Source organism: Chlorocebus sabaeus, chromosome X (genome assembly GCF_047675955.1).
Source record: "Chlorocebus sabaeus isolate Y175 chromosome X, mChlSab1.0.hap1, whole genome shotgun sequence".
NCBI lineage: Eukaryota > Metazoa > Chordata > Mammalia > Primates > Cercopithecidae > Chlorocebus > Chlorocebus sabaeus.
Genome location: NC_132933.1, coordinates 132,586,150 through 133,162,865, shown reverse-complemented (window position 1 = coordinate 133,162,865; position 576,716 = coordinate 132,586,150). Strand labels below are relative to the sequence as shown.

At 41.5% G+C, this 576,716-nt stretch overlaps 5 protein-coding genes and 2 non-coding genes across 28 annotated transcripts in view; all 7 read right to left on the bottom strand.

Annotated features, from left to right (window-relative positions):
* SH3KBP1 (SH3 domain containing kinase binding protein 1) overlaps window positions 1–156,171 on the bottom strand; it is a 355,677-nt gene extending 199,506 nt beyond the window's left edge. For 2 of the 4 annotated variants that reach the window (XM_007991227.3, XM_007991229.3), the window contains exons 1-3: window positions 155,860–156,171; window positions 103,616–103,773; window positions 17,325–17,448 (exon numbers count right to left, since the gene is read on the bottom strand). In XM_007991227.3, the coding sequence (XP_007989418.1) occupies window positions 17,325–17,448; window positions 103,616–103,773; window positions 155,860–155,863 (286 nt within the window). In that variant the 5' untranslated portion in view covers window positions 155,864–156,171. Of the gene's footprint in view, window positions 1–17,324; window positions 17,449–69,032; window positions 69,174–103,615; window positions 103,774–155,859 lie in introns of those variants that run through there. The other 2 variants (XM_037986385.2, XM_007991228.3) reach the window with 2 other exon arrangements.
* Window positions 156,172–182,418: 26,247 nt separating this feature from the next.
* On the bottom strand, window positions 182,419–257,475 carry BCLAF3 (BCLAF1 and THRAP3 family member 3). 9 transcript variants are annotated; one of them, XR_012092064.1, is made up of 15 exons: window positions 257,353–257,475; window positions 254,381–254,564; window positions 236,287–236,361; window positions 231,864–232,433; window positions 230,828–231,490; window positions 221,134–221,309; window positions 219,528–219,642; window positions 218,738–218,801; window positions 216,212–216,327; window positions 208,547–208,661; window positions 206,914–207,003; window positions 200,918–201,073; window positions 184,500–186,887; window positions 183,907–183,985; window positions 182,419–183,824 (listed from the first exon to the last, which is right to left on the bottom strand). XR_012092064.1 is itself a non-coding variant. In XM_037986387.2 (13 exons), the coding sequence occupies exons 3-13, from the start codon at window positions 236,325–236,327 to the stop codon at window positions 186,858–186,860; spliced, it is 2,136 nt and encodes a 711-aa protein (XP_037842315.1). In that variant the 5' UTR covers window positions 236,328–236,361; window positions 254,381–254,564; window positions 257,353–257,475; the 3' UTR covers window positions 182,419–186,857. The 9 variants fall into 9 exon arrangements, 6 of the variants coding, with proteins under 6 accessions (XP_037842315.1, XP_007989428.1, XP_007989424.1 ...); XR_012092063.1 differs by having other exon boundaries at window positions 183,907–186,887; XR_012092062.1 differs by having other exon boundaries at window positions 182,419–183,985.
* Window positions 257,476–271,798: 14,323 nt separating this feature from the next.
* MAP7D2 (MAP7 domain containing 2) lies at window positions 271,799–382,789 on the bottom strand. 7 transcript variants are annotated; one of them, XM_007991247.3, is made up of 18 exons: window positions 382,569–382,789; window positions 329,816–329,893; window positions 328,498–328,661; window positions 322,118–322,229; window positions 321,176–321,274; window positions 318,278–318,388; window positions 316,260–316,382; window positions 309,782–309,942; window positions 307,927–308,054; window positions 290,653–290,924; window positions 289,913–290,045; window positions 281,049–281,295; window positions 280,197–280,301; window positions 278,513–278,569; window positions 277,996–278,074; window positions 277,291–277,477; window positions 275,722–275,995; window positions 271,799–273,335 (listed from the first exon to the last, which is right to left on the bottom strand). In XM_007991247.3, the coding sequence occupies exons 1-17, from the start codon at window positions 382,693–382,695 to the stop codon at window positions 275,746–275,748; spliced, it is 2,433 nt and encodes an 810-aa protein (XP_007989438.1). In that variant the 5' UTR covers window positions 382,696–382,789; the 3' UTR covers window positions 271,799–273,335; window positions 275,722–275,745. The 7 variants fall into 7 exon arrangements, with proteins under 7 accessions (XP_007989438.1, XP_037842321.1, XP_007989445.1 ...); XM_037986393.2 differs by lacking the exon at window positions 316,260–316,382; XM_007991254.3 differs by lacking the exon at window positions 316,260–316,382 and having other exon boundaries at window positions 309,782–309,918.
* A 7,498-nt stretch (window positions 382,790–390,287) lies between these two features.
* Window positions 390,288–407,055, bottom strand: EIF1AX (eukaryotic translation initiation factor 1A X-linked). Its single transcript, XM_007991256.3, has 7 exons — window positions 406,806–407,055; window positions 402,686–402,769; window positions 399,566–399,669; window positions 397,184–397,234; window positions 395,413–395,494; window positions 393,830–393,921; window positions 390,288–391,357 (listed from the first exon to the last, which is right to left on the bottom strand). Exons 1-7 carry the CDS (start codon window positions 406,819–406,821, stop codon window positions 391,352–391,354), a joined length of 435 nt encoding a protein of 144 aa, XP_007989447.1. The 5' UTR covers window positions 406,822–407,055; the 3' UTR covers window positions 390,288–391,351.
* On the bottom strand, window positions 399,893–399,962 carry LOC119620040 (small nucleolar RNA U2-30). The gene has a single exon (XR_005236436.1). It is a non-coding gene; the product is annotated as a small nucleolar RNA U2-30 (small nucleolar RNA).
* LOC119620041 (small nucleolar RNA U2-19) lies at window positions 400,116–400,195 on the bottom strand. The gene has a single exon (XR_005236437.1). It is a non-coding gene; the product is annotated as a small nucleolar RNA U2-19 (small nucleolar RNA).
* Window positions 407,056–415,017: 7,962 nt separating the features above from the next.
* Window positions 415,018–531,274, bottom strand: RPS6KA3 (ribosomal protein S6 kinase A3). 5 transcript variants are annotated; one of them, XM_037986398.2, is made up of 24 exons: window positions 530,756–530,827; window positions 506,077–506,170; window positions 505,045–505,145; window positions 499,254–499,310; window positions 474,111–474,227; window positions 468,846–468,927; window positions 459,865–459,945; window positions 458,980–459,059; window positions 458,274–458,380; window positions 453,308–453,345; window positions 452,640–452,782; window positions 450,957–451,027; window positions 441,665–441,753; window positions 441,111–441,175; window positions 440,931–441,033; window positions 439,842–439,966; window positions 437,477–437,602; window positions 434,124–434,213; window positions 432,332–432,490; window positions 429,658–429,819; window positions 427,751–427,827; window positions 426,534–426,651; window positions 421,213–421,353; window positions 415,018–420,635 (listed from the first exon to the last, which is right to left on the bottom strand). In XM_037986398.2, the coding sequence occupies exons 4-24, from the start codon at window positions 499,293–499,295 to the stop codon at window positions 420,513–420,515; spliced, it is 2,139 nt and encodes a 712-aa protein (XP_037842326.1). In that variant the 5' UTR covers window positions 499,296–499,310; window positions 505,045–505,145; window positions 506,077–506,170; window positions 530,756–530,827; the 3' UTR covers window positions 415,018–420,512. The 5 variants fall into 5 exon arrangements, with proteins under 5 accessions (XP_037842326.1, XP_037842325.1, XP_037842327.1 ...); XM_037986397.2 differs by having other exon boundaries at window positions 505,045–505,081; XM_037986399.2 differs by lacking the exons at window positions 505,045–505,145; window positions 506,077–506,170; window positions 530,756–530,827 and adding an exon at window positions 531,252–531,274.
* Window positions 531,275–576,716: the final 45,442 nt, after the last annotated feature.

The window sequence follows — 576,716 nt, the reverse complement described above, 5'->3', positions numbered from 1 at the left end:
TTCCAAAGGCTTAATAGCCAAATGAGTGCTCACAGGTTAAAATACTTTGAGGACTCTATATAAACAGTACCATGACCCTGAACCGGAGAACCAGTTATGTTCTGATGAAGATAGGAACAAAAGCTTTTAGAAACTAGGCCCAGCTTCAGAGATACTAGAAACTTCTCAACCTTTCAACTTGCAGATGAGGAAATCGATGCTTAAAAAGGTGAAATAACCTTCCCTACATCGATAATGGCTGATAGAGCTGAGAATTATCCAGATGAAGATAATTCAAATGAGGGTGTCTGAATCATCCTGGGCAGAAGTAGTGGGGAGATAAAGGCATAGAAATGGTTTTCCAGCCTCAAGGAGCTAACAGTCTGATTCTAAGCCACCGAAAACAGACAGGATATTTGTAAACTGTTACTAAGTCTTGCTGGTTATCCCCAGGCCCACTTGCCTCTGGCCACAGAATCTTAGGGTTGAAGGGGAGGCCATCCAGGCCTGTGTGGTTTTGTTTTCTTTGTTTCAGTATAAAGCTGACACTCATTAGCTCTAATAAATGATCGCTTTCCATTTTCCACTTCAACTTGGGCTTTTGGCAGAATGAGTTCGATACGGTTCATAATTTATGAACATGTGGAAGGAGAGAGACTGATACTATAAACCCCCCCAGCTGATGCTTGCCTCTCTTCCTTCTTGCTGCCTAGGTTTGGTCATTTTTAAATTTATGATCACCTCCACCTGAGAGGATCAGCAGGGAGTGAGAAAAGTGAAATCACATCCTATATAAGCCTTTCTAATAAAAAGGTTTAGAGTTAAACTGCAAAAGCATTTCTGTGGGTCATCCCTGGATTTCAATGGTCCATTTTACTCCCATCAACTCTGTACAAAGGTAACTAAGAGCTAATGACACACACTTAAATATACCCACACCCTAAGGGCCCACTCCAAAATGGGATGGAGCTTAGAAAGCATGCAAGAGAAGGATGGAGAGAGAGCCAGAGGAAGAAGGAACAGAGGAAAGAAGGAAGAAGGGAGAGAGGGAGGGAGGGAGGAAAGGAGTCTCTTCAACATTAATGTGAATTGCACACGAGTTCTGTGCAAGGCCAAGAGCTACAGGGCCAAAGCTTAGGAGAGAGCATGTGAAGTTTTTAAAGTATATGTATATGTATGAAATAGAAACAGGATTTTCATTTCTAGCTTATGCTGGTTTTCCCATCCCTAACCACACAGTGTCAGACACATCAGTAACTGATAGATTTTTTTTTTTCCTTTTTCTACATAGCTTCAAGTGCCTTACCTTTTATCTCAATGATTTAGTCAAAAGTAAATTACATAGAAAGTTAATTTCTTCAAAAAGAAATAAACTACTTCTAGTGATATTATCAAAGAGCTGCTTTAAAACTTTTTAAAGGTCAAATATAAAACAACCGGTATCATTTTTTCCCTAAACAATATTTTTAAAAAATAACTATTAAGCACTTTGAGCAGCCAAGTTGGGAGGATCACTAGAGGACAGGAGTTTAAGACCAGCCTGGGCAACATAGCAGAACTCCATCTCCATAAGAGAAATAATAATAACTATTAAGCAGCATGCTGTGTTCATTTGTTTGCTTTAATCTCTCAAATAATGTGGCCTAGCAAAGGGGTAAAATAATTAAAGGGAAAACTCAGTGGCAAACTATCCAGGAATTTTGATTTTCCTTTGTAAGGAATGATAATACCAAAGAATCCCTCCAAGTGGGCCCTAGGGGGAAAAGAAGGGGACAGAGAGGAAAAAGAAGCAAGAAAAGACTAAGGGTGGGAAGGTAGAAAAGAGCTTTTCAGGCCACCCCACAGGCGTTGTCACCTCCCTGCTCTAGTGTTACAGAATCTTCAACAAGACAGCTGCAGGTGGTTAGAGAGAGATATTTTACCTAAATTGAAATCTTAGAACAATACTAATCATTAATCATTCATAATACTAGGTTCCTGACAGGCAAAACTGACACATAATCACATAGTCCAAAATTAACTTTCCCTCCCTGGTCCTGATGAAGGTGATGAAGAATCAAATATCAGAGAAGGAAAAGCCCAGAAATGAAGGAAAAGCTAAGTCTGGTCCATGTACTCCAACAAAAAGGGAAAGTACACATTTACACAGAAAATAAACTGAACTCTATATACTTTCATTTATAAAACCTTGGGCAAAAGTATAAAATCAAATACAGATTAAAATGTTCACATGAGGCCGGGCGCGGTGGCTCAACCCTGTAATCCCAGCACTTTGGGAGGCCGAGACGGGCGGATCACAAGGTCAGGAGATCGAGACCATCTTGGCTAACACGGTGAAACCCCGTCTCTACTAAAAAATACAAAAAACTAGCCGGGCGAGGTGGTGGGCGCCTGTAGTCCCAGCTACTCGGGAGGCTGAGGCAGGAGAATGGCGTAAACCCGAGAGGCGGAGCTTGCAGTGAGCTGAGATCCGGCCACTGCACTCCAGCATGGGGGACAGAGCGAGACTCCGTCTCAAAAAAAAAAAAAAAAAATGTTCACATGAAATTGAAACCTTCCCTTGTCTTGTATACATTCTCGCACTTGCATCGCATGTTACACAAGTGAATGTGAAAATTTTAGGACCCTGGAAGCAGCACAGCATTCCCCTTCTAATTTAGCTCCACCTTCAATCTCATTACTCAAGATCTAGTTGAAATTTCCTCCTCTGAAACTATTTCACCTCACTCTCTACTAAACCGCCTGTGTTCAGGCCAAGAGCTAGGTTTAGTACTTATTCTATGATCCACTCTCAAAACAGATGTTTAATAAGTCTCCTCTCTCCCTCGGCACTCAGAAACCAAAGACAATTTCTCTGAATCACAGAATTTCAACGGCTTCTCCTTAAACATGTAACTTAATAAGTTTGTTCTCCCTCTGGTAGTTTGCCTTGCAGTAACTTGTTTTTCAAAAGGATTAGGGTATATGAGTACAAGCATATACTTCATTCAACAATTAAAGTGAGCTCCAAGATGGATAAGATGTGGTTTCTTCCTTCAAGGGCCTTATAATCTAGTAAAGAAAATAAAAACCTAAACATGCACAAAACTTGCATTAGAACAAAAATGCATTAATAGAATGAAATGCAGCCCCAAGTATACAAAAAATTCATTTAAGAACAGATCACTAAGATCAGATTACAAACCATTAAGATTAGATGACTAAGGTTTTCCTTTTTTCATTTAATATACTGTTATATTTGAAAAACAAAACAAAAACAGTTTTTTTCATAATATGAACTAGTGAGAGTGAGCTTTTGATTTTTTTTGAGGTTTGTACATGTCCACTTTTTAAAGTTTTTTTAATTGATGCATAATAATGTACATATTTATGGGGTAGAGTGTGATGTTACGATCCATGCATACACTGTATAATGATCATGTAAGGGTACTGAGCTTATCCATCGCCTCAAATATTTTTCATTTCTTTGTGGTGAAAACTTCAAAATCTTCTGTTTATTTTGAAATATACAATATAACATTGTTAACTGCTGTATATATATACATATATAATCGTCCCTCAGTATTCCCGGCAGATTGGTTCCAGGACCCTTAGTGCATCCCAAAATCCACACATCCTTAAGTTTCGTGATTGGCTGTGTGGAACTCAAGTACAGGAAAAATCGGCACTCTGTATACACAGGTTTGTCATCCCACAGATGCTGTATTTTCTATCTGCATTTGGCTGAAAAAAATCTACATATAACTGGACCTGTGCAATTCAAAGCTGTGTTGTTCAAGGGTCAACTGTATATATAAAATTCCTCAACTTGGAATATAATATATAAAATTAATATATAAAATTCCCACATACACACACACACACACACATACACACACACACACACACACACTCACAGTTCTATTCAAGTCAAGGAATTTTTGTTTCTAAAATATCATTTGTTCAAATACAGCATTTTATAATTTCCACTTATCCACCTTCTGAAAACTAGTGACTGATAAGTACTAACAATTTTCTAAATATAAAAGGGGAACATTTTTAAATTAACAAGAGTGTTCCACAAGGGCTATTGTAAAGAAATCTTCTAAAGTTAAACTCTTCTATGTATCAGCAATAGAAAAAATATGAGGGGGAAAAGATCCTATTTACAAAAGCCAACAATAACCACTATCTATCTGGGAATAACGTCATCAATAAGCAAGACTGCACAAATAAAACTATAGCACTTGACTCAACAGAGTGACATCCCATGTTACTGGCTGACTAGAATTAGCTGCTTAGAATTCAGAAGTGGATAGATGTTTTAATTTACAAGAATTAGCTTACTGTGATGTTTGGGGAGGAGAGGTGAGGAAGAAAAGGTTTTCACTTATATGCTTGTATATAAAGTTGGTTTATGAAGTAATACAAAGCTTTAAACAAAAATGTTAGAAAAATGTTAATTCTTCTAAAAGTGACTTATAATTTTAATGAAATTAAAATTTTAACTTGATGACATGATTTTAAAATAAATGAGAGTAACTAAATCATTTTTGAAAATGAAGGGTGATAGGAAGCCTAAAAGCTTGCCATACAATATATTAAAATATATTATAAAGTCATAATAGTTAACTATATTAAGAATGGTAAGACAAATTAATGGTATAGAAAGCTCAAAGATTTTCATATATATTAATATTACATGATAAATAAGGTATCATTAAATCACTGGGAAGGGCTATTCAATAAATGGTCCTGGAAAAGTGGCTATTTCAAAATAAAAATCAATTTGTATACTAACCTCATACTACACATCAAAATTCAATACAGATTAAAATTTTGAAGTAAAAAATGAAGCCAGTATAAAAAAAGGAGATAAGCTAGGTGATAATTTATTCAGAGAAATCACAAAAGAAAGCATCAATATACTAATCTACGTAAAAATTTACTGCTTCTGTGCATCAAAATCAATCGTAAACAAAACTTAAAGCAAACAAATTGGGAAGCAAAATTTGCCATGAATGACAAAGGAATAGTAAGTACACTAACCAGTAAAAAAAAAAAAGGATCTCAATATAAAGGGCAAAGATTATTAACAAATGATGGAAGAAAAAATGTTCAAGCACTCGATTAATCTGAGCAATTCAAGCTTAGAACACTAAGCAGCACTCTCCCCACTTCAGTAGTGAGACAGATCAGTGCAAGCTTTCAGGAAATCAATTTGATAATGAATCCAAGTCCCACAAAATATACACATGCTTTTGTCTAGTAATTCCACATCTAAGAAATTTTTCCTAAAGAAATCATCAGAGCTGTGGATAAAGATTTATGAGCAAAAATAGCCAATGCAGAGTTACTGACAACGGCAAGACAAATTGGAAACATAAATGGATTCTTTCCTTTCTAGCAGAGGCTCTTTCTACAAAGCACAGAATTTAGAATATAAGAGGTTTGGCTTTTGATTTACAGAGAATCTCTCTCTCTTTTTTTTTTTTTTTCAAGAAATGAACAATAGGATGCCACAGCCAGTTCTCTACCCTTCTCAAATCGATTATCTAATATTTAGGTCACCCTTAGCAAAACAGTGTCTTTTTGATCCCTCAGACCCACTATCTCCTAGGCAACTGATTGAATAAAGAAAAATATAAAGCTTCGCTGAGAAATATATAATTTTAAGCACTTGAATAAATGGAATGACACATCTTGTTCCTCAGCTGTGGGAAGGGGGTTAGTAGTAGGGGACATAAAAGAGAAAGAGGCAGACAGACAAACATAGCATTTTAACCCCCATTTGTGTTATATTTTTTAATAGCTTTATTTAGATATAATTTACATACCACAAAATTCACCCATTTCAAGTGTACAATTAAATGGTTTTATGTATCTGCAAGATTGTACAGCCATGACAGCAGTGTAATTTTAGAACATTTCTATCACCCCAAAAAGAAACTTCATGCCCATCAAAAATCACTTTCCATTCCCACCTTCAGCTTTAGGCAAACACGAATCTGCTTTCTATCTCTAGGGATTTGCTTATTCTGCACGGTCATATCAATGGAATCATCCAATATGTGGTCTTTTGTGACTGGCTTCTTTCACTTAGCATAATGTTTTCAAGGTTCATCCATGAATGAGGACTTCATTCCTTCTTAATGATATTCCATTTTGTGAATAGACCACATTTTGTTCAGCCATTCATCCACTGGTGGACATATGGGTTGTTGCCACTGTTTGATTATTATAAATAATGCTGCTATGAACATTCATGTACAGTTATGTGTAGACATATATGTTTTCATTTTTCTAGGGTCTGGAATACTGGGTCATAATGGGTGACTGTTTTCCAAAATGACTGTACCATTTCACATTTCCATCAGCAGTGGGTGAGTTGTTCATACTATTCCCTTACAATCCTTTTAATTTCTCTTAAGATTGGTAGTGATGTTTGCTCTTTAATTCCTCATATAGTAACTTAAATCTTTTCTCCTTTTTTCTTGATCAGTGTAGATAAGGTTTATCAATTTTGTTGATCATTTCTAAGGATCAACTATTTGTTACATTGATTTTCTATAGTTTTTCGATTCTCTATTTCATTTATTTCCACTGTAACCTTTATCGTTTCCTTCTTTGTGCTTGCTTTTAGTTTGCTCTTCTTTTCTAGTTTCTTAAAGTAGAAAGGCTATTAATTTGAGATCTGTTTTCTTTTTGTATATAGGCATTTGCAGCTGTCAGTTTCACTGAAACACTGCTTTAGCCACATGCAGTACATTTTTGTATGTCATGTTTTCATTTTCGTTAATTTCAAAGTATTTTAAAATTTCCCTTGTGAATTCTTCTTTGGCCCATTGGTTATTTAGGCGCATACTGCTTAATTTCTATGTATTTGTGAATTTCCCCAATTTCCTTCTATTGTTGATTTCTAATTTAATTCCATTGTGATTAGAGAACATACTTTGTATGATTTTAATCCTTTTAAATTTACCGAGACTTCTTTTACAGCCTAGCATATGGTCCATCCTGGAGAAGGTTCCAAACGCATGTGATCACAGGTTGCTTCATGAAAACACTTTTTATTATTTTCCATAAATCTCTAATTTCTTCCCAATGCTCTGGGGTCTTACTAGTAGTTTACTACTTTTAATAGCAATTACTACTGTATTCAGTGAGTGACACCCTACCCCACTTCACTCTATTGCCTCCCTATCCCAAAACCTATTTTCTTTACTCATTTTTAATCTTCACAATTGCCCTGAGGGAACTGACAAGAGCATTTCCTTGTTTTACAGATGGGAAACTTGGAAACACAGCGGGAATCTGCACTTGTCTAAAGTGCTGCAGAAGCTGTGGAGGTGCAGCAGCAGTGGTCTGGGGCCTCCCAACAGCCATCCTCCCTGCGACAAGGTCCTGCTGCCACTGAGCCTATTCATGTCTCCAGAGAAACACAAATGCGACAAGCAGGCAAGTCCTCCTCCTCAAATGCTCTTTTTCATGCACAGGCACATGCAGGGGAAGCTTCTGGCTGGTCTCTCTTTCCCTTCCTGGTTGCAACAATGAAGGCAGCCCACCTGGCACTGCAGCTGGGGCCGCTGTTGGCCTAACCATGGGTTAGGGAGGTGGGCCATGAAATGTCCTCATTGTTTGGGTACAACAGTCTTAAGACTTCAGAAGCACAAAAACTCAAGAGTCCAAAGATTAAGCTGAGGCTGCACACGGCATCAGAGAGAGCAGGCTGTGATGACAGATCAACAGATATAATTAGAAGAAAATGCCCCTTTTCCAGAGCTTACTGCAAGTGAATATAGCTGCTGTCCCCATATAATGCAACAAATGCAACCAGCACCTAAATATCATCTACCTCTAATTCATTTCTTTCTTTTTTTTTTTTTTTTTTTTTTTTTTTTTGAGACAGGGTCTCACTCTGTCACCCAGGCTGGAGTGCAGTGGTGCGATTTCAGGTCACTGCAACCTTCACTTTCAAGGCTCAGACAATCCTCCCACCTCAGCCTCCCAAGTGGCCGGGACTACATGCACACACTGCCACGCCCAGCTAATTTTTGAATTTTTTATAGAGACTATATCTCACTGGTCTTGAACTCCCGGGCTTAAGAGATCCTCCAGCTTTGCCCTCCCAAAGTGTTGGGATTACAGGCGTGAGTCATCACACCTGGTCTAATTACCTTTCATTAATCTAGCAGCTCCCTACCCAGAAAAACTTCCCTTTGGAAAGGTGGCTCCCATGTGGGGCTTAGCCAAGGCCAGAGCCGAGGAGTGTCCTTTCCAATTCCCTGGACAGAGGCTCCATGTCCGTTCGCCTGGGATGTCAATAAGTGGGGCCCTGTGTAACCTCTGTAACTCTGTGATTCCAGAATTCTAAAAAGGCAGGCTATGTGGTTTTTCCTCACAACCCCACATGTGGATTTATTACTTGAACTCAAATGCCAGCCTGTTTCACTAATAGGGAGAAAAGAACAAGGCTCTTCTTTATAAATGTTCAGTGTTTTAATGGCATCAAGAAAACCTAAGACTTCTGTCTTTCAATCAAAGCAAGTAGAGAAGGCAATGAGACTATGCTGACTATGTAGAGACTGTTGTCATAATAAAAACCACCTCTGGAATCGCAGGTTCCATCGTGATCCAAGTCCCAGGTAGACCTGAACATCCTGGCCTCACCAGTTGCTAGGTTGGGTGTCCTCAGCCTGCTTTTCATGCCAAAGCCCAGACTAGGACTTCCTCTCATGTGTCTAAGCCTCCTTCTTAGATACAAGGACCCAAGAAATGAGGATGCTTACAGAGCTCCTTGTCCTGTATCTTAAAGCCCGACATATCCCAAAGTGGAGTCTTAACTAGTATTCAGTAACATGCAGTTCCATGATCAAAGATTAGCAGGTCTCCTTACCATAGGCCATCTGAGAGCCTGTACTATGCTAATGTGCTTGTCAGTCTCTAAGATAGTGTTAGTGCTGCAGCTGTAGCTGAAATTTGACCAGAGAGGCAATTTTCTCTCCCCGCACCCCTCCTTTGTAGAATACTCAGAAGGGCTATAATTCCATACAACACACACTGGGAAATGCTGGGCTGGTTTCTATCTGAGCATGTCACGCTTGGTGCAAGGTCTCCTCACTAGTAGATGGAAATATACAATAGGACCCACTTTCACGACATGCCTCAAACTTGGGCACACTAAGATCCAACTCAGGCCTTGTGAAAATAAGCACCATATACAATGGTGCAAAGTGATTGAACCCAAAGTTATCCTCAGAGCCCAGTGTACTGTGTGGAGCTTGCACAATTCCAGCATTCTATACTGTGTGAATTATAAACTCCTCTGCAACATGAGCAAACTTCAGTGGGCACCGATTATATGAACTCTGACTTTTACAAAGGTACTTAAGGATTCATGTCAGCAATGCAAAAAAAAAAAAAAAAAAAAAAAAAGAAGTCAGACTTGGCCAAGCGCAGTGACTCACGCCTGTAATCCCAGCACTTTGGGAGGCCAAGGGCGGGCAGATGAATTGAGGCCAAGAGTTCGAGACCAGCCTGACTAACATGGCAAAACCCCGTCTCTACTAAAAATACAAAAATTAGCTGGGTATGGTGGCAGGTGCCTGTAATCCCAGCTACTCAGGAGGCTGAGGCAGAAGAATGGCTTGAACCCGGGAGGCGAAGGTTGCAGTGAGCCAAGACACGCCACTGCACTCCAGCCTAGGGGATAGAGCAAGACTCTGCCTCCAAAAAAAAAAAAAAAAAATACTTCTATGTGCCTTATGCAGAGAGTTTGGAACTCTGAATGCATTATTCCCATAGAAGCAAAGTTATAAATGGTGATTAAGTTCCTAGACTGACCCATAATGCAGCTAAAATAAGTCACATCTGCAATATTATCAACTAAAAACTGAAAAATAATGAGATTAAATAAAAGACATTTTTATTTATCAAAAATACTTATGCTCAGTGACATACCAAGCAGGGGCAGTCTGTGCCCAGGCAAGAAGGGGCTGCCTGTAGAGAATTCACAAACAATAATGAAACAATAACGAAGCCAACAAAGTAAGTTGGCTTTTTACTTTCACCACCTGCTGACAATTGAAACCAACATTGGTAATAAAATATTGCTCCTTTGAGGAAATATGGGTTCAACAAGAAGTGAAGAAGTAGTTAAGGGTACTTGGAGCTATTAAGGAGGAGACTTTGGCATAGATATCTACAGGGATTTCAGTGTGATTCTTTTTTTTTTTTTTTTTTTTTTTTTTTTTGAGGCGGAGTGTAGCTCTTTCGCCCAGGCTGGAGTGCAGTGGCCGGATCTCAGCTCACTGCAAGCTCCGCCTCCCGGGTTCACGCCATTCTCCGGCCTCAGCCTCCCGAGTAGCTGGGACTACAGGCGCCCGCCACCTCGCCCGGCTAGTTTTTTGTATTTTTTTAGTAGAGACGGGGTTTCACCGTGTTAACCAGGATGGTCTCGATCTCTTGACCTCGTGATCCGCCCATCTCGGCCTCCCAAAGTGCTGGGATTACAGGCTTGAGCCACCGCGCCCGGCCTGTGATTCTTTATTTTGTCCAAATTAATATCTATACCTAGAGTCATGCCTATGGGAGTCCTTTTTTTTTTTTTTTTTTTTTTACATCCTCATTAACAATAATCCAGGTCCGTAGGGGTATCACAGATAGAACAAGGATCAGGAAACAGAAGATTCTATGAGTTCAATGAGAAATTCTTAGATGAAAAAGCAAAGGGGCTAAAAAAAAAAAAAAATCCATAAGTACTGTGAGAAGCCATGGGTCTGGGATGGAATTGCACAAATAATGAACACTGAGTCAGAGGAATCAAAGGCATCCTCCATCAAGATTCTCCCAAGGAGAAAGAAAAGGTGGGCAGAAAGAGGAGCTTCCTAGGAGAGCCACCAGGTGGAGCCACCACCACAAACCCACTTCATGGCTTGTCCTCTAGGTGGATTTGGGTGGACACCAGCAGGAGTATGGTGGGAGTCTTAAACCCACGACTAATCCATGGGAGACTCATTAGTGTTAATGTCTTGAAATCAGAAGACACAGAGATAGAAAGGAGATTAAATATAACAGAAAAAAATATCTAAAAACCAATTTTATCAGTGACCCATACATAATCGCAACATGATCGCTATACCCTTCTATGTAGTTCTTACCATGCATTTAACCACCCCTCACTCTAGGCTCAATAGGCTCAGAAAATAACATGAACAAGGACAACACACGCTCTAACATTAATTGCTGGTGCTAACAACGCAGTGTCCCAATAAAACTTGCCAGAAACGCAGCCAGGGATCAGTTACTTTAAAAGACTTCTTTAAAGGCTCTTGACTCTCGAGCTTTTGAGAATGAAGGCCCACTGGAAAATAAGACTACAGATGCATATACAGATACATTCACACAGAGTTATATATTACTGAATGACTATATACCATACCCATCCCCGTTTACTGCCAGGTCGCCAGATTTTCATTTCCCCTGGGAAAGACCAGCTCGGGTGACAGCCAAGAGCTTCTATACAACAGTAATGTCTTCTGTTAACTTTTATTCTATCTGTCCATAAACACCAGCTTCTTAAGTAAAATCAACAGGCAACCTTGAAACTCAAAGAAAAGTCTGACCCCAAATGCCACATTTTCAGATTCCCAGTTAACTGGCGAGAATTCACATTTCTTTCTCCAATAGAAAATTGGAAAGAAACAAAGTCTCATCTCTACAAACCAACCCCCAGATCTCACATTTACCTTAACAAACCACTGGCAAACCAAAGAGGTTGACATTTTCTTTATTAAGGACATACTTTTTCCCATCCTTTGTTTACGGTTTCATTTCTGCCAAAGAGCTCACAGCCTATCAAGATCCATGCCACCCGCCTTGGCACCATGAGGAGCATTCCAGGCCCACACACTAAAAGCTAGAAAAAACATTTCCCCTTCAGGGGAAGGGGGAAAAGGATGGCCGGTCACTTAGATCTGTTTAGGGATTGGAATGACCAGCGCTGAAACTATGAGGAGAAGAAAGGTAAACATTAAGCAAAATTCTTCTGACAGCTACAGGCAGCAGACCAAAATGAAGAGCCCTTCCATGTGGCAAACACGAGGCCCATGTTAATGTGGAAGAACTTCTGTACTAACTTTTAAAGCAACAGTGTGTCACCAGAGGAAGAGCAGCCGTTGATCCCTCTGTTAAGGAGAACTTTTGAATGGAACCTGTCTGAAGGATTAAACACACCAGAAATGAACCCACAGAGCAATGTTCTACAATCAGTCATACCCACATATCAATTCAGAGAGCAACCCTCCCCCATCTTAACTTGAATCTCATGAGACAGACGATCTCACCTCGTAGCATCAGAGCTAGACCTGTTACAAATAACATCTTTTAAACCGTCAGATCTTTCTGCATTAATCTCTGGAAGGGGCAGTAAAATGCAAATGCATAACAAACCTTAAATAAAGATGGTAAAAGCAGTTTATCTTTGGGAAGGCAGATGCCAAAGTAGCAGAGCGACTTAAAAAGATGACTATAAAATACATTTTATATCAGGAGAGCATAATAATAATAGCAAAAAATAATAAATGTGCAAAATACAATAGAGACTTACCAAACACTGAATTCATGATAAACTGGAAATAGAAACAAGGACATATAAAGCCAACCAGAAACCCACGGAGTGGCTTCACATTCAGAATGACAGAAGTAAATATAAGACACATTCCCACCTTGCCATCACAATGATATAAGAAACGTGCAGCACTTTCTCAGCATTTCCCAAGGGATACAACAGACTGAGGTTACTTGCAGGCAGGACTGGCTGATGTTTTTCCAGTCTTTATCTGCCCCAGTACCAAGCACAAGGCCAGGTGCATAGTAGGCATACACTAAAACATGTGCTACTGAATGTTCATGAATGTCTACCAAAAAGTGAGGAAGGAACAACGTCCAAAATTCTAGGCAACAGGAGATGTTCAGAGGGAGGAGGCTGAGATACATCTCCTCCACATGCACTGTTGACAATGTAAACGAGAACCCTGAGATGGAACCTGGTACTCACACAGGCCAGCAGGGTATTGATGGCAGCCTGGATACTTAACTGATCACATGAATAAAGTTAGCCAGGAAATCCTTCTAAGGATCAAATAATTTTTTCTTTATTTTTTTTTTTTTCGTTTTTGTGTTTTTTGTTTTGAGACAGGGTCTCACTCTGGCACCCAGGCTGGAGTGCAGGGGCGCTATCACAGCTCACTGCAGCCTTGACCTTCCCTTCCAGGCTTAAGAGATTCTCCCACCTCGGCCTCTTGAGTAGCTAGGACTACAAGTGCATGCCACCACACCCAGCTAATTGTTTTATTTTTTGAGAGATGGGGTCTTGCTATGTTGCCCAGGCTGGTCTTGAGCTCTTGGGCTCAAGCAATCCTCCCACCTCAGCCTCCCAGAGTGCTGGGATTACAGGCATGACCACTGTGTCCAGCTTGATTTTTTATTTCATTTTTAATTCAAGTAGATAAAAATCTATATTCAAATGGACAAAAATCCACTGTTCATTTTCAAGAACCTATTTAGGATATTTGCTATTAACTGTTCAAACTTCCATTTTATTCCATTTTTCTTCTAAATTCAACATTTGAATGTTGCTGATTTTGTTTTTGTTTTTGTGTTTGTTTTTGAGACAGAGTTTCACTCTTGTTGTCCAGGCTGGAGTACAATGGCTCAATCGCGGCATTTGAATGCTTTTTTAAAAAAGTCTCTATATATCAGTGCTCCAATTTAGGAGGGCCCATCATTCTCTTTTATGGGTTTAATGATAGAAGAAACAAAAGAATAAATCATTCTTAGAAGAAAACAGACAACTCTCTTCTGTCTGGTTCATCAAGAGAATGACATTTGTCTCCAAGTAAAGTTTTCACATTTTCTGGCTGTAACTCATTAATATACTGGAGTCTGGGATAAGTTCAGAACATACAACATCCATGCTGCAAGTTTAAATGAAAAATGACTTCTTATTCCTCAGGAAAGGCTTGTTTTAAACAGGAAGCTCTTTCACTGTGACTCAGGTAAGGACCACAGAAATGGCCAGAGGTGGGCACAGACACAAGTACCCCTAAGGTTCTAATGCGAGAATGTATAGTCAGTGGCTGCCAAGTCAGCTGGGAGGACCTACTTTCTCTCTCTCAATTCCAGTCACATCATCTTCTCAAATGAAAAGCCAGCCAGTCACGGTGGCTTATACTTGTAATCCCAGCGCTCTGGGAGACTGAGGTAGGAGGCTTGCTTGAGCCCAGGCGTTCAAGACTAGCCAGGCAACATGGCAAAACCCCAGCTCTACAAAAAATCAGTAAATTAGCCAGGTGTGGTAGCTCGTGCCTTGTAGTCCCAGCTACTCCAGAGGCTGAGGTGGGAGGATCACCTGAGCCTGGGGAGGTCGAGGCTGCAGTGAGCCATGATCACGCCACTGCACTCCAGCCTGGGTGTCAGAGTGAGACCCTGTTTCAAAAAAAAAAAAAAGAAAGAAAAGCCCATGGAGTCATTCCAGTACCTCCCTAAATCAATTCTGCAGACGTTTACAAATGTTAAAGCTGAAAACTGAAACTCATCAGTCCCCAAACTAAGGTTTCCATAGCCCCGGCTTTTTCTCAAGGTTATGAGTCGCTTCCTTCAAACCCAAGATGTCTTCTGACCTTATGCAGGTGTCTGGGGAGGGTGAGCTCATCCCACAATGTGAGGGACTACTACCTGTTTGCAGTTGCTGCAAAGTGAGGCATGTCACAAGATGCAAAAACAGCTGGACACAATTGGGCAAACTTCTTCAGCTAGGAGTATCTCAAGTTCAGGACCCAATGAAGTGGTTCAGTTTCAGACTCATGATAGAAACAGACATCAATCTTCCATTATTAAACCAACTTCAAGCATGTATCAAATGATAAGGTCCATATAAAGAAAACAGTCATCTCATCTTTGATCAAGTTGAAGGAAGAGAACTTGTGTTCATTCTGTTAAATTCTTACAAGGGTCCAAGGCTGAATCACAAGGTGGGCTCAACTCATATCCTCTAAGATCCCACTTTAGCTAATCAAAGCAGGCTGTTAATAAATCCTGAAAGCAACATCCTTCCCTAATAGCCACAACAACAGTAATAGACCAAAACATCTGAAAGGCTGCTGCAGACAAAGCTTGATGATGGAAGTAAAGGGGGAGGAGGCCCCTTCAGTCATTTACGATAACTCATAAAACTTTAAAAATTAGTTGGACAGAAGTGTTTACAAGTAACTAGAATCATCCCACAGATTTAGCCTCTGATCCTTGTTTTAAGGGGGGGGAAAGTGTTTTTTTCATTGATTTTGGGTGGGAAAAAAATGTAGCTTTTGAGCTCAGTACAATGAACTATTTATCTGGCCTGACAAGGCCAATCAATCTACCCCCACTGTTTATTATAAGGGGTAGCAGAATACTGGTAGTCTTGATGGGTGGGGGAGGGCCAGAGGCAGCCCTGGGCCTGGTACACAATGCTTCCCTTCAGCTGGAAATTTATGTTAGGCCCAGGTGACCCAGGAGGTCAGGGTGAAGCCTCGGACAGAATGAAGATGATTTGTTATGGACTTCATATTTAGAGAATGCCTCCGTGTACTCGGGTCCCACAATCACCGGCAGATTCCATATATAAAATGCCTCAGAGTGAAAGGTTGGCCATAACCAGGCTGCAGGTCCAAGGCAGAAGGCTTTCAAAATGGAATGTAAGGCAGTTAAGCCTCCCTCTGCATTCGAATTTCTCGTGAATGAAAAATTCCATAGGGGAACTGAGAGGCCAGATTTTCAGTGGTGAAGAGATAATCATCTGAAAAATTCTATTCCTTCGTTGATTTAAAGTTCTCAGGTAATTCTACTAAACTCATCCAAATAACTACCTCAATTCCTTACCTTAATTAATTCCTTCTCTTGTTAAATTAATTAATTACTTTAAATCTCTTATTGACTTGACAAACACCAGAGCTGGCCAAAGAGGCCTTGCCGCTGGTCAACGTGTGTACAATTGCCGTGCCCGCAGACCCAAGAGGCAGGCAGAGGAATGGGAGGGCTCCTTCTCATTGGTTTGGAAGTACAGAAAGAAGACACACTGAACTCTAGCTCACCAAATCCAATGAATGCAGGTCTCAGGAGTTTGAGAGCTTATTTGCAAGAATGCAGGAGGCACTTTTGGGCAAGACTGTAGTTTTATAGCAAAGGGCACTTAATTCTTAAAATGGGAAATCCCCTGCTTTGGTAGGATGAATTTAACAAAATAAGAAAAGAAAGAAAATCCTATAGCTGCTAACCAACGTGGGCCTCCAGCCAATATCTGATCTGAATAATTCAAAAAGGGAAATGTAACCCAGGGCAGCTGGAGGCAGTAGAGGAAGAGACAGGAAGGAAGAGAGGCACAAAGCTATGATCAATGGGCAGTTTACTAGACAAATTCTTATCCTGTCTAAATTTTATGAAAGATTAGCTGTTCTTTTTCCCCATGGTTATGTAAACCTGCCTTCTTTTTTTCTGGTTAATGGAACCCTTTGCTAATCTAGTTCCTGTGCCTCCTTTTGAACAGCTCTCTATTTCTCTTTAAGGAAGTAATAAGCCCACTAAAAGCTGGCAGCCGAGCACTAACCTACAGGCATGCTCAGCATGTGCCCTGGCTGGTACGAGGTCGGGGAAAACTGAGGGACCCTAGGGTGCCCACAGTATAAAATTGAGTGAGGTTGTCTTTGCAGTCTTCTATTCTCTCTCACATTATTTCAAACCATTATCACCAAGAGGGGATGGGAGAAAAAACAAAACTCCAACAAGCTGATAGCTGAAAATCTGCCTTGAGATCTCAAAAGAGAGAAAACAAGATTGTTAAAGGTCTTCTGGTCAGACAGATGTGTTAGCTATATCTTTGCATATTCTGCCTCATAAAATCAGACAGGCAGGGTCTGCACTATGGAGCCTAGCAGTTGGAGAAAGAACTTGATAAGGTTTGCCTTAAATTAAAAGGAGAGTATGGTCAGACACACTGCTCAGGCCTGCACCACAGCATTCTCTAAATTCACCTTTCATCCATAAGAATAGATATGAAAGTGAAATCTAAAGCCCCAGAAAAGTCATCATTTACAAATGTAGTCCACTTTCCCACTGTCAAAAAATATTTTTATTAGTTCCCTTTATTACAGTTACTATACATACAGTCACTTGCCAAGTGTGTGTGTGTATGTGTGTCTCTCCAAAATATATACCAAAAACCAAAAGGACAAACTCTATTCAATTTTTCAGCAATATCAAGTTTGACACAGTTCACCAGAAGTTTCCAGTTTTTGTGTGCAGGGAGGGGACCTCTTTTTCCTTTTCCATACCTCTCTTATTGGTTCTTAAAATCGTTTCAGAAGACAGCAAAGAGTTTCCACTGGGCACTTCGTGCAGGGGCTTTTCTGGAGCTTTGTTGGCGAGAGGGTCTTTCTTCATCTCTTTCTTTATTTCCTGTGAGGACAGATAAAAGGAAAACAAGATTATAGTTTGAAACTTTAGAATGCCTCTTGGACTATCTTAAGCTTCACCTTTCTGGAAATGAACTATAGCAATGCCAACTTAGCATAACATGATGTTTTAAAAACACCATTTTCTGTATTTTTGTAGTTTTCTTACATTTATTAGAGAAGCACCTGGTCCTATAAAATGGAATAAGCCCCAGTATGGTGAGGCAACCTTATGTAACCATGGCCATTCCATGTGATTATAAAGAGAATGAGTGAAACATAAAAGCCACCATACAGCTCTAAGTGACAGCCTGTTCTTGTTAAACAATGACAAGCTTTGGCCAAGCAGACTCACCCCCTTAAAAAGGCTTCTGATTTCTCTTCTTCTCAACAGAGATTTAAAGAAGCATATTCCCAAATTACCATTGTGCTCACAAGGATACTAAACCCAAAAGAAGATGATTCTAATGCATTTATAGTCATCAAGTTCCTCTGGCTTTTCAACTCTCAACAAAGAAAAAAAATAAGGATGGCTTATCACTCTAGATCAGGGGTCAGCAAATGAAAGCTCACCACTCACTTTTGTAAATAAAGTTTCATTAGAACACAACTATATTCAGGCATTTAAGTATTTTGTACGGCTGCTTTCATGCTACACCAGCAGAATTGAGTAGTTGTAACAGAGATCAAAGTCTAAAATATCTGGCCCTTTACAGAAAAAGTTCGCTGACCCCTGCTCTAGGTGGACTCTTAATCAAAGCTCCATTAAGATCTAGATGTCTAAAATCTGATGGCTAATATAATTATTTCAAATTGCTTTAATAATTTACATAATTGTTTTCAAAAGCATTAATAGACCAAGATAATAGTGACTCACAAAGTGTAAGTCTGTATACAGGAATTCCCCCCAAAGGAGCAAGGAGTTTCTAGGCTTGTCTGAATCCATAATCACAGTAACTTGGGGAAAAGTGAAAACTTAGGGGCTGATCCAAAGCATGGCTGAATGTCAGGAAGAGCTCAAAGATGAGGAATGTGTTCCTTAAAAAGAGCCCATGAGGTAAGAAATGGGGATTGGCTCCCCTCTGGAAGGAACCGAGATGCTAAATAAGGTAGAAGGCCATGATTAGGCCAGAGCAGAGGGCAGAGGCAGAAAGAAAGCAACAAAAGTTTGTCAAAACAATGCCACTCCCCGCAGCTTCCTGCACACGCAAGAGTGTGTTAGTTACCATATCCAATTCCCCAGTTGCTGGCTCGGTTCACAGCAGCCTCACCCCTCTCTTCCTCCCTTACCAGGGCCCCACCGGAAACCAACAACTGGGGCTGGCGCTTTGCTAGGTTGAGCGTTTCAACTGGCGTCCCAGAGGCCTAACTAGGCGAAGCTCAGCCCTAGGCCAACACCGGTACCTCTGCACACCACACAAAGCTGTGTGTGCTCGCATGTATGTACAGGGACACCTACCTCAGCAGCCCCAGCACCTGCTAGAGCAGCAGTTGCTGGGGGTTCCTGTAGCCTCACAGGCAGATGGCATCAGGGGACAATCTGCAAACATTGTCTGCCTGAGCCACATGACAGGATGCTAACTTGGTGATGGCTGCCAGCCTGCTATGGCACTGAAAGTAAAGACAACAAGTCACCAAGTGGGCTCATTTCCTCACCGGTTGCTTCTTTGGGGGAAGAACAGTTGCTCAAACCTCACTTTCCATCGCAGTGTGGGTATGACTGTGCACGCGCAAATTCCCCACCTAGACACAACGTGATGCAGTAACACAACAGAGCACAGCACCCAACTTTGCCAAGGAGTAATTCAGAGAGTCAGTGGGTTGAAGACGACATAGCAAGTGTCTACTTAGCACTAACTGCTAATGGCATGCAGCCGGGGAAGGGTAAGAGAAGCAGCGCCAGCATTGTGAGGCTGGGGTGGTCCCTGGAGAAAGCCTCAGAAGCCGTGGTTCTCAAGAAGGGTCACCCTTACTCCCCAATGCTTCAGAGCAGCACATGGGGAGCAGCTGGCTGGGAAGGACTGGTCTGATCAAGAGCAGGTGCTGAAGGGCTGAGAAACTGGCACCAAGAGAGAGGCTGGCCCATAAATTCCAGACTCCATTGTTCCCCCAGTGATTGTTTACATTTGCCAAATAGAGAAGCTGAATGATAACTGAAATGCTTAAGTTGCTTCTTTAGGTAGAAGCAGGAAGGAGACAAAACCTAAAATATGTCTTGCATTTTTTTCACAGAAACCAATCGGACACATGGCCGTGGCAGTTAATTCTATAGGCTCCCCACCTGGATAACACCCAGGCTCAGTGCAGCCCCACCCAAAGCCAATACCTTCTCTCCAACCTGCCCCTTCTCCCAGGAAAAGGCAGCCTGTCTTGTTTGGTACCCCACCATCCACCCACTTACCCAGAGTAGAAAACTCAGTATTATCCCCCTATCTAAGCAGTCACCCAGTCTGGCTGCATCTACTTTCTCAGTCTCTCTGTTTCTTTCTTATCCTCCTGTAATATCTTAAAAACATAAAGGGGAAAAAACATAAATGCCAAGCAAAGGACTTGAATAGACATTTCTCCAAAGAAAACATACAAGTGGCTAATGAGCACGTGACAAGACGTTCAACATCATTAGTCATTAGGGAAATGCAAATGAAAACCACAATGAAATACCCTTTCGTACCTACTAGGATGGCTAGAATTTTAAAAGAAAACAAGTGTTGATGATGTGGAGAAACTGGAATCTTTGCATATTGCTAATGGCAATGTAAAATAGTGCAGCTCCTGTGGAAAACAGTATGGCAGCTCCTTAGAAAGTTAAATATAGAATTACCACGTGATCCAGCAATTCCACTTCTAGGTATATACTCAAAAGAATTGAAAGCAGGAACTCCAACAGAATTTAAAGCTTTGCCCCCAAGGCAAACTTGTATGCCAGTGTTTACTGCAGCTTTATACATAATAGCCAAAAGAAGGAAATAACCCAAGTGTCCATTAAGAGATGAATGGATAAACACGATGTGGTTATAGCCACAAAATGGAATATTATACAGCCTCGAAAAGAAATAAAGTTCTGATACATGCTACAACATGGATGAACCTAGAAAACATTATGCTAAGTGAAATAAACCAGACACAAAGGGACAAACATTGTATGATTCCACTTACGTGAAATATCTAGAATAGGCAAATTCATAGAGATAGAAAGCAGATTAGAGGTTACCTGAAAGGTTGGGAGAGGCAGAATGAGGAGTTATTGTTTGATAGTTAAAGGGTTCACTTTGGAGTAGTGAAAATGTTTTGGACATAGATAGTACGGATGGTTGCACAATATTCTAATGTAATTAATGCTACTGACTGTACACTTAAAATAACTAAAATGGTAAATTTTATGTTACATATATTACCACAATAAAAGGAACAGAAAACCCCCACATGAATAGCAGCTAACATTTGAGTGCTTACCATGTGCCAAACCCTGTTCTAAGAGCTTCACCTGGACTGCAACATTTAATCTACACTATAGCCCTACTCAGACACACACACACACACACACCAAGACCCAGGGGGCTAAGCAAACTTGCTCAAGGTCAAACAAGTAGGAGCCAGAATTGGAACTCAAGCTGTCTAGCTTCAGAGCTCATCTCTCTCATTTTTTTTTTTTTTTTCTTTTGAGACAGTCTCACTCTGTTGCCCAGGCTGGAGTACAGCAATGTGATCAAAGTTCACTACAACCTCCACTTCCCGGGTTCAGGCAATTGTCATGTCTCAGCTTCCCAAACAGCTAGGATTACAGGCACGTGCCACCTTGCCCAGCTAATTTTCGTATTTTTTAGTAGACACAGAGTTTCGCCACGTTGGCCAGACTGGTCTCAAGCTCCTGACCTCAAGTGATCTACTCAACCTTGGCCTCCCAAAATGCTGGGATTACAGGCGAGAGCTCATCTCTTAACCACTCTTTCCCAGAGTCCTGCCTGGATTATAATCATGTCTTCTTGCCTCCAATCTCTCCCCTCCCAGTTCAGCCTCTACATAATGGACACTCAAATGTCTGTTGTTTTTGTCAGTCCCTACAGAAATCTCCAGTTACTTCCAAAAGACCGCAGGACAAGCTTTCATTCAAACACTTTTCAAATTGAACAGCAAACCACAAGTCCCTGTGTACTTGCTTCTGGCTAAAAATATCTGACATGCATGCTGACCCCACAGAATCAATTACCATGCAAATATAAGTTGGGGGGTGGTGCACAGCTTGGACAACACCTTATGTTCACAGAATCCTGGCGTCATGGACTCCTATCCACAGGCTCTAAAAATAGGTGATGATGCTAGCAATAATACAACTGTACACTGGCAAAGGCTTATAAATTAAAGTGCTTTAGCAGCTATTTTTTCACTTGTTCCTAACAACAACACTGTTGGGGGAAAAAAAAAAAACAACCTGATTTTGCCAAACATATATTTTTATACAAGAATAGTGAGACCCAGTCAGAGAAGGTGCAAGACCAGATGAAGGCCACAAAGCTAGCAAGGGGCAGAGCTGGCCACGAGACCAAACTCTGAGCCTTCCAGGCAGAGCTCTCCTGCTACATCTCACTTCCTAAGAAGAATCAGTGGCATGACTATAGGAGGGAGACTCAAAACCACTCAGCCTACGGCTCCAGTGGAAACCTTAGCTTCCCTCCACAATTAAATGATGTAACAGATCACCTTACCTATAAAGCCCAATACTATTAGGCCCAAATCTTTGAAGTCCCTTATTATCCATCTACATAGAAGAGCTCCTCCCTGCAGGGGAGGGTTGGCTTGGAACTAGAGCAACTCCTGCCTCTGCATAGCTGCCAACAGCCATGTACCTGGAGCTCTCCGAGGTTCTGATCCAGGTCATGGGACTCTGGATTTCCTGGGACTGGGGGTTCCTAGACCCTCAGTCTTTAATCGCAACTTTCCGACCATCAGGCCCGTGTTTTTTACCATTTGTTAAGAACCTGGGTCCTATAATCTCAGTAGTAGAGGCCACACCCTGAACCAGAATTACAGACCAGGAGGGTTTATGGAAATGCATACATAACTGCCCACATATATAAATCAGCAATGATTTTGCTTGCTTGAAGACAACATAGAATAGGGTATCAGCAAACCTCTTCAGAAGGCAAAGGAAACCCAGCTTCTCTTTATCTCAAATCTGATCTCTTAACAATGGAAACTCAGCATGTACAATAAAACCGAGGTCATTAATAAGATATCAATGCTGCAAGGACACTTCAGCTATGTCACAAGGACCACTTAAGAAAAGGAAGAGAACTCACACCATTCCCTTCCCAAAAGCATTGTACCAAACAGAGCCTGGGATGGCTCACCCACATTCAGAGACCAAACAGCTCCAATAATGCCACTCTGGCAAAAATTTTCCACGACGCATTCAGCGGCCTGCAAACAGCAGCCTCACCAGGCAAACACATGATGTGCATGCAACTGCAAGCTATGCTAGGATGGTCTGCTTTCTGATAAGCTGCATTGCCTGGATCTGGCTGGCTGCTGAGCCAAGTTGGCTACCTTTTTTTCTCTTCTCCCTCCCCCATCCATTTCATACTTTACAGGTACTGGCGAGTTGGCTGGGTTCAGTGTTAACTCCTTTAAATTAACTGGTCAGTCTGTAACCAAAATACTACACAGTAAAATACCAAAATATGATCAGTTTGGGGGCCCCTCCCTCCTCTCATCCTTTACTTCTTTCACCATTCATAACACAGGTTAAGGCACAGGCTTTACGATGAATGGAGAATGATGCTGTGCATCAGAAAACCAGAACTAGTACTACGTCATCATTTATCAGAGGTGTGACCTTGCGGGCAATACTTAAAGTCTCCATGCAGCCCTTTGGACATCTGTAAAAGAGGTCTAACAATAAACACACGATCCAAGAGGTGTCTTCAGGATCAAAGAGTGAATTAGAGAGTAATAAACAAATTGATCATCTACTCTCATTATTAAATAGCAAATACTATTTTAAAAAGAACTATACATAACAACACAGATGAAATTCGGTCATAATGTTGAATGACAGAAGCCAGACACAAAAGATTATATACTGTATGATTCCAATTATGTGAAACCCAACAATAGGCAAAATTAATCATTGGTGAGAGATCTCAGAACAGCAGTTACCCTTGGGGAGGCGCGCAAGGGAGCCTCCTGGGAGGATGAAAATGTCCTACAACGAAGGCTGGGTGATGGTTACACAGGTGTACACAGACCAAAATATTCATTGAACTGTACTTCTAAGACCTCTGCACTTCACTGTATGCAATTTCAACTTAAAAGAACACCACAGATGCTTAAACTGAAAGAAGATAGATTCTTTTAAATTGAAATGTACTGATATTTCATCCTAGGAGGTCAGAAATACACAAAGCTAGTGCTTGGGTATTTTACAAATTGATTATCTACTCTAGGATTCTGTGTCTATTCAAAGCTCTCTTGATCAGTAGATTTGGTATAAGTGTTTGTTTTTAGTGATTTTTAAAAATCGCCTGCCAGTGGTAATTTTGCAAAATGGTTTTCTATGAACTAGTGCAGGGGGCACAGCTGTGATCCCACAGCTACGTCTGGGTCTAAAGGAAGCCTTTCCTCCAGAAAGAAATAGAGCAGGATTGAGGGCAGGCTGATGAATGAGGTCTGTTTTCCCTGCCCTGCTTCCACCCTAAGCCAAGGGGGCTCTGCCTAACTTCACTCAGCTCTTCAAATGCAGAGAGAAGTACCGGGACCAGCATTCTGGGCAGGTCAGGGTGGTGCCCAGCCTTCCCTGGTGTCCGTGGCCCCAGCCAGCTCTGTGTGCCAATACTGTTGGTGATAGGAGAGAGGGAAATCTGGCAAGATAGGGGGAAAACAGCTGAGGTGGAGAACAAGGATGCTCTCTTGGGAACAGATCCATTCATCTGATTGGATAGGTGAGATGAGACATGCGTGGCTTACCCACTCCATAGAGTGCATCTGGCACATTCCAACCAACTGCCCCATTGATGTTGATCCCAGAAAACATCTCACCACCTGAGGTGAACATTGCTCCCCCACACGCAAGTCTCTCCCCTGACCCCACCCCGCCCCAAGCAAAAGGCAAGTTTGAGGAACAGCTGCCCCGTGAGTATGTTCCCTTTGTGCAGAGACTGTGCCTTCCCAGTATTTAGCTGTCTTCACAAAAGGCTGGTCTGTCTCAGAACACCTGGGAAGACACAGCAAGTATTCTGAGAGTATGGCAGACTACCAAGGGGAGCTTCAGCTGTAGCTATAAGATTCTGTTTCTTTAAAAAATATATCTGATTACCACGATAAAAGAAAATACCCATGCTGTCAAACCACCAAGTGCACCAACTTCATTAGAGAGAACTGTAAAGAAAAAATATATATATAAAGTAAATATAGCAAAATATGAGGATTTAATAAAGCAAGGGTGGTGGGCACATAGGTATTTGTTATATGCTTTAAATATTTCATAATTTGCCCTAAAATTACATAGCGAAACCATGTTGATGTTATCACACAATGGCTTTCTCATACTTATAAAATATGCTGATGCTCAGAAAAGTGCTTTGATATATACTGATAAATATTCCGATGGTATTTTCAGCTCAAAGCTAACAAGGAAATTTCAAGAAATGTAACAGGTCTATTGCTGTGTTCTATGTCAATCTTTAACTGCACATTTGCAATATCATATACTTGCAGTATTATCTCCCAAGAATCACTGATAACACGAATAGGAAAATAACAAGAACATGAGAACAAGGGCAAGAAGCTCTTGACCTGCAGAAAAGGGATGAACACTATAAAGACCACAACAAGTGATAGACACTGGACAAAAATGAACGGCTACCTTTGTGTCCCAAAGAGATAATGTTGCTTCCTGATGTACAGTGTAATTACTTGCATGATTGTTGGTGCCTTTATGTTTGCCCATACCCCACTAAACATCTAGATTATTACCACTGGATCAAAGGGTGTCAATATCAACCAGTTGTTTGGACACTTAAAAATATCTATCAGATGAATGACCAATTTAGTAGACTGTTATGGGCAAGACGGCTATCTATAGATGAAATAGAGTATTTTCTTTTTTTTGGTGGGGGGGAGGGAGGAGTCTTGCTCTATCATAACCTCTGCCTCTTGGGTTCAAGTGATTCTCCTGTCTCAGTCAGCCTAGTAGCTGGGATTACAGGCACCCACCATCACATCCAGCCAATTTTTGTATTTTTAGTAAAGACCAAGTTTCACCATGTTGGCCAGGCTGGTCTCGAACTCCCGACCTCAAGTGATCAGAGGCAGAATATTCTCAATTGAGCCCAAAGCTGCAACAACATGGAGATCTGTATCATCCCTATAAAGATATGACTGGATCGCCATCAACTTCTCACCTTACAAGATGCAGATCAGGCTTAGGAGCAGAGGGAAGAAGATAATACAGTAAGAAAATTCATATAGTCCCTAACTTTTTTAAAAAAAAACAAGCAATACTTATTTCTTTAACTGGGAATCTTAGACATTCAAAATGAATTTACTCATTTAAAAATTAAACCTTTAAAGCATTAGAAGAAAATAAAGAATGTTTCTACAATCTCAGAAAGGCAAAAAAAAATTAACACTTTGACACAGAATTTAGAAGCCAGAAAAGAAAGGGTCAATAAATTACAGAATGGCAGGCGCGGTGGCTCACGTCTGTAATCCCAGCACTTTGGGAGGACAAGGCAGGCGGATCACAAGGTCAGGAGTTCGAGACCAGCCTGGCCAACATGGTGAAACCTTGTCTCTACTAAAGATACAGAAACTTATCAGGGTGTGGTGGCGCGTGCCTCTAATCCCAGTTGCTTGGGAGGCAGAGGCAGGAGAATCGCTTGAACCCAGGATGCGGAGGTTGCAGTGAGCCAAGATTGCGCCATCGGACTCCAGTCTGGGTGACAGGTCGAGACTCTGTCTCAAAATAAGTAAACCCAGGAGGCGGAGCTTGCAGTGAGCTGAGATCCCGCCACTGCACTCCAGCCTGAGCGACAGAGCAAGACTCCGTCTCAAAAAAATAAATAAATAAATAAATAAATAAATAAATAAATAAAAATAAATTACAGAAAACTAAGAATATAACATAGCAAACAGCAACAATAACAAAATTCATCAACGAAGACAAAAGACAAACTAGGGGAATGTTGCCTCTTCTATAGAGAGAGCTCCTTCTACAAAGTATGAGCAAAAAGATCAATAACCCAACAAAAAAATAGCAAAGGACAGGTCACACAAGAAAGAAAAACGTGACTCAAACATACAAAAAGATGCTTAACTACATTCACAATGAGAGAAGAGAGACAGACCCCCTCATATTGTTTTACACTCAGAAAAAGAAAGAGAAGCAAAACTAAAGGCAGGTAGCCTTGCGCCTAGGAACCAGACCTGAAACCAGGCCTGGGCCTGCCTGACCTAAGCCTGGTAGTTAAAGATCGACCCCTGACCTAACCGGTTATGTTATCTACAGATTCCAGACATTGTATGAAAAGGCACTGTAAAAATCCCTGTCCTGTTCTGTTTCATTCTGATCACCGGTGCATGCAGCCCTCAGTCACATATCCCCTGCTTGCTCAATCGATCACAACCCTCTCACGCGCACCCCCTTAGAGTTGTGAACCCTTAAAAGGGACAGGAATTGCTCAGTCAGGGAGCTTGGCTCTTGAGACAGCAGTCTTGCCAATGCTCCCGGCCGAATAAACCACTTCCTTCTTTAACTCCGTGTCTGAGGAGTTTTGTATGCGGCTCGTCCTGCTACAACAAGAGAAATGAAAATTACAGTGGTATTCCTGTACAACGATGCCTGACAGTGCTCAGTACACAGAAGGACCCTGTATCATTCTGGCTATTTTCTCATACCTAGAATTGTAGCATTTACATACTGTATTATAATAATGTTTACATGTGTCCTTGCACTAGAATCTGGCTCTCTCAGAATACTGTCTGTTTTCACAGCACGTGGCATAGTGCCTGGCACACAGCTGGTCCTCTCAAAGAATGGGGGCTATGAGGACCCCAAGAACAAACCTCTCCAGAATTTGACAGTTTAGGGAGGGACGTACCTAATTTTTAAATTACAATGAGATATTTTTATTTGTCAGATTGTAAACAGTAAAAAAAATTGATAACGTCAGCAAGGGTGTAGGGAAAGAAAGTCTCATACTTTCTAAGGAGAGTATAAATTGATAAATAAATTTGTACAACCTCTGTGGGAGGCAACTTGACAACTGACTATCAAAAATTTAAATGTCTGTGCCTTTTGACTCAGTATTTCTACTCCTAGGAATTTAAACTACATATATACTTGTACACGTGCAAAACAGCATATGTACAAGATTAATTGTTACAGTATTGCTTAAATTATCAAAAGACTGAAAGAACATAAATGTGTATCAGTAGAGAGCAGCTGATGAATGGCCATAAATCAATCCCATGCAACACTCTCCAAGACTGAAGCCAGTCTGTATGTACCAAGAAAGACAATCACCAAGACATGTTGCTAGGTTTAAAAAAAAAAAAAAAAAGCCTAACGTATGCTAGCATTTGTATACATTTGTATGTAAAGAAGCCACACACAATAAACTAATAACTGAGGCTGCCTCCAGGGAGGGGAACCAGGTGGCTGAGGGACAGGGAAAGCATATATTTTGTCCCTTTTAGCTGGCACCATATGCCTGTGTTAGCTATTCAAAATTTTAATTAACTTAAACATTGAGTAATTGAAATATGTTTACTAATTTCTGATCATTAAACTATTGACTGCTACCTTTTTTTTTTTTTTTTTTTTTTTTTTTTGCAAACAAGTGTGAACGGAAAATAAATCCTGGGGTCTCAAAATCACTAAGCTAAAGGAAAAAGTCAAACTGGGAACTGAGTCACGCAAACCTGCCTCCCCTTTTGGTTCCTAAATACAATGGCTACAAGATGAAAAGCTACATGCCTACCCCACATTTTACCCACAAAGAAATTCCTAGTGAGCTCCAAGGTCTTTACCCTAAGGTGTTTCTGTTAAGATTTCACCATGGCAATGTAAATTGATAGCTTATCTTTATGGGTCGCCCGGCTCACCAGACACAAATGCATATCTGATTGCTCTCCTGCCCCATTTTGTCTATGTTATCTTATGTAAAAACGCAGATTCCCTGCATTTTTCCTCTGCCCCATTTGTCTATATTATGTTATGTTAAAAAAAAAAATGCAGATTTACCAAGCCAAAGGCATGAATAACTATTTTTCCCTACCCTCATCTAACATGAAAATTGTGTACTTCTGAATATCCCACACTTTCCCCTTTAAGTTCGGGAGCCCTCAAAATCATCTTCAGAGAAAGGCATAGGACCTGTCTCTCAGGTGCGTGTCCTTAACTTTGGCAAATAAACTTCCCAAAATGATTGAGACTTGTCTCGTCATTTTTCTCGACTGACACAAGGAAGAAGTTGACACTGCCCCAATAAGAGTTTAGCTATATAATTTCCACTACCAGTTTTAAAGATCCAACAGTGTATGCTAACATATACAAAAGATTTATACAAAGCTCTCCAGTCTATATGTTTCATTAAGCAGAGGAGATAGGAAAGTTAAGATGTGGGGAAAATCAGGCAAAACCCAATAATCAATGTTTCTTTTCAATTATATGATATAAAGTTCAAGATTCAAGGCCAGGGGCAATTGCTCACACCTGTAATCCCAGCACTCTGAGAGGCCAAGGTGGGCAGATTACCTGAGGGCAGGAGTTCCAGACCAGCCTGGCCAACATGGTGAAACTCCGTCTCTACTAAAAACACAAAAAAAGTAGCCAGGTGTGGTGGCACGTGTCTGTAAACCCAGCTATTCGGGAGGCTGAGGCAGGAGAATTGCTTGAACCCTGGAAGTGGAGGTTGCAGTGAACTGAGATCGCGCCACTGCACTCCGGCCTGGGTCACAGAGTGAGACTTCGTTTCAAGAAAAAAAAAAAAGATTCTCGAAATGCAAGAATAACTAAGGGCATGACAATCAAGAAAAATAAAATGCATATAAAGAGGCAACATTAAATCTTATTGATGATAGGTTTATCATGGGTAGGATCCAACTTTCTTTGGGGTCCAGAGTACAAGTAAAAAGAGCTAAACAGTTTGGTTAATTATGTTCTAAACGGTTAATTACACGATCTCAAATTGAGTCCCCTAAGGGATGGGCATTTTTCCCATCAAAGTCTCCTCTGGAAAAATTTTTAAATGTTTCTTGCTACATCATACCTAGTCCGTGAAACAGTACCCCCAACACAGGAACTGTTAAATCACGTGCTAGATAAAAAGTTTGCTCTTTGAGGAGAAAAAAGAGGAAGCAATATCCAAGGTCCAACGGCCATTTCTGCTGTCTTTTTAACAGCTTTGATGATGAGTAAGAGCCTGTCACAGTGCCCTCACCCACTGGGCTGTAAGCATGGGTCCTTACGTCTAGCCCCAAGAGTCAGGAATAGGCCTCATTCAGTGTTTCACTCCCAGGCATTCAATGAATGTTAGCCATTATCATTAGTTCTATCATTCTTTTAACAGTGTGCCACTATAAATGAAAGCATTTATAGTCACAATTGCCTGCAAGACTAATAGTCTAACAGAAAAAAATTTAAGTGCACTAGGATCTTTTAAATACAAAAAGAAACGGAATTGCATCTTCATTTCCCTATGTCTTATGATATTAGCTCGCCATTATGAAGAGTATTCCATGAACAAGGTACTTTTCTAAGGCTTTACTTGGCATAACACATTTAATGCTCACAACCACATTAAGGGATGGGGCCATTATTATTTGTATTTGACAGATAGGGGAAAGTAGGTCCCAAGAGGGGGTGAGAACACAGGCAAGAAGGGGCTGGGTGAGGAATGACCCCGGGTGGTCCTATGGCCATGTCCCCATTCCTTCACTCCCTAAGACCGTTCTTGCTCTGAAAGGCCAGCCTCCAGAAACTGCCATTTAAAAGAGGAGAGACAAGGAAAATGACTTTAGTATAAACTTTTGGCAGCAACCAGCATGAGGGCCAACGATTTGAAAGCCAAGCCCAAGTCAAGAAAATCTTGAATTTTTAACAAACAAAAAAGCACCTGTTTGCTGGTTGTTGAAAGAATGTTTATACACATTTATATCCAGGATAACTCGATTGTCAAGAATAAATTATTCCAAGCCCGTGACAAAACAATGCCATTTCATGCTCATTTCCTGATTAAAGCTTTTAGACAGCTGGGCATTTTCATTTCTTAGAGCTGTAGGGAGCTATGCAAATTTCCACGCAGCAACTCCAAGATCATTAATCTACGGAAGGCATGTGCTATATAGAATATTGGATTTTACATTGTTTCAGTGGAGAAGAGGAGGGGTGGGTTAATCTAATTACCCTATGTATGGTCACCTGACTGTGGCTAACAAAAAGATCAAATGCTAAACTGTACAATCAGCAGCAAATTCCTAAGTAATGAAGCATTTCACATCACAAAAGGAATGGGAGGAGGGGGATGACATTCTTACAGTGCTTGAAACCAAATACTGTAGCAATAAAAATAATCACAGCAAGTTTACACAAATGATAGGCAGGGCATTTTAATCACCATAAGGAGCTATAAATCAGTGTTGGTCTCTCTCTCTCTCTCTCTCTCTCGACACATACACACACACATACACATACACACACACACACAAATAAAATTTGGCTGGGGGCTGAGGCTCACACCAGTAATCCCAGCACTTTGGGAGGCCAAGGTGGGTGGATCACAAGGTCAGGAGATTGAGACCATCCTGGCTAACACGGTGAAACCCTGTCTCTACTAAAAATATAAAAAATAAGCTGAGCATGGTGGTAGGCGCCTGTAGTTCCAGCTACTCAGGAGGCTGAGGCAGGAGAATGGCATGAACCCAGGAGACAGAGCTTGCAATGAGCTGAGATTACACCACTGCACTCCAGCCTGGGCAACAGAGTGAGACTCTGTCTCTAAATAAATAAATAAATAAATAAATAAATAAATAAATAAATAATAAAACTGTAAGGTATTTCTAGAGAGAACGATGGCTACCTAGAGCTCAAGTTGTCAGGAACCAGACACAAATGGGAATCGAGAGTTGGACTCACCCTATAACCATGAGTATGCATCTGGCATGTGTCACTCATGGCATGGTACTGTTATTCCTTCTTCCAGTAAGGAGCAGCTAGATTAGAAAAGGCGGCAGCCTGGCCCAAGCAGCTGACACTTCAATTCCTGGTTCTGATACCGCTGAGGGCGTAACCTCGGTGCCTCAGTTTTGTTAGTTTGTCAAACCATTCTGAAGATTGAATAAGGTCTTGTGAATAATGGCACAGCCTCTGGGTCCCAGGATTCTCTGGCTCCATCAGTAGGAGGGAGAACCCCACCTGCCAACAGACACAAGCCAGGGGCTACGAAGGGATAGTTGAATGCTAAAAGGAAAAACTTTTTAGTATGCAACTCCTAATGTGGTTGGTTTTGAAGAAATTTCAAAAAATTTACTTCCGTGCACTGGCTCCCTCAGAAGGCTACTGGAGGGTGCATTCCACCAAGTCAAGTGAGTAAAACAAGAAAGAGAAGGATGCAGGATCCAGGACAGTCAATGAGAGAGAGGAGGCGGGGGAGGTGTGATGGGAATTTCCTGGCTGACAGCTGGGCAGCAGAGTGGAACAGGAGGTTGGAAGGCTCTGGTGTTTTTCCAGGAGAGGGAGGAGAGAGGTAGAGAGGGGGAAGGGGACGGGGGAGAAGAAAAGGGGGAGGAGGGAGAGGGGAAGAGAGAGAGGGAGAGAGAGGGAGAGGGAGGTGGGGGTGAGAGAGGGAGGGAGAGAGAGAGAGAGAAGAGAGGAAGTAGGGGAGAGAGGGAGGGACGAAGAAGAAGGAAGAAGGAAGGACGGGGGTGGGGAGGGAGGGGGGAGAGAGAGAGGGAGGAAAGGAGGGAGAGAGAGGAAGACAGAGAGAAAACAAAAAGCTATATATGGAAATTAGTTATAGTATATTCTTGCTTCAATATTCAATATCAACATTGCTACATTAATGAAAACATTAAGTACAGATTAAAGCAAAACCTGAGATATGTGCATATAGAAAAAAGTTGAAGTCCTCAACTACCATGAGAGTTAAGAGATCATATCTAGAATTGACAAACCAAGAGAGCAGCAATGAATATTATTCAGAAGCACAGCAGCAAATAGTAGAAGCAACAGCTACAATTGAAGAACGACTGCCTCCTAGAAGATAAGGACACAAACAGAAGGCACAAGAAGCTGCGGGGTACTCACACATCTTTTAGCACCATATGACTTTCAAAATTGTGTGTGGGTAACCACTCAAAAATTAATAATTAAAGGTATACATGTTCATTCCAAAAAATAAATAACAAAAGGGGTAGGGAGCAAAGGATAAAGGTGGCCCATCCCCCAGTGAAATCCCATTCCTCCTCCTCTGGGAACCATTAATGAGGGGGGGGGGTGTGTCCATCCCTACTTGTTTTTAAACACAAATGGACTCTTTGTGTTATACAGTAACTTGATTTCTTCAACTTAACAATGCATCTTAGACATCTTCTCTATCAGTTAGAGCTTTGTCCCTCTTCCTCATAGCTGCACAGAATCCAACTGTAGGACAGACCAGTATCAAAAGGGACAGTCTGGTTGTGTCTGGAAGTAGATTTTGGAACATGGACGTGAAACTGCCTTTGCGAAAATTATAACTGAGGAAATTATGACAATGAAAGAGATCAGACTTAACCGACTCCATCTTTCTTCTAACCTTTAAGCTGTCCTTATTCGTTCCTGGGCGTAGGCCAAACTAACCTTGGAAAGGAATTTAGTTTATGGTTTGACTCTAAAACAAAATTGATAATAGCCCTTTCCAGAAAAGACCCTCTTCTTGCCTGGGGACCAGTATGCCTTTGGAGGGCTAGGAAATTAGCTGCAAGATTAGAAATTACAGTTTAGGGGTCATGCAGCTCCTGGCAAGAGTCTGACCCTCCCCAAATTGCTCCTGGGGATAACATCACTACTGTAAAACCTAAGATCAACGCTTGAGATATTTTGCAGACCCTGTACTAGATCAGCTGACACCATCCAGACTGGTAAACTGCCTCAACCAGTTCTGTGATCCCACCCAGGAACATAAGATAGCAAGAAAACCTAACTTTGACCCCCCACTATAATTCCATCTCCAACCTGATCTGAATCAGCACTACTCACTTCCCAAGCCCTACCTGCCAAATTATCTTTTAAAATTCCAATTCCTTGAGTAATAATAAAACTCTGGTCTCCCACACAGCCAGCTCTGCAGGAATTACGCTTTCTCCACTGCAATTCCCCTGTCTTGATAAATCAGCTCTGTCTAGGCAGCAGGCAAGGTGAACCAAGTGAGCTGCGTGTTTGTCACCATACCATAGATGAAGGGACAACAGTTGTCCTCACTGGCTCTTCTGAAATGCTGATGGAAAAAAGATTTGTGGCACAGCAAACTATGGCTGTTTCTGAGATCTGGCAAAATCTCCCTTGCCATTTAGACCACTGGAAACCTGGGAGTGGAGATTGCTGTCTGGGATATACCTTTTATATATACCTCATCTGCTCCTGCCTGAGGCAATCTCCTTTCTAAATTTCTGTATCCTTGGCTGATTAAATGGGTAACTTATTTGAATTTTGCTGGGTGGGAGACAGTTCTCTTCTCACAGAACTATAACCCACATGAAACCATCCAGTTGTCTCAAGTCCTGTGCAAGTACAAACAACACTACATTGAGCATCACTGTGCCTGTAACTCTGCACATACACCACAAAGGTAACTGAGGGACACATTCCCTAGAGTGAAATTCCGGGTCAACAACTTGGTGCATCCTTACTTTTAGCAGATAAAAAAAAATAGGCAAAATATTTATCAATTACATTCCCACCAATAGCATGGAAGAGAGCTGATTTCCTCATACTACTTTTAAATGTCTTCATTTTTGCCAGTCTGATAACAGAAGATGATATTTAATTTGCATTTCTTTAATTAGTAGAAAATAAGGTTGAACAGCTTTCCATATGCTTACCATTATCCATTTGTCTTTTTCTGTGATGAGCTTACTCATGTCTTTTGTCAATTCTCCTACACAGCATCCTGCCTTTTTTTCCTCTCATTTCTAATAGCTCTCCGTATATAAAAGAAGTACCCCTGGGGCTGTCATACATGTTGCAGAATTTACCTGTTTGTCATTTGTCTATTTATTCTATTAATTCTATCTCTGTCCATACAGAAGTCTCTAATTTCTATGTAGTAAAATCAATCAATCTTTTCCCTTAGGTCTTTCAGATTTGTGACATGATTGCGAAGGCCTTCCCACTCAAAGATTATTTTAAAAGTACAAAATAGGCGGGGCGCGGTGGCTCATGCCTGTAATCCCAGCACTTTGGGAGGCCAAGGTGGGCAGATCTCTTGATGTAAGAAGTTCGAGACCAGCCTGGGTAACATGGTGAAACCACAGCTCCACAAAAAATACAAAAATTAGCTGGGCACGGTGGCATGCACCTGTAGTCCCAGCTACTCAGGAGGCAGGAGGACCACCTGAGCCCAGGAGGTGGAGGGTGCAGTGAGCTGAGATTGCACCGCTGCATTCCAGCCTGGGTGACAGAGCAAGACTCTGTCTCAAAAAAAAAAAAAAAAAGACGTACAAAATACCCATTTTTTCTAATAATTTTAATGCACATTATTAGAAGACCTCTCATTCCCCATCTGCTCCTGCTTCAAAAAAAGAAACACCCAGAAGCCCAATTTAGAATAACTCATATGGGGAATTACAAGGCCCTGATTTTAGGAGCCTGGTTTCCAAAGCTTAGGTTTGAGGGTGAAGAAGCATTTCAGAGTGGGAAATGCCCACTGATCACAGCTAACACAGGAATTTCTTCATTTGTGCTTAGAAATATCTGCCTTTATTTGGCTTAAAGAGAAATAATGTTAACGAACAGGTTAACAGGTCATGACTAAATTTGGTCATTTCTTCTCAAAACAGACTGCCCATCTACCAACAACAGGATCCACATTTCCCCTGGCTCTGACCCCTGTCTGGGTTCTATAAGCACTCCTGACTCTACTCCATCATGGGACCTGGCAACAAATACCCAGAGGCCCCCAGAAGTGACACTAAAACCTTGAGGACACTAAAACCTTGAGGACACTATTCCTTAGCAGCCCCACAATGACAGGGAAGGGAAATGTTTTCTAAAAACCTTTTCCTAGGTTTAATCCTTATGACTTCTAGGACACAGCATCAGGGGAACAGAAGAAAAGGTGATGGTGCATTATCATTAAATCTTTTAGCCAAAATTACTAAGTGTCTTAATTATATATCAGGTTCTATGTCAGTGGTAGTGTTAAAGATGGCCACTGCTACCTAGGGTCTCACCATCTAGCAATGCTGGAACTCTGAGTGGAGTGGACATGAGCTCCAACTCTTTTTTTTTTTCTAGACTGAGTCTCGCTCCGTTGCCAGGCTGGAGTGCAGTGGTGTGATCTTGGCTCACTACAACCTCCGCCTCCCAGATTCAAGCGATTCTTCTGCCTCAGCCTCCCCAGTAACTGGAATTACAGGCTGCGCCACCATGCCCAGCTAAATTTTGCATTTCTTTTTTTTTTTTTTTTTTTTTTTAAGTAGAGACAGGGTTAAGTAGAGAAACCAGGCTGATCTCAAACTCCTGACCTCAAGTGATCCGCCCAGCTTGGCCTCCCAAAGTGCTGGGATTACAGGTGTGAGCCACCCTGCCTGGCCAGCTCCAGCTCTTAATCAGAGTTCCAGTCACTTCGTGACCATGCACAAGGTCATAACCTCTCTGAACTGAATAGTCCTTAGTAATAGTTTCTTACCACTGCTCTAACAAATTACCAAAAACTTGGTGACTTAACCCAAAGTTAGTATCTCACAGTTCTGGAGGTTAGAAATCCAGAAACTGTCTTACTGGGCTAAAATGGAGGTGTTGGCAGGGCTGCATTCATTCGGGGGCTGTAGGAGAGGAGAGGAGGTTCTCTTGCCCTTTCCAGCTTCTAGGGGTTACCTGCATTCCTTAGCTTGTGTTCCCTTCCTCCATCTTCGAGGCCAGCAGTATGGCATCTTTAATGCTCACTCTCTCTCTGACCTCTGCTTCTATCATCACTAACTCTGATCTTACTGTCTCCCTTTCAAAAAAAAAAATTTTTTTTTAATTGTGGTAAATACATGTTACATAAAATTTAACATCTTAACCAGTTTAAAGTATACAGTTCAGGAGTGTTAAGTACAGTCACATTGTGCAAAAGATCATCAGATTTCTTTTCCTCTTGCAAAACTGAAAAAAAAAAAACTCTGTACCCATTAAACAACTCCCTTCACCCCTCCCAGGAGCTCCTGGCAACCACCACTCCATTTTCTGTCTCTGTAAAGTTGACTTTAGATACCTCATATAGGTTAAGTCATATAGTATTTGTCCTTTTGTGACTGACTGGCTTCTGTCACTTAGCATCATGTATCAAGGTTCATCCACATTGTAGCATGTGTCAGAATTTCCTTCTTTTGAGGCAGAATGATATTCTGTTGCATAGACACCTGGGTTGCTTCCATCTTTTGCCTTCTGTGAATACTGCTATGCACATGGGTATACAATATCTCTGAGACCCCGCTTTCAATTCTTTTGGATATATACCCAGAAGTAAAATTGCTAGATCATATGGTAATTCTATTTTTAATTTTTCAAGGAACTGCCACACTGTTTTTTATGGTAGCTACACCATTTTACATCCCCACTGACAGTATATCAAGGTTTCAATAGTTCCACATCCTCACCAACACTTGTTATTTTTTCTTTTTTTATAGCAGCCATCCTAATGGGTGTGAGGTGCAATTTCACTGTGATTTTGATTTGCATTTACCTGACAGTCAGTGATGTTGAGCATCTTTTCATCTGCTTGTTGGTCTTCTTTGGAAAACTGTCTATTCAAGTCCCTTGCCCATTTTGAATCGGGTTGTTTTGTTGTTCAGTTGTAGGAGTTCTTTATAGATTCTGGATATTAACCCCTTATCAGATATATGATTTGAAAATATTTTCTCCATTGTTCAGGTTGCACTTTCAGTCTGTTGATTGTATAGTTTGATGTATAGAAGTTTTACATTTTGATGTTGTCTAATTTATGTATTTTTGCTTTTGTTGCCCATGTGCTTCCTTCTTATAAGGACCCTTGTGATTCTAATCCAAAATTCTTAACCATATCTGCATCATAAGGTAAACATTCACAGGTTCTGAAGATTAGAATGTGGACACCTTTGAGGGGCCATTATTCTGCCTACCATAGTCCTTATCCTTAAAATGAGAATAGTAGTATCTAATTCAAAGAGTTATGACAACAAAATAAAATAGCACATGAACTGAGCTTAGAACAGTGCCTGGCATACAGTAAATATTAGCAATTGTCATTAACATAAAGTGTTACAGGAAAGAGACAAGTGTTGCTAAGGGTACTGGTAAGAACAGAAACTAAGGCCATTCATTCTGCCTGGGAAAACTCTTTCCAAAAGGGACAACATACCAACTTGATCATAAGAAATGAGAAGAATTTAGAAGGTCTGAAAAGAGCAAGCCAGAAGGGAAAATTCTGAATTTTCTCTCACATTCTGACATTGGCATTAACATCCCAGAAATCTTGTTTCTTTCCTAAGAAGCCACATCTGCTTTCTGACAGTAGCTGTGAGGTGATTTTTTTGTTTATTTATAAGGAAACATGCTCAGCTGAATTTCTGAGTCTTAAACAATTCACAAACTTTTTCCCAGCAAACTATTTTTAGAGTAGAAAGGGAATTTTTTTAAAAGAAGCAGCTCATATTTATAAAATTTGTCCTCAAAGCTTAAAAACAGATCTAAAAGTTTAGCACCAGCCCTGTCCCACCCTCATCACTCAGTACCAGAAAGGCAGACACAGCATGCCTTTGTGAGTCCTCTGGGACTCTGATTTTTTAAAGTTAACCCCTGCTAATCTCTCTTCCCCTGGAACGTGCACGGTAAATGGCAGGTGAACAGAATAACGAAGGAAAATAATCACTTATTGATGTTCTTCTCATTTCTCCTTGCAGACATGCTGGGAAGCTGCGATAATTAACTGACTGAAATATAGAACAATTTCTCAACTTGCCCTTGTCCTCTAATGATCAACCTCCTCCCTTTCCCTACACCAGTAGAGTAGCTTAGCTTTAGTTCAAGCAGAGCTTCGGTGGTTTCTTTGACTTGGAAGTTAATTTGCTCTGAACCTGGAGCACACAGGGAAACCTGACAAATGGAAATGCAGAATGGTTTTAGGTCACACACAGGAGACCTGCCGATACCAATGCACCACCTGGGTATCAGTTTTCTGATTGACTGCAAACACAATGCAGAGACACAAAAAACACACACACTGGCTGCAACTTACGAGAATTTTACCCAGATACAAACAAAATGAACAGAGTGGCAGGATCTATTACCCTCCTCAGCTATCTTGTTGCTGTCTGTCCATTTAAGCCAATCGGCTATAACCACCCTGGCTCAGCAATAAAACAGCACCTCCAAAAGGTTAAATATGGAAAGGACATGTAGGTGACTGTTTTAAGTCTCCATGACATGTTGAAGGGGGAAAAAAGTACACAGTAATATCTGGGGTTCAGCCCAAGTTAATAGCATCATTCTACAATTCACACCTCACCTTATAAATGAGAGATTTGAATTCAATACATTCCATCCACAACCCTAATAACCACTCAGGGGGAGGCTAAAGTCCACCTAATGCCATTGACTCAGCCACACAACCAAACGGCACATACCATGGGCATCCCAGATACACCAAACAATTTCAGCTGGCATTTCATTTATCTTGCAGCTAGATAATATGGGCAAAAAACTATGTTCTCCTTGAAGGAAAAGAAATAGATACAAACTATTTATTGTGGTATCTATGTTTAGGAGAAATAGGAAATGCTGAGTTTTCAACATGAAATAGATGTTCACAATAGGAAGATTAAAATTCAGTCAAAAATTTCTAAGACTGACCCCCAAGTTTGCATCCTTTCATCAGTAATCCCATGGTCTGATTTATGAGTGAACATATGAGTACACATTAATTATCTCAGAAATTTCTAAAATGTAGCTGTTGGAGGTATTCAGGTTGAAAAGACAGAACTGACATCTTAATCTTGTTTTCCTGTCTGGTCAAATTCAGTGTGTGTGTACACACACACACACACACACACACACACACACACACACATATATATATATATAATTTGGGGTTTTTTTTAATTAGTAAGATCTTTGTTCTTATTCCATGTAAATTTTCCTGTCCTGAAATAAAGACACCTCTCTGTTAAGCAGAAGGAGGTTTTCACTTCACAAGAGGATATTGAATAATATTATTATACGGCTGCATTTTTTTTTTTTTTTTTTGGAGACAGGGTCTAGCTCTGTCACTCAGGCTAGAGTGCAGAGCAGTGGCTCGATCTCAGCCCACTGCAACCTCCACCTCCTGGGCTCAAGCAATCCTCCCATCTCAGCCTCCTGAGCAGCTGGGACTACAGGTATGCACCACCACACCCGGTTAATTTTTGTCTTTTTTTTTCTCTTTTTCTTTTTTTCCATAGAGACAGGGTCTTGCCATGTTGCCCAGGCTGATCTTGAACTCCTGGACTCAAGTGATCCACCCAGTTCGGCTCCCAAAGTGCTGGGATTACAGGTGTGAGTCACCACACCAGGCCTTATAATTTATTTTCATTGCAAATAGTCATGGCATAATTTTGCTCCTTTTCAAAGCAATATTATTGTTGATTTAGCATCACTTGGCAAACAAACAAAAAGAAATTCTGTCTTAACTACCTTCCAGCCACGACTTTACTCATGATATAACGTACTTAAAATGCACATGGGGCACTTCATGTTTTTCTCAAGTAGAAGATGTTTAATACAATGTGTGGTTGAATAAGCCACAAGATTGAACTCTCACATTGCAATTTGGGTACTGGAGCAGTAAAGATTAATCAAACCGCTAGAAAAAATCTCCTAACTTAATGCAGCCATTGGTTTTAACTCCGGATTTTCTCTCTAGTCAATATGACAGAGCATTCCTAAATGGCAGATAAGTTATCTAGTATCACAGAATCATAAAATCAGAGATCAAAGTCCAGAAGTTTATTCTTTCCAAGTTCTCATGCTAAACTCTGTAAGACTTTTGGCACACATTCCCCCACTCCTTTTGTGTCACAGCTGATTCTTGAAAATATCATTTAAAATGTCTACACGCAGTATAACCAAGGGTTCTCACGCTCAGATTCATGGGCAAACATCTGAATCTAAAAATGGACAAAGGTTATGAATAAATAGTTCAAAGAAGAATCATATGTGGCCAAGAGACATACGAAAATAATGTCACTAAGTGCAGGTTTGTTAGATAAACTAGTGTCATAGGGGTTTGTTGTACAGATTATTTCGTCACCCAGGTACCAAGCCTAGAACTCAATAGTTATTTTTTCTGCTCCTCTCCCTCCTCCTACCCTCTACCCTCAAGTAGGCCCCCATGTCTGTTCCTTTGTGTCCATGTGTTCTCATCCTTTAGCTCCCACTTATAAGTGAGAACATGTGGTATTTGGTTTTCTGTTCCTGTGTTAGTCTGCTAAGGATGATGGCCTCCAGCTCCATCCATGTTCCCACAAAAGACATGATCTCATTCTTTTTTATGGCTGCATAGTATTCCATGGTGTATATGTACCATATTTTCTTTATCCAATCTATCTATGATGGACATTTAGGCTGATTTCATGTCTTTGCTATTGTGAATAGTGTGGCAATGAATATACTTGTGCGTGTGTCTTTATGGTAGAATGACTTATATTCCTTTGGGTATATACCCGGTAATGGGATTGCTGGGTCGAATGGTAGTTCTGTTTTTAGCTCTTTGAGGAATCACCACACTGCTTTCCACAGTGGTTGAACTAATTTACATTCCCACCAACAGTGTATAAGGGTTCCCTTTTCTCTGTAATCTTGCCAGCATGTTATTTTTTGACTTTTTAGTAGCCATTCTGACTGGTGTGAGATGGTACCTCACTGTGGTTTTGAGATGCATTTCCCTAATGATCAATGATATTGAGCTTTTTTTCATATGCTTGTTGGTCACATGTATGTCTTCTTTTAAAAAGTGTCTGTTCATGTCCTTTGCCCACTTTTTAATGTTTTTTTTTTTCTTGTAAATTTAAGTTCCTTATAGATGCTGAATATTAGAATTTTGTCAGGTGAACAGTTTGCAAATATTTTCTCTCATTCTCTAGGTTGTCTGCTTACCCTGTTGATAGTTTCTTTTGCTAACAGACTGAATTTTTAAGGTCTATTTTGCCCAGGGAATGGGAGGTTGAGCCTTCTCCTACATTACTGTGAGAGTCTGAGTTGGCACACTTTGGCGAAGACCAGTTGGCAATATGGATTATAGGCCAAAAAGAAAAAAACAACACCACTCATATTCTAAACCCAGTAACTCTACTTATAAGGACTTACCTAGGGAAGTAATCACAGATGTGCTTCAAAGAGGATTTAAAGTGTGTCCAAAATTTTTTCTTTATAAGAAAATTAGAGCAATCTAAGATATTAACAATTGGGGCACTAGAAGGTAGGTCTGTGTGCTTTCAAAGTCGGCTACTGAGTGTGACTGGGATCCCTAGGAGGCCTCAAAGCTATGGGGAGGGTAACTGTAAACTGCAACATTGACAAGATGTAGCCTGGGCTCCCCACTCCTGCCTCAATGGTGGTGCAACTCTGCTTGAAGCTCTCTGGTCTTTGAGGAAAGGGTTCTGCAACTTTAAAAAACTTGAAAAACATTACTGATGCTGTAGAAAATTAAGTAACATAATATTACACTTAAAAATTGGTTACAGCTGGGCACAGTGGCTCATGTCTGTAATCCCAGCACTTTGGGAGGCTGAGGCAGGCAGATCACCTGAGGTCAGGAGTTCAAGATCAGCCTGGCCAACAAGGTGAACTCCCATCTCTACTAAAAATACAAAAATTAGCCGGGCGTGGCAGTGGGCACCAGTAATCCCAGTTACTCAGGAGGCTGAGGCAGGAAAATTGCTTGAACCTAGGAGGCGAAGGTTGCAGTGAGCTGAGATTGTGCCATGGCACTCCTGCCTGGGTGACAAAAGCGAAACTCCGTCTCAAAAAAAAAATTGGTTACAATTTTCTGTGTATTTCGCCACAATTAAAACAAACAAAAAAATCGCTTATAAAACACCATCCATAATATGATTCCATTTTTGTAGAAAAATAACAAACACATATCATCATCATGCTTATAACAAATGACTGGCTAGAAAGTGAATTATCTTTCTGGTTCCTGCCTGCATTTTACAAATTTTAAGTATACACTTTATTTAAGAAAAAAATACTTGGCTGGGGGCAGTGGCTCACGCCTGTAATCTCAGCACTCTGGGAGGCCGAGGTGGGCAGATCACGAGGTCAGGACATCGAGACCATTCTGGCTAACACGGTGAAACCCCGTCTCTACTAAAAAATACGAAAAAATTAGCCGGGCGTGGTGGCGGGCACCTGTAGTCCCAGCTACTTGGGAGGCTGAGGCAGGAGAATGGCGTGAACCCAGGAGGCGGAGCTTGTAGTGAGCCGAGATTGCACCACTGCACTCCAGCCTGGGCGACAGAGCAAGACTCCGTCTCAAAAAAACAAAAAAGAAAAAAGAAAAAAATACTTGTGTTGGTGGTTTTAAAAAAAGGAAATTCATGACATTTGCTAAAGTGGAAGAGGAAAAAGAGAAAAACAGTTGGGAAAATACCTTAGAAAAGTCATTTAAATTATTGCCAATGACAGTGTCCTCTTTAAAAACTCAAAGTTATTACCGACAATAAGAGAGTCCGTTTATCTTCTGGGAGCGCTGTTAGGGGAAATCCACTGGTACAGCTGAAGAGTAATCTTTCAATAAAGCGAGTTAGCACCACCTCTAACAGCTTTGGGAAGCTTTGTGACCTTCAAAGCAGAACCAAGGAGAGAAAGAAATGGAAGGAGGGAGGTCAAAGGAAAGCTAGCAATCAGAAAAAATAAGGCCCAAAGAGCCTGGGGCCAGTTTTTTTTTTTTTTTAAAGAAGAAAATTTGAGGCCTAATAAGGGCGATTTCCTCAGCTTCCTGAGTCACCACCCATGCTCCCCCCATTTCCTCTCCTTTCCAACACTGAACATGAACATGAAAATTAACGGGAGCTGTAATAATCATTCCCAGGGAGAATAGTCTCTGCAGTAGAGAAAGTCAAAGGAAGCATTCAGAATTCTGGGAATATCCCATGGAGATGGGCGAGGACAAATGTAATGCAAAGTGAAAAGTGTGTGGGTGGTTTGTCAGGGAAAAGGGTCGGGAGGAGGATGTAAACCACAAATTAAACACAATTGTAAAACTTCCAGCTGGCTCTTCCTCCTCATCTTCCCCCACTCTTGTGACAGGTGTGACAAGATCATGAGAAAACCCGTTCACTGTGTGGGGCTTTGGGGCACACCCATTTTTGCCAAGCATAACCTTTCTGCAACTTGTAAGAAACCATATGTGGCACTGACCCAGGCCAGTGTGCTCCACCTGGCAAGTGTTTCTGGGGTAGCCCGTTTACAGAGAGTGGGAGAGGCAGACCCATAGACACAGAAAAAACAGAACCCCCATACACAGAGACACTGATGCACAAGCATAGGGACTCACATAGAGAATACAGATAGGCACACAGACACACAAATAGGAGAAAAACCCGTAAGAGGAGATCTCCCAGCCTCCAGGGTGGCCCATGACACAGGTTTCGTTCTTCCTTCCACTTCTGGCTCTCCGAGCTGTCACTCATTCCAGAGGTTCCTCTGTCCTAGATCACAACTTGCTCTTTGGAATTGTACCTCACTTCAAATTATTCAAATTCAGCACAAAGTATATTTGTATTTTCTATAACTGTAAAGCCACAGGTTTGTGCACATATCTGAGTCATCTGCATTCACTAGTCTTTTACCTACTGCTTTCACAGATGTGGGCTCATACTTCTGAACTCAAATGCAAATTTTCTCAAGCAATTCAGTCTCTGTCTCTCTCACACACACAAGCACGTGCACACACACACCCCCACACACACCCATAAGAATCGTCATTTTCGGCCGGGCACGGTGGCTCACGCCTGTAATCCCAGCACTTTGGGAGGCCAAGGCAGGCAGATCACGAGGTCAGGAGATCGAGACCATCCTGGCTAACACGGTGAAACCCCGTCTCTACTAAAAATACAAAGAATTAGCCAGGCGTGGTGGCCGGCGCCCGTAGTCCCAGCTACTCGGGAGGCTGAGGCAGGAGAATGGCGTGAACCTGGGAGGCGGAGCTTGCAGTGAGCCGAGATTACACCACTGCACTCTACCCTGGGCGACAGAGCGAGACTCCGGCTCAAAAAGAAAAGAAAAAAAAAATCATCATCATTATCTGGACTGGTGTCTCCTCCCCAGGTCCCCGCTGATGGTGCCACTGTGTGAAAGGCATGTGGATCTGGGGAGGAGCAGCTCGTGTCCTGAGAACACCCTGTCACCCTTTCATAGAAAACAGAATTAGCAGCTGTTTGTCAGCATTTGCAAATGTTACATGACTTGAAAAGGCAGAATTCTGGGAACTTAGTAGCTGCACTGTCACCAAGGTCAAATGGTCCTCATGGCTAAAAAACTCTCCCAACCCTTCTACCTGCAGGGTCTTTTTTGACTATCTTTTTTTTTTTTAGGGGTTCACCCTGATTTTATCCTTTTCCTCCTATTTCTGGTATAAAATAAAAGTACTTGATTTCCTACTCTGTAACGTGTGCTTTGGTTTTTCATCTTACCTTTTATAAACAACCGCCTGAGCAAAGTAAAAATAAATCTTTGCGTAGATCCTTTTGTTAATCTTCAGTGATGCTCACTTGGTGAACTTTTAAGAAACCTAAGGAAATTCTAGTTTATACTGCCTTCCCCAGTAAATATGGGGTGTGCATTATCTTTATTAACACACAGAAAAATGAATCTTCAGCCTTACATTTTAAAAACTATATTCTTTAAATTGCAGAGAAATCCAAAAAGTTTTAACTAGACAAAAAAAGTAACTATCAAAGGGGTCTTCCTATTTTACAAAGCTAGACCCCCACACCTGGTCAGACCTTCTATGAGAGCATCAAGGCTTCTGAGGGGAGCACGTTGGTCCCCTCATTCTCCTCCCCAAAGCCGTCTCTGTTTAGTAGTGTCACACAGACTTTTCACAAAGGATTTGTCACCAGTCCACAGAGCACAGTCTCTGGAAATTCCATCTGTGGTTTGACATCAGGGGATTTTATCAGACTGGAGGGCAGAAGCCATCCAAACTGACTTGAGGCAAAATCTCTCCACAGGTCTTCATGAGTACACGACAAGAATTCTGAAACTGAGGCCCTGCAACATCCGCTCTGTTCCATCAGCCTCACTGAGGTAAAGTACCACACCAATGTCAACAGCTCCAAACACACCAGGAAAGCCGATGACATCACGGAACTACAGAAATGTTTCTCTTCTCAAATGTTCACTTGGCTTCTAAACAAATCTAAACATTGGGTGGGCTTGGTTTGCTTTCAATTAACTGCTCTTATTTAGCCTCTAAGCCTTTTCTGGAAAGTTTTCCCTCACACTTTCAACTATTGATTTAAACATCAAGCCTTGTTCGATGTTTCTCACAAAATATTAGCACTGTATCTTAAACTCACGTGCCTGCTTACTCTAACTCATTCATTACCGGGGAAAATTGAGTGCCAACATTAACTCTAAACGGAAGAATTAGTTGTATTAGTCCAGGACTGACTCCAGTCCATTAATAAACCACGCAACAAATTAGTCCTTGGTCTATTTGGAGTACCCGGGCCCTGGACACCATCATCCTGCATCATGGACACCATCGCTCCTCTGCTCTGTGTCTAATTCATCTTTTTCAGAGACTTACCCCTATTCATGCTTCTTAATGAGCCAAAGGCACTAAAGATCTGCTTTAAATGGCCTTTCAGGAAAATTACCTTCTCGATTACAGCTAGGAAAGTATCTTAGCAGCTGTGTTTTCACTGAAACAGACATAATATCAGAAGATTTACAAGCTACTTCACATTTATTATCCCCCATTGATATTTAATAATTCTACTTTTAAGCACCACAGCCTAATTTGCCCCTTGCAAATTGCCAAGAATAAGATGTTGTCCTCTTCCCATGGTGTCTGCAGGGAGCTCGTCTGATATTTAGCACAAATGTGACTAGCCCAAAGGACAATAGAGTGTGCCAAGAATTCATTCCCCCACCCCCTAAAAGGAATTGACTGCTACAGCTAACTTACAGGAAAGAAAGACCTCAGAAGATACTTTCCTCAAAATGCTCTAAAGTCAGAACTCTCAGAATAACATGTCAATGTCCACGCTTCCACATGTGAGCCATAAGTGCTCTGTGCTGTTGGAGGAAATCTGATGTGGAAATGTTTTATGACCTGAGATTCTTGCTCAAGTGGCCTAGCAGGGCCTAAGAGAAGATGCTAGGGGAGGAATGAAAGCAGGAGGGAAAGACTGCCTCACAGATGCAACTCCCTGGAGAAAACCCTCAAAAAGAGTGGGAGTGGATGAGGTATTCACTGGGCAGTGATGTCCCTGGGCCAACAGACAACAGAATTAAGTCCATATCAAGCAGAGTCCCATGGAAAAAATAAAAGAATTTTTTAAAAAAGAATTAATTCTAAATCTAGCTTGACAACCTGGTTCTTTTTTTTTTAGATAGAGACAGGATCTTGCTCTGTCACCCAAGCTGGAATTCAGTGGCATAATCATAACTCATTGTAATCTCAAACTCCTGGGCTCAAGTGATCCTCCCACCTCAGCCTACTGAGTAACTGGGACCACAAGCACACACCACCATGTCTGGCAAATTTTTTCTTTTTAATTTTTTGTAGAGACAAGGCCTTGCTACATTGCCCAGGATGGTCTCAAACTCCTGGCCTCAAGCGATCCTCCTGCCTCAGTCTCCCAAAGGGCAAGGATGACAGGTGGGAGCCATTGTGCCCGGCTGACAGCCTAGCTCTTTAAGCCACTTCCTCTCTTAGTTTCACAGACACCCTCACCATCCTGAATATTTTAACATACCTCTGATTTAAACCAAACCACCAACCACCTGCCACCTGAATCTGTACTGAAAGAGCACACAACCACCCCAAGGCTGGAAAGACTCATTAAAAGATCACTGAGCAAGACAAACTTGAATGAAGATTCCCTCCATCTCTCTTAACCCTCCCCAGCTACCATCAGTTGTCTTTAAGCCTCTGAGGATAAAAAAGATAGGCCCTTGAGCCTCCAGATGACAATGCAATTTGAGGAACCACAGTCCACTCCCCATTTCACTAAGGACTGCAGCTTCCACCAGCAACTGGCCAGGGCTTTGTGCTACAGAGTCAGGTAGGAGGGTCAGACACAGAGCCTGGAGCCACAGGGATCCTTCCAGAAGAAACTGCCCTGCCCTAAATACAGGGGAAAACCCCACCAAGAGGAGAGGAGAGGAAGTCAACAGAAAGGGCCAGGGCTGAAAGGTTATAATATTCAGTACAGCCTTGGGCCAGCTGAAACACAAGGGCATGTGGCAGGCTGAGGCCCTAGTCTTCCCATACCTGCTGGCTTACTGGATGAGTTCCCATGAAGCCCTAAGGACCTAAGGCTCTGTTTTTAACCCCCTAATTCTCACCCCCACTGCCTGAAGGAATTTGAATTAGGCACTGCTTCTTATACTCTGAAGGGCCTGTCTAAAGCTGCATTCATTGGTGGAACAGGCACACACCACTGCTAGGCGCTGCCCCCCTAGAGGTCTGGATGGGCTCCCTGGATGCAAGGGCCTCAAACACACCAGTCCTCCAGCGCCTTACTTTGCCTACTTGGAAGCAATTGCAGGGGAACAGGGGCAATGAGGGGTGAACCAGAGCAGTAGTTCTCAAAGTGGGGTTCCACACGAGCAGCATCACCAGAGAACCTGTTAGAAATGCAGATTCTCTGGCCCCAGCCCAGACTACTGAACTAGAAGGCATGGGCTGGGGTCCAGCAGTCTGTGTTTGAGCAAGTCCTCCAGGAGGTTCTGACATGTGCTCTGGTGTGAGAGTCACCATCCAGAGAGAAACAAAAAAGGTTGAGGCTACAGGAGGGGCCGAGATCCTCTGGAGCAGCTGGTTGGATCCCACCCTGTGGGGATGAGCACTTAAGTGGGGGGCAGGGATTCCTTCATATCCTACTCCTCCAGGATGAAAGAAAAGCTGGTCTTATCAGGAAACACTAAAGCAGTGGAAAGCTCAGAGAACATGGCAGTGCAGAAAATGAAAGGGGAAAATTGGGCCGGGCGCAGTGGCTCACGCCTGTAATCTCAGCACTTTGGGAGACCGAGGCGGGTGGATCACAAGGTCAGGAGTTGGAGACCAGCCTGGCCAAGATGGTGAAACCCCGTCTCTACTAAAAATACAAAAATTAGCTGGACACAATGGCAGGCGCCTGTAATCCCAGCTACATGGGAGGCTGAGGCAGGAGAATTGCTTGAACCCGGGAGGAGGAGGTTACAGTGAGCCGAGATTGCACAACTGCACTCTAGCCTGGGAGACAGAGCAAGACTCTGTCTCGGAAAAAAAAAAAAAAAGAAAGAAAGAAAGAAAGAAAGGGGAAAATTCAGACTCACCCTCTCCTTGGAACTCACTCAATTCCTCCTTGACCTAACGAGCCTGGCAATCGGGCAGACACGAAGTGAAAACACAAGTCCTGACCTTTTCACATACTTCCCAAGGATCTGAGAACTAGGGAGGCCAGTAAATATTCTAGAGACTACAATCCTTGTGCAAAGTGGGAAAACGAAATCAAAAGCCCAGTCGGTGTGATCTGAGGGAGGTACCGTCACTCCCATGACTGACTTTTCCACCTACGAGTAGTGAGCTACAGACAGTTGAAGCAGCAGGGGCTTCCAGGAGTGACACGCTGGGCTGCTTACAAGGGCAGAACCGACTAGTGGAGGTTGGAAATTGAGTAAGGATAAAATTACAATAAGATAAAATTAAAAGGATAAAATTACAAAAGGATAAAATTATAATTACGATAAGGAAGTGATTACATGTGGGTCCAGCATTTTGTTCCTTTCTATTTCACTGCTGCTCAGTACCAACCTATACCTCACTTTTTGATGCCATTGTCATTCACTCATTCATTCATTATTTGCTCATTCATTTTGTTCAACAATGAAACCAATGCTCAAGCAGATGGAGGTGGCTGGGTACAATGGCTCACACCAGTAATCCCAACCTTTTAGGAGGGCGAGGTGGGCAGATCACTTGAGCCCAGGAGTTTGAGACCAGCCTGGACAATATGATGAAACCCTGTCTCTATAAAGAAAAGAAATTAAGTTAGCCAGGTGTGGTAGTGCTCACCTGTAGTCCCAGCTACTTGGGAGGCTGAGGTGGGAGGACTGCTTGACCCAAGGAGGTCAAGGCTGCAGTGAGCCATGATTATACCTCTGCACTCCAGCCTGGGTGAGAGAGCAAGACCCTGTCTCAATAAACAAAAGGAGGAGGAGGAGAAGGAGGTGAGAGTTAGCAAGATGTGCTAACATCATGTATTGGGGGTTCATATTTCCTATTATCTGCTTGGTTTTAGGTCTAGTTTCCAGGAAAACAGCATTTTAAATGACTGACTCCACTGATCAGTATTTACATATGCACTTCCTAATTTTTAGCAGTCTGTCTATAATTATTGTCTTATAATCAATTCCTAGAAAATGAATTACTGATATAGCAGATATAAAATGATACACAAATATTTCTATACAAAGATAATTATTGCAGCTTTATTTTCAAGGGCAAAAAAGATGGGAAACAATGCCTGCCATGAAGCGGCTCGTTAAATAGATTATGGTATATTCTTACAATGAGATTTAAAATGTTCTCAGAAGAGATATAATACTTTTGGGGAAGTGCTTATAATATATTAAGTGGACAAAGGATCAATATAGCAGATACAACGTACCAGTGTGTCTAAGTCTAATATATAGAATGCCTTGGGGATCTTGCTAAAATGCAGATTCTGCATTTCTCACAGGCTCCAGGTGATGGGATTGTCCTTCTCCATATTTTACAATCAGAAATGTTTTCTTAAGTTTTAAATAAAATTTTAGGCCAAGCATGGTGGCTCATGCCTGTACTCTCAGCACTTTGGGAGGCCAAGGTGGGAGGACTGCTTGAGTACAAGAGTTCTAGACCAGCCTAGGCAACAGAGTGAAACCCTGTCTAAATAACAACAACAAAAAATTAGCTAAGCATAGCGGCATGCACCTGTGGTCCCAGCTATCAGAAGGCTGAGATTCTGTATCCCCTAAGGATACAGAGGATCACTTGAGCCTGGGAGGTCGAGACTGCAGTGAGCCATGATTGTACCACTGTACTCTAGCCTGGTGAGACTCTGTCACCAAAAAAAAAAAAACCCTTTATATGAAACATCCAGAAAAGGCAGATCTAGAGAGAGAGCAGACAGAAGACAGTGAAGCTGGGAGTGGGAATGGGAATTAACAATAAATGGGCATGAAGGATGTGGATATTATTGGGGTGATGAACATGTTCTAAAGCATTTTATGATGATGGTTGCATAACTGAGTATGTTTACTAAAAACCATTGAGCTATATTCTTGAAATGAGTGAATTACATGATATTTAAAATGTGCCTCAATAAAGTTACTTTCTGAAGGCTTTTTTTAAATGACCAGGCAGATTTTTTAAACTATCACATTATGAAGGCTTTTGTTTCTTCTGCTTCCTTTTCAAGGCCCCATCCTGAATTGGTACTCCTACTGTGGTAAGTTGAATGGCAACCCTCTGAAAAGATATGTCAACATTCTAATTCCCAGAATCAGGACCTTATTTGGGGAAAGGGTCTTTGCTGATGTAGTTAAGGATCCTGAGATGAAGAGATCATTCTGGATTATCCTGGGGGTCCCTAAATCCAATGACAAGTGTTGTCCTCATATGAAACACACAGAGGAGAAGATGGACAGAGGAGAAGGCAATGTGAAGAGGAAGGCAGAGATAGGTGTGATGTGGCTGGAAGCAAAGGAAAGCCAGGAGCCACCAGAAACTGGGAGAGGCAAGAAATGGCTACTCCCCTACAATACCATTGGAGGGCACATTGATTCTGGACTTCTGGCCTCCAGAAATCAGAGATAATAAATTTCTGCTGTTTTAAGCCACCCTGTTTGTGGTCATTTGTTGTGGCAGCCAAGGAAAACTAATCTGTCCATCAATGAGGCCTCTGGGGCTGGTCCCACCAGGAGCTCCACTCAGATCCCAAGACAGCCAAAGACTGGCTAGCCATGGTGGCGTGAGCAGAGGAGAGGAAAGGAAGGCTTTGTACATACACAACAAAACAGAGCCCAGGACAGACATGTTTTGCAAGATGGGATTCTGCTGGAAACACCTAGTGACATTCTGAGAATATGAACTACTTAAAAGAGCACTTGAAAGGAGTACCTCTCCATAGCACAGCCGCTCTGTCACCACTCTGACAGTTCATGAGGCTCTTTCAGACAGATCTCAGCTTCCTCTTTAACTGTTTCCAGCAACACAACCTGCGGCTCACTAGCACCCCCAAAACAGTTGCTGATGCCTTTCTCTAGTTCAAATAACAGGTCAGGCACGGTGACTCATGCCTGTAATCCCAGCACTTCGAGAGGACAAGGTGGGAGGATCTCTTGAGCCCAGAGTGCATGAGACCAGCCTGGGCAACATGGCGAAACCCTGTCTACCAAGAGAAAAAAAAAAAAAAGCTACAAAAATCAGCCAGCGTGGTGGCATGTGCCCGTAGTCCCAGCTACTCGGGTGGTTGGCGTGGGAGAATTTGAGAACTTGAGCCCAAGAGGTCGAGGTTGCAGTAAGCTGTGATCGTGCCACTGCACTCTCCAGCCTAGGTGACAGAGAGAGGCCCTGTCTCAAAAACAACAACAAAATGACCACTGAGGCTCACTGACTCTGGAGGCAACTCACAACCCTTTTTCTCGTTGCAAACCACACTTTAAGGAGTTTCTTTTTCTTTGAAAAGCATTTAGTAAGACTGTAGAGTAGCAAACCCCAGTGTTTTGGTTAATTGACACATAATAATTGTACATATTTATGGGGTACATGGGCTATTTCAATACATATATACAATGCATAATAATCAAATCAGAATAATTAGCATATCCATCACCTCAAACATTGAGCATTTGTTTGTGCTGGAAACATTTGAAATCCTCTCCTCTAGCTGTTTGAAAATATACAATAAATTGTTGTTTATAGTCAGCCTACAATGCCACAGAATACTAGAACTTATTCTTCCCATCTAGCTGTAATTCTGTATCCCTTAATCAACCTCTCCCTATCCTCCTCTCTCCCTACCCTTCCCAACCTCTAATAACCATAATTCTACTGTTTCTATGATCTCAGACTTTTTAGCTCCCAGATATAAGTAAAAACATGCACAGACCCTAGAGTTTTGAACAGCTGTCTGAAAATGGGAAATATCAGTGTATTTGAAATGTCTATTCATATTCATTAACCCAAGCCTCAGAAAACAAACAACACACACACAAATCCTCACCTAATTTTACAAATTTAACCACTTCTAAGGGTGGATGTTTTAGCCAAAATAAACCATATCCATATCCTTAACTTTTTATTCCAAGTACATCATGCAATCAATTCACTGGTTCTTATTTTCCAAGAGTTACTTCCAAGACATTAGGGAACTCAATTTCCAAAAAATCCTGTTGGCATTCAAAGACCAGCAGAATTACTAAACCCTTCTACTGGAAAATTCAGGCCATTATGTTCCCCAAATGGGCTTAAAATGAACCCGTATCAATTATTTAACGACCATCTGGTTGCTAACAAGAGACTTGGAAACCAGGCTTAAAATAAAAATGTACAAACTAGCATAAAGTTCAGAAAATCAACAAAATTCAATACTCAGACCACATCTGTCCTTTCTTATCAGCATTTTTTTCTCTAATTCCAGAATTTTCATTTTCCTCAGTTGCTCATTGCTTTGACTTCTTCTCATGGTAAGATTACCATTAAGACTTCCTATGAGATTCATTATAAAGATGATTATGTCAAGAGGAGGTTTGTTTTCTATCCGTGTATATTTAGGAAATGTGGTACACAATTAAGCTTAACTTAAAATCACTTTTTAGATGGTAGCTTGTTATTCAAAGAATGGTACCCACTGCACAAAGAGGAAGTCCCAAATCCAGAATGTTATTTTAAGAAACACTATATCCTGAGATGGTTTTACTTGTAGGTGACCACCTCAGAGTATCATTTGAGGGGCAGTGAAAATATGTCTATCCAAAAATCTCACTACCTCCCCCCACTCTCCAGTATTCCAGAGAGTCTGAAATTTTCATCATCAGATTTATTATTTTATTTTAAGTTTTTAGACACAGTCTCACTCTGTCGCCCAGGCTGGAGTGCAGTGGCGCAATCTCAGCTCACTGCAACCTCCACCTCCTGGGTTCAAGCAATTCTCCTGCCTGAGCCTCCCAAGTAACTGGGATTACAGGCCTGCACCACCACACCCAACTGATTTTTATCTTTTTAGTAGAGATGGATGGGGTTTCACCATGTGGGCCAGGCTCGTCTCAAACTCCTGACCTCAAGCGATCTGCCCACCTTGACCTCCCAAAGTGCTGTGATTACAGGCGTAAGCCACTGCGCCCAGCCCGGAATTTTCAGGTTTAATGATAGACCCAAACAATGTTAGAACCAAAAGGGGTCTTAGAATTCATCTGGTTCAACTTCCTAATTATACAGGTGTAGGTACGTGCCTTGCCCAAAGTAACACTCCTCCTCCAACAAATACATACTCAGTACCCACCCAGCACCAAGCACAGTGCCAGGTACTGGGCAAATGAAGATACCACCCCACCCCCTGCCCCAGTCTCTCTAAATTCATAATCTAGTCCAATAAGAGACAAAATTCAATTTAAGAACTTTGAGGGAAAAAGCTGTCCTTGGTCACAAAAGCAGAAAGGAAAATGTGCTGGTTTTTCAAGTCGAAGTATTTGGTATAAGAATTCTCGGCCGGGCGCGGTGGCTCAAGCCTGTAATCCCAGCACTTTGGGAGACCGAGACGGGTGGATCACGAGGTCAGGAGATCGAGACCATCCTGGCTAACACGGTGAAACCCCGTCTCTACTAAAAAGTACAAAAAAACTAGCCGGGCGAGGTGGCAGGCGCCTGTAGTCCCAGCTACTCCGGAGACTGAGGCAGGAGAATGGCGTAAACCTGGGAGGCGGAGCTTGCGGTGAGCAGAGATCCGCCCACTGCACTCCAGCCTGGGTGACAGAGCCAGACTCCGTCTCAAAAAAAAAAAAAAAAAAAAAAAAAGAATTCTCAAGCACCTTCGGAGGATGAGATGGGCAAACTGCTTGAGCCCAGGAGTTGGAGACCAACCTGGTCTGGGCGACATGGTGAAACCCGGTCTCTACAAATAATACCAAAAAAAAAAAAATTAGCTAGGCATGGTGGTACATACCTGTGGTCCCAGCTACTTGGGAGGCTGAGGTGGGAGCATCACTTGAGCCAGAGAGGCAGAGATTGCAGTGAGCCAAGACTGCGCCACTGCACTCCAACCTGGGCGACAGAGTGAGACCCTGTCTCAAAAATATATATATATATATATTCTCAAACTGCTCAGAATTATTCTCTTAACTGGAGGGTTATAGTGTACTGAGGCATTCTGATGAGCTACAGCATGAAATTATTATGAGCCATAAAACCTTATATTCCAAGCGGGGGCAAAAAGTAAAGTTAGCCCAAGTATCTATCAATGAATGAACGGATAAACAAAATGTAGTATATCCATACAAGAGGATATGATTCAGCCTTAGAAAGGAAGGAAATCCTGTCACATACTACCACATGGATGAACCTTGAGGACATTATGCTAAGTAGAATAAGAAAGTCACAAAAAGACAAATCATATATGATTCCACTTACATGAAGTACTTGGAGCAGTCAAATTCAGACACAGAACACAGAATGGTGGTTGCCAGGGGCTGGGGGGAGGGAGAAATGGAGAGCTAGTGTTTCTTGGGTGCAGAGTTTCAGTTTTGCAAGATAAAAAAGTTCTGAAGATTAGTGGCATAACAATGTGAATGTACTTAATGCTATTTGAACCATACACTTCAAATGATTAAGATGATAAATTTTATGTTATGTGTATTGCGCAATAATTTTTAAAAAATTTTTTTAAGTAAAATCAAATGAGTTTAACGAGATGAGCCAAATTCCATTAAAGACAGCTTTTCCCACCTAAGCTCTAATTTACTCTGCATGTCTGGGGCCATGGTAGGACTCAGGACGTCAGAGTAATATTTCTAAATTATTCCATCAGAATGGCATTGCCTTCAAAATAATCGAGGACAGGGAAGAAGGGGAAGAATGAGGAGGAGAGAGAACCAACAAAACAGCACTGGCCAGCAGATGATAACTGCTGAAGATAGACGATGGGTAAAAAGGGGTTCCTTAGACCAGCCCCTCTACTGAGTGTTATGTTTGAAACCTTTCTAGTGGCAGCCAACAAAAGTGAAAAGCTGGTGAAAGAATTTCATTCTCTGGGCAAATGCAAAAGTTTATCTCTAGGATATCTGGTGTAGCTGGTTATCTTCGTTTATTATGTCCCAGCAAGGCAAAACACTAAGTCAATTTAAGAGTAGCAACAGTGTGACCAAATACTATTGTCGTCATACCTGTCTAACTTTTTGAATAGGATATATTTACATCATTCAAATCACACACATACACACAAACATCCCCATACACAATCGAGCTCCCATTCTCCCAGTTTGCCATGACCACACATAGGTTATTAGTTTCCTAAGCAACTTCTAGTTTCTTTAAGAAAATATCATACATTAGCATATCACACTCACTGTCCTGCACCGTGCTTTTCTCACTGAACAATAATATATTTGGAAGGTCCACAGCGGTAAAAAGCATCCTCATTCTTTTTTCTGACTGTAGAGTATTCTACTGTATGGATGTACTATAACTTATATATCCCAAGTGGATGGACATTTAGGATGTATACAATATTTTTCTGTTACAAATCGTCTCACATCTATCTTATGAAGAAAATTTTTATTAAAACCTGGTAGTACAAAATATACTGTGACTATTATACAGCTTAATGATATTATGTTAATATTGTCTTGAGCTGGTATTCTCTCTCCTCTCCTGGGATCTCCAACTCTTTAAGGCACAGCCCAAGCCTAGCTAAGTTCCTCAACAAAGCCTGCCTTGATCATTCTGGTCCACAACAAGCACTTCTTCTTAATTTCTGTACTACACATTCTCACACAACTTTGCATGTATTATATATTTTTTTGGCTGTTTGATGTGAATTGTGTGTTCCTGGAGGCCACAGCTATTGCCTATTCTATTTCTGTATTCTGCACAGCCCCTAGCAGTTTCAGCAAGGAGAACATATTTAACAAACACTGATAATTAACTAGCATTAGTAAATGTTTCCCTTATTCATGATTCACAGGTTCTCTGGACCTGAGATGTCCTTCAGAGAAGGGGTCTAGCCAGCTTGATTCTGTGAATTGTTGTAAAATCATAATCAAATAGTGATTCATTGCAAAAAAAAAAAACTAAATCCAACAAATTGAATCCTCTTGGCACGCTCTGCACACAGAATAGGAAACATCATGACATTTAGAAGGTGCCCGACATCTCAATTCAAAAGCACAAAATGATATTTAAATAGCATCTGTGGTGGGGACACAGCCAACATATACAAAAAAGTTACAAGTAACATTGATGTGGGGTGGAGAGTTCTCTCACACTTTTAAGGGTAAATTATGCTCAGCATAATTCTCAATCACATTTTAATTTTACTCTGCAATCTTTTTCATTCATTCAATCACTCTATATTGAGGGTGGCCAGGGAAGGCCTCTCTAGCAGGTGACTTCTTAGCTGAAATCTGCATGGCAAACAGGAACAGCAGATCAGGCAGGGGGACTTCTCCTGGGAAGCTGCCGGCCACAGGCAGAGGTGTACAGATGGTAAATAGGGTTCCAATATAATTTGTGTTATGAGTTGAATTGTATCTCCCCAAAAGATATGGAAGTCCTTATCCCCAGTATCCACGAATATGACATTATTTAGAAATAGGGTCTTTGCAGATGATCAAGTTAAAATTAGGTCATTGGGTGGCCGCTAATCCAATATGACTGGTATCCTTATAAAAGGAGAACTTTGGGTGGGCGACGTAGCTCATGCCTGTAATCCCAGCACTTTGGGAGGCCAAGGTGGGAGGATCACTTGAGCCCAGAAGATGGAGGCTGCAGTGAGCCATGATCATGCCAGGGTACTCCAGCCTGAGCAACAAAGCAAGATCCTATCTCCAAAAAAAAAAAAAAAAAATGAAGAACTTTGAATCAGAGATTTGCACACAGGGAGAACAGAATGCCATGTGAAGATGAAGACAGAGACTGGGGTGATGTGTCTACAACCCAAAGATTGTCAGCAAACCACCAGAAGCAAGGGGAGAGGCACGGAGCAGATTCTCCGTCATGACCCTCAGAAGGAGCCAATCCTGCCCACACTTTGATCTCTGAATTCCAGCCTCCAGAACTGCCAGACAATAAATTTCCATTGATTAAGCCACTCACAGCATGTGTTACTTTGTCACAGCAGCACAAGCAAACTAATACAATGGGTGTCAGGTACAGTAAATATGCACACCACACCAAAAGTCACTTTGAATCTGTTTTAGCAGCAGAATCCTTGTTCTAAATACAATTTTACCTGGACCTCCAATATGTTAACAGATGAAAAGGATGAAAAGAGTTACTCAAAAGAAAATACTTCACTCAACCTATAAAGTACCCATCTCCGATCATATGAGTTCTTTGCAAGCCTCTTTGAAAAGGACTTAAAAGGAAAGTTAAAAAACTAAAGAGGCCAGGCACGGTGGCTCACACCTGTAATCCCAGCACTTTGGGAGGCCGAGGTGGGTGGATTACAAGGTCAGGAGTTCGAGATCATCCTGGACAACATGGCGAAACCAGGTCTCTACTAAAAATACAAAAATTAGCCGGGCATGGTGGCGCATGCCTGTAATCCCAGCTACTTGGGAGGCTGAGGCAGAAGAATTGCTTGAACCCAGGAGGTAGAGGTTGCAGTGAGCCGAGACTGTGCCACTGCACTTTAGCCTGGGTGATAGAGCAAGGCTCCATCTCAAAAAATATATACAAATAAAGAAAGAAAGAAAAAGAAAAACCTCAAACCAGACGGGGTCAGAAAACTTGGGTGAGAGAAGGGGGTGGTGATTTCTATTATCATATTATTAAATGATTATGGTCACCACCACCACTGCCATTTGAGAGTACCTCCTAGAAGCCAGGCACTGTGTCCACTCTTCATGTCAACTCAGGGTGTTGTGGTCCCTCTTTAGGAAAGCAAAATCAGGGGACTTGACTTGCTAAAAGCCCCCACCTTAGTCAGCTTGGGTTGCCATAACAAATTACCACAGACTAGGGGGGCTTAAGAAATAGAAATTCATTACCTCACAGCTCTGGAGGCTGGAATCAAGGTACACTGTTTCTCCTGGGGCCCCTCTCCTTGGCTTGCAGATGGCCACCTGCTCACTGTGTCCTCACATGGTCTTTCCTCTGTGCGTCCGCGCCCCTGGTATCTTTCTGTGTGCCCTAATCTCTTCTTATGAGGACGCCAGTCAGACTGGATTAAGGCCCACCCTAATGGCCTCATTTTAACTTAATCACCTCTTTAAGGGACCTATCTCCAAACACAGTCACATTATGAGGTACAGGGGGGTTAGGGACAAAATTTGGCCCATAACAGCCCTTTAGGGAAAAGGCCACAGAGCCCACATTCCAACCCAGAACTATTTGATCCCAGAGGTCCTTTTCCTCAGATCACACTGCCTGCCCCCCAAAAGCCCTCTTCATTTGCTATAAAAGAAAATATATTATCTGAACCATAAGAAAAATAAATAACAGCATTTTGGCTTGTTTTTTTTTTAAGACTTTTTAAGACTCTCTCCAGGTCATCCCCTGGGAAATGCCAGGGAGAGTCCCCAAGGCACAGTGTCAGCCCTCGGGGCGCAAGGAGAAGGGAGAGGAAAGCTGCCCCACCTCCTCTAAGGGGCCCAGCCTGAGGCCAAACCTACATGGACTTTAGCTTCCACCTTTCAGGACACTTCAGGCTGACTCAAAAAAAAATTGTGGCCAAGAATACCCTAAAAAGTGCCCATCAGAAAGCCCTGACATTTCAGAAAACATGAGCCCTTCACATGGTTACCTGGGCTCTGGCAGCTGCTGTACCCACCAGGGTTCACAGAAGCATCTTCAAATATCTGCCATCCTCTGCTGCTTCAGATACCAAATCATATAAAAGTTGACACCCTGCTGTGCCCTTCCCTAGGCAGGAAAGCAGCACTCTGAAGACTGAGATGACAGAGTCCTTTATGAGTACCATTCTGTGGACCTACAAGGGGGAGATGTCCAGGAGAGAGCCCTCCTTTACTAAGCACAGGGACCCCACAAAATCAGAAGAATTCTAGAGTGGGCAACCAATCAAAATATTTATGTTCCAAACACCCAGCCAGAGTGAAGAGGATTAGAAACCAAGTGTTGGTTAAAATTTGATTAGGGATACATATCTGATCCAAGATAACAAAACAATTAAAAGCCCAAAATGCAGAACCAGCTATATTTTTTAAAGGACAGTGTGAAAAAATGTCATCATGGAGTGGGAGAAGATGGGGAATGAAGAAATATCAGAAAAGACTTCATCGAAGAGATAAGAGTGGTAGTAACGATTGTAACATGATTATAACATGTTACATTTACGTTTATTATATTATGTTCCATTTGATACACTGTACCAAATGCCAAATGACCTATGCTTCTATTTCAGAGACCCACTGATATTTACATGTCACAACCTCTTTAGTAATGAGGGTCCATTTCTAACTACCTCAATTCTAATTGAGGCATGTCATCGAATATTCCCAGATATTCGATGGGTATTGTCTCCCAACTTTACATGCATATTCGATGGGTATTGTCTCCCAACTTTATATGCATATTCTTACTCCATGGTTGAAAAAAGTAAAAGCCAGTTTCAGGCCAAGCCCAGGAGAAAACCAGTAAATACACTTCCCTCTGAGTATTCTCAAGGCTGAAAACCAATCCTCATATTGGTCATTAGGGAAGACGTGGTCTCCTAACCAACTATGCCCCTTCCTATAGATGAGGTTCTACCTTTGTGTTCCCAGTTTATTATTCAATAATTTATGCCAGGCATGAAAAAAATGCCTGAGAGAAACAAGTCAAGCTATATACTGCTGGTAGAAGGGCAATTTAGCAATATCTATCAAAACCATAAGGGCATAAACTCTTAACCCAACAACTCCACTGCTAAGCATGTATCCCATGGATAGACTCATAATAAAAGGTGACTTGTTGCAGGAGAAGCTGAAAACAACTCCAAATAGGGCACCAATTAAACACAATAAGGTGCTGATACAGAAAGATGCATTAAGTGGAAAAAAGCTGCTTGGCTCATACATTGCATTCTGTTGCCCAATTTGTGGCTTTTAATTTTTTTTGTATTTCAATATTTGTATAAGCATACAAAAATCCTAGAGAATGAAGAAAAAAACAAAAACCCAAGGGGGAGGGGAGTGAAATAGGAAACTTTACGCTCGTCTCTACCATCCGAATGTCTTTTCCGTGAGTTTATAATTTAAAACACATAGAAGAAAAATCCATGAGCAATGAGAATTCATGAGCATATAGCCTTGAATTTCTTTCAGCAGTGAACAGAATCTTAAGGGAGGGTTAAGCAACCTTCACTGGGCTGATTCCTACTCAGGAAGTAGCCTGACACAGTTAAGAGTGGGCTTCATGAACAAGGCACAAAACCTAAATGGTTTCTTATTAGTCATCGTTCAATCAGAAAACCAAAGAACTTTCCACACCCCATTCTGCAAGCCTAGCATGTAAACACATTTTTAATCAATACATTTCCATAATTTTGAGGGGTAAAGGTATGTAACATAATTAAAATACAATCCAGAACATTATGAATTCAGTATCTTGCTCAATGGATACTAAAAATTACAGTGATGGTAACTTCCGAAAGGAAAAAAAAAAAAACAAGCTGGGAAGGGCGTAAGTATGCACATGGATACTCACCATGGTTTTGCATGTTAATAGCAAAAACCAAATTAGAAACAAACCAAATGTACACAACAGGAGACTAAGTGAATAAATTATACGCTAGCCATACAACAAAATACTACAAAACTTAGTAACTCTGTATCATAGATATGGAAAGATACTTGTGGCACATTTAAATTAAAAAGCTGTTTATAACAGCTTTTGGCATGGCTCTATTTGGAAAATTTTTTTTTAATATATACTTGTATACGCATGCTGGAAAAGGTTAGAAGGAAATAGACCAAAATATGAACCACAGTTTTCTCGGCAGTAAGATTACAGGAGATTCTGTATGTGTATATTTTGGCTGATCTCTATTCTAACTTTTCTATCAAAACATTTTTAACTGTGTGATTTTTAACTTAAAAAATGTTGGCTATCTTATCCTTTGGCAGACACAATGCTCTTCCATGGAAGAGAACTCAACATGAAACATGTTGCTTGTTCTCTCTCTCTTTTGCCCCTTTGCAGGTCTGTCAACTGTTTTTCTGATGCTTTAGAAACTAGAGAAAGGGGAAGAAGACAGGTCTAACATTTTCAAGGTCGTCCTTCCCTCTTTTAAATGTGACTATTATGTTAGGCCAGTGGTTCCTAACCAAAGGCAATCGTGCCCCCACAAGGGACATTTGGTAATGTCTGGAGACACTTTTCTTTGTTGTCTTGGAGGGATCTGGTGGGTGGGTGGGGCAACTGTGCTATTGGCATCTAGTGAGTAGACCCCAGAGATGCTCCTAAACATCCTACAACACACAGGACAGCCCCCACAACAGGCTTAACTGGCTCAAAATGTCAACAGTGCCAAAGCTGAGAAACTCTGGGTAAATGAGTCTTCATGTGACTCCCTAACCCTTCATAAACAGCACCCTCAAATGGCTGTATAAGAACGTCTGGGCCAGGCATAGGTGGCTCACGCCTGTAATCCCAGCACTTTGGGAGGCCGAGGCAGGAGGATTACTTTAGCCCAGGAATTCTAGACCAGCCTGAGCAATATAGTGGGACCCCATCTCTTAAAAAAAAAAAATAGCCAGGCATAATGGTTGCACACCTGTAATCCCAGCTATTTGGGAGGCTGAGGTGGGAGGACTGTTTGAGCCTGGGAGGTCGAGGCTACAGTGAGTTGTGATCACGCCACTGCATTCCGGCCTAGGTGACAGAGCAAGACATTGTCTTGAGAGAAAAAAAAAAAAAAAAAAAAAATATATATATATATATATATATATATATATATATATATATATATATGACTAAAAGGCACCTGTGGTAGAGTGGAATGCACTGATCACCAAGGCAGAATACCTGGGTTGAATCCTGGATCTCCCTCTTTTCTAGCCGTGAAGCCTCAGGCAGGCAACTGTACCAACCTGCTGATTACCCCATCCTCCTCTGTAAACTGAGAATCCCACCACTGGCCATCCATCTCCCACCTCTGAGTGCACAAGAAGCTTCAACACAATAATATGGGAGAAGAGGTTTTGTAAATGATAAAGCACCATGCACATGTGAATGCTATTATCATTCTAGGGTACTAGTTGTCCAGGTTTACTAATGAACACACACTTAGGGTTTCAATGAGTCTTTACCTAGCACATTCCCACTGTCCTGAGTCACATTAACCTACTTCAGATGCTAACTTGGCAGTGATTTTTACTAAATACTGAAGCTGAAAAACATAAAGAGTGGTTTTTCTATATTATATCTCCCTTGGCTTAAATTGTGAAGCACCAGAACTTAGTGATCAGACAACATGACCTGGAATCAGACTCTCAGGAAAGAATTCCACCTTTACATCTTACTAGATTGGTGAGCATGGAAAGTGATGTGGCTTCTCTGTGTCTCAGTTTCCTCATCTGTCTATCCAAACCAGAACATTTCAGACTGAAATGGTTTATCATCCGACCAGGACATCTGAGAATGAAAGCAGGTGATGTCAATGTTAATGTGAGGACAACAGGCATACACCAGAACCGTCCCCAGGCAAGCAGAGGATATAAGGTGGCTCTAAAAGAAGGGATAATGCTGGGCATGGTGGCTCACACCTATAATCCCAACACTCTGGGAGGCCCAGGCAGGCAGATCACTGAGTCCAGGAGTTCAAGACCAGCCTGGGCAACACGGTGAAACCCTGTCTCCACAAAAAAAAAAAAAAAAAAAAAAAAAAAAAAATCAGCCAGGAATTTTGGTGTGCACCTATAGTCCCAGCTACTCAGGAGGCTGAGAGGTGGGAAAATCACTTGAGCCCAGGAGGTCAAGGCTGCAGTGAGCTGTGATTGTACCACTGCACTCCAGCGTGGGTGACAGAGTGAGATCCTGTCTCAATAAATAGAAAAATAAATAAAGAGGAAAATGATAACAGCGCCTGCCTCACAGGCTTGAAGTGATGACTTAATCAGATAAAAGAGGCAAAGCACACAGTATACACTCATTAAACGCTAGCTATGATTTTTTTTTTGGTCCTTACTCCTTCTAATCATTCAGCAAGTTCTCAGTGCTCAGGCATGACTCTGGGTGCCAAGAAAGTAATAGGAAGTCAGTGAATAAGAGCTTATCTGATCAACAAAGACAAAAGGATTTATTATTATCCCAAAGTCCCTGATTCAGGAAAGCTATTTCAGTTTGACTAAAAGTGAGCTATAAATGAATCCCATAAAGTTGTATTAATTAATGCCCTTTGTAACCTAGCACTCAATGCTTCAAGGCATGTTATGATATTCGCTCCCTTTCATTTTTATGCACACTCCATTATGATGAATTACACTGTAAAGTGTCCACCAAGACAGCTTTACAGAACCCATACATTATGAAAGCAAAGTTGCTTTAGCTTGCTTTTGCAAGGAGATGCATCTATATCTTTTGCCAAGAATTAAGCATTTTAGTTCAGTATACTAAAACAATTTTCTCTAATAAGTCAACACTCGCCGTGAGAGGTAGATATTCCTTATTTTATAGAGACATTCATTAACCTCTAGGGGCTTGCTGCTGTAATCACAAATTCCTTTTCCTTCCTCCTTTTGCCGCCCTCCATTTCAGCAAAATTGGTCTCAATTACTATGACCACAAATTCTCACACCCTAACGTTTCTGTACTCAACTACGGGGCCTTGCCCTTTCTTCTTCCTCTAAGTTCACATTTTACCAGGCACATTCTCAGTCAGCCCTCCTTTTGTGCTAATTTCTGAGGCCAGTACAGAAGCCACATTCGACTCCTTCGGTGATTGTTAGATCCTCAAACAAACGCCAGCCAGGCCCCATCACTGGAAAGGCAAGCTATGGACCTCCAAAAAGAGTCTGCCTATGGAGTAAGCTGTATGTGCGTAATTCACAACAAACTCAGGGGCTATCAGTTTCTGTTGTACTCCATGCCTCTGTCTTGATTCAAAGAAGCTTAAATCAATGGCGTGTGTTTTGGTCTGGTGCTAGTTATGCAGACATGCTTAGTTTGTGAAAATTCAACAGCTGTACCCTCACGTGCAGTTTATATATGTATATTATATTGCCATAAAAATTCTTTTTAATAGCTTACACCATGTAAACCTCTATATAAACTAAGCATAGTTTACACCTCACCTACACTATGTCCCTCAAACTGTTTTCAAATGGATTGCCACCAATCGGTGGGCCACGTAATCAGTTTAGAAGGTCCTGACAAGCATTTGTTGAATGAAATGGAGAATACAAGAGGGCATCACACACGGTGAAGGCAGCTACTGTTTCAGGAAACTTACTGCAGTTACATGGATGTGTACCGTGGACCAGGTTGCCAGATTTTTTTTTTAACTGCAGAACTTGGTCGATAAAGTCCTGGGAGACCCTGAGTACATCAACAAATAAAAGATGAATTTGGGAGTCAGACAAGCCTGGTTTCTGATCTTGGCTGGTTGCAACCTATGTGCTTAAGAACAAGTCACCTAACCTCAGTGAGCCTCCATTTTGCTATCTCTAAAATGGGGGTAAAAAACTGTCAGCTCCCTGGAATTGGTGTAAGGTGTCAGCGAGCTGGCAAACAGTCTGCCACAGAGTGCTACTTAGACAAGGGCCCTACCCTCACTGCCATTTAGGTGGTACCTTGGGCTAGCTTCTTTACCTGTAGGAAGGAAGTTTCAAGGAAATATACAAAGAAGGGAAGTGCCAAGGCCAAGACCTCACTAACAACTGAGAGCAGCAGGGCAGGGGAAAGCTATTACCCCAGCACATTTGGTGGTAAGTCATCTGGCTTTGGATTCTAACCAGAGGGAAAACCACTTTCCAAGATAATGGGGTTTTTCACGTTATTCTTGGCAGGAGGTGGAGAAAGGCAGAAAGGGAAGAAGGTCTCGGTAAATAAATAAAGCATTTATTTTAAGCAAATCACTTTGAAGACAGGTGGTTTTCATTTTGAGAACAAAAATGATGCTTAAAACAGAGGGTTATCCCAGACACCAGCCAGGGGCTGGCCAAGAGAGGGAAACAGTGCCCTGGGGTCTGAAATGCTCCCAAAGTGCCAGAGCAGTGATGGATGCAGATGGAGAGGGGTCCAGCCACATAAAAGATGGGACTGGCTCTATCAGCTTGCAGTCACAAACTACTTAAAAGTCATTCACCGTGTTAATTATCCAAAGCAACTATTCATTCAACAAATATCTGTTGAGCATTTTCTATGCATCTAGAATCAAGTTAAGAGCTGGGGATATGGTAGGGATAAGACAGACAAGGCCCCTGCCCTCATGGAGCTAAAATTCTGGTGGGAGAGACATCAAATACCAAGTACATCAACGAGTTAACAAAATATTTACAGGCCATGATATAAGGACTGTAAAGGAAATAAATGTGGTGATGTGATGGGAATGGAGAAAGGAAACTCAAGATGGAGGCTGGCCCTTGAGACAAGATGGCCCTGGAGGGCTACGTAGAGTGGTACCTGAAAGAAGAGAAAGGGCCAGCCAAGCAAGGAGCCAAAAAAGAAGAAAAGGGGCATTCCCAGCAGTGAGAATTGCAAGTGCCCGGACCCAGAGACAGTGCTCAGACAGGCAAGAACTCGATACGGTAGAAGGCAGTGGCTGAGTGGGAAGATGACCCCGATGAGGCTGAAAAGGTAGGCAAAGCCAGATCATACAAGGCCCAGTAGACCACAGAAAAGAAAGTGGATTTCAACGAAAAGCAACAGAAAAGTACTGAAGGTTGGCACTCTGATACATTACTTTGATGTTGATTAAGAGATGCTCTTAAATCATCATACGCAAAACAAACTGTCCTGATGATTTATACAATGTCTCTCTGTAATCAGTGATAAAAGTTAGCACTGTGTCAGAGATCACTGATACACAATTATTGAGGAGTCTTGCCAGTCAAAGACAAACAACTTGAGCCTATGGATGAGATGAAATACAAGGAATTAAATGGGGGAAAGGGGTGGGAGAACTTGTGACTGGCAAGGGAACACTATCATCAGCAATTAACTCACAGCAAATATAAAGCACATAGTACAGTTCATTAACAGAGCAGGCTCTAGAAAGTGCCCTAAACACACACACACACACACACACACACACACTCACACGAAAGGCAACTGGGGCTTGACCGACGTGCATGGTGGCTGCCTAAATTCATAAACACATTAAATGAAATAACACAATGGAAAAGTACCATGACGGTCTCCTACACGTACTTCTGAATCAGAATTCAGATGATTGCTCAGCAGTTTTCAGTCAAGGTTAATTTTTATTTTCATTTTTTTTTGACACAGGGTCTCACTCCTGTCACCCAGGCTGGAGTGCAGTAGCCTGATCATGGTTCACTGCTGCCTCGACCTCCCAGGCTCAGTCAATCCTTCAGCCTCAGCCTTCTGAGTAGCGGGGACTACAGGCGTGTGTCACCATTCCTGGCTAATTTTTTTTTTTTTTTTTAAGTAGAGACAGGGTCTCACCATGTTGCCCAGGCTGGTCTCGAACTCCTAGGCTCAAGCAATCCTCCTGCCTCGGCCTCCCAAAGTGCCAGAATTACAGGCATAAATCATTGTGCCTGGCCAAGGTTTACCTTTTGTTTTCCTTCTCCCTTGCTCTGGCTGAATATAGGTTTTAATAAGTTGGAAACTCAAAGCTGGATGGGAAAGGGGTCTTTTGAATTACCACTCTCCCCAAGGACCTGTAACACAGCCTCCTAACTTGGGTCCCCAGTTCCCATCATCTTTAAACTTAAACGTTATCTATGAGACATAACCATGACTCACTCATACCCTTTCCTCAGGACCTTGTTTTGGGAGGCGGGTACTTGGCCATGACTAAAAGGGCAACCTGGGGCTATGTACTTAAGTAAGGCCAATTGGTCGACCCCAAGATCAAACCTATGACACTGACCATGAGAACTTGGTGGCCACAAAAGCTGCCCTGAAACAAGCCAGGACAGCAACACTGGTGGCATCTCATAGAGCCCAGCACACTGTTTGCATTTATGGCATAGAGTGCCACGGAAAAGGAGAAGGATGGCAACCAAGCACCGGGTGCCTTTACATTCATTACTTCAAACAATCCAGTAATCCTGTGAGGTGGTAGGATGGAGATTCTCAGATGAGAAAAGTAAGACTCGGAGAGATCTTGGTTAGCAGCCCATGGCTGCACAGTTAGCTGAGCGGGGAACTGAACCTGTCCCGACACCTCCATTGGCATCTGGCAACAGGACAGTGCTCTTGACTGACCCCAAGCTGACTTTCCCTCCTGTCTCCCATCTCATTCTTACCCCCACTCCCTTTATTTCTTCACACTACGGGAAAGCTAAATTCCACACCTGGCTTCCTCCCAGATTCTCAAAACTGCCAGCTGCATTGGAAATGTTACCTGCTCCCAACCCCTGAGAGGGGTACTTCACTGCATAAATGGATGCCTGCAGGGGGTTTGGCTGCATGCAGCTGCCTGTGTGCAGCATCCCCTGGAGAAAACTCACCTGGCTGTCTATAGTGATCAGAGAAGGAAAGAGCCACCAAACCAGATGACAGAGCTGTTCAAAATCTTTATAAATGCCACTACAAAAGGAACTCAGCCAAAAGAATCCACTTCTCTCACAGACAAGGGCTTAGTGAAAGAAATACCCTTCGGCTACAAACCAGAAAACTGAGACCTGGGGCCAAGTAGAAAACAATGTTGGTCACCATCTTGGAAGGACTGACCTGAGACCAAATTCCCCATCATGCCTCCCTCCTGGCCTACAAAGTAGTCGGGCAACAGGCTACAAAAGATGCAGACATCGTAACAATCAAAACAGATGTATGGCCTACTTACAATCTCAGACAAGTCTGCGGCACTTGGGGCTTTGGCTGCTGAAACCTCCATTCTGTGAAGTATGAAATGGTAATTTCTGGCTGTGTCTGAACTCTGGGCAGGAGTAAGTTCTGTGCTCTCCGAGAACTGCAAGTCTCTCTGATTCACTTGGCAGCAAAATTATTCTAAGCATCCTGTCCCGTACCCAACTCGCCTGCCCCTCCCACTATACACTCACACTGGTGGGGTTTTTTTGTAATTCTTTGCACTTATTTCTGTCACAAATCAAGTGAAAAGTAATCCAACCTCTGGCACTTGAGAGTGTGGAACCTGTATGACTGAGGAGGAGGAAGAGCCACCTAATTAGGAAGAAGTTATAATTAACATCAGAGAGGAGAGAGCTGGAGAACCGCAGAGTCTGCAGTAACAGCAAAATGGAGATTATTTGAGACAGCTGAAACACTCCACCCAGGCCTCCAGAAGAGGACATGCACGGGAAACAAAGGGCATATGGTGTTTGCTTTCCTCAACATCCGTTCTCACCATTAAGAGCTGCACCAGCAAACGCTCATTACTTACATGTGGACAAACTTCGCCCTGAAAATGCACTCTAAAATACAGCTCCTAATCAAATAAATGACTTTGCAAAGCAGAGGCTTACCTTGATTTTTTATTACATATAAGTACTAAAGTAAAATTTAATAAAGTCCAAATAACTGGCAGAATGTCTATTTGGCTCAGTGACGCATGAACTGTACTAGAAAAAAAGTTCATTTTTGTTAATTTCAAGTTCATACAGTAATTCAAATACTGACATATTCAGAGCAGGATTTTATTTTTTCCCCAAGGAGAGATTCCAAGGGACTAACTTAACAACTAGATAGAAATGATTTCTACTATTTACTACTAGTCGTATATTTAGATATTTCTATCCTAAAGCAAACAGGTTTTCCAATGTTACTCAAGTCATTTGCTTCTCACATATGTTAGTATTACCACCATCACCAATATTACCCTCACTATAAAACTGTTCAAAGGTAAACTTCAGTGAACTCCTTGACCAAATTATGAGAACCTCCTGAATTGGTGAGATCTGAACTGATACTTTTCAGAGATGTAAAGCTAGGGTCAGCTTCAAAAATACTCACGTGCTATTACTCTCAAGCCTGTAGAGATCAACGATCAAATCTGCTGTCACTCAGCAGATTGGTCTACCTTCCCCCAGATAACAAGTTCAAAATCAGAGGATCACCTTGCTTGTGTTTAACATAAAAAAGGCCCCCAAGTGAAAGGAAACAAACAATCCAATGTGGTTGGTCAGTAACCCTCAGCGAGCACTGCTGGTTGCCTACCCAGTAGAGTAGGCTCCCTTCCTTCTTCCCCAGCAGAGCCCACTCCTGGTCACAGGTGCCCATCCATTCCCCCATGGAGCCCATTTCCAGCTCTAGGAAGGACAACCTAATTAATTCTAAACCAAACATTGCTTCAGGGTGGGCAGTGGGAACAAAGCTCACCCAATCAGACTGCAAGAAATAACTCCTCCTACATACAGGCTGTGAGCAAGGAAGCAAAGGGCCCCCCACTGCAGATGGATGCCATTCTACAACCGTCTGACCACCACAGGGAAGCCAGCCCTTAGGTGAAGCTACTGCCAGAACACCACGGTGGGGGAAGAGACAGCAAGAACACGGGTTTCTGATGTCACACTGAGCAGCTGATCACACTGCCCCTGGGGTCCACCCTACCTCTAGCCTCCCAATTATGCGAAATAACAAATGTCTGTGTTTAAGGCAGTCCCAGACAGCTTTCTGTTCCATGCAATCTCAAGTGTGCTGGGAGGAACAGGCTGAGCAGTAACTGGGTAGCCAAGAGTAAGAATAAAAATAAAATCCTTGCCTGGGAGCAGGTGCTCACTCAGGAGAGGTCACAGATTGAAGGAACTTTCCACCATCCACATGTGACGGTGTGGCACACCCCTGCTTAGAATCCTGCCTCAGTGGTTCCCAATTACCCCAAAAGTCCAAGTTCCTTACAATGGTATGCAAGATCCCTCTCACCTTCTGGCCTCGCTTCCCATTTTACTCTGGCAAGGCTTATTTCTAGGTACTCATCAAGCTGTAGGCCTCTGTTCACACTCACACTACACCCTCTTTCTCACTCACTCTGGGCTCTGGTCCATCCTCTTCACCTGATCAAATTCCTTCCTCTCCTGTCCCAGGCTCTTAGGTCCCCCTCCCTTTGTGCTCCCTTAGCATACTGGGCACGCACCACAGTGGCTTGGAAAAGTGTGTTTCCAGGTCAGTCTCTCCCCTCACGCTCTCCCCCGGGGCCCAGAACAGCTCTCAAGACACAGCAGACACTCAACAGATGCCCACTAGACTGAGCTAATCTTTCTCTTTCGGGAAGGGCACCAATCTCTCTACAGGGCACTGTATCATTGAGGTTGGAGGCGTGAGAGCCAGAGGCAGGTTCCAGGAGTCCTTGCTCTCATCCACACCCACCTTCCTCCAGCGGCTTCAGGCTCAGCACAGGACACAGGAGGCAGCTTGCACTGGCAGCATCCACAACGGGCAGGAAATCCCTTATCCAGATCATGCTTAGCGCTCTGCTTCTCCACTCCAACCCTCCCTGACACAGAAGTTCATGGTGACAATGCACAACATCTCTCACTGTAGAAGCTTCAGAAAAGTAAGACAGGGAATGTCCAACTTTTTTTATTTTTCTGATTGTGAGGTTTCCCTTATTTATTTTAGAGACATTGTCTCACTATGTTGTCCAGGCTGGTCTCTAACTCCTGGGCTCAGGCAATCCTCCCCAACCTTAGCCTCCCAAGTAGCGGTGACTATAGGCACACACCACCATGCCTGGCTAATTTTTAAATTTATTGTAGAGACAAGGTCTCGTTATGTTGGCCAGGTTGTTCTCTAACCCCTGGCCTCAAGTGATCCTCCCACCTTGACCTCCCAAAGCACTGGAATTACAGGCATAGGCCACCGCACCCAGCCCCTTACATAAGGAGCTAAGAAAAGTCACACATGCAACATTAGGAAACGCTTGGTTTTGAAGAAAGACTCCAAGTTAAAAAGAGAGACACAATAGCTTGAGGAGAGCAGAAGCTAAGTCTCCACCTGGTGTCTTATCTTCCTGCTTGACCTCAGGGGAAAAGATTAATAGTAGGATTTACGAAATGTTAAGAAGACACTTGCTGAGGTGTCTCAGTTATTAAAATAAAATAAAATAAAATAAAATAAAATAAAATCATACTGTGAAAGCGGCAAAACTCCATGGTGGAATCTGCTTCATCACAACAAAGACATCCCCTGGCCCTTCTTTCTAGCTGGTCCTGGCTCCCCACACACTGCTAGAAATGAAACCCCAGGCTGGGCACGGTGGCTCACGCCTGTAATCCCAGCACTTTGGGAGGCTGAGGCGGGCGGATCACAAGGTCAGGAGATCGAGACCATCCTGGCTAACGTGGTGAAACCCCATCTCTACTAAAAATACAAAAAATTAGCCGGGCATGGTGGCAGGTGCCTGTAATCCCAGCTACTCGGGAGGCTGAGGCAGGAGAATCAGTTGAACCTGGGAGGCAGAGGTTGCAGTAAGCTGAGATCGCGCCACTGCACTCCAGCCTGGGTGACAGAGTAAGACTCCATCTCAAAAGAAAAGAAAAGAAATGAAACCCCAAACACGGGAGCGTAGGAAAGAGCTGAAATAACACTTCAAATATTCACGATGGTAATTGCAAGTCCTACCTCATAATCATGACTTCTCTTTTCCATATTTGGGCCCCGGCTTCCCTGGACGCACTCCAGGGGCCTTCACAGACATTATCTAATGCTAGGCAGGTCAGCAAGCTAACCATTAAGTACTCTTTTTTTTTTTTTTTTTCTCCACGCTCTCTGATTTAAGTCAGTTTGGACACATAAAGAACTAGTGAGTTCCCTTCCAAGATGGGGGGCTGCTAAGATAGCTCATGTAGTTTTGGTCAAAGTGGAAGCCCTTAGGATGTCAAAAAGCTTATCTTTAAACATCTCAATCTGATTCCAACAGTGAAGTTTTCAAAGCTGTCATTACTCCCCCATCCCCAATAAACAAAGCTGGCAGATTTATTATCAAACGATTTCTCTAGCTTTTTTCTTTCCCCCCCCATATACCTGCTGGTTTCACCCCTGCAGAGATCTAATTCAATAGGTCTGGTGTGGCCCTGAGAAACTGTTGTTTAAACTCCCCCAGGTGATCCACCCAGCCAGAAGACAGACATCTAGGTCTAAAGTGTCAGAAATGCTTGCTACTAAAAGGAGGATCAACTGGGAGCTTCTTAGAACTGCAGAATCTCAGCTTCCCCAAACCTACCCGCCCCCAGCCCAAACCCTGCCCCCCAGCCCCCCAGCCCCCCGCTGCCATCACAATCTGCCTTTTAACAAGATCCTAGGAAGAAGGGCACATCTGAGTTTAGGCAGCCTGAGGCTATACTGTCGTCTGGACTCAGAATCTTCTAGGGTTTTTGTTTTTTGTTTGTTTCCCCTTTACAAATGGGAGACGGAAAAGTGGGAGGGCACAATCAAAATTCACATTCCAGTTTTTTCCAGGATCTTTATTGACGAACGACAGGGTCAAATCCTGCTCTCACCCTCACCATCTTCCTAGAAAATATGACTAGTCAGATTAAATGTAAAGGGAGTAAAAAATGAGACACAGCCTGCTTTTTAAATTAAAGCAATACATTGTTCCATTTGTGCTGGCAGCATCCGCACTTGCATTACTGCGCATGTTTAAAGCTGCCAGTTGAAATCAACTCTAGTCAAAGCAGCAGAACCTGCAAAATCTTTTAGCGTTAAAGGGCTTTATGTGGAACCAAAGCATTCCAAGATAAATAATTCCTGGAGCTAATGAGAACTACTAATTGCATCCATTCTTAAAAATCAATATACTTGAAACTTTTTAAAGATTCATGTGCTTATTTCCCTTGTTCAAATAACATCATAAGGCATTCACAGGAAGTTGTGGTTTCAATCGAGACGTGGCTGCATATTTAAAAAAAAAAAAAAAAACTCGCAGTATCCTATCACAGAGCTCAGCCAAGACTCCCAGCAGGTTCTCCGAACCTGACAGATTTGGGTGCCCCTCATGCTAATTACCGTCTGGTTTGAGGTTTGTGAACATAGCCAAGGCCACCCAGACAATGCTGTACCGTAGTACAATTAGGGGTGAGAGAACACAGACTCCGGAGTTAAGCCACCCACCGGCCCAAGTCCAGACCTGCCATTTACAATCTGTGCTCCCTTGGGCAACTTACTTAACGTCTCTGGTCTGTGGGAAGTGCTATATAAAGATTTGCTGTTTTCCTCATCTAATATGCAGTCCCATGAATGGTACAGATAAAGGAACTATGCACACAGTGGGTGTTCAGTTATTGCTGGCTAATGGTTGAAGAACTCTCCATTCACCTGGTATTTCCCTCAATGAATATATCATTACCAAATACCAGCAACCTTTTGGTGTATCAAGAAAGGTACTCGGGAAAGTGTTTTTCTTCCCCTAATGGTGAAAAACAAAAACCAATGGATATAAGCACCTTCTTAATCCAACGTAACAGTCTCCCTCTTCAGTCATGTACTTAATGTGGTTCATTTATATTATGTCTCATATCTTCTCAAAAAATAATTACTATAGAAAAAGTATGAAAAGCATTTGAGCAAGTGAAAAATGCAGTCTACAAAACAGTAGACTGGGCCAGGCCCAGTGGTTCATGCCCGTAATCCCAGCACTTTGAGAGGCCGAGGCGGGTGGATCACTTGAGGTCAGGAGTTCGAGACCAGCCTGGTCAACATGGTGAAACCCTGTCTCTACTAAAATTTTTAACAAAAATTAGCTGGGCATGGTGGTGCGCACCTGTAATTCCAGCAACTTGGGAGGCTGAGGCAGGAGAATCACTTGAACCAGGGAAGCGGAGGTTGCATTGAGCCGAGTTCACACCACTGCACTCCAGCCTGGGCAACAGAGCAAGACTCCATCTCAAAATCAAAACAAAACAACCCAGTAGACTGGTACCAATTACTTAATAGTTATTGAGAGCATAAAAAGTGATTTCCAGAATATTCCAGGTAGGGAAGTGTCAGACAACATTGCCCTCACGGTATTAATACTATACAATAGCATTCATAGTGGTAAGACACAGCGAAAATTGGGATGTTTCAACTATTTACCCATTTTCATCTATCTTAAGCACTCCTGAAAAACGAACAAGTGATCGTTCAACATGCATTTACTAAATCCATTTTCTTAGGCACTTTCAGCAGCCAATGTTTTCACACAAACTGAGTTACTATGTGAATTTAACAACTATGTTTGGTTTTTGGTTTTCTTTTTCATCAGAGGCTCCACTTTTAAGAATACCCGTCCTTCTAATTAGTTCTTACAACACAATCCTGGGAAGTCAGGCTGCCAGAGTTCAAATAACTGGGTTGACCCTAATAGATCTGCAATCTTCATCAAGTCAGGCAACCTCTCTGAGCTTCAGTTTTCCCATCTGTAACATAGGAATAATCACTACTTGGGGCAAAAGGATGGAGGGTAAGGAGTAGCTGAGTTAGTACAAAGAAGAACAAAACAGTTGTACTGGATAAATGATGAAGTATCTACTCACAATTGCAAATTCACATTCCTTTTCACCCTGTACCAGGTCCTGAAGTGGTTACAAAGAAGGTCTAATAGATTCTCCTTGTCCCTCAAAATGGAGGAAGACAGGTAATTCTTACACATGTTTAAAGAAAACCCACCCACCCCTTTATCCCTAGAGGTTGGCCATGACAGCAACACAATTGTAAAGCTTGCTGTAATCAGCACCATGCCCATAGCACTTTTACCTTCCAAGGCAACAGTATAGACCGAGGGAGGATCCAACCTTGTTCACACTTCCGGGCAATTACACTTCTTGTTCTCTGCTTGGATGGCTCTTAGTAATGGCAGGGGCCGCTTCCTCATCATTCACATGTAGGCTCCAACTTCTCCTCACCTGAAACAGCCCACACACGCCACCAGCCACTCTAGCCTTTTCCTCTCCTGTTGTTTCTTATGGCATGTTTCACTATCTATAATTATCTCTTCACTTGTCTGTGGTTAAGCCCTCTGTCCTCTGTTGGAGTGTAAGCTCTCTAAAAGCTCAGACCTTGTTAAGCTCATTCTGAAATGGCTCCTAAAATGGCACCTGTCACAGAAAGGGCACTCAGTGGACAGAGCTAGGTAAGATACATGTGAGTTTTGATCGTTGCAGCAGCTATATCGTATTTGCATTTGGTTCTACCGAGTGCTTTGTCTCTTCAGACTGCTTTTACCTGCCTTTTGGCATGCCTTGTAATTTTTGGTTGAAAGCCAGACATTTCGTAGAGGGTAGCAGATACTGAGGTAAATGAGCCCTTAGTGTGGAATTGATATTAATCTAGTCAGGAGTTGAGCTGCCTTGAGGTTTGTTGTTCCTATGAACATGAGAAACTTCAAATTCCTCTAGTGACCTTTTTTGTCCCCTCTCTTGGCTTTGGGGCTTTCCTTTATGCTGTTCCCAGTGTAAGCCTGTCTCTTGCAGTTCTCCCCACTGTAACCCACTGTTGTTATTCCTGGGGGCTTGCTAGCCTGCGGATGGGGTGAGGGAAGAAGGGAAGTTCTCTGATATTCCAAGCCTCAGTCTCTAAAGTACACACGGTGGGCCTGTGTCTTGAAGGTGTAAGCTTCACAATGTATTTGCCCTAGAGATAGAGCTCCTCCCACCCCATACCCCCAGCTGTAGCAGGTATCACCAATGTTCTCAGTCTACCTCCTGCTTAAAGACCTTTTTTTTAGGTGAGATGGGATGGGGAAGGGGCTGGAGGGGCGCTCCATCCCCCAGCTGCAATGGTTAATTCACCAGGGCCCTCAGACCATAGCCTTCCTCTGCAGAATAAGCCTCTTGCTCCTTAAAGGAGAAGGGTCTAAGTAGATTGCTCAGTGGTTCCTGAGCCAGCACCATGAGTTTTCTCTGAATTTTCCCTCACCCTCCCAGTTAGAGCCAAATGGGGTTCCTAGAAGAAAAGCCTGCAAAGGCATAGGACCCCCTCCCCCACAACTGCTGCCCTCAAGACTTCACACTCTCAAGTTAGCCCACACTCAGCCTCCAGCAATTTGTCAAATTTTCTAGCTTAATCTTCCTACCTACTTCTATGGGGTATGGTGGCTTCTGCTCCTGTAAACAAATGCTCAGGTCCTGTCCTGTGTCTCAGAAGGCACCTCTTTCCAGATTTTGAAATGGTCGTTTGCTCTGCAAACTCAGTTCTCTGTTAATTTCCAATCTGTCCAGATTTTTTCTTGGAAGCGTGGGAGGGACATCTTTGCAGCTCTCTACATCTCTGAGTTGAAACCAGAAGTCTACTTATTTATTTTTTTTAAGGATCAGAAGTAAGTATGACAAAATGGCAACATTTGATAGAACTAGGTAGTGGGTACCTAGATGTTGGTTATATGCTCTTTTATATTTTCATAGTTTAGTAACATTTCAAATTCTAAAATTAAGTTGTAGGTGGTCATGGTAGAAAATAGTGCTATAATATAAATAGACTTACGTATGTGTATAGCACTTGGTTCTTGTTCAATAATTTACAGAAATCACCTGAATTTTAAAATACAACCAGCATTTTTGGCAACACTTCAGAAACTGTCCTGAAAAAATATAAATCACTCCAACACACCATTAAATGTCAGTATCAGCCAGGCACGGTGGCTCACGCCTGTAATCCCCACACTTTGGGAGGCCGAGGCAGGTGGATCACGAGGTCAGGAGATCGAGACCATCCTGGCCAACATGGTAAAACCCTGTCTCTACTAAAATACAAAAAAATAGCTGGGTGTGGTGGCGTGCGCCTGTAATCCCAGCTACTTGGGAGGCTGAGGCAGGAGAATCACTTGAACCCGGGAGGTGGAGGTTGCAGTGAGCCAAGATCACACCACTGCACTCCAGCCTGGCAACAGAGCAAGACTCTGTCTCAAAAAAAAAAAAAAAAAAAAAAGTCAGTATCAAAGAAGGAAAAGGAGAAACTGAAATGGAAAAATTAGTGTTCTCAAAGAGAACAAATGTATCTCAAAATGTGCATGTTTATAAATCAAAGTATATGAAAATTACATGTTAATTGATTCATTATTCTTTAAACTGATACCCAACCATCATTAATATTCATGGAAAATGAAAATTAATAAAGGATGTGCCAGCAGACCATAGGTCAACCAGCAAGTGCCAGATCCCAGATTGTGGTATATTATGCAACACCTAGTAATCAAACATCTTAAACCTTCAGACTGCCACGCTTCCTTTTACCCACATTCCTAATTTAATATAATTGGTAATTGCCTGTAAATGAAAGCAGCAGCAGCTTGGTAAGATCTACCTCATGGAAAGAACATTCCCTTTTTACTTAAATAATTCACTATCTTAGATAATAGCAAATAAATGATATGCTACTAAAAAGTGAGCCGTTTAATAACTCCAGAACTGCAGATTAATCTTAAGGATTGTGTATTAAATTCAATTAAACCAGATGAATATTTAACATGTCCTTCTATGTCCGTAAGACCATTCTAGCCACTCTGGGAAGAGATGGGCCAACATAAATCATCTGCCAATCCCTGCCATCAGGACAGACACAGGGATAGGTCACAGGGCTGAGTCCAGGAAAAGCACACATGCACCACATTTGCATGCATTCTCATTAGCAAAGCAAGTGACTTGCAAGTACTTTTATGCTTTAACATTAACTTGTAAGTTCCATTTAAAAGGGAAAAAGAATATAGTTTATAGTAAAGTGAATCTTCGTGTGACTTTCATTATAATGAATGAAGTCAGGACTAAATTTGTCTGTAATGAGACTAAAATGGGCTGAATCTACCAATGATGAATCTGTGGCTTTAATGATCATGTGTGGCTCTGTGAGATGCACCCCAGGTGGAACTGCAATCAGGGTGATCACTCAGACAGCTAGATAACACACTTCACCCTGCCTGAGGACCATCACTTGTCAACTGTGTTACGTTGTCACAAGGGCTGTTTACAAATCAGCTACATCTCTGCATTGCAACATGCCCGAAATTAGATCTCACATCCAGCTTGAGGGCTAGGGACTGTGTTCAGCTTCAAGCTGGCAGCGCCCTAGACTTGATTGTCACCTTAAAATATCTGTTAATGGAACTCATTCAAATTCAAGTTTTAAAATAAAAGGATGAGTTAAATTGAATAAAAAAAAAAATCAGAGGCTAAAAAAGGCGCGAGGTATATGGATTTTTAACCACCACCGACAGCAGAAGCTCACACTATAATTGCATGGATTATATGCACCGAAGAGATCAGCTGTCATGTGACATTTTAAACCAAATAACAGAGCAGTCCTTGGAAAAATGTCAATAAGCACAAAGAAGTGATTTCTCAACATATGAAACCACACGAACCTCCATATTCAAGTGTTTCAGCATTAGTATTACGTGCCACCAGAGCCTAATGTTGTAATCATTCATTTAACACAGAGTAGCTGAAACTACTTTCATAGGGCAGATGTATTTTTTTAATAGGCAGATTGGCAATTATTCCAGTTTCAAGACTGGGGGAGAAAAAAACTTGTGCACACACTCATGATTTTGCAGCTGAGAGAAATAAGGATTGAATTGTGGAAGCAAGAAGAAAAACAAAGATTGAATCATCAATATAAGCCAGGCTGTTAAACAGCAATTACAGAACGACAGCTACCATCCTGTTCCTTTCCTATCTGTGGCCATAAGGGTCCCAATATTACAGTATGACTACAGGCTTAGCAGTTAGAACCTGATAGCGTTTATAGTTTTAAACAGCTGCAACGTATCTTTTGCCAATAATCTGTCAGCCTATTGATTTTGGATGTTGTCTCCAAGACAAAATCTTATCTGGTCAGAAAGCAGATCCCACTGGACCAAAGCCTTCGGCAGCAGGCATCACACTCTTGACAAGGTACTCTCCAAACATGTCCAGCTTTGCTAAGAATATGTTCACATGTTAATACTTCATCAATTCCAATTATGTTGTAGTATAATCACAACTAAAATGTACATCTAATAAATATTTTAAATATGGTTTTAATGTTAATTTACTTTTTCTTCCATGATATGCAAAACAGTTCCTCTTTGGTTTTGACTTGGCCCCACTGCACCGATACTAGCTACCTGCACTAGCTATCTCAGATCTTGACCATGGCTTCATTTGACAGCCAGGAAAAGTACAACCCCAAGAACTTCAGCATGGCCACCAGTCGCACAGCTGGTTCACAGCACAGCCACAACTGGAACTGGAACCAACTTCACAACCTTTACTGGCAACCAGTGAGTTGTGGCCTCCCTAGAAGAAAACTTCAGTGTAAAGAGGACATAGTCACCAGGGCCTCCGCCACACCTCCTGGGAACCGAGCACGTCTCTTAGGAAAGCGTTGGCACGGTTCCTCCAGCTCTGGGTCTCCATCTGGGACCACCTTCCTCTAGAAACCCAGGGCAGGATGTGGTTTGACTCGAACAACTTCTCAGCTTACAAACTCAGGCAAACCCACTTTGCTTTTCACCCTGACTCCCAGACACATGATATCATCTTTGTTAGTCTTCATGAGAAAATCTTGGTGGTCCCAGAGGAAGTACGACAATAATGAAAAGCTTGTTCCTTCATGACGAGCAAAACAGGCAGCTAAGAGCAAAAATGGGCTGACTTCATACACCTCATCCCACAAATAACTGGGTGTTTGTGTGACTTTTGTGCTAGTACATGTTGTGACTACACATTAAAGAGACTTTCACATCTTCACCTTCACTCTCCCTGAACTCTCCTCAATAATTTATCTCATCTTCCTCAGTGTCATAAAGATGATGAAATTTACCCCTTAGCCTGGGAGTGGGGCAATATACTATTTCAAATCCCCTTGTGAGTTAAGAAGCTAAGGTGAAACAAAATGTCTTCTGGGTAGCCCTAGAGATGTACTGCCCATATGCTCCTTCAAGAAAGAACTTGGCCGACATAGTGGCTCACACCTGTAATCCCAGCACATTGGGAGGCCAAGGCAGGAGGATTGCTTGAGCCCAGGAGTTTGAGACCAGCCTGGGCAACATAGTGAGACCGTGTCTCTACAAAAAAAAAAAAAAAAAAAAAAAAAAAAAAAAAAAAAACAGCTGGCGCTGGGCACTGTGGCTCACACCTGTGATCCCAGCGCATTGGGAAGACAAGGTGGGCGGATCACCTGAGCTCAGGAATTCAAGACTAGCTTGGGCAACATGGTGAAACCTTGTCTCTACAAACAATACAAAAATTAGCCAGGTGTGTTAGTGCACACCTGTAGTCCCAGCTACTCAGGAGGCTGAGGCAGGAGAATCGCTTGAGCCCGAGAGGCAGAGGTTGCTGTGAGCCAAAATCACACCACTGCACTCCAGCCTGGGTGAAAGAGCAAGACCCTGTCTCAAAAAACAACAACAAAAAATTAGGTAGATGTGGTGGTACGCGCCTGTAGTCCCAACTACTTGGGAGGCTGAGGTGGGAGGATCACTTGAGCCTTGGAGGTTGAGGCTGCAGGGAGCCATGATTGTGCCACTGCGCTCCAGCCTGGGCAACAGAGTGAGACCCTGTCTCCAAAAACAGACAAAACAACAACAACAACAACAACAAGAAGGAAAGAACAAACCTCCACCTTCGGGATGTCCCTCAGCTTTCTTTCTAGCAGAGGCCATGCTCCCACTGAGGAGCCCACAGCTGGTCACTAATCTGGGGAGTGCAGTCCTAGAGCCTGGCCATTTCTGCCCATTTTTTTTTTTCAGCTTTACTGAGGTATGATTGACAAAGAAAAACTGTATTAATATAAGGTGTACAACGTGCTGATCTATGTATACACTGTGAAATGATGATCACAATCAAGCTAATTAAGAGATTCATCACCTCACAGAGTTCCCTGTTTGTAGTAAGAACACGCAAGAGTTACTCTCAAATTGCAAGTATGTAATGCATGATTATTAACTCCAGTTACCATGCCACACAGCAGGTCTCCAGAAGTTATCTTGTCATTGAAAGTTTGTGCCCTTTGGCTAACATCTCTCCTTTGCTTCCATGGCGCAATTTTTGTCCAGGAGCCCCCTGCTAGGCTGACTGGGACAGACTGGCATCACCACCTGAGGCTCTCCCTGCCCTGCTCCCGTGCCCTCTCATCATTCAAGGGTGTCATCCCCCGCAGCCCCCAAACAAACCTCCTGTACTGCTAACTCCATCTCAGCATCCGAATCCTACAGTACCAAACTGCTAAACACCATCTAAGTATTTCTCCAGTGTCTTGGAGTGGCTTAATACTGATATTAATAGCTAATATTTGTTGACAAATTAATATTTACCAAGTTGCTCTGCATGCATGATCTCACATCACAGGGTGACAGGTAAGAAAAGCAGTCATCCTTGCATCAAACAGGAATTGCAGTGCCAGAGGTGGTTCTGTGGTGGGGCTGGGCTGACGGCCAGGCAGCTGTGCAAATTCCTATCTATAGCCTGGACCTGGCCCCCACACTCCAGACCCACATCCCTACCATGCTTCCTAATGCACAGGACAAAAATCTTAGAGTCATCTCTCCCTCCTCCCTCTCCTGCCACACCCCCAGTCTTACCAGCAAATCCTGTTGGCTATACTTACAGAAATATCCAGAACCTGACCACTTCTCACCCTCCCACTGCCACTCCCTGGTCTCCCCTGTATTCCTGCAAAGGGCCTCCAAACTGCTCTCCCCGCTTCCACCCTTCCCCTTGCAGTCTGTTCTCAACACAGCAGACAGAGGGAACCTGTTAAAACGTCTCTGGTCACATCAGCCTCCTCAGTTACTTCCCATGTCACCCAGACTCACAAGTCACAAAGCCCTCTGTGATCTGGAGCCCTATGACCTCTAACCCTTTCTCCTGTTGCTCTCCCCTGTCCTCTTCCCTCAGGCAGTGGTGGTGCACTGGTCTCTCTGTTGTTCCTCCAACAAGCCAGGGACACTGCCCTCTGCAGGGCCTTTGCACATGCCGTTCCCACTGCCCCAAGGGCTCTTTCCCCTATATTCCCACAAAGCTCTTCCTCACATCCTCAAGTCTTGACTTAAATCACTTTTTTCATAAGGCCTTTCCTGACCTCCCTATCATAAATTGCAATCCCACACCCAACATTCATCTCCCCCTCCCCTGCTTTCTCCTCCTCAAACATGCTTGCCCCAAGAGACTAGGCCCAGTGTGAGGCTCAACAGGGTCTCTGAGACCCACATCTCCCCTCACACTCCACCCCTACTTTTCTCTTCCTCCATCCTTCTTTTCTCCTCCCAACTCTACTTCTGTCATTGGCCCTCCAGTTTCCAGGCCAACCACAGACAGGCCAAGTGGTAATGCCTCCTTGGACCTGCTCAAAGCTGGGGGTGGGGCTTCCCCAAATCCAAGCCTCAGCCATGACAACAGGATGACAGAGTCTGACCTCCTGAGAAAGAACTGAAACACCTGTCATCTATTACCCATCACCCACAAAGGGCTGGAGAACTGCAGTGTATGGGAAAATGGTATGGTTCTGGTGATGGTTATTATTTTTTTTAATTTAATGGAAAACAAAAAGGACAAGAGTTAGAAATCCTAAAAAATACTAATGCTGAGACTCACAACCAGAGATAAAGGTGAGACTAAGATGCAGCCTGGGCATCGGGATTTTTAAAGCTCCTTGGATGATACTCATGTGCTGCCAAGGTTGAGATCCATTGGAGATATTTTTAAAAATTTTTTTGAAGTAATTATCTACTCATAAGAACTTACAAAAATGGTGCAGAGTCCCATGAACCCTTCACTTAGCTTCCCTCAGTGATGATATATGATTATAGTACAATATCAAAAAAAAATTGACATTGGTACAATACCATTCACTACAGACCTTATTCTGTTTTCACCAGTCATTTCATACACTGATTTGTGTGTAACTCTTTGCAACTTGATCCAATGTGTAGATGTGCACAAATCTACACACTGGATCACAATCAAGATACAATCAAGATACAGAACTATTCCATCTTCAAAAGGAACTCCCTCATGCTACCCCTTTATTGTGGTACCAGTCTTCCCCACACCCTGTCATTGTCCCTTGGCATCCAGTAACCTGCCCTCCAAGTCTGTAACTTTGTCATTTTGAGAATGTAATATAAATGAAATCATACAGTGTGTAACATCTTAGGTTGGCTTTGTTCACAAAGCATGATGCCCCTGAGATCTATCTAAGTTGTTGTGTATATCCGCAGTTCATTCTGTTTTATTGCTGAGTAGTATTCCATGGTATGGATGGACCAGAGCTTGTTTAACCATTCATCCACTCAAAGGCATTCAAGATGTTTCCAATTTGCAATTATTACAAATAAAGCTGCTATGAACATCTGTGTACAGGTTTTTCTGTGAACTTAAGTTTTTATTTCTCTGGGATGAGTGTCCAAAAGTATAACTGCTGTTTCCTATGGCAAGCACATATTTATATAAGAAACTGCCAAACTATTTTCCAGACTGACTGAACTACTTTACATTCCCACCACCAATATATGAGAGAACCAGTTTCTCTGCAACCTCGCCAGCATTTGGTGTTATCACCATTTTTAATTTAGCCATCCTAATGGCCATTCTAATAGATATATAGTAATTTCTCGTTGTGGTTTTAATTTGCACTCCTCTAATGACTAACGATGTTGGACATCTTTTCATGTGCTTATTTTACATCTGCATATTCTCTTCAGTGAATGTCTGTTCGTGTATTTCACCCATTTTTATTTGATTGTTTTGGTTTCTTACTGTTGCATTTTGAGAGCTCTACACATTCTAGATACAAGTCCTTTGTCAGACATGTGGTTTGCAAATATTTACTCCCAGTTTGTAACCTACCTTTCCATCCTTTTCACATTTTGATGAAGTCTAATTGATCTTTTTTTATTTAATAGATTGTGTTGGCCAGGCATGGTGCCTCATACTTGTAATCCCAGCACTTTGGGAGGCCAAGGCAGTGGACTGCTTGAGTCTAGGAGTTTGAGACCAGCCTGGGCAACATAGGGAGATTCCATCTCTACAAAAAATACAAAAAATTAGCCAGGCATGGTGGCTCGCACCTGTAGTTCCAGCTACTTGGGAGGCTGAGGCACAAGGAGCACTTGAGCCTGGGAGGTCGAGGCTGCAGTGAGCTGAGAATGTGCCACTGCACTCTAGCCTGGGTGACAGAGCAAGACTCTTGCCCCCCGCCAAAAAAAAAAAAAAAAAAAAAAGATTGTGTTTTTGGTATGATATCTAAGAACTCTTCATCTAGGCCTAGGTCCCCAAAACTTTTGCCTATGTTTAATTCTAACACTTTTATAGTTTTATGTTTTACATTTAAATCCATGATCCATTTTGAGTTAATTTTTTAATAAGATGTTAGATTTAGGCCGAGGTCCACTTTTTTGTCTATGGATGTCCAAATACTGCAGGGTCATTTGTTGAAAAGGCTATCCTTCCCCCATTGAATTGCTTTTGCCCTTTTGTCAAAAAGTCACTTGGGCATATTTGTGTAGGTTTATTTCTGGGTTCTCTAGTTTGTTCCTTAGATTATCTATGTGTCTATTCCTGTGTCACTACTACACTGTCTTGATTACTATAGCTATTAAAGTAAGTCATAAAATTGGGTAGATTCCTTCTATTTTGTTCTTCTTTTTCAAAATTGTTTTCAAAATGTTTTGACTATTCTAGTTATAATTATAATTATAGTTATAAATTCCCTTTATAAATCTTAAAATAAACTAGTCTATAGCTACAAAAACAATCTTGTTGGAATTTTGATAGAAATTACATTAGATCTATAGGTTAATTTGGGGGAATCAACATCTTTACCACATTGACTCCAATCCATAAATATGGTATGTCTCTCCATTTATTTAGATCTTCTTTGAATACTGTCAACAACATTTTGCTGTTTTCAGCATACACATCCTGTACATGTTAAGTTTATACCTAAGTATGCTGCATAACATTGTTTTGTCATATGCTGCATAACATTGTTTTGGTCAATAATAGACAATATATACATCAATGGTCCCCATAAGATTATAATACCATACTTCTACTGTATTAAGTGCCTTTTTTATATTTATATATGGTTTTGTTTTTGTTTGTTTGAGACAGAGTATTGCTCTGTTGCCCAGGCTGGAGTACAGTGGTGAGATCTCAGCTCACTGCAACCTCCACCTCCCAGGTTCAAGCGATTCTCGTGCCTCAGCCTCCTGAGTTGCTGAGATTACAGGCACAGGCCACCATGCCCAGCTCATTTTTGTATTTTTAGTAGAGACGGGGTTTCATCATGTTGGCCAGGCTGGTCTCAAACTCCTCACCTCAAGTGATCCACCCACCTTGGCCTCCCAAAATGCTGGGATTACAGGTGTGAGCCACAGTGCCCAGCCAATATTTAGATATGTTTAGATATGCAAATACCATTGTGTCATAACTGCCTACAGTAACACACTGTGCCAGTTTGTAGCCTAGGTGTGATAGGCCATACAATATAGCTAGGTGTGTAGTAGGCTACACCACCTAGGTTTGTATAAGTACACTTCTCTATGATGTTCACACAACAACAAAATCACCTCATAATGCATTTCTGAGAACATATCCCTGTTGCTCAGCAATGCATAACTGTACTTCAACAGTTAGTTACAGGACTATTGACATTATTTCTCTTTGGGTAAGTTTTGGTAGTTTGTGATTTTCAGGGAAATGGTTCATTTCATCTAAGTTGTCAAATGTATGTACATATAATTGTTTTTAGTATTCTCTTATTGTCCCTTTTATAGCTGCAGAATCTGTAGTGATATCACCTGTTTTATTCCTAATATGCTAATTTGTGTCTTCTTTTTCATCTTTGCCTGTCTTTTTAGAGGTTTATCCATTTTATTGATATTTTTATTTATTTATTTTGAAATAGGATCATATTCTGTCACCGAGGCTGGAGTGCAATGGCACAATCACAGCTCACTGCAGCCTCAACCTCCCAGGCTTAAGTAATCCTCCCACCTCAGCCTTTCGAGTAGCTGGGACCACAGGCACGCACTACCACATCCAGCTAGTTTTTGATTATTATTATTATTTTCTTTTTTTTTTGAGAAATAGTGTCTTGCTACGCTGCCCAGGCTGGTCTCAAAGTCCTGGGCTCAAGTGATCCTCCCACTCCCGCTTCTCAAAATGCTGGGATTTCAAACATGAGCCACTGCACCCAGCCTATTGGTCTTTAAAGAACTGGCTTTTTCATTGATTTTCCCTGTTGTTTTTCTGTTTTCACCTTCAATGATTACTGCTCTTATCTTCATTATTTCCTTCTTCTGCTTGCTTTGGGCTTATTTCACTATTTCTAGTTTCTTGAGGTAGGGCCTTAGATTACTGATTTGAGAACATTCCTGCATTCTAATGTAAACTTTAATGCCATAAATTTTCCTCTCAGTACTGCTTTAGCTGTGTCCCACACACTTTAATATGCTGTATGTTCATTTTCATTCAGTTTTATGTAATTTTTAAATCTTTTTGAGACTTCTTATTTGACCTGTGAATTATTCAGAAGTGTGTGATTTGATTTCCAAGTGTTTGGAGATTTTCTGATCTTTCCGTTATTGATTTCTAGTTTGATTACTTATGGTCAAAGAACACATTTTATATTATTTCAATTCCTTTAAATATATTGAGGTTAGTTTTATGACCCAGGATATGGTTTAAATTGGCAGATATTTCATGGGTACTTGAAAAAAATGTGTTTTTATCTGATATTATATGTAGCCACTTCTGCTTTTCTAAAATTAATATTTGCATAGTATACATTTTCCACCTTTTACTTCCAACATGCCTATATCAATATATTTGAAGTGAGTTTCTTACAAACAGCATATAGTTGAGTCAAGTTTTTTTTTAATCTATTATCTCTATTTTTTAATTGGTATATTTAAAACTCATATTGACGACTGGGCGCAGTGGCTCACGCCTGTAATCCCAGCACTTTGGGAGGCTGAGGCGGGCAGATCACGAGGTCAAGAGATCGAGGCTCAGCCTGGCCAATATGGTGAAACCCCGTCTCTACTAAAAATACAAAAATTAGCTGAGCGTGGTGGCACACTCCTGTAGTCCCAGCTACTCGGGAGGCTGAGGCAGGAGAATCACTTGAACGTAGGAGGTAGAGGTTGCAGTGAGCTGAGATGGTGTCACTGCAGTCCAGTCTGGCAACAGAGAGAGACTCCATCTCAAAAAAAAAAAAAAAAAAAAAAAAAAAAAAACATATTGACATGTTAAGACTTACGCCTGCCATTGTATTATCTGTTTTCTGTTTGTTCACTCTGTTTATCATTGTTTCCTTTTTCTTGTCTTCCTGTGGGTTACTTGTACATTCTTTAGAATTTCCTTTTATTTATAGTCAGTTTTAGTATATCTCTTTGTGTAGTTATACTTTTAGTAATTTTTAGAGTTTTTTAGTTATTACAATATACATATGTAACTTATCACAGACTACTTGGATCAACATTTTCCTATTTCAGTGAAGTGTAAAAACCTTACTTCCAGTTAGGTTCTTTTACATCCTCCCCACCTCTTAAATATAATTTTCTTGCATATTACCTCTATATATATTGGACACCACACCAGATGATATACTTTTTGCTTTAACCATCAAACATGTTTTTAAAAATTAATGATACAGGCCGGGCACAGTGGCTCACATCTGTAATCCCAGCACTTTGGGAGGCCAAGGCGGGTGGATTACCTGATGCCAGGAGTTTGACACCAGCCTGGCCATCACGGTGAAACCCCGTCTTTACTAAAAATACAAAAATTAGCCAGGCATGGTGGTGCACACCTGTAATCCCAGCTACTCAGGAGATTGAGGCAGGATAATCACTTGAACCTGAGAGGCAGAGATTGCAGTGAGCCGAGAACGTAACACTACACTCCAGCCCGGGCAACAGAGCAAGATTCCGTCTCAACAAAAAGAAACAAAAATTAATGACACATACCGTATACTTGGCCTATTATACATACTCCCTATTTTTATCCATTTGCTGTTTTCTCCTTTATGAAATTCCAAGCTTTCTTCTGTTGCCATTTCTTTTATGTTTAAAAAACTTTCTTTAGGCAGTAAGGATAAGTCTGCTATTGATAAATTCTCTTAGACTTCCTTCATCTGAGAATGTTTTCATTTTCTCTTCATTCCCTAAGGATATTTTCACCAAAGAAATCAGAGTTCATCTTTCTTTTCTTTCAGCCCTTGAAAATGTTGTGCACTTCCTTCTGGACTCCATTATTTTACAGGAGAAATTCACTGTCATTCAAATCACTCTTCCCTGTAAGTATATGTCATGTCTCTCTTGCTGCATTTTCTTTGCCTTTCATTTTTAGAAGCTTGATTATTATGTATCTTGGCATAGATTTCTCTAGGTTTATCCTGTTTAGGTTTTGCTCAGCTTCTCGATTCTGAAGATTTATGCTTTTTGCCAAATGGGGTGAGTTTTCAGTCATCATTTCACTCAATATTGTTTATTATCATAACCTTCTCTTCTCCTTCTGGAATTCTGATGACACAAATGTTAGATCTGATGTTATTGTCCCATAGGCCTCTGAGGCACTGTTCATTTTTTACAGACTATTTTCTATCTATTGTTCAGGCTGAGTAAATTTCATTGATCCATTTTCAAGTTCACTGATTCTTTCCTCTGTCATCTATTATTGAGCTCATCTGGTGAGCTTTATAACTTGTTTATTTTTTGGTTCAATAACTTCCATTTTTAAAAAACCTATTTATTTGCTGAGATTGAGATTTTCTAATTTTTCATTTGTTTCAAGAGTGTTTGAAATTGCTTATTAAGGCATTTTTATGATAGATGCTTTAAAAGTTTTGTCAGGTAATTCCAACATTTGAGTCTTCTCCGTATTAGTATCTGTTGACTAGTTTTTCTCATTCAAGTTGTGATTTTCCTGGTTCTTGGTATGACAAGTGATTGTTTAAATTGTATCTTGGGCATTTGGGTTATTATCTTACAAGACTCTAGATACTATTTAAATTTTAGCAGGCATTAACCCTATTGAGGCTAAGTATGCACATCCTGGGCTATTTTTGTTGGCTACAGTTTTAATGGTAGTTTAATTTCAGAGCCCTTGCAGTACTATTCTGGTCTGCTTCATCTCTGTTACTTAGAGGTCATTCTGAAAACCTGGGTGATATTCCGTGTTAAAGTTTCTATTGCTAAACTTTTTGACATGTTTGTTCTAGTCAGATTCACATGTAGGTGGGTTAGGAGTTGTTTGCCCAGGACTTCTAATGCAGGCAAGGAATATTCCTTTAATTAATTCCTTTCTTCAGCTCCCTCCTCTCCAAGATTTTCCCCATTCTCTAGTGGGGAGGAGGAGCTGCCTACCACTGCTGAGTGGGAGGATAGGGATGGAAGTCCTGAATCCCCAGTCAGTCTCCACTGACGACATGCCAGCAAATGAGGGAATGCTGCCATGGGTTACCTAAAACAACACCCATTTTTTATCTCACAGTTCTGTAGGTCAAAAGTCCTGATAGGCTCAGCTGGGTTCTTTGTTCACTCAAGGTCTCACATATCAAGATGTGAATAGGCTAGACTTTTATCTGGCAGCTTGGAAGAATAACCCACTTCCAAATTCACTCAGGTTGTTGGCAGAATCCACTACCTTGCGGCTGTAGGTCTGAGGTCGCCATTTCTTTCCTGGCTGCCAGCCAAAGTCTACTCTCTGCTCCTATAGGCTGCCCATTTCCTTCTCACATGACCCCTCCCTCTTCAAAGCAGCAAGTCCTCCTCTGACTTTCTCTTCTGCCACTAGACAGGAGAAAGTTCTCTTCTCTTAAGGACTCAATGTTAGGCCCACCTGGATCACCTCCCTGCTTAAAGATCAATTGTGCCATATAACATAACAAAATCACTGGAGTGATAGCTCATCACATGTACAAGTTGTGGGGACTTAGGAGTAGAATCTTGAGGACCATTCCTAGAAATTGTGCCTACCTTGCCACCACCAGGTAGAGAGTGGGATGGAGTTAATTATTGAGTCCAGAAGTTCTGCAATTAGAATGTATTAATTCTCTTTTGTTTTGGTTTTTGTTTTCTGAGATAGTCTCACTCTGTTGCCCAGGCTGGAGTGCAGTACAACAATCTCGGCTCACTGCAACTTCTGCCTCCCAGGTTCAAGCGATTTTTTGTGTCTCAGCCTCTGAATAGCTGGGACTACAGGCATGGACCACCACACCTGGCTAATTTTTGTATTTTTAGTAGAAACAGGTTTCACCACATTGGCCAGTCTGGTCTTGAACTTCTGGCCTCAAGTGATTCGCCCACCTTGGCCTCCCAAAGTCCTGGGATTACAGGCGTTAGCCACCACACCCAGCCAGAATGTATTAATTCTAATGGACTTAAATCGAGCACTGTTTACGTATCACTATGTTCTTTGTGTATTTGTGGTAAACTTTTAAAATAATTTCCAGCATGATTGTGTTTACTTATATATTCACTAATATAGCTAGTAATACTTTATTCATAAAGCTACTTTAGAAATAAGATGAAAATATTTTCAAATTGAAGTCACCAGCTACCAATTCATGTTCTTGAGAAAAGAAACTAGAATTAAAAACATGGTACTGCCCTATCAGTACCATTGTGCAAAATGAATGCCCAAGCTTTATCAAGCAGCAGAATCACCTGAACTTTTTAAAAGCTTCTAAGACTTCTATCCCTACTCCTGCCCCCATCACAAAATTTTGATGCTGTAGTGCACCTGGAGCAGGACTAGGTTAGAAATACACTGACATGGAGTCGCTGTGGGAGCCCCAAGCTTAACAAGTTTAAATATCCAATAATGATCACGGCGATATCTCAGCTGGTTTAGATTTTGATCTGATAGAAAGCTAAGGGTTAAAACACATGATCTTAAAGTCCCTTTCCAAGCTAAGATTCAATAATCTTGCCATTAAGAAAATAAGATTCCATTATGCATAATCACCACGATCAACTCAGTCAGGGGATTAAAACTCACTGAGGTCACAGCCCTCCCTGAGTCACAAGACCGCCCCCCTCTACCACATTTTCTGCACTACAACAGTTACAAAGCCTGAAGAAACCGCCAAATGATGTGGGTTCTTATTGGTAACACACTTGTACTTAATTATTCCAGACCCTACTTGGAATAACATTTCTCACAACAGAATCTAACAGGTTCCAGTTGTTAGTTTTAGAAATTGTTTTTCTGAAAGAAAACTGTATGTTTAAAGTTTCAAGAATAATTTGAGCTGGAATCGATTGGTTTTGAGGGCCCCATGGATGGGGAACAACTGGATAGTCATACATCTTGATTATTTACCACTGATAGAAAAGACAGTCAAGCTCCTTCTAGAAAGCATAGCCTGCTGAACACTGCAAAACGACGTTTGCTTACAAATTAATAATATTTTCCCTAATTGACTTAATTTCAGAATTTGTAGGAAAAAACAGTGCAAGCCCATAAATCCAGGCAAAGGTTATTCTTTTGAGTTGAAATAGCCAACTTTTGAAGAGAATTCTTTAAAATGCAGACAGAAATAAGTTAAATACCATGATTCCACCTGATTGGACACTTGGGGAAGGCATAATACAGCAGACAATAATGGTGAGGAGCACAGTTCTATCAGGACAATTCAGACACCCAGATAATGCTGCCCGCTTGAGCTCAGGTTGCACAGCCAGTTGGCCCGGATTCCAATGCTCTCTTTGATCCTCACTAGCTTGTGTGACTGTGAGTATGGCTTTTAACACTGATATGCCTCAGTTACCTGTCATAGAGTGGTAGAAGAATTTAATTAGATTTTAAAAACATGGAAAGGGGCTGGGCATGGTGGCTCATGCCTGTAATCCTGGCACTTCGGGAGGCCAAGGCAGGTGGATTGTTTGAGATCAGGAATTTGAGACTAGCCTGGCCAACATGGCAAAACCCCGTCTCTACTAAAAATACAAATATCAGCCAGGCATGGTGGTGGACGCCTGTAATCCCAGCTACTCGGGAGGCTGAGGCACGAGAGCTGTTTGAACCTGAGAGTAAGAGGTTGCAGTGAGCCCAGATTGCACCACTGCACTCCAGCCTGGGTGACAGAGTGAGACTCAATCTCAAAAAACAAACAAACAAAAAAACATGGAAAGGGCTTGGCCTCATTCCTGCCTGGCATACAGTAAGTGCTTAACAAATTTTTGTCACTGTACACAGACAGACATGGGTAGATTATACATACAATGCCAGGCAGCCAGTAAGTCTTGAATAGAATGCAGCCACTATTACTCCATAAAGTAACACAGCCATCAGGGCCAAAAAGCTAACTGTAGGTTCATTTAGCACATTCTAACAGTTGCCGGATGAATTCAGCCAGAAATTTCTCAAGTGGCATTTTAATCTGGACCATCTTTACAGAGTATCTTTGTAGAACAATGTTTAAAGCACTGAATTCCCAAAGGCAGGTCATAGGAGCTAAAACTATCATCCTCTAGGAGAAGTTACATTTGTGACAATATTCCATTCAGTCTGTCTCATTTGAATTTATATCCTCTGGTGCCTAACACACAGCAGATGCCCACATGCCCAAGGACACCAGGACTAAATGTTGTGAGCAAGATGAGGCTCTGCACATTATAATACATACCTGGGCTGGGCACAGTGGCTCCCGCCTATAACCCTGGCATTTTGGGAGGCCAAGGTGAAAGGATCACTTGAGCCCAGGAGTTCAAGACCAGCCTGGGCAACGTAGTGATACCCTCATCTCTACGAAAAATTTTTTTAAAAAACCAAAAACAGGTGATGTGGTGCATGCCTATAGTCCCAGTTACTTGGGAGGCTGAGGTGGTAGAATCATCTGAGCCTGGGAGGTTGAGGCTGCAGTGAGCCATGATCATACCACTACACTCCAGCCTAGGTGATGGAATGACACACTGTCTCTAAATAAATTAATTAATTAATTAATTAACAAACCCAGAAAAATTACTGCTACCTTGTGAAGAGAGACAAACATCTTGAAAATATTCATCCATATAATTCACAAAATTAATGGCCCTTGAGTTTAAAGTTTAAAGAAAAGTGAAATGTGATTAAAGAGATCCATGTCAGGGTCTTTGAATGTAGAACAGTAACCCGAAAATCTACTTTATGACACTTGTTGAAGAAGTAGATTTGTGATCCCTTCCTAAATCAAGAAGAACAAAGTAACTGTGAGCTTTATCTCGGAGTGGTACAATTTTGCAAAATACTGGCCTTTCGCCTCATGGATCAAAAAAGAACAGCCACATTCACAAACCACTTTAAACAAATATCAAAATGGGCTCTAAATGTGCCAAAGAGAGATCTAAAACACCTAGCAAATGAAAGCTGAGGCCACGGCAAGCGAGCTGCAAATGGTCATGCTCAGCACACATAGGACACGCAAGTTGCAAGTTTACACACTTCACCCGTCAACAACTGGGCAGGCAGAGGGGAAAATGTACTTTTGCCGAACACATACAAAAACAGGCAGAGAAAACAGTTCACTTCCTCACAGAGTCAGATAAATTTAAAGATCAACAAGCATATTCTTTTAACCCCTATCATAGCTTCCTGCCTTCCACATGTCTATCTGTGAGCTACAAAATGTTGAGGGCCTGTGTCCTGTTGAACTTTATCAAATGTCCCCTAACAGACAAATGTCCCCTAAAAGAGGAGGCAGACACATGCACATCAGCCCGAGCTATAGTTTCAAGGCTTTTTTCTTTTAAAATTCATTTGAAAATGTATAGCTGTGAGTCCCTTCCAGGAGAACTCAGAAAAAGGCTGCTTACACATGCTTTGCTCGACTAAAGAACAATGTTGTCTGGATCTGAGGGTAAGGTTTTAAAAGGAAGATACTGGTAATTAAATCCAACATGGGACAATTAACCCCTGTGAAAGAGTCCACATCTACCTGAAATAGGTGCCTGGCTTTCTGTTTTAGGTAGCAGTCTGAGGTCCCAGAAGCACAGTCTCTTTTTTTTTTTTTTTTCTTCATTAAATGACTTTAAGAACTCATCCTAGTTTTTCCTATTATTGTACCCCATATTATGGTGTGTCATGGTCTGTTAAAAAAAAAAAAAAAAAAACCCAAAACTTAGAAACTAGGCAAAAAAGATGATCATGTGACCTTTTAATGTCCTGCTATTGCATTTTTAATACGCACTCCCCCAGTCCCCCACCAGGAGGGTCATCTGACTCTGAAAATGTAATTTGATTTAACTAACACTACTAGGATATTTTACAATCCTACAAAAGTCAGAAGAAAATGTAGAAAAATGATAAGGCATGCTGTTTTCTCTTTCTTCTTTTCTGGTAGAGATGATAACCTCAAAGGTAAAGATTTTATTGTTCTGTAAGACATGAACCAGTTTTGAACCTAACTTAGCAATCTTATTTGAACATTCCTTTTTCCACTGAGTTTTTTTTCCACTGAGTTCCTCCTATCCTCACTGAGTTGGTTTTGCTATTCTGCTAGTTCCCTCATTAAATAAGTTCAATGAAACTTTGACATATGCTCTTTGTATGTTTTTAACAATATAAGAATAGGCCTGACACAGTGGCTCATATTTGCAGTTCCAACACTTCGGCAGGCCAAGGCGGGAGGATCATTTGAGCCCAGGAGTTCAAGACCAGCCTGAACAACATAGCAAGACCCGCCCAGGCACGGTGGCCCATGCCTGTAATCCCAGCACTTTGGGAGCCGAGGCCGGAGGATCACTTGAGCACAGGAGTTGCAGACCAGCCTGGGCAACATGGCGAAACCCCGTCTATGCAAAAAAATACAAAAAAATTACCTGGGTGAGGTGGCATGTACCTGTGGTCCTAGCTACTTGGGAGGCTGTGGCATGAGGATCACTTGAGCCCAGGAGTTTGAAGCTACAGTGAGCTATGATCCCACCCCTGCACTCCAGCCAGGGTGACAGAGCAAGACTGTCTAAAAAGAAAAAAAAAAAATTAAGAATCAGTCTTTGTCAGTTCCTGGGGCCCAATAATCAAATCAGCACTGGGAGATTGGGTTCTGTGCATCAGAATGCCTCAGCAGTCATATTCATAGGTGGCTACATTATGAAAAGATTCAGGCTGATTAGCTAAATTGACTAGTGCGGTGCAAATGAGGCTCCACGCACAGGTATGGCACCTCCTCCCCTCACCCAATGGAAGCCACAGCTTTACACAGAGAAAAATCAACAGGTTGAAAGTCAGTGACAGCAGCAATTCCACTCTTACATGTGTGTATATGTAAGAGCAATTAGTGCTAATGTCCATAAGACAACATGCAAGAATGTTCAGAGCCTCTATCAATAAAATCCTCAAACTGGAAACAACCCAAATATCCATCAACAAAATATCGGATAAACAAATTATGGGATATTCATCATAATGGGATACTATACAGCAAGAACAAAGTACCGATGTACGCAAAAACATTTTGTTGTGTACTAGTCATATATAAAAGAACACATATTGTATGACTCCATTTATATAAAATTCTAGTACAGGCAAAACTGTAATGTATGATGATCAATTCCCTTGGGGGAGGGGAATCACTGGGAAAAGGCCTGATGGAACTTTCTTTTCTTTTCTTTATTTTCTTTAATGAAAGCAAGTTTATTAAGAAAGCAAAGTGGCTGGGCGCAGTGGCTCATGCCTGTAATCCCAGCAATTTGGGAGGCTGAGGCAGGCGGATCACAAGATCAAGAGATCGAGAACATCCTGACCAACATGGTGAAACCCTGTCTCCACTAAAAATACAAAATTAGCTGGGCATGGTGGCACACACCTGTAGTCCCAACTACTCAGGAGGCTGAAGCAAGAGAATCGCTTGAACCGGGGAGGCAGAGGTTGTAATGAGCTGAGATCTCCCTACTGCACTCCAGCCTGATGACAGAGCAAGATTCCCTCTCCAAAAAAAAAAAGAAGGAAGTAAAGGAATAAAAGAATGGCTACTCCATAGGCAGAGCAGCCCTGAGAGCTGCTGGTTGCCCATTTTTATGGTTATTTCTGGATTATATGCTAAACAAGGGGTGGATTATTCATGAGCTTTCCAAGAAAGGGGTGGGCAATTCCCGGAACTGCGAGTTCCCCACCTTTTTAGACCATATAGGGTAACTTCCTGTCATTGCCATGGCATTTGTAAACTGTCATGGCACCATTGGGAGTGTAGCAGTGAGGATGACCAGAGGTCACTCTCGTCGCCATCTTATTTTGCGTGTGTTTTAACCAGCTTCTTTACTGCAACCTGTTCTATCAGCAAGGTCTTTATGATCTGTATCTCATGCTGACCTCCTATCTCGTCCTGTGACTTAGAATGCCTAACCATCTAGGAATGCAGCCCGGTAGGTCTCAGCCTTATTTTACCTAACCCCTATTCAAGATGCAGTTGCTCTGGTTCCAACGCCTCTGACATTTCCCCCTTCCCTTTTATAGGCATGGTGGAACTTTCTAGAGGGATAGAAATAGTATCGATCTGGGTGGTGGTTATAGAGGTACGCACTGACGTAGAAACAAGAAAAAATCATCAAGCCATAGACATATGATGTGTGCATTTTACCCTACATAAATTTCACCTTAAAAATGAATACTTTTGTAAAGGGGAGGGAAAAAGAAAAACATATTCCAAAATAAGTGGGTGGGGGCCAGGCACATGCTCTTGCCTATAATCCCAACACTTTAAGAGGCCAAAGTGAGAGGACTGCTTGAGCCCAGGAGTTCAACACCAGCCTAGGTAACATAGTGAGACCCCGTCGCTACACACTTATTTTTTAATTAGCCAGGTGTGGTGGCTCACACCTGTGGTCTCAGCTACTCAGGAGGCTGAGGTGGGAGAATTGTTTGAGCCCAGGAGTTTGAGGCTGCAGTGAGCCGTGATCACGCCATTGCACTCCAGCTTGGGTGACAGAATGAGACCCTGTCTCAAAAAAAGATGTGGGTGGGGAGAGAGAGAGAGAAAAGAAAGATAAGGGAGATTTTAAAAGATTCTTCTTCCATATTTACAATAAATAAAATAAGAACAAATTAAATAAAAGAGAGATAAACCTAAAAAGGCATGTGGCCTAGCTGGGTACATTTCTGCATGATAAAAAATAGCCCGAGAGCTGACAAAGCACACGTATCTTCTTAACAATGGGATGGCCTGGTGCTCAGTATACCTGCAGAATGGCTAGTATTTTTCTCTTGAGAGACTGAGACTGCACTGAGATGAAGGTGGATAGGAATCCCAACACTCTGGAGAACCATGCTCAAATGGGACACTGAATAAGGATCTGCTAAATGAATCAAGAAAATGCTTGGCTGGGCATGGTGGCTCATGTCTGTAATCCCAGTATTCTGGGAGGCCGAGGAGGGAGGATCACTTGAGGCCAGAAGTTCAAGACCAGCCTGGGCAATATGGCAAAACCCCATCTCTACTAAAAACACAAAAATTAGCCAGGTGTGGTGGTGTGTGCCTATAGTCCCAGCTAGTGAGGAGGCTGCGGTGGGAATATCACTTGAGTCTAGATCGACACTGCACTAAGACGTGAACATGCCACTACACTCCAGCCTGGGCAACAGAGTACAACCCATCTCAAAAAAAAAAAAAAGAAAATGCTTAAGGTAGGCTCTCTGACAGTGGTAACATGGACAGAAAGGCATGTGGGTATAAAAACGGGATTCCTGACCGGGCGTGGTGGCTCACGCCTGTAATCCCAGCACTTTGGGAGGCTGAGGCGGGCGGATCACCTGAGGTAGGGAGTTTGAGACCAGCCTGACCAACATGGAGAAACCCTGTCTCTACTAAAAATACAAAATTAGTCAGGCATGGTGGTGCATGCCTGTAATCCCAGCTACTCGGGAGGCTGAGGCAGGAAAATCACTTGAACCTGGGAGGCGGAGGCTGCGGTGAGCTGAGATTGCACCATTGTACTCCAGCCTAGACAACGAGAGTGAAACTCCATCTCAAATAAATAAATAAACAAATGAGATTCCACAAGATTACCCAATTCAATCTGGGGACACATTATTCTTACATCAAATAGGACATGCATAAAGCTACTTTCAAAAGTGCACACCTATGCCAATATGATAATTATTACCTAAAGATGCTTTTTCAGCTTTTAGAATTCTCTACAGAGTCCTGGTTATTGTTAAACTCCACTGCATCCACCTACTGAATTTTCAATAATAGGCCTAAAACATTTCCAGTGGGTGAAGACTTGAAAATAGACTCAGCCATCTGAAAGAATAGAAGTTTCTTTTTCTGCCAAATGTGACAGCTACAAGTAGCGCAGCCCCAGCCACTCCTGCTACATCCTTTCTGCCCTAGGTAGAACAAGCATCTCTCAAGAGCATGACTTCCCCTCCCTTGAAGTGCTCCAGCTGAAACTAGAGGACACCTGAGCAGGTGAGTGCAGGGCAATTCAGGCCCAGAGGAGAGGACCCATTCCCTCACCCAGTGACCAGCACTGCGGCACACTCACTAGGGGGCTGGCCACTGTGGTAAACAATTTCCAGCATTCTCTGGTTTAATCCTCTGAACAGGCCGATGAGGTAGTCGGGTTCTCAAAAGGAAACAGATGGCCCACTCGAATTAGGGTAATCTCGGGTAGGATTAATAGACTTTCACAGGGTGGGTGAGGTATAAAGAAAGCCCAAGGTGGTAGCCCGGGACTTGAAACAAGGGAGCCCCCAGACCTGAAGGAAAGAGGAGAGATGGGTAAGGAGGAAGGTGAGCTTGATTGGAGCAGCCACCCATCCCGTGAGGGACAGGGCCAGCCCAAAATCCACATGAGCAGGGAGCTGGCGGGATAACCGCCTTCCCCCGCCTCCCAATCTCACTCGCCTCCCTCCCTCCCTGCCATCTCCCACCAGGGCTTCCCTTGAGCCAAAGCCCATGGGAAGCCACAGGACAGGAGCCTGCTGCCATGCCCACACTGGCCTAGCCCAAAGCAGAGCAGATGGGGCAATGGCGAGACCTTCTGGTCAAGACATCACCTCCATTTCACAGCAAGGAGTCCTCTCTGAGCAGGGGGAGGGTCAGGTTCCAGCTCTCACGTGGGCAGTTCCTGCACTGCATTTCCCTGCCCTGGTTCCCTCCACAGTCACTGACAGCGTGCCAGCCCTATGCTATGAGCAAATTCCATAGGCTTTCTCAGTGCCTTCCAACTCAGTTTTCTGAATCTGTAGATTCATGGTTTAAAATGAGGTGACACTAGGCCAATAAGACACATAAAGGTGTTCAAAATACTACCTACCCTCAAAACTGGAGCTGATGCTGCAGTCCCTTCTCCTTCCCAGGCTCCTCCTCTCTCTTTCCCATGGTCCTCCTCTCCTTCCCACGGTCCTCCTCTCCTTCCCACAGTCCTCCCTCCTTCCCAGGGCCCTCCTCCCTCTTTCCCACAGTCCTCCTTGCCTTCACACATTCTTCCTTCCTTCCCAGGGTCCTCCTATCTCTTTCCCATGGTCTTTCTCCCCTTCCCACAGTCCTCCTTCCTTCCCAGGGTCCTCCTCTGTCTTTCCCACAGTCTTCCACCCCTTCCCACAGTCCTCCTTCTTTCCCAGGGTCCTGCTCCCTCTTTCCCACAGTCCTCCTCACCTTCCCAAAGTACTCCTTCCTTCCCAGGGTCCTCCTCTCTCTTTCCCATGATCCTTCTCCCCTTCCCACAGTCCTCCTTCCTTCCTAGGGTCCTCCTCCCTCTTTCCCACCATCTGCCTCACCTTCCCACAGTCCTCCTTCCTTCCCAGGGCCCTCCTCTCTCTTCCCCACAGTCCTGCTCACTTTCTCACAATCTTGCTATCCTTCCCACAGTCTTCCCTCCTTCCCAGGGTCTTCTCTCTTTCCCAAAGTCCCCCTCTGTCATTCCTTCCTCCTTCATCTTCACTCTAACAACTGCCCCTTTTATCTGGAAAAACCCTCTTTCCACACTAGAATGCAGCTCAACTTCAGGGATGCTCCTTTCCTAAAACTGGGGTCTTTGTTTGGATATGCAAAAGAACTCCCATTCACACCTCCACAGAGTCGATCTGTGGTGGCCCAGATGCAGCACTTTCCCACTCTTAAAATGGGAGAGAAAGGCTGGATCCAAGTGTAGTCCAGTGCAGGGAAAGCCTATATTCCTACAACTCCAGAAAGCAATGTTTAGTGGCATGTTCCCTACAAAATTCTCCCCAGCCTTTTCACACCAAAGAGAAAAGAAAACAGAAATGCTAGTGGGATCACCCTGAGACAAGATCCTAAAGAAAGATTTAAACAGGTTTCTATTCATTTTAGACTCTGAAACGATAGTGATTGGAAGTCCAGTGTACATCACACATTTTTCATCAACAACCCCTTGTCATTAAAAAAACCCCTCCCACCCAGCCCTCAGGGCTCCTTTGGTGGGGATCACCTGCTTCTGTGGGCCCAAGGTTCCCCATACTACCTGCCTCCCTGTATCCAAGGCACAGTCCTCTTAAGTATTATCTGGTAACAGGGAGACTACAGCAGGGGACCTGGGGACTTCTGCATGCAGGTCTTCCTACTGAGGACAATCCATTCTTCTGAGAACAATCCATTCTTCTCCAGTATGAGATAGAAAGTTTATGGCATGGGGACTTTTAGACCTAGTTAATATTCCCCATGAGGAACAGCCTCCAGTTGATCCTTTTCTACCCAACAATTCAAAGTATTACTTACAACTGTGTGGTAATTTATTAATATGAATGAATTACATTTTTATAATTAACCTGTAAATGACTTCTCCAAAAGGCATAATTTTCAAAACATTACTGAAGAAGTAAGTTTTGTTCAATGCTTCATGGACATAAAAGGGTAAGGTAAAATGATATTGCTCCTATCAAAAAGGCAATATGAGCCGGGCATGGTGGCTCACACCTGTAATCCCAGCACTTTGATAGGCTGCAGTGGGCGGATCACTTGAGGTCAGGAGTTTGAGACTAGCCTGGCCAATATGGTGAAACCCCATCTCTACTAAAAAAAAAAAATACAAAAATTAGTCAGGCATGGTGGCACGTGCCTGTAATCCCAGCTACTCGGGAGGCTGAGGCACGAGAATCATTTGAACCTGGGAGGTGGAGGTTGCAGTGAGCTGAGATCAAGATCATGCCACTGCACTCCAACCTGGGCAACAGAGCAAGACTCTGTCTCAAAAAAAAAAAAAAGAAAAAGAAAAAAGGCAATATGAATACAAAGGTGGAAAACATTGCATAATTTGAATTCTATATTCATTCATTCATTTAAAGCATTTCATAGGCTGGGCACAGTGGCTCACGCCTGTAATCCCAGCACTTTGGGAGGCTGAGACTGGTGGATCACGAGGTCAGGAGATTGAGACCACCCTGTCTCTACTAAAAATACAAAAAATTAGCCAGGTGTGGTGGCGGGCGCCTGTAGTCCCAGCTACACGGGAGGCTGAGGCAGGAGAATGGTGTGAACTCGGGAGGCGGAGCTTGCAGTGAATGGAGATCGCGCCACTGCACTCCAGCCTGGGCGACAGAGCGAGACTCCATCTCAAAAAAAAAAAAAAAAAAGGCATTCCATAATTTAGATTCTACATTTATTTATTTGTTTATTTATTTAGAGACAGGGAGTGCTCTGGCATGATCATGGCTCACAGGAGTCTCAACCTCCCGGGCTCAAGTGATCCTCCCACCACAGCCTCCCAAGTAGCTGAGACTACAGGTGCAAACCACCATGCCTGACTAATTTTTTTATTTTATTTTTGTAGAGACAGGGGTCTCCCTATATTGCCCAGGTTGGTCTCAAACTCCTGGGCTCAAGTGACCCTCCTGTCTCAACCCCCCAAAGTACTGGGATTATAGGCATGAGCCACCATGTCTGGCTGAATTCTACATTTAATTGTTATTTCATTTAAGTGGTCAAAACTGAGTTTTACCTCCATTTTGCAAGGAATAGAAAAAAGTAAAATTATTTTAAACTCCCAAAGCAAATAAACAAGTACATACAACAATTTAACAAGCTTTACTTTTTTTTTTTTTTTTTTTTAGACAGTCTTGCTCTCTTGCCCAGGCCGGAGTGCAGTGGCACAATGTGGGCTCACTGAAACCTCCACCTCCCGAGATCAAACGATTCTTCTGCCTCAGTCTCCCAAGTAGCTGGCCTACAGGCACATGCCACCACACCTAGCTAATTTTTGTATTTTTTTTTAGTAGAGATGGGGTTTCACCATATTGGCCAGGCTGGTCTCAAACTCCTGATCTCAAGTGATCTGCCCACCTCAGCCTCCCTGAGTGCTGGGATTACAGGTGTGAGCCACTGTGCCCAACCTTAGCATATTCTAGGAAGTGATACACAGTGGAAAGAGATCATCCTGAGCCTTAAAAAAGCAATTTCAAAACAAGTATCCCAGATACCAAGGGCAAAACTATACATGCTTCTCTTGATATCACAAAGGAGTTCAAGCCATCCCCTAAGAGAGTTCATGCAATTCATCCTCAAGCGCCCCCATAGCCTTTGGTCAGCAGAGCCCACACAGGAGACAGGAAAAGGGTTTTGCTTTGTACTCACTCTTACAAAGTTGTCAGGGAACAAACCTCTCCTGCCGTTGATCTGTCCCTCCCACCAGCCTCCATCCTCCTTCCTGATGTTGGTGATGATTTCACCCACGCTGATCGTCAGCTCATCGTCGTGCTGGGCCTGGTAGTCAAACTCCACTATGGCCTCCACTGGAAGGAATAGGGAAAACAAAGTAATTTAGGTCAGATGTTGGAGAAGGCTGAGGCCCAGTATCCCTTGAAGGCCAGTAAAGTCACATTAAAGGGACTTCCCCTCTACAAATATTCAAAATAACAGGGCCACACACGGTAACCCAATGTTGGTTAACCTGAAGGCTATAGCACAGAAACCACAAAGTGCTGGTCCGTGGTCAGGCACAGGCAGGGTGGCCTACAGGTCTTGGGGCCAGCAGGCGCTTCAGAGGGGAAGCTGCATGATGACAGCCAGCTAACAACATTTGCCCTACCCAGAGGTTGTCCAGCATTGTCTCCCTGAGCTCACTGTACAGACAACAGATGTCAGTTTAACTTCTGGTTCTCCCATCCCCCGCCAATACTATGTGATGCTAACCTCTCTGGGTCTCAGTTGTACAAAATGTCAAAGCTAATAATCCCCATCTGATATGGTTTGGCTGTGTCCCCACCCAATTCTCACCTTGAATTGTAGTTCCCACAATGCCCAAGTGTTGTGGGAGGGACCCGGTGGGAGGTAATTGAACTATGAGGGCAGTTACCCTCATGCTGTTCTTGTGATAGTGAGTTCTCACAAGATCTGATGGTTTTATAAGGGGCTTTTTCCCCTTTTGTTTGGCGTTTCTCCTTCCTGCCACCATGTGAAGAAGGATGTGTTTGCTTTCCCTTCTGTCATGATTGTAAGTTTCCTGAGGCCTCCCCAGTCATACTGAACTGAGTCAATTAAACCTCTTTCCTTTATAAATTACCCAATCTTGGGTACGTCTTTATTAGCAGCATGAAAACAGACTAATAACACCATCCTACGGAGGTAACACTCATCTTGCAGTGACAACACGTGTAAAGACAGCTGGTATAGAGGGACCGGCTGGCCAAGCCAATGTCTCAGACTGCCTACATCAAAACCACAACTGCCCTCTCAACAGATGAGCTCTTACACATCAATTCCATGTTACATTGTTTTCCTGATCTACAGCAACCTCTCATACTTGGTAACGAGCAAAGGCAACAGGTAAGAAAGGTGGGTCTTCTCATTGACAAAGTGCCAATGCAAATTAGCAGCATAACCAATCCAAAAATTAGTTAACTTATCCATATATCAATTATGCAATTCATTTAAACTGGGCTTCTCCTCATGACCACCTCAATATGAACCAATTTCATAACCTTTTCCTTTTTTTTTCAGATGGAGTCTCACTCTATCACCCAGACTGGAGTGTAGTGGCGCAATCTCAGATCATCGCAACTCCCGCCTCCCACGTTCGAGCGATTCTCCTTGAATGCATGCCACCCCACCCAGCTAATTTTTGTATTTTTAGTAGGGACGGGGTTTCACCATGTTGGCTAGGCTGGTCTCGAACTCCTGACCTCAGATGATCCGCCCGCCTCGGCCTCCCAAAGTGCTGGGATTACAGGCGTGAGCCACCGTGCCCGGCCACCTTTTCCTTTTTTATTTGCAGATCCATATGAATGAATGAATGAATGAATGGCAAATGAATGAATACAAGGATAGCAAAAATTAGATAAAACCCCAAGTGGTGAATTAGCAATTCAGAAATTATGATAAAATAATGGAAGAGGGAAAGTTAAATGAGCTCTGTAAAGCATGCATATACTAAAATTAACTCAAAATAGATCACAGACCTAAGTGTAAGAGCTAAAATTGTAAAACTTTTTATAAGAATGGATAGGAGAAAATCTTAATGACCTTAGGTTTGGCAAAGATTTCTTAAATAGGAGACAAAAAGTATAAATGAGTTAAAAACAACAACAACAAACTTCAATAAACTGAGATAGGTTTTCAAGGAAAAACACTGGTAGGTGAGTGGGTGCCCATCACATGGGCTTTGCATATCCATTTGGGATACATTCCCAAAGCACTTCCGGTTCCAAACATCCTATCCACCCAAGTTGGTGTGCTCTGTCTGTCCACTCATAACATCTGCTAAACCAGACAGTTCATAAGCAACTCAAAGTGGAAATTCCTTTCCTATATAATTTTTGTATTCCAAAGTTAGCTGGCTGACTTTACTGCATAAATCTGCCCAGGATGAAGTTGCGTTGTGAACCATTCTTATCACTTATTAACAGAAAGGAGGAGTGGAAGAACACGAACAAGGCAACCTTTGCAGATTTCTCTGTGTTCCTGACAATATGCAGGCATGAACACTCTAACTTTATGGTATCATGCTACGCCCCTAACCCCAGCAGTTAAAATGAGCCATCATAACAATTGAAACAGGTCAATTAAAACACAGCTTTCCTCAGATCGCCTAGATAGTGATCTATTAAACCTCTGCCAGCTCACATCTGTAATCCCAACACTTTGGGAGGCCAAGGTGGGAGGATCACTTGAGGCCAGGAGTTCGAGCCCAGTCTGGGCAACATAGCAAGACCCCATCTCTACAAAAGAAATTTTAAAATTAGCCAGGCGTGGTGACACACACCTGTAGTCCCAGCAACTGGGGAGGGTAAGGCAGAAGGATGGCTTGAGCCCAGGAGTTTGAGGCTGCAGTGAGCCATGACTGCACCACTGCACTCCAGCCTGGGTGACAGAGTGAGACCCTGACTCAAAAACAAACAAAAAAGCTTTGCTATAGAAACTGAGATTACAGTAACCACTGTTCATATGCCAGATACTTTTTCCTACGCTCTCTCACTTAACCCTCCCAACATTCTGATGCCTATCTTCCCAGTTAAAGAGCCTAAAGCTCAGCAAAGAAGCTAAGCTTATTTTCTGACCTAGTGCTCTCCAGTGGGATGTGTTTGCTTCAAGCATCCATTGAGACGATGGGAGAAAAAAATTACAATTCTATTCATTTTGTTTTAACTTTTAAAAAGTAATAATTCAACTTATCTATTGTTCCATTGACAGAATGGCACAGGCTCCTTCACCTAGCCTCCAGGACACACAGTCAGGGATCCTTCAAGGGGCAGGAAGCAGCCAGAGGGACAGCGGAACCAAGGAGTACCACCAGAGCAAGCACCAGCATTCTATATGATGCTAACTTCTCTAGGTCTCAGTTGTATGTCAAAGCTAATAATTCTCATCTGATATGGTTTGACTGTGCCCCACCATGGGGTGCCCTGCAGTTCTCTGGTACCTCCTGGGAAAGCCTCCTTATGGCTATGACCCCTTCTTGCTGAAATCACCCTCACAAAGTGAGTCAGCTGCTTGAAAAGATTTGTGTAAAGAAAGTAGGAGCTGTAGACAACACGAGGCCAAGTGCCAAGAAAATGGTAGAGCTGGCCAGGCGCGATGGCTCATGCCTGTAATCCCAGCACTTTGGGAGGCCAACGCCAGCTGATCACAAGGTCAGGAGTTTGAGACCAGCCTAGCCAACATGGTGAAGCCCCATCTCTACTAAACATACAAAAATTAGCCGGACTTGGTGGCGGGTGCTTATAATCCTAGCTACCCTGGAAGCTGAGGCAGGAGAATCGCTTGAAACCAGAAGTGGAGGTTACGGTGAGCTAAGATTGTGCCACTGTACTCCAGCCTGGGTGAAAGAGCAAAACTCTATCAAAAAAAAAAAAAGGAAGGAAGGAAGGAAGGAAAGAAGGAAGGAAGAAAAAATGATAGAGGTGTCACTTCAGCTTCTGCTGGGAGCTCTTTGCCCGCCACATGGGGAAGACACATCAGATCTTATGGGGAGATGGCCCCCAAACTTTCAGTTATCAAGATCATTTGTAATATGGGTTTCCTTCCACCCTTGACATTGGTGTGGAACCATCAGGATTAGCAAGATATTTTAAAACTATATACCTGAATCATGAAAAAAATGTCTTCATTTTTCCACCAATGTCTAAAGGCATACAATACTCAATTGTATGTGTTTCAAAAGTTTGTTAAGCCTAATAATAACAGTGTAAGAGCTTCTCTGGGGTTTTCTTGATCTTCAATTAGTACAGTAATATATGTATATAATCTATACATAATTAAGAAGATACTAAAAAAAGATGTTTTGTTTTGAGACAGGGTCTGGCTCTGTTGCCCAGGCTAGAGTACAGTGGCACCATCTCAGCTCACTGCAACCTCCGTCTCCCAGGCTCAAGTGTTCCTCCCACCTTAACCTTCCAAGTAGCTGGGACTACAGGTGCATACCACCACACCCAGCTAATTTTTGTATTTTTTGTAGAGACAGGATTTCACTGTGTTGGTCAGGCTGACTTCAAATGTTCTGCCTGTCTTGGCCTCCCAAAGTGCTGGGATTATAGGCGTGAGCGACCACCCCGGCCATTGCCCTTTCTTTAAACTTAAGTAATCATGTACAGCCTCCTGGCCTTCTGACCACAGCTGGGCCCTGACTGCCTCCACATCACCTTCTAAGCTCTTCTAGACCCAAGACCTCCCTGGCCCCTGCCACTGAAGCAATCCCAAGCTGTCTCTTGTCTTCCCCGTGAGTCCCTGAATGCCTTCTGGGTATGGATCACCCTTAGTTCTGCTGGGGCCCCTATAAGGATCCATGACATGCAGTAGGTGCTCAATAAAGACTTGATCAACTGACCGCTCAGGTTGCATTTTATGATGATAGACCATTCCCAGCCCAACAAAGGCGCTACTAAAATGTCAAGTGTCAATCACATTTTGCAAATTGAGTCATATTCCATGCACTAAGGGAGCTTGCTATTTAAAAGATCCTGTGGTTAATTCTTTTGTAACATGAATAATTACTTCCTGCTTTACCTTTCCTGTCAAGATGAATTTTTTTTTTACATATCAGGTTTCTCTAAGAAGAGGAAACCTGTGGCTTTGTTAAGAGCTCATAAATCATGAGGATATGTCTCTCCTACCCACTCTAAGGGCTCTTTCCAGGGCCCTCTGCAAGCCTCTGAGAGGTTCAGAACTTTGCTGTCCAATACAGTGTCACTGCAAATGTGGCTAATGACTACTTGGAATGTGGCTAGTCTGAACTGACATGTGCTATAAGATACATCCCAAGTTCCAAAGACTTGTTTAGAAAAAAATAATGTGAAATAGCTCATTATTTTCATATCAACTGCATGTTGAAGTGATGTTTTAGATCTGCTGGGTTAAATAAATATATTATTCAAATTAATTTTACCTTTTAAAAATTTTATTAATGTGACTACTAGAACATTTAAAATGACATGTGGCTTGTATCATGTCCCTATAGAACAAAATGGTTTAGGATGATACTTGGCAAACAGGTGGTGAAGATCTTGGACGATACAAACACAACCAAAATTATATCACAAGAGCCCAGAAGAAAGTCTGTGCCCTCAAAATCCATTTCCTTGCCTTCAAGAGGCTGCAGGTAACTGCAGGAAGGATGAAACATTACCTAAGATTTTTTTTTAAGTGGTACCCTTTGAGAAATTACCTCTGGGCATGAGCAGAAAATTAAAGCATTAAGCTAAATAAAATACATCAGAGGTGTAATTAGGGTAACAGTAAACAAAACCCCATATTTAAAGACACCATAAATTACAAAACTTAAGAACATCTCCCCATCAGAAAAATACCACCCTCCAGCTGTCTGCTGTGCCAAAAGCCAGCCTCCACAAGTTTGCTATATCTACAGTTACTGCAAAAACCAATGCTACAGTTAACCCCATGTTACAAAAAGATAGAGCCAGGGGAGATAAGAGATCTGCTTAGAAACACAAAACACTTCACCCTCCCCTATCTCTACCTTCAAACTTGCTGGAATGTCTCTTCCCTCAAAGATGAAATGGGTGGTTTTTAACTGTGGGTTGGCTAAGCCAGCTGCCTAGCAGCTTCTCAGGGCCAGTTTCTCACAGTGGCGGAGGTGGTGGTGGTGGTATATCCGTGGCCCTGTTCTGTGACCCAGTCCCTCCCTACCTCCCTCTGCTCACTGTCCTTCCTCTCTCCTAGGACCAGTTCACCTTGCTATAATTTCACACTGACTTACCCCAACCAGACTGCAACCTTCATCCGGGAAAAGCCCTTATCTTTGCCAGGATTCTAAATCCCTCACCTGGCATCCTGTCTGCTTCAATAAATATTTGAATAAACCAGAAAGCATGAAGGAGAATGAAAGTTTCCAATTAATTTCCTCCGCTGTACACACATATACACAATGTCGCAGAGGTCTCGGTGCCGTAAGCTTTAATCATTTCAAAAGTAGAAATGTTACACACTTACTGCTTTTGCACTTATTCTGTTCTGTGAGTTCTGAAGAATAAATTTTTAATTTTAGTGTTTTGTTTTAGTCTTCTGAAGAGCATAGAAAATCAAGAAGTAATTTTTTGCCAAAAAAGACTTCACCAAAAGAGATCATGAGTGCTGAGCATTAGAGATGGAAAGAACATCAGATATCATCGTGTCTATTTTTTTTTTTCTGAATTTTACAGATGAGGAACTGAGTCCTAGAAGGTTCCATGACTTAGGCCTAGAGAGATTGAGAGGTAAATAATGGCAGCATCAAGCCCGGGGCTATGCTCTCCTAAATTACCGTCCACTGGAGAGAAGGAAGGATCTAAAAGAGAAAGCAGAGAAACCTAAGACCAGTGAGATACAGACTTTCACACCATTGATGCGGGCAGAGGGGGTCTCTTTTTTGCTTTCATGTATAATATAGTTTCCAAAATACCCAGAAAAAGTTACACCAGTCAGGAACATATTTAAAAATCTATGTTCAACTCTAAAAAGACAGAAAACCGATCAGTGGCTGCCTAGGGCTGGGGATGGGAATGGGGATGGACTGCAGATGGGTATGAAGAATCTTTTTGGGGTGACGGAAATATTCTCAAATTAAACTGTGGTGAGAGTTACAGGATGCTGTAAATTTACTTGAAAAGTATTAAACTGTACACTTAAAATGGGTGAAATTTTATACCTCAATACAGCTCTTACAAATAAAAATTGGCCAAGCTCAGTGGCTCACGACTGTAATCCCAACACTTCGGGAGGTCGAGGCGGGCAGATCACAAGGTCAGGAGTTCAAGACCAGTCTGACCAACATGGTGAAACCCTGTCTCTACTAAAAATACAAACATTAGCTGGGTGTGGTGGCACGTGCCTGTAATCCCAGCTATTCAGGAGGCTGAGGCAGGAGAATAGCTTGAACCCGGGAGGCAGAGGTTGCAGTGAGTTGAGATCATGCTACTGCACTCCAGCCTAGGCAACAGAGCAAGAATCTGTCTCAAATAATAATAATAATAATAATAATAATAATACAATTAAAATTAAAAGTCTACACAATATATATTTAAGAATTTATTATTGTAGATTTTCAGTCATTGGGGTGGTAGACTGTGTTTGTGCCCTAGCGGGAGAACACTCCCCATGTAGGGAGGGGAACTATTTGGGGGAACTTCCCCTTCACCATGAGATAGTTTGATGGGACTGTCCATCAACATGCCCTGCCCTCTGCCAGCCAATGTATGGCATAGGACCCAACTGTGATCAAAGCAATGTGACAAACACTGGAGATGGCTGGAGCAGATTCCCCCACCAGGGCTCTCAGAAGTGAGATCCCTGAAGCTGCCCAGTTGCCATCTTTCTGAGACCTGATCCTCTAGCTTCTCCTTCCACCCTATAAACCACCCCAATGCCTTCTGATAAATCCTTTTTGCTACCTTAGTTAAGGAAGAGTTGGTTTCTTTTACTTAAAACCAGAGAACCATGACAGATATTCATGCATCTACTTTTTTTTTTTTTTTTGAGACGGAGTCTTGCTCTTGTCCCCCAGGCTGAAGTGCAAGGGCGTGATCTCAGCTCACTGCAACCTCCGCCTGCTGGGTTCAAGCAATTATCTTGCCTCAGCCTCCCGAGTAGCTGGGATTACAGGCACCTGCCACCACGCCTGGATAATTTTTATATTTTTTAGTAGAGACGGGGTTTCACCATGTTGGTCAGGTTGGTCTCAAACTCCTGACCTCAGGTGATCTCCCTACTTTGGCCTCCCAAAGTGCTGGGAGGACAGGCGTGAGCCATCATGCCCAGCCATGCATCAACTTTACATACACACAGACTCTTCTCTACGCAAGTCTGCACAAGACCAAGTTCTCACCATTCAGTTCCTTCCCATTAGTGTCAGGGCTAAAGGGTTTGGGGGCCTGAATTTCCCAGGTGAAGGCCACAGGTACTGTGGGGATCTCTGTGTACAATAAAGCTGACCTAACATACCAGCCACGTTTTCCTTTTGGTGTCTTCACAAACACACCACTAAGGGACACCAACTCAACAAGCAGGAAATTTCCAAGACCTGCATCTTAAAAACTGAACATCAGCTTCCCCAACAAAGACAGGCTCAGAACACGGACCCCAGTAACAGACAGTCCCTGGACCCAAACTCTCTCCCTGGGCAGCAGCATACCTGTGGCTGGATGGCCTCTGGCAGGGTTCAACGATGTCTGTAGCAGGCACAGTAGCAGCTCAAAGAATTGGGCAGCAGCAGGGAAAGCGGAAAAGAGATGAATCAAGAAAGAAGAGAAAAAACAACCCGACTGTGTGAGAGGAAAGAAAGGCCCACCATTGCCTGCCTCAGACACTATTAAGGATACTCTTGTCACTTGCTGCTTTCCACGACGGCCCAAGGAACCTGAGTCTCCCAGCCCATCTCTCCTCTCTTGTCACCTCTAAGCATGAGGAGTAGGAGAAAGCCCCAGCAGGCTTGGGAGCAAATTCCAGCTTAGACATTCACTGGTTATGTGACATGGAGTGAGACTCCTAGCTCAAACTCACTTTCTTTGTGTTTAAAATCAGAAGATGATCTGTGGCAAGGGTGAGAGGTGATATCTGTAAACTGTATACAGAAGCTGCTCCATTAATGCCAGATGCTAGTCTTGCAGGCCATTATCACGGTATGCTGTGAGGGTTTCCCCCACATGTCCTCCCTACACACACCCTGGAACGGGAGCCCTTAAAGGGCAGATCTGAGCACCCTCTCCTCCTCAACTGGTGTCTGGCACATAGTAGGTGTTCAATAAATGTTGGTGACTGAGTGCGCCATACAACACCAGGAGTGTCCTGAGAAAGTACTGACCTCAAACTATACCTTACCATTCAACGCAAAGAAATGCAGTCACAAATGTGAGCCTTGTTATTTAACTTGAAGGCTAGAGAAAGCTGATGATTAACATGACCAGTTGGCCACAAAACAAGTATATGCCACTGGTCCAGGCCTCTCAAGTTACTGTGATCAGCCTTGATTTCACTCTTACCTCCACCACAACCAATGCCTCCGATAGCAAAGGGGCATTCAATCAAAGATCAGAATGAGATGCAGGGCCTGGATGGGAAAGCATTCACAAAACCTGAGGGCCTTGAGTCCTCCACCACTTGCCTTCTGAAGCCTCTGCCTCACCAGGAGCTGTCCCTGGAACAAAAGCTCAAGGAGCAAAAACAAAGAGTTATCAAACACTTCCTGACTGAAATTAACCTTTGCAAACCTAACACACAGCCCTTTTAAGAATATGCATTAGAGGCCGGGCGCAGTGGCTCACGCCTGTAATCCCAGCACTTTGGGATGCCGAGGCGGGCAAATCACAAGGTCAGGAGTTCAAGACCAGCCTGGCCAAGATGGTGAAGCCCTGTCTCTGTTATAAATACAAAAAAATTAGCCGGGCGTGGTGGCGGGAGCCTGTAATCCCAGCTACTCAGGAAGTTGAGGCAGAGAATTGCTTGAACCCAGGAGGCGGAGGTTGCAGTGAGTCAAGATGGCACCACTGCACTCCAGCCTGGGTGAAAGAGTAAGACTCCATCTCAAAAAAAACAAAAAAAAAAAAAGAGAGAAAGAATATGCATTACATAGACTGGACAAAAATAACTTGACCAGAAGAAGACTTTTTAAGTGAAAAAGAAAGAACAGAGAAAGTGGGCAGGTGACTTTGCAGGTTAAAAAACAGGCCGGGTGCGGTGGCTCAAGCCTGTAAATCCAGCACTTTGGGAGGCTGAGACGGGCGGATCACGAGGTCAGGAGATCGGGACCAACCTGGCTAACACGGTGAAACCCTGTCTGTACTAAAAATACAAAAAATTAGCTGGGCATGGTGGCGGGCGCCTGTAGTCCTAGCTACTAGGGAGGCTGAGGCAGGAGAATGGCGTGAACCTGGGAGGCAGAGCTTGCAGTGAGCCGAGATCTCGCCACTGCACTCCAGCCTGGATGACAGAGCAAGACTCCGTCTCAAAACAAACAAACAAACAACAACAGAAAAAAAAAGCTGGTAAAAAATAAAGACAACAGGTTAAAGCTGGATAAGCCTGTGTAGAGAATGGTTCTATACAACAATCATGGAGGGGAAAAAATCAGTGGAATCTTAGAAAACCATTTTTTTTTCTTGAGACAGAGTCTTGCTCTGTTGCCCAGGCTGAAGTGCAGTGGCGCCATCTCAGCTAACTGCAACCTCCACCTCCCAGGTTCAGGTGATGATCCTACCTTGGCCTCCTGAGTAGCTGGGATTACAGGCGTGTGCCACCATGCCCAGCTAATTTTTGTACTTTTAGTAGAGATGGGGTTTTGCCATGTTGGCCAGGCTGGTCTAGAACTCCTGGTATCAAGTAATCCCCCCACCTCAGCTTCCCAAAGTGCTGGGATTACAGGGGTGAGCCACTGTGCCCAGCCCGATATTCTTATTTAATTTCTAGAGCCTCCAATTAATTTCTATCATTCTACTTTTTTTTCAGGTAGTGTTACATGAAATCTCAGAAAACCACATTTTTTAAATGGACTTAATTGTAGTCTCCTGAGCTACTAGGCATAACGGTTTATGAAGTAATATTCTTTTCTTGTTTTGAGTTGGAGTCTCGCTCTGTCGCCAGGCTGGAGTGCAGTGGCATGATCTAGGCTCCCTGCAACCTCCGGGTTCAAGCAATTCTCCTGCCTCGGCCTCCCGAGTAGCTAGAATTACAGTCACGTACCACCACACCCAACTAAATTTTTTTTTTTTTAAGTAGAGATGGGGTTTTATCATGTTGGCCAGGCTGGTCTCAAACTCCTGACCTCAAGTGATCGGCCAGCCTCAGCTTCCCAAAGTGCTGAGATTACAGGCATGAGCCACCACATCTGGCCAGAAAAAATTTAATAAAAAGTCTGTTTAGTCAAAATAGTTTAGCCACTTAAGGAAGACATAACCTTTTTTTGTGCATGGAGAAGAAAGTATGCTGCTTTATATAAATATTTGACAGTGTTACATAATAAAATGGCTTGAGGATGAGTAGAGATTTTCCTGACTTTATAATGATAGCCTAGTTCTCAGATTCAAAAAACACCCAGACAAGTGTCTGATTAGAAAAGAGATCCCCTATTTTTCTCAGTGAGAAGATTCAAAAGGTTGTGGGCTAACCTGAATATGTAAACCTCAAAACAGAAGAAGAAACAGTCAAGTGTCTGCTTGTACTATGTATTAATGTAATTACAGATTATGTGAAATAAAATAATTAGAAAACATCGCTCCCCACCCCCTAACACTCTCTCGTTTCATGAAACAATTTTATTATGGATAAGGTATCTGAAGGATTTGCTTGAACTATTTTATTCAAAATAAATTCATAGAGTCCTTATGGTACAGGATACTTTGTAAGGACTGTAATGGAAAGCAACTCTTGCTTGTCTTGAGGATAGGATAGTAAGGCGGGGCAGGCCGGCTTTATATTTGGACATGTTGTATGAAAGAAGAAAAGCAAAAGCCTTCCTGTTGATTACAGTGTGGCTAAGCTGAATCAGCTGTAAGAGGCAGGGACCAAGTCAAAAGGAGGGAAGAATGGTTCCACAGAAAAATGTGGTTGGTCAGCATGGTTGGAAGTGGGCAAGGGCTGAGTCACTCACTGCATGGCCTTCTGTTAAGAAACATACTTTCTCATAAGAGAGATAGCAGACAGTGAGGTACGTGAGAGGAAACCACAGTGAATCTTCACCGCTTCCCCACTCCCCCACCCCCAGCAGATTTAATGTCCCATTTCAGGCTTCATTTATACTCCCAGGTGTAGTAATCCTGCCACCGCGAGCCCCTAGAAGGCAAAAGGGATGTGTAAAGTGGAAGCTGATGGGCCTCCTGAAAGAAAAGTCATATGCCCAATGCATCTTCCCTCAAGTGCTTGACTGAGTGCTTGGCCCATCCGGCACTCAAGAAATGCTTGTTGTCGAGTGGCGAGAAACTTGCAAGGATGATTTCGACAAGAAGCTGAGAATCTGAGAAGATGAGATCTGAGACAAACGCACAGGGATAAAAGCAGAAGATAACAGCAAAATAACAGTTCTTCAAAGCAGTCTAGAATTTCAAACTGTCGTAAGTATAACTACTTTAAGCTCCCAGACATCTAATCTGGAGATACCATCTAGCATATTTGCAACACCATAATGTGCAGGTTATTAGGGAGGGTGCATTTAATGGTTTCATCCTAAGTTTCACCAATGATGTCACATAGTAACTGTGAGTCTATCAAGACAGTAACTACCAACGTTTGTAAGTCATTTGGGTTGGCACTTTTTAATATTGAACAATAATTTGAACTAAAAGTTGCTAGTCAAGTATCTACTCCACAAATATGTTCTTAATCAACTACATTGTAAATACTTTGTTGCAGTATCAGGAAGCCACTTAGTAAGTAAGTGTCTATATAGAGTAACACAAAAAAGAAGTAAAGTTAAAACCCAACATTCGCTTTCCTTTGAAGGTTATAGCTTAAAGTTGGAAAAAGAGAATAAGACCTAAATAAACTGGATTGGGTTTAAAATTTTTGAAACCTTTCCCAAAACTGAAATATTAGTTAATGAAAATAAGTAAATAAAATTAAAAAGATAAACAGCCTCACACCAAAAGACTCCTAAGAATAATGATCTATGAAGAGCAATGTATACATTTTTTTCTGAAATAATCACATTCAGTCTCCAAATACCGTTTTTCACAAAAAGGAAGCCAGCTACCCTTAGAGAAACAGCTGATTCCATTTCTGGGGCAGGAAAGGTGATAAGCCTGGACCATCTTGTCACACCAAGAAAGCAAAGAGGCCAGCAAACACTACTAGGGTCATGTCAAAACAACTCAGAAGTGAACCTGAAGAGGCTTCCACTGGCCACAAATAGGGCAACATGAGCATGATTAACAATAACTGCCTTGAAACAGCATTGAAAGTGCACTGAAACAATAACTGCATTAGTAACAATACCTGGATTGAAAGACATCAAATTAATTTGATGTCTCATATGTTATGTGATATATCTTTCACAGTGATACTTTTAAAAAATCATTGGCCACCTTTGGAAGATGCTAAGGAGCCGACTCATTGTTTTGAAAACCGGTAAATTTTTAAAAAGAATCAAATATTTGTCCTACCTTTCCTATATGAATTCAAGATAACCAAATGGTTGATGAGAAATTTCTCTGTATAGGAATATTCTGGCTAACAAAATGAAGAAGGAATGAGAGAATTGGACAATCAACATTTTGCAACCTCTAATGCAATCAAGAACCTGAGCAATGGTCACCAGCAGCTGTGGATGTTTGTTTATTTATTTATTTATTTATTTATTTATTTATTGAGACAGGGTCTCACTCTGTCACGTGGGCTGGAAGTGCAGTGGCATGGTCATGGCTCACTAGAGCCTGGATCTCCTGGGCTCAGGTGATCCTCCTGCCTCATCCTCTCAAGTAGATGGGACTACAGGCATGAGCCTGTATCCAGCTTTTTTTTTTTAATTTCTTTTAAATTTCATGGCTAATTTTTAAAAGTTTTTGTTCAGAGATTAGAGTCTCACTATGTTGCTCAGGCTGGTCTCGAACTCCTGGGCTCAAATGATTTTTTTGGCATCAGTGTCCCAAAGTGGTGGGATTACAGGCATGAGCCACTGTGCCTGGCCAGCTGTGGACATTACAAAAAAAGAGACAACCAGGCATCTGGAGCCTCATGATGGAAGTGTGTGTCACCACTGGTAAAATATTCTTGCCAACAAACTGAACCTGAATCAGATCAAGCCTCTGGATTTACCACCAGTCTACAGGGGACAAAGAATATCCGAAAATATGTTAAATGGCACTCTAAGGAGGCAATCCGCAAAATCCAGGCTGTAGGACTGTAGGCAAATGACTTAGTTTCTTCAACAACACCAACAAAAGCAAGGAAAAAGAGATGGCAGAACCTAGATTAAAACAGACTCAGAGGCCAGGTGTGGTAGCTCATGCCTGTAATCCCAGCACTTCGGGAGGCTGAGGTGGGTGGATCACTTGAGATCAGGAGTTCGAGACCAGCCTGGCCAACATGGGAAAACCCTGTCTTCGCAAAAAATACAAAAATTAGCTAGGCGTGGTGTCACCTGCCTGTAATCCCAGCTACTTAGGAGGCTGAGGCAGGAGAATCACTTGAACCCAGGAAGTGGAGGTTGCAGATGCAGTGAGCTGAGACCGCCACTGCACTCCAGCCTGGGTGGCAGAGTGGAAAAAAAAAAAAAAAAAAAAGACTCAGAGACAGCCAACCAATTAGAAAGTATAGACCTTACAAATCCTGATTCAAACACCTTTTAAAATATTTTAACTACATGTAAAAATCGGATATTTGAACTAAATTTCTGATGATAAGGAAACATTGTTAGTTGTTGTATGTGTAAAAATGATTGTGATTATGGTTTTCAAAAGAGTCCTTATCTTTACAAAATATATGCTGAAACACTTCCTGATTGTTAAAATGCTCTACATGTGCAAGTAGAATAATGTCCCACACTGAACTGAAAACATGCAAATCTTTATGCTGGCGTAACTCTAGCTGGTGTAATCACTATTTCACAAATGATTCAGCTGACCATGCTGGGCACAGCAATGCACCTGGAAAGGAAGATGGGGGTTTTAAAGGCAACAAAATATTAAAAAGTATGTGTGTATTGTATATGTATGTATGTTTCAATATTTGAATTTTTTATAAAGGGTACTAGGCATCTATAATTTTTTTTTTTCTTTTAGAGACAGAGTCTTGCTCTGTCTCCCAGGCTGGAGTGCAGAGGTGCGATCTCAGCTCACTGCAACCTCCACCCCTGGGTTCAAGTGATTCTCATGTCTCAGCCTACTGCATAGCTGGGATTATAGGCATGCGCCACCATGCCTGGCTAATTTTTGTTATTTTTAGTAGAGAAGGGGTTTTACCATATTGGCCAGACTGGTCCCGAACTCCTGAACTCAAGTGATCTGCCTGCCTCGACCTCCCAAAGTACTGGGATATATAAGCTACTTTAAAATATATATATAGGTTACTTTTAAAATGAGCAAGTAGCACAATCAAAAGTGTGTTCTACACATCTATGAGTGTGGATCTTGGACAAGGCCACCTCTGCCAACATTCTGAATTTGAATTTCTTGAGATGTGTTTTACATAAGGAAGACTGTTGTTTGGGTTGTTTAGGTGTAAAAGTGATATCGTGAGTATGGTTTTTAGCAGAGTAATTATCTGTAAGAAATGCATGCTGAGGCCGGGTGCGGTGGCTCAAGCCTGTAATCCCAGCAGTTTGGGAGGCTGAGGCGGGTGGATCATGAGGTCAGAAGATCGAGACCATCCTGGCTAACATGGTGAAACCCCGTCTCTACTAAAAATATAAAAAATTAGCTGGGCGTGTTGGCGGGCACCTGTAGTCCCAGCTACTTGGGAGGCTGAGGCAGGAGAATGGCGTGAACCCAGGAGGCAGAGCTTGCAGTGAGATGAGATCGCACCACTGCACTCCAGCCTGGGTGACAGAGCGAGACTCTGTCTCAAAAAAAAAAAAAAAAAGAAAGAAATGCATGCCAAAACATGACAGAAATCTGGTAGCTCACCTGGCTAGCCCTCAGCACCCTACTCTCTGAGAACTGGCCCTTTAGTCAGGGTGCAGCAAACTTCCACAGGCATCTCTATCTGTACCTGCCTGGTACTCCATATACCCTCACTACTCAGAGGCATACCCCAGCCTCCCCGAGACCTACTGAACCTGAGATTGCATCATAAGATCCCCAGGGCACTCACATGCACAGTATGGTTTGGGAAGTGCTGGCCCATCTCACACTGGGTTCCTCACCCAGAGGTGTCAGAATCCCCTGTGAAACTTTCTCATTCCTGTCTCCTCCACGCCCTGGTTCCCATCAGAATGGGGCAGGGGGTAAGGCGGGTCATGTCTAGGCTGAAGATGATCTCCCAGGTGAGTCTATGTACCCCTACCACTCTTCTAAATCTCTTTTGCAGAAAGAGAAACATAAGTCTGAAGCTGAACAAAAGGGTCAGGGGGTCCTTGCAGACTTCAAGCCTGACAAGGCACCTTTCAGGGCTATGAGCCTCCATGCTTTGTCTGCAGAAGCATCAAAACAAAACAAACAGCAGCAAGAGGTTCCACATTAACAATGGGCAGATCCCCTTCCTCATCATTCATTGTGGGTGGGGGGAACACTTAAAATGCAATACACAAATCCAGATGTTTCACCAGTCCCTCTCCAGAAAAGGAGGAGGAATTTCCAGATCTAATTACATGTGATTACTGCCTGTGTCCACTACTAGACTGAAAGCCACAGGAGGACAGAGAGCATGTCTGCTTTGTTTGCCTCTGTAGACCCAGGACCAGCCTGATACCTAGCATATAGTAGGAACTTCATAAATATTTACCGAATGAAAATATACTCTTTTGAGACAGGGTCTCACTCTGTCACCCAGGATGGAGTGCGGTGGCACGATCATGGCTCACTACAGCCTCAACCTCCTGGCCTCAAGAGATCCTCCCACCTCAGCCTCCCGAGTAGCTGGGACTACTGGCACCTGCCACCATGCCCAGCTAATTATTTTATTTTTTGTAGAGAAGGGGTCTCACTATGTTGCCCAGGCTAGTCTAGATCTCCTGGCCTCAAGTGATCCTCCTGCCTCAGCACCCCGGGTAGTTGGGATTACAGGCATGAGTCACCATGCCCAGCAGAAAATATACTCTTAAAATCTTGTGTCAGTTGCCTTTATCCTCACTGTATCATTTAACTGTAACGATCACTCTGTAGCCGATTGTGTTTTCCAAGATGGCTACAGCAACATCTCCTGTCCCTTGAGCTCTTCTAGAATGTGATCCAGCTGTCAACAGGAGAAATCTAACCTTCCTCCCCAGGCTTTGGAACCCGGGCAGGCTGGTGACCACTTTGACCAACAGAGTGGAGGAAAGTGATGCTGTGTGACTTCTGGGCCGTATTATGCAGTTTCCAACTCACTTGCTGGAATACCCCAAGACAGCCATGCCGTGAGGAAGCCAATTTGCACTGAGACACACCAGCTGGCATGCCTAGTTACTGAGTCATCCCAGCCTGGCCTGACATGTGAGGGACCCAGCCTTCAGATGGTTCCAACCCCCAGCTGTCGCGTCCACTCCAACCTCAGGCCTTTCTAGCCGAGGCCCCAGACATTGTAGAGCTGAGACAAGCCCTCCCTACCGTGCCCTGTCCAAATGCTTGACCCACAAAACTGGTGAGCATAATAAAATAGCTTTTTGAAGGTGCTAAATTTTGGAGTAATCTGTCACACAGCAACAGGAACTGGAATATGCTCTACAAGGTGCCTATTATTGTTCCTGGTTTAGGAAAGAATCCAACTCCCAGAGAGATCAGATAATATTCCAGCCGCCAGCCAGTCTGGACTCAAAGCCCATCTTCTTGCCCCTGTTCCTGCTCATATTTTTTTCAATCAATAAAGATTTTCTGAGACATATGTTCCAGATACTGTGGCTGCATGGAAAAAAAAAAAAATCTACATACCACACATACACACACACACACATGAACATACCCAAGTGTACACACGAATATAGGCAGTAGGTTCAAATATGAAACCAGGCCAAATTAGGCCTGCTGCCCCTCTACATTCTTAACTGACATTTTCTCAGACAGAATGGCTCTTTGATCCAGTAAGTATTTACTGACGGTATGCGGGGACAGGGTCACAGTGCTGGACAACAGGCAGATGAGTCAGGAGTGCATGATCAGAGAGAAGTCAGAGAACAATAAAAAAAAGAAGGAAGGGTATCTTTCTCTGGTGTTGGATAAAAGTGGATCAACATTACAACAGTGATATAAAGACATGAAGATGAGAGTACACAAGCGAGTTGACACCTTCTCTTAAACAGGAATCAAGGTCATCTCTTGGTTAGGGTCAGGTGAGAAGAGAATTTGAAGAACTTGAGAAGAGAAAGTCTGGAATAAACTCAGTGCAAAATGCACTATAGAATTTTCTTTTATCTCTCTCGCTCTGTCTCTGTGTATGTGTGTGTATGTGCGTGCACACGTGTGTGAGCGTGTGTGTGTGTTTTAACTTACAAAAGAAAAAAGAGTGAGAGAGAAGTAAATGGAAGCATTAATGGGTGACAATGAGGACCACTGCAGGGCCACACAGACAAGCAGGGCCCAGGTGCCCCAGGACTGTGTCCAGGTAGGAGAGAAAGGATTTTGAAGTGAGCTCAGTGGCCTGTGGCAGGACTGATCTAGGGAAAGTGGGAAAGCTCAGTGCCTAACAGATGCCAAGACAGCAGGATACAGGCTTGGAGGGGGTGGTCAGGGAGTAGAGGAGATAGTGGCAGGCAGAAACATTATGATGTCTCATCAACTGCATAGGGCTGGGTACCTAAAGGGTGAAGGTACACCCTGTGAGGATATGTGCAGGGAGCGTTGCAGACCCAGGAAAAAAAAAAAAAAAAAAGGTAGACAGCACAGAAGCCCTAAAAGGAAAGAAGGACAATACAGTGTCTAAAGATGGGTGGGGGTTCTCCTCCTCCCTTCCCCCTGGCACATCTCTCATCTATACAACATTCCTTTTCAGAAGCCCCTTCTCGGCCAGGTACGGTGCCTCATGCCTATAATCCCAGCACTTTGGGAGGCCAAGGTGGGCGGATCACCTGAGGTCAAGAGTTCAAGACCAGCCTGGCCAACACAGTGAAACCCCATCTTTACTAAAAATACAAAATTAGCGGGGCGGGGTGGTAAAGCATCTCTAGTCCCAGCTACCTGGGAGGCTGAGGCAGGAGAATCACTTGAATCCGGGAGGCAGACGTTGCAGTGAGCCAAGATCGCACCACTGCACTCCAGCCTGGGCGAGAGAGAGCGAAACTCCGCCTAAAAAAAAAACAACAACCAGAAGTCCCTTCTCAAAGACTCTCTAGAACATTGTCCTCACAGAATAGGAGACTACCTGTCCATACAAGTCTCCTGGCATTAGCAGCCTTTGGAGGGTCTTGAAGTTAAACCTCTCTTGGAAACGACAGCTATTTCTTTTTCTTTCTTTCTTTCTTTCTTTCTTTCTTTGAGATGGAGCCTTGATCTAGTGCCCAGGCTGCAGTGCAGTGGTGTGATCTCGGCTCACTGCAACCTCTGCCTCCCAGGTTCAAGCAATTCTTCTGCCTCAGCCTCCTGAGTAGCTGGGACTACAGGCGCGTGCCACCATGCCCGGATAATTTTTGGTAATTTTAGTAGAAACGGGGTTTCACTGTGTTAGCCAATCTGGTCTCAAATTCCTGACCTCCAGCAATCTGCCCACCTCAGCCTCCCAAAGTGCTGGGATTACTGGCAGCCGACAGCTATTTCTTTCTTTTTCTTTTTTTTTTTTTTTTTTTGAGATGGAGTCTCGCTCTGTCGCCCAGGCTGGGGTGCAGTGGCACCATCTCAGCTCACTGCAAGCTCTGCCTCCCATGTTCACACCATTCTCCTGCCTCAGCCTCCTGAGTAGCTGGGAATACAGGCGCCTGCCACCATGCCCGGCTAATTTTTTGTATTTTTTAGTAGAGACAGGGTTTCACCATGTTAACCAGAATGGTCTCGATCTCCTGACCTCGTGATCCACCCGCCTCGGCCTCCCAAAGTGCTGGGATTACAGGCGCCGACAGCTATTTCTTTAAACACACCTAGAACTAGCACCAAATCAAACAAGCTGGACTCACCAGTCTACAAGAGCAATGTGTCTTCGTGTATGTTAACATCCCCTTGGGGCCAACCACATAATAGGTCTGGAATGAATATTGATTGGGTAAATGAGTGCTGCCTTTGAAAGATATTATGGGTTTGAGGAAGTTCCCAGTCTTGATCCTGGAACTCAAAGGCCACTTCAATCTGATACAGGTTTGACATTGACAACGCCACTTGCATTTATACCCGGCCCTAAGTCCAGCTGGATAGTCCCGGTCCCCATCTCCCCACACACTCTTCCCCCAAGAGCCCCATGTGTGCTGCCATCCATGAAATCTCCTTCCCAAGTCTTTACATCACAAAATGCCCTCCAATCTCTTGGTCTGAGGCCACCTTCAAAACCCTTTTTCAGGCCACCTGTCATTCCATCATTCTCAGACTTACTAACTATAGTGTTCACTAAATCACTTATACTCCTCATACACTGCTTTGTAACATCTTTTGAATTATTATCCCAGACAAGGAGTTGGTAAGCTTTTTCTTTTTCTTTTTCTCTTTTTCAGATGAAGTGTCACTCTGCTGCCCAGGCTGGAGTGCAGTGCTGCAATCTTGGCTCACTGCAACCTCTGCCTCCTGAGTTCAAGTCATTCTTCTGCCTCAGCCTCCTGAGTACCTGGAATTACAGGCGTGTACCACCATGCCCAGCTAATTTTTTGTATTTTTAGTAGACAGGGGGTTTCACCATGTTGGCCAGGCTGGTCTCTTAACTCCTGACCTCAGGTGATCCGCCCGCCTCAGCCTCCCAAAGTGCTGGGATTACAGGCATAAGCTACCATGCCCCACCGGTAAGCTTTTTCTTAAAGAGTCAGATAGTAAGTATTTTAGCTTTGGTGGGACCAATGTTCCATTCCAGCACCTCAAATCTACCTTTACAGCACTAAAGCAGCCACAGACAATAAACACAAATGAGTGAGGCTGTGTTCCATAAAGCTTTATTTACAAAAATAATCAGAAGGCCAGATTTTAGCTGTAGGTTATAGTTTGCTGATCCCTGTCTCAGACTGTTATTTTAACCCTTTCGTTATCTTTTACATTCTATGTCTTGCTACCTCCAAACAGATTTATGCTCCTTAAAAGAAAGGACCAGGTATTATATATTTTCATTTACTCTTTGCCTCTACCTGGCTCAGTGCTACACATACAAGAAATACAGATCTATACTTTTTAAATAAACATCTGAATATATGTTTAATGATGTGCCACATACTGCAATTGAGCTTCTTTTTTGTCGCATAAGTGTGCTCATTGACACTGCAAACATTAATTTCTAACAACTCATACTAATCTAACTGAACTGCGTGCCAGAAAAGATTTTTTCAAAAAACTTTCCTGGTCTGCTCCTTTGCCAGATTTTTTTCTTCTAATTGTTTCCACAGATGACCTAATACATTCATTCCACTGGCTACTTAACAGACTAACACATTCCACAAGCTATTTAACATCATTGGAAGGAACTGAGGCTTTCTGCAGATACAAATGCCCGTTTGAGTATTCAGTGTCTCCCCCATCGCATCATGGGAGCATGGGGAGACTGAGAGGTTTGCACAGGTAAGAGGAAAGCTTTTGAAAAAAAAGGAGAGGAAATCTATCACTGCTGTACCCCACAGAAGTAGACATGAAACTATTACCTGTAACCAAAACAAAATTAACTTCAGAGTGGGTTACTGACAGTTTCTGTCATATGCTCCCAGCTTGCTTCTAAATCAATAACTGCAACAGAGAGAAGAAACTAGGTATCTTCTGAAGAATTTCAAAAATGCAATAAACTACACCACCCTCCCCCAAAAAGCCCTGCTTTGGAATATGTTAAAGTAGATCTCATATAAGGAACTAAAAAGTAACTATTGGGTTCTTTTAGAATGAAACGATAAATGGGCCTCAGAAAGCCCAAGACTTCGCTTCTTGTCAGTAGTGACCTTTCAGGCTGATAACATCCTCACTTCCTTTTTTCACCTCGAATGAAGGCAAGAGCAGCTCAGTGCAGGCGGCACAGGCTATGCTGACCCAGGTCACCCAAGTCACCCTCACACTCAGTTAAAGATTCAAATAGCTGTAAAGGTCTCATGGAAAAAGCATTCTTCCACACTCCCCAACTTTCCCTCCCCAGAGGCAACTATGGCCTTCAAAAGGAACCTCATGGCCCTCAAAAGGAACCAACCCCACCAACACCTTAATCGCAGACTTCCAGCCTCCGGGACTGTGAGACAACACATTTCTGTTGTTGAAGCAGCCCAATCCATAGTACTTTGTTCTGGCAGCCTTACAAAACTAACACAAGTATTTACATCACTTATGACTACACAAACATTACTAAAAGCCTAGCCACATGGTACACCAAGATTATGTTTCTTTCCTAGTTTCTTTTCCCCTAGAGCTAATACTAGTCTTTTTTTATTCCTTTGCTTAGTGGAGAGTTCACTTAAAAATGGATTCAACTCCAAACTCATCCTCCCTGGTCTAAATCATCACTCAAGAGGTCCATGTGCATCAGATGGTCTGTCCATTTCAGCCTCTCTCAGAGCTTTCCAACCTAAGGACTGGAGGTGGGGAGGGCAAGGTGAAAGCTAGGGTGTTCTAATCAATGGGCAAAATGGGCTCTGTCCTTGATGCAAGCTCAAAAGACTGCATTATCCGCAAGTCTGGGGAGTAACTGGAGGTTTGGGAGCAGAGAGGAAGTATAACCATAAATGCGTGTTCTCTGATGACACCTGCGGCAGAAGGACTCATGGGCAGAGGCTGCAGGTGGCAGGGATACCAGTTAGACAGCAAACATGGTAGACCAAGCAGGGGAATGGGAACTTGAGATGAGGCAGGGGAACAGAGACAAGGAGCTTGATTAAGAGACATTCCGGTGGCTGGGCCCAGTGGCTCACACCTGTAATCTCAGCACTTGGAGGCCAAGATGGGTGGATCAGAGGTCAGGAGTTTGAGACCAGCATGGCCAAGATGGTGAAACCCCGTCTCTACTAAAAATATACAAATTAGCCAGGTATGGTGGCATGTGCCTGTAATCCCAGATACTCGGGAGGCTGAAGCAGGAGAATCGCTTGAACCTGGGAGGTGGAGGTTGCAGTGAGCCGAGACTGTGTCACTGCATTCCAACCTGGATGACAGAGCGAGATTCCGTCAAAAAACAAAACAAAACAAAACAAACAAACAAACAAAAACACCTGCATAAACACATGGAATTCTACCCAATGTGAGTACAAGTAAAAATGGCCTTAATTAAAGATGAAATGACACCTTCCCTCCACACTAACTCTAAACTTCCTTGAATTCTACCTTCACCACTATGTTAAATTCCTTTTTTAAAAAAGGAAAGGGGCTGGGCACAGAGGCTCACACCTGTAATCCCAGCACTTCAGGAGGCCGAGCCAGGTGGATCACTTGACGTCAGGAGTTCGAGACCAGCCTGGTCAACATGGCGAAACGCTGTCTCTGCTAAAAACACAAAAATTAGCTGGGTGTGGTGGTGCACGCCTGTAATCCCAGCTACTCGGGAAGCTGAGACAGAAGAATCACCTGAACCCAGGAGGCAGAGGTTGCAGTGAGCCAAGATTGTACCACTACACTCCAGGATGGGTGACAGAGCAAGACTCTGTCTTAAAAAATAAAATAAAAATAAAATAAATAAAATAAAACAAAAAAGGAAGAGGCTGCTTTCTAGGTAATCTGAAACAAAAGCCAGAAAAGTAAACCAGAGAATCATAGAGCTAAAAGACAATCATAGAACTGAAAGACAATCATATCGTCCAGACTATGCTTCAAAAAAAAAAAAAAAAATCTGACCAGGCACAGTGACTCACACCTGTAATACCAGCACTTTGGGAGGACAAGGCAGGAGGATCACTTGAGGTCAGGAGTTCAAGGCCAGCCTGGCCAACATAGTGAGATCCCATCTCTATAAAAAGAAAAATTCTTTTTAATTAGCTAGGTGTGGTGGTACATATCTGTAGTCCCAACTATTCCAAAGGCTGAGGCAGGAGGATCGCTTGAACCCAGGAGTTCGAGGCTGCAGTGAGCCATGATCATGCCACTATACTCCAGCCTGGGCAACACAGGAAAGCCCTGTCTCAAAAAAAAAAAAAAAAAAAAAAAAAAAAAAAAAAAAAATCTCTAAAGATGCAGACTTTACTCCACAATTTATCTCAGTCAAGATCAAAAGTTTTCAATGATTTGTTATATATTCCATCATCACACTCCACATAGATTTGTGGCAGCTCCCAAGAATTCAACAAAACAAAAATATATGAACAATTAGAATCAGGAAAAATACAGCTAGAAGGTCAAGAGCTAGGAAAAGTTAAGGCATCAGCATGTACAGTATATAACCGCCATATAGAAACCCATCGCTTGGTCAAGCCAAGGTTTGTGTTGCTTCACAGCCAAAACAAAAAAATAAACATGATCAATTACGTGGTTTACATTTTCCAACTGGAAGGGACAAAAACTTGACAGAGAAAGAAAAGTAACTGGCAGAAAGAACTTCGCATATGAGGCTTTGCATAGTACAGTGTTTTCAAGATGAAGGCAACCCAGGAACCCAGGTCACAAGAAGCATTTTTTTAAATGAAACAGAACTGAATAGAAAACATCAGAGCACATCAAATGTTTGCTGTGAAATTACTATTTCTTTCTTTCTTTTTTTTTGGGGGGGACAGAGTCTTGCTCTGTTGCCCAGTGCAATGGTACAATCTCAGCTCACTGCAACCTCCGCCTCCTGGGTTCAAGCTATTCTCCCTCCTCAGCCTCCCGAATAGCTGGGATTACAGGCACCCGCCATCATGCCCAGCTAATTTTTGTATTTTTGTAGAGATGGGGTTTCACCATGTTGGCCAGGCTGGTCTTGAACTCCTGACCTCAGGTGATCCACTCGCCTCGGCCTCCCAAAGTTCTGGGACTACAGGCATGAGCCACCATGCCCAGCCTGAAATTACTATTTCAATCATAACTAAAGACAGGTGTGTGTACAAGGTTGCAATGTAAGATACATTTCTTACTGGAAGATAGTGCCCCAAATTTGAAAAACATCAGGAAGAAATACTAAGTGGACTTAATTTTCAACCCAACCTGTGCCTATACCATCCTGCCTGGCTCTGGGTGGTGTGGAGCAAACTGTGCTTTCTGCAGCAAATCATGGTCTTAACCCATTCTCCTACTGGTTCCTAGGCCTTTGACCCTGTCCAGTGGGCTTGTTTGCACCTTCTAGGCATTCCCCTAGTGGCAGCACCTTTGGACAAGTATAATAGGTCCCTGTCCCCTCCTGGCCTCTCAACCATCCGGCACCTGTCTCTGAGTCCACTTGCCATCTCCCTGCCCCACTGCATCTCAATCTCCCTTACTTCTGTGAAAGCCTTAGTCAGGGATGGGAAACACAAAATAGTACCTTTTCCTGCGTGCTCCAAACTGTTCCTTCTCCAGTTTCTTCAAGTTCCTTTTAAAATGTGAACTACATATTCATACACCCATTTTCATAGCAGCATAATTGACACTAGCCAAAAGGTAGAAACAACCCAAGTGTCCAAGAGATGAATGGCTGAACAAAATGTACTCTATCCATACTATGGAATATTATTCCCAGACTTAAAAAGGAACAGGCCAGGCACGGTGGCACACACCTGTAGTCCCAGCAACTCAGGAAGCTGGGGCAGGAGGATCACTTGAGCCCAGGAGTTCAAGACTGTAATGGACTATGATCCCACCTGTGAATAGTGACTGCACTTCAGCCTAGGCAACACAGTGAGATCCCATCTCTTAAAAAAAAAAAAAAAAAAAAAAGGAATGAGGTACTGATACATGCTACAACATGGATGAGCCTCAAAAGCTAAGTCAAAGAAGCCAGACACAAAAGGATAAATATTGTATAATTCTACTTATATGAGGTACCCATAACAGGCAAAATCAGAGACAGAAAGTACAAGTGTGGTAACCAGGGACTGGGGGAAGGAAGAATGAAGAGTAACTGCTTCATGGCTACACAGTTTCTGTTTAAGATGATGAAAAAGCTCTGGAAACAGATAGTGGTTACACAACCTTATGAATGTACGTGATGCCACTGAATTGTACACTTAAAATGGTTAAAATAGTAAATTTTACATTATGTATATTTTACCATGATTTTTAAAAGGCATAACCCCAGTCCAACCCAATTTGAGGGATAATCAACAAAATAACTCTTCAAAAGCATCAAGGTCATGAAAAACAAGAAAGACTGGGGAACTGTTACAGACTGCAGGAGACTAGGAGAAATAACTAAATGCAACATGGATTCTGAAGAGGATCCTAGAAAAAAAAAAAAAAAGAAAGTACCTTAGCAGAAATCCTGATGAAATTAAACAAGATCTTTAGTACAGTATTAGATATAGTATAGCATAGTACAGTATTTAGCATATAGCATTTAGATATATAGTATGATAGCAATGTTGATTTCCTGTTTCCTGATTCTAATAATAGTACTATGATTATATAACAACATTATGGGAAGCTGGGAAAGGGATATATGGAAACTATACCATTTTTGCATCTTTTCCATAAGTCTAAAGTTTGTTCAAAATAAAAAGTTAAAAATAAAAATAGCAGGCTGGGCATGGTGGCTCACACCTGTAATCTCAGCACTTTGGGAGGCCAAGGCGGGCGGATCACGAGGTCAGGAGATGGAGACCATCCTGGCTAACATGGTGAAATCCCGTCTGTACTAAAAAATACAAAAAATTAGCCGGGCGTGGTGGCAGGCACCTGTAGTCCCAGCTACTTGGGAGGCTGAGGCAGGAGAATGGCGTGAACCCAGGAGGCAGAGCTTGCAGTGAGCCAAGATCATGCCACTGCACTCCAGCCTGGGCGACAGAGCGAAACTCCGTCTCAAAATAAAATAAAAATAAAAAATAAATAAATAAAAATAGCAATCCACACTAAAAAAGAAACAGTGTACTATATGAGGACTTCAAAAAGTTCATGGAAAATAGAATTAAGAGATAAAATTATAAATATAAATTTTATTTATCAACATAATCTCCATCAAGGTTAAGACACTCTTGTAAGTGATGACATCAGCCACTTAGTTCATTCCTAAAGAACTGAGGGTCTTAGGAATTTAACCATGTCAGTGCAGTCTTTTTCACATTATTAACTGAAGAAAATAGGTGATCTTTACAGATTTTTTTAAAGATTAGGACAAAAAAGGAGTCAGAGCCAAATAAGGACTGTGAAGTGGATGCCTAATGATTTCGCCTCAAAATTCTCACAAAATTGCCCTTGTTTGATAAGAGGAATGAGAATGAGCAGGAGCATTGTCATGGTGAAGAACTCTCGGGTAAACTGTTCCTGGATGTTTTTCTGCTCATGCTCTAACTTTCTCAAAACACTGTCATAATAAACAGATGTTACTGTTCTTTGGCCCTCCAAGAAGTCAACAAGCAACATGCCTGGAGCATCCCCAAAAACTGTTGCCCTGACCTTTGCTCTTGACTGCTTTTGCTTTGACTGGACCACTTCCGCCTCTTGGTAGCCATTGCTCTGATTGTGCTTTGTCTTCAGGATGGCACTGGGAAAGCCATGTTTCATCTCCCGTTACAGTTCTTGCAATAAATGCTTCATGATCTTGATGTCACCTGTTTAGAATTTCCACTGGAAGCTCCGCTCTTGTTTGTACCTGATCTGGGAGCAATGGCTTTGGCGCCCATTGAATTTGCTCAGTTTTAATTTTTCAGTCAGAATTGTGTGAGCTGAACCAATTGAGATGTCTGTGGTGTTGGCTATTGTTTCTGTTGTTAACTGTCAGTCCTCTTCTATTAGGGCATAAACAAGATAAATTTTTTCCTCGAAAATTGATGTGGATGGTCTGCCACTGCAGACCTTATCTTCAACATTGCTTTGTCCTTTCTTAAAATGAGTTATCTATTTGTAAACTGCTAATTTCTTTGGAATATTGTCCCCATAAATTTTGTGTAAAGCATCAGTGATTTCACCATTCTTCCACTCAAGCTTCACTATAAGTTTGATGTTTGTTCTTGCTTCAATTTTAGCAGAATTCATGTTGCTCTGATAGCGGCTCTTTCCAAACTGGTGTCTTATCTTTCTTAGTGCCTCAAACTAGATACTATTCAGACATGTTACAGCCAAGTTAGTGTGAGTTTATTTTGGTGCAAAAAAAATGTAAATCCATGCATAGTTTTTTCATAATACTCATTTTCCATGAACTTGTTGAAGTCTCCTCATATAGCTTTGTATTACTTGGCTTTGATCCTTACCCTAAAAGAGGTCAGCTCACAACTGAAGTAACCAAATGAAAAACAAGCACTCCAGGGATGGTGGATCAGTATTTAAAAGACTAATCAGAGTCCATTTGCACCAGAGTTGGTTAATTAGCATGATGAAAACAAGCAGTGGCTCTCTGTTCTAGGAATTGGGTGAAAATATTGTGCCACCATCTCCATCCTCAGAAGAACTGCACAGAAGAATCTAGAAATAACAGCAGTCTGCCCCCTTCAGAGAAGAGGCCCAGGACTGTCAGAGGCCATTGTCAACCACTAGAGGAGGACCCTGTCCCCTCCCTGGGGGTTAGCTGAATCCTGGCACTGGAATTCAGTGGCATCTGCCTTGAATATCTCTTTCCCAAAAGGGGCCTGGCCAGAGGGCTCAAGCTTTGCTGAGCTTACAAAACAGCCTGCAGGGCGCTCTCTCTTTTTTTTTTTTTTAAAGAGACAGGGTCTTGCTCTGTTGCCCAAGCTGGAGTACAGTGACAGGATCACAGCTCACTACAGCCTTGAACTCCTGGGCTCAAGTAATCCTCTTGCCTCAGCCTCCCAAGTAATGGGGACTATAGGCATGTGCCACCATGCCCAGCTAAAGCAGGGCTCTCTTCATGCCTGCGTACTAACAAGTGTCTGAATGAGTGGCCAAAACGTGTCTGAGACTTGCTTTCACTGTAACATACCTCTCAGTCATGGGACCGTGGGAAAGGATGCACAAAGCTCCCACGTACTATTTCTTAAAAGAACTTGTCAATTCTTCAAAGTCCAAACCAGTTTAAGTTCACAACAGATTATTTGTTAGAATTCTTGAGAACACATTTAAGCCTCTGTAAGTCTGTGCCAGACGGGTTTCCATTTCCCAGAGCAGAGCCCTCCTGGGATGAGGTCCCCAGCTGGGCTGCTGCTCTCTCCAGAGAGAGTTGTTTGGGCAGTGACACCCAACACCCCCCAACCCCCAAGTGGCTACATTGAACCCCCGAGGCTTTTAGTGTCAAGAGTGCACTGGATGTCCAAAAAGTGAGCAAATAAATTTGTTTAGCCCAGCGTCTAAGTTGACTCAACAGTAGAATCAATCACAAAGCCTACAAACAAAAAGGCCCATGCTTTTATTTTCTTTGGGGCCAGATGTAATCAACCCCATCTTCTATTTTCTTTCTCCCAAGGGGCAGACTTGTCTATCATTTCCTGTCCTCATCCCCCTGCTTCCTCATTCCTCGCTCGCTGGCCAGCCCAGCTGCTACCAGTCATCCTAACTCCCCGCTCCCCTTCACGGCCGTCCATCCCCAGGCTCTAGCAGCCCCAGTAAGAGTCTCAGCTGGGATCATCAAAACTCCAGGACAACCCTACAGAGAAACAACGTATCTGACAAACTTCACCATCCAGTGGTCTAAGAGAAACCCTCTCGACTTCCTGAAACTCTGCAAATATAGAAGCCATCTTCCACGTAGGCTGCCACCAAAATGATTGCCTCTTTGGCCCTACTTGACATGGAGATTTAGGAAAACAAAGTCCCTGTTGTGGGTTGGCAGAACAACACCCCCCACCCCCTGCAAAGATGCCCACATCCCAATCCCAAGCAAAAGGGAATGAAAGTTGCAGATGGAATTAAGGTTGCTCATCAGCTGGCCCTACAAAAGGAAGAGTCGCCTGGATTATCCAGATGGACCCAATGTACCCAAAAGGGTTCTTAAAAGCAGAGCAGGGCACAGGAGAGAAGATCAAGTGACACAACCTGAAAAAGACCTGGGTCACTGTTGGTGACTCTGAAGATGGAGGAAGGGGCCATGAGTCAAGGAATACGGGCTGCCTCTAGAAGATGGGAAATGGAAGGGAATGGGATTTTCCTTAGAGTTTCCAAAAAGGAATGCAGCCCAGTTGGCACTTTGATTTTAGTCCAGGGAGACCCACATCAAACTTCTGACCTACAGAACTGTAAGACAGTAAAATCTGTGTTGTTTTAAGCCACTCGTTTTATGGTAATTTGTTAGGGCAACAATAGGAAACGAATAAACCTGGTTACCAGTACCACCGTTGCGTCTTCTGGACCTGACGGAGAAGCGACTGTTAATGAAGTAAAACTCTCTATGCGGAGCCCACAGCACTTTCAACTCACTTCCCCCGGAAGGCCAGTGCCATGCCTCTAGCACTTACGTCCAAAGAAACCAGTGCCCAAGGACAGAAAACACACTGTGGTTTTGTGTCACAGGGCAACTTCTAAATAGAACACTTTGCCTGTGCCATTTTTGTGAGGTATCTGCTTGACACAGATCTTTAAAAAGCAAACCCACTCAGAGTTATTTCTGTAACTGAAGGTGGGCAAGAATGGGGATAGTAAAATGAGACTATTACTTATGAAATGAGCAATGGAAGTTAGGCCTATTCTTATTTATCATTTAATGCATTAATCTGCATCAAAGTATGGTGATGACAATTTCCATTTCAGACCACCCAAAATCCACAGCGCATGGGTCTCAGCCTTGGTGGTGTTCTTTAATGGCCTCAAAGCTGTTTTATGCCAATCTGTTCTTCTGGTTGTTTGGCTGGTGCCATAAACTCACAGCCAGAATTCATTCTTTGCAACGTATTTTTCTTGTGGTAAGTACCCTAAACCCACAGTGAAACAGAATCCTGCTTAATAGAGGGTGGAGGTGGAGGAGGGGAGCCATGTGGAGGTCAGCACTCCCTATTTCAATAGATTTGGATTCTCCTTCCAACTAGCTGGGAGTGGAGGTTCAAACCTTAACAGTGTTCAACTGACAAAGGTCTTGCTCAGTGACTCTTATTGCTCAGGCTTGAAAGTAGTTACGGATCACACAAGCTGGCCTAAAAATAAAAAGCAACGATTTCCAATGCCAGAACAGTGGGGCCATTTAAGCTCTATTTTTAGCAAGTCTCGGTTACCTGGGAAGCGGCATATGGCTCCTATAATTCTTCAAAGCGTGAGAGCATTAAAAGATTGAAGTGCCTGCGATAAATGGGCTGGTCCCCAAATGACTGTACACACACTGACCAAAGGAGACAGCCAACACCCCAGTTGACCCAACAGGCTTCCAAAGGGACCCACCATCATGCTGCAGTCTCTTAGCCATTAGCAATGGTTCAAATATTAAGCCAGATGATGGAGGAGTTTCCACTACCAATTTACGATATTGAAGACTTTATGTTTTTGACAGGAGGGCATTTTCTAAGCAATTACTCCCTAGGGAGGAAGAAAAGCATCCTGAAGCAAAACACCAGGGACTGGTTCAAGCTAACATACAGCAAGAGGAAAAAAGAAGAAAAACATCTTGCACTGCAGGGGGCCAGAGACACTTCCCTAAAATGCAGGATGAGAGCCCTGCTGCAGAAATGAGCACTCTGGCTCCCTTATCTCAAATCTACTGCGCCCAACCCAGGGCGCCCAGATGTGCCTCTTTACTCACCCAGGAGGAAGTGTGGCAAGCCTGAAAGCTGACCACAACTAAGGAAGATAAAGAAGATTTCTTCTATGGTAGAACCTTGGCAGGGAAACTTTGGAGGGGACAGTATAAGAAGCTAGCCCCTCAGCTACCCTGAAGACAGGGCACGTGCTTTACAAGGGGCTGATCATAAATGGGTCTTTTCTTGGCAAGTTCAATGCAAAAGAAACTTCTGAGGGCTGGGTGTGGTGACTCATTCCTGTAATTGCAGCACTTTGGGAGGCCAAGATGCCGGGAGTTAGAGACCAGCCTGGGCAACATAACGAGACCTCCATCCCTACAAAAAAACATAAAAATATTAGGCAGGTATGGTGGTGCGCACCTGTGGTCCCAGCTACTTGGGAGGCTGAGGCAGGAAGATCACTTGAGCCCAGGAGTTTGAGGGTACAATGAGCCATGATCGTACCACTGCACTCTAGCCTGGGCAACAGTGAGATCCCATTGAAAGAAAGAAAAGAAAGGAAAGAAAGAAAGAAAGGAAGAAAGGAAGAAACAAACAAACAAACAAACAAACAAAAAGAAATTTCTGTTAATGGCTAATCAAAGGCCACAGAAAGATTCTCATACATACAGCAGAAGTGGTCTAGGCACAAATGCTGTTGTGTTGCCAAAATTCTCCCATGGATGGCGTCACTGATGATTTTATCTATTTTTTAGGCCTCTTGAGAGAAATGCTATCTAAACGTAAACAAACCTTACAACACGATAAGGCCAAGAGTAGGGAAGACTGAGTAGTGCTGGCTTTCTCGGTCGCCCCAACCATAGGCAACATGCATTTGAGCAGAAATCAATATGCAAAATTAAATATCAATTTTTGAACTGGTTGGGGAAAATGAGGCTGGCATTAAAGTCATATGTTGTTTTCACTCTTTCAACAAATATTTTTCTTTTGCTGCCTGTTGGTGAGACACTGTGCCAGGCATAGTGATACCAGCATAGACAAGAAGACCTGAGAAGGCTGTGGTCTCGGCCTGGGCACCGGGGAAACTAGTGCTCACAGAGCATAATTTTTGGAGTCCTTGCAGTCCCTGCTGGGGCTTTCTGAACCAGCATGCACCTTCTCCTCAAGTGGTGACCTTTCTCCTGTGCTTCAGGAAGCAGCCAAGTTACGGGTGGGGAGGGAGGAAAGGGAAGAGGGAATTATGTCTGGCTACAACAAATCGGATTTCCTTGCATTTTCCAGCAGACCAAGTAAAACAAAGATAAATAAGATGTCTCACGATCCCCCCTCAAAAATAAATAACTCATCCCCAATTGGTGGCGTCTTCCTGTTTATAAACCCCAGGAAAGTGAAATTGCAACTGCAGTGTGTATGAATTATTTTAGTCAGACATGCGATTCTCTTCCACCTCCTAAGCAACAATTTGTCAGCTCCAGGCTGAGAGCCAAGATTTCTCAAGACAGGGCCTAGGACAACATGGAGGGAAGGAAGAGTCCAAGCACAGTCTTAGCAAAGCCCAGGGAGGCAATGAAAAGGGGCCGAGGATGGTGCTGCTGGATCCAGCAAAGGACAAATGAGTCTTGCTGGCCCCTGCAGACTCCTAAGTTATCACCACAGAAAGTCTGTCCTATCTTATATACAAAAATGAGTGCACATAAATTTGACAAATTAGTGACTTACCCTCCCCCATTATCAGAGGAAAGCGACTGATGAAAGAAAAAAGAATAAAGACTTCTAAATCGAGCTGCCTAAAGGAATAGGGACCTGTAATGACTTCCCAAAGACCTCATCTCCAAATAACACAACATGAGGGATTAGGGCTGCAACACAGGAATGAATAAGAGGGGGATACGAACGTCCAGTCCACAGCAAGCTGGAGGGCCAGAGGGTATTAGGAAAGGAGGGTTTGATTTGTCTACCTACTATGTGCATGTAACGTATGATGAGGTGATTATCACACACAAGAGGGCTCTGGGCACGATGTGCTAGTGTGGGCTTTTGTTATTGTTTATTTGTAACACATCTGGGCCCCTACTGTGCGCCGGGATCTTTGTCATTTAATCCTAGGGATGCTAGCTGCTCTGTCAGCTTCGCTGAGGAAGCTACAAGTACAACAGTGAATGGGAATGCCCTCTGCAAAAGGACTGTGGCAAACAGAAGACTGATGGATAAAATTGTCACTCATGAGAAAGACCCCAAAAATATGCTTTGTTTTTTAGGATTACTTCAACATTTGAATCCTGACAATCACAAAGTATCAGAAAACAAAGTCCTCCCTTCAGCAAATTCACCAGTTCTGACAACTTAACACTTAAAATACATCCACAGCCATGTGATTGGCAAAAATGTGATGGTATGGTATGACAGAAACTGATCATTCTCTCTAGTACCCATTATCCCCTTCCTCTTTTAAAAAATACAGATGCTTCTCAACTAACCACGGGGCTACACCTGCATAAACCCATCGTGAGTTGAAAATATCCTAAGTTGTAAATGCACTTTCAACTTAGGATATTTTCAACTCATGATGGGTTTATGAGGACATGATCAGGAATGCGCTGGATGCATGTCATTTTTCCACCATTGTAAAATCAGAAAACCATTCAATCAACCCATTATAAGTCAGGGACTGTCTGTAGAACCCATCCCTCCCCCCATGGTAGACAGAATAATGCTCCCCAATGCCTGCAAAGTATGTCCATGTCCTAATTCCCCAAACCTGTGAATATGTTACATAACGTGGCTAAAGGGACTTCACAGATTTGATTAAGGATCTTGAGATGAGGACAGTATCCTGAATTAACTGGCAGATCCCAGTGTAATCACACGGATCTTTAAAAGATGGAAGAGCTGGAAAAGGAAATGAGATGAAGGGAGGAGGGGTCAGGGTGATGTGAGGAAGAGGCCAGAAGCCAAGTCATGCAGATGACCTCTACAAGCTGCAAAAGGTAAGGAAAGGGATCCTCCCCTCCAGAAGGCACTCAGCCCTGCCCACCCATTCTGGACTTCTGATTTCACAAACTAGAATATAATAAATGTATGTTGTTTGCAGCCATTACATTTGTGGTAATTTATTACAGCAGAAATAGGAAACTAATACTCCTCTGCCTTCAGCTTTTGCTGGGCACATGGTTACACAGCTGGAGCCTGTTTCCTCAGACTCACCTGCAGCTGGGTGTGAGTCTGTAGCTAAGTTCTTTGCTAGGGGTGTGGGTGGAAGTGATGTGAGCAGTTTCCAGGTCATGTCCTTAACAAAGAGAAGCTACTCCCCATCTACTTCCCTCTGCCATGGGCTGGAAGGTGGACACAGTGCTGGTGAGCCAGCCCCAACCACGTCCACAAGAGAGAAGGAACCTGAGCAAAGCAATTCACTCACTCTGACCAGTCCAATAGTCATAGCCTGAGAGGGAAACAGCTATGCTGTTTTGGGGTCTCTGTGATGGCAGTTTAGCCTATGTCCCAGTATATCTGGGATACCAAATATTGGTGAGAATAGGGAGCAGCAGAGATGTTTACACTCTGGGAACACATATTTTGAAAATCAATTAGGCATTCTCGTCTAAAGCTGAATATTCATATACTCTCTCCTTCCATGAATATGTTATCTTCTTCATTCATTAGTTTGTTCATTCACTCAATTCTTGAGAACATATACTGGCACAACACTTTGGAAATCCAGCAACTTAAAATCCAGCAAAACTACTCCTTGTTATGAACCTTTAAAAAAATACACTTCACACATACATCAGAGACATTTATTCAAATGGTGATGGGAAGTCTGTACATAGCAGCAAAAACTGGAAGCAAAGCAAAAGTCCATCGGGGGAGAAAGGGTAAGTACACAGTGGCATGTTCAAACAATGGAATACCAGACAGGAAAAACACATGAACTGCAAAATCAGAGACAACAAGCAAGTCACAAGTCTCTGCAGTTTCGGTCCCAGTTTTATAAAACCAAAAACAAGCAAAACCAGACAGTATGTTTGTTTTTAAGAGATACATATGGAAACGATAAAATTATTTCTTAAAAAAGAAGAAAGATGATTCTAAAAAGACTTAGGGTGGTTGCTTCCTCTAGGGAAAGGGGAGGGAGGGGACAGAGCTGGAGCACAGTGTTTTAGTTCTTACATCAAAAGATGAGTCCACAACTACACATTTCTTTCTTTCTTTCTTTTTTTTTTTTTCTGAGCTGGGGGTCTCACTCTGTCGCCCAGGCTGGAGTGCAGCGGCACGATCATGGCTCACTGCAGCCTCGACCTGTCGGGCTCAGGTGATCCTCCCACCTCAGTCTCCTGGGTGGCTAGGACTGCAGGCACGCGCCACCATGCCTGGCTAATTTTCTGTATTTTTAAAATAGAGACAGGGTATCGCCATGTTGCCCAGGCTGGTCTCGAACTCCTGGGCTCAAATGATCCTCTGGCCTTGTCCTCCCAAAGTGCTGGGATTAGAAGCATGAGCCACCATGCCCAGCCCACTACTATACATTTTATAATGATGTTTGATGGCATAGACAGACATGACATCAACTATCATATCAGCTTCCAGAACTGATTTTAACGTGTAGCACCACATGAGAAGGCCTCAGAGAGAACTGTATGAAGGGATTCTCACAGTGGTTTGAAGAGAGAAAAGAGATGGGAGAAACAAGTGAACACAAAAGACTGCACCAGAGCAAGCAGTATGTGCCTGTCACATCACCAAGCAACAACCTCATGGCCGAAGCACACCACCGTGTCTCCTGTTAGTGCTGATCTTCGTGGTAGTGGGTTTAAGGCAAAGCAGGAATTCTTGGGAAATGTTTTCCTTGTAAGGGGAACTTCAGCACTCATTTGAGAAACCCCATTCTGTTTTGTTCCTCTCTAAACTACCAGTGAGGAGGGAGTTTCAGAGACTGACTAGACATTTTTCTATCTCAGAAATCTGTCTTCTAATTTGATGTGTGTTGCTAAAATTTATATCTTTCCTTCTTTCTGGATAAACAGAACTTTCTCAAACACCCTTTGGTTTAACTGCTTATTCCGTTGGGTAGTTCATAAAATGACCACATCACAATCTTCTCCCAATTAGGGAAATGAAAGTTAAGAAAAATGAATAATTGAGTGAAACTCGAGATGTCTTTGAGGAGTTCCCCCGGTTATCAGACCTTATACTTAACAGGCACTCAATAAACACTTAGAGAATTTAATTGAATTCCAACATACAGCAGTATTGAGTCAACTGTTTTGTTTGTCCTACAAATTCAAGTCAGGTTATGTTCACAATTTGAAAAGATACCAAAGGGAGAAAGTATATGGTACATATTAGCTACCAATGCTTTCTAACATTTATTATCATGAACTTTAGAACTTTCACCGAAACTTGCCCCGAGACAGCATCATAAATATTCAACTAATTTTTTCCCAGGTACATGAGCTGACATTTGATGTACACTTGGTGGCTGAGGAATGAATACTTTCCACAATCCTGTCCATTACTGAAAGTGATGAATTAAAAAGGCCAAGGCGTTGAGATGGTTCATCCAGCCTGGCTCCTGGGGGTTCTAGCCACCCTTACTTGGTGCCCTTTAAAGCTAAAAGCACAATTTTTTCAGAGGAGTGCATGATGACACAAAGCTAAGCTAGAAACCACAAGGGGATTATTATAGTCATGACCTTTCCCTTGCCAGCAAGGGAGTTGGACCCTATCTCAGCCAAACATGAAGTCACATGGATGGCTCACGGCCTTCAGGACACAGTTTTCCCTACAGTTCTGGGAAATAAAATTCCTTTAAATGCCAGTCAGGTAAAAGAATGGTGACCGGGCACGGTGGCTCACACCTGTAATCCCAGCACTTTGGGAGGCAGGGGCGGGCAGATCACGAGGTGAGGAGATCAAGACCATCCTGGCTAACATAGTGAAACCTCATCTCTACTTAAAAAAATACAAAAAATTAGCTGGGCATGTGGCAGGCGCCTGTAGTCCCAGCTACTTGGGAGGCTGAGGTAGTAGAATGGCGTGAACCTGGGAGACAGAGCTTGCAGTGAGCCGAGATTGCTCCACTGCACTCCAGCCTGGGCGACAGAGTGAGACTCTGTCTCAAAAAAAAAAAAAAAAAAAAAAAAAAGTATCAGTTGATCTGTCTCCATCTCTCCTCTCTCTCTCTCTCTCTCTCTCTCTCTCTCACACACACACACACACACACACACACACACACACACAGAGCGCACATATAAAAGGGATGATAAGCCATATGAGCAGAGTTTCTAGAACTAAAACTAAAAGCAAACACATGGAGGACAAGTACCCTGCCAATTCCCATGTGCCAATCCCCCTGGACTGAACTCCTCTTGCTTCTCATCATCAGGGGCCAGTCCAGTCATATGGGAATCTACGGAGATAAAGAATGGATATAAAATGCCACCCTGTCTACAACGTGATTTCCTTACAGGATAGAAAGGGGACATATGTCCATCACATCCTCATCTATATAATATCAAGATCATAGAAACTACCTAAATGCTCAAATGACAGGGAAATAGTTACATACATTAAGATGTATGAACTCAAACACTCAGCAACTAAAAACACTGGCTTCAAAGATGACTATGGAGTAAAAAACAAAGACATATATATACACATAAATATGCATATGTATATATAAAATACATGTACATATAGCAACAAGTATATATTAATAGTAAAAACCCTGGCTGGACATGGTGGCTCACACCTGTAATCCCAGCACTTTGGGAGGCCAAGGCAGATGGATCACCTGAGGTCAGGAGTTCGAGACCAGGCTGGCCAACATGGTGAGCCCCTGTCTCTACTAAAAATACAAAAAATTAGCTGGATGTGATGGTGGGCACCTGTAATCCCAACTACTCGAGAGATTAAGGCAGGAGAATTGTTTCAACCCAGGAGGTGGAGGTTGCAGTGAGCCGAGATCATGCCACTGCACTCCAGCCTAGGGGATAGAGCAAGACTCTATCAAAAAAAAAAAAAACCTAAAAAGAAATACACCAAAATATTTCGGAATGATAGTAAGATGATAATAAGAGGAGTTCATAAGAAAAAAGAAATAGTGCCAGGCACAGTGGCTCACACCTGTAATCCCAGCACTTTGGGAGGCTAAGGTGGGTGGATCACTTGAGGCCAGGAGTTCGAGACCAGCCTGGACAACACAATGAAACCCTGTCCCTGCTAAAAATACAAAAATTATCCAGGCATAGTGGTGCATGCCTATAATTCCAGCTTCTTGGGAGGCTGAGGCGGGAAAATCTATTGAGCTGGAGAGGTGGAGGTTGCAGTGAGCCAAAGTCATGCCATTGCACTTCAGCCAGGGCAACAGAGTGAGATTCCATCTCAAAAAGATATATATATATATATATAATATATATACACAACTCTAAAAGAAGTACATTAAAATAAAAATCGTGGTTGTTCTAGAGTAGGGACCCATGGCTGGCTGTGGGCTAGAGAAGGCCAGTAACCCTGTCCCTGGCTCTTCCTGCCCTCTGGGATTGAAAATCTGAGGCACGCAGCAATACTGGGTTTGAAGGAAGAAATGGGAGAATGTGGGAAGGAGGAGGAAGTGCAAGAGAGAAGAGGAGTTGAAGGAGAGTGGGCGCTGGGGCCAGAGTGAGGTTCCAGGGAGAGAGCTGGGGTTGGGGGAGAAAGAAGTGGGCAGAGAGACAGAAAAGGGGGGTTGGGGACAGATGAGAGGATGGGAGAGAGGGGAGGAAGAGTTAGAGGGAGAGAGAGTGGGGTGAAGTGGGGGGCTGGGGGTGTTGAGGGGTAAGAGAAGAGAGGGAGGAGGGGTAGGAAGAAAGGAAGAAGGGCTTAGTAAGAACAGGAGAGGAAGTGTGGAGAAGGGGGCAGTGGAGAAGGGATGTGGGCAATGAGAAGGGTAAGACACAGGGGCCAGGAGAGGAGGGGTGAGGAGGAGAGAAAATAAGAGAAACGGGCTGGGAGGAATGGGGCCAAACACAGAGGGGCTGAGAGGAAGGCAGAGAAGGAGTGGGGAAGGTCAGGAGGCTGGGGGTGGACAGTGAGGGTGAGGAGAGAGAGACTGGGAGGGAAAGAGAAGGTGTGGGGAGAAGCGGTGGGGAAAAGAGGGTGGAAGGGGAGAGGGGGTGCAGGGGAATGGGAGAGAGATGAGGGGACAAAGAGAGGGTAGGGGAGATGGATCTGGATGAGAGAAAGTGAGGGAGAGAGGGTGAAGGGGAGTGAGGGATGGGAGAAAGCGTGAGGGGACGAAGACAGAGCAGAGAGAGAAAAGGTAGGGGGAGAGAGAGGAGAAAAAGAGAGGGAGAAGGCAGAAGGGAGGAGATAGGCATTAGCGCAAGAGCCCCCGGCCGCTTTCTGGAGCGCATCTCTACCTCAGGGGTTAACTCATCAGGCGGTGGCTGTTTTTTACAATGTCTACATCTCTTCCTCCATTTAAAAACCCACAGGTTCCCTAAAAGAGCCAGACGATGTCACAACTGTACCCTTCCCCCACGGCATGCTATCACCAACCTATCCAAGGGCCCCCAGAGGCACAGACACACTTTTTAAGGGCCGCCAACTCAATAGGTGACAGGGAGCTTAGTCACACAGTTCAGGAGCTTAAAGGATGAAAATAGCCCCATTACTCTGAAGCACAACTGTTCTCAGCTCCGACAAGGGCCCTTCCTCAGGGAGCCTCATGGAAGGGACTCTGTAAGGATGGAATGAACATCCTGGATGGCTAGAGCACAGGAGAGGCCACGCAGCCTCACATCAGTCACCCCTTTGTCAAGAGGAGGACAGGGAAAATGAGCACCGACACTGGCAGGCGGTCTAGCATCCTCACTGAGAGTGCCTGGCCCGAGGCCGGCCCGTAGCACCCCCTCCTCCATGGGGCAGGGCTTCATTTGGGTCCTTCATGCGCCTTCCTTCAACATTTACGCCAAGACTGGAACTGAGCATCTCCCACCCACCATTGATGTGGGCACGGAGCAGCCACCTGTGTATATGGAGGGTGGGCTGGGGGGAGACATTGGCTCCAGTGGGCTCAGTCTCACTAGCAAAAATGTGGAACTGGGACCAAATCAAGTGACACTTAACAGGCATTTGGAACTGTGGCATGTGCCCCATGAACAAGTCACACAGAAGAAAGGGGACAGGAAGGAAGCGTGGCCAGAGGGCACGCTGGGCAGCCAGCCCACACCTAGCTCCAGCTGCTGTTTCTTGGGGTTCGGCTCCTCCAGCAGGCACCCTTGGGTTGCACGAGAGGTCCCTGTGGCCCCAGAATAAGCATCCTTTTTGCTCAGGTTAGTGGGCCCTGCTTGGCTTCTATCATTTGAAGAAAGTCCTTACTATACACACGACATGAGAGTGGGAAGACTGTTCCTGAGTTCAAAACCCAGCTGGGTTAAGGCCAGGTGTGGTAGCTCACACCTGTAACCCTAGCACTTTGTGGGGGCTGAGGCAGGTGGATCACCTGAGGCAGGAGTTCCAGACCAGTTTGGCCAACATGGTGAAACCCCATCTCTACTAAAAATACAAAATAATCAGCTGGGCATGGTGGCGGGTGCCTATAATCCCAGCTACTCGGAAGGCCAAGGCAGGAGAATCACTTGAACCTGGGAGACACAGGTTGCAGTGAGCAAAGATCACACCACTGCACTCCAGCCTGGGCAACAGAGTGAGACTCTGTCAAAAAACAAAACAAAACAAAACCAAAAAAAAACACCTAGATGGGTTAAGATCCAGGACAAAGTTTCTGTCAATTAATAACCCAGATCAGCTGAGCCTCAGGACAATAAAGCAGTCTCCTGGAGAACTTTTCCGAAGTCCACCCATCCCTCCATCAAAACCAGATGGAAGGACTAGGCATAGCGCTCCAATGCACATCTCCGGGGGGGAAACTCCCCAGCTAGATAGAAGTTCGCCCATCATCAATTAATCAGGACATTAAAGGAGGGAAAATTACAGAAATGCCTCTGTGTTGGTATATGTATGAAAGTTCCCTGGAAGAAAACTTGAGAAACAAAATAGCAGCAGCCTATGGGGAGGGTCACTGCACAGCTGAAGGACACAGTTGGGAGGGAGACTTTTTCCTGTAAACACTTTTTCACCTTTTGAATTTCGAATCCTGAGGATATATAACCTATTCCAAAAACTAACTTTAAAAATGTCTCAAGCAAGCAGCTGTAGTCATTATGCCCCCCAAAAAACAGATGAACACAGTGTGAACTGCTTCCCCCTTTCCAATTTTTTCTTCACTTGGTGAAATCTTCCACCTCACTTTTCCCCCCACAATCCACCCTCCGCAAGCCAATTACTTTCATTTGTTTTCTGACAGTCAAAAGCAGCAATTAAGCTTTAAAAAAAATCAGCATCAATTAACCAACGCTTGCTCTGCCCATCCTGCTTCATGGATCACAGATGAGCTCACTGACCTACTGTATTTGAGTTGACACCTCTCTTTGCCATCTAATAGTTTGTTGAGAACAAAGGGGCAATTAGAAATCACTGGCTAAGTGGTTTAAAACTGTCCCATTTCGGTCAAGTTGTGAAGAGATGTTTTTGCCTGTTTTGTTTTGATGATCAAAACAGGAGAAAGGTAAAGCTCATTTACGAAGTCATTCGTGTCAAATGAATTTCTTTGAGAAGCTAGCATGTAAAATGCTCATCAGAAGACAGCACCCAGAACACCCCGGTGAAGAAAATTGAGGTCCATGAAGATGCTGGCTAAGAGGAGGGGGGAGCAGAGCAAGAATGGTCTTTCCCAGTCTTCATCCAAAATGAGGGCCAAGCATCTCCAATGAGGGCCAAGCGTCTCCGTCTAGCTCCAGGCACAAACCTAAGAACTAGCTGGAATAATTAGACAGGACACTAAGCTAATTAAAGACTTTTCACACGGGGAGGTGGCATGTGATGGATAAAACTGGTGCAGCCCCAGAGGACCAGACCTAGAACATGGCCCCAAGTCTTCCAAGTCTAGAACAGTCCAGAAAAATCTGGCAAAAACACAAGGGCTGGTGTTTGCATACTGGCTGGTAAGAAGCTCAAGTGTAAGGAGCTGGTTGTTTAAACTGTCTATACATGCTGTACTTGGGTGCTCAAGGACTTAAATTTGTTATGCCAAATGAGTCATTAATAAGCATTGAAATGTTTATAGTATTTAATCCAAGATAGAAATAACAGTATGAACTGAACTGCACTTCATCTTGCCACTCTGTCACCCACACCTAGAGACAGACCAGCCTCCAGCAGTGCCCCCACCACTTCCGTGGCCAAAGAAAGGAAATAAGCAAAGGCCTTTTCTGGTCTTTTCTTGCCAACTGGATAGTGCTCCATTAGGACAAATATCACAGGATTTTTGTTATTAGTATTTTTTCTTTGTATGGCTAAATATAAGGACAGTTGATCACAGAGTTCAGACCCATGAGCCAACTTTTGCCTTAAGTGTCCCCTAATGAAAACTATAAAACTGCCTGCAAGATATTTATCCATAAGATAATGATCAAGTTGAAAACCAAGTGCTCATGATCAACCAGGTTGCTGGTGGACCTTTGCCAGTGAAGGAATTTAAGTGAAGAAACGTGGAACGATATCAACCGTGTCTGTGAATTCAAGGGATCTGTTTGGCACTGCAGTGTTTTCTCCCATGATGTAGACTTTTTTTTTCTTCTTGAGACAGGGTCTCACTCTGTTGCCCAGGCTGGAGTGCAGTGGTGCAATGTTGGCTCACTGTAGCCTCCTGCTCCCAGGTTCAAGTGATTCTCCTGCCCCAGCCTCCTGAGTAGCTGGGACTACAGGTATGTGCCACCACGCCTGGCTAATTTGTGTGTGTGTGTGTGTGTGTGTGTGTGTGTGTGTGTGTGAGAGAGAGAGAGAGAGAGAGAGAGAGAAAATAAAGGGCCTCCCAAAGGAAATATCAACCAAAAACATTAAAAAAAAAGCCACGCTTTTCCTTTTCCTATCTTCCTTTGGAATTTCAACTGGGATCCTTAGGCTTCCAAGTGTTCTCCAAATTGGCTGGCTGGTTCAGGAACCCCTAGGGGACATGGATTCTGACCTTCAAGTTAGAAACTTACTAGGGAGGGGTGATTTTAAAAAAAAGTTTTGGAACTAGATAGTGGTGATGGTTGCAAAGCATTGTGAATATACCCAGTATAACTGAACTGTACACTTAAAAGTGCTGAAAATTGCAAATTGTAACATGTTTTAGCATAAAATTAATAATGTACCAAAACCCATTGAATTGCACACCTTAAATGGATAAATTGTATGGTGTGTAAATTATATATCAATAAATCTGTTTAAAAAAACCTTACACCCTGGTGTGATGGCTCACGCCTAATCCCAATGCTTTGAGAGGCCAAGGCAGGTGGATCACTTGAGCCCAGGAGTTCGAGACCAGCCTGGGCAACATGGCGAAGCCCCATCTCTACAAAAAATACAAAAATTAGCAGGGCGTAGTGGCACGCACATGTAGTCCCAGCTACTTGGGTGGCTGAAGTGGGAGGATTGCTTGAGCCTAGGAGGTCGAGGCTGCAGTGAGCCTTGATTGCGCCACTGCACTCCAGCCTGAGCGACAGAGTGAGACCCTGTCTCAAAAAATAAAAAAACAAAAAACTTACAAGGGAAAGAGACTGTAGCAAGAGCCTCATGAGGGGAAGCAAGAGCCTGACATTTTCTGAGCCCCTACAGAAATTGAGCGGGGCTGGTTCTTCCATATTGGAAGGCAGCTGGGTTCTGCCACTAGGGGACCATTGTCACTCTGCCTCTCTGAGGCTCAGTCTTATCATCTGATGTCATGGGCCATGACTGCCAAGGCTCCTTCCAGCACTTCAATGCCAGGAACCAATATGTGAGCAGCAGAGGACCCATCGCCTGTCCCCCCACATAAAAGCACATCCCAATACAAAGATAAAACATTACAGGGCCCAAACACTATCAGAAGCAAGTTTAACAACTTTGTGCCCCAAAGCCCTTGCCTCTCCCCAGCTTAACGACCCCGGTATCAATAGAAGAGAGGCAACAGTTGTGTTAAGACACTCTCCATTCAAAGAACAAAATGGTGAAAGTCCCAAAGAGTCCTGTTCTCTAGTGACTTGTAGGTTCGTGCATAAAACGAAGACTGTGGTTACATACAAAACCTTATGTTCCAGAAGGACTGATAATGAAGTAAGGAAATGGTACTCCAGCCATCTGTGTTAATAAGCCCCTGGGGTTCCCCCAGCACAGGCTTCCTTAACCTCAGCATGACTGACATTTGGGGTCAGATAACTCTTTGTTGTGGTAGTGGGGGGTGCGGCTGGCCTGTGCATCGTAGGATGTTTAGCAGCACCCCTGACCTCCACCTAGTAGATGCCAGTAGAATGACTCTCCACTCCCCTGCCCCCCACCACCAGCTGTGACAACCAAAAGTGTCTCCAGATAGTGCTGTGTCCCCCTGGTGGGGAGAATTGCCCCAAGTTAAAAACCATTGCCAGAGAGAATTTTCTGTCTTAAAATGCGCAGTTCTTTGTTGAAGCCATGTAATACATGCAGCATCACCCTTCTCACCCATTACAGTGTGGGACACCAGGAACTGTCAGCAAACAGACCTTGTCAACATGCTCTGCCCAGGGGACTTAAGAATTGCACACGCACTCCTGGTGGTCCATAGTTGTGGAGAATTGCAAGTTGTAACTGTACTTGGGTGAAAGGGTTACATATTCATTCATTAACATATGGCACTTACTGTATGCCAGGCAACGTGCCAGGGCAATGGAGTTGAGCAGATCCAGTTGGAGATGGAGACTTAATACAAGAAGAAATGTTGTGTCACTTTGCATTGCATGCCTGTATCAAAACATCTCATGTACCCCACAAATATATACACCTGCTATGGACCCACAAAAATTAAAAATAAAAAAATTTTTAAACTAAGTATGGTACAGCACACCTTTGCAGCAGGCTCCCACAGATGCACAAGGGGTGTGGGAGACTGAACAATGACTTCCCAAAGATGGCCACATCCTAATCCCCAGAACCTGTGACTATGTCCCCTTCCATGGCAACAGGAACTTTGCAGGTGTGATTCACTAGGCATCTTGAGAAGGGGAGGGGGAGCCTGGATTATCCAGGTGGGCCCAGTGTCAAACAACGGTCCTCATAAAAGGCAGGCAGGTGGCTCGGTGAAAGACAGGAGATGCGAGGACAGCAGCAGAGGTTGGAGGGCTGGGGTCACGAGTGAAGGAAGTACAGGCACTGCAGGCAGCCTCTAGAAGCCGGGCAAGGCAGGGAAATGAATTCCTCCAAAAAGAACACAACCCTGCTGACACCTTGATATCGACCCGGTAAAATCCATTTTGAACTTCCGACCTCCAGACCTATAAGATAACACATTTGTGCTGTTTCAAGCCACTAGGTTCACAGTGATTTGTTACTGCAGCAATAGGAAACTGATACAGGGAGTCTACAAGGCAGAGAAGAGAGTGATATCTGTTCCCCACGAAGGGAACTACGTGGGCAAAGTCTCAGAGATCTGAATGAGCTTAGAACGAGCGAAAGCATCAGGTGCCTGCCGAGCTTTACGAAGGCTTCACTAAGGCATTCAGTATCTAAAGCATTTGCAGAAGGGTAGACACATGGGGTCAATTCCAGAGTCATTTGGGGCTTGACTGTAGATCAGAAGGGGCAGGGAAAGGGGAAGGAACAGCAGCAGCGTCCCTATGGAAGTGACAGGAAAAATGGTGATACCCTCAACGAAATGGGAAGTAAAAGAGGCAGGACAGGTATTAGCAAGGAGAAATGCTGAGTTTAGTTTGCAACATGCTCAGTCTGAGGCGTCTAAGACACACCTGGGTGAAGTTAGCTAGGAGAGGATACCAATGATAATCAGCTCAACCAATGTTAATCTTAGGCTTACCGTGTGCCATGCACAGGAACACGATGACCAAACTGACAAGGTTCCTGCCCTTGTGGTGCTTATAGTGGGTGGGTCCTGAGCTCAGAACAGAGGCCAAGACTTGGGACAGATGCGGGCATCATCAATAGGTGCCACCTGAATTGGCAAAGTGGCTGCAATCACTCAAGGACACACTAAACATAAGGGACCAGGGATGACAGCATTCCACAGGTGGACAGGGGTGGAAGAAAAGGAGGGAAGAGTGTAGGAGAAATCAGGAAAAAACAGGGTGTTCTAGAAAACAAAGAGTTCCAGTCTTCAGTCTCAAGCTTCAGTGAAGTCAAACATGGTGAGGCCTGAGACCATGTACTTCGTGATTGGAGAAGGATCATTCAGGATAACCTCAGTATGATCAGTTTCTAGAACACAATCAAGGCAGTGCCAGACTCCTGGTAGGTGTGGGGCAGGCTATGTGAGGAAAGCGGAAGAGCGGGACAAGCTATCTCAAAAAAACAGCAGTGAAGAGGAGAGAAAGGTGAGTGCAAGATGTAACTTTAAGACGGCTTTATTAATAAACTGTAGAAATCTAAATAGAACCAAAGATGGAATCTTCTCAAGGAGGGGCAGGGCAGTTGACTATGAACACACGGTTATCCAAGAGAAACCAGGAAAAGTCAGGTCCACCACAGGGCAGTGTAGTGGTCAGAATAACTTTCCCTCCCCGCCCCCAGATGCCCACATCCTAAAGCACAGGATGTGTGAATGTTGGGTTACAAGGCAAAGGTGAGTTAAATTTACTGATCAGCTGACCTGGAGATGAGGCGATGAGCCTGGAATATCCAGGTGGACCCAATGTCATCACAGGAGTCCACACACGTGGAAGAGAGGGGCAGAAGAGTTAGTAACAATGATGTGATGGGAGAGAGAGCTGCCCAGCCATTGCTGGCTTTGGAGACAGGAAGAGGCCACAAGCCAAGGAATGCCAATTCTGGAAGCTGGAAAAGGCGAGGAAAGGGATTCCCTCCTACAGCCTCCAGAAGGAATGCAGCTCTGCTGACTTCGTGATTGTCGCCCAGTGACGGATGATAAACTTGTGATGTCTCCAGGTACTAAGTTTGTGGTAGTTACAGCAGCAATCAGAAATGAATACAGGTACCAGGTATCGAAAATCATGAACAAATATTACACACTGGAATAATGCAAACTGTGTATCTTAAAGTCCCCTTTAAAGAGAATGGAGGGTAAAGGATTCTGGAAAGTGCCTGTGTGATACTCTGGTAAAAGTCCCAGAGACTAACACTGAGATCAGCTGGCTAGTGTCACTAATGCCTAGGTGTTGGAGGTCTGGGTTGGACTGGATTCATGGAAGAATCCACACTGTACTGTCTTAACACAAGAAGTTTGTTTTGAAGTAGGAGTATGTCATTCTCCTTCTCTAAGGTAATGTGTCACTTATAACAGTACTTCATCTTATGATCAATGTGCCATGTGTACCCTAATGAACCACAAGCTCTGGACGTCAGCTTTCTCAACTGTAAGGCAAGGAGGGGTTCTACACTGGACCATGATCAGAACCACCTGGAGGGCTCATGAAAATACAGATTGCTGGGCCACGCCCCCAGCATTCCTGATTCGGGAGGTCTGCTGGAATGAAGCCAGAGAATCTGTATCTCTATCGGGCTGCAGGGGAGGCTGTGCTACTGGCCTGGGGGCCACCCTCTGAGAAGCACTGCATTAGAGGCTCTCCTTCTCTAACACTAACGATTTGGGGTATTTTCCTGTTCTGCATCTTTCCCATTAGCACTGACTTCTTGGTTCTCAGCAGCTTGCTCTTGCTCTGTCACTCTCCATTCCCTTAGTTTAGCATTTCAGATGTCCATCGTGCTTAACACTGAACAACAGTCCAGGCTAGACCTGGTTGATATGAAGTAGCGACAGATATACCTAGAAAGCCATTTTCCTCCCCCACTGCCTCCTATTCCCTGCCCCTCCCCATCACATAGTTAACTCGGAGAAAGAGCAGTTCTTCTGGCTGGGAGCTGGCCGGGCACTCGCAGCTGGGCCAGGGTGTCCTGTTGAACAGAAACAATTCCCTAGAAAACCAACATCAGACAAGGCCACTCTGTGAGCAGGATGGAATAAGATGAAAACAAGACCACACATTAATCATGTCTGAACACGGACAAAACATGCACCTTGTCCAAACCACAGATATGACGAAACATCCCCCAATCCTGGCTAATGCAAATGACTGCTGCTGCTTTACGAACCATAGATGTGGCCTGCCTCCAATGTTCCCTGCTTCTAGAGAACATTTGTTAAAATACCCAATCACAAACTCCCCCGGTAGCGTCCAATCCAAAGTAATGCCCAGCTTCCTTAAACACTCCCACAAGCCACCTGACACAGGTGCAAGTCCTCTAAGTCATCCTTCTTTGTACCGTCTTACTGAGATGCCCCGCAGTTCCCACGGTGTTCGTTCTCAGTCTCTGCCACAACAACCAGGTGTGGCTGGAGGGCAGCGATGATTCATACTCAACCAGATTTCTGCTCAAACATGATCTCCTCTAAGACACTGTCCTTAGCATTCTCCAGGTTAAGTCAGATTGGCCTTCTTCACTCATCTTTCATGCGCTCTACTGTGGCTTTTGGCTACATATTGCCATGAGAATTGCATTTAAGTCAGCCTCCATTAGACTGGGAAGCCCAAAGTGTCACATCTCTGGTCTGCACCTGTTCTTAGCACAGTGCGTATGCAAAACAGATCAATAAACATTGGATGGATGGATGGATGAACAACTACTACTGTATGCAAAATACATTGAAAACAACTACAAACTCAAGAGTCAGTAACACCAAAAGAACTGAAGTAGTAAGAGAAGAAACCACCAAGGTCTGTGCAACCAGGGCCACAGCAAGCTTCTGCTCATGCCAAGATGGACAGAAGTGGGTAAAGGTTATGTACAATTAAGGTGGGAGCCTTTTCTTCCATTTCTAACTCAAGACATTTGTAGAGACCAACACATTATGTTCATTTTAGCTTTAGTTTAGCATACAGCAGTCTACCGCCAATGCAATAAATACATTGCCAAAGGCTATCCAAACTTTGTTGTTACTCTGGAATTAAACAGAAATTTGCTGGGCTTGCAAACCCTTCACTACTCACAGATTTGGGTCACCATAATATTTGTGTAATTGTAATTAGAAGAGGCTTTCTCTGTGTCTGGCACTGTAGGCATGCATCTCCTAGCAAGTTCAGAGGGCACATTCTCATGGGCTTTTATAAGAGGCCATGTTGCAACTAACCAGCTTCACTTCAGGGTTAGGGATTTGGTTCTTTTCTGTTATTTTTCAGAAAACAAACTATAAGATACAGTTTTACTATGTTATCCATTAACAGAAAACTCATTATCAGGCCAGGTAAGACTATAAGTATATCAGAATCAGGCACAGTGATGTGAGTCTCAGCTACTTGGGAAGATCTTGAGTCCAGGAGTTCGAATCCACTCTGGGCAACACAGCGAGACCCTCCCTCTTAAAAAAGAACAAAATTGCATCAAATTGATAAACTGAATAAATCTGAAAACCAGAGACTTGGGGGGAAGAGATGTGCCTCTGTGTGCACACACACAACCTCAGCCCATTAGATCACTCCATTGGAAGACATACAGAATGAACGGTTAAATAACTGCACTTCATTACAAATATACTGCTGGAGATGCTTTCAAAAGAGCAGGTGATCTTTAGCCACAAACCACTACAAGCACCTTAAATCCCATTATAAATATGAATTAAATTACATTTGTTTTGATATTATCACCTCTAAGTATTAACTCCTGAAATAAATGAAAATCGGTGCCCCCTCCCCCTGCAATAATGGTTACAGCAAAGATTAAAAGGACTAAAAGCTACAGGAGCACTCTATTTTTCATAGGAAGTTCTGAAGAATGAAAACAGTTCAAATCTGAAAAATAGGTCTGATTCTTCTTAAATGAGACTCAGTCCCCTTCTCATTGAGATACAGAAAGTACAGTCTGGCCATGGCAGAAGACATTTGGATCTAACTTCTTTTTGTGCATAACCCTGTCGGTGACCCACCCAAAATGAAAGGTGATCAAAACAGAATTGTTGGTTACCTCGGAAGAAATTAATCCATTACTAAAGTGGCCTGTAAGGTTTAAAGTATATACTTCTGCCAATGAACTAAATCATCTTATGGGCCAGAGCAAAACAAGAGTGAGTTAAGTGTTCTGTCCCCAGCAGAGTAGGAGGATTTCATGCCCCTCATTCATTCATTCAACAAATATTCAGGTCCGGCTCTGTGCCAGACACCAAAAGTGCTGAGCAAACTATGCAACATTGTGCTGTCCCTATGGTCACAAAGCTACAGTAGAGGAGATAGCTGTTACGCACAAATATGGAATATTTCTACGAAAAAAAGGTGCTGTATGAGAAAATGGAACAGGAACCAATTTAGACTGGAGGTGGGAGAGAAGGGCACTGTGAAAAAAGTGACATTTAAGCCAAGAGGACAATAGATCACCACTACTTTAGAAAAGGAAAACCTTTTTTGGCAAATGACCACAAATGGGATTTTAACTTTGCCTGTCACCAACGGACTGGTTTAAACCTTCTCTTTTCCAATCCTTCAGGCTTTCTGAACATCCTGACTAGTGTACTGGAATCCTATTACCTGAACACAGAAAGGTCTCACTTTATTATGATTTATTATTATCTGCAGCCTTCCTATGCCTGGCCTAGGAACATCCAAAAATAATCTGCCAGAGGCTGAAAAACAGAGGCTGGCTGTCAGCAAGAACATTACCTGGGTAGACCAAACATTTAATAGCCTAAGTAATCATAAGTCCCTTGCCAATAAAGTGGCAGCTTCTCTGGGCAACAAGGTGGTTCCAATGCCCCGGGGTCTATATCAAATGGGACCCAGGGGGTCAAGAGGTTAGTTGGCTACTTCGAACTGATGTTTACTCAGTAAATCGAAGACCAGATCACCATTTCCAGGTCCCAGACCCTGAAGACTTAAAGGATGGTATGGGAAGTGGCCTTTTAGCATCACAGAGCAGACAGCTCGCCAGGCTGGAGGAAGGCAGCAGCGAAAGGGTCGGGGCCCGGAGGAAGGGGGCGCAAAAAGAGGAGCGTCAGGTGCTCTGGACCCCGGGACTGCGAGTCAGGCACTGGGGCGTTTCCCGCCCCACCCCCCAACCTCTGTCAGCCCCCAGCAAAGGCAACCCAGCCCCATTCAAGACCCCGAGGTTCTAGCTTTCCCCAAGGCAGGACCAGAAAGGCACCAGCAGCCCCGCGCAGGGCCGGAGCCCACCAAGTCCGGGTGCCTGTGTCCGCAGCGCAGAGGAGGGCGCGCTCGGGTGCAAAAATGGCCAAGACAAAACTCTCCCCGCCCACCCGAAAAGCCAACCACACCCCCTGCATCCCTCAGCCCGAGCCGTCCGGGGCCAGACCCCGTTATCGTCTGCCCAGGCCCCCGCGGGTTCCCGTCGGCGCCGCGCGCTGGCTCGGCGGGCACACCGGCGCAAGTGGGAGTGAATGGGGGCGCGCGAAGCAGGCGAGGGCGCCCACTGCGGTGTCCCCCGTCCGGACCCTGCCCCCGGGGCGCCCTCCCGGGCTCCGCGGTTCTGGGACTGGCGCGCCGCCCTCAAGGCTGAAGTGGACGCCCGGACGCGGGCGGCCCTCACTCACCCATTGGCGTCGAGCCGGGCCGGGCCGCCGAGGCAGCGTGAAAGTTGGCGGAGGCGGGCGTGGGGCTCGGGGCGCCGGGATCGGGGCGCTAGGATCCAGGCGCGGGGGTCCGGACGCGGCGGCTGCTGGGCCGGCTTCTTCCTCAATGACTGCGGCGGCGGCTCAGCGCCGCCCGCTGCTGCCTCTGCTGCTGCTGCCCCGGGGCGACTCCTGCTGCTGCTGTTGCATCGCGGCCCAATGCGCCCGGCTGCGCCGGGTTTCCTGCTCCCCGCGAGTGGAAATTGCGAAAAAAAAAAAAAAAAAAAAAAAAAAGCGCCGCCCAGCCCAGCGCCCGGCAGCCGCGGCCGCGCCGCCCGCTCTCCCCTCCTCCTCAGCGCTGCCGCGAGGCTCCTGCAGCTCCGCCTGCCGGGGACGCGCGGCCGCCGGGCGGGGGCGGGGCCGGAGAGGGGCGGGGCCCGGGCCGCGTCGGGGCAGGCGCCGGGGGCGTCCCTGCGGCTGAGGCGCTTGGGCGCCCTCCTCACCGCCCTCGCCAGAGGGACCCCGCTCCGCGCGGCTGCCACCCACCCGCGGCGGCTGGGCTGACGCCCCGGGAAGTGCCGCGAGACTCCTCGAGACCGGAGGAGAGGGGCTCCGTGGGGGAGGGGCGTGGGAGTGCAGGGGCACGTGGAGAAGGAGGAGAAGGGGGCTGAGCGGGAGGGGGCGACAAGAGGTGGAAGACGGGCTGGGGATGGAGACCAGGGCAGGCCCGGGGCCAAACGCCTGCCCAGGGTGATGGCAGGTGACCCTGGGGCATCGAGGCAATCCGGAATGAGACTTCCCGGGGTGGGTGTTGTGGGGGGAAGGTAAAGGGTCCCTTGGAAGGGAGAGAAACGCGGCGTCCCTTCGGTGGGGCGTGGGAACGCAGGCAGGCCAGGTGCGAGTTCCGCACAGAGGAGGCGGTGGCACCGACGTGGGGAAAAACGAGCGAAGGACGCAGCGGGGCCGAGGGGACGCATCGCCTCGCAGGGACCCGCCTAAGCCCCGCCCCAGTGCCTGGGCCAGGTGGGGTTCGGGTGTTCAGGAATGTTCCCGAGGTCTGATGTTCCCAGGAATCCGCTGAGATGAGGTCTGGCTCCCTCCCCGGCAGGCATCATTGTGCCTTACTGACTCCCAGATCTGAACGGCGACCCTTGAGTGGGCGCTAAAATGGAAACAGGGAATCCGTGGGCATTCGTGGGCAATTCAGAAGCTCCGTTTTGGGTCCATTCACCACCACACCTTTCGCCATAGATACTCTGCCTGCCACCACATTCCTCTACCGGCCCGTTATTTCCTTTTCCCTTTCCACCATCTGGTGGTAGGAAACGATAGTGAACTACATGGGAGACATTTAGGCAAAGAGCAAGTAAGACAATAGAGAAATTTAGATCAGTGGCCCTGGAAATGGAGGGGGCTGAAGGCTAGTGGACTCAAAAGGGACAAATGAAAGCCGACCCCCTACCCAAGAGAGGGGCTATCTCCATACCTCACCTATGTTGGTGGGGCAACTCTTGTAAATTGGTTACCATCCTGGGATTTCTGTAGAAAATTGTTCTTATAACTGTTTCATGAGTTTTTCAAAAAACCTCAAAGTCAGGGTCTTACAAACAAGAAATCAGTAGCATCATCTTTCTAAACACCGTTCATGTGTGCCAAACCGATCGAAATAGGAGGCTAATCAAGGGACAAGAGGCCCATCCACACAGAGGCTGCAGTTGAAGTCCTAGTGTCGTCAACATCAGACTCCTAAAGAAGGGATCAGAGAACACGGAGATTAAGAATGTGAAGTCCGGGCGCGGTGGCTCACGCCTGTAATCCCAGCATTCTGAGAGGCTGAGGCGGGCGGATCACGAGGTCAGGAGATCGAGACTGTCCTGGCTAACATGGTGAAACCCCGTCTCTACTTAAAAATACAAAAAATTAGCCAGGTGTGGTGGCGGGCGCCTGTAGTCCCAGCTACTCGGGAGGCTGAGGCAGGAGAATGGCGTAAACCCGGGAGGTGGAGCTTGCAGTGAGCCGAGATTGCCCCACTGCATTCCAGCCTGGGCGACAGAGCGAGACTCCGTCTCAAGAAAAGAAAAGAATGTGAAGTGGGCCAGGCAAGGTGGCTCACGCCTGTAATCTCAGCTCTTTGAGAGGCCGAGGCGGGCGGATCACCTGAGGTCAGGAGTTCGAGACCAAGCTGACCAACATGGTGAGCCCCCCTCTCTCTATGAAAAATACAAAAATTAGCCAGGCGTGGTGGCACACACCTTAAGTCCCAACTCCTTGGGAGGCTGAGGCACAAGAATTCGTTTGAACCTGGGAGGTGGAGGTGGCAGTGAGCCTAGATGGCGCCACTACACTCCAACCTGGACACAGAGTGAAACTCCGTCTCCAAAAAAAAAAAAAAAAAAAAGAATGTGAAATCTTGAAGGCAGGGATGATGAATACTCAAATACTCCTGCTCCAGGCACCCTGGTGCCTCACTCATTACATGTCTTGTTATAATCAGGGCAATCAGGCCTTCTGATACCATCTTAGAGTTGACAAACACTGAAATTCACAGAGTCTGGATAAACCCTCTGCTACTGGGACTTTTTTTTTCCCCAACGGCAGAAGAACTAGTATGAGTGTCTGCTCAATTCCAGAGGTGGTTCTCTTTGCTAAGGCCAGTATCAGTGGGTCATCCTAGCCCTCTCTCAAAGAACCTCAGACCCCTGAAAGTGATGGGGTACATTTCGACATGGAAACAGTTGTGCCGGCCCTGTAGTGGTTCTTGGCTGGCTGCCCAGTGCATTCTCACAGTGATGAGTCAAAAGTCTTTGAACATTGTTAATGATACCTTCCCATAGCTAAACTTACTCAGGCATCACAGAGGCCTAAGCCAGCAGATGGGGTGCTGAACTCTGTCGGCTCAAAGAAAAAGAAAAAATCAGCAGTTTGTCTTATGTCCTGCTTGGTCTCTCTGTCCTATGTGGAGAAGACAGTCTTCTCATTGAATTTTATTTCCAACTTCACACAGGTGAAGACAGATCACTTGAAATTTGGGAGGTTTGGTTTTGTTTTGTTGTCCCTCTCTCTCTCTCTCTCTCTCTTTTTTTTTTTTTTCTGAGACAGGGTCTCACTGTCACCCAGGCTGGAGGGTAGTGGTGTGATCATGGCTCACTGCAGCCTCAACCTCCTGGGCTCAAGTGATCCTCCCACCTCAGCCTCCCAAATAGCTGGGACTACAGGCATGTGCCATCTCATCTAGCTAATTTTTGTAGCTTTTGTAGAGATGAGGTCTCACTATGTTGCCCAAGCTGGTCTCGAACTCCTGGGCTCAACTGATCCTCCCCCCGCCTCAGCCTCCCAAAGTGCTAGGATTACAGGCTGAGCCACTGCGCCTGACTCGCTTGAAGTTTTGAGTCTTGTTTATTCTCTGGTCTGTTTCAAGGCATACCTTTTCCTTCTTGGACAGGAATGCGGTGTCGCTCCTCCTTGATCTGCTTCCTGCGTGGTCAAATTTGCGTTACCACAAAAGAAAGACTGTTGGCAACACAACATTTTAGAAAATCCCTGAACTGTACCCTAATTTTATTTTTTTGTTTGTTTGTTTTTGAGATGGACTTTCACTCTTGTTGCCCAGGCTGGAGTGCAATGGTGGGATCTTGGCTCACTGCAACCTCTACCTCCTGCATTTAAGCGATTCTCCCGCCTCAGCCTCCCGAGTATCTGGGATTACAGGCATGCGCTATCACGCCTGGCTAATTTTGTATTTTTAGTAGAAATGGGGTTTCACCTTTGTTGGCCAGGCTGGTCTCGAACTCCTGACCTCAGGTGATCCACCCGCCTTGGCCTCCCAAAGTGCTGGGATTACAGACTTGAGCCATCGCACCGGGCCATGTGCCCTAATTTTAATGCCTTAACTAAACAAAGTTGTGGTGATTCTATACAAAACACTATAGTTTATTTTTCATTTTAAGTTTCTCTGACTTATGAAAATGAACATTCCATTTTTTCACTTATTGTTTAGTTCTTCTGAATTGTTCCTATTGTCCTTTCATTTTTCCTTGGAGAAACTTTTGCTGACCAGCACAAGGGAAGTTAATATCAAGATTCAGATCCAGCTGCTGACATGAATAGATGCATAATTTCTCATCCTGCCTCCCTCTTACAAGAATATCTTTTAACACAATGGTTAATGCAATATTTCAAATGATGTAAATTCATCTCATGAATATTTCTAGAGAAATAAGATTTTATTTAATACATCTTTGTCCCACTGAACTCCCATTTCCACCAGAGGAGATTATGCATTTTGGAAATAGAAAGTATCAGAGCTGTTACACTTAAAATGATATCATATGACTTAAAAGGCACTGCTATGTTGCTCAGTAGTAGTAACAAATTTTTGGATAAAAACTGAAGGTGTGGCCGGGCATGGTGGCTCATGCCTGTAATCTCAGCACTTTGGGAGGCCGAGGTGGGTAGATCGCTTGAGCCCAGGAGTTTCAGACCAGCCTGGACAACATAGTGAGATCCTGTCTCTACACAAAATACAAAAATTAGTCAGATGAGGTGGCGCACACCTGTAGTCCCAGCTACTCAGAAGGTTGAAATGGGAGGATCACTTGAGCCCAGGAGGTTGAGGCTGCAGTGAGCCGTGACTACACTACTGCATTCCAGCCTGGGTGACAGAGCAAGACCCTGTCTCAAAAAAAATAAAAATAAAAATAAAAAATTGAAGGTGGGTGAGCTTCTGCCTTTCATACTTCCTATCTCTGAGTACCGGGACTTAACATCTGTAATTTTCACATAATGAACAATACTTTGATAACCTTTAATATCATCTTTATATTAATATAAATTACGTGCTGAGTGCTATACAAAAGACAGTCATTGTATAGTGCTTCTAATGAGCTTTAAGGGGAAATGTAAAAATCTCACAGTGCCAGAAAGTAAAGATGTGCTGAACAAAGGTGACAGGGCACAGCAGAAGGGCACAGGAGCCAGCCCCAAAGGGTTCCCAAAGGCCAAAGCTTGAGCAATTCAAGCGACAAAATAATTAATAATTGTATTTGAAGAAAATGAGTATCTTTGAGTCTATAGAAATACAACTAAATAACTGACTAGGGGAAAATATCAAGGAGAAGGGACAAGTCTTCCTTACAGAAGAATTCCAATTAAAGTGTAAGAGAAATGAGAGAAAGGGAAAAGCATCATTAGAACATCACAGTGACTGCTAATATAGGCATGATCCAACTACCATTCACAAATGAGTGGGTGAAAATGTAAGGAGAAACAGGGTATTTGCATAGCCTCAAAGTATTTTCCCTGAAATAAATATGTCTTAATATTTTAAATGGGGGAAATAGTAACTTTACTTGGAGAACTCTGGCAAACAGCACTTTTTTTTTCTTTCTTTTTTATTATACTTTAAATTTTGGGATATATGTGCAGAATGTGCAGGTTTGTTACATAGGTATACATGTGCCATGGTGGTTTGCTGCACCCATCAACCCGTCATCTATATTAGGTATTTCTCCTAATGCTATCCTTCCCCTAGCCTCCCACCCCCCGACAGGCCCTGGTGTGTGATGTTCCCCTCCCTGTGTCCATGTGTTCTCATTGTTCAACTCCCACTTATGAGAACATGCGATGTTTGGTTTTCTGTTTCTGTGTTAGTTTGCTGAGAATGATGTTTTCCAGCTTCATCCATGTCCCTGCAAAGGACATGAACTCATCCTTTTTTATGGATGCATAGTATTCCATGGTATATATGTGCCGCATTTTCTTTATCCAGTCTATCTTTGATGGACACGTGGGTTGGTTCCAAGTCTTTGCTATTGTGAATAGTGCTTCTTTTGAGAAGTGTCTGTTCACTTTAAGCAGGCAGTCATGGCTCTATCCTGATGGCTTTGTTTTTTCTTTTTTTAGACAGAGTCTCACTCTGTCACCCAAGCTGGAATGAAATGATGCGATCTCCGCTCACTGTCACCTCTGCCTCCTGAGCTCAAGCTCAAAAGATTCATGTACCTCAGGTGTGCACCACCATGCCCAGCTAATTTTTGTATTTTTAATAGAGATGGGGTTTTGCCATGTTGACTAGGCTGGTCTCGAACCCCTAGCTGAAGTGATCTACTTGCCTCAGCCTCCCAAAGTGCTGGGATTACAGGTGTGAGCCACCTCGCTGGGCCTGATGGTTTTGAGGCAGATTTTTCCATTCCTTCTTTGCTTCGTGTACACCAGGTTAAAGGTAACTGATGTCTAGATCAAAAGTCACAAAAATATTAATAACAAATGTCTTGCTCTATTATGTTTACCTGACTTGATAGCCTCTCTTAGAATGACCCACTCCCTTCCCTCTTTTTCTTTTTCAGTAAATCTTTTTCAACAAATCTAACAGGACTGGGTTCGCCTGCTCTATAGAGATGAACAAACAAATCAAATCAGAGAAGTAGATCACTTATGAAACAGCTAAACCATGACCTTCTTTACAAGGTTTGTGGGAAAGCCTTGCTTTGTAAACAAAGGAAAACACAAAGGAAGCAACTAGTAGGTGAGACGTGCATGTCCACAATGCTACAAAAATAGGGTGTCCTCGTTTAAAAATCCAAAGAATGCCTGAGTAATCAACTCCCAAGCTGACCAGTCACACGAGCTTGTATGTAAAGTGCGCAAAAAGAGCCCTGGTGCACGGGCAAACTCGCCAAGAACATTTTTCCATCCTTTTCCACAGCACTGCTTTGTCTCAGAAAATAGCAAATTGGGAGAACGGTCCTAGGAGATTAACAGAAAAACATGGTTTCTGCTGTTTTCTACACATCCTGCAGGTTTCCTCCCCCACCAAAATCACAAGGGGTCATGTGTAAGGAATTGCATTTTCACAATTAAAAGACAAATCAAATGATAATCAAAAAAGTCCCCAAAGCGCCAGACATGAAGATCATATGTGTGAAATATGTATTGTAATAAATGTTAGCATTAAGCCAGGCATGGTGGCTCACGCCTAGAATCTCAGCACTTTGGGAGGCCTAGCTGGGCAGATCACTTGAGGTCAGTAGTTCATGGCCCACCTGGCCAACATGTGAAACCCTGTCTCTACTAAAAATACAAAAATTAGCAGGGTGTGGTGGTGCGCACATGTAATTCCAGCTGCTCAGGAGGCTGAGGCAGAAGAATCGTTTGAATCCAGGAGGTGGAGGTTGCAGTGAGCCGAGATTGTGCCACTGCACTCTAGCCTGGGCAACAGAGCAAGACTCCGTCTAAATAAATAAATAAATAAATGTTAACACTAAATAGAACAATGGTGTTTAACAAAGGAATAAACTGTAGCAACAGGCCAATTTTTAAAAATGAAAATTCATAAATTACCATGGGAGGCTTTTGATCTCATTGGTAATGAAAATTTAAAAGTAGGAATTGACTTGCAAACATAGTTTCTCTTTTTGTCCCTGAACCTTCAGGAGAAGCTAAGCTGAGGGGCTCCTTCACAGGCTGGGTTCCTTTGGAGCTCAGCCTCCAGGCTGCACAGACATTGGCCTGCGTTCCTGACAGAGGGAAGAACAAGTGAGGATGTGCAGAGTCTGCGGAACAGATGGCATTTTCAAGGGGTCTCCTGTGGAAGGGTCAGGAGTGTAGTGAAATGTCTGATCTAAATGGTTTCTATGCCAGGGCCAGATCAAACAAGACCCTGCCGGCAATGGGTAGGAGCACAGGTTTCCTTTTTCTTTTCTTTTCTTTTTTTTTCTTTTTTCTTTTTTTTGAGACAGTCTCACTCTGTTGCCCAGGCTGGAGTGAAGTGGCACAATCTCGGTTCACTGCAACCTCTGCCTCCTGGGTTGAAGCAATTATCCTCCCTCAACCTCCCGAGTAGCTGGGATTACAGGTGTGCACTACCACACGTGGCTAATTTTTGTATTTTTAGTAGAGACGGGGTTTCACCATGTTGGCCAGGTTGGTCTCAAACTCCTGGCCTCAAGTGATTCACACACCTCGGCCTCCCAAATGCTGGGATTACCAGTATGAGCCACCGTGCCTGGCCTGGAGCACAGATTTCTAAGCAGGCTGTTTTTAGGGAGGTAACTGGTGAGCTCTGCGGAAAAAGGACTAGAGGAAGAGCTTGCAGGTGGGAGGCCAGGAACAGGCCAGAGGTGGTAAAGGCAAGAAATATGATAGCATTGATACTGACAAAGAGGAGAGGTTACATTCCAGAGCCATTTTTGAAATACATTTGACAGGCTCTGATGAGGCAGTGAATTTGGGAAGAGTATAGGGAGCAAAGATGGAGGATTCAATGGAAATATTTTGTTAGTTGGCTTGGAAGCTGGATAATGGAGTTTCAACTAAGTGGAGAAATCAACTAAGTGGAGAAGGAAGTTTTTGTTGGGGAAGGGATGTGGAGGAGATAATGAATTCACATTTGAATGTTATTAAGAGCAAATACAGTCAGGCTCCGTAGCTCACGCCTATAATCTCAACACTTTGGGAGGGCAAGGTGGGTGGATCACTTGAGTCCAGGAGTTCAAGATCAGCCTGGCAACACAGCGAAACCCTGTCTCTACAAAAACAAAAACAAAAACAAAAAATGCAAAAATTAGCCAGGCGTGGTGGCATGTGCCTATAGTCCCAGCTTACATGGGAGGCTGAGGTGGGAGGATCACTTGAGCCTGGGAGGTTGAGGCTGCAGTGAGCCAAGATTGTGCCACTGCACTCCAGCCTGGGTGACCGAGCAAGACTCTGTCTCAAAAAAAAAAAAAAAAAAAAGTGAATACGAAAGGGAATGAAGTACTGATTTATGCCACAACATGGTTGACCCTTGAAAATATGATGCTAGGTGACAGAAGCCAGTTGTCGAAAGCCACCTATTATATGGTTCCATGTATATGAGATGTCCGGAACAGGCAAATCCAGAGAGACAAGGTAGGCTAGTGGTTGTCAGGGGCTGGGGGAATTGAGGAGTGACAGCTAATGGGTACAGGGTTTCATTTTGGGGTGACAAAACATTCTAAAATTGATTGTGTTGATGGTTGCACAACTCTGTGAATATACTAAAAACTGTTGAATTATACATTTTAAAATGGGTGAATTGCCAGGCACAGTGGCTCACGCCTATAATTCTAGCACTTTGGAAGGCCAAGACGGGTGGACTGCCTGAGGTCAGGAGTTTGAGACCAGTCTGGCCAACATGGTGAAACCCTGTCTCTACTAAAAATACAAAAATTAGCTGGGCATGGTGGTGTGTGCCTGTAGTCCCAGCTACTTGGGAGGCTGAACCAGAAGAATCGCTTGAATCCAGGAGGCAGAGGTTGCAGTGAGCCGAGATCGCACCACTGCACTCCAGCCTGGCCACAGAGCAAGACCGTCTCAAAAAAAAAAAAAAAAAAAAAGAAAAGTGAATTGTATGATATGCAAATTATATGTCAATAAAAGCTGTTACAGATTTTAAAAGAGTGATCGTGATTACAGCATTTCAATATGGGAAGATGCAGAGGTTCTGAGATGGATGGTGGTGATGGTCACACAACAATGTGAATGTATTTAATGCCACTGAACTGGACATTAATACATGGTTAAAATGGGAGATGTTGTTATGTATATTTTAGCACCAAAAGAGAATGAATACATATGTGATTGGTGGGTTATATGGGGCTGGGTGGGGACGATATTCCCTGTGTTTTAACTCCTCCAATAATACCCCCACACTGCTTCCCAAACAGGAAATCAGAATGACAATAACCACCACCCCATCACCTCGGGGTTCAGAGAAACCAGGACCAGTGGCCTGAGTTGACGGTGAAACGCCACAGCCATCCCCTAGACTCTGAAGACCTCAAAGCAGACAGCCAACCTCAGATGCATCCTCAAGCCCCAGAGGCCATGGGACTTAATTGAGAAGTCTCTGAACCAGGCAGTCACTTAATAAGAGATGGTACAACCCTTTTCTAGCACGACTTCTTATTAAATAGAGTCAGTCAAATCAAGTTCCTCTTCTCAAAAATAATTACAGACCAGCCAGAGGCAAAAGTGGGAAGTAAGTCAAGTTCATCTTCTTTGTTTTGCTTGCCAGCCCTGGGTTAAGGATTCTATTCCCCAGCTGAAGTTTTCTTTTCTGGACCACAGAAGTTCTCAAAGTGTGGTTCCCAGCCCAGTGGCAGCAGCATGTGGGAACTTGTTAGAGATGCACGCTGGGGACCCCACCCGGGGTCAGGATCTCTGGGGCTGGGACCCAGTAACCTGTGTTTTGATCAGCAGCTCAGGTGTGAGAATCCTCACTGTACCTCAGCTCCTCAGAGCCAAGGCGAAAGCTCTGCCATCTGATGAACTGCTTGGTCCTTGGCAATGAAAATGGGCTCAAGGGAGCTACCAGTGACGCACAGCCCTGAGCTAGTAAAACTGACTTGATGTTTTGCGAAATATATTCGTATCATTATCATTACAAAAGTAATCTCTTCTCAGTATTTTTAAAAATAAAACAGGCCAGGCACAGTGGCTCATGCCTGCAATCCCAGCACTTTGGTAGGCTGAGGCAGGAGGATTGCTTAAGCCTAGGAGTTTAAGACCAGCCAGGACAACATAGTGAGATCCTCTCTCTACAAAAATAAAATAATAAAAAATCAGCCAAGCATGGTGGCACACACCTGCAGTCCCAGCTACTCGGGAGGCTGAGGTGGGAGGATTGCTTGCGCCTAGGAGGTCGAGGCTGCAGTGAACCATGATCACGTCACTGTCCTCCAGCTTGAGTGACAGAACAAGACCCTGTCCCAAAAATAAAATAAAATAAAACATTAAAGATACAGTGTATAAGGTGAAAATCTTCCATCATCTCACAATTACCAATTGCTGCAGAGATAATTGATAATCACTGTTAACTCTTGAAGGAATATTCTTCCAGACATTTTTTAAAGTGTGTAGTGATACTAAGATATATGGTGATTTCCACCTATTATCACTGTAATTTTTTGGAGCTAGTAACTCCTCTTTAGTGCTCTAATGATGGAAATTGAGAACCTTGAAGACGGGGTACTACTTTCCCTGGAGGACTCTCAAATCACCTTTTTCTTTTTTCCTAAATTTGAATGCATTTCATAACCTTCTTCTGGGAAGAAATTAGAATTCCTGATAAAAATGCTAAAGCAATTCTCTGATACTCTTTAATGAGATTAAGCCCTTGTCAGGGAGACTGCTCCCTCTACCCCCCGCCCCACTCTCAGCTGACCTAAGGTCAGAAATCTAGTGATGTTTAGCCAGACATTCTTTCACCTTGTGTCCAGTCTGACAATGATCATCTGACCATTCATTTCCCAGAAAATGTCCCAACCAAGAGGGAATAAGAGGGAATCTTGGGGCTGGGTGCGGTGGCTCATGCCTGTAACCTCAGCACTTTGGGAGGCCAAGGTGGGTGGATCCCCTGAGGTCAGGGGTTCAAGACCAACCTGGCCAACACGGCGAATCCCTGTCTCTACTAAAAATACAAAAAAAAACTAGCCAGGCCTGGTGATGGGCACCTGTAATCCCAGCTATTTGGGAGGCTGAGGCAGGAGAATTGCTTGAACCCCGGAGGCAGAGGTTGCAGTGAGCTGAGACTGTGCCACTGCACTCCAGCCTGGGCGATAGAGACTCTGTCTCAAGAAAAGAAAAGAAAAAAAAAGAGGGAATCTTGAAACAAAACTTTGACTTTGACATGTGTTCATAATTAAATTTTCTGAAAAGTTTTATGTATGCCTCAGTCTTTCATAACTGTAAACAACACACACACAAACTATCAGATATGGACTAGACCTTTTCTCAGTGCCTGAATAAAGGAATAAAAAAGTTTGACCTGCCATAAAATAGTGTTATGGGTCTTTTGAAAGTCTCTCTGGGCAAAAACGATGATCTTAAGATAATAATCGCTACCATTTATGGAGGAGGGGGCTGCGATACTCTGATCTGCTTTTAAATTCTCACAACAGTGTCAGTTATATGTTAGTATTAACACTGTACAAGGGAGGGAACTCAAGTTCAGAGAGGCTAAATGTCATGCCCAATCAATGTCCTTTAGCAGGAAAGAGCAGTCCTGGGAATGTAAAGTCAGCTGTGTCTGATTCTATTAGAAATGATGACATCGTCTGAAATTGGGCAAAACAGCTCATTTGTTTTCATGGTTTAGAACTCCTATTCAATGGTTTTTTTTTTTTTTTTTTTTTTTTTTTTGAGACGGAGTCTCGCCCTGTCGCCCAGGCTGGAGTGCAGTGGTGCGATCTCGGCTCACTGCAAGCTCCACCTCCCGGGTTCACACCTCCTGAGTAGCTGGCACTACAGGCGCCCGCCACCACACCCGGCTAATTTTTTTTTTTGTACTTTTAGTAGAGACGGGGTTTCACGGTGTGAGCCAGGATGGTCTCGATCTCCTGACCTCGTGATCCGCCCGCCTCGGCCTCCCAAAGTGCTGGGATTATAGGCATGAGCCACCACGCCCGGCCAGTCAATGGTCTTAATAAAAAATGTCAATGGATCTTCGTGTTTTGCTTGGTATGAAATCTGGATACATATAAAACGCTCATGGTATAACACTAAGTGATAAAACGGACTACACACTTACACATCTCCAATTGCCTTTTTTTTTTTTTTTTTTTTTTTTTTTTTTTTTTTTTTTTGAGACGGTCTCACTCTGTTACCTGGACTGGAGTACAGTGGTTCGATCTCGGCTCACTGCAACCTCTGCCTCCCGGGTTCAAGCGATTCTCCCGCCTCAGCTTGCCGAGTAGCTGGGATTACAGGCACCCCCGCCACTACTGCCTGACTGATTTTTGTGTTTTTAGTGGAGACGGGGTTTCAGCATGTTGGCCAGGTTGTCTTGAACTCCTGACCTCAAATGATCCACCTGCCTTAGCCTCCCAAAGTGCTGGGATTACAGGCATGAGCCACTGTGCCTGCCTCCCAGTTGCCTTTTTTTTTTTTTTTTGAGACGAAGTCTCACTGTCTCCCAGGCTGGACTGCAGTGGCACAATCTCGGCTCACTGCAACCTCCTCCTCCCAGGTTCACACCATTCTCCTGCCTCAGCTCCCCCAGTAGCTGGGACTACAGGTGCCTGCCACCAGGCCTGGCTATTTTTTTTTTTTTTTCATATTTTTAGTAGAGATGGGGTTTTATAGTGTTACCCAGGATGGTCTCGATCTCCTGACCTCATAATCCACCCCCCTCGGCCTCCCAAAGTGCTGGGATTACAGGTGTGAGCCACCGCGCCTGGCTCCCAGTTGCCTTTTAACTTAAAAAATACATTAAAAGCTTTGCAAGCAAATACTCCAAAAGGTTAAAAGGTCATCCTAAAGCCATGCGACTATTGTTGATCCATTTTCCTTCTATTTTCTGAGCCAGCAGAGCATGGCTATGAGGTGTCTATGCCACCGGCCTGGGCATGATGAGTTTAGGCTTCACCTGGTACTAGCTGCTGTGTAACCTTGGGAGGTTTCTTTGTTATTGTCGTTGCTGTTATTGAGATAGGGCCTCACTCTGTCACCCAGGCTGGAGTGCAGTGGTGCAATCATGGCTCACTGCAGCCTCCACCTCCCGGGCTTAAGCAATCTTCCCCCTTCAGCCTCCCAAGTAGCTGGGACTACAGGCACCCGCCGCCATGCCTGGCTAATTTTCATATTTCTTTGTAGAGACGGAGATCTTACCATGTTGCCCAGGCTGGTCTTGAACTCCTAGGCTCAAGCTATCCTCCTACCTAGGCCTCCCAAAGTGTTGGGATTACAGGTGTGAGCCACTGCATCTGGCCAGGAGGTTTTTTAACCTGTGACTCAGTTTCCCCATCTGTAAAATGGGGAGAATAGTGCCTACTTCATAGGGTTGTCATGAGGCAATAATGTGCTAATACTTGCAAAGTGCCCAGGATAGTGACCGGCACTGTTCCAGGTTTTCTTCAAAGAGCATAATTTTAATAATGGAAAAGGTTGCTTTCAAAGATTATTATACCTTTACTAATTTATGACTTTCCTTTTTTGAATACCTTAGAATAAGTAATGAATATAGTTGAACAAATAAACACTTAAAAATTATCACAGGACTTTGAAGTGAGCATCTAATTTGACAATTCATAGCAAAGTCTTAAAAAATACACACTTCTGCTCAATACTAGCACATTGACCACTTGTGTTTATCATCTCTTCCTCTCAAATCCTGGTAAAGTGATAGTAAAGAAATAAAAGGGAGGCCAGGCATGGTGGTTCACGCTTGTAATCCCAGCACTTTTTGGAGGCTGAGGCGGGCAGATCACTTGAGGTCAGGAGTTTGAGACCAGCCTGGATAACATGGTGAAACCCCATCTCTACTAAAAAAAAAAAACTACAGAAGTTAGCCAGGCGTGGTGGTGGGCGCCTGTAATTCCAGCTACTGGGGAGGCTGAGGCGGTAGAATCTCTCGAACCTGGGAGGTGGAGGTTGCAGCAAGCCAAGATTGCACCACTGAACTCTAGCTTGGCGACAGAGCAAGACTCCGTCTCCAAAACTAATAATTAATTAGTTAATTAATTAAAGGGAAATCCTCCAACAAGGACAAGGAGAACAGGAGAGGAAGCATCAAAGGGCTCGGCATCTCAAGGTACTATTGGGGTTCAAACAGCAGCCGGGGAGGGTAACAGGCTTAGCAGGACACCACCAAAGTGGGCTCTTCAACCTAGAAGTCTATACTCAACCAAACCATCAATCAAATATAAACGTGGAATAATGACATTTTCAGACATGTAAGGACTCCAAATGTACACCTCCCATGTCCTCTTTTTACAGAATGTCAGAAGGATGTGCTCCAGCCAAAAAAAAAAAAGGAGTATGTTCAAGACAGCACAAACATGAGACTCACGAAACGAGGGATCCCATACACAAAAGCAGTGAGAGAGAAATCCCTGGATGGCACTGTCTGGCAGGTCAGTTCAGCTGGAACTGAATGGAGACTCTAGGAGGGAAGTCTGATTTAACTGAGTGTTTGGAACACACTATTGATAAGCCTCGGCAGATTTAATGGAGGATCTAGATGTGGGCGGAATAATGGGCCCCCCAAACATGTTCACACCCTAATCTGTGGAGCCTATGAATATGTTGTTATATGAAAAAAACTAAGGTTGCAATTGAAATTAAGGTTGCCAATTACCTGCTCTCGGGATGGGAAATTTATCATGCGTTGCACGGATAGACTCAATGTAATCACAAGGACCCTTCAATATGGAACAGGGAAGAAGAGAGTGTGGGAGTCATGACACAGCACGAGGAAGACTCGACTGGCCACGGCCAGCTTTGAAGATGGAAGGCGGCCACCAGCCAAGGAATGTGGAAGCCTCTCGAAGCTGGAAAAAGCAAGGAATGAATTCTCCTCTAGAACTTCCAGAAGGAATGCAGCCCTATCGGCACCTTGATTTTAGCTCAGTCAGACCCACTTTGAACTTCTGGCTTAGCTATAGTAGCCATAGGGAACTAACACAGAGGATTTGAATAAGTGTCCAAAACTAAGCAAGTAAGAAAATGCAAGGCAGTTATTGACATTGGGGAAAACTAAGTTGTAAAAACAATCCATGTATAATCTACCTGGGTCAACAAAAATAAAATTAAAAAAAAAAGAAAAAATAGCAAAAAAAAAAAAAAAAAAGACAGAAAAACTAATATTTATGTGGTTGTATAATGTCAAGCAATTAATATTGATTAACCAAAAAATATGATAATAATAAATTAGGAGACTTTGGGATTGGAAGGCAAGGGAGTAAGACAGCAAAATCCTTATCTATTACTGGAGAAACTCAATAGATAGTGCCTAAAATTCATAAATCAAGACAGCAGGCCAGGCGTGGTGGCTCATGCCTGTAATCCCAGCACTTTGGGAGGCAAAGGTGGGCAGATCACTTGAGGTCAGGAGTTTGAGACCAGCCTGGCCAACATGGCAAAACCCCATCTCTACTAAAAATACAAAAATTAGCCGGGCATGGTGGCGCACACCTGTAATTCCAGCTACTTGGGAGGCTGAGGGAGAAGAATCACTTGAACCTGGGAGGCAGAGGTTGCAGTAAGCTGAGATCGCACCACTGCACTCCAGCCTGGGTGACAGAATGAGACTCCATCTCAAAATAAATAAATAAAATAAAATAAAATAAATAAAATAAAATAAAATAAAAGACTACTATGTAACAAACGTTTGCTATAGAGTTTTTTTTTTGAGACAGGGTCCGGCTCTGTCTCCCAGGCTGAAGTACAGTGGTGTGATCTCGGCTCACTGCAGCCTCAGCCTCCCAGGTTCAAGCAATTCTCATGCTTCAGCCTCCCGAGTAGCTGGAATTACAGGTGTGTGCCACTACACCTGGATAGTTTTAAAATTTTTATTAGAGATGGGGTTTTGCCATGTTGGCCAGGTTGGTCTCCAACTCCTGGCCTCAAGTGATCCTCCCTACTTGGCCTCCCAAAGTGATGGGATTACAGGCATGAGCTACTGCGCCCAGGCATAGAGCTTTTTAATGAATGGAAAAAGTGACAACAGCAAATTACAAAATGGTATGTTAACAACCATTTAATTTTTTTTTCTTTTTTTTCAGACAGGGTCTGGCTCTGTCACCAGGCTGGATGGAGTGCAGTGGCACAATCTCGGCTCATTGCAACCTCCACCTCCCAGGCTCAAGCGATTCTCCCACCTCAGCCTCTCGCGTAGCTGGGACTACAGGCGCACACCACCACACCCAACTAATTTTTTTGTATTTTTGGTAGATATGGGGTTTTGCCATGTTGCCCAGGCTGGTCTCAAACTCCTGGGCTCAAGTGAGTCACCTGCCTCAGCCTCCCAAAAGTGCTGGGATTACAGGCATGGGCCACTGCACCTGGCCAACAACTCTTCAATTTTTGTTTACAAAGTGTGCATGTATAATGCGTAGGAAAATGAGCTTTTTTTTTTTTTTTTTTTTTTTTTTGAGACAGGGTCTTGCTCTGTCACCCAGGCTGGAGTGCAGTGGCATGATCATGGTTCACTGCAGCCTCAACCTTCTTACCAGTCTCAAGCAATCCTCCCATCTCAGCCTCCAGAGTAGGTAGGACTACAGGTGCGCCACCACACCCAAATGAAAAATGAGCATTTTTGTATATGTAGGTATGTACACCTATATATTATGTGTATATATGCATATGTAGAGACAGAGAGAAACAGAGTAGAAAAGTGTGTGTGTGAATGCAAAGTGGGTATATATGTGGCAAAAGTACACAATGATTTTTTTCCCCAGAGATAGGGTCTCACTGTGTCGCCCAAGCTGGAGTGCAGCGGTATGATCACGGTTCACTGCAGCCTTGACCTCCTGGGTTCAAGTGATCCTCCCACCTCAGCCTGCTGAGTAGCTGGGACCACAGGTGCACACCACCATGCCCAGCTAATTTTTTTTTCCTAATGTTTTGTAGAGACAGGGTCTCACTATGTTACCCAGGCTGGTCTCAAACTCCTGGACTCAAACGATTCTCCCCCTCCTCAGCCTCCCAAAGTGCTGGGATTATAGGCGTAAGCCACTGTGCCTGCACACAAGGACCAAGACCAAACTGTTAACTGCGCTTACCACTGAGTAGTAGGCATACAGGTCATTTTAATGTTCTTCTTTGTACTTCCCCATATTTTCTAGGATTTCCCGTATCAAACGTGCATTACTCATAACCAGAAAATAATTACTTCCATTTCATGTAAACAAGTAACTTTTTAAAATGAGCATCTGAGACCTTAGGGACTAACTGCAGCAAGCAGCTGTCACCAAAAATTACACATGTAGGAGTTAGAACAGCTAAGAAAAAATATGTCAACTATCTTTATTAACTAACGCTCTCCAGAATGTGGTTTAGCTCTACATGTTCTAGAAGTATGTTAGAGCCATTGCTATAACTCTACATATCTTGTTCTCTTTGGATTCTTGTTTTGAACTAAGGTCTGTGAGGCCAGAACATCTTGGCAGGCGCTGCATGTCATCTGGTTTCTAGGCAATATTTTAGAAAGGCAGCTCAATTCCCCTTCTTGCCCATTAGGTGGGGCAAGAAAGCTTTAGAAGAGTCCCTACCCGCTAAAACATGAACAGGAAGATACCAAATTGCAGAAAAAGCAGTTAGAGTGGTTCAGAAGTCATCCCCATCCAGTTGGATGGGATGTATGCTAAAATTTTCCTAGGGTGAAAACTGTTTCCAGAGAGTTTTCTAGAGAATACCAAGTTGAGAGTCTGTAAAATGTGTTTCAATACCTGACAATCACACCATAACCAGGACTTTTTTCTAGCATTTGAAATTAAAATAGCTCAATTTGAAATGCTGACATATCATTTTTCATGGGTCAGATTGGCAAAATTCAAAAGCTTGTCAATACACTCTGCTGGCCAGACTCTTGGGTAAGTGGCACTCTCATCCACTGCTGGGGGAAATGCACCCTGGTCCAACTGCCATGGAGAAGGGCTGGTGATATCTAACAACATCCCATATACATTTTACCCTTCAGCCCAGCAATCTCATTTTTTTGTTTTGAATTTACTCTGAAGATTCACCTCCAACAATGTGAAAATAAATATGCACAAGGTTATCGATTACAGCATGATTTGTCATTGCAAAATGTCTACCTAAATGTCCAAATATAAGAGTGTGGTTGAATAAGTTATGGTACAGCTACACAGTGGAGTACTATGCAGCTATAAAGAAGAATGAGGCCAGGTGCAGTGGCTCACGCTTATAATCCCAGCACTTTGGGAGGCCGAGGCAGGCAGATCACCTGAGGTCAAGAGTCTGAGACCAGCCTGGCTAACATGGTGAAACCCTGTCTTCACTAAAAATACAAAATTAGCTGGGTGTGGTGGTAGGTGCCTGTAATCCTAGCTACTTGGGAGGCTGAGGCAGGAGAATCGCTTGAACCCAGGAGGCGGAGGTTGCAGTGAGCCAAGATTGTGCCACTGCACTCCAGCCTGGGCGACAGAGCAAGACTCCGTCTCAAAAAAAAAAAAAAAAAAAAAAAAAAAAAAAGACACTCTCACAAACTGGTATGGAACAATTTCCAAGATTTCTTAAGTGAAAAAAGCAAAGTGCAAAAGAGAATATAGAAGATGCTACCTTCTGTATATGGAAAAAAGGTGGGGGGGAATAAGAAAACATACATATATCTGGCCAGGCCCAGTGGCTCACGCCTGTAATCCCAGCACTTTGGGAGGCCGAGGCGGGCGGATCACAAGGTCAGAAGATCGAGACCATCCTGGCTAACACGGTGAAACCCCTTCTCTACTAAAAATACAAAAAAAAAAAAAAAAAAAAAAAAAACACATTAGTCGGGCTTGGTGGCAGGTGCCTGTAGTCCCAGTTACTCAGGAGGCTGAGGCAGCAGAATGGTGGGAACCCGGGAGGCGGAGTTTGCAGTGAGCCGAGATCGTGCCACTGCACTCCAGCCTGGGTGACAGAGCGAGACTGTCTCAAAAAAGAAAAAAAAAGAAAAAAGAAAAAAGAAAATATACATATATTTGCTTGTCTATACCAAAAAATACACAGGAATGAGAAACCCGAAGTTGGTCACCTACAAGGAGTGGGAGGGAATAGTATTGAAGGAATGCAGAAGGAAGTGACACTTCCCTGAGTACACCTTTTGGTATAGTTTGATTTGTGGAAGTATGTTAATGTTCTACATATTGAAAAAAAAATCAAATCAAATAAACATGGATGGCGGGGAGAGCTAACCCTGAAAACAAGTTGAAAAATAAAAACTGTATTTCTAATGAAGAACATGACATATCACAGGGGTAGAAGCGGAGGAGACTAATGCAAGTCATTTATGTACACAGTATTTGTCCATATACCTTCTGTCTTTGGGGCACGGCACTGAAGAACCGCAAACAAATCGTGAACTATTTTTAGTAGGTTTGTTTCCTGCTGTGGTATAAGTGAAGCAATTCTGAAACTACTTTAGATATATTATGGGATTGAGCAAATTATTAAATCGTTTTATGTTGGGAGCCAGGGTTCTCACTGTGGAGGAAGGGACATACAAATATCAAATAGGAGAAGGAGGCAAGGAAGAATCCTATGGAGATGGATGGTAGGTGCCAGTGTGACCTCATCATTTCTAAAATGTGTATATATATGCATGTATGTGTGTATATTTCCTAGATATGACTGCTGAAAAGGCTTATAAGCAAGGACACTCCAGTAGCAATGGCACTAGGGCCCAAGTCTTGGACTCTAATACCATTCTCCACTTAAAGGAACCAGGACTCCTTAGAAAAATGACTGATTTCAAGCCTGGGGCAGGAATGTACAAGATAAAGACCAAAACATTTTGTTATGCCTCAGAATAAAGAAGTGCTAAAAAGAAATGATAGGTGCATACCACAATTTGCAATTGCAAAAATATGTTACCAGCTCAAATGCCCATCAGTCAATGAGCGGATGAAGAAAATGTGGTATACAGACACATACACACACACCATGGAATACTACTGAGTCATAAAAAGGAATGAAATAATGAAAAAGGAATGAAATAATGGCATTCATAGCAACCTGGATGTAATTGGAGACTTTTTTTTTTTTTTTTTTGAGACAGAGACTCACTCTGTCACCCAGGCTGGAATGCAGTGGTGTGATCTCGCCTCACTGCAACCTCCGCCTTCTGGGTTCAAGTGATTCTCCTGCCTTAGCTTCCCAAGTAGCTGGGATTACAGGCATGAGCCACAGCACCCAGCTAATTTTTTTTTTTTTTTTTTTTTTTTTTTTTTTAGTAGAGATGGTGTTTCTCCATGTTGGCCAGGTTGGTCTCAAACTCCTGACCTCAGGTGATCCACCCACCTCAGCATCCCAAAGTGCTGGGATCACAGGCATGAGCCACTGCATCTGGCTGGAGACTATTATTCTAAGTGAAGTAACTCAGGAATGGAAAACCAATATTGTATGTTATTACTCATGCGTGGGAGCTAAGCTATGAGGATGCAAAGGCGTAAGAGTGATACAATGGACTTTGGGGACTTGACAGAAAGGGTGGGGGGTGGCAAGGGATACTGTAGATTGGCTACAGTGTACACTGCTCGGGGATGGGTGCACCAAAACCTCAGAAATCACCACTCAAGAACTTATTCACATAACAAAACACCACCTGTTTCCCAAAAACCTATTGAAATAAAAAAGATAAAGTCAAAAAAGGAATGATAGATCTATATCAAGAGGACACAGCAACCAGCTTAAAGGGGCTCCCACTGGCCAAAGCTAGGATCATTTGAGCTCCCAAATAATCAAGGACAATAATGAATTATAAGCCATTGAAAAAGTAGAAATGAATCCATATCAATAATAAATAGACAAATAAACAAACAGGGAAGAAGGGAGGGTTCTCGTTTACAGCATGCCAATGCCAGCTGGTAAGTGTAGAGGGAGCACTGAAATTAGAAAATCATCATTTTGCCATCATAGCCATGAAGATCGGTTTGGACCAGAATCATCAATGTGCCTGGGCGTGGTGGCTCGCACCTGTAATCTCAGCACTTTGGGAGGCCAAGGTAGGAGGACTGCTTGAGGCCAGGAGTTCAAGACCAACCTGGACAACATAGGGAGACCCGCATCTCTAAAAAAACAATAGCCAGGTGCAGTGGCATGCACCTGTGGTCCCAACTACTCGGGAGGCTGATGTGGAAAGATCGTTTGAGCCCAGGAGGTTGAGACAGCAGTCAGCCAAGATTGTGCCGTTGCACTCCAGTCTGGGCAACAGAGGGAGACTCTGTCTCAACCAAAAAAAAAAAAAAAAGAGGCCCTCTTTAAAAACCAGAATGGTCTTCATTTTGGGTTGGTCTGATGATTCTTTATGATTATATTCAAGTGCTGCTTCCCAGCCAACATACCATATTAGTGATGCTGTGTTCTCTATTGTTAGCGGTGGAGAATCCATATCCATGTCACACGGCACCAAAATATCTTCTGGCAGCGAACCTGTATGGGTCTGCAGCAACCTCAATTATTGCCTCCTCAGAAGAAAGAATTGGACTGAGGGGCATAAGGCAGAAGGAGAGATGGAGGCAAGTTTTAGAGCAGGAGTGAAAGTTTATCAAAAAGCTTTAGAGCAGGAATGAAAGGAAGGAAAGTATACTTGGAAGAGAGCCAAGCAGACGACCTGAAAGGCAAGTGCACGGTTTGACCTTTTGACTTGGGGTTTTATAGGTTGGCATACTTCTGGGGTCTTGTGTTACTCCTCCCAACTCCCGAGATCTTATCGGGAAGCTGCTCATCACCAATATTTTAGAGAGACAGTTAACCACCGCCTGACTATCACCTGATGGTTGCCTGACACTCCTGGTATGTGGGTCGGGGGAGCCCTCTCCTGCTCTGCTCATACAGCTACCTACTGTAACAGTATCACACTGATGTCCATCTGCCCCTCCTCGGTGATGTTTTCATCCCCTGATCAAGTTGTCCATTCTCTCCACTGTATAATTGCTGTTTTTCTCTCCTGCCTCGCAATAAATAAGCAATCTGTGAGAAAACAGTTTTACACATTGAAATGTCCGGCTCATCAAAATTGCCTCATATATTTAGTATCTATTGATGATTCTACTTTTTTTTTTTTTTTTTTTTTTTTGCCTCAAGTGATCCTCCCGCCTCAGCTTTCCTAAGTACTGAGATTACAGGCATGAGACACCACACCTGGCCAAAAAATATATATATACACATATATATATTTAATTATCAGGGATACATAATAGTTGTACATATTTGTGGGGAACAACTGATATTTTGATATAAGCATACAATGTGTAATGATCACATCAGGGTAACCAGGATATGCATCACTTTAAGCATTTATTATTTCTTTGTGTTAGAAACATTCCAGTTCCAGCTGGGCACGGTGGCTCACGCCTATAATCCCAGCACCTTGGGAGGCTGAGGCGGGTGGATCACTTGAGGTCAGGAGTTCGAGACCAGTCTGGCTAATATGGTGAAACTCCATCTCTACTAAAAATACAAAAATTAGCTGGGCATGGTGGTACGTGCCTGTAATCCCAGCTACTTGGATGACAGGCAGAAGAATTGCTGGAACCTAGAAGGCAGAGGTTGCAGTGAGCCAAGATTGCCACTGCACTCCAGCCTGGGCGACAGGGTAAGACTCCGTCTCAAACAAAAACAAACAAACAAAAAAAGAAACATTCCAGTTCCACTCTTTCCTTTTGATTGGACAAAGGAAACGTGGTGCATATACACAATGGACTATTATTCAGCCATAAAAATAATGAAATCCTGTCATTTGCAACAACATGGACAGAAATGGAGGACTTTATGTGAAGTCAAATAAGCCATGCACAGAAAGACAAATATCACATGGTCTCACTTATATGTGAGAGCTTAAACAAAACACAAAACTTGAATTCATGGAGCTAGAGTAGCATGATGGTTACGAGGCTGGGAAGGGTGGTGGGGAGGGGCGGGTAAGGAGGAGATGATTAATGGGTACAAAAATAGTTTGATACATGGAGTAAGACCTAGTGTTCCATAGCATAATAGGGTGACTATAATTAACCTCCAAGTCTATTAGTGAAAAGGAAAATTACAAGACCTCTGTTCTAGAAATGTTAAGAATTTGAAGTGGAAAAAGGTGAATTACAATATTGGTAGAAATGCTCATATGGAAAAATAGGTAGAATGTGGATCAGTGGCAGGGAGGGAAGAGACTGGGGAGGCAAATGAATAAGCCAAGGCTTGGGTCAGAAGGAAGCCCACCGAGGGTGGCCAATGACACTTCTTCTCACATAGTACCTGGCCCAGAGCAGATGCACAGAGCCTGACGGTTCATCCCTGCATCTTCAGGAAACCATGAGACAAAGGTCCCCTGGGAGAGCTGTTGGGAGACAAGGTTGGGTAATAGCAAACCTGAAGGGCAGCCCACCTCCCCACCTTTCTCTTCAAGTAGTTCATAAGCCAGGTGCTAGAATTTAACGTTTTTTTCTTTTTTCTGTAGGTACCAGGAAGCCACTATAAGATTTTGCTTAAGAAGGTGGCTCTTGGTAGCTACGGTGGCTCAGGCTGGATGTCCCAGCACACAGGGAGACGAGGCTACACATTCGAGGTCAACCTGGTCAACATTGACAAAAAAAAAAAAAAAAAGCTGGTCTTTTAGTCATTCAGCAAGTATCTTTCTTTCTTAGTTCTGAGTCAGGCACTGATCTAGATAGAGGGGAGAGAGAAACAGGTCCTTATTTGACATGCTTGATCTTAAGCAGGGCTCTGTTTGGTACTCTGGGAACCCAGAGGAGGGCCAGCTAACTCAGCGAGGCTAGGTTGGGAAGGCCACCAATCTGAGTCTTGTTTATCCAGATGTTCACCTGAGTTGTTGACACCTTTTGGCTCTTGTGAATAGTGCTGCAATTAAAGTTGCCATACAAGTGTCTGAGTCCCTGTTTTCAATTCTTTGGGGGAGAGCACCCACGAGAGGAATTGCTGGGCCATATGGTAATCCTATGTTTAGGTTTTTGAACATTATTTTGGGAACATTTTTTCACCATAGTTGTTAAGAGACCATTAAGTTAGTAGCATTGTGCTCCCTGCAATCACTTGCAGAAATTGTCATCAGGAAGAACTCAATATTAAAGTCAATTTCTTGTTTACTAAATATTATAATGAGTATCATTAGAAGGGATTAGAATCTGGGATGAGAATTTACATTAGAAAAATATTTGTAAAGTTTAATCTACTTTTAACATCTTAAATGATGAGTACATCAAAACAAACAAAACCCCTAAATTTTATTTATTTATTTATTTATTTGAGACGGAGTCTCACTCTGTCATCTAGGCTAGAGAGCAGTGGTGTGATCTGGGCTCACTGCAACCTCCACCTCCCTGGTTGAAGCAATTCTCCTGCCTCAGCCTCCTGAGTAGCTGAGATTACAGGCACACACCACGACACTCAGCTAATTTTTGTATTTTTAGTAGAGATGGGGTTTCACCATGTTGGCCAGGCTGGTCTCGAACTCCTGAGCTCAGGTGATCCGTCTACCTCTGCCTCCCAAAGTGCTGGGATTACAGGCGTTAGCCACTGTGCCCAGCCAAAACCCCTCAATTTTAATATAAATCAGGGTTTTATAAAACATTTTTAAGGCCAGACAAGGTGGCTCATGCCTGTAATCCCAGCACTTTGGGAGGCCGAGGCGGGCGGATCACGAGGTCAAGAAATTAAGACCATCCTGGCCAACATGGTGAAACCCCGTCTCTACTAAAAATGCAAAAATTAGCTGGGTGTGGTGGTGCACGCCTGTAGTCCCAGCTACTCCAGCTGAGGCAGGAGAATTGCTTGAACCCAGGAGGTGGAGGGTGCAGTGAGCTGAGATCGCGCCACTACACTCCAGCCTGGTGACAGAGTGAGACTCTGTTTCAAAACAAACAAACAAACAAACATTTTTAGTTTCCTGGGAATGAGATTCTATTCCTTGTCCTTTACAATAGGTATGTTTGAATATCATATAAACTTTAAACATGATTTAAACATGTGACTACCCACAAAGACTGAATATATGTAATAAAGTATAACCTCAACTACCAAAACAATAAAGCCTAGAAAAAAGACTAATGAGAAAATACCAAAATGTTAGTCTATACTAAATATTTATGAGCAGTGGGATTATAGACAAATTTTTCTCTCTTTTACATACTATTCTATCTACTTTGTCAAGGACAAAAATCCAACAAACTGAGTTTCAAAGATCTGATTGGCTTTCATTAGTGATGCATGAACCAGGCAGCATCCAATCTACAAATTAGAAAGGAGCTCCAAAGAGTTAAACAGAGTGGGTGAGTTTTACGGGCCAAAAAAGTGGAGGAAAGCAGGAACAAGGAACAAACAGAGAAGTGGCCATTTCAAGGTTACTTTCCTTACAGGGATGTAAGTGAAATCTTGCTGGCTTCATGGAATTTGGCTACTGCCTCTTCTGATTTGTTGGAAGGTCACATCTTCCAAGCAAACAACTTAGGTTTCTGTTTGGTGATATGGAACCTCAGCATGAGTGACACCATTTTGGGCCTGTTGTCTTTTCTTTAACAACTTTTGATCAGGAAAAAAAAGTTGTTTTTCTTTTTAAAAAGAAAAGCAGTAAGATTATTTTTTTTTTTTGAGATAGGGTCTCACTCTGTCACCCAGGCTGTCACAGCTCACTGCAGCCTCGATCTCCCAGGCTCAAGTGATCCTCCCACCTCAGCCTCCCAAATAGGTGGAACTACAGGTGCACGCCCCCACACCCAGCTAATTTTTGTATTTTTTGTAGAGATGGAGTTTCACCATGTTGCCCAGGCTGGTCTCAAACTCCTAAGCTCAAACAATCCACCTGCCTCAGCCTCCTTAAGTGTTGGCATTACGTCGTGCCCAGCCAAATTTAATGTTTTATGTATTATTGTTAAATATTATAAATAATTTGTATTTAAAATTCAACACAATACATACTTAAAATAAGCCTACCTACTTTTTATGATGTGGGAGGAATGGCCAGCCGTAAAACCCCAATGGACTATGGTGAAGTAGCCAGCCTATAGAGGTAAAAGCTTGTTTATCTGGATTTTGGTAGCAGATATATAATGGATGGATGAAATGTTCTTACCACTGTTTTAAAAAAGAAAGACTTTATTTTATAAAAATGATACAACATTCATTATATTTGATAGATACAGAAGAGTACAGTCACTCATAATCCCACCATTTAAAAAAATCAACAGTGTTAACAGTGGGTGGGTATGTTTCCAGACCTCTCAATTCACTCATATGTACAGACAGGATTGATGGTGGGAATCTCTAAACTTTTTACACTAACAAGTTTTATTTCTTTTCTTTTTGGAGATGGAGTCTCGCTCTGCCGCCCAGGCTGGAGTGCAATGGCGTGGTCTTGGCTCACTGCAACCTTTGCCTCCCGGGTTTAAGCGATTCTCCTGCCTCAGCCTCCCAAGTAGCTGGGATTACAGGCGCATGCTACTGCGCCCGGCTAATTTTTGTATTTGTAGTAGAGACGGGGTTTCACCATGTTGGCCAGGCTGGTCTCCAACTCCTGACCTCAAGTGATCCACTCGCCTCGGCCTCCCAAAGTGCTGGGATTACAGGCATGAGCCACTGTGCCCGGCCATCTAACAAGTTTTAGATTTAACTTTATTTGAATGCAATAGAAAAAAAATTAGGAATGAAATTGAAGGGGCTGCTGAACTTCAGATAAATGTTTCTTCATTGGTTCCTAAAAGGAATAAGTAAGCCAGTGCTTCTCAAACTCAAGTATGTGCCAGAATCCCCTGGAGGACTTGTTAAATCACAGATTGCTTGGCCCCACCCCCAGGGTTTCTGATTCAGGAGGTCTGGGGTGGGGCCAAGAATCTGCATTTTTAACAAGTTCTCAGGTGATGCTGATGTTGCTGGTCTGGGACCACACTTTGAGAACCACTGTATTAAGGTCAAGAAAAAAAACAGATTGTGGAAAAACTTAAGGTTGGTCACTAGAGTTTTTCCCCATATTATAATCTTAAGACATGACTTGACATGACACCTGGCCATGAATGATGAGACGGTTAGTTCTTAGTCTTTATCCCACTTTACCTCCTCCATGTCTGAATTTGTCAATGTACATTAATTCTTCTTTGTCTAGATTTATAACATTTACATCCTATTCTACATCTATGATTCCTCAGTTCTTAAATATTCATTCTGTATTTTAATGGACTCAGAGCTCATAATCATCATATTTGATGGAACTTTGTTGGGGAACCTGGGTATCCCCTCTCTTCTAGGTTCCCATTAAATGTCCAGAACCAGAACTCACTAGACCCAGTCAAAGGTGTCTCTGACTTCTGCAGGATTTGGCTTTCCCAGGCTGCTCTGAGACCTGGGAAATGCCTAGTCCTGGTGAATCTTACCCCGTCTGCTGAGGTCCTGAGATGGTAGCAAAGACTTTGTTGTCCCAAGAGTTTTCCTTGACTCTCCTTCACGTGGCCTGGTCGCCTCGTCAGAGCCTTCGTCCATACTGGGGCCCACTGTTACCAAGATTTTTGTCATCTCCATTGTTTTACTCAGTGCTACTTATGGGGATGGGTGAGGGATGAAGTCATACCACACCTTGTTGCATCAGCTTCTTCTCCTTCCTTCCTTGCTTGGTTGCTCTTGGTGAATTTGTGCCTGGTGGTTATTGAATTTGCTGGGTAATAAAGATGATAAGAGTTTCTCATCCAGCTTTACTTTTCTTGCTTCTGCCTGGAAGTATCCCCATCTTTCTTTTTTTAAAAAAAAACTATTCAAAAATGTAGGATTTATTAGGTAAAGTGTGGTACATAGTATACATCTACATAAACTGTTATACGTAAATGTAGCAAGTTTTTTTCCAATAGAAAAAAATGAAAATGTATCATCCAAAATATTTATAATAGTGTTCTCTGTGATAAGACTATGGGCAATTCTTCAAATTGAAATTCATATTGAAATAACTCTAGATTCACATGCAGCTATAAAAGAAATTAATACAGAGAGATTCCGTGTACAATTTACCCAGTTTCCCCCAATGCGTCAATTTTTAAAACCAGCAAAACCACCAAAAGAATAGTGCCTTCTGAGGTTGGTGAAACCAATAGGAAAAAACATGATGAGGGGATGCTGAACCAGAAATGCCAACTTTTCTCTCAACTTTTTGTATATATGTCCACTAAAGTACTTACTCTACATTATGATTCTTTGTTTTTGTGATTCTCTTCTTCAGTAGTGCATGAGCTTCCTCACAGCAGGGACTGTGTCTTATTATCTTTGTCTTCCCAGTACCAGCGAAGGGCCTAGCACGTAGGGGAGGAAGGGGAGGAGGCAATGGTATGGGACTTATTTAAAAAAAAAAAAAAAAAAAAAAAAAACTTGTCTTCTCAAGTCTTATGCATTCAATAATTCAAATTCTTTCAAGTCAATAAAAAATGCTACGGATTACCTTTTGTTCAACCTCCATATGAAAATTACACATGTACTTCCTAATAAACATATTCTATTATTCCCTATTCGTTCATTATTCAACTAATATTTAATGAACTCTTACCACATGTCAAATAGGAAGCTGGGTGCTGGGGATACTATGGTGGACAAGACAGACATGGTCCCTGTCCTTATTTTATACTCTAAATTATCAAGTTGGTTTTTCCTTTTAGGCTTTAGATCTTATACACACAATGTTTTCTGCATAGGTATTTTGCAGATAACACGCTTTGCATTTTGAGACAGTGCCAAAAGAATATCCAAATAGGGAATCAGTTGTGGAATGAATAATAGTAAATCGGCCATCTTACCTTTATGTGTTACAATAAATAAAAATTGAGCTATAAAGGCCATTTACCAAGTTATATTTCTGTTTAATGTCCATTTTTCCTATTAGACTCTTCGTACCATAAAGGTAGGGTCCATGTGTCTTGTCTTCTTGTTCATTGCTGTAATTTTAGTACAGTATTTGTGCAATACATAGTTGTCAATCAAATGATTAAATATTCAAGGCTCATAACTGTCCCCTAGAATATGGGAGTAAATGAAATCAATTATTTTAAAATTTAAGACAGATTTTATAAGTACCTAACACAATATAAAGTTGCCATACTACCTGTGTGCATGCATTTCTTTCTTACCATAAATGGAATGCTAAATATGTTTGGAAAACCTGACCTACAGAGATTGTACACAGTACAAGACAGGCCATCTACCTAAATTTATTACCTGCTTAGCAATGAATCAAGTGCACCTGCCCCCCTTATCATGAACTCACTTAAGGAAAAGGCTGCCCTATCTTTTAAAGATATGGAAAAGAAAACTGAATGTACTAAGATTTTTCACATCCAGTCATGAAAAACCAAGTTCTTATCAACCTTCACATTTTAATTTTGAAAGCTCTGTCTTTGTAAGCACAGAACAGGGCTTTAAACATCAACAGGTGCTATCCAAGGCTATAAGTCTCATACAACATTAAAATAATGTTCTCACAAACTGGCAAGTAACTTCTTTAAGCAGAAAGAGCAACAACATTTTATTTTATTACAAATAAACATTTCACAAAAATGTAATTGGGAATGTATATGTACTGTTAAGCAGAACACAGAAAACATAAAGAAATAAGGTATTGGGACCTAAAAATTTAATTTAAAATCCCATCCATTTGCTCTTACACATAGTAGGTATGCACTACATATCAACTGAACTAAAAGTAAACACTCTATAAGATGTGCTTGCAAAATGTGTAATGCTGTAGTAGTAAAGTACAATTTTCAAATATGAGATTTTGTGTGTCAGATTTTTAAAAAGCCTTTAAAAATATGATATGCACAAGCTTGCCCTGAGGGAAAAATAAGATGGAGTATAGATTACAAAATCTTTACATATTTTCCACAATAGCATTTTGAAACTGGAAAAGAGCAAATAGTTGTGGGAAAAAACTGAATGAACATATTACTAAAAAGTCAGTGCACTCATAACTACCTGATGGAATATTTGAAGCACCTTGTCTCTTGCCTTCTTATAATATGAAATGTATGAATTATATAGGCCTTGATCTTCAGAAACTTAAGAAAACTTCGAGTTATAAGCCAAAATGTCATCAGAAAAAGAAAAATCTGGTATAAAATTTTCTACCATAAGGCCACTGTTTAAAGTTCTTTCATGTACAGACACTATACAATTCAGATGCTTGTTTTTGTTTTTATTACGTAAGCAAAACTTTCAACATATAAACGTCTGAATATAACTTGGTGAAGTTCTCTCTATGAAACCATGCTCAGAGAAAAATGCATCAACAAATAATGCCCGTCAAGTGATTCTTTTGAGACTTTTTGCAAAGGAAACTGTAGTTAATACAACTTTTAAATTGAATACCGTAATTTAAAAGCAATTGTTAGGTGTAAAAAAGTTGCAGCATTCCACTACTAAAAAATAAAGTTATTTTATCAAGAAGTTACAGTATTAGTGCCTTAGTGTCACTTCTAACTCCTGACAAAAAGAGAGAGATGCTCCCAAACATTCTCCTGTAGTGTCATTTCCATTTGTACGATTTCAGATTAGATTCCTGTGGCAACATCTGTATATTCCTATTGAGAGAAAACAAGAGAAACAAAGACTTCAAACAAAGTGTCAAACATCTGAGCTAGTTTACACTGCAATTTTCAAAGTATTTTCATTTATACAGTGTTACTTGCACCCTGAGATTCCCACAAAGGTATGTGGAACCCCAAAGGCGCAAAGTAACAACAGAACACATCAAAGCAATATCACATGATAAATCAATAGGACAAAGAAAACATATGGCACTAGATAACACCTGTATTAGTAAATTGATGAAAAGAGTATTCTGCTATTTGGGTGAGTTTCAGTGAAGGCATCCCTGGCATAAAATCAAGACTCTTAAACCTTTGGCTCTCAAGTATGGAGCCTGATACTGCACACGCACATCTCAAATTAGTATTTTATCTTTTCCATCCTATATCTCTAATTCTAAAACTACATGGGCTCTTCTAACTGACTGATAACTGCAGAGAAAGTTATTAGAGGGAGAAACACCTTCTTGCTTTTGGATGGTTAACTACAGTATAAAAAGGTGTAAGGCTTCAATAAATACAGGAAGAAGAATTTACATGAATAATAAGACTATGATTAGAGGATAATGAACGTGGATTCTATATTGTGATACTATACACAATATTCAATTACCAACCACAAACTGGACATAAGACCATGCAAGTAATAACGGAGCAAACATGGTAGAATGGCACATTTTTCAGGGACATTAAAAAATAAAAATTTATTAATATACATATCCTTACCTTTCACTAGGATCTTACACTATTAAAACTGAAAGAAATGTAAAAGTTGATTTATTTTTTGGCATTTATATTAGTATGGAAATGTTTAATTCCAAACAAAAAACAGTGCTGATAGAAAATTCTTATTCTTCTATTTTGGTTAATGAAATGTTCAAAATACATGCACATATATATTTGTCAACATCATTCCTTTAAATAGAGGTAGACTTCATTGCATCCTAGTTCTTTACTCTTTATACAATACAAAAATCATATAAATTTATCTTCAAATAAAATATGTTACCTACTTACAACTTTAAAAGGAAATTCTAACTACAATAATTCTAAAATAAAATTTAGTTGAAATATCTTGTTAAATGTGTGATTATTTTGAGTTACATTCACCCTTGACATAGCTTCTGTCATAACCTATCTCCACGTGATCCCTCCGCCCTTCCAATGATTTAGAAGCATCCCCCACCTCTGTTTTTTTTTTTTTTTTTGAGATGGAGTCTCCATCTGTTGCCCAGGCTGGAGTGCAGTGGTGCGATCTTGGCTCACTGCAACCTCCGCCTCCTGGGTTCAAGCGATTCTCCTGCCTCAGCCTCCCGAGTAGCTGGGATTACAGGCACATGCTACCACACCCAGCTAATTTTTGTATTTTTTGTAGAGACAGGGTTTTACCATGTTGCCCAGGCTGGTCTTGAATCCTGGCCTCAAGTGATCCACCCACCACAACCTCCCAAAATGCTGGGATTACAGGTGTGAGCCACTGCACCTGGCCATAAAAGCCCATTTTTAAGCAGAATGCTGAACCAGATATATGAGCACTTCTTATCTAGGTTTTCATCTGGGTCACTGCACATGTTCCCTTGTTGGTCTTCCTGCGCCTCATCTCTTCTCCCCAGAACCTCCCCACCCACTGCTAACTACGTAGCCATCCTAAAGTACCAGTTTCTCCCCAGTCTAGGAAGATGTCCTAGTGCCACTACATCAAACGGTAAATATCCTGCCCAGCTTTAGGGGTTCCCTGTAATTTGCACACCTCCATTTCTCCCCAACCTCACAACCTACTGCCAAACATGGGTCTTTGGCTTTAGCTCTTTCTATGTCTTGCTCTTCTCCAGGCCTCAGCTTATAATCCATCTCCTCTGAGAAGAGTGTATCAATGAAAGTACTTAGCATGTATCTCCTGACCATTCCTACCATACTGATTTTCTCTTCCCTTTAGGCATTAACCATCTGTGAAATTAAGTTCTTCAAAAATATGATTGTTTGCGACCAGCCTGGCCAACATGGTGAAACCCTGTCTCTACTAAAAATACAAAAAAATTAGCTGAGCATGGTAGTGGGTGTGTATAATCCCAGCTACTCGGGAGGCTGAGGCAGGAGAATCGCTTGAACCTGGGAGGTGGAGGTTGCAGTGAGCCGAGATCGTGCCATTGCACTCCAGCCTGGGCAATAAGAGTGAAACTCCATCTCAAAAACAAAACAAAAATATGGTTGTGTTGGCCAGGCATGGTGGCTCACACCTGTAATCTCCGCACTTTGGGAGGCTGAGGTGGGCGGATCACTTGAGGCCAGGAGTTTGAGACCAGCCTGGACAACATGATGAAACCATGTACTTCTACTAAAAATACAAAAATTAGCTGGCTGTAGTGGTGCACACCTGTAATTCCAGCTACTCAGGAGGCTGAGACAGGAGAAGAGAATCGCTTGAGCCTGGGAGGCGGAGGTTGCAGTGAGCTGAGATGGCACCACTGCACTGCAGCCTGGGTGACAGAGTGAGACTCCGACCCTCCCCACCAAAAAAAAAGTTGTGCAGAAAACGGTTAACAGAGCAGATCTGACTGCTATCTTTGGAAAGGCCTGCTTACAGAATGGCCCTTGGCCAGCATCTGGTAACTTAGATTTCAAAAGGGTTCCCACCATTAACTGATGGGTGCTGAAACTGTTTGTGTAAATAATATGGTTTATGCTGAGCACTTGCTCTCCTCCTGGCAGTCTGGAATTTGGGCATGTGCTTGGCAGGGGATGCCTACATAATCAGCCCCCAGAAGAAACTCTCGGTACTGAGTCTCTAGCAAACTTCCCAGGGTGGTAATGTATCACATGCATTGTCACAACTCGTTGATGAGGAAATTAAGTATGTTCTGTGTAACTCCACTGGGAGAGAATCCTTGGAAACTTGCGCCTAGTTTCCTCTGGACTTCGCCCTATATGCCTTTTTCTTTTGCTGACTTTGCTCTGTATTCTTTCATGAGAATGACTATATGCTAAGTTGTCTGAGTCCTAGCAAAACCTGGGGGTGGTCTTAGGGACCCCTGACACAATGACTTTTGTTCACTAACAGTTTAGAGCATATGGATGGATGTGTATGTGTGTGTATGAATAAATTCAACTCTATTCAATAAGCATTATCTGAAGATTGACTATATGAAAGGTAATAAGGTAAGATAAAAGACTAATGAGGCCAGGTGCAGTGGCTCACACCTGTAATCCCAGCACTTTGGGAGGCCGAGGCAGGTGGATCGCTTGCACCCAGGAGTTTGAGACCAGCCTGGCCAACATGGCAAGACCCCGTATCTACAAGAAAATACAAAAATTAGCCGGGTGTGGCGGCACACATCTGTAGTCACAGCTACTTGGGAGGCTGATGTGGGAGGATCACTTAAGCCCGGGAGGTGGAGGCTGCAGTGAGCTGTGATCACACTACTGCACTCCAGCCTGGGTGACAGAGTGAGACCCTGCCTAAAAATAAATACATAAATAAAATTTAAAAAATAAAAAGCTTAATGAGACACCCTCAAGAATTTGATAATCTATTTGGGGAAATAGGAAGGCAAATGACACTAATTAGAGACTAAATGAAACACAAGTTAAAGTGGGGGCTTTGATATGCTTTACAGTGGGTCTTAAAAGGAAAGTAGGGTTTAATAAGAAAAGAATGGGACTCAGGAGGCTATTTCTAGCTAAGAGAACAGTAGGAAAAAAGGTACAAATAGATGAAAATACAGTATGCTCCAAAAAGCAGAGAGTCCATGGGGAAATGCAGCTAGTAAGACAGCTTAGACTTAGACCTGGCTAACAAGTTTGGTCTCTTTTCTTGCAGGCAATAAAATACTTGGAAGGTGTTTGTGCAAGAGGGGTATGATACGATCTGTGTTTCAGGACAATGACTGTGATTGAAGAGACTAAATAAGAATATCACAAGCAGCAAGGAAACAAGCTAGAAGACTCCAAAGCTTCCAAAAACAGATCAGGGATACATAAGAATGCAGAATATAGTAAAAGCAGCATTTTCAATTAGCAGGGAAATGACAAATTTTCAATAAACCGTTTTAAAAAACTATTTATTGGGGAAAAAAGTTAGATCCTGATTTTACAGTATATCATAAAAATAAAATAAATTCCAGAGGCCCAGACAGGCAGATCACTTGACGTCAGGAGTTCAAGACCAGCCTGGTCAACATGGTAAAACCCTGTCTCCACCAAAAACACAAAAATTAGCCAGGAGGGTGGCACATACCTGTAGTCCCAGCTACTCGGGAGGCTGAAATAGGAGGATCGCATGAACCTGGGAGGCAGAGGCTGCAGTGAGCTAAGGTCATGCCACTGCACTCCAGCCTGGACGCCAGAGTGAGACGCCGTCTCAAAAAAATAAAAAATAGGCCAGGCATGGTAGCTCATGCCTAATAAATCCCAGCACTTTGGGAGGTCAAGACAGGCAGATCACCTGAGGTCAGGAGTTCGAGATCAGCCTGGCCAACATGGTGAAACCCCATCTCTACTAAATATTAAAAAATTAGCTGGGCATGGTAGTGGGTGTCTGTAATCCCAGTTACTCGGGAGGCTGAGGCAGGAGAATCACTTGAACCCAGGAGGTGGAGGTTGCAGTGAGCCAAGATCACGCCATTGCACTCCAGTCTGGGCAACAGAGCGAAACTCCGTCTTGAAATAAATAAATAAATAATAAAAATAATAAAATGAATAATAAATTCTAAATGGATTAAATATTAATTTGTTTAAAAGTTAACCATAGGCCAGGCACGGTGGCTAACGCCTGTAATCCTAGCACTTTGGGAGGCCAAGGCGGGCGGATCACCTGAGGTCAGGAGTTTGAGACCAGCCTGGCCAACACGGTGAAACCCCGTCTCTGCTAAAAATACAAAAATTAGCCGGGCATGGTGGCGCACACCTGTAATCCAGCTACTCTGGAGGCTGAGGCAGGAGAATCGCTTGAACCCGGGAGGTAGAGGTTGCAGTGAGCCAAGATCACACCATTGCACTCCAGCCTGGGGACAAAAGTGAGACTCAGTCTCCAAAAAAAGAAAAAAAAAAAAAAAGTTAACCATAAACCACTTAAAGGAAAGAATTTTTATAAATTTTATAAATCAGTAAAGAATTTTTATAAGCATAAGCATGAGATGAAATCTAGAAGCCATATGGGACAAACAGATTCATGAACATCTAAAAGTTCTGTAATATAAAATCCAGTATAAACAGCTGACAAACACCAGCAAAATGTATGACAGGTTAATACCCTCAGTAGATCAAGAGCTCTTACAAATCAATAAGAAAAAGTACCACCCCCAAAGTACTGACAAAGTATAGAAATCAGGAAACGGAGGAAAGAAATACAAGTGGCCAATGGTCACATAAAAAAGATGCTTGCGCCAGTAATAATCAAAGAAAGGCAAATGAGAACTACTTTCTGTTATTAGGCTGACAACTGAAAACAAAGACTGATCATGTATAGCGCCAACTAGGGTGTAGGTAAACAGGCCTTTCACGTACTGCTGGTGAAACCATAAATCAGTAAAAGGGGCAATATGGAAAGGTACCAAAATGTCCATGTGACCAGGTGGTATTACTGAAAATAACAGAAACTTGGAAGCTATCCCAAAGTCATCACTAGAGGCTTGGTTAAGTAAGTCGGCAAAGGTTGAACTGGGGTATGTGTACCCTTAGGAGTATATGAAGAGTTTTCAAGGAGTATGTGAGTACAGATAGTTTTAGAGAATTAATTTCTAGATCATTAAATTCCCAATGTTCACATTCTAAAATTATCCTGCCTGCGCAATTGGTTAAGGCTAGCTCCTCACCTCCCACCTTACATGAGAAAGATACACCTTCTTCTCACTTTGAATCTCAGTATTGTGCATCACCTGCAGACCTCCAGGAAAGTAATTTGAAACACTGGTTTGGTGTCAAGAAAGGGAACCAACATTACCAACTAGCAATAAATAGCATACTTCTGCAAGTCAGATGGTTCCCAATTCTTTGCCCTTTGTTTAATAAAATTGAAGGATGACAAAATCAAGCTATCAGTGATAGAACATTCAAAATACTTTTTGATGATAGATCAGCACGTGATTTGTTTGGCCTAAAATTCAGAGTGAGTCCAAAGAACTGAGTGGCATTCCTACAAATAGAAGTTCCTTAATTCCCATCTATATAATCATATAAATAGGGCTTCTCAGCACTTATATCTATAAAAACAATGGAATACTTGAATACTCTATTATTCTACTAGCAACAGTATCTATGAATACATAAACTAACTGAAAAAATGCATTTGCAATAAAATTTCTTTTGTTTCATCAATACTGAACAAAACATAATATATTTATGGCATTTTGATCAACTGTACTATTAATTCAATCCAGAGGAAATATTTAACACTTAATAGTCACAGAAATCTAATAACATTACGCACCAAATAGATTTGGTGATCAACAAAACACTTTTAAAGATAAAATTCTATGGAGGGGCCAGGCGCAGCAGCTCATGCCTGTAATCCCAGCACTTTGGGAGGCCGAGGCGGGCAGATCACTAGAGGTCAGGGGTTCGAGACCAGCCTGGCCAACATGGTGAAACCCCATCTCTACCAAAAGATATAAAAACTTAGCCAGGCATTGTGGCACGTGCCTGTAGTCCCAGCTACTTGGGAGGCTGAAGCAGGAGAATCACTTGAAACCAGGAGGTAGAGGTTGCAGTGAGCCGAGATTGTGCCACTGCATTCCAGCCTGGGTGACAGGGTGAGACCCTATCTCAAAAAAAAAAAAAAAATTATATGGAGGAAGTGGAATGAAGTCCAAATTCAAGGCAAAAAAGGAACAATGTAAGATTTCTCACTGTTAAAAGAATTTGTGTATTTAAAAAAAATTGATAGTATTAGTTATCGAATTCCTGTGGTATGTAGGTTCCTCCAAAGAGATTTAAAAATATAATGTAACAGTTTTAAGACTGTCAGTGTTTATAATATGCCATAAATTGTATCCTATACAATAATTTATGATCAAAATATTAGATAACCTACAAATGTGCAAGAAGGTAGATAACTTTTCAAAACTTTAGAATATGGAGCAAAAAGGTTGAAGAGCACTGAAATAAATAATTAATATATCCATAGAGTGGAATAATATGCAGCCATTAAAATGAATGAATCAAATGGAGTAATGAATGAGTGATGGAAATGAGAAGACTTGAAACCATTAAAGTTGGAAGGAGAACTGGGAGAATTAGTAGGACATGTTTCTAACTTGGCTTGGCTAGCTTCGAGCGCTAGGGGACCTGAGGGAAAATGAGTGGTTGGGGGAGGACAGCAAGTCTGATACAATTTTTAACAGCTTTACTGAGATGTAATCCATAGACTATACAGTTCACCCATTTCAAGTGTTTAATTCAGTAGCCTTTTAGTATATTCACAGAGTTGTGTAACCATCAATCACCACAATCAGCTTTAGAATATTTTTCTTACCCTAAAAAGAAATCCCATACCCATCAGCAATAACCCATACCTGCTCTCAATTTTCCCCTCACCCCCGAGTCGCTGGCAACCACTAATTTACTTTCTGTCCCTATAGATTTGCCCATTTTGGACATTTCATATAAATTGAATCATACAATATATGGTCTTTTGTGTCTGGCTTCTGTCACTTAGCATCATATTTTTAAGAGTCTTTCATGCTGCAGCATGTTTCAGTGCAAGTTTGATTTATTTATTTTTTTTTATTTTTTTTTTTTTGAGACAGAGTCTCGCTCTGTCACCCAGGCTGGAGTCCTGTGATGTGATCTTGTCTCACTGCTACCTTCACCTCCTGGGTTCAAGTAAATCTCGTGCCTCAGCCTCCTGAGAAGCTGGGATTACAAGTGTGCACCACCACGCCCAGCTAAGTTTTTGTATTTTTTTAGTAGAGATGGGGTTTCACCATGTTGGCCAGGCTGGTCTCGAACTCCTGAGCTCAGGTGATCCGCCTACCTCAGCCTCCCAAAGTGCTGGGATTACAGGTGTGAGCCACCACGCCCAGCTGCAAGTTTGATTTTAAACATGCTAAATTTGAGGTGCTTTTAGGACATCCATGTGAGGGTGTCTGGGAGGCAGCTGACAATCTGGAGGTCTGTATAGTAGTCAGGGTTGAAGACATCAATAGATGTCTGATGGCTGAAATCTTGGGAGGAGGTAAGGGCAATCAAGACAAGAAGGAGGATTAAGAAAAGAGAATAATATCACATCACACTAGGAAATGCTTACATTTTAAAGGAATGCACGGAGGAAGACAAAACCAAATAAGACAGAGAAGGCAGAGAGGTAGGTAGTGAAACTGAAGACTCCAGATCCTAAGCGCTTGAAAGCGATGATGCCCTTATACAACACTTCCTTTGCACCCTGGCACACTTCAGCTCAAGGACCTGGTAAGTGTATACTAGATTTCTGTTGATTCAGCTGATCTTGGTTCCTGTTCTATCTTCATACTCCGTGACTTTTAAGGTTTCTTTCAACCCCCAAAACCACGAATTCCAGTCTCTAACTTCCTTCCTGCACTGTCATTATGCCTTCTTCTCTCTTCCTTTCCTATCCATGGGCAGAGCTCTGGTAAGCACCGCAGCACCTGAGGGCTGCTGGAGAATGCTCCTTGGATCTCCACTGCCTTGGAACTCCTTGCCTTCCTGACCAAATGCACTATTACTTACAGTTTTTCAGAGGCAATGTTCCCAGAGGTGACTTCATTAATTCTTACTAGCTTCTTTGTTCCAATCTAGTATATAATCAGACTCTCAAGAGTTTCTGAAAACTTCCTATGATGAGCAGAGGATGCTTCCTGGGGGTACTTCTGAATGCTAGTGGATTAAAGACAAGCCTTATTCCAGGTAGTAATAGACATTCCTCCCACCCCTTCATCTTCCAGCCCAAGCACAGAATCCAAGAGAAAGTAAACACAGTAAAAGGGACTTAGGGTGCCACAATGGAATATGACAAGTACAGATGAATGAGGAAGAATTTCCATTCTGTACTTATCTACTACTGCTTGGGAATATGACTACTTTGTAGGCAGCTGGAGAGCAATGCAGTTTAGGGAAGCCACCATCATTCTGGTAAGTGGAAGCAGAAGATGTATTAGGAGCACATCTATGATCCCCACCACCACCACCACTCCCCAAAGCTGCTTTTTGTTGGAGATAGGAAGTGCATGGCATAGGATGGCACAATCACCAGACTGTACAGATGAGGAAATGCAAGACCTCCCAGCCATGAGTGATCACCCAAGCATTTCAATATGGCAGGGGAGTGAGGAGTCCAGGCAAGATGTCTAAATCTTCCTGGTGGACTTTAAGGTATATGGGAATAAGTAGGTTCACATCCAATTTCAGACTCAAGAAGGTTCCAGGGCACTTAGATTAATTAATGATGCATCCTTAATGAGTCTAGGTGGTGGTCTAATAACTGCCAAAAGAATGAACTTTCTAGCGGGGCAAAAAGCCAAAGCAGTGCAGAGATGCTGCTCAGACTAAGATTTCCCTCTAAGGAAGAACCTTCAAAGTTCCCTCTGATGCTAAAGCTTGGGATGAAGAGTCATATAAATGGTACCTCACACCCAGGAACCCTACTTGAGCAAAAATGTCCCTAATTTAAGGGAAAGGGAAAGCAACACTGGAAGAAACCAGAGTCTCCAGACCTTCATTCTTTTTTTGAGGGCACAAAGGCCTCAGATAAAATGGACTAATAGGTCTAAGCCATCAGTTTATACACATGGAATGGGATTTCAGAGTACACAATACTACTCGGACAGCTGAAAGGCCAAGTTAGTCTCATGTATCTTACTTCAGACCCTGGCACAAACAGAACAGCTTCAATGCCTCATTCCTTTCTCTAAAGGTTAGGAGATGGAGCCCAGCTGTTGAGTAGGGTGTTAATAGTAAGGTAACTGAGTTGATGCTGTACTCGTAGAGCTGGGCTTTATTCAAACACAAATCTATAAAAATTCTGGCTCTGGCTTGCTTGCAGGCACTGAGAGTAGTCAGATTGGAAAACTCCATGTCAAAGTGGCTGCAATAGAAAGATATATGAAGCAGCATCCAGAAGGGTGGGCTTAAGAAAAACAGGTAGTAGACACTGAAAGAATAGTAGATACTAATTAAAAAAAAAAATTCAGTGTGTTGAGACACTGCTAATGCAGCCAGACGGCAGTGAAGGGCAACAGGAAGGTTAGGCTGTGACCAGCACTGAACCCTAACTATAACTGCTACATTTTAGATGATACAAACAGCCTAGGCCTAAAGATTGGAAACCCGTAGCAGCCTGTAGCTTCTTCTAGGATATACTTCTTATGTCCTGTGATGAAGGCCTGATTTCTGATTTCTATTTGCTGTGAAGCGGGGCTGGTGAGCAATGTAGTCTGGAAGAATGGGGTGGTCAGCAGGAATTGGGCAAACTGAGGCAAAGAAAAGCATAACAAAATGGAGCAAGATTCATGATATATAGAAACGATAAGCTGAAGCCAGGAGTCAGGTAAGCACTCAGCAGCCCCAAGTCACTGAAAAAGATGGAGCAAAACTAGAGTCAAGCTAAAACTCCAAGTTTAGCACAGAGCTAAAAGAAAACAGTCACCATGTACCAGACACCCAACCTTGAAACTGAAGAGAAGGCCTGCCGCAGTCATTTTCCTTGAGTGAGAATCAATGACTAGCTCCCCTGAAAACAGTCAGGCTGCCATCTGTGACTGGGGACAAATACCTGAAACGTCTGCTGCAAAGAAACTTGCCACACCAGGCAGGAAGAGAAGCAGCATCTCTACCTAAGCCCTGGCACAGCCTGACGGTGGGGAGATACACAAGATAGGAAAATGATTCCATCGACACTTTAAAAAAAGAGATGGGGGCCGGGCGCGGTGGCTCAAGCCTGTAATCCCAGCACTTTGGGAGGCCGAGACGGGTGGATCACGAGGTCAGGAGATTGAGACCATCCTGGCTAACACGGTGAAACCCCATCTCTACTAAAAAATACAAAAAAACTAGCCAGGCGCGGTGGCGGGCACCTGTAGTCCCAGCTACTGGGGAGGCTGAGGCAGGAGAATGGCATAAACCCGGGAGGCGGAGCTTGCAGTGAGCTGAGATTCGGCCACTGCACTCCAGCCTGGGCGACAGAGCGAGACTCCATCTCAAAAAAAAAAAAAAAAAAAAAAAAGAGATGGGGCTGGGCGCAGTGGCTCATGTCTGTAATGCCAGCACTTTGGGAGGTCGAGGCAGGTGGATCACATGAGGTCAGGGGTTCGAGACCAGCCTGGCCAATATGGTGAAACCCCGTCTCTACTAAAAATACAAAAATTAGCTGGGCGTGGTGGCAGGCACCTGTAATCCCAGCTACTCAAGAGGCTGAGGCAGGAGAATCACTGGAACCCAGGAGGCAGAGGTTGCAGTGAACTGAGATGGTGCCATTGTACTCCAGCCTGGGCAACAAGAGTGAAACTCCATCTCAAAAATAAATAAATAAAGAGATGGCTTTCCTAAAACCATGAGTGACATACATGGTGAAATTAGAAATCTTCTAAGGTACTCAGTTAAAGCTGGAGGTGTATGTGTGTAACATAAGATATTCTATTTAACTCTAAAACATAAATAAGTTGCCAACTTCATTCTACTCATTCATCTTTTGAAAAGTGTTAAGATTTACTAAAATCATTAAGCAAGCTCAGTGTAAAGGCTTCATAAGTGTAAGTATTTAAGAACACATTTATGATAATAAGTTATAAAACCACAGTTGGGCTATTCAATAGCAATACCAGAGATACATACATTTCTCAGAAGAAAATATTAGCCTCAAATCATGAGCAAAAATGAGCCTATGAATTGACAAACATGCCTCATTTACTGATATAATGCTACTGTTCTCATCTCCTTTTTTCTCTTCCTGTTCTTTTTTTTAAAAAATTGGGGGTCTTGCTATGTTGCCCAGGCTAGCATTGAACTCCTGGGCTCGAGCTATCCTTCCGTCTCAGCCTCTCAAGTCGCTGGGACTACAGGCATGTACCAGTATACCCAGCAATTCTCATTTAAAATATAATTATTTTGTAGAAGTTAATTTTATGGCATATTTATGCTGCATTCTCTCTCTCACTCTCTCTCTCTCTCCCCCCCCGCCCCCCTGCTTTTTTTTTTTTTCTTTTACACCCAGGCTGGAGTACAGTGGTGTGATCACAGCTCACTGCAGCCCTGACCTCCTAGGCTCAAGTGGTCCTTCCACCTCGGCCTTCCAAGTAGCTGGGACTACAGGCACATACCACCATGCCCAGTTTATTTATCTTTTTTTTTTTTCTAGAGGTAGGGTCTTGCTATGTTGCCCAGGCTGGTCTCGAACTCCTGGGCTCAAGCGATCCTCTCTCCTCGGCCTCCCAAAGTGCTGGGACTACAGGTGTGAACCACCACTCCTGGCCTTATGCTGATTTTTCAAATACTAACATGGTTCATTCAAAGAAAATCAATCCACAACTAAAAGAGTATGCAATTCCAATTACCAAGTAAAGAAACTTTTTATTAACATTAAGAGTTATCGGCCTGGCATGTTGGCTCACGCCTGTAATCCCAGCACTTTGGGAGGCCGAGGAGGGTGGATCACCTGAGGTCAGCAGCTCGAGACCAGCCTGGCCAACATGGACAAACCCCGTCTCTAATAAAAATACAAAAATTAGCCAGGCATAGTGGCAGGTGCCTGTAATTGCAGCGACTTGGGAGGCTGAGGCAGGAGAATCACTTGAACCCAGGAGGCGGAGGTTGCACTGAGCTGAGATCGTGCCATTGCACTCCGGTCTGGGGAATAAGAGCAAAACTCTGTCCCAAAAAGTAAAAACTTAAAAAATTTAAAGAAGAGTTATTAACAAGTTTGGGGAGTTAGGAATAAACACATTAAGCATTAGCATAATGGAATCAACCTCAGTATCTATCAACGGCTGAATGGATAAAGAAAATGTATATATATACAATGGAATACCATTCAGCCTTAAAAAGAAGGAAATCCTGTCATTTATGACAACATGGATTAATCTGAAGGATACTATGTTAAGTGAAATAAGCCAGGTACACAAATACCACATAATCTCACCTATATGTGGAATCAAAAAAAAAAAAGTCAAACTCATAGAAACAGAGCAAAATTGTGGTTACCAGAGGCTGGAGGGATTGGGAAGAAGTTGGTCAAAGCATCAACACAAAATTTCAGTTACGCAGAAGGAATACATTCAAAAGATGTATTATACATCATGGTGACTACAGTTAATTACAATATATTGTACACTTGAAAATTGCTAAGAGAGTATATTTTAAGTGTTCTCAACACAAAAAAATAAGTATGTGAAGTAATAGGTATTTGCTTGATTTAGCCATTCCATAATGTATACATATATCAAAACATCATGTTGAACACCATAAATAGATGTAATTTTTACTTGTCGATTAAAAACATATTGAAAAAGAGCATATAATGGTGATGATTGCATAGCACTCTGAATGAAATTAGAGTCACTGAACTGTATGTACTTAATGCTACTTAAAAATGGTTAAAATGGCAAATTCTGTATTATACATATTTTACCACAACAAAAAAATACATGAATGGGGAAAAGAAAGAGTTAGTGTATTTTGCAATTACGCACCCTTTGTATATATTCAAATTTTTTTTGGCACTCAGATAATTCACTCAGATAATTGTGTAAGACTAAAATACATCAATTAAAAGCCTTTACCTGAGTTTCCATTTCAAAGATTAACCATACAACAGAAATTCTAAAGTCAAAAGTTCAAACAGCTAACATATGCAAAGTATTTGAGGCATGATGCCTAAAAGCATTTTAAGGTTACGCAGTCTCACAACTGTATTACCATTACCTCCCTGAGGTTCTTATTCAACTATCATGCGACAAGAACATTTAAAAACCCAGGTTGTTTCTTAAAATTAAATGAAAAACCAATTTATCTAATGAACATAGATAATTTAGGAGTTTAAATATCACTAAACATTTTTAAATCATTATAATTCAACTAACCTTCTTTTTTCTCATTAATCTTTCTCTGAATTTATGAGTGATAAATCCCCTTGGGCCAGTGAACCGTAAACGCTGATACTTAGCCTGAATGTACAAGCTCTTCTGTACCAGGCCTGATTTATAATTGGGCTGGCATCTGCCACCTCTAAAGTTGCTCTGTGAAGGAAAAAAAGGAATTAAATGTTAAAACTACACTTTCCAAGTCTACTTTATTAGTAAACAGATGAGTGGGTGGCTGGGTGCAGTAGCTCACGCCTGTAATGCCAGCACTTTGGGAGACCGAGGCAGAACTCCTCAAGCTGATTGCTTGAGGTCAGGAGTTCGAGACCAGCCTGGCATGGTGAAACCCTGTCTCTACTAAAAATACAAAAATTAGCCAGGTGTGGTGGCAGGCGCCTGTAATCCTAGCTACTCAGGAGGGTAAGGCAGGAGAATTGCTTGAACCTGGGAGGCGGAGGTTGTAGCGAGTCACTGCTCTCTATGCTTGAAAAGCACAAAAGAGCGCCACTGCACTCCAGCCTGGGTGGCAGAGTAAGACCCTGTCTTAAACAAAACAAAACAAAAAACAGATGAAAAACTGTCTGATACTTGGAGCTGTCTGGATTCTAGGCCTTATAGATATTAAAACAGAAAGAGTTCATGATGGTGACAAAGTATGTTTCTCTCAAGCTGGCTTCCTAGCTCATTTTATATATTAATATATATTTTTAATTTTTATTCTTAGCTGGGCATGGTGGCTCATGCCTGTAGTCCCAGCTACTCAGGAGGCTGAGGTGTGAGATAGCTTGAGTCTTGGAGGTAGAGGCTACAGTAAGCTGTGATTGTGCAACCACTCTCCAGCCTGGGTGACGGAGCAAGACCTTGTCTCAAAAAAACAAAACGACAACAACCAAACCTATATCAAACCAAATTTTGAAAACTGTTAAGTTAAAAGATTTTGAGGGCAGGCACAGTGGCTCACACCTACAATCCCAGCACTTTGGGAGACAGGTAGGAGGACTGCTTGAGGCCAGGAGTTCAAGACCAGCCTGGGCAACAGAGCGAGACCCTGTCTCTACAAAAAAATAAAAAAAGAAAAGAATTTGAAATTAATTCTTGAAATTTATCAAGCTAACAAAATAAAATGTTCAGAACCTCCAATGAACTAAAATTATTCTTCTGATTCATAGTGAAATATATCAAATCCCAATGAGAGGGAAAGATATTAAGTATCAGTATCTATTTAAGAATCAAAAAATATTTTAACTTTATTCCTGTTAATACCTTCAAACAAATCTTTCTTTACTACAAAAGACCGATTACTTAAAAAGAACATTTCCTAACGTGCATATATTGTGCAGCACTACATTAGACATAAGAGGACAACGGATGTTTGTGTGTTTCTCATGTGGTTGATAAGAGAAATGGTCCCTTGTTAATTTACTGCTGGGGGTGGAAGAGGAAAACAGTCCTCAGTTTTGTCAGTCGTGAACCAGTCCTCTCCAAACCTTCCCAAACACTTCTCCAAATCTCCCTCCCTCACTTTCCCATATCACACACTGCTCGTGTCTCCCCACATTTCCAAGCATCCTCCTAGAATAATCTAAAACAGATGGGAGCAGTGGCACAAAGGTTCATAGATGGAGTCTATCTCTGCCCTGCTAAATCTTAAAAACTTAGCTACTTGCCAACTTACTGGAAGAAGCTGCATTAAGTTCTTGACTATGAAAGCGATTTCTTCCCCAAAATCATTCAATTAAATTCTCCTATAGAAAATAAACTTGAAGCCATACGAAGAAAAACCCTGGGCTGAATGAAAGTTTTAACAAGATCAGTTCAGCATAACTTGAATATTGGAAGATCTAATTCCAAGAAGTAGACAGAAATATGGTAGAGAAAGAAAGACTTTGGTGATCCAGCGTCCTCTCTCAGGCATAGTAAACTATAAAACTGTTCTGAGCTTATTTAACAAAATTCATACCTAATATCATATGCAAGGTACAAAGACTAAACAGATCCACCTCTTTTCCTTCAGGGGCTGAAAATGAGTAGAGATGCTGGGTCTGAGCACTAGAGACGCAGCTACTCCTTCTGATTTTGCCAATAGGAGTCTACCAAGATCCAGGAAAAGGGCTCTCCATGCTTGAAAAGCACAAAAGAGCATTTAATTTGAATGGCACAAGCAGGAAGTCTTATTCTTCCATTTGCCTTACCACTCAAGAGCTAAGAACTCAACCAGTGCTCATTTATTAGGCAGGTACAAGTGTCAGAATAAAAGCTATACATTCTATATCTTTAAAATAGCAGCCGTTGCATACTAAATTTATTCCCAAATGTGTTTTTTAAAAATAAAATCAGAATTTTACTCAGAAGATTGATACATAAACTTTATTATCTGCTAATTTGTTCTTATCTTCTCAATTTTCTCAAGTAAAAAGGAAAAGACAACCTAGTTACATGTAAATGTTTCATCACAAAGTTGCATGGGAAGAGTTTTGTCTTTAAATCAAATTCTTTCTTTGTTTTTAATAAAAAACATCCCTGAGTCACATTCCAACTACTACATGACCAGGGTCCAATCAAATGGGATGAAACTAATAGTGGCCCCTTTTAGAATGTTTCAGGGAAAGAGTTTACTATTTGTAAATGATTAAGGCTGAAAACAGAAGCCAAAATTACAAAAGCAAACAAAAGCACATTTCGTTTATAGAAAGTTAGGGTCTGAATAAATATTTATACACCTTTACAGATATGAATCTAGATTTTTTTTTTTTTTTTTTTTTTTTTTTTTGAGATAGAGTTTCCCTCTGTCAACCAGGCTGAAGTACAGTAGTGCAATCTGGGCTCACTGCAACCTCTGCCTCCTGGGTTCAAGCGATTCTCCTGCCTCAGCCTCCAGAGTACTTGGGACTACAGGTACATGCCATTGCGCCCAGCTCATTTTTGTATTTTTAGTAGATACAGGGTTTTACTAAGTTGGCCAGGCTGATCTCGAACTCCTGACCTCAAGTGATTTGCCCGCCTCAGCCTCCCAAAGTGCTGGGATTACAGGCGTGAGCCACCATGCCCGGCCAGATATGAGTCAAGATTTCCTCAACATGAAGAGCTAAACAATAATAACTCCTAAATAAACTATTATAAGGTTGAATACACTATTAACCTCTAAAGAAGTCAATAAAATTGTTTACAAACACTACAATGGCTGCATTAAATAACAACCCTCTTTAAACACTATTTGTTTCCCTTTGATAATAAAGTTCAGATTAACCAGCAACTAAAGCAATGCCAGGAGGAAAAGAGATTAGGTCTTAGGTGAGTTGTTGTTACTCGAGCTGCTGTTGCTTCTTAACAAGAAGACAGTTACGAAGTTGTGAAAGGGGAGAACTGGCTGCAGCAAGACCCATAACATCAAAAATATTAAGCTACTAATTTAGTGAAAGCCAAAATGTATGCTAGACTGAACCATGGCTTTAAAATTATGGCCTAATATATAGGCATCTAAATAGAATAAGTACAATGGCTCTGTAATAATTTTCAAAGACTTGGCCAAAGAAATAGATTTTATTCTTTTTGAAATTTAGTGTTTGGTTGATTTTATCTAACTTCCATCCTCAGAGTACTTAATAAGAGGAAACAGATTATGAGCCATATTGGGAAAACAAATGCACAAATGATGTATTACAGTGGAATAGTTAACAAAACCAAGCAGATTCCTCTTTTCACAATTATTTCAGAAATGGGTATGTCAGACATAATGAAGCACATAATTTTACAAAAAAAAATTTATGCCAGGCCTATTTTTCAATTATTTTCTTCGGGCTACAGAAAATTTCAGGTAAAACAGAATTATAATGAGACACTAATGTTAAGACTATCTGCACAAACCTGACACATCAGAGCTAATCTTGAGACTGACGCAATCCATTTCTACATGTCCTCTAAGATGATTACTATGTCGCTTTGAACTAGTCCAATTCATGTAAAAAGTAAATTATAGCAAAATATTTCCTTTTTTTTTTTTTCCTTTTGGAACAGGGTCTCTTCGCTGTGTCGCCCAGGCCTGAGGGCAGTGGCACAATCTCGGCTCACTGCAACCTCTGCCTCCCAGGCTGAAGCGATCTTCCCACCCCAGCCTCCTGAGTAGCTGGGACTACAGGTGCACACCACTATGCCCAGCTAATTTTTGTGTTTTTTGTAGAGACGGGGTTTTGCCATGTTGCCCAGGCTCTTCTCGAACTCCTGAGCTCAAGTGATCCACCCAAAGTGTTGGGATTACAGGTGTGAGCTACAGTACCCAAGCAAAATATTTCCTTTTCTTAGGAAGGATTATTTCTTCCCACTATTTTACTACAAAGAATTGTACACTTCTAAGCATTCATGTAACATTATATAACTTTAAATGATTGCTCAAGAGGTAAAGTTATATATATCTTGAAAACATTTTTCTATGAATTTATTTTAAAGTATCTTCCCTTAAAGAAAAAAGGTAACAGAAAATAAATCTTATGATGCTTTTGGAAAAATACTATAATCAACTATATCTGACCAATCAGAACATGTAGGAAGCACTTAGATCTGAAAGCCCATCTATATTGTCTATAAGTTATGCAGACATCACATTTTCAGTTGATGTGATGCCCCATTACTCAAGAGATCAAAAGATGGCATAAAACACGTATATATTCTATGACTGTAATTATTTTTAAAAACTTCGTGTCACACATGTTCTTAGATATACAAACCACTGGCTAAAAATGTAATCTATTCAATGCCTACAAATTATGTTACTCTCGTTGAATAAAATCTTTCAACATCTATAAATTTTGACTCTCAAGAAGCCAATATTAATAGATCTCACTCAACTAACCTTCTAGTCCATAATTTTAGATAGTTTCTACTACTTTTCTGTTCATACTAACTTCCTCCTAATGAGCTAACTACTCTATCAAGCCTGCCTGCCACTTTTACACAAAAAGCTCAAATTCTTTCCTTTATTTAGGGGAGGGAGACAATATGAGTGAAAAATATGAATAAAGTACCTATTACAGGCAAGAAACTGTCAAAATTGATTTTAAAAGCACCTCAACTTTTGTGAGCAAGGAGACAGAAATATGGGCCGGGTGCAGTGGTTCAAGCCTGTAATCCCAGCACTTTGGGAGGCCAAGGTGGGTGATCACTTGAGGTCAGGTGCTCGAGACCAGCCTGGCCAACATGATGAAACCCTGTCTCTACTAAAAATACAAAAATTAGCTGGGCATGGTGGCGCGTGCCTGTAATTCCAGCTACTTGGGAGGCTGAGGCAGGAGAATAGCTTGAATCCGGGAGGCAGAGGTTGCAGTGAGCCGAGATCACGCCACTGCACTCCAGCCTGGATGACAGAGGGAGACTCCGTCTCAAAAAAAAAAAAAAGAAATATAATATTTTGTATTATAATTCTAACTCCATATATTTGGGGGATGAGGTGTTCTGGATAATCAAACATACTGGTTGATTAAAAATTATCATTCATATCAGATACAGATGTACCAATAATTAGAGTGTGATAAAATATGCTTTAACAAAGGTACCTGCACCAGAATCTTCCTGTGATGATCCAGAACACCTCTAAGGGTTGTGTGTCCATGGCAGGGCTTTTCAATCTGTGATTCTTGGAGAAAGCTCTACAGCTCTGCACGTGTATCTTAGAGGTAAAGGTTCTGGCTTAAAGGGAGGGTCTGCAGTCTTGCCTGTCTCCCCACCCAGAGCCAATCCACCTGCATCTGTTTTATGTATTTGTGTTTCCATGTAATATTTGAAAAAGGATTCTACTGGTAAAAAAAAAAAAATTGAAAATCAAGTCCTAAGGAAAGGGGTCATCAATAAATTGATTACAGTTAACTACAAATGTCCAGAAATACTAGTTTATAGCTACCATTTGAAATCATATTACAAAACAGCTCTTGATTTACTAACACTAAAACATTATGTCCAAAGCATAAAACCAAAGCTGGAATTAAATGGAAAACAACACTCAATACCTTGAAAGGTCTTACTCTCGTGTTTCGGCGATTTCCCTCAACCTGAAATGGTTTGTGAGTAATTATGTCTTTTCTCTGCGTAGTATAATTCTGCATGAAAAAAAAGAAGTAGTGTGGGTTAATAGACTTTAAAGTTTATTTTAAAAGCTTGTTTACCATTAGAAAACACATTTTAAATGTACAGGATTAAGAACACAAAGCAGGGAGCAGGGAGCTTAGCCGTAGAGCACATACATATCTCCTCCTTGACCCATGCTAACTTGATCCTCGACCTTGACTACCATGATCCATGCCAGTTTGTGAGGAGCCAGGATCATTTATGACTGTAACAAGTATAAAACATACTCGTGTATAACATAATGAGTGAGTTTGAGAAAATCGAGGATATATCTAGCATTTATTCAGGCACCTAGGAGAGAAATGAACCCATCACTATCAGGAGTTGCTAAAGGGTTCCTACTGCCTAAGAATACAAATCCTCAACATTGTAGGAGGCAGGTATTCCTGACTCAGGTAATTGATTTGAGGTGATGCTCTTGCCATGGCTAGAAAAGTATCAGAAATAAGAGAAAGAACTACATTAGTAAGTCTGTAACTATGAGGAACCAAAATCCTCTGGTGGAAACAGAATAGATTACATTTTTAGCCGGTGGAAACAGAAAAGATGGGGCCCATTCTCAAGATGGTTTCCTTTTTCCAAGATCAACAGTCTTATCACCTTCTATTATTTCCACTTTCTGTGGAGTCTGGCCAGAGGAAGGACTGTACTAGGCAACTGCTGACATGGCTCCCAGTGATCCAACCAATTATTCCTCCCTTTGAATGTGGGCAGGACCTAGGAAGCTGCTTCTTGCAAAAAGAATATGGTAAAGGATGAGATTTTACTTGTGAAATTAGGTTACCAACTCTGGCTTCCATCTTTCTCGCCATTACTTGCCTGTTCTTATGGAAGCTAGCTGCCATTTTGTGAGCTGCTCTATATAAAGGCAAATCTTTAAGACAGAAAGTAGATTAGTGTTGGCTGGGGGTGGCAAAGGGGAGTAACGAAACAGGCATGAGGGCTCATACTGGGTAATGAAAATATTCTAAAAGTAGACTACGGTAATGGTTGCACGCTTTGGTTAATTTACTAAAAATCATTAAATTGTACACCTAAAATGGGTGAATTTTATGGTATGTAAATTATGCCTTAATAAATATGTTCCAAGAGAGCTTAAGAGTTGTTCCCAAAAAATCTTTTTTGAAATTTTTTTATTATTATTATTTTTTTTGTAGAGATGAGGTCTAGCCACGTTGCCCAGGCTGCTCTTGAACTCCTGGGCCCAAGAAATCCTCCTGCCTTGGCCTCCCAAAGTGCTAGGATTACAAGCATGAGCCACTGCACCTGGCCCCCCAGAAAATCTTAAGAAAGCTAGATTTATTAGCTTTATTTAATGAATCCAATAAAATGCTACTAAATCAAGTAAGAAATGACCATTTCTTCTGTCATAATAACTTTACGTATCAACGGAATCTTATAACATATACTTAATGAACAGTTACAAACGTGAAAAGTATTGGTGATCCCTGTACATTCCGATGTATTGGAGAAGAAGAAATTATAAAAACGAAAATTTTAGAACTGTGATCTTACCATGTAAGGTTTTTCAATACATTTTTTAAAATTTGATTTTACAAAATGCATGGGTTTTTGGAATCCATCAGTATGAACATTCTTTACCTTTGAAAAACTGGAACTCTGATCTTCCCTAATAAGGAAAGAGAGAAAAAAAGAATATTTTATTAGTATAACTTTTTTTCCAACAAATAAACAAGAATAATTTTAAAAAGCCCCTTCAGAAACAATTAAAGTAGCACATAAATTAAATCTCAATGATCTATCACTACTAAAATTACAAATGATAGTCATTAGGCCTAAACCCGTCATTTTGCCTCATTTTCCAACAAATGTTATTTACCTAAGTTGGAGGTTAGCAATGGGGAAAAACATTCCTTGAACCAGGGTTCTCAATCTGGGGTCTAAGGATAGGCTTCCTGGGGGCTGTAACCCCCGAAACCATATGTGAAATGTGTGTTTTATGTAAAGATAATTACTGCTCTAGAACCTTTGGCAGCACTGCCCCCCTCCCCTTCTTGCTAACAGGCTCTTACTGGTGGAAGCACCAATGGCTCATGACCCAGCCCATTCATCAGAGGCAAGGTGTATGACTGGCTCAGGGTCCCCTCACTGGCAGAGCTGAGGCCTCTGATACTGCAGGGCCACAGCAGGGAACGACAGCCTCCTCTCTCCCGTCATCATGAGGTCCTGAGGCCACAAAGGGCTCTTCTCAGGCAGCCCTATCTGGGAAGGAGGTCCTTCCCTGGACTCTTCCTCTGATCTCCAAAGCCTCATTTCCACAGCCCTTGGGGGTTCCTCTCCGTGTCACACCCTGCATCTCTCCACAATGCTTCTCAGCCCCTTCCTGTGTCTTCCACAGGCCCACCTTCAGTCTTTCCCATGGATTCCCCACTGGCAACAAGATAACTTCCACACTCCTCATCGTGACCCCATGGCCCTTTCTGCTCTGGCCCTTGCTACCTTGCTCCAATCTCCCCAACAGGCATACTGAGCCTTAGGATTTTTGTTTGCTTGTTTTTGAGACAGAGTCTTGCTCTGTTGCCTAGGCTGGAGTGCAGTGGCGCAATCTTGGCTTACTGCAAACTCCACCTCCTAAGTTCAAGCAATTCTCCTGCCTCAGCCTCCCGAGCAGCCAGGATTACAGGCACGTGCCATCATGCCCCGCTAATTTTTTTGATTTTTAGTAGAGACGGGGTTTCACCATGTTGGCCAGGCTGGTCTTGAACTCCTGACCTCAAGTGATCCATCCACCGTGGCCTCCCAAAGTGCTGGGATTACAGGCGTGAGCCACCGCGCCCAGCCGGGAATACTGAAGCTCATGTAGTTCCCGGCACCCAGCAGTCTCTCCTGCTTCTACACCTTTGCATGTGCAGTTCCTTCTGTGACCATTTCCTTCTACTTTGATTAACTTAAAGATTTAGATCCATTTATATCTCTTCAAGGAAGAGTTTCCTAAACCCTTCTGAGGTGAACTAGGTGCTCCCTGGTATGTGCGCATGTAGCATTTTTGGGTCTTAACACCTATCACTCCGTATTTGTAACTACTGGTGTACCTGTCTGTTTAACAGAACAAGTTGCTATTCCTTCAGAGGAAGCACTGCGGATGATTCATTTTGTGGTCCCAGTTCTGATCCCAGAATCTGACATGAAATAGACACTCAGTGTTTTTTTAAATGTTAAAAAGGCCTATGTTTTGTCAAAACGCTGACGACAATAGGTCAAAAGAGTAAAGTGCAAAGCTGTGTAATGAGGATAATTTCAACTATTTAAAATATACACATATGTGCCCAGAAAAAAATAAATGACAAGAAATGTACTAAATATTAACAGTGGTCATCTCTGACTGGTAAAATCAGGAATGCCTTATATTTTTGATTTTATACTTTATTATATTTTTCCAAATGATTACCATTAGTGTATATGACTACTTCTACAAACAAAGCAATGGATTTTTTAAAATTCTCTTTGCAAAGCATATATCTGATAAGGGAGCTATATCCAGAATATACAAAGAACTCCTACACCTCAACAATAAAAAGACTTTGATTTTAAAATAGGCAAAGGATTTGAATAGAAATTTCTCCAAAAAATACCAATGGCCAATAAGCACATGGAAAGATGCTCAACATCATTAGTCATCAGAGAAATGCAAATTAAAAATACAATGAGATACCACTTTACACTAACTAGGATGGCTATAACCAAAAAGATGACAATACCAATGTTCATAACAGCACTATTTACAATAGCCAAAGGGTGAAAGCAATACAAATGTCCACAAACAGAAAAACAGATAAACAAAATGTAGTACAGCCATACAATGGAGTATTATTCAGCCTTAAAAGAGAATAAATTTTTTTAAAAAAGGAATGAAATTCTGACACATGATACAACATGGATTGACCCTGAAAACACTATGCTAAGTGAAAGAAGCCAGAGACAAAAGGACAAATATTGTCTGATTCTACTTAGATACCCACAATAGGCAAATTCATATAGACAGAAAGAATAGAAGTTACCAGGGGCTGCAGCCAGGAGAGCATGAGGAGTTATTATTCAACGGAAACAGAGTTACTGTTTGTGAAGATGAAAAAGTTCTGCAAGTGGATACAAACACCTGGTGATGATTGTACAAGTGAATATACTCAATGTCAATGAATTTTACACTTAAAAATGGTTAAAATGGTAAATTTAGGATATGTATATTTTGTCACAATATAAAAATTAAATCCTTTGATACTTGATTTTTGACCAGGCAAATGAATGCTCAGATTAAAGAATCTATTTCCCAGCTGCCCTGCAGCTAGGCATAGCCATGGGACTAAATTTTGGACAAGTTATCATGTGTAAATTTCAAGAAGTCTTTAAAGGAAAGGCTAGAATGAGGACATGATGGCTAAAGCACAGATACCCATATTGGATCATGAGGCAGATGCTACACACAGAGGATATGAGAGGAAGAAGATCTAAGCAGCCTGGTTCCCTGATGCGTCCACTCTACCGTGTCGACCCTATCATGTAGATTTCCTACCTCTAATCTTTTTTTATTACTTAAGAAGGAAATACTTTTTTTCTCTAGCTCTTACAGTCCATTCTCCACCCAGCAACCAGAGTGATCCTTTTAAAATTTAAGTGAGATTATGTCTCTTCTCTGGTTACAACCCAAAATGTTTTCTAACTTCATCCAGAATAAAATACAAAGTCTTCATGTCCTTCAGTTCTTCAAAGTCGTTCGTGACTGGCCTCATCTACTAACTCTCTCCCTTTACTACCCTGTCACAACCCCACTGTCCCCCTTTCTATTCCTTAAACAAAAGCAGGCATGCACCTGTCTTAAGGTCTTTGCTTTTGCTGTTCCCTCTCTTGAAATACTATCCTCTCAAATAACCCTATGGCTAACTCCCTTACTTAATTCACAACCCAGCTACATTTTTTAAAAAGTCGAGGCCGGGCGCGGTGGCTCACGCCTGTGATCCCAGCACTTTGGGAGGCCGAGGCGGGCGGATCACAAGGTCAGGAGATCGAGACCACGGTGAAACCCCGTCTCTACTAAAAAAAATGCAGAAAATTAGCCGGGCGCGGTGGCGGGTGCCTGTAGTCCCAGCTACTCCGGAGGCTGAGGCAGGAGAATGGCCTGAACCCGGGAGGCGGAGCTTGCAGTGAGCCGAGATCGCGCCACTGCACTCCAGCCTGGGTGACAGAGCGAGACTCTGTCTCAAAAAATAAAATAAAATAAAAAAAGTCGTAAGTGTACTCCATGACCACCCTAAATAAAACCATATCACACATGTCACTCTTTGCTATTAAATTTCCTCTTCTGCCTTATTTTCACCTATCACTCCACTGACATGTATTTCTTTTCTTTCTTCTACCATTAAATTATAAGTAACATGAAGACAAAGGTTTGTATATAGTTTTTCATTATATCCCCAGTCCTTAGAACAGTAACTAGAACAAAGAAATCAATATATAAATACGTGTTGACTATATGAATATAATATCTTTATAAAGTGTACTCTACTTCAGTATAGATTATGACTGTTGCAATAGCAAGAATAAAAACTGATGTTTTCCCGTAACCTGCCCAGCTTAAACGACAGACTGTCCTTCCAACTCCTTGTTAAAAAATAAAAAATAAAAGAAATTCTTGGCAGTTTGATGTCCTCTTCAAGTCCACTGATACTATTTTTAAGCTACTTTATCAAACACACTCCATACTTCTATAATAAAACAACTCATTTACATTGCAGGAAACTTAGTAACTACAGTTAGAAAAGGCAGAAATAGTGTGTTGGGAGAAAACATGGAGACATTAGAGTAAGAAACGGGTAAGAAATGGAAGCAAATCCAGACCATCCTCAACTTACAATGGTTTGACTTACAATTTTTTTACTTTACAGTGGGTTATCGGGATGTTGCCCTATCATAAGTTAAGGAGCACCTGTAGAGAACAGATGGGTCCTAGAGGCTAGACAGAATCCCCAAGTGTTAGACTTGCTTGTGAAAGATCCTAAGGCATCAGGGAATAGTAACCTAAATCTAAATGCATTACAATTTAGGTATCCTCTGTCTTGTCTACTCCTTTGGAAACTCTTCATCCATTCATTCAACAAACATGAACTGAGCTCAGGGCAGTGGGGATACACCAGTGAGCAAACACAGACAAAGAGGCTGCATACAATTTTTTGAGGGAAAACTTCACAGGTGAGAAATCACTACATCCTTTGACTTATGATCGCATCATGTTTCATTTCTTTCACATTTCTGTGGAAACTACCCTGACTTGATATTAAAAGTTTATATAAAAACATAATATATAATGAGGTCAATTTTTATAAATTGAATTTCTAAGATAAAATGATAAAATATTTTTCTTATTTAAATAAGGAAATTGAATCAGGATAAAGTGAGAGATTAATAATAAGAGTTGGCAACGATGTGGAGCAACTGGGCCCGTCACATGCTGCTGGTGGAAGTGTAAAATAGTCCAGCCACTTTGGAAGACAGTCTGGCAGTTCCTCAAAAAGTTAATCATAGAGTAACCATCAAATTCATCAATTCCACTCCTAGCCATATATTGAAGAGAAATGAAAACAGGTATCTGCACAAAAACTTGCACACAAATGTTCACAGCACAGTTATTCACAATAGACAAAAAGTGGAAATAACCCAAATGTCCATCAACTGGTGAATGGATCAACATAATACGACACAGCCATACAATGGAATATTATTCAGCCATGCATAAGAATTCTCACGCTACAACATGGATGAGCATTAAAAACATTATGCTATAGGAAAGAAGTCAGTTATGAGAGGCCACATATTCTATTATCGTATTTATATGAAATGTCAGGCCAGGTGTGGTGGCTCATGCCTGTACTCTCAGCACTTTGGGAGACTGAGGCGGGTGGATCCCTTGAGCGCAGGAGTCTGAGACCAGCCTGGGCAACATGGTGAAACCCCATCTCTACCAAAAAAAAAAAAAAAAAAAAAAAAACCAATATGAAAAATCAGCCGGGCATGCTGGCAGGAGCCTGTGGTCCCAGATGCTCGGGAGGCCGAGGTGGGAGAATCACCTGAGCCTCACGGAAGGTCGAGGCTGCAGTGAGCTGTGATCATGCCTCTGTACTCCATCCTGGGTGACAGAGACCCTGTCTCAAAACAACAACAACAAAAAAATGATTATATGAAATGTCAGGATTAGACAAAGCCATAGATACAGAAAATAGAACAGTGGTTGCCAGGGACTAAGGGGGAAGGAGAAATGGGGCAGGGAGTGGCAGCTAATGGGTAGAGGGTTTACTTTTGGGGTGATGAAATGTTTTGGAATTAGATAGTAATGACGGTTGCATAAGTTCGTGAATACACTAAAAGCTACTGAATTGTTTACTTTTGCAGGATGAATGTTAAGTAATGTCTCACTTTTAAAAATTCCTCATGGCTCCACTGTGCCTCACCACCTATCCGATACAAATAAAATAATCCAACAGACCCAGCAAAAGACAGCTTGTAGGAACACATCCTTGCACACTATCACACTGTCCTCAAAGCTAGCATTCATAGTACTTAATGCTGACCAGCTACTTTACCTTACACTCATCACTTTACTTAATTTTAATCACCACTGTGAGGCAAGTACAACTCTTATCCCTATTTTACAGATGAGGAAACAGAGACAAAATAATCTGCCCAAAGTCGGTCACATAGCTAGGAATCTAAGAGCCAGGCACTGAACTCAGGTCCAACTCCAGTGCTCAAGTTCTTAATCACGTCAAGGGGTAAATATACATCCTAAAGCATCTTACAATCTTTAAAATATGTTGATTGTCTTAAATCTGGTTTTAAAACCTGTTTCTTGGTACTCGGGGTTTCTTACACTTGTTGAGTTAAGGAAAGCATGACAGAGAGCTTGTGTCATTAAGGAGCACAGTCATGTCAGGCATTAACCATATCGTATTAGGAGACTGGAGACTTTCACACAGCAAGGGACAACATTTTAACTCTTTCATTTTCAATTGTTTTATATGCCTCAACACATCGTTTCACCATGTTTTAATTAGTCCTGAACTTATTGTCAGAATCAAGTCCACGTATTCTGACCTAGTTAGCTACAGACTTGACTTAAAGGTCTTGTCAAATACAGTATCTTACCAATTTGATACAAAAGATTACGGAAAAACAATTAGCACTGTCTCTTTGTATTCATACAGTCTCACTTTTTGGGAGATCCAAGTAGTGTAAGAACTCAAGTGAACTGGAAATGCTGTCCTGTTCAATTATACCTCATAATCATATGGGGCCCCAGAGTTGCCATGAGTTCCATCCATGTGGTATTCAGAACTAGAGATAAACTGGGGTTGATCTAGACTACTGAGGCCCCCTAAACAGAAGTATGAGGTTAAGAAAGAAAAATCTACTGAGGATCTATTTGCCATATATGACATAAGTACTTCACATGTGCCAGCTCATTTAATATTCATAACTGCCCCATAGCATAAATTGATTTTAACATCATTTTACAGATGAAGAGGCTCCAGAGACTAAGCAAATTTGTCCAAGATTGGTCGGCTTGTAAAGTGAGAGAGATGAGATTCAAACTTAGGTCTCCTCTGCATTTTCTACTACACCTGCCTCAATTTCATGGACGATATCCACAAAATGTGGACTTTTTTCACTTTTTGTCAGTACAGTTATCCACAATTATCCAGTACAGACATCCACAGAGAGTCCCAAAAGATAACTGTACTGACTTCAGGAAATTTTCTACTATTCAAAGACTAACCCAGAATCTAAAGCACAGAATGTATCAGAGTTTCAATCAGCTCAAGCTAAATAGTCCGCAATGTATCAGAGTTTCAATCAGCTCAAGCTAAATAGTCCCCAAACTTGCCAGTCCTGCCTCCTGCTAATATTCTAAAAGCGGTAACACTCCTCTTCAGAATTATAAAGACCTCAAATACCCACCTACCCCATAGTTTTTGTTGTTTAAATCAAACCACATATGATAATCACTGAATAACCTGGAAACATTTTAATAGATTTCACTTAAACATATAAGACGGATTTGAAGGAGCAAATCCCTATATTAAAATGAAAATTATCATCACACAAAAAATGTAAAACTATGGTAAAACCCAAAGCTCCCTGATAACAGGATGTTTGTCATCTACTGATTACCTCTCTGCAGCACTAGCTATGTGAAAAATGTGCTCATCTTCATTCTGTAACCGTTCTTTTCGCCTTCTTTCAATGTCATGTCGTAGGTCATTCGGATCTATTATTTTGATCAGAGTCTGAGGAATTTTGACAGAAGACAAACCATTCACAATACTGTTAGTTGCACAAAGACCATATCTAACAAGAACCTTAATTACAAGTCCTAGATAAGTTATCTTGTATTCATCCTGCTAATGGTATTGTAAACTAATACAGATATTTTGAGACACAATTGACAATAAACAGCCAGAAAAGCTCCTAATATTGAACCAGGATTCCCACCTATGAGACTCTAACCCAAAGAAAAGATTATCTACCTAAACAGATTCAAAATAGTATATTTAAAATAACAAAAAATAGAAGCTACTCAAATGTAAAAAAAAAAATTAAGAGGAAGGGAAGAATGAGTAAATAAATCATGGTAAACTTAAGTCAAAAGAATAATATACAATCATTTAACTTATGGTAATAAAGACTATGTGGAAGTCAACATAGAAAAGTACTTTTTTTTTTTTTTTTTGAGACAGAGTCTCGCTCTGTTGCCCAGGCAGGAGTGCAGTGGCACGATCTTGGCTCACTGCAAGCTCTGCCTCCCGGGATCACGCCATTCTCCTGCCTCAGTCTCCCGAGTGGCTGGGACTACAGGCACCTGGCTAATTTTTTTGTATTTTTAGTAGAGACGGGGTTTCACCCTATTAGCGAGGATGGTCTTGATCTCCTGACCTCATGATCCACCCGCCTCAGCCTTCCAAAGTGCTGGGATTACAGGTGTGAGCCACCGCACCCGGCCGAAAAGTGCTTATTGAAAAAAGTTAATTAGGCCAGGTGCAGTGGCTCATGCCAGTAATCCCAGCACTTTGGGAGGCTGAAGTGGGTGGATCATTTGAATAGGAGTTCAAGACCAGCCTGGCCAACATGGTGAAACCCCATCTCTACCAAAATACAAAAATTAGCCGGGTGTGATGATGGGTGCCTGTAATCCCAGCTACTTGGGAGGCTGAGGCAGGAGAATGGCTTGAAACTGGGAGGTGGAGGTTGCAGTGAGCTGAGATCACGCCACTGCACTCCAGCCTGGGTGACAGAGTGAGACTCTGTCTCAAAAAAAAAAAAAAAAGAAAAAAGTTAATTAAAACTTAACAAGGACCAGGTGCAATGGCTCACACCTGTAATCCCAGGACTTTGGGAGGCCGAGGTGGGTGGATCCCTTGAGTCCAGGAGTTCAAGACCAGCCTGGGCAACATGGAAAAACCCTGTCTCTACAAAAAATAAAAAAATTAGCCGGGCGTGGTAGTACATGTCTGTAGTCCTAGCTACTCAGGAGGCTGAGGTGGGAGGATCACTTGAGCCCAGGAGGTCAAGGCTGCAGTGAGCCATGATTGTACCACTGTACTCCAGCCTGGGTGAGACCAGGACTCTGTCTCAAAACAAAATTTAAAAGCCTCAATCATAAAAGGTCATGGCGAATTCAGAGATTTTACATAAAAGGAATGTTATTATGGATCAAGTAAAAAGAAAAAAGCATATAAAACTACATATACTATGACAGTGACTACGTTAAAATGCAAGCAGTAAGACTGCCAGAAAAGATGATCAAATAATATTTTGTGTTAAATGACTAAATTATAGGTGATTTTTTTAAAAAAGCACAGATTTCCTGTAAGTTGATTATAGGACTTTGATGATTAGAAATTGTCTGAAAATATCATTTGTTCAACAAATTAACCTATCTCCATAAATTCAGCAAAAATTATAATCATTTCACAAGTGAAAAAATTATTTATATATTCTATCAGAAATGTATTAAAATATCTCCTCTACAAAAACTCTTTATTCTCAATGAATAAATTAGCAGTTCTTTTAGAACTTGATATAATTCTTCTAAAACAAGAGCCAGTTTTCTTCCCTCCTGGCTAGTCAAGACAGTCTTTTTAATTAGCAAAGAAATGGGAGGTGGGAGGGGAGGTGTTGGATGGGAACCACACACAACACATGAATAAAGAAATTTAGTCCCTTATTTCCCTTATTTTGCTAGTTCATATTCCACAGAATGTTTCATACATTCTGCAGTAAACAGAAGGGCAATATCAAATGAAATTTTGTTCCTGTGCATTCATTCCATGTACAATTTAAAAATATATTCTACAAGATTGCTTTGAAAAAAAATAGGTATCTAATATACTTTCCATAAGCTTTACAGTGTGGAGTTTGGGGATGAATATCAAATGCTGTAATTGCGTGTCAATTTTACAAAGTTGTTATCCTTAGGGATTGTCCCTCTTAGGGAATATTTTTGTCTTTTGTCAGTATTCTCACTCGAACCTGACTGATAGTCAGAATCACCTGAAGAGCTTTTTAATTTCAGATTCCTGGGTTTCAATCCTCCTTCTTCATGTACTGTAACTCCCTTTTCTCTCCCAACCACCAATATCCTTGCCATTAGTATACCAACAATAAGATAATTTCTCATCAAAAATTGTATTCACTAACCTGTTCCGATTCATAGATCACAGCTTGTTTACTCTGAAGCTCGGCCAAAGACATATCTATTCTCCTAAAATAATAAAGGCATAGTACAATTAAATAATTATGTTATACACTGATACCTTGGTTCTACTATTACAGAATAGAATTTGAAATAAAGCTAGTATGTTTTGGAGAAAGCAAAAGAAACTTGCTACCAGATAGTTTTTCACCTATATGGCAGTCTCCCAGGATATTCATATCCTATGAATCATATTACAAGGAAGCTTTAGTGGTTCTCAAATCAGTAGTCTGTGTAATCTCAACCTTTGCTCTGGCGATATACCGCATTCTCACATGTATTCAAATCAGCTCACAAGACAGGGTACACAACCTGCTCCAACAAGTGCCAGCAGAAGACACATGGTTTCATCTGGCTGCCCTCAGAACACCTATTTGTGATCACATGAAGCAACCTATGATTTCAATGGCTTAACAACTGTCTTTCATTCTTCTACTGAGGACCTCAGGCAGCAATTACTATTGACAGCAGAAGTGAAGTTAGGTATGTAAGTATTTTCAAAGTCCTACACATTTAAACAATGCTAGTCAATGTTTTCAGTGCATCCTATTCATTCCATCAAAGTGCAGTGGCCAGATAATGCTTGGATTATCCTATTATTTTTGTGAAGGAAATGGAATCCTAGAGTCTACAGCAAGCCCAGGTGAGCAGGTTCAGAAAGCAGCACCTTCCCAAATCTTTTCTGAGGTTTATCCCCATTAGTTAAATGGGTATAATATGGTAATCAATCATTACCTGTGTATTTCTGGATCTGAATTCAATGTAATTTCATTTACATCTGCCTTGTGTGTATCCTGCATTGTTGAGAAACGCTCATGTAAAGTAATACCAGGTGATGGAAAATAATTTGCTGAAAAGGGAAACAAACAGTTTTATCTCAATGTTAAGCTGATTTCACTTAAAAGATTACATAAAAGCACAGAAAGAAGGGATTATTTTTTTAAATTCAACCTGTTTTCTCTTAAAAATATGTGCGACCCAAATTTATTTCGCAGACTAATTTGTAGCTCTCACGTGCCTTCCCAAGCCCAAACAAGAGTAAAAATGCCTGATTTATTAATCAAAGAATTTTCTTTCTATCTGACATGCCTGCTTACTTGTCCAGGGGAAAAGACAATGGCTCTTTCAAAGCAAGAACCTTTCTTCTCCAAGGCAAGACTTACTATATCTGGAAAGTAAAGATGGCACAGAGCTTCACAGTTGAATGAAAATAAAAAGTAACTTCAAAAACAAGCCTGAAACATCAAAACAATTTCAAACAAATACTAACTGTTATGTCTGCATATCACAGAAGGCCTTCTAATGCCACTTTAATTCACATTAAAGTGCATGAAAACATTTAGAAATCAGCTACGCTACACACTTTTAATAGGATACAGAGGAAGAGAATACACTTGGCCCATCAGAATGCTACTTAAGCAATCCTCCTCCCTAATTTACTGTTCCTGTTCTGGGACAATCTCCTGGATTTTTCTGCAAATCAGCTCCATTTCTGCCAAGAATCACATTTCCTTTGGGTGAGAGGGACTGGAGCTGAGAGGATGAGCTGTTTCAGACAAACTATGTGCTTTAAAGTAAATACATGCCTCAGTTTGAGGGACGCAGAGAAAAAAAAACCTCATTTTCAAAATATATTTTATGAAGGTAAGAAAGATTAATGCAATCGTCTAGTAGGAAGTACAAAATAAAAAATTTTAAATTCTTGAAGGCCTCCAGCTTGTAACACCTAAAATTGCCTTATTTGTGTAGCATCACTGGGGAAAGTTGTTCTATATCACTGAATTTTCCAATTAATGGAAACTCGCCAGGAGCAAAAACAAAACAATTTAATGCAAACCATTAAAAGTATTTATTTATTACGTAACTCCCAGACATAAAGAATGCCAAAGCAAACTAGAAGTTTCATTGATCACTCAGCATCATCCTTAAGATACAAAGTCCTAGTAATGCCCTCAGGGGGCTTTAAGAATCATAAAATGACCTAGGCTTCCTGATTTCTTGAGTTTCCTATCTGTTTTTGTTGCTTTTTCCTCCCTGTTAGGTTCCCAGTTATTGTTTCTTACTGCTCTCAGTATGCCTTGTCTTTTGCAGCAGCCAGCCTCTCCCTTTCTAACTTGCAATTTCCAATCTACTAACACTTGAAGCACAAGGTTATCGGAACTAAGAACTAGGCTCAAATGAATGCCTGATACTCTCTTCAAAAGATTTACTAATTCACAGTCTAGCTTACAATGAAGTATTAATTACTATTAAACTATACTGCAGGTGTTTACCTGTATCTCGTGAAAAGTTACTACATTACTTTTGTGTTATCCCTAATGTATGTGCAAAATATACCAACCTTTAACTTGATGGATTATTGTTATGATTTCCTGAGCAAATTCTCCTGTAGGTTTGTTTTCAGTATTCTGAGTTGAGTCAAGATGTTCAAACACTGGATGAAAGTTCTCACTTTTCCTGCCAACAGCAACCAAATCATGTGACATCTGTCTCTCTGTGGAATAGCTAGAAGCAACCCTAGAATAATTCGCAAATGTTTAACTCAATTTGAAACTATTTTGTGGAGAAAAGAATTTATCAAAAATTAAGATAGCTACAAAACTAAAAAGATGTATATCTTTTCTTATAATTAAGGCACTAAATTCCATGCCATAAAACATGTACAATAACAAGTAGGAGAAATTAACTACAGATACATGGCTCTGAGTTCTTTCAAATCAGAGGTCATTAAATATTTGCCAATTTAATAATAAAATCCTTCAAATTCTAAGTGAAACAATTTTTACTTCAAAAACACAAGGTATTAAAGACACTTACTATGCAAAATGTAATTGATTAGATTATTTTCTACTTCCAAATGGCCAAAATATTGTTAGTCCAGCAAAATTATTTTATCTTGAAATACTACCACACTTTAAAAAGCCGATATCAAACATAAGAACCTCTCTAACTTAATAAAAATCCTTATATCTTTATATCAGTAATAAGAAGCTTAGAATTGTATTTTGAAATAAAATTCTGTTAAGAGATTAACTTAATTACAAAGTCTCACTAAATTCTCAGAAAACAGTCTTAGCTGTTAGGCAAAGTTATGGTCATTAACACCAGTTACAGTGTTCACCCTCAATGTACCCATAAAGAAATACTACCATTTATTATATAACCCCAGCTATCTTACCACTTTAATGCCTTCTGAATCTTATAACTTTTGTTAAGAGCTCTCCTGACCTCTAAGTACTTTTACAAACTAATGGTTATGATACAGAGCTAACTATTATTGAGGGCTTATCACGTGCCAAACATGGGGGCTTAGAGCTTACCAACATTATCTCATTTCATCTTTACAATAGCCCTATGGGGAAGGTGCCACGACCCTGAGACAATGGACGTCTTGGTTGCTTTGTCTCACATCCTAGAGATTGAGCATTCAAATGAACACGTCTTCCAACTGTTGTAATGAAAAACTATACCTTATTCCAAGAATGCTGTGCTTGCTTAAAACTACTCAGAAATTCTTTGTCTGGAGGTACTTTATGCATCAATGAAGAAATTTTCTCATTATTTTATAATTATATCTCATTTTGGACCCAAAATGGCACTAATCAGCTTGTACCTATCTTATTTCCCTGTAGTTAACTCTAAATTGCTTTTGACTCTTCTCAAAAATCAAGCTCATTGTCCAAAGAACTGACATTTGCAACTGCTGGGGTTCTTAATGGCTATATTACAGGCTCAGAAGATAAATCCAAAAGAGAGCCCTGAAGTATGTTTTAAATAACAGAGCACCACTGGAATAGCTCATCATATAGCAGAAAGCAGACAGACAGATGTGTCTGGGGGTACAAGTGCATGCATGCACATATGTATTTATTTATTTAAGTCATGTAACAGCCACATATCTAAACTGCTGCAGGGTTATAAGGGGCTTACAGATATTCTTTAACCAAAAATTTTAGCTCCTCTAATAAAAATGGCTTTGAGTGTCTATTTATAACTTATCAGAGGAAATGCTTCCATCTGACTTTCCGTGCTCCCTGCTCTCAGACCAGCATTGCCAGGGACAACTCCGTGCCAAGGCAGAAACACAGAAATGTAACCATGTAGCAGGTTGACCGCACTGCTGTGGTTTCGTTGATTCATTAGAAGGACTTTCATTAGAAAGAAGGCGCATTTCCCTTATTTCCTCCTAATTTGCTCCAAGCTTCCCACTGTGTATATGATAACTAGCTAAGAGACATTTGCTGGCAAATGTTAGAACACCCCGTAACGACCTCCACTAACAAAGAATTACAAATGCTCTCTGTTTAAGGGGGTTTAAAGTTACAAAATTCCTGTGCCATACCAAAAAAAAAAATAGCCTTTAAAAACATTTTACAGAACGAAACTAGTATATTTAAATAGAACTATACAAATGGTCCATACACCAGAGGAAATCAGTTGATAAGGTTTTTTCTGGAAGCCTCAGTTTATCCCAAAAGGAAATAAGCTGATAAAGATGTTCGGTTTTCCAATGGGTAATTATTAACATTTACTTAAAATTTCTTACAAATTACTGCTGAAACTCTTGTCCCCACTCCATGCTCAATCCTCAATCCGCAGGAGTTATATACTTTTAACTATGAAGCTATTATATATTTAATTCCTGAAATCTTAGTGTTTAAACTTGTTATCCATTAAAATTTATCCTAGAGTTCCTCTACTACAAGATATTTAAGAAAAAATTAAAATTATCATTTTCTAGAAAATATACATTAACATAGTAAAACCTCCAAATTTTAGTCTTTTAAAAATAATTATGATACTTTTGGTACAAGAAAAACCCTCTTTAGGTATGAGAATGCAAAATGTTCTAAATATTTATATTTGTAAATGTAATCATCTTTTGGTTCACATTTTACTTTTTACTATTTCCTATGGTATGGATTGATTAACAAGTTAATAATTTCAGGAAATACCCGCAAAGCAAGTAGTTAAGCTAAAAAGATCAAATGTTCTCATTTGAGATGCATTTTAGACAATTTAAAAAATTAAAATACAGCCAAAAATCTCTATTCTAATACTATTTCTGGTACTAGTTTCATTAAACCTTCCAAGATCCTTTGTTCCCTCGACTGCACTTTCCCTGTTTATTTTTCTGTTTAAGGATATTTCCACTGATGTTCTCTGAGCGTTGTGGGTAATAACCAAGAAAACATAAAAAGCTACATTAAACCTTAATTTCCTGTTGTACACACTTAGGACTCATCAAAGAAACGAACTGCATGGCAAAACGGCAACAAAAAACCCAACAGCAGCCAAAACCAACAGATTCCCCTGCCCTCTGGAAGCTTCTCATATATACCAAAATCCATATGACACATATAAAGTTTTCCTTTCTGTCTTCTTCCAACTAATAACTAACACTTCATACAGCATCCTATAGTTCATATAAAGCACTTTCCCAATTACAGTCACATGCAGCATAACGACGTTTCCATTAATGACCACTTAAATGATGGTGGTACTGTATTTCTAGTGCAGCTTTTCTAGGTTTAGATATGTTTAGATACACGAATAGTTACTGATGTGTTACAGTTGCCTACAGTATTCAGTACAGTAACATGCTGTGCAGGTTTGTAGCCTAGAAGCAATAGGCTCTACCATATAGCCTAGGTGTGTAGTAGGTTACATCATCTAGGTTTGTGTAAATACACTCTATGATCTTCAGAAAGTGGCAAAACCGCCTAACAAGACATTTCTCAGAACGTATCCCCATCGTTGAGCAATGCATGACTGTATATAATTTGCTCCTGTCTTCCTAAGAACAAATTTAGAAATTGTGGAGTTGAGGGAAAAGGTTCAGGGAGATTACTCCTCCCCTCATTCCGCATCTCAATACTTTTTGCACAAAAGTCCTCTAGTGGGCCTCCCCAGCCCCAACATGCATTCAGTCTACCTCATAGACGACAACCTTCTGGCAGCCAGAACTGGGCTGCCGGCCCTCTCCTATCAGCTGATAATGTCAAATCCAGCTGGCAGTTGCAGCATTCTTACCTTTCAGTCTCCTTTCCCTCTATTCCTTTTCACTGCTCAAAACCACACAGGTCAAAGTTCCTGTGTATGTTTTACTGCCATTGTTAACCTGTAAATATAAAATTCCTTTTGCCTCATCTCCATGTGTCTGAAATACACCAGCCTTTGAAGCCTAGCTCACATGTCAACTACATGATGCCTCTCTTCAATTTCCCAGCTTGGTACCACCCATCTTCTGCTGAGTCACACATGCACTCCAATAAACCAAAGGAGAAACCTAATCGTATGCAGCTCTCTAGTCCCAGGGCACCCTGACAGACTGTCTCACACAGGGTAGGTCCTCAAAAAATACCCACTGAATGAACAAATAATGAATCAAAAATGACTTGGTCAATTTGAAATGAGTGTTTCAGCTAAAGAGATGATAAGGTCAAGTGCAGTGGCTCACGCCTGTAATCCCAGCTACTCGAGAGGCTACAGTTTCGGAGGCCAAGGCAGGAGGATTGCTTGAGCTCAGGAGTTCAAGACCAGCCTGGGTAACATAGCAAGACCTCATCTCGACTAAAAATTAAAAAAAAAAAATTAGCCAGGCATGTTGGTGTGTGCCTATAGTCCCAGCTACTCGAGAGGCTGAGGTGGGAGGATTGCTAGAGCCTAGGACATCAAGGCTGTAGTGAGCCGTGATCACAGCACTGCACTCCAGCTTGGGTGACAAAGCAAGACTGAGTGAGAGAGAGAGAGAGAGAGAGAGAGAGAGGACTTCAACATTTTATTTTATTTTTGAGACAGGGTCTGGCTCTGTCGCCCAGGCTGGAGGGCAGTGGCACAATCTCAGCTCACTACAACCTCTGCCTCCTCAAGCCAACCTCCCACTTGAGCCTCCTGATTAGTTGGGACTATAAGTGTGCACCACTACACCTGGCTAATTTTTGTATTTTTTGTAGAGACAGAGTTTTACTATGCTGCCCAGGCTAGTCTCAAACTCCTGAGCTCAAGGGATCTGCCTGCCTCGGCCTCCCAAAGTGCTGGGATTACAGGCATGGGCCACCATGCCCAGCCAGACTTCAACATTTTAATCGAGGCCAATTTAATTTTGTTTTTTTAACTTTCTTGGCTTTTTTTATTTTTATTTTTTGCTTAACTTAGACCAATTTAAATTTAATATTTTTAATATAAAATCTCAAATATAAAGTTCAGAGATGAACATGATGATCCTCCATGTGTCTGTCGACTCAGCTTCAATGGTCACCAACACATGGCCAATCCAAGCAGACTCAGAGCCAGGAGGAACTGCAGGCTAATTTGGGCCCAAAAGGTTATAGCCAAGTGACCTGCCCAATGTCACAAAGCTGATCAGTGGTCCACAGGAAGACAAAAACCTATGCACTCTAACTGCCAACAGAATCCCTATACAAGGCCTCCTAAGAGACACTAAGAGAAGCTAGGGTCAAAAATAGGAACGAAAGGGAACGTTCTCTCAATTAATTTTTGATTTTAAAATGCGCATGAGAAATTAAAGTAGGGGAGAACTTTAGTTTTTTATGCTACATAACAGCAAGGTGGCAGGTCTGGGTATAAAATATATCCCCACCTGCAGCTTATTTTACCTCCAGCGGAACAGTATCCATCACAGGTAAACTTATGTGAGTAGGTTCCCTTCCTTCAATCTCAGTTATGGCTTTTCACATTGTTCCCTGCCTGCATGACACCTGTTTCCTCAGTGTCAGGGTTCCAATGTCCTCTGGGGCCCATCACCCACCTCCTCCCCTTTCAAAGCGGGAAAAGAGCGGATAGGGATAGAGAGGCTCTGTGTCTCTTCAGTGGGAAATAAAGGATTAGACGCAAATGTGGCCAATGTACTTAGTCCACCATCAACTCTGATAGCCATAAATGCTGATGGACAACCTTCCCCATGTCCCAGGTGTCTCGTATCAGCTTCCCAGGAGATCAAAGAAGCCTCTGATCCATCAGCAGCAGTTTATTCTGCTCCAGATATTAGTACCACCTCCTCCCTCCTCCCTCTCCCTCCTCCTCTTCCTTCCTGGCCTAGCCAAGGGTCAATCCCTCACCCACTCAGCCCAACATTAAACTAACACCTGCATTTGTCTGCCTCAAAACTTCCGATGCATATATACAACAGTTAATGTTTTGCATATGTAACAACCTTAGTAGAAATTTTCATACTGTGATTCCCTAACTTACATTCTGAAACATATAATTATGACTCAGATGTAATTTCTGATAATGAAGTTTCTGACAGAGTGGATAATTAGAATACAGTCTTTCTTAACGGAAGTATTAACTATGTGGTGAACATTCAAGCAAGTGTTTACCTACTGCTGTTCTAGATACAAACTAGAATCTAAAAAACTCACAGAGTGATAACCTTTTGTTTTCAACCATACTGATAACTGGAATAACAAATATCAATTCTCAACCAAAGCTAAGTAAACAAATGCACAAAACTAGCCATTTTAGCATTTCCCAAAAAAAGCAGATGAACTCTCTAGATGTTAACCAATAAATAAAGTTCTCTCTGCACTCTGATTATTTTACTCTTTTCTAGAAAAGAAAAATCTAATTTATATTAATAGATGAAAACATAATTCTACTGAGGGCATTATCTTTGTTTTATGGATCAGTCCACATACAATTAAATCCAAACCACAAAATTCATCCATAACCCATTCACCAGGAAATAAAGATTTTGTTGACTACGACGCTTTATCATACTGAAAAGATGCATGTATTTGCTCAGTTATTTATTTTTCAGGTCTTTGAACAGAGAGGATTTGCAGTGGAGGTCATTACACAAGCCATGCTGCAGGCCCTGGGCAGGTATTCAGATGGCCCTGGTATGCTGCCAGACCCCAGTGACAGATGATGAGATTTCACAAAATCATAGTTTATAAATTCAAACTAAAAGATGCAGCAGCCTCCATTTTCAGCTCATTTTTGTGACACATGATAAAGATCAAGCTTCCATTTCTCATATCAAATTATAAAATTAACTGTTCAGTATCTCTAATGAGGTCTATTAAAATAAAACTCTTCAAAACTGGTATTTCTAGCATTCTTTAAAAGTGTTACAATTTTTAAATTCTCTTTTCACTATAACACACTTCATTATTAAACATGGGGGTATCATTACTTTTATTTTTTTAGTTTTAATTTTTGAGACGGGTCTCGCTTTGTCACCCAGGCTGGAGTGCAGTGGCACAAACATGGCTCACTGCAGTCTCCATCTCCCGGGCTCAAGCCAATCCTCCCATCCCAGCCTCCCAAGAAGCTGGGACTACAGGCACATGTCACCACACCCAGCTAATTTTTGTATTTTTTTGTAGAGGTGGGGTTTCATCATGTTGCCTAGGCTGGTCTCGAACTGCTGAGCTCAAGCAATCAGCCTGCCCCAGCCTCCCACAAATGCTGGGATTACAGGTGTGAGCCACTGCACCTGGCCACATCATTACTTTTATTAAAAAGTTAAAAATTTTTATGCATTTCATTGTATATAATTATACCTCAAAAGAAAAAAGAGGAACTGTAAACAAAAATTTATAAGGTATCTAAATGGGAGTGTCCTGACATTTGCAACTTACTTTGAAAAATATCCAAAAAATAAGGTGGAACAATAGATGAATAGATACATTTGTAATTATGAAAGTAAACTGTTAATTGTAGACTTTAGGTGGTGAGTATATGGGCGTTCACTGTAGAATTCTTTCAGCTTTTCTGTATGTTTGAACATTTTCAAAATAGAACGTTGGATAGAAAAAAAGCTTAAGGCTGGGTACGGTGGCTCATGCCTGTAATCCCAGTGTTTTGGGAGGCCAAGGAGGGAGGATTGCATGAGGCCATGAGATTGAGACCAGCCTGGGCAACATAGCAAGATTTCTATCTCTACAAAATATTTTTTATTAGCTGGGTGTGGTGGTGCACGCCTGTAGTCCCAGCTACTCAGGAGGCTGATGCAGGAGAATCACTTGAGCCCAGGAGTTCAAGGCTGCAGTGAGCCATGATCACACCACTGCACTCCAGCCTGGGTGACAGAGCATGACCCTGTCTTGAAAAGAAAAAAAGAAAGAAAAGTGTGTATGCTATATGTTATATATGTATATCTCATAGCCATCAGAATGTAATCCAATAATCCAAGCTCCCCTCCCTTTTTTTTTTTTTTTTTTTGAGACAGAGTCTCACTCTACTGCCCAGGCTGGGGTGCAATGGCACGATGATGGCTTACTGCAGCCTCAAACTCCTGAGCTCAAGCGATCCTCCGACCTCAGCTTCCCAAAGTGCTCCGATTACAGGCATGAGCTACTGTGCCTGGCCGTTAAGGTAACATTCTTAAACTTGGTACTTACAGAAGCTTTTGTGCTTTTAAGATGAAGAACTAGTAGGAGATATAATAGCACAAAATTATTCAAGACATATGTAAAAAGATACAAAATTATTAATATACCACAGCAGTCATGTATAAATATACATAGAAAAATAACTAGACTAAAATGCAAATAAAATTGTTGTAGAGTAGTAGAATTATGGATGATTCTCCCCTTTATTTCTTGAACTTTCTGTAATATAATCATACTTATAAATGCTTTCTGAGCACATATATAAATACACATACGTATATTTAAAAATATTTTGTACAAGTGCAATGAATGCAAAAGAACTATGAGGTGGGGTGTTGCCATGTCTAAATTTAAGAAAAGGAACAGAGGCCAGGTACAGTGGCTCAGGCTGGTAATGCCAGTGCTCTGGGAGGCCGAGGTGAGAGGATCGTTTGAGGCCAGGAGTTTGAGACCAGCCTGGGCAACATAGCAAGATTCCGTCTCTATAAAAAAAGAAAAAAATTAGCTGGGCATGGTGGCATGCACCTATAGTCCTAGATACTCAGGAGGCCAACACAGGAGAGGCAGGAGGATCATCTGAGCCCAGGAGTTCGAGGTTGCAGTGAGCTGTGATCGTGCCACTGCACTCCAGCCTGGGCAACACAGCAAGACCCTGTCTCAAAAGAAAAGGAGAGAAAAGAAAAAGGAACAAAAAATATTTTGTTTTACAAAAAAGGACTTGTGGGTTTATCTCCCCAAAACCCTTTGGATTTTGTTTTCTCTCATTTTTGGTTCAAAAACAAATGAGTCAAGCATGAATATAAACATACCAAATCAACATGGCCCACCCCTTTTCATTCACATACTCGTAGCGTATTAAGGTCATGAACAGTTTTAGCCGTTTAGTTTTAGGCCAACTGCAGTGCCTTATTATATACATTAAATGGAAGTAATATTTGTCGAGGAACAAAGCACGTGAGTCTGCTTTAAGAGAATGTAACCTATAACAACAATAGTCTATTTTTTTAAAGAATCATTAAGGGCTAAAGTAAATGTCTTAAAAATAGGCATCTTCTCAGATTATGGTGTAATTTCCTCTACCTGGGAGAATCTAGTTGGTTGAGCCCCAGTCATTTTGAGATGGCAGCAAAAACCACATTAAGTCACCTGCCTCATTGAGTCATAAGGGAACACGTGGATTTGAGCCCAAGCCACTCTGACTTAGACAAGTCACTTCATCTCTCAGGGCCGCGCTTTCCTCCTGTATAAATCTAGGTCCTGCTAAGGTCCCTTTCAGCTCAAAAAATTCTCTGAATCTCAGGCCACAGAAAGCACAGGCTCTGAGAAACTGAGCAAGGACTAGATTTTCTTGAACTCTACCCAGCTAATCCTTGGATAAGGAAAACCTGGCAGCATAAAAACAAGTGAATTTGTAAAGAGGAACAACTCCACAGAATGCCCCACATCCAAGAAGCATCTGGAGATAGGACGCGGAAACAAGGAGACACGAAATTGCTCCCATGTAACTAATCACAGGAAACAGCCTCACTACAGGGCTTTTTTTGGGGAAAATTCTTGGCAATCCCTCCCACTCGACGGACTCTAAACAAACTATTAATTCTATTTTGGAAGCTGCAAATAAAGATTGTAGAAACATTATCAAATATCATAAAGAAAAAACAAAGATAATACCTGAATGTATTTACTGTTTTCTTCACATCTACTTTAACTGTAAGTGATTTCTTCCTAAGATTGATAGGCGAGGGTTTCACATCAGAAAGTTTTTGACTTTTATCAAGTTGGTTACTGGAAGAATTGTTCTCTTTTCTGCAATCCCCTTCTTTCTTTATTTTTTCCTTCCGTTTGTCATTACTAGACCTCAAATCAACATCATTTTTATTTGGATAAGTACAGGCAATGCTGTCTTTCTTAGACGGTTTAAAAGGTTCTTTGACTTGTCCATCTTGAGTCTCTCTCCCTCTTCCAGTATTAAAACAATCTAACTCTCTATTTACAGGGCCTTTTTGAAAACTGTATTTTCTATCTTCTTCCTTACAGTACTTCTGAGTTCTCCCATCAGAAAAGTCCTGGTCCCCATCCGAGAGCTTAGGACGTTTGTGACGATAGTCATAGGATACTTTGGTTGCTGAACTGGTCTCTGGGTGTTCCCTCTCAGCATGTCGATAAGTCTGGGGCCCAAGGTTCCACTGGTCTGTGTCCTCTTGGTAAGGTGGGAGGGAATGCTCGGGCTTCCACTTTGGATTCCTGGCAGGCTCTCTGCTTTCATACCTCTCCACGTCTTTAGGTCTTTTTGATGTGTGTCCATATTTTCTGAAATCACGATCCTCAGGATACCTGTGTTGACATAAAGCAGTTTACACTTGCAATAGAGAGAAGAAAGGGAGAATTTATATGTGTAGAATGTTGGGCAGCATGGCTTTAAATGCAGAATGCAGTGGCAAACTAATCTATAATCCCTTAAGCCAATTCTAGAGGCATAAGGCAGTTAAAGAGGAAAATACCATCTTTTAAAAGTATTCTAGCCATCAACATGATTTACTGTAAAAAGAAATACTTCACTACTACCAGTGCACCATAACTAAATTACAATGCTTTTTGTCTTTTTAGACAAAAGCTTTTCAAGGTGGTTATCTTCAACCGTAAAGTAAACAGACCTTTTCACTTGAGGCATTATACCAAATTACCCAGGTTTAATGTTTTCCTATACCTCTTCTGAAATGAGCTCCTTGTCTCAAAGTCTTCAGAGCCTCTTCTAGTTGACTGGGAGTATTTTTCTTCTTGTATCCTCTGGTGCCTCAACTCATCTTCATGCCACTTTCCTTCAAATCTAAAAGAATCTGCTATTGACCTCTGAGGTGGCTTCCCTCCTTTTCCACTTCCTCTAACTCTGTGGTCATCAGGACTATACCCTCCTTGCACTTTCTGGGGATAAGAATTCCTCTCATGCTCTTTGTAGGGTATACCCTCTGAGTATTTGGGCATATACTGAGCTCTCCTGTTACTGTCCCCTCTTCCAGGCGAATATCCTCGGTGAGGCTTATACATATAAACATTTTCTAAAGAGTTTCTTATGTTAGGGGAAGGTGATCTATGTTCATAAGACTGGTAATATATATTTCCACGAGAGGGAATCCTTGGTTTACTCTGTCCATGTTTCTCACTGTCCATTCTCCAAGCGACGGGTCTTTTTGGATCCTTCCTATATTCACAGCCATAATGCCCGTGAGAATGTCTTTGCTTGTAGTGTTCAGCATTTCTAGGTACTGGCGATAAAGACCTATGTAAACAAACACAGAAAAGTGTAATCCATTTAAAGATAATCAACTAAGTGTGTCTTAATATGACCTACCGAAAACAGTTGCTTTTCCTAGGATCCTTCAGCTTCTTCCACTCAAACTAAATTCATCAATTTGCTACATCTGCATTCTAAATTGTACATTTGGGGGTCTGACTATAGTACTGCCCAATCAACAAGCATACTCTTTCCATCTGAACTAAGGTATTCCATGTGCTTATCCAAATGAGCTGAGCACACCTTTCCCATTGGAGGAGGGCCAGCTTAGGTACACAGCAGGATCCATTTTAGAAGACTGCTGACAGCAAAGTTCTGGCAAAAGAAGATGCAGTGACTTCAAAGGGCCAGTCAGCAAAAGCTTATATCCTGCTCAAAGGCCAGGTAAGAAACAAGCAGGAAGGCAAGACTCACACAAATCAATGTGTAGGAGGGCCTCCAGCAAACTGAACATCACCTCTGACAATAAATTAGAGTCTAAGATTTAATGATGCTACAATTCAAACTCAGAACCAAGCCAGGCCCAGAGCTTCTCCAGTTGACTGTCTACTTTCTCCACTAAGGCTGTATCAAGGAGCAAAACATATGTACTCAACCGGGGGAGAAGGGGGAACAAGAGGCTCTTAAGACTTGAATCTCATGCTTAATTCCTCCAGAAATACCTCTAACATAGGTAAGTTGGTTTTTGTTCCCAGATCTGTTCCTTTGCATATCGACGGAAAGATGTGCTGTTCGAACAGAGCTTGTAACTTTGGTGAAGTTATACTTTAAAGTAGCTATAATGCTCTCCAGGGACAGCACATCCTTTCTGGAACTACCTTCTCCATACCTCAGCATTGCCAACATTGAGGCTTCTGTATTCAGGGAAACCAATTTGGGTTGCCTAGATGTAAAGAGAGGTGTGCCACTATCTGGGACACAATACAGTTCCATTTTGTAGCTGGGGACCTTTCCCCCCATCTGACCTGCCCAATTTCTCCATCTCCTCCCTGAGGGTTTAATGTCTTCTAATCAATGAGGAAGTGATCCTTGCAGCTTCTGTTATGGCTCTCTCTTAGAAGCGGCCATGGAGTTGGTGCAACCATGCCCTTTCCTTTCGATGATAAGTCTGTGCCCTCCCTACAATAAAGGAGGTAGATCTACCTTCCTCATGTATATACTGAACTTGGCAATATTGCCCTCTGGAGTCACCAAGCTAGACATACCGGCAAGTGTTATTTAGCTAAAGCAGAAACTCTGCCATCCAGCTGGCTATACCTCATCACAGGAGGAAGCAACTGGAGCCTCTGAGGACTTCCTGGAAGATTTCATCTCTTTCATAGCCAAGGAGAAAAGATGGCAGCCAGAGTCAAAGGTCTTCCAGTCTGGATGGAATTCCCAATAACTTACTTTTAATCCTTACTTCACATTCAATATTGGTTTGATATGATATTTTATATGTTTTATTGCACAGTGTCCCTTTCTTCTGAAGAAGGTTGCTGGAATAGTTGCTATTGCTTTTGGTTTTCCTAAAGGAACAAAAAAGACTCAAGGAGTCTATTGGGAGACAATTCTCCACAGTCTCTTGAGTTCTGCACACCTTGTGAGCGCCTTTTGAGCAGAGGCACTGGCAGCCTTTGTTCTAAGGCAGTATTGCAAGATAGAGATAGGGTCTCCCTCAGGGAAAAGGGTTGATGTGTTTGCTGTCCATTATTTGCAGCCCCTGATAAGGGACTCATGTTCCTCAGTTGTACTGTAACCGCACCGCCTGTATGGAAAGCTCGCTGCCTCATAGCATGCACCCAGTCAGTGGCTCTGCGGTGCCAGCCCTCATGGGACCCAGAGGGTGAGGGGAATGACAGGAACATGAAGCTCAAGCTACTTGCTGTACTCTGAGTAACAAAGGCCTTTATCTCTGACCCAAGAGTGCCCTGTGGCAGGCTAATAATGTGTTAGTTCGCAAGTAGGGTAAAATATCAGATCCTTTATAGTTTTTTAAAAAAATTTATTTATTATTATTATTATACTTTAAGTTCTAGGGTACATGTGCATAACGTGCAGGTTTGTTACATATGTATACTTGTCAAAGAAACCCGAGATGGAACCTGGAAATCAGGCACTGAGCTTGGCAGGGTCTCTTGTGCCCCTCACCAGCAGCTTTTGTCTTATCAAGAAAAGACCTCTGTGGGCCAGAAGCGGTGGCTCACACCTGTAATCCCAGCACTTTGGGAGGCCGAAGCAGGTGGATCACTAGGACAGGAGATCGAGACCATCCTGGCTAACACAGTGAAACCCCGTCTCTACTAAAAATACAAAAAATTAGCTGGGTGCAGTGGCGGCTGCCTGTAGTCCCAGCTACTCAGGAGGCTGAGGCAGGAGAATGGTGTGAACCTCGGAGGCGGAGCTTGCAGTGAGCCGAGATCGCGCCACTGCACTCCAGCCTGGGTGACTGAGCGAGACTCCATCTCAAAAACAAAAAACAAAAAACAAAAGACCTCTGTGATACCCTTTTAAAATCATTCACTTCTTTACATTCCCTTTTCTTTCTCAAATTCCTTGCCATTACAAGTTGCTCCTGTGAATTACAAAATGAAAACTGTTGACAAAATGATTGATTAGTTACTGCATAACCGAAACGCATAAGCAAAATGGGCAAGTTATCATAACATGAAAAATCTTGGTCTGTCTTTTGTGTGTGAGATGATGGTCCTTTTTTTTTTTTTTTTTTTTGAGGCGGAGTTTCGCTCTGTCGCCCAGGCTGGAGTGCAGTGGCCGGATCTCAGCTCACTGCAAGCTCCGCCTCCCGGGTTCACGCCATTCTCCTGCCTCAGCCTCCCGAGTAGCTGGGACTACAGGCGCCCGCCACCTCGCCCAGCTAGATTTTTGTATTTTTTAGTAGAGACGGGGTTTCACCGGGTTAGCCAGGATGGTCTCGATCTCCTGACCTCGTGATCCGCCCGTCTCGGCCTCCCAAAGTGCTGGGATTACAGGCTTGAGCCACCGCGCCCGGCCAAATGGTCCTTTTTAAGTCTCAGAAAATACTAGTCACATTTACAGCTCGGTGCCTTTGCTCCTGCTCTCCCCCTTAACTAGAATACTTCTCTTCACTCTTTCTGCCTTTAGAAGTTCTACACATCCTGAAATGCCCAGATAAAATTGTTTTCATCTCTTCTTTGAAGACTTTCTTAGTACCCCCATTTCCCTCCACAAAAACACAATTATTTCCTCCCTGAAAATCCAGAATCCTTTGTCCCAATAAGTAGCACAGCACTTTCCCCACTGTATCATAGTTGGCCATGGTGTCAATCTCAAAGCCCAACCACGTGCTTGCTGAAGCCACAGAAGATGGCATATTTGCTTTTGTAGACCAAGAACCTGCCTGTAGCAGGTGTACAATAAAGACTGGTTAAATTGCTCCAATCTAATGATACATACTTTTGATACTACCAAGCTGGAAAGAGGAAAAATGGACTATAATCAAACTATTCAAAAGGAAACTCCCCATTTTCTACCTCGAAATTTCTTTAAACATATTAATTATGAAAAAATAAAATGAAATCCATATTGAGGAGTTCTAAACTACTCACTAATTCAAAAAATGTAATACTCTCAAAGATGTTTCTCACTCTCTCCTGCTGTGGCCACTGCTTTGCTTTTCATTATGGATTAACTCTAGCTACCTTCTATGATTAAACAAAACTGTCAGCTACTAGAATGTAGAAATACAACCTCTACTATGATAAAGTACCTACTGTGAATAACCAGGTCTCATGAGCTTATTAAGTGTTTACTAGTACTGGTGAAATTGAAAGTCACAGCACATCCCAAATCCAAGCTTACTCTGCTAAGAACTGCTCACCTGTGTTTCCACCTGGGGGATCTAGATCGTGACCGTGCCATCCTTTGACACGTGAGCCACTATCCACTTTTTACACTGCAAAGAAACACAGGATTAGCAAGTTTGTAGAAAGAGCCTACAATTTGATCTAAAACACAGCGAATGCTGCCAATTTACTTAAACCCTTTGTGCCTCAGTTTCCTCATCTATAACATGGAAATAATAATAGCACCCCTTCTTATTGGAATATTGTCAGGATAAAATGAATTAAATCAGGGATCAGTAAACCTTGTCTGCAAAGTGCTGAATAGTAACTATTTCAGGCTTTGCAGGCCATATAAGGTCTCTGTCACATCTGTTTCTTCTTTTTTTTAAAGCAACTCTTTAAAAATGTAAAAATGTGACTAGACAACATTGAGATGTGCCGTAAGTATAAAATCCACAACAAATTTCAAAGAGTTCATATAAAAAATGTAAAATGTTTTATTAATGTATTTCTAATATTAACTACATGTTGAAATATTTTAAATATACTAGGTTAAAGGCACTATATTGGTCAAAATTAATTAAAAAAATAAAAGTACAAAAACTATTTAGCTCAAGTGGGTCATACAAAAATAGGCCCGGCAAGTCAAATGCACTGTAGTTTAATGACCCCTAAATTAAATCATAAAAAGAGCTTATTGGTATCTGGCACACAGCAACTGCTAAATAAGTATTCCAAAAAGAGGAAAAATTACCCAGAATTCCTCTATCTGAATACAAGCACTACTACTTTCCTGTCTTTCACCATGTACAGAAACACTTCATATGATCACAGTTAAAATGTTTAGGAATACATGGTGGTATACACTGCTTTTTAAATTGTTGGATTCTAAGAATTACAATTTCTTTTTTTAATTTTTATTTTATTTTTTTGAGACAGGGTTTTGCTCTTTCACCCAGGCTAGAGTGCAGTGGTGCAATCACAGTTCACCGCAGCCTCGACTTTCCAGGCTCCAGCAATGCTTGACCTCCCAAGTAGCTGGGACGACAAGTATGCACAACCACACCTGGCTAATTTTTGTATTTTTGGTAGACACAGGGTTTTGCCATGTTGCCCAGCTTGGTCTGGATCTCCTGAGCTCAAGCAATCCTCCGACCTTGGCCTCCCAAAGTGCTGGGATTACAGGCGTGAGCTACCACAGCCGGTCAGAATTACAATTTCGAATATTCAACTGCTGCCTAACTTTCCACCAGACAAATATACCCAAAATGTAATTGGACATTATTAGACACTTAGTTTGCTTCTGGTTTTTTGCTAAAACAAATAATGTTAAATAAGTAAATTTTAAAAGGCACTTCTAAACTTGGTTTTTCAAATATTCTCCAGTCTTTAAAAGAAACTGATAGCTTCAGAAACTGATTTTTAAAAATACATAAGTAGGTATAATCTCCTATACTAGCTATTATTTATAACTCAGTAGTCCTCCTCAGTTCTGATACCAATATTAAGGAGTTCCTAACTTAGTGGTCCCAATCCCCTGGTGGCTTCTAAAACGACTGCCATGGGCTCATGAATGATCATATAGCTACCATGTACAGACTACCGAATAAACAAGTATATGTCTCATGTATTATGCACCTCGATTTTGCAAATTTCTGAAGATACTATGGTGAAACTAAAATATAAAGACTTCTTGTCACTATGCAGTTTTTCCACCCACAGATACAAAAAGTACAATTATTACATAGACATCAGTTTAAAAGGCGGTCCTCATACTCAAACGTTTGCAAACTACTGTTATCCTGAATTACAGAAGAAAGTAAAAGCATATAAAGTCAGAGAACTTGAACTAGATCACTCATCAGAGGAAGTACAATCAATTCAATTCATTTAGTTATACACAGCCTCTTTCTAAAAAAATTTTGAGGCTAACAATTAGCTCACAAAGTATTACGAAATTAAAACACCAAAGGAAAAAAATGTTTACTTAGTAACTAAAAGTATCAAAATGTATTCACTTGGCCTGGCCTGGTGGCTCACGCCTGTAATCTCAGCACTTTGGGAGGCTGATGTGGGTGGATCACCAGGTCAGGAGATCAAGACCATCCTGGCTAACACAGTGAAACCCCGTCTCTACTAAAAATACAAAAAATTAGCCGGGCGTGGTGGTGGGCACCTGTAGTCCCAGCTACTCGGGAGGCTGAGGCAGGAGGATGGCGTGAACCTGGGAGGCGGTGCTTGCAGTGAGCCGAGATCATACCACTGCACTCCAGCCTGGGAGACAGAGCAAGACTCTGTCTCAAAAAAAAAAAAAAAAAAAAGTAATCATTTAACAAATTTTGCTGTGTACCAATTATTTGCCAGACACTGTTCTAGGGCTACAGCAGTGAACAAAAACAGGCAAAACTTCCTGCTCTGATAGAGATTACATTCAATAGGGAAGTTATAATTTAAATAAACTCTGGGTATCAGTTCATACCTATTAAATTTAACGAAAATAATAAACCCAAAGGTGGTAATTTTTTTTGGGGGGGGGGGTAACAAAAATATTGCTGATGATAATGAGAAAGGAAAATTTTTCTGGAGCATAATCTTTTTTTCATTTTTAAAAACAAAACATATTTATTGATGTTGAATTCACATGCCATACAGTTTACCCATTTAAAGTGTACAATTCAATGTTTTTTAGTATATTCACAGTGATATACAACCATTATCACTGTCTAGTTGTAGAACATTTTCACCCTCCCAAAAGAGACCCTGTTAGCTGTGACTCCCCACTTCTCCCCTCCCCTGCTTAGCCCGTTTCTATGGATCTGCTTATTCGAATCATTTCATATAAATGGAATCAAACAGTATGTGGTTTTTTTGTGACTGGCTTCTTTCACTTAGCATGTTTTCAAGATTCATCTGTGTTGTAGCATGTATCAGTACGTCATCCCTTTTTATGGTAGAATAATAGACATTTCACTGTATGGGTACATCATATTTTGTTCATTCATTCACCTCTCCATGCATATTTGGGTTGTTTCTACCTTTCAGCTATTATAAATAATGCTCTTACGAACATTTGTGTACAAGTTGTTGTGTGGACATATGTTTTCATTTCCTTGGGTATATACCTAGGAGTGGAATTACTGGGTCACTTGGTAACTCTATGTTTAACTTTTTAAGGATCTGCCAAACTTTTCCAAAGTAGCTGCACCATTTTACATTCCCACCAGCAGTGTATGAGGGTTCTAATTTTTCTACATCCTCACCAACACTTACTATATTTTTGACTATAGCCATCCTAGTGGGTATGAAGTGGTAACTCATTGTGGTTTTGATTTGCATTTCCCTAATGACTAATGGAGAGTAATCTTGAAACATGTAAGAAACTATGAAACTAATCATACCTCCTTTCCTTTAATCTAGTAATTTCAGTTTAAACTTGTTTTAAAAAATAATTCAAAAGAAAAAAATCAGCTGTGTATACTAAGATGTTTGTATCAGTTTTATTTATAATAGTAAAGAAAAAAAGCCCACGAAAACTAATAACCCAAATGCTCAACAAAAAAAGATTAAATGAATGTAAGATAAATACATCTAGTTGCTTCCTACCTTTTTCCCAGCCTTATGTATGTCTTTTCCTCCACACACCTACTAGTCCCCTACACCACACTACTCGCTTTCCCTGATCAGGCCGTGCTGGTCCAGCACATGGATGGCCTTCCCTCAGTCAGCTTGACAAACCCCTATTCTCTCCTGACTGTGTAACTATCACATCCCCTAGGACTCTTTCCTGGACTTTCTTTTTTTCCCTCTGGGCTTCTTTCTCCTTGGGAATTCTGGGTTTATTTTGCAATTATTTCCACACATTGTATTTATTTACATAATTGTATTTATTTCAATAGGCAAAAGACTCCATTATCACAGAACACAAAACTCAAATGACCTATGAACATATGAGATGTTCAACTTCATTAGCAACTGGGAAAATACAAATTAAGATCACAGCCATTTGATATGCCAAAGGGCTATGATCACTCATCAGATAGGCCAAAAATGTTTTTTAAGTTGCATATTCGAAAATGTTGGCAAAGATGTGTGAAAATGGGAACTCTCAGTTACTGCTAGGTGAACTGTACATGGCACAGTATAACCAGTTTGAAAATACCGTTGCCCCTTCTTATACTCAGGGGATTGGTTCCAGAATCCCCACATATGCCAAAATCCGTGCATCTCCAAGTCCCTGTGCACAGGCAGCTTTCGCGTATCTCAAATGCCGCATTTTCTATACACGTTTCTTTGGGAAAAACTCCACATATGAGTGGACCCACACAGTTCAAGCCCGTGTTGTTCAAGTGTCACCTGTAGTTTGGAAATACCCAATAAAGTCGAACATGCCCATATCCCACAGCCCAGCAATTCCATGCAGGAATATACATTGGAGTAGTTCTCAAACTTTAGTGTGCATTAGAATCACCTGGAAGGCTGGTTAAAATACAGATTGCTGGGCCCTGCCCCTGGGGTGGGCCCCACTCTAGCAGGTTCCCAGGTGATGTGGGTGCTGCTGGTCCAGGAGCTACAGAACCACTGGTTTTAAAGGAAAAGTGGAGATCACTTAGGAGAAAATATTTACAAGTGAGATTTATTGCATGTGATAAAAGAAGTATTACTAAGAACATTTTCCTTTGCCCAATATTAAAATTAGCTTTATTAAAATTCAAATGGGCCAGGCACAGTGGCTCATTCACGCCTGTAATCCCAGCACTTTGGGAGGCTGAGACAGGCGGATCACGAAGTCAGGAGATCGAGATCATCCTGGCTAAAATGGTGAAAACCCGTCTCTACTAAAAATACAAAAAATTAGCTGGGTATGGTGGCACGCGCCTGTAGTCCCAGCTACTCAGGAGGTTGAGGCAGGAGAACCGCTTGAACCTGGGGGGCGGAGGTTGCAGTGAGCTAAGATCACACCACTGGACTCCAGCCTGAGTGACAGAGCGAGACTCCGCCTCAAAAAAAAAAAAAAAAAAAAAAATTCAAACTATTCATTCAAAGATGGTGAATTTTATTGCATATAAATTATACCTCAAAGCTGTAAAAACATTAGCTTTGGGGTGAGGAAAATATTCTAAAATTAGATCAGATATTATGGAGATGGTTGCATAACTCTGCAAGCATACTAAAAACCACTGAAATGCACACTTTAAACCAGTAAATTATAAAGCTATTTTTTAAAGTTAACTTTGTTTGCAATTGCTTAGTGGGCATCAGCTGGTAATGACAAGTACTAGTTCAGCTGCTTGATAGATAAGAGAGGAGGTTTAAACATACAGCCTGAGCTGAGAATGCTTTTTACATTTTAAAGGGTTGTAAAAAAAAAAGAAGAAGAAGAAGAAGAAGAAGATGTGACAGAGACTGTATGTGATCCACAAAGTCTAAAATGTTTACAATATGGTTCTTTTTTCTTTTTTTTTTCTTTTCTTTTTTTGAGATGGAGTCTCACTCTGTCACCCAGGCTGGAGAGCAGTGCTGCGATCTCAGCTCACTGCAACCTCCACCTCCCGGGTTCAAGCAATTCTTGTGCCTCAGCCTCCCAAGTAAATGGGACTACAGGTGTGCGCCACCACGCCTGGCTAATCTTTGTACTTTTAGTAGACACAGGGTTTCACCATGTTGGCCAGGCTGGTCTTGAACAGAAGGCCTTAAATGATCTGCCCGCCTCAGACTCCCAAAGTGCTGGGATTACAGACCTGAGCCACCGCGCCCGGCCCATGCCCAGCTAATTTTTAAAATTTTTTGTAGAGATGGGTCTCAATATGTTGCCAGGGTGGTCTCAAACTCTTAGGCTCAAGAGATCTTCCCGCCTTGACCTTTCAAAGCGTTTGGATTACAGGTGTGAACCACCACACATGGCTACCAGGAGCATTTCACACACCTTCCTCCTGGAAACATTTTCTTCACTTGGATTCCAGAATACTACACTTTCTTGGTTTTCCTCCTACCTCTATAACAATTCCTTCTGTCTCTTTTGCCAATTTTTCCCCATCTTCCCCATCATCACCCTGACCCTTAAGAGTGAACCCAGTCTTCCTCTAAATAGTGACTTTGGTCTTTGGACTTGTATCTGTACTCTCATTCAGTCTCATGCCTTTAAATACCCTCTATAAACTAACAACCTCAAATTTATATCTCCAGCTCACACCCATCCCATGCACTCCAGTCTTGCATATCCAACAGCCCACTGGATTCTGTAAACATGTCCTTGAGCAAACTCCTGATCTCCCTCCAACATTTTCTCCTCTTACAGTCTGTCCCATCTCAGTAAATGGCAGCTCCATCCTTCCAGTTTTCAACAAAGAGGAAATACAAATGTCCAATAAACACATGAAAAGATACTCCACACCACTAAGAATCCAGGAAATAACATGAAAATAATGAGATATTATTTCATACTCATGAGATTTGCAAAAATTTAAAAGTCTGATGGCACCCATGTGTTGACAAGAGTGGGAAAACAGAATTCCTTCCTCTCTCTCTCTCTTTCTTTCTGATGGAGTCTTGCTCTGTGACCCAGGCTAGAGTACAGTGGTGCGATCTCAGCTCACTGCAACCTCTGCCTCTTGGGTTCCAGCGATTCTCCTGCCTCAGCCTCCCAAGTAGCTGGGATTACAGGCACGTGCCACCATTCCTGACTAATTTTTGTATTTTTAGTAGAGATAAGGTTTCACCATGTTGGCCAGGCTGGTCGCAAACTCCTGAACTCAGGTGATCCACCTGCCTCAGCCTCCCAAAGTGCTGGGATTACCGGCAAAAGCCACTGTGCCCGGCCAGAAAACAGAATTTCCTACCTGAGAACATTTTCTCCCCAAAAAACCATGAAGCAAAAGGAAACAGTAAGTCTGTAGAGGTACACCTCATTTTGTTGTGCTCTGCCTTACTGCGCTTCACAGATACTGCATTTTTACAAATGCAGGGTTTTTTACAATGCAGGGTTTGTGGCAACCCTGCATTGAGCAAGTCTATCAGTGCCATTTTTCCAACCTCACGTGTTTACTTCTTGTCTCTGTTTCATGTCACATTTTGGGAATTATCAAAATATTTCAAACTTCTTCCTTACTATTATATCTGTTACGGTGATCTGTTATCTTTGATATTACTATTATAATTGGGGGCACCATGAACCATGCCCTTATAAGATGGTGAACATAATCAATAAATGTAGTGTGTGTTCTGATGGGGCATTCTTCCTTCTCTCTCCCTTTCCTCAGGCCTCCCTACTTCCTGAGACACACTAATATTGAAATGAGGTCAATTAATAATCCTACAATGGCCTCTAAATGTTCAAGTGAAAGGAAGAGTCACACATCTCAAGTTAAATCAAAAGCTACAAATGATTAAGCTTAGTGAGGAAGGCTCATCGAAAACTGGGAAAGGCCAAAAACTAGGCTTCTTGGGCCAAACAGCCAAGTTGTGGATGCAAAGCAAACGTTCTTGAAGGAAATTAAATGTGTTACTTAAGTGAATACATGTATAAGAAAGTGAAACAGCCTTATTGCTGATACGGAGAAAGTTTGAGTGGTATGGATAGAAGCTCAAACCAGCCACAACGTTCCCTTAAGCCAAAGCCCAATCCAGAGCAAGACTCTAACTCCATTCAATTCTGTGAAGGCTGAGAGAGGTAAGGAAGCTGCAGAAGCAAAGTTGGAAATCAGCAGAGGTTAGCTTGTGAGGTTTAAGGAAAGAAGCTATCGCCATAACATAAAAGGGCAAAGTGAGGCAGCAAGTGCTGATGGAGAAGCTGCAGCAAGTTATCCAGAAGATCATTGACGAAGGTGGTTACGTTAAACAATAGGTTTTCAGTGTAGATCAAACAGCCTTCTCTTGAACGAAGATGGAACTTTCACAGTTAGAGAGGTAAATGCCTGGCCTCAAAGCTTTAAAGGACAGGCTGACTCTCTTGTTACGGGCTAATGCAGCTGTGACTTCCAGTTGAAGCCAATGTTCACTAACCATTCTAAAAATCCTGGGGCCCTTAAGAATTACACTAACTCTGCCTGTGCTCCATAAATGGGACAACAAAGCCTGAGTGACAGAACCTCTGTTTAGAGCATGGTTTACTGAATATTTTAAGCCCACTGTTGAGACCTACTGCTCAGGGAAAAAAAACAAAAAACAAAAAAAAACCAAGATTCCTTTCAAAATATTACTGCTCATTAACAATGCACCTGGTCACCAAGAGTTCTGATGGAGATATACAAGGAGATTAATGCTGTTTTTGTGCCTGCTAACACAGCATTCATTCTGTAGCCCATAGATCAAGGAGTAATTTTGACTTTCAAGTCTTGTTATTTAAGAAATATGTTTTGTAAGACTATAGCTGCCATTGATAGTGATTCCTCTGATGGATCTGGGGAAAGTCAATTTAAAACCTTCTGGAAAGGATTCACCATTCTAGATGCCATTAAGAACATTCATGACTCATGGGAGGAAGTCAAAATGTCAATATTAACAGGGGTTTGGAAGAAGTTGATTCCAGCTCTCATGGATGATTTTGAGGGGTTCAAGACTTCAGTGGAGGAAGTCAATGCAGATGTGGTAGAAACACCAAGAGAGCTAGAATAGAAAGTAAAGCCTGAAGATGTGACTAAATTGCTGCAGTCTCATGATCAAACTTGGATGTATGCAGAGTTGCTTCTTAGAGATAAACAAAGAAAGTGGTTTCTTGATTGGAATCTCCTCCTGGTGAAGATGCTATGAACATTGTTGAAATTACAAAAAAGGATTTAGAATATTACATATGTTTAGTTGATAAAGCAGTAGCAGGATTTGACTGGTTTACTTTAATTTTGATGGAAGTTCTACTGTGAGTAAAATGCTATCAAACAGCATCTATGCTACAGAGAACTCTCTTATTTAATTTTTTTTGTCTTATTTTTTTCAGAGATGGGGTTTCACTTTGTTGCCCAGGCTAGTCTTGATCTCCTGGCCTCAAGAGATACTCCTGCCTTAGCCTCCCAAAGTGCTGGGATTACGGGGGTGAGCCAAAGCATCCAGCCAGAGAAATCTTTTGTAAAAGGAAGAGTTGATTGATGCAACGAACCTTATTGTTGTCTTATTTTAAGAAATTGCCCTAGGCTGGGTGTGGTAGCTCATGCCTGTAATCCCAGCCCTTTGGGAGGCCAACGCGGGCAAATCAGTTGTGGCCAGGAGTTCGAGACCAGCCTGGCTAATATGGTGAAAACCCATCTCTACTAAAAATATAAAAATTAGCTGAGTGTGGTGGCACACACCTGTAGTCCCAGCTACTTGGAAGGCTGAGGCAGGAGAATCACTTGAACCTCCAGGAGATGGAGGTTCCAGTGAGCCACAATTGTGCCACTGCACTCCAGCTTGGGTGACAGAGCAAGACTCCGCTCCCCCTCCAAAAATTGCCCTAGCTACCCCAACCTTCAACAACCAACCCCTGATCGGTCATGAGCCCATAACACTAAGGCAAAACCCTTCATCAGCAGAAAGATGATGCACCACTGAAGGCTTAGAGGACCATCAGCAATTTTATTTTTAGCAATAATGTATTTTTTAATTAAGGTACGTATTGTTTTAGACATAATGCTATTGCACATTTAACAAACTACAGTATAGCATAAACATAACTTTTATGTGCACCAGGAAACAAAAAATTGTGTGACTCACTTTATTACAATATTCATTTTATTGTGGTGGTCTGGAACCAAACCCGCAGTATCTCTGAGGTATGCCTGTAGTACAAATAGAATTAAATATATTCAAAAGCATTGGAGGATACTAAAAAACCTACCTTGAATCAGAAGTTCACAAACTAAGAAAAAAATAGATGAAAAACAAACAAAAAATGGAAAAATGAAAGAATAAAAGTTGGGACTCAATAAAAAAAATGGGAGAAAAAGACTCAACTATCCGAAAAATGAGGAATAAATTACAATATGTCCAAGGGAGAATAAACTCAGATTAAAACTTAATAAGGAACATTGAAGACAGGCATGAAAACAACAGAGAAAATAAAAAATGACATTGAGGGAGAGGAAGAGAGGGCGAGAGAGAGAGAGAGAGAAAGAGGAGTGGGGAGAAGGAAAGAAAGGGTCAGAGAGAAAGTAGTGAAAATAGCAAATAGGTATAGAAAAAACCAATATTTATTCATGTAATTGCAGTCCTGAAGAAGAAAAACCAAATAATAGAACTGAACTAGTATTTAAAACTATAATTCGCTCAGAATGCAAGAAAACATTCCAGAAATTTTAAAATACCTAAGATACCTGAATCTACACATTTAAGGGCTCACCAGGTACCTAGGAAAATTAATCTAGAACAAATAAGTCTGAAATACAGCCTAGTAAAAACTATTTGATTTCAAATATAAAGATAAAATTCTCAAGACTTCCAGGCAAAAAGAATAAATAACTTACAAGTTCAAAAGAACTGGATCAGTATCAGATTATGAGATTTTTCAAAAACAAAATACAAGGCAAGGTGAGAAACAGAGCAGCACTAAAAAATAAAACTCAATGAAAGTAATGTGAGCCAAGGATTTTACATCAGTTAAGATGTTCCTTAAACATTAAGGCAACAAGAAAAACAGTTTTCAACTTACAAGGGTATAGGGAATTCTGCACTCACTAACCCTTCCTGAGGAATATACTGGAGGATGAGCTTTATTCAATTAAATGGGGGAAATGTCAGCAAAAGGACTGCTGGTGAGCATTTAAAAATGTGTAAATGTACATATAAGACACTAAAAGAAAGATAAGGATGAAGGTGGAAGATTAGTGTAAAATTGCTACACACTGGCCAGGCACAGTGGCTCACACCTGTAATCCTAGCACTTTGGGAGGCCGAGGCGGGTGGATCACCTGAGGTCAGGAGTTGGAAACCAGCCTGGCCAACATGGTGAAACCCCATCTCTACTAAAAATACAAAAAATTAGAAGGCGTGGTGTTGCACACCTGTAGTCCCAGCTACTTGGGAGGCTGAGGTAGAAGAATCACTTGATCCTGGGAGGCAGAGGTTGCAGTGAGCCAAGACTGCACCACTGCACTCCAGCCTGGGTGACAGAGTAAGACTCCGTCTCAAAAAAAAAAAAAAATTGCTACACATTGTGACAGAGTTAAAAAAAGAAACTACAACTAGAAAATGGGAGAAGAAGAGAAAGCAAGAGAGAATGGTAGAAGCAGTTCCACTGCTATGTACACTATAGGTGAGTTTAAGGGATACTGGCAGGAAAAAAAAAGATACACCAGATATTAAGAGGTTAAACAAATCAACACAGGGTGCTAAGACAACTGGATATCCACAAGCAATAGGTTAAAGCTTGGCCCTACCTCACACCATATACAAAAATTAACTCAAAATGGATTAAGGACCTAAATGTAAGTGCTAAATCTACAAAACTTAGAAAAAAAACATAAAAATAATCTGTGTGATCTTGGATCAGGAAATGATTTTTAAGTTAGGACATCAAAAACAAAGCAACATTATTTCCAATTGCTGCTACAAAAAAAAAAAACAAAACAAAACAAAAAACAAAGCAACAAAAGAAAAAATAGATAAAACTGGGCATCATCAAAATAACAAGTGTTTCAGGGATGTAGAAATATTGGAACCCTCATACATTCCTGGTAGAAATGTAAAATAGAGAAGCCACTTGGAAAAGTTTGGCAGTTCCCCCACAAGTTAAACATAGAGTTACTATATGACCCAACTATTCCACTCCTAGATAGGTACCCAGGAGAAATGAAAACATGTCTACACAAAACTTGTACACAAATATCCATAGGAACATTTTTCATAATAGCCAAAAGGTGGAAACAACCCAAATGTGCAAGATGAATGAATGAATATAATGTAGTATTAATATACCCATACAATGGAATATGTATCATTTGACCATAAAAGGGAATGAAGTACCAATACATGCTACAACACAGACAAACCTGGAAAACATTATGCTAAGTGAAAAAAGCCAGTCACAAAAGACCACTATTATATGATTCCCTTTATGTGAAATGTCCAGAATAAGCAAATCCATAGAAACAAAAAGTAGACTGGTGGTTGCCTGGGTGGAAGAAGGGGTTGGGGGGATGAGAAATGATGGCTAATGGGCACAGAGTTTCTTTTTGGGATGAAGACAATGTTCTAAAATTAGACTGTAGTGATGGTTGCACACTCTACGAATATACTGAAAACACTGAATTGTACACTTTAAATGGGTAAATTGTGTTATGTTAATTCTATCTCAACAAAGCTGTTACAGAAAAAAAATCAACTGACAGAGATTCCACACTAAATGTGAATTCAGCATTTACAAATGCAAAGAATAAAAATTCCCCAGGAAAGCCTTTGCAACAAAGAAGCCTCAGGCTGGGCGTGGTGGCTCATGCCTGTAATCCTAACACTTCGGCAGGCAGATGGCTTGAGCCCAGAAGTTAGAGACCAGCCTGGGCAACACAGTGAAACCTCCTCTCTCCAACAACAACAAACAAACAGACAAACAAACAAAAAGCCACACTCCCATCACAGAAACGCAACAAGTCAGAGCCCACAGAAAAAGAGCACAATCAGTAGAATAGTGAGAAGGGGAAGGTAGACCTGAAGAGACCATCATGGATTATTATTCTGGCCACGGTGGGTAGCTGTTATCTGTTATTGCCAGTTCTTCAGTAAGGAGGAGCACGAAGTAGACACAGAATTCCACAGTTGCCTATCATTATCTTACTTTGATCACATAGATGCAATTTCACACACACACGCACGCATGCACACATACACGCATGCACACATGCACAGATAAATAAGCAAACAAAGGAGTGAGGGCATTTTAAAAGGTGTAAGTACAAAGGTAAATGATTAGAACAAAAATGCAAACCTTCCTAAATACCCCCCCACACACACCCTAATTTTGTAATAAAAGAGCAAAATATCTACTTCTCATAGAGAAATGGCAAAGATAACAAATACACATAATTATAAAATATTATGATGGATTTGAGGTCAAATTTTTCAGTCCTAACAATAAATGTGGGTGGGTTTAATCCACCTATTACAATAAAAATTTTCAATTTGACTAACAAAAGAAACCTCAACGACTTTTACAACACAAAAGACACATCTAAACCAAGGTGATTTCCTTTTTTTTTTTTTTTTTTTTTTTTGAGGCTCTCTCTGTTGCCCTGCAGCAGCACGATCTCTGCTCACTGCAACCTCCACCTCCGAGTTCAAGCAATTCCCGTGCTTGAACTGGTTCTACAGGTGTGCACCACCATGCCCAGCTAAATTTTTTTGTATTTTTAGTGGAGACAGGGTTTCGCCATGTTGGCCAAGCTGATCTCGAACTCCTGACCTCAGGTGATCCGCCTGCCTTGGCCTCCTGAAGTGCTGGGATTACAGGCATGAGCCACAACACCCAGCCTCAAAGTGATTCTGAACGGTTAAAAAAAAAAGGTTAGGCCGGGCATGGTGGCTCACGTCTATAGCCCCAGCACTTTGGGAGGCCACGGCAGGCGGGTGGATCACCGGAAGTCAGGAGTTCAAGACCAGCTTGGCCAACAAGGCAAAACCCCGTATCTACTAAAAATACAAAAAAATTAGCTGGGCATGGTGGCTCATGCCTGTAATCCCAGTACTTTGGGAGGTCAAGGTGGGTGGATCACCTGAGGTCAGAAGACCAGCCTGGCAAACATGGCAAAACCCCGTCTCCACTAAAAATATTAAAAAATGTAGCTGGACACGGCGGCACGCACCTACAGTCCCAGCTACTCGGGAGGCTGAGGCAGGAGAATCACTTGAATCCAGGAGGCGGAGCTTAAGTAAGCCAAGATCACGCCACTGCACTCCAGCCTGGGCGACAGAGCGAGACCCAGTCTCTAAATAAATAAGTAAATAAATAAATGGCTGGAAAAAGTACATGAGGCAAATGGAAATAAAGAGAGTAGGTCGCCAGGCAAGGTGGCTCATGCTTGTAATCCCAGCACTTTGGGAGGCCGAGGCGGGTGTACAGCGGAGTCAGGAAATCGAGACCATCCTGGCTAGCACGGTGAGACCCAGTCTCTACTAAAAATACGAAAAAAAAAAAAAAAAAACAAAATTAGCCAGGCATAGTAGCGGACGTCTGTAGTCCCAGCTACTCGATAGGCTGAGGCAGGAGAATCGCTTGAACCCTGGAGGCAGAAGTTGCAGTGAGCCAAGATCGCGCCACTGTACTCCAGCCTGGGCAACGGTGTGAGACTCCATCACAAAAAAAAAAAAAAAAAGGCCGGGGATGGCAATCCTGGTCTCAGGCAAAGCAGAATCCATGTCCTAAAGCATTAACTGTGACACAAAAAGATATTTTTTAATCCTAAAAGCCTTACCCCACAATGAAGAGCTAACATATAAATATATGTATTTATATAAACATAATACAGCAATCACCTTCATGAGACAAAAACTATAGGAGATGCGAGAAGACACTGGAAACACACTAATAATAGGAGACTATAATACACCATTCTTTGTACAAGACAGATTAGGTGAACCAAAAATAAGGAGACCTAAGATCTAAACAACATACTCAATAGAGTAACTCTTAGGGTTGTTTATCAAACTCTACACTCTGATACTAATGAATACAGTTTCTTCTCAACTGCTCACACCACATTCATCAAAATAATCATATATTAGGTCACAAAGAAAAAATATTTCCCCTTCAATAAAGTGGAAATATTACAAACAATATGTCTGATTATAATGCAATAAAACAAGAATTTATGAACAAAAATTTAAAAAACAGAAAGGCTTTTCCATCTAGAAATTTAATAGCCTACTATTAAGCAACTCCTGGGTATTCTAGAACTAAAATTATACTTTTTTATTTTTTTTGAGACAGTTTCACTCTTGTTGCCCAGGCTGGAGTGCAATGGCACAATCCCAGCTCACTGCAACCTCCGCCTCCCAGGTTCAAGTGATTCTCCTGCCTCAGCCTCCCAAGTAGCTGGGATTATAGGCATGAGCCAACATGCCCAGCTAATTTTGTATTTTTTTAGTAGAGACAGGGTTTCTCCATGTTGGTCAGGCTGGTCTTAAACTCCCGACCTCAGGTAATCTGCCCACATCGGCCTCCCAAGGTGCTGGGATTACAGGCGTGAGCCCAGCCAAAATTATACATTTTTAAAGAAATAATGACACTGAAAACACTACATATCAGAATCTTTTTTATTTTATTTACTTCTTTATTTTTTTTAAGGCTAGTCAAGTGAAGTAGCGGGAATGAAGAAGGAATAAAGAAATCTGTAACTGGTTGTCATCAATTAGTTGTAAATACCACTGCACTCGAACCAGCCTACAAATCCAATTTTATAGCATGCATTTAAAGCAGTAATCAGAGGAAAATTCATTGCACTAAACACACTTATCAGTAAAAATGAAAGAATAAAAATAAATTTTATTCCAAGGTCAAAAAACACTTAAAAATAGGCTTGGCAAAGTGGGCTTACACCTGTAATCCCACTGCTTTGGGAGGCTAAGGTGGGAGGATCTCTTGATGCCAAGAGTTTGAGACTAGCCTGGGAAACATAATAAGACCCTGTCTCTACAAAAAAAAAATTAAAAAAAAAATAGTTAGGCATGGTAGCACATGCCTGTAGTCCTAGCTTCTCGGGAGGCTGAGGCAGGGGGATTGCTAAAGCCCAGGAATCCAAGACTACAGTGAGCTATGATCGACCACTGCACCCCAGCCAGGGTGACAGAGTGAGACCCTGCCTCAAAAAATATATAAATAAATAAACTTAAAAAACAACGAAATAAACCAAAAGAAAGGATATGGAAGGAAATAATAAAGATGAAAGTAGCCCACGCACAGTGGCTCATGCCTGTAATGCCAGCACTTTGGGAGACCGAGGCAGGAGGATTATTTGAGGCCAGGAGTTCAAGGCCAGCCTGGGCAACAGAGGGAGACCTTGTCTCTACAAAAAAAAAAAAAATCAAAATTAGCCAAGTGTGGTGGTGCACCACTGTAGTCCCAGCTACTTGGGAGGCTGAGGTGGGAGGATTGCTTGAGCCCAGGAGGTGGAGGCTACAGTGAGCTGAGACAATGCCACTAACTGCACGTCAGCCTGAGTGACAGAGTGAAACCCTGTGTCGGGAAAAAACAAACAAAAAAAGATGAAAGTAGAAGAAAAGAATGAGAGAAAAAATAGAAAAATAGATGTAATTAATAATTCAAAATTCTGTATTTTTGAAAAAAATAACAAAATAAAATAGATAAACCATTAGATAACTTAAGGAAAAAAGGGAAAAAGCACAAAAACACAAAATGAGAAAGGGCATGGAGGAAATAAGATGAAAAAATTTAAAAATAATAAAGGATGTCTTTGTAGACCTCTACCAAATAAATTTGAAAACCCAGATGAAAGGGATAATTTGCTAGAAAAGTACAGATCACTAAAATTTTATCCATTAGAGTTAGAAAGTTTAAATAGACCAATTTCCACAGAAAAAAAAATTGAGAAAGTTATAAAGGAAATATCACATGAAAAAGCGTCAGGCCCAGATGGTTTCACAGGGAATTCTACCAAATCTTCAAACACGAGATAGCCTCAATGCTCTATAAATTATTCCAGAGACAGCACAAGAAGGATCAAGCCTGCAGGAAAATCAACCTTTGGAGGAAGATGAACCAGCAAAGGAGAAGCTGAGAAGGAACTTCCCGGGAGGAAGAAGGGAACCTTGGAATACAGAATCTCAGAAACAAAAGAAGGACGTTTCCAAAAGGGAGACTTTCATGGTAAATACTGCAGAGAGATCAAATAAAATAATGAAAATTGTTGACATATGTCTTGAGGGCTAAGTGGAAGGTCAGGAGACTGAGAAAGCCAATTATTAACAACTCTTTGAAACAGTCCAGCTGGGAAGGGAAGGGGAGGAGAGAAACTAGGTAGCGGCAGGGTGATTAGAGGTCTAGGAATGAGGTTTTAAAATGGGAGAAACTTGAGTCAGTTTCTTTTTTTTTTTTCCCTTGAGTCCAGGTCTCACTCCGTAACCCAGGCTGGTGTGCAGTAGTGCAATCATAGCTCACTGCAGCCTTGAACTCCTGGGCTCAAGTGATCCTCTCACTTATGCATACCCCATACCCAGCTAATTTTTAAAACATTTTTTTGTAGAGACAGGGTCTTGCTATGTTGCCAGGGTTGGTCTTAAACTCCCGGCCTCAGGTGATCCTCCCAGTTCAGCCTCCCAAAATGCTGGGAGTATAAGTATGAACCACCATGCCCAGCCAGTACATTTATTCTTAGTAAGGAGAGACTATTTGCCTGGCATTAGGGATGTAAAGTAGAATGACAGTCATAGCAGAGACGAGTCCAAGTCCAATTAGTTCAATGTTTCCTTTGATTCCTTAATATTAACTCCAAATAACGTGGTAAATTTTTCCCAATATTCCATATTTACATATTACCTTCTTCATTGGTCCAAACTGAATTTATTTCTTTATTTAGAGACAGAGTCTTGCTCTGTAACCCAGGCTGGAGTGCAGGGGCAAGATCTCAACTCACTGCAACCTCTGCCTCCTGGGTTCAAGCAATTCTCATGCCTCAGCCTCCCGAGTAGCTGGGATTACAGGCATGTGACACCACGTCCGGCTACTTTTTGTATTTTTAGTAGAGACAGGGGTTTCACCACGTTGGCCAGGCTGGTCTCAAACTCCTGACCTCAGGTGATCCGCCCGCCTCGGCCTCCCAAAGTGCTGGGATTACAGGCATGAGTCACTGTACCGCGCACTCAAACTGAATTTTTATCAGTGGTCACATTCTATGTTAATTTATCAAACACAACTAAGTACCAGTGACTGCTAGGGGGTAGAAATACAAAGTTAGAAGAGACCTAGTTTTTTTCCTGGGGAAGTGAAGTCTCTAGTGGGTAAGAATGATGACATGAGTGCCAGCAGTTCCTGGTTTACTAAGTGTTGCACACGTACTATGTCATGTAATCCTCACAACAAACACATGAGGAAGCTGGAATTACCTGCATTTCATGAGTGAATAAAGCCAGCCTCAAAAAAGTTAACTGATCTGCTCCAGGTGGAGGACCTGAAAGTAGAACGCAGGTTCTTGCACTATAATACTAACACTTCCTCACCTTGCAACTCCTACCGTCAGAAAGATGACCCTGTGGAGACTGGCCGGTCACTTGCTCAGGTGCTTGGTCAGCAGAATTGGGCTTTAGCATACTTGAGAATAGTTGACATCAGGCATCACATCTAAAATTGCCATCTAAATTTGGAAAGCAGCTTTTATGCCCTCTGCTGCCCGGATAATGTAGCCTGCAGGGCACAAAGACCATGTTTTATTTATCATGAGCCCAAGTACTGTGTTTTATTTAGCATTATACCTGTCCCTCTCCGCTTTATATAGTGCTTTTAAATATTTGCTCCTTCAACATTTGTGCAGATTCATTCACTCACCTAATTTCAGAACCCTGATAAAGTTTTGAATATAATCTAGGACAGCAGTTAAAAGAAAAACAACAACAACAACAACAAAAAACTTCAAATTTAAGGAGTGAAAGAGTATAGGGGCAAAGGGTATTACAGAATAGCCTTTTGAATTAACGTATTTACTTTAAAAAATGTATGAACCTCAAGATGCTTCTGTGCTCTGAAATTTTTACCAGATGGTAGTAACATGGCTGGGTGCAGTGGCTCATGCCTGTAACCCCAGCACTTTGCAAGGCCAAAGCAGGAGAATGGCTTGAGCTCAGGAGTTTGAGACCAGCCTAGGCAACATAGTGAGACACTGTCTCTATTTAAAAATAAAAAATTAAAAATAATTTTTAAAAATACCAACAAGACAAAGTTTGTCTAAATGTACTTTCCAGAAATGTCTCATTTGACCCTTAAAACTATCCTTAAGAAAGGTAAGGCAAATGTATTATAACCTCTAGTGCATCATTGCGGAAAGAGTACCTTAGAAAAGTTCAGTGACTTGTTCAAGATAATCAGATATACTGGATTTCAAGGGCATCCTAACTTTAAATCTCCTGTTTGCTCTATTAAGCCTTTGCTTCACCTAGATAACCTTTCTTTACCAAAATAGTAAAGGTGCAATAAAAGATGAGAAGCTGAAGTGCTATCAACAAATAAGAAAAAAGTGATGACTAGAGAGGGGTACTTGTACTTGGTTGAAGAGTACAAGTATGGCTCAAAAGTATTCCTATAGAAATCCCTTTAAATGCTGCCTTTTGCTAGGGTGTGGGTAAGGACACTCACAGATTGTTGGTAGGAGTGTAAAACAGCATATCCTTTCCAGAGGGAACTTGAGCAATTCACATTGAAAAAAAAAAAAACCCTTATGTGCATACTCTGCCCAACAATTCTATCATCTAGGAATGTACACTTAGAAAGTAATCATGGGCCAGGCGCGGTGGCTCACACCTGTAATCCCAGCACTTTGGGAGGCCGAGGCAGGCAGATCGCTGGAGGTCAGGAGTTCGAGACCAGCCTGGCAAATATGGTGAAACCCTGTCTCTACTAAATATACAAAAATTAGCCAGGCATGGTGGCACATGCCTGTAGTCCCAGCTACTCAGGAGGCTGAGACAGGGGAATCGCTTGAACCTGGGAGGTGGAGGTTGCAGTGAGCTGAGATCGCGCCACTGCACTCCAGCCTGGGCGACAGAGTGAGACTCAAAAGTAATCATAGATATGCAGACTTTACATTTACCGAACAATGTATTTTAATAGAGAAGAACTGAGAATGACCAATGAAATAAATTATAATATTACAGCCATGTAATGGCATGCTATCTTAGTCAGAAAAAGATAATTACAAAAGAGAATTCACTTTAGAAAAGCCCATGTCTTAAGCTCTGCATAGAAAAAGACTGGAGGTGTATAACCACATTCACCATGGTTACCTGGAATGGTGAAACCATATTCACCATGGTTATCTGGAATTTGGAATAGTGAAACAATGTACCTTCATTGTGATTCCTATCTTAGAAATGTGTATAAATGGCTAAAGGTTCCTATATATTAAAATGTTTTTAATAAGACGTTTTAAAGGTTTCTTGGGGGTGACTGAAACAGCTGTGATTTCAAAATAAAATTTTAGTAGCCATTTAAAACAACATTAAAAATAAAACATTGCTATACCATTACTATTAAAATACCAACGAAAAATAAAGCCCTCGTTATGAATCCACAGCAAAACCTTTTCTTTTCAAATTCTTGTCTGTCGTTCCGACCTGTTCACATTCAGAAAAATGCTAAAAAGACTGCTTGGCCAGGAGCCTAAAGAGGCCTTCCTGATTTCTACCTACAGTTTGTAATTTGTTCCAGGAAAAAAAAAAAAAAAAAAAAAAAAAAGGCAATCACCTAATAGGCAGTTCGAAAAGCACCCGGGTAGGAAAATATTTACGGGGTAGGTTTCTCTCCCATTTCTTTCCCTCGAGACCTACCAACAGGACAGTCCTGACAGTGACTGGCCCAGTTTCTCAATACAACCTAGAGAAGCACAGGAGATGCGCCAATTTTCAGTAGACGTTTCTAAAACGACAAGTTTTACTTTACAATGCAGGATAATGAGCAGCCTTCACTACTCATTCTCGACGCTGACAGAGGAAGATGCCGCTGCGCGGCAGGAGCGCCTCACCAGGACAAAGCGGGGTGCGGGGGGGTCCTCGGCTCAGGCCCCGCAGGCGACGCGTCCAGGGCCGCCTCGAGAACAAGGGCACCGTCCCCGGACACCGCCTCCCCGGCCCCCGCCCTTTTGACAGATGCAGGGAACCGCGGGGACCGCAACCTGCCCGACGACGGCAGAGGATCAGGGTCGCGGCAGCAGGTGCCCGGGTCGCCGCGCCTGTCGAGGGACCTCAGGGGCGCCGGGCAGCTGTCCCCTGGAAACCCGAGACGGGTCGCCGCGCCCGAGGGAAGGCTCTGACCGAGGGACCTACGGGGCGCAGAGGAGTTGTCCCCAGGGAACCCGAGTCGGACCGCCGCATCCTCCCCGCTGCCCCATCCGCCACCCCGAGAACCGCCCCTCCTGGGTGGCGGACACGCCCTCCCTGCGGGCCCAGGCCTCCTCGCCCCGCCCCCCCCCAGGGCCGCTCACCCGGCCGGGAAGTCCCCGCCGCTGCCGCCGCCGCCGCCGCCGCCGGCCCCTCGGGCCTCGCCCCTCACTCTGCCGCCGCCTCCCACAGCAGCGGCACCCCAACCGCCTCTGCCGGGTCGTGGGACCCGGAACCACTTCCTTCCGGAACCGCCTCGCCCCGCCCCCGCCCTGGCCCCGCCCACTGTTCGCGGCCTCGCGCTGAGCCCGTTCTCCAGCCGACCCCTATCCTCTACTCTCCCGGCGAGGGTGCCCCGCCCGGGCTTCTCGGGCCAGAGCGCTGCGCCCCCTGCCGGCCGTTCCCACCGCTGCCGCTCTGTCCAGGGCGCCTGCGCCCTCTGCCACCCGCCCGCCGGGTCCGGCTAGAGCGCCTGCGCCCTCTGCCGCCCTCCTGCCGGAAAGGAGGGGACTTAATGGGCGTTACAGGTCCAGGGATCCTGGGGGTTAAGGCCCAGGGATTGGAGGTCACCCCTCAGTCACGGACAGAACTTGATCCCGTGAGCGTTCTAGCTTTGTGCAGATCTCTAACCATTCACCTACCCTCTATCCATTTCCCACGCCTCAAATTAAGCATATTCCCGGAAAACAAAGCCTCCCCGCTGAACTTCCCAAATGGTCGGATGGTACCAGCATCTATCCATCATCCAATTCAAAGGATTGCCTCATCTCTGTCTACTCGCTTGGTTTCTCCCCTCCCGCAGTCCATGCACCAGCCTCAAAGATAGTGTGACTTCTTCACTCTTGAAGCTTTCTGCTTGACACTGATATTCTTTCTTCCCCTTGTGAAATAGCTCTTTCAGGCTCTATGCCATCTGGTAGTAACACCTTTTGCCCTCCCTTGTCACTGTCACCTACTGACTGCCTGGCATTAGTTTTCCTCTCCATCTGATTTACTGCCATCTTCCCAATGAATCCAACATCCACAACCCAGCCTGGTTTCCTTCAGTTCCTCAACGTGGATGACCATTACTTCTACTTTGTTCACCCACAGTCTAGAAAATCTAGACATTCATCACTTGATACTGCTCCATCTCTAAAACCTTACATGTTGAAATCCCACTACCCAACTTAAACCCGTGGCCTTTGACTACAACCACTTTTTAATTTTTACTTATTTATTTATTTATTTTGAGACAGAATCTCTGTCGCCTAGGCTGGAGTGCAGTGGTGTGATCTCGGCTCACTGCAACCTCTGCCTCCCGGGTTCAAGTGATTCTCCTGCCTCAGCCTCCTGAGTAGCTGGGATTACAGGCTGTGCCACCATGTCCAGCTAATTTGTGTGTGTGTGTGTGTGTGTGTGTATTTTTAGTAGAGACAGGGTTTCCCCATGTTGGCCAGGCTAGTCTTGAACTCCTGACCTCAGGTGATCATCCTGCCTCAGTCTCCCAGAGTGCTGAGATTACAGGCATGAGCCACCACGCACGGCCTATTTATTTATTTAGAGATGGAGTCTGACTCTTGTCGCCCAGGCTAGAGTGCAGTGGTGCGATCTCGGCTCACTGCAACCTCTGCCTCCCGGGTTCAAGTGATCCTCCTGCCTCAGCCTCCCGAGTAGCTGGGATTAGAGGTGTGCACCACCATGCCCGGCTAATTTTTGTATTTTTAGTAGAGATGGGATTTCGCCATGTTGGCCAGGCTGGTCTCGAACTCCTGACCTCAAGTGATCCGCCTGTCTCAGCCTCCCAAAGTGCTGGGATGACAGGCATGAGGCATGAGCCACTGCGCCCGGCCTTTTTTCTTCTTTTTTAAGAGTCAGGGTCTCACTTGGTCGTGGGCTTGGCTGGAGTGCAGTGGCATAATCATAGGTCACTGTAACCTCAAACTCCTGAGCTCAAGTGATACTCCTGCCTCAGCCTCCCGAGTAGCTTGTGCAACAGACGTGCACCACCATGCCCAGCTAATTAAAAAAAAAAAAAAAAAAATTTTTTTTGTAGAGACGGTTTCGCCATGTTGCCCAGGCTGTTCTGGAACTTCTAGGCTCAAGTGATCCTGCTGCCTCGGCCTCCCTAAGTGTTGGGATTACAGGCATGAGCCACTGTGCCCAGCCTTCAACCACTCTTGTAAGCAGAGCCCCCTGCCTTGCCCTTTGACTTGTCCTAACATTAAACTACCACTTAAAACTCCAGTCTGCATTTTCCATTCCTACATCTGCATTTCCAAGCACTGCTTGGGTGGGGAGAAAGCCACACAACTATCAAAGAATGATGTCACTACAAATGTATGGATGCCCACCACAGTGGAGAGCCTGGTCCTCTTAGTAATCATTTTATATGACCATTTTATGTGATCTCTCTTTTTTCCAATAATTGCTGTTACAAATCCTTTTACCACTCTTTTAAAGCCTTTTATCAATGATCATTTTCCTTTCTTCATATATGACTTTGCTTTCTGTTTGGCAGAGAACATTCTTTCGAACAGCATACAAACTTTTTCATTATCTATTCCCTAGCCTCTCTTCCCCTTGTGCACAATGCTCTGGTCATACTGAAGTTTTTGCAATTTAAGAATAAATAATGCTTTTTCTTTCTGGTTAAGAGGTGTGAGTCCTTTTTTACCTGCATATATATGGCTTCAATTCAGAAACATTTTCTTCCATTCTATCTTCAAGAATTGTTTCTGCTCCATTAGCTCTAATCTCTCTTTTAGGAAGAGCAATCAGCTGTATTAGTTCTCTGTTGTTGTTGTTGTTGTTATTATTATTATTATTATTATTATTATTGTTTGAGATGGAATCTCTCTCTTGTCACCCAGGCTGGAGTGCAGTGGTGCGATCGTGGCTCACTGCAACCTCCGCCTCCTGGGTTCAAGCAATTCTCCTGCCTCAGCCACCTGAGTAGCTGGGATTACAGGCCCCCGCCACCATACCCAGCTACTTTTTGTATTTTTAGTGGAAACGAGCTTTCACCATTTTGGCCAGGCTGGTCTCGAACTCGTGACCTCAAGTGATCTACCTGCCTCGACCTCCCAAAGTGTTGGGATTACAAGCATGAGCCACCACACTGGCCTGTTTTATCATTTTCGTCTTTCATCCATTTCCAGCATTTCCTGTTGACCTCAAGTTTGCTTTATTGATACTGATATGGCTTTCTAAAGCATTATTTCTGTCTCTATTTTGACTCAAAGTTTATTATTGAGATTTTTGTTTATTTGTATTCTCCCCCGCCCGGTTCTCTGTTGTTACTCTAGTAATCTCTGTCTCACCCTTTCATTTCCTTACGAATTTCTGTTCTGATTTTATAGAAAGCCTATCATATTTCAAAAGGATGCTAAACTGGTTGTGAAATTTTTCTTTCAGATTCTGCAGATAATCCTTTTCAAAAGTATGCTCCTTTGGGACAGGTGCGGTGGCTCATGCCTGTAATCCCAGCACTTTGGGAGGTCAAGGTGGGCGGATCACTTGAAGTCAGGAGTTCGAGACCAGCCTGGCCAACATGGGGAAACCCCCATCTCTACTAAAAGTACAAAAATTAGCCGGGCGTGGTGGCACATGTCTGTAGTCCCAGCTACTCAGGAGGCTGAGGCAGGAGAATCGCTTGAACCTGGGAGGTGGAGGTTGCAGTCAGCCAAGATTGCACCACTGCACTCCAGCCTAAGTGACAGAGCCATGCTACGTCTCAAAAAAAAATAAAAAAAGAAATGTGCTAGAAATGTGCTCTTTTTTCTCTTCCATTCCCATGGTTTCTGTGTCTTCATTATATATAAATATAAATATACATACACACAAACTTATTTTTATAAATAAAAATATATACGCACATATATACATACATATACATATATGCACACAGATATGTATGTGTGTATATATATTTGTGTATGTGTATATATATATATGTGTGTGTATGTGTGTGTGTGTGTGTATATATATATATATTTCTTTTGACTCCTCTTTGAACAAGGTGGTCTTTTTCCAGACTCACCATTGTCAACAGACAGCACAAGTAGATGGTCCTCGGTCTTATATGCTGTCTACTCGTGTGGAAAGAGAGGTTAAACAGTTTGCACATAGTCCTTGGTGTCTATATGAATAGCATACATGCACATGTACGCAGAGCAAGCCTAAGAGAAATGGAGTATCATCTCCCTTCCCTTCCCTCCCCTTCCCTCCCCTCCCCTTCCCACCTCTCCCCTCCTCTCCCCTCCCCTCCCCTCCCCTTCCCTTCCCTTCCCTTCGTGTTTCAGGCGAAGCCAAATCTGCTGCAGAATGCCAACTCTGCTTCAAACAAGTAGTCTGTATCGTTAAGAATAAGCTGTGTTACAATAACAATCCCCAAACCTCAGTGGCTTAGAACAGCACATGTTTATTTCTCACTTACATTTCACATCCATCGTGGGGCAACTTTGAGTCTTCTGTCTGGGATCTAGACTGAAGGAATAGCCCCTGCCGGAGACCTTACCACTGTCATATCAGAAGAAAACAAGCAAGGGTGGGACCATACACTACACAGTGAAGCTCCTGCTTCAAGCCACCAAATCAAACTCTAGGGCCGGGCGCGGTGGCTCACTGTAATCCAAGCACTTTGGAAGGCTGAGGTGGGTGGATCTTCTAAGGTCAGGAGTTTAAGACCAGCCTGGCCAACATGGGGAAACCCTGTCTCTATTACAAACACAAAAATTAGCTGGGCATGGTGGTACGCACCTGTAATCCTGGCTACTTGGGAGGCTGAGGCAGGAGAATTGCTTGAACCTGGTGGGGCAGAGGTTGCAGTGAGCCGAGATCGCACCACTACACTCTAGCCTGGGCAACAGAGCGAGACTCTGTTGAAAAAAAAAAAAAGAAAGAAGGAAGGAAGGAAGGAAGGGAAAGAAAGAAAGAAAGAAAGAGAGAGAGAGAGAGAGAGAGAGAGAGAGAGAAAGAAAGAAAGAAAGAAAGAAAGAAAGAAAGAAAGAAACAAACAAACAAACAAACTAACTCTAGGAGTGGGGCACAGCAAACTACATTTCAGCAAGTCTCCAGGTGACTCTGACGCACCCTCAAACTTGAGAACCACTGCTGCATCACTTGTACTCCCTGCAAACCAGAACATGGGCATAGAGGTTTGCTGTAATTCAGGGTAGTTTTAAAATCCTTAAACCTGAGAAAAATGTAAACAGTTTTTAGAGGAGCAATTCAGGCTGCAATGCAGACTTAGACAAAGTACATAGTGCCATTGTCATTTTTTGGAGAGCATCAGCTTCTGGGGAGACCTATGAGCTGCCTTGGCACGTTCTCGTGCCACCCTTCTGTGTGGCTTTCTTTTTCAAATGCTGATGTGAGAAAAAGAAAATTGTGAAGTAGTAGGACAAATAGCTTTCTCAACCCTTGAAAACACTGCTGTCCAGATTGCCCCTAGTTTGTATGGTGATGGTGTCACTTCAGTATCTCCATTAGCGGTTAGAACCCAGGACTGGCAGAACCAGGTGCTTTTTCCCTTGCCCTAACTATCTGACTTTGGTTGTGTGGCTTAATGCTATTAATGAAATTTAACGTATAATGCTTAGCTGGCCCTCTTCCCTCCTCCTTGTCTTCTATCCCATGATACAGATATTTTTTGTGGACGCTGTCCTTTCTTTACCTTTGCTTTTTAAATGGCTTTGTCAACAGCAGAATGCAGACAGAAATGATTTATATTGTTTGGATGAAAATGTTTTTAGACAGGCTTATGCTGCAGGTTTCTTTTTGCTCATTCTAGTCACTGCCTGTATGACTGTTTTCCTACTGGGATGGAGGACAAATTCCTAAACGAAATTTGGTAATTGCTACCAGTCAGTCCTCTGGTCCTATAAATTATTTCTGATGAACTCCTTTGTAATGTAATATGTATAGTGGCTTGGCCCTGGTTCTGAAAGTCATATAATATTTGTGGTTTTAAAACAATGTCTTATAACTCAGCAGTTATTTTGAACCATTTTGAGATAGTCTACCTACATTAATGCAAGGCAAAAAGGAGGAGTTTGAGACCAGCCCGCACAACATGGCAAAACACCATCTCTACAAAAAAAAAAAAAAAAAAACACACAAAAAAATTAGCCAGGCATGGTGTAGGAACCTATTGTCCCAGCTACTTGGGAGGCTGAGATGGGAGAATCACCTGAGCCTGGGAGGCAGAACTTGTAGTGATCTGAGATTGCACCACTGCACTCTAGCCTGGGCAACAGAGCAAGACCCTGTCTCAAAGAAATAAACAAATAAGAGCAGCTTGGCCAACATGGTGAAACCCTGTCTGTACTAAAAATACAAAAATTAGCCGAGTGTGGTGGCGCACGTCTGTAATCCTAGCTACTCTGGAGGCTGACGCAGGAGAATAGTTTGAACCCGGGAGGGTAAGGTTACAGTGAGCTGAGATTATGCCACTGCACTCCAGCATGGGCGACAGAGTGAGGCTCTGTCTCCGAAAAAAGAAAAGAAAAGAAAAGAAAAGAAAAGAAAAGAAAAGAAAAGAAAAGAAAAGGAAGAGAGGAGAGGAGAGGAGAGGAGAAGAGGAAGGAAGGAAGGAAGGAAGGAAGGAAGGAAGGAAGGAAGGAAGGAAGGAAGGAAGGGAGGGAGGGAGGGAGGGAGGGAGGGAGGGAGGGAAGGAAGGGAAGGAAGGGAAGGAAGGAGAAAGAAAAGAAAAGAAAAGAAAAAGTCCAGCGCCTTCCCACTGTAGAAACTCTATCCCCAAATCCCTTCCTACCATAAATGGTCTCTTTTGTGTCCACGCACAACCCAAAACCAATTCAAAAGTCATTCATCTCTCCAAAAGTTCATTGCCTGATGAATTTATTTTGTTCAACCCCATATTTATTAGGTACCCCACAGTCTCATCTTAACTTTTCACTCCAATTCCCACTCTCCCTTGGACTGGTAGGGAAAGAGAACATAATGGACCCTGTGGTAGATTTTACAATAATATATTCAAAACATTTACCACCCTTCCCTCCCCAGGTCCCTTATTAGAAAATTTTATTATATTTTTATTAATTTATTAGAGATAAGGCCTCTGTTACCCAGGCTGGAGTACATTGGCACCATCACAGCTCACTGCAGCCTTCAACTAACTTCCTGCCTTAGCCTCCCAAGTATCTTGGGCTCAAGCTATCTTCCTACCTTAGTTTCCCAAGTATCTGGGACTGTAGGCACCATCATGCCTGGCTGTTATTTTAATTTTTGTAGAGAGAAGGTCCAACTATGCTGCCCAGGCTGGTCTTGAACTCCTGGGGTTTAAGTGATCCACCTGCCTTGGCTTCCCAAAGTCCTGGGATTACAGGTGTGAGCCACTGTGCCTGGCAGAGGCCATAATTTTAATTCATAGTTTCTCAGTAACAACTGTGTTTATTCACTCACAAATATTTACTGAATATCTGTGTTGGGTGGTAGGAATATGGCAGTCTTGCTGTCGTAACAGTTACAGTGAGGGAGCTAGACCTTAATCAAAGAATCTCACAAATCAATGTGTCATCACAAACTGTAATGATATGAAAATGTGGGCTGGGCATGGTGACTCACGCCTGTAATCCCAGCACTTTGGGAGGCCAAGGCAGGTGGATCACCTGAGATCAGGAGCTCGAGACCAGCCTGGCCAACATGGTGAAACCTGTCTCTACTAAAAATACAAAAATTAGCTGGATGTGGTGGCACACGCCTGTAGTCCCAGCTACTCGGGAGGCTGAGGCTGGAGAATTGCTTGAACCTCGGGGGCAGAGGGGCAGAGGGTGAAGTGAGCTGAGATTGTGCCACTGCACTCTAGCCTGGGCAACAGAGCAAGACTCCATCTCAAAAAAATAAAAAATAAAAAATAAATAAAAGAAAAAGAAAATGTGTAACAGCCGACTTGACCTTCACACCCATCACAATTACAAATAATGACTTTTAAAATTGTCTACTGTCTCTCTTCACTGCTAGACTATAAGCTCCAGGAGGATGGGGACACTTTCTAGTCTTGTTCTCTGCTCCATCCCCATCCCTAGCAAAGTGCTTAGCATGGAGTAGATATTCATTTGTACTTGCTTCATAAATGAACAGTTATGAAATGGGTTGCCTTCTGGATGAGGGGGAAAAAATCTCATAGCAACTGTGCTCCCAGGTGGAAGGTGCACATATTCTGCTTGCATGAGCAATACAAAGATGGATGAAATGCCCTCAGCAGAAGATTCTCAAGGATTTTCAAAGTCAGCAACAATTTCTGGTGAGGGAAGCTGGTTGAGAAGATTGATTGGAAAACTTGCAACTATAGCTAGAAGGTGTGTAGACTAGCAAGAGCCTCTGGGGGCTGGGTCTGTCTGATTTGTCTGGGCAGGCACTTTGGGCTGTGGTGAGCTAGGCCAAGTGCAGGCTCCAAAGCACACCTTGGGGTTAGAAGCCCAGCTCTGTACTTCCTGGTTGCATGTGACCTCGGACCAGTGGCTTAGCCTGAGTCTCAGGTCCCTCATGGTGAAAAGAGCATGGTAACAACCATGCCTATCTCGGAATGTTGTCTGGAAGGTTAGGAGATACAGCACATGAAAAGCCTTAGCACAACGCCCAGCTGGCTCAGGATGGGTTCTTTGGGAAACTTTCAGACCAATTGGCATGCGGGGCATGTGTGCAGAGTGACTGGCGTGGGGAGGCGTGAAGGAAGCAGGAGGGAGAATTTAGACTGCAATGCAGTTTCTGCAGAGCCCTCAGGTGACCCCACGGGGAGCTCTGAAGCTGGGATGGCTCAGAGTTGTCCTACTTCCAGGCAAGGGGCTTTGTACACTGAACTGATCCAGTCATCAGATACAGGCTGCCCCAGGAGGAGGTTTAATCTTGGTGAGGCAACCTCCTTCAGCCAAGAGCAATTCCCAGACAGGAAGTCCACCGACAGGCTTCAGGGGCTGTACCTCCAGCACCTGGAAGGAGACACCTGGAAGGATGAACACCTCAGTCCTAAAAGGGAGGTCCATCTGGGTGGCGCACCATGACATCCACTCCACTAGCATTTAATATGAACCTTTGAAGCCATTAGTATAACATTTTGGATTTCCCAAATCCTGCCGAGGATATAAGGACCCTCACTTGTCAAAGTGTAACTTTCCAAAAGTTAAAAACATGATTCTGATGTTAATATAAAGCAAGCATGTGTCAAAAAATGTATTGAACTCATTAAGGAGCAGGATGAGAAAGCAAGTTAAAGGTGGAGATGAGGACTATTATGCACACGTGTGTACGTAACATACACACACGTGTATTTAGTAGGAAAAAAAGAATGCTGGAATAAGATGGCATAGTTAGAGATGAAGTTTTTTAGTGTCCTATAGGAACAAATAGACATAACCTCTAACTCCAGAGGCTGAATCCTAACCCACAGCACATGGTGAGCTGCTCGAACTAACATCTTCCGAGACCCAGCTGGCCCAGAGGCTGCCTTGTGAACACAATCCTCTATCAGGGCTTGGAAAGGGTGCACAGTTATCTTGTTGCCTTTCACATTCTGAATAATTTCTTACCATTGTGAACCTTGTACCAGCCACCAGGGCTGTCAGCCACAGAGTAGGTCCCTGAGAATCCTTTAGAAGGCCAGGTCCACTGAAAAAATGGAATTTATTCTGTCCTCCCAGTGGACCTACGAAGATTCGGTTTGTCCTAGAACAACCTACAGGTCCCACAGTGATGACTGAATTCAATCCAACAAGCTTTACGCACGTCTGCTGTGTGACACAGCCCTGTTCTAGCTGTTAGCTCTGCGTGGATGACTTTCCTGTTGTTTCAAGATGATCCTACACACACCATTAGGAAAATATGACTAAAATATAAGTACAGCCAACAAATTGCTGCTAGCTCTAATGCTGAAAAGAAGTTACTTTCCGCAAAGGTTCAATTGCTTGGAACTCTTCCTTGCATTTCCTGAGATAAGGTGAGATGGGAAACGCCTGCCTTCATCATTTCTTGGAAGTCCAGAAAGCTGGCAGCTTTAGACACTCCCCCGGCCCCAGTCCCTTGGTGCCAGTTGAATGGTCGCATTATTTAACTGCAGCATAGAAGCCTTGGCAGGAGGTTCTTGTTGATTTACTGCAGAGCATGGAGGGAGGGGAAGGGGGTGAACTCTCCAGGGGCAACACCTGCAGCTTTTTAGCTCCCTCTGCCTTTTGCAAGGGGACCCTCAGGCTCTGGGCAATAGGTGATTTCTTTCCACAGTGCCATGAGTGCCCATTGCCATGGACCCCGGCTTGGACTTTAGAGGGGAAAAAGAGGACACTGAAACACTCCCTCCCTAGTGGTTAATGTGGGGGATATGTCCCAGAAACACAAGGGCAAGTAGAGTCACAGTGTAAGTCACCCTATGCCCGAATCCATGATCATTGCTAAAGGCATGTCTCCAAAGGTTCAGAATTTTCAAAGCGTCTTAAATTACAGCTTCACCCAATCCATGTCTCTCATCAACCTAGGAGCCCATGCTGGGCATCTGAGAGGTGAGCCTGTGTTTGGCATTTGATCTCATGCTTATGAAGTGAATGCAAAACAACACAAAACAGCCCACACTCATTGTGACATAAACATTGTCCTAATTTGGCCTATTGAAGGGGGAAGATAGGGAAGTGACTGCTTCAAAGAAGAATGCTATCTTCGAACCCCATGTCCTTGCTTTCAGGTACAATGAGAACTTGAACTAATGGCTGATAAAGCCAAGCTTTGCTGCTTTGAGTAGATGAATGGATGACAAACCCTTGAAAAAGCACTCAGGTAAAAATGTTCTAGAATTAGTAGTGATGGTTGCACAACTCTGACTAAAGACCACTGTATTCTATACTTAAGAAAGATAAATTTTAATAATGTCAATATATTTAATAGTATATCTATATCTATTTATCTAATCTATATCTAATTTTGAGATGGAGTCTCATCCAGCCTGGAGTGCTGGAGTGCAGTGGCGCCATCTTGGCTCACTGCAACCTCCACCTCCCAGGTTCAAGCGATTCTCCTGTCTTAGACTTCCGAGTAGCTGGGACTACAGGCGTGTGCCACCATGCCCGGCTAATTTTTGTATTTTTAGTAGAGATGGGCCTTCACCATATTCGTCAGGCTGGTCTTGAACTCCTGACCTCGGGAGATCCACCCGCCTCGGCCTCCCAAAGTGCTGGCATTACAGGCGTGAGCCACTGCTTCGGGCCTCAATATGTATTTTAAAGCACCTTCAGAACTAGGAGTTTCCATGAGGGTCCTGGCCCTTTGCTACTCCTTTTGTAAGTGCTTGCTCTAGCAAGACTTTTTTTTTTTTTTTTTTTTGCCCTGCCTACCCCTAGCAAATCAGTGTTGCTGCTCTGGGGGGCAGAAAAGCCTGTCAACTTCCCCTGGGGGTACTAAAGCTGGGGTCCTGGAAGTCGGGTGCAGTGGTTCGTGCCTATAATCCCAGCACTTTGGAAGGCCAAGGCGGAAGAATCGCCTGAGCTCAAGAGTTCGAGATTAGTCTGGGCAACATAGGGAGAATGTGTCTCTATTAAAAAATATGGGCCGGGCGCGGTGGCTCAAGCCTGTAATCCCAGCACTTTGGGAGGCCGAGACGGGCGGATCACGAGGTCAGGAGATCGAGACCATCCTGGCTAACAGTGAAACCCCATCTCTACTAAAAAATACAAAAAAAAAAAAAAAAACTAGCCGGGCGAGGTGGTGGGCGCCTGTAGTCCCAGCTACTCGGGAGGCTGAGGCAGGAGAATGGCGTGAACCCAGGAGGCGGAGCTTGCAGTGAGCTGAGATCCGGCCACTGCACTCCAGCCTGGGCAAAAGAGCCAGACTCCGCCTAAAAAAAAAAAAAAAAAAAAAAAAAAAAATATGTATCTTTGGCCGGGCGCTGTGGCTCACGCCTGTAATCCCAGCACTTTGGGAGGCCGAGGCGGGTGGATCACGAGGTCAGGAGATGGAGACCACGGTGAAACCCCGTCTCTACTAAAAATACAGAAAAATTAGCTGGGCGTGGTGGCGGGTGCCTGTAGTCCCAGCTACTCGGGAGGCTGAGGCAGGAGAATGGCATGAACCCGGGACGCAGAGCTTGCAGTGAGCCGAGATTGCACCACTGCACTCCAGCCTGGGCAACAGAGCGAGACTCCGTCTCAAAAAAAAAAAAAGTATCTTTAAATATATATAAAAAATAAAGCTGGGGCCCTGGAGTCACAGCCAGCTCTGCCAAGTTCCAGCTGTGTGTGTCCTTGGGGAAGTTACCGTCCCATACCTACCTCAAAGCATGATTTTTTTTTTTTTTTTTTTTTTTGAGACAATAGAGTCTCGCTCTGTCGCCCAGGTTGGGGTGCAGTGGCGCGATCTCGGCTCACTGCAAGCTCCGCCTCCCGGGTTCACGCCATTCTCCTGCCTCAGCCTCCCGAGTAGTTGGGACTACAGGCGCCCGCCAACACGTCTGGCTAATTTTTTTTGTATTTTTAGTAGAGACGGGGTTTCACCATGTTAGCCAGAATGGTCTCCATCTCCTGACCTCATGATCCACCCGCCTCGGCCTCCCAAAGTGCTGGGATTACAGGCGTCAGCCACTGCACCCGGCCCCTACAATTCTATTTTCAAGTTGCTGAAATGAAATCTCATTGACTGGAACCAATGTGAGTGCTGCCTATAGGATGAGCCTTCTTCATATGCACAAGATTTCCCATTCATTCACTTAAATTTTAACATTCCTCTCATTTTAGCTAGTTTTTATTTCTATTAATTTTATGGGTTTTGTTGGAACCTATTTCCAGTTTATTGCTGATATATAAGAAAAAGACTCATCTGGCCAGGCATAGTGGTGCATACCTGTAATCTCAGCACTTCGGGAGGCCAAGGCGGGAGGATCGCTTGAGCCCAGTTCAAGACCAGCCTGGGCAACATAGTGAGACCTCGTCTCTACATAAATATTTAAAAGAAATTAACTGGGCATGGTGGTGCACACCTGTATTCCTAGCTACTTAGAAGACTGGTGCAGGAGAATCACTTGGGCCCAGGAGTTCGAGGCTGCAGTGAGCTATAATCGTGCCACTGTACTCCAGCCTGGCCCTGTGCCCCCACGCCCCCAAAAAGAAAACTTAATTTTTCTTTGATAGTTGGCCTCCTTGTGAAATCATTCTAAGAGTTTTTCATAGGTTTCCAGAAAAAAGAACATTTGTGAAGCTTCTCATTTCTAAGAGTTCTTACTTCATTTTCTTACATAATTGTGCTTTTTAAAAAAAGACAGGGTCTTGCTCCATTGTCCAGGCTGGAGTACAGTGGTGTGATCATAGGTCACTGCAGCCTTGAGCTCCTGGGCTCAAGTGATCCTCCTGCCTTAGACTCTCAAGTAGCTGGGATTATAGGTGTGTGCCACCACACCCAGCTAAGTTTTTAAAATTTTTTTTGTATAGAACAGAGGTCTTGCTTCGTTGCCCAGGCTGGTGTTGAACTCCTGGCCTCAAGTGATCCTCCTGCCTCGGCCTTGCAAAGTGCTGGTATTACAGGTGTGAGCCACTGCACCCGGTCTATAATTGTGCTTTCTGAACAATGCTGAGGAATGAGTATGGAGGTCACCCTGTACTGTGCCCCAATGTAATGGGTATACCTCTTGAGACAAATTAGTTCTTTACATTTGCTTTCTAAATTAACAAAAGCATCTAATAGGAAACCTGTACATACTAAGAAAAAATTCGCAATGTTCACAAACAAGAAACTGTTCTTAGGAATGACTGGCCACCAATGTAGGCCCTATGGCCAGAGCTCATGATGACATAAGTTACTTCTAATGCCCCTCTCAGAGGCCTGCATATGGAAATAGTGTCTGCTTCTGTACCCTGACCAGAGGCTTTGTTAGCAGAACTGGGGAAGGCAGCAATGACTGGGCCCTCAGCTTAAGAGATGGCAGCCCAGAAGTTACCACAGGGGTCTCTTAATTCCAGTCCTTTCCACCTGGCTTCTGGTCTGGGCTGGTACTGTCTCCAGGCAGTGGAAAGCCTGTGAGTTAGATACAAAAAAACTGGTCTGGGTTTCAGCTTACCTGAAAATAAGGGTCAACATTCCCATTATAATTTTATTTAAATGCCAAATTGCTATGTGCAATGTTCTCATAGATTATGGTAAGGTTAACTGTATCTTAGCTAGAAAGCCCTCGCACCAGTGGTATGAAAGTACAGGAACTTGGCTGGGCATGGTGGCTTATGCCTGTAATTCCAGAACTTTGGGAGGCCAAGGCAGGAGGATTGATCACTTGAGCCTAGGAGAGCAGCTTCAGCAACATGGTGAGACCTTGTCTCTCCCAAAAAAAAAAAAAAAAAAAAAAAGGAAAGAACAGCAACTTTTTACTATATTCAGAAGTCCACTGTGTTCTAGTGATAGTCATCACTTAATAAGCTTTATGCAGTTGACTCCACTTGGCACTGGCAACAAAGGAATTTTTAATGAGTTTGACAGGGAAAGGACACCCACACAGGATTTTTTGGTTTTCTTCTACACAGGTTTTTAAAAGCCTGGTTTGGTTTCAGCACGTTGAGCTTACAGAAAAAATAAAATGCTAGCAAGTCATCAGACTCTTCAATGAAAATGTATTTCACATTAAACACAATGTACATATCATGCAAATGAGGCATCACCACGGTCACAGTGGTGCTGTGAGGTACAACAAATCACAAGAAAACAGACATTTAGCAAAATAAGGCTCTAGGAAAGATGAGAGGCATTTTTTGAAAGCCAGACCATGCTATGGTTTCTGTGTGCCTGTCATAAAGGGACTTGGCCAGTATTTGCCGAGATGGACAGCACCGCAATATATGGAAGCATGTACTTTATTGAGTATAGACAAATACACATACAGTTTCCGTAACTAATACATTCTTAAATGTAGCTGGCTGTAAAAGCACATGAACAAGATTACTACTGAGACTTCTTTGTATCTCCTGGTTGCAAACCTCTCTCAGAATTATGAATCTTTCCAAACCCTTAATTATCCAAGTCAAAACAAAAAGTTTCAAAGAAAAGGTCATTTTAATCAGAAAGCCACATTTCGCCACAAAAAACAAAATTAAGAAAACACACCATTATATGGCATAAAATGTGTGGATTATACATTCTAGTGTCATTTTTCCCATTCAGATTTTTTTCTTAATGTTAAAGTCCACTAAAGTGACATACTGGGTCCAATGTGGGCCCCCTATTGTTTCAGAACGCTATGATTTTTGTTTGCACCTGGTTTTATTAAAGCTGGGCAAACACAGGAGCAGACAAAGAAAACTCCCAAGATCCAACAGAAAAAAAAAAATAGCAAGAACATTGAAAACTAACCACCTGCACGTGAGACATAGGATTCATTCAGCTGGAAAGTCACTCCATGGTCTGGAGTGACTACAGCGTGAAGATTTTAAGGTGTGACATGAAAGAGTCCTTGCTAGGTTCAGTTGCCCATGTATACATGAATATGCATAAGAGAACAGAAATCATTACTGACTGTTTTGACTTCCTTCCTCAACCAAACTTACTACTTTACCCCCAAAAGAATAACGTGGGGCAATGCATTTTTGCGGGTGGCAAAGCTTAACAATAACTTTTTAAAGGCTTCTTAATACTGCCTTCCAACAGAGAAACTCTGGAGATGGGGAACCTCCTGAATTTCTTCTCTGTCTCAAAAAAGACAGGGAGATATACAGTGCAAGTTGAGTATATGTTTAACTAGAGTTTGGGTAAATGTCTAGAATATTTTACAAGAAAAGACATCTAAATGTTTATGTGCTCCCACTTTGGGAATAAGAATGGTTATAAAGCGAATTGCCGAGCCAGTCACTCAGGTCATTCAGAGGGTCACTATGATAATAGAGAAGTTCAGGAAGTGCTTTATCAGCAGCTGAAGCTCATAAACAGAACTGTAAAAGGAAACTTTGCTAAAGCCCAACAAGGTGAAAGTCTCAAGGTTTCTACCAAGAGTGGCCAGTGTTTGACATACTACCTAGGAATACAGTTACATTCCAAGCTAATAATTTGGGATCCAGCAGTAAGGGTGACAGAAGCTTCTTCAGGCGGCTGGCAGCTTGGATTTGACTATCAGCAGCTTTACGGGTTCTCCAAACACCTGTGTCAATTCAGAAACAAAACCAGATGAGATCAAAGGGAAAACCAAGTACTCTGCCGTTTGTAGCACTATTCTCTCACTAAAACGATCACAACACACTGTGGCACTTTCTACCTTCTTGCTAATTATATTTTCCTCCTGGGCTTATACAGTATTTCTCAACAGAAGTGATACAGTATTTTACACAGGACTATTCTTTTAGATGGGTCAAATTTTCCTTGTACGGAACTTTCCTAAAACCTGCAGATGTTTAATGTCTCAAGCTTTATCTTTCAAATGCCCTCAGCCACTCTGGCAACAAAAACCATCAACACATTTCCAAACGTCCCCTGGTGGGGGTGGTACCACTTTTGGTAGAGAAGAATTTGAGAAATAGACCCAATCATAATTTAAAATATACAAGCAGTGTGAATAAAATGATTTAGTCGAGATTTTTATTTTTGGATAGGGGTTTTGCATTTCTTTTAGAGATGTAAGAAATAAATTTGAGGATCTATGAATACTCTAATAAATTTTGTGGATTCTCTGTTCCCTACTGTATAGTGAGGTAAGTGAACTGAAGGGAAACTAATTTTAAAGTCAAAGTATGTTAAAAACACAAAAAACCTCTTAATAAATATTAAGCCACTTAACTGTCAGGGAACTAGAATGCTCAGGTGAATTAGTATTTTAAGTGTCCAAGAAGGCAGCTGCTTTTCCAAACCAGTGATATGGTTTACTCTAAAAGTGACCCATCACACACCAAGAACCAAGAGAAATGGTCTCTCAAACTTGTCTTATAGGCAAGAGCTGAGGTCAGGTAGAAACAAGTACACAAAAAACACAGTGACCTCAGCTCTGTAGCCTCTCCAACTTGTTTCCTCATCTGAAAAATAAAAACATTGGACTAAGTTATTTTGGCCACTGAATTTGTTATGGGAGTGAAGTATAAAAAATAAAGTGACTGAGAAAATGCCAAGAATATAAAAATGCTTTTAAGAATCTAAAATGGTCAGGCTGGTGGCTCATGCCTGTAATCCTAGTACTTTGGGAAGCCAAGGCGGGCAGACTGCCTGAGCCCAGGAGTTCAAGACCAGCCTGGGCAACATGGTGAAACCCCGTCTCTACCAAAATACAAAAAATTAGCCAGGTCTGGTGGCATGTGCCTGTAATCCCAGCTACTCAGGAGGCTGAGGCAGGAGAATGACTTGAACCTGGGAGGTAGAAGTTGCTGTGAGTGGAGATCATGCCACTGCACTCCAGCCTGGGCATCAGAGCGAGACTCCATCTCCAAAAAAAAAAAAAAAAAAAAAAAAATCTAAAATAGACGCCAGGCATGGTGGCTCAAGGCTGTAAACCCAGTGTTTGGGAGGCCAAGGAGAGAGGATCACTTGAGGCCGGGGGTTCAAGATCAGCCGGGCAACATAACAAGACCCAACCTCTACAAAAACTAAAAAAAATTAGCTGGCCCTGGTGGCATGTGCCCCTGAGCCAATTACTCAGGAGGCTGAGGCAAGGGGATCTCCTGAGCCCACGAGTTTGAAGTTCCAGTGAGCTGTGATTGCACCACTGCACACCAGCCTGGCGAACAGAGTGAGATCCCTTCTCTTGAAACAAAAATAGAATCTAAAGTAGGAGGAGCAATTGGAATTATTAAATTATTAAAGGATTTGGTGACAGACTCTAATTATGTTTTCCTTATTCAAAAACAAGCTCCAAACTCAAGTAAATCAAATGTGATACATATATAACTAAGTATACCTTACTACAGAGTGTATATAACTCATAGATACTCTTACTCAAATGAGAATAGCTTCTGGAAGCACTTTGGCAAAAAAAAAAAAAAAAAAAAAAAATGGCCAAAGGTGGGGAAAAAACCTTCGAGACACAAAAACTGCAGTTCTCTCTCCCTCAGGTATGATCCAAGAATAGATGTCTGCTTTGGAAGAATCCAGAATGGGTCAAGAGAATAGCAAATCATGTGGCCCAACACTCGCAATGTATATGCATGATTCTAGATAGAATGTGGGATGTCACTGAGCAAAACTAGAGGTGGGGAAATTCATCTTACTCATATCACCTTGCAACACTACTACAGTATTCTTTCCTCGCCCATAAAAAAGCTACTCAGGCTGGATTGGTAGTGAAACCTTTAGCCAGTGTTCTCAACCTTCCCATCTACACACCCTCCACACACCCTAAACAGCAGGGTTAGGACAAGGCGGCTCGGCGCTGAAGGCTCGCAGATGAATTACTTGAAATCTGTCTCAATTCTTGTGTGTGCTGTAGTATACCATAATATATTCATGTTTGCATTTTTCAAATAAAATTTGACCATCCAAGAGGCCTATCTTCACAAACCCCAGTTAAAAGGTAATGAAGTTAGAATATGATCAAAAGACTGTACCTTTTATTAGAGATGCTGTATTTGTCAACAGAAGGTGTTGAGAGGAGTTTCTTGGCCAGGACTGTTAAATCCTTCGATAAGGTTTTTGTTACAGTCGTCCAGGCTGAGATTTTCACTGGATCTCTTGGGGAATGTGGGGGGACCAGTGAAATCTAAGAGATCTTGAAGTGCTCGGGCATTACCAGTTCCATTTTGGTCCAGAGACACCCCAGGAATCATTTCACTCACTGGTGAAAATTCTGGGATAGAGATAAGCTCTTCTTTTGAAACAGGACTAGAAGAGATGAACGAGAGAGAGAGAGGCAGAAAGAGAGAGACAGACAGACAACACAGCACAACATATTAATTCTATTTGCAATATTTTGTTATACTACTCTTCTAAAGAAAAAGGACTTAGAGTCGGAGTTTTTGTGTAACACATTGTAAAAAATATAAGTGGGTTCAAATTTGAGAAGGACAGATGGTGGACACAAGGTCCCTTGTATGAGAACACGGAAGCAGACGAGCAGGGCTGTGATGGCCAAGCTCACAATGCCCAAAGGGTGAAAGGACAAAAACCCACAGGCACCAGCATTCTACTACAAAGAAGCAAGGAACTTCCAGAACTTTCTAAATGGGACATTCAGACAGAAAGTCAATGCCAAAAGTTCAAGCAAGTTGAGGAAGAGCCCTAATTAACACTGCTCCCAGTGCTACCTTTCTAGTAGTGCCACCTTGGGAGAATTGCTTTTCCTTCCTGCAGCCTCAGTTTCTTTGCCAGTAAAATGGGAACAATCATTTCTCTCTGTAAGGGCTCCTGTGAGTGTGAATCTGATCGTGCTGAGAAGAGTTCATGTGAAACTGCCTGAAGTGCTCAGTTAAGGTTGGGGGACCCATCATGAAAGGATCCCACCACAGCCTACGTCATCACTGGCAAAGCCAACCTCACCCTCTGCTTCCTCTCTAAAGTGAGGCTTCCAATCCACCCTGACTTATCCAGCTCCAGCACAGCCAAGCCTGACTTTCTTTCTCTCTCTCTCTTCCTCTCCCTAGAGATGGAAGGAGGCATTTCATAATTGTGCCAGCTGTAAGGCCTAGCAAAGGAAAAAGTCCAGCCTCTGAAGAGTGGTGGGCTGAGGGCCTATCATCAGGAGTCTCTTAACAGCCAGAGTAAGGCTGCTGCCAGGTTCTTCTTTTTCTTTCTTGTGAGATCTTGAGAAGAATCTAGAAAAACCAGAACTGCAGAAGCGCAGGGGAACTGTCTCTGGTGGAAATTCATCCTCCAGAGCCCCCATGGGGTCAGCTGAGAAGGCATCCTTGCTTAGCGACTTCCCTCCTTCCCCTTTCTCCTGAAAAACTTCCAAGAGCTTTCCTCTAACAAATCACATGCCCTAGAAACTCTGTTTCAGGCTCTGCTTCTAGGGAACCTGACGCAAGACACTAGAATGTTATACCACTGAGAGCTTGCCCATAACGTCAATCAAACCTGCTTTAGGTAATTTGGTTGTATAAAAGATGAAGAAACCAACTAAAAGAAAGGGTAGTATTTGGAGAGGTGATGAGGCTTAAATGCAAAAGAAATGAATATACCTCACATCCATAGACTGCACTTCTTCAGTTGAATCATCCAGACTATTTGATTTCCCATCAAGGGCATCCAGATGAATGAGTCCCCCAGCTGGCTTAAGCCCATTAGAGAAAATGTCTTGGGGATAAGTTTCTGGGGCAGCGTGACCCAGACCATTAACTTCCTGGCAGGTGTTCAATCCATTGATTTCTGATCGAGAACACAAAGTCCCTTGTATTAATCATAAAATGTCTAAATAAAGTAACAGGGAAATATAGATCAAGGCAATTAATTTAATGCTCTGCTTCACTGATACTGCAGCATCTTTTGTGGAAGGAGCCACAAATAACCCCACATAATCACCTTCACACAGGGGAAGAGAAGACAAATCACATTATCAGTGTCTGTGCAGAACCTCTGGAGAAGAGCAGAGTCAGGTCCTAATAGTCATAAAACCTGACCAGCAGTTAAGCTCCCTGGAAAGCACTGTGAGCCAGCAGCCAGAGTGCTTCCTATGCTGGGATTATGGGAGTAACCAAGGAACCCAGTGGATTCCCAAGTGGAGCTGACAGTCCCTGTGCTGGAGACACATCCCCAGGGAAGGGAAACTGCACAGGCCCCTGCCAGCAGTCACCCTCTTGGGATCCATGGGTCTGTTTACCCTGCAAGAAGTCTTATGAGCTTTTGCTACTAAAAGGAAGAACCCAAGAACCAGATGTCACACTCACCCATTTTGTTGGGGACAACTGGTTTTGTCTTATTTTCCATACACACAGCAGGCTGGACCCCCACTTTGGGGTCTTCTTTCTGAAAACAAATGGAAGGTGAATGAAGTGAGGGAAGGCTGACATCACACAGAAAAAAAAGTGCTTTTTAAAAGCATCCGATGATATTTTAAGCCTGGACCATCTGCCTGTTCTGTGGTAATTCTTTAAATCTTCAGCTGTGTTTCCCTTATTCTTATGTATTTTTATGTCAGCATTCTGTTTTTTATTCATGGACTACTATGCCTCTCTCTTCATCCCACCCCCCATTACTCTAAGGAAATCTTTAACCCATCCCATCTCTGAAGCCCCTCTTTCTTTTCAGGTACCTAACCCTCCTTAACCTAGTCAGGAACAAAGCAGGAAAACTGCATTTTTTTTCTGGCTAATCCTCTCCAAGACCTACGATTTCACTGAGTGTATTCTGCCGTTCTTTTCTACTTAGTACATAAACTATTAAAATGGTCATTTGAATTCCTACCTTCACTTGTGGAGACACATCACTTTTCCTTGTTCTCTTCATGATTTCATCTATTCTCTAAAAACAAAAAACAAAAAACAAAATCAAGTAAGAGGACTATAAAACCGAAAACATAAAAGTAGCTTGGTTTACATGCAACATCACATTTCTCAGAAAACTTGTAAAAGACAAATGTCAGAAGAGGATAACAAGTATAGAAAGGTTTTCCACTAGTTTTGGAGATGTACACCTCTGGCCCCATGGACGAGGTCAAATGCTTGAGAAGTTAACTAGTACATATCTAGAATTAATATTCAATTTATATCCCATATTTCTCCTTCTTCTCCTTAGGCTCCCTATAAATCAACAAATTACCACCTGCCATTAAAGAGGACCACCCTACAGAAAGTGAGGCTGAGGTGCATCACAGGGGAGAAGATCACAGGTTGGTCTCCTGGATCCAAGGCCAATAGCAATACAAAGCCCAGGTTGGGCCTAGGATACCATGAGAATACGCCTTTATAATCAGTCTCCTTAAACCCAACTTTACCCATAAGTACAGTGAGTATAAATGGACTAAACACTCCAATTAAAAGACAAAGAGAAAGACTGGCAAACAGAATTAAAATAACAATTCCTGGCTATATGCTCTTTACTTATAAAAACACACAGAAGAAGTTTTAAGTAGAAGGGTGAAAAAGATTTGACATACAGACACTAATCATAAAAGGGCTGTCAGGCCAAGCACAGTGGCTCACATCTATATTCCCAGCACTTCGCGAGGTTAAGGGAGGAGGATCCCCTGAGTCCAGGAGTTCAAGACCAGCCTGGCCAACATGGTGAAATCCCACCTCTACTAAAAATACAAAAATTAGCCAGGTGTAAGTGGTGTGCACCTGTAATCCCAGTTAGTTGGGAGGCTGAGGCAGGAGAATCGCTTGAACTTGGGAGGGGGAGGTTGTGGTGAGCCAAGATCGCACCACTGCACGCCAGCATGGGCAATAGAGTGAGACTGTCTCAAAAAAAAAAAAAAAAAAAAAAAAAAAAAGGCATCGGGGGAGGGGTGCTGTCAAAGGAGACTTTAAGACAAGAAATATCACTAGAGCCAAAGGCATATCATGATAAATATATATAAAACAAAACCTGACAGAACTGAAAGGAAAAAATGGGCAAATCCATAATCACAGATGGAATTGTTTTTTTTTTCTATTATTTGAGACAGGGTCTCACTCCTGTTCCCCAGGCTGGAGTGCAGTGGCACGATCTTGGCTCACTGCAGGATTGACTTCCTGAGTTCAGGTCATGTTCCCACCTCAGCCTCCTACGTAGCTGGGACTACAGACACATGCCATCATACCCAGTTATTTTCTGTATTTTTAGTAGAGACAGGGTTTCACTGTATTACTCAGGCTAGTCTGGAACTTCTGGGCTCAAGTGATCCTCCTGCCTCTGCCTCCCTAAGTGCTGGGATTACAGGTGTGAGCAACCATGCCTGGCTGCAGATGGAGTTTTTAACAATCTTTCTCAATAACTGATAGAACGATATGGCAAAAAACTAACAAAGACATAGAAGATTTGAACAGTAGTATCAATGAACTTGACCTAACTGACAATCCTAGGATCATTATATCCAATCACTGCAGAAGAGAACTGGATTTACTTCCTATTCACTTACCCTAAGTCTTCCTGATCCCTCAGCCCTTACCTTCTTTCTCTCCAGTCTCTCCTGCTCAATCTGCAGCATGATCTGTTCTCTCTCGAGACGCATCTGTTCAGCTACCTCCCGGGCCTTTGCTTCTGCTGCTTCTTTCTAACAGAAACAGGTAAATCAAGGCAAAGCTTTAATAAGCTAAGAAAACAGTGTGGTAATTCCTTGGCTTTGCACATGTTCCTTCATCTCATCATCTGCCCTAAAGTGGATGCTGCTCCAATATTCAACGTGGATTTACACAAACCACTAGATGACACAGCAAACATGGCTGGACCTCATTCATATACCCCTGGCTCACCATGCAAATCACCTGCAGACAGTTCTCATACATGGCCAAGGCTTTTCTGTGTCTGCAGGCAGGTCTGGACCATGAAGTGTGCATGTGGCCAGATCAGAGAGTTAATTCCCCTTCTACAGTGAGGGGCAGGATGTGGTAGATAAGTAGTTCAGTTTCCTCATCCCTCAGCTGGACAATTCTAAAGCATGATCCACAGTCTCTCAGAGGTTCCCAATGGGACTGTGTTCCAGTCACCCACAGTAACACATGCATCAATGCACTTCCATTGGCTTTTCTCCTATTCCTCTACTGGCTTCCTGGGATTCGCTTGCAAAAAAAACTGCTGGCACCCAAATTCTTATCCCAGGGTTTGCCTTTGGGAAACCCAAACTGACAGATGGCAAACATTACCAACTTCACTGCAACTGCCCCAACTTATACTTAATAACCAGCCCAGTTTAAGAAAAAACTTCAAGTAAATATTATGAGTCATTGAAATTTAACTAATTGTACCTACTATCAAGGCCCTTAAAAAACAAGTAAAGTCCATCTGAGGACTCATACAGTACCTGCTTTTCAATCATGGCTTTCTCTTGCTTTTCTTGTTCTTGCTTTTCTTGTTCTTGCTTTTCTTTCAACAATAGCTCTTCCTCAGCCTTCCGCTTGGCCTCCTCGCCTGCCTTTCTTTTCTCTTCCTCTTCCTGTTTCTTCTTTTCCTCTTCCTGCTGCTTCCTTTCTTCTTCCTGCTTTCGGGCTTCCTCTTCTAGGCGATGCCTTTCCTCCTCTGCCTTTCTTTTCAATTCCTCTCTCTCCAGCCTTTTGAGAATACAACTGTTGTTAGAAGATGACATGCTCAAAAAGCAAATTGCCAGAGAACTGTGTGCTGACAGCCGAGAATAATGCTCCACATGGTAACGCGCACATACCTTTCAACAAGCATTCATTTAATAATATGATTCATCCTTCCTGGAAATCCACTCTGGTCCATATATTTACCAAAAAATATTAACCAGGCTTGACTTTAAATTCTGTAATACAGCAATGAATGATGTGTTGATGTGTGATGCATTCTATATTGAAAACAGATGCTCCTCAGTCAATGAACAAATGACCACGATGAGAAAGTCAAGCCATCATTCTTATTGAATGACAATTCTTTTAAAAACCTAAGCAGAATAAATATTTAAAACCAACGAAAGCTAGGAAAAATGGGAAGTGTCTCAATGGCCACAAATGTGCCAGTCAGCAATTTAAGAGCAGTGACGATGAACTCAAAAAGTCATACCAATTGGGTTCTAATTGGTATGTGACTTATGAAGCAGCAATTGGAAGAAAATGCTCAACAGAAACTTGACATTTAATAAATTAAAACATTTATTTCCATTTATTTTGGCAATCTTTAGAAATCTATTTAAGCTTTCTTTAAATATATGAAAATTAAGTGGCATTTAGACGTTTTTATCCACAGACAGATGAACGGTTCATGTTGTAGCGATAAAGAGCTCGAAGCAGTACAGGAAAATTCTGTAAAGTCCAAGAGCTTGTTTTAACCTTTCTAACGTTCCTCCTCCTCACATGTACGCCACTTTCCTTGGGTAATCACTGGCAATGTGATGTATGGGCATGACCCAAATTGTACTCTGATTATGCCACTCACTGTGTGACACTTGGAAAGTCACCTATGTTCTTAATGCCCATTTAAAAAATGGGAAAAGCTATACTATTGTTCTATGGCATTACCGTGATAATGAAAATGCCTGGCCCTAGAAGGTTCTCAAATGTTAGTTGGTTTTACAATCTAAAATGAATTCTCTCTCCAAGCCCCAATGTCCTTTAAAATGCACCTATAAATCTGTATGTCTTTTAGAAATTACCTTCATTTGGAAGCATGTGCCAATGACTTACTGGGGTGCTGTTATTTGTTATAAAAAGGTCAAGACTTAAAAAGAGCATCCATCCATCCTAATGGTCAGCTTCAGAACTCATGCACGCTAAGAGCCTATGTAGGACCAAAGGAAATATTTTGTTTATTCATTCCAAGAAATATTTTAAAAGAAAGATAAATACTGAAATATGTTAGCCTGAGGCTGTAACAATACGTGATAACACTAAATTAGGTCACAACACCTATGAAGCATTGTGCGACAACTCAAATTATTAACAGATATTCTGGAGAGGAGCATTATAGAACCTATCAGAAAGAAGCTCCCATTTTCTTAGATTCCTCAATGAAATACTAAGTATGTCCAACACAGGATTATCCAAAATGGATGTGTTAATAACAAGATGTATCTAAAGGTTAACTGAAATACCATTTCATTTCTTACCCTTTATTAACGAGCCAATTATGATTGTCCCAGAGAAGTTAACACACAAAGGATATATTGTGTATTAATTAATGTATAAGCTACTTCATAAAGGACCTGCCATTTTCATCTCCAGGACCTTAAAATCCATTCTGTTTCTTTTTTTTTCTTCTGATGGCATCTTGCTGTTGTTGCCCAGGCTGGAGTGCAATGGTGCAATCTCGGCTCACCACAACCTCTGCCTCCCAGGTTCAAGCAATTTGCCTGCCTCAGCCTCCTGAGTAGCTGGGATTACAGGCATGCACCACCACGCCTGGCTAATTTTGCATTTTTAGTAGAGATGGGGTTTCACCATGTTGGTCAGGCTGGTCTCAAACTCCTGACCTCAGATGATGTGCCTGCCTCGGCCTCCCAAAGTGCTGGGATTATAGGCATGAGCCACCGCGCTTGGCCTCTGTTTCTTTTTACCATCAGGACTTTAGAAGTGCCCAGATGCACACATATAAGAACATCCTTATGGCCCCGAACCTCCATAGTCCTCATTACCACCCAAAATATAAATCCCCACAAGCCCATGAGACCCTGCTTGTCCTTTCCATAGTACCTCCAAGGAAATCTTATACTTTTTTTTTTTTTTTTTTGAAATGGAGTCTCACTCTGTTGCCCAGGCTGGATTACAGTGGCATCATCTTGGCTCACTACAACCTCTACCTCCCGGGTTCAAGTGATTCTCGTGCCTCAGCCTCCCAAGTAGCTGGGACTACAGGCATGCACCGCTATACCCAGCTAACTCTTGTATTTTTAGTAGAGACAGGGTTTCACCATGTTGGCCAGGCTGGTCTTGAACTCCTGACCTCAACTGATCCGCCTGCCTTGGCCTCCCAAAGTGCTGGGATTACAGGTTTGAGCCACTGCGCCCAGCCCCTTCATCCTCTTATATACCAAGTTCTCTACCTCAACCACACTTTGCTTCCCCAAAGTAGGTAAAAAAACAAACAAAAAAACCCTGGCTTCCCCTGTGTGAAACCATGTTCCTCACAATCCTCTCCAAGGAAGAGCATTCCTTCTCTCTCTGCTCAAAGAACCAGACAGCACATTAGATTTCATCATTTTCCCCACCGCCCTCTGCTGTGGGCTACCCCGAGCTTACTGCCCTTGCTGTCATTACTAAACCTCCAAAGTTCATCAGCTCTGTGTGTAGTCCTTTTTTTTTCTTTGTAGAGGCAGGGTTTCGCTCTGTTGCCCAGGTTGGAGTGCAGTGCTGCCATCACAGCTCACTGCAGCCCCAACCTCTCAGGCTCAAGCGATCCTCCCACCTCAGTTCCCAAGTAGCCAGGACCACAGGTGGGTGCCACCATGCCTGGATCATTTTTGAATTTTTTTTTTCCCCCAAATAGAGACAGGCCTCATTTTGTTGCCCAGGCTGGTCTCAAACTCCTGGGCTCAAGTGATCCGTCCACCCCATTCTCCCAAAGCACTGGGATTATAGGCGTGAGCCACTGTGCCTGGCCCTGTGTGTAGTCCTGTCATCCTCTTCATCCTTGTTCTTGTCATTCACCCAAGTCCATCGCCCTTTCCTCATTACATACAAAGTACCAGAAAATTGTGCATTACTGTTATCATTTGGCATTAAGTGGATGCATCGTCCCTTGTCCCTGTCACTGGCCATTTGAGAAAGATCTTCATATATTGGCTCCTGTCTGAAACTCCAGCACCTCACCCCCTTTTCTGTCACTCCCTGTTAACCTTCCTCGCGTCACTGACACAGGCTTAAACTTGAGTTATTCAATCTGGGGGATGAGTGTGTAGGTTTCACTGGTCTCTATTCTTACGTGCTTAAAAGTTTTCATTTTAAAACAAGCCTAACCTTCAACATTAACCTTCTCTGATCTGATCTCACCCCATCCTTTTGCCTTTTTCTCTCCTGACCTGCCCTGGTTAGTGCTGTGCAGTCTACTTGTATCTGCTTCCCTCTCTCTCTGTGTCCCCCAGGCCTTGGGTACCCTTGTGAGCATTTCAGAGATGGCATGGAGGTCACTCTGTTGCCCAACTCCAGGCTTGGGTGGTCTCCAGGACCACTCCTGGGCTGCCAAGCACTGGTTAGAGAGAGGCTAAACAAGGCTGGCTGGTTATCTGCCTGCTGGCAATTGCATACCAGCCTTTTAATCCTCATCCCCTGGATCCCTTATGGACACAGTCCCAATTGCCACTTTTCTCAATCTTTGTCATTTTCCTTAGTTGATGGTTATCACCAACTGCTCTACAGAGAAGACCGAGGTCACCTGATCTGAGCTACTTAAACTCTCCTTTATGACATTACTGCTCAGAAATGTCCCCATTTGTTCCTCTGCTTAGATGGAAATGCCACCACTTGTGCTGTGAATTCCACATCCTCCACAGCTATGTGTCCCTCCCACTAGCCCCTCTTCCCTTCATTTGTCAGTTTCATCCTTCTGCATGCACTTTTTCCATGCCCTGGAAAAATGCTCAGGTCTCAGGCATCACAAGCAACCCTCCTCAGTCCTCTCTCAGCTGCCTCCCATTCATGACTGCTTAACAGCCAGCTTATATTCTGGGCCTGTATCCACTCACCTCTTCAGGCTGCTTTGTCTCTATCCCACTTCTCAACAGTTTCCCTCCAAAATCTCTGTTCACCTCCTAAATCCCAAGACCAACAGCCTTAGTCTTTGATAACCCTATGTCTTACCAAAAGTCCTGCCCATGTGGCTCTCCCTACAGCCCTGTGCTGCATGAGGCTGAATGACCCTGGCTCTCTCCTACCTCTCTTGGCTTTCCCTTCTTGCCTCAGCTGCTGCCACATCCTGCTGCCCCACATCACATGTGCCCCCGCCTGCCCTAGCTCTCACCAAAACCACCTGCCACCTGTAGGCTCAGCAGCAAAAAGCCAGGTCTGAGCAGCCTCGAAGGCCTCTGCCTGTGGTTCCTGGCCTGGGCTAGCTCTTGCTTTGATAAGAAACTTTAGCCTGGCTACATGACCTTGCTTGTGGGGAGATTCTAACTGGAATATTCTCTTTTCTTCGATTTTTTAAAAAGATGGGGCCTCACTATGTTGCCCAGGCTCATCTCGAACTCCTGGCCTCTAGTGATCCTCCCACTTCAGTCTTTCAAGTAGCTGGGACTACAGGTACAAGCCACTGTGCCTGGCTGGAATATTCTTTCATGTGAACCCCTAGTAGCTATTTTAGCTTCTTAACATGACTTAAAGTGATACATCTAGGAATCCCATTATGATCTCCTGCTTACTAGTTCCTGCCAGTGCCTTCCCCAGGGTGGACCCGGGGTCTAAGGTTTCTTGCACCACCTCTAAGAATCTCACTTTATATCTTGGGCCATCCACAGCCCGGGGGCTGGGCCCTGTTGTGTTTGGGAATGGACCAACTTTTGTTTTTCTGCTTAGGACCTGCTTGTCTGGACTCCTGGTTGACCCTTCTGTTCTGGTTCCCTCATCCTTGACTTGGATAGTGTTTCCCTTACCAGTTTGTGACAATAATAGGGCTTTCCACAGTTTGACTCAAGTAACTTTATTTTTCTCTAAATTATTTTATCTGGCAACATTTCTGTGGCTTTAACTATTAACTGTAAACATAAAACAGATGTGAGGATGATCTTATTCCAAGAGGTGGCCGCTGTGTTCTAGCCCCAGGTTGTCTGGTACTTTCCTTCCTCACTCCTCACCTCCCACGTGGCACTATGCAAAGCTTCATATTCTGGCAAGAGAGAGGAAAACTCATTTGGGGTCAAGTGTATTGCTCTAATGTTTACCTACACCCCCAAGCTTCAATTCCATCTCCAATCACCTGGATGTACTGTAGACACCATAAGCTTACCTAAAATCAAATGAATAATTTTTATATTTTAAAACCAATTCCTTATGTCCTTTCTTTACCTGTTATTGAGTGTACCATTCTCCTAAGACCTTAGAATCAAACCTCAGCATCAACTTCAAATCTGCCTATTTCTTTGGCATTGTTTAAGTCCACAGAGACTGGCTTTTCCAGTTCTACCTTCACCATACTACTTCAGCCCTTCTGTTCTCTTGACCTACTACTACGATGGTTTCTTAGGATTCTTCCTCCTTCTGTTCCTTTCTTGTACATTTATCAAGCGTCAGGCACCAGTGATCCAAAGACTGTGTCCCAGCCTTTTAAGGTGCTAACTGGGGGAAAGAGGCCTGTAAACAAATGAAACTATGTTAGTCAACTGAACAGCTGGGCTCAGTATGGGTGAAAAGTTGGGGGTGGTCAGTTCTGTCCCAGGCACAGGGCCCGAAAAGGTACAGGGAGGGAGCAAGACTTGACCTGCATTTTGAAAAACGAAGACACGTCTGGCAGGAAGGAGCACAAGTCCATGTGGGGGCAAAGTAAAAGCACAGCTTTGGAGGTATGGAGCCGTGTGATGGGTGAATGTCAGGGAGTTTTGCACACTGGTGTCTGGAGGAAAGCAAGGGGTAAGAGGCAGGTAGTGGCCAGTTCATGGCAGGCCTTGAAGGCCTGTTGACAGGTTTGGGTGGATCCAGTGGGCAGAGGAGTCACTGGCTTGTGAAAGGACAGGAGAACAATCACATTTATTTGAGAAAGGTCAGTGTGGACCCAGCGTGGACAGGGGACAAACTCTTAGGATACCTAGAGCAGGGAGCTCAGTTGGGATATGACAGATGCAGTCCAGATCAGAAGCAATGGGGGCTGGAGCTGAGGAAGGAGAGGAGGGACTGGAAGGGAAGGGAGAGAACAGAGGTGCCAATGTGACAGCTGATGAAGACTGGACCTGACAACCACTGGGAGGAAGAAGGAAAGGAAAGAGCTGAGAGTGGCACTGAGACTTCTCACTTGGGTGCCTGAGGAGAGGGGAATGCAGAGCTCATGAAAGAGAAAGGAAGTTTGGGGAAAAAATACTAAGTTCTGCTTTGGAAATGCTGGATTTGAGATGTATATGGCACACACTCAAATGAAAACTTATTGCAAACGGAAATATAATCTCTAGGTTCCAGACCAGTGCTATCCAACAGAACCTTCTGTTGAGTAGGAAAACAATCTATAGATTTGTGCTGCCTAATGTGGCGTGGATCCACATCTACTCAGATGCAGCTCTTGAGCACAGAAATGTGGTGGGTGTGGCTGGGGAAATGAATTTTACTGAATGTATATTTTGGTGGCCACATGTGCCTAGAGGCTCTGATAGTGGACAATGCAGCCCTAGACAGAGCTTGGGCCACAGGCATAGTTTTTAGGAGTCATCAGTACACATGTGTTATTAGTGCCTCCCTTGCTCCAGAAAGTATGGAAGGTTTAGAAAGCAAGCTGCAGTTAACTTCAGAAACAGGCAATAATACAAGACAAAGGGAAAATGAAGGTGGGAAGTGAGATAAGAATAGAGTTGGTTTAGCACAACAAAGGCTCAACAGAAAGCTTTTGTGTAAAATGTGGGCCCTAAATCTTTTGATGCCAGAGGAAACTGGCAGGATGGCAGGGACACTGGCAGTACAGGAGGGAGCAGTGCTGCTTGGGAGGGCTTGTTGGGAGAGAAGCTGGTCCAGGACTAAGGGCTGAGAGCCCAGGCAACATTTAAGGGGATGAAGGGCAGACAGAGAAGGCTATGAAGCAGAGGCCAGAGAAGCAAGGACAAGTTTGACAAGGCTAAAGACAACCAAGAAACTGATTAGTAGTTAGGCAATGAGGAGGAGTGGTAGGTGTGAGGTTTGAAGACCAAATGTGAGTTGAGAAAATAAAGATAGAAAGTTCAATCAAGTCTTTCAGGAGCTGGGCTATGAAGAAAATGGGAGAGACAGAGGTTGGCAGCTGGAAAGTAAAGAACATCACCTTCTTCAGCACACGGTTACAATCATGTAACTCACCAGCTCAGAGCCTACATGGCATCTCCACGGCCTGCAATTATCAAGGCCTGTCACCTGAGGTCCTGTGATTCACCTTTATCTCTTGCGACCTCCCCTCACACACCTTAAGGCCGACCCAAACCAGCCCAAGCATGCCACTTGACAAAACAAACAAACAAACAAAACATGTCTGTATTGACCAAAAGGCTGGAACAGGAAAACAATCAAAGAAGTCCCAAATTTCAAGAAGGGACTGTCCAGACCTACCCCACTGCCCCTTTAAAAAAACAGATCAGCAAACCTGTAATCAGAGACCACAAAGACTTACCAAGGTCACTAAAGGATCAATAATATTCTATTATTTATTACTCTAAATTCAGTGCTGGCCTTGAAGTGCTACAGCATTGCCTGCTTCCTGTCATGTTAATTCTCTAAACAGTATTGGATTTTACTCTGTGATCAGCCTAACAGCTTCCTTTATCAATTTAATGATAAAATTGACCTTGTCCTTCAACATGCTTTCCTCTCTAAATAAAAAGGTCAGAAAAGGAAGGGCTGTCTGTATTGTGACAAAGTACCCTTGTACTAATATCACAGGGTTCTCAAACCCTGGCAAGCTACTAAAACAGAACAGGGCTGAGTCCATGTATTTTTACTGCATTTCCCAGATGATTCTGATGCTCTTCAAGGTGTAAGGACCACAACAATGATGTCTTTTGTCTTGCTCCCAGATGGGATTCACCATACCTCACTGTTCTTAAGACTATGAGGTTGCCTCTCCACGCAACCCTATGCCTAGGGGACACTGCTCAACCCTCTGTCTCTCACTTTGGGGTGTGAGTTAGGATAATTTGATGGAGGAAACAATTTGGAAATCAAAATCAAGACCAAAACCAGAATCTTGAACCTCTTGTCTTCCCAGGGAGAATCTCATTTTATAAACAAAGTTCAGACTTCCCTGATAGCTCTAGGAGGCCTGCATGGCCCCAGAGTCCAAGAGGAGAATAGGAAGATGCTTGTGCCACTTAGATCCAAGAGCTATGAGTTTCTAGGTCCTCCAAAAAGAACAAAGTTCCATTGTTATTAATAATTACATCTAACATAAGACTCAGTCTCCTGAACACGTTCCATGTAGTTCAGACATTCTAGGTTCCCATACTTCTGTATACTTCTCTTCAAGTTTTATCAATACCAACGCTGTAAAAAGAAAGGCAAGCTGCTCTTTCCAACACAACATTTACATGAGATCATGCCAAAACTCTGAGCACTAGCATACCTATCTTGTTCTTCCTTCTCCAGTCGTTCTTGCTCCTCCTGTTCCTTCTGCAGCCGGGCCTGTCTTCTCTTTTCAGACAAGATCTTTGCAGCCTCTCCTGCATCAGTGGTGCCTGCTGTGGGCTTTCCCAAGGCTGCACCAGAGGAGAGGCATCAAGAGGAAAAGATCAAGGGAAACGAACATAATGACTCCACTCACACAGCAGCTGCCAGTTGGAAGTGAAAAAAAATCCAACCCAGTGTGGTGACGGGAAATGCTGTCCAGACTAGCACAATCAACCACCAAGCAAGAGAAGTTGTCATGGGCTGGCTGTAACCCTGGACGCATTTTACAGTGGAAGACAATGGAAACGTGAGGAGGAAAGACAAAGTCACTAGCAAGTGCCACAGCAGCCACCATCTGGGTGAACTCACTGCATCATAGAAGCCTGAAAGACTAAAGGAAGATCTTCTCTTGTGTGAGGTGCAGATGCAGCCTGGATGCAGCCTGTCTTACTCAGCATCCCCGTGAGCTTCCACAGCCATGAGTGGAGTCAGCCCCTATGTCTCCTCCAGGGGACCCTCAGAAGACTGAAGGAAAGAACTCAGGAGCAACGTGCAAACCTGAGAAAGCTGCACGAGGGGATGAACTTGTTCCCAGGGAAAAATCCCTCTCCCTCCCCAAAACATGAGAGAATGGCATGTAGATTGGGTCTGAGGAGAACCGTCTTGGGAAAGCCAAGGCACAGTGGCAGCATCTACCTGCGCTGTTTTCGGCTTTCCCTCCTGTGGCAGCAGCGTGCTTCTCACTGGCATGCTTGTCCACTACATGCTTCTCTAGGGTTTCCTCTCCTTGCGGGCCAGCAGCCTGCTGAGCCAAGGTACTTTCTCTTTCCTTATTGCTCTTCTCTTTCTCTGCTTTCTTCTTGGGCATCTCTTGAACAGAAAGGGCAGGTAAGCGGTACTTCACAGGAGACCCTGGGTAGGGAGGTTTCGTTGTCTTTGGAGACTGTGGATAAGCTTTAGTAGCTGTCCTGGAAAACCAAAAATATGCCAAAGGACGATTACTGGGTCTGAACACAGAGCTCTCTGTTCCTAAGACACCTAGTTCCGAAAAGCTGAACAATTTCATCCTTTCAGAGGAAGAAAAGTAAGGCTTAGCACACACTCAAAAGTCACTAAAGTGCTCTCAGCCCAACAGGAATATATGGTCTCTCTAAGATGGCCCTGGTGGAAAGGGAATTATTTTAAGAAGCCCAACTGATGATGCCATGTCCTAATCTCACTTAGGTTTCATGACAATGTAAAGAAGGAGTATCAGGCACTTTCCTACTCCCTCTTTTTAGGTGAACATCAGGGTTGAATCTGGTTTCAGCATATGGCAATGAACATGCGGGCTCCTTTTAAAACAATTGTGACAAAACATATAATATCAAATTTACCATTTTAACCATTTTTAAGTGTACAGTTCAGTGGCGTTCAAGTCTCCATTCCCCCTCCCCTCAGCCCCTGGCAATCACCCTTCCACTACCTGTCTCTGTGAATGTGCCTTTTCCAAATAACTCGTATAAATGGAATGATACAGTATTTGTCCTTTTATGTCTGGCTTATTTCACTTAGCAAATCTTCGAGGTTCTCCATTCCTTTTTAAATGCTGAGGAACACAGCCAACATATAGGCATGGGGGCTGTTTTTTGGAGGGTCTCAGGTTTGAAAGAATCTCTCTTCTCCCAACTGGACAGATGCAAAAGGTGAGGACGAGCCACTTGGTTAAAACACAGGAGCTTGTCTTGTGTCTGCTGGGAAAGTGTCCATTACAGGTATGCCAGCCTAGGCTTGGCTCCTGGTGAGTGCTGCTTGTTCAGGACACAGGTAACAGCTTAGCTTGAGATGCCCAGTTTCCCTAGAGGTTTGAACAGGGATGTGGGCATTTGTACAAAGTTCCTCTAGGAAGGATATAAAGTAATGTATACAGAAATTACAAGTCATCACCCTCAATACTCAGCAGGTTGAACCATGAATTGCTAAAACTGACTTTTTTATCTATAAAAACAGCAATAAAAATGGCAAATCACCCTAATATTCAAAGACAATTTTTCACCAGAGGCTTAGAGTTACCTAATCAGTCCTGGTTGTAAGGGAAAATATGATCAGATCAATATTAAACTTGGTCTTGAAGGGGAAAAGAATCCTCAAGTGGCATGTGGACTGGACTGGGTGAGGTGCAGAACAATTTTCCAATATGTTTTCATGTTAAAGGGCCAGCTCCTGGTGTCCAGGAGAACACCTTCCTCCTTTTTGTCAATGCCAGGCAGAGGGCCAAATAAAGGTGGGAAACAAACAGGTGATCATTTGATACAATGAATACATCTTAAACATGATGTGAATTTCTAAAATCCCGTTGTTTCAGTATCAACCATTTCATTGATGTAAAAGCAGCCTACATCACATATCCACCACAGGCTGTCCACCCCTCCCATGGCTGTCTGTCTTCTCAGCTGGACAACTCTAACCCCAAACACAATCCTTTCATATCGGCCAAAGTGGCTTCCCTGTGTCCTCATGCCATTAGGCCTGGAGCAACTCAGAACTCCCAAGACACCTTGTTTTTGTGAATGGTGCTTTGACTCTCTGCAGACTATTCTCCCCTCTGGCCTTGGGCTCAGGCCCCATACTTGGGTTCTCCTAAGGGATGCAGTTTTTCAGAGTGCTTAGCAATCAGGTGGCTTTTTCCAGGTATACTACATAATGCTGGTCTTCTATTTTTTCCTAGACTCTTACCAAGTAAAAGCCATGCACAGAATCCCCCTGACCCGCCATACACATAGGCACGCATAGCAGGCTTCCTCAACCTGGCATCACTGACATTTAGGGCTGGATAGTGCTTTGTTGTGGGGTTGTCCTGGGCACTGTGGGATGTTTAGTAGCATCCCTGGCCTCCGTTCACTAGATGCCAGCAGCAGTCTGCTTCCCACCCAGTTGTGACAACCAAAAATGCATTCAGACATTGCTAAATGTCCCCTTAGGGACAAGATCTCCCTCAACTGAGAATCCCTGTGACATAGGGTAGGGCGGGGAGGGAGAGAAAGAGAAAGAAAGAGAGGGAAAGAGAGAGAGACAGACAGACAGACAGAGACAGAGACAGACGCACACACACTCTGTCTGTACCCAGTAGGTAAGAGTGGAGCTGTTCTGCTTGGAGGGGTAGTGGCCAATCCCCATGGTGACCTTGAGGCTCCTGAGAGCCTTGGCTCAAGAGGTAATGTGTGAGTGCCTCTATAATTCAGCTTGTGAGTCTTCATGTGTTCTGATACAGTCAGACCAGGTCCTTCCCCTGACCATTTGGAGCTCAGACCTCCATTCACACTCTCTGCTGTTGTGTTCATGTTTACTGAGTGCTGTCTAGACGCCAGCCACTAGGCTGCTAAATGTCTACAGACACATATTTGTGTACATATGTGTGTAAATGGTATGACACTGGTACTATTATCATGGCCACTTTACAGATGAGAAAACTAGGCTTAGAGAGGTGAAATGGCTTCCCACAGTGAACTAAGCCAGACAGCCTTCTTGCAACTCTGCTCCACTTCCTGTGTTGCCATGGCAGCTAAGTCTGAGTTTGGGGTCACCAAGACCCCAAGATGTTCTTTCTAGAGCTGGCACAGAGTAAGCACTCAAGAGCTGTTAGGTATTGGTGTTGATCAGTTAGATGATAAACTAAAAATCCAAATAATCCTCACAGATAAGAACGAACTAAAATCAGGAAGATGAACTATAATAACAGGGGAGCCCATATCCTGCTTGCTCACACTGACAGTGCTCCACTGAGCATGGTTTTCCAATGAGTTACACAATGTGTACTAACTATATACATTAGTTGAGCCTGAATTTAGGCTCAACTAATCTGTATAAAGATACAGCAGGTGGTCTTTTGCTTGGCCACACCTTCCTTTCATGCTATTATCTAAGGTGAGTGGCACCCACAGTACAGCTGTATACCCACCACCCAACCACCATGAGGGTGTCTCGAGAGATTTGGTCTAGTGCCTTACCAAGATCAAAGCACATTACCTCCCCACTGGATTGTCATGTGAATGATATGTGTCCTTTGATCCAACAACAGTACAGGGGCAGGGAGTGGATCTGAAACTTGGCAATAGAAGCTGCAGGAAAGAATATTATCTCATGGTAGATGATAACAGATGGAAACACTTTCTCATCCCATAAGCATTCCTACCTTGACCTGTTGAGGAGGACTTTCTGGCATTGGAAGGCCTGGCAAATCCCACCTGATCTTCTTGCTTGCCCTCACCCTCCTCCTCGTGGAATGAGGTATGATTTCTCTGATTGGTGAGAAAGAGCAAAGGTGCTGGGTGTGCACAATCCTGCCTGTTCTTGTTCTCGTCCTGGAACTTGCCTGCGAGCCCACACTCTGGGCTTCTCTAAGCAGTATAGAAAGAGGTGGGTTCTGCTTCAGGGGTCCCTGAAGTGGCACTTCTGCCCATGAATGGGTAGGTAGACAAGGAGCCTTCCTGCAGACATGACTCCGACCATGAGGGTCTCCAGGGCTGGACTGGGGGGAGTGGGTGGGAGGCCTAAACTGGCTGCAGCCTCAGCAGCCATAGCCAGCATCTGAGTTCCAATACGACCTCTGTATATGCTTAAATGGCTCACACACTCAGTCAGTGTGGTAGGAGCCTGTCGCCTATGTCAGACCCATCTAAGTAAATGGAAATGCAGGCCAAGATCCTAATCCTAGGGAGAAAAGGCCAGGGCGGCCTAGGTGGGGGAGGTTCTGACAGCCTCAAGTTGGCATAGCCCTGAACAGCCTTTCTTGTTTTCAAAGAATGGTCACATGTAGGTTCAGTTCATGCCACAGACTGCGAGGTTCCATTTTAAATAAAACTGGACCAGTTACCCATGAGCACACATTTAAAAATAACTTCTACCTGAGAAGTAAGGGTGGATTATTTGGGATAAAACTCATTATGAAGTCTGTTTACAGTCCCCTACCCCAGCCCCTGCCCAATAGACAGAGTAAGTTAGAAAACATACACACACACTCACATGCACACACAAACATGACCTTCAAATCAGAGAAGTGTGGGCAAGTCAGATTTTACTTTTTTACAGTGAGTGACCAAAATACAGAATTAAAAAAAAAGAAGTTCCCAATGTTATCTACAATCTTTCAAGTTTCCTGCTCATCCTGCCTTGCCACTTGCTTACATGGACTTTGTACCCTGCCAGTTGCCCTGCAAAAGCGCTAAGCACAGGTATCCGGAAGAAACTAAACCACAAGGCTGGTATGTCAGACTCCTCGGCTCTCTGGTCAGCCCTGCTCACATTGCTGCAAGCCAAAGAAAGTCTGGCAAGCTATTTTTCAATTTCCTGGAAATAGGTATCTTGGCTGATGAAAGAAACATGAATTAATTAGGGGAACTCACTGTGCTTGTATGGAGGTTTATTTTGAAGTACCTTCTCATCTATTTAACAAGGGTCTATTTGATTGCCACAGTAATCCAGTGAGGTAGGTAGGAAATTACTATTAACCATATTTTAGAGAAGAAAACCGAAGTCCTAAGAGTTTAAACAACCTTTCCCAAAGAAATGCAAACAGACAAGAGTGCCAGGGCTGGCACTCAAGGCGTTTGTTCTTTGTCTCACTTTTTTAGCTCTTCCACTTTAATTTTTTAAGGTCCAATAAAAATATAACAAAGAGGATTCACAAGGTGTGTTTAGGATGGTAAACTAGGCCTTCCAGGAACATAAGGCAGGATGATATAACTTTTTAGGTTTCATGACTGGTAGAAAATATGAACAAACACCTCTGTAAACAGAGTGTCAAGAATAACTCTCTGGAGAGGGTTGTCATGCCTCTGAATGTGAGTTGACTGCAAAGTGGAACTACCAAAGGACTTTTTTCCTCCAATCTTGGAACCTAGTTCCATGTTCTCCAAAACCACTTGACTCCATGCAGTGAGTGAACACAGCCCACTCACTGCATAGGAGGGGTCTCGGCTTCATCAGCACAGCTCAGCTGACATTCAGAAAAGTTTGTTACTTTCCAGATAAGAAAGAGCAGCAGTTTTACACCGGAGAAACCTGGGAACACCACCTTAATCCAGTAATCAAAGTTAACATCACCAGTAATTAAACAAACTGACATCATAGCCTCCTGATATGAGGTACTGAGAAGGACCCAACACCTGTGCCACAAGATTCCTGCCCAAAGAACACAACCCGAATGTGATGAGAGGAAATGTCAGGCCTATCCAAACTGAAGGACACTCCTCAAGACGACTAGCCTATATTCTTTAAAAATGCCAAGGCTGGCCTGGCACAGTGGCTCACGCTTGTAATCCCAGCACTTTGGGAGGCTGATGTGGGTGGATCACGAGGTCAGGAGATCGAGACCATCCTGGCTAACACAGTGAAACCCCGTACCTACTAAAAATACAAAAAATTAGCCAGATGTGGTGGCATGCGCCTGTAGTCCCAGCCACTCGGGAGGCTGAGGCAGGAGAATCACTTGAACCTGGGAGGCGGAGTGAGCCGAGATTGCACCACTGCACTCTAGCCTTGGTGACAGAGGGAGACACTGTCTCAAAAAATAAAATAAAATAATGTCAAGGTCAGGAAAAAGAATGGCTAAGGAACTGTTTCAGTTGAAAGGAGACTAAGAAGATGAGACAATTAAATGCAATGTGGGATCCTGGGTTGGACCCTGGACCAGGAAAAAAAAGTGATATAAAAAATTCTATTAGGCCAGACCTGGTGACTCATGCCTGTAATCCCAGGACTTTGGGAGGTCGAGGCAGGCAGATCACCTGAGGTCAGGAGTTTGAGACCAGCCTGGCCAACACGGTAAAACCCCATCTCTACTAAAAATATAAAAATTAGCCAGGCGTGGTGGTGTGCCCCTGTAATCGCAGCTACTTGAGAGGCTGAGGCAGGAGAATCACTTGAACCTGGGAGGCAGAGGTTGCAGTGAGCCGAGATCACGTCACGGCACTCCAGCATGGGCTACACAGCGAGAGTCTGTCTCAAAAAAACCGAGAATCTTATTGGGACACCTGGCAAAAGTTGCACATACATTAGAAATTAAGTAACAGTACCAAGTTAAACTTTCTGATTTCCGTAACAATGGAAAATAATGTCTTTGTTCTTAGGGGCAAAGGGGTATGATGTCTGCAGGTTACTCTCAAACGGTTCTGGGAGAAATCTGTGTATGTGTGCCTGTGTGTGCCATCTATGGAGGATGAATGTGAGAGACTGCAAGACTGAGTGAGGGTGATAGGGGATGGGAAGGATGACAGAAATGTGGCTACACATTAATACAGGATAAAAGGTGTGGAAGAAAGTTCTTTGTTCTAGTCTTGTGATTCTCTGGCAAGGTTGAAATCATTTCGAAATTTAAAAGTTGAAAAAATTGGTCTAAACTCAAATGATCCTCTGACAAGACTAAAAAATACAGGACTGAGTGAGTATACAGGTATGGTTGCAAGGAGGGGATATCACTTGACATTTTCAATTACCCTCTTCAGGAAGAATTTCAGATAAGAATGTAAAAGCCTACTGGAGAATGATGTGCTGGCAAAAACAGCAGTTAAATCACCCTTGTGGGAGCCTAGCCTGCTGTAGATGCTTACCTGTGGGAGAGGATAACCAAGCCACACATCTCCCAGAGCAGCTTATGGGAAGGGCACCCAGCCAGGATCCATTAAATGTCCTCAGCCACCAAATGGATAGCCTGGGTCTGGGAGGGAGCCTTCCATGGGTCTGTGATTTGGAGTAAAGTGGGAGGTACTTATTTTGGGCCATCCAGACACCTTTATCTAATGTTTTCCCTCATATGGAATATGTTTTGTTTTCAATACATGATAAAGTGAAATTAAACCAGGTCCCTGAAACAAAACTGATCTCAGCTATGATCTACCTCTGGAAGTAATTATCTTTGGCACACTGAATTTTCCAAAGATGGCCACAATAATATCTCCCATCTCACATGATCTTATCTTTTGAGTTTATCTCTTCATCCCATTGAATCTAGGTTGGCCCGACTGCTTTGACCTATCAAATACAGCAGACAAGTAAGACTGTGCCAATTCAGGGCATAGTCCTTCACTGGCCCGACAGCTTCTGCTTCCTGCCCCAAAAGATGCTCAATCTTGGGGCCATTTCTTGTTGGAACCCAGTCACTGTGAGAAGCCTAAGCCATACAGAGAAGCCATAGTAGGCACTCTGGTTTGACAGCCTCAGCTGAGCTCCCAGCCAATAGCCATCATCAACTGACAAGCGGGAAAATGGTCCATCTTGAACCTTCAGCTCAGCTGAGCTCTAGGTAACTGCAGCTCCAGTCAACACTGGACTGCAATGGCATGGAAGACCCTGGGTAACCCAAGTCAACCCACAGAGCAACTGCACAAAAGATTCAAAGAGAGAACCTCCCAGTAAGCCCAGGTCACAGAACTGTGAAAATGAATAACAAATTACTGTTTAAGCAACTCAATTCTGGGGGCTTTGTAACAGCAGCAATAGATGGCTGAAATATTACCTATCATAATGACCAAACTGACTTAGAATATATTTCTAAGAATATAAAACCATTAGAGAATATTTCACGCTGAAGACCTGGAAGTACAGGCAGCATCAACACTCAGAGGCAGAGACAGGCTGGACAAATCCACTTGGCCACACTGGATTTCTTTTCTTGAGGTTACGGGAACAAAGCTATGCTCCATCTATGTCTTTCAGAGTGTTGTTGAATCTAGTTTCCTAAAACCCATGCAAGTACCCAATGATGAAAACAATAAAAATAAACTTGAACGTTTAAAAGAGCAATGCTATTAACATGCACAGCCACCCAACAGTGGCTTAATTTATCTGAGATCAGGCAGGAGAATAATGCACTGTCAGAGCTTAGGAGGTCACAGGAAAAGAGATCATTAATCACACGACCTGCCTGGGATTCTGGATGGGGGAGTTCAAAGGGCTAATTGAGCCCCTTTTCAAAGCCACATCATTTCCAGTGTGTTTTAAAAATCACACACTTGGTCTGCACAGAAGGAATGTCAAAAATACCAGTTTTGGTGGGGGTTTGTTTTGTGTGTGGCACCATTCTAAAAAGCAAGTAAGTCTTTTTTATTATGTTTGTCCAACATTGAGTATGCAAGAGAATATTTACAAAACATGTAAAGTATAAAGAATGATATAAATGGCCGGGCACGGTGGCTCACGCCTGTAATCACAGCACTTTGGAAGGTCAAGGCAGGTGGATCACTTGAGGTCAGGAGTTCAAAACCAGCCTGGCCAATATAGTGAAACCCCGTCTCTACTAAATATACAAAAATTAGCCAGACGTGGTGGTGCATGCCTATAATCCCGGCTACTTGGGAGGCTGAGGCAGGAAAATTGCTTGAACCTGCGAGGCAAAGGTTGCTGTGAGCAGAGACTGTGCCACTGCACTCCAGCCTGGGCGACAGAGTGAGACCCTGTCTCTAAAAATAAAAATAAAAAATAAAAAGAATGATACAACTGGCCATGCGCAGTGGCTCGCGCCTGTAACCCCAGCACTTTGGGAGGCAGAGGCAGGCGGGTCGTTTGAGCTCAGAAGTGAGCAAAAGACAAAGTCCTCGAGCAGGTCTGGTCTCAGCAGTTTCCCTATCTGCCAGGCAACCCTACCCTGGCCCTCCAGCTTCTCCTTCCCTTCTTACTTGCATCCCATACCACTGCTATGTCTGAATGTTTGTGTCTCCTCAAAATATGTAAGTTGAAACCCTAACCCCATGGTGGTGGCATTAGGAGGTGGGGCCTTTGGGAGGTGATTAGGTCATGAAGGTGGAACCCTCCTGAATGGCATTAGTGTCCTTATAAAAGAGACCCCAGAGAGCTCCCTTGCTCCCCCCTTCCATTATGTGAGGACACATTGAGAAGACGGTTGTTCATGAATCAAGAAATGGGCCCGCACGAGACACTGAATCTGGCCATACCTTGATCATGGACCTTCCAGCCTCCAGAACTGTGAGGAATACATTTCTGTTGTTTATAAGCCACTCAGTTTAGCAGCCAAACAGACTAACACACACACATACTGAGTACCCACTGTGCAACAATAAATCAAGACAGTTTCCAACCTCATAGCAGTCTAGCAGGAGATTGCTAAGTATAAAACATTAACACCAAGCAATGAGGCATAGACCAACCCCGCCTATGCCCTAGTTTCATGCACGGCTCTGCCATAATGTCACCTTCTCAGAGAATCCTTTCCTGACCACCTTATCCAGCTACTCCCTTCCACCACTCTGTCATCTGAACCAGTTTAATTTTTTTTCACAGTGCTTATCGCCACCTGATCTTATCCATGCTGTTCACCGTCACATAAGTTCCAGGAGGGCAGGGACTTTTGCATCCTCAGCCCTTAGAAGAGGGCTGGATGTTAAGTGAGTGAGTGAGACAGCATTGCACACGATGCTCTGTCAACACAGAGAAGAGGGTGAATGCAGCTTTGGCTGGCTCCGGAGAGGACGATGACTGAGCGGAGTCCTGAGCAGATGGGTAGCTCTTTGGATTAGGGTCTGTACTGTGCTCAACTGTGTACAAGGCTCCCCCCACCTTGCTGGAGGTTCCTTGAAATAGGGACTCTTCTCACTCATTTGGAGATTCTCTGAGACACTGGGCATAGTGACTTGCATTCATTCATTCCACAAATATTTAATGTACCTACTATGTGCCTACTAGTGTTCTAGACAGAGTGGAAATTAAATTTTTTTCTCAAAATTAAACTGCATAAAAAAGTCTGGAATTTTAACCAAGTCTCTTTGATCAGGGACAGCTTTTACAAAACTCAGATGATGTGTCCTTTAAAATAGTTGGCCAGGCGTGGTGGCTCACACCTGTAATCTCAGCACTTTGGGAGGCTGAGGCAGGGGGATCACAAGGTCAGGAGATCGATATCATCCTGGCTAACATGGTGAAAACCCATCTCTACTAAAAAAAAAAAAACACACACACAAAAAATTAGGTGGGTGTGGTGGCACACACCTGTAGTCCCAGCTACTCAGGAGGCTGAGGCAGGAGAATCGCTTGAACCCGGGAGGCAGAGGTTGCAGTGAGCCGAGATCATGCCATTGCACTCCAGCCTGGGCAACAGAGTGAGACTCCGTCTCAAAAAAAAAATATATATATATATATATATATGCGTGTGTGTGTGTGTGTGTGTGTGTGTATAAAATAGTTCTAGAAACACAATCTTTTTCAACATTTTCGACTTCACATTATTCTAAGTGAACAAATGCAGAAACAGAAAACCAGACATTGTATATTCTCACTTATTAATGGGAGCTAAACAATGAGTACACTTGCACGTGAAGAAGGGAACAACAGATATTGGGGCCTACTTGAGGGTGGAGTATGGGAGGAGGGTGAGAATAAAAAAACTACCCATTGGGTACTATGCTTATTACCTGGGTGGCAAAATAATATGTACACCAAAACCCTGTGACATGCAATTTACTTTATTTTTTATTTTTTGAGACAGAGTCTTGCACTATTGTCCGGGCTGGAGTGCAGTGGCGCGATCTCAGCTCACTGCAACCTCCACCTCCTGGGTTCAAGCGATTCTCCTGTCTCAGCCTCCCGAGTAGCTGGGAGTACAGGCGCGGGCCACCACGCCTGGCTAATGTTTTGTTATTTTTCATAGACATGGGGTTTCACTATGTTGGTCAGGCTGGTCTCGAACACCTGACCTTGTGATCCACCCGCTTTGGCCTCCCAAAGTGCTGGGATTATAGGTGTTAGCCACCATGCCTGGCCTATGACATGCAATTCATCTATAGAACAAACCTGCACACGTGCCCCTGAAACTAAAATAAAAGTTTTTTAAAAAAAGATTTTTGGCCAGGCGCAGTGGCTCATGCCTGTAATCCCAGCACTTTGGGAGGCCAAGGGCAGGTGGATCACGAGGTCAGGAATTCGAGACCAGCCTGGCCAACATGGTGAAACCCCATCTCTACGAAAAATACAAAAATTAGCCAGGCATGGTGGCGCATGCCTGTAATCCCAGCTACTCGGGAGGCTGAGGCAGGAGAATCACTTGAACCTGGGAGGTGGAGGTTGCAGTGAGCTGAGATTGCACCACTGCACTCTAGCCCAGGGGACAGTGCGAGACTCCATCTCAAAAAAAAAAAAAAAAGGATTTTCAACTTCAAAGAAACAGCACAAAGTCAGTTGTGATCTTGCTTCTGAGAAGCCAACTCCAGAAACCCCAAAACCAACGAAAGAACTCCATCCTTAATATTCTGTTCCTCTAGAACTACTCCTGGTACCAAAATAGTTCTAGAGGGACAGAAGTAATAGGATAGATGTATATATAAAGGGGAGCTTATTAAGGAGTGCTGACTCGCAATTACAAGGTGAAGTCCCACAATGGGTCATCTGTAAGCTGAGGAGCAAGGAAGCCAGTCCTTGCCATCTGAACTGCCTATCATGAACTGGGTGCTTTCTGACCTATCTAGCCATAAAGCGGAGTGTGCACAGCAGTATTCCATCATCAAATGGAAGTGGTATATACACGATCGGGCTCAAGCAGGTCCTGACGGCACAAGTAAATTACATGAGAAAGTGGCTCAAATGCCCTGCCACCCTGCCTTCTCTCCCCCAGCCTGCACCAGTGGCCTCATGGCAGGGGTGGGGGGGTTCCCTATGATCAGTTGACAGAAGAAGAGAAGACTAGGGCCTGATTTACAGATGGCTGTGGATGATATGCAGGCACCACCTGAAAGTGGACAGCTACGGCACTACGGCCCCTTTCTGGGACATTCCTGAAGGACAGTGGCGAAGGGAAATCTTCCCAGTGGGCACAACTCCGAGCACTGCACCTTGTTATGCACTTTACTTGGAAGGAGAAATGGCCAGATATGTGATTATATACTGATTCATGGGCTGTAGCCAATGGTTTGGCTGGATGGTTAGGGACTTGGAAGAAGTATGATTGGAAAATTGGTGATAAAGAAATCTGGTGAAGAGGTATGCAGATGGACCTTTCTGAGGGGTCAAAAACTGAGGATATTTGTATCCCATGTGAATGCTCACCAGTGGGTGACCTCAGTAAAGGAGGATTTTAATAATCAAGTGGATAGGATGACTCGTTCTATGGACACCACTCAGCCTCTTTCCCCTGTCATTGCACAGTGGGTCCATGAACAAAGTGGCCATGGTGGCAGGGATGGAGGTTACACACGGGCTCAGCAACACAGACTTCCGCTCACCAAGGCTGACCTAGCTACGGCCACTGCTGAGTGCCCAATTTGCCAGCAGCAGAGACCAATTCTGAGCCATCGATATGCACCATTCCTCAAGGTGATCAGTCAACTACTTGGTGGCAGGTTGATTATACTGGACCTCTTCCATCATGGAAAGGGCAGCAGTTTGCACTCACTGGAATAGATACTTACTCTGGATATAGGTTTGTCTATCCTGCACACAATGCTTCTGCCAAGACTACCATCTGTGGACCCATGGAATGCCTTATCCACCATCATGGTATTCCACATAGCATTGCCTCTGAACAGGGCACTCACTTGACGGCTACAGAAGTACAGCAGTGGGCTCATGCTCATGGAATTCACTGGTCTTAACATATTTCCCATTATCCTGAAGCAGCTGGATTGATAGAACAGTGGAATGGCCTTTTGAAGTCACAATTACAATGCCAACTAGGTGACAATAGTTCGCAGGGCTGGGGCAAAGTTCTTCAGAAGGCTGTGTATGTTCTGAATCAACGTCCTATATATGGTACTGTTTCTCCCATAGCCAGGATTCATGGGTCCAGGAATCAACGGGTGAAAATGGAAGTGACACCACTCACCATCACCCCTAGCGATCCATTAGCAAAATTTTTGCTTCCTGTTCCCGCAACATTATGTTCTGCTGGCCTAGAGGTCTTAGTTTCAGCAGGAGGAATGTTGCCACCACACAACAAAGATTGCCACCTGGACACTTTAGGCTCCTCCTACCTCTAAGTCAACAGGCTAAGAAGACAGTTAGTGTTGACTGGGGTGATTGACCCAGACTATCAAGATGAAATCAGTCTACTACTCCACAATGGAGGTAAGGAAGAATATGGTGGAATACAGGAGATCCCTTAGGGCATCTCTTAGTATTACCATGCCCTGTGATTAAGGTCAATGGAACACTACAACAGCCCAATCTAGGCAGGACTACAAATGGCCCAGACCCTTCACTAATGAAACTTTGGGTCACTCCACCAGGTAAAAGACAACGACCTGCTGAGGTGCTTGCTGAAGGCAAAGAGAATACAGAATGGATAGTAGAAGAAGGGAGTCATCAATACCAGCTACGATCACAGGACCAGTTGCAGAAACGAGGACTGTAATTGCATGAGTATTTCTTTCTTATTTTGTTAAGAACATGTTTGTGCATGTAGACACTTACTCTGGATATAGGTTTGTCTATCCTGCATGCAATGCTTCTGCCAAGACTACCATCTGTGGACCCATGGAATGCCTTATCCACCGTCATAGTGGATGAAGAAACTACCTTCATTTCCTTTCTTTTTCCTTTATCATGTGACATAAGATTTATTGACATCATATTAGCATTTAAGTGTTAACTTTATGTAATAGCATTTGGGTTGGGGATTGGTGTGCTTCCAGTTGTAGGAAGGATAGGTGTAATTATGACCTTATTATTTGTCTTTATTTGAAGATTATGTATGATCTCAGGAGATGTGTATGGGTTCAAGTTGACAAGAGGTGGACTTGTGATGGTTAATATTGAGTTTCAACCAGATTGGATTGAAGGATGCAAAGTATTGTTCCTGGGTGTGTCTGTGAGGGTGTTGCCAAGGAGATTAACATTTGAGTCAGTGGACTGGAAGAAGCAGACCTACCCTCAATGTGGGTGGGCACCATCTAATCAGCTGTCAGCATGGTTAGGATAAAAGCAGGTGGAGGTGGCTCACACCTGTAATCCCAGCACTTTGGGAGGCCGAGGTGGGTGGATCACAAGGTCAGGAGATGGAGACCATCCTGGCCAATATGGTGAAACCCCGTTTCTACTAAAATATAAAAAAATCAGCTGGGCATGGTGGTGCATGCCTGTAATCTCAGCTACTTGGGAGGCTGAGGCAGGGGAATTGCTTGAACCTGGGAGGCAGAGGCGGAGGTTGCAGTGAGCTGAGATCGCGCCACTCCACTCCGGCCTGGCAACAGAGCAACACTCCATCTCAAAAAACAAAAAAAAGCAGGTGGAAGAGCATGGAAGGACAATTAGACTGGCTTAGTCTTCTGGCCTACTTCTCCCATGCTGGATGCTTCCTGCCCTCAAACATCGAACTCCAAGTTCTTCATCTTTTGGACTCTTGGACCTTCGACCACAGAATTAAGGTTGCACTGTCAGCTTCCCTACTTTTGAGGTTTTGGGACTCGGACTGGCTTCCTTGCTCCTCAGCTTGCAGATGGCCTATTGTGGGACTTTACCTTGTGATTGTGTGAGTCAATATTCCTTAATAAACTCCCCTTTATGTATACATCTATCCTATTAGTTCTGTCCCTCTGGAGAACCCTGACTAATACAGGCTGTTTCCCTTTCTTATGGTTTGTGTGTTCACTGGAGTAGCACTTTTAATTTCCTTCAATAACTTTTCCTTTGCATTCACAACTTGGCTAACTGGTGCTAGAGGCCTAGCCTTCAGTCCATGTCAGCTTTTGATGTGCCTTCCTCACTAAGCTCAATCATTTCTAGCTTTTGATTTAAAGTGAGAGATCTGTGGCTCTTCCTTTCACTTGGACACTAAGAGGCCATTGTTGGGTTATTAATTGGCCTCATTTCAATATTACTGTGTCTCAGGGTGTAGAGAGATCCGAGGAGAGGGAGATGGGGGAATGGCCTGTCAGTGGAGCTGTCAGAACACACACATTAAGTTTGCCATCTTACATGGGTGCAATTCATGGCACCCCAAAACAATTACAACAGTAACATCAAAGATCATTGATCACAGACCACCATGATGGATATAATAACAAAGTTTGGGTATTTTGAGAATTACCAGAATGTGACACAGAGACAAGAAGTGAGCACACACTATTGGAAAAATGGCATCGATAGACATGCTCAATGCAGGGTTGCCACAAACCTTCAATTTGTAAAACAACAAACAACAACAACAACAACAACAAAAACAGTATTTGCGAAGTGCAAAGTACGACAAAATTAGGTATACCTATAATTCTCATTTCTATAGAAGATACTACCATTTATAATAACGATGACGAAACTTGCAAGCTAGTATCCCTGCAGGGACCATGAGTCCAAATTCCAGCAAGAGAGAGGGTGGAACCTGTAAAAGTCTCAGTGTAAACTAGGCTTTTCTGTTAATGTAAATGTCCAAAATTAACACCAGAGTAATGATGCATGGGTGGAAGCTGAAAAAGGCTCAGAAATAAGACAGAGGGAAATGGATTGTAGAGCCCACACAATAAATTTAAAGAGGTGGTAAGATAACAATACCATAACCAAAGATGGACAATACTAGCACAGAGAGGTTGCATGAACTAAAAATAAATAAAGAAAAGTGGGCTTTTAATTCAGTGATGTGCTATGGAAAGATTTTCCTTATGGAGGACAAACACATCAATGGCAGGCATTAGTAGTGTATCAAAACCATAGTGATCTCTAAAAAAAATATTAATAGTAGTGAAAAAGTCTCTGTTAGAAAGCAACACGTTGGAAATTTAAGAGCTGATGTCATCTTTAAATATTTTTGACAAATTTGCAAGTGTTCATTAAATTTGTGTTTTATCCAACATTCTCTGAACTAAACTGATACACTGAATAAGGTTTATATGATTCCCTCTATATAAAAACTTTCCTATTTTCCCAAATTAAATCATATTTCTCTTTCTTTCTCTGTCCTACTAAAGATGGTTTCCGCTGTCCTACTGGACTGAGTTATTTACTGAGTCTTGTCAGTTACTGCCAGTAAAATATTTTAATGACTTAAGACATTGGTGGTCACATAGTTATCATAAATTTTTCAGTCACATGGTTTCATTGGTGAGTTTACCTAGTTCCTAACAAAAATTAGGCATGGTGGCATATGGTGCATGGGTACAGAGGTCCCAGCTACTTGGGGGACTGAGGCGGGGGGATCACCTGAGCCCAGGAGTTGGAGGCTATAGCGTGGTGTGATTATGCCTGTGAACAGTCAGTGCACTCCAGGCCTGGGCAACACAACAAGACCCCATTTCTTTTTTCTTTTTTTTTTTTTTTTGAGATGGAGTCTCGCTCTGTCACCCAGGCTGGAGTGCAGTGGCGTGATGTCGGCTCACTGCAAGCTCTGCCTCCCCGGTTCATGCCATTCTCCTGCCTCAGCCTCCTGAGTAGCTGGGACTACAGGCGCCCGCCACCACACCCGGCTAATTTTTTGTATTTTTAGTAGAGACAGGGTTTCACCGTGTTAGCCAGGATGGTCTTGATCTCCTGACCTCATGATCCGCCTGCCTTGGCCTTCCAAAGTGCTGGGATTACAGGCGTGAGCCACCGCGCCTGGTCAGACCCCATTTCTTAAAAACACACACATATATATTTGCTTCATTAAAATACTGCTGATCATGGCTGACAAGTTATTATTGTCTATTAAAGAGAGAGACAACAAGGTGGGGGAGAATGTGAGGAGGAGCCCAAGTCCAATGCAATCACTGAAATCCAAATGCAACTGGAAAAAGAAGAATACCAGAAAATGGAATTCATGGACCTAAAGAGAAAATGCTGAATGCATCATCTTGGTAAATAAAAGCCCTGTTATGCACTGGGGTCCCTTAGCAAAGGATCTTTCACTCAGAAGATACACAGAGAGTCAAGCCAGGTAACTCCAAGGCCAACATGTCTCTCACTTACCTCTTCTAGCTGGCCATGCCTCACGGGGGAGCAGGAGCTGTAACACTGGATGGCACAAAGCCCTAGCAAACGGACTCATGACAGTCAGACTGTCTGGCAAAGGGGAGACATGCTTACTTGGATATCACAGGAGAAGATGGTCTCTTAGGAATGCCTCCAGAAAACTCGCATCTTCTCAGAGGGGACCCAAAGTTCACAATGGGAAGAGAAGTTGCTGTTCGCTGCCCCCGCTTCACCTTCTCCACCTGTAGGGGACACAGGATAGCTACAGTCCGTGACTGGCACTACTTCCACAGTTTATGAGACTAATACTCCAGATGGAACAATGTACAGCTTTCTTTCAGAGGGATTGATATGAAGCTATAATGCTTCACATGACAGGCATCTTTGCAGGGAGGCAGGATGAGGTCATCACATTTACATTATCCAGTTAAAAAAAAGTCAGCCTCAAAATGCAAATATTTCCTTCTCCTTGTTATCTTTCAAAGAGTTAACAACACAACCATATAATGGTCCTAGACATATAGGAACTGAAAAAGAGTACAAAGATGTAAAATCACTACAAAAAATTACAAGTGGGTGAAAATGTGGTTATAACATCCAACACAGTGAACTGTGGCCCCTGATGGTATACATGGTATAATGGGGTCTGCAACCCCATCTAGTCCTGTAGGTCTTCCCATTACCTCCCCTGGCAAAAGGGAACAGACATCAGTGCCTAGCCTGCAGAAAGTGATCCACAAAGGTTAGCTCCCTTCTCTCCCTGTCACACTTTTCTGTAGCAAGTCCTCATTTGGCCCCCACACTCACATCCATCAATCCCTTTCAACACTAATCCACTGTATAGTAAAATCCAAGAGTCTAAAACATGCACTTCTAAGAGCCACAACAGATTTGAAAAGAAAATATGGCATTATAAAATGTAGTAGTTTTAAAATAAGTCCTGACATTATTTGATATTCCTCCCTTCAACAGGTGAGGCTTAATTCCTCTCCCCTTGAGCGTGGGTTGATCTTAGTGACTTAAAGGACACTGCAGCTTCCCGATAGCTTGCCTGGAGGGAAGCCAGCTGTGGCATCATTTGGATACTCAAGCAGCTTTATGGACAGGCCCATGCAGTGAGGAACTGAGGCCTCCTGCCAACAGCCATGAATGAGCCATCTCAGACGAGGCCCAGCTGTGCTTTCAGATGATGCAGCCCTGGCCAACATCTTGACCACACCTCATGAAAGACCTTGTACCCAGAACCACTAAGTCACTCTGAATTTCTGACCCAAAGAACCCATGAGTATATTTGTTATTTTAAGCTGCCAAGGTTTGAGGTGATTTGTTAAGTAGCAATTGATAACTAACAAAAGTAGTATGGCATTGTGTAATTTCTAAATAAACAGACACAATTGGGGGTGCCTGCTCAACATTTAATTTACTGATAGTACCAGTATGCCATCAAAAATGTTTAAGCTTGGCATAGTAACACGTGCCTGTAGTCCCAGCTACTCAGGAGGTTGAGGCAGGAGGATTACTTGAGCCTAGGAATTCAAGGTCAGCCTGGGCAACATAAAAAGACCTCATCTCAAAAGAATATTTAATGATTACTTTGGTAGGTAAAAGTTGATGTAGATCCTCAGTTCTAGTTAGGTGCACAGGCAAGACTGACCCAGAATCAGATATCCGTAAAGAGGAAGACAGAGGATATTTAGAACATTCCTTCTGACTCCTGTCCTCTGGAGGGCAGGCTGTGACAAGGACATCATTAAGAATTTGCTCCAAGGTACTAAGACTTAAGAGGATGCAAAAACTTAAGTGATTTTCAAAGGTTGGTTAAAATTTTGAACTAAATCTACCCTTTCCTGCTTTGAGCAGTCCCAGGAGATTGATGGAAACAGAGAGCCCAGGTCAAGCACAGAAGTAATAACACCATCAGACAGAACACGGTTTGTAGGAGTGAGTGGGTGGGTGATTTTAAACCTACCAGAGAGGCCTCTCCTCCTGCAAGGGCTTCTTTCCCAACATCTCCTGCGCCACATATAGATGTAGATGTAGCTTTCTTCTTCTCAATATTTCGAGTGGGTGAAGACTTGTAAGAAGGGTTAAGAGGGCCAAGAGGAGCTAAACGAGGACAGACAGGGAATACTAGAAAGTTACAGTATAACAGCCAGAAGGACAGAGAGTACAGATGGAAAAAGTAGAGCAGAGGTGGGAAGAACACATTTCTGTTAAAATACAACCTGGGCAATCAATATCATACTTTTCTGTTGTACACAGGATGGATCTTACCCTAAAAAGGCTCCCATACTCAGGAGTCAAGTTTATTCAAGTTTATTTCAGGGGTTAAAAGTCTATACTTTGGAGCCACAGAGACCTAGCACTGCCACCTAATAGCTGGATCACCTTGGGCAGGTTATTTAACCTCTCTAAACATTGATTTCCTTGTGCACAAAAGGGTTAATATAGCAGATCTGACTGCTGTGCTTGGAAAGGCCTGCTTACATGGGTAGCCCTTGGGTGGCATCTGGGAACTTAGATTTCAGGAAGGGTTCCCACCATTAACTGGTGGGTGTCTAAACTGTTTATACAAACAGTATGGTTTATGCTAAGCATCTGCTTTTCTTGTGGGAGTCTGGAATCTGGGTATGTGCCTGGGAGGGGATACCTACATATGTAGCCCCCAGTAAAAACCCTAGGCAATGAGTTTCTAGCCAACTTCCCAGCCTGGCAACATTTCATACATGTTGTCACAATGTGTTGGTGGAGGAATTAAGCTCATCCTGTGTGACTCCACTGGGAGAAGACTCTTGGAAATCCGCACCTGGTTACCTCTGGACTTAATCCCATGCACCTCCTCCATTTGCTAGTTTTTTCATGTTTCCTCCTACTATAATAAATCGCAGCCATGGGTTGGGCATGGTGGCTCACCTGAGCTCAGGAGATTGAGACTAGCCTGGGCAACATGGTGAAACCCCAGCTCTACAAAAAATACAAAAATTAGCTTGGCATGGGGGCACACTCCTGTAGTCCCAGCTACTCTGCAGGCTGAGGCAGGAGGATCGCTTAAGCCTGGAAAGTTGAGGCTGCAGTGAGTCAAGATCACACTACTACACTCCAACCTAGGTGACAGAGAAAGACCCCATCTCAAAAAAAAAAAACAAAAAAACAAAAAAACAAAAAAACAAAAAAACTAAGAAAGAAAAAATAAGTCAGTCATGAATGCAACTATGTTGATTCTTCCAAGTTCTCCTAGTCAATCATCAAACCTGGGGTGGTCTTGGGGAACTCTGGCACAACTAGTGTCAGAAATGGGAATTGCTGGAATGACCCTAATTCGCTGAAACATGGTAAAATCACATTTTGGGAAAAGGACAAAAGGGAGGAGAACAAACTTGTGATGCCTCGGTGGCTATGAAGTTATCCATGGTATAAAACAGCAGCTGAGCTGTTGCTAGAGGTAAAAGTGACCTATGGAATTTAAAGATGACCAATGCAGCTCCAAGAGAGTTGGCTCAATGGATCCCCCTGGCTGTTTCTGGCTGTAGCACGCTAGCTAAAGTGAAGGAAAAAGCACAGCCCAAGAGATGCCTTTGGTTTTTGTTTTCTCCTCCAAGTGAGAGTGAGACACAGCTTCCTTGCTTTTTGCCAGCAGTGGGTAGGTTGGAATTTAAACTCCAAATATTAGAATCAGAACAAGTCTCTGTAGTAGATTTTTCTGCTAGGACTTTTGTGTAATGGAGCCTCTGGAAAAAGGGAGCTATGAAAAGACAGGCAATTTCTAGAAAAAGACACGCTTTCTAAGTTTTAAAAATTGACTAGGGACCACTATAAATATAGAATGCCCTTCATGGGGCCCAAAACTATAAAAAGATCCTGGATGCTGCTAGACTGGGTCACATACAAGTGCCCACAAGACAGGGCTTGTTCTCTGACGGGACCATCCACAGTCAAGCCGCTCATTGGCTCTATATTTCTGATGCGGAGTCTGATTATGTTCCCAACACATGACTCCTACAAAAGCTCCAAGTCACATCACAGGCGATGTGACTCTTTCAGCCATCCCTGACAGATTGAACTCCATCCCCTCTGGAGAAAGTGTCACTGCTGTTGATGTTTTGTGTTTAATTTTCTGGAGTAGCTGCAGTTTGTAATAGACTGAGATCCTGACTATATTTCCTCTACCTTTCTCTCACTACACATGTCAGTAAAGCAATTTGCTAAATGCAGCTGTCACTGGAAAGGGATTGATCCTTTCTAGGCTGCTCACTGGATAAATGATCAAGATGAAAGGGCTCAGAGGTGATACAAACCTACTTTAAAATGTTTTGAAAATTTAGGATTTTAGCCTAATACCTGAACACAACATATCTTTCTGGTTAAGTTGGATTAAAAATGGGTTTTAACAAATGCTTTTGTCCTTTCTTTGAAAGGTCTGGGTGAGAGTAGGGGATGATTAAGAAAATGTAAAGTTTTGATTATTGAATAGGACATGGAGAAAAACAACATAATCCAACACCTGGGGTGATACAGGGATAGGGAAGGACATTTGTGCTCTATTTTTCGTAACTGCTCCTGGAAGCGCTCTCCTTCCTGAAGGAAAACTCCCTGTGCTGAAAGCACCTTGGACTCAGACCCATGGCTGAGCCTAGATGGCACGTGACAGCATGACTATGAGTCGGCAGGGGTGGGACCAGCTCCTGTATGTCCCACAGAACACCTCCAGATGCCATCTCCACTTGCCAAGAAGATGAAGTAGGGTCACTGGTAGAACTGTTTGGGACTGATGGCCTCAGGCAGCCCCCAAAAAACCTGGGACGGAGCTGAATTACCTGCACTGGACTGAGCACCCTGAGGTACCAGTCACCACAGTGGGAGGCCACGTTGGTGACTGCCTGACCAATGATACCCTGCTAGTGTGCCCTAACATCTTCAACTCTTTGTTTCCAGGGAACCACATGAGCCCTTGGGGATCACAGTTCCTATGTGCGTGCCATGATTATCATGACACCGCGTCAGGCCTGGAAGGCATTCAGATCAGTTTCAACTTACTGGCCAGAGCTGTTCTGGGCCTGAGTTGATGCCACGGGCCAGGTAAAAAGATTCATATAGCAACTGATGGAGGAGGTCACCTGGCTGTCCTAAACAGACCTTTCTAAGGCCAGGTGCAGTGGCTTAAGCCTGTAATCCCAGCACTTTGGGAGGCCGAGGTGGGAGGATCACTTGAGTCCCAGAGTTTGAGACCAACCTGGGCAACACAGGGAGACCCTGTCTCTACAAAAAAAAAAAAAAAAGAAAAAGAAAAAAAAAAATTAGCTAGGTGTGGTAGCACACACCTATAGTCCCAGCTACTCAGGAGACTTAGGTGGGATGATCACTTAAGCCCAGGAGGTTGAGGACGCGTTGAGCCATGATCATGCCACTGCACTCCAGCGTGGCTAAGAGCAACAGAGCAAGACCTTGTCTCCAAAATAAATAAATAAATAAATAAATAAATAAATAGGAAAGAAAAGAAATAAAGAGAAGAAAAAAGATAGACTTTCTGATTAATGAGATTTGCTTTAACTGCTAAGTCCCAGAACCCCTAAAGGACATAACTGAGATCAATATTGCAGGATGGTCTCACCCCCTGCTGTATGGTGCCCCACTGAAAAATTTTCTGTAAAGACACCTTGGCCAAGGGTCAAGTGGGTGGACTGTGCAAAAATGAGCTAACATAGCAGGCCTGACTGCCGTCCCTATAAAAGCCTGCTTACAAGGTTAGCCTTTGACTGGCACCTGGGAACTTAGATTTTGGGACGACCCCCGCCTTTAACTGATGAGTGGCTCACTGGGCATAAACAAACAACATGGTGTATGTTGAATACCTGTTTTCCTTCTGGGAACCTGGAATTTGGGTATGTGCTGGGAAAGGGGTGCATGTGACCAGCCCCCTGTAAAAACCGGGGGCACTGAGTCTCTAAAAAGCTTCCCTGGTTGGCAACATTTCACACATGTTGTCATAACTCATTGCTGGGGTGAAAGGCATCCTGAGTGGCTCCACTGGAGAGGACTCTGGAAGCTTGTGCCTGGTCTTCCCAGGACTTTGTCCCATGTGCCTTTCCCCTTTGCTGACTTTGCTTGCATCCTTTCACTGGGGATCCTGTGAGTCTTCCTAGCAAATCACTGATCCTGGAGTTGCTATTAGGGAACCGCAACATATTCCTTATTCTCAAAATGGGGTACTTCCTACTTGCTAGGGTTTTTTGATATATAATTCACATACCATAAAATTCACCCTTTAAAAAGTGTACAGGACAGGCATGGTGGCTCATACCTGTAATCCTAGCACTTTGAGAGGCCAACGCAGATGGGTCATGCTTGAGCCCAAGAGTTTGAGACCAGCCTGAGCAACATAGTGAGACCCTGTCCCTATAAAGAATCCAAAAAATTAGCCAGGCATGGTGGTGTGTGCCTGTAGTCCCAGCTACTTGGGAAGCTGTGGTGAGAGGAGGGCCTGGAGTTCGAGGCTGCAGTGAGCTATGATCACATCACTGCATTCCATCCAGGGTAAAAGAGCAAGACCCTGTCTTTAAATACATATACATATACATATACACATACACATACACATATACACACAATTTGGAGGTTTTAGTACATTCACAAGGTTGTGGAACCATAACCACAGTCTACTTCTAAAACATTTTCAAGATTCCCCAAATAAACTCTTAGTCCGTTAAGCAGTCACTCCCCTTCCTTCCCTCCTCCAATCTCTGATAACCACCATCTATTGTCCATCTTCACAGATTTTCCTATTTCAGACATTTCACGTAAATAGAAGTGTACAATTTGTGGCCTTTTGCAACTGGTTTCTTTCACTTAGTATAATATTTTCAAGGTTCATCTATCTTGCAGTATGTATCTGTTTGTGTGTTATTTTTTTTTTTTTTTTTTTTTTTTGAGATGGAGTCTCACTCTATCACCCAAGCTGGAGTACAGTGGTGCAATCTGGGCTCACTACAGTCTCCACTTCCTGGGCTCAAGTGATTCTCCTGTCTTAGCCTCCCAAGTAGCTGGGATTACAGGTATGCAACACCACACCCACCTAATTTTTGTATTTTTAGTATTTTTAGTAGAGACGGGGTTTCACTATGTTGGCCATACTGGTCTCGAACTCCCCACCTCAAGTGAACCGCCCGCATCAGCCTCCCAAAGTGCTGGGATTATAGGCGTAAGCCACCATGTCTGGCCTGTATTTCTTTTTATAGCTGAATAATATTCTACTTTATGGGTATATCACATTTTGTTTCCACTTTGTGGCTACTGTGAGTAAGTTTTTGTGCAAACATATGTTTTTAATTTCCTTGGCTGTATACCTAGAAGTGGAATTGCTGGGTCGTAAGGCAATTCCATGCTTAAGTTTTTGAGGAACTGTCAGACCATGTTCTACAGCAGCTGCACATTCCCACCAGCAGTGTGTGAGGGAAGAGTGTCTCCACACCTCCACCAACATGTGGTTATTTCCCCTTTTTAAAAAATTGTAGTCATCCTAGTGGGTGTAAAGTGGCAACCCACTATGGTTTTGATTTGCATTTCCCTAATGATTAATGATGTTGAGCATCTTATGAACTTATTAGCTATCTGTACAACTTCTTTGCAGAAACAGTATAACTGTTTGGAAGCAGCTACAACTAGGCAGAAGTTTTATGTCATTTATGTATCATCACACTGAGTACACTATCTTGAGAATAGAGAGTAGACCTGACCTTAGGTGGACACAGTGCTGCTCATCTGGAAACAAAGAGAATCCCAGTCCCCACGAATCCTGACATGATGACTTGATCTGCTTTGATAAAGGCAGAGCTTTGATGGTCTGGTCCAGTGTTTCTCAGACTTCAGTGTGCAGGTTGGGTGGGGCCTTCCAACCAAGCTCCTAGATGCTGCTGCCGTTGCTGGTCGATGGATCACCTTTTCAGTAGTGAAGCTCTAAACTTCTGTTGAGCTTTTATTCTGTGCTAATCATTGTGCTATTTCATTTGTGTGCACTCTCTCATCTAATCCTCACAATAATTTTAAATAGCTCCATCTTATAAATGAGAAAACTGAGGCTTAAAAAAGTTAATTCACTTACCCCCAATGGTGAGAGCTAGTGAATGGCAGAGTTGGCTATAGGACTCCCCAGACTGGTCTACAGGCTATTTTGCCACATCATCTCTGAAGTCTACTAACCTGCAGAGTTCATCAAGTGGGTTTCTCTTCCCCTAAAGTACATGCTCTCACTCATAAAATAATTTACTCACCTCTGTGACACTCAAAAGAAACATAAAAGAGTAAAACACTGGTAGAAGACGTTATTAACCAATGAAGACATTTCACAAAGCCAGCAAATAGGAAGCAAAATCCAAAAATTCAGGAGTAAATCCTAGGCTGACCAAAACCTCTTTGGGCATTTTCCCTGGTGTTACCAGCTTAGCCTCTTTTACCTGAATCACTGGCCTGCCCAGAGAGCATGACTGAAGCTCTGCTTCTGGCTAAAGAAGACTGTGTGGGTGTCAACAGTCGCGAAACAAGAATGGCTTCCATTGGACTAAGGTGCATGCGATGAGCTGAGGGATGGAATCAAATGAAAATTTTAAAAAGCAAAATTAAAACAAAACAAAATAAAACGTTTAAACAACACAATGCATGGTGCAAATTAACTTTTGGGTGGCAGAACATGGAAAATAAAAATATTTGAACAAAGGATGGATTTGGAATTTGTCATAGTAAAATAAAACAAATAATGTGTCCTTTAGAGTTTGGGAAAGTGCATTAATTGTCACGAGGTACCAGAATCCATTCAATATGCTATTGCAGTACAGTGACCTGTATCACTCAGAGAATTAGCCCACCTCCCAGATGTAATATGGACTCAGGAAATCATTTATGGCCAGGCATGGTGGCTCATGCTTGTTATCCCAACACTTTGGGAGGTCAAGGCAGTCGGGTCACTTGAACTCAAGAATTTGAGACCAGCCCGGGCAACATGGCGAAACCTCGTCTCTACAAAAAATACAAAAAAAATTAGCTGGGCATGGTGATGTGCACCTGTAGTCCCAGCTACTTGAGGCTGAAGTGAGAGGATGACTTGAGCCCAGGAGCCAGAGTTTGCAGTGAGCCAAGATTGTATCACTGCACTCCAGCCTGTGCAACAGAGAGCCTGTCTCAAAAAAAAAAAAAATTCCTTTACTCCAAGTAGAAAAAAATTATGCCTATAAAACACTTGTTTTAGGTCCTGTGCTAAGAAACATTTCATAACACACTGATTTTTAAATAAAATGTCATCCTGTAATAGTATAAAAATATATATTTTCATACTTTTTACATGTCAATAAGGGTAAAAATTAAGTGAGAGGCACAAAAATGCAAATAGCCAACTGATTATCAGCTTTAATGAAAGATAGTAGTATTCATAATCTAGAAGTCAATGATCAAAATATTTATATCAGTTTAGAATGTATTATATATGGCAATGAATTAACTTTTCCCTCACTCTGTATTCGGCTCTTCATCACTTCTAGGTTCCTGGTGCTTACCATGAACTGCATCACAGATCAGTAGCGTTATGAACCTTATAGGGTCTCTGACATATATAACATGCCTCTGGGATAGAGGTACAAGGTCAGTGTCAGTGGAAACAACCAGGAAGGCACACCAGCCTCTGCCAAGTCACAACCAGCCTCTTGCTCTGCTCTTGGTGATAACTTGTGCTAAACACTCCACTGGCACCTGATACTTCTTCAGTGTTGCTTTAGAATAAACATTTAGTGCATGGAGAGCTTCCCTTATTTCCTTAACCTATATACTCTGAAAGGTATAAACAGACTTTCAGTGACTTATCTGAGCCTTTGTGAGAATGCAGACCGTGTTAAATCTCCTCAGGTTCTGGAACTGGCACACGTCCCATACACATCATCTCCCAACTCAAAACAGAGTGCCACCCATTCTTTTCCTCTTTTAGAGGCCTCATTAGTTCTGTGCTTCTCTTTTTATCTACAAAATGGGCAGGCCTATAAACCACAGATGACGGCAGAACCCCATTTTTTCACATATCTAAGCCTCCTATGTAACTATAACTTATCAATTTTGCTCTTTCTGGTTAATTAACTGTATTCCATTATTGACCAGGCAGTTACTTTAATGGTCACATCTGCCCACTGGTTAATTAATTCCTGGGCGGGCTAACTCCTACATGCAATGTGGAAAACAGAACAGTCTCTTTCAGACTGGGAGACTGCATTAATTCTTGCCTCTATTCGACAACGACCTGGCTCTAAAGAGCCATGCCACGTTCCAAAGTCCCATTGACAAGGCCCTAGGGCTCCCACATTCAGACCACAAGACTAGGACAATGATGGTATCTGCAGAAGGCTCAAGAGGAGGCTCCCACAAAGACCAAAGTTAAGATGCTCACACCAGAAAAGAAACAAACTGGAGAGACCAAGTCTACACATTCACTTGCCTCGGTCTGGGGAATAGGATATTGCCACGGTGGATGAAGACAGGCGTTTACTCATGGGAGGCTCCGTCGGCTTTGGCAAATTCATAGTTGATGTTGAAAGTTTGTCACATGCTGCAGAGAAATGCATTAAAGACATTGGTATTCATCACACTACTGTAGAACCGAGAAACACATATCCCGTAGTGTCCTTCCTGTCCTCATCCACACACCTCCTAAATGCTGTGGCACAGCATGCTCTGCTTTCATCATCCTGGCATCTCATTATCCTAATCTGGAAATGCCCAGGCTACAGCAGCCTGCTACAGTCTGCAGCAAGATCTCTGCAATTTCTTCACTGTGTTGTCATCTTCAATTTCAAATGTTCAACCTTACTCAACTGTTCAACTAAAGCCATGTTAATCCCACCAACAAATCATTTTCTTTTGTCTAGGAATTTTTGAGCACGCTCACATCACACAAAAACAAAACCAACTTGGATCCAGAGACAAATCACCAACCACTGGAAAACGCCTTATGGTCTGACTGTCACTGCTTGCTGAAACTGATTCTTTTATGAAGGTTATCTATAGCTCAGGTTGGAGAGAGAGGAAATTCGTCCTCTTGGAGTTGTATTTAAAGCAGAACAGCCTCTTTAGCAGTTGGTTTTCCTTTTTCTTACTTAGTAAGAGACAGATCAAAATGGCCCTTTCGCAAAGGGCAAATGCTTTAACTGTTTGAGGTTAGGATTTTAACAGGCGACCTTGAGTTTGGTGTTCTCATGTTCCAGTCATTATTTCAGACTGGTCTCTAAATTAAACCATTATAGCAAACGAAGAGATGCTGACAGTGCCCTGTCAAGCTATGTTAAAGCCTGAGGCCAAAAGAAAAATGTGTGCTCTTGGTTGTAGAAAAAGCAAAGTCATCAATAATATTTTCAAAATCTACTCCTCTGCTCATCTTGTTTTCACATGATAACTGCTATGAGAACTGCCATGTTCTGTAATTTCTGCTGACCAAATGACAATCTTAAATAATTTTTTCTTTTTTTCTTTTATTTTTTTTTTTGAGATGGAGTCTCACTCTGTCTCCCAGGCTACAGTGCAGTGGCACGACCTCAGCTCACTGTAACCTCCGCCTCCCGGGTTCAAGTGATTCTCCTGCCTCAGCCTCCTGAGTAGCTGGGACTACAGGCACTCGCCACCATGCCCAGCTAATTTTTGTATTGTTAGTAGAGACGGTATTTCACCATGTTGGCCAGGATGGTCTTGATCTCTTGACCTTGTGATCGGCCTCAGCCTCCCAAAGTGCTGGGATTACAGGCGTAAGCCACTGCACCTGGCCCCAAAATTTTTAATTAACTAAAGCTGAAGTAAAAGTATAATAAATTTTATTTGCATAGAAATAAAGTATTTAAAGTTGAAATGTGAGTTTTAATACTCTTACTTTTCAATTTTTCCATATTTTAAACTACTTTAACATTTTGAAAAAATTAAACATTAGAAATTACATAAAATCATGTATATAGGGGTGCACATTTTCCCTTTTGCTTCAGGCTCTGATATGCTCAGCATGGCACTGGCCTTTAGAAATGTGTTATTATGGATTGTTTTGCATTAATTTTGATTTTAAAAATATCACATTAAGATATTATTTTATCTTTATTACTGAGATTTTTGGCACTCCCTTAAACTGTGTGCTCTAGTCAAGTACTATACTCATTTCACCCTGGCCCGGGCCCTGGGTGCTGATTCCCAGTGGGTGATTACTCCGTCTCTCTGCACCTTTCTTTTCTTTTTAAGATGGAGTCTTGCTCCATCACCCAGGCTGGAGTGCACTGGCACGATCTCACTGCAACCTCTGCCTCCCGGGTTCAAGCAATTCTCTTGCCTCAGCCTCCTGAGTAGCTGGGGCTACAGGCAATCACCACCACACTTGACTAATTTTTGTATTTTTAGTAGAGGCGGGGTTTCACCATGTTGGCCAGGTGAACTCCTGATCTCAACTGATCTGCCTGCCTCGGCCTCCCAAAGTGCTGGGATTACAGGCACGAGCCACCACGCCTGGCCCTCCTGCACCTTTCTTAGGGGGAATGCCAGTGCCCATGCTAGAGGTAACTCTGCTTGTGCAGCAAAATTGCTGTTACGAAGCACTCCCAGTAAGGATTATTAATTGTCAAACGAATGTCAGAAACCAAGGATATTGATTCCTGCTGCTAATATGACCATCTGCATTGCTGGTAAATACTGCATCCCTTTTACATCTTTTTTTTTTTTTGCCAGTTAAAGATGGATTGAATTTCTAAAGTCATTATTAAATGGGAACAAAGTTTGGCTAGTTCTGTTCTTGATCTAGACCAGAGGAGTTTCCCAGGCCTATATATAAAACAGTCTATTAGACAGAGAGATAAAATCAAGCACAAAGCCAAATTATCTAATTATTTAGATTCCCAGTGTTAGCACTGATAAACTCCCTACCACTCCCTCTCAAACACCTCTCCAGGAATCTATCACTTTAACACTAAGCCCAAGTTTTCCATTCAGAACTCTGGGTGAATACAGGTTTTGGTAACCAGAAGTAATCAGAATGCCCTACTACTTAATGTCTACAACAGATGATGAAGAGATTGTTAAAGATCTGAATGTGCAAAAATCCAACACTGACAAGATTTTCAAGGCAGACATTAGTGAGTTGAGGATAAAATGTCTCCAGGGCACTAAGATGTAAGGCATGCACCACTCTATAATGACAGAGGAACAAAAAAATATGGGTATGTCATTCACGTTGCTAGAAAAAAAAAAAATTGTAACAGGCCAGACTAAGAAATCAGTTGTAAAAGTGCTTGACACAGATGTGGTGATGGAGGAGGGTGATCAGAACAGTTATCACAAAATGCTATGGCACAGTGATGCTCGGATATACCGTTGGTGGACTCGGCAGCTGCGGCAGTGGTCCCTGCATCCGGAGGGAGGGTGCTGGCTGCTAAACCTAGAGGAGGGGGTGGGGTATTTTCTGATTCACCTACACAGCAAAAAATCAGAGCAAAGAGAGGTAAAAGAAAAAAGTCCCAATTTCTTGTTGCTTCTTAGTTTCTAATTAGGAAATTAGAAAAACTAACTGAAATGCATTGTTGGCTTTTCAAAAAAGAAAAAAGTATATTTACTGCCCAAAGGTTAAAAGCACAATACAGCAAAGTCAAGAACTGTCCTGTAAACTCAAATGCATTTGCTCTCAGATAGAGCTAGTACACACCTCTCGCATAATAGAATGCTAAGATCGCTGAAATGTAGTGAGACACTGAAAAGAAGGAAAAGCCATCCAGAGACTAGTAACAATCCATACATTAAATTATAGATTTGAAAATTTAAAGATGAGTATGAACTGGTAATGAAATAAGTCACCTTGAAACAAAGTCGAAAAAGCAACAAAAATTTAAAATGAAGCAGGAAATAGTCCAGCCCTTTTTGGAGGGTAACTGCCACTCTGCTTTTCCTGATCACATCTGGAACAGTAACAGAGTCTCCTGCTGTTTCCCTCCCCTGAAGTCAGACCAGCCCTGGGCTTGCCAGCTGGGCCCAGCTCACTGGGCTCTGCATTCAAAGTCTTTTCTTTTGCTCTCCCTCAAAGCCCAGTTTTTGTGTCAACTGCTGTTTGCTATCAAGAAGAATGCATAGATCCCCTTCGTAACAAACGCATGCATAGGAATCTTGGCAGTTTTAAACATCACATCTGAACGTGGTGCCTCTGAAAAGCTGTACAAAGCATCCCCCAGATCCTGGAGACACCCAGCGGTGCCCATGATCCCCTGCCTGCTCCATTATTTCCCACCCGGGACCTGAAATACAGGGGCAACCCTACACTCACCATCATGTCCTCCGGGTCCAATGGCCAGTGGTGCTCCCCACGAATACTTCTTTTTCAGCTCCAGCTGCTGTGTGCGCTCCAGGGACCGGCGCATCATCGCCTCCAGCCGTTCCTACACAGTACATGTAAGGCGAGTGTTAACAAGATTAACTAGCTGGCCCCACCACACTGCCTGCTGCCTCAGTGCATAGTGTGAGTCACCAAATGGGGCTTTCTGTGCTCAGCATCCAAAATCCAGGCATACGTGCTCTCTCTGCCACACCAGCGTTCTGGGTAGGTGAAGAGTAAACAATGCGGCTAGGCTAGCACCGGTTCTCAACCCGAACACTGCGCGTCCTGTCCCCTCCCCTCTCCGGGGAGAAGCTGCCCTAGGAATAATGCCCAATAAGCATTAACTCCTTGAGGCCTATCTCAAGCCACTTTGCCCTATCCAGGAGAGCTGGAATTCTGCTCCAGAACCAAGATCATCCTTTCTAGTTAAAAGTATAAAACATTTTGCTTTGAGAAAATTTTAATGCAAATATAATTTGAGTTTTTGGGGTGATACATGACACTGAGATCTATTTTGCAAAGCTGCATTTTCATCTTAGAACTTCTTAAAGGGGAACCAACTGTTTTACATAGTGTGACACTTTTCTGCTATATAGTAATCTGGGATAATATTGCATATTTCATAATTTTCAAGAGGCAAGAGTAAAGAACCTTCTGGCCACAAAATAAAGCATCCATGCATTCACAGTTACGTATGTAGAGGAGGCAGGGAGGCAGAACCCAATAATTTTTAACCGGAAGAGAAAAACAACCATTAGGCTTCGGCTCCTCTTGTAACAGTATTTATCAAAAACACTCTCCTGTACTACCCAAATTGTTACTTTCATAAAGTTGTCCTTGGTGCTGCAGTGAAGGTGCTCTAATTCTGCACTCCCCACCACCTCCATGATACTGCAAATACCAACTCCTCTCCCTATCTCCACTGGAGAAGGCCTGAGCTAGCAGTTATAATGACACCCTTTTGCCCTCATAAAGCCCAACCCTGAGATGCTCCAGGAATTGGGTTAATTGTAGCCTGACTCCAAAACAAAAAGATACAATTGTCTCATGGCTTAAAGAAACACACACAGAAGCAAAATTAAGTTAGGACAGCATCAACTGAGTAACCATGACTTAAAGATCAGAAAAAGGCTCCTTTATGTCACACTTACTAGAAACATATAAAGGTCATTTAATAGGTATCCGGATTTATCCCTTTTGTCTATACCAGAGGGATGAGATGAGGATCTGGCTTCTTCACATCTCAGCCTCCTCTGCATAATTTTTCTCTGAATAGCACTTTGCTAAGAGACTGTCTCTCCAGGGACCTGTGAGCAGAAAGGGGGATTTTTACCTCCTGTAAGTCTTAGATTTGTATTAGCTATTAACTGTGCTCTTGTTTTTGGCCTGAGACTCTACAATCATGAGTATGCATGCCTTGGCAGAGTCCAGTCGTCACGGCCCTGGCCCATTAAATGATGATGGCCAACTCTGACAGTCTGCCTGATAAAAGCTGGGGCTTGGAGGGAACAGAACTCTGCCATGTGATGCCTGAAGTACAGCCACTCGAGAATGGGGCTGAATAGTATTTCATTATATGGTTTTAACATAAAGTGTTTAACCAATGACCTAACTGAAGTGTTGAAACCTTTCATCCTAGAGTGAATTAAGTACTGGGTGGGTTACGGTAGATTTCCTACATGCCAGAAGGACCTCAAAAAGTGGTCCCTTCTCTACTAGAGGACCGATGAGAACAAAGAACAGTGAGCTTCACTGAACCAGCCTGACCACTGATCAGCTATCTGGGAGGCATTGTTGTAAGGGAATGAGTGCTCACTGAAAGCCAGACCTGCCCCTGGACTTTTCAGTGGCCTCTAGAAAAACTACCCCTGCCATCCATCCCCAGCCGAATGAGCTACTCCAAATCCCACCACTGGAGATTCATTCCTTCAGACATTGAGGTGGCTGATGAAAACACAGCTGTCCCTGAGAGAAAAACACATTCACTTTGTATCACCCACTTTTGGAGAGATGATGAGAAATAGATGATAACCAAGTTCTAAGAGAAGAGGATTTATGGAACCCCAAAAAGTCAGAATGGGGTGATTCACACATACAGAAAACAAAAGTTGTCCAGTGCACAAGTCTTATTTAATGTTAGTCCTGTATAGGTCAGTATTGCCTCGTGTTCGTGTGTATCTTTTTGTTCCTTTATATGGGACTCCAAATCCCAGATATGGAGTCAGGACGTAAGGATTCAAATCCCACCTCTGCCTGCCGCTTTTTATCCCTGTGAACTTGAGCTAATCATTTCAGTCCTGGGCTTCAGTTTCCTTGCCTATAAAATGGGGATGAGCTTACCTACATCACCAGGTCACTCTAAGTCTATGGGATAATGACTAGTATGCAGTAAATCCTTAAAAAAGCTAAGTGAATCTGAATTTAAGAGGAAGATTCTTATCAGGACCATTTACAGCAATAGTTCTCAAATCTGAGAGATCAGGTAGGAGAATCCCCTGGAGAAATTGTTAAAACCCTGGGGTTTATCCCCAGAGTTTCTGAGTCAATAGGTCTGGGGTGGAGTCTGCTGAGAATCTGCATTTCTAACAAGTTCCCAGGTGCTGCTGGTCATGGGATGCCCAAGCAAGAGCCACTGGTTAGAGGAAAGGCTGAGCATGAGAAAGTGAGCATGAGAAAGTTCCATCACATTAGAAAAACAGTATAAATAAATATCAGAACTGCATACTGCAATTCCTGCCAAGTTCTGGTTCTCCTGAGTATCATCTGATGAAAAACAGAGGATGGGGAAAGGGCAAGGCAAATCCTTGTCCCTAGAATCTCCTCTATTAGGTAGGGCTTAGTGGAAGGAAAGATGGAAAGAAGGGGAAGGGAAGGGAAGGGAAAGGGAAGGGAAGGGAAGGGAAGGGGAGGGGAAGGGAAGGGGAAGGGGAAGGGGAAGGGAAAGGAGAAGGGGAAGGAGAAGGGGGAGGGGGAGGGGAAGGGGGAGAGGAAGGGGAAGGGAAGGGGAGGGGAGATAGGAAGGAAGGAAGGAAGCCAGCCAGCCTCACACTTGATGTCTTGAGCTCTGGCTTTAGATCTGTCTGGATGAATTTGGAGAATCACGACCAAGGTGACCCCCCTGAACTGGCTGAACAGTATTAAAGGTCGCCAGCAGGGCACATTCCAGACACTGTTACTCAGACAGCAGTCTCTGGCAGGAATGGGTGGTAGGGGTGGCTGGGCCTCTTCAACTGCCATTATATGCTTTTTTGTTTATTTGTTTGAGATGGAGTCTTGCTTTGTCACCCAGGCTGAAGTGCAGTGGTGCGATCTCTGCTAACTGCAAGCTCCACCTCCTGGGTTCAAGTGATTCTCTCACCTCAGCCTCCTAAGTAGCTAGGATTACAGGCGAGCACCACCATGCCTGTGTAATTTTTTTATTTTTAGCAGAGATGGGGTTTTACCATGTTGGCCAGGCTGGTCTTGAACTCCTGACCTCAGGTGATCCACCTGCCTCGGCTTCCCAAAGTGCTGGGATTACAGGCATAAGCCACCGTGCCCAGCCCATTACATGTGTTCTGGGGATGACACTGCAGGGACACACCCCAAGTGGTCCTCAGCAGGGATGTGTGAAGACAGACAGACGAGAGAGAGAGATACAGAGAGAGAGAGACAGAGACAAAGAAAGAAAGAAAAGGAAAAAGAAAAGAAAAGAAAAAAAGAAAAGAAAGAAAGAGAGAGAGAGAAAGAAAGAGGCCTTTCTCTTTTCTGTTTAGCATAAGGAACATGAAGATGGCTTTTCCAAATCCAATTTTCCAGGGCCACTGGTCAGGAAGATATACTGCCCTGAGAATGGGTGGGCATACTGTGTTGTCAGCCCAAACACAGGTGACAGGAACTTGTTCTGGTAGCTCGGTTCCTGGGAGTTGTGTGGCACGTGAAGGTTCTAAGAACTCACCTTACGAGTAGGTGGCCTCCAGCAAGATAATGAGTTTAAGGTCAGGGTGTCAAGTGGACAGTAGAACCACCCCATCCCCTCCCTGGGACAGGCCTGACTAGTTTCTACCTCTGCCAACTCTGGAGACCTCTGAGTCAGGCCATTGGTGGTACCCACTTCTGCCCTGGCATAGACATGAGGGGTTGTCAAGAGTGACATCACGGCAACCACAGAGATACAGAGCCAGGACAGGGCTGGGATGGGGTCAACAGACCTCTCATGAGCTTCTAAGTATCAGACGCAGAGAGGCAGGATTTGGTGGGCAACACAAACACTTTCCAACCAGCTAGAGACCCAATGTAACTAACGAGCCAGCTTGTGTGTGGCAAGTCCCTAAGCTACACCTGGGTCCCCTGGGAACCTGAGGGCAGGAGCAGGTGGCAGAGGGAGGCTGCTGTTTCCTTGGGTTGCTACACAACCACAGGGGGTCCAGCCCTCAGCCCTGCCCTGTTGTGCCTAGGGAGAAGAGGGAACCAAGCTCAGCTTGGGCTGACAAGGGTCAATCGGGCAGCCTCCTGCCTCCCTCCACCACATTCGGGGTGCAAGGAAGCACACAAATAGAAAATTACCCAGAAGGGAAACCACAAAAGATTCAGCTGCATCATATGGCATAAAACTCTCTCACCTCCAAGAAGGGGGAGCTGGACTACTTAATTTAACATGCCTCTAGTACTAATGTTCTGTAGAGAAAAATTATAAACAGAAATTGCCTCAAAAGCAGCCCCAGTGACACTGCATATGTCAGAGCACGGGAAGTATCTTATGTGACTTCACAGTACCCCTTCCTTGAAGTAGCAGTGACAAGCTTTCAAAATGGAGACATCATGGAGGAAGAGGACAAGCTCTAAGTCATCAAGGAATGGAGGATAGGAAGAAAATGGGTGAGTCCAGCAACTCTTGACAAACACACAAGGGAGGAAAGGAGAAATCTGTCCCAAGTTACCAAAACAGCCCATTATACTGTGGCTTTTTCCCATCTACTGACTCTGTTTCATAAGCTTTTGTGAGTAGCTCCCTCTTGACCTTGCTTTAGCTAGGCTCAGCTGAAGTAACTAAACAGAATGTAACATTCCTGAGTGACTACTCTGTGCTAGGTGCTTTGCTGGTACTTTTACAAAAGTCACCTCTTTTAATTCCTATAACTACCTCTGTTTTGGGCTAAGGAGACAGAGTTAGAGGGGCATGTGACTTGCCCCTGGCCACCAGTTGCTCAGTGGTAGGGCTGGCATTTGAGCTGACATTTGAACTGGGAGTAGATGAAGGCACAGCAATCAGACTGCAGCCAGTAACGGTGAACCATAGCTAAGACATTGGCTTAGACCTCATTTCCTAAGAGGAGGAAAGAAATCACCACGAAAGGGTGCTTCTTGGGCAAGATGGATCTGATTCTGTGTGTTTTCGTATGTGTTCTTTTTAAAAAAAAAAAAAAAAAGGGAAGGGGTAAATATATATAGTGATAAACAACCATTCAGAGATTTTAAAAAAATACTAAATTTGTACAAACATCTTTATATACTATAGTGTTGGAGATTACCAAACCTCTATATTGTTCATACTAAAAGATGAATCATTATACCTTATGAATAAAAAATTATCATCAACTGACATAAGGTTTTTATTACATCCTAAAAATATAATCGTGAAGAAAATCTATAATCCAAATATGCTTTCTAAATATATTTTCAAAATTTAGTAATAAAGAACTCTGTAGGGGTAATTATGTGCCATCTCTTTTTTAAAAGGTAACTGGAAAGAGCAATTAAAGTAAAGAACTACATTAAATTTTAAATATACTAGCATCTTGGTATTTGAGGGTAGACTAATTTGCCAGTAGCAACTGACAGGATCACAATGTTCTCAACCTCACAGCTCTTGTTCTGGCCTTGTGTCTGCCCTGGAGGCATGAACTCCCATCTGTAACCCTCAGATTCACACCACCCAGCCGCTATCCACAATCTCCTCTGAGTCTTTTTTTATTCCCCCATCTACTAGAACACCAAGGACCCTTTGAGTCTTAGAATCAGAAAAGGTTATGACTAGAAGAGGCATTGGAGACTGCCAAATCCAACCCTCTCACTTCACAGACACACAAATCAAGGCCCAGAGAAGCCAACCAGTTTGCCCAAGATCACACATCAAATTAACACCTGAGTTGAATGGGTAAGTCTCTGTGGTTCTATGTTGGTACTGCTTCCAGTTTCATGTCATGCTGCTGAAAGAAGGCATGAGAGCCACCAAGGAGAAGGTGCACGGCAGGTCTCTTTCCTACCCCAGAGCTGGGCAGGATGCCCAGGCACTCTGAGCACCCTGCTGAGGGGGCTGGGAGGTGGCGGAGGGTGCACCTGGGCCTTACCTCCTCCTCCCGGAGCTTCTGTTTCCTTTTCTCTTCCACAGCAGCCCTCTTCTGGTCCTCCCGCTGTCGCTGCTCTTCCAGTTTTCGCCATCGCTCCTCCATTTGCTTTTCGTACTGGAGCTTGGCTCTTTTCTGTTTCTCCAGGATCTGTTGCTCCCGAGCAGCTGGGGAAGGAAAGCAGAAGAGAGGTGTCATTACCAGAGCACCCCATGCAGTTTGGATTAAGACCAAAAACATGGAAGCAAGAGCAGAGCCCTAAAAAGAGCCTGGTAGGATCCTAGGATGCACTGATTGAGATAAAGGGTTCTGGTACCTCCGCCACTAGCTGGGTAACCCTAAGCATGTTAGCTAGATCATACCTCTGCCTCGGTTTCCTCCTCTACAATGTGGGGACAGTCATGTTTGCCACATCACAGTGTTGTGAAGATCGAACAAGATGATGACCGTAAAGTACACAGTAAGTGCCTCCCGACGTGGGAGCTATGACTATGACGGCTATCATTAAGTCAAACTTGTGCACAATGGCTAAACTATATGCTAGGTTGAGCAATGATGCTTATAAGGGTATGCTCATTCAAAAGCAGGTTAACTGTGTGTGCACCAAGCACCAGACATTGAGCTAGGTTGGGGGTAAAACACACGAATAAAATTTGCCTTACCCTCAAGGCATTTACTAAGGGGCCCTTAATTCCACCTAGCCAAGACAGGGAAGGGTTCCCTGGAGGAGGCAATGCTTGTACCGACCAGCAGGAGGCAGTGAAGAAGAGAAGAACCTGAAAGATCCTCATTTGTCTCAATGCAGTGGGGAAACGCTATCTCCCTCAGCATCCTGTGAAGAACACTCTGCACTAATCTGTCTACAACCTGCAAGAGGCAAGACAGCCTTTCTCAACCAGGGCCTTCTGTCCTAAAATACAGAATGACTCAAGTGCTGATTTTCTCAGTTCTGCTGAGGATGGCCCTTTTAGATTCCCAAGAGAGAACCTGAGGGAGTGTACACAGTTGACACTTGAAGGTGTTAGGACTTCCTTAGGTTAGGGACAGTGACTGTTTCTCTTTCTTCAATATCATATCTGCAGACCCTAACACAGTGGCTAGAACACAGCAGAGGTTCAATGTTTGCCGAGTGAACTGTTCTGAGAATTACCTATTTGTGAACATGCCAGTTGCAGAGTAGGTTCACCCCTGATTCTTCATGTTCATCTAGCAATTGTCCTAGTTCTCTTCCCATTCATTCACAAATTTCTAAGACTCTTCAGAAGAGACACCGCCATATCTCTACTCCCTTGGACCGAAATAGCTAAAGTGCATAACTTACCCAGACATTTTTCTCTTTCTTCTCGTCTTTCTTTGGCCAATCTTTGCCTCTCATCTGATTTCAAAAATCCCTCCATGCCTACAAAGGAGAAAACTAGATGATGTTTCAGTTCTTCACTCTTTCCCTATCTGCTAAGTACTATAGGCAACTGGGCACAGCACCTGAGTCTGACTGCATGCACATATCATCCATCCCCATTATTTCAACCAAAGGAGGTCCAATCTGTCACTCTCCATGACACACACAGCCAAGGGGCAGCAGCTACCACTTTCACATGCACCTGCCAAGCTGTCCTGTAGTTGGGCCAACATCAGTCCCAGAGGACAAAGCCCCTTTCCTAATCCTTTGCCCCTAGGCAGACAAGGGGTCAGAAAGTACAGTAAGCGACAGAGAGGCCTGGCAGTGTGCAGAGAAGCCCACTAGGCCTCGTCTAGTCAGGCTCCCAGGCCTGAAGCAGGACCACCTGGGAGAGAGGAGAAGCACAAAAATGGACAAAATTTTGAATACTGTTCATTACACAGACACTGAACATTTTACTTTTTTTTTTTTTTTTTTTTTTTTTTTTGAGACAGTCTCACTCTGTCGCCCAGGTTGGAATGCAGTGGAGCAACCTCAGCTCACTGCAACCTCTGCCTCCCAGGTTCAAGCGATTCTTCTGCCTCAGCCTCTCGAGTAGCTGGGATTACAGGTGCATGCAACCACGCGTGGCTAATTTTTGTATTTTTAGTAGAGACAGGGTTTCATCATGTTGGCCAGGCTGGTCTCAAACTCCAGACTTCAGGTGATCCGCCCACCTTGGCCTCCCAAAGTGCTGGGATTACAGGCGTGAGCCACCGTGCCCGGCCTACTTTCTGAAAGGAGCCAACATATGAGCTCCTTGGGTGAGCACCATGAAAGACAACACTCAAGTTCAATTTTGGTTCTGCCAAGTTTGTGCCAATGTCAACCTTAGTATCTTAGAATCATCCAAATATCTACAACAAATAAGATGGAACAAATGACAACTTCCCCCAAAATGTCTGAGAAATATCCCGGAAGCTTTTCATCTCCAACCAACCACCCCTGCAGAACCCTAAAGGGCTTTCTAAAGATTAAATGGATCTTTATGGTCATTTTAGAATTAGAAATAACTGCACTCTGTTACAACTGGACCCAGTGTATTATCTATATAATATTTAAGCACACCATTCTGTATAAGTCAGTTTTCATGTTAATATAACCAGGTTCACTTCACCAGCATCTGTGCCTTCCTCTCTGGGAGCGTCACAAGCTGGCATCATAGTGTGCCTTGCTGCCACAGCAACCTGTGCTTCTTCTAAGGAGGTTCCTGCTGCTGTCCAGGAGGGAGGCCTGAAGGCCTCGCCCACAGTGTAGGCAGTGGGAATGAGGAAGGGGGATGGCGTGACAAACACTGGATTGTCATGATTCCCCACTTACATCTGGTTTTGCAGCCTAGATTACATATCAGGGATATTAAAATGAGATAAGTACTAGAAAAATCCAAGTGCTATTCTCCATTTTGGTTTTAGTCATCTCTTAATCATTATGACACTATCAACAATACAAATGTTATCAAAAATTTAAAGGCTAACTCCTCAGCTCATTCCAGCCACCCCACAATCTGACCCCAAACTCTTTTCCCAACTTCACCTCAGCACTGCCCTTTCTCCCATGTACCTTCTAACTCATGCCATCCCTTATTCTACCCTGCTCCACCTGTTTAAACTCTGCCCATCTTCAAGACCCCCACAGTCCCCCAGCCCTGTGATGCTCTGTGCTCCCACATGGTTTGAGGACTCTTATTCTGCTCTCTCTGTAACTCAGTCTCCCCTGGTGTATTCCAGAGCCACGTGTGGCTGATGCAACTCTGGGTCTATACAGCTCTGGCCACTGTCCCCTTACATGGTGGCCCCAACACACGCACACAATGCTCAGAGGCAGGTGTGAAGTTGTGGAAGGGGAACAACATAGAAAGTCAGGTTTCTTTTTTCTCTAAACACAGTCAGGTTCTAGTGTCTACCTCAAGAGTCTGATTAATAAGAATTAGTTCTGTGTGAAAAGTTATAAAGAAAAGCCTAGACAGATGCTCTCATCGGCACCTACACAAACTCACCCACCCACGCAGGGCTTGAACCTAGCTCTGTACCACCCATGCTGCCCTCTAGGTGTTCATGGGCCTGCTCCATATCTCAAGTAAGCCTGAAAATGGCTGAAAGCGCTCTTCAAACAGAGGGAAAAAAGAAAAACAGAGAAGAAAAAGGGCCAAACACACTTGAAACTGCCCACATTACCTTGAGGCTTTACAGAGGCTGCTTGTTCCACAGACATCCATGATTTTAGGCTGCCCTCTCATGGACACACATGAGAGTCACACCTTCAAATCACCTTTCCAGAAAATCTTTATTACCATGTTCACAGTCATCATCACCAGCATCATCATAATAAGAGGTAATAATTGAGCAGCTACCAAGGACAAAGTGCACTGCTCAGACTTTCTCAGCCCAACCACCCTATGACGACAGAGGCGCTGTAATGATCCTTGTCTTACAGGTGTAGAAACAGAGGCACTTGAAGCCAGATTCCAATGCAAGAAACTGACTTCAGGACCCACTTTAAAAAACATTAAATTTTTTTTTTCTAATCTCTCACATCTGGCTGAAAGGACCCACATTCTTAGTTACCGCTTTTCTGTGCTGCTTCCCTGGCACAGGAAGAAATGTAACACCTTGGTCTTGGTGCTGTAACCCAGTGATGCATGCAGAGAACAAATCCTAACCTGGCCCCAAGAATGAGCCTGCAAATCTAAAGAGAAGTCGAGTGTGACTCATTAGAGAAGTATGAAGTAAGCAGTACTGTGAGCCAAGTGCTGGCCCAGCTGGACACAGATGTGGCCACTGTCCAGGCAGGCTAATTAGCAGCTTCCTCCTCACACTAGTGGTTTGAAAATGTTTGCTCAGCAATGTTTTAGGGCTGATGCTGGGTGGGGAAGGGGTTACAGAGGACCTTGGGGGAAGCTGTAAGGTCTCTCCTTGCTCGTGCCACAATGCATGGCCATCTCTTTCTTTTTTAAATTCAGCTTTGTCCCACTGAAAGGGGTGGAGTGACTCAAACAGCCCAACATGGGCAATGTGGAATCTCTGTATTGTCCATTCGGTAGCCATGAGCTATACATGGCTATTTAAATTTCACATCAAAATTAAGTAGTTACAGTTCAGTTCTTTAGTCACACTGGGCACACTTCAGGCACTTAATAGCCACATGTGGCTGGCGGTTACCACCCTGCAGAAGCCTGGCAGCTCCCTCCTGTGATTCTCTCTCTGCACATCTAGCTGCTCTGGGGCATATGTGGATAAGGAGGTCTAAGTTCAGTCGGAATTGAGATTTACTGGATGAGTAAGGTTTCTTCCACACAGCATCTGCTTCTTCTGCTTAATTGCTGAGCAAACATTTTGAGAATATCCATTCCAAGGGAAGCCAAATAACTCATCTCCAGCTTCCACCTTCTGACTCTATGTTTTTCCCAAAAGCTGTCGAAAAGCCCTTGAGCTCATTCCGAGGTAAGAAGGGCTGGAGTACAAACCACAGCCTCTAACAAATAAACCAGTTATTACCAAAACACAGCCAGATTTAAATCAGAGGAACTGAGGTAGATTACTGTGAACACTGACACCAGGAGACGCCCTCTAAAGGCACAGTGTATCCAAGAAGTAATGCTTGATATGGTTTGGCTCTGTGTCGCCACCCAAATCTCATCTTGAATTGTATTCCCATAATTCCCAGGTGTTGTGGGAGGGACCTGGTGGGAGATAATCTGAATCATGCGGGCAGTTTCCCCCATACTGTTCTCATGGTAGTGAATAAGTCTCATGAGATCTGATGGTTTTATTTCCGCTTTTGCATCTTCCTCATTTTCTCTTGCCGCCGCCATGTAAGAAATGCCTTTCGCCTCCCTCCATGATTCTGAGGCCTCCCCAGCCATTTGCAACTGTAAGTCCAATTAAACCTCCTTTTCTTCCTAGTCTTGGATATGTCTTTATCAGCAGCATGAAAACACACTAATACAGCGCTGAATTCAGTTCCAAAAGGAAGTCTTTCTGTATGGCCTGAAATCCTAAAATGTCTAACTTTCCCACCCAATCATCCTTTGTCCATGTGCCCTATTTGTGTGCATTTATCATAATTTTTAAAAATATTTTTGAGACAGGGTATCACTCTGTTGGTTGCCCAAACTGGAGTACAGTGGCACGATCATGGCTCACTACAGCCTCCAACTCCTGGGCTTCAGTGATCCTCCCACCTCAGCCTCCCATGTAGCTGGAACCACAGGTATGTACCACCACGCCTGACTAATTTTTTTATTTTTCAGTAGAGACAAGGTTTCCCTATGTTGCCCAGGCTGATGTTGGAACTCCTAGGCTAAAGCAATCCTCCTGCCTCAGCCTCTTAAAGTGCTGAGATTACAGGCATGAGCCACAGTCTATAGCCATCTCTTTCTTTTTTTAAACCAGGGACCCAATTTTACCTTTGACCTCCATAAGAACTGATGGAGAACAGATCCATGCCTGCATGCTTGCCAGGGGTTGAGAGGGTAGGGGTGGGAGGGAAGTGGATGTCTATAAAAGGTATCATGAAATGCACTCTATCTTGATTGTATCAGTGGTAACATCTTAGTTGTGATACTGTTCTATAGTTTTGTAAGATATTACCATTGGGGGAAACCAGATAAAGGGGACATGGGCTCTCTCCGTAATTTTTTTTTTTTTTTTTTGAGACAGGGTTTCACTCTGTCACCCAGGCTGGAGTGTAGTGGCACAATCAGTTCACTGCAGCCTCGAACTCCTGGGCCCAAGCGATCCTCTCACCTCAGCCTCCCATGTAGCTGGGACTACAGGCGTGTGTCACCATGCTCGGCTTTTTCTTTTCCTTTTTTTTTTTTTTTTTTTTTTTTGAGACGGAGTCTTGCTCTGTCATCCAGGCTGGAGTGCAGTGGTGTGATCTCGACTCACTGCAACCTCTGCCTCCCAGGTTCAAGCAATTCTCCTGCCTCAGCCTCCTGAGGAGCTGGGATTACAGGCATGCACCACCACTTCTGGTTAACTTTTGTATTTTTAGTAGAGACGGGGTTTCACCATGTTGGTCATGCTGGTCTCAAACTCCTGACCTCGTAATCTGCCCGTCTCGGCCTCCCAAAGTGCTGGGATTAAAGGCGTGAGCCACTGTGCCTGGCCTCGGCTATTTATTTATTTATTTATTTATTTATAGAGATGCAGTCTCACTATGTTCCCCAGGCTGATCTTGAACTCCTGGCCTCAAGCGGTCCTCCTGCCTCAGCCTCCCAAAATGTTGGGATTACAGGCATGAGCCACTGCACCCAGCCTGTAATATTTCTTATAACTGCATGTGGATTGACAATGACCTCAAAATAGAAAAGTTTAATTATTTTTAAAAAATCTGGCCCAAATGTGAAGCCCTGGGAAGGACCTAAAGGGGATACTCTCTCAGAGATACCCTACCCAGGAGAAGGACAAAGAGCACCCATGTCAGAGCCACCCCTTCCCCACTGTTGATGCAGTAATGCTTCCCAGGGCAACAGAATTCAGGCAAACTTGCAACTCTGAAACAGAGGTCTTTTCCTGGGCAATTAAGTCCTACAAAAAAATTGGAATAAAACAGGGATATTGAGCAGCCAAACAACTATTTTATGTTAAAAGAAAAGCATAAAATCTCATACTTGACTGAGATCCTATTATCCCTGGGCCGCAGGAACACATTTTTAAAAACGAATTTTAAAATGAATTTTATTAGCTTGACTCTCCTATAGAATATTAATGACCTGATATTAGTCAATTATTCATGGTACCGTTAAGAACCATTATCAAAATACAAAGTTTTAAAGGAAGGCCAGCTGTGTTCAACTTTGAAAAATTAATCACATTAAACGAATTTTAAAATAACCTTTCCAATCACACTCAGATTTGTGCAACTGCAATGTCCAGAAAAAAAAGGGAAGGAGGAATGAAGAGCTCATCCAATAGGAAATACAACGAAGGATCCTCACCTCCTCTGGGGAGCCATCCTGATCCCTTCAAGGGGTTGCCAGGCATCCTCTGCTCTGTGGACTCACAGGCACTGTTTCCCACCTTAGTGGTCACTCTTGATTGCACTGCGATGATCTGTTTAAGCACGTGGAGACCACTGCTTCTCAACTTTGGCTATACAATGGAATCACCTGGAGAGCTTTCAAAACTACAGATGCCTGGGTCTCCCTTCAGATTCTGATCTAGTCAGTCTTAGGTGTGGTTAGGCACTGTTGCTTTAAAAGCTCCGCATGTGATTCTAATGTGCATCCAGGCCTGACAACTGTCCTAGCCCACTGCTCGACACACTTGAGCATGCATCAGAACTACCTGGAGGGCTTGTGAAAATGGACTGCAGGACATCACCTCCAGAGCTTCTGATGGAGTAAGTCTGGGGTGAGCCAGAGAACCTGCCTTTCTAACAAGCTTTCAGGTGAGGCTGACACTCCTGGTCCAGGGCCCACACCTTGAGAACCGGTGTTCTAGATTATGGTGATTCTACAGGGCAGGGCCCTCCCTGTGGCTACTCTCTGTATGACAGAGCTCAGCAGCGTGGGCCCCAGAACAGTCTTCAGAAGGAATGACTGATCACCTGCCACATTCCTCCACAGTGTTTACCTTTACCAAGGTTGTTACTGCCCTACATGCTATTGTCTAGGGTTTTTTTTTTTTTTTTTTTTTTTTTTCCATGGGGGTGGAAGGCAGGGGCACAGAGACTGGGTCTTGCTATGCTGCCCCTGGTTGATCTTTAACTCCTGGCCTCAAGCAATCCTCCTGCCTTAGCCTCTCTAATCGCTGTGATTACAGGTGTGCACCACCCGGCCAGGCTTTGGGTCTTTTCATTTGACCCTTGTCCTCTAAGCTCTTGTCTTATCTCTGAATCTCTGGCACCCTAAAGATTGGGAGGGACTCAAAAAGTTGCTGAATCAAAGGGCCACGAATATTATGTCCCATTGATGGAAACCTCCCCATTTGCAGAATATTTTAACCTCACACCGGAAGTGTCTATAAAAACAACCAACATTTTAAGGCATCTTTGTACCCATTATTCTGCTAGAGTTGTGGAAGGAATACAAGGGTAAAGAAAGGAAGGCGCTGCATGAGCTGCTCCCCATAACCCCAACCCCAACACACACACAGATTAATCTTTCCACTGAATTCCATCAGTGCTCTGATTCTCACAGACCTTTTTCCTCTTTACTTCACATTCGGGTCCTTCCCTCTCTCATTCACCACCCTCAGGCACAGGAAACTCTATCCTCCCGAAGCCCTCTCTCACCAACCCTCCCTTTCCAATCCATCCATCAGGATACAAGCTTCTTAAGGGCAGAGCTATGTCCCATGTCTTCTTGTAGCCCCCAAAGGTCCTAGCACAGTGTTTTGTGCACAGTAAGCACTCAAGAAATGTCAAGTTCATGAAGGGAAGCAGTAACATATACTCAGCACCTCAGTTTTTGTTCTGTCTTGGCCTCCAGGAGATTGGAGGATCCCACCCACGTTGAGGGTGGATCTTCCCCCACCTAGTCCACTCAGACTCACACACCAATTTCCTCTGGAAACACCCTCACAGACACACTCAAAAATAACGCTTTACCAGTTCTCTAGGTATTCCCCAATCCAGTCAAGTTGACACTAAAAATTAACCATCACACTGGATAAATAGAATATGGCATTATACATCCATACAATGAAATACTGTTCAGCCATAAAAAAGGAACAAAGGGGATGGGAGACATTGTGAAAGACTACTAATGGGTTCAAGATTTCTTTTGGGAGTGATGAAAATGTGATGGTATTTTAGGCAGTGGTGACAGTTTCACAACATTGTGAATGTACAAAATGCCACCAGATTACACTTCCAAATGATTAATGTTATTGTTAGTAAATTATATTGCAATAAAAAAAATGTGTAGTGCTCCCCCACCACCCCGAAAAAAAGCAAAATACCAAAAGCCACATCAGGGAGTGTTCCACAACAAGGCTTAAAATCCAGAGCCTAGTTGATCCTGTATGTGGCCTTCTCCCAAATCTCCTAGGTTAACTGATTTTCCTTTCCATCCCAAATATCCAGATGATATATCCGGTTCCAAAGGCAAACGTATGTGGCACATTTGAGTATGTAAAAATCAGATATATTTCTATAAAGTATCTTTGCCACACAATCCCAACAGTTTTGTTATTAATTATAGTTTGTAAAACTGGGAAGCAAAAATAAATGTTGGCAAGTTGGAAGAAAAATGAGTGTTTATTTTTAAAAGCGGATGAGAAAAACCGCCAATAAATGATAAATGTGTTGTGATAAACAGTTGCTGTGATGGTTACATGAAATGTGTGGGAAGAACTTCCCGTATAATAAATGCTCATTAAATGGTGCTGGCCATTATTTTTAGGGGGGTTCTTTTCTTTTCTTTTTTTTTGAGACGGAGTCTCACTCTGTCGCCCAGGCTGGAGTGCACTGATACGATCTTGGCTCACTGCAAGCTCTGCCTCCCGGGTTCAGGCCATTCTCCTGCCTCAGCCTCCCAAGTAGCTGGTACTATAGGCGCCTGCCACCAAGCCCGGCTAATTTTTTGTATTTTTAGTAGAGAAGACGGGGTTCTTTTCTAGATTAAAGAAATGGGCCGGGCGCAGTGGCTCACACCTGTAATCCCAGCACTTTGAGAGGCCGGGGCAGGCAGATCACCTGGGGTTGGGAGTTCGAGACCAGTCTGACCAACATGGAGAAACCCCCATCTCTACTAAAAATAGAAAAATGAGCTGGGGCCAGGTGCGGTGGCTCAAGCCTGTAATTCCAGCACTTCGGGAGGCCGAGATAGGCAGATCACGAGGTCAGGAGATTGAGACCATCCTGGCTAACACGGTGAAACCCCGTCTCTACTAAAAAATACAAAAAACTAGCCGGGCGAGGTGGCGGGCACCTGTAGTCCCAGCTACTCGGGAGGCTGAGGCAGGAGAATGGCGTAAACCTGGGAGGCCGAGCTTGCAGTGAGCTGAGATCTGGCCACTGCACTCCAGTCTGGGCAACAGAGCGAGACTCCGTCTCAAAAAAAAAAAAAAAGAATTAGCTGGGTGTGGTGGTGCATGCCTGTAATCCCAGCTACTCGGGAGACTGAGGCAGGAGAATCACTTGAATCTGGGAGGCAGAGGTTGTGGTGAGCCGAGACTGCGCCATTGTACTCAAGCCTGGGCAACAAGAGTGAAACTCTGTCTCAAAAAAAAAAAAAAAAAAAAAAAAAATGGAGACTTCAAAACATCAAGAGACCCACCCATCCAATGTCCTATTAAGTAGGAGGAGTCTAATTATCTCTCTGACTTTTAATCCAGTGTGATTTCTTCTGGACTCTGCTGCTGTCCTGGGAGAGGGGAGGTGGGGTCAGATTCAGATCAGTGAAACGGCGGGAGTTGGAAATTCTAGGCAAGGGTAATGATTTATGCAAAAATATGCTAGAAAATAATAAAGCCTGAAATCCAATTGAACTTTTCAATCTTGCAAGTGGGAACTGAAAATCAACTGACAGAATCTAGAACCTTTTTCATCATTGCAGGAGGGTATATTGTTTTTGTTCAGAAAGCATCACATACTTCCGCCTCATATTTTTCATTTAAAACCTCAAAACCAATTACAATCCCATAAGGTCACTAAACTTTCCATTTACATTTGTTTCAGTGTAGGGCTAAATCTCAATTCTCTCCATAACTCAGGATGACTACTTTAATGCAACGGACTTTTGATGAAAACCAACGCAAAATTGTGTAGTAACCTAATTTTTCTTCAAAATGAAATTCATAACCATTAAAAAAGGCACTCTGAGAACATCAACAAAACAACCCTTAACAGTGTTAAAATGAGGCCGGGCGTGGTGGCTTACTCCTGTAATCCCAGCACTTTGGGAGGCTGAGACAGGTGGATCACCTGAGGTCAGGAGTTCGAGACCAGCCTGGCCAACATGGTGAAACCCCGTCTCCACAAAAAATACAAAAAATTAGCTGGGCATGATGGCATGTGCGTGTAGTCCCTGCTACTCAGGAGGCTGAGGCAGAAGAATCACTTGAACCTGGGAGGTGGAGGTTGCAGTGAGCCAAGATCGTGCCACTGTACTCCAGCCTGGGTGACAGAGTGAGACTCCATCTCAAAACAAACAAACAAACAAAAACAGTGTTAAAATGAAGGCTTAATCATACCAGCACACAATGTGCAAAAAAAGAAAACCCTAAAAAGTCAATTTAATGTATGATTGGCACTTTCAAAATCCCAAATCACGAAATTTCAGGTGGAACAGCTCTGAGGCTCCATTCAACTAGAGATGAGACTGCTCCATCTCTCTCTCCACCAGAAAGAGAACTCTGTCTTTATGTTCTTGGCTTTCTCCATTCTACCCATCCAATATGAATCAGTTATTGGGCTTTCATTATACAGATGGAGAATGTATGTGTATATTTTTACAAAATATGCCCACTAAATTCCCACAGGTTTCCTTTTAAAATAGCTAATTGAATTACATTTTCCAGAAAAATGCAGACATATAAGATTATTACTAAACAATTCAAATGATTCCTAAATGATTTTCTTAAATCACAATTGCACAGCTAAGAGAAGAGACATTTTCCCCACCAAATGTAGAACTGGGTAAAGCCCAAACAATATAAAGTGCATAGCACTTTGATGTCAAGGTCAAATAATAATAATTTGAAATGAATAATAATGAGAATGAAAGCCCCCTACCCCCCACTCCAAAACCTGGCATGTAACCATCACCTGGCATGTAACCTGGCATGTAACCTGGCATGTAACTTGGTTACCCTCTACCCCCCACTCCAAAACCTGGCATGTAACCAAAACCTGGCATGTAACCTGGCATGTAACCATCACCATTCTGCCACAAAATCCTCTACACAAGGTTATGGGAAGAAGGTACAACAGGAGTACTAGCTGTGCTCAGTGGCTCACACCTGTAATCCCAGAACTTTGGGAGGCCGAGGTGGGCGGATCACCTGAGGTCAGGAGTTTTGAGACCAGCCTGGCCAACATGGCAAAACCCCGTCTCTACTAAAAATATAAAAATTAGCCATATGTGGTGGCACACACCTGTAGTCCCAGCTACTCGAGAGAGGCTGAGGCATGAGAATTGCTTGAACCCGGGAGGTGGAGGTTGCCGTGAGCCAAAGTTGCGCCACTGCACTCCACCCTGGGCATCAGAATAACACTCTGTCAAAAAACAAACAAACAAACAAAAAACAACAAAATAAAACAGGAAAGTTCTGCAGTAACTCCTCTAAGCTTCCTCTTCTATAAAATGGAAATAAGAGTAGAACCTATCTTAGAGTGACAATTAAATGAGATACAGGCACTGCTTAACTGTATCCAGCACACAACAGGAGCTCAACAAATCCAGCTATTCTGCGTTGGCTATTCTAATGCACATGTTCCTATTTATTGCTCTCCACCTTCCACTATGGAGGTCTTCTGCACACACACCTGGAAACCTCAACCAGGCTACCTTTCCTAATGGGGGTGATAAGATAGAGTGCATTACAACACTGCCAGTGTAAAACTAGGGCGAGCATTCTTTTCCAACAAAAATTATACTAGAAACATGTATATGTCCTCTTGACTTCTCATCTTCTGCAAACAGTATATCAGTTATCAATCACTGTTTGTTTGCTTGTTTTTGTCTATACATGTAGACACATGCTCTTTATAGTAGAAATGAGAGATCCTGTCTTCAGCAATGTAAGTAATTTTTTATTTAAAAAGTGCATAGAGATGATATCTCACAAACACTAATTATGAAGGTGGTACATGATGATGCTATTCTTCTATATTCAAACACATGTACTCAGCCACCCCAGGAACTCCTGTGCCAGTAACTCAATCTAGTAAATAAGCTCCCCAGAACCAAAAGACAACATGCCAAGTTATAAAATTCAACTGTGCCTGGTTTTGAGGACTGTACACATATTTGTGGACTAGACTGTCTTTTTCTAAAAACACGAGTTCCTAAGCACCTACTTCTGGCCAGGCATTATGCTCTACAAATATTATTTAATGCTCACAATAATCCTAGGAGGTGGGAAGCACCCCCATTTTATAGATGAGGAAATTGAGATTCAAGAGAGGTTAAGAAATTTGTCCAAAGTCACACAGCTATTAAGTAGCAAAGCATGAATTTGAGGCCAATCTGGTTGACTCTCAATAATGAGAGGGCCTAAAGGGAAGGAGCACTGACCTAGGGATCTAGATATCTAGAAAATGGTAGCTATTCCTACTGGGAAGCTCGAAGGCTGATGCTAAGAAAGAGGAGTGGGCTCTGCCCAGCTCAGTCAAATCCCTGCTCAGCACACACTAAGTGTGACTTCTGGGAAAGCTTCTTAGCCTCACTTTTCTCATCTGTTAAACAGTGCCTGTGTCAAAGTGTAATATGGAGCTTAAAGAACAATATATGCAAAGCTCTTAGCACATATTAAATGCCTAATAAATATTAGCTAACAGTATTATCATCATTATTACTGGTTTAGATATGACCCTTAAATGAGATATGTCCTGGGTATCCAGAAAGCATGAGTGTTCCTTCATCTCATTACCTGACCACCACCATGTCTGCTACCACAGTCTAGAACCAGCCCCTGACCCTCCCTGATCTTTAATCCTTGCTTTCATATCAGCAATGTCTTCAGCTTGCCCCAAGCCTCCAGTGGGGGACCCATCAGATAGGCTGGGCCCCAAAAGTGTACATATTTGCCAAAACTCATCAAACAGTAGACTTAAAATTTGTGTATTGTAGTGTATGTAATTTGTACCTATTTTAAAAGCTGTAACAACTACAGCAACAAACAGAAAAGGCAAAATTCAGTGCTGACCACCTGCCATACGTTATTAGTGCCCAAAGCCATGAAGAAAAACCCAAGAATTCCCAGGTAACCACATCCTCACTGTGGCCCTGTGAAGAAGTTGGGTGTACTTGGACTCCAAGGGCAGCATGGGAAATAGGAGGTATGCCCCATGCCAGGGCCAGCATGGGAACCGAAGTCACCTGCAAAGGCCCAGGGAGTGGCTGAAGTCAGGGCTCTGAAAGAGCATGGCAAAAAGCCCTAACCCTGCTGGCTACCAGAAGATAAGGAAATCTAAGAAGCTGGTTCCTTGGTCCTGAACTCTTCCTTGACAGCTATTATCTTCCAGGGTACCTGTTAACCTGACTTTCTCATGCCTTTAACTGTCTCCAGTCTACATCAGATCCCAGTTACAAATGTCCCAAAGTCCTGGTTCTTTCTACAGCTACCAGTAAAACTGCCTCCATTGGATCGTCTCCCCATTCATAGATAAAGCTCAGCCCCCTCGGCCCTGAGAGCTTCTTCTTGGCTCCATCCATGTGGCCTGCCCAACTGTATCCCAGTCAAGAGACTGGGTAAATTCCTTAACATCTCAGAGGCTTAAGATCCTCTTCTGTAAAACAGGAACATTACTGCCTACATCCCAAGGTTATGGGGTAGAGGCAAGACCCTGTGAAAATGCTTGGCATGCAGTATTCACAGTTGGCTCCTTTCCACTGATGACAGAAGAGAACACAGACAAAACAAGTTGGGGCAGATGATCACTGGGCCCCAAATCCTGGAATCATTTCAGTCTTCCCAAGAACCCCATAAAACTCCTCCAGGAAACCCCCCACAACTTCCTAAGAGGTCGCAGTTTTCATTGTAAGGCTTTCTCTGCCAAGCTGATAGTTTGCTTAGAAGCTAAGATGAGCAAACTCAAAAGGTAGTGAAGGAAAACATAGGCTAGAAAAATTAAACTCAACTGATTATCTACTGAGCACCATGACACAAAGGTTAGCTCCCACCCTGGATCCTCATCTGGGAGGCAGGAATTACCTAGCTTCCTATGTTTCTACAATTATGTGTAATTTCAAAATAAGCCAATATGCACAGCATACTCTACTCACAGCATGATTTGCTAGTTAAAAGAAACCTATACAGCTAAGCTCAGGGCTTCCTAAGGTAATACGGGTGTCTCTATGCTGAGGTCTGTCCTCCCAGCCTTCTTCCCTGTGTGGTGGTTGCAAGATCATGTCTCCTCTACCTTCATGCTCTCCTTTCTGTGTAATTCTGGTCATCACAGTTTTTTGTGCATGCCTGTTCTTCAACAACAAGAATGTGGATTCTGCCCATCCTATATAAGGTGATCCCAAAAAACCAACAAGCAAATGGGGCTAGAATGAGATAAGGGAGTAAACATGGACAGGGCAGCAAGGGCAGAGTTTTCTACCATAGACAGGGTGAGTAGGTCTGGGCATCTGAACTTGGCCTCAGGTCCTTTAGAGATGGAGAGGCTCTGACACACAGGGCTTTTGCGTGAGCTTCTGGAGTCTCACCTGATACAGGGCTCCAATCACACAGACAAAATAACCCTTGAAGAGCAGCCCCACATCCCTCAGCAAGTACAGAGAGGGCAGCTGAGTACAGTGCCTGGGAGCAGGGGCTCCAGAGCCAGGTAGCCTAGGTTCTAATCCCATGGAGATCACGCCCACTCACTGGATCACTAGGAGAATTGATTGAGAGGGAAAGGATGCAAACAGGGGGAAGGAAAGAGGGAACTGCTCAGTACACTATGTGCTACACAAGCACTGCTCAATAAATGTCAGGCATCATTATTCCTCAGCCTAACCCAGCCAGTATTTTCCTGTAATGGTGGGGCAGAGGCTGGCTGTCAGGTTACACATAAGGAGAAGTGGCTGCTAAATGAGGGTTGTGTCATGTGAAAATACAAGCTCCCAACTCACCAATCCAAGACAAGACTCAGAAAGGCCTTGAGCTTCTGGAAAGAGGGCCAAGACACGGGGATAAATTACTTATTTGCTTTTTCTCAGCAACAAAGCACAAGAAACATACAAATATCTCTTTTAAACTGTGGACAGAACCCAGCAGGTAACGACTGATAAAGAGAAATTACCTGTGGAGTTTTCAGTATTAGCAATGTCATTTGATTTCTATTCATGGTGATGTGTATGTGTGTTTAATAACATGAAAGTAAAAGATGTAAAAGAGTCTCATCCTTCCTATAGGAGATAGCTATAAAGAACAAAATAAGGGATGGATGGAAGGAAGGAAGGAAGGAAGGAAGGAAGGAAGGAAGGAAGGAAGGAAGGAAGGGAGGGAGGGAGGGAGGGAGGGAGGGAGGGAGGGGAAGGGAGGGAGGGAGGGAGGGAGGGAGGGGAAGGAAGGAAGGAAGGAAGGAAGGAAGGAAGGAAGGAAGGAAGGAAGGAAGGAAGGAAGGAAAAGGAAGGAAAAGAAAGGAAAAGAAAGGAAAAGGAAAAAGAAAGAAGGAAAAAGAAAGAAAAAAGGAAGGAAGGAAGGAAGGAAGGAAGGAAGGGAGGAAGGAAGGAAGGAAGGAAGGAAGGGAGAGAGAGAGAAAGAAAGAGAGAGAGAGAGAGAGAGAGAGAGAGAAAGATCGATCCCAAAGGCTCACCAGAGACCTTTCCAGTCAATCTCCATGGCACTCCTCGCCCAGATGCCCATAAGGTCCCAAGTCCCTACCACAGGACAAGCTGCGCTCTTGAGTATGAGTAAGCCAACTGCAAGCTCTTTGTCTCAAGCTGATTATTTTGTCCTCATTCCTTGTTTCTGCTTCTGCACAATGACATGTATGTGGTTGTTTGGGGTCCCTCCATCCTCACTGTTACAGGGTTAACAGGATCCTTCAGAACCCTTCCCTGAGGACAGCCCCTTCTTCCTAGGATGACAACTCTTCCTTGGCCATCTCACGGGGCATCAGATCTGATTTTGTTTTTTTTTTTTTTTGAGACAGTCTCACTCAGTTGCCTAGGCTGGAATGCAGTGGCACAATTCTAGCTCACTGTAACCTCTGCCTCCTGGGATCAAGGGATTCTTGCGCCTCAGCCTCCTGAGTAGCTGGGATTACAGGTGTGCGCCACCACGCTCAGTTTTTTTGTATTTTTAGTAGAGACGAAGTTTCACCACGTTATCCAGGCTGGTCTCGAACTTCTGACCTTAGGTGATTGGCCCGCCTCAAAGTCCCAAAGTACCGGGATTACAGGCATAACCCACCGTGCCCGGCCCAGATCTGAACTTTAATCACTGCTGAGTACAAACTATCCAGTGTGAACTCCTTGCTCTCCTAGCCCTGCTATTCCAATTCAGCTCATGGCAATTCCAGCCCACAGAAGAGATGGTCCCAGTTATGCCACTGAGTCCAGAGGCCACTGACAAGGCTACTGAAGGGCAATGCAAGTCATTAGGGCAGTGCTTAGGCCTGCTCCTACCACCAATTGGCTTCTGTTTCAAGAGGATTCCTTAGTTTTAAAACAAAATACAAAGGAGAAAGAAAGGGGCTAGGAAAAAAAAAAAAAATCACTATTTTGGCCTGGGAGCAGTGGCTCATGCCTGTATTCCCAGTGCTTAGGAAGAAAGTGGGAGGATTGTTTGAGGCCAGGAGTTCAAGACCAGACTGGGCAACATACCAAGACCCTGTCTCTACAAAAAATTTTTAAAAATTAGAGAGAAAAACTACTGGTATTACAACAATTGGGAGACATGTTAAGAATGACTTTGAAAGTTAGAACCCCTGTTCCATTTCCATTTGTCTCAATGCCCAGCAGAGTTACCCCCATCCTAAGCTTACAGATCTGTGCATCTGGCATCCTTAGCCCAGCCACAACATAATTCTTAAACAAGGACAGTCTTCAAGGGCACTTTGAGGCCTTCAGGAAACAGCTTCCGGGCACAAATAGATTATTATTTTTTTACTTTTTTTGAGACAGAGTCTCGCACTGTTGTCTGGGCTGGAGTGCAATTGCGCGATCTCGGCTCACTGCAACCTCCGCCTCCCGGGTTCACGCCATTATCCTGCCTCAGCCTCCCAAGTAGCTGGGATTACGGTGCAGACCACCACACCCAGCTAATTTTTTGTATTTTTAGTAGAGACGGGGTTTCACTATATTGACTGGACTGGTCTCGAACTGCTGACCTTGTGATCTGCCTGCCTCAGCCTCCCAAAGTGCTGGGATTACAGGCATGAGCCACTGCACCTGGCCACAAATAGATTATTTTTAAACCACAAAAGCAGAGTACAATGTGTACCACCATTCAACATTGTTCAGGGCAGTCTGGTTGGCCTTTTAAACAGCTTCACAGTTATCTCTAGCTTGTCAATTAAATTTACCTCTATCTCACCCACCTCCAGCCTCTAACTGCATCCCTGCAAAAACCCTCTTTGGAAAACAAAAGAACCATGAATCTTCAAGTTCAATTTATTACTGCCAGTAGTTAAAAGTTTATTTTGAAAATAATAAAACTACAGATTATGATACAAAAGAAAAGGTAAATCATGGAACTGAGTATTTGGTTCTGGGAAAGATTTGTGAAAAGTAAAACAACGAGGCCTTCAGGGGAGAATTCCCAAGATTTATGGACACGTACAAGCTTTTCTTTTGGCTGCTCCACAGAAGAGGCCACTGCCATTCCAAAATAACACATAGGAAAAGTGCTTTTCCCATATGCACTACAGGTATGCCTGAGTATGGATGGTACCTAGGCTGTTGTGGCTGTCACTATTTCTTCCCCTTTCATTTTAGGAAGATAAAAATAAATGACATATGCATTTTCAAATCCTGTGTGTTGCCATTCACCCGCAAAAACGATCATCAAAGAACAGCGATATGCTGTTTCTATTTAAGCATGCTAGCACAGCACAGCAATCGGGTTTTGGATTTACATTATTTTAAGTTAGCCAAACTGTCATACTTAAAGGTCAATACATACATTTCTATTATAGCTGACTGAAAACTAATGCTTCAGATGACCACTGCCTTTAAAAATAGCAAGCTACACAATCCTTACACTCTAATACTGTGGTTCTCAACCAGGGGAGATTGTGTACCCCGGTACTTGGCAAAGTCTGGAGATATTTTGAGATTCCAAAATATCTCCAGGGGAGGTGCTACTGGCATCTAGTGGGTACAGGTCAGGGATGCTGCTAAACATTCTACAGTGCACAGGACAACCCTCAGCCTCAAACAAGAATCATCCAGCCCTTGGCTCACGCCTGTAATCCCAGCACTTTGGGAAGCCGAGACAGGCAGATCACGAGGTCAGGAGATCGAGACCATCCTGGCTAACACAGTGAAACGCCGTCTCTACTAAAAAATACAAAAAACTAGCCGGGCGAGGTGGCAGGCGCCTGTAGTCCCAGCTACTCTGGAGGCTGAGGTAGGAAAATGGTGTAAACCCGGGAGGCGGAGTTTGCAGTGAGCTGAGATCCAGCCACTGCACTCCAGCCTGGGCGACAGAGCGAGACTCCGTCTCAAAAAAAAAAAAAAAAAAAAAAATCATCCAGCCCCAAAAGTCAGTAGTGCCAAGGGTAAGGAAGCCTGCTGTAGTAAGCTACACTGCATGTGACAAATAGAAAAACCTTCTTCACAGTGTATAAACCTTGGTTCATGCCACATCAATATACAGTAGTAACATAAAATGTCAGAAAATGGTAAAGAAAATAAACACAATTCCCATTTGGGTGGCTTTGTTAAAAATGATAGCAGTTTGGAGCAATAATAAAATAATTCTTCAAACAAAGAGAATTAGTAAACTTCTGATAGGTGTTCGACAGCATCAATGGGTATAATTTGTTCCCCTAGGTAGGACTGTACCCTCCCTCCCTTCCGCCCTTCCTTCCTTCCCGTTCTCTCTCTCTCTCTCTCTCTCTCTCTCTCTCTCTCTCTCTTTTTGAGACAAAGTCTCACTCTATCGCCCAGGCTGGAGTTCAGTGGCACAATCTCGGCTCACTGCAACCTCTGCCTCCCTGGTTCAAGCAATTCTCCTGCCTCAGCCTCTTGAGTAGCTGGGATTACAGGTGCGCACCACCACGCCCGGCTAATTTTTATATTTTTAGTAGAGATGGGGTTTTATATTTTTAGTAGAGATGGGGTTTTGACACGTCGGCCAGGATGGTCTCGAACTCCTGGCCTCAAATGATCTACCTGTCTCAGCCTCTCAAAGTGCTGGGATTACAGGTGTGAGTTACCACACCCCGCCAGTAGGGCTGTATCTAAACACCCTATTAGTAGTGGTAAGGCTTTCAATTATTATGGAATAAACTGCACCAACCTTCCTTTCCCAGATGGCAGTGCAGTGAAACCATAGTAGGAACCTGCAAGCGAGGCAAATACATTGAGCTGCCTCACAATCTGGAGTGGGAAGGCTTACTTGGCCAGGCAACCCTGCTCAATAGGCCACCCTGAGGAGGTCAAACACACATCATCTGCCTTCATATGACCTATACAGGCCCCACCAGGCAAATAAGTCCCCTCCTAAGGACATTAGTATAAATTATACTCTTAGTCACAATCCATGTTGGTGAAAACAATTCATACTGAGTCTTACAACAAATATCCTGCCTATTTACTGTGGGCACAGGAAAGAGGAGAAGAGGAATGGATGGAAACAGCTTTGATACCTGTAAAAACCCTTAAGTACTGAAAACTGGGTTTACCTGATTTGATCAGCACTAAAAGGATGTCTGATGCATCTGATCAAAGTTCTTAAAAAATACAGCATTTCCCTACAGGCACGTCGTTTTTACCATAAAGAATCAGTAAAATGTAGGTTGCCTTACAACCACAGCCACTGTGTCCCTTTTTATAGTAACAAGGAAGTACGTCTGTGTTCCCAAGGTAACCCAACATTCTGCTCATCAATATGGCACTGAGTACTTTCATCGAGCACAATATCCACCTTCTGAGGTTTCAAAATTGGAGCTCTCTGTTAAGGACAGGACGTGATGGTTGTATGCATACAATACATAGCCAATATGGTCACCAAATGTAAGAAACAAAGATAAAGAGCAGGAACGGGATAAAATGCTTTCTCAAGTTTTTTTCTTTTTTTCTTTTTTTTTTTTTTGTGATGAAGTCTCACTCTGTTGCCCAGGCTGGAGTGCAGTGGCACAATCTTGGCTCACTGCAACCTCCACTTCCCGGGTTCAAGCGATTCTCCTGCCTCAGCCTCCCAAGTAGCTGGGATTACAGGCATCTGCCACCACGCCCAGCTGATTTTTGTATTTTTAGTAGAGATGGGGTTTCGCCATGTTGGCCAGGCTGGTCTCAAACTCCTGACCTCAAGTGATCCATCCGCCTCAGCCTCCCAAAGTGCTGGGATTACAGATGTGAGCCACCGCACAGGCCTGCACAGTTTTTTTCTAAGTGATCATTCAAGATGGTAACAAGCCATTTCGTCCAATTTACCCTAAGACCTTCCCTGTATGCCGAGATGTCCGTGAGGAATACGCAAAAGCTAATAAAGGCATTTCAAATACAGGCAGGCTCTAAGGTGTGGCCGGTCCTTCTCAGAGCCTTCTTCTCACTGTCCTTTCCTTATCCTGTCCCTCACACTGCTGATGTACATGCCCCGCACCCAATCCTGTCTTCCCAGTTGTTCCTGTCCCCTAGCCCACACAGGTGGGTCCAGGGCTGGGCCCACGGGAACCTTGTTCTCCCACTTCAGCTACACGATAATGAATAATCCAGATGAGAGGTGATTAGAATCTGAATGGAAAGGAAAGGATAATTCTAGTATGAAAAGGTAGACGCTACACATATAGGCAACTGAATGGAGGTGGGAGGAGAGAGTCAAAGGAGATCTGAAGTTTTGGGCCTGGGAAGCCAGGAGAACAGTGGTTAGCATCATATGCAGAAATGTGCAGAAATAGGAAGTAGCCTTGGGAGACTTGGGGGAAAAGTGATAAGTTTAGTTGTTAAATAATTTGGGAGGCATGGAAAATAGCTTAATGAGAGATTTCAACAATAGCCAGTTTAGAGAAATAATGATGATGAGGATAACAATAACAATGATGACGATAATAACCAACATTGACCATGTCAGGCACAGTCCTAAACACTTTTTTTTTTGGAGACAGTCTCACTCTGTTGCCCAGGTTGGAGTGCAGAGGTGTGATCTCGGCTCACTGCAACCTCCACCTCTTGGGTTCAAGCAATTCTCCTGCCTCAGCCTCCCTAAATGCTTTATATGTCTATACTTATTTGATTACCCTAACAAATCTATACAGTAAGTACTATTATTGTCCCCATTTTCCAGGTGGGGAAACTGAGACTTAAGACACTTTCCTGAGGTCACAGAACCGGTAAGTGGTAGAGATGTGTTGCAAACTCAGGCAGTCTGACTCCAGAATAACACATTGGTGGGGAGGGTGACAGTTGCCTAGAGGTGAAAGACAAGGCCTTGCCTTAAAGGCATGGTTTGCAAAGGAAAATATACTTCACTTCACAACAGAAACCTGTAACACATATGTTATAGTCTGGATAACTGATGTTGACATTTCATCCCCAATATTGGTGGTAAAGCCAGGTGGGAGGAGTTTGGGTCACAAGGGTTTGGTGCTATCCTCGTGGTAATGAGAGTTCTTGCTCTGTTAGTTCCCATGAGAGTCCCTCCAGAGCTGGATGTAAAAAAGAGCCCAGCACATGCCTTTCCTCCCTCTCTCTTCCTCTATCTCTGCATGTGGTCTGTGCACATGATGACTCCCCTTCCCCTTCCGCCATGAGTGGAAGCAGCCTGAGGCCCTCAGTAGAAGCAGATGCTTCTTGCACAGTCTGCAGAATCATGAGCCAAATAAACCTCTTCTCTTTATAAATTACCCAGCTTCGGGCATTATTTTATAGCAACACAAACAGACTAAGACAACATATTCAACTCTGGGCTTCTAATTCATTTAAGGAAAAGACTTTCAGAGCCTGTCTCAGGCAATAAAACTTCACAAATCTAGCCCTATTTTCAGAAATTACAGTATTTCAGACACATGTGACTATTACTTAGTAAAATATTTAAAATCATTTTACCTCTCTGCTAACCATCATGGTCTAACTCACAAGCAAATAGCAAGTCCAGGCTCAAAAATATGTCACAAGTCAATGGGGGAGTTTAAGAAGGTCAAAATTATTTTAACTTATGGATCCAGCAACTAATTTCATTTATTTATTTATTTATTTATTTATTTTTTGAGACAGAGTCTCACACTGCCACTGGGCTGGAGTGCAATGGCGCTATCTCGGGTCACTGCAACCTCTGCCTCCCAGGTTCATGCGATTCTCCTGCCTCAGCTTCCTGAGTAGCTGGGATTGCAGGTGCACACCACCATGCCTGGCTAATTTTTATTTTATTTTATTTTTTTATTTTTAGTAGAGACAGGGTTTCACCATGTTGGCCAGACTGGCCTCGAACTCCTGACCTCAAGTGATCTGCCTGCCTCGGCCTCCCAAAGTGCTGGGATTACAGGTGTGAGCTGTGCCCAGCCTCTGTTCACATCTGCACATTTTTTGGGTTACTTATTGAGCTGCAAGATGTTTTTGTTTGCTTATATTTTATTCACAAGAAGGTTGGTCAATAGTTTTTTGTTTTTTTTTTTTGAGATGGAGTCTCGCTCTGTGTCCCAGGCTAGAGTGTGCCATGACATCATCATAGCTCACTCTCACCTCAAATTCCTGGGCTCAAGGGATCCTACTGGCTCAGCCTCCCTGGTGACTGGGACTACAGGTGCATCCTACCACACCCAGCTAATTTTTTTTTTTTTTTTTTTTGCAGAGACAGGGTCCCACCATCTTGCTTTAGCTGGTCTAGAACTCCTGGGCTCAAGAAATCCTCCCACCTCAGCCTCCCAAAGTGTTGGGATTACAGGCATGAGTCACCACACCCAGCCTGGACATAATTCTTTGTCTGACATTTTTATTGTGGATATTTTCTCCTCATCTTATTTGCCTTTTAATTTTAATGGTGACTTTTGAAGAAAAGATTTAATTTTTGATGAAGTTTGATTTATCAATTTTTTTCTTTTATAATTTGAGCTTCTTGTGTTCTAAGAAGTCCTTGTCTACCCCAAGGTCATGAAGGTTTTCTCCTGTGTGTTTTTTTTTTTTTTTTTTCTTTTTGAGACAGAGTCTCACTCTGTTGCCCAGGCTGGAGTGCAGTGGCATGATCTCAGCTCATTGCAACCTCCACCTCCTGGGTTCAAGCAATTTATGGCTAAGTTTTGTATTTTTAGTAGAGACAGGGTTTCACCATGTTGGCCAGGCTAGTCTCAAACTCCTGACCTCAAGTGATCTGCCCGCCTTGGTCTCCCAGTGCTAGGATTACAGGTGTGAGCCACCGTACCCGGCCTCTCCTGTATTTTCTTCTAGAAGTTTTATGGCTTTAGGTTTAGGTCTATTTTGGAGTTAATTTTTATATATGATGCATATCACAGGTCATGTTTTGCATATGGATATTCAGTTGTTCCAGCACCATTTGCTGAAAAGACTGTTCTTTTTCCATTAAATTATCTTGATGTCTTTGTCAAATATTCAATTACTCATACATGGATTCTGCATTCTCTTCTACTGACATGTTTGTCTACCCTTATGCCAGTATCATATTGTCTTGATAATAGGAATCTATGCTTTAATAAGTACCCGCAGAAGGTTCTCATGATAATGTCCATTTGGGAAATACTGTACTAGATTTTTCTAAAGACCCTTCCAATAATGACAGTCTTAAGTTTGTGTATTCTCAATAGCTCAGCCTCAATTTATGCCCTAGTCCTTGCTACTCAGAAGTGAGGTCCACAGACCAGCAATGTCAGCATGAGCTGAAACTTGTTCAAAATGTGGACTCTTAGTCCCTGCCCCACACCTATTGAATATGAAATGCATTATAAGAAGATCCCCAGGGGACTCCCATCAAGTTTGCAAAGCACTGCCCTAGATGTCATTCCCCTGGAGCAGGAGCTTTCCAACGTTTTAGATCATTAATAACTCCACAATTAGAAATACATATCTACAATGTACATATTTCTGTAGCTGACATGGGTTTTTACAAAACAATTCCCTCCTATATTTGTGCTTTTCTATTCCTTTACCTTTCCTCTCCTCTCTCGTTCCCCTCTTCTCCCTTTCTTCCTACTATAGTTTTTTTGAGGTGTAACTTACATACTGTAAAGTTCAACCATTTTAAGTGACCACTGTGAATTTATACAGTCTTGCAGCTACCCCCATAATCAAGTTTTAGAATACTTCCATCATCCCAAAACATTCCCTTTTGCCCCTTTACAGTCAATTCTATGCTATTTACAATGCTGGCTTTTAGCTCCAGCTAAAAGTGGCTCCCTGCTGGGCCAAGAGCCCTGTGACATGACTTCCAGAACTATTTTTGCACAGAAAGTTATTTTTAGTCTATTTCTGTCACATAATAATGTGTCATAAACTTGTAGGAGCTTTAAGATGTAGAAATTAGTTGCTGAATTCGGCTGGGTGTGGTGGCTCACGCTTGTAATCCCAGAACTTTTGGGAGGCTGAGGCGGGAAGATCACGAGGTTAGGAGTTCGAGACCAGCCTGGCCAACACAGTGAAACCCTGTCTGCACTCCAGCCTGGGAGACAGATTAAAAAAAAAAAAAAAAAAAAGTGAAGAAACACTTCACATGGTAATCAACACATGAAAAAACATTCAACATCTTTAATCATTAGGGAAATGCAAGGTAAAACCAATGAGAAACCCATACCATTATACACATACTGGAATGGCAAAAAAAAAAAAAATTTAAATCCCACAAAAAATTGACTATAGCAAGTACTAGCAAAGGTGCAAAGGAGTCAGAACTTTCATACACTTCAGGTGAGGGTGTAAAAGAATACAACCACTTGGGAAAAGATTTGGCAGTTCTTTCCACAGTTAAAACATACATATGACCCAGCAATCCCGCCCTGAGGGATTTACCCAAGAGAAATAAAGCAAACACAGGACCACAAGGTGGTTTGCACATGCATGTTCACAGCATCTTTATTCATTATTGCCCAAAGCCGGAAATAGGCCAACTATCCATCAGAGAAAAAATGAATAAAACTTAGCCAGGTATGGTGGCACGTGACTGTGGTCCCAGCTCCTCAGAAGGCTGAGATGGGACTGCTTGAGCCTGGGAGGCGAAGATTACAATGAACCCAGGTGGCGCCACGGCACTCCAGCATGGGTGACAGAGTGAGACCTCATCTCAGACAAAAAAAAAAGAGAGAATGGATAAAACAGCAATGGAGCAAAAACACTGTAGTATATTCACTGTGAGTGGAACAGTTTTTTTTTTTTTTTTGGAAATGGAGTCTTGCTCTTGTTGCCCAGGCTGGAGAGCAGTGGCGTGGTTACAGCTCACTGCAACCTCCACCTCCCAGGTTTAAGCGATTCTCCTGCCTCAGCCTCCAGAGTAGCTGGGATTATAGGCGCCCGCCACCATGCCCGGCTGATTTTTGTATTTTTAGTAGAGATGGGGTTTCACCACGTTGGCCAGGCTGGTCTCAAACTCCTGACCTCAGGTGATCTGCCCGTCTCTGCCTCCCAAAGTGCCAGGATTACAGGAGTGAGCCACCATGCCCGGCCCAGAACACTCTTTAGCAATAAAAAAAACTAGTACTGGCTGGGTGTGGTGGCTCACACCTGTAATCCCAGCACTTTGGGAGGTTGAGATGAGGGGGATCACCTGAGGTCAGGAGTTCAAGACCAGCCTGGCCAACATGGTGAAACCTCTTCTCTACTAAAAATATAAAAATTAGGCAGGCGTGGTGGTAGCATTTCTTAAAAACTCCTTCAAAATAAATCAAAAGCCCAAACTTCCTCCCCAAAGAGCATCTTACTCTATTTCTCCCCAAGTGTACTCCAGAATACAAAAAAAGGCAGGACAGATCTTGTTCTAAGAGTACACTGTGCTTCTCTCTGACCTGGCTCAGAAAATTCCACAGCAAGGGCCTGCTGGTACTTGTTTCATTCCCAGCAATACAGAGATGTAACGAAACAGGAGATACATGTATAGCATGGAACAAACACTGATGTCTTTTCAACTAAAAACAATCTGTAGATAGACTAAATAGGACCCTGGCTACCCTTTTTGGTCAAGGTTATTTGTTTTGAGCAAGATGGTTTGCCTTGATTAAAGCTACCAGTGGCTAATAGTAAATGATAAATTTTTTAAATTATCCACAAGAAATTATAATATCTACAATTCTCAGTAAGAATCTAAGCTTAACCAAACCTTTCCTGTGTTGATGGTATCTACAGTCAACGCATTGTTTAATAAAAATTTATTTAATAAAATATATGGTTCTAAAGAAATAAGCAAAACGTGGATGCTACCAAGTCTCTGCTTCCCCAGCATTAACCTGCTAAACTCCTGCACATTATAACATAAATAAGGCTTGAATTCCATTCAAGAAGCTTTGGCTCATTTTTCACAAAACCTAACCTGTGCCTTGTATATAGTAGGCATACAATAAAATATGGCCTCTTAATAACCGTGTTGGGGCTCGGAAGTAGATATCCCAAAATATGGCACTTTGACATACTTAACTGAAGAAGCCTCAAGGTCTCTCTGACCTTCCCCCGCCTTCCCCTACCAATGTCTCTCTCAAAGCAGGATGAAGCTGAAGTTCCTTTATCTGCCTAAGGTCCAGACCCACCAAAAGGAACATTTATTTTTTTCTTCCCCTCCTTGTAAGACCAGGAATGTAACCACACCTGAAAGACCCTTTCACAAGATAGTGTACAAGTTATCTTGTCCCCTGACCCATTTATTCTCCCTAGTGATCCTCTCAACAGAATTCCTCTTCTTCCCCCCTCTCATAACTTATTTTGCCAGGATGGTAAAGCCTCTGAACCCTGTTGGGGATAGGTAGTCATTCATGGTTCTCCCTGTGTAAACGTTAATAAAATGTGTATGCCTTTTCTCTAATTAATCTGCTTTTGTGAGTTCACTTTTCAGCAAACCTTCAGAGGGCAAAAGGGAAGTTTCCCCTGGCCCTTACAACAGCTAACATCATTGAGTTCTTACTCTGTACCAAGTACCAGTAATAGTGCTTCTCAAGTTAAATACTGGTATTTTCAGACTGTAATTTATAAGCTGATTTTGAAACTGTAATTTGACTATTAAATGTTTCTGTTAAGAGGAGAATCCAGTGGCTGAATTTATACATCTGGACACTACATTTGTAAGGCAAGCATTTGATTTCTGTCCCAGCACTCACTCACATGGGCCACACACTGAAATCTCAGTTCATTGCTCCCCAGGCCATGTGACTGCTCAATCTGAGAGCAGCTTCCACCCAGTTCTCTCTTGCTGGCCTAGCTCTCAGTCCCTGCAGCCTCCCAGCCAGTGAAAAGAAGGCTGGCCTCATAGTGACAGAATGAAGGCAGATGACTTAGAAGGGTGTTTGAGGGCTCAAACACACTATTTGTTCATCCCCGGTTTGTTGGATGAATTCTTGCAGTTGTGCCACATCCACCAATTCATCCAGTCTGGGAGTTAATTAAGGAGAATTTAGAGCTAACCTGCTAATATCAGAAGAGGGGAGGGAGGAAAGGGGAAAAGACAAAAATGGAAGAGATGGAAAAAAGGGTGGTGGCTTATATTATAATCTAGAGAGGAAGAAAGTCACCATTAGCCTGGGCGCAGTGGCTCACGCCTGTAATCCCAGTACTTTGGGAGGCTGAGGCAGAAGGATTACCTGAGGTCAGGAGTCCAAGACCAGCCTGGTCAACATGGTGAAACCCCATCTCTACGAAAAATACAAAAACTAGTTTGGCATGGTGGCACGCACCTGTAGTCCTAGCTACTTGGGAGGCTGAGGCAAGAGAATCGCTTGAACCCGGGAGGTGGAGGTTGCAAAGAGCTGTGATCGTGCCACTGCACTCCAGCCTGGGCGACAGAGCGAGACTCCGCCTCAAAAAAAAAAAAAAAAAAATCACCATTAAACAAGAATGCAAGAACGCTGGTCAAAAATCTACAGAGACTGAGATTAGTGGTTGGGTAGCCTAGGGCAGGGGTTTGGGGGAAAACAAGTGAGGGATTTCTTTCTGGGGTGATAAAAATATTCTGGAATTGATTGTGGTGATGGTTGCATGACTTAATATGCTAAAATCCACTGAACTGAACACTTTAAAGGGGTGAATTGTATGATGTATTAAAAAAAGAAAGAAAAGAAAGCTGGCCATGTATCTGAAAACCACAATAAACCCATGTCCAAAGCATAAAATATTAAAACCACAACTAAAGGATGAGAACAAGTGAAAACCAGACCACCCTGGTATATGTATAAATGGCTTGTAATAACAAAAGCAGAGGAGTTGTATCCTTGCTCTAAAGCAGAGCAATATGAATCTGAAAATCAAATATTTAAGGCATTTATTATAAACAACTTGCTTTATGTTTGGAAATGCAAGTAGCTTTAGAATTTAGGGCCAGAACCAGAGAAAGAACAGAAGCAGTTCCCTGCTAGGGAAGGCCATGTGACAAAGCTTATAGCACATGAACACCTGTCTGCTCCTACGTTAGCAGGCTTCCAGAGCATTGCTGGGAAGTCTGACCCATTTGTGAGGTTCTTCAACATCCCGTTCCATAAAACAAGGCCTCACAAGTAGTCGAAAATATGTCAGGTAGCAGGGGAGCCTTTCTATAACCTTCAGGTTGGAAAGCCTCACAGTGGGCAGAGGATTGTTGCTAAAGATTATGAGGCATTTCATGGTATCGGTACAAATATTCTCCACCTCCCGGATTCAAGCAATTCTCCTGCCTCAACCTCCCAAGTAGCTGAGATTACAGGCATGCGCCACCACACCCAGCTAATTTTTCTATTTTTAATAGAGATGGGATTTCACCACATTGGCCAGGCTGGTCTCAAACTCCTGACCTCAACCGATCTGCTCGCCTTGGCCTCGCAAAGTGCTGGGATTAACAAATATCCTGTTTTAAGAGTATCATATATAATCCTGAAAGCTCCCTTCCTTGCACCCAAGCCACTTTCTAGATTCTCTCTCTCCCTTTAGTTCCTAAGAGGCTATAAAAATCAGTGACTAGGCCGGGCGCGGTAGCTCACACCTGTAATCCCAGGCAGTGCAGTAAGCCAAGATCATACCACTGCATTCTAGCCTGGGCAACAAAGTGAGACTCCGTCTAAAAATAAAAAATAAAAAATCAGTGACTAGTGGAGATGATTGCATGACCTCATGAATATACTAAAAACGACTGAGCTGAGCTGTATGTACATTTCACAAGGATGAAATTTATGTTACTGTGAATTATATCTCAACAATGATTTTAAGTTTTTTTGTTTTTTTAAAATCAGGGCCAAGGCCACACACAGTGGCTCACGTCTGTAATTACAGCAGAGGCGTAATTAATTTGGGAGGCGGAGGCGGGAAGATCATTTGAGGCCAGGAATTCGACACCAGCCTTGGCAACATAGTGAGACCATATCTCTACAAAAAATTTAAAAATCAGCTGAGTATGGTGACAAGTGACTGTTTTTCCAGCTACTTTGGAGGCTGAGGTAGGAGGATAACTTAAGCCCAGGAATTTGAGGCTGCAGTGAGCTACGACTGCACCAGTGAACTTCAGCCTGGGGAACAGAGCAAGACCCACCCTATCTCCTTGCTTCTCCCCCAGCACAAAACAGGGTCAAACAATAGCATTTCCATATGATCCAGTAATTCCACTTTTGGGTATATATCCAAAAGAATTGAAAGTAGGGACTCAAATAGATATGTGCACACCTATGTTCATAGCAGCATTATTCGCAGTAGCCAAAAGGGGGAAGCAACCCCAATGTCTCCTAACAAACGAATGGATAAACAAAATGTGGTATATCTATGCAAAGAAAGATTATTTGGCCTTAAAAATAAAAGAAGGCTGGGCGCAGAGGTTCACGCCTATAATCTGAGCACTTTGGGAGGCTGAGGCAGGTGGATCACCTGAGGTCAGGAGTTTGAGACCAGCCTGGCCAACATGGCAAAGCCCCATCTCTACTAAAAATACAAAAAATTAGCCGGGCATGGTGGTGGGCACCTGTAATCCCAGCTACTCGGGAAGCTGAGGCAGGAAAATCACTTGATCCCGGGAGACGGAGGTTGCAGTAAGCTGAGATTGTGCCATTGCACTCCAGCCTGGGTGACACAGCAAGACTCTTTCTCAAAAAAAGAAAGAAAAAAAGAAAAGAAATTCTGGCTGGGTGCAGTGGCTTGTACCTGTAATCCCAACAATTTGGGAGGCTAAGACAAGAGGATCGCTTAAGGTCAGGAGTTAAGATCAGCCTGGGCAACATAGGGAGACCTTGTCTCTACAATTTTTTTTTTTTTAATTAGTCAGGCACGGTGGGGTACACCAATAGTGCTAGCTACTGGGGAGGCTGAGGTGGGAGGATCACTTGAGTTCAGGAGTTTGAGGTTACAGTGAACTATGATCACATCACTGCACTCCAGTCTCCGCGACAGAGCAAGACTCTGTCTCTAAAAAAAAAAGAAAAGAAAAGAAAAAAAAAATTCTGACACATACTATTTATACATACAACACGAATGAATCTTGAGGATATTATGCTAAGTGAAATGAGTCAGTACATTGGATAAATTTTTTATGATTCCACTTATATGAGGTACCTAGAATAGGCAAATGCAGGGAGACAGAAAGTAGACTGGGGGGAGGTGGAAGGGGAAGTTATTATTTAGTGGGTATATGTTGTATTTGGGATGACGGAGAAAGTTCTGAAAACAGATAGTGATAATGGTTACACAACACTGTGAATGTATCTAATGCCACTAAATTGTACACTTAAAATGGCTAAAGTGGTGAAGTTTATGTTACATATATTCTACCACAATAAAAAACAAATTAAGGTCCTCACCTCTAAGAATCCACACTTGATATCTGCTTCAGGGTAATTAGGCAGCACAAAAAAGACTTCAGAAAATGAAGACCCTTTTTGTATTCAAATTTAAGGAGGTTAAAATATTTTAATTGCACTAGGTGATGAGATTTAAAGCTTAGACATTCAACTTGGGTCATTCGGGAGGAAAATACAAACCACTGAAGCCTGAATGAACATCAATCTTTCCTATTAGTAGTCTACAACTGTAAGGCAACCCCCTAGACCAGCACTGTTCCATGGAATTTTTTGCAATGACAGGAATGTTCTACATCTGTGCCATCCAATTGGGCTACTGAGCACTTGAAACGTGGCTTAGTGCAATCAAGAAACTCAATTGTTACTTTTATTTAATTTTAATTAAGTAGCCACACATGGAATTAGTTACCATATTGTCCAGTACAGAGTATAAACTCTTAAACTTAAAAACTTAAAGCACACCACGCAATTCTCTTGCCAAAAGCCATGTGCAGTTTCCACAGCTCCAGACAGTCAGAGGACCTTCTCTTAAGCTCTGGGTCAATGCGTGGGGTGAAGCACCTAAGTAATGTGTGCCAAAGAGGGGTGGGGCCAAAAAATAAGAGTGTTCTTTTTTTCTTCTTTGTCTGTGGGAAAATACTAACGGCACAAAGTGGGAAGAGAAAGTTCACCTAGGACAGTGAGAACTAGGACCTAGGATAAGAGACTTTGACATAGGAAGAGAAAACTGAATGCTACTGTCAGTGTTGCATTAGGCGAGGAATAAAAAGGAATGCTACTGGCGAGACAGCCTCCTGAATAGGGCATCACTGTATACTTCAAGAATTTCAATCATAAATTAAGCTCTAGGTGGGAGAAAAAGAAATGTCATTTCTATGCAGAAACTGAAGAACGTGGTCAAAGATAGAGGCCACTTCCAGGTGGAAAGTGCTGTCCTGCTAACCGTGGGCCACCAAAGTATAAATGACTGTCCCTCCCAAAGAAATCACTTGCCTTGGGGACTCACAAATGCACAAAAACTGACCCCAGCTCTCAGCCAGAATGAACTGTTCATCTATAGCCTTATGGTCCATTTTTCTATTTTCATTTATGGTGCTTATCAATGCTCAATTGGATTACAATAAGTTAGAGACAACCTATCTCACTAGGTTACTACTCTCTGGAAGGCAAAGACCATATATAAATATATTAATATAACTATATTGATATAAGTGTATACTATAACAAAAAAAATCTTTTTTATGTCCGCAGACATCCAGCCTGGGTCCTTGTACTGGCTACATGGATGATAATAAGTACCCCTCCTACTTCACAGAGTACTACCTCTGTGCAAGACACTGCACTACAAACACTTTCCATGCATCACTTCCTCCTTCAACCCCATGAAGTACTTCAGATATGTTCCCATTTCACAGATAAAGAAGAGGTCAAGAAACTAACCTGTGGCCGGGTCCTATAGCTAGTTAGTGGCCAAGCCAGTAAGTGATCAGATTAAGGTATTAAGTGGTAAATTCTTAACCGAGATGAAAGGGCTACATTATGGACGATTTGTGCAAACAGTTAGAGAAAGGAGACACCAATGTCGCAGGAGTAAACTCCAAATAAAAAGTTACACCAGGAGGGTTTAAACAACTGGAAGTGGTGTAGGCCACAGAAAGGCTCTTAGTCCCCACATTTAAGGAGACTTAGAGGTTTTGTGAAAAGGATGCCAAGGGGTTGTCTGGTCTCTCCACAGGGTGGGTAGCAAGAGGAGACATATTTGTATCAACATAAAGAGTTTCCTGACCCAGGAGGAGAAGGGTGCCCCTCCAGCCCCAGAGAATGTTGAGCAGAGATCCAGTGCCTGTCCTGGAGAAAGTGAACACCCACCTGATTACAGAGGAGAGCTCACCCCATATTCTTTCTCGAGATCACCTCCAGACCTGGATGGCAGGGAGTAAAGAGAGAGTACAAATCCCAGAGGGACAGTTCTCAGCATGAATGCTGCCACCTGACATTTTCCACATCTCAAACACAGCAGACAGAGATAAGTGCATGTCCAAGAAGTCAGCAGCACTCCATAAACACACGGCCACAGTTTGGTTCAGGCTGTCCCAACCCTCATGGTGCGTGTGCCACCCACACTACTCAAGGCCCAGGTGTGCCCCACTCTGGCACAGATAGCTTGTTTCAGATCAGCCTGTGAACCACACATGTACTTAACTAAATTACTAAAGCTGTGACACTCACTGTCAGTACATTTTTAAACAGGGACCAATAACTCTGGCATAGGCCTGTCGCAGTACTTCCTATCCTGAGATCATGTTTTTCTTCAAAGACCGACTCCCTTTTGATCCAAATACCAACCAGCCAGGTTTTGGTTGACCTTGTGAGGGCCAAGGAAGTTCTCTGCCACACTGCAAGTTTACACACACACACACACACACACACACACTCTCTCTCTCTCTCCCTCTCTCTCTCTCTTTCTCTCTCACTCAGGTCGCAGCAATGCCAAGCTGCAGAAATGCTGCCAACACCTCGGCAGCCTAGAAAGATAAGAACGAGGCCTGGAAACCTTACAGCCCTCATGAAACCAGGTGTGCGCCCAGCAAAGTAAACTAGGGAATGAAACAGAACACAGAAAGTGCTTACTTGGATCAGGATGCTCCCGAAAGAAGCCATGATCCTGTCTGCCTTATGTAATACCGATCCCACCTTCTGAGATTCTTTCTCTAGTATGAAGACATCTGTGCCCACCATCTTGTGTCCAGGGGCATTGAAAATTCATCTCTACTCTGGCTTCACTTTCTGCAGACGTTCCAACCTCAAGTTTCCAAGGCAGGTTTAAGTCTACACACATGACATTCCCTGAGATCAAGAAAACATTAATTACCTTGGAGTCTTTCCTTCTGTAAGTAAGAAGCTGCAGTATGTTGCTACATGAGCAGAGTCCAAGGAAAAGGAAAACCTGAGTCCCTGCAAAGGGTCCAAGATCAGACTCCCCAGTAGCCAGCTGGAACTGTATTTTCCTCTCCTTTACATATACAATGAAGTCATTTCCAACCAACACCCATAGGAGTCAAGGCCCAAATTTCCTTCCAGGGCATTACTCACTTATAGATTAACTATCTTGGGAAAGACAAAAGTGTGCAGAAGATGGAAGTCAGGTTCTTTGCTCTACTCCTATTTTTATTTGAGGGAAATCCTACCTCCCTCAGATCCAGGGGGGCTGAGCAGAGTTGAGACTGGAAGCATGGGCCTTTGTTTATATCTTTAGCTCTGCTTCCCCACTCTGCTGAAAACTGCCCTCAGTCAGTTCTTCACATCCAAGGACCATTTATTAAATCAGCTACTATATAGCCTGCTCATGAAGTGGTACTTAGTTTGGCCAAGACAGAGAAATGTAAACAAATATTCATAATATAATGCTTCTAAGTTGCAATAAAGCTATCACTGGAGCAAAAGAGGATGCACTGTCTGGGGTGGCAGCCTTGGACGTGCCCCTACATCTCCACCAGCATAGTTACAATTCAAAAGACTGACCATATCAAGTACTGACAAAGATGGGGAGGAACTAGAACTCTCAGGCACTATGGTGGGAATGCAAAATGGTACAGCCATGTGGCTGGCAAAAGAATGGCCCCAAGCTGTCGCTGTTCTAGTTCCCAGAACCTGCAAATATGCTATCCCATATAACAAAAAGGCCTTTGTAGATGTGATCAAGTTAAGGCTCTTGAGATGGGGAGATTATCCAGGATTTTCCAAGTAGGCCCAAGGTAATCACAACAGAGGTAGGTGAGTTAGAGAGAAGAGATGTAATAATGGAAGTAGAGCTGGGGGGAGGGAGAGGAAGGGGCAAGAGAGAAAGAGATTGGAAGATGCTATGATGCTGGCCTTGAAGATGGAGGAAGGGGCCATGAGCCAAGGAATGCAGGCAGCCTTCAGAAGCTGGAAAGGACAACCGGGTGCGGTGGCTCAAGTCTGTAATCCCAGCACTTTGGGAGGCTGAGGCGGGCAGATCACCTGAGTTCGGGAGTTCAAAACCAGCCTGACCAACATGGAGAAACCCTGTCTCTACTAAAAATACAAAATTAGCTGGGTGTGGTGGTGAATGCCTGTAATTCCAACCACTCAGGAGAGGCTGAGGCAGGAGAATCGCTTGATCCCAGGAGGCGGAGGTTGCAGTGAGCCAAGATCGCGTCATTGCACTCCAGCCTGGGCAACAAGAGTGAAATTCCGTCTCAAAAAAGAAAAAAAGAAGTTGGAAAGGACAAGGAAACAGATTCTCCCTTTGAGCCTCCTGAAAGGCTCTGCTGACACCTTGATTTTAAGACTTCTGACCTTCGGAATTATGAGATAATAAATTTATTTTGCTTTAAGCCACTAAAGTTTGTGATAATCTGTTATAGGAGCAATAAGAAATGAATATAAGCCACTTTGGAAAATGGTTTGGCAATATCCGCTAATGCTGAACACATGCCTATCCTATCACAGAATGGAACCTGTGTTTTGATTTACCATGTTGGAAACACTCTTTTTGTAGAATCTACGAGGTGACATTTCTGAGCCCGTTGAAGCCTATAAGAAAAAAATCAAATATCAAGCGATAAAAACTAGAAACAAGCTATCTGTGAAAATGCTTTGTGATGTGTCATTTTATCTCACAGAATGGAACTTATGTTTTGATTCAGGAGGTTACAAACATTCTTTATATAGAATCTATGAAGTGACATTTCAGATCCCATTCCACTTCTAGGTATGTACCCAATAGAAATGTATGGGCATCAAGGTATCTGCATAAGCATAATGTTCACAGCAGTTTTAGTCAAAAGAATAAAAAACTGGAAAAAAAAAAACCAATGTCCATCTACAAGAGAATTGATAAAACAAATTGTGGTATAGTCACACAAAGTACTACTACTCAGAAATAAAAAGAAATGAACCACTGGTACCTGTAATAACATAGGTGAATCTTGCAGACATAATGTCAAGTGGGGGAAAAAAAAAAAAAAAACAGACACAAAAAAGGATATACTTGATGAAAAAGTTCTGGAGATGGATGGTGTTGGTGGCTGCACAACATGAATGTACTTAATGCCAAGGAACTGTACACTTAAAAATTGCTAAAATGGTAAATTTTATGTTACATATATTTTATCACAATAAAAAAGTATCTCCTAAATAAATCTATTTTAATACAATTTAAAAACAAGCGAAGCAAATCTATAGTGAAAAGAGGTGAGAATAGTGGTTACCTTTGAGAGAAGTATTGACTAAGAGGAGGCATGAAGGAGCTTTCTGGGTACCGGAAATATTTAACATCTTGATCTGGGTGTGGGTTACATGGTTGTATACATAAAAATTCATCAGACTGTGCACTTAAGATTCGTGTACTTTAGTTTCCAAGTGCCAATCCCAGTTTTATTTGCACATGATTTATCTGCATTTTCATAATCAATGCTGTAATGGAAAATGAATAAGAAGGGAAAAAAATCACCAAAAGTGTGTGTGATTGGGGAAGGCTTCAGGGAGGAGGTGAGGTATGAGCCAGGTACTGAAAGATGAACAGGGTAGACAGGAATGAAGATGGCAGATGCAGAGAGGAAAAGAATTCCAGGCAAAGAGAACAGCACGTACACTAGCAGTCAGGTGAAAAGTGTGCTGAACATTCTGAGCAGGAGTGGTCACAGGCCAGAGAGATGGGGGTAGAGGAGTAAATGGGAGCTCCATTCCAACATGCCTGAAAACTCCAACAGCAGTTTAGAATACCCTCTTCAAGAAGTGCTAGGCAAGTGTCAGAGGAGATTAAAGCAAGAGAATGACATGATGGATCCATGACAGGGAGGGTGACCTGGACAGAGGGACAGAGAGATCCCTAAGGTTCTTCTGATACTGGTGAGGCTCTAGATGACAGAGTCTGACCCAAAGCACTGGCCATGAGGATGCGGACATGAGAGATAAAGGAGGCAAAACCCTCAGGTTTGGCTGTAATGGGGGGTCATTCTAAGCTATGTGGCTGGTGATCCCACTAACAAGAAGGGTGGATAGCAGCTATACACTTCCCTCTGCTTCCTAGGCCAGTTGTAGAGGATCACAGCATCTCAGAGTTGGAATGCACCAGTAAGATCACCGTGTGTACAATCTCATTGTACAGACAAGCAACTGAGTTCTAGGGGCCAATGTCTGAGGACACAGTTTGTAAGGAGCAAGCTAGAATGAAAGAACTTAGACTTACCCATTTTACCTAGTACTTGCTAGAGAATAAGGAACATGATTAACTCAGCAGAGGCATCCAATGCCCCCACCAACCTCACTTCCTGCCATGGGGTTCTCTGGCCTAGGGTGTGGTTGAGGTCCCTGCCAACCTTTTGCCGGAAAAGCTCTGCCCACAGCTCACCCAAATCCTGTATAGCTAGCTACTGGTTTTATCTAATGGTTTGGTAATGGCTTTTAAGTCAATTTGGTTTCTCCAATCAAGTTGTGAAACCAAAGACCCTGGCTCCAGTTTTTACTCTTCAGTTGTGCCAGGTTGAAAAGTTGAGACAGGGACAGAGAGGGTTGGCTGACTGTGGGCACTCCAGGGCCACCACAGAGCCAGGAACAAGTCTTGTCTACGAGTTCAATCACTGTCCTACAGACCTGATACAGTGTCAAGGAGCTAAATGCTGGTTCTGTTCTTGGTGGCCTACCAGCATCTGAGAGTGGTTGAATGACAAGTGCCAAATACCAAAGCCTGTAGAGGAGAAACCAAGAATAGATGGCTTTAAAGTAACTTGTTTGAGATCTGAAACTCATTCCTCATTCCTGATCCTAATCTGTCGATGTTAGTCAACATCTAGTTAATTGTACAGTCCAATACAGAAGCTACTAATATATGTGCTGATAGAAATTTAATTTTTTAAAATTTAGAAACAATTAAAAACTCAGTTCCTCAGTGCTCAACAGCCACATGTGGCTAGTGGCCATCATATGGAACAGTTCAGACCTAGAACATTTCCAACATCACAGAAAGTTCTATTGGACAGTGTTGTACCTTGCATGTCTTATCTCTGCTTGAATTAAGAGCTGTTTGCTCTAATATAATCTTTACATGCCAAAGTGTAAATAATCCTTTCGATTTTTAAGCGGTAAAGATAAAACCATGTACCACAAAGGACATTCAACACTCCCAAGTAGAAAGGCACTGAGAACCCTTGGGCCCCTCAGTTGAAACAGAGAAACTAAAACACAACTAAGAGAAATTAAAGTTGAACAAGGTATAGTGAAACAGTCCATTTTTCTCACTTAATTGTTCTTCTATAAAAAGGGTTGATCTCATCCCAGAAGATTAGGGATATGTGAAGCTCAATGGACTATTAAGAAGAAGCTGGCGGGGCACAGTGGCTCAAGCCTATAATCCCAGCACTTTGGGAGGAGGCTGAGACAGGCGGATCACGAGGTCAGGAGATCAAGACCATCCTGGCTAACACGGTGAAACCCTGTCTCTACTAAAAAATACAAAACATTAGCTGGGCGTGGTGGTGTGCGCCTGTAGTCCCAGCTACTCGGGAGGCTGAGGCAGGAGAATGGCGTGAACCCGAGAGGCGAAGCTTGCAGTGAGCTGAGATCTAACCACTGCACTCCAGCCTGGGCAACAGAGCGAGACTCCGTCTCAAAAAAAAAAAAAAAAAAAAAAAGAAGCAGCAATTATTCTTCAGAAAAAAATTTGTGACTGACAAAAGTAAAATCAAGTGAAGTGGAAATCTAGGTGGGTGAGGAGAGGAAAAAGGGAGAGCAGGAACATGTTTTGAAGAAAGAAAATGGCAATTAAAATCCATAATTTTTAATTTTTTATTTATTATTTTTTTGAGATGGAATCTCACTATGTCACCCAGGCTGGAGTACAGTGGCGCAATCTCAGCTCACTGCAACCTCCGTCTCCCAGGTTCAAGTGATTCTCCTGCTTCAGCCTCCCGAGTAGCTGGGATTACAGGCATGCACTACCACACCCAGCTAATTTTTGTATTTTTAGTAGAGAGGGGGTTTCACCATGTTGGCCAGGCTGGTCTTGAACTCCTGACCTCAGGTGATCCACCCGCCTTGGCCTCCCAAAGTGCTGGGATTATAGGCATGAGCCACCATGCCCAGTCTAGAATTAGTGACTTTTTAAAAAGAGCTTTTGGTCTGTAGACATAACTACAACTGCTTAAAAATATTTATTACCCAGCTAATGAAAATGATCAATGCTAAATTTTATTCATAACACATATCTCCACTGGGGGAAAAAATTACCCAGGTACAAGGAGAGCTTCCACTGAAGGCTGTCACAATATTTCACTACCCACTGTCACCTCTGACTGGTGATCAAGAAAACTAAACAAATACAATTAATAGAGTAGAAAAGAGCAAAAGCTGCTAAGAGGTGATGCTATCCCCATGAACAATACACTTTCCCTCTGGTAAGTGTAGTGCTGAAAATGTGCTAGGTATTGAAGGAAGAGAACATACAGGAACCCCATGGGGGGCTGTTTTTAAGAATAAGCAAAGCAGGAGAATTCAGTTTTGCCCAGTTTACGATTCAGATGGTTACTTCAAGTTAACAGCACATTTTAAGGTGCTGTTCTGAAACAGGGACATAGAGCACTGCTTAATAAAGGGCTGCAGGTGCCTGGTGAGACTCCAGTTGCAAAGACATTTCCTGTCCTCCCTCCCTCCTTCCAGAAAGGATTAAGACTGCTTATATAAAATACAGTAGAAATAAATACAGAAAGTAGGAGAGAAAGAGAAAAACAAGGGTAGGGATAAAAAATGGAGCTGAAAAGGAAGTTAATCCCATACATCTACCATAGCAACCAGAGTACCACACTGGTTGAGTTGCTAAACCAAGAGTCAACTCTGAAGGTATCAGTGTCCAATGGTGAAGACAGACCAACTGCTTAGGAAGGAGACAGGCTGGTCTGGGAAGGGGCTCATCCTGCAGGCCCTGAAGCAGGTGCTGGGTAATCAGTCCACTAAAGCCATCTGTAACTAATGGTAGCTCTTTCACATCAAATCTAGAAAGATGGAGGTAGAACCAGCCCATATACACTGGAACTTTCCTGTTTAACAGTGTGGGTCCCAGAGTTAGGGCATCTGTCCTACCAGTCAATCAGTACCTGTTGGTCAGAATCAGCAAGTGGCTTCTGTGGACAAACTAGGAAGACATGACACCAGCTAGGGGAGATGACCAGATCCAACCTCACAGAGCCCATAGAATCCCAACTCAGCAGACCCTACCCAGCAGCAGGGATTCCTTACTCCGACCCCAACACCAAACCCAGGAGATCCTAAGCTGGCTAATACAGCTCTCTCCTCCCACAGTTATGGTTCCATGTCTTTCAATACTATGCTTTCTGTCTTAATCTGTTTTCAGTGGCTATAACAGAATACCACAGACTGGGTAACTTATAACAAACAGAAATTTACTTGGCTTACAATTCTGGATGCTGGTGGTGTCAGCATCTGCTTGGCATCTGGTGAGGGCCTTCTTCCTGCATCAAAACATGGCAGAAGGGCAAGCAAGCCCATGACACAGAGAAGGCAAATGGGGGCCAAACCGAACCCACTTTCAACAATAATCCATTCATGAGGGCAGAGCCCCACAGCCTACTCACTTCTTAAAGGTCCCATCTCTTAATGCCATTACAATGGCGATTTTGACATGAGTTTTGGAATGGACATTCAAACCTTAGCACTTTTCCTCGATAACAGCTTAATAATTCCCATAAAGCCAAGTCCATCCCCTTTCCACAGTCTATCAGGTCCCCAAGACAATGATCTGTGTGAGGACCCACTAGTCACAGCCTCGGTGCACTTCCTTCACCCAGGCTGGGGAAAGTAAAATCAGGTTATCCCTTCGAAAGCCTGGGGGTCCAGGCCTGCTTTGCCTCATATGGGGGACTCCATTTCATCAAAGTGTGTTTCCATTTCCGCTACATCCATGCAGAAGAGATCCAAGCTGGACTCACTACCACAGCACACATACTGTGCTTCACACCATACTTGACAGCATAGTCATCACACTGAATACTTAGTCACCATGAGACTCAATGTAGACCACAAAACTCCCTGCGCGATGGAAATGTTCTAGGTCAATGAAGTCCAATACAGTAGCCACCAGCCACAGCTGGCTATTGAGCATGTGAAACGCAAACAGTCCAAATGGAGACACACTAGAAGTGTAAAATACACATGGAATTTCAAAGACTTGATGCAAAGAATGCCAGATATCTCATTAATAATGTTTAATATTAATTATATGCTGAGGCTAGGTGAGATGGCTCATGCCTGTAATCCCAGCATGAGACCTGTCTCTATTAAAAAAAAAAAAAATTCAAAAATGATCCAGGCATGGTGGCACTCACCTGTGGTCCTGGCTACTTGGGAGCTGAGGTGGGAGGATCGCTTGAGCCTGAGAGGTTGGGGCTGCAGTGAGCTGTGATGGCAGCACTGCACTCCAACCTGGGCAACAGAGCGAAACCCTGCCTCTACAAAGCAAAAAAAGAACTACACACAGAGAAAAAAAAAAAGGGACTACACACAGAGCTGATGAACTTTGGAGGTTTAGTACCGACAGCAAGGGCGGCCAGCTCGGGGTAGCCCAGAGCAGAGGGCGGTGGGGAAAATGATGAAATCTAATGTGCTGTCTGGTTCTTTGAGCAGAGAGAGAAGGAATGCTCATCTTTAGAGAGGATTGTGAAGGACCTAATTTCACACAGGGGAAGCCAGGGCTGTTTGTTTGTTTTGCCAAATTTTACCTACTTTGAGGAAGCAAAGTGTGGTTAAGGGAGAGAACTTGGTATATAAGAGGATGAAGGGGCTGGGCGCGGTGGCTCAAACCTGTAATCCCAGCACTTTGGGAGGCCAAGGCAGGCGGATCACTTGAGGTCAGGAGTTCGAGACCAGCCTGGCCAACATGGTGAAACCCTGTCTCTACCAAAAATACAAAAATTAGCTAGGCATGGTGTCACGTGCCTATAATCGCACCTACTTGGGAGGCTAAGGCATAAGAACCGTTTGAACCGGGGAGGTAGAGGTTGCAGTGAGCCGAGATCATGCCACTGCACTCCAGCCTGGGGGATACAGAGAGACTCTCTTTCCCGCCCCCCCAATTAATTAATTAATTACATGCTGAAAGACAATATTTTGGAATATACTAGGCTAAATAAGCTGTAGTATATTAATTTCGCCTGTTTTTCTTTTTTTTAATGTGTTCACTAGAAAAATTAAGATTACATATGTGGCTAGCATCCTATTTGTATTAGCCACCACTGACTTCTATTATTTGCTCTTTTTCTTTTTAAAATTTTTTTCCTAGACACCAGGCCCAGTGGATAGTCTTTTTCTTTAAATTGACTTATTTTTGCTTAGTTTCTGTATTTTTTTGACTTTTTACTCATTCCGAAAATATTCAGAAACTATAGTGTGATGTACTAGTTGTAGTTTTAAAATAAATTGAAGAATCAACAGAACTATTAACCTAAAGTTAAAAAGATAAGTTTGTCCACATGCAATCTAAAACCCTCTTATGTACTATACCCTTTGGGAAATGCTGGTCCAGAGCAGAGCTATTCAAAGTGTGTCCTGTGGACAGGTGCCAGTCTCTCCTTTTTAGGTTTTTGTTTTTTGTTTTTTGTTTTTTCAGGAAACCCTGAGCAGCCTAACCCTGATGGGCTGTGGGGAGGGAGCACAATCTCTTTATTATTCATTATCAGTCTGCAATAAAGAATAAAGGCATACATTGAGAGCAAGGTTTTTTTTTTTTTTGAGAGAGAGTCTCACTCTGTCACCCAGGCTGGAGTACTGTGGCACCATCTCAGCTCACTGCAACCTCCGCCTCCCTGGTTCAAGCGATTCTCGTGCCTCCACTTCCCAAGTAGCTGGGACTACAGGCATGCGCCACCACACCCGGCTAATTTTTGTATTTTTAGTAGAGACAGGGTTTCGCCATATTGCCCAGGCTGGTCTTGAACTCCTGACCTCAAGTCATCTGCCTGCCTTAGCCTCCCAAAGTGCTGGGATTACAAGTGTGAGCCACTGCACCTCGCTGAGAGCATGCATTTAGAAACATTTACAGCAACTGGACAGAGTATTCTGTTACTTAATGAGCTCTTTAAATCTAATATTTAACCTAACCTGCTATTTAAAAATTGGGACTTATATTTTCCATGTCTTTCATATAATTTTCTTTACTGTGTTTTACCAAGATATTGGTCAACAACAGATTGGAAATTTACCAAACAACAACAACAACAACAACAACAAAAATCAAACAAACAAAAAAACTGCTCCTTTACCAGAGTTAGTTTGAGACACACTAGCCTAGAGTATCAGAGAATCTTCCGGGGTCCTTCTAGAGCAATGACCGGAGTTACAGCAAGAGCCTCAAGCATACCCAATATAGTGTCCTAAGGCAGGAAGCCAATTAAGGATATCTTCAGATCCTTAACAATAATGGTGGGCACAGGGAGGATGGGGGGTTCATTCCTCGTAAACTAGGAAATTCCATTAAATGGAACTTCTCTTCCTCTAAGCATTTTAATAATATTTTTGCTGTAAATTCTAAGAAATGAGATCCCCATCGCCTTTGGGGAGAAAAACAACTGTGTACTAAGTAAAAGACATACAAGATCTTTGTAATATGTGGCTAGACGGTACTGAGCTAGATCCTCAGAGGGGTACAGCAGATGTGGGAGACACAGCTCATGCGCAAAAGGAATTTATTATCCATCCGTGGAGGCACGGTGGCACAGGAAGCTAAAAATTCTCAGCTCTGGGCCAGTCATGGTGGCTCACGCCTGTAATCCCAGCACTTTAGGAGGCCAAGGCAGGTGGACCACAAGGCCAGGAGTTCGAGACCAGCCTGGCCAACATGGTAAAACCCCATCTTTACTAAAAACACAAAAATTAGCCAGGCATGGTGGTACACACCTGTAGTCCCAGCTACTCAAGAGGCTGAGGCAGAAGAATCGCTTGAACCCGGGAGGCGGAGGTTGCAGTGAGCCAAGATCATGCCACTGCACTCCAGCCTGGGCAACAGAGCGAGACTCCATCTCAAAAAAAAAAAAAAAAATTTCCTCAGCTCTGAAGTCAAACACACTTGGGTATGAGGCCTGGTTTGCCACTTACTGTGTGCCCTTGGGCAAATATCTTAACCTTTCTTCTTTTTTTAATCTCTCACCTCTGGCTGAATACATAACCTTTCTTAATTAAAACATATAATCAATCCTCTGTATTCAATGGTTCCATATCCAAGGATTCAACCAACCACAGACTAAAAATATTCAGATTAAGGCTGGGCGTGGTGGCTCATGCCTGTAATCCCAGCACTTTGGGAGGTGGATCACCTGAGGTCAGGAGTTTGAGACCAGCCTGGCCAACACGGTGAAACCCCGTCTCTACTAAAAATACAAAAATTAGCCGGTTGTGGTGGCAGATGCCTGTAATTTCAGCTACTCGGGAGGCAAAGGCAGGAGAATCACTTGAACCCAGGAGGCAGCGGGTTGCAGTGAGCCGAGATTGTGCCACTGCACTCCAGCCTGGGCAACAGAGTGAGACTCCATCTTAAAAAGAAAAAAGAAAGAAAGAAATATTCAGATAAAATAAAATGGATGGTTGCACCTGTACTGAACATGTACAGACTTTTTTTTTTGGGGGGGTCATTATTCCCAAAACAACACAGTAGAGCAACTATTTACATAGCATTTACATTTATTAGGTATTATCAGTAACCCAGAGATGATTTAAAGTGTAAGGGAGGGAGGGGCGCGGTGGTTCACGCCTGTAATCCCAGCACTTTGGGAGGCCAAGGTGGGCAGATCACTTGAGGTCAGGAGTTCAAGACCAGCCTGGCCAACATGGTGAAACCCGATCTCTACTAAAAATACAAAAAAATTAGCCAAGTGTGGTAGTGCGTGCCTGTAGTCCCAGCTACTTGGGAGGCTGAAGCAGGAGAATCGCTTGAACCCAGGAAGCAAGAGGTTGCAGAGAGCAGAGATCGTGCCACTGCACTCCAGCCTGGGTGACAAGAGCGAGACTCTGTCTCAAAAAAACAAAAACAAAAACAAAAATGAGCCATACATAGCGGTGTATGCCTGTAGTCCCAGCTCCTTGGAGGGGCTGAGGTGGGAGGATTGCTTGAACCTGGGAGGTCAAGGCTGCAGTGAGCTGAGATCATGCCACTGTACTCCAGCCTGGGTGACAAAGTGAGACTCTGTCTCAAAAAAAAAAAAAAAAAAAGTAAAAGGGAGGATGTGCATAGGTTATATGCAAATAGTATACCATTTTGTATCAGGGACTTGGGTATTCTTGATTTTTGGTGTCCTGGAAAGGTGCTGGAACCAATCCCCAATGGATACCAAGGAACAACTGTACTTACCTATTACAGAAGATATTCTCCAAAAGGGCCACTAACAATTTCTCCTTTCCCAGTAGGTGCATGCTGTCCTCACATCAAGAGGTGGAGTCTATTTCCTCTCTCCTTGAATCTAGGCTGGCCTTGGGACTAGCTTTGACCACTGAACACAGCAAAAATGACATTCTGGGACTTCTAAATGCAGGCCTTAAGAGAACTGGCAACTTCTGCTTCCTCATTCGAAGCACAGCAGCCACACTGTTAGAAAGTCCAGGACAGACTCCCTGTGATTAGGTACCTGGACAATGAGAGACCATCTTGGACATTTCAAGTCCAACTGAGCTCCCAGCAGACCAGTAGACTGTACCAGCATGAGTCACTCCAGGTGACCCCAAATGGAGCAGCAGAACTTCTCCAGTGAGCCAAGGCAACCCCCAGAACTATGAGAAACAAGTTTCTGAGTGGTTTGTTACACAATAATAGATAACTGAAACGTCTCTGAAATGACAAAAAGAATATAAAGTGATTGTGAGGATGAAAGTAAAATAATGTATAAGTGCTTATACTGATACTTGGCACACAAGTGCTCAACAATTAGCGGCCATTACTGTCTGGGAAGCTAAAATGAACATGTGCAGTATATTATAACTGCAGACTGCTATGTATGTTACATTCAGGTTCTGAGTGCTTTGCAGGCCCTGCGGAGTGGGAATGCACAGGAGGAGAAAAGGCAAGGCTTCAGGGTAAAAGCGCGTCTTGGACCTCAAGGACAGAGTATGCAGAATACTGGTTTCTAAACCTCTAATGCATGAAGACCCACCCACAAGACTTCTAGGCAATTGCAATGCGTGTCTGCACCAAAGGCTGAAGACTGTCCCAGCAGAAGTCTCGAGGTCTCTATATAGACAGATCAGTGGTTGTGAGGCCAGGGGGAATGAAGAATGTTAATGAATATGCGGATTCTTTGTGGGGTGGTGAACATGTTCTAAAATTGATTGTGGTGATGGCTGCACAACTCTGTGAATATACTAAAAACCATTGATTTGTGCATTTTATATGGGTAGAATATATGGCATATGAATTTTATAGAGATGATAAAGCTGTTTATTTTTATTTTTGAGTCAGGCTCTTACTTTGTCACCCAGGCTGGAGTGAAGTGGCATAATCTCAGCTCACTGCAGCCTTGACCTCATGGGCTCAAGCAATCTTCCCACCTCAGCCCCAAAGCAGTTGAGACTATAGGTATGTGCCACCACGCCCAGCTAATTTTTTGTATTTTTTTATGGAGACAGTGTTTTGCCAAGTTGCCCAGGCTGCTCTTGAACTCCTGAGTGCAAGCTATCTGTGGGCCTCGGCCTCCTGAAGTGCTAGGATTACAGGTGTGAACCATCACGACCAGCCATAAAGCTGTTATTACAGAAACACAGAGGGTGGGAGGGATGAAGAGGGTGAGATGACAAAGGAGCAAGGAACATTCCAAAGGGTTGCCTGGGGGCTGCAAGGCACCAACCTATTTGGCACTGAGAGGAAAAGCAAGTCTTTTTAGGTGGTGAACAAACCCAGCACCGGTCAGAAGCTAGGAGCCCTGGGGACAGACCCTGTCATTCCAAGGATCTCAGGCATTTGGCATGATTGCTGTTCCCTCAAATGCTTTGCATGCATGTAGCTCACTCATACCTGTTTTCCTTTCGCTTAAATGACAACCCAAACTCTGCTAATCACGAGGCTTTTAAAAACAGAAAAAGTTCCTAGGCAAGAGGAAAACAAATGCTTCCCAACAGAAAAGCAGATCAGGGCTTGCATTCAGACTGGCCTCAGAGGCAGATGAGGCGGGATCCCAAGGCCTAGTCAGTCCCAGAGCCTCAGATGCCAAGACAGTAAACTCCATATTTAAATGTGGCCAACTCAGATGTGAGGTGGACAGTGGATACCCCTTCCCTAAGGGCGGCTGCCCTCTACCACCCCCTCATCCTTCTGGTGAAATTCCTTTCAAAAGAGGCCGGAGGGCAGGGCCATGGGAAGTTTTCAAATCCTGGAACTGCTGCCAGAGCCAACTTAGCACATGAACAGCCCCCTAACACCAGGCAGTATCATTGTATCACCAGCCAATATATCTCATTAAATTCTCTCAACAAGACCCACCAGGATATTTACCAACAACCCCCAGAAATCTCCATCTCTCCCCTGCCCAAATCAACCTTGTGAATCCTTCTGTTTTGTAAGTCAATCAATGTAATTACTACAAGAAGACAAAGTGTTCTTTCAAAACACTAGCCACTGCAGAAGATGGGGCACCTGAAAGAGAGGAAAACATCCTTTCACGTTGGAGAAGCAGCAGGGTTAGACATGACAGACTCTGAGCAGCTATGTCACCATGGCTAGGATATCAGAAGGGAAATCACAAAGACTTTCAGCAGTTTGCCCTGAAGGTCCTGCTAAGTCCAAGTCCTATGCTGCCATCAGTAAATAAAGCCAGGAGCCACAAACCAAATACAACTTTGTAGGAAGTTTGTGGTCCTTCCCACTACCAAAGAGACTCTAGAGACACAAACTCAACTTGTTCTCTTGTTCTTCCTTATCTGAACAGCTTTTTGGTTTTTTGTTTTGTTTTGCTTTGTTTTTAGATGGGAGTCTCACTCTGTCTCCTGGGCTGGAGTGCAGTGGTGCAATCTTGGCTCACTGCAACCTCCGCCTCCCAGGTTCAAGCAAGTCCCTGCCTCGGCCTCCCGAGTAGCTGGGATTACAGGCGCCTGCCACCACACCTGGCTAATTTTTGTATTTTTAGTAGAGACAGGGGTTCACCATCTTGGCCAGCCTGGTCTTGAACTCCCGACCTCGTGATCCACCTGCCTCAGCCTCCCAAAGTGCTGGAATTACAGGTGTGAGCCACCGTGCCCGGTGATCTGAACAATGTTAGGATTAAAGCATTCAAAAATGGTTTTAAACACAACTTTGAAAAAGGATGAAGAACTCCGATTTCTTGGGGACCCAACGCCTTTGCTACTCGGGCCCACCCTACTTTTCTTTTTTATTTTACAATTTTTAATTTTTGTGGCTACATAGTAGGTAGCAGGTGCATATATTTCCGGGGTACATGAGATGTTTTGGTACAGGCATGCAATGTGAAATAATCACATCATGCAAAATGGGTTAGCCATCCCCCTCAAGCCTTTATCCTTTGTGTTACAAACAATCCAATCATACTATTAGTTATTTTTAAATGTACAATTAAGTTATTATTGACTATAACTACCCTGTTGTGCTATCATAGACTAGGTCTTATTAATTCATTCTATTTTTTTATACCCATTAACCATCCCTACCTCCCTCCCACCCCCCACTACCCTTCCTAGCCTCCAATAACCATCTACTCTCTGTCTCTGGGCCCCACCCTGTTTTGTTTTTCTTTCGAGACAGAGTCCCGCTCTGTCACCCAGGCTGGAGTAGAGTGGCACGATGTCAGCTCACTGTACCCTCCGCTTCCTGGGTTCAAGCGATACTATGCCTCAGCCTCCCAAGTAGCTAGGATTATAAGCGTGTGCCACTGGGCCCAGCTAATGTTTGTATTTTTAGTAGAGATAGGGTTTCACCATGTTGGCCAGACTGGTCTCAAACTTCTGACCTCAAGTGATCCACCTGCCTTGGCCTCCCAAAGTGCTAGGATCCTGGGCACGGTGGCGCAGAAGTTGCAGTGAGCCGAGACTGCGCCACGGCACTCCAGCCTGGACAACAGAGTGAGACTTCATTTAAAAAGAAAGAAAGAAAAGAAAGGATTTGAAAGAAAGAAAAAGAAAAATCAAAGTGCTGTGATTACAGGCATGAGCCATCGTGTCCGGCCCCCCACCCTACTGTGAACCCCTGAGGGAGGTTATCCTGAACTTCCAGTTTGTACCTCTACATTCTCATGCTCCAGGGCAGGGGATGAAGATATGCAGATGAAAGGACATGAAGAAATGCCATCTTATGGCAGAGCAATTCCCTCCTTCCTAGGGAACAAGGGGCAAAGGAGTTTAATTCAGTAAATAATGTACACTACTCAGGTGACTGGGACACGATAAACTGAGATTTCACCACTATACAATTCATCCATGTAACCCAAAACCACTTGTACCCCAAAAGCTATTAAAATAAAAAATAAAAAAATTTAAATAACAGTATGTATCTGTAGAATGCACTGGAAAACTCAATGGGCCTCAGGAAACATGCTTTACAGTTCCATTATCTCAAACTTCTCCACCAACACATTTCTTTAATACAACTCATCAGTGATTTATGAGCACTCAACCCAGCGTATCTGCTCCCAGCATGATGCGATTGGGAAACAATGGTCAGAGACCTACTGTACACAAAAACCCTAAGGAGGGGTAGGATGACGATACAGTCACCTCCTGCACCAGGCAGCACTGAGAGAAGTACCTATAACCTGGACCCAGGCCTTGCTCTCAAGCTAATGATCCAATAGAGGAAATGCACCAGCTTGAGCACTTGTGTGTCAGGCCTGCTTTACAGACATTAATTCCTTCATCCTCAAGACAGTACTCTGTCTCCCAGCATTGTTCTTCAGCAACTCCCGCCCCCTTATTTGTATGTGTGTGTGTGTGAAACAAGAGTCTCACTCTTTTGCCTAGGTTGGTGTGCACTGGCCATCATGGCTCATTGCAGCCTCAACCTCCAGGGCTCAGGTGATCCTCCCACCTCAGTCTCCTGAGTAGCTGGGATTACAGGCATGTGCCACTACACCCAACTGGTTTTTTTTTTTTTTTTTCTAGAGATAGGGTCTCATTTTGTTGCCCCGGCTGGTCTTGAACTCCTAGGCTCAATTGATCCTTCTGCCTCAGCCTCCCAAAATGCTGGGATTACAGGTGAGCCACTGTATCCAGCAAGTGTGATATACTTCACAACTGCTTCTAAAGCCCATTTTAAATGGGAGAAAACTGAAGCTCACAGATGTCAAATAACTTCCCCAAAATTACACAGTAAGAAGAGAGTGCTGACATTCATACCCAGGCAGTCTGGACCTCAATCTACTCAGCTTTAGTAACAGCAATGGCCAGCAGAGTCCGGCATACAGTAGATGCCCAATGAGCATCTGCCTAGAGGAGCATGAAGGTTAATATAATACAGGCAGAGGAAGAGTGCTTGGCTGGAGGTACTGCAGGCACAGACAGGAGGAAGTTCATTAATTCTGACTGAGAGAACCTAGAGGAAGTGAATTCCTGAAGGAAAAACGGGAGGAGTATTTCAGTCTGAGGGGGTCACAGGGTCTGTGTGACAGTGATGCTGTCCGACGTTATGGTAGAGATCTGGTGATTCTATCTGCTGGTTAAAGGTTTTTAAGCAGACTGAAACAAGCACTTGCTCATTTATTATACTATGTGTATCAGACAAGCACTAAAATGAACAGATTTGGTAATTTCTATTCAGAGGTAATTAAAAGGAAAGAAAGAAGGCATCACTGGGGGGTAATGGGAACATGCACAGGATTTCAATATCGGAAGAACCTGTTGCTAGACGAAACCACCAGCGGTATTTCCCTGCTGTCTTTTACAACAGCTCCCAGGAAAACCACTTGCCAACTCATATCCCCCAACTGTGCAACACAAAATTGTTGAACAGCCTAAACATCTCAGGTCCTTCTGTCTCGCAGCCTTCACAGCACCCAGCCCAAGCTTAGGAATAATGGCTGACTCTCTAGAAAAGCAGGTTAAGTCTCATCAGGAATGGGTCCCAAATGCTAAGGGCCTGGGTAACCAAGAATGATCAGTATCCAGGACAGATTATTATAAGATCTCAAAATCATAATTTTTCTAAGGAGACTTTAAGTACCCAGCCTTGCTAACTCCCCCAAATAACAAATCGTGGTATCACCTGGCACCTAAATTGAACATTCCAATTTTACCATACCAACCTTAATGCACATAGGTGTTTATTTCACATTTTAAACCTTCACACATGTTTTTCTACATTTCCAATTTCAAACGAAGGAAGATAGTCTTAAGCTAATCTTAATATCAGAAGAGTGCATTAAATGATTCTACAGTAGTTTCCAAATATAACTTATTAAGAATCTCCCCCGCAAAAGTACCTCCTCCCCTTCCCCTAATTTTGTTTCCATTAAAAAAAAAAAAAATCTCCCCTTTATTCGAATAAAATCCAAGATACAATGAAGGCCCAATCGTACCGCCCCTCCCCACCTCTCATGAGTACAACAAAACATCGAAATAAACTATTATTTAAGCTCTCAACCAAATAAAAATGCAAACTGAAACAACCTCTCCTTTTCAATGTTTTATTATACAAGGTCGCCTCTGCCAGGGAGGGTCATTCTGGTGGGCAGTTTCCAGGTTCTTCCCTAGCAGATGCAGCTTGAGTGTTTCAAGCAAAAAGGATAAAAACAAAAGCACACATTTCAAAGGTAGTTATAACGTTATCCTGTGACAGTTAATGAATTCTGCCTTTAAAAAAGCATAATGAAAAACACGAACTGGAAATGATTTAAGCTATCTCCTCCTTCTATGAATGATGCAACTGAAGGCCCAATCAGAAAATACCCCTCGCCCCCACAACCCCGTGAAAAAGCATATTTTAAGAACATTTCTTTTGATTTCTTTCCTTTTCTTGGCCCATCATATATAAAATACTCCCCATCTTCACTATAATTCATCGAATCAAAGTTTTGTGCGGTTTTTTTAATGCATGTTAGACTGCAGTAAAAAATGTTTTAAAAATAGCCTGCATTATTAACTAAAAATAAAGAAAATAGATGTTGTCAGGAAAAACAGCATGAAATCGGTTTCCACGCTGCTTACACCCCCGCACTACCTGCAACCACTTTACAGAACGTTAGCATCAGACCTGCTTATCCAAAATCCTGCCAAATGTCCTCACAGTCTCCCCCACTGCCTCGCTGGCTTCTGGGCAGCCAGGGACCAGCCCTCCATGGCTTCCAGCATCTGCAGCCTGGAGGACTGAGAACCTTGTTTGCCCCGCTGCCTCGAGAGGGGGCCGCGGCCGGGTCACCTGAGCAGCATACCCGAGACCACAGGGAGCGCATCCGGGCGGGAGGAGCACCCGGTCCTGGGCAGACGCCTGGCCGCCCAGGCTAATCTGCTTCTGCCAACGGGTGACACGCCGATTTTGCCCCCTGGGAACGCCAAGAGGCGCGAAGCTGGGCCACCTTCCCCGCGGGCTGCAGCGGCGCTCGCGCGCGTTTTCCAGAACGCAGGGCGCGCGCGGAGGCCGGGGCAACCCCAGAAGCCCGCTCGGTTTACCCTAACGACCCCCATGCCGACTGCTCCTCGAGGACGAGGACTGGACCCCCAGCACCCCCTCAGGCACCTCCATCCCAAATACACCTGCCGCCCACCCTAAGCCACCCCCCATGTGTACCCACTCACCCAGGTCGCCCCAAGAAAGAACCCCGCCACTCGCACAGAGAGGGGTGCGGCCCTTGGATGCACGTCCAGAGGATCCCGGGCCGGTGAAAGGGCATTTATCTCACCTCTGCGCCGTGCCCCTTCCCCCCACGCTCGAGGACCGTTGCCCTGGGCCGTCGGGCCCGCCCCCCCAACCCCCACAGGAACCCGAAGCCCTCGGGCGCCCGCCACACTCTGGGGATGATACCTTGAGGCCTGTAGTTGGGTTGAGAGGTCCGCACCGCTCCCGGTTCTGCGATCTTCCCTGGGAGAGAGGTTCCCCGCGCAGTCCCCTCAGGCCGGGATCCCGTCCCGAGGCCGCCGCCGCGCTCCATCGGGATGCGCCGGCCGCACAGGCGCACTGCCAAGCCCGCCGCGCCGCACCGAACCCGCGCGCGTCCGCATGCGCACGCGTCCTCACGCAGCGCGCGCGCAGGGCGGGCACGTGCGATAAGCGCACCGGTTCCCACGCAGAGCGCACGCAGGGCGTGCACGTGCGATAGGCGCACCGGTTCCACGCACGGCGCACGCAGGGCGTGCACGTGCGAAAGGCGCACCGGTCCTCACGCACGGCGCACGCAGGGCGTGCTTGTGCGATATGCTCACCGGTTCTCACACGTCGAGCGCGCATAGCGTGTGCATGGAATGTGCACAACAGTCCTCACAAAGCGCGTACGGGCGTGCACGCGTCCTTACACACTGCTGTACACAGTGCACACACAGAAGGCGTGCGTACGCACACAATTCATACGATGCTTACATGCAACATGCACACACAACGTGCACACTCAGCATAAATGCACCTTCTCACACAGTGCAGATACACACTCAAAGCATGTATAGATGTGGGGTGCAGTTTCTCACACACCGTGCACACATCCTAACACAATGTGTGAACACAGAGCACACAATGCGCACATACATGCTCACTCAGTACGCACACGTTTACACACACTGGGTGTCTGCATGCAAACTCAGCAATGCAGCCTTGGAAACAATTTCTGGCTAGGCCCACAGGTGGGTGCCAGTTGGGCCAGTGCCACCCGTGCAGACGCCGGAGGACCCGCCCTCCAAGCAGTTAGGTTCCAGTTTTCGAGGCGCACGGGTAACCAGTGTTTAGTGACGCCCCACCCTCAGCGTGCGGTCACCCAGAGAGGGACAGCAGCAGGTTATTGGAGTCGACCTTCAACGAAAAGGCAGCTGCACGCGCCGTAGGCCGACCTAGGCCTTTCAACCACACCCCACTCCGCAGCCAATTTGTTTCCTCTTCTGAGGTGTAAATAATGCTGACTGAAACCTCCATGAGGCCGGGCGTGGTGGTTCACGCCTATAATCCCAACACTTTGGGAGGCTGATGTGGGCGGATTGAGCTAAAGAGTTCGAGACCCCTGTCTCTACAAAAAAATTTTAAAAATTAGCTGGGCATGGCGACGCTTCTGTGGTCCCAGCTACTCGGGAGGCTGAGGCGGGAGGATCGCTTGAGCCTGGGAGGTTGAGGCTGCAGTGAGCCATGATCACGCCACTGCACTCCAGCCTGGGCAACAGAGACCTTGTCTCAAAAGCAAAACAAAACAAAAAACCTCTGTGGGGAGGATCTCTCCGAGAAGACACACAAGAAACTGCTAAACGTGTTGCCTCCCAAGTATGCACTTTTACCACTGCCATGCACATTTACTATCTTTTCAAAAACATTGAAAAAGACATCTTGGCAGGGCCAGCTCAAGCCTCCTGTTTACCCAGGCCTGCCAAGTGATAACCCCTTCCCATGGAGCCCCAGGCTGCACGTTTTTCTTGTTGGAAGGTGACGAGCCTGAACGTTTTATTACCACCCCTGGGGGGAGATACAAACGATTAAAAATGAAGCTGAATAATGGGTACAGGTTTTCTTTTTTGGATGAAAATGTTCTAGGATTATGGTGAGTGCATAACTAAGTATACTAAAAACTATTGAATTGTACATTTTAAGCGGGTGAATTTTATGGTCTCTTAATTATACCTAATTTTTTTTTTTAATGTGAAGCTGAAACTCTCAGGAATGGGCACCTTTACTCTTGGCCAAAGCTGGGTAACAGTCCCTTTGTGGCACAAAAAAAATTAGTGATGAACGTGTTCCTGACACGCCCAAACGTGTGCCGGGAGTAGGGTTTGAGTGTGGTGAGAAAGCCAGCAAAGTTTAAACATAAATGAGTAGGAGAGTGAGCAGGTTGGGGCTGGTACCCTGAGCTGTCATGAAAACTGAACACAGAGATTAAGCCAAATAAGGGCGTGGGAGCTGTCACTTTCTCCTTCTTTATCTTAGGGACCTTTGGTGAGTTTAATTCATCCAACTCTTGAGCTCATGGACACGTGTGTGTAGCATCCCTCTCTACTTTTATTCTATTTTTGGGGTCTTTTTACTTTCCATTCCTCTCCCTAATTATAAACACCTCCTCTGATATCTTTGCAGCTGCAATTTTGAAATACTCTTGTGAAGATATGCATGCATTTTAAATGTATATAAATGATATTGCATAAAAGCTATCATTCTATTTGTTTTTCCTCGCTTGGCACTGTTCTCAAGATCTGCACAAAACGATTAGCCATTCTATCTGGTTTACCCTTCTGTAAATTGCCTGTTCCATCCTTGCCCACCTTTCCACTGGGCTACTCTGGTTGATTTCGTTTCTTGTATTCTAGATAATTTCCGGTTTAAATGTTGCAAATATTTTATCCTAGCCAACTAAGCTTTTTAAGATTGGTACAATTTTCCTTAATTTTTATGACAAAATCCTATTAACATGTTTACTCCATTTATAATATTGCCCTATTTTTTAATCGTTTTGAGAGTAAGTTACAAGTACTTCCATGTGTATTTCCTAAGATTATGTTCTATTACACATACTAGAGTTAATTACCAATTTAAGTAAGTTTAACATGGATACAACAATTTTCTCTCCATTGGCTGTTCCTCCAACGTAGAGGTAGTTTTCCTCTTGCAATAAGCACTCTGTGGGGAGGCACTTTAAGGTTATGCAGGTACTTACTCTTACTCAAAATTCTCTCTAGATTTAGCATCCATTGATGGTTCTTGCTTGATCCGATCTCATGATGGTTATGAAGTGATAAAATCCATAAATTTTTCACCTTACGGTTTGCATTTTAAGAAGTCTTAATACAAACTTCCCTAGTCCCAAGATGCTCCCCATTGCTCTCAGGCTTATAATAATAAAAAAAAAAAAGTAAAAAATGCTTTACTCTCAAGCAATTTTTCTGTACTAGCGTGAGGTAAAGATCCAAATCCACTTTTCTCTCCGAAGTGTAGTTTGGTCAGCACTACCTGCTTACCTACCCTTTCCCCAGTAATTTTTGAAGCCATTAAAAAAAAAAATCAAGTATCTAATTCCCATAGTAGGTGAGCTAGATTCTGAGCTATCTATTCTGATCCTTCTGTTACACCATCTATTATTTACTACTATGGCTTAGGGTGCAACTTATCTGTTGAATTCCCTCTTGGCAGTGTTTTTAGAATTCTTTGAAATTCAGTATTTCCAAATGAATATACTTTAGGATGTTTTTGCAATCTCCCACCAAGGCCTGCTGTAATACTACATGTAATTATATTGAAGTCAGAGGTTAATTTGGAGAAAATTGACATTTTCATAACATTATGACAGACTGTCCAATAATGTAATTTATACTTAAGCTTTTAAAGAAAATGACTTTCGAGTTTCCCGCGCTTTTCCCACTACACTAACTTCCTACAAAAATCTTTAGTATGGCCGGGCGTGGTGGCTCACCCCTGTAGTTCCAGCACTTTGAGAGGCCAAGGAGGGGAGATCACCTGTGGTCGGGAGTTGAGACCAGCCTGACCAACATGGGGAAACCCCGTCTCTACTAAAAATACAGTTAGCTGGGCATGCTAGCGCATGCCTGTAATCATAGCTACTCAGGAGGCTGAGGCAGGAGAATCACTTGAACCCGGGAGGCGCAGATTGCAGAGAGCTGAGATCACGCCATTGCACTCCAACCTGGGCAACAAGAGCAAAACTCCGTCTCAAAAAAGAGGTTTTTGGCCGGGCATAGTGTCTTACACCTGTAATATCAGCATTTTGGGAGGCCAAGGTGGGAGAAGCACTTGCATCCAGGTGTTGGAGACCAGCCTGGACAAAATTGTGAGACCCCATCTCTAAAAAATAAAAACAAAACATTCCGGCATGGTGGTGCACACCTGTAATCCCCATTGCTTGGGAGGCTGAGGTAGGAGGATCACTTGAGCCAGGGAGGTTGATGCTGCAGTGAGCTGTGATATGGTGTCATTGCATTCACCCTGGGCAACAGAGCAAGACCCTGTCTCTAAATGAATGAATGAAAGAATGGCTGAGTGCAGTAGCTTACATCTGTAATCCTAGCACTTTTGGAAGCCGAGGCAGGCAGATCACTTGAGGTCAGGAGTTGGAAACCAGCCTTGCCAACATTGTGAAACCCTGTCTCTACCAAAAATACAAAAATTAGCCAGGTGTGGTGGCAGGCGCCTATAATCCCAGCTACTCAGGAGGCTGAAGAGAATCTCTCGAATCTGGGAGGCAGAGGTTGCAGTGAACTGAGATTGCACCACTGCACTCCAGCCTGGGCGACAGAGTTAGACTCCGTCTCAAGAAAAAAACAACAACAAAATCCCATTGTTAGATTCCTAAGACAGGTTTAAAATCATAAATATGTATTAAATGTTGTCAAATCTGCCAAGTCCAGTTAATTTTGTATCAGACAGCACAGAAATCAGCAATGGGACTTGACTCAGATTTTGTCCCTACTTTCTGATCTACCAACATCAAGTTGTGAACTGAACAAAACAATGGATTGGAATGGCAGTACAGACTGGGCTTTTAAAAGTGGGCAAATTGACCAGAAGTGTAAGTATTTACTTCACCTATAGGTCTCTGCATTGTATAAAGTAAGGTCTGTTGAATGTGACTTTTGCAATCTGAAGTCACTCTGCTGAACTGACTTACCGTTAGAAAATGCCTTCTTCAGCACAGATTTGTGACAAATTCACTTGCTGAGGAAATGCAACCCCATATCTGGAATATGGCTAAGTGGATTCATTTAGATCAAACAACCAAAAATAGACAAAAATAAAAACAAGGTATACCTTTTCCTTATATATCACAATTAACTTTTAAAAATAGCAAATTTTTGGAAGAGAATCACATGAATAGTTAAAAATGTTATAAACAGTTCGAAAAGAATCAATTGTATACATTGTTGAAAGTTGTTCATATTTTATTTTCTAATTGCAGTAGTTTGTATCTGATTTCTTTACATCATTCCATATGATGGGAAAGGACACCTCTAAGTCAGTTAGTACTTACTGGCTGTCATGAATCTATAGTAAAAGGGATCACTGAAGATTTAAGAATAAATTATTATCAGAGGTATCAATATTAGTAACTATAATCTTTCTCTAAAGAAATATAGAGCAGTTGGTATTTTGTAAAATATCTTCAAGCAAATGAGAGACTTCATCTGTTAGTCTTATACCGAATTAAATGAGGTTGGTAGCAATTTTAAATACTCTGTTGACATGAAGGTACAAATATACATTCTACGTGTTCCTTCTATTGTACGAATCAAAGACTGCACGCAAAAGAAATGGGAAATACAGAATATAGAAGACATGCATCCTCTATCTTACATAGTACTGGATATCAAGTGAAAAGAGGCCGACACTGCTCTAAGTACATTACATGTATAAACATCTAAATGATCAATCCTCCCAATAACTCTGCATGACAGGTACTGTTTTCATCATCCCCATCTTAGAGGTGAAGAACCTGAAGCTGAGACAAGCAGGAGAATGTGCCAGTGGTCACCTGCAGGTAGAAGGCCAAGTAAGGGTGGGGGCAAAGTCCCTTGGACCCCAGGATCCATGCTCTCCCCTCTCCAGTACATTGCCTTACAAGTACCTAGCAACTTTCAGGGCTGGGAGGGTGGAATAAGAGAGGACAAAGTCCAATACGTCCTCCAAATTGCTCAGTTCACTCTATACCTGAGAGTCTAGTGTCTTTTCACATTTTGCTCTTTTCTGAATAGGAAGAAAAAAAGCAAAGATAAAAAGGATGGTAGTTTAGGGTAAACCAAAAACACAAAGCAGTGTGCAAAAGTTTATGGGAGTCCAAAGAGTATAAATAAAACTTACCAAGTAGAATAAAAATAAGCATTTCATACCAATAAAAATCATTTTCATCTTTAGGACAGTCAGGTAACATTAAAAAACCTCGCTTTCATTCTGACACTTTAACTGTCAATCCAGTCAATTCCGGTTGTTGTTAAGTCTGTATACAATACAAGTAAAGTATAAATCTAGCTATTTTACTCAAAACATGCTTTTACCTATTTGATTACTCAGAGTTACTCTGAAATCAATAATGACAGCAATTTATACCTATGAAAGATGTTACTGAACATCATAATCTAATATTTACATTAGATGAGATTAAGTTAAATTACAAGTCACAAAGAGTTTGTAAGCAAACATTTATAGCCATGATTCCACAGATGTGGTGAGTAAACCAACAGCCATTCCTCAATAAAATACAAGAATTTCCATCATGCATAGTTTACAGGCTCGGTAAGAAGCGGTATCTTTAGGGGCTAGATGCTTAAGAAATATTCAACAAACAATGAAATCTTGGCTTTTTTTTTTTTTTACACAAATGTTTGGTTTGGTTATTCAGCCGCATTAGTGATAAAACATATTCATATTCTAACTGCAAGTGGAATAAACATTGCATCAAAAATGCAACCCCATCAAAATCATTAGTAATAACTATTACTCCCTCTTAGCAGTAAGAACGATTATTCTTGGATTTCAAACGTTTTATTTTCTTTCTGTGCATAGCTTATAGCACTGTATTATAGGAATCAGTGTATACGTAAAAAAAATCAAAAATAAAACTGCCTGAAGACCATTTCCATTATTTATGATTAAATCAATGAAACTATACAATTTCCACATTAAATACAAATTAGAAGAATTCCTCCAAGTAGTATTGCATATAAGCTACAACTTTACCCCAACTATTTTAATCACTGATTCGAGATTTACCTCAGCAAGAACAATCACCAGCAAATACATGAACTGGGGTTATAGGTGAATTTTTAGAAACTCTCCAGACAAACCACATGTGTTAGAGGAGGTAAGTAGAAAAACTAATGTTTGAGCTGTGCTATTCCTACGAGGAACTATATCAAATATGCCAAGTTCAAACATTCTTAGTAAAAGAATATGAAAGGACCTATACATACTGTAAATTTAGCAAAAACACTTTTATGTACAGAAGCCTAAATATCTTAGGAGGTTTAGAATACCGATGAAGACAATTGTTAATTCTTCAAGGCTGGTTTCTTATGAGGATGAGGATTAAAAACCAGCCCTTAGTCTCAGATGCATTCCACCTAGATGTGTTCAGGAACTCCATAGAATAAGAAATATAAACCATGAATATGTACTCTTAATTTCTATTCCTCAACTTAATGTTCTATAGTACCTCAGATCTTTAAATCCAGAGTTTGGTATACACTTAGGAAATTACAGTAAGAGCAGATTAGAGAAGATTTGTTTGTTTTCCTTTTGAAGCCATGTGAAGGTTTATTGCCCTGTGTATTTTCATCACTGAAAAGTTCCCCGGTGACTAATAAAATAAAAGTGTCACAAGCTACATGATGGATCTCTTCTTTTAATGTTGCATACAATTTCAGTTTGGCTAGTGAGGGTTAACTAGCTCAGCCCTAGTTTCATTTTATTAGAGTTGACCACTAAAAACTAAATAAGGAAGTTACCAGTAAAGCTAGCTCCCAATACAAGCAAAAAACAAAAACAGAAAACAAAACCAAAACCATTCACATAATAAAGTACATCCTTAACACAAAATAAGGGTATAACATATTCTGCAGCACAACATTTTATTTTATTTCTCAGCTGTAGCTTTTCCATTCAGAAATTGGAGACCGTCTTTTCATTGAGTTGTTATTCCCTCCTCTTCCCTTAGTTTAGGGATATGTTGAAAAAGGCTTTTCAACAAGTTTTTTTTTTTTTTTTACAAGTTGCTATGAAATTAATTTATATATATCTTAAGTGTTTATAAAGCACTCAAAATTGTAGCTTACTTACACGTACATGACTTCTGAAAATAAAAATCACACTTCTAACAATCTTTCTGCTCTGTAAAAATATTCTACATACATGCATATGATGAAAACAATCTTTTCATGTTTGGCGTATTTCTTACACATAGTAAAAGAAAAGTCAACAATTATATCAGTACTTCCACTGTTACGATAACTGAGTGCCACCTAGTGTTCAATTTCTGCAACTACTAAGCTTACAAATTCAAAATTGCTATTAAAACCCAGGTTCTGAAACTGCATTTTGGAAATACTTTTTTTTTAATGTTTATGGTGGCAAAATACGACTATGAAAAGAACACATGACATCAAAATCAGTATAAAAATAGCCACAGGCTACTTAAATATGACAAACAGACTTAATTTTTTTTTTCTTCAAATGCAGATTTCTGCCTCCCTCAAATTTTATCAAAATCTCAAGGGAATATCTAGGTAACTGAAATATACACAATGACTCTATACAATCAAGAGGCCAGGGCTTAATCATATTCTGTGAGGACAAGGCAAATGATTTCTTCAAAACACCCATTTTCGTATTGGAAGTGGTAGGAAAAGCAGCAATGCATTTTTTTTTTTTTTTGTAATTAGTAGACATGGTCTTCTATCCATAAGCTCCATTACATTAAAAGAACAAAGGGGGCTTAACATCTCACTTAAGATAATTCAGCATTATCAGTTTTTTAAAAAACAAGAAATACCTTAGAAACAAATCAGTCTGCTTTAACAAATTGCATTCATGCTAATGAAATTTTAATCTTCTTTGTCATGGTCAAAATCCAAATTGTAGGACAATCCAGAAAAGATGGAATGTAAAATGTTGAGTTCAATTTAGATCTGGAAGGGAAAAGAACATCAGATGAAAGGAAAAAGAATTCTTATATTCCAACAGTCTACTCCATATATAAGGGAGACTTTCACCTCCTTAGGCTACCTGAGAAACAAATAGTTTGAAGAAGAAATTTCTATAATTCTGGCCTGCTATAAGTAAATCGTTTTGATCTCCTTTGTAATGTTACATGTTATGCAAAATATTCTTCATAAAGTTTACTGTCTCCTTCCTTTCCTTTAATGCTAGTAATTTGAGATTTTTGTATCTTGTGGATGGGAGGAGACACGGGAAGCATGATACGATCCCTTCAAGAACAGGACCAGTGTGATACTGACCTAATTCTCCTGAGTCAATCTGGCTACAGTTAAAACATCTATAAACCACCTGGGGAAATGTCTCAAAGAAGTAGGGTTCTCAGGTGACAGAGTCAACTTTTACAAAATGTTCAAGAGAACTCTTTAATAATCACTGTCTTTACTGTCTCTTTTCCAGCCAGCCAGCTGGGTCCAGTTCTGAGGAGGTGTTGGCCCAGATCCAGAAATTTTTACTGAGAAAATCTTGACCATGCCTAGATTCTCAACCCATTATCTTGGTGCATGCGGCTTTATATTCATGCATGTTCTCTGGTTAGGTTCCTTAATTTTTTTTTTTTTTAAAGAGGCCTTCTACCCCTGCTCAGATGTCAAAATGTTTGGGTTGGCACTTAATCCACACGTCAGCTGCAAGTTCTTACCAAAAATAGAATTGTTAATTCTATTGTCAAAATATTAGTAACAGTTTAGTCACAAGACTCCTCTTGGCTCAGGGTCTCCAAAATTAAGAAAATAACAGAACAATATGTTTATTTCTCACTTCCTATTTTTGTGTATGTGTTAAAATGTCTGTAACATTAGTAATTTAACTCAGGTGTGAGTATTCTTGGTCAGGAACAACTGCTCTAGGTATTCTGAAATTCCATCTTTGCATCAAATTTAACGTTATTATGTTATTTATTTAGAGACAAGGTCTGGCTATGTTGCCCAGGCTGGTCTTGAGCTCCTGGGCTCAGGTGATCCTCCCATCAGCCTCCTGAGTAGATGGGACTACGGGTGCATACCACCACATCTGACTTATTATTGTTTTTGGGTTGAAATACACAGGTGGTTTCTGAACTACATTTTAGTTAAAGAGGTTTGAAAAGAGCCCAAAACAGATTTAAGAGTAACACCCCAATCGCTAAATAAATTTATACTGCCAAAAGAATAAGTTTGAATTTCATTCAAATACATTAACAGCAGAAGTGCAGTAAAGCATTTACACTTATGGGTATTACTACTTTATTATTAGGATAGACAATCCATTTTCCTCAAAATAAACATACCAACTGCCCAAGAGTTTGCCAACAGTACACATCCAACAGCTAAAAATACCATAATTGGCAATGGGCTTCCATTTTGACAAGGCTTTCAGTGTATGTTGTAATTCCAATCTTCACATCAAGCTGATTCAAACAATATTCTTTCAACACACTAATATTTCAATTAAAAAGGCATGTTCCTTTGATAAGATCTATTTTTCAACTGTCCACTAAATTTTTTGTTTTTTTTTTTTGAGACGGAGTCTCGCTCTGTCGCCCAGGCTGGAGTGCAGTGGCCGGATCTCAGCTCACTGCAAGCTCTACCTCCCGGGTTTGCACCATTCTCCTGCCTCAGCCTCCCGAGTAGCTGGGACTACAGGCACCCGCCACCTCGCCTATTTTTTTGTATTTTTTAGTAGAGACGGGGTTTCACTGTGTTAGCCAGGATGGTCTCGATCTCCTGACCTCGTGATCCACCCGTCTCGGCCTCCCAAAGTGCTGGGACTACAGGCTTGAGCCACCGCGCCCGGCCTGTCCACTAAATTTTTTAATAGCTATCTCTTTAGAGACTCATAATTAAACAAATCACGCTTACAGTGGCTGGCGTCAATATTGCCAAGGCAAACACTGACCTTTTCAGGAAGAGAAATTGAAGAGGGTTGTAAGAATTCTCAAAATAGGGCCAGGCGTGGTGGCTCACGCCTGTAATCCCAGCACTTTGGGAGGCCGAGGAGGGCAGATCTCCTGAGGTCAGGAGTTCGAGACCAGTCTGGCCAACATGGTGAAACCTCATCTCTACTAAAAATACAAATATTAGCCAGGTGTGGTGGCACGCGCCTGTAGTCCCAGCTATTTGGGAGGCTGAGGCAGGAGAATGGCTTGAACCCAGAAGGCAGAGGTTGCAGTGAGCTGAGATTGCACCACTGCACTCCAGCCTGGGTGACAGAATGAAACTCCATCTCAAAAAAAAAAAAAAAAAAAAAAAAAGAATTCTCAAAATAAACAGTTTGACTAGGTGTCTTCTACATAATACTATTTAATTCAGACAATTCTCAAAATATACCCTTATTTATGTTAGGGGAAAGTTGGTTTCTCCATGGATAATAACAAAAATTGGAAAACCCAAGGTATATCTACTTACGTCATCAATATCTTCATCATCATCTCCAATGTCATCAAACTGAATTTCATCATCATCTCCAGGACCAAATGTATCAGTTTCATTGATTTTAGCTAAGGACACAGTAAGAAATACACTGATAAGTCAGCACTGTAATTTAATCAAAGTTTCACCATAAGAAAAGCATTCCTAACTTTTATATAATACAATTACTATAAAGAATATTTTATGAAGCAAAATTCCCTGCAGTGTCACTGCTATGTCAAGATGGGAGTATCTGTGTTACCATTTTCTTTTGTTTGCAAAGGTATTTTCAGTAAGGAAGGCTCTAATTACACTAATTCTGAAGCTATTATAACTTCCAGGTATACTTCTCAAAAGGTTTGAGCACATGGTAACAACGTATTTCCTTAAGAATAGCTGGTTCACTAATCATCAGATAGACTCATCAATGAGAAAGATCTGGTCAAATCATGATTATCCCTAAAGAAATGAAAATGAACCAGGAAGCGCTAGTCCTATTCCTAGATACATTAACATTTATTAGACCAGAAATGCTAAGTAATTTCAGCAGGACTTTCATGCTTAAGTAAAATTAATACTTTCGTGCTTAAGTAAAACATAATAAAATTAAGTTTTTTCATAATAAGATACAACAGAGCCAAAAACAGTAACTGCCAAGTGAAAATGCAGGCCTACAAAATAGTATGTCAAGTACATTTCTCGTCTGATGAGGTTATAAGGGACTTATTTTTAGGTTTTCTGCATTAAGAATTCATTACTTTTGTATTTGGAAGGGTGAAAACCAAGAATGCTGCTTTTAAAAAATCCTACGGGATACTGTTACACAACGATAAAATGAAAATAGAACTTTTTACCCCGTCTCTACTAAAAATACAAAATTAGCTGGGCATGGTGGTGCACGCCTGTAATCCCAGCTGCTTCGGAGGCTGAGAATCGCTTGAACCGGGGAGGCAGAGGTTGCAGCGAGCCAAGATTGCACCACTGCACTCCAGCCTGGGCAACCGAGTGAGACTCCATTTCAAAACAAACAAACAAATAAACAAACAAAATCAGTAATGGTACCTAATTATGTGCCCTTGCTTCATGTTTTTAATTTTTTTTCAGACAAGATCTTGCTTTGTCACTGAGGCTCGAGTACAGTGGCATGATCACAGGTCACTGCATCCTCGAACTCCTGGACTCAAGCAGTCCTCCCGTCTTGGCCTCCCAAGTAGCTGAGACTTACAGGCATGTGCCACCACGCCTGGCTGACGTGCACTTCATGTTTAACCCATATGAGCACTGACAGTCTCTCAAGAAAGGAATTTTAAAATAGATACTATAACAAAATTATTCCTTTGGTTAGCATTATGTGGAACTCCAAAGCTTACAGAATATAACTCCTCACTATATTTATTGGGAACAGAATTCCAGTAATTTCTTTCTTAAAATATCTAGTATTATGAAGCATAGGCAGGCATACTTAAAACTAAAAATGTAAGCACTAAAGTAAATAAGCAAAATCCACAGTTCCTTCACCTAAACAGCAACAGATAACCTAAATACCATATGACAAATTAATACAGTAACTCAGACATTACCATGCTCTGGAAGCTCGCCGTATGCCTTCAGACTTCTAGCTTCGTCTGCATTGTATTTTAAAATCACATCAGCTTTGTTATCCTTAAATAGAGACAAATAACTTTAAAAACTGATCATGATGAAATATTATCAGTTATTTCATAAATTCTCATATTGAATAAACAATCAAATCTCACCATTTTATTATAAATTTCCTTTTAAATTTTAAAGCTTTCTCATACCCTCTGAAAAAGATCCTTGGGTTTAACCCAGGAGGAAGTTTATGTACATGGCTGAATGATTATTAACAGGCTTGGGAAATATATTTAAAGATCTCACTTAATAAGAGCAGAACTGTGAAGACCCCATATTTTAGATTATTTAATATTACCCTTTGATTAGAAGTCTTTTGAAGTACAAAAGGTCCCTGGGACAATAATTTGCAGGGTCATCAAACACTGCAATTCCAAAACTGAGACTGAACTGAGACTGGTATAATGACCTAAGCAAATTATACCTTTCTGCATTATCTGTGCTTCTTTGGCTATGTATCAATCACAATCTCCTGTGGAGCTTTTGTATCTTCTGAAGATAGATTAGCAGATGTGAAGAGAAGCCCAAGATTTAGTACTGTGAGAAGTTCTTTGCTATTTTTGATGCAAAAGTCCCATTGAGAAATACTGTCTTAGAATGTTCTACTTCCCTATTTGAAAATAATTTAACTCAGTTAAGGGAGAAAATTGATTGCTTCAACTTCAAGGACAGTGTGATTCAGATCAGTACTTCTTAAAATGTAAAGTGTATAGAAGCCCATGGAGATCTTATTAAAATGCATGCTCTGACTGAAGAGTCAAAGAATGTGTATTTCTAACAAGCTTCCAGAAGATGCTATTGAGCCAAAGACCACCCTGTAAGTGGGAGGGGCATGGAAGGATCACGAAAAATTTCAAATCAGAAGTTGGTCCTGGCTGTCACTTTACAGTTAAAATGTTACTCATTTCGGACCCTTGGTGTCCTTATCTATCGAACAGGAAATTACTTATTCTTCCTATTCCTGGGGTTATTGTTAGATCATAAGAAAAAAAGGGACATTAAAATGGTATGAATTTAAAGCAAGCTTTCTCACCTCAGCGCTACGGATTATTGTGAGGTGGACTGTTCTCTGTTATGGGATGCTGTCCTGTGCCCACCTCAGCCTCTATTTACTACACGCTAGCAGCACTGCACCCATCCCCCAGTTGTAACAACCAGAAGTCTCTAGACACTGCCAACGTCCCCTGGAGGGCAAAATTGCCCACGGTTGAGAAACAATGGTTTAAAGTGAAGATTTAAATTATTTATTCTGGATTAAAAAAAAAAAAAAATCAAAGCATGCTCAAGGCTATACAAATAGAGACAGTATCACACAGGGATGATTTCCAATAGGTGGATGTCAAATAGATTTCACAGACCCACAATGAGTCTACAGAGTCAAGGGTTACGATCATGAAAGGCAATCACCATTTTCTTTCTTTCCCAAGTGCTCCTCTATATTTATAGCACATACCTATGTCGTGATGTGTATTATAATTACTTGTGTGCTTAATTCTCTCCACTACCAGGCTATGAGTCTTTTGTGGGATGGGCACTTAACTCATTCAGCTGTATCCCCTAGAATAATGGCTCCCAGATTTTGATTTGAACATAATCCCTGGGATACCTAGCACAATGCCTAAAATGAAACTGGCTCTTAAGAAATGGCTCATCAAATTCAAGCCAGTAAAATATGAAAAATTTACATGTAATTTTTACCTGGTAGTCTCGGAGACCGACCAATATAATGTCCGAGGTATTTATCCAAACCTACAAAAGAAAAGTCACTGCCCGTCATATTTCAAATAATGAAGAATCAAGAAATTCCAGAGTAACAATCAATTAGTTTAGAAATTAAGAGATTTTAGGCCAGGAGCGGTGGCTCACGCCTGTAATCCCAGGATTCTGGGAGGCCAAGGTGGGCGGATCACCTGAGGTCAGGAGTTCGAGACCAGCCTGGCCAACATGGCAAAAACCCATCTCTATTAAAAACTACAAAAATTAGCTGGGCGTGGTGGCAGGCGCCTGTAATCCCAGCTACTCGGGAGGCTGAGGCTGGAGAATCACTTGAACCCGGGAGACGGAGGTTGCAGTGAGCCAAGACTGTACCACTGCATTCCAGCCTGGGCAACAGAGTGAGACTCCGTTTCAAAAAAATAAACTTCTTTAAAAGAAAAAAAAAAAAAAAAAGAAATTAAGAGATTTTAGTTTGGGCTGGCTCACACCTATAATCCCAGCACCTTGGGAGGCTGAATCTGGCAGATCACTTGAGGTCAGGAGTTCAAGACCAGCCTGGCCAAAATGGTAAAACCTTGTCTTTACTAAAAATACAAAAATTAGCCAGGCGTGGTGGTGCATGCCTATAATCCCAGCTACTCAGGAGGCTGAGGCCAGAGAAACACTTGAACCTGGGAGGCAGAGGTTGCACTGAGCCAAGATTGTGCCACTGTACTTCAGTCTGGATGACAGAGCGAGACTCTGTCTCAAAAAAAAAAAAAACAGGCCGGGCGCGGTGGCTCAAGCCTGTAATCCCAACACTTTGGGAGGTCGAGACGGGCGGATCACGAGGTCAGGAGATCGAGACCAGCCTGGCTAACATGGTGAAACCCCGTCTCTACTAAAAAATACAAAAAAACTAGCCGGGCGAGGTGGCAGGCGCCTGTAGTCCCAGCTACTCGGGAGGCTGAGGCAGGAGAATGGCGTAAACCCGGGAGGCGGAGCTTGCAGTGAGCTGAGATCCGGCCACTGCACTCCAGCCTGGGCCACAGAGCCAGACTCAGACTCCCTCTCAAAAAAAAAAAAAAAAAAAAAACAAGAAAGACCCCCATATCAAATTTAAAAAAATAAATACAAAATCAGAGTTGGGACTTTTAGTCAACCTGATTAATAAATCTGCCTGAATAACTACTGTGATGGTGAATTAATCATTACTTTCCAAGGCAGTCCATTCACGATGACATTCAGGAAATGCAACATTAATACAATGCTTATGTAATATAACTCATATTCAAATTTTCTTAACGTACACTTCACAGCTATATGTCCAATTCCTAAACCAGAATCCAAACAAGGGCCACCTACTACATTTAACTGTCAGGTCTCTTTAAGTCTCCTTGAAACTAGAATAGTACCCCAATTTTTTTTTTTAAACTTTCATGACAGTAACATTTCATTAAGAGCTGGGCCATCTGGCTGGGTACAGTGGCTCATGCCTATAATCCCAGCATTTTGGGAGGCCAAGGTGGGCTGACTGCTTGAACTCAGGAGTTCGAAACCAGCCTAAGCAACATGGAGAAACCCCATATCTACAAAAAATACAGAAATTAGCCAGGCATGGTGGCACAGGCCTGTAGTCCCTGCTACATGGGAGGCTGAAGTGGGAGGATCACTTGAACCAAGGAGGGTGAAGCTACAGTGAGCCCAGATCATGCCACTACACTACAGGCTGGGTGATAAAGTAAGACCCTGTGTCAAAAAAAAAAAAAGACAAGGAGAAAAAAAGCTGGGCCTTTTGTTTCTGCAGAATGTCTCTATCAATTTAGACTTTTTGGGCAGGAATACAACGTAAGTCATACAAATGATTCTTTAGGGCCGGGCGCGGTGGCTCAAGCCTGTAATCCCAGCACTTTGGGAGGCCGAGACGGGCGGATCACGAGGTCAGGAGATCGAGACCATCCTGGCTAACACGATGAAACCCCGTCTCTACTAAGAAATACAAAAAAAAAAAAAAAAAAAAAAAAAACAAGCCGGGCGAGGTGGCGGGCGCCTGTAGTCCCAGCTACTCGGGAGGCTGAGGCCGGAGAATGGCGTAAACCCGGGAGGCGGAGCTTGCAGTGAGCTGAGATCCGGCCACTGCACTCCAGCCTGGGCGACAGAGCCAGACTCCGTCTCAAAAAAAAAAAAACAAATGATTCTTTAACATTAGAATCTGTATAAAATTACCATGACAGACCTTGTTATTTGCCTTATAGGTAAATCACTGTTTACCTAGGTAAGTCTTTTGGGAATTTCCAAAAATGAAGTCCATGGACAGTTAAAAACTATTAGAGGGATTTTCCCCCTTAACCAATTTTATATTAAAGTAAAACAAATCACACCTACCTTTTTTCTCAATTTTCCTCTGATGTGACATAACCTCTTTACACCATCAAAACACATTGCTTCTAGCCGTCCATTTCCCAACATTTTGATTACCTGAGCATACTCTAGCGGGGAGAAAGGAAAAGGGTACGGAATATTGTTCAACTTTTGATAACAGCAACTTAAAGTCCACATAAAACTGTCAAGAGAATAAAGTTGCACCAGTTGGGAATAAATACATATATTAAAAATATAAATAAACATAAGGGAGTGATAAATATCAAGTTAGTTAATGGCAGAGCTAGAACCAAGACTCTATAATGCCATTTCTTTCTTTCTTTTTTTTCCTGAGCTCAGGTCAAGTGTAGAAACCTTCACAGTTACAAAGGTCAGTAGTAAAACCTTTACATCATTGCCCTGGAATGATTAGGCTTTCATGGACATACATACGCACCCCCTCACCCCCAATCTCATTCATTCCTACAACTGCTACCTTTATAAACACATGTGGGTGCACACACACACACCAGACATACGCCCTTATTGTTTTACATTGTTTTCTAGTTTTGCTTCTCAGAACTGTAGAGATCATGCATCAGGTAGACTAGAAAACCTTCTGAAGTTCAGATTTGGCTAGTTTCATCACTGATCCACTTCAGTAAAAGCAGATCTCAGAGAATGTAATGCATTTCTATAACATACGGTCTCTGCTATTAGACATGTTTTAATTATCAACTCATTCTGAATAAGTAGATTAACTACCCCACTTTTAGCTCTCCTTTACCTCAGTACCTTTAGGAGCAATTCTCATATAATTTTTAGTTCATTTAGCAAACAAAAACAAACTTCAAACAATGTCTTTTTTGAATTAGAATATGACTAACCCCCAGAGAGGATGTCCATTAATTTGTAAATATACTGAGACTTCACTTTGAAAGGCTCAATAGTGGGGTTGACTTGTGGAAGTGAATTACTCAGACTACAGTGAGCCCAGCACCCACCTACCACCTCAACATGGTTGGTCAACTCAAAGGCAGCCTTTCTTCCGAAGTGAGAGAAGTTGTGGTAATAAAACAGTGTCTGCCCAAGTCAAGTCAGCTGCTATTTCAGAGGCAAGGATGACCAAGGCTAAGAAACAAAAGGATTTTTAGCCAGAAAACGTATCTCGTGTTTACTGGTTTATATGTATGGCATAATAAATCCACCCAAAGTTCTATTAAAAGCTGAAGTTCTGGGCCGGGCGCGGTGGCTCACGCCTGTAATCCCAGCACTTTGGGAGGCCGAGACGGGCGGATCACGAGGTCAGGAGATCGAGACCATCCTGACTAACACGGTGAAACCCCGTCTCTACTAAAAATACAAAAATTAGCCAGGCGCGGTGGCGGGCATCTGTAGTCCCAGCCACACGGGAGGCTGAGGCAGGAGAATGGCGTGAACCCGGGAGGCGGAGCTTGCAGTGAGTGGAGATTGCGCCACTGCACTCCAGCCTGGCGACAGAGCGAGACTCCGTCTCAAAAAAAAAAAAAAAAAAAGCTGAAGTTCTGGAAATGATTGGAATACCTGAGAAAATATGAATTTGGAGTATATATTAGATATTATATCAATGTCAAATTACCTGAGTGTGATAATTCTCTTCTAGTTATATAAGAAAATATATTTGCTCTCAGGAGATACATGATCAAGTAAAGGAAAAGTAACATGATGTCTCTAAATTTCAAAAGGTCCTCAAGAAATCCTACATATGGGGCTGGGTACGGTGGCTCACGCCTGTAATCCCAGCACTTTGGGAGACCAAGACAAGTGGATCATGAGGTCAGGAGATCAAGACCATCCTGGCTAACACAGTGAAACCCCGTCTTTACTAAAAATACAAAAAAAATAGCTAGGCATGGCGGCGGGCGCCTGTAGTCTCAGCTACTCAGGAGGCTGAGGCAGGAGAATGGCGTGAACCCGGGAGGCGGAGCTTGTAGTGAGCCAAGATCGCACCATTGCACTCCAGCCTGGGTGACAGAGCGAGACTCCATCTCAAAAAAAAAAAAAAAAAAAAGAATCCTACATATATATGTACATATATATTTCTTTACACGTGTGTGTACATATGAGGGATTTAAGGGAGTTTGCTGCATTAATACTGCAACTTTCTGTAGGTTTGAAATGACTCAAAATAAAAGTAACAGGAAAGGGCAAACCATCCAGTTAGGGTTTATTTGACTAGTGCTATGTATCCTGGTCTGGTACTTACAAAATTCTTCAGTCTAATAAGGTCAGTTAACTGTTCAGTTTCATTTTATTGTAGTTTATGAAGTTACATGCTAATGGCACCAGAGAATGGAGAGGTCTATAAGGACCTCAGGCTCATCCTTCAAATGTCCATGGTCTACTCAAGATATTATGCACACCATTCACTATCAAAAATGCTAATCATAGAACTGTCAACTAAATCATAGAACTGTCAACCATAGCTTTTGAGGCTCAATTCCCTCTGAACTATACGACACATTCTTAGTTCCCAGTACTTTGGGAGGTCATGGTGGGAGAATCACTTGAGCCCAGAAGTTCGAGAACAGCCTGGGTGACATATGAAGACTTCACCTCTAGTAAAAAAAAAAAAATTTTTTTTTTTTTTGAGACGGAGTCTCCCTCTGTCACCCAGGCTGGAGTGCAGTGGTGCAATCTTGGCTCACTGCAACCTCCGCCTCCCAGGTTCAAACAATTCTCCTGCCTCAGAATCCTGAGTAGCTGGGATTACAGGCATGCACCACCACGCCCAGTTAATTTTTGTATTTTTAGTAGAGAAGGGGTTTCATCATGTTGGTCAGGCTGGTCTCGAACTCCTGACCTCGTGATCTGCCCGCCTCGGCCTCCCAAAGTGCTGGGATTACAGGCATGAACCACCGCGCCCAGCCTAAAAAAATTTTTTAAATTAGCCAGACATGGTGGTATGTGTCTGTAGTTCCAAATACTCGGGAGGCTGAATGAAAGCACTGCTTCGGCTCAGGAGGTCATGGCTGCAGTGAGCTGTAATCGTGCCACCGCACTTCACCCTGGGCAACGGGCAAGACCATGTCTCAAAAAAACAAAGTCCCCAGCTAAAAAAGAAAGGATGTTATTTTAAAAAGCGTAATTTATGAAAACACTTACCCTGACCATCCTCTTTGAATACCAGTTCTCTTTTTTCAGATTCATTCTCATTCTTACCTCTGCGTCTATTTTTACCTCCTTTACCTGATGGTTTAAAAAAAAGGACGTAAATGACATTAATTATCTGTAAAACATATGAAATAAAATGAAATTAAGGCTTATAAAACCATTTTTTAAAAGATCACTTAAATTTAAAAAATCACCTATTTCAGCTACTCAATCATATTAAATTTACAATCTCCAATCCCAACATTAACACATTATCACCTCCCTACCCTTCTTGGAATTTCCTTTGGGGATTTTTCTGACATAAAATACACATAAATAGCAGATATTATACTAAAAAATATAGAAAAACATTTCACTTTGGCATCCATCCTTTTGAAATAAAAATGCAATTCTATATATATTCTTCTAAGCGGAAATCTTGGATGCCTTCTAAAGCCAGGCCCTATGCAAGGAACCCAATACTTTGTTTTTTTTTTTTTTGAGACGGAGTCTCGCTCTGTCGCCCAGGCTGGAGTGCAGTGGCGGGATCTGGGCTCACTGCAAGCTCCGCCTCCTGGGTTTCCGCCATTCTCCTGCCTCAGCCTCCCGAGTAGCTGGGACTACAGGCGCCCGCCACCTCGCCCGGCTAGTTTTTTGTATTTTTAGTAGAGACGGGGTTTCACCGTGTTAGCCAGGATGGTCTCCATCTCCTGACCTCGTGATCCGCCCGCCTCGGCCTCCCAAAGTGCTGGGATTACAGGCTTGAGCCACCGCGCCTGGCCTGGAACCCGATACTTTGAAAATTAAGTGAAGACAGTGTCTGGACAGAGAACTATGGTTTTCAAACTTTTAGTAGCAGAGGACCATAAACATTGAAATCTCATTGGGTGCAGTGGTGTGCGCCTAGGGTCTCAGCTACTCAGGAGGCTCAGGTGGGAGGATCACTTGAGCAAGCCCAGGAGGTTCCAGGCTAGCCTGGGCAACATGGAGAGACACTGTCTCTTAAAAAATATCCGTTCGGTACCCAATTTTTTTTTTATAATGCTGGTCCCTACTCAACATCCCTGTTTCTATTATATAATCCCAGTGAGCATGCTCTTAACCACTATGCAATAATTCTGCCCATTTACTTGTCACAATCACCCCATGAGGTCATAACATTCATTTATTCCCAGTTTACCCATGAGTTCCCTGAAGCTCAGAGAAGTTCAGTAACTCGCCTGGCTTCAGTGAGTGAATCAGCTCACTGATGGCAGTCAGTAAGCTGGGGTGACCAGAGTCACAATGTTTTTTTGTCCCTAGCCCCCACATTAGGTTACCTGTCCACAGCATTTTGCTCCCATTCCAGAAAGGAAACCACATTGGCAGGAATGTGGTTTTCCAAAAGGCAGGAAAAAGGCTGTAAGTGGTAATGACACTAAGAGACTCATGGGAAGAGCTTGGAAGCAGGAAAAAGTTCATAACCCAAATGGAATCATTAATGTGCACCTGATCACTGCAAAGACATCTAACTTCTTGAATCAAGTCCACTTACTCTCTCCTGGGGCAGTCTCACATTGCTCTGTGCTATTTTAGGGGGGCCTCTACAATTTCCTGACCCGCTCATAGTCCTTAGAATTCAGTATCTGAGGCATTCTTAGGGAACACTGAAACTAATTTCCTAGAAAGAGAAAAGTATGAAGCCATTAATCATGCCAGACCTGCAAAACAGAGTGCAAGCTCCTTTAGGGCGAGATCATACCTGCTCTGTTTACTGAGTTATATACCTGAGTTCACTAATTCTTCAAATGAATTGGTCAAGAATAGTCCATACATTCCTAACGGAGTGGTGAGTTAAAAATCACAGGCAGTAACTTCTTCAAAGTGTGGGAGCACTATACCCTAAATGCTTATGAGTGGGCCAAATGATACCCCTTTTCCTGATTTGAGGATGGGTTTCTAAGAATTTCTAGAATAAGTTGATATGAATCAATCCAAAGCAAAAGTCACTTAACACATAGTATGTGGCAAATTTTACCCTTACTTGTGTAACCACAGCTTATATTCACAGGGCTTCTGGATTTTCCAATGAAGAAAAACAGAACAATAAATGACTTTATTTCTACATTAGTAAAACCTATCTCAAAAAATTCAGGGGTCATGAAAAGTACCATTCCTCTAAGTAAGATAACTAAGAACTGATTGGTTTCAAGACAGTACAGGAATGATAAACACCAAACTCAGCCTGGTGATAACCTCCAAAAAGAGAGTAAAAGGTGATTAGGGCTTTACCTCAATTTGCGTTGTAATTCTTAAATTCAGAGTTTCCAGGTTCTGAGAACCCTCTGGGTTCCCAGGTCCATTATGTTAGCTGTATTTTTTGTATGCCTCAATTATTATTTAAGAAAAGATTCATTACTTGTCAACTTACCAGAATTAACCATACCCTGATCATTCCCCTTTGTATTTTATTGCCATGTAATGGGATGTTCTTTAAATTCTCTGTTGAATGAATGAGACTAGGTCTGAGTGTACAACAATTAAAGTGACATCAACATTCTTTAAACCAGAGTTGTTTTGGAGAAATTCCCAGAGAGGCTCTTTCTTAAGACATGAGGCTAGGGAACTAGATGTGATTTAGTGTAGAAGTCCTATCCCCTTGGAACCAAAGCAGAACCTATTATTCACCTAAGGGTGGAGTTGACAGGAGGAAGGTGACTTAAACCAACAAATATTTATTGAGCATCTACTAAGTGGCAAGTGCTAGCAATCGAATGTGATTAAGACAGATACTATTCCTGCCTTTTAGAGCTTACAGACTGGTGGAAGAATTGAAAATCTTATTACTAGAAACAAAGGTGAGAATAAGATGGAAGTGATTCCCTTACCATCTCAGAGAGAATAAAGGATTATACAGAAGAAAACCTAAGACTTAAAAAATTTTTTGTTTATAACTCGATCTTTTCCAAAATAATGAGCAGTGAAAATCCTTGCTACAAAAAGTTTGATCTCCGAGGGCAGCAAGGTGGAGAGCCCCCGAGAGGACTGCACCAACTTGTGCACAGAACACCTCGACCAAGTACCCTAAGGGATAAAGTAATAAGTGACAGCTACAAAGAGGAAATGTGGTAGAATTCCTGGAGCCAGCTGTCAAGTAGAAAAGAGAGCAGAAGTAGGCCTCTGTCAGGGAAAGATTTCCTAAGAATGAATAATCAAAGGAGACTACTTATGGACTATGAAGTATAATCCTCTCCTGTAGGAAAATACAATATTTTCCCTATATTTACTTGCACAATTTTCTTCAACAAGTTATAAGGCTATTAAAAATGACAGGAACACTGTAAATCTATAAAAGTAATTTATTTAGGAGTGTTACGCCTTTTTTTTTTTTTTTTTAAGATTAGGCCTTTCGTTTTGGAAATCCCAAATAAAGTTATCCTCAAGTCTGATCATTTGTGAATCCTTAGCCTCAGAATGGAGAAAACTTAAATTAGGTCTTTATTCTCACAACATATGCATGATCTGAAGCAAAAGTAGAAAACTTGGCTAAATATGGAATAAGTTTTCAGCAAACAAACATAAGCTATATCCTGTAAAGGGATAGAGAGAGTAAATCTCTAGAAGTGAGCCTTAGAAATGCATCAAGGTTTCACCCACTGTTCACAAGGGACAACGAGTAGCCTCAACAATACTGAACTGTCCATAAAGAGACCCATGCAGGAGTACCTGGTGCTCACGAACGCAGACAGCACTCTTTTAAAGTTCAGAACGGCTTCCAGGGATTAACCCCTCATGCCCGGGAAGGCCAGATCGGCCTATCTACTAAGCCTAGGCCGCCCGGTGTAGGGTTCCCGCCACCATCGCCACCGAGCCGCGGTCAGTCTGGCGCGAATAAGGAGCAAAAGCCCATTCTCCCGCAGGAGGCCCTACAAAAATGGCGTCGGCTCCACCCCAATGTGGCCAAACTGGGCAACAGGAGTTTACTTCCCAGCTCCTCTCCCGAGCTCAGAGTCGCGTGTGGGGCGCCCAGCCGCGGGCAGGTAGGGCGGGAAGGAAAAAGGGTCACTGCGGCCTGGGTGACCTGCAATCTACGGGCAGGACCTGGGAAACTCGGCCGAGGAGGGCCGTGGTCCGGGGGTCCGGGCGGCATTACCTTTATTCTTGGGCATGGCGGTGGCGGCGACCTCGCGGGGTCTCTGACTTCTTTGCGGGTAACGGCGACCGAGGCGGTTGCTGCTCCGAGGGGCGACACGAGGGAGCGCGCGGGACCAAGGAGGTGCTGGAGGCTAGGCAGCGTGCGCGAGAGAGGATCGCGACCGAGCTCTTTAGAGATCCGCCAGCGTCCACGCTCGGCGGCAGCAAATGGCGTCGCGACTGCTTGCGTCGCTTTTCCCCGCCTCCCGTCGCCGGCTGGGCCCGCCCCCTAGGCTTTATGGCGCAGGCGTGGCCGACTGACCCCCACATTGTTAGGGCAGAGGCAGACGCGTTCTGGGAGGGTGCGCAGCAAGCCGGAGAGGACGCGAGGGGCAGGGCCGCAAGCAGGGAAAAGGCGGAGTCAGGGAGGGCGGGGGAGGACCTATGCGTCATAGAAAAGGGCGGTTTGAGGTGGCGCTCGCTGCTGGTTAAGGCCAGACCTCTGCTGCTTTGTAGCAAACGCGCGTCTCCCAGTTTGACAAGTGGTTGACTTGTTAACCTCATGGTTAGCTCAGTTTTAAAAATATATATATATTTTTATTTTTATTTTATTTTTTTGAGACGGAGTCTTGCTCTGGAGTCGCCCAGCCTGGAGTGCAGTGGCGCGATCTTGGCTCACTGCAACCTCTGCCGCCCAGGTTCAAGCGATTCTCCTGCCTCAGCCTCCGGAGTAGCTGGGATTACAGGCACATGCCACCACGCCCGGCTAATTTTTGTGTTTTCAGTAGAGACGGGGTTTCAGCATCTTGGCTAGGCTGGTCTTGAACTGCTGACCTCGTGATCCACCCATCTCGGCCTCCCAAAGTGTTGGGATTACAGGCGTGAGCCACCGCCCCCGGCCAATATTTTAATTTTTTTATTAAGACGGAGTCTTGCTCTATCGCCCAGGCTGGAGTGCAGTGGCGTGATCACGGCTCACTGCAACCGCCACCTCCCGGGCTCAAGCGATTCTCCTGCCTCAGCCTCCCGATTAGCTGGGATTACAGGCATATGTCACCATGCCCATCTAATTTTAGTACTTTTAGTTGAGACGGGGTTTCGCCGTGTTGGCCAGGCTGGTCTCGAACTAGTGACTTCAACTCGCGCCTGCCTCGGCCTCCCAGAGTGCTGGGATTACAGGTGTGAGCCACCGCACCCAGCTGGTTGGCTCATAACGCAACCTTTTCACTGGCCCAGCCGGGTTGGGAGCCTGATGGGAAGGGCAAGGCTTTCCTGTCATCCATTACCAAAGCATAATATTTGCATGGCACTTGTAATAACAAGTGCCATGCAAATATTATTACAAGTGCCATGCAAATATTATGCTTTGGTAATTACTGTCTTACCTCACTGTAAACCTTACCGGGCAGAGACCATGTCTGTTGCTTACCATTACCCCCACTTAGCTGAATGTCTGGCACATAATAGGTGTTCAATACACACAGAAAGGAAGGGAGGGAGGGGAGAAAAGACTTAAGTTCAATGTTAATGGGCTGAATTGTGTTCCTCCCACCCAAAATTCGTATGTTCACGTTCTAATCCCCAGTAGCTCAATGTGACTGTATTTGGACATGCGGTCTTCAAAGACGTGATTAAACTGAAATGAGGTCATTAGTGTGGACCCTTATCTGACTGGTGTCCTTACAAGAAGATGTTATTAGGTCACAGGCATCAAGGGAGAACACCACGTGAACGAGAAGGTAGCCATCTATAAGCCCAGGAGAGAGGCCAACCCTGTTGACGCTTGATTTTAGACTTTCAGTCTCCAGAACAATGAGAAAATAAATTTCTGTTGTTTAAGCCACTCAGTACATGGTACTTTGTTATGACAGTCCTAGCAAACTAATACAACTGGCTAATGCTGGCCTGTACTCTACAAGCTTTATTTCTAAGTAAACTTAAACTGAGTAAACTTATTTTAAATAAATCACCTTCCCACAAACACCAGGGTTTGGACATACTTAGGAGACAGAAATAAAGTATCATCATCTAATACAGTGGTTCTCTTCTGGGAACATTTGGCAGTGTCAACCAGAAATGTTTCTGGTTGTCACAACTTGAGGAGGGGGGCAAAGCTGATGTTGAGAAACCCAATGACAGATACACTTCTTAGAGGGAAATTGAAAGATAATGGGGGACTCAAAGTTCTGGGTTTCTCTTTCTATTCGCAATATTTTTCAATTTACATAATTGAGGATGAAAGGATTTTTGTGAAATTTATTTAAATTTTGCTTCAAGGTCAAATAATGATGAACTTGAGCTTTGGAGTTAGAGAGATCTGGGTTCAAATTCAGGCTCTGCAGTAACTTATTACTCTATGTGCTTGGGCAAGTTTTAATATCTTTACAAGCCTCTGTTTTCTCATCTGTAAATTGGATGTAGGAATAGTACTAACCAGCCAGGCGCAGTGGCTCACGCCTGTAATACCAGCACTTTGGGAGGCCAAAGTGGGCGAATCACCTGAGGTCAGGAGTTCAAGACCAGCCTGGCCAACATGGTGAAACCCCCTCTCTGCTCAAAAATCCAAAAATTAGCCGGGCATGGTGGCAGGCACCTATAGTCCCAGCCACTTGGGAGACCGAGGCAGGAGAATCACTTGAACCCGGGAGGTGGAGGTTGCAGTGAGCCGAGATCGCGCCACTGCATTCCAGCCTGGGCAACAAGAGTGAAACTCCATCTCAAACAAACAAACAAACAAACAAAAAGAACAGTACTCACCACATTAGATTGTTGCAGGAATTACATTGATATAATGCATTCAATTAGCAATTGTACCTAGTACATGATAGTAGTTAGACTCTAAGAGTCTTGAACTCTGAATGTTTAAAAATCAAAAGTTTCTGTCAATTACCCAGTATAAAACCTCAAAGGAGAAAAAAAAAAAAAAACTCAGGCTTCATTTCTCTACTGTAGGATAGTTCCCCCATCTGACTGATCATCTTAATCACTTGGAAGGAAGTGAGTCGTGTGGACATCTGGGGGAAATGTGTTCTAGGTAGAGAGAACAGCAAGGGCAAAGGCCCTGAGTGGGAGCATGCTTGGCATATTCAGGAAATAGCAAGAAGCCAGGTGCAGTGGCTTCCACCTGTAATCCCAGTGACTCAGGAGGCTGAGGTGGGAGGATTGAGCTTGATGCCAGGAGTTCGAGACCAGCCCAGGCAACATAGCGAGACCCACTCCCCATCTCTAAAAAAGTAAACACATGAAAATAAAAAAAGCCAGGCATGGTGGTTCACATCTATAGTCCCAGCTACTTGGGAGGCTGAGGCAGGAGGATCCTTAGAGCCCAGGAGTTTGAGGATGCAATGAGCTATGATTGTGCCACTGCATTTCAGCCTGGGCAACAGAGGGAGACCCCATGAAAGAAGGAAGGAAAGGAGGAAGAAGGGAAGGACATAAATGAAGGAAAGGAAAGAAGGAAGGAAGGAAGAAAAGAAAGAAAGAAGATCAGTGTGGCTAGAATGCATTGAACCAAGGGAAGAATTTGAAGAGATGAGATTGGAGAAGTAAGGAGGCCAGATCACTTGTAATCTTCAGTAGGTTTTTTTTTTTTTTTTTTTTTGAGACAGAGTCTTGCTCTGTCGCCCAGGGCCCAGGCTGGAGTGCAGTGGCACGATCTTGGCTCACTGCAACCTCTGCCCCCTAGGTTCAAGTGATTCTCCTGCCTCAGCCTTCCTAAGTAACTGGGATTACAGGTGTGCACTACCACGCCTGGCTAATTTTTGTATTTTTATAGAGATGGGGTTTCGCCATGTTGGCCAGGCTGTTCTTGAACTCCTGACCTCAAGTGATCCACCTGCCTCGGCCTCCCAAAGGGATGGGATTACAGGTGTGAGCCACTGTGCCCGGCCTTTCAGTATGTTTTTAAATAGATCATTTTGGTTTCTGTGTTAGGAACAGACTGTAGGGGGCAAGGGTGGAAATGGAAACCACACAGGAGGCTACTGTAATAGTCCAAACGAAAGAGAGTTGTGGCTTGGATTACGGTATAAAGTTACTTTTTGGGATGTTGAGAATGTTCTAAAATTACATTATGATAATGGTTGTACAACTCTGCAAGTACTATGCTAAAAGACATTAAATTGCGGGCACGGTGGCTCACACCTGTAATCCCAGCATTTTGGGAGGCCCAGGCTGGCGGATCGCAAGGTCAGGAGTTTGAGACCAGCTTTGCCAATATGGTGAAACCTCGTCTCTACTAAAAAATACAAAAATTAGGCAGGCGTGGTGGTGTGCACCTGTATCGCTGGAACCCATGAGCTGAGATCGTGCCACTGCATTCCAGGCTGGGCAAGAGTTCAATGCTGTCTCAAAAAAAAGAAAAACAAAACAACACATTAAATTGTACACTTTTTTTTTTTTTTTTTGAGACAGAGTTTCACTCTTGTCTCCTAGGCAAGAGTGCAATGGCTCAATCTCAGCTCACTACAACCTCCGCCTCCCAGATTCCAGGGATTCTCCTGCCTCAGTCTCATGAGTAGCTGGGATTATAGGCTCCTGCCACCATGCCCGGCTAATTTTTGTATTTTTAGGAGAGATGGGGTTTCGCCATGTTGGCCAGGCTGGTCTTGAACTCCTGAGCTCAGGTGATCCACCTGCCTTGGCCTCCCAAAGTGCTGAGATTACAGGCGTGAGCCACCGTACCTGGCCTAGATTGTACACTTTAAATGGTAAACTGTGTGGCATATAAACTATGTCTCAATAAAACTGTTAAAAAAAAGAAATAGGAGATGGATCAAATGACAAATAAAAGAACTGACAAATGGTACTGAGGGTTTAGCTGAGATTAGAAAATATAAATTTGCAGTGGTATCAGTTTGCATAATTATATGGTTTTCAAAACCGCCATTGCAAAATTGTAACTGAGACAATGAGATCTGACCTAACCAACTCCAACTCCATCTTGTTTCTTTTTTTTTCTTTTTCTTTTTGTTTTTGAGATGGAGTCTCGCTCTGTCGCCCAGGCTGGAGTGCAGTGGCGAGATCTTGGCTCACTGCAACCTCTGCCTCCTGGGTTCACGCCATTCTCCTGCCTCAGCCTCCCGAGTAGCTGGGACTACAGGCGCCCGCCACCACTCCCGGCTACTTTTTTGTAGTTTTAGTAGAGACGAGGTTTCACCGTGTTAGCCAGGATAGTCTCGATCTCCTGACCTTGTGATCCGCCCGCCTCAGCCTCCCAAAGTGCTGGGATTACAGGCGTGAGCCACCATGCCCGGCCAACTCCATCTTGTTTCTAACCTCCATGCTGTCCTTGTTCATTCCTGGGTGTAGGCTGGACTAACTTTGGGAGAAACTTAGTTTACAGTTTAAAATGAAAATGATAACAGCCCTTTCCCAAAATGAATCTCCTTCTTGCCTGGGGACTAGACTGCCTTTGTAGGACTAACAAATTACCCAAAAGATTAGAAATTATGGTTTAGGAGTCATGCAGCTGGGGGCTACAAGATTTGGACTCTCCCCAAATTGCTCCTGGGGACAACATCGCTATCATAAAGCCTAAGATCAGTGCTTGATGTATTTTGCAGACCCTGCACTTGATGGATCAGTTGGCACCACCCAGATCAATAAACTGGCTAATATGAGCTTGTGGCCCCCATCCAGGAACTGACTCATTGCAAGAGGACAGCTTCAGTACCCTATGATTTCATCTCTGACCTGGCCAATCTGCACTCTTGACTCACTGCCCCCCACCCCACCCCAACCCACCAAATTATCCTTTAAAACTCTGATTCCTGAATGCACAGGGAAACTGATTGGAGTAATAATAAAACTCCAGTCACCTGTACAGGTGGCTCTGCGTGAATTACTCTTTCTCTATTGCAATTCTCCTGTCTTGATAAATTGGCTCTGTCTAGTCAGAGCAAGGTGAACCCATTGGGTGGTTACATTTCTTCCATACAATAGCTCACTGCATACAATCATTAACCAAAATGATCCAGGATTGGAGGTTTTTTTCTTTTTTTTTTTTGCTCAGTGGGTGCAGAATAAGGGAAAGATATAAGGAAGTTGTGGGTGCTTCTGAAAGAGAAGTTCAGATTATCAACTATGGGGCCATGAGGTTCAGTCTTGATAGAAAAGGAAATAAAGACTGGGGACTGTGGGGGAAAACCCCAAAGGGATAAAATTCAAATTCCTTAATATGATTTATTATGCCTTTGATGATCTGGCTCCTGCTTATCTCTTGAGCCTCACGTCTTGCTGCTTCTCTTACATTTTAAGTTCTAGTCATACAGAACTTTTAATTTTGAGTGCTTCTAATTCCGAATTTCTATACATTTTATTCTACCCTTCTTCCTTGCCCTTTTAGGTCTCAGATTAATGCTTGTTTCCTTAGAAGGTCTGCTCTAATCCCTAGGCAACCCTGCTACATATTCCTGCAGCATCCTGCACTTCCTTTACCTAGCTTTTTTAGTGTGTCAATTCTATGAATTCAGGGTACATTAATATAAAGCTGTAGAAGCCTGACCATGGCCAAATACTGCTACTCTGTGTCAGTCTGTGTGAGGAGCCAGGTGTTTCTATAATCATGGTAGGCAGACTAATGAACTTCAAAGATGTCCATGTCCAAATCCCTGGAATCTGTGAATATGTTATCTCACGTGGCAACAGGGAACAAAAGTTGCAGATGCAATCAATGTTGCTAATCAGTTGACCTTGAGATGGAGAGATTATCCTAGATTCCCTGCGTAGGTGAAATCTAATCACATGAGTCCTTAAAAGTGGAAGAGGCAGAAGAGGAGAGGCAGAAAGATGCATGTGGAGAGGACTTGACCCACCGTTGCTGGTTTTGAAGATGAAGGAATGGGCCATAAGTCAAGGAATGGAGGCAGCCTTTAGAAACTGGAAGAGGCAAGGAAACAATTCTTCCCTACGGCCTCTGGAAAGGAACGCAGCAGCCCTGCTGACACCTTGATTTTAGCTCAGTGAGACCTGATCTCCAGAACTGTACGATAACAAATTCGTGTTGTTTTAAGCCACTAAATTGTGGTAATTTGTTACAAAAATGGTAGAAAGCAAATACAGTTAACATTCCTACCTTGCCTCAGCATAATGCCAAGTAGACCTTGAAGGTTGCCATCTTATCTCAAGTACCTAAATTCAGGTGGATAGCTCCGAAACCAGCTGTAACGGGCTGAATTGTTGTATCTTCCCCAAATCCTTATGTCGAAGTCCCAACCCCCAGTACGTAAGAATGTAACAGTATTTGAAGATAAGGTCTTTAAAGAGGTGATTGAATTAAAATGAGGCTGTTAGAGTGGGGCTCTAATGCAACGTGACTGGTGTCCTTATAAAAAAAGGAACACCAAGGCTGCACATGCACAGAGGACCAACCATGTGAAGAGGCAGCAAGAGGGCACCCAACTGTAAGCCAGAGAGAGGTCTCTGAAGAACCCAACCCTACAAGCACCCTGGTCTTGGATTTCCAGCCTCCAGAACTGTGAGAAAATAAATTTTGAGTAAGTCACTCAATGTGTGGTATTTCATAATATGGAACTACTAAGAAATGTCAACTGGGCAAGAAAAGGCTAACTTCAGGCCTATATAACCATTCCCTCTTTAGCAGGATCAATGAACTCAATCAAATTTCCTCTAAAATATGCTGATATTTATTACCAGAGAGAAAACGTAAAGTCCTTATCTCTAAGATGCTTTTAGCAAGATATACTTGGTCTTTATAGATGGTTTATTGTAAAACTTGGGAATTGTGGATTCATGAGGCATGACTGGCTGGAGAATGAGGGCTCATTTAAACTGCATAATGAAGTACAAAAAGGATATGTTGCAAAATCAAATGACTCCGTTTGAACAAGGTCTCCACATACAACGCTCAGAAAACTTGTCCATTTTGAATCCAAAGTGCACCGAGAGAGAAAAGGGCCATTTTTGGAGCTGGACTCTGTAACATTTTGGACTTCTCTAAAAAGAGTATCTCATCTGTGTCTGGTGATCATCCCATATCCTCTGATTCATTAAAGTTTGGTATTGGGTAAGAACTATGATTTATGTGTTTGACTTGACAAACCCTTTGAATGAAACAAGATTATGCATGGAAAAATTATTTTGCACTTCTTAACTCAAATATTCCTGTTTTAAGTTCTATCAACCTAGTTTCAAAAATATCCTTTGGATAGAATTTCACATTATAAAGAGTTATATGATCAAAATAATCTGATAAAAGGGACAAACACGCATTGATTTGAAACTTTATTATATAAATTTTCATTTCTTTTAAAGATTACAAAACCTGTTCTATGACAGGAATACAAGCAATATTGTTCCAGGATTATTCATGGATACATCTGAAGAGCTTAGATTACACATTAATAGTATGATTTGAAAACTTCCCAGATTCGACTCTTAAGTAAAACAATTTAAAGTATTTAGTGATATTTGATCCTTTACAAGCATTTTATAATTATGGCAGCAATGCCAAGCATCTGATGCGATTTAACCACCAACGAAAGGTACAATACATAAGAATCCATGATATGGTATCTGGGCTTCTGGCATGCCTTACTAGAGAGAAACTAGTATAAAGGAAGATCATATATAATAGTAGAAAAATATTTGTGATTTTTTTCTTTTTTAAAAACTATTTAAGTAGGCACCCACCCCATTCCCACCCATGACCAAAAATGCAAAATAAGTACAACCCTTAGGTGTATACCTTCCCTTTTGCTTAGGGCAATAGTTAAGATAAACTAATATATGTATATGATTTTTAAGAGTTAAAAACTCATCACCCATAATCAGTAAGGATGCTAAGGAAGGCAATACCTTGAAGCTTTTTTTAAAATTAAAAAACAAAGCTTTAGATGGTAAACTACACTTACAGAAACACAAACCAAAATCTTTATGCCCTTGCTTTGTAGGTGAAAGTTCTATTTTAAATACTTCTTTGAAAAACTCAGTATACAGTTCATTCAGTACTATGGTGATAATAGGAGTAAAGATGTTCACTTCCATTAGACAATGAACTAATCTACTTAGAGAGGACTATTATAGCAACTCTCTTCTCATATACGTTTATATATACTCTACTCATGGTATGTGCTCTAAAGAGGTTTTATTGAGGTTTGTACCTCTGAACTTAAATCTCTACATTTTCCTTTCCACTAATCTCTATTCAAAATGTCATATACTTTGCTAGTTGCTCTGGGAGAAGTCATGGACACTTAAACAGCTTATCATGCAGTTCAGGATTATATGGCAAAATAATGAGGAAAGTGCCTTAAGAGGTAGGAAGTAGGCTCTCATCCCAACCCTTGGTATGCCCTGTTATGAAGTTAAAAAACTAGAATCAAAGTGGTAAATGTGAGGCTGATAGTAATACCAGGCTTTAGAAAATTAAGTTGACTTAGTTACTAGAATTCTTTGAGAACACTCAGTCACATTGGAACCAGTTGCAAATCAATTGATCACACAGAATACAGCAGTGTCAAAAACACATAAAGCACACTGTAGATACAAATTCTTCTTGGCCATCCATATTTGGGCATTATCATTCTGGAGATTCTTCATTGGAAAAAGTAGTTAAATGTGGCTCTGTTGAATACCACAGTCCCAAGAAAGTGAATTTCATTCCTTCATTAATTGGTCTCCACCAATGGTCACTTGGGGAGACCAGCAAAATGTAAGCAACCTGGGGTTGAAAAGAGGACTATTTTCATTAATTGAAAAAAAAAAATACTGCGTTAAGTCAAGTTATCTGTGAATTAAGTAAGGCTCAAAGTATATATCCAGTTTAAAATTAGTTACATGGCATTGGGCCTTTCAGAGGGACACAACTCTAGGACTAGATTGAAACCTCCTGGTTTAAGCACCAAGGTCAGCCATGGAATCCATCATATTCGTTAATCTGAGAAAACAGACCTTTTCTGAACCTTTACATTCCTGAGCTATCTATCCTAATGCCTTAATAAGTTTCAATGCTCCATCAATCATAAGATAGAATTTTCTTTATAAAATATAGTAAAGCAAACTGAAAAATTATAGGTCATTTTTAAAGGCCAGGAAGTAGAGAATATCAAAGCCATGTTGAGATGTGTATTCCTGGCCTCCGTGGTGATTAAGTGCATCCATAGCAAGGGCTGCAAATCTTGAATACTTTTCTGCTCTCATCCTAGGTTAGGCTTACCTGAGTCCCTTTTCTGCTGAATACATTCTGCCCTCTCTTGATGCCTTTGCACCCACCTACCCTCTGTTCAAATCCTTCCTGGGCTGAAGGTGCAGGGCACAGTTAATGGGACAGCCCCACCTCCCATGATGTCCCCTGGCCCCAATAGCAGTCACTTCTTGAAAAGAGATGGGAAATGGTTGACCCAAACCCGCTTTTTGGAGTGCACTGCATATGAAATGTGGAAACTCTACAGCATACACACCACACGTTCTCTCCAGACAATCATAACTGACTTTTCACACACACAAGCTTTATAGCATCTCAACTTTGGGCCTTGTCAAAATTATTACATTTTTGGACTTTTGGGGTTGCTTGTGAATCAATGCATCCATATCAGATCTGTTCAAGTTGGGGGTCTGTTGCATTAGAAATAAGACACCTCTATAAACCAGAAAAAGCTGAAATGATTTATAAAAAACAAAAATTAAAAAAGGATGAAAAACTTACCTTCATTTAACATCATCACTTCAAAGGGAAGATACAAAACACATGGTAGTGTAATTCATACTTTCCAGTATGTGCTTGACAAGCTTAAATTCAATCTCTCATTTTGTAAAAGAGGCCTGATAGTTTAGTTTCTTCTTTCACAATGAAATATCTTTAAGACTGGACTGACACCTTCTGGGAGAAGCCTCAGTAATTGGCAGCACTAATTGGTGAAAGGCAGAAGCCTTTAGGGGCCTCAATACCACACCTGTAGGGGCCTGAAGAATTGACGTTGAGAAATTAATGGAAAAGTTAACCCAATACAAGCACTATATTTAGAGCACATTGTTGGCCAAGTTTTTCCACTGTATGTCAAAAGCAATGGAAGGGACTAACAGGACCACAGATGAAATAAATTTAGGTAGAAAGCCTTCCATTTTGTGAACATATAACTTGCTTTTCTCCAATAAAATTGGCTGCTTGACTAGGCAAAGAAGGCAATTATCTTCGAAAGAAATAAAAGTTGGCATCATATACCAGTAGAGGACTGCCCAAGAAATATGTAGTTTTTGAACTCAGCTACTGGTTGGTGATCATATGAAGGAAAGGCAGCATGGTGTTATGAGGGGGGAAAAAATCAAAATGGGGAGAAGTTAAGGATTCTAGACTTTGATATGTGTCTTAGGTTCTCTACATGCAATATGAGAAAGTTGGATCGGGTAATTTATAAGGATTTATGTGTTTACTTCTAATTCTAAAAGACTATGATGGACAATACTCCTAAGCAATTATGGAGTAGCATCAGTGTAAAAAATCTGAAAATATCTCTTTTTCTGCTCAGAATGACATTAACATTTTAAAAGTGACAATAATTTGAGATGACCATAGTTTGAAACACTGAATAGAGGAGGGGAAAAAAGCTCCCTTTCCAGGCAATGGAAAGCAGCTTTTAATAGTTAGCATCCATATATTCAAGAATTTGAAAATACTTTCTCTATGTAGATATTCTGATATCCCTCCTATACATTATTTCCTTTAGAAGCTAAACTTACATTTGATTTCTATGCAGTAATCTTTTTTGTGTCACTTGGGCAAAATAAATGTTATAAATTTCCCCTTTCTCTTTAATTGCATAGAGGAGAAATCAAGGAATGACAAGTGGATTTCAGGACATTTAGATAAACCACACTCTCTTGGCTTTGTACTCTTAGGGGAAAATTTAAAGCTTCTGTGGCAGGAAAAAAGGTTTCTGATATAAATGGCTTATTACATGATGACAAGAAAAATCCATGAGTACATTCTTTTCTTTTTTTTTTCTTCTTCTTGAGACAGACTCTCACTCTGTCGCCCAGGCTGGAGTGCAATGGCGTGATCTTAGCTCACTGCAACCACCACTTCCCAGGTTCAAGCGATTCTCCTGCATCAGCCTCCTGAGTAGCTAGGATTACAGGCACGTGCCACCATGCCCAGCTAATTTTTTTATTTTTTAGTAGAGATGGGGTTTTGCCATGTTGGCTGGCTGGTCTCGAACTCCTGACCTCAGGTAATCCACCTGCCTCGGCCTCCCAAAGTACTGGGATTACAGGCATGAGTCAATGCACCTGGCCCGTATGGGTACATTCTTGATGAGGTAAGTTAAATCACTTTTTTCTTGCTCATATGTCTTTTACATTACATACTAATGTATGCTAAGCAGCTTGGCAAAGACACAGGTAATAATGGGGACTGAAGTTTCTTTCGTCAAATACAATTGTGGAAACTACCAAATTAGATGCAGATAATGAATACCGCAATCTAAGCAGGCCCAGTGGCCATTATGAAAACTGATCATTCCTGAAGTCAAAGGAAACAGTATGTGGCTATAAATTATCATGAGGGATTCAGAAAATACTTAATGCTGTTCACTTAGCCTGCCCTACCTATAATTTTAGGTTATAACAGATACTGTTTGATCAATAATGTTTTATTCCCTAAAATAAGAAAGTTTAAATCCAATTTCATATAGAGGCCTTTGGCCTTTATTACATTTAAATTAGTGTTTAATATAGAATATCTATTTAAACATGAAATATCCAATAGGACTTCAATTACCTGTTGCTAAATTTTCCTTCACCAATCTCCTTACCATGACTCTTAAAGGGCTTTGACGTATATTGGCAAAATCCCAGATGATATGCCAAATTCTAAGTATGGATGCTATGTAAGATTAGAAGTACAAGGACTACTTCCTTAATTAAGGAAAAAAGAACTCTAAGGAGTTGCAAAGTATATGGACTAACTTCATAGGTGTATTCTTGATTTCATGCCACACACATATAACTTTCTCTACCATAACAGCTCTCTAGGTTAGTCTGACAGAGCACCTGACTTTAAGAAACAAACGAATGAATGAACCAGTGAAAAAGACATGGGGAAAGATATGTACATTTTGGAAGTATTACATTCAACAGCTGTTCCACAATCTGGCCATTTTTAGGGCTGTCCAACAATACTGTTAATCCAGGTGAACTATTTAACCAGATTTAATAGTCAATTGATTAATAATAATAGATTCCAAGTTAAACAAGGCATGTATACATTAAAGAAAGCAGTACAGAAATGTACTGTATATGAACTGTTTACAAAAACATACAAAATGTTGGATGGCACAAGGGATACAGTGCTAATATAAACGGATTGTTTAAGCTAAGTGCTTAACATAAACTGTCCATCCCTATAACTAACAAAGAATATTTAAGGGACATGAAATATTTCCTATAAAAATAATGCTATATGGTGTACTTTATTCAGTGTATTTTTAGGTGGTATTCATATGTTCATCATTTTTCTCATTGATTCAGTGACTGTATCTTCATCATGTTTCCATTTTCATTTCTTCCGAAGCTCCAGGAAAATCTAACTTGCTAACAATCATTTAAAGCGAGAAGAGACGAAAGCAGGAGCAGCAGCAGGAACAGCAGCATTATGGGTACCAGCTGGGACAGTGTGTGCTTGCAGGTGTCTCTCAGATATGTGCTACCTGTCGCCAGAACTTGTGCTATCAGCTTACACCATGGTACCAAATATCTCACTGAGGTCACTTCACAGGGCTGTTGAGGTGATTTTTTTAATACCTCTCCGCTGAGCAAGAGTAGAGCGGCCTACTGGTTCCAAAACTGGTGACTGATTACGGTTCAAAGCAGAATATGTAGCTGCCATGGCACCCTGAACAAAGGAAATAAAGGTAATAACAAAAATGACAATGGATAGTCACACGTACACAAATACAAAATGAAGTTTTTTCATATGCAAATGTATACAGATTTTATTTGGTTCATAATGAAAATAACCACATTGGTCAAATCCACTGATTTAACCAAAACTGTAGAGGCCAACGTGGAGGTTAAAATAATGTATGAGAGAGAACAAAGATAGCCTCATAACAGGTAGTCCTCAAGACTATTCAACATTTTTTCCCTTTGCATTCCTTTAATGCATAAAGGCACTAAAGAGACAGGAAGGCATGCTCTTTAAGTTGGGAAATCCATAAGCTTAATCTGTCCTTACTGATAGTGAATACCTACTTATGTAGACTGAGAGGAACTCAAAAGTCGCTCTTAAACTAGTTTTATTACTAATATATTGACATGCCTTGAGCTTTTCTAAGTCACCCACTGTAAGAGAATCCCACAACAGAACTGGATGCAGGATGACAGAGAAAGGTGCTGGGGGCATGGACAGGGCTTCTTGAAGTATCTCCTGGAGGACATGTGGAAAACAGTGACTATATGGGGCTGCTCACCTTTACTAGATGTGGTGCATCCTGTCTGTTTAGTTGGTATTGTGGCAGTTGGTCCCAGTGGACGATCCAAGGATGTCTGAGCACAAGAGCAGCAGTCAGTCTCTGATGAGGGTCTACATGAAGCATCTTTGACACCAGGTCCTGTAATGGGAATAATAATAAAACAAGCTTAAACCTTTTGTTTTGCTTCTTTTTCTATGGCTCTTGATACTAATAACATTCTTCCTTAGCTTCTATGATACTGCTTTTTCTGGTAGCAGCCCTTTGGTCAACATGGTTTTGGGGAAAAAAAATCAGTCTCCGTTTTTTCCCTGCTAAATAACAGTAATTTGGTACATCACAAACGGTCAATTTAGCATGTTTTATATATCTTTAATACTCTGGCTCTTTTTTCCTTCAGATTTTCTGAGTTTCCTACATTTTTGTAGGTTTATTTATTTATTGAAACAGGGTCTCATTCTGTCACCCAGGCTGGAGTGCAGTGGCATGAAATCGGCTCACTGCAACCTCTGTCTCCTGGGCTCAAGTGATCCTCCCACCTCAGCCTCCCAAGGAGCTGGGACTACAGGTGTGCACGCCACCATGCCTGGCTAACTTTTATGTTTTTAGTAGAGACGGGGTTTCACCATGTTGCCCAGGTTGGTCTCCAACTCCTGGATGCAAGTGTTACTCCCGCTTCAGCTTCTCAAGGTGCTAGGATTACAGATGTGAACCACCATGCCTGGCCAGTTTATTTTTAAGTACTATTCAGTTACTTTGATTTTTTTTTTTTTTTTTGTGCGGCTGGTAATACCGAAAAACAACATGAATGTCCAATAATAGGAATTTAATTGGAGGGCTCTAAATGCCCCCTGAAAAGATTATAATATTTTTTTTCCTACTTCAAAAGCAACTCATGCGCATTAGAGAATAATCAGAAAATACTGGAAAGTGAAAGCACATGAGGAACAGTTCCACAGTACCACTCTTCCAGACACAGTCACTGTTAGCACTGCATAGCTATCTAAATGCCATTCCTATGCATGGAATGTAGATGCACATAATCGCTACATGGGTTTTACACTTTTCAAAATAACACCACTGTCATTTATAAAAGCCACTATTTCTTAAATTTTTCATTCAAAATACATTTGTTAAGTATCCATTAAAGTCCAGGCATTCTGCTAGGCACTGGGTAGTTAGCAGTGAACAACACGGAAATGAAGTCTAGGCAACATAGTGAGGCCCTGTCTCTACAATTTTTTTTTTTTTTTTTTTAAAAGCTGAGTGTGGTGGCATATGCCTGAGGTCCCAGCTATTTGGGAGGCTGAGGCGGGAGGATCATTTGAGCCCAGGAGGTCACGGCTGCAGTGAGCCATGATTGAACCACTGTACTCTAGCCTGGGCAACAAAGCGAGACCCTGTCTCAAAAAAAAAAAAAAAAAAAAAAAAAAAAGACAAAATGAACTCTGACTTCATGAAGTTTTCAGTTCAGTGAAAGAGAGATAAAGAATCAATAACCACAAAGCAAGTAAGTTATCTGACAGGATGAATAAACACCAGGTGCAGCTAGAGGGACCTGTACTGTGCAAGGTGGCTTAAAAGGGACTTTTTAAGAGGAAGATAAGACCTGTAGGATAAGCAGGAGCTAGATTAGAGAAAGGGGGAAACACTGCCTCAGATAGAGTAAAGAATGGAGAGTGAGTTTGGAGGAACACCCTCAGGTGAGAGAGATGTCACAGTTAAGGAATTGGCAGCAGTACAATGTGGCTACAGCATAAATTTACTGTGAAGGAGAATGTGGCAGTGGATAAAGTGGGAGAGGTGAGAAGGGACCAGACCAGGAAAGTCCCTGTAAGCCATATTTGCAAATGTGAACTTATTTGCTGGTAATAAAGTGTTTAAAGTTAGGGAGTGATGTGGTTAAGTAGAAAGATCACACTCACTTGAGTGTGGAGGAAAATGGACTGTTGAAAGATGACAACTTCAGGGAGGTGTATGAAACAGAGAGAATTGGGATGGGCGTGGTGGCTCATGCCTGTAATTCCAGCACTTTGGGAGGCCAAAGTGGGAGGATCACTTGAGCCCAGGAGTTCAAGACCAGCTTGGGCAACGTAATGGGATTCCATCTCTACAAAAAATTTAAAAATTAGCTGGGAGTGGTAGCGCATGCCTGTAGTCCCAGTTGTTCAGAAGGCTGAGGTGGGAGGATAGCGAGAGTCCAGAAGTTTGAGGTTGCAGTGAGCTGTGATTGTACCACTGCAACTCTAGCCTGGGCAACACAGTGAGACTCTGTCTCAAAGAAAAAAAAAAAAGAAAAGAAAAGAAAAAGTTAAAAAGGAGAGAAAAATGGAGGTATTTAGGATAAAGAACTGACAGAATCTGGTGGTTAACTAGATCTTGGGAATTGGGGTGATGTTGTCCCAGGTACTCCTCTGCTATGAAACATTTATGGTTTCTTACTTTTAGTTACTAACTGCTAAGAACAGGGATACGCAATTGAATAGAACTGGAAATAAAAAAATTAGGAACCTCCCTTTTGCAATTCTGAAAGTAGGCAAAAGTGCTTAAAATTGCATAAAGGTTGCAAAACTGTCCAGGGGTACCAAAAAACTCAAATTATAATTTTAATCAAATCTATAAGTTAATGAACTTTGGCAAACTCACTTCAAACTACTTCTCTTACTACAGCCCCTTTAATGGCTACTCCTCCTAAGCTTTCTCTTTAAGCGATGCTCTCCAGAATTCCTTCCTTGGCTCTCTTACCACTCTGCTCAGATAATCTCATTCATATTCATGGCTTTAGCTACTATGGATGATGACAACTCTTAACTTTTAAGTTTCACCCCAGACTTCTCTTTTAAGACCTATAACCATATAGACAGTTGCCTGATGGACATACATCTCTTAATTTATAATGTCCAAATCTGCAACCACCACTCCTCTCAAAACTACTTCTTTTGTATTCTACAAATCAGTGAAGGATACCACCCCTCATCCATCTGCCCAAGGTAGAAATGGGGACTACATACATTACAACTGCTTCTCTCTAATTTCTTATGTATAATAAACCATCAAGTCTATTTTGCCTCCTCAATTTCTCTTCCATTTGGTTCAAATTCCATCACAACTGCTCTAGTATAGGTCCTCATCATTTGTGACCTGAAATACTGCAAAACCTTACAAGTACTGTCCCTAATATTAGGTCAGTGAGGACTGAATGAAACAACACAGGTAAAAGTGTTAGCATAGTCCTTGGCACATAAATGCTCAGTAAATGCCAGCTGTGGTCTTCTTGTTCTCAAAGCCACGTTTGACCCACATGACTGACAACATTCACATATGCAACTTGCTCTTGAGGGGATACACCCAGATTGATAGAGCCCTCCCTTCTATCTTGTGGCTAATCATGGAATTATATCATGCTTGTAATCACAAGTCTTAACTGTACATATTAGCAACAGTTACTAGTAATAACATGGAATCTATATGTCAGGTTGTGAGTTGGATGCAATTTTTTTGTGCTCTGTGTCTCCATTCTCACCTGCCCTTCCTCTCTCACCAAAAAAAGCATACCAGGATGTAAGTGAATAAAGAAAATCACAGTGATAACCTCAACTTGCTTTAACTTACTAAAAAATCAATTAATGTGTAAGCTCTGATATTTTATTATTGGTAACATTACTTAATATACCTCACAACCTATCATGACAAAGTTTGTGGTGGACTTCATAGCTAAGAATTACTGCTCCACAGAATGCACTTTAAAAAGGAAAATCTGATCACTGCACTGCTTAATATGTGTTTTAACAGCTCCACAATACCCAGAGTTAAGCCCACAATCCTCAGCATGAGCCACAAAGCCTTTCACAATCTGGGTTCATCAGTTATCTTTTCCCATGCAACCCTGGCACTAGTCACATGGAATGACTAGCCTGGAGGCATTCTGCTATTCTCATGCTATCATCACCACCTATCTGCATGTGCTGATCCCTCAGCTTAGGACTACATCTTTCTTCTCCCCAAATCTGCCTGGCAAACTCCTTCACTGCTTTTGGAAAGCTTTCCTTAAAATCCTTCTGACTAAGCATCATCTGTGAACTTCTCTAGCACAGAAACTGTACCACTTTTACAGCACATGTGACACTGTACTGTGTATTTCTGGCTGTCTCCCAACTAGACCGTGAGCAACCTGAGATCGGGAATTCCATCTTTGTCACATCTTTTATCTCTAAGGCCTTCATTTATTAAGCACATTGTAGGCACTCAATAAGGGAACTACAAAGGAAACAGGTACCCAGAGAAATGAATTATCTGGTTTAAGACATTTTATTGTTAGAAAAAGATAAAGGCTGACATTTCATTTTATTTATTTATTTTTTATTTATTTTTTTGAGACAGAGTCTTGCTCTGTTGCCCAGGCTGGAGTGCAGTGGTGCACTCTTGGGTCACTGCAACTTCTGCCTCCCCAGTTCAAGCGATTTTCCTGCCTCAGCCTCCCGAGTAGCTGGGATTACAGGCATCTGCTACCACACCTGGCTAATTTTTTTGTATTTTCAGTAGAGATGGGCTTTCACCATGTTGGCCAGGCTGGTTTTGAACTCCTGACCTCAAGTGATCTGCCCATCTTGGCCTCCCAAAGCATTAGGATTACAGGCGTGAGCCACCGCGCCTGGCCAACATTTCATTTTAAATGCAGATATAAAACCAAATAGTATCTATACAGACATTAAATTGGTCAACTGAGTCTTCAGGCCCTATGCCAACAGAATCTACATACACTTTTGATGTGTTCTATTTACTTATACGATCACCTCAACTCAAGCTTTCACCCCTAAGAAAAAAGAATATGCACTTTTACCAATATGTATCCTCTTTATCTACTCTGTTTTTCTTATTTTGAAGTAAAAAACTTCCTTTTAAAGAATTCTCTATGAAAAAAGTGAAAACAGAGCAGAGTTGGAAAGCAAGTCAGTGCTATTCAGGGGATGGCAGATCTTCCAGTGAGAAGGGCTCTTCAAATTATTTCATGCAGATGCTATAAAACCATACCTCTGTTTATTGTGAAAAAACTGAAACCTCTTTCTTCATAATCTGAATTAGTTATTATTTATCATGTTCTTCAGTGAGAAACAGTTTTAAAAGTATAAATAACAAGGCCAAACCAATGTCAGCTGGGAAAGAAACAAAATAATGGGTCCATTTTTGAGTTCAAATTATTTGATAACATCACTTTAACATACTAATTTATAAACAAAGAGTTCTAACTGGTAGTATTTCTTCTCACAATGGATCATAAAAAATTATTTTCTCAAAAGCTTATAATAGGAAGCCATACTCACCTTTGCTGTGTCTGAAACAGAATTCCAGTAACCACCACTGAGTGAGAATTTTCCGCTACCTATTCGTGCCAATATTTCCTCTGGTGTATCATCAGGACCATTTGCAAATGGAGTGTAACTAATTTATAATAAAATTAAAATATTAATGAATAAAATTTCTTATTTGGTTGGTAATCTCAAAAGTATTCTAATTCAGTTAACGTAATATTTTATTAAAATCTACCAAAGTGAAAAAAATCAACAAAATGAAGCTCCATAAGGCACCAGGTAAAGCATGGGTTATAAAATATTAATCATATTTAATATAAAATAATATAAATATTTTAAGACATGACACATTATAGAATAAAATATTAAGAAATAGTGTAGGCCAGGCAAGGTGGCTCATGCCTGTAATCTCAGCACTTTGGGAGGCCAAGGTGGGTGGATCACGAGGTCAGGAGTTCGAGACCAGCCTGGCCAATATGGTGAAACATTGTCTCTACTAAAAATACAAAAATTAGCTGGGTGTGGTAGTGCCTGCCTGTAATCCCAGCTACTTGGGAGGCTGAGGCAGGAGAATTGCTTGAACCTGGGAGCAAGACTCCATCTCAAAACAAAACAAAACAAAACAAAAAACCTCTATGTTTCTGACATGACAAGAGTACAAAAAAGTATGGAAAAAATCAATTTAGGACCTTGAGACATTAATAAATAGTACATTACAAAAAATCAGTAATGATATAGCCATAAATGTGGAATTGTTACAGAATTGTATATATTAGATAACATGAGAAAACATGGAAAGATACAACAACATCTGAATTAAAAAAAAAAAAAACCTACATAGGACAGGTACAGTGGCTCATGCCTGTAATCCCAGCACTTTGGGAGGCCAGAGCAGGAGGATCACTTGAGCCCAGGAGTTTGAAACCAGCCTGGGCAGCACGGCAAGACCCTGTTTCTACAAAAAAATAAAGAAATTAGGCAGGTGTGGTGGTGTACCCCTGTAGTCCTAGCTACTCCTATTCGGGAGGCTGAGGTGAGAGGATTGCTTGAGCCCAGGAGTTTGGGGCTACAGTGAACTATGACTGTGTCACTGTACTCCAGCCTGGGCCACAGAGTGACACCCTGTCTCTAAAGAAAAAGCAAACAAACAAACAAAAAAAACCTTAAACAAAACAAAAACCTAGATAACTTAAGCAAAATGGTGCTTAGAACGTATGGTATACACTCACCCGGTAAGCATTGTATAGAGTAGGACACCAAGACTCCATATATCACAAGCAGCATCATAGCCTTGTCGTTTTAAAACCTAGAAAAAGTGCAAAATTAGTATTACTATACCACCATTTTGTATATATATTTGTATAGGCTAGGAACTGAATTATATATCCCAAATCAACAACTATAAGGAAAATTTCAACAGAACATGGTTACCAAATAAGGCAATACATTAGTCCTATTCTAGAACATTCTACTACTAATAATTCATATATAAATTTAATTTTGGTATTCAAATTAATATTGAGTATTGTAGGTACACAGGAATATAAAACAAACTGAAGATAACTTTCTTATTTTAATGAATTTATATTTTGTTTGGGGCTACAGAAATATTTACAAAAAACAATGCTTTTAAGAACACATACACACACAAGCACATAAAGAACACACATAACCTAGCACAAAAATCACCAACTTTTATCAGGCATGAACTATGACAAATACAAAAAACCCCTGATTTCCTAAAAAAAAAAAATCTGATGGGAAATAAATATACAAATAGTTAACAACTCAACCTGATAAATATTATAAAAAAATCAAGTCTGGGTAGGGTATGGTGGCTCATGCCTGCAGTCCAGCACTTTGGGAGGCCAAGGTGGGAGGATCACTTGAAGCCAGGAGTTTTGAGAACCCGGGCAACACAGCAAGACCTTATTATTATTATTATTGAGACAGGGTTTCACTCTGTCGCCCAGGCTGTAATGCAGCGGCACGATCTTGGCTCACTGCAGCATCCGCCTCACGGGTTCAAACAATTCTCCTGCCTCAGCCTCCCGAGCAGCTGGGATTACAGGCGTGTGCCACCAAGCTTAGCTTACTTTTGTATTTTTAGTAGAGATGGGGTTTCACCATGTTGCCCTGGCTGATCGCAAACCCCTGAGTTCAAGCAATCCACCCGCCTTGGCCTCCCAAAGTGCTGGGATTACAGGCATGAACCACGGCATCTGGCCAAGATCTCATGTTTAAAAAATAAAAATAAAAAATAAGCCAGGTACGGTGGTGTTCTCCTGTAGTTCCAGCTACCTGGGAGGCTGAGGCAGGAGGATTGCTTGAGCTGAGGAGTTCAAGGCTGCAGTGAGCTATGACTGCACCACTGTATTCTGGCCTAGGCAACAGAGGGAGACCTTGTCCCTAAACAAATAAAAACCCCAAATTATGTCTTAAATGTTATAGGTATGAAGATGAGGAAGCAATTTATTCTTGACATGGGGAGAGAAGGAAGGCTAGAGGGTGGCCTGCTTATATTGGACCTATAAGTAAGAGAGCAGAGTGGGTTTAGTGATAGGCCAGAAGTTCAGTGTGTCTAGAACTTCAGGTAGGGAATACCAGAGAGACTGAAGGGCTTTTTTTTTTTCTTTTTAATAGAGGGGTTCTTGCTTTGTGACCCAGGCTGGAGTGCAGTGGTGTGATCTTGGGTCACTGCAACCTCAAACTCTTGGAGTCAAGTGATCCTCCTACCTCAGCCTCCTGAGTAGCTGAGACTACAGGCACGCCACCATGCCCAGCTAATTTTAAATTTTTTTGTAGAGATGGGGTCTCACTCTGTTGTCCAGGCTGGTCTCAAACTCCTGCCTCAAACAGTCCTCCTGCCTTGGCCTCCCAAAGTGCTGGGATTACAGGCATGAGCCACCATGCCCTGCCTCAAGGGCTTTTATAATACCTTGTTAAGAAATTTAGATTCTTCTGTAGGCAATCAGATGTCATTGAAACATTAAACAGGGAAATGAAAGGCTGGCATTTTATCCTAATTATTTCTTCAGTAAGTCTTCGATTGAATTATCATTAATAATTCTGTACTAAACATAGTGAATGAGTTTTAAAACACACTAATACTGCAAGCAAACTCTCTCACAATTACCTCTGGTGCAACAAAATTTGCAGTATAACAAGGAGTCATGAGAAGACCATTTTCCGCTCTCAGCTGTTTTGCAAAGCCAAAATCACAAATTCGAATAGATTCTGGATTACCAGATTCATCCACATAAAGAATGTTGCTAGGTTTCAAGTCTCTATGAACCACCTAATTGAAATACAAATTAAAGAGTTATGTTAACAATATATTTCCATTACTGAAAGTTCTTTATTCACAAACTGTCAAGCAATACACTTAACAAGATGATGAGTGCTGACCTTTAAATTAGCCCAACATTATAAAATACTGATAATGTAAAGCATAACTCTCTAACATAGACCTGGGGCGAGGAGGAGGAGGAAGAAAGAATAGTACTTACCTCCCTCCTCTTTGTCCAATTGAGTAATTGGGTTAAGGAGAAATGCAAACAGCAATAATATATCTACCTCCAGGTTGATCACTCATTTAATATTGAGTGTCTATCATGTACCAGGGTATTATATAAGCTTCTGTAGATACTGTGGTGAACAAGACCCATAAGATCCTGGCCTTTCCATGCTAGGAGCTTACACAGTTCTGGGGGAAGCAAAGAATAGGTTGAGACATGGGGCATAACTTTAAATAGGGCAGTCAGGAAGGGTCTCTAGATGAGGTAACATCTGATCCAGTATCTGAAGAACAGAATGAATGGGCCATAAGAACAGTAAGGTAGAGTCATTCTAACTAGAAGGAACAGCATGTACAAGGTACATACACAACAAATATATTCTGATAGACTAAATGGAATAGACAGGGCATTCAGGAGTAAAAAGGAAAAAACCAAAACAAATCTGGACTTTATTTTTGGTATTGCCTATTTGATATACAAGGTGTTACACATGCAAGAAGAAATCTCTTCTTTAGAGTTTTGTATTATTTTCCTCTTTTAATGATCTACCTGAGTACAGTAGTCCCCCCTTATCCATGGGGTATATGTTTCAAGACCCCCAGTGGATTCCTGAAACTGAGGACAATACCAAAATCTCTGTATTTTTTCCTAGATATATATACCTACGATATAGTTTAATTGATAAATCAGGCATAGTAAGAGATTAACAATGACTAATAATAAATTAGAACACTTGTAACAATATACTGTAATAAAAGTTATGTGAATGTGGTCTCTTAAAATATTGTAATATTTTTGACAATGGTTGACTGTGGATAACTGAAACCACAGAAAGCAAACTTGCAGATTAGTGGGGGACTACTGTACTTTTTTTTTTTTTTATCATAAGCTTCTCTTACATTCCTTTTTAGACTTAAGTGTGCCTTCTGTCACCAAATTCTGAGTCTATGTTCCAATCAATCAAATTAGATTTAGTTCCTCACATCCAGGACATCACTTCTCCAGACTATTTTAATAACAAATTACTGATCAGGCATTGGGAAAAGAACACAGAAGACTTTCATGACTGCAAGGTCATAAGTTCCTCAGTGACTACTGAGTTCTACCAATTTCAAGTTACAATACTAAGCAAATCTTGATAAGTTAGAAGTCAGGAAGCTCTAGAATTAACACATTCTACTTGGCTTTCAGGGGCAAAGACAAAACAAGAAGAAGGTATTGAAACTGAACTCCTTAAGAGGTAATCTTTTATATATGCATATATCAAAACATCACATTGTATACCATGAATATATATAATTTGTCAACTAAAAAATTTTTAAAAAATTATTTTCCCCTTGCTTTCCATTCCTCTTCACTCCTCTGCTGTTCTCCTTTCTTCCCTCCCTCCCCTCATTTTCTCCTTTCCTCCCAGACTTCCCTTCTTTTTTTTTTTTTTGAGATGGAGTCTTACTCTGTTGCCCAGGCTGGAGTGCAGTGGCGCAATTTCAGCTCACTGCAACCTCCGCCTCCCGGGTTCAAGCAATTCTCCTGCTTCAGCCTCCCGAGTAGCTGGGATTACAGGCATGTACCATGACACCCGGCTAATTTTTGTAATTTTAGTAGAGACGGGGTTTTGCCATGTTGGCCAGGCTGGTCTCAAACTCCTGACTTCAGGTAATCCACCCACCTTGGCCTTCCAAAGCACTGGGATTACAGGTGTGAGCCACTGCATCCAGCTGTCTTTTTAAAAAAATACGATTTTCTCGAACTCCTGACCTCAAGTGATCTGCCCGCCTCAGCCTCCCAAAGTGCTGGGATTAGAGGCATGAGCCACTGTGCCCAGCCTAGAAGTACAATTTTCTTTTGCTATTTACTAAAAATCTGCATACAAGAAGAATGAAGAGCATATCCACCAGCCAGAAGCATGTGACTCTTTTGTCTCATTGTTTTAAGGATTTCCTTTTATACATGAATACAAACCAGGATTCCTTGGTTCTGCTTCTAACCTGAAGTGGGCCTGGTATTCATGAGTACAGAGTGACCTAGCAGAAACAATGCTATGTTTTCCAGGTCGGAATAGATCACTTACTTTTCCTTGGAAGCACAAGAGTTTAACATAAACAAGCTAGGATATCAAAGGCACACTTCAATCTCAATAATAAAAGTTTATATAGAGGAAGATCAGTAGGATAATTCAGCTAATAGCAGCTATTTTCCATTTCATGCATAAAGTAACTTCTATCTAATTTTAGCTCAAACATAAAGAAAAAAAGTGTGTGCATGTATATATAGAGTGTTAAAAAGACTTACCCCTTGTGCGTGAAGATATTCAACGGTTTTGGTTATAGTGAACAGGACAGCACTGGCCTCTCGTTCAGAGAAAAATTTTTGTCTAAGAATTTTATCCAGCAATTCACCTCCTTTCATAAGTTCTGTTACTACATACACATATTTTCCATCATCATATACCTATAAATTTCAACATCAAAATGTAAATATTATTTGAAACTTTATATGTGCTCAAAACAAAGTTTAAAATATAAAAGAAAAATTAAACTCACTTCATATTCAAGAAAAATTTTATTTATTATTTTGAGACAGACATGCGCTCTGTCGCCCAGGAGTGCACTGGCACAATCTTGGCTCACTGTAATATCCACTTCCTGGGCTCCAGCGATCCTCCCACTTCAGCCTCCCAAGCAGCTGAGACTACAGGCACATGCCACCACACCTGGCTAATTTTTGCATTTTTTTGTAGAGACGAGGTTTTGCTGTGTCTCCATGAGCAGTGATAATCTGAGGAAATTTGAGTTTTTACAACCCCCAGAGAAGGCCTTCAGGCCTATGTGAGCATCATTAGCAAGAGAAGACTTAACACTACCTGGGGAGTTCACACTCTTTGCCAACACTTTGTTATAATAAAAGTCAAGAGAGACATAGGCAACAGTGTATCATGACAGTCCAAGGAAAGATACTTTACTTGTCCTGGGGGTGGCAATGGGCAGGGCCGGCTTCCTGGAAGAAGCAGTGCCTTAGCAAAATCTTTTATGTGTGGTAGTTAGCCAGGTAAAGAAAAATAGATGGTGTTAGCAACTGAGGGAACTATAAATTCAGGCAGAGCAACATGGGAAATTGAGGCATGTGCAAGAAATTTACATACTAGAACAGAGCATAAGGTGTATGAGAAAGTGTGTGTGGGAAGTCTGAAAACTACAGAGGAATGCAGGGTCTTAAGGGGCTAGGGACTTTAGACTGTAGGCAGGGAAGTTAAATGGGTAGTTATGAGTGTTAGATCTCTCTTCTAGTAATGTGGAAGATACTTTGGAGAGTGAGACTAGTCAATATTGAATATGAACTAATAGTAATATTAACACTGAACATTTAGGTAAGTGTTCAAGTGCAGATATTAAAAGCAATAATATCGTGTTTTTCTTCTTAAAGCAAAAGTAGAAAAAAATAACTGTACAAACATATCTTTATTGATAAATGAAATTATGTCATATACACATATACATTGTTTTCAAATCTACTTTTTAAACTTACCATGCTGAATTTTTTGTTTGTTTTTGTTTTTGAGACAGGGTCTTGCTCTGCTGCGCAGGCTGGAGTGCAGTGGTGTGATAACTGCTCACTGCGGTCTTGACCTGCCAGGCTGAAGCAATCCTCCCACCTCAGCCTCCAGAGTAGCTGCGACTATAGGCATGAGCTACCATGTCAGGCTAATTTTTAAATATTCTTTAGAGACAGGGTCTCCCTACGTTGCCCAGGCTGGTCTTGAACTCCTGGGCTCAAGCAATCCTCCTGCCTCAGCCTCCCAAAGTGCTGGGATTCCAGGTGTGAGCCACTGTGCCCAGCCTGGTTAATTAAAAAACATTTTTTTGTAGAGATGGAGGTCTCACTATGTTGACCTGGCTGGTCTTGAACTCCTGGCCTCAAGTGATCCTCCTGCCTTGGCCTCCCAAACTGCTGGGATTATAGGCGTGGGCCACTATGCCCAGCCTATGATGAGTTCTCTGTCTACCACATGATTTTTGAAAATACACTACTTTCAATGTGAGTTAGACAACTCATTCAAATGATCCATGTTAAAGAATCTACTTACATCCTTTAGAGTAATAATGTTTGGATGCTGTCCATAACGAAGAAGAATTTCAATTTCTTCTGTAGGGTCTCTCTTGCTTTTATCAATAATCTAAAAGGCAAATATTTATCACAAAACCTCATGAACTATACAGTTATAAACACTAATTGTTTACAGCTACAGACCTTGGGTATTACCTCATGTAAATAGTATATAAATAAGCCATTTATCAATCAGTTTTATTCAACTACCTGGCCAGACTGTTTAATCAGAAAGCCAGTCTTGATATAGATGGCAAGGCTGTAAATTCCAATTCATGAGTCACATTCCCACCATTCCTCTCCAATGTAAGTTTGTAGTAAGTTTAGGACTTACCAAAAACTCAAAAAGCCTCGAGAAAAGGTACCAAGAACACAGTTAACATATCTTTTCTTCTATCCTTGAGGCCTTAAACATTTGGGAACTCAGTCAACTTCTAACCCCCCATCAATACAGATAATTAAGAGGTAGATATATCTACAACACCACCACTAGCATCTGCTTATTGAATTAAGTTTACTTCCTTTATTAAAGTGCTTCAATTGAATATCCTGTTAGTTGTAAGCTACTTATAAAAGCTAATTACCTGTTAAGTAGAACAATCTTGTTTTTGAAGTTAGGCAGAAAGCTACATAGAAAATTACACCTAGAATTTTATTTGGTTAGAATTTGGTTTAATTATTATAATAAAGCCCTTTAAAATAGTAATGTAGCTTTCTAACCCTTTTATTTTGGCTGCTCCTTAAAAATATTTCTCTTAATGTTTTAATCTGCTAAACTAATATATAAAAAAGACAAATTTTGCTTTCAATTCATTCAAAGGGTAGTCTGAAACAAATTAGGTGGCCTTTGTATGTTCGATTTTAAACAGCTTAGTAATTAAGTACACACTAAATACCCAGACACACCAGCAACCTAGGAAAGAGGTTATAACTCTCAGCATGAGTCCCGTCTTCTATCTGAAATGGATTTAGAGTTGACCCTTGAACAACACAGGTTTGAACTATGAGGGACCAATTACACGTGGATTTTCTTCTGCTTTTGCCACCCCTGAGACACCAAGACTAACTCCTTCTCTTCTTCCTTCCTCCTCAGCCTACTTAAGGTGAAAATGATGAGGAAAAAGACCTTTATTATGATCCACTTCCATTTAATGAACAGTAAATATATTTTCTCTTCCTTATATATTTTTTTCTTTTTTTGAGACAGGGTCTTGCTCTGTTGCCCAGGCTGAAGTGTAGTGGCGCAATCATGGCTCACTGCAACCTTGAACTCCTGGGCCCAAGTGATCCTCCCACCTCTACCTCCTGAGTAGGTGGGACCACTGGCACATGCCACTACACTCAGCTAATTTTAAAAATTATTTGTAGAGATGAGGTCTGGCTATGTTGCCAAGGCTAGAATACAGTGGCACATAGCTCACTGTAGCCTGAATCTCCTGAGCTCAAGCAATCTTTCTGTCTCAGCCTCCTGAGTAGCTAGGACTAAAGGCACATGTAGCCACGTCTGGCTAATTTTTAAACAATTTTTCTGTAGAGATAGGGTCTTGCTGTGTTGCCCAGGCTTGTCTCAAACTCCTGGCCTCAAGCAATCCACCTACCTCGGCCTCCCAAAGTGCTAGGATTACAAATGTGAGACACTATGCCTGGCATGATTTTCTTAATAACACTTTCTTTTCTCTAGCTTGCTTTATTGTAAGAATACAGTATATAATATATACACAAAATACGTGTTAATCGACTGTATATGCTATCAGTAAGGTTTCTGGTCAACAGTAGGCTTTGAGTAGTTAGGTTTTGGGGAGTCAAGTTATACAGATTTTCAACTGCTTGGGGGTCAGCACTCCTAAGTCCTGTGTTATTCAAGGGTGGACTGTACTTGTAAAACAGTTCTGTATTCGGAGAACAGGGAAGATAAACATACAGGTGCCCACTGTAATCAACCGCAAATGACAGTGTGGAATTAGGCAAATGGGTGATTAAGAGGAGAGATATATGGAATAGACATGCTAATTTAAGAGATGATCTGGGACTAGTCTTTTGAAAACCAGAACACACTGGGAGGGGTTGTTTTTGGCATAGATCTGCTAATCTGAGCCCAGTTTGCATTAGATCTATGCTTGTGCTTGTGGACCTCAAACACATGGTAATTTCAGTAGAATCCAGTTGTATTGGGATTGGTTTTACGAGTGATTTAAGTCACAAAAATCCACAAATAGCTTGGAGATGTTTTCAAGGTTTTAGGCATAGTCCTCAAAGTTTCTGTAATTCAAAGGGGTCTCAGGACATTTCTGCTTTTTATGATGTATTTATGGAGGCAAGACACATCCTTAAACTGCCTACCAAATATGTTATTAGTCTTTTCTCTTTTCATGTAAGCAATTTGAAAATTTCTATGTATCTTAGATTTCAATAAGAGCAATGAATAGGAAAATAGAAAATTAAATGTATTTCTTTTAAACATTTCCTTCTTTAAAATTAGCTTTACTGTCCTTCCAATGAAGCAAATTAAATGTATTTCTATGGTTCATCCTTCTATCTGACAGAAAGTCCTATAGACACTGACAACTTTAAGGCAGTTACATCTAAGTTTAGAAAAGTGATAACAACTAATGTCACTCTCTCTCTAAACATGAGCTATGCATATTTATAAACCAGTCCTAAGGTTCAAATAAGTTGAAAGCTTTAGACATTGTTTGAATTGCTTGAGATTGGAGAGCAAAGGTTACTATTCCAAGAAGTGAAAAGAGACTTGAACATAGTGTTTGTTCACTTATGACTAAAGGTTTGAAATTCAAACTTCATCACAGAGCTAGGTTCCTTGGTTTTTGGCGTAGAAAATTCTGTCTTAGGATACTTGATGAAATTAAAACAGCCAATGATAATGAATTTTATGATAGTGGTTTTAATTCATTTATTAGTTCCCAGATCCTTTTAGATGTAAAGAAAGGCATGAACATTTTGCCAGAGAAGATGTAAACATACAAAATTTTGCACACAATTTTGAGGAATTTGTTGACAACCTGAGCATCAAATGGGGACTTCTGAGAGTAAAAATATACTTTAAAAATCACTTGAGGTAAAAAAAAAAAAAAAAAAAAAAAAAAAATCACTTGATGTGTAAACTGGTACTGCTCTGGGCAAACCAGATGTATAACCACCTTACCTTTAGCTCACAGGGTTCTAGATTAAGATCTCTGAAGATCACTAGCCAGATATTTAACTTTTTCATAACAAAAGGCACTTTTAACAACAAGAGGAGTGTAATTTTTAACTGGTACTGACATGCACGAACAAGAACTGTACAAATTGCATTTTAACTAAAAAAATATTTACCTTTACTGCAAACTCCATGTTTGTGGCTTTATGTATACATCTCTTGCAAACAGAGTAGGAGCCAACTCCAATATCTTCTTTTACTTCATATCCATCAGTAAACTGAATACTGTTCCTGTGTAACTGCTACAAAAAATTATAAATTGGTGAAGAGTCCCATAATGCCTTTAGTGCATTTTATAATAGGGAAGTATGTTCCTCAGCATGCATTGTTGATGCTCTACATATAAATGAATAAGAATAAAAATACATCTTTATAGTACTTATTCTTCTACAAACAAGTGATTTTGGAAGTGTTTACAATGAAATGTACAGCAAGAAATATGACTTTAAAAGCAAAGCTACTTGAAATGGGGCCTATATCTTTGCCTGTGATTCAGCCTTATTCCACTCCCCAATTGGCTATAGGTTTTCAGGCACCTTTGCAAATGTGAAATTTGAAACCTATGGTATAGAAGGAAAGGATTTAGGAGGATTCAGAATTAGAATATCTGAATTCTTGTCTCAGATGCACCACTTACAGGCTATGTAACTTTGAGCCTGTATTTTATCAGAGGGTAATGGTGAAGATTACATAAAAATAATGTATTGGCAAGCAATACCTGTTACCGACATTTTGGACTTTCAGTAGCCACACCCTCCTTTCTTCATCCTGAAGTCATAGCCTTACACAACTTCTGTTAAAGAAGCTGGTCATGGGTTAGCGACTAATAACATACAGTAGATGATGAACAGCAACTTATTGATTCCATAAACAGGCTGAGGAAAGTTGTGTTGCCCTTGGCTATACTGATATGAGACATCCATGCCTATGAGCTTTGTATATGTTAAAATTTGAATTCTGTAGAATATGTATGTTTGTGGCTTCTATGTTAGGTACAGAATTTATAATTTAAAAACTTGCCATACATTCACATGCTTGCATAGTAAATGGCACAGACTATTTCAACATGAGCTCTGCTTAAAAACCAGTGTTTTAATTGTTTTTCTACAAAATGGAAAACAGGATAACTCATGAAAAAACTTTAGAGCAAAAGCAACTTAAACATCAAGCAAATCCAAGTACAAATGATATCCTAAAAACAATCCAGTGCTTCAAAAGATATATCTAGCTCCCTTTGATTAGAAAGATGACTTAAGATTTGAGTTCATTTTTATTTCTTGTATCTTTCTAAGGCAAAGGTTGCCAAACTATGGCCAGTGAGCCAAATCTGATTCATTGCCCATGTGTGTAAATAAAGTTTTATTAGCACACAGCCATGCCCACTTGTTTATGTATTGTCTGTGGCTGTTTTGAGATACATAGCAGAGTTGAGTAGTTGTGACAGAGCCCATATAGCCCACAAAGCCTCAAGTATTATCTAACACTTCACAGAGAAAGTCTGCCGACTCCTGTTCTAAGACATTGAAGAACCAGAAGACCTTAATTCATCATAGCTGACCTGAAGGAGGCAAAGGGTGAAACAAACTCGGCATGATAAACATTTTGAGGCACAGGAGAGGACATAGACAACATCGTCATGTTTATCTCAACTCTTTTAAAATTCTACTTTCTTTTTTTTTTTTTCTGAGACAGAGTCTAGCTCTGTTGCCCAGGCTGGAGTACAGTGGTGGATCTTGGCTCACTGCAACCTCTGCCTCTTGGATTCAAGCGATTCTCCTGCCTCGGCCTCCAGAGTAGCTGGGATTACAGGCATGCACCACCACGTCCAGCTAATTTTTGTATTTTTAGTAGGGACAGGGTTTCACTGTGTTGGACAGGCTGGTCTCGAACTCCTAACCTCATGATCTGCCTGCCTCGGCCTCCCAAAGTGCTGGGATTACAAGCTTGAGCTACCGTGCCTGGCCTAAAACTCTACTTTCAAGTCACATAAGTATCTAGGATTTGGGTTCTTGCAACCTTTTCAATGACATGTGAAAAAAATTTCTAAGAGTAAAGTTAATGATATAAAATGTATTTTACTTTATTTTTTGAGACAGAGTTTCAACTCTGTCACCCAGGCTGGAGTGCAGTGGTGCGATCTCCGCTTACTGCAACCTCTGCCTCCAAATCAAGTGATTCTTGTGCCTCAGCCTCCTGAGTACCTGGAATTACAGGCACGCGCCACCATGCCCAACTCATTTTTGTATTTTTAGTAGAGATAGGGGTTTCACCATGTTGGCCAGGCTGGTCTTGAACTTCTGACCTCAAGTGATCCACCTGTCTCGGCTTCCCAAAGTGCTCGGATTACGGGTGTGAGCCACAGTGCCCAGTCTAAAATGTATTTTAAATTGCTCACTTGAAGTCAGTAGAAAAAAATCTATTCACAGAATGAACTATATCTTACAACATTCCAAATCTAAAATTATTTAGACATCCACTCACCTGAACAATTGAATGTACACCAACTGTCTGCATAGCCTGGCTTTCATCATCTGAGGTAATAGCAACAAAACTAAACCCCCGAAAAAGCTGATGTGCATTAGCACTAGGTGGAATGCCAGGTGAATCTGAAAAGAGTAAGAAGTGACAAAGAAGATTCATTTGAAAGGAAATTAAGTGAAAAACTGTTGACACTACGACCTTTTTCACTTATTCTGGAATTCTACTTCTCAGGTACACGGTATATACCTCTTGCTTTCCGGGATACCTGTGAGGCACTGTATCCGATCTGTTCTGATTGTGTATTGCCATTACAACACCAACATCCTAGTCCCTCGGAGCCTAGAAAATAGCTAGTTCATTTGAAGAATATAATAAATCAATGAATTATAGGGTTAATGGTATTCAAAATTAATGCTGTCCCATTGAATTTCCTGAAATGATAGAAATTTTCTTTATCTTTACAGTCTAATATGATAGCCACTAGCTACATGCAGCTTCTCAACATTTGAAATGTGCCTAGTGTGACTGAGAAACTACATTTTAAATTTTAATTAATTTAAATTTAATTAGCCACATGTGGCTACTAGCTACCATATTAGAAACTGCAGCCCTCAATAATAACCTATTTGGGGGACAATGGGGGAGATACAAGGTTGATCTACAGCAAATTTGGGAGATTTGAAGATAGCATAGAGAGTTATCCAGGAAAAGATTTTCTTTTTTTCTTTTTGAGACAGTCTTGCTCTGTCACCCAGGCTGGAGTGCAGTGGCACAATTTTGATGCACTGCAACCTCCACCTCCCAGGTTCAAGCGATTCTCGTGCCTTAGCCACCCAAGTAGCCGGGATTACAGGCACATGCCACCAAACCCAGTTAATTTTGGTATTTTTAGTAGAGACGGGGTTTCACTATGTTGGCCAGACTGGTCTCGAACTCCTGGCTTCAAGCGATCTGCTCACCTCAGCCTCCCAAAGTGCTGGGATTACAGGTGTGAGCAACTACGCCCAGAGTCTGGAAAAGATTTTCTGACTGAACAAGAAAAAAATATATTTGTTGTCTTATATTTGGGTTTTCACATTTTCTCCTTACCTTTGGGAGTTTTTGCAGTAAACTCAGGATCAAAATAGAATGTATCTTCAGGCCTGCCCGTTGCAGGTTTAAATGGTGGATGAATTTCTCTTCTATACAGTTTCTAGAGGGAAAAAAAGAGACTTAGACATATTTTAATTATAAAGAAATATTTCAAGCAAGTTTTCATTCTATACTTACATTCCAGTCTATTGTTGAGAAAAATGAATGTCTTTTAATTTCTTCAACTCCATCTGGTCCTGCACCTATCAAAAATGGATTCATTGGTAATTTTATTTCAAGGAGAAATATACATATTGCTCAGCCTTTGTTTTCAATACTTGTCTAATTAATTAATTAATTAATTTTGAGACAAGGGCTTGCTCTGTCACCCAGGCTGGAGTGCAGTGGTGTGATCTCAGCTCACTGCAGCCTCAACCTCTCAGGCTCAAGTGATCCTCCTACCTCAACTTCCTGAGTAGTTCAGACTACAGGCGCATACTACCATGCCTGGCTAATTTTTGAATTTTTTGTAAAGATGAGGTTTTGCCATTTTGCCTAGGCTGGTCTTGAACTCCTGGACTCAAGTAATTCTCCTGCCTTGGTCTCCTAAAGCGCTGGGATTACAGGCATGAGCCCCCATGCCCAACCTTGTCTAAATAGTCAATAATTCCACCACAAAACAAATATCTACTCCCCCCGAAAAACAAACACCAACGAACACACAACATAAACAAATTAGTTAAAATTTTTACCTAATCTGTTTGCAGGATTTCGCTTGAAAAGCATTCGCAAAAGACTCTGGGCTTCAGGACTCAAAAACTGTGGCATTCCAAGTTTGGCTCTAAATAATAAATCCACATAATATTTTACTTTTTGGAGGCATCTGTATTTTTATTTTTAAAAATTCTTAAACTTTTTGAGATACTTGTAGATTCACACTCAGTTGTAAGAAATAATACAGAGAGATGCCCTGTGCCCTTTACCCAGTTTCCCCCAATAGTAACATCTTACAAAACTACAGTACAATATCACATCCAGGATATTGACATGGAGACAATCCAATGATCGCATTCACATGGCACTGGTTTTATTTGCACTTATTTGTGTGTGTGTTTAGTTCTATGCCATTTTATTACATGTATGACTTCTGTATGAGTATGTCACAGTTTGTTTATCCATTATCTGTTGAAGGACATTTGGGTTGTGCCCAGTTTTGGGCTAATATGAATAAAGCTACAGTGAACATTTATGTACAGGTTTTCATGTGAACACATAACTGAATTTTAGCGTATAAGCTAATGAGCTTTTTCACTTTTCAAAATTTTGCAAAGAGCACTGTGAAAGTAAGATCATTTGAATCCTAGTTCTGGCTGTTACCAAGAACTTTGTGACACTGGGAAAGTCAATTATTCTGGGCCTGTTATCATTTCTTTATAAGCAAAGGGATTTGACTCTAGACCAATAGCTCCCAACATATAGCCTCGGAACTCCTCCTCAAAGGGAATTTAAGAAACCTAACATTTAAAGCTGCTAAGAGAACATGTGTTTCATATGCCACTTTTTCCTTTCTATTCCCTTTAACAGACCCTGAAGGGAAGGGGAACTGTGGGAAAGAGGATTATGAAATATTGAAGATACACAGTCTAAAAACTGCTGGCCTAGATGAACCTGAAGGGCTGTTTCAGCTCTAATTTTAATTCTTTTTCCAAACCTACAAATTAAAGAAACCAATAATCCTGTAAGTATGACAATAATAATAGAGCTGGAGAAAATTCCTATTTCAGAAACAGATCCATTTATTATTCAGTGAGTTGTTACTGAGCTATTACGTGCCAGACACTGTTTAGTGCTGAGGATACAGAGATAAAGACAGCCCATGAACCTCATGGTCCATGGTGAAGATGGATACAGACAATGCTAGTACATTAAGAGACAAATGCAGAAGAACATATGCAAAGAGTGACAAGGGAACAGTAGGGAATATTTAATTTAACATGGGAGATTATGAAAGGTCTTGAATGCAATCTAAAGGCTAACAATTTATTCATTTGGCTAGTGTTTCCCCAAATTTTACTGAATAACATTAATCCCTCTAGATAGTTAGCAACAATAAAAAAATTCATGACCCAATGAGCTTGTAGAATGCTATCTATTATATCCCCCATTAGAGACACAAAATTAAAATACACTGCATATAAAAAGGCTGAGAAATCTAGAGCAAACAAATCAGTTTTTGTTTTTGCTTTTTTTTAAAGACAGAGTATCCAGGCTGGAGTGTAGTGGCACAATCTCGGCTCGCTGCAACCTCTGCCTTCTGGGATCAAGGGATTCTCGAGTCTCAGCCTCCCAAGTAGTTGGGATTACAGGTGTGTGCTACCACACCTGGCTGATTTTTTTGTTGTTGTTGTTGTAGAGATGGAGTTTTGCCATGTTGGCTAGGATGGTCTCGAACTCCTAGCCTCAAGTGATCCTCCCACCTCAGCCTCTCAAAGTGCTGGGATTATGGGCGAAATCAGTATTTTCTAAGTATTTATTTCCAGCACCTCTTTTTCAAAGAATATTTATTAACATCTTGTAGAATTAATACTCTCTTGGACAAATCTGGGGAAACACTATTGTATTAGGTAACAGGGATGCAGCAGAGGTCCTGAAACAGTGAACTAACATGACCAGACTTATTTTCAAGAAGGTAACTCCAAGGGTAGTAGAGAATAATTTGCAGTGGGAAGAGGTCATAACTGGTAGGCAATCAACTTAGGAATGTGGTCAGATAGTGTGGGTAACAGGTCACTGTTTTCTGAATACTTTCAGCAGCGTAATTCAGAGGAAAGGCTGGAACAGTGAAATAATTCTGAGATCGAATGTGGAGAATACCTAATCATGCAAAAGAGAGAAGGAACAAAAAATGATTTCCAGGTTTCTGGTTTGGGAAAGAGGGTGCATGAAAATGCTGATAACTGGGAGTATAAGAAAAGAACAGCAAATAAAGATACCTTTAGTTCAAAGATGTGAAGTCATGCATGTAATATATTTTGGGAGCGCCAGGCAGGTGAGTAAATGGAAACACAGGTCTAATGCTTGGTAAATTCATGTAAGAAAGAGTGATTTGAGAGTAATTAAAATGTAGACGGTAGTTATAGGAAAGACAAGTCAGTCAGGAAAGAGTGCAGAGGGGGAAGAAAAGCATATCATAGATGGATTCTGGGGGACAAGACCATTTAAAAGGTAGTCAGAAAAAGAACAATTTGGGCATTAAAAATAATGAATGCAATTGGCTGAATCACACTGACTATTAAATCCAATTAGTTTATTATAGTAAAATAAGAAAAAGCAAAGTCAAAACACAAAAACTCAACTCACTGGATATTACCCCCACTAGGAAGGAACTAGGGCTCTGACATTAGAAACAATTAAGAAAATAATTACGTATTTATTCTCTTTTTCTTGGATGAGCCTTAATTCAAGTAATTAAATCATCATAGTTGATGAGGGAAAGTTTGTTGAGAAAATACCAGCTAATAAATGAGGAAGGAATAATAATAATAGAAAATCATGGCCGGACATAGTGGCTCATGCCTATAATCCCAACACTTTGGGAGGCGGAGGTGGGAGGATCACTTGAGCCCAGGAGTTTGAGACCAGCCTGGCAACATAGCAACATATCATCTGTACAAGAGATTAAAGAACTTGGCTGGGCGTGGTGGTACACCTGTAGTCCTAGCTACTCGAGAGGCTGAGGCAGGAGGATCGTTTTAGCCCAGGAGTTTGATGTTGCAGTGAGCTGTGATCATGCCACTGCATTCAAGTCTGGGCAACAGAGCAAGATCTCGTTTCTAAACCACCCCCGCCCTTAAAAAAAAAAAAAAAAAAAAGCAATTCATCACTTTTGAATTCCTTATAAAATAACTGTTCCAAGTAATGATTATTAATGGATAGAACCATTAGTTAAAAGCATGACAGGGAACTTTACAATGGAGGAATCAGCTGCAACCATTGGAGCCCATCACTTTTAAAGTGGGGGCAACAAGGTATTGTAAGCCTCCTGATGTAATAAGGACCACACAGTATTAGCTGTGAAATAATCTTGCTAAAACAATTTAACCAAAAATAGGACAGAGGATCAAGTTAATAACACTAAGGGAATAAAAAAAGTTTCCATACTCTTAGGAAAAGACTAATTGTTATGTAACCATGGTAACAAGAGAACCACCAGAACTAGTTTTAAATTCTTTCAGTTGGTTTAAAATCCATTGAATTGATCAATGACAACTTGCCTAGTGAACACCTGCAAGGATGAGTAACTGCTTTTTGTCTCTGAAAATTAGTGAAACAGGAATGGACTCACTCCAATAAACACACCTGAGTGCCCACTGATCAACAACAGTCCCACCCAAATAATCACATTCTTACAGATAATGTCAACCCACTTATAGACCTGAAAATCTGCCAGTTCTTGAGCTCCACCCTTCCTCAAAACTCTATATAAGATTAGTGGTCTACTGCGTTTGGGGAGACTTTAGCCTTACCATAGCAAGGAATAAAATAAGTTTTATGCTTTATTTCAAATGTTGAGAGGGGGTCTCATTCTTTGACAAGATAAATCCAGAAAGCAGAGTTCCATAAAACAACTGACTTGGTTTCTACGAATAAACAGCAGGGGAAAAGCAGGGATAGATTGTTCTAGACTAACAGAAGTTTAAGAAGTACAACCAAATGGAAAGTGCACACTTGATTTGGATCCAACTGTAAAGACACAGTTTTGAAGAAAATCTGAAAAAATTGGTTAAGGACTGATGATAACTAAGCATTATTGCTAGTTTTATGTGGATGTGTAAGAAAACATCCATATTTTTAGCAAGGCAAACTGAATTAAGTAGATATGTCTGGAATACTTATAATACTTCAGTAAAGAAAAGAAAAAAAGAATAGATAAAGCGAAACGGCCAAATCTTAATAAATGTCGAATCTGGGTGAGAGGTATATGTGTTCACTGAATTATTCTATTTTTGAGAATTCATTTTTGAAAATTTTTATAATTAAAAAAGGAAAAACAGGAAGAGAAGAAGTCATGTAAAAGTGACCAAAAGGGGAATGGTTAGAGAGGTGGGAGAAGCAGATGAAAGTATGAAAAACTATGGAGGGAGGGAGTGGTCAACAGTGTCAAATACTCAGAGATGCCTTTCTTGAGTGTCCCATCTAATATGGCTCCTGCTTTCTGCTCCTTCCCTCACACAGTAAGGGGTCACTATTACAAGTACAGATTTCTGATTTATTATCCTTATATCTCCTATTACTACCTGAAATTGTTTAGATATTAATTCCTTGTCTCCCCCACTAAAATATAAGTTCTGAAGTCCACCAAAGACCTTTTCAGTCTTGTTAATACTACGTCTCAAGTATGAGTAGCAAGAACTGAAACCTCTGTTAAATGAATTGTGTGAATGAATGGTACAGTCATCCTTTTGACAACTTAACCCTGGTTTTAGCAACTAGAAGACCACTGATAGCCACAGGGAGAGCAGTTTCAGCAGAGTGGTGGGGATGAATGACAAATAGGCTGTGAAATAAAAGCAGCCAAAAAAGTAGAAACAGAAAGCACAGACTACTTCTTAAAAAGGCTTTGTGTTGAAAGGATGCAGGAAGATGGTACACTAACTTGAAAGGAAGGCCAAGTCAAAGAAGGATTTAGTTCTTCAACACGAGAGTGTTTGTTCGCTGAAAGGGAGGGATCAAAGTAGATGAAGTGATAAAGGTTCAGTGATGAAAGTTCAGTGAACATTCATTTATGTAGCACATCTTTTTAGACCTTTTTTATTGTGTAGAATAATATAAAATACCCCAAAAAACCCCGAACAAAAACACCCAAAGTACATAGCTCAATTATTTGCCACAAACTGACCTGGCCAAGACACATAACATTGCCAGAACCTCTCATCCAATGTAACCACTTTCCTTATTTTGCCTCAGGCTTTTAACCATCTAAATATGAACCCTAAAAACTATGCTTTAGTTTTGCCTGCTCTGTAAACTTTACAAATATAATCATATAGTACTTTTTCTTTTGTGTCTGAACTTCCTTAGCTCCACATTCTTGTGAGATTTATCTAAGCTGTTGCATGTAACTGTGGTTTGTTCATTTTCTTTGTTGTATGGCATACTACACCCATGGGCCAAGGCTTCAGCCTGTTTTTGAATGGCTCTCAGGAATTGTTTTATATTTTTACAGGGTTGGAAAAAAAATACAAAGAATATGTGACAGACGCTGTGTGTGGCCCACAGAGCCTAAAATACATATAGTAAATACAACTCCTATTGTATTCGACTGTATGAATATACCATCATTTATTAATTCACTCTTCTGTTAATAACGTTTCCACTTTTTGGCTATTACAAATAATGTTGCTATGAACAACTTTGTACTTGTTTTTTGATGTGTGAGTAACTAGATTCTTTTAACATGGGTCCATGTCTAGGAGTGGGGCTAATTGGATAAGGATATACATATATTTGTCTTTAGAAGATAAGGACAAAAACTGCTTTCCAAAGTGGTTATATGAGTACTGATATTCCTTCCAGCTATGTATAAAAGTTGCCACTGCTTCACATCCCACCATTTTGAACTGTCAGTCTTTTTATTTTTATTTTCAAAATTTTTGAATAGGGCAGCAGTCTGGGCCACAAATGGTTCAGAATGCTCCTTTCAATCTTTTTAATTTTAGCCATTCTGGTGAGTATGCAGTGATATTTCCTTGTGATTTTAATTTGCATTTTCTGATTAACGAGGTTGAGTATCTTTTCATAAGTTTTTTGGCCATTGAATATTATCTTCTGTCAGATCCCTAAGTCTCTTGCCCATGTTTTTATTGGGTTGGCTTTTTCTTATTGATTGGGGTTCTAAATAGAATGGCAATGATTTTTATGTACGGTGGAAGGTAGGAATTTAAAAAAATTTTTTAAAGCAAATTTTTTTTTGAGACACGGTCTTGCTCTATTACCCAGGCTGGAGGGCAGTGGCATGATCATGGCTCACTGCACTCTTGACCTCCTTGGCTTAAGCGAGTCTCCCACCTCAGCCTCCCAAGTAGCTAGGGCTACAGGTGTGCACTACCACACCTGGATAAATTTTATATTCTTGAACTCATGGCCTCAAGTGATCCACCTCAGCCTCCCAAAGTGCTCGGATTACAGGTGTGAGCCACCACTTCCTGCCTATTTTTTATACGAATATTTAACTTTTCCAGCATGATTTATTAAGAAAAGGCTATTCTTTCCCTACTGCTCTGAAATTCCCAATGGTTGCAAATTAAGTGTCCACATATATAGATATGTTTCTGGGCTCTTTATTCTATTGCATAGATCTACTTTCCACACTTGTTTCAATGCCATATTAATTACTGTTATAATAAGACTTAATACCTGGTAAAGCAAGTCTTCCTATCTTGGTCTTCAAGAGTATTTTAGCTATTCTTGGTCTTTTGTATGATCAGATTAGAATCAGTTTATCAAGATCCACATTAAAAATTGTTAGATTTTAATTTTATTTGCATTGAAACTATAGTTTTGTCATCCATTATAGTAGCCACTAGCCACATACGGCTACTGAGCACCTGAAACGTGCCAATCCACATTGCAAGTGTAAAATACACTGCATTTCAAATGAGTATGAAAAAAACTGGTTGTAAACAAATACCTTAATCATGTTTTAACATTGGTTACATGCTGAAATAACATCTTGGGTACACTGGGTTAAATAAAATATTACAATTAACTTTCTTTTTACTTTTTTATTTTTTGAGACAGAGTTTCACTCATCACCCAGGCTGGAGTACAATGGTGTGATCTTGGCTCACTGCAACCTCCGCCTCCCGGGTTCAAGTGATTCTCCTGCCTCAGCCTCCCAAGTAGCTGGGATTACAGGTGTGTGCCACCACGCCCAGCTAATTTTCTTATTTTTAGTAGAGACAGGGTTTTGCCATGTTGGCCAGGCTGGTCTTGAACTCCTGACCTCAGGTGATCCACCCGCCTCGGCCTCCCAAAGTGCTGGGATTACAGGCGTGAGCCACCACATCCTGTCTCTTTTTACTTTTTTAAATGTAGCTACTAGAAAACTTAAAATTATGTATGTGGTTCGCATTATATTTCTTTTCTTTTCTTTTTCTTTTTTTTTTTTTGAGACAGGGTCTCACTCTTCACTCTGTTGCTCAGGTTAGAGTGTAGTGGTGTGATCAGGGCTCACTGCAGCCTTGACCTCCCAGGCTCAAGTGATCCTCTCACCTCAGTTTCCCAAGTGGCTGGGACTACTGGCACGTGCCACCACATCTGGCTAATTTTTTAATTTTTGTTTTTGTAGAGATAGGGTTTTGCCATGTTGTCCAAGCTGGTGTCAAACCCCTGGGCTCAAGCAATCTGCCCACCTTGGCATCCCAAAGTGCTGGGATTACAGGCATGAGCCACCATGCCTGGCTGGTTCACATTGTATTTCTAGTGGATAACACTGATCTATAGAACTGTTATCTTTACAACACTGGGTCTGTCATAACATGAACACAGTATATCCTTTCAAGTTATTTTGGTCTTTTAAAATTTCTTTAAATAAAATTTTCTGGCTTTTTCAACAGAGGTCTTACATAACTTCTGCTAGATTTATCATTAGGTATCTGAGAATTTTTACATCGTTGTAAACAGTAACCTCTTTGAAAATTCCATTTTTTTTTTTTTTTTTGAGATGAATTTCACTCTTGTTGCCCAGGCTGGAGTGTAGTGGCACGATCTTGGCTCACTGCAACCTCCACCTCCCAGGTTCAAGTGATTCTCCTGCTGCAGCCTCCCGACTAGTTGGGATTACAGGCGCCTGCCACCATGCCCGGCTAATTTTTTGTATTTTTAGTAGAGACAGGGTTTCGCCATGTTGGCCACGCTGGTCTCGAACTCCGGACCTCAGGTGATCTGCCCGCCTCGGCCTGCCAAAGTGCTGGGATTACAGGCGTGAGCCACTTTGCCCGGATAAAAATTCCATTTTCTTTTGCTAGTATAGAGACACAGAATAGATTTTTGTTTATTTACCTTGTATCCAGTAACTTTGCTAAACTCTTATTAATTCCAAGAATTTATATGATCACTGGATTTTCCTTTCTTTTTTGAGACAGGGTTTTGCTCTGTCACCCAGGCTGGGGTGCAGTGGAACCATCTCAGTCCACTGCAGCCTCAACCTCCTGGGCTCAAATTATCCTCCTGTCTTAGTCCCCATCCCCTACCCCCCAAAGTAGCTGGGAATACAGGTGCTTACCACCATGACTGGCTAATTTTTGCATTTTTTTATAGAGACAGGGTTTTGCTATGTTGTGCAGGTTGATGACTAGATCTTCTATGGATACAGTCATGTTATCTAAATAATGATAATTTTATTTCTTCTTTTTAAACCTTATACTTTACTTTTTTGCTTGACTTACCATATTGGCTAGGACTTCCAGGACAATGTGGACAGAAGTGAAATAATGGGCATCCTTGTCATATTACAAATCTCAAAAGTAAAGCTTTCAGTATTTCACTATTAACATGAAGATAATATGAGTACTCTAAATCTATGCAGTCTGTTCATATTCAAACGATGTAATATTGATGAATTTCTTAATTATTTCTTATACTACAGCCAACACTCTAAAATCTCATTTTTTTAGTGTGAAACATTTATTTTATTTTACTTTTTTTGAGATAGAGTCTCGCTCTGTTGCCCAGGATGGAGTGCAGTGGTGTGACATCAGCTCACTGCAACCTCCACCTCCCGGGTTCAAGGGATTCTCCCGCCTCAGTCTCCCGAGTAGCTGAGACTACAGGTGTGCACTACCACGCCCGGCTAAGTTTTGTATTTTTAGTAGAGATGGGATTTCACCATGTTGGCCAGGCTGGTCTCGAACTCCTGATCTTAAGTGATCCATCTGCCTCGCCCTCCCAAAGTGCCGGGATTACACGCATGAGCCACGGCGCCCAGCCTGAAGCATTTATTTTAAAATCTCATCAAAATATCTATATTAAGGGAGTACTTACTTAAGAATCATAGTCATTGTTTCTTTTCGATCTTTTCCTTGGAAAGGTAGTGTACCAGTAAGCATTTCAAACTACAGAAAGGCAAAACAATCAGAAGTATTAGTCAATAAATATAAAATCTCAAGGCCAGAAGGCAAAAAAAGCATCATCTTAATTATATTCAAATATTTTAAAATTGCTATGTAATAAGTGTTTTCTATTTCTACCATATTCGTTACTGAAGTTCTTGATAATCCTAAAACAACTGAGCTATACAGTTTTTTTTTTTTTTTATGGAAATCAATCACATTTTTATTTTTGAGACAGGGCCTGGCTCTGTAGCCCAGGCTGGAGTGCAGTGGTGCAATCTCAGCTCACTGCAGTTTCCATCTCCTGGGCTCAAGCAATTCTCCCACCTCAGCTTCCCGAATAGCTGGGACTACAAGCCTGTGCCACCATGACTGGCTAATTTTGTACATATTTTTTTGTAGAAACGAGGTCTCAGTATGTTGCCCAGGTTGGTCTTGAACTCTTGGACTCAAGGGATCCTCCCCCTCCAGCCTCTCAAAGTGCTGGGATTAGAGGCATGGGCCACCATGCTCAGCTTCAACAATCACATTTCAAATGGCAATTTTAAAGTGTAGATATGTGAACAATTTGATAAATATGCCAATTTCATATGAACTTACATTTTATTTTTTTTGAGACACAGTCTCACTCTGTCACCCAGGTTGGAGTGCAGTGGCACGATCCTGGCTCACTGCAATCTCCGTCTCCTGGGTTCAAGTGATTCTCCTGCCTCAGCCTCCCAAGTAGCTGGGATTACAGGTGTGTGCCATCATGCCTGGCTAATTTTTTGTAGTTGTAGTAGAGATGGGGTTTCACCATGTTGTCCAGGCTGGTTTTACAGGCATGAGTCACCACGCCCAGCCTAATTTTTGTATTTTTAGTAGAAACGGGGTTTTACCATGTTGGCCAGGGTGGTTTCGAACTCCTGAGTTTAAGTGATCTGTCTGCCTCGGCCTCCCAAAGTGCTGGGATTATAGGCGTGAGCCACCGCGCCTGGCAGAACTTATTTTATTTTTTTTGAGACGGAGTCTTGCTCTGTTGCCCAGGCTGGAGTGCAGTGGCATTATCTTGGCTCACTGCAACCTCTGCCTCCCAGGTTCCAGCAATTCTCCAGTCTCAGTCTCCTGTGTGGCTGGGATTACAGGCATATGCCATTCTGCTTGGCTAATTTTTGTATTTTTAGTGGAGATGGGGTTTTGCCATGTTGGCCAAGCTGGTCTTGAACTCCTGACATCAGGTGATCCACCCGCCTCAGCCTCCCAAAGTGCTAGGATTACAGGTGTGAGCCACTGCATCCAACCAAACGAACTTATTTTAAGGGTCACTTACTAATAGATTTCTGGACCAGTTTCTCCAAAAGAGTAAATACCATTAATGCTTTAGATTGTTACTATTAGCAGGAAATCTATGGTAATATATATATATATTTTTTTGCCTTTTCAAATTAGGACGAGATAGAAGCAGCTAATAGATTTCATAGTCCTTCTATACTGCATATAATAATTTTTCTTGGTTACTTATTACATATGGTATAAAATAAAATAAAAACACCAGTTTCTTTAATATTCACTGCTAATCCTCACTTAACAAACAACCTCCTTCCCCCCACCAAAAAACCCCAAATTCAAACCTTACCATTAACACACCAAAAGACCACCAGTCAGCACTCTGAGTATGACCTCGACGATTAACTACTTCTGGAGCCATATACTCCACAGTTCCACAAAAAGAATATGCCTTCTTTTCATGGTCAATAGACTCTTTACTTAGGCCAAAATCTGCCAAAACAAATATAAATATCCTACATAAATTTGCACACGTAAATTTTAAACTTTGAGTTCTGACATTAATCATTTAAATTTTCTAATACAAGTTTTTTTCTGTTTTAGTTTTTTTGAGATGGAGTCTCACTCTGTCGCCCAGGCTGGAGTACAGTGGCGCCATCTTGGCTCACTGCAACCTCTGCCTCCCGGGTTCAAGTGATGCTCCTGCCTCAGCCTCCCAAGTAACTGGGATTATAGGCGTGCACCACCACGCTCAACTCATTTCTTTGTGTTTTTAATAGAAATGGGGTTTCACCATGTTGGCCAGGCTAGTCTTGAATTCCCGACCTCAAGTGATCCACCTGCCTCGGCCTCCCAGAATGCTGAGATTACAGGGGTGAGCCACCACGCCTGGCTCTAATACAAGTTTTTAATTTTAATACAGTGTATTACTCAATATTTGTACCTCAATCAACCTTAAAGGAAAGTATATATTGTAGGAGAAAATATTTTAATAAAATGAGGATTTTTTTTTTTTACCTGTTAACTTGATGTGACCTTCTTCATCAAGAAGTATGCTGAAAAAAGCAAAGAAAATCTTTTAAGAACACTAAACAGAGATTTATAGAAGCTAAGACTGAAATTACATCCTTAAGCATCAGATCACCATATTTATTCTAAAATATTGCTTTAGACTGTGAATAAGATGGCAAAGGCAAAGGAGGAACAAATTATTTTTTGGACACACATTTATAACAAATCCCAAAGGCAATGCCATAAACTTGTATTAATATGCCAGGGGTACTTGAAAATTATTAGGAAAAGAATCAAATCACCTGTACTCTTCCCAGCTGCTCTTTCTAATGCCTTTCTGCAGACGTAGTTTGACTAAATCCCCTAGTGCCTGCATTAATAGACAGAGGGTCCACACATTTAATTCAAAAGCATCAGACGTGTCATTCTCTTGGTTATTTTATTTTGCCTTTTTTTCCTTTTTGTGGAGAATAGGGTCTCACTATGTCGCCCAGGCAGGTCCTGAACTGCTGGGCTCAAGCTATCCTCTTGCTTCTGCCTCCCTAAGTCCTGGGATTATTCCCTAAGGTGTGAGCCACTGCGTGCCCAGCTGTCTTGGTCATTTTAAAGGTATCTGACTCAATCATTATTTCCTTATTATTATTATTTTTCCTGACACGACCTTTACACAATCTTCTTCTCCCTCCCCATACTCCTTGTTTTTCATTGATCCCTCCCTTCACTATACATATTTTCCAGGTTTTCTCTCTTCCCCAAAAACTGTGAGCTCCTAGAAGGTTTGACCTTATTCATCTTTATAGCTCAGTGTCTGGCAGTGTACAGTACAAATAAGAAATGCTGAATGAATAAGGCCTGTTTGCAAAGAGCCTACAGGGCATTCCAAATAGTTTGGGCTTCTTCTCAAGGACAAGGGAGACCATAAAAGGTGTACATTCATGGAGGGTAGAGAAATTTACAGACAAAATAAAGTGCATTTAGTGAACTCACTGGGTCATAATAAAGAACAACTGGAGAATGACACTCACATTTCTGGCTTGAGCAGATACTTGAGTGGAGAGTAATACTATTAATCAAGGAGCTACAGAAAGGAGAGAGTACTAAGCTGTAAGCCAATAATTGTGTTAAGTTGGTGCAGAAGTAATTAAAAGTAATGGCAAAAACGGCAATTGCTTTTGCACCAACCTAATATTTCTGGATAGGTATGGGGTCAAGCAATAAACTGTTTGACTTATATTTAAAGCTATCCCACAATATAGGCATTTCCTTACTTTTAACTAAAAAATGTGCAAGTCAAATTTTGTTACAAAATTTTACTATAACAAAAATATTACCAACCTTTCTATTTCATAAATGCAAACATAATTACAACAAAGTTTACCACTGAAGGTAATTCAGTAGGGACATATTTTTCAAGTTTCTTTCATCACAAGCACTTGTTATGAAAAATATTAGTATTGATTATGCTTAATTATGAAGAGATCAACACATTTAGAGAATATAAAGGGCATTATTAGGTACTATAGAAATCATCCTCCCTTCTAATGAAAACACGAAAAACAGTTCTAAAAACAAAACAAACTTCAAGTCATTCTTGGTAATTCTGAAAGAAAAAAGGATAATATGGCTGAAAGGGCATTAGTTGTGCCTTCTATAGCAAATGCATTCTTTTAAGATAACCATGCTTATAGTGTATCTTTGAAAGAAAAAGTCAACTGTATCACTCTCAATAAACAACATTCCTTTTCAATGGTTACTAATTATTTTTAGTCATATTTATTATAACAGAGTTCTAGTTTAAAAGAATCTGAAAAACTCTTAACAGTTCATAAAATATTTGGCCTAAAAATTTAAATTCCTCCTAAGTTCTGTATGATGGTATTTACTTGTATGATTTACCAAGTGTTATTTCGAATTAATAGCATCATCTAGACATGTATGTTTAAGATCTTAATATAAGCAATCTTCTCTACATCTGATCTTATTAAAGCCTTGAGACAAGGCTCATACTTTAATATAACTTTATGACCAATGCCAATACAATGGTCTATGGTAAATATATTCAATTAAATAGTATAAAACACATTTTTATGAATGTTTAATCTTATGTTTATAGTAATTTTTCTAAGGACTATATGCTTGAATATTCATTCTCACCAATAATTATATTTTGTGTCACAATAGTTATAAGTTGGGAAAATAATCAGGAACACTCAGCAGTTATTTGGGGAATAAAAACAAAACCATATGAAACTTATCCAAAAACAAAAAACAAACATAAAATATAAAAGTATAACAATTTCTAAATGATCACTTAGAAGAGTTCCAGATGAGCATTTCCCCTCTTCCGGTGTTAATATATAATTTACATTTCATACTAACTTTTTTTTTTATTATGCTTTAGGTTCTAGGATACATGTGCAGAACGTGCAGGTTTGTTACATAGGTATACACATGCCATGGTGGTTTGCTGTACCCATTAACCCATAATTTACATTAGGCATTTCTCCTAATGCTATCCCTCTCCTAGACCCCAGCTCCTGACAGGCCCCAGTGTGTGATGTTCCCCTCCCTGTGTACATGCGTTCTCATTGTTCAACTCCCACTTATGAGAACATGCAGTATTTGGTTTTCTGTTCCTATGTTAGTTTGCTGAGAATGATGGTTTCCAGCTTCATCCATGTCCCTGCAAAGGACATGAATTCAGCCTTTTTTATGGCTGCATAGTATTCCATGGTGTATATGTGCCACATTTTCTTTATCCAGTCTAGCATTGATGGGCATTTGGGTTGGTTCCAAGTCTTTGCTATTGTGAATAGCGCTGCAATAAACATGCATGTGCATGCGTCTTTATAGCAGCATGATTTATAATCATTGGGGTATATACCCAGTAATGGGACTGCTGGGTCAAATGGTATTTCTGGTTGTAGATCCTTGAGGAATCGCCACTGTTTTCCACAATGATTGAACTAATTAACACTCCCACCAACAGTGTAAAAGCGTTACTATTTCTCCACATCCTCTCCAGCATCTGTTGTTTCCTGACTTTTTAATGATTGCCATTCTAAGTGGTATGAGATGGTATCTCATTGTGGTTTTGATTTGCATTTCTCTAATGACCAGGGATGATGGGCTTTTTTTCCATATGTTTGTTGGCCACATAAATGTCTTCTTTTGAGAAGTGTCTGTTCATATCCGTAATATTCAAAATTCTTGATAAATATGATGGTTGTACAACTCTGTGAATATACTAAAAATCAATGAATTATACACTTTTCATTTTTTGAGACTGAGTTTCACTCTTGTCACCCAGGTTGGAGTGCAGTGGCACCATCTCAGCTCACTGCAACCTCCACCTCCTGGATTCAAGCGATTCTCCTGCCTCAGTCTCTCGAGTAGCTGAGATTACAGGTGTGCGCCTCCACGCCCGGCTAATTTTTGTATTTTTAATAGAGACGGGGTTTCACCGTGTTGGCCAGGCTGGTCTCAAACTCCTGACCTCAAGTGATCCACCTACCTCGGCCTCCCGAAGGGCTGGGATTACAGGCATGAGCCACTGCATCCAGGCAATGATTTGTTTAACATATGAATTACGACTCAATAAAGCTGTTTAAAAATATTCCTGGTAGAGCAAGGCTTGTGCTTATATGCTTATAAAAAGGGAGGGGGAAACCTTTCTTACTCAGTGGTAAACATTAACAAATTAAAACAGAAGTGTGTACAATTCAAATAATATCCGCTTCTTGATGACTGTTACTATCAAACCTGTGGGAAATTTGCTCATCTCACACTTAAAATTTGAAACTACATGGAGAAGAAAATTTTCGATAAATGGTATTTGGGGGAAAGAAAGGGTTAGCTCTATATCAACCCTCCTACCAAAAAGTTTCTAAAAAATGGAGTTAAAAGAAAAAAAAAAGAAACTATAAAATTAGAAGGAAAATATCTGATCACAGAACTCGGGAAAGCCTAAGAATGAAAGTCAGAATAAATCACAAAAGAAGATTGGTAGATCTGCCTGAAGAAAAAAAATGCATAAATTAAACAACATAAAGTTAAAATGGAAAGACTAGAAAAAATGTAATTTTTTTTTTTTGAGACAGGGTCTCACTCTGTTGCCCAGGCTGGAGGTGCAACGGAGCGATCTTGGCTCACTGCAGCCTCGATGCGCCAGGCTCAAGCAATCCTCCTGCCTCAGCCTCCTGAGTAGTCAGGACTACAGGCGTGTGCCACCATGCCCAGCTAGTATTTTGTAGAGATGGGGTTTTGCCATGTTGCCCACACTGGTCTCCAACTCCTGGGCTTATGCAATTCAGCCTCCCAGAAGTGCTTGGATTACAGGTGTGAGCCACCATGCCAGGCCAAAAATAACATTCCAAAAGAAAAATGAACAAAGGCTATGAGCAGAAAATTCACACAAAAATACAAATTGCCAATGAATGTAGATTTCAACCTCATTAAAAATTAAAAAATGGGCCGGCTGTGGTGGCTCATGCCTGTAATCCCAATACTTTGGGAGGCTGAGGCAGGTGGATCATCTGAGGTCAGGAGTTCAAGACCAGCCTGGCCAACATGGTGAAACCCTGCTTCTACTAAAAATACAAAAATTAGCTGGGTGTGTTGGCAGGCACCTGTAATCCCAGCTACTCGGGAGGTTAACACAGGAGAATTGCTTGAATCTGGGAGGTGGAGATTGCAGTGAGCTGAGATTGCACCACTGCACTTCAGCCTGGGCAACAAGAGCAAAACTTCATCTCAAAAAAAAAAAAAAAAAAAAATCAAAGAATGCACACGTAAAAAAGTATTTTTTGATTAAATGAGATTTTTAAAGTATGAAACTACAGTGTTAGCAGAGATGTGAAGCACAGGCACGCTAGGGCAATACTGTGGAGTTTCATGAAGTCACTTGATTTTTTTTATAATCTCCTAAACAATTATATTACATTGTATTCAACTTAGTAGCATGATTCCTTACTTTTCTGGTTTTAAGTCTCTATAAATTATTCCCAGGCTATGTAGATGGTCTAAAGCAAGTGCAAGTTCAGCCAAGTAGAATTTGACATCTTCTTCTGTGAACATCACCTAGAATAAAACAATAATGTTTCTAAATTTATTTTCTTTTTGTGTCTGTAATTTTCAAAGTTCCACTCTAGAGTTTAAATATCCTAAAAATTTTATAAATATGATAATTATACATAGCTTTGTTTACAATTTACTCATGAAAGAAATTTGCAAAATTATCTAATCAGTCAACAAATCACTTACTAAATACTAACTATACACTATGGGAGAAATAATTTTACATTTTGTTGTTAAGTAACAAGTATATTCAGGTTGTGCCACTGTTGTCCCATGACAGTAACATTTTAGAAATGAAAAGTGATCTTTAAAATGCACACTTCATTTCCAGTACTAATTGTTTAAGGATAACTTGTTGATACATTATTGCTTCTGGAAAAAACTATAAAAGAAGCAGAGTTAAGACAAAGACTGTTTGTCATTTTAAAGTCCTGCTTTCAGAATAAATTCAAAAGGTAGGAAAAGAACTCTTTTTGGGTCTGATTCTTCAAGAATCTTGTGCCACTAGAGAAAATACAGTAAGCATAATACTGAAATATAACAAAGCTTTAGTTCAAACACGATGCATATAAATAGATTAAAAATAGAGATTAATTATATACCTCTTTGGATAAGCGTGTAAACAAATCTCCTCCCCTGAGAAAATCCAAAATAAGATACAACTTCCCTTCAGTTTGAAAAGCTGAATGAAGAAATGAAAATTTTCATTTAGTTCACCGTAATTTTTTTAGGCTTACATTAGGTCATTCACAAATGAATATTTTAGCAAATTAATTATATTGAATGTCCAAACTTACTTTTACTTAGAAGAAAAGCACTGATTTATCTTAGTTTCCATGTGGAAATGTTAAATACAGTGCTTATTATAGAATCACTAGATTTTCAACAGGCAAGTCACTCAGGAATACACCAGTTCTAAACCCATGATACATAAGAAAAACTCCTAACAAAAAACGACTTACTTAACTATGAAATAACATACAAAAACCATGCCACTAGCTACAGAAAAAAATGTGGGTTGGTTAGGTTTAATCATACATAGTAAGAATCATCACACTTTTACCCACTGAGAAAAAGCATATGGCTTTGGGGAAAAGAACAGCAGTGACAATGGTTTTAGGATGTTCACATTAGGGATCTCTTTGGCCTTTGGGGTTGGCTAACACATATAGGCTATAAAAGGCTAGCATATTATTATTCATTATTATTACAGTAAAAAAGCAATAATTATCATTACCTGTTCCTATGGCTACCACTCAGAAACTAACTTTATAATATTTTTTAAAAACATAAGCTAAACACAATAAAAGCTTCTAAAATTTGTCTAAGAAATAATGGTTTAATTTTCATGACTTTTTACTATAAAAGATCTGCTAACCACATACAAATATATATATATATATATATTTATATTAGTTTATCTGAATGTCCTCAGGGATTCTGAGGGATGAGGTGAAGGGATGATGTGGGAGATGGTTCATACTTACCATAATGCAACTTGACAATAAAAGGATGATTAACCTCTACCAAGATATCACGTTCCATTTTTGTCCGAACTCGGTCTCGAACTATAAAAGATTGTATGTATGCTACATTGTAATATCTTTCAAAGATAATCTTCAAAACAAATTCTTTTTTGTGCCCATGTTAAATAAAATTTTGCTTATGTGTACTAAAACGTGAATGTTTTGTCATTCTTGAATTTACAAAATAAATAATGATATCTTTTACTACATTACATAACCAAAGGAAGTAGTGTATATTTATAAAATCCATGCTTTTAAGTTGGAAAAAATACAGAGAAAATATTAGGTATTGGCTTTAACATCAAATGCACAAGTATTTTAATCACAGCTGTGACAAATGACAAAAAAGCATGTGACTTTTAAAAAACAAGGCATCCTAATAGTAAAACATAAAAAACAAATACGCTTCAACATTCCATCAGTCCTATCAATCAAACTCAACATTCATTCATTAAGCATACCTAAAATGGGGCAGACATGGGGTAAAGGACAGTTATATCCAAAGAGGTCTATTTTGAGGGAAGAAGAAAGGAAGCAAGAGGGAGAGAGAGAGAACATACTGTGGTACAGCTGAAAGAGCAAACGTTTTTTGGAGTTTAGACAGAAAGATATGAATTCAGATCTGTGCAATCTTTTTTTTTGACAAAAACTTAAGCATCACAAGATCTGTACAATCACAAACAAGATACTTATTTAAATTGAGACTCAGTTACCTTTCGGCTATACAATAGGGATAACACTACTGTAGCTTTGAGGAGCATGTGACCATTTGAGATAAGGTATGTACCTAGAGCCTGGTATGTATGAGATATTCAATTAAATGGTAGCTACTGTTATTATATCCAAAGTAGCACCATGAATATGATTAAGGGATAAAATAATTTACTACCAGCAATGAGTACTGCGGGATTCAGAGAACGGCAAGATCCGTCTTACTTGCATAGGAAGGCTAGAAGAAAGACGTAGGGTCAGGGCGCAAGCTTTAAGACTTTTGGAGGGGATATTTAGATGGGTAGGAAGGATAGGCCCTAGAAAACAAGAGTCTAAGCACGGAATACCCAGTGCAAGCAAAGACATGAAGGCATGAACGATGAACAAGAAGGAATCAAATGAGATTTACTACTGTGCCAAGGCGAAATGGGGAGGATCCAGATTCTTGACAAGTTGGAATGCCAAGATGAATTTACATTTGACCCTGTGAGCAAAGCTTTTATTCAGCAACCAAATATTTCCTGAGCAAAGTGTATGTGCAATGCACTAGGGATATACATACAAATAAGATAATCTTCAAGAAGCTCTTGATCCAGTGGGACGGACAGACAAGTAAATAAATGATTATAATACATTCTAAGTACTCTGAATGGTTATATGAAACATTAAAATAGAACAAATAGGAGACTCTCTGGTGGAGGGAGAAAGTTGAGTTGGTTTTATTTTCAGTTTAGGGTGAATGCAGATATTTAAAATATAGAAATAAGACCTCTGGGGAAAATAAACAAAGCAGCTAAAAAATGCCCTATTTTTTCCATTCTACCAGTTTTCTATCCCCAACTGGGAGATTTTCATGCCACTGACTGAAAATGGGCAAATCAGAAATAGGAATCAATTGCTCTTGATGTCTATGCAGCTCTTTTAACTGACCTGTCCAGTTAGTATATCAAATTCAATAGCAATCTCTGATTTCACTACCTTGCCCTATTGATACAACTCTGGTGTCTTCCTTGTTATATTTGATATGCCCTCTTTTTTTTGAGATAGGGTATCGCCATCGCCCAGGCTGGACTGCAGTAGTGCGACCTCGGCTTACTGCAACCTCCCCCTCCTGGTTCAAGCGATTCTCCTGCCTCAGCCTCCCGAGTAGCTGAGATTACAGGTTTGCGCTACCATATCTGGCTAATTTTTGTATTTGTAATAGAGACGGGGTTTCACCATGTTGGCCAGGCTGGTCTCAAACTCCTGACCTCAGGTGATCCACCTGCCTCGGCCTCCCAAATTACTGGGATTATAGGCATAGGCCACCATGCCCAGCCTGATATGCCCTTTGTACTTTTTATGTGAGTGAAGTTTATCACCAATACCTGCTGATATTTCTAGTTCTAGTCTAGCCTAAATCTATCCTTTTCTCATTATTATCACACAATTTTGGATTAGTTCCTATCACCTTAAAGGTGGATTCCAAAGTCCTACATCTTTCAGTAAGTATATAAGGCTTATCACTTAAAAATACCTCCTCTGCTCAGTAAGCAGCAAAAATATCCATCGATACATGCACTGTATATCCCTCTTCTCTTATTTTACCACAATGAAAAGAACAATTATTTGGGAGTCAAGCCAACTAAACTGTAGTTCAGTGGCTATACTAATAACTAGATGAACTCATAACTACCTTGGTCAAATAATTTCATTTCTCGGGATTTCCTGTTTCCTCTTCTATAAAATGAAGGATTGGAACCAACATGATTTTCTTGTGAGATAGTTTTCTCTTCAACATTTCCTTATATGTAACATTGATGAGACCTTGTTTAACTGAAAATGAGCAGTGAGAGTCCTTCACTAAAGAATTCCTTCATTTTGTCTAAGGTAGGCCTGTGTCATAATTCTAATCTCGTTTCTTTTGTTTATGTGAAGACCTAGTGACAATTCTAAATCATCCTATCATGAGGAATTTTGATTAGTATATACTAATTCAGAAGAAGGCATGTTTTATATTGGCCAGCTTCTAATCCCAACACAGAATTCGTTAATACTAACTCATGCTGGCAAAGCAACTAGATTCCTCTGAAATATTTTTTCTTCTAGAGTAATTATTAGATTTAAGCCCTTCTTGACTGAACATGAGAATGAAGAAGAAGAAATGTTGTTTATGTTTCTAGGACTATGTATTAAGAAACCTTTTTAAGCAGTTTACAAAAGCTTTTAGACAAACAGACCACTTTAATAGGATAGAAGTCCCCACTAACTTTATCTAACGTTATTGACTTCTATTTGGTCCCATTTATCGTATTAATAGGAACTTTAAAATGGGAAGAGACTTCTGTTTAAACATGGATATTCTACTCTCTACATTCTCCCAAAACCCCATGGAAATGACAATAATAGAAAAACTGCATCAACTCACAAGGACAGGAAGCAATAGTAGAAGATGGGTAAGTGGTAAACTAACAAAGCAGACCAGAGAAAGCTAAAAATCTAAGCCTAAGGAAAGGAAGCCAATGAAAAATAAGCAAATTCTTGCCATTGAACTCTTTCCAATTAGCTTTCTAGCAGCTGACTCTTAAAGAAAAGATAGCAAAAGATCCCCAAGCATTTGGATAAAGGCTCTAAACATGAAAAACATCAAAATAAACAGAAAAAATGGAATAAAGGGAAACAAACAATGTGAGGAACAGAAGATAACTTAAACACAACAAAACAAAACTCATTCTTGTAATTTATGTCCATTGTGGGAGCAAAGATAATATGGCACCTCACCCTTTTTAAAGCTTCTTGTTCTTGTTTAAAAAGGGTGGTGGGGTGGAGGAAGAAACAAGTATCCTCAACAAATAAACTACAAGAAAAAGATAAGAAATAGAGAAAGAGCTCATAGATGAAAAGACTTAAAAAGATATCAACCAATTGCAAAGTTGAGACCTTATATGTATGAATCCTAATTTAAACAGACTGCATAAAGAAACACAAATTTTAATAGTAGGGACAACTAGCAATGTGAACAAAGACTGGATATCTTTATGCTCATTTTTAAGGTATGATAATACAGTTGAATTATTTCTTTTAGGAGTCTTTTTTTCTGAGAGAGTCTCGCCCTGTTGCCCAGGCTGGAGTGCATTGGCGTGATCTCAACTCACTGCAACCTCTGCCTCCTGGGTACAAACACTTCTCCTGCCTCAGCCTCCCGAGTAGCTGGGATTATAGGTGCCCGCCACCATGCCCAGCTAATTTTTGTATTTTTAGTAGAGAGGGGATTTCACCATATTGGTTGGCCAGGCTGGTCTCAAACTCCTGACCTCGTGATCCACCCGCCTCGGCCTCCCAAAGTGCTGGGATTACAGGCGTGAGCCACCGTACCCAGCCAGGAGTCTATCTTTTAGAGATATATACTAAAATATTTATGAAGAAATTCTATAGTATCTGAGATTTCATTCAAAATATCAAGAGGAGAAGAAGGAGAACACTGATGAAAAAAGGCTGACCATGAGTTGATAAATGTTGAAGCAGGGAGAAGGGTATATGGGGCCTCACTATATTCTTCTGTCTCTTTCTTAAATGTTTGATACTTTCCATAATTAAAAAATGTTTTAATGAAATAATAAGAGAACAAGAAAATCTAGGAAATGAAAAGCGATGGCAGAAACAGAAAGGTCAATAGAAGGGTTGGAAGATGGTTGAAGAAATTTCACAGAAAATAGAAAAAATGGAAAATAGAAGATGGAAAAATAAAGAAAATTAAGGAACAATTCAGGAAGTTTAACCAACATATTCCAAAGAGTAGCACTTACAAATGTAGAATAAATGACAAAAACTTTCCCAAGACTGAAGAAACGAGTTTTTAGGTTGAAAGAGACCACCTCATATATGATATGACATAGTTTTAGAAACCCACACTCAAGAATACCACTATACAAATTTCAGAACACCAGGAATAAAGAGTAGATTCTAAAGACTTCCAAAGAGGAAAAGCAGCTTACACACAAAGGACTGGGAGTGACACCAGCAATTAACTTCATCACTATAACACAGGAAACTAGAAGACAATGGAAGCAACACCTTCAAATATCTGGTGGAAAATTCTTTCTGACCTAGAATTTTATACTCAGCCAAATTATAAACTAAGTGAGGGGGTAGAATAAAGCCATTTCCAGACATGGAGGGTCACAAAAAATTTAGTATCCATTTACTCATTCTGAGGTAGCTATGAGAAGACGTGTTCCATCAAAACTAAAAAGTAAACTGAGAAAAAAGTAGGTACAGAATTTAGGAAAAGAGACTGAATACAGAAAAGAAGTGAAGGAAATGTGACTCTAGTATACTATTTCGTTTAGCTAGGAACAATTTTTATAAAGCTATAACAATGAAAACATTATTGGGAAGATGTGAAAAAGGAATCTGTGAGTGGGTGGCAGCATGAGAGAACTGAATCTTAGTCTTCCATGTTAGAAAGGCAATAGATTATGTCTCCAAATGAAAACAAAGAATTGCAATATAAAAGTGTTGAATATAAATGTAAATGGCAGCAGCTAAAGAGATGAAAGTCATTGTCTCTGGGGTTCAAGAATTAGGATAGGCAGGAGGGTGGGCAAAGCATAGCTATGTTATATGATAAGACTCTACAGATATTCTTTTGATAAAAATAAAAATTTAAGAACACATTCAGAATTATTCAGCAAAGTTCCAGTAAGTCAAATATTTTCATTTTTCTATGATCTCTTTTATAGCTTATATCTATACAATTTTACATACTTGTAGTAGCCCAATTTGTTCTAATTTTCACTACATTCATTTTTGTAATTATATTTAAGATACTTTATTTTAATAATATCCTAAGTGGTAAACCATAATTTTATAACATTCCTCTATTTTTCCTTATTAAAAATTTTTTTTTAGGGACAGGATCTCCCTCTACCCAGGGTGGAATACAGTGGTGCAATCAAAGCTCATTGTAACCTTGAAGACCTGGGCTCAAGTGATCCTCCTGCTTTAGCCCCCCCAGTCAGCTGGGACTACAGGCACACACCACCATGCCTGGCTAATTATTTGATTTTTTGTAGAGATGAGGTCTCACTATGCTGCCCAGGCTGGTCTTGAACTCCTGAGATCAGGCAATCCTCCCACCTCAGCCTCCCAAAGTGCTGGAATTATAGGAATGAGCCACTATAACTGGTCACAATTCCTCTAGTTTTCCAGTGTGTATGTGAGTTCTAACTTCTTGCTATTGTAAATAATGTTGCAACAAGAATTTTCAAGCCTATGAATCCATTTTTTGAAGCTATTTCCTTAGGTTAATGTAGCAGCAATAATGGCTTTTCCAATTTATGCTGCTATCATATGAAATAACATGCATTCATCTCACTCTGCCACCCAGGCTGGAGTACAGTGGTGTGATCACAGCTCACTGCAACCTCAAACTCCTGGGCTCGAGAGATCCTCTTGCCTCAGCCTCCAGAGTAGCTAGAATCACAGGCTTGCACCACTACACCAATCTGATTTTATCTTCATTTTTTGTAGAGACAGGGTCATGCTATATTGCCCTAGCTGGTCTTGACCTCCTGGCCTCAAGCCATCCTCCCGCCTCAGCCTCCCAAAGTGCTAGGATTACAAGTGTGAGCCACTATGCCCAGCAAACTTTATTATTTTAATATGCATCTTTAACTTTCACCAAAACTGAACATTTCCCCAAAGATTATTTATCTCCTTGTGTAAACTTTATTCAAAATCCTCCAGATGGAGGATATAATGGTATTTCTTATCAATTCCTAACTCCTTCATTCTTTTTACATTTATTAGTTGGAATTATATTGCAAGAAAGAGTTTTCCCTTTTCCCCCATTAATTAATTTATGAATTAACCTATGGCTTCTTATTTTATTCAACTGGGTCGTAATCTATCACTATCATTTATTATTGCAATGTTTAAGTTGCCCCAGATTTGGCCAGTAGAAGCCCCTTAGCTAACTCCTTACATTAATACATTTTCCTGTCTTCCTATTTATACTATTTTTCATTATATGAAATGTCAAAAATTTTTAAATTACTAATTTGTTTGTAATTTGCTCAATATTTCCTCACAAGTTTCCTAGATGTGTTAAGTTGTAAAATTCAGTTAGGGTGGAGTTTGTTACGGTGTTATTTTCCAGGTTGCTCAGGGGTATTTCTTTTTTCTTTTTTTTCTTTTTTTTGAGACGGAGTTTTGCTCTTGTCGCGTAGGCTGGAGCGCAGTGGTGCGATCTCAGCTCACTGCAACCTCCGCCTCCCGGGTTCAAGCGATTCTCCTGCCTCAGCCTCCCGAGTAGCTGGGATTACAGACACCCACCACCATGCCCGGCTAATTTTTTTTTTTTTTTTTTTTTTTAATTAGAGACAGGGTTTTGCCATGTTGGGCAGGCTGGTCTCAAACTCCTAACCTCAGGTGATCCGCCTGCCTTGGCCTCCCAAAGTGCTGGGATTACAGGTGTGAGCCATTGTGCCTGGTTGAGCTCAGGGTTATTTCAAACAAAATTTATGAAATCATTACTTAATTTCCCATTGTTCTGTATGCCTGTTTTGTCATACAGCATGGCAGGTACTCAATATTTTTGTAACAAATACACTAAAATTTGATATATATATTTTGTACTATTTTGTTCCACTGATTCTATGCCTGTATTACTCCTCCCAATAACACACTAAGTTACTGCTACTTTAAGCATGAGGATCTGAGAGAGCTTGTTCTCTTATTATTCTTCTTTTCCAAAATATTCTGGATTCGGAAATAAAATTCTGAATTATTTTGTTAAGCTTTAAGGAAAATGCAACTGGAATCTTAATGATATTGAGGTAACTGAGTGGCTAGAGGAGTAGCGAGATTCTTAACAGTTAGCCTTCTCTAATAGGGATTGGGCATTTATTTCCTTTCCTGGTATCTTTTAGGTTTCTCAGAGTTTTGTAGTTTCCTTTATGTACACTATGCACAATACAAATCCTGTTAAATACATAAAATCAAACTACTTTTGTTGCTTTTGTGAATGAACTCTCTGAGTTTCATCTATGCAGCTTTGTAACATGGGACTCATGAGTATAAAGTCACAAATGCAGTGATAGAAAGGTAGGGGATTGAGGATGTAATTTAATTCCCTGGTCCTAGCAGGAATCAAGTAAGTGGTAATGCCATGGGGTAGGACTGGACAGGAAAGAAAATATGTTCAGGAAGGGAGTAACAGAATGGAAGCAATTGACAGTGTTTATAGAGAGAGGTGAAATTTCTTGGGATGTCCATGGTGGGTGACTAATTGGGAATAACAGAAATAATAAATGATCATTGCAAATATTCGAGAATATTTTCAAAGTTTTATAAATTACATGTAAACTGAAGAGGAAAAAATGGACTTTTAGTAATCAATACATAAAACATCTAGAGGTTATGAGGTTAAAATAAGTGATACCACTAAATTAAAGGAAGAGTTAAGTATTTTTAAATCTATATTTTCTTAACTACTTTTTTTTTTTTTGAGAGGGAGTTTTGCCCTTGTTGCCCAGGTTGGAGTGCAATGGCACAATCTCAGCTCACCACAACCTTTGCCTCCCAGGTTCAAGCGATTCTCTTGCCTCAGCCTCCCGAGTAGCTGGAATTACAGGCATGCACCACCACGCCTGGCTAAGTTTTTGTATTTTCAGTAGAGATGGGGTTACTCCATGTTGGTCAGGCTGATCTCGAACTCCTGACCTCAGGTGATCCGCCTGCCTCGGCCTCCCAAAGTGCTGGGATTACAGGCGTGAGCCACCGTGCCCGGCCTCTTCCTAACTACTTTTTACCTATGAGAACCAAATCCTGCATTAGGGTTTTCAAAATCACAGGCTCAGAATAAAAACTTATTTGGAGACCAGAGGTCATAAAATCCTTTAGAATAAAAGCATTTGGCACCCAGTAAATCAGTACATTTTAAAAAACATTAAAATAATTACATAAATCTGAAGATGAATCAAACCCAGTTTTAATCTTCTAAATGTCTACTTGTATAAAACCCAATATAAATTTATAATACTTCTTTTATACATGGCAACTCTGGTTCTCACTAGTTAAATGATTCCTAGCCCAGCAGGAAAAATTCACTAAAAGTCAATCCAAATTTAAAGCTGGTAACAGGAACCTATTCAGAATGTAAATAACATGCCAAGGAGTCCCATGAGCTCTATTGAGACCTTTCAGTTTGTTTAGACTACATGAACATTACAAATAGCAGCAACACTTACCTTTCAGTGTGGCCTTCTTCAATACCTTCATGGCATAAAGCTGCCTAGCATCAGAGCCTGAGATTTTTTTAACTAAGAAAACCTGTATTTAAATAAGAGAAAATAAATATTACAAAGTGGTACAAACTATACCTTTGTTAAAATAAGACCCTGCTATAATAGTTTATTATAATATAGATTCAGATATACTGTAGATTATTTCCCCTAAAATGTATCAATTATAAATACTAGTTATAAACAATAGTTATAACTTGGGGTGCCAATATAAGTGAATACATTTTTTTCCATTTTGTTGTTTGCCAGTTCCCAAAGAGCATGTAACACATTCAGATAGACCAAAAAAAAAAAAAAAAAAAAAATCCTTAAACTACATATGTACGAATTAGATGGAAAAAATCCCAAAATGTTTAAAGTATAACAGGTGGTATGATGGCTCTGCTTTTAACAAAACAGAAATTCTACTGAGCTCATCAAAATTGTTTTACAGGGGTTCCTCTTGACCACAATTTCCTGTTGATACAAGTACTCACTGATGAAGGGTCTTTTCTGTATACAAAGGTTGTATATAAATCTCACTGCTCAGCACAACAATTTAAAACACTTACATTGGGCCAGGAGCGGCGGCTCACGCCTATAATCCCAGCACTTTGGGAGGCCCAGGAGGGTTGATCACCTGAGGTCAGGAGTTTGAGATCAGCCTGGCCAACATGGTGAAACCCCGTCTCTACTAAAAATACAAAATTAGCCAGATATGGTGGCTGGCACCTGCAATCCCAGCTACTTGGGAGGCTGAGGCAGGAGAGTCACTTGAACCCGGGAGGCAGAGGTTGCAGTGAGCCGAGATCACACCATTGCACTCCAGCCTGGGCAACAAGAGCCAGACTCCGTCTCAAAACAACAACAACAACAACAACAAACAAAAACAAACAAAAAGAAACTGAAGAATCCTGTGCACAAATATTTAATGTGACGTAAGTCAGAACCCATCTCCCCACCTTTTTATGGTCAAATTATCGCATACACCTAAACATGAAGAACACAATTCTCAGGTATGTTATTGGGCATCCTGACTTTCCAAATATTTGTGCAAAATTAATAAAGCCTGTTCTAAATAATTCATGGTCATTCTATATCATGGCTAATACAAGACTACCAATACATCCTTTCTACTCATTTTGACCATTAGGTTCATGATTATTTCCATTGAACCTTTAAATAGATATGCCAAATAGATTTGAATTTCAACTCCTTTTCCCTATCCATTCTTTTGTAGCAGTGTTCTTATGCTGCCACAGGTGGGAAGAAGAGAAGCAATCACAATCAATAATTAAGTTTAGGATCTGCTTTCATTCATCTGAATTAGCACATCAGGCTATTAGCACAAAATTAAAAAATGATTCATTCGACTGATTCTAGGACAAGGCAGAGTTTCTCACTTTGAGAAATTGTGCCAAGTCAATGGGCAATGACCCCAAATCAAGTGAAGAGCACCACAACTTGCAGAGAAACCCTGATGCAGGGTGTGTTGTTCTCCTATAATCACCACCCCTTTCACCATGCCCCACGCTTTAGCTCCTTTCAGCCAGTTAGTGGGGAGCCAACCTAGGGAGAGAAAAGCATTATTAACCAGGGTGGATCCAAGCTCTGGAATGATGTTTAAGTATTAAGGGTAATCAGAGATGATTAATATTTTTGATGGAAATAAAATTTGATTAGGTAGAGATAATTAGGATTTATTTGATATTTAATCATCCTTAAGATTCCCTAACCAAGTTTCTTGGTTCCATTCTGTAAGAAAAATTCTCCTGGTGAATTCCAAACTTTCAACTGTTCTTTGAATCCATCTTCTTAACACTCCAGCACTTCTTAGTTTGCAAAGTACTTTCACAACCATTTGTAACAAATCACTGTGTCGATTTTGGGAGGCAGACCTACTAGGCAATGCCTATTTTATAGCTGTCCAAACTAGGGCTTAGGGGGTTAAGTAATTTGCCCAGTGTCACAGTGGAGGTACTGGGACAAAGTCCGTGTCAGTCACCCAGTATTCTGCTTCTGCTCAGGGTGCTGTTTATCTGTTCCCTTTGACCAGTAACCAGCCAAGCCCAGCAGGAGCAGCAGCGGTCCCAGCTGCCATCACTTCCTCCACCAGAGCATTTCTGACCTTTTCTCACTCCCCCATGAAGCTATTCTAGTCTCTGACAGGTCATCCCTGTTTCCTTGGCTTACTGTGGCCTTTCAGAATGAGTAAGAAAGGAGACAACCTATTTTGAATGTTTGGTATTTATAGTATGATATTTAAGTTACTTTTAAAGATGTAAAGGGAGAAGCATGCTAATTCCAATAACTTAAATATTGTGTTCCCTGAAAATCTAATGTATAAAAATTACCCATCTATTTGGGTTTGAGTGGTGTGATAATTTAATTTAATACCAGATATTATGTGCTTGGCCTTTTATCATTTAATTCTCACTACTCTCCTATGGGGTCAGAACTATTACACACTCATTAATTCTTTCCAGAATTATATGCCAGGCACTGTGCTACTGGTTCAATGCTGAGACTTGATACAAGGCATGACCCTTCACTCGTGGAACATTTAGTCTAGTGGGGCAGACAGCCACTAAACAAATGAAAAACTGTAATTGTGCCATGAAGATGAGGTATATAATGTTCTGAGAGGGTATAACCAGGGAACATAACCTGGGAAGGACGCAGGGAAAGCCGCCTTGAGATCACAGGTGCAAGAGGAGCTAATCAGCTGAGGAAGAGGCAGGGGTAGAGCAGAGTGTTTCAGGCAGAAGGAATAAAACATGGAAAGGCTTTCTAGCAGGATGGAGCTTAAGGACTTGGTCCTGCTTAAGGACCAAAGAAGGCAGCCAATGTGACCAGAACACAGAGAGTGAAATGAAAAGTATGAAAACTGATGCTGGAGAGGTAGCTAGAGACCAGACTGAGAGGCTCCTCATCCATCTTAAGAATTCATCTTTATTGTAAAAGCAAAGAGAGGCCACTGAAAGGTTATGAGGGGTAGAGTAAAAGATTAGTTCACGCTGGCTATCATGTAAATAATGGATCAAGGCAAGAATACATTTGGAAAGACCCAGTTAGGGGACTCCGTCAATAGACCAGGAAGAAAGGTGGTAGCATATTCTGGAGGGGTGGCAGGCAGGCTTTGAGAAATCTTTACTGAATCTACAGCACTTGGTGACAGATAAGATTGGCCAGGTCAGAGTGGGATAGGGGAGGTAGGGACTAGAAATATACACCAAGAATACTTCCCAAGTTTCTAAATTGCTTAATGAGAGAAAAATGAAATAGAACAGTTTGAGGCTTAGGGAAAGACCATGAGTTTGGTCTTAGACACGTTGACTTTAAAGTGCTTTTAAGACACAGAAAAAGAGGAAGCAGCTGTGCATAAGAATTCAGAGCTTGGAGGAGCCATCTAGATTGGAGATATAAATCTGTTATGTCAGCTGTATGTGAGTTACAATTAAGATAGTGGGCACAGAGAAAATCAATTAGTAGAGTATTAGTAATAGAGAAGAAGGCAGCCTAGAATCGAACCTTGGAGAACTTCGATATTTAATGACTGGCTAGAGGAAGGAAATGGTGATCCAAGAGGTTAAGTAACTTGCTCAAACACACACAGTGAATAAATAGAAGGAAAAAAACTGAATCGAAGTCTGGCTGACCTAGAGCCCAAACTTACAACCGTTATGCTCTGCTGGCTACTTACTCTATATTTGGATTAAAAGCATCCTTTTGGGTTCAAAAGAGGTTAACAACTGTAACAAATTACCTATGCTAGCCAAGAATTGCTAAATACCCCCACTAAAATACACAAGAGAGCTAAAGTGGTGCTGTTCTGAAACTTGCAAAGCATGATATCTTCAAATATTTCCTTACAGAGAGGTGGTAAGGAATCACTGCATTGTGAAAGTTGAATGCAATCTCCAAATGTTCCTTTTGCCAAGAAACAATCTAGACCAGTGATCCCCAACCTTTTTTAGTACCAGGGACTGGTTTCATGGAAGACAGTTTTTTCATAGACTGGTGCAGTGGGAGGGGGAGATGATTTTAGGATGAAACTGTTCTACCTCAGATCATCAGGCATTAGATTCTCATAAGGAGTGCACAACCTAGATCCCTCCCATGTACAGTTCACAACAGGGTTTGTGCTCCTATGAGAATCGAATACTGCCACTGATCTGACAGGAGGTGGTGCTCAAACAGCAATGCTCGCCCGGGGGTTGGGGACCCCTGGTCTAAACAGATCAAGTAGCAGTAATTATAATGCTGTACTTCTCAAAATGGAGTACAGAAGTGCCCCTGAGGTGTGCAGTGTGTATGTATGTGGTGGGAGACAAGCAGGACATGAAAAACACTGATAAAGATGTTGCATTTTCGACTGGGCGTGGTTGCTCACACCCGTAATCCCAGTATTTTGGGAGGCCGAGGCAAGTGGATCGCTTTGAGCTCAGGAGCTTGAGACCAGCCTGGGCAACACGGCAAAACCCCATCTCTATAAAAAAACACAAAAATTAGCTGGGCGTGGTGGTGTGTGCCTGTGGTCCCAGCTACTCAGGAGGCTGAGGCTGGAGAATTGCTTGAACCTGGGAGGCAGAGGTTGCAGTGAGCCGAGATCACGCCACTGTACTCCAGCCTGGGTGACAGAGGCAGATCCTGTCTTTTGCAGGAATTTTACTTGGTGGCTTTGGGAAACATTTTTTGATGTTAAAAACAAACACGATGTTACTGAATAAAATGCAAACTTTGCACTCATTGTAAAGACAAGCCAGGAGTCAAGAAAACTTCAAAATTGTAGCAGTAGCCCCCAACCCTACTTCTTTGGGAGCATCACTCACTTTATGCTGGTATTAGAGTACACTGGAAGGGAGGCTGAGATGTGCTGTTATACTGTATTGCAAGATCACCATCCAACCCTACCCAAGGACTCAAAAAGAGGCCAGTGTATCAAGGAAATATCTTGTGATTTTTAACCATTCAAGAATCACAACTGGAGAGGTCATGTGGTCTTGAAGACAAAGTATGAAGCAAATACTACCAATTTACTATAAGTTCTCAATGTACTTTTGAACTTTATTCACTTTCCCACACTTACTGATAGTGAGAAATGTAAAAAAACAGAAAACATTGCTGGTAGGAAGACTGGTAGCATTTCATAAAACATTTGTTTCCTCATGTGTATGAAATACATATGAAATTAAAAGACAACTTTTAAAAAAGCACACACTCATGACTTACCTTTCCAAATGATCCCTGCCCTAATACTTTTAAAAGTTCAAACTGGGAAGGATCTGCCTTTTCATGTCCTTCCTTTACATGATGTGTGATTGCAATTTCTTTGATACTGACTTCTTCCTGTTGAGATAAATATAAGGGGAGCAAACAGGGTTAGCCAGAGCTATTTTCTCCTGCTAAAAATCAAACAATATTAATTTAATCATACTAGAAATTAATTAGAAATCAATCTAATTTCTAAGCAAATTAGAAATCCTCAAATTAACATACAAAATCACCATTTACCAACCCATCAAGTGAATATGCCACACATATATACTTTCAGGTTAAGTGTCAGAGATAGTTATTATAACAGCCTACTACATAGACCATTTAACCTCTAGATGACATTTAGTACTAAATATTTCCAAGTCTTCATTCTCTCTACTGGAGATAATTAGAATAGTTTTATTGGGTGGGGGCAGAGGGTGTAAAGAAGTCTGAAAATAACAGATCGGAATAATCTGCTGTGCTCTGGTGTGTGGTTATACTACGCAGAACTAATGCTATTTTAAAAAAGTGTTTATTGAGGAGAGGGGTTGAAAAATATTCCAGGGTAAAAATGGAGATTTCTAACCTCAATGTGGCTGTTTAAGTACACTGAAGTTTTATCCCTTTGAAATGCCTGTTACTTTCTGTTTCTAGAATAATCTGGGATCTGAAAGGGGAGAAAGGAGTAACTCTAAAACACAAAAGGAGAAAAGATTTAACATTTGGATGGATAATCAGACATGGAAAAAAATGACTATTCAGCATGATGGAACAGTGAGAGGTATCTGGGTTAAGAGAAGGATTTTAAAAGATAGTGAACATTTTAATATATTTGAGGAAAAGTGTCAGAACAAAGAGAAAATATATGAAATATACACAGGATTTCAATTACTTATGTGAGATCAGCAGATTAGGTTATCTTATTTAATCAAGACACATACTGTATATTATAGTCAAAAACTACAACAAAACAAAATCTGACAAAATCAGAAACATAAGCCTGTCAAATAAAGACTAGCATTTCTATTTTGTTGACGATAATGTTTTTTTCTAGGTGCATAAGTACTGTTAGTAGAATCTCAATGTGTTATGTAAACATAAATAATCTATTGTTTTTGTTATTGTCTTATCCCAAACAAACATTTGCATTCACTTAACCTTTTCTGAGATGTCCTTAGAATGCTGGCAATATAAGGAATTACAAAGATTTCTCAAAAGGACATACCAGAATATCCTAACATGGTAGCTTTTGAAAATGAGTAGTAAAAGGAAAAAAGCTCCCAGAAAAGGAGAAAAAGGAATCCAGGCCCCCTACTTTATTTCCAAGACAGAGGCTGTAATTTGTAGGTTATCCTACTACTTAGGCAGTTCAATCATATTGGACTCTCCTGGGACTTCGGGAACAATAATCAAATCACTTCCTAACATCAGTATAGCTCTTTATTTCAGTTTCCCGTGCGTTATCTCCTTTAATTCTCAAAACGATCCTGTGCAGTAGGTATTAGCGTAGAACCAAGCATTAGCTGACTCTTAAGACGCTACCTCTTTCCTCCAAATAAGACCAAGGTACAAGGGTTTTCAGACACCCTTTTCTCCAGAGACCAAGGGCTTCAGAGTGATAGCTGTTAGTAGTCATTAGTACAATAGGGAAGGCAGGAAGCAAATTATCAAATTTTTTAAAAAAACCTTTCAAAGAACAAAGTATATGTGGGATTAAGATTTAGATAGAAATCCAGCAAATACTATTATTGAGCACCTACTACATATCAACCCTGTGTTAGGTGTTTTTTCATGTTTTATATTCATGCTTCACAACAAATCTTTGACCACATATTAATGTTAGAGAGGACTGATATAATATAAATGAGTAAACCTTAGAACAAGCACAAACACTTCAGAGTTTTCTATGTACTCTCTCATTTACCACTAGAAATTTGACAGATCCTCTAAAAACAAACTGGTTTGAATATTCTACGGTCTGAAATTTAAAGAGATTAATTGAAGGCTAAAGATCACAAGCCAGTAAGTGGTAAATTTAGGGCTCAATTCTAGGTCTCCTGACTTTGAAAACAAGGCCCTTACCATTACACCACACTGAGATCAATGACAGGAAACCTATAGGCTTATGACCCTGGTCTTCGTAACCGGTCTGTTAGCTCAGTTGATTACAGCAGTGTTCTTTGAACTTTTTGGTAGCACATCCTTAACAGGAAAACGAACAAACAAAAAAACCCAAAACAACAAAAAACACAAAACCAAAAATCCCTACATACACAATATTTGTATCCTTAAAATTATATACATGTAAAGAAGTTCTCTTCTTTTTCTATACCCCAAAGTGCTGTCACATCATACTCTGAAGACTAACCAAGTTAATGGGCTGGATTCCAGCATGTGTCAGTCTCGTGTTAAAAACCAAACAAAGAAACAAACAAACAAAAACTATCTCTTCAAGAGCCTAATTGGAAACTAGCAGCCATTTATGCCTTTAAATTATGAGGTCATGAAGAACTCTATTTTGTAATGTTATATATTTTTTACATTTTTCTTTTGTAGGTAAATGGGATGTGATTTATCAGGTAACAGTATTTTTTCACCTTATATTTCACAGCAAATCCTACAAAAATTGTTGGTCACAAATCAAGATGCAACACAAGCAGGGAAGAACAATCACCTAATTATAAACACATTCCATTTTGTAGCAGGCATACAGGATCAACCCTTACACTTAAATAGTGTGAGCTACAATCAGGCCATGAACTTCAAAATAAACAATTACTACTCTCATCTTTGATGACTACCCTTCCTTTCATCTCATGTCAAATAAGTTACTAAAAAATGCAGAGTCTGACTGGGCACAGTAGCTCACTCCTGTAATCCCAGCACTTTGGGAGGCTGAGGTGGGCGGATCACCTGAGGTCAGGAGTTCGAGACCAGTCTGGCCAACATGGTGAAACCCTGTCTCTAGTAAAAATACAAAAATTAGCTGGGCGTGGTGGTGGGCACCTGTAATCCCAGCTACTTGGGAGGCTGAGGCAGGAGAATCGCTTGAACCCAGGAGGCAGAGATTGCAGTGAACCGAGATCACACCACTGCACTCCAGCCTCCTGGGCAATAAGAGCAAGACACCGTCTCAAAACAACAACAACAACAACAAAAAGTAGAGTCTAGCCTGGACATATAGTGAGACTTTGTCTCTACCAAAACATTTACAAGATTAGCCAGGTGTGGTGGTTGGTGCGAGCCTGTAGTCCCAGCTACTCAGGGAGCTGAGATGTGAGGATCGCTTGAGCCCAGGAGGTCGAGGCTATAGTGAGCCATGATCATGCCACTGCACTCCAGTCTGGGAAACAGAGCAAGACCCTGTCTCAAAAGAAAAAAAAAGCAGTGTCTCTCTTTGGTCCCTTCAGTATAACAACCACATACCGAAATACTATGTATCAAGCACAGTGTTGAGAACACTTTTCATTCTTTCTTTTTCTATTTCCAGTGGTATCATCAAGGTATAAGCCTTCATTACCTTTCAGCTAGAAAACTGAAACTAGATTGGTTACTCATAATATCCCTTTCTGCCTGCGTCCACTCCAATTCATCTTTTTGACAAATTCACTTTCTGAAATTATACAGCTTCAGTCATATGACCAGGCTGTTCAAAAACTCCTCCAAGTTTTCTCAAATTAAATGCACTGCTTCACCTGGGCATTCGAGGTCCTCTACAATATGGCCTCAACCTACTTTTGTGATATTATCTCCCAACATTCTCTTACACATAGCCTTTTGTCAACCCAGGTTATTTCTTATTCCCTAAACTTTTTGTTTTAAAAATCAAAGTAATACTTGCACGTTAGTAATAAACAGTGGCAGAAGAGCTTATGGTGAAAAGCAAATCTCTTCTCACCCTCATGCCCAGACTCGAAAAAAAATTAGTTCTGCATCTACTTTGATAATTTCTTAATTTATTAACCTTAAGACAATGTCTACTAACTTAAGGTGAGGGACTTACTTATATTATGCCCCTTCACTTCATCATCTTCCTCTCTATTGTTTGGTAATTATATTACCTTTACATAAACTTCTCATCTTTTCTCTGCTTTGAACAGAATCCTAACTCTTCCCTTTGAAAAAGGAGGCTAATAGTGCCCATATATTCTTCCTCTTAAACTTCTTCCCATTTGCTGCTAGCTGTATATAATTTTATTAATATTAAGGCTATTAATTTTAAGAAAATTAACATTTCCTCCTGCAACCACAACCAAATCCTTCATGCTCTCTCTCTATAGCCTAATTCTAAAGTTGAAAGCCTATAGACAACAGCATCCATATTATCATGACAATATATGGCTCAAATGAAGGCTAAGTAATATATTAAATTTCCTCTTATATGGGCCCATAACAACGACTCCCAGGCCAATCTAAGGGGACTTAAAAAAAATTAAAAATAAAAACTTCGGCCGGGCGCGGTGGCTCAAGCCTGTAATCCCAGCACTTTGGGAGGCCGAGATGGGCGGATCACGAGGTCAGGAGATCGAGACCATCCTGGCTAACACGGTGAAACCCCGTCTCTACTGAAAAATACAAAAAAACTAGCCGGGCGAGGTGGCGGGCGCCTGTAGTCCCAGCTACTTGGGAGGCTGAGGCAGGAGAATGGCGTGAACCCGGGAGGCGGAGCTTGCAGTGAGCCGGGATCGCGCCACTGCACTCCAGCCTGGGCGACAGAGCGAGACTCCGTCTCAAAAAAAAAAATAAAATAAAATAAAAACTTCATTACATGTTAAAATGGTTACTTCACTGTTTTCAGTTTCCTATGTCTCTTTCTTAGATTACCCCCTTGTAACTTCCAAAGAAAGGTGTCCTGGAGGAAAACTTTCTGAACCTCACACATCTGTAAATGTTGTTATTTTGTCTTCCCATTTGTATAGTTTGGCTTAGTACCAAATTCCAGAAGAAAAATAATCTTGCCTCAGAACTTTGACACCACAGATCCACTGCCTTCTAGCATCCAGTTCTGCTGATGAGATGGGTGATGCTAGTCTAGTCACACTTTTTGGTAGGTCTGGTTTTTCTTTCTGGAAGTTTTAAAGATTTTCTCTGTCCTTGTGTTTCTGAAGTTCCCCAATAGTGAGATAAACAGGGTCTTCTTTCCTTCAGAATGCTAGATGCTTGGTGAACCTTTATAATCTAAAGACCTGAATTCTTTAACTTTGTGGGGAATTCTAACATTTCTTTGATAATTTCCTTCCACTCGTTTTTCAGGGCTTCTCTTTTTGTGACTCTTCTACTAATTGAATACTGTATATCTGAAATGGAATCCTTTATGTCATTTTTTTTCTTTTATTTTCTGTTTCCTTTTTTTTTTTTTTTTTTTTTGAGACAGGGTCTGGCTCTGTCACCCAGGCTGGAGTGCAATGGTGCAGTCTCAGCTCACTGTAGCCTCAACCTCCTGGGCTCCAGCAATCCTCCCACCTCAGCCTCCCCAGTAACTGGAACTACAGGCATGTGCCACAATACCTGGCTAATTTTTTCATTTGTTTGCAGAGACAGGGTCTCACCACGTTGCCCAGGCTGGTCTGAAACTCCTGAGTTCAAACAATCCGCCTGACTTGGCCTCCCAAAGTGCTGGGGTTACAGGAATGAGCCATCATGTCCAGTACTGTCTCTATTTTCTAAGAGACTTTCTTGACTTTATCTTCCCACTTTCATACTAAATTTTTTATTCTGGCAAATCTTAAAGTAAATTTTCAAGTGTTTCTTTTCTTTGTGTGTGTGTGTGTGTGTGTTTTAAAAAGCATCTTCCTCCACTCCCTACTCTCTTCCCCCCAAAACAGATGTGATCATTTCAAACCTCTTTAGGGATACAAACAGGGATTTATAAAATATGTTTCTAAATCAGGGCTCAGAGAGTACGGAAAATACTCGAGGATGGAGAGAAAAGATCAATTCCTGTGGCAAGTTTGACATTGGTTCAAGTTTCAAAAACCTGCCACTGTTTTATCCTGAACACGCTTTTCTGTTCCAAGTTTAAATTTCATAAGACCTAAATTTTCACTAATCACACCAGCAAACTATTTTCTATCTACTTTACATATATGCAAAACTACAGTAGTATAATAGGCAAAATATCCTGGGTTGAGATCTCGATGCCCAGATCGTACTTAATGTCACCAGGTCATAGGACCATGACTATTTTAGAAATGAATCTAAGGTTCAACCAGGACATAATACTAATGGTTGGGCAATCTTGGACAACAGGTAGGAAAGCAACAATGTACTTTTCTAGCTCATACTTGGAATCTAATGAGATGGATGCAGAAAGGAATATCAGATTTCCAAGGGCAGTGATAAGCCAAGAACAGACTGACATGTGCATGTGACAAACATATCTTATGTCACTAAATCACCTGTTACTGAAATAAATCTGTCACATGAAAACATAAAATTATAGTTTGACTTGACATTTTATAAAACTGTGTTTTTGCCTATACATGGTAAAGCAGCTATATTAATAGTTTTATGGAAAAAATTATGTTAATAAACTGGAACAGAGATATAAATTATATACACTCTAATTATTCTGTGAGGCTCACATATTTTAAATGATAAATGGGTATCTGTCCATTCACTACCACAAAAAACTAACTTTGTGCATTTAAAAACAGTAATAATAAATTCCATGTTATTATTTTTACATAGACTATGTTGATTTGATAAGCAAAAGTCTGACTGTAGGCAAAATTTTGAGGATGGCAGCAGATCTACAACACGCCCTGTTTCATTCTTCCTACATTTCCACCCCTTTCAGACATTTGCCACCTTCCTCAGCCTAGGTGTTCAATACCCTTAAGCTATGTACGGGAATTCACTAATTCATTCTTCCATCCATTTAAATATTTATTTTTGAGCACCCGATACATGCTAGGTACTCTTCTAGGAGCTGGGATATACAATAAGTCAAACGGACCAAAAACTTTGCCTTTTTGACAACAGACCAAATAATAATAATAATAATAATAATAATAATAATAATAATAGGTAAATCAAGGTTAGAACATGATAAATACTACGAAGAAAAGATACTGAGTTGAGTAAAGGGATGAGAATAGCAGACATGGAAAGGGGGGATTGTAATTTTCAATAAAGTAGTCAGGGCAGGCTTTATTAAGAAGATGCTATTTGAGAAAGACCTGAGGAAGGTGAGAAAGTCAAGCACCTGGGGGAAAAGCATTCCTAGGAGAGGGATGAGCCAGTACAAAGGCCAGAGTGGGAGCACACCTGGACACTAGAGTTTAAATCAGAGAGTATGAAAGAGACGTAGAGAAGAGTGAGGTCAGAGAGAGAACTAAAACTCAGGTGGCTCTCCTGCTTTTGCTTTTTCCTGAACGCCTGGTCCCAGTGAAAATGTTTCTGATCTATGACATACTCTGTTAGGACCATTCCTTTTCGTTGGAAGGCCATTCAAATTATGGGCCACGTATTGTACTAGGTGTTAGAGATACTAAGACAATTTACCTGGATCTCAAAGATTTATTATTAGATAAATATTTGTTGAGATATGACCCCGATGGATAAAACGAAGTCAGTTCAAACATATAATTTTAGAAATTCTGTAAAGAGTGCCATTTTGGACATCACGGAAAAATGAGGAGAAAATTTATGGGCAGGTAGATCTTTTGGTATCCCTCAGTCATACAGAAAGCCACCCAGTTTGTTTCCCAGGACCAACAAAAGTTCCTTAGGTTTACACCTCAATGGTCTTTAAGGTCCACTCTTTAGTGGGGAAAAAATAATCTAATGTTTCCTTTTCAAGCTGTAAGAGAAAAATATCATTTTGATCTTAAAATGTAAAAAGGATTAAAGAAACTGAAATTAATGCTATTAGAATTATCGAAAACCTAGTATTGTAACATGCTAACTAAGAAAACAAACTGAGAGATATTAACTGATTTCAAAGAATGATTCAACGTTTGGCATTATGCCCTGCCTTGTATACATAATTTCCTTTTTCCTCCCCTCCCTTGAGTCAGGAAGTGTGTTCTTGAGGCATTTGTATTTTCTAAATTGTTTTGAATGCCAGAAAATATTATTGAAGCTTGAAGTAAAATATTTAAATGTTTCTTGGTAAAAGTCAGTAAGTATTTTCTAACTATGGATGTGTAACCATTTTTTGTTGTACCACAAAAAAGAGCTTACAAACGAAAAATGCATACTTTATTTGTCCCTTAAATGTCATTCTAAATTAAACTATCACCCTTTATATAGATACCTATAGTTCTATAATATGTAGTTTTATTTTAAAAAGATATGTTAACCTCTTTGTAGATGATCAAGATACATAAAAATTATTTTGTTGTGACACAAAATTAGGCTGGTTATTCAAGCCATGGTGTGAAACTACGTATTAAAATATTCTAGATTACAATCTGACTGAATTCAATTCACTTCATTTGCTATGGAATGATAAATAAATTCAACATTTTTCATTTAACCAAATTCTTTAAGAGAGCTTTAAGTTCTTATAAGTCAGCTCCTTTTATCTATGTTTGAGAAAATAGCAAGCTGGTTCTCCAGATTAACATTTCTAATCACTGCCACAAAGAGCAGAGTTTTCTCCCAATCTGGAATCCCGATCAGCAAATTTAATTCTCTTTAAAGAGCTGCTGGATAGTACAATTCTCATGGCAAAATATCAAGTTGATTTTGGCAGGATTGTAGATTAAATATATTGCAAATTAACATCCACTAAGCCCATTTTAACAGAATAATTCTTTGAAAATTGTTCCTACTCTAAATCAGATAAAATTACTTGCTTAAAGTTATTTAAATATGGAGTTGCTTAAAAACTTCCATGTTTTTACAGGAACCAATTTCCACCAAAATGTGATTTTAAGTTATTGACTGCTTAAAATAACATACTCTCCTACCCACTAAAGTTGTTTTCATTATAGTAATCTCCTAAATATTAGCAAATTTGCAATTCTGTTTATGCCTGGTTTAATTTTGAGAATTACAGTCATTTGTTTTACTATAAAAAATTACAAACACTAGCAAGATAAAAATTACTCTAGCACTAAAAAAACAAACAAACAAACAAACAAAAAAAAAACCCAATATGAAAGTAAGTTGACAAAATATACAGAGTTGAAATGTATAATATACATAACTGGCTTACTTTTAGTAAACAGAGATATTATCCTTTAAACGTTCTATCAAAACTGGTTTTGAATTTTGAAAAGCTGCTTTAAAGAACATATAAAATAATTACTATAATTATAGTTAGCTCCAACTAAAACATTTTATTCTTTAAAAGAAGGTGAATAGAGCTTACCTGTATAGAGCGAACACGAAAAGACAAAAATTTAAACATGGCTACGAAACCATGATGGTGATAAAAGAATTTCTGACGGTAAAACTTAAGTTAGAAAGGGAAGGCCAAGCCCCTGCAAAGTTTTCTCCTACCAGCTGTTCCGGCAATTAGAAAATTTCCTGTCAGGCGGGTCCTGAAAATGCTAGAAAAAGAGGCCGGACAATTTTCCTGTGGTAAAAGAAAGAAGAAACCTGCCGACAGGGGCACTAATGTAGCTGGATAGGTAGGGAGGCCAGAACAGGAAACCAAAACAGATTTGCTGATAGCCAAATCCTGTTGAAATGTTCTTTTCTCCTAGTTCCCAGCAATCCGGAGAATTTTCACAACCAGTGAAACAAACATTATTTTAGAATCCTGAGAAATGCCAGAATTTCTTAACTATATGACCCTTTAAAACAACTGAAACTAGTTGCCACTACTAAAAGTTGCTAAACTGATGCACAAGTGGAATTTGACCCTTTGCAGTGTGTTTACACACACACTCAAGCCGTGGTCTCAAGACAATTTTAAGGTTATACACAGGCATGTCATGGGTGTTCCCTGTCAATGAGGAAGAGTTTCATAACTACAGGTAGAAAATGAAGACCACAGGCAAGAAACTTTTAAAATTGTGATGTAAGGACAAATGCGACCTGTCTTAAATGAAAGTAAATTACTTTTGAATTTATGTTAGTCATAAGCATTAATTATCAACCAGATTCAAGACTTAAAGGCCCATAGTTAAAACTCACATTCCTAGTTGATAAAATATAAGTTAAAAAAAAAAAGAAGTCCAATCCTTGGGTTATTAGCAAAATGGAACACTTAAGAAGCCATCTTGGAAAAGAAGGAGGGGTCAAGCTACCATATAATCCCTCACTCCATTTCATTTCATACTGTAATACCTTATAGAAATTTTTCTAAGGTATTTTTGCTTTGGAAAATGACAAGTATGCCAACATTCAGAACATAATCACTGTAATAGTGGCATTTAAAACAACCAAAGAACAGCAGCTTCAAGAGTTGTGGGATAATGCTCTACTTAATGAACATTTAATCTATGTGGAACCAACAAAAACCTCAAGGGTTAATCTACACAGCCTGTAAGAATTTAATAAAATCATGGAATTTTCAAAACCTGAAGACACTCTAGAAAGTACCAAGAATAGTCGGCTCACTTTCTGGATAAAGAAACTGTGGTCAAGGTAGGCCCATATTTGGTGATAGAGCTATCTATAATGGGAGTTCAGTTTAGTACCCACTTACTGAGCAAACATTAGAGAGCCCATTATGTGCTACCGATCCTACAAGAAAAGCCAGGACTCTTCGTCCTCTATCAAATTTTTATGAAAATGTTCTATAAATGACCTAATGGAAGTTGAAGAGTAACTAAAAAAAAAAAACCTTGCTCAATTTAAAAAATTATCTTATATAACCAAATACATTAGCAGCAACAGGGACCCAAATAAATATCTAAGATAGAACTTTTAATTCTGCCTGGAAAATTGTGCACTCCTCTTGTTTAAAAACGCATGCTTCAGTTTTTCAGCAAGGCAGGCACTTAGGAACTCTCCCATCTCCCAAAAGGAATTACTTAAGACTCCTTACAACACTCCAGAAGGGCAGCAAGGCAAGGACAACCACCTAACACAGAATGGCAGTCTGAACATGAGGTGGCTCTTGAGACTATGTCAGGAAAAAGCATCATGTTTACTGCACAACTAATGAAGTAGGATATCTCTGTAAGTAGCAGTCACTGACTTTATTCAAGTAATATTTTTAAACACGAGCAACCAAATACCCTTTTTTAAACGTAAAGGATTAGTGAAAATTGGCTTTAATTACTACTAGTGCTCAGGTTAATAATTCACATTTTGCTGTGTTATGCTTTTTAATAATTAGCACTAAGAAATGAAGCAATATTTCAGACACCAAAATCTGAAATAAGTCTCCAAGTTGAAATGATACCTTAATTAAAACAGTGTGGTACTACTATAAAACACAAATAGAGTGACAGAAAAGAATGTGGCACTGTACATCAGAGGGAGATGTTAGGATATATGGCTACCTGTTTGGAGAATGCAGATACCATAAGGGAAAGTATTAATACAGATTTGATTATAAAAGTTTAAAAGGTCTTTATATCAAAAGGCACCATAAACAAAGTTAAAAGACTAGCTGATGTGATTGGAATTCCTTATAATCATATTACAATTCATCAATGAGCAACTGCTTTATTCAGGTGTTATCTATCTCCTAACCAGAATGTGAGCTCTTAAAGTCCTTTAGTACATCTCTTATGGTATTTATTACTGTTTAAGCACATCCCATTGCCCAGATTAATCTTGAGATTAATACCAAATATCACACATAAGACCTCAAATAAATGGCTTCCTTAATAAGTATCATATGCTGAAATCTGAAATGGATGCTACTTGTGTGGTTGTGCACATGAAACTAGATACTGTTCTTTTTTTCCATCTCTAACTTTAAAATTTCTTAAAATTTATCTTACTAAATTTTTGTTTTAAACATTTTATTGATTTAATCATTTACCTTATTATTTAAAAAGTAACTATTATAAAAATAATGGATGCCCATTATTGAAAACTTACATAATAAACAAAAAGGGAAAAAATTTTAAAAATCACTATTTTGGTGATTTTCTTTCCAGTCTTTTCTATGCACATATATGAACCATACTACACATAGTATCACTTTTTCTGTAAAGGGACAGATAGTAAATGTTTTCAGCTTTGCAGGACATACGGTTTCTGTCAACTCTGTCAGTGCAGTGAGAAAACGAATGGGTAAGGCTGTGTTCCAATAAAACATCTTTTACAGAAACAGGTGACAGGCCCATGAGTGTAGTTTGCTGACCCCTGTTCTCTATTTCTCAATGCATTATTAATAACTGTTGAAAATTCGATTATACAAATCTCCTGTTGTTGGGTCTTTGATCTACACCATGGTGCTGTCCCATCATTTGTACACATTCACATTTAGAAATAATTTCTAGAAGTAGAACTGTATATTCAAGAGTATGCGGCATTAAGGTTTTTGATCCTCTTATTTGGCACGTTGTCCTCCAGGAAGAACCTGAATAATAAGGAGGGAACCACATCAAGACCTTGGGCAGGGGCAAACTATAGCCAGGCCTGGCCAGCCTAAGGGCCAAATCTGCCCATGTCCATCTCTGTTTAAATATTATCTTCAACTGTGTTTGCCCTACAATGGCTACCGCTGAGTTGAGTATTTGCAAGAGAGATCATATGGCCTACAAAGTTTAAGATATTTATTTACTATCTGGCCCATTATACACAAAGTTTGCTGACTCATGGGGTAGAGTCCTCAAACAGAATGAACAGCAAATGCCAAAGCACAGAGATAGGAATGAGCTTAATGAATTCAACACACGAAGGAAAGGCCACAGTGGCTAGAATGCGATGAACATCAAGGAAAGGGGAAGGAAATGAAGAGGTAGCTTAGGGCCATATTAAGTGAGGCCTTAGACCCAAGAAATTTGGGTTTGTATTTTATTTCAAGTGTAATGGGAAACGAACCTTCCTCATTTTAGGCAATGACATTATTACCTTTCTCAAAAACCTATGAGTCCTTTTTGGCCTTTCCTTTCTTATCTAATTTCCTTCCTTTCATATTTAATCCCTCAACAAATTCTAATTTTATCTCAAAAATAAACCTCAAATCTGTCTATTTCTATTTCCTCTGCCATTCCCAGTACAAACTATCATCTATTGCCATAAAACTGGTTTCTCTGCTTCTAAATTTTCCCTGTGCAATCCTTTATCTTCACAGCAGCCAGAATCATCTTAAAACAGAAATCAGACTAATTTATGCCCCTACCTCAAATTCTTCAATGGCTTCCCATCACAGAACAAACTCCAAACTTCCCATAGTCTACAGAGCTTAAAGTAAGCAGTAGTAAATGCTACCTTGATCCTGACTTGGAGACATACTCACTAATTCATCCAGACATAACGTGAATATTTGGTCTTAGATATATAAAGTCTTTACTAAAAGAGGAATGAGTGTTAAGTTTTGTGTAATGTCTTTTTATCTATTAATACTGTCACTTAATTTTTCCTCCTTTAATTTACTGATAACTTAGACAAATACATTTCTTAATATTGACCTATGCTTGTATTTCCAGGAAAAAATCCATTGTTTTAATATAATTCTATACTTAATTTGTAAATATTTAGGATTTTTGCATTTATATTCATGAATTAAATTGGCACATGGTTTCCTTTTCTACGCTATCTCATTTTTGGGGCTATGCTAATTCTATAAAACAAACTAGAAGGCAAGGCAGATTTTTTCCTATGTTTTGGGACAACTTAAAGACCACAGAGTGATCTATTTCTTGAAAGTTTCGAAGATTTTTCTCTTAAGAAATCACTGAGCTTGGCACTATAATCAGGGACAGAAAGTGTGGTAGTGCTAATTTTTTATGATTTCAACTTCTCCCAAGGCTATTGGTATACTGTTTCTCTCTCCCTTCCCAAATTTAGATGTTCCTAAAACACCATACATTTCACCAACTTTCATATTAGTATACTGTTACAGTTAGTATTCTATTAAGTTTTTGAAATTAAACCTAAGGAAAATTTCAACCAGATGCAAAAGCAGACAGAATAGTACAGCCTTCATGTGCTCATCACCTAAGTTTAATAATTTTCAGCTCATAGCCAATCTTGTTTCATATGCTCACTTCCCCAACTCCTGTAGTTAATTATTTTGAAGCAAATCTCAGACATTATATCATTTTATCTGTAAATATTTGGGTTGTTATGATGTTTTAATCTCCTTCCTATCTGTGCTTATATCCTGTTTTGCTTTCCTAATGTTGTGGATTTGCTTTTGTGTGTTTTCCCTTGTTTTCTAATTCGCTGATTTTTGAAATTATATTTAATTCCTTCCTCTTGCTTTTTATAGGTTTACTTTGTAGTTCTTTTTTTCTAGTTTCCTTCACTGAGTCCTTAGTTGCTTTGAGTTCTCTTATTTGTTAATAAAGTTTTCTTTCAAGTATAACAATAACGTTTAAGATACTACTATATTCTAGGCACTATGCTTTACATGAAATTATCTCAGCTGATGCTCACCAATGAGGTGGGAACTATTATCCACACTGGATGAACAGACTAAGGCTTAAAGAGAAGTTAAATAATCTGCTGCCCAAGTTCTTATAGTTTGGATGTGGAAATGGTCATGATGTTGGTGGAAGCATAACCAGGTAATTTGGTGTGGGGAAGGAGAGTGCACATGAATGGTTGGTGGCTGACTTAGGTTAAAAAACAGGAGGTGCTAAACCTTTTCATCAGACCCTAAAGGAAGAGGGTTGAGTGTGGGGACCGTGGCAGAGCTCCTGAAAACTTTTCTACACCATACATAACTAACTTGTCTGGCAAAACCCCAACCATGATTAAACCCAATTATTAACCACCCTCATGACCCCATGATGAGTGAACCCTGTTGAAAAAAAAAATTGACCCATATGATAAAAACTTAAAATTAACATGTTCTTAATTGATTCCACTGGATATATTTTTGTGTGTGGATCATTCCTTTTCTCAGACACTAAAAGATTTAATTTATAAGGATTTCCATCTAAATGCAGGACAGTTAATTTTTTTAAGCACACATCCATCAACAGACAGTGTTATAAAGTGGAAAGAGCTTACGGTTTTAAACCAGAGATGGGAAACAAGTTTCATGAAGATGATCAACTTGAAACAAATGGTAGTGACTTCCTAGAGCACTGAGCAGGATTTCCTAGAGCACTTTCAAAGTCCTGTCTAAATGGAAAGCATGCTATGTTTCACTCACAGAATCTCCTGTGGGCATGAAGAGAGGGTGAGAGGCAGCAGTACCATAGCCCCAGGTCCCGAATTTTGCAGTTAAGTCACAAAATGCCCTAGGTGGTATTGCTTCTCTCCCTGTCCACACATTTCTTTTTCTTGCTTAGCCTTAAGTTCTTTTTACTTAGTCATCCTTGTCTAAAATAGTAAAATATTCATTTAGGTAAAGGGGTTACAACTTTCCATATGCCAGTATTTCAGGTTGACTCAACCAACCAACCATTCATACTTGAACATAATTAAGTCACTTTGCTTTCTTACAAAATATGGATGAAATCACTGAAACTGAAGGAATGGGTATTGTGATGAATACACCAGAACAGAAGAGAAGCAATTTTGGGTCAGAGGCATCATACGAGGCAGGCAAGCCATGATAAAAAAGGGCGTTTTTTTTTTGTTTGTTTGTTTGTTTTAAGCTCTTAGGGGTGGAGGAACAGGACACTAGGAAGTGAAAAAATAGCCCTGAAAGAGAGCCAAAAATGTAGCAAAAGGAAACCTTTGCTTGTGCTTGGAAATTTTCCTGGTGTACACACACTCTATTTAATTCCACCATGCAGTGCTAATTATACTGCTATTTATCTCAGAAATATTTTCCTAAGTGGCATATACTTAAATCTACTATTTTCCCTCAAGCTCTGAGTGCTCAAATACACTCTCAACCAATGAGAGTTAGAACGGCAGACAATACATAATCAGTCAATAAGTGTTATTAATATACCATGGTACAAATTTTCCCTGCCAATGAGCACTCTATTGTATTTTCCTGTGTTGAGTGAGTAATTCACTGCCTACTGTCTACTCTGCTGGGGCTTCTCTGTGTTTGAACCATGATGACTGTAATAGGTGTGCAATGGTGTGCTGTTAACATGGCTGTTAAGGATCATTTTGGATGCTCAAATGCAAGTTTTAAGGCAGCTTTGTGTGAAGTAAAAGTTTTTACTTCAGTTAAATAAAGACAGGAAAGGGTTGAAACTTTAGAGAGCCAGAAGAAAGGATAAGAGCATTAAAATGGCAGAAGATGGAAAAGAAGTAGGGCCAAGTAGAGTGGCTCATGCTTGTAATCCCAGCACTTTGGGAGGCTGAGGCAGGTGGATCACTTGAGGTCAGGAGTTCGAGACCAGCCTGATCAACACAGTAAAACCCCATTCTCTAAAATACAAAAATTAGCTGAGTGTGGTGGCATGTGCCTGTGATCCTAGCTACTTGGGAGGCTGAGGCAGGAGAATTGCTCGAACCTGGGAGGCGGAGGTTGCAGTGAGCCACTGCACTCCAGCCTCAGTGACAGAGTGAGACCCTGTTTCCAAAATAAATACATACATACATACATACATACATACATACATAAGAAGTAGATCTAAGATATGGGAGACAGGCAGACAGCAGGGCAAAGAACAAAGGGCAAGAGAAGAGATTAAGTGTGTGAAGAACAGAAAAATCCAGCCAGAACAGAATGGCTCTATCACAAATAGAAACCTAGGGGATATGTTCAAGAGACATCACAGGATTAACTCCATACACTAAGAAGGTCTGAGTGACGGTATTTAACATTCAGGAGAAATCGGGCTGTCCTTTATGACCATCCTTTTAGTAAAACTGATTTAGCTATCTCCAACACATCTCACTTTTCCTCCCTTTGACTTTTGTTTACACCATTTTCCCATAAAAGTGCATTTACCCAAATGTTGACATTTACTTCTCAAAAATCCTGTACCTATTTTTGAAGACTCAGGTTAAATTTCATGCCTTCTGTGAATTTTTGCCTGATCACACCAGTTACAACTACTTTTTAAATTTCACTTAAATTTTTATCAAAGGCTAAAGTGTCAAAAAGTATTTCAAGGCTTGTAATGAGAAAGCAGCAGTACTCTATGCTCTTGGTACCCTTTCAGTTCTTTTCATTGTTCCCTCTGGTATTTGCTTTTATATGATAAATAATAATCTTATAATACTTTCTCTTGATTCATCAATTTCAGATAGTACCTTTAGACATCCTATTACAGATGACTCGGCACTCATATCACAGATTTTGGTTAAACCAATATTTAGTCTTTACAATTATTATGACTATGTAAACACTGCTCACTGCCTAGGTAAAGAATATACTTTAGTTACATCTCTTGTGCGCAATTTTTATTTTTCCCTTAAGTTTGCAGTTGCTTTTTTAAATTTGCTTTTATTTTCTTTGTACCTATTTCAAATTCTTCCTACTCTGCAACAGCCTCTCAAGTGAATTTTCAATACTCAAGCCTATTTAGATTCATCACTTCTATTCCCCCACCTCTTCCCCCAATCCTATTCCTGGAGGCAGCATTCTTGAAATTATCCGTCTACTTCAATCCGGACTGAGTACTCTCTAAGCTTCCTGCATGAACTAGTCTTCTGAAGTTTCCTTTAATCATCATAATGGGAAAAAACTTTCATCATGCTTGCAGTACTGGATCTTTTGTTTGCCGAATCCCATGTCTCTCTTACTTAGTTAATAACCCCCTAGTGTTGGCAGAGCCCATTTTCCAGCAACTTCCTAAAATAGGTTCATATCTGAAAATATCTTGGCTGAAAACCATTTTCACTAAGCATTTTAAAGGCATTGCTCCTTGTTTTCTAACTTCCAATGCTGAAAAGTCTAATATTCTTCTATCCAATCTTTTATATAGGATTTAAAAAATCTCTAAAAGCTTAGGGTTTTCCCTTTATCCCTAGTGTTTCGATATTTCAGAGATGACCCTTCTTGAGAGTAGGGCTTTTTAAAATTTCTCTCATTAATAGGCTTTCAGAGGGATGTTGTAATCTGGAGACTCATGGTCCTCATTTTGGAAAACTGGTTTTTTTTTTTTAATTTGGTATTTTAGTATTCCACTTAATCTAAAAGCATGATTATCACTATACCATTATGAAAGAAAAGATGCTGTCAATTAATATATGTCACACTATGAATTATAACAACCATTCTGATTTCAGAGATATTAAAATGTAAAAAACAAAAAATATGTTTCTTACGGTATTTCTTTCCTGCTTTCTTCCCCTTCATTTCCTCTATTGTTACTTTCTGGAATTCCTATTAGTTAGACGTCAGATTGCTCTTCTTTCTTTTTCTTTCCTACTTTCTACCTCTTATTGTTCTACTTTTTGAGAGTTTTCCTCAATTTTAGCTTGTAAATGTTCTACTAAAATGCAAAACATTCCTATTGTATTTTTAACTTCTAAGAGTTTCTTCTTTTATGATTTCTTTTTTATGGCAATTTACTTTTTCTTAGGGAATCAATTTTGTCTCAACACTCAGAGGACACTAATTAAACTTGCTTTTTCCCTGCATTGTTTGTTCCTCCAAGATCTCATTATTTTATACTGGAAGACTTCCTCACATAACTGGTGATATTTGGCTTTCCATAAATATTTGAGAGTGAGGCACTAAGAAGTGGCCTGGCAGTTATGTGGCTTGTCAACTGGGGAGGCTTTCTTATAGGTTAACTGGCCAACTAGGCAGCCTTTACACTAAAAGTCTCCCAAAGGACAGTATCTTACATTTCTTCAGTCACAACGCCCATCCTCCTTCCTGGAGGATATGGTCCTAGTGGTTGGAATGGGACCAGGTCACCATTCAGTAATAGGTTTTCACTTCACCTCCCTGTTTCCAGCCCAGTGCCTTACCCTACTTCTTCCTGTGTCCAAGGTGCCCAAGTGTATAGCTTCTCTGGTTTTCTCTGTGAAATACCTTCTGTCTCCAGAGGAGAGAGGATCTAGAAACTCTTTATATCAATATTCAACCAATCTCTGTTTTCAGCCCCATGCCATACATCCACGTTCCACAGTACCTGGTGGCCCCATTTTTGAGCTCTTCTGAGGCTCTGGGGGCCTTGAATAAGACTTGCTCACCATTAGGATATTCCTCTAAAATCACTTATGCTCCATTAATTTCATCTTGTTACCACTCTTCTATCTGCTTTTCATATTTATATCTTGTGGTTGAAGTTACAGATATCTTCTGATTTCAAAGACCAAAATTCTGATTTCTTATTCTCCTTGTTGTTTTGGTTGGTAATTTCCCAGAGGAGAAGAGGACAAAAACAACTTTATTTTGCCATTTTTAAAACTGCAAGTTTCCCTTATATGCTTCTGTAACAACGAATGTAGCAGAGTACTTGGCACCTAATAGACATTCATGAACTACTTTGTTAATGAATGACTAGATGCAGTTAGAATATGGACTAAGCTACTGTAAGAAAAAGATCCCCAAATGTGACAACTCAAACAAAGTAAGTGCCTTTTTTTTTTTTTTCCTCTCACAGAGCAGTCCATAGGTTAAGAGCATACTTTTGGGTGAAGAGGTGTCACTAGATCATTAGGTATTAAGGGACCCAGATTTCTTCTCATATTATCCATCTTCTCTACTGTCCTGTCCTAGTCAAAAGTGGCTTATCATTACATTCTGCATTCTAGCCCACGGAAAAGGGGCCAATGAACCTGCAAGAAAGCCTACCAGCTGATGACCTCCATACATACATTTATTATCTCACAGTTTTGGTGGACCAGGAATCTGGGCCAGCAACCATGTGAGCTTAGAAGCAGATCCTTCTGTCGTCAAGTTTCAGATGAAACTCTACCCCTGGACCACAGCTTAATTTCAAGTCTGAGAGAGCCTCTGAACCAAAAGATGTGGCTAAGCTCTGCCCAAATTGCTGGTCCACAGAAACTGGGAGATAATAAATGTGTGTAGTTCTAAGCCACTAAGTTTGGAGTAATTTGTAACACATCAAATAGATAATACAACATCTCAACATTCCCTATGTAAATTATTAGTTGACAAAAGGAAAACTTCTAATTAAATACAATTTTAAATTATAAGGTTAATAAATATTTTGACAATCTTTTGGATTTAATATCATGTAATAAATATTAAATACCAGGCTTTGATCTGACACCTAAGCCTAATTTGTATAATCTGGAATGATCTGCTCAACAGCCTCATATGCATTGCAGGTAGTATCTTAGTCCTCCATCTTTCTGACCTGTCTCTAGAATGCAGGTTCTTGCAGATGTAAATGCTACTAAAGCCATGAGTAGGAGAAAGTACAAACCATATAACATCACAATGGAAAATGCTTTTAGACTACAGAGAATAAAAAAATTTGGAGGTTTTCCTTCTGATTGTTTTTACATTCGCTTACATGTAAATATATATACTATAGATAAATGAAGTAAACTGCCTCAAATGGTTTTGGAGAGGGTAGGAATCTGAAGGAAGCTCTGGGCACTAGGCCCCATGCCTGGGTCCCTACGCTAGCTAAAACTTAATCCATTCATCCCTTTAATCTACAAATACTTACTGAACACCAACTGGGTACTAGGCACAGACATAAAACAAGGAATAAGTCAGACTTGGTCACTGCCTCATTCAACTCACAGTTTAGTAGGTAATACAGACCAAGCAAATAAGCAATGGAATCTGGTATAGTGTTGCCATTTAGGGTATGCATAGGCTCCTGTGGCAGCAAAAAGGAAAAACACTTAACCCAAGGTGAAAGTGGAAGTGGTAGTTGTATTGGGAAGACATCTCAGTTGAAATGATATCTAAACAAAGATGACCAGAAATTAAGTAGTGGGGATGGCGGTAGGGGAAAAGAATTCTGAGACAAGGAACATTGCCTTTGAAAGTCCGTAAGCAAAAGAGAAGCTGATACATTTGAGTGACTGGACTTTCAGTGAGAGTAGAGGTGTGCGGCTAGAGAGGATGTGGAGAGAAGTATGCAAAGCCTTATTATGCAGGGCCTGGTAGGTCATGTTATGGAGGTTGGGCTTTTGTTTAAAGGAACCATAAAACTATGGAGGTGTTTTAAGCAGAAGGTTAAACTGATCTTATTCTTCCACAACTGACACAATGTTCATGACAATTTGTTTGATTTCTGAAAAGTTAACACTCCTAAGATGCTAAAAACATACAGAAACACCTAACATTTTAAATATATATATGCAATAACCAGATGGAAAACATACCAGAAAAAAAAAATCCCACTTTCTACATAACAAAGACTATAAAACTATAAAATACCCATAACTTACCTTAATAAACTTGTAAAAACAAGTACAAGAACTATATGTAAAAAACTATAACTTTTTTTTTTCAGACAGGGTCTCACTCTGTTGCCCAGGCTGGAGTGCAGTGGCATGATCATAGCTCACTGCAGCCTTAGCCTTACACTTCTGGGTTCAAATGATTCTCTACCTCAGCCTCCCAAGTAGCTGGGACCACAGCACATGACACCATGCTTGGCTTATTTTTAAATTTGTAGTAGAGACAGGGACTTGCTATGCTGCCCAGGGTGGTCTCGAACTCCTGGGTTCAAGCAAACCTCTTGCCTCAGCCTCCTAAAGTGCTGGGATTACAGGCATAAGCCCCCACGCCCAGCCAAGAAACCATAAAATTTTGATAAAGAATGTAAAAGAAAATCAGAAAAAATGAATGTTCCTGAATGTGAAGACTCAATATTGTTAAAGTAATTTTTCATGTTAATCTGTACATTTAAGGCAATTCTCATAAAAATCCCAATAAATTTTTCAGAAGTACTTGATGAACTGATTGTAAAGTTTATCTGGAAGATTAAATGTAGGACTATATTTATAAGACTACATATAAGACTTTTTACAAAAGTAAAAAGGTGGGAAGGTTTGCTTTACCACATTAACAAAAACATATAATAAAATGACAGTAATTGAAAAAGTATGTAAAGTCAAAATATTCAGGGGCGTTGTGGGTTGAATTGTGCCCTCCAAATAGGTATGTTCAAGTAATCCCCAGTAACGGTGAATGTGACCTTATTTGAAACCAGCGTCTTTGCAGCTGTAATTAAGATGAAGTCATATTGGAGTGGGATGGTCCCAATCCAATGACTAGTGCTCTTATGAGAAGAGGGAAATTTGGACACAGACACGAACAGGGAGATCATCTGATGCCCGAGGCAGAAAGTAGAATGATGTATCTACAAGCCATGGAATGCCAAGGACTGCTGGCAAACACCAGCAGCTGGAATAGGCAAGGAAGGAACCTCCCCAAGAGCCATTTATTGTTTTAAACCACCCAGTTTGTGGTAATTTGTTATGGCAAAGCAGGAAACTGATACAAGGAGTATAATGCAATTTTATACGTGATAAAAGAGGTATCTCAAATGAGTAGGAAAGAATAGATTTTATTTATTCAATAAATAGAGGTTAGGACAACAGGCTATTTATCTGGAAAGAAAAGTTAGATTTCTACTTCATACCAGGTACTAAATTCCAAGTGGATCACAGATCTAAATGTAAAACAAAACAAAAAACACCAAAAAACGATAAAAGATCAAAATGTAAAAGGATTATTTTTATAACCTTAGTGTAGGAAGGATTTTCTAACCAAAGCATGAAACCCAGAAGCCAGATGTGACCATTTAAAAATGAAAACTTCTGGCCGGGTGCAGTGGCTCACACCTGTAATCCCAGCACTTTGGGAGGCTGAGGCAAGCGGATCACAAGGTCAGGATGTGACCTTGACCAATGTGGTGAAGCCCCATCTCTACCACAAATACAAAAATTAGCCAGGTGTGGTGGTGCGCGCCTGTAATCCCAGCTACTCAGGAGGCTGAGGCAGAAGAATTGCTTGAACCCGGGAGGCAGAGGTTGCAGTGAGCTGAGGTAATGCCACTGCACTCCAGCCTGGACAACAGAGCAAGACTCCTTCTCAAAAAAACAAAATAAAACAAAACAAAAAACAAAAAAAAACTTCTGTATATACTACAATTAAAAACACATAATCAATGTTTAAAAAAACATATTACAAGATATATAATAGACATGGAGTTAATATCCAGAATATATACAGAGATTGTACAGACCAATAAGGAGACAACAAGTAACTCCAAATAAAACTGAGCAAAACATAAAATAACAAAGGCCAATAATGTATGGATACTCAATCTCACTAGTAATCAAATGAGATGCAAATTAAAATGGGAAAGTCAGCCAAGCATGGTGGCTCACGCCTGTAATCCCAGCACTTTGGGAGGCCAAGATGGGTGGATCACTTGAGGTCAGGAGTTCGAGGCCAGCTTGGCCAACATTGTGCAACCCATCTCTACTAAAATTGCAAAAATTAGTCAGGCGTGGTGGCGGTTGCCTGTAATCCCAGCTACTCGGGAGGCTGAGGCAGGAGAATGGCTTGAACCTGGGAGTCGGAAGTTGCAGTGAGCTGAGATCATACCACTGCACTCCAGCCTGAGCAGCAGAGCGAGACTCTGTCTCAAAAAAAGAAAAAGAAAAAAAAGGGAAAGTATTATTTTTCTAGAGTCACTCAAATTAAAAATATTTTCTGATAATACCTAGTGTTGAGTAGGCAATACTCAAACAGGTATTCTCATATACTGAAATTCTGAAGGAAAATTTGATAAATGTCTATTGAGATTTAAATGTTTATACCCTTGGTTTCAGAACATCCTTTTCTAAGACTATATCCTACTGAAACACAAATTCACAACAATAAATAGGGGACTATTACATTAAATATAGGATATTCATAAATAGAATACTGTAACTGTGTAACCACTTTAAAAAGAGGTAGATCTGGCTGGCTGGGCATGGCGGCTAACACTTGTAATCCCAATGCTTTGGGAGGCTGAGGTGGGAGGATTGCCTGAGGCCAGGAGTTCAAGACCAGCCTGGGCAATATAGCAAGACCCCATCTGTAAAAAAAAAAAAAAAAAAAAAAAACCATTAAAAAAAAAAATTAGCTGGGCGTGGTGGCATGTGCCTGTAGTCCTAGCTACTAAGAAGGCTGAGGTGGGAGGGTTGCTTGAGCCCAGGAGTTTGAGGTTACAGTGAGTCATGACTCTACCACTGCACTCTAGCCTGGGTGACAGGGAGAGAGACCTTGTCTCAAAAACCCCCTCAAAACAAAAAAACAAAGAAGAGGTAGTTCTGTATGTATTGTCATACAAAGATGTTCAAGACATGTTAAGTAAAAAGAACAAGTTGCAGAATATGTATTTTGTAAACATAAATAATAATTACCTTATGTACAAAATATCAAGACTATAACTTAGCTGTTGACAATGGTTATTCTGTGTGTGGTAGTAGGGAACAATTTATTAATTCATTTATGTAACATTTAATGAGTGTCCATTATGTGCCAGGTACATTGGTTTAGTTACTGGGGATTCAGGAGTGAACAACAACAAAAAAACAGATGAGGAAATGGTGAATGTCCACTTTCTATGTTAAACATATCTGTAAAGTATGACCTTTATATTTTTGTCTTTAACAAATTTACGGTCAATTTGGTTATTTAAAAACATAAGCTTTAGGCCAGGTGCAGTGGCTCACACCTGTAATCACAGCACTTTGGGAGGCTAAGGTGGGCAGATCACCTGAGGTCAGGAGTTCGAGACCAGCCTGGCCAACTTGGTGAAACCCCATCTCTACTAAAATTACAAAAATTCAAAAATTAGCCAGGTGTAGTGGCGGGCGCCTGTAATTCCAGCTACTCAGGAGGCTGAGACAGAAGAATCCTGTGAGCCCGGAAGGCTGAGGTTGCAGTGAGCTGAGATAGCACCACTGCACTCCAGCCTGGGTGACAAGAGCAAAACTCCATCTCAAAAAATCCCCAAGAAACAAAAAAACATAAGCTTTAGGCACTAATGAAAAACTTTCAACAATATAAAGCAATCTGTTTTATCATTCTCTTAAAATCACTCTTATTGTACAGTTTTTAGAGAGGTCCCTGGCATACTCAATAATGTAGTCTGGTAAAGTTAATGTGAAAGGATCGAGAAGTTTCTTATACTGTAAAATGATTACTCTGTTCAGTTGAAAAATGAGAATAATTTTACAGTATTTCATTTATCTATACCCTTTGTGACAGAATATTTTACTTACAGTTTGTGGGTTAATCTCCTCCTCTCCCATAGGTTCATCCATAATTTGTTGTCCATTCTGTGAAAAGCACAGCAAGCAGAAAGTTACCAAAACAGACCTCACATCAGTTAAAGTTAAATGAAGGCAGACAACAACAAAAACTGAGGAAGATTTTCACCCCTAAAGGGCTCTAATGAAGTAGAACCACCATATGAGTATGCAGTTGCTAAATTTGCAACAGGATGTGCTTCAAAAGTTAATTATTTGAAACTATAAAAACATTTTTTCATGGAAAAATATAATAAATGATTATTACCTTTCCACGTGAGCCCTTGAGTTTAATAGTTAAATGCATTAAAAATGGTCTCATTTAAGCCTCACCAAACATTATTTACAACAGTGTATAGCAAAACACATTCTAAATTCCAACTCCATTCATAATTAATCAAGGGAACTGATTAATTACTTCAGAGAAAATTAAGCCCAATCTCTACATCAAAATAAATTCCAGATGGATTAAACATTTAGATGTGAAAAAATAAAATTACACAACTATTAGAATATAGGTGAACAATACTCATGGGGTAAGGAGGGTTGAAATCATAAAGAAAAAAGCGACATTTGAATCTATAAGTTTAAAACTTCTGCCAGACACAAAAAAAGATAAAAGACAAACTGATTACAAAAAAAAGGCAACATATAACAAAGGGATGGTATCCTCAATACATAAAGAGCTTTGTTTTACAAACCTGTAAGAAAAAACGATGAACCTCAACAGAAATGAGCAATAAGGGAAAAAAGAGTTCAGCCTTAGTACTCATCAAAGAAATGCATTTAACCCAAAGACACCTTTTGCCTTTCAAATTGGTAATGATTTACAAAACAAAAACAAAAACAAAAAACCACTCAGTGTTAACGAGGGTATGGGGGAGAGAGCACTCTGGACATACTGCTGGAGAAAAGTGTGAATCAGCACAACCTTTCAGGAAGGCAATCTGAGTCTGTATTTTAAAAAAACCAAAATACCACACATAAAATTTTGAAATGTCTCATCGATTCTACTTCTTTTTTTTAAAAAAAAGTGGACAAGTGTACAAAGATGTACATACAAGAATGCTCACCATAACTTTTATTCCAAAAAGAACTTCAAATTGAAAACCTAAATTCCTAACAATAGAGAACTAGTTAAATATATTATGGTACACCCTTAAAATGGAATACTATGTAGTCATTAAAATGATGATAAAGATATAAATTCATTGACATAGAAAGACAGTCACATGTAATAAGTGAAAAAGCAGTTTACAAAATGATATGGATTGTAATGATCCCATTTTAAATAAATATATACATATTTCAATGTATATATTTTTATGGGGAAAAACTCTGGAAGGATATACACCAAAATGTTAACAGTGGTTATCTCTGGGTGGTAGAATTTTAGACAATTTAAATTGTTTATTTTTGCTTATTTGAATATTCTAATGTGTCTACAATGAATATGTATTATTTGTGTAATTTTTAAAAACCACAAAAACAGAAGTCAGGAACACATAGTTTCTTCTCTCATTCCCTCACTGGAAAAAGGAGTAGCCATGATTATTAATTCAACAAGTATACAAGGATCTAAGCTAACCACCTTTGGAGCATTATCACCTGGGAAATAAAAGGCAGCCCACCTATCACCTCATACTTCACATGAGGCAGCTGCTCTAAATATGAACTCCCCTCTTTGTTCTTCTCATCCCTATTACCATCCATCCATTCATTCATCTCATTTCATTCAAGCTATGTTCTAGGCACTGAGCTGGAGATAAAAGTTAATAAAACATAGCCCCTATAGAAGGTCTGTTGACCTTATACAAAGGGTACTTTTCATTTTCACCACTCATAGAAGATGTTCCTAGATTAGGGAATGCCTATGTAATACTATGAAGCACAGAAACAGTGCCAAAATTCAGGAAAAGATAGGGAGGCAAGTATAAAATCTTTATTTTCCTAAGGTATGTTCAAAGACTATAACACTGCCCATTTCTTTGGTATAAAGACACTCGTGTATCTCCACAATATTTATTTTTCCTCAAAGTGACAACCATTTATTCAACTGACTACTGGTTGTTCTTATCCAAATGTTCCAAAGAACTAGCTCCTAACAACTGTGGCTCTGTTGTCAGACACAGAGATTCAAATTCATATTCTTACTCTATTAATTATGAAGTCTTAGACAGGTTCTTTAAACAATCTAAGCTTTTCAGTTTCTTCATATGGAAAATGAAGATTGAAAAGTCTTATCTTCAGAGGGTTGTAGTAAAGACTAAATTAGTTAAATGATATAAAATTCTAACCACAGTGTCTGGCACTTAGTAAACAATCACTGTCAGCTAGTTTTCTTACGTCCAAAATTCAATTACCTCACCTCTGGCCCACCAATCTGTTCCCTCTCCTATATTTGCCATATTAATGAATGGCACCATCATTCATCTAGCAGCCCAAACCAGAGTTTTTCATTAATTGTAAACAGTTATCTTTCTGTAACACAGACTTGCCCCCATGACTCCCCATTGTGTGGCGTTTAGAACCCTCAGTCTAACTTGAGCTACACGTATGTTTTTCATAGGAATAAAATTTAAGAACCATCTGTTCCTTGCAATTTTTAATGTATGCAAAGCAAGTATCACAACTTATAACTTACTTTTAAAGAAAACTGGTACAGGAGAAACAGTACTAAACTTGGAATTCGCAGACCAAGGATAGAGCCCTAGGCTGCTGCTTATAAGCTTTATGATTTGAGGCAATTCAGACTTTCTCTTAGCCTATTACCTTACCTGTTCAAAATGAGGATACTTGTCCTGTCTACCCAAAGGATTATTACCAGGCTCAAAAACGAGATAATTCAGAAGAAAGAACTTTACAAATGTTAAAGAGCTGTACCAATGCACATTATTACTAAGGTGAGGTAGCCTCATGAGGATAACATACTCTGTAAAGTCCTTCTGATCTTGGAATTTAAAACATCTTTGAATTGGTAAGGCATCTCAAAAGTCTTCTGTTCCTACTACACATAATATGTTTCAATTCTTTCTACTCCGTTCTTACTTACGCTTAAATACTACCAGGACAAGAATGTACTACCTCACTAGGCACTATAATATCTCTGAAAAAGTACTGCCTGCTACATGAAATTTTTCATTATATAGCAACTTTCCTCAGCTGTGAATTCTCTTTAAGAGGATTACTAATAAATGATGACTAACTCTATCTACCCGTACTCTATCTGCAAAGTCACAGGAAGTAAATCTACAGCTATGACTCTAATCCACCCTGACTCTTGTCTTCCAGATAAGTTCCTTCAAACATTTCTTTAAGATAGATAAGACTCATCACTATCTTCTTCTCTGAGCACACTCCAATTCATCTTAAAGGGTGGTATATGGAATTGTATGTAATTAACATTTCAACCCTCAAACGACCAATGCAGAGTAAAGGTCATATTACCTCCCTTGTCCTAGAAAATAAACTTACGTTAATGCAATTCACATATGCATTATTTTTGGAATGCCCTCAACACAATGCTGACATATCAAGTTTTCTGATTAAATCCTTATCTTCTTGCACTGCAACCACACCCTGCATCCTCTATTCATACCTGTTGTTACTCTTAGTTCCATGAATAAAACTTTATTTAAAATTTTTGATTCACCTTTTTCCAGCTCCCATCCATTGCCACAGTCTCTATACATTAGATTCCAAATCTGTCGATCAGCCTGTTCACTATTTTCAGCTTCACGTCATCTCAAATTTTACAATAAACTTTCTTTTCTCAACTACTCACCCAGTTAATAGTACAGTATATACTAACAAAGCAACTTAAGAAAAAAATTGAGTGAAACATAATCTGAAGGGTATTTTATGCTCTACATTTTGTAAAAATATCTACCTCCTGAGTTTAGCAAAAATTTAAAATGTTGAACAATTTAATTTTTAAAGCAGCGAGCCAATGTTATCCTACATACCAGTGAAGCTTTACAAAGCTTTTTCTACCAAAAAAAGCACCTTTATTCAAATGAAACTTCTCTATCACTTCATCAAAACAAGGATTCAAATGTTATCTATCAGAAATGAGCAAAGAGTTACTTCTGCAGTTAAGTTTCCCATTTGGAAAATGACCCTTGGTTTTATTAGAGATTAGGTTACATGGATTATCAGTCTTACGCAGTATTTTACTTTCTACTGTTTCCTAAGTTTAAGGAATAGTACTTGTTAAACAAGAAAATATATTTCTCTAATTTTAAAAAACAAGTGGGAAAAAATGTGTTCTAAAGCTGGCCAGTACCACGTTTAAACCCCAACTCTGTCAGTTACTGGTGTAGTTACCTGAACTTGGGTAAGTTATTTAACATTTTGAGCCTCAGTTTCTTCACTCACAAGATGCACATAATATCTACCTCACAGGGATGTTGTAATTAAAAAGATCCACCAAGAGACAGTGTATGCTCAGTAAATGTTATTTCTTTTCCTCTCTTTTGCCTCAATTGACAGTGTAACATTACATTTCTACATATAACTTCTAAAGATGTAATGCAATGAAGAAGTATAGGAGAGTGTTGAAACACCTGTTCCATAATTCACTACAGTCAATTTTCCACTAAGCAGGGTGGAAGAGATCATTTTGTATGTGCTATATTTTTATACAATGTAGCTAGAGAAAGAGTATGGACAAAAAATAGTTTAAAAGTGAGGCAAATGTATTTATCCTCTCTCATCCCACCATAATGCCTTCCAGCCAAAAAATTTCAGAGCCTGGCAGATTGTATATATGCAAATGTGATGTGAAATACTGGAAAAGGTTAGGAAATGCTAATCATGCTTTACTTTGTTAGCCTGAAATGTGTATAAAGTCACACATTAGAATAACCTACAATATGGGTCTCATCAGAACAAATCAGATAAAGGAGACGACTGTTCCCTTGACTTTCAACAGGAATTGTTTTCAATGTTGTAAAAAATTATCACCTAAGATCATCTTCCAGGCTTAAAGAGGAAGAACAATTCAAACCAGTATTTCTGAATCAAGGTTTCAGGAACTCTAGAGTATTCCTAAATATTTTAAGGAAAATTCTGATGTTAAAAATATTTTATTAATTTAAAAACTTTCATTTTAAGCAACTTTATTAAGCAGACTGCTTTGTTGTAATGGCATGATACAACAATGTACTTTTCCAGGCTGCTGTCTGATACCTCTGAAAATATATCATTAGTTAAAAAAAAAACTTCCATTTCAGCAGGAGATCATCATGTATAAGTATGCTAGGACCAAAAGATGATCTGTGACTGATAAAACGCTACCTTGAACTCAGCAGGGTATACCATCTACTGACATTCTCCTATCTAGAAATGAAATGGACGTATGGACATTAAGAGAAGAATCTTCAAAGAGAGTAACAGTCTGAAATAACAGGAAGGGAAGAGGAAAAGAAAAGATCCAGAGCCCTAGTATATTAATATGGAGACCCAGGTTGTAGGAATGAGCAAGGACCATACTTTTTTTTTTTTTTTTTCACCACCCTCAGGTTTCCACAAGTATATCTACCTTCCAAACTCCCTGATATCAGCAGTGGTTTTCCTGTCCAAAAGCTTATGCAATAGGAATTCCATCATGAAGGTGCTGAGCATGAGGCATTAGACACCTCTCTCAAAATGTGGTTGATACCATCAAATTGTTCAGAATCCAAAGAATCTTCTATGCAATCACATTGAAACAATAAGAAACAAGCACTTTATATTCTTAATAAGGAATGTATATAATCCTTACCAATGTGACAGGATTAAGAATCAGCTCCTCATTTATCCTAAGGAAATATCAGAGATGTGCATAAAGACTTATGTACAGTGATATTCATCATACTCATTATACTGAAAAATAGAAAACAATCTAAATGACCAACAAGGGACTGGTTAAATAAATCATAATACATCTATTCATATGTAGGAATACTATGCAATGGTTAAAATCAGGGCCTCAAAGAAAATTTAATGATGCAAAAAATATGCTTGCAATATATTAAATGAAAAAGGGTACAAAACTATATAGTATGACCCAATTTTGCATCCCTTCCTCCCAACATGTGTGCATGTAACTGGCAAAACATATATAAAATCTCATCAGTCGTTACCTGGGTCATAGGATTTTCTTCTTTGTACTGTATTTTCAAAGTTACATGCACTTATTATGTATTAATTTTATAAAGAGAAAAACAATACATGTAATTAGAAAAATCAGTTTATTTCTAGTTAAGGTGCCCTTATGCCTGCTTTATTATTCCTCTAGCTACTTAAGGTCTGTTAGCACCCAACACTGTTCTACTTTCTAGATGAGAGTAAGAATGACCTCTGGTTATATTTACATTTTTATGTTTAAGAGGACCCTTTCAGAAACTTTTTTTTTTCCTGGTCCTGTGGTTGTGGCCAAGTTTCAGGCCGGGATCCACCTCATGTTTTTTGAAGTGTTACCGTCTAAGGGGGAGTCTGCTTATGAAACAAGAGTATGTTGAGATAAGAATAAAGAAATGAAAACATAGTAGCCAAAATTAAATCTGCATTGTGAATAGCAAGTATTAAAATTGACACTGCAGAAAACGGAATCCATGCCACAGAGGACAAACTTGAGTAAACGAAAAAAAAAAAAAAAAAAAGAAAGAAAGAAAAGATTTTAAAAACTATGGAAGACAGACATAGAAATAATCTATGAATAACAGATGTTCCTAAAGAAAAAAGAAAAAAACAGGCAGTTTAATCAATCAAAAGTATAAGGAAACTTTCCAGTTCTGAAAAAAAAAAAAAATACCTGAGACTGGAGACTGAGAAGGTTCAACAGAGATCATCAACACCAAGACATGTCCTGGCAAATGTTTTTAAATTTCAAGGATAAAGATATAATCCTACAAGCATACAAGCAGAAAAAAATAGGTTATTTCAAAGGAACTGAAATCAGACTGACCTCAGATTTCTCCTCTGCAACAATAAAATGCCAGAAGACAATGAAGTAATCACTTACAGAGAATTGAAAAGGAAAAGTTATGATCTAAGAATTTTATACCTCATCCTAGTTTTTCGTGTTCAAAGGTCACAGGAAATTATTCTTAGATCTGCAAAGTCAAATTTTCACCATCCTGGTAGTTTTTTAAAAAATAAATTGTTCAAAGGTACATCCTAGACCATCAAAAGAGAGTAAGAGATAAAGAATATTGAGGTAGGAAAGAACTGATGAAGTATACTGACACCAACCTAACATTTAGAAATAACTGAGTAAAATAGTTAATTCCACTAAAAGAAAAGGGTTCAATAATGAAGAATAATCGATATAAGTATATAAACAATATAAAAGAAAAAACACTTCAGAAAGTTAAAAGTAGGATTTGTAACCTCAGGCTAAATTAATGTGAACTCAAAATAAAAGAGGTAGTGGGAGAAGCCAAGATTCTAAATTCTCTTTCCTAGAAGGATATTTTAAAACCATTATTTTTAGTAATTATCCAGTAAATATAAATTTTGGAATGTTTTGAAAAACCATATAGTAACCAAGAATAGGTATTACAGTTCAAGTCACTAAAGATAATAATTGGCAGAGACTATTAATAATACTTTATGCAGGCATCACATTCAACCCTAACAACATGAGTCAGGTATAATTATTCCTATTTTATAGTCAAGGAAACTAAGGCTCAGCAAAGTTAATTACTGAATGGCAGAAGTAGGATTCAAACCCAGATCTTTTTAGCTCCGTAATTCTTTCTTCTATATTTCATAAGCTCCTCAAACAAAACAATTTATATGGAAGAAGAAAACGTCACAAGAATAAAAAATGTAAAATAATATGACAGAAACCATTCCAAAAGTAATAATGTAAGAAATGTAAAGTGTAAAGTATCTAATTATACAAGGAAATGGCTTGCTGGATATTAGATATTATTAAAGAATTACTGATGTTTTATGAGTGATGATAGTACGGTGCTTATGAATTTTAAGTCTATCTTTTAAGAAGTATAAATGCAAATGTTTATCGGGGGGTGGCTGGGGGAATAAGAAGAGGAAGCAGAAATGGAACAAGATTGGCCATGAGTTTGATAATCCTTGAGGCTGGGTTATGGGAATATGTTGGTTCATTACACTACTCTCTCCAATCTGGTATGTGTTTGAAATGTTTGATAATCATAACTTTAATAATCACATTATATTGTTTAAAAAGTAAACCAGCAACTATTTACTACTTTAAAGAGAAACCCAAACCAAACAGATAAGTATAAAGAAAAATAAAACAAGTGTTTATAACATTAATACCAAAAATAAAATGTAAGGCAAAAACCTTAAGCTGAGTAAAAAAGTCATTTGGATTAAAGATATAATCAAGATTGAATACACACAGTAATAATGATTGCTATCATTTACTGAGCTCTTACCACATACTAGGCAGATGCTAAGGACTATTATCTTTGATGCTTCTTAACAACTTTGTGAGGTATTATCACCAGTTTACAAATGAGGAAATTAAGCCAAGATAGGTATGTCAATCTTTCTAAGCACTGGATCCCCAGTCCCCTAGCAAAATGCCTGGCACACACAGTAGGTGTTCAATAAATATTTGCTGAATACATGAGAAAGTCTAATATACTGCCTAAGGCTAATAAGTAGAGCCTAAATTCAAACCCAAATCTAATTCTAAAACCCCTACTCTTTTGTTTTTTGTTTTGAGATGGAATCTGGATCTGTCACCCAGGTTGGAGTCCGAGTGGCACAATCTCGGCTCACTGCAACCTCCACCTCCCGGATTCAAGGGATTCTCCTGCCTCAGTCTCTTGAGTAACTGGGACTACTGGTGTGTGCTACCACATCCAGCTAATTTTTGTATTTTTTTTTTAGTAGAGACTGGGTTTCACCATGTTGGTCAGGTTGGTCTCAAACTCCTGACCTCAAGTGATCCACCCGTCTTGGCCTCCCAAAGTGTTGGGATTACAAGCGTGAGCCACCGCGCCTGGCCCTAAAACCCCTACTCTTAATCACATAAAAATCTTTTAATAATATTCCATAGTAAGAGTGCAGAGGTTTATTTCCTTCTGTGTATTTTCTACAATTAGCATGTATCACTTTTTAAGCAAAAAAGTCATTAAAAACAGTAAATGCATAATAGTATTGAACATTTAACCATGACTAAACCAACCACAAAACACAAAAGCAGATGCTTTGGAGAATATAACATAACTGGAAAGAAAATGGATGGGAAAATTTTAGTGCACTATAATATCAACTAGCATAATAAATAAGGACAAAGCATTTGAAATAATTTATATTAGAACAGGCAGATACTGAATTTTATAATGTAAAAAGAATATGGGTTGTTTTCAACTTTTAAGTTTCTATGAAAAGTAATAAAAACTGACCATGTCACCTAGGATGGAGTGCAGTGGTGCAGCCTTAGTTCACTGCAGCTTCAAACTCCTGACCTCACGCAATCCTCCCACCTCAGCCTCCGAAAGTGCTAGGATTATAGGCATGAGCCACTACACCTGGCCAGTTTAAAATTCTTAGAGGCAGGAATTACACAGATCACATTTTCTGATTATAATAAAATACTGAATAAGGAAATAAAGCACTCACTCAGAAATTAATATTCTTCTAAATAACTACTGGGTCAAGGAAATAAGTAACAGCTATCATTTATTCATTGCCTATTTTGTTCAAACTACAGTGCTACCTGTGTTACACATATTCTCTCACTGAATCCCAATTAATAATTAAAAACCATCCATGAGGTAAGTTATTATGTATAACAGGGAAGAAAAAAAGTTAGGTTGAGATTTTAATAACTTGTCCAAGATCATAGAGTTATTAAATCTGCAGATAATTAAATTCAAGTTCAAATACAAAGCTACTACTTACATAGAAATGCTGCTATATTGCTTAGAATTCATGTACAAGCATCTAGCTATGCTCATTTTTCTTCGTTCATAAAATAGTTTTGTAATAAAAGTGGAGAAAACTAGAGTTCTTTAGCACAACATGTCCTGAAAGTATTTGTTAAACACACTATTCTAGGAAGGTTATGGTTCCTTTTTCTAACATATCATTGATCAGATAAAATATTTCAAATTACATAATCTCCTAAAAGGGATTCCTTTAAATATATCCATTTTTATTAGGAAAAGGAAAAATGAAAGAAAACATAAAAATTAGGTAAACAAAATAGGGAATATAAGGAAAACATGACTTGCCACTACATTTATTTTTAAAACCCGGTGTATCCTTAGAAAAGTTGCTTTTTTCTGGTACTTATCTGTAATCCATAAGAGTTCTATGGAATCTTGGCCAGCATGGATTTGAAAGTCTGCCACTAACTGTGGGCAAGCCCCCAAGCCTCTCTAAGTTGTGGTTGCTTCATCCATAAATATGTGACTATCCAGGAGCTCTCCCAACTTGAAAGTTTTATGATCTTCTATAAAACTTTAAGGATTAAAGTTTTAGATTAAGTTATTTAAAATTTTGGGGGGTTTTCGTACCCAAGGAAGTTACTGATTCTATGTTTAAAGCTGTTTTTAACGTTACTTCTAAGTATAACTTTTTCTTCCACTTCTGCATTCAGAATAGTTTTATCTATACCTGTCAGTGGTGCTTTTGTTCCCCAGTGTAAACATAGATAATGCCAAAGAACTGACTATATGAATGTTGTCAACTGAAAGAAAAAAATACAATATTGGTTTTTGTGCAGATTAAGGGAACTTAAAGCAATTTTATAACTTCCACAATCTGATCTATTATTTTACTAGAGAAAATCAGTAAAGTGTCAATTTAAAAAATTGGGATCTACTCCTAAGCCTATTCCTGCTTCTCCAATACCTTCAAACCCTCTTAGTACACAATGGCATTGGTAATATTTTCCAATCTGCCTGATGATCAAAATTACCTATGGTTTCTGTTAAAGATACATTACCTAGACCTATCTCAGCCTGACACTGAATCAGAATTCCCAGAAGCCCCATGGTTAAGTATATTATTTTTTAAACAGGCACCTTAGAGGATGCCTGTGATTAGACAAGACTGGGAGGCCAGGAGCGGTGGCTCACACTTGTAATCCCAGCACTTTGTGAGGCCAAGGCAGGCGCATCATGAAGTCAGGAGTTTGAGACCAGCCTGGCCAACATAGTGAAACCCCCATCTCTACTAAAAACACAAAAGTTAGCTGGGCATGCTGGTGCGTGCCTGTAATCCCAGCTACCTGGGAGGCTGAGGTAGGAGAATCACTTGAATCTGGGAGGCGGAGGCTGCAGTGAGCTGAGATCACGCCATGGCACTCCAGCCTGGGCAATGGTACGACTCCATCTTGGAAAAGAAGAAGAAGAAGAAGAAGAAGAAGAAGAAGAAGAAGAAAAAAAAAAAGACTGGGAAATCCCAGTGTAAACATCATGAGCTCTGGAGCCTGATACATAAAGTTTCAAAGCCTGGCTTTTTCTTTATTATAGTTGTGACTTTGGGTAAGTGACTTAACATGAATCTGTTTTCTAATCCGTAAAATTCATATCCTAATTATGCTGGAGGTTGTGGTACAGTTCAGTATGCCCAGCCATACTGGGTGTTTAGGAGATATCAGCTTCTCTTTCCTCCTGCTCATCTTGTCAGGGGAAACAACAATTACTATTATTTGAGGGGATTTTGAAGAGCCCCTTGGCCTAATGGGTCCACTTCCATTTCTAGGGCTAAAAATCTGAGTTCTGGATAACCTTTTAATGTATTACTTGGATTGGCTAATTCAGGAGTCCTACAAACAAGTTAAATGATTTATTCTGGTTTCCAGAGGTTTAATGAAGCCCTCTTACCCAAAACAGATACACCATTATGCTGGGCTTCAAAGTCCAAGTTTTTACTTGCTGTGACTGTGGCAAAAATCATTCAAACCTCTGTTTCCCCATCTGTAAGACAAGTGATGCTAAATGTCTACTGAACTAACAAACATTATTGATAACATAACTATTAATTAACACTTAAACATATATATTCTTACAAACATCTTTATGTACAAAAAGATCGCATTAATAACTTACAAGTAAAACAAGGGTACTTGCTCAAATACACAATAAACCAGAACCTGTTTAACAGAATTCTTGTTTGTGTAATATCAACTGTATCTCAATACAAAGTGTTTTAGGCATGTTTTTAGGTGAATTGACTTAGTAAGAAACAATCCAAATGATCCACTCTAATTAAAATATGTATGTGTATGTGTGTACACACACACACACACACACACACATATATATATATCTCACCCTAGGTATAAACATAACCTAGTAACAAAGTCACCAAAACTAATTTCTGAAAAGATAACCACAAATGTAGTTTCTAATTAGAGCTCCATGATTAATTCTATATGCATATTTATTAAGCATAAATAAACAGTATTAATAGGAATGCTTTACTAGGCTGGGCGCAGTGGCTCACGCCTGAAATCCCAGCACTTTGGACAGGTGGATTGCTTGAGGCCAGGAGTTCAAGACCAGCCTGGCCAACATGGTGAAACTCTGTCTCTACCAAAAAATACAAAAATTAGCTGGGCATGGTGGCACATGCCTATAGTCCCACGTACTCGAAGGCTGAGGCAGGAAAATCACTTGAGCCCGGGAGGCAGAGGTTGCAGTGAGCTGAGATCGCGCCTCTATCTCAAAACAACAACAACAAAAAAACCACGTTACTAAAAATTGTTAAGTTTTAACTGCTCACATAAGCTATAACTTAGAGAAACCTAAGGAAATTTTTAAAAACGAAAAATCAGGATATTTATTCAGAACAAAGGAAAAGTTACCCTCAAATCTTAAAAAAGCAAAAAACAAGAAAAAAAACCTTCAAGTCCTATTGAAAGTAATTTAAATTACACTAAAGAACTATAGCTTTTTTTCTCATTTTTTCAAATCATTCTTTAATGGAATTCAGTAATTTTCTTCATTTAGGTCTTGTCCTTTGCTTGTTATGTTTATTTCTAGGCATTTAATATTTTTGTTGCTATTATGAATCTTTTTTCCATGATAGTTTCTGTTTATGGCCCATAAACAGGAAAGCTGTTTGTTGATTTCTGAATACATTTTGTGTAATATCACCTTATTAGACTATCATTTGTTTTAATAAATCTTTTTAGGGGATTTCCTTAGATTATCTAAGTGGATAATTATATCATAGATGAATAAGCTTTTATCTTTTTGAATACTCTTTGATTTTCTTATTTAATTGCATTAGCAAGCTCTTCTAGAAGGTAAAATAGAAGTGAAAATAGCAAGCATAGTTTTAATGAGAATGCCTGTAATATGTCCTTATCAAGCTGGTTATTGGTCTAAGATTTTTTAAGTATTGAGGACATACCTTTTATTTCTAGTAGTAAAACTACTAGGAATAGGTTTTTAATTGAGAAGAGACACTTTAAACCTTTTTAATTTTTTTTTTTTTTGAGACAGAGTCTCGCTCTGTCACCCAGGCTGGAGTGCAGTGGCATGATCTCGACTCACTGCAAGCTCCGCCTCCCGGATTCACCCCATTCTCCTGCCTCAGCCTGGGACTACAGGCACCCTCCACCATGCCCGGCTAATTTTTTGTATAAACTTTTTTTCTTACATTTTATTTAGAAATGATAAAATGATCATAAAGTCACAGAAAGTTGCAAAAGTAATACAGAGAGGTCCCATACACTTTTAACCTACTTTACCCCAGTGGTAACATCTTATATCATCTCCTGTCAAAGACAGGACATTGCAACTGGTACAATGCACAGATCCTACTCAGATTTCACTGGCTTTACAGGTATGTAGCTGTGTTTTCTAGGCCATTTGATCACATGTGTGGGTCTCTATATCCACCACTACAGTAAAGATACCAGTTTATTGCTACCACGATCCCTCACGTGGCCCCTTTATGACCACGCTTCCTTCCCCTTTTCCTAATTCCTGGCAATCAGTAATCTATTCTCCATTGCAATAATTCTGTCATTTTAAGAATGTCATATAAATAATACAGCATGTAACCTTTTTTTTCACTCAGCATAAATCCCTTGAGATTCATCCAAGCTGTTGTGTGTATCGACAATTCATTCCCTTTTAGTTACTGAGTAGTATTATTCCATGATGTGGATGTGCTAGGTTATTTGACCATTTACCCATTCAAGGACATTTGGTTTCTAATTTTTGGATAGTACAAATAAAGCTGCTATGAACATCTGTGCACAGACTTTTATGTGGACATAAGTTTTCACTTCTCTGTGGTGAATGTCCAGGAGTACAACTGCTGGATCATATAGCAAGCATATGTTTATTAATAAATGGCCAAACTATTTTCCTGGGGGGCTGTATCATTTTATACCCTCACCAGCAATATACAAGTGATCTAGTGTGTTTGCATCCTCGCCATTTATTATTGTCACTATTTTTTATTGTGGCCATTCTAATAGGTGTGTAGTGATATCTCATCATGTTTTTTCACTTCCCTGATACCTCACCATGCTGAACCTCTTTTCACATGCTTATCTGCTATTCATCTTTGGTGAAGTGTCTGTTCACTTCTTTTGTCTATTTTTTTGCCTAGATTGCTTGTTTTTGTTATTGCTGAGTTTTGAGAGTTCTCTGAATATTGTAGATACAAGTCCGGTCTCAGTTACAGGTTCATACCCTCCACAGAGTCTTTTTCATAGATAAAAGGTCTTGAATTTTCAGAAGTTCAATTTATTGTTTTCTCCTTTTATAGAATTTGCTTTTGGTCTCAGGTTTAAATGTTTCATTTAGCCCACAGTCCTGAAGATCTTCTATGTCTAAATTCTAAAAGTTTTCTAGTTTTACATTCATATCTATAATCCATTTTAAATTAACTTTTACACAGTATGAGATTTGGGTTGAGACTGACTGTTTTACCTACAGATATGCAATAGCTCCATGCACCATTGTTGAAAACGCTATTTATCGTTCCTCTATCAAACTGCTTTTGTAACTTTGACAAAAATCAGTTGGCTGTACTTAGGTGGGTCTATTTCTTGTTCTCCATTTTATTCCACTGATCTATGTGTGTATCCCCTTGCCAATAGTACAGTATTTTGAGTACTGGAGCTACATAGTAAGTCTTAAAATCATTTGGAATGATTCCTCCCATTTTCTTTTTAGAGAAAGGGTCTTGCTCTGTCGCCCAGGCTGGAGTGCAGTGGTGTGATCACAGCTAACTGCAGACTTGAACTCCCGGGCTCAAGTGTTCCTCTTGCCTCAGTCCCCCAAGTACCTAGGACTATAAGTGCGTGCCACTATTCCTTGCTAATTTTTTTAAAAATTATTTTTCTAGAGATAGAGCCTTGCTATATTGCCCAGGCTGGACTTGAACTCCTGGCCTCAAGTGATCCACCCACTTCAGCCTCCCAAGGTGCTAGGACTACATCATTAAGTTTTATGTTAGCTGTGGGTATCAAGTTGAGCAAGTCCCCCTCTATTAGGTGGCTGAGTTTTTATTATGAATGAATGTTTAACTTAGCTAAATGTTTTTTCTTTCCTATAAGCCATTTCATGATCAAGAAAAAATATGTTATCTCCATTAGTATCATGTGACTTGTCTTCTTTAACCTTTTAATATGGTAGGCTACCTTGATTTTTGGATACTGTGTCTGATGTGGAATAAAACCCAGTTGGTCATGGCATACAATTCTTATATGTTGTTGGATTTGTTTTGCTAGTTTTTGTTGAGGATTCTGTGTCTATGTTCTTCAGGGATATTGACCTGTAGTTTTCTATACTATCTTTCGGTTTTGCCATCAGGATAATACTGGCCTCATAAAATAAGTTGTAAAGTGTTCTCTATTTTCTGGAGGAGACTATGTAGAATTTATGTTATTTCTTTATTCCTGACAGTCCAAGTTTCCTTCTTTTATCATTCTCTTTCAGGGTCTGCTACTCACAAATTCTCTTAGTTTTCCTGCATCCGAGACCACTCTGATTTTATCTTCATTCCTGAAGGATATTTTCACTTGGTATAGAAATCTGGGTTGACAGTATTTTCTTTCAGCACTTGAAAAATGGTGTGCCATATCCTTCTGGCATCTACATATGTTTTAAGATGAGGTTTCACTGTGTCACCCAGGCTGGAGTGCAGTGGAGCGAAGATGGTTCACTGCGGCCTTGACTGACTGGGCTCAAGTGATCCTCCAGCTTCAGCCTCCCCAGTAGCTGGAATTACAGGCCAATGCCACCGTGCCTGGCTATTTATTTTTAATATTTTATTATTTGTAGAAATGGGTCTTGCCATGTTGCCCAAGCTGATCTTGAACTCCTGGGCTCAAGCAATCCTCCTGCCTTGGCCTCCCAAAGTGCTGGGATTATAGGCGTAAGCCCCCCAGAGTGCTGGGATTACAGACGTAAGCCTCCCAAAGTGCTGGGATTACAGGCGTAAGCCACTGTGCCTGGCAGACATCCACAGATTCTGATGGAAAATCTGCTGTCACATGAATTGTTCCCTATAGGTAACAGTTCATTTCTCTCTAGCTGCTTTAAAGATTCTTTTTCAAAAGTTTGATATTTAATTTTTCAATTCTCATAAATTTTCAATTGTCATAAAACATAACATAAAATTCACTATCTCAACTATTTTAAGTGTATGGTTTAGTAGTAGTATTCACATTATGTAACTAATCTTCAGAACTATCTTGCAAAATTGCAACTCTGTATCTACTGGACAGTAACTACTCATTTCCAAAAGTTTGATTCTGATTTTGTCTAGGAGTGGATTACTTTGGGTTTATCTTATTTGGGATTCAGTCAGCTTCCTGAATCTGTAAGATTATGTCTTTTGCAAAATTTGGTGAAATTTCAGCCATTATTTCTTCAGGTCCACTTTCTTTTTTCCCTTTCTGGGACTCTGATGACATAAATGTTAAATCTTTTGTTAATGTTTACCAGGCCTTTGAGGCTCTGTTCATTTTCCAGTTTTTCTCTATTTTTCATGTCTACTGCTTTATCTCCAATGTTATTCTTTCCTGTCATCTCCATTCTTCTATCTAGCCCATGTAGTAAGTTTATTACAGTTACTGTATTTTTCAGTTCTAAAATTTCTATTTGGTTCTTCCTTATAGCTTTCATTTCTTTCCTGAGACGAATTTCTCATTTGTTTCAAGTGTGTTTGTGATTGCTCACTGAGGCATTTTTGTGATGGCTGCTTTAAAATTCTGGTCTGATAATTACAACATCTGAATTATCACAGTGCTGATGTCTGTTGACTGTCTTTTCTCATTCATGTTGCAATTTTCCTGGTTTTTGGTGTAGGTGATTTTTTACTGTCTAATGGATATCTGGAGATTATAGGACTCTTTCCTATTTAATCTTTTTTTTTTTTTCTGAAGCAGGCAGTCCTCCTGTCGAGGTGGAGTGTGAGGAGGGTGAGTGTGTATGTTCAGCTTCCCTCTGGGCCCTACCAACATCACCCAGGCAAAAGTGGAGCAATGACTCACACTGTTTTGTTGCAGATGGGTGGGATGGAAGTTCAGCTCCACTATTAGTCCCAATGAAAGTAGGGCACCAACCTGTATCACCTCATTGCCTCTGAGTAGGGGTGTAAGCTCACCTCCCTGCTGGGCCCTGATGATGACAGGGAGGAGGAAAGCAGAGGGCTGACTCATACTTCTTTGTTGCTGCACTATAAAGCCAAAAGCTCAGCTCCCCAAAGGACCCAGCTAACAACAGGGGAGGGTAGAGGAGGAAGCAGAATGCCAACTAGCCCTGCCACCCATCACTTGCCAGATGGGAGTGAAGGCTCAGTTCTCCACTGGGCCCCACTGACATTAGTGGAGGTAAGATGTGTTGAGAATCCTACCTCCAAACTTCTTGTTCTGCCTGTTGATATCAGGTGAGTGTAGAGTATAGATTAGCCCTGGCTCACGTCACCTTGTTAAGTGTCACTGCTTCTGGGTCAGGGTGGAGGCTCAATTTGCTGCTAGACCCCACCCTGGCAAGAGCACAACTTCCTTCTGCTGGAAGAGGAATGAGGGAAAACGCTTCCTGCCTGGTCTGCCAAAACCACCCAGCAGGGGGAACCAAAGTGCTGTCTGCTTTTGCTGGGCAAAGAAATGGGCACTTAGGTCTCTGATATCCCCAGCCCACACCACTGGGTTGGGGAGTGAGAACACTGTTATTTGCTTATTTGGGGTGAGGTGGGGTTTTTCTGATGGTATTTGGCCAGGGTAGGGTGAGTATTGTCAAAAAGGTTCAGTCTTATTTGGCTACCTTTCCCCTAGTTGTTTGTCTAAAGGAAACAGTCTTTTTCTCAGAACTCTTTTTGTCTGTGACTGTTGGCAGTTCTAGTTTGGAGGCTTTCATAGCACCCTGTCTAGGATATATGGGAGGCGACAGGAAGAACACAAATAGTGAATTCCCTGAATTTTCTTGAGTCCCAAGGTCTGCAGGCTGTTTGCCTTCTTTTTCCACCTTTAGAATGTTCCTGTGCTTGTTTGTTGTGTTATATCTAAGGTGTTTTAGCTGTAAGGGAGGATCAAGGAGGAATAGGGGTCCTCTATCTTGGCAGAACCAGAAGTATCCTCCAAGTGATTAATTTTTATGTTGAAAATAACATTTATTTTCTAATTTTCCACATTATGGTTGAAAATGTACTACAGAAAACTGTTGTAACATTATAGGTCATAATTTCCTCCTAAAGATCCAATTACATCTGCTTATATTATTCTTTACTAATTTACCTTGTTTCATGCTATAAACTTCCTGCCCACCCCAGTACTTTTATTAATGTTCCAAAAGAAAATAATTGCATTTAATTCATTTTCACCTAGTAGTATACTATACATACTCAGAAAAGCTTGCAGGGGAGGCGGGGTGGTAGGCAGGAGATAGCTTTAAAACTCATTTATGAGCTCTTCTTTTTATTAATCCAAGGCAAAATTTATTTTTAATTTACCTATGACATTTCTCTAAGGATTACTTAATATGAACATCCATTTTGATAATTATTACTCTTGAATTATACCAATAGCCAGAAAGAACTTGAAGGAAAAGAGGCAAATAAGGTTTTTATTTGCATTTTTACTTCTTCAAATAACATACCTATATGTGTTACTTCACTTGAGATGGACTCCTGCATTCATTTATCTGTTGACTTATATTTAATTTCAGAGATTCTAGGCCTATTGTTTTTCTATTATTAAGATTAGTAATTAATCTTCAATTAACACCTGCACTTTTGCTTTAAATAAGAAACTATAGACTAGTTTAGGCCGAGGAGACTCTAAGGAAAAATATCACTGCCCCAATCTTTTCTTTCTGTAACTTTCTTTTTTAAGTTCTATAATCAATATTTAACTCTTTGTTGTGTTCCTCTAGGAATTCCACTCTGGCTGAGAGAAGGGGTGCCTTGGTGAGAGGTATCCTAAGGCACTTTCATAGAACCTAGAGCTCTATTAACCCAGTTGGAAAACCACTATTTTAGGAAAAGCCTTGTATTTATCAAATCTAAAAAGAAAGAAAATATCTTAAAACCACGTATTGAAACTAAGTTTTCTAAGAAATACATATACAAGAAACTTCCATATCAGCATTAGAGCAAAAGCCAACTGAAGTCCCTAAAACAGTAACAAAATAAGCACATGAATTATGTATACAAATGGACAAGCAGCACATGAAAAGATCCTTAACATCATTAGTCATTAGAGAAATGCAAATCAAAACCACAATGAGATACCACTTCACACCCACTAGGATGGTTATAGTAAAAAAGACAGTAAGTGATGGTAAGGATGTGGAAAAGCTGGAACTCTCATACACTGCTGATGGGAATGTAAAATGGTACAGGCCAGTTGGAAAAGGCTGGCAGTACCTCAAAAAGCTAAACATAGACTTACCATATGACTCAGCAATTCTACTCCTAGGTATATATCCAAGAAAAATGGAAACATATGTTCACATAAAAACTTAATACGAATGTTCACAGCAGCATTATTCATAATAGACAAAAAGTAGAAACAATTTCCAATGTCCGTCAACTGATAAATGGATAAACAAACTGTGGTATATCCATACAATAGATTATTCAGCCACATAAAAGAATGAAGTCTTGCTACATGCTATTGTATGAATCTTGAAACATGTAAGAACCTTGAAAACAGATACAAAGGCCACATACTGTAGGACTCCATTAATATGAAATGTCCAGAATAGGTGAATCTAGAGACAGAAAATAGATTAGTGATTGCCAGGGACTGGGAGAATGGAGGAAATGGGGAGTGACTGCTAACGTGTATGAAATTTCTTTTTGGGGTGATGAAACCGTTCTAGGAAATAGATAGTGGTGATGGCTGCACAACCTTGGGAATATAGTAAAAGCCACTGAATTATATACAAGGGTGAATTTTATAGTATGTAAATTTCTCAATTAAAAAAGGAATTAGGCTGGGTACAGCGGCTCATGCCTGTAATCCCAGCATTTTGGGAGGCCAAGGTGGGCGGATCACCTGAGGCCAGAAGTTCGAGACCAGCCTGGCCAACATGGCAAAACCCTGTCTCTACTAAAAAAAAATTACCCGGGCGTGGTGGTGGGCACCTGTAATCCCAGCTACTTGGGAGGCTGCGGCAGGAGAATCACTTGAACCCGGGAGGCAGAGGCTGCAGTGAGCCGAGATCGCAACACCGCACACTCCAGCCTAGGCAGTAAGAGGAAAATTTCGTCTCCAAAAAAAAAAAAAAAAAAAAAAAAGGAATTAGGCTGGATGCGGTGGCTCGTGCCTTTAATCTCATCACTTTGGGAGGCAAAGGCAGATGGATCACCTGAGGTCAGGAGTTCGAGACCAGCCTGGCCAACATGGAGAAACTCCATTTCTACCAAAAATATAAGAATTAGACAGGAATGGTGGTGGGCGCCTGCAGTCCCAGCTACTTGGGAGGCTGAGGCAAGAGAATAACTTGAACCCAGGAGGCAGAGGTTGCAGTGAGCCGAGATTGCACCACTGCACTACAGCCTGGGTGACAGAATACATACATATACAAGGAACTTCCGTATCAGCATTAGAGCAAAAGCTCTGGGTGATAGAGTGAGAAAAGAATTAATTAGGGCTATTTCACCTGACACTCTAAGAAAAAAACAAAACAAAACAAAAAAAACGATTGCATAACTTTCCTTTTAAATTTCCTTTTCTTATATGATAGTAAGATAATTGTTAACCTTTCTGGGTTGAGCCAAATTCTGTTTTCTAGCACTTTGAGGGAACATCAAGTAGATTTTTCTGAAAAGAGGATGCAAAGATAGAGAGGTAATGATTTAATAAGCTGCAATCAAAGAACAAAGCACATTTACTCAGGCATACACCTAGGGGCTTCTGTAAAGAGAGGTGTTAAGTAATGTCTAGGCGGCATCCCTCCCCCCTTTTTCCAAGTACTGTAATTTTTGTATCAAACGTTAGACATTTTGTTTTATTTGTAAGACAGCTCATTAGAAATCTCAAATAATCTTCCCATACAATGTCATAAATGTGGTTTTTCAAGCCAACTCACAAAAACCTGTTTAACCCACTGTATTTGGAAACTACCATCAACCTCACAGGGTTTTACTAACTTTTCTAACTTTACCTATTGACTACTTAAGCACTGTCTCTATTGTGAATAGCATTCCTAGTTCATGCTAGGATCACATCATCTCTACAGGCCTCCTTGGTGAGAAGAGGGCTTCATGCTACATACATACATATATTTATATATGTGAGAAGTCACCTATCTCTCTAGGTTATTCTCTACATCTCCATAATAGCTACTCATGTAAACTACCTGGATCCTTTTTCCCCAGTAGCAGATTTCATTTAGACTGAGTTACTCACCTGGATGTTCTCAACTCAAACAGGGCTGTGTAGTGAAAAGTCAATAGAATTTGCAATCTGTGAGACTTGGGTTTGAATTCTGGCTCCTTCAGTTACTAGCTGTGCAACCATGAGCACGTTATTTAACCCTTCTAGGCTTCAGTTTCCTCATCTGTAAGTTGAGGATAATTATGTATACTTCATTCAAGTTGATATACACAAAGTGACTTATCAAGGGGAGCATTCAATAGATGTGAGCTTCCTTCCATCTTCACTTGGGAAAGAGCAGTGATCTCAACGTACCCCTCACCCTTCGTTTGTAGGTAGGAACATTCTGAAGTTGTTTTTGTAAACTAAGGACTGTATTTTCCAGACTTATAAATTAAGGCTAAGGCAAGACTGTGTATTATTTTGGATTTGAGTACTCTTGACATAGCAAATGAGTGAAAATTAGCAGAGGGTAGAGAAAAAGTAATATTTGAACTTTTGTCCATTGTGGTTCTTTCAGAATTTCTATTTAAGATAGTTTTGATAAAATTAAAAAGTTGTATTGATATGTTGTGGATGACAAAATGAATTTTAGTGAAATCAATGTGTTGCACACCCCAACTCTGACTTTGTTAACATATCACCTGGAGCAGGTCTGCCTGAACAGGTCTCAATTTTCTTACATAAATAGGGTAGAGCTAAATTGTTCTCTGCTCTAAAATTCTATGCTAAAAAAATTTAAATGCTTTCATATTTCAAGATGCACCAATCCACTTTTTCAGTTTTAACTAGCACAGTACAGTGGATGCAACACAATATTTAAACAAATTACCATACAGTAATTTATTCATCCAATAATATAGAAGACAATTGTGTATTTTTCTACCCAGAGATATTAGTCTTACTATTTATATCTCTGTCTGTAAGCTCTGTGCACAAGAGGAAACTTATAATTACAACATTTTTTGATATTTAAATTTCCCCCAATGCTTTAGTGTTATCATTTGAATGAGATGTCACAGTAAAACTATTAAAGTTGTAGGAAGAAAAGAATGCTGATTTGTGGGGTATGTACCACCCTAGAGGGTTTATCAGAATCTTCAGGATAGAAAAGGGCAAAACAAACCTGATTAAAAATAATTTGAAAAAGCATGTTAAATATTTGTTTTTAGAAAAGCTTTAGCCTATTAATTTCAAGATATAAATCATACAAGGTAGAAATGAAAAAAATAGTGGTGTAAAAAATGCATTCAATTTGTACTAATACTGTAACTGGGAATTGTACTGTTCATCATGGTAGCCAATAGCCACTGGTGACTATTAGTTAAAATTAAAAAATTCACTTCCACACTAACCACATTTCAAGTGTTCAATAGCCACATATGGGTAGCAGTTACTGTACTAAACAGTGCTGATCTAGAAATTTTTTGTGATTTTAAGTAAATCTTTATTATTTTGTATTATTTTCAGATAGATGCCTCTGTTCCTAAATGTGAAGAAATGAAGTAACATTCTAGATAGCTGAGGTTTTTGCTATAGGTTTTACAAGATTTCTGAAGTGAAAATTTATCCCAAACCACTGTACTTGAGATGCATTTCAATCTATTAATGTCAAAATGATCTTTTGCTTCAGGCTATCATTTGACATCTGCTTCTAACACATATCAAATGACTGAACAAGCTTTGTGGCCCAAAGAATTAGAGCCAAACTCACAGAAATCTAAATGACCAGGTCAGATTTGAAGATGAGATCATCACCATATGTAAGATTATAAAAATCAATTTATACGGTGGACAAAACTAGTTTTTAAGGTATGTAAGAGACCACAGATATACTAGTTAAGATGGGAAAATTTGATTTAACTTATGCTATGGTTGTAATTCTATTATGACAAGAAATCTAAAAGTGCTTTTAGATTTATACCTAAGTGTAGAGTAACAAATATTTAGGAAACTAACACTATTTTATGAGAACAACAGAAAAGGACTCACAATGTGGAGAGCTGACTCCAGGCAGGGCAGTAAGCTAGCTTTCAATTTAAAGCTGCCTGTTTTTTAGTTCATTTTTAGTTCTACTTTCCAGCTGACATCTTCAAGAGAGGAACTTAAATATGCAGGGCAGGTAATGCCAGCAATTGAGCCGTTCTGTTATGGTATGTAAAACATAAAATCACTATTCATTATTTGGAAATATGCCCAGCAAACACCCCTGACCCCAGAGGTATTTGTACATGATGAGCAGAGACCAGAAAAAGGGTGAGGATGCTATTTTACATTATTTGGAAGCTGTAACTTTTGTATATTACTAATCCTAGATGTCTATTCTCTAGTAAGTGAAAATGAGAAGCAATTAATTTTAACAGGAAAATGGGAGAGAAAAGCAGATTAACAGTGGCATAAAGTGGCATATAAGAAAATTTTTAAACTACAAATATTAGACATAAGTTACAGAAACAGTCAATGTACAAGCCATTTAGTAGGGGCAATTAGCTTGATATTAAGGTAGAATATGACCATTAATTTTCAGAACACCGAATCAAAAGTGTAAATTATTTTTAACTTTTATCTAAATTATTATTACATTTATATTCACTATTAAGATGGAACATTTTTATACAATTTAGAAAGATTTCAATTCAAAATGAAACAAAACTCTTGACAGTTAATGAAAACACTTCAATACAGTCAATTAAACATAACAGCTCATTTCCAGGCAATACTGGATCACGTTACTGTAGTTATCAGACTTTCCAAAACTGTGTTCTGCAAAGCACTTTGTGTCCACTGAGACTTCAATAGATGGTTCACAAAAAAGGGGTTCTGACATCAAGTCTCAAATGCTGTGGGCCATATCCATTTTGCAGATTCATTGTATACAACATCTTAAAAGTTCTAAATTATACAGTAAAGACAGGTTAAATCTTATTTAATGTCACATTTCCCCAACTTACTTGATTATGCCACACTATCTTGTTTTTTGGAGAGGGGTGATTCTTGAGGCATGGATACACATTTTAACATCATATCTCCAGAGACTTTTCAGCTTGAAAAATACTATATATACTATTTAGAGTTCTGTAAGAACCAATACCACATTACAGGCAAAATCTAAAGGACTACATTTATAGACAGGAAAACCCAGTTACCTTATAGCATTTCCAAATAACTATAACAAATGTATGTATAGCAATGGGGAAGGAGGTGTGACATATTAATTTCTTTCCCTAAAAATTAACAGAACGGATTCATCCTAAAACATAAAAAGGTGTGCACATTGTGTGTCGGTATGCTTTACAAAGAAAGTTAAAATTCTACCTATTGATGCTATAAACTGACTTTAACCATTTCTTCAGGGACACATTACCTTCAAGAGGTAAACATACAGGATATACTATATTTCACTGATTAAAAGATACAATCAAGTGTAAGATATACTATTATTTTATATATTAAGGAAAAACATGCTGCCAATTAAACTATGACATGCCATGGATTGTGAGACATATTCCAATTTGAGCAATGTTAAAAATGTGAACAAACTTTCCTTTCTTCCTTCTTCCACATATATTCTTCACAATGCTGTTTTTTCCCTTTAAAGACAATATTGAGGAAGGGATCAATGCAAAAAGGACAAGATTCAAGAGATTTCTGTTCCCCTTGCCCTTTCAATTACATTCAGATATTACCATGACTATTTAAACTGATCGATCAAATAAATCACTTTTAATTGTTTTGCTGGATTCTAAAAAATTACCCCAGAGGAAAAACAAAGAACTCAGACAGTTCTTTAAGAGGGACGATTCGTTGTAACTGTTGTTTATTAAAAACTTAAACCATGTACTGAACCAAGTACTTTACATATATTATCATTTCATTTAATTCTCACCAAAACTCTATGAAGTAGACATTATTTTCATCCCTATTTTACAAATTAGGATGTTGAAGTATAGAGATATTAAATATAACTTGCATAAGGTTACAAAGTTATTAAGTGACAGAGCCAGGACTCAAACACAGGTCTTTATGGCTCCAGAGCTTATGTTCTTTAACACTTTGCTATTAATCCAAATAACCCCACAAAGTCCCTTCTAAGTTTTAAGAATGAGCAAAAACCAAAATACTTAATTACCAGTAACTAACATATTTGCTTAAAACAGGCCACATGACAAAAAGACAAATATTGCATGTTCTTACTCACATGTGGGGTTCATGGGTAGGGAGTTTCTACTCAGAATGAGAGTTACTAGAGGATTGGACGACTGTGGGGGTTACAGAGGGGGTGGGGTGAAGAAAGGTTGGTTAATAGGCACAGTACAAACATACAACTGGATAGAAGGAATAAGTTCTAACAATGGATAGCAGAGTGGAGTAGGGTGACCATAGTTAATAACAATGTATTATATATTTCAGAATAGTTAGAAGAGAGGATTTGAAATGTTCCCAACACAGAAATGATTAATGGATATCCCAAATACCCTGATGTGATCATTACACATTCTATGCATGGAACAAAATATCACATGACCCCATAAAAACGTACAAATATTATTTATCAATTAAAAAGTAAAAATTTTGGTGTGCCAAAGTTTCTTTCAACAGTTTGTTTAACCAAAGAGACAACTTCCTCCTATGTTTCTGTACATTAGGGATTAATAAATATTGGCTTTTAAATTGTACAACTTGGTAAACTGTCAAAAAATAAGTAGGCCAAATGTATTAAAATAATCATTATGTGCTATATGGATACATTTTATCCTGAACCTGTTTTATAAAACACACACACACACACATTTGTGTTTGTTTTGCTAAATCATGACAAAACTTAATGATTAAACATGGTAGTTTTTACTGAATGATTAAATAGGGTAGTTTTTCTTTGCTTTAATGCTTTTTGGTGTTAAACTGATAAACCAGAATATGTGACATCTGATATCTCCAAGTTAATGATACAGGTCACTGTATTAATTCCAAAAGAACACACTGATGGGAGCGGGGTGGAAGGAAGATATCGAATGCTAGGTATTACAATTTAGATACTTGTTTTTTTCTATTTATGTGAATTGGGGAACAGGATGTGTATATATATATATGTACTTGCACAGCTGCATTCCAATGCTTTAAAATGTGTTATCCACCAAAGCACCTAAACAACTGAGCACTATCACACGCAGGCATTACCAGTGAGACCACCAACATGTCAGTGTGTCATTCATTGCAATCTGAACCATTGAGTCTAAAGCACCCATTCTGCACTGGGTCAACAGGCAACTGCGACCTTACCCATCATTCAGAGTCTGGCAGATCACATGTTCCTGAGCATTGAACTGTAGAGCAAATCTTGTTAATTATCACAATGGTATGAGTTTCTCAGTGATAAAAATTTTTAAAACCGTTAGGACAATCGTTCTGCAACTCAGACTTCTAGATAAGTGATCTATATTTTTGGTCATTCCATAATTTAGCAAATGTCAAGTCCTTGGCCAGGAGGACACAGTCCAATTATGCCACCCTTCTTATTAAAAATAAGATATACTTATTGTGGTTTCCAGAAATGTACACTAAAGAGAAGACAAAGTCTGCCTATATTTGTTCCTGTAATTAGATAAAAGTTTTATTAATAAAATTTAAATGCATTCAGCAAGTTTCACATTTTGAATCTACTCCATTACTACAGGACCAAGCTGCCAAAATAAAGCAAAGTTTTCTACATTTTACAAAACTGACATCCTCTATCATAATCACTGAAAACAATGAAGTGTTCAGTAATGTGTCACAGTTACTTGACAGTTGACATGTAACAATACCTGTCCTCTCCTCAGATCTTCACTTAGGGGAAAGAAAAAAACCTGAAAGGTGGTAAAAATAAAACAGGAAAAGGAAAAGAAACAATAAAACATTTTTTTCAAAATCAGTGATTATACTTTAACAGAACATTTTCCCTATAGATAAAATAAGAAATCTACATAATATTGATATAGTAGAAATACTATAAAATCTATGTACTATACTATAGAATACTATATAATCTTTGAGGTTAAAAATGGCTGCACATTCACTAAACATGATCTCCCACACAAAGGCCTCATTTTCTATAATAAAATACTTATATAATTGATATTTTTTGATATTTTTCAGTGCATCATGGGTACCTGTTATTTAAAGGAAGTCGAAGTAGCTATTTTCATACAACACATTGTGTAATACATACTGTATACAACACATTATATTGTGGCTATTTTATATAACACATTTCTGTAAAACAAAAAAAACCTCCATAGTTTTATTATCTTGAAAACTTCATATTTAGATCTACTATCATTTATACCTACTCTACTGCAGTGGAGAAAAAAGTATCACTCTAGGTCAGGCTTATGATCTAGTAAATGCTGTCTCTGACAGCAGTGGCAAGGGATTTGTAGAACAGAAGAGCCATAATTCCTACCTATCCATTCTCTATACAGTCAAATATTCAAAAGCATATTAGCATCTTTAAGTAACTCACTGAAGAATTCACCTAGACCAGTTAGGAAGCTAGTTTGTTTTTTATCTTGTACCAACCCTTACTTTGCTTACATAGTACTTCCTTTATTATCCTAAATTTGCTTCTTTAAACATTTGGCCTAGTTCTAGCCTATCATGTTCTGACCCACGTTTGAGTTTAACCACAAGGGTTTTTTTGTTTTGAACACCATGAGATTCGTGTGAGGTCTTAAAGCAGGAAGGCCAGTGTAAAGGAACTGAAGAAACTGCCTATGTTTTTACTGAGGCACTGAGGTCTTTTTAAATTGTCCATATTTTAATGAGATTAAAATGATAAAAAACAGAGATAAGATTCATAATCATCCTATTCCTGACTTTCATGATTCATTCAGCAGATATTTATTAAGTCCACAATGTGTAAGTGCCAGGCATTGTGTTGAATGCTGAGGATTCAGAGAGGGAGGGTAAAAAAGTCTGCTTTCAAGAGTTCACAGTGTACTAGGGATGAGACCACAAATGTAAACTCCTACATAGACCAATCCTGAAATCTTTTAACCTGGAGAGAAATATTTTGATGTATTTACTCAAGTAAATGATGCTTTAAAAAAACGATGTTACTCTGGTAAGATACAATTATTATCTGATAGGAACCTACTGGGGAGGAAACGGCATAATAGTGAAAATATTAGACCTCTGAGTGGAACTTTTCAACCTTTCCCTCACTGTCTTCAATATTTCCAAATTGTATCAGAAGTAATTTACTTGAAATAGCTGAACAAGCAAAGGAAATTAAATATCTAAAGGCAATTTGTTAGAATTTAGTTTTAATAAATCTTGGCTACATTGGCTCTGTTTGACATACCTTATGCCAGAATAGCAAGAAAATTCTTTGAAAATAGCAAATTGTGGAATCCTATCTGCCAAGTTCTGGAAAACATGACAGTAACTGAAATAACAAGGCTTTACCAAATGAGACCTCTTATAATACTCTATTTGTTTTTGGAAAATAGATGACCTCTAACTACTGGCTTATTTATACCCCGAATTTTTCCACAAAAGATTTGGAACAGCTACCCTGATATAAAACAAAGCACATGAATTGTATCCACCTGGCTTTGAATTATGGTTCTGCCATTTACTATTTATAATCGTTGTACCTTTCAGCTTCTGAGATTTTGTTTCCTAATCTATAACAATGGGGACCATAATCCTACCCTGCTGGGTCATAGGAAGGATAAAATGAAATAGTAATGTAGTACAGTACCTGGCATATAGTTGGTGCTAAATAAATATCAGTTTTGTGCTTCCTTATCCAAATGCATTCTAGATAGAAAAAGGATAAGGTGGAGTTTTAAATGACATTGTTTTCCTATCACATCGATAAATGCCAAGCAGAAATGTGGACTGATCTTGAGTTGCAAATGTTAATGTTTGTATGTAAAAGTCAGGCTCAAAGCAAATTTAATTTCTTTCCACAAGTTCAGTACTTTGAGAACATTTTATTAACCTTTTAGCTATATTATTTAATGCAAAAAATTTTCCAGGGAAAAATATGAAAAGAGCTCTTGCATGCTGTTTTTCACACTACCCATCCAAAGGATGATTAAACATCATAAATTTGGCTTTTTTTTATAAAAGATTCATAGTTTTAGTCTGGTTAACAATTTTAAATAAAGTTCTTGTGATTCTGTCAGTCTTAAAAACATGATTTCCTTTCTTTCTTTCATTTTCTTTCAACATATATCAATGTCTTTTCCACTGAAGAGCAGCATTTAGTTCAGGTTTTACAAGTATGATCCAAGTCGCAAAATACTAAGCACCAATCATAAGCACTATTACAACTCTGCGTGCGTTAAGGAGAACAAGCAAAATTTTTATACAGCAGTGGAGGTGACCGGGGGAAAAAAGTGAAAAGCGATTTGAACTGATCCCCCGCCCTCTCCATTACACTGGAGAATGCAAGTGTCCCGCATCTCAGATCAAACTGAGCCTCGGTTTTACTGACGTAACCAGTAACCCTATCTACCTCTCACACTGCGGAGGCCGGCAGGGCAGCGGCTGCCGCCAAGCACACCACTCATCAGAGCCTGCCCCATTCCACCCCCGCGTTTCAGTCATGCTTTCCAGAAATGGGGTCACTCACTCAGTAACTATTACACACACGCAGCCTATCATCCTGTAATCCCCCAAAGTCCGCTGCGGGGAGAGAAGGCAGCAAAAAGTCAAGAAGGAAGAATCACAGACGCGCCACCATCAGGAATTGATTTTCCACTCCGGAGAGGAGCGGTGATACCTTGGAATGGGTCTTGTCTAGATTATTTTCGCAGACCCCGAGTTGTTCTGGGACAGGGGCGATTCAGAAAAGCTCGGTGGAGTGATGCGCCCGGGGAAATTCTGTTTTGCCCTGTTTGGGTATACTGTTTGGGTTTTGGGCACTGGGGTGGGTGTCTCAGGGACGGTCACCAGATCCCGGGCGAGGAAAACCAGAAAGCCCTTTATGGCGGCCTCTGATCTCCTTGAGTATCACCCTCTCACCTCCACGGACAGGAAACTCAAGTTAAACTCGCAGGGACGGGGGTCTAGCTCTGCGACCTCAGAAACGGAGGGGGTAGGGGACCTTAGGCTTCCACTTTCTTCGCAGCAGCAGCAGCAACCGCTGCGGCAGACGGCGGGGGGAGGCAAAACGCTGCACCCCCTACCCGAAACCCCCCACAGGTCGCCGCCGTCCGTGCCCCGCGCGCTGGTCTCCCCGGAGCAGCCCCTGCCTCAGCCGGACTCGACAGTCCCTGCTCCCCGGTGAACCCGATCCCTACTCCTCCCTCAACTCCCGAAGTCGCCAAGGTCCGGGAAAGCCCCCGACCTGGCTGGGCCAAACTTCCCAACTCCCCGCCGGCCCCCGCTCCGCCTCCCGCTTCCCCCACGCAAAGTTGATTAAAATTGGCTTCTTGCAAAGCCCCAGCGCCCACTCCAAACCCCACGCGCCACCACACTGGCAGCCCCCCGAGCGAAGGAAGGAGGTGAAGGTGCGGGTGGGAGGAACAGACAGACGGGCAAACAGACCCAGCCCAACAACCCAAATCAAAACCCTGAACCCGGGGGGAAGACGCGAGCGGGATCAGAACGGGCCGAGTGGCCAGCTCCGGGGAGCGAAGCGAGCCGGCGGGGGCGCGGGGAGGAGATGCACCGGCCCCGGCCGCCCTGCTGCACTCACCTCAGCGCTGTCGGACGGGCTCTCCACAGCCATCTTCTGCCACGGGTCCGCCAGCTGCGCCAGCGGCATCTTCCCCCCCGGCCCGCCGCCTTCACCGCCTCCTCCCTCCCCGCCCGCCCCACGGCCGGCCCCGCTCCGTCGCCGCCCGAGCCCCACGGCAGCGGCAGTGGCGGTGGCGGTGGCGGTGGCGGCGGCGGCGGCGGCGGCGGCGGCGGCGGCAGCAGCAGCAGCAGCAGCAGCAGCGGCGGCCCCAGAGAGGGCTCGACGCCGACGCCGACCGCCCGAAAGCCGCGCGCCTGGCCAGAGACGCCCGCACGCCGAGCAAGAGCCTCGCGCCTCCGCCGGGCACCGGGTCTCGCCCCTTTCTTCCTCTCCTCCTTCCGCCGCCGGGACTACGGCTCCGCCCCCCCCGCCGGTTCCCGCGCCCGCTCCCAGCAGAACAGCGACCGCCGCGCGCTCCCCCACTTCCGCTCACAACATGGCGCCTAAGCGATACCTGTCTCTCAAAGCGAGGCTCGGCCGCCGCCGCCACCGCCGCGCGCACCCAGGGGCTGGGCTAGTGGAAGACACGCCCCCAGCCGCCGCGCTCCGCTCCTCCCTCTTCCCACCCCCCTCCTTCTGCGCCCCAACCTCAGCTTCTGGGCCTCGCCTACTTTCAGGAAGGGCGAGCCCAAGAGAACTGGGGGCGTCGGCGGGAGGCGGGGGAAAGAAATGGGAAAGGCAGGAGGGGCGAAGGCTGGGAGCCTTTCACTGCCAAGGGCCCAAGCAGGTCGGAGGCTCCTTGGGAATGAGGGAGAACAGTGGTCCCCGCCCAGCTGGGGAGGGAGGTGGGCAAAGTACCGGAGGCGCAGTCCCCAGCCAAGGACCCGGGGAGGGGTGCGGAGTGTCTTTTCGGCTTGTCTCCTCCGGGGGTGCGTGCGTGCGGGCGCGCCTAGTCTCTGGGCGCATCCCGTAATGGCCCAAGACCCTCCCTCTTCAGGGTCACATGCTGGGAAATCACCTGCCCCCCACGTCCCCCGACGGAGGCACTGGAGGCTTCGTGCCTGGGAGTCTCCTGGGGGCTCGGCTCCCGGTTTGATTCAAGTCTCTTCAAGTTGACGCTCTTGTGTTAAATTGTGGCTATTTGGGATTCATTCGTCTTGTATTAGTCGCTTCCCCCGCACCACCCCCAGCCCAAATTCTCCTCCCCAACTGCGCAGAGCTCTTGGCCTTCAGCTGCGACCCTCGAACCCCTGCTCCCCCACGTCTGCTACCTAAATCTTCAAGAGGGGGAAACAGGGAGGTTCCTTAAGGCTGTCCCTCACGGCAGAGGTTGGAGAATTGTTTAAAAATATCTTGTAGGCAGGAGCGCGGGGTTCCTGCTCCTCTGTTGACTTTAAATAAGAGATTAGATTTAAAAATCAGGCTGGCCGTGGGCGGAGGAGGAGGAGGAGAGGGACAGAGAGAGGGGAGGGGTTCTGACTCCTCCTCCTGCCCAAGATGGGGAAGCCCTGGATTAAGGAAACCCAATGCCCCGACGGCGATGGAGCCCCACGGGACTGCGAGAGATTGCGGGGGAAGGCCTGGGCGTCCGGGGTGCGTCCCAAGAGGACTCGACCCTGTGTTCACTGCGCCGGGAGCCGCTGCGCGCTAAGTGCGCCCGGGCAGAAATGTGTAAAAGTCGCAGGGCTGAGTGGAAAGCTACTGCAGCCCTTGGCTAGTCGCCCAGCGAGGGGAAGAGAAAAAGCAAAGGGAAATCTCCGAGCCGGCGTGTCCCTTCAGTCCCTCAGGCCGCGGCCCAGGCATCCCGGTCTTCCCACGCCCAGCGACCAAGGCGCGTCCCCTGCTGCGCTCCCAGCGCACGCCTATTAACAGCTTCCTTTCATCCTCCCGGGACCCAGACACCTGGAGAACTCTCGCCTGCCTCCCTAAGCAGGTGTGAGAATGAGATTAGAGCCCCACACCCAGCCGGCCAGGTCTACGCGGTCGGTGCGAGGTTTCTCGCTGGGCCTTCGAGAAGCAGGTGTTGGGCTCTTTCTGCTGCCTTCGCCAGCGCGCCCCTTGGCACAGGCTCGAGGCCGGGGAACCTCGTGGCCATTTAGGGAGGCTCCAACTGTTTAGGGGGCCTGAGAAGGCGGCAGGAAGTCCTCGTTGCGCGCCTTCTCCCGAAGCTTTGAACTCAGGGGGACCGCTCAGGTTGGGCAACATCTGGGCAGACTCAACGTGGTCTGGGGAAGGCGAATGCGGCTACTTGGCTCATGCTTTTGTCACTTCCCGCCATATGCTATATTCAGGTGTTGCAAATCCAACCTGGGCCCAAACTCAGTTAATTTGGCAGCACATTGTCTGTGTAATTCCCGACGATAAAACGTGATTGCAGAAGTTTGGAGGATAAGGAGTTGTGTGCTATTTTGCATTTATGTACGAAATGCTTAATTTATTCATTTACATTGCAGCATCACATGACCACTCCTTATAGCGAAAAGAAGTTCGTTAATTCGGTTGGCTTAAAGTAAATTAGCTCCCCCTACCCTTGATCAATTATTTCAGTTAACATTCTTGCATTAGTAAAAACATACATAGTTGAAGAGGGTGGCTAACACTGTTCAGTGCTAATTACCCCCACGCAAAGAATGAACATTTTAAAATAAAGCAAATTGTATGCGATTTTCAGTATCAACTTTTATTCATCTCTGTTAACCTTGAGAACCAGAGGAATAACTTTTAAAACAGAGTTACCTGATCTGTAAAAGTAATGTGAGCACTGGTCGCGTTTCAGTGAATTAAGCATTACATGAACTGTTAATAATGGGTTAAAGTGGTCAGGTGCGGTGGCTCACCCCTGTAATCCCAGCACTTTGGGAGGCCGAGGTGGGCGGATCACCTGAGCTCAGGAGTTCCAGACTAGCCTGGCCAACGTGGTGAAACCCGATCTCTACTAAAAATACAAAATTAGCCGGGCATGGTGGCGCACACCCGTAATTCCAGCTATGGGTGAGGCTGAGGCAGGAGAATCGCTTGAACCCGGGAGGCGGATGTTGCAGTGAGCCGAGATCGTGCCATTGCACTCCAGCCTTGGCGACAAGACCAAAACTCTGTCTAAAAAAAAAAAAAAACAAAAAAAACCCCAGCAACAAAACAACAAAAAAAACCAGTTAAAGTACCACTACCACAAATGTCTTGCACATAGGATCAATTTGATAAGTATTTATGAATTGATTGAATTTATTTAGAAGAACATTATTCTTTCTTTCGCCCCAAAAGCAAAGAAAATGATTTTTTGTTGTTAACAATAAGCTTTTTCTCTTTTATTTCTTCTATTAAATCCAAGAGCAGTGCAACCACTCTCTTTGGTTAGGAGAATTTGGAAAAATCAAATGAGGCTGGAGGATTTTTCTTGCAGGTGGCAGCAAAAAGAGTTATTTGAACGTAGAAGCTGATATTGCCCTGGGCAGGATTACTTTTCCCCCTCTGTTTAACAAAGGAGAACTCTAAGTGTGGCTGTTCAAAGAATAACTGCCTCAGATTGCCAGACCTGCGTGGGTTAATATGGTGGTTAGTAGCCACCCATGGCTACTAAGCACTTCAAATGAGGTTGGCTGGTCAAAGTTGAGATGTGCTGTAAATGTAAAGTTCATACCAGATTTCAGACTTAGTAAAATAAAAAAAAAAAAAGAAGAATATAAAGTATCTCATTAATAATTTTTTATATTCACAACATGTTGAAATATTTTGAATATATTGGGTTAAAATATTTCATTAAAATTAATTTCACCTTTTAAAAACTTTTTAATGTGGCTACTATAAATGTATACTTACATATGTGGCTTTTGAGCCTTTTATGTATTCCTACAAGTCATATAATGTTAAGTGATATCTACAGATTCCAATGTCTTTTTGGCTTCCTTAGTGCAGAATCAGCAGAAAGGGCTGATTCAGTTACCTACTGATCCCCACCCTCCCCAACAAATCTCCCAGTCAGAACCAAAATATTGGAAAGTTATTACTTGAAACTACAGTAGAGGGAAACAGCAAACCTCAGTAGAAAATCTGAAGGAGGTTTCCAAGAAATCATTCCTAATGTATGACGGGACAACTAGATTTAACCTCCTCTGCCCCCAACAATTTCCTGCTATAATTATAACCTTTGTATACAAGTTTAAATGGGCATTTATTTAACAAAATAACATTTGTTCAAAAATGGAGTTACATCAGTCTGGAAAAGTTGCAAGATGACTAACTATGGCTCATGGCGCAATCTCTACCTCATATACATCCAAAGTTCACAGGTCTGTACACATAGATTTGTCACTACTGTAGAAAATCCCAAAAGTGTAATCATCATCACCTCTAGGAAAAAGTTTTTTCCTTTCATCCAGATTATCCAAATTATATTATCCAAAGCATATCTATTTGGATCCATACTTATCCAAAGCCTATTTATTTTTTCACAAAAAAAGGAAAGGTAATAGCCAGAGACTATTTAACTATTTCTTTCCAGAGAGAAAGAAAGATAAGATTTAGACTCAAATCTTATCTCATATAAGACAATAGTTTAACGAAATACATGGTTACATATGTTTCATGTGTGCGAATTTTGTTTTTCCTTGAAATGTCTCAAATAAAAACGATTAAGGCTATTTTCCTGACTGACACAGATCTTAAAGAAAGGCATTTCTACAACAATTTGAACATTTTGAGAAAATTCAAATTTTGGAAAATGTAAGGTTCTAGGTTCCCTTCCAGATACAAAGTTCAAAGATTTTAGAGTTGCATATGATGCAAGACAGTCAGATCTATAAAGGTGAAGACAATCTATAATACAAATACATGAAATGTTTAACATTCTTTCCAGTTAGGCAGGATGGGATCATGATAAGAGCAGAGACAGGCCTGTGTCCAAACTTCAGGATTCTTTATCTTAGCTTCAACTTTGCTTAGACCGGCATGTAGTTGCTGTTCAACAAATATTTGCAGAATAAACTTTGTTTTTCTCATCTGAAAATAGGAATAATAATACTCGCCTTGTATGATTGGTAGGAAGATTAAATGGAGGTAACGTCTGTAAAGCATTAAGCATGGTGCCTGCCACATAGGAAACATTCAATAAATGAAGGTATTGTTATCAGCTTCAGAAAGGGAGTACTCCTGCATACATAATGTAATTCAGATATCTCACTCTTGAAAGTTACCTCGTTCCATTTGCTATGTGAGCGTTTTATTGTAGTGTGATCTATTTAGGATACTCTTGTATCACAAAAAATGATACTGTAAGTAACCCGTGAAATGCAAATAAAAGAATGTAGAGCAACTTACTCTTCTGTTTTTTGAGCTACATATGTTGAAATGCAAATGATTACAGGTCAATTGCCTCATAGGCTATGATCAGAACCTTGTTTATGTAATGCTCAAAATAAACTAACAAATATATGATTCAAAGTTAACATTACCTGACTCATACTTATGTAGGGAGAATGAGAGGAACAGGGAACTATGAAGGAGAGGCCTGTGTCAGACGTGCTTTAATGTTTTCTTCTTTTATTGGTTTCCGACATGTTTAATCCTTAGAGGTGTCATTTTGTTTCAAGAGTCATTGGAAGGGAAAGAATTATTGGGCTTTGATTCTTGACAAGGAACTGAGAAGCCATTCTGGAAGCTTTAATAAGCTGCTGTTTTACTTTAGTTTTCATTTTACTAGAACTGAAAAGACCCTCTAAATGTTCTTGTTTATAAACATTAATTCATAAGAGGGAGATAATACATTAAAATTTCATTTCAAACTGGTATTAAAAATGGCTGCTTTAACATTAAGCAAAAATCTCAGTATAAAGTATTCCTTCAGAGAATAAACATTCCCGTTTTATAACTATCAATTTACTTTGGTTGGTTAGAACAGTGGTTCTCACTTTTTTTTTTTCAGTCCACAAACCATTTTGAAGCAAAAACCCAAGGACCACCAGTTCCTACTCATCACCATGAAAAAAAAAAATTCAAACTTTATGGAACTCTTGCTTTAAAATATGGCTGTTATTGTGGTTATGTTTTTTAAAACTTTATATTTGTGCTTTTGAATGCAAATTTGAGTCTGCAGCTGGAAAAGACTCTTTTTTAAAAAAATTCTTTTTTAATGACTTGTATTTAAGACCAGCCCATAGCCAGACCTCAACTGGAAGTGTCTTTGCAGAACACTATGGAATTAAATGGAACTCTATTCTTTGACCACCAGCTGAATCCCAAATCTCTGTTTGGAAACTCTGCAGCTTTAATCACAAAAATTATGTGAGTGAGGCACTATCAAATCAGGTCCACTGCTGGAAAAACTGCTCATGGATTAATAATGCCATGTTTGTAAGTAAAGTACATTTTGATTAAGCAAAAGATCAATTATATTTCAGTAACTTATTTTCAAGTCATGTTCTAATAAATAAAATAAGAATAAAAACCTGGGAAGGGGTTAAACATTAAGGAATTCCTTTTTAAATAAGAAACCTGAATTGAAATAACTTATAACTGCCTAGTAAATAAGAGATGAATTCTATAGATTAAATGGCTTTGTTAAAAATTTTAAGACTAATAAGACTGTATGCAAATAGTGAGTTCATGTTTAAGCAAGAATAAGCCAATTGGAAGTAGTATTGGCAGTTTTGGACACTTTACCAAAAGTTTTGGACACTTTTTATAATGATGGTAATGATGATAATAATAGCTAGACACTTACTGAGTACTTACTATGGGCCAGGCATTGATGTAAGTGTTTGACATGTAATTTAATCATCACTGCAATGCTAAGAGTACTAAATATATTTTGATAGCAGCTAACAGGGTTGGGCGCAGTGGCTCACTCCTGTAATCCCAGCACTTAGGGAGGCCGAGGCGGGAGGATCACCTGAGATCAGGAGTTCGAGACCAGCCTGGCCAACATGGAGAAACCCTGTCTCTACTAAAAATACAAAAATTAGCCGGATGTGGGGGCATGCACCTGTAGTCCCAGCTACTCGGGAGGCTGAGGCAGGAGAAACAGTTGAACCCAGGAGGTGAAGGTTGCAGTGAACTGAGACTGCCACTGCACTCCAGCGTGGGGAACAAAATGAGACTTTGTCTCGAAAACCAAAACCAAACCAAAACAAAACAAAACAAGAAAACCCCAAAAAACAAAAAAGCAGCTAACAGCTATGGAGTACTTGCAAACTGTTAAATGATTTACATATATCGTCTCATTTTATTTAAACAATAGGTACTGTTAGCAAAGGTTAGTGTTTCATTCTGATAAAGAATGAATATTTCTTACTATAATGAGTTCTCCCCAAAATTTCAGGAAAATGCTTAGGAAAATGTACCACAAAATACAATGAAATAAGTATTTAAAAGACTATGTTTATTAAATATATTCATATGCCATATCGCTGTCTTATTCTTTATTTATTTTGCCTTGGTGGACACTGTAAGAGTCTATGAAATTTCATTTGGAAAAAAAGAAAATAAGTTTCAGCTTATCCAAAGAGCAATATAAAGCTTTTGAAAGGGTGTTAAAATAGATAATTTTCAAACGAAAATTTTTGTTTTCATAGTTTACCATGGGTCTTTAGAACACTGTTATGGGTTGAATTACGATTCCCCCAAAAAAGATATGTTGAAGGTCTAATCCCCAGTATTTCAGAATGTGACCTTATTTGGAAATAGGAGTGTTGCAGATGTAATTAGTTAAAATGAGGTCATACTTGAGTAGGGTGGGCCCCTAATCCATTAGGACTGGTCTCCTTATAAGAAGATAGCCATGTGAAGACAGAGACACAGGGAGAATGCCAGGTAATGACAGAAGATTGGAATGATGCATCTACAAGCCAGTGAATGCCACAGATTGCTGACAAACCACCAGAAGCTAGGAAGTGGCAAGGAGCTAGGAAGAGGCAAGGAAGGATTCTACACAGAGTCTCTGAGAGAACATGGCCCTGACAACATCTTTATTTTGGACTTCTAGCCTCTAGAACTCTGAGACAATAAATTTCTGTTGTTTTTAGCCACCCAGTTTATGGTACTTTGTTATGGCAGCCCTTGGAAACTAATACAATGACTGGGAATATTTTGCTTATACACTTGCAAAGCATTTTTCACTTCTGAAAACACTACATCCACTATTAAGGATTTCCTAAAATAGTATTCATATCTCTGTAAGCAATAGGGAACAAAATAACAACAGAGAGGAATTTGGAATGTGTTTACAAATGGATTAGGAATAGAGCCTAGAATTTAATTTCTTCAGGTTAAACATTTAATGCTAACAAAATAATCCCTGATTCTTCTTTATAGATCTCCAGAATCCAGACAACTCTATATATGAGTAATTTTCCCCTAGTATATACTCACTATTATTTATTAGACTGAAGTGAAAAAAATTATACTGTAGCTTCTTAAATCTTTCCTTCTGTCTGGGAAGTCCATGTTTGGGCAGACTTCGTTTTTCATTTAGAAGCTAACTCCTCTTTATTTCTCTTCCTGTATTTTTCAAGAAGTTTTGTGGCATCACCATTTATTTAATTCACCAAATCAGAAATATAGGGTTCATTATGTCATCCTACCCTCCTCCATCTCCCCTTCTTCTCGCACTTCCCACATTATTTAACTAGATTTTTGGATTCTCCTTTCTAATCTGGATTCTGTCAAACTTTCTCTTGCTCACTCCACTACCCCCACCCCAGTTTGGGCCCTCCCCATCTTTGGTCTGAATTATGACAGCTCCCTTCAGAGCCTTCCTGACTTTCACCCATTCTCTATACAAGGGAAAATGGGTGCATCCTAAAAAGAAAATGTTATCTTGTTCATCCCATGTGCTTAAAACCCACAATGGCTTTCCAAAGCTCAGGATAAAATCCTGGCACCTTTGCCTAGATGCAAGATGCCTGCCTTTCTTTCTTTCCTTTTTTTTTTGTCAGCCATTAATGGCAATATAAAAAAATTAAGAATTTATCTTGCTTTTTCTTGTACAAACTGTATTTCAGGTGAACCATGTAGCATTAGTTGATGAAAGAATGGTCTTTACAGAAGAATTCTGGCTTATAAATGTAGAAGGAATGCTAGACTTAGAAAAGCACCACTTTGAGACCATTGACACTATGAAGAAACTGCATAAACTAATGGGCAAAATAACCAGCTAGCATCATAATGACAGGATCAAATTCACACATAACAATATTAACCTTAAATGTAAATGGGCTGAATACCCCAATTAAAAGTCACAGACTGGCAAATTAGATAACGGGTCAAGACCCATTCAGTGTGCTGCATTCAGGAGACCCATCTCACGTTCAAAGACACTCATAGGCTCAAAATAAAGGGATGGAGGAAGATTTACCAAGCAAATGGAAAACAAAAAAAAAGCAATCCTAGTCTCTGATGAAACAGACTTTAAACCAACAAAGATCAAAAAGACAAAGAAGGGCATTACATAATGGTAAAGGGATGAATGCAACAAGAAGAGCTAACTATCCTAAATATATATGCAGTCAATATAGGAGAACCCAGATTCATAAAGTAAGTTCTTAGAGACATACCAAGAGACTTATACTCCTACACAATAATAGTGGGAGAATTTATCACCCCACTGTCAATATTAGACAGATCAATGAGACAGAAAATTAACAAGGATATTCAGGACTTGAACTCAGCTCTGAACCAAGCAGACCTAATAGACATCTGCAGAACTCTCTACCCCAAATAAACAGAATATACATTCTTCTCAGTACCACATCGCACTTATTCTAAAATCGACCACATAATTGGAAGTAAAACAGTCCTCAGCAAACGAAAAATAACAGAAGTCATGACAAACAGCCTCTCAGATCACAATGCAATCAAATTAGAACTCAGGATCAAGAAACTTGCTCAAAACTGCACAACTACATGGAAACTGAACAACCTGCTCCTGAATGACTACTGGGTAAAAAACAAAATTAAGGCAGAAATAAATAAGTTCTTTGAAACCAATGAGAACAAAGACACAACGTACCAGAATCTCTGGCACACAGCTAAAGCAGTATTTAGAGGGAAATTTATAATACTAAATGCCCACAGGAGAAAGCAGGAAAGATCTAAAATTGACACCTTTACATCACAATTAAAAGAACTAGAGAAGTAAGAGCAAACAAATTCAAAAGCTAGCAGAAGACAAGAAATAACTTAGATCAGAGCAGAACTGAAGTAGATAGAGATATGAAAAACCCTTCAAAAAAATCAAAGAATCCCAGAGCTGGTTTTTTGAAAGGATTAACAACACTGATAGATTACTAGCCAGATTAATAAAGAAGAAAAGAGAGAAGGTTAAAATAGACACAATAAAAAATGATAAATGGGAGATTACCACTGATCCCACAGCAACACAAACTACCATCAGAGAATACTATAAACACCTCTATGCAAATAAACTAGAAAATCTAAAAGAAATGGATAAATTCCTGGACACATACACCCTCCCAAGGCTAAACCAGGAATAAGTTGAATCCCTGAATAGACCAATAACAAGTTCTGAAATTGAGGCAGTAATTAATAGGCTACCAACCAAAAAAATCCAGGACCAGACGGATTCACAGCTGAATTCTACCAGAGGTACAAAGAGGAGCTGGTATCATTCCTTCTGAAACTATTCCAAACAGCAGAAAAAGAGGGATTCCTCCCTTTTATGAGGCCAGCATCATCCTGATACCAAAACTTGGCAGAGACACAACAAAAAAAGAAAATTTCAGGGTAATATCCCTGATGAACATTGATGTGAAAATCCTCAATAATATACTTGCAAACTGAATCTAGCAGCACATTAAAAAGCTTATCCACCATGATCAAGTCAGCTTCATCCATGGGATGCAAGGCTGGTTCAACATGTGCAAATCAATAAACATAATCCATCACATAAACAGAACCAATGACAAAAAACACATGATTATCTCAATAGATGCAGAAAAGGCCTTTGACAAAATTCAACACCCCTTCATATTGAAAACACTCACTAAACTAGGTATTGACTGAACATATCTCAAAATAATGAAAGCTATTTATGACAAACCCACAGCCATATCATACTGAATGGGCAAAAGCTGTAAGCATTCCCTTTGAAAACAGGCACAAGACAAGGATGCCCTCTCTCACCATTCCTATTCAACATAGTATTGGGAAGTTCTGGCCAGGGCAATGAGGCAAGAGACAGAAATAAAGCATATTCAAATAGGAAGAGAGGAAGTCAAATTATCTCTATTTGCAGATGACATGATTGTATATTTAGAAAACCCCATCGTCTCAGCCCCAAAACTCCTTAAGCTGATAAGCAACTTCAGCAGTCTCAGGATACAAAATCGATGTGCAAAAATCACAAGCATTCCTATACACCAATAATAAACAGAGAGCCAAATCATGAGCAAACTCTCATTCACAATTGCTACAAAGAGAATAAAATACCTAGGAATACAACTTACAATGGATGTGAAGGACCTCTTCAAGGAGAACTACAAGGCACTACTCAAGGAAATAAGAGAAGGCACAAACAAATGAAAAAACATTCCATGCTCATGGATAGGAAGAATCAATATCATGAAAATGCCTATACTGCCCAAAGTAATTTATATATTCAGTGCTATTCCCATCAAGCTACCATTGACTTTCTTCACAGAACTAGAAAAAACTACTTTAAATTTCATATGGAACCACAAAAAAGCCCATATAGCCAAGACAATGCTAAGCAAAAAGAACAAACATGGAGGCATCACGCTACTTGACTTCAGACTATACTACAAGGCTACAGTAACCAAAACAGCATAGTACTGGTGCCAAAACAGATATATAGACCAATGGAACAGAATAAAGGCCTCAGAAATAACACCACACATCTACAACCCTCTAATCTTTGACAAACCTGACAAAAACAAGCAATGGGGAAAGGATTCCCTATTTAATAAATGGTATTGGGAAAACTGGCTAGCCATATGCAGAAAACTGAAACTGGACCCTTTACTTACACCTTATACAAAAATCAACTCAAGATGTTTCAAAGATTTAAATGTAAAAAACCCTAGAAGAAAACCTAGGCAATACGATTCAGAACATAGGCATGGACAAAGACTTCATGGCTAAAACACCAAAAACAATTGCAACAAAAGCCAAAATTGACAAATGGGATCTAATTAAACTAAAGAACTTCTGCACAGCAAAAGAAACTATCATCAGAGTGAACAGGCAAACTACAGAATGGGAGAAAAATTTTGCAATCTATCCATCTGACAAAGGGCTAATATCCAGAATCTACAAGGAACTTAAACAAATTAACAAGAAAAAACAAACAGCACCATCAAAAAGTGGGCAAAGGATATGAACAGACACTTTTCAAAAGAAGACATTTATGCGACCAACAAACATGAAAATAGCTCATCATCACTGGTCAATAGAGGAATGCAAATCAAAACCACAATGAGATACCATCTCATGCCAGTTAGAATGGCGATCATTTAAAAAGTCAGGAAACAACACATACTGGAGAGGATGTGGAGGAATAGGAATGCTTTTACACTGTTAGTGGGAGTGTAAATTAGAACCAACCCAAATGCCCATCAATGATAGACTGGATAAAGAAAATATGGCACATATACACCATGGAATACTATGCAGCTATAAAAAAGGATTAGTTCATGTCCTTTGCGGGGACATGGATGAAGCTGGAAACCATCATTCTCCTCCAACTAACATAGGAACAGAAAACTAAACACCACATGTTCTCATTCATAAGTGGGAGTTGAACAATGAGAACATATTGGTACAGGGAGGGGAACATTACACACTGGGGCCCATCAGGGGGTGGGGGGCAAGGGAAGGGATAGTATTAGGAGAAATACCTAAGGTAGATTATGGGCTGATGGGTGCATCAAATCACCATGGCACATGTATACCTATGCAACTAACCTGCACGTTCTGCACATGTATCTCAGAACTTAAAGTATAATAATAAAAAAAGAAAAGCACCACTTTGAAAACCATAATGGAATAACTGATTCAGTCAACAATCATAAATGAATAAAGCCATTAGATGAAAGGTGGATGGGGAACTTGAAATGGGAAGGATCAGGCTATCACCACCTGAACCCACTGATTAGTCTTAGCATTAGTAAAGGTGAACAACCAGTCACTATAAGCCTCTTATGTCATGCAGTAAGAAATACTTAGTACTACCTATGAAGTATTGTTTTAAAAAACCTGAAGCTGAATTAAGTTAAGCCTCTATAGCTTCACTGTCCAATATGGTAGCTGTGACATGTGGCTATTTAAATTCAAATTAATTAAAATAAATTTTAAAAATTCAGTTCCTTATTCACATTAACCACATTTCACATGTCAATCTTCACCTGTGGCTATGGTATCAGCCGGTGCACATTATAGAACATTCCCACTACGGCAGCGAGTTCTATTGGAAGGTACTGCTCTAGAGCTTTCATTTTTGTGGGGGGACAAAAGGACTAGAGAAATAAATTAAATGACACACAAGGAAGCAAATAGACAAATACAGAATGTGATATATTCTGTAGGTTTGGTTAACTTACTTTCTACAACAAGTCAATGGAATGATTGAAAAAGAGGAGAGGTAATTCTTTGCATTGAGAGAAGCATCCAGAAGTAATGTGTGGACCTTGTTTGGATCTTGATTTGAACAAACCAATTGTAAATACATTTTTGAGACCCACCATGAAAATATGATTATGGATAGAATTCTGGTTGTTTTTAAATGTTGCTGCAATTTGGTATCCCATTTGGCTCTTGGAGTCTGCCCATTTCCCCAATTTTAACATCTGTGGTAGCTTCAAGTGAGAAGTTTTCCTGGTCTGATCACAAAACATCCTGGATATAAAGAATGAGCAAGCAGGGAGCAAGGCTGAACCAGGCAAATGTGGGCATCTGGGATGGCAGAAGGGCTGTCCTTTCCCTGGCAGCAAAAGAACAGCCCATGGTAAACAAATCCCTGAGTGTGGCAGAACTTTAGAACCACTCTAGGCATGTATCACTCTTCTAGAAATGTCTGCTCTCTGGGAGCAAGATGCGGCTGTGGTTCTGTGAAGGCTTGGAGGCAGACCATATTATTAATAGTGGATAGTCATTCTGATATGAAGCCAAGGCTAGAACTGAGGCCCAGGATCAGGAGATGGGACTGGCAAAAATAAGAAAAGAAGGTAGGTCCAGGGCTGGAATTTCCACAAGGATATTACCAGCCTGGAAAATAGGATAAATCATGTGAACTCTAGAATCCTGGAGAGATGAGGACCAGATGGCTCTCCTCTTCCCTCCAGTGAGGAAAGGTTAAATTCTGGAGCTCCTTATCTGAAAGTGGTAGAGAAAAACATAGAGAAGAGAACCATTTTCAAACTCCACTGGGTAGATTGGTTTCCATTAGTTCCAGATTGGGCAACATTTATTTCCTTTTGTTCCCTTTTTCCTGTTCACCCCTAAATATGGATCATATATAAAGTTCTATTTTTATAATATTTTATTTTTAATTGTGGTAACAAATACATAACATAAAATTTGCCATCTTACCAGTTTTGAAATGTATAGTTCAATAGTGCTCAGTACATTCATATTATTGTGCAACCAATCTCCAGAACATTTTCATGTTACAAAACTGAAACTCTGCACCCACTAAAGAGCAACTCCCATTTTTTCCCCTATCCTCAGTCCCTGGCAACCACCATACTACTTTCCGTCTCTGTTTGAGTTTGACTATTCTATATATATAAGTGAAATCATACAGTATTTGTCTTTTTGCGACTGGCTTATTTCACTCAGCATAATGTCCTCAAACTTCATTCATGTTGTAGCATGTGACGGTATTTCCTTCTTCTTTTTTTTTGTGACAAAGTCTTGCTCTGTTGCCTGGACTGGAGTGCAGTAGTGCAATTATAGCTCACTGCAGCCTCAAACTCGTGGGCTCAAGCCATCTTCCCACCTCAACTTCTTGAGTAGCTGGGACTACAGGCGCATGCCACCACTCTTAGCTTATTTTTTATGTTTAGCAGAGGTGGGGGGTCTCACTATGTTGCCTGGGCTGATCTCGAACTCCTGGGCTCAAGCAGTCCTTCTGCCTCAACTTCCCAAAGTGCTGGGCTTATAGGCATGAGCCACTGTGCCCGCACCCTTTTTAAGGCTGAAAAATATTAAATTGCATGTTATGACATAATAAGAAATATGCATTAGGTCTCTTTCCCCAGTTCCTGATACAGAGCATCTAAAGCCATTATAATTTCCTGAGTGATAGAGTGCCATTTGTTCTAATGAGGTGACTCTTCATGGGCTTCTGGATGAGGGCTACTCACTAGAAAGACTGAGCATGATTAGAAACTCGGAACTTGCAAGCCCCCTACTCCACATCCTCCCAGGAAGAGAGAAAGACTGGAGATTGAGTTAATAATTGATCATGCCCAGGTGATGAAACCTCCATAAAAAATCCCTGAACTATGGGGTTTGGAGAGCTTCCAGGTTGGTGAACACATCCATGTGTTAGGAAAGTGGTGCATCCCAGCTTCATGTGGACAGAAGCACCTTTGCTTAGGACCCTTCTGGACTTCACTCTATACATCTGGCTCTTCATCCATATCCTTTGTAATATCCTTTATAATAAACAGAATGTTTATGCCACATTTTGTTTATCCATTCATGGTCAATGGACACCTGGGTTGTGTCCACCTCTTAGATATTGTCAATAATTCTACTATGAACATGGGTGTGCAAATCCAAAGTTCTATCCGTGGCCGTGTGGTAGATTGCAAAATGACCACAAAGTATTCCCCTTCCTGTATCCATGCTCCTTTGCAATGTGACTTTGCAGTCTCCCATCAAAGTATAAAGTTTTATTTTCCTACTATTTGAATCTAGGACAGCCTAATGACTAGCTTTGGCCAATACAATGTAACGGAAGCAATGTGGTACTGGGTCCAAGTCTGAGCCTCAAGAAGTCTTGCACACTTCGGTTTGCTCTCTTGGAATTGGTGTGAACAAACCCAGCTTAGACTATTAAAGGATGAGAGGGCACATAGAGCAGAGATGAGCCATCTTAGATAAGGCTTGAAAGATGGGAGGGTGCCTGACCAAGATCAGCAAAGCTGACCTGACAGCTGACTGTAAATGCATGAGTGAATCCACAAGAGACAAGTACAAATGTCCAGCTGAACCCAGCCCAAATTGCCAGCCTGTGGAATTATAAACCAATCAATGGTTTTTGCCTTAAGCATTTGTGATTTGCTACATGGCAATAGGTAACTAATACATATTATTTCTGTCTTAACTATATACATTCTTCTTCGGAAATCTAATATAATTTCATACTTCAATGATCACTTGAAAGACTCGAAATTATTCTCCTCAGCCTTGATCCTGCCTTTCTTACAGCTCCATCTTGAATTTGCAACTCCATGTTGAATACTACAACTGGATATCATGTTAATATTTCAAACTCAATATTTCCAAACTGGAATTTGTCATCCTATAGCCAAGCCTTATGTTCTCCATTGATGTTTCTGTTTCTGCTGGTGGTACTACCATTGTTTCAACCACACTTGAAACCTCAGTGTCATCTGATTCCTTTTTCTTCTTTCCATAATTAAGTGACATCTTTCAAAGTATCTTTTTGTCAACTTTACTTCTTTGTATCTATAGAACTACTGGCCTATCAATAGCTTCCCTACCTTTTTCCCACCTCTGGCCTCTGCATCCTCAAATTAATCTTATTTACCAGTTAAAGATTCTTCTGAGATACAGCATAATAAATTTACTCCTCAACTTTATTCACTACAAGCATATTTTCCTTTTGTCTGCTAATTCTAACATCTGGGTCATCTCCGTTGATTCTCTCCATTGATTATGTTTTCTTCTGAGCATGGTCTTATTTTTCTATTTATTCATATGTCTAACAATTTTGAATTATATCCTGGATATTGTAAATGACACATTTTAGGGATTCGGGATTCTGTTCTGTACCTTCAAAGGTCTTTTTGTTCGTTTTTGCAGGCAGCGAACTTGGTTGAGCTCAAATTCCAAACTCTGTCTCTCTTGTGGTAGGCAGCAGCTGAAATCTTAGTCCAACTTTTTTAGCCTTAGCTAGGCTTCTTGGAGTCTGCCCTATACGTGTGTACTTCCAGGATCAGCCAGAGATTTAGACAAAGTTTAAACTTAAGTATCCCCTTTCAAGCTCTCTCCTTTCAGAAATTTCCACCCCCTTTCCAAACTCTGTTCTCCGGTTCTTCAAGCCAATAAGACTGCTGGTTTTAGCTACCAGGCTTGGTGAAAACTGGGACTTGCTCTTCGGGCAAAAAGCTGTAAAATCAATATAGGAAACTCACAAAGATCTGGTGCTTTTCTTCAAGTATTGACCCCCTCTACTATCTGCCTGCTTTTGTTTTTTCTCTGTGCTTTTTGGTAGGGTTTAAAAAATATTATTGTCCAATGTTTGTAGTTATTATCTAGAGAAGGGTGATCACATATAGGAACTACTCATATATTATCAGAAGCAGAACCACTTCGTTAAGTTAAAAACCTTCCATGATTCTCCACTGAAGCCTGTGGACTAAATCTAGGACTTGGTATCTGTTATGAGCTCTCCCTAAATGGATTGCCCATGGTTCCCCACTTATGCTAAGCACTTTCCTGTCTCTGAGCTTTTCCTTCCTGTTCAATGCCCTTTCCATCTCTGGCTATTAAAATAGTATCCATCTTTCAAGTGCCCCAGGGCTGGGTCCCGGGTCCCTGTCCTACTCTATTAACACTTTATCCCTATTGATCTTGTCCAGTTCCATGGCTGTAAATACTGTCTATTTGCCAATGACTCACAATAGATCTTCAGTCCTTATTCCTCCACTGAGTTCCAATTTTGTATATGTAACTGTCAACTTGATATCCCCACTTGGATGTCCAACAGGCATCTCAACTTAACATGGTCAAATTAGAATTCTTGTTTCTCTCTCTCCTCAAATTCCCTCTCTCTCTAGGCCTTCTCAGTTCTGGTAAATGTCACCACCATTTCCAAGCCAAAAGTCTGAGAGTCATCTACATTCTTGTACTTCCCTTACTCTCCACATGCAGTCCATCAGGAAGTCCTTTTGGCTCTGACTTCACAATATATCCACTTTTCTCTAGCCCCTTGGCTACCATTAGAATTTAAGTTACCATGATCTTTCACTGGGACTCTTTTAGTAGCCTCCCGAGAGATGTTCCTGCTCCCGCTCTTACCTCCCTATAATGCATTCTTCACCCAGCAGCTACAGTGATCTTTAATGAAAACCAGATCATGTTACCCTCCTGCTCAACCTGTCAGTGGTTTTCCAAAGCATTTAGACTAAAATCCAAATTCCTTTCTATGGCTTACATGGTCTTACATGATCTGAACCCTTTGACCTCATCTCTGATCACTCTCCCTTTTTCTCGTTACACTCTACCCTATTTCTGTTTCGTGATTTTACCAAGCTCTTTACATTTCCCTACAACACTCCACTCCTAAATCTTTATCTGCCCATTGTCTGTCTTCCCTATCAGGTTGCACTTTCTGTGAGAGCAGGGGCACTTCCAGTAAATTTTTCTTGAAAGAAAATTTCTTGAAAGTGAATTCAACATCAATACACTTTCTCCATAAAGGCTTTCTTGTACCACTCTGATGGAAATATACTCTATGCTCCTTAAATTTTATGTCCGTGTCTCTTTTAGCATTTACTACCTCTTATATAATGTTATGGTGTTTTTTGTATGTGTTTTATCTTCCTTAACTATGTCATTAACTATGACATCAGAATGGGCAGAGTCCCTGTCTGATTCATCTGAGCATTCCCCATGTGGCATACTACAGGGCTTTGCACAGAGCAATGCTGATGAATGTTGAGTAAATGAATGAATAACAAAGTCAATATTCATTTCTATTGAAAGGGAGTATTATTAATATTAAAAACAGTGCCAACAATGGTCTTAGGTTATGGCTAAATTTCTTTGGAATTAATGAAACATAATTTTTAGGTTATTGCTAAATTTCTTTGGAATTAATGAAACATAATTTACTCAATCAAGTCTATGTTATGAATTTTTAAAAATTCATTAATGGTTTCACATCATTAATGGTTCTTAATGTTTTAGTGCTTCATTAGAAATAGTAGAGACTACTGAAGTATTCTGACTGAGGCACATTTGAACAACGCTCCCTGAAATGTTCATGCAACTAATATATCTAAATGTTATAAAAACATGCCAATGAGTCATGACTAATTTGGCCAGCAGAATTCCATGGGTATATTCAATATAATGAATAGCTAGCAATTATAGGGCTTTACTCACAAAGTTTGAATAGTGAGTTTTATCAAAATCCATTTAAACATAATTCCAGTCCCTGAAATGGAAAAGTTTTCACTTTAATTACACAAATATCAGACTTGAACCTTAAGTAGACTGCTTTTTATGATCTCATCTTCCTCCTTGGCTTCATTTTACTTATTCTTTCTAGTTTTCCAGCCCTTGCTGCTGAACTATGCTTTTTCTCTCATACTATTTCAGGCTTCTACTCAGCATCTAAACTCATTCACTAAACCCATTAATGTCATAAGAGCTTCACCTTAGAGAGCCTACTTTTTTTGGAGACAGAGTCTTGCTCTGTGACCAGGCTGGAGTGCAATGGCCCGATCTCGGCTCACTGCAACCTCTGCCTCCCAGGTTCAAGCGATTCTCCTGCCTCAGCCTCCGAGCAGCTGGGATTACAGGTGCCCACCACCACGCCCAGCTAATTTTTGTATTTTTAGTAGAGACAGGGTTTCACCATGTTGGACAGGATGGTCTCGATCTCTTGACCTCTTGATCCACCCACCTCGGCCTCCCAAAGTGCTAGCATTACAGGCGTGAGCCACTGTGCCAGACCAAGACATACTTTTTAGTATTTTTTTTAATCTAATAGAACTATTCACAGGTTTTATTGCCAGTTTGCTGGTTATTTATAGTTCTTTTTACTTGCTGTGTTAACTCTTTGTATAACAAGATCAATGTTTTACATTGTGAATTTTTTATTTGGGGTGGTTGTTTGCTTATTCCCATTTTCCCTGTTTTTGTATTTTGCGTGTATTCTGTTGTATTTTGCACAGGTTCAACCCAGAAGATTTCAATACATTGAAAAGAGAAATCAAAGCATAGCCAACATAGAAAAATACACGATTGAAGACTATGTGACCAAGGTAAATTAAATGCAAAGTTAAGATGCTTCTAATCTTGAACTGCGAAAGACATTGCTCATAAGTGACAGTGTGGAACAAGGTATTAAATAATTCAAGACCATTGATGTCATTGTTATCTGTACAAACATATTCGACTGAAGATGAATAATCTTTTCTCTCTTCAGGTTATTTTGTAGAAGAGATTTTCCCCTTTTCACACAAAATTTTTATTCTATTCATCTTTTTATCTCGGTGCTTAAGCTTTTAGAGTGGTACACAAAAGCAAATGTAAAATGAAGTTAAAGTGTTGTACTTTGTATTTACACCAAGGAAGCCTTCTCATTTGAAATGTTTTTGACTACAGAGAACTGAATACTTAAAGTAATTTAAGGAATAAGGGTATTCATTTCCTTATATAACAAAAGCACTAGTCATAGGGTGATTGTGAGGTTAGTTAATTCAGTGGCTTGAAAATGCAGTTGCAGCCCAGGCTTTTTCCATATTTTTGGTCCTAGAATTCTCAGATAATTTGTTTGGTCCCCTGACTTGTCCTATCATGGTTACCAGATGTGCCCAACAGTTCTAGCTGTCATATGTAGACAATATAGTAGCCTAAGGAACAGTAGGGAAATTTCTCCTCATAGGTCTCTCTCTCTCTCTTTCTCTTTATTCAGAAGAAAATCCCTTTTATAAACCCAACAACCTGCATATTTCCTCTCATGTCCCAGTGGTCAGGATTGGTTACATGCCCATACACTAGCTGCAAGGGAGACTGGGAAAGCAGATATCAGTCAATTGCAGCCTTCAAGGCCTAGAGCTCCTTCAAGGCCCAAAATAGTCCTCCTTCTCTGTAGCTTTATCTCATACCACTCTCTCCTTTGCTGTCTCTGCTTTAGCCACACTTTCAGCCTTGTTTTTCTCTTAACAGGGCATGCATACATGAAGCCTTTGCACATACTATTCTCAGTGTTTAGATAGCTCTTCCTCCAGGTATCTACATGACTTAATCCCTCATTTCCTTCGGGTGACATAAGAACAGAGACCACTCTAACTAAAATAGCAGGCTTCACCCTCCATTGTTCTCTATTCTTCTTCCCTGTTTTAATTTTTGATAGCTCTTAACGAGAGAGAGAGAGAGCACGAGTAAGCGAGAGAGAGATAGAGAGAAAGAATGTTTTTCTGGCTAGATTGTAAGTTTTACTGGAACAAGGTGGTATGTTTTGTTCACCACTGTGCCTCCAGAGCATACAACAGTGCCAGCTATGCAGCAGGTACATAAAGAAATATTTGTTGATGAATGAATTAATGAAGTTGTATTCTCTGAGCAAGGAAGAAGGTAGGGACAGGCAATTCCTTGCTGGTGGACAATCAGTAGTGTTAACCACAGGAGGAGATGCCAATAAGAGCACCTATGCTGAACACAGGTCAGCTGGTAAGAGAAGAAAATGGAGTGTTTGTGGGGTGAGTGGGGAAAAGATAAAGCTACAGTACCATGACCCAGCTCCACCAGGTGGCAACTTCCTGCAGGGGTTGGCAGCCTCCCACAGTGTCTAGCACAATCTCAGGCACTAAGTAGATCATCATTGCACGGAATCAGTTATTTTATTTGGTTTTGTGAATGGTCCCCTCAGAAGCTTTAGAAAATGGTGACATCAGAATGTACTTCCTATTGACTACCCTATCTTGGAGACTATTCCATCCTTCAGATATACAGACTCAGCAATTCCTGAGAATCCTTTCTACTTGCATGATGGTTGTATTAGTTTCCTAGGGTTGGCATAACAAAGTACTACAAACTGAGTGGCTTAAAACAATGGAAATGTATTCTCTTATAGTTCTGTTAACTAGAAGTCCAAAATCAGGTGTCAGCAGGGTGGTTTCTTCTGGAAGTTCTAAGGGAGAATTCGTTCCATACCTCTCTCCTAGCTTCTGGTGGTTGCTGGCAATCTGCGGCATTCCTTGGCTTATACCAAATAAGGTCACATTCTGAGGGTCTGGGTAGCATGAATTTTGGGGGACACTATTTAACCAAATATGGTAGCTAAATGCTTTCTAGAGCTCTTTGACCTTTGGCAACTTAATGGGAAAGAAATAATTGTCTTAAAGGAGAGTCAATTGCCTGTTCGAAGGCAAGTGAAGAACATTGTAATGAACTTCCTTCACTATTAAAATAATTATACTCCCATACATAAGTGTTTAACACACTCCTCTACATACAATTCTGCTAAACCTGTTTTATTTCTGAAGGGCTCCTTTTAAAATCTCTGAATACATTACAGGTATTGAGCAATTCTCTGTATAATGCTCATGCACTATATGTATACATGTATGAAACTCTACACGAATACTGTAGATGGAAGACAACTTGCTTCATAGTGAATGATTAATGGCAAATACACATTTGAAAAGTTTCAAGAAAATTATATTAAAAGAAAGCAAAAACAGAAACAGCAAATCCTTATTGGACAGTAATTAACAAAGAAGGATTCTCAATACAATTTCCCCAAATGTGTCCAGTCAGTTATAAAGTTCTTCATTCAATCTCTCTGAGGGATTCTTTTTCCCATGAATAAGAATGGCTCAAGGAAACCCATTCATAAATTTCTCTGGTGCTTTTCTCCCATTACTTCTTAGATATTCAGATGAACACAGATTTTAAAATGCTGGACTCTCAGGGTAAAAACTGGCCAGTAATTTATCAGAGTTCTGTGGAAAATTGGTGAACTCAGACCACTTCCTAGCATTGATAGAAAGAGGAGGAAAGGAAATAGGGTAGTAAGGAACCAGTTAATGTCCTAGAAAATTCCTTTTTGATCCTTGTGACAAAAGATGGGGAATGGATATCATGTTCTTTCCACATCTAGAGAATATAGAGGAATTGGTAGATAAATTGATACAGATATAAAAGCACCATGTTCTTTCTCTTTTGTGATAATCAACACACTTATAATTACTTATTTATGATCTTACCCATTCTAATGTAAGTCCCATGAGAAATGGGAGTAAATATGTCTTATTTATTTTTTGTATCCCCAGAGCCTGGTCCACTGACTGGCAAACGGAAATAATCAAATATTTGTTGAAGTGAATTGAAATAGAAAGGGTCTTAAGTACTTATGGATGTGAATAACTCCACTGATAAACATTGAATGAGATTTCCTGGCACCCTATTAGACACATCAATTCTTTTAGATCATGTATGTGTCTGACACTTCAAGATGCTCCTAGTAACCATTCTCCCCACCTTTAGTTGGGAACATGGCCACCCAAAATGAACATTACATTTCCCAATTTCCCTGGCAACTCAGTGTGGCCAATGGGATAGTGGCAGAAATGATGCTTGGCAGTTTCCAGGTGTGTCCCTTAAAAGACAGGTGGCGTGACTGGGCGCTGTGACTCACGCCTGTAATCCCAGCACTTTGGGAGGCCGAGGCAGGCGGATCACGAGGTCAGGAGATCGAGATCATCCTGGCTAACACGGTGAAACCCCGTCTCTACTAAAAATACAAAAAATCAGCTGGGCGTGGTAGCGGGCGCCTGTAGTCCCAGCTACTCGGGAGGCTGAGGCAGGAGAATGGCGTGAACCCGGGAGGCTGGAGCTTTCAGTGAGCCGAGAGCGCGCCACTGCACTCCAGCATGCCCTTTGCTTCTCATCTTATTTTCCTTTTCTCCATCTAGCTGTTGAGAGCACGGATGTGATGGTAAGCTTTAGCCACCATTTTAGACAATGAGGATGAGGGTCACACCACAGGGTTGTAAAGAGCTTGAGTTTTTGAGGAATTGTGAAGCAGGGTTGCTATACTGGGTCCGAATTGAGTACTTTTCAATTTTTATGTGTGAGAGGAATAAATCTTTATCTCGTTTAAGCCACAGTTATTTTAGGCCTTTGTTATTTGCTACCAAATCTAATCCTACTGATAGAAATAAGATTTTAGGGTGTTACAGCTGGAAGATGGCTCAATCAAAGCTTATGTAGTTCACTGCTCTCATTTGACTGCTGATGACCAGGGACGTTAAATCGTATACCAAGATCACAGAAGTAGAATGGGAATAAATCCAGGTCTAAAATCCAGTTCACTTCAGGTCTTTCTTTCTTATTCCACATTGCCTATTTAATGATATGCATCTATCAAAGCAGTTTGTAACCTGATTCCTATTTTTTCCATCGACTTAAGTTACATTACAGGTATCACCAGTCACAAGTAAATAACCTTTTAGTGAGTTGACTTGAGTATTTGATGGAAAAGGAGGTGCTCCTACTATATCTATTAATCTCTTAACTGCGTGCTTGAAAATACCATAATTTTGTCTCTGTTTATGAGGGCATCAAATTGGGCTAATACAGCTGGATTATAAAATAATGCTTAACTAATTGGTATAGCCATATACAATATAATCTACTCTAACTTGAATGTTCTTTAGGCATAAGTTTAGGTTGATGCAAAAAATAGCTCCTTATTTTATTAAGTCTGTATGCCAAATTTATTAATAACTCATACTATTTTGTGGCTTGCATAATAAAGGCTGAATAAAGAGGTCATGAGAGTTGATGAGTTTCCAGAAGTTATTACCTTACAAAGAAGCTCAGGAGAAGGTATTGAGAGAAATCCTTAACTATCAAATATATTAATAGCATTCAAGGACAGAGGCAGGAACTTCTCTAGTGAGTTCTGGTTCTCAGTCTGAAATTGCTTATGCTCCATTTCTTTCTAGTATAAATCTTGGAACTATGATTGCTAGACATTAACCAAAGATCACACACATAATGATGATTCTTTTCCAATCGAAGACATGATTGGTGCCTACCATCACAGAAACTGAATAGTAATGTATAACAAGAAAAAACAATTAAACACTGTCAAGAGGTTGACTATGGAATCTGTATGTCTGGGATGATAAAGTTGTTAGTTTGGATTCTAATAATTTAGAGTTTGTGTCAATTTTATTTGTATTAACCTTGTGCAAACCTTAAGAAAATTTAAGCAATAATTTAGTATAGAAATATTGAGGAGAGTATATATTTATCTGATCTGGGGTGGCATAATGTTTAAGAACATAAGGTGCACTCAGACAGGAGTTCATAAACATTTTGAGGTCAGGACCCTATGAGAATTTGATGGAATTTGTGGGTTTATCTCCCCACAAAACCTACATACAATGGCAGACACATACAGGGATTATCTGCTTAGTACCTCCCTTCTGGGAACTGCCTTTCCATCCACTTGGTTGTCTATGAGCCCCAATCCTGGTACAACACGAACCCATCCATGTCTGCATTTGATTGGTTAGCAGGTGACTACCTGACCCAACTCAAGCCAATCAGAGTCTGAACCTAAGACTTTAGAACTGGAAAGGAGAAAGACAGCCAGTCTCTCTTCAAGATGCTTGAAAAAGTAAGACATAATGCTCAGAAGCACTTGTTAGTGTAGGGGATGAAAAATATCTTTTCCTCATGCATCATCAGGTTAATGGCTGAGGCCTCTATAACAAAAGACAGATACACAAGAAAAAAAAGCATATAAATTTGTAAAATATAAGCTTTATGTGACATAGGAGCCTTCATAAGGAAATTAAAACACGAAGAAACAGGTAAAATTGTATACTTTTTCTGCTAGGTTTGACAGAGAAGTGGATAGTCTTAGAGAAGTATGATTGGATTAAAAAGTATGATCTAATGGTAATAAACTGGAGGGGAATTTAGCAAGACCTGTTTGTTCAGATTCTTCATCTTCAGAGATAATGATATTGACTATGGTTTGAATGTGTCCCCCAAAGTTCCTGTGTTGAAAACTTAATCCCCAATGCAATCGTGTTGAGAGGTGGGGCCTTTAAGAGGTGATTAGGTCTGAGGTTTCTGTCACTATGAATGGATTAATGTTGCTATCATGAGAGTGGGTTTGTTATTTTGAGAGTGAGTTTGTTACAAAAGCAAGTTTGGCCCTTTTTTGCTTTCTTTTTGTTGTACTCTCTTGCCCTTCTTTCTGCCTTCTGCCATGGGATGATACAGTAAGAAGACCCTTGTCAGATGCTGGCACCACGCTCTTGGACGTCGCAGCCACTGGAACTGTGAGAAATAAATTTATTTTCTTTATACATTACCCAGTATGTGGCATTCTGTTATAGCAACACAAAACAGACTAAGACAATGTTCCTTTTTTTTTATGTTTTATGAGATGGAGTTTCACTGTGTCACCCAGGCTGGAGTGCAGTGGCCCAATCTTGGCTCATTGCAACCTCTGCCCCCTGGGCTCAAGCGATTCTCCTGCCTCAGCCTCCCAGAGTAGCTGGGATTACAGGCGCCCACCACCACGCCTGGTTAATTTTTGTGTTTTTAGTGGAGACAGGGTTTCACCATGTTGGCCCAGCTGGTCTCATACTCCTGACCTCAAGTGACCCGCCCCCGCCTCGGCCTCCCAAAGTGCTGGGATTACAGGCATGAGCCACCGCACCCAGCCTGACAATGTTCCTTATAGATACAAGGAGGGCACTTCTTCAATGAGGATATTATGACTTGCTTCAGGGGAAGGTTAGAGAATCCTTCCTAGGTTTTATGACCTGATTTAGGGGATAGGGGTGAGGGGAAGGTCAGAGAGTAAACTTCCTGCTTCTGTGGTTTTCTCAAATGCTAAAGTCCCATGTTTTGGGGTAGTGTGTCCTGAACCCCATCATTAGCCATGTTTCCCATCACATGGAGGAAGTCATTTTGCAACAAGGAAGAAAAATAAAGCCAAGGAGTGTAAAGAAGTATGAGAGAATCCACTTCATAAGAGAATCTCGGTGTATCTTTTATTCTAGTAGTTTCTAAGGCTTAGCAAATCACATATCTGATTTTAGATTTTGTCAGAAATCTTTATCCTAACTTTCCTTTTTCTGCTCGAACAAGTTTGAGTATTTCTCACTTGCAACAGAAAGGGTACTACCTAATACACACAGATGTACATGAAACTGTCCTTGCAATATCAGGGGATTCACTAGGAGCTAAGAAGTCCTCTGTGCATTAGTGTAATTACTCATGATCAAATGGATTTTGCTAATTAGACATGAATCTCCTATTAAATGAAGTAAGTTCTACATGTCTCCCATTTATAAAAAGTCTGTTAGCAGGTTAGATTATTGTATATGTGTATGTAACAAACTCTGTTTCATTAGCAGGGTCCTATAATTCAGACTTTCCCCTATTTCAGACTTCTCCATCTGTATTTACTAAGATTGTTTTAAAAAGTTTTAAGTGCTTTTAACATTAGTATATTGATTTTCCTTTTGAATATAAAATGAGAAAGAAAAGAAACAATAGCACAGCAGTTTATTTCCTCTTGCTCTGGAAAGCAATCAGGTCCAAGCAAACCATAAAATAAAATTTATAGGTGTTCAGTTTGTGAACCAGAATGAAACTTTTATTAATTTACAGAGGGGTGTAGACTTTTCTAGTGACTTGAACCACAGAGTCTTTCCTCCAAGGTACTACCTTTCTGGTACACCTAGAAGCCATCTTATTTATCAGAAGGTCATGCTGATGAGGATGGAATTACAGAGAGAGGAAATCAGATGACAATAAGCAATATAGTATCCAGGTTTTGCTAGATACTAATGAACTACTCTTCTCAAAAACAAAATTGTAGTCGGTGGGAAAGTTATAAATACCCTTTTCATTGCACTGACAATTTTTTCTTGGCAGCTGTTCTGCTGGATGGGTCCTGTATATCTTCTTGAATTTTATTAGTTTTCATCAGAAACATTGCCTTCTTTCTGACTTTTGCCTGATTCTCCCAGTTCTTGGCTTCTGCCTTTACCTCCTGGGCCTGTAGTTCTTTATTACTTCTCAGGTTCAGGAAGTTTGATCAGGAGAAGGTCCACAGAAAGTTGGCTACTGAGAGCAATTCCACTTCCCATAATAAGAATAAATTTAATAAAACAACCAAAAAGATGGAACAATAACTTATGCAAATTATAGGGTCACAGCCTGAGAATAAGCTTATAACCTAACTCTGAAAGAAGAAACTTGGCTACTGGAGGATGGAGTAATTTTCTCCAGCCCAGTCTGCTCCCATTTCATTTATATGGGTCCTCCCCTTTTATAAATAGGTGGCTGTAATAGATCCTCTGTGCTGAGAGATACTATGTTTGCAATAGAATAGGAGCTACATACAGTATTTTGTCAAATAAATTATCTTAAAATCTGTAGGCTCCCCACATTTCCTGCTTTAAAATATTCATGCTTCCTTTCTTACTGTCCTCTTGATCTCATAAATTCTATTATGTTTCCAAAAGAGATTACTTATAGGCTTTAGACATATACATGGGTCATGACATTTGTAGCCAGGATTTGACGTTTAGATGAATTCATATTCAAAACATGTCTTTCAAAATTAGCATAGAACCCAAGGAAATATAGTCAAAGAAATGTGGTTATGCACACATTTCAGGGTTTTACTTCAGGCATTAAGTAGGAATTGGCTTTGGATGTGTAAAATCACAAATAACTGCAGCAGAGTTCTTACAAGTAAGCTATCTTAGAATTGGATCCTCCAGCCCCAGTCAAACCTTCAGATGTCGGCAGCTGTGGCTGACATTTTGACGTTAACCTCAAGTGAGACCAAGGGCCAGAAACTCCCAACTAAACTACTAAAAAAATTCTGATCTGCAGATACTGTGAGATAATAAATGTTTATTGTTGCTTTAAGTTGCTAAATGTGAGGTAGTTTGTTATATAATAATAGATAACTGATGAAACCTGTAAGGTACTATGTAATCTTGTTCAAGGATATTTCTCTGATTCCACCTTCTACTACTGTTCCCATTGCCCACTAACACCAGCCATGGTGATAGCTTTAATATTAAAAAAAAAATTCCATGAGATACATAACAGAAAGATATCAAGAAAGATTCAGAACTGCCATGAAAGGACTATACATTTGAATTGAAGGTCGTAAAACAAGACCTGACCAAATGGAAAGACACTTCAAATATTAGAGAAACAGACAACATAAAAAACTTGATTCTCAGCTGGCCAGAGTGGCTTATGCCTCTAATCCCAGCACTTTGGGAGGCCAAGGCAGGAGGATGACTTGAGGCCAGGAGTTTAAGACCAGGTTGGGCAACATAGTGAGACCCTATCTGTAGAAAACTAAAAAGTTAGCTAGGTGTGGTAGTGCACACCTGTAGTCTCAGGTACTCAGGAGGCTGAAGCAGGAGGATCGCTTGAGTCCAGGAGGTTGAGGCTGCAGTGAGCTATGATCACACCTCTGCCCTCCAGGCTGGGTGACAGAGTGAGACTCTGTCTCTAAAAGAACCAAAAACCTTGATTCTCTTCAAATTAATATACAAATTCAATTAATTCCAGCTAGAACCCTAATAGGCGATTTTTTGTATGTCTTTAAAAAATACTGAATAAAATATTCTTTTTTCTTGAGTAGAACAATGTCTGAGAAAAGTCAACGTTTTAGAAAATATTAGAATATAAGGGGCAATACGTTTTACCAGATAAGTGAACATATTATAAGACCCAGTCAATATGGTAAGTAATTAAGAATAGACAGTTCAATGGAACAAAATAGAGAGTCCAGGAAAAGATTTCAAGGCATACAAGAATTTAATACATGACAAGTAATTGTGGGAAGGACAGGGCATTGTGGGAAAGAATGGAGAATTGTTGGAGAGAGCAGAGAATTGGAGGAGCAACAAGGAATTATGTGAAAGACAGGGAATTTTAAGAAAGCAGAAGAGGGAGGTAATTCTGGGGGAAATAGGGAATTGAGGGAGACAACATAGAAATGTGGGAGAGACAAGAAATTGTAGGAGAAAACAAAAAATTGTGGAAGAGCATAGAGAATTGTGTGAGACAGTGAGAACTGGGTGAAAGATATAGAATTGTGTAAGACTGGGAATTGTATGAGAGACAGTTAATAAGAGAGAGAGAGAGAGAGAGAGAGAGAGAGAGAGAGAATTGTGTGAGAGACAGGAAATTATGATAGAAACAGAATTGTAATAGAGACAGCGAATTGTAGGAGAGAATGGAGAATTTGGCTACAACAGGAAATTGTGAGACAGAACTGTGTGAGACAAGGAGTCAAGAAAGAAATCAGAGAATAGTATGAGAGACAAGGAATTGTGGGAGAAAACAGAATCGTAGCAGTGGATGGACAATTGTGGGGGAAATTGGATAATCGTGAGAGAGATAATGAATTGTGGGAGAACTGTGGGAGAGACAAGGAATTGCATGAGTGACAAGAATTTGCGTGAATGACTGGGAATTGAAGGAGAGTGGAGAATTGTGGGAGACAAATAATTGTGGGACAAAATGGAGAATTATAGAAGAAATAGGGAATTGTGGGAGAGAATGGAGAATTGTGGCAGAGAATAGGGAATTGTGAGAAAAATGGAATTGTGGGAGAAACAGGAATGGGGGAGAAAATGGAGAACTGTGGGAGAGGTGGGGAACTGTGGGAGAGAATGGAAGAATTAGAAGGGAGAAATGTGGGTGAAAGATGGACTTAATATTAAATACCTAGGGCATGCAGAAGTGTCCTGTGCATCTGGAAGAAAATAAAATTGGACCTTATACACTGTAGTCAAAAATAAATAAATTTAAGCTGGATTAAATAAGTAAAAAACAGAACATCCCATTAGAAAATCTAGGAAACTATATATAGAAGCTGGAGTGGGTTGGACCTTATTAACCAGAGCTGGGCTGAGGTATATTTGACTTTATAGAAATGTAAAAATGCCCACAAAGTTAATGGACAAACAATATATTTGGAAAAACATTAGCAACAGCAAACAAACACAATAATATCTTTAATGAAAGGAAAATTTAAACTCAATATAAAAATGTGCAAAGGATTTAAAGAGGCAGTTATTTCAAAACTCACTTTTGAAAGTAATTTATTAACTTAATTTTTTGAAGGGACACATGTTTTACTAAACAATTGAAAAACATTAAAAATCTAAATCAGCTTACTCTTTATAAGCTTCAACAATATCCTTTGTAGAATAGGCAATTTGAAGATAAATATAAAAATCATTGCAGTTACATGTCCTAAGCTTTCAACATTTCTATTTTATACATACAATTTCTCTGCAAATAGAAAAATGGGCCAAAGAGCAAATCCAGATGGTCAACAACACTAGAAAACATACTCTTAGCAAAGGGAAACACAAATTAAAGTAACAATAATAATTTGCCCATGAAACAGGTACGAAATTTGAAAGGATCTATAACAATTATTGTTGGTTGAATGCAGGGAAAAGGGCACTCTCATTTATTGCTAGAGGAAATTTGATCTGCTACAGTAAATTTGATCTGCTACAGCTTTTTGCAAGACAATCTGGCAACATCTATTAAAACTAAAAATACACATACCACTGGACCGAGTCATCCCTTTTCAGGGTATATAACTCTTAGAAATTAAAAACAACAATTGTGAACACACACACACACACACAACTTATAGTGATAGAAGACGGTTACCAAAGTCAATGCCCATCAATAGGAAATGGTTGAATAAATTATGGTATATCCATCCAATGGAGTATTGTTCAGTCAGCTAAAAAATGAATGAGAGGTATACTAGTGTACTTGAAAACTTCCAAATGGTATTTTTGAGTGAGAAAAGCAAGATGCAGAAAACGTGTATAATATAATCTCATCTTTCTAAAGCAATGACCAAAATAACCCCTTATTTGTGTATGAGCATGTATGCATATGTGTGTGTTATGTATAAAATTATATGAGCCTCAAGAATATATGTATGGAGAGACTATATTGCTTCATGGATTATTTGGAAGGGAGATATGTGCAGGAGGTGGGGCAAGCTTCAGAAGGGGAGAGGGAAGCCAACCTGAACAGAAAAAAGAAGGAAAAAAGACTGCATCGAAAATCCAAATGTGTATAATATGATAACAGTTATGCATTTTTGTAAAATCATGTTTATGCGTAGAAATGTAAAAAGAAAAAAGTTTTAAATGTAAAGATTCACTTTTTAAAAATAGGAATTTTTTTTTTTTTTGAGACGGAGTCTCGCTCTGTCGCCCAGGCTGGAGTGCAGTGGCCGTATCTCAGCTCACTGCAAACTCCGCCTCCCGGGTTTACGCCATTCTCCTGCCTCAGCCTCCCGAGTAGCTGGGACTACAGGCGCCCGCCACCTCGCCCGGCTAATTTTTTGTATTTTTTAGTAGAGACGGGGTTTCACCGTGTTAGCCAGGATGGTCTCGGATCGCCTGACCTCGTGATCCACCCGTCTCGGCCTCCCAAAGTGCTGGGATTACAGGCTTGAGCCACCGCGCCCGGCCTAAAAATAGGAAATTAAGTGTTCTGATCTCAGGGCATAATTTAAAAACATTTTTATAAGGTGAATTCCTGCCATGAAATTCTTTTCATTTTTTCTTCTTTCCTTTTTCTTCTTTTACTACAAGTCAAAGAACCAGAAAAAGGGGTAATGCAGAAGTTCTGATTGAGCTCTGTTTATCATACATTTTCCCTAAGGAAAGAGAATGACATTTGCCAATGCGCCCTGAAATTTTCCACGGAGATGCCCTTTATCAGAGAACAGTAAATTCGTATTTTGCATTCTGCTCTTTTATATATCCGTGTTTGTGTTTTAAATAATATAAAAATATTATATAATATTTGTGATATTATAAAATATAACACATTTTATAATATATAACATATTTTATAATATATTTTATATTAAAAGATAATAAAATATATTAAATATAAATATTAAAAATATTTAAATATATTATAATTATAATAAATGTTATATTAAAAATAAATATTAAATTTATAAAATATAATACAATTATTGGAAAAATATGTATTATATATTATATATTTTATTATAAATATATAATATAAAATATATATTTTATTATAAATATATAATATAAAATATATATTTTATTATAAATATATAATATAAAATATATATTTTATTATAAATATATAATATAAAATATATATTTTATTATAAATATATAATATAAAATATATATTTTATTATAAAATATAAAAATATTTAAATTACTTAGTCAAATTATTTAATGTCCCATTTGACACTATATTGGTCAGGGTCTTGCCTGGAAACAGATGGCGCATTCAAACTGGGTAACCGAGGAGGGTTTAATAGAGGGACTATTTACAAAAGTATCTGCAGGGGTTAGGGAAACCAGGAAGGGCTAGTGCAGTACCCTGGGATAAGTAATGTTGAGGAGCTATTACCACCTCTAGGCCTGGAGGAGGAGCAAAAGGAGAGAGTGGCTATCGTGACTCAGCTATCTGTAGAGGGCTGTCTGACAATAGCTGTGGCCTTCCATGGTGGGACATGCAGCCAACCTGTAGAGATCCTGTGGAGACAGCTGGAAGAATCAATACTTCAACCTTTTGTTCCTTGCACCCTCTGATCTCCCATTGGTGCCCCTCGTTCTTCAAACCTAACTGGGAGCCAGAAGACAAGGGAGCCCATTGATGGCACTGCATACAGGTCAGCCTCCAGGAGCACAGAGCCAGGTAGAGAGGGGTAGAGAGTGGATCTGGAGTGGGGTAAAGATGTTCATCACTCTCTTCTACAACCAATTTCTTCAGAAAGTTTGATGGTTGATGAAGATGGACCATAATATTTAATCCATGGCTTAACTTAACCCACAGAAGTTGGTCTTATACTGATGGTAATCTATATTTGAAAAGCTTAGCATGAAGCCACATGACACTCAGTATTATATGACTTAATTACTTAAGTAATTAGATGCTACCCGAAACAGAGAAGAAAAGGTCCTGAGTTTAGGACAAGTAAACTCTGCTAGGGGTTGGGAATGACAACAGGGAAAGAAAAGCTTAAGTTTTCTTGAGGAGGAAGGAAAAGCTCAGGGCATAGGGGATGAGATTCAGGATACAAATCTCATATAACAATTTTGCCTAAAGTTGGTATGTTCAGACGTATGTACTGTACGTGTGGGCTAAAGATCATTTGTCCAGGAGTTAGAACACCAGGGTTCTGTAGGTATATACATAAGAGTGGAAGCATGAAATTATTAAAAAAAACATTTAAAAAGAAAAAAAAGAACACCTGGGTTCTAGATCCTTGTTACTCTTTAGTTCTCTGACTTTGGTAAATCATTTTTTCTCCCTGGGCTTGTTTCATCCTCCGTATAAGAAGAGGTTAGGTTTCTATTCAGTTATGCATTGTGTGATGTTATTATTTCACCCAATTGGAAATCTTAAAAATGACTTAATGAAAACCTTAAAGCTAAGTTAGAAAACAGTTCAGAATATTCAGAACAAGAGTCAAAGGAAAACGATCATTTCAAACAACTTCTAATTTTCCCTTTAGGGTACCTTCACCATGCAATTCAGCAGGCCACCACAGACAATAAATATCCCTGTTCAATAAACACCAAGTTGAAAGTATAATATTCTTAAAGAACACTATCATTGGGTAATGACAATGGAGTATTTTAGGAAGAGGCAATTAAAAGCAGAGGATAATCTGGTTTCAGTATATTGTATTAAAGCTGAAAACCACTGAATAATCTACATCTTCTTGTAGTTTCACAGAGAAATCTCAGAAGAACAAAACTGGTAAAAATGTAAAAGGAGTGGAAAAAATTCCTTCTCTCTCATGCCATCACTCATTCATTCTCTCTCATTCTCATGATTGGAGAAAAAATATTGATACCTGTAGAGATATTTTGGTGATCGTACTTGCTATCCATAGTATCTCTTATTTTTAGAGTAACATTGATTTACGTCTGCTTGATTAATTCACATCAACAATAAAAAATAGGAGAGGGTCCCTCAAAACAGGAAGAGGTGGAAGAAACTTATAATTTGTCAAGATATGAGTATCTTTATTTTAGATATATAAAGCTTGAAATACAGAATAACATCTAGAATCCTGGAAGGCCAATATTCCATGATAGTCCATGATGTATGGAGGAAGGCATTCTATGATAGAATATGGCATGGCCCATTACTCAGTCTTTCTTCTTCGCTAACTTGTCTCTCATCTGTGAGGTTCCACACACTCAATAATCCAGGTAAACTCTGAAAAACCACTTTAACCTATTCTCCTTTTATGACTCCCCTCCCAACACAGAAGCCTAAAAGTATCAAGAACCCAAAAGCAACCTATTGGCTTGCACTGAATGCCTGTGCCCCTGGGAACACACCACAGATAGTTGAGGAATCACCATCATTATTCCCCAGGACTAGTTTCCCTCCCTCGAGTATGATTTACATTTTATTTGTAAGTTATGTGTATAAAAAAGTCCTAGTGGATTCCCATGTTGTTAGAAATGATTCTTTTTCTTTGGCTGTTATTTAAAAATGAGAATTACAAGAGAATCTCCCAGGACTCTATTGTTGCTTAATAAAACACATTTAGCGGGATAGTTGTCCCTTGACTGGAGCTCAACCGGAGCTCAAACAGCACAATGTGGGAAGCGTGAATTATTACATCATCCTTCACTCCATTTGTGCTTTTTTACTTAATAATGCTCTTTTACATAAAGTGTAAGTGGGCCACCCAAGAAATGATTACAGTCTCATGCTTAATAGGTGGCACATTCACTTGCTGCTGCTTCTGCAAAAGTTGTTCCGTGATCAATGCATTTAATTTTTATTTCAATACTCTTTCATTATTTCTGTTAACAAATTTTGGCACCAAATAAAGGAACACATACATAAATGAAATAATAAACAGCTTGTTCTTGGAGAAAATTGTGTGTTAGTAGAGACATGTTACTATTGATAATTCAACTAAAGCGTTTATAACTTATCATCATTCCTTATTAGAAAGTACTGTGACATTTAACTGTATCAGTTTAGTCCTCCTACCCCTAAAGGATTCCTTAAGATAAACAAGCATGTGTGTTTGAAAAATAAAATAAAAGAACAGTAGATTTGCTGAGAAAAATACATCCAAAGTCAATCTATGGGGATGCTGGAATGTTCTCTATTTAGTTTTGTTTATTTTCTACTCATATTTCTATGCAAGAATGTGGAGTAATAATTAAGGCATTTCTAAGGAAATGAGCATAATTATTGATTTGCAGTGTTATTTATGGAGAAACCACTAGCAAGATGCATTTACGCCTAGGGTTTATTTTCGTCTTGATTAGGAAGTAACCACATGAATTGAGTGCTATCACAAATGGATTATGTACCTCGTTTGTTTACTGAAACTCTGGGTTCTTTGTGGGCATGGACCTGAAGGGGATGGTAAGGCCCCTACTCATATTTTCTCTAAGTTCAGAGATTTAATACCAGTTTTAAGGAGTTTGTTTTCTCATCTGCAAGAATTGAGCCTCTGGGCTCTAATGCTTTCATGTTTATCCTTGGAAAAGCAATATGTCTATATTATGAGGTAATTTTAGTAAGACATTTATTACTTACAATCTTTAAAATATTTTTGTATTTTCATTAGAGTTTATAGTGATTTTCTCTTGCAACTTGATCCAGACCCTGGAATTCATGTGAAATGGCTTAAATTTTCTGTATTTTTGAGATTAAAAACAAACAAATGCACAGACTAGTAAGACATTTGTAATAGGTGGAGTACATGTGACATTAAAACTACAGGATTATAATGGCTCTACCGTGACCACTTTGACTTATTTAGGACGTTTATTAAAGGTCAGAGAAATGCTGCTTTTAGGTGTCAATGGAACCAACAGTAATTTGAAATTCAAAAGGTTATCATGCCCTCTCTGCAGCAAATTTGGCTTTTTCTCCCTTCTCCCTACCCTGTCCTCACTCTCAATTGTAAAAACAATATTATAACATCTAAGAGTGTTCAGAGAAAAAACTTCAAATTCCTAATATCACTACTATCATTTCTGTTCGTCGGCTTTTACTCTCTGCCCATACACATTATGTTTTTAAACACAGCAATCATACAATATTGTATTCTTAAACATATTCAACCTGTATATTGTATTTAATATATGATATTGTATTCTTTTTAAATGTTTATTTTACTTTTTAAATCAAGAAATAAAATTGTATATATTTGTCAAGTACAACATGACATTTTGAAATCTATGTATTTGTGGAATGGTTAAATTGAGCTAATCAACATATGCATTATCTCACATAATTATCGTTTTTGTGGTGAGAGTACTTAAAGTGTAAACTCGTAACATTTTTCAAGCCTACAATATGTTGTTATTAACCATAGTCACCATGTTATACAATAGATCTCTTGAACTTATTCCTCCTATGTAACTGAAATTTATATTTTGCTAGTTATTCTTAACTCTCTTTTGAAAAGAGATCTAGAATTTTCTTTTTCTTTTTCTTTTTTTTTTTTTTGGTTTTTGTTTTTTGAGACGGAGTCTCCCTCTGTTGCCTAGGCTGGAGTGCAGTGGCGCGATCACTGCAACATTCACCTCCTGGGTTCAAGCGATTCTCCTGTCTCAGCCTCCCGAGTAGCTGGAATTACAGGCACATGCCACCACGACCGGCTAATTTTTTGTATTTTCAGTAGAGTTGGGGTTTCACCGTGTTAACCAGGATGGTCTCCATCTCCCGACCTCGTGATCCACCCACCTCGGCTTCCCAAAGTGCTGGGATTACAGGCGTGAGCTACCGCACCCTGCCGAGATCTGACATTTTCTATAGGGATATTCTAGCTGGAAGAAGTGAGAGAGAGAGAGAGAGAGAGAGAGTGTTGATTGTGTGAGTTTCAGGCTTTTCAAAAGTGATGTAACATTTACCTTAGATTTTCTTAACCAGAAATTTGAACCCAACCATCTTGGCTTGGAAAAGGGTATGAAATGTAATTAAACTAAAATTTGTGAATGAAAGTAGAGCAGCATTTTCTTTCTGCCAGATTGCTAATTAAATGCCACGGAAGACTTGCATATTTAATTTTAGCCATGTAAAGAATGTGCAATAGTTGGTAGGCAAGAGTTTTGGCCAGGAAAGAAATGATTATATTTTTAGATCATTTTGCTACCCCTGTTAATTTATTATCCTGTGATGTAGCTCAAGTGTAGAAATGGAAACGCTCCTTGATTTGATCCAGAGTTAGGGTTTTGCCAGGCGAAAGGGCAAAGTACTTGAGAGTATCAGCAGAAGAATGGTTGAAGTGATGGGCTGTGAGTTCTAGGCAGAAAGGGCAGGAGATGGAGGCAGATGAAGGTTGATAGATGAAGACAAAGTAGAGGATGTCAAGGGGCCGGAGTTCTCTGTAATAAGAACAGACGGTAGTGGTAAAAATAGAGCAAGAGAGCTGGAAGACTGGGGGTTGTGTTCAGCAGGTTTATTAAATTTGAAATAAAATCTGAAATGCAAGTGAGTTGGCCTATTTAGAAAGTTTTTTTTTTTTTTTTTTTTGACTTTTATGTTGTGAAACATTGGGAAAAGAACAGAGAATAAGGCATGGGAATAGAAATCCATTCATTAAGTTATTCATGCATTAATGCAATAATTACCTTGCTTAGCCCCTCCTATGTGCCAAATACTATGTTGAGTGAAGGAAATACAGTAGTGAACGAGGCAGAAAATTTTCAGTTGGTTTGACATTTATACTCTAATGAAGGAGTCAGGCACTTAACAAATAAAATATCAAGTTACAATAAGAAAAAGAAATTATAGCAAAGGCATAGAGGTATGAGGGCTGGGGAGCAAATATGATGGTCAGACAAGTGAAAGGGGGAGAGAGGAAGGGGAACATGAAAGGAATGAGGGAGGAGGCTAAATAGAGATCTGAAGAGAGGGCAAAAGAACAGCAAAGGCCCTGAGAGGGGAATATGCTGGACAGGTCTATCCCTAACATTGGCAAGCTCAGAGTGAGAGTACACATGGAAACCCACGTACTCTATGTCTAATTGTGAAAAGTTATAAAATACTATAAAATGCTTTCTATCATCTTCTTGACATATCAATATTGGCCTGGAAGGCCAGGTACAGATTTAGAGTTCTTGGCCTCCTCAGAGTTCTGCACCAGAACCTGATGGTACAGGGTGAATCAGCCTCTGGCTCCTGGACCCAGCCAGAGGTCAAGCTCCCTTTCTCTTCCCACCCCAGAATCCTCCAAACACCGCAAGGGGTCTTGCACAATGTGGATGGACACCCTGCCTACGTGTCCAAGCTCTGTTTACACAGCCCTGAACAACTGCCCTTTGATGGTTCCTTCAAACTAGAAATGTGCTCATTTGTGACACGGTCTGCTGTTGGGAAGATGGACCAGTGAAGGGGACCATGGTGGCTGTGGAAGCCACCTCTTGGTCCTCTGGGCAGTATATTCTGGGGTCCTGGTACCTGGATTGTGGTCTAGGTGGGGCACAGGCTCTGGATAGGCATAGCCTTTTGACCCTACTGACTCCTGCCCTATGGGGAAGAATGTGGCTATGGGGGGTGTCAGAGCAGAACGCATTAAATCACGGGGCTCAGGGAAATAGCCCCTTTTGCTGCTTGCTACCTTTGAGTGTGGCATTTTTGCTTGCTACCTTTGAGGAGGAACAAGGAAGCTATTCCTATATCCTCAGGATTTGAACTGTGATGATGGAGGAGATATGAAGCTTTCGTTCTGTAGAGGGTCTATAAAAAGTAAAGGAAGGAAGAAAAGGAAACCAGAATGTATGGAGCATCTGTGCTGAGCCTGGCTGTGTGAAATACACTTTTGCTTGTGTGATCTAATTTAATCTTCCGAATAACCCCGGGAAGTAGACTTTGTGCGCTCCTGCATAAGGTTAAGAAAATAAACTTAAGGAGGTCACTTCCATGCCCAGAGTCACATAGCCAATGAGCCAGGGAGCACAGGCTTAAACCCAGGGCTCTGGCTATTTCTAAAGCCCATATTCTTTCCACTACAGCACATTGCTTTGAAAGACCTCCTCAAAGAAAGACTTCATTTGTAATGAGAGTAAAGAGCAATATAGAAAGTAAAATCTTACACTGTTCAGACATGAAAATCACAGCAGGGATCCTCATTCCAGGACTGATTCCTGTCTTGAGGTCCCCAGCTCTCCTGGGAGTCCTTGAAAACAGTATGTGAGTTTATGAGCTTAAGGTATTTTTAAAAATCGAGGTAAAATTTATCTAGGGTGAAATGCACAGATCTCAAATATACAATTTGAAGAGGTGTTTTTCTTTTTTTGCAAATGCAAACACTCGTGTAACCACTACCCCAATCAAGACAACAGGGGGATTCTAGCCAATAATAATTTAATTGTATATTTAAAAAGAACTAAAAGAGTATAACTGAACTGTTTATAACACAAAGGATAAATGCTTGAGAGGATGGATACTCAATTTTCATGAAGTGATTATTATGCATTGCATGACTGTACCAAAATATCTCATGTACCTCATAAATATATACACCTACTATGTACCCACAGAAACTAAAAATACAGAAAAAATTTAAAAAGATACTTATTTCCTCAAGACATGTCCCTCGCTCCAGAAATTTCTCTGTGCCTCTTTCTAGGCAATCTCCCCACACAACAGGCAAACACTGCTCTGATTTCTAATATCATGGATTTGTTTGACCTGGTTTAGAACTTCTTGTAAACAGAATCACACAGTATGTATTCTTTCTTTTGTATCTGACTTTTTGCTCAGCATGTTTTTCAAGATTTATCCATATTATTGGATAAAAGGTGTTCTCTCCTTTTTAGAGCTAAGTAGTATTTCAGTGAATGAATACATCACAATTTGTTTATTTTTTCACCTATTGATAGGCATTTGGGCTCTTTTCTATTTTTGGCTTATAAATAAGGCTGACATAAACGTTCTTGTACATGTTTTTTTATGAATATGTGTATTCATTCATTTTTGGCATGTATCTATGAAAGAAATTGCTGTATTGTATGGTAGGGATAGGTTTAATTTTTTAAGTAACTGCTAAAGGTTTCCAAAGTTGTAATAGCATTTTACACTCCTACCAGCAATGTATAAGAGTCTCAGTTGATAAGCTTCTTTAAATTTAAAATATTTAATTTTGAAATATTTCCATCATAAAAAGAAAGGATAATATTAATAACTGCTGGCCATGTATCTATCACTCAGATTTAACTGGTTAATGATTTCCTATATTTGTGTCAGGTCTTAATAAGTGAAATATTACAGATATACTCGAAGGCCGTCTCCCCCATCTTCATCCTTTTCCTCCTCCCTGGAAGTTACCATCATTCCGAAGTTGCTGTGTATCATTACCATGTCTATTTTTATTTTTATTTTTATTTGAGATGGGGGTCTTGCTCTGTTGTCCAGGCTGGAGTGCAGTGGCACAATTAGAGCTCACTGCAGCCTCAACCTACTGGGCTCAAGTGATCCTGCTGCCTCAGCCTCTCAAGTAGCTAGGACTACAGATTTGCACCAATGTACCTGGCTAATTTTTTTATTACTTAAAAATTTTTTTTGTAGCGATCGGGGTCTCCTATGTTGCCCAGGCTGGTCTTGAACTCCTACCCTCAAGTGGTTCTCCTGCCTCAGCCTCCCAAAGTGCTGGGATTACAGTCGTGAGCCACTGTGCCCACCTATTTTTAGATATATGACATAGTATATGAACCATTTTCAATATTTCAACAATTCTAACAAAGATGATGTATTTTCTGTGACACATCTGGGCATAGTATTTGAAATAGCAGCCATCTTAATAAAAAAGTCAATTTAATACTTTAAACATTTTTATTTCCTGCTTATTGTTATTTATTGATTCTAATGTATATTAATTAGGTTGTTTACCCAAAATTTATAGAAAATGGGGAATATTTTTATTTTAAAAGGTAGATTATGTGGCAGATGAAAATCTTTCAAAGCTTGGAATCCTTCAAGGGAAAGCAATGAAGAAGTTCTTGGCAGTTGTATTCGTGGGAACTGTAGAGCTAATACAACCCTCTTGTATTATGGATAAGAAAAAACCGAGTCACATACCAGTTGTGACTTGCTAGGTTTTACAGTTAAAGAATGCCAGCTCAGGACCAGAACCAGGCCTTCTGATGTCCATTCTAGAATTCTCTTGATCACCCCATGCAGCTTCCATGCCCCTGAAGGCGATCAAAGATGGAGAAGGAAGAAAGGAGAGAAGAAAATGTGATGTGGAGGCGGGAGGAAGGAAAAACTTCATAAAAACACGACGGCAGAAATGTGGTATTTTAAGCAAGACGTTTGCCCTTCATATGAATGATTCTTGGATTTTTGGTGTATATTTTTGGTAGCAGTATGCGGTGAGTCACTAACAAAGAGCTTAAGACAGATGAGTTAACATAAATGGACCAAAATAAGCTGTGGTCTCTAGGCTGAGCAGCTGTTGGACAGACCTGCCAATATTTTATTTCCCAGAGACACTTGCAGTGGATTAAAGTGAGCAGGCGGCAAATGCCTCATTAGAAAATTCCATACCTTTCAGAGTTTCCTGTGCCTGAGATGTGGCTTTCCAGGGGAAAGGGGAAAACTCCTACCTATTTATTGAAGTTCCACTATGTGGAAGAGGGTAGGCAAGAGGGGCTTGTTGGCGGAGGGATAACACAGAAAGGCAGAGGAATCAGAAAGTCTTAGGGTTTCAGCCCTAATTGTGCCACTAAGCTATGTAACTCAGGTGGGACTCCTTTAGCCTTCTCTGTGGTTGTTTTTCATCTTCTGAATGATGAGCTTTTATACAATGACCTCCTAGGTCCCTTCCAGTTTAAAAATTTATAGTTCTCAGGCTAGTTGTGATGGCTCATGCTGTAATCCCAGCACTTTGGGAGGCCGAGGCGGGTAGATCGCTTGAGCTCAGGAGTTCGAGACCAGCCTGGGCAACATAGTGAGATCCTGTCTCTACAAAAAATACAAAAATTAGCTGGGTGTGGTGGCTCACGCCTGTAGTCCCAGCTACTTGAGATGCTGAGGTGAGAGGATCACTTGAACCCAGGAGGTGGAGGTTACAGGGAGCCAAGACTGAGTCACTGCACTCCAGCCTGGGCAATAGAGTGAGACCCTGTCTCCAAAACAAATTATAGTTCTCATTAATTAAGTGCTCACTTTGTGCCAGGCACCTTGCAAAACGCTTTACATACTGATTTTTCCCCTCCATGAAACCTTTGAGGTTGTTTCAACAGTAGTCTCATTTTCAGATAAAGAAACTGAGGCTTAAAGATAGTAAGAAACCTACCTGAAGTCACGTAACGATCAGTGGCAGAGCCTGGACTCAAACCTGAGACTGTCACGGATATTTGGCTTCTTAATCACCATTCTGCATTGCCCTTTCTTTCTAAGCAGGACATTAGGAACTCGTTGCCTTCACATCCCTCTTCCTCTCCACCGTTTTATATGTTTCAAATTGCTATGCTTCAATTGGACTGTAGTGGATTTCCAGGTCCTAAATGGAGTGCCTTGCTGCATCCACATAGTATATACTATGGACTGTGGATGAATGACATTAAAGATAGTAAATCAAGTTCAACACACACACCTCATGCAAGACAGAAATAGTGTTGAGTGGAGCACGGCAAGGCCATTTGATTCACAGGATCTTCGTTGGCTTGAATATTTTGTACATTCTCTCCACTGGACACTCTGTACCCAATGTTCCAACTGATGTCACTGGCAGAGATGTTTTACGAGAAGATACCCTATTTGAAGAGCTGTTCCAATAACCTCCTGTATCCTGATTTAATATGATATGGCCATGGCAACTGCAGTAATAGTGGCAACTCCTTTGTTTCCTTTTGTGAATGACGTACAATTTAAGCACCTTTTCGCACAGCCTCTCTTCCAGTGAAGACATCAGATGTAGGGAGAACATCCTATCTTCAATATAAAATAAAATAAATAAACTCTAAGATTGTGAGTGATGTTATCTAACTTCTGTTCAAGATGGGTCTTTAGTTGGTTACTTAAAATCCTGTCTTTAACGTCTCCTGGGATGTTTATGAGTGAAATAATACTTTCCATACTTCTTTCTTTGATGTCTGCATCTATAGAAATGGAGAACTGAAACAGTATCTAATAATTCAAACCAAAAAGTCAGCGCTGCTTATATTGTATCTATTTGGATGTTTTAAAGTTTAGAAACTTTGAGCCGAAAAGGGAAGGAAATAAACATTCAACCTTCTTGTTTTAAAAAATGTTTTATTAAGGTGTGATTGACACAAAATACACTGAACCATCTAAGTCAAAAAGCAAGTGTTATAGTATGAGAGATTACATTAATGACCTTACTTCTTCACCTCTTCCTTCACCTCTTCCTTTACCAGGTGACCTTGGAATTTCATCCACTGAAGAGGCAGAGTCTATTTTCCTTTCCCTTGAATCTGGGCTGGCCCTGTAACTTGTTTTGGGCAATAGAATGTGGTGGAAGTGATGGTGGACCAGTTCCAGGTCTAGGCCTCAGAAGGCCTTGAGTGTTTTCACTTACTTGTTCTGTGTTTGCCATGAGAACATACCCAGGTTATCCTGCTGGAAGGTGGGACATGAGGAGCAGAGTTGAATCATTCTAGTCATTGCAGTTGAGGTTATCCTAGATTAGCTGAGCTGCAGATGACTGTAAGATCTATGAGTGAGTCCAATTGAAATCAGAAGCACTGTCCATCTGAGCCCAGCCTAAATTGCCAACCCACAGACTTGTGAACACAACAAATGATTGTTGTTTAGACACTGAGTCTTGGGGTGTTTTATTACACAGAATTATGTTGTCACTGATAACTGATACAGAAACTGAGGCTTTAGTTGTCAGGAAAATATCCAGGAAGTACCTAAGGACTGGAAGGATTGCAGGAAGTAGCAAGAATCAAACTGCGATTTAACAGTAATTTGAAGTCTTTGCAAATCATCATGGTTATGGATCCCCTACCAATAGTTATGCTGCATGCATGTACTGAGTCTATTATTAGCAAGACTCTGTGCTAGGTAGAATACCTAGTGAATGGGGGTCCAGGAAAAGCAAAAGTAAATGGTGGACCTGATTAAGAGAGGCTGACCGTGGGAATGAACGTGGGCCAAATGGCTGATGACATTTATGGTGGTAGAGAATAGTGAATTCAAGGAGCTGGGTGTGGGGCCAAGGGTCAAGGAAAGACCAGTGAAAACAAGATGAAGTTAAAGGCCCAGATAAAGAGGAAGATACTGAATCTCAGTCATGGAAGAAAATGTCTATATTAGATACAGATGTACTAGGAAATTAACATCTCCAACCCCAGCCTGCCAGCAGCAATTCTCAACCAATGACCCCTGGTCTCTTGGCTCTTGGGTAGGATAATTCTTCTTCTTCTTCTTTTTTTTTAAAAGATAATTTCTATTAAAATATTTATTTGTTTATTCTTTTCTTTTCCTTTCTTTAGAGGTAAAGTCTGAGATTTTAGTGCACCCATCACCCAAGTAGTGTACATTGTACCCAATATGTGGTTTTTTTTAAACCCTCATGCTCCTCCCACCCTCCCCTCTTCTGAGTTTCCAATGTCCATTATACCACTCTGCATGCCTTTGTATACCCATAACTTCGCTTCCACTTATAAGTGAGAACATGCGGTATTTGGTTTTCCATTCCTGAGTTACTTTACTTCTAATAATGGCCTCCAGCTCCATCCAAGTTGCTGCAAAAGACATTATTTCATTCCTTTTCTGTGGCTGAGTAGTGTTCCATGGTGTACATATACCACATTTTAAAAATCCACCCATTGGTTGATGGGCACTTAGGCTGGTTCCGTATCTTTGCAATTGTGAATTGTGCTGCAATAAACATACATGTGCAGGTGTCTTTCTGATTCAATGACTTATTTTACTTTGAGTAGATACCCAGTAGTGGAATTGCTGGATCAAATGGAAGACCTACTTTTAGATCTTTAAGAAATTTCTGACCGGG

Excerpts from the sequence above, each read along its gene's own strand:
- BCLAF3 (XM_037986387.2), bottom strand. The coding sequence starts at position 236,327 with ATGGCACGGTCACGATCTAGATCCCCCAGGTGGAAACACAG. Across the intron at positions 221,310-230,827 it reads AAAACAGTAAATACATTCAG|GGTTGCTTCTAGCTATTCCA; the intron begins GTATTATCTTTG and ends GAATTATTCTAG. Across the intron at positions 186,888-200,917 it reads GATTAATGAGAAAAAAGAAG|GAATATACAGATGTTGCCAC; the intron begins GTTAGTTGAATT and ends TTCTCTCAATAG.
- MAP7D2 (XM_007991247.3), bottom strand. The coding sequence starts at position 382,695 with ATGGAGCGCGGCGGCGGCCTCGGGACGGGATCCCGGCCTGAGGGGACT. Across the intron at positions 328,662-329,815 it reads AGAAAGAGAAAAATGTCTGG|CTGCTCGGGAGCAACAGATC; the intron begins GTAAGTTATGCA and ends TTCCTTCCCCAG. Across the intron at positions 308,055-309,781 it reads CAGGAGGAGAGGCCTCTCTG|GTGGAGAAGGTGAAGCGGGG; the intron begins GTAGGTTTAAAA and ends TGTCCCCTACAG.
- EIF1AX (XM_007991256.3), bottom strand. Across the intron at positions 399,670-402,685 it reads ATTCAAAGAGGATGGTCAGG|AGTATGCTCAGGTAATCAAA; the intron begins GTAAGTGTTTTC and ends TCTCCCCGCTAG. Across the intron at positions 395,495-397,183 it reads TCGGTCTCCGAGACTACCAG|GATAACAAAGCTGATGTGAT; the intron begins GTAAAAATTACA and ends TCTCTATTTAAG.
- RPS6KA3 (XM_007991257.3), bottom strand. The coding sequence starts at position 530,824 with ATGCCGCTGGCGCAGCTGGCGGACCCGTGGCAGAAGATGGCTGTGGAG. Across the intron at positions 459,060-459,864 it reads TATTGTCAAGTTGCATTATG|CTTTTCAAACTGAAGGGAAG; the intron begins GTAAGTATGAAC and ends TTCTTCATTCAG. Across the intron at positions 420,636-421,212 it reads ATGCACCACATCTAGTAAAG|GGTGCCATGGCAGCTACATA; the intron begins GTGAGCAGCCCC and ends TCCTTTGTTCAG.